Raw genomic sequence first — 576,716 nt, 5'->3', positions numbered from 1 at the left:
GACTGAAGATAGAGAATGTTTTTATATAAGTTCTAAGAAATGCTTCTTATTATAAAGGTAAAGTTGAAATTCTAACAACTCAAGCAAAATTGTACAAAAGTTCTTTTCAGCAAAGTGATTCCACAGTATCATTGCCATCCTCCCTGGAGGATGGGCCCTCTTACAAGCCCCTGAATATTGTTGGGCTTACATAAGTAGTAGTTCTGTCTTTGTAAGATTGGCACAGTCAACAGAAGTACTCAAGACAGAACTGCATAGTTTTATTTACTTACATTACTTCCGTGTTCTGCATCTGGCACATGAGTATGTATGAACAGAGCTATTGAATAATAAAAATATGTACATATTTTTCCTGCTTTTTTATTTGCAAAGCATTTGGGAACAGGAATGCATGTACACAGCTGGAAAAATGATAAAATCCAATATGTATGAACCCAGTAATTGGACATTCCATTATTAGAAAGAGAACCAGTACTATTATATTTTCTGGAAATGAATCTGTCCATCATCAGAAGTCAACATTCCGCTCATGCAGCAACATATGTAAACAGAGCCACCTATGTTTGGAAGTATTCTCAAATATAAAGTGAAAACTTCAGTGACCATATCAGATACCACTTATGCCCTAAATCATGTCCTCTCAGCTCACCTTTTTACTCTAGGAATGGCTATGGAAACCAGCAAATATAACCTAATTGCAATTTGCTTAGATGAATAATGTATCTCTAGCTTCTTTCTCTGGGATTTTACATCATGGTGTAACCTTTGACTAATAGGTGTTGAAATCTAAAGGATATCCCTTTTGTCCTTGGGACAGATAATTCTGAGATTATTTGTATAGAGATCCACAGAGTTTCCCCAGTGGGAATGAGGCTAGTTTTCCTACCATAGTGGTCAACTTGAAAAGTTACCCTTGGATAGGCTTTTTCTTCTTTCCTGTTTCAGTCTTCCCACTAACCCACTACTGTTCCACAAGATCATTTCCCAAAATATTGGGTTGGCCAAAAAGTTGGTTGGCCCAAAAATAAAAGACATTTTTCATTTTCATTGAACAATTTATTCACTAACCAAACGAATTCTTTGGCCAGCCCAATAGCATAGCCCTTGCCTCAGGCTGAGTTTTGAGGGAAATGAGGACACATATTACTAATAAAATGGCCCTACTGAGAAACTACAAATGGATTTAAAATTTCATTTTAGAGAAATAAGAACAATCTATGACTCTTCCTAGGTGTTACTTTGTATGATGGATTATGGGAAAAACTTTTAAAAAAATGATCAAAAATAATCTCCTAAGTAGCTATCACTGGAGAAGTAATCAATGTATAAAATAAATTATTGATTTTCAAAAGTATTTTGACCACTTTGAAATATGAAAACACCAGTGGCATTCTTACCACCCTGAAATGATGTATTTTAATGATACAAATAATAACTGAGCTATCATTCTTGTTCCAATATGGCAGCTCATTTAGGACATAAACTGCAAGTTACTAAATTTGATCTCCTGGGCTCCAGATCAGGAAACAGCATGTAGGAAACACTTGTTGAATCAATCAGTTACTATAAATGAACTCTAGGTTATAAATCAATTCTAGTTAGACTAGCCATAACAATAGAAGCTGTGCCAACTGCTTGGATCATCCATCTATTGAGCCTGTTACTTGGGTATTCACAAGGAAAACACTAGAATTGCCTTTATTTTTTTCCAAGAAGGAACTTTGCCATGCATTTAACAAATATCCTTAAGGGTCTTGGTGGGATCTCCAGGAATTCGTTTACCTGTTTTAAAAATATAATTGGTATTTGGACTTTCAACTACCAACTTTAAAAGATTCAAGTTTAAATTCAGTAGGAATACAATAATTTATTTCCAGAATGCAAAAGAACCTTCAAAGTGTGCTATTTCTCTCATCTAAGCAGCATAAGCTTAGCTAGAAAAGTTATTTTTGCCATATTTTAAGAATTCACATTGCAGATCACACACGTTTGTGAAAGAGATACACCCATATGCTTTTGAACATAGTGTCCTCCATGTATTCAACAATATTTATTTAGTGCCTAATTGTATAATGTCACTGTACCAGAGAATTGTGACACAGAAATGAATAAAATATAGTACTTGTCCTCTAGAGGCTTGTTATCTAGAGGGATACTGTAAGCATAATTACAATAAAAATAATGAGTGTTTTATTAGTTGTATAAAGTGTGCTGTGGGAGCATAGAGGCGAGACATCTTGCAAATACTTCTTATCTATTTTCTTCATTAATGTTTATATTTAAATTGAAATTTATTTCACTGTTATTCTTTGGAATAGACCTAGAATGTATTCTGTAAAACATGAAATATCAAAACAAAACCAAGATACATTATTAGTTTATTTCTAAATGTATATGCCCTGCTCTTTACATTAATGCTTATTCTACTTTCATAATTATTATTATATTATATTTAGAATCTAACATTTTTTCTCCATATAGTGGGTTTTGTGAACCCCCAAATGTAAGCATATCATAGTAGAAAGGATGAATTAGAACTCAGGAAGCCCAATTTTTAGGAATAGTTCTGCAGCTAACACTCAAGTCAGAATCTCTTCAGGTCTAAATTTCCTCCCTCTGAAAAGAAAAGAAAAAAAAATTGTCAATGGGTTTGTCAAGATTAAAGTACAGAGGTTATAGAGAATTTTGACATAGCTTAGCAGGCAGAAATTTGGCCAATTTTGTCACAATGTTGATAGAAATGTAAAGAAATTTGGGCTTTGTAAAAACATCCATCTGGGTCATAGAATAGCTTAGGATTTACACAATTTTTATCTATTGTATGATAGAGAATGTAAATACTCATTGGTTTAGTTGGAACTGGAATTCAAGCTTTACAGAGCTTCTATTTTCACCTTTAATTTTCTTTCTGATTCTCTTATTTTCCTTTTGTCTTTTTCTTTCAGAGTATCTAAATATCCAAATAGAATATGTTGGTAAGGGATAAGCTATGATATTCTTTTCAACTAAAATGTTTAACCGGTTTTATTTAATATAATGACAAGACATCCTTGAAATAAGAATAAAAAGAGCAGGAAAATATTAATTGGTTATACTTAAGTTCTGTTCATTTCTGTCCAGAATATTAACTAGAATTATTCTTCTTTTATTTTTTTATACATGTCACAAATAAGATAAGGTAAGAATTAAATTTTGTACTGAGAATTTTAGTGACTGCTTTCAAGATTAATAAAAGTTTGTATCAATTTTCACAACTTAATATATATTATACAATATCATATCCTCCTAAATATGCAGTAAAGAAAGCTAGCAATTTTAGCCATAATTTGAATTCAGAATATCTGGACAAGTTTGACAAATATGCCCTTTAAGATATATACATGTTGTATAGGCCTACTTAGCACACAAAAGTCCATTTAGATAAAAATATACCTTTTACATCTATAATTATTTGTAATAGTACTCACATTTGGAATCAGTTCTTACATTTTCCTTAGGGAAACATAATTTATAAGCTGGTTATAATTATTTAAATACTTTGAAGATATGAATATGTTTAATCAAATATGAAATTTTGACACAACACCAAATTCAGAGAACAGGAATAATAACCAATTAAATAAAAAAAAACACATAAACATACAAATGATGATAGATTCAATGAAGTTTGTATAACATTGGTTTGTCTATGGAACATACACACATGTAAGTAGAGAGATGATATTTACATTTAGGAAAGTAAGATAATACCATGCTCTGAGGCTTAGGGTAAGCAGAATAAACTAGAAAATAGTGGAAGAGGTGAGCATGTGTATGTCCTGCATGCCTTACAAATACAAAATGTTTTTTTCTGTTTCATTCACAAAGGATTCCAAGTGCCTGGAGCAGTGTCTGGCACATGTTAGAAGAGGAATAAATATTTGAGGAATGAATGAATGAAGGCAGAATGTTGGAGGGCTGTTGGGTAGATTCAGGGTGATTTCATATAGGGCTGACTGACTGTTTTGACCAATTCATTTGTATTGATACACAATTGACATGCAAAACTCAGCTCTAATTATGACAGAGTTCACAATGTACATTTAGCATCATTTTCTTATGGGCTGTAACAAAGACTTGGTATCTTGCACTTTGATATGCTTCCTGAAGTAAGCTCAAGTGAGTCAGTGCTGATATTGCCTTCAGTGGTAGATCTGGGGCTAACATTTTCTCTGACCATGTTACTGAGATTTAACATGTGTGAGATATTGGTTCTGAATAAAGGTGTCACCTTTACATGATTAGATTCTTCCAATGCCTAGATCTGGGAGAAGTATTAGAAATCTTGATCGTGGCTCACCATCAAGCCCAGAGAGTACTAAAGCGGCTGCTTCATTTTTCTAAATCTGGCATCTCTCTTTTGACTAGTTTCAAAATCAAAGGTTTAGATAATTGTCATCATCTAAAGACAAGCAGAATGTAAATTAATTTAATGAAATAAAAAAAGAGATAGATTTTCAATTAAAGAATTAACACTTTTTTTAAAAATATTTGGACTAATAGTTGGACTTAGATGGTGTATTGACTCACAAAGTATGTTCACTTATATCTTATTTGAATCTTAGAAAAAATAAATCCTATATGGTAGATACAAATACATTAGTTATATTAGAATTATATAGACAGAAATCCCTATAGAATAAAACAAGGAAACTAATTTACAAATAAATATTTTTCAAAGGAAAGAGTGCAATGTAATTTTAGCAGGCAATGAATGAAGACATCCATTCATTTACTGGAAAGGCTGTAAAATGTAAAATACTAGAAGTCCATTAACAGATGTTTAAATGGTTTAGAGATAATTCTGGAATATTTCATTCACTATTGTGAGTATAGCTAGTCATGTTGTTTTTCAGGATGAGGCACTATTATGCAAATATGTAGAAACCATCTATTTTCCCAGCCGATGGAATCGCCTCCTTACTGGTTTCTTCTCTAAGAGCTGTTGAAAATGACTTTCCATTCCTGCACCTACTGTAACCTTTGATTTTTTAAGCTAGAATTAGCTTCCTTTAGAAATGTGAAACCACTCTTTCTAAACATATAAAATGTTTTCCAAAATTAAAAATAAAAATGTGGTATAAAAAATTAATAGTAGACCTCATAGGATTTTGATTAGTATTAAATAAGATATGATATGAAAAGTGTATAGCACATAGTAAGTACAGACAAATAATAACTAAAGCAATACTAAAATAATTTAAAGTATTAGAGGTCTTAGAACTGAGGAAAAAAGCCCTAAGATATTGCAAGATCTGTATGTGTAATATATTTATTGATTTTGTGGGTATACTTTTTTCCCCATCACATTGCTTATTAGACTGTAAAAAATAGTGGAAATCTAATGTACACATCCTCCACACCTTAATTACCTGAATATTTTATCCATCATAACACCAGAAGTGATGCTTAACACAAGCTAAATCTATCTGATCCCTTCATGTGCATAAATTTGTTCTTTGTAATCCTTTGAGATAAATGAGTGTATTCTAAGGTCCCTTTTGCACATCTTCTTAAAACAAAAATCTAACAAAGGACTCAGAGGTTTATTTGTCTAATTCCTCATTTTTAAGTCTTTATATACTTTAGGAGAGAGAATAACATTTTGAATATAAAAAGTATCTTCTGTAGTTTTAATTATTCAAAATGTATTTAATTATTTATATTGTGTCTGGAAAGCTCAGAAAGACAATATGCTTGATGATAAGTTAATGAACTTGAGCATCTCTCTGAACCCCAAAATGTATGTTTATGGTTTTCTTGGTATGGTTTCATATTTACTGAATAGATTTTTTACTTCTTTTTATAGCAGTAATAGAAACTTGGCTCAGCCAGTCTTTTTGAAAAAAAACTAAAAATAATACATGAAGTTACTTTAAATGATGATTTTTATGTTAATTCCAGTATATAGATAACTTAATGTGACATCAACTCTGATATTTTTTAATGAGAACAAATATTTCATTGGCTGAAACACAAAGGTTACTTCTTACTATGATTATTACTTCCCTTGATTTATCTTTCTTAACCCAAAGGATTATAGATAAAAATACAATAAAATTTTAATGTAAAATTATAATACTAAAGATAAGTTAAGAGCTCGGTCTAATAGTCCTGGAATAGAATCCTGTACATGCCACTTAATAGCTCTTTGACATTGTCAGATGTTTAAAATTTTTCTAATGATGAATTTCTTCAGCTTTAAAATGAGGATGATAATGATATTCACACCAAAATTTGTAAGCATTAAAAGAAAAAAATGCACTTAATATTCTGCACACAATTATTTACTTAAAATAAGCACACATTAATTATATTCACATATATAATGACTTAAAAATTATGTTTTGGGTGTGTAGCATTATAATTCAACATCTGTATATGCTACAAACTGATCACTACCACAAGTCTAGTTACCATCCATCACCATACAGTTGACCTCCTTCACCCATTTTTCATACTCACCAACTCCCTTCTCCTCTGGTAATCACTAATCTGATCAGTGTATCTATGAGTTTGTTTTATTTTATTTTGTTTGTTTCTTTGTTTTGCTTTTTTATATTCTACATATGAGTGAAATCATATGGTATTTGTCTTTCTCCATCTGGCTTATTTAACTTGGTGTAATATCTTCAGTGTCATCCTTGTTGTCACAAATGGTAGGATTTCATTTTTTTTATGACTAATATTCCATTGTATATATATACCACATCTTCTTTGTCCATTCATCTACTGATGGACACTTAGGTTGTTTCCATATCTTGGCTATTGTAACAGTGCTGCAATGAACGTAAGGGTGCATGTATCTTTGCCAATTAGTGTTTTTATATTCTTTGGATAAATACCCAGAAGTGGAATAGCTAAATCAGTTGGTAGTTCAATTATTAATTTTTAAAGAAATCTCCATACTGTTTTCCATAGTGGCTGCACCAATTTACATTCTGACCAATAGTGTACGAGGGTTCCCTTTTCTCCACATCCTCTCTAATATTTGTTATTTCTTGTCTTATTGATGATAGCCATTCTAACAGGTGTGGTATCTCATTGTGGTTTTGATTTGCATTTCTGAGATAATTAGTGATGTTGAACATCTTTTCATGTACCTGTTGGCCATCAGTTTGTCTTCTTTGGAAAAATGTCTATTCAGATCCTCTGCCCATTTTTCAATTGTATCATTTTTTGTTGTTGGGTTATACAAATTCTTCATGTAATCTGGATATTAACCCCTTACTGAATATATAATTTGCACATATTTTCTCCCATTCAGAAGGTTGCCTTTTATCTTTGATGATGGTTTCCTGTGACTTGCCGAAGCTTTTTAGTTTGTTGTAGCCCCATTTGTTTACTTTTGCTTTTGTTTCCATTTCTTTAGAGTCAGATCCACAAAAACATGCTAAACCTGCTGTCAATGAGGTTATTGCCTGTTTTTTCCTAAAAAATTTATGGTTTCAGGTCTTACATTCAAGTCTTTAAGCAGTTTTGAGTTAATTTTACTGTATGGTATAAGATAGTGACCTATTTTCATTTTTTTCCCCATGTGGTTGTCCAGTTTTGCCAACACTCTTTCCAAAGAAAAAGACTATCCTTTCTTCACTGTATGTTCTTTGCTCCTGTGTCATACATTCATTGTCTGTATATGTATAGGTTTATTTCTGGGCTATCAATTCTGTTCCATTGATCTGTGTGTCTGTTTTTGTGCCAGTACCATACTATAGCTTTGTAGTATAGTTTGAAATCAGAAAGCATGATACCTCCAGCTTTATACTTCTTCCTCAAGATTGTTTTAGCTATCTATCTGAGATCTCTTGTGATTGCATACAGATTTTAGAATTATTTGCTCTAGTTCTGTGAAATATGCCATTGGAATTTTGGTAGGGATTGTATTAAATATGTAGATTGCTTTGGTAGTATGGACATTTTAACAATATTAATTCTTCCCATCCCTGAACACCGAATAGCTTTCCATTTATTTGTGTTGTTTTCAGTTACTTTCATCAGTTTCTTAGTTTTCAGGGCAGAGGTCTTTGATCTCCTTGGTTAAATTTATTCCTAAGTATTTAATCCTTTTTGATACAATTGTAAATGGGATTGCTGTCTTCATTTCCTTTCCTGATAGTTCATTATTAGTGTATAGAAACACCACTGAATTTATATATATTGATTTGGTATCCTGAGACTTTACTGAATCTGTTTTATTAGTTCTAACAGTATTTGGTGGCATCTTTAGGATTTTCTGTATATAGTATCAGGTCATTTGCAAATAGAGACAGTTTTACTTCTTCCTTTCCATATTTTGTATAACTTTTATTAATTTATTTTTCTTGCCTAATTGCTGTGGTTAGGACTTAAAATACTAGGCTGAACAAAAGTGTTTAGAATGTGCATCCTTGTCTTGTTCTTGCTCTTAGAGGAAAAGTTTTCAGCTTTTCGCTGTTAAGTAGGTTATCTGTGAGTTTTTTTAAATATGGGTCTTTCTTATTACGTTGAAGTACATTCCCTCTATACCCACTTTGTTGACAGTTTTTTTCATAAATGGATGATGAATTATATCAAATGCTTTTCCTAATAGTTTTGGAACTCAAAACCTGGAGTTCAATTTTGTAGTACTATAATTATTAGAATTTTCAGATCTAAGATATGTTATAACTTGGCCTCCAGGGAGGAGGTATAAAAGTGAGACTCCAACATGTTACACTTTTGTGTGAATAAAGTTTGACATATTGCCACACATTCTATCCAGTTATGCGTGATTCCTTTGATCTATCCAGCATACTCCTACACCATGTAGCTGACAAATCTAAAAATGGACCTCTAATATTTTTCTTGTGCTTACTCATGAAATCACTTGCCTGAACCTCTTTTATACTGTTCATCCTGATTTGTTCCCCACATTCTGAGCTTTTATCTTCTTGATTTATTTTTTAATGTCAGTTTTGCCAACTTCACAGTCCTGACTTTTAAGTTTATTTTACCACACATAATTTACATCCCAAATGATTTGCAATTTAGAATTTTCTTTCAGTTCCTCTGATTTCTGCCAACCTGGAGGTAATTTCCCTAGTCCTTGGGATGATAACCTGTATTTTACCCCATTATAGGAGATACTTCTACCGAGCTCTCCTTAGAATTATGAGCAGAACTTAGATATTCCAGTTACTTACATTTTACAAAACTGGTATTTGAAAACCTAAAAATTAGTTTGGCTTCTAAGCAGAAATCAGTAAACTACTCTGAACATTAGCAAATAATACACTGGCAAACCCAACTTTCACTCTGCAGTACTCTACCTGGAAGGCATGCCCATTTGCCCATAATTATTCTCACCTATACTCTAACCATGGTTCTGGAATCCTTGAAGAGAATATAATGTTCTCTTGCTTCAAGAAACACTGAGCCATTTTGAAAAATAGTTCTTGCTACTGTTCCCTATGCCTGATATCTTGATCTGTGGGATGAGTTTCTCATTACCCATTCCCTCCTCTCGTTTTGTTTCTTAATTCATATTGCTCATTCTTTCTACATAGATTTTTTTAAGAGGAAACATGCGTTCAATAATTATAATAAACATTATACTTCATGCACTTACTGTATTTCTATATAATCCTAGAGTAAAAAGAACAACACTGAATTACCAAACCTTGTAAGCAAATCTCTCTGTTCTTAGATACTTGCTTCTTTCTGTTGCTAGATACAAGCTATAAGCTATACTTTTATGTAATCTCTTCACCCCTGACTTTCTGATCTTCTACCTAGCATGCTTACATGGAAAGCCACTATCTGCCTGACCTTTCAAGTTTTTGCTGCTGTCCTAGATATTTACTTGATCTGAGTACTTAGAATGGGTCTTTGTGATTCTATCTAACTCTACTAATTCCTTGACTTTGAACAGGCTTTTTATTTGGATTTGTATCATTCCAGCACACTTATCTGATAAGATATCAAACATTGTCTGTATCATCAATAATCAATAGGTTTGCTCATTTCATCAGATTATTGGGCTTGCTTCTTCCAATATCACCTGATTTGGTCAACATTCATTACCCATACATGATTTAGAATTTCAAATAGTAATTTATAATACATAAAACTGGGTTGAAATATTTACCACCAGAACATACCATTTTTCCTCTTGACTAAAAAGAGTACATTTCTATATAGATACAAATATAGATATGTTAAGGAAAATCCTATTTAAAATTTTATTCAATTAGTGATGTTGATAATTTTGTACTTTACGGTTAATTTACTTTAATTTCTTTGACACTGAGGCTAAGTGGAATTTTTTTTTTGCTACATAATTATTACTAAATAAGCTTAGGCCTGGGATGACAGAATTGATATTGTTTTACAAAGTGGAAAGACTATTGAAGGGCTTTTTACTGCCTTTTTTCCCTCCCATCAACAACAAAAAATGCCATCTTTATTCATTAATAAATATACATTAAAATTGGGGATGAACAAATTTTAATTTAATCTAACTTATTTGAATGTCTTCTTAAGTCTACTTAGCTGAAAGGTAACAGATATATTCCCTGTTTCAAGTTATTGACCTTCCAAATTGTATTTGCACATTTTTCTGTAGTAGTAAAAGACATTTCTGCTGCAGCCTATAATCAAATCTTAACATACTTAGAGAAAGAGCTATACCCACATTATTTCTGTTAAAGCAATCTTGACTATTGTAAAGAAAAATCTGGTCTAGAGAATTTACATGGAGAGACTATGAATTTGATTGCACATTGGTAAAAATAATGAAATCATCCTCCTACAACCACTGACTTCAAAAAAAAAGATAAATTACCAGGTAGATTTTATATAACATGACAACTCTGAAAAAATTAAGACTTGGTAATTCAAAATATATAATATTAAATTATGTAGTTCTTCATTGCTGGCTTTTACAGCTTTTTCATATTGCCAAATATGAAGTGGAGGATAGCCAGAATCCTGCAGATACATTCTCCTTGAATTCTGTAGATAATATTTGATACAAATGAAACAAACTAAGCTCTTGGTGGACAAATAATTTTTTCTGGAAGTAGTTAATTCAGTGATTTTTAAAATTTCATAATTGTATAATATTAGTTTAATGGAAAAAAACAAATCATTCAGTGAATTAATTTATATATTTATTTTATATGATACCAAATAATCATTTGACACAAGTGCTTCATTGACACTGTACTAGCAAACCATCATTTTTTCACATTGTTTAGCTTGTGTTTAATGTGCATTTTCATGTAACACACTGAAGATAATTCAGAGAAATTTAATATCATTTGGCAATATTGCAAGAAATTAAAAATATGGATGCTAATTATTTGGTGAAGTAAATAAAGAAAACCCAAAAGATTAAAAAAATGGGAACTAATAGAGTTGTTTTGAAGCTTAGTAGAAGTAAAGATATCTGAAAGTAACCATTAATACTGTTAACCCCAGAACTCCTACACATACACACAGACACACACACTCTATAATAACCGGATGAATCATACAGATCCAAGTTTACTACCTCCTGCATGAAGGAAGAGGACCAACTCGCTAGAGTCTTAATAGTGTCTCAACAAGAGAAGGTTGAGAATTTTATGGAGACTTGGGGTCTAGATTTGAGTAGTTTATGGTGGGTATTTCACTGTGGAAAATCTGAACTCAGTTGGACAAACTGTATAAGTTTCAGGTTGGAGGATCTTGAAGCAAATTTGGATAAGTAAAATGTTGTTTAATAAGAAAATACTTTGCTCATTTGAGGGAACTAGTACGCTGAGAAGCAGGCTAATATAAGCAGTCAATTTTGGAAAATTGTTGACACACACAATGAAATTATTTACTGGATTACATAGGTTATCTGAGTAAAAATTTTCTGGAGCAAATAGTTGTCATGCTAATGTAGGTGGTCTTGTTTCTTAGTCCTGGTTGTTAAACTGGAAGTTTAATGCATCTTAATGCAGGAAGTTTTATTTCACTTTCACCCCTTGTGGCCATTATTCAGGCTGAACTGGAAAATACTCCATTATATCAGGAAACTGTCAAGAACTGTGAAAGACCTGGGATCTTACCACATGCTAATCTAACAAGTTACCTACTACTGTTTCATAGATAGTGGTAGAAGATACAAGATTCCTGGGTCAACCTAGAGGGGTAGGATAGGGAGGGTGTGAGACACAAGAGGGAAGAGATATGGGGACATATGTATATGTATAACTGATTCACTTTGTTATAAAGCAGAAACTAACACACCATTGTAAAGCAATTATACTCCAATAATGATGTTTAAAAAAAAAGATTCCTGGGTCAGAGGTAAAGGACTTTATTATTTATGGAAAAACGTAGTAACTGGAGCAGTTTCCTGTGCCTTCCAAGACCTACAGAGAGTGAGCAGGACAATGACACAAGTGAGCTGAGATGAAAACTTGCCCATGCAGTAAACTGCATTGCAAGAGAGGAACACTAAGCTTGAGGAATTTTACTGCTTTTACAATAAGTGGAAAAACACTTGCTCCTTGTCTAATAACCCATTATTCAGCTGACACGCTTTTGGCCAAACTCAGATTTTCATATGGGTATGTAACTTTGTTGACCATTCTGATTAATATCACCAGCAAAGGATAGGACCAAAACAATTTACTTTTTCTCATAAAGTATTTCATTATAGACAACATCATTGAATTATAAGCAGCATCTTGAGGCCACCCTGCAGCATTGACCTTAGCATACCCCAGTGTACCAGACTCAGTCAACTGTGAATAAGTTTCAGAGGGAAAGTAGTAGGTTTCATTTCAGAAAACCAACATGAAGTGTAAGGGGAGGCTATCATCTGTTACAAACTTTTTCAATCTACTTTAATCCAATAGACTAAGAAAAGATCACTCAGATTTTTCCTCCCAATATAAATACAACTTCATTTTTCAGTTCAAATAAGTGTCTTATTATGTGTCTTCTGGACTACTGTAGAAAACACTGAGAAAAAATATAGAGTATATTTTATAAGATATATTAGTAATATAAGTCAAGTTTAGGAATATATATTGTGTAATTAATTTATTCATTTTATAGCTTATGGAAACATAAAATAATACTACTTCTTATAATTTATAATAATAAATATGAGTAGCTAAAGCTATTATTTTCATAATTAAGGGTATGATAGGGGACAGAGTATTCTTTGATAAAGCTATGTATATGTACCTGGCTCTGGCATTTGATTTTTATTAATAATTGACTAATTTTAAAATGTAAAAAGCATAAGTAATTAATCATTAGACATCATAACTAATTCTTATTAAATTAATGAAAAGAGTATATAATAATGCAAATTAATTGGTCCAGAATTAATATATAATTAAACATCTAAAAAGATGTACTTATAATTGGCCATTTAGGAATAACTTTTTATAGTATAATTTGATTAACCAGATTTATCTGCAGGTTTTATTCAGTATATTTTTAAAAAATATGATATTCAAAAATTATCCAAGTGACCTTTTAAAATAATCTGTTAGCCAATACTGTTACAGGAAGTAAAAAAAAAAAAGGTCAATTTTAGTATTAATTCTGTCTTCCTCTAAATTAAGTATCTCTCATGAACATACATTATTTAACCAGGAGGAGTATGAAGGTGCCAAGAGACTACTCTTCTACCTCTCACCATACGATCTGAAATTAGAGTATTCCAACATACATCACACTAGGTTGTGCTGAGTTTCATACTTCCTCTTTAACGGAAATAATTATAAGACAGAACAAGATAAGTCCCATGCTGTTTTATGGAATTTTGAATAATCCTATTAATAATCCAATAAACCTAATACATAATTTTACTAATGATAAATATATAACGTTGGTAGGTTCTTTTCACTCACTTCTTTCTTCTGATAATCTGAGGACACTTGAGAGTCTCAGATGTACAATAAGATGGTTAAATATCAGTATGCTAAATGTGCTGGGTGGGAAATCAAATAGATTGCTGAAAACTGGTTCTTGCTATGAAGATTTCTCAAAAGAACTTTTCGTGTGGTGAGTTATTAACAAATCACACAATAACTCAAGAGTCTAGTCCAACACTAACAATTGTGGGTGCTCCAAAACACTTGTCAAATGGTTAATTCGAAATTATCTTATATGAAATTATCATTTTCTTTCTTGGTCATAGCTCATATACTGTAGAGTAAATAAGATATTATGTATATATATATAATTGAGGAATATTTTCAATTGAATATGCTAACAGTAATACATTGTCACATGGTAAAAATTGTAAATTGTCCAATTTCATACTATTACTCTTGCATTTGGTTTTAAATTACAGATTACACTTTGTGGATTTTAAAGATAAGATCAGGGCTTCCCTGGTGGTGCAGTGGTTGAGAGTCCGCCTGCCGATGCAGGGGACACGGGTTCGTGCCCCGGTCTGGGAAGATCCCACATGCTGTGGAGCGGCTAGGCCCGTGAGCCATGGCTGCTGAGCCTGCGCATCTGGAGCTTGTGCTCCGCAACGGGAGAGGCCACAACAGTGAGAGGCCCGCGTATTGCAAAAAATAAAAATAAAAAATAAAAAAAATAAGATCAAAATAATGATCCAAACAAGATAAGATTAATGTCATTTCTGTATACCCACCAGCATTTCTTTATTACAGTTCCTGTGTTTCTCTTCACTAGCAAAACTTCTAATTTCTTTTAAATATTTTCTCTGAAATTGCTGCTTCTGAGCTTAACGTATTATACTGACAATCTAATCATGAAAAACATGTAATCACTTACTTCAAGAAGAAATATTCTCCTATAGACCCATAGTATAGAAAAATGAAAGTATAGAAAAAGTTAGTTTTCTAACAATTCTAGTAACCCAAGAGATAAATTTATATCTTGGCAGGAAGCTGAAAATGGGCAATATACCTTTTGTTCCAATATGAGATCCCTAACTGTTTTACCAAGTTTGAGTCATATGGCTATTCTTTTATGATTTACATAGCACTGTATGCATTTTCTATAGATCTTTTTTTTTGTTTGTTTCATGTACTAAAAGAACTGATACTGCTTCTGGCTCTGATTACTTCTTTTTCACACTCGAGTTATAAAATGCTTAATAGTACGTAGGAAATATTTTGTCTCTTATGTAAAAGAGAGAACACTGTGATAACCTTCATTTGTTCTATGCCAAACTATTTGTTCACTCAGCTGCAGATCAGCACTACTAGCGCAGGAGAGCTCGCCCAAACACACTCACTTAAATTGCTCTCAATACCTTGGTAGACATCATCACCTCTCAGTTCTACATCTGCATCACTGGTTGTTTCATCAGTATAATTTTCTAAATCTTACTGAACTCTTTGTCTGCAGTTTCTTAGTGTATATCAATGTTATAAACAAAGGCATCATTGCTGTTTTTGCAAACACTCCAATTTTATTGTTTGTTTTGTTTTGTTTTTTAGTGACATAGCTTCTGATTTCTTTGTAAAACTATCAAGAAACTGATTTGGCAGCATATCAGTACTGAGCTGCTCTGTACTACTTTGTAAGAAGAATCATAGCCATAAATAATTTTAGGCTAAGATGTTCATATATATGTTTATTTTCATTACTCTTTTATAAAGCATTTTAAGGTGATTAATTTAAGTGGTTTAATTACTGTTATTTTACATCAGGAATTAAAAATTCATTCTTCTATCTATCCTTAGGTCCCTAAATGACTCTTTTTATTTATTTACTTTTTCATTCATTTATCCAGCAGTTATTTTTTTTTAATTTTATCATCTTTGTGTCATTCAGTGGTAACAGAAATTAGTAGATAAAAAAGAAATCTAAGAATATATCAAACATAACAAGAGTGGAAAAAAATGATAAAATGACATTTCTAGTTTCAAATTAGTTTAGTTTCATTTTTATGATGAAAATAAGAGACAAAAACAAGTAAGCCGTGGGATATATGTGGGTTTCAGAAAGTTGGATAGGTGAGAAAAGGAATTAGTTTGATTTTAGAAAACATAAATGAATGCATAATTCTTTAGAATTTCATCAGAAACATAATGAATATTTCCTAACGTAATTTATACTTTTAAAAAAATCACCAAGTGATGTCATGGAAGATGGTATAATAGGAAATTCCAGGAATCAATTGCTCCATTGAACTGGCAAGAACTCCTAGATTTGGTTATTTTAGGACTATGGAGTCTAGTTCAGCACTTGCTCTGTCCATCAGAGTGCTTGATTAAAAAAAGAAGCAGATAAATTTCAATGAATTTTGACATTTCACATAGCAACTACAACGCCCTGCTCCTGGCTCCATGGCAGGTAGCTATAGAAAATGTGGCCCACATTCCTAGTACAACTTGCTGATGCCAGGGTGGGCAATAAGAACCCAGTCTTACAAAAGCTGGGTTGTGTGTTTTGATCTGACTGGCAGTTCACTGAGAGATCAGCAGAGGCTAGCTATTTCAACCCAATGAGGTTGAAACAGCCTCCTGGGAAGATCATGTTGAAAGAATTTAAAGCAACAAAACACTTTTCTTTTCTTACTGGGTCCAGGCCTTCAAAGAAATCTTTGTCAGGTCACTAACTGAGTGCAAACACAATGGAGCATATGGCAAGGAATATAGTCCTTGCTAAATAGTTCAAAAAGTCACAAAACAAGTAGATGACTACAGCCCTAAATAAGCAATAACAGCATACTCTGGGGAAAAGGGAGAATCTTATTTCAAGTGTTATATTACAATACCAAAAATATAAAGTTTTTTAAAAAATTACAAAGCATTCAGAGAAACAGGAAAGCATGGCCCATTCATGAGAAAAAAAGAAAATGTAGTCATGACATAATCTCAAAATTTCTTAACACAATGTCAGAAAAAGATATTCTTGTAGTAGGTACAATAGATAATACATAATGACCAAGTGGTCTTATCCAATGGAGGTAAGGTTGGTAAATATTAGGAGATTAATCACTGTAAAACACTGTGTTTATATTTTGAAAGAGTAACATACAATTATCTCAATAGATGCAGATAAAATATTTTACAAAATTCAACAAGCATCTATGGTAAAAACAGGCAGCACTCTAATAATGGTAGAGAGTTTCCTTGATCTGATAAAAGGCATTTGCAAAACCCTACAGTTAAGTTATATTTACATAGTGAAAGACTGAATTATTTCCACCTAAAATTGTAAAAAAAAAAAAAAAAAAGGCAAGTATGCTCTTATTACTCCTACTTGACAGACCAGTTCAGTTATTTGGTATCTTGGTGTTTGTTTTATCTAGAAATTTGGAACAAGAAAACAAGTTTCTCGTTGACATTAGTAGAGGTATGCCATCAGTTGAGCAGTTTAAATAATTTTGTGGTTGCCACGTGTCTTGATTTTATCAGGTTGAGCCATAGCATTAGACTGGACTTGCCTAATTACTGTCATTATCCTGTGGAAGTTATTTGTGTTTATTTGAGAACTTCATAGTCTACCTCTGAGCTTCTTCTTAGTACCTCTCAGCTACTAAGGCATTCTTCACTTTCCCTTTAGACAATGATAAGAATATGTAAATTTCTTCATTGTGTCTTTTTTTTTCTTCATAATCGTTTGATTTCAGCACTTTTTTATTTTTATTTTTGCTTTATAACAAATTTAATCAGTTATACATATACATATGTTCCCATATCCCCTCCCTTTTGCGTCTCCCTCCCACCCTCCCTATCCCACACCTCCAGGCGGTCACAAAGCACCGAGCTGATCTCCCTGTGCTATGCAGCTGCTTCCCACTAGCTATCTACCTTACGTTTGGTAGTGTATATATGTCCATGCCGCTCTTTCACATTGTCACAGCTTACCCTTCCCCCTCCCCATATCCTCAAGTCCATTCTCTAGTAGGTCTGTGTCTTTATTCCTGTCTTACCCCTATGTTCTTCATGACATTTTTTTTCTTAAATTCCATATATATGTGTCAGCATACAGTATTTGTCTTTCTCTTTCTGACTTACTTCACTCTGTATGACAGGCTCTAGGTCCACCCACCTCATTACAAATAGCTCAATTTCATTTCTTTTTATGGCTGAGTAATATTCCATTGTATATATGTGCCATATCTTCTTTACCCATTCATCCGATGATGGACACTTAGGTTGTTTCCATCTCTGTAAATAGGGCTGCTATGAACATTTTGGTACATGTCTCTTTTTGAATTATGGTTTTCTCAGGGTATATGCCCAGTAGTGGGATTGCTGGGTCATATGGTAGTTCTATTTGTAGTTTTTTAAGGAACCTCCATACCGTTCTCCATAGTGGCTGTACCAACTCACATTCCCACCAGCAGTGCAAGAGTGTTCTCTTTTTTCCAAACCCTCTCCAGCACTTATTGTTTCTAGATTTTTTGATGATGGCCATTCTGACTGGTGTGAGATGATATCTCATTGTAGTTTTGATTTGCATTTCTCTAATGAGTAAAGATGTTGAGCATCCTTTCATGTGTTTGTTGGCAGTCTGTATATCTTCTGTGGAGAAATGTCTATTTAGGTCTTCTGCCCATTTTAGGATTGGGTTGTTTGTTTTTTTTTGTTATTGAGCTGCATGAGCTGCTTATAAATTTTGGAGATTAATCCTTTGTCAGTTGCTTCATTTGCAAATATTTTCTCCCATTCTGAGGGTTGTCTTTTGGTCTTGTTTATGGTTTCCTTTGCTGTGCAAAAGCTTTTAAGTTTCATTAGGTCCCATGTGTTTATTTTTGTCTTTATTTCCATTTCTCTAGGAGGTGGGTCAAAAAGGATCTTGCTGTGATTTATGTCATAGAGTGTTCTGCCTATGTTTTCCTCTAAGAGTTTGATAGTGTCTGGCCTTACATTTAGGTCTTTAATCCATTTTGAACTTATTTTTTGTATGGTGTTAGAGAGTGATCTAACCTCAGACTTTTACATGTCCCTATCCAGTTTTCCCAGCACCACCTATTGAAGAGATGGTCCTTTCTCCACTGTACATTCCTGCCTCCTTTATCAAAGTTAAGGTGACCATATGTCCGTGGGTTTATCTCTGGGGTTTCTATCCTGTTCCATTGATCTATCTTTCTGTTTTTGTGCCAGTACCATACTGTCTTGATTACTGTAGCTTTGTAGTATAGTCTGAAGTCAGGGAGCCTGATTCCTCCAGCTCCATTTTTCGTTCTCAAGATTGCTTTGGCTATTCGGGGTCTTTTGTGTTTCTGTACAAATTGTGAAATTTTTTGTTCTAGTTCTGTGAAAAATGCCATTGGTAGTTTGATAAGGATTGCATTGAATCTGTAGATTGCTTTGGGTAGTAGAGTCATTTTCACAATGTTGATTCTTCCAATCCAAGAACATGGTACATCTCTCCATCTATTTGTATCATCTTTAATTTCGTTCATCAGTGTCTTATAATTTTCTGCATACAGGTCTTTTGTCTCCTTAGGTAGGTTTATTCCTAGATATTTTATTCTTTTTGTTGCAATGGTAAATGGGAGTGTTTTCTTGATTTCACTTTCAGATTTTTCATCATTAGTATATAGGAATGCCAGAGATTTCTGTGCATTAATTTTGTATCCTGCAACTTTACCAAATTCATTGATTAACTCTAGTAGTTTTCTGGTAGCATCTTTAGGATTCTCTATGTATAGTATCATGTCATCTGCAAACAGTGACAGCTTTACTTCTTCTTTTCTGATTTGGATTCCTTTTATTTCCTTTTCTTCTCTGATTGCTGTGGCTAAAACTTCCAAAACTATGTTGAATAAGAGTGGTGAGAGTGGGCAACCTTGTCTTGTTCCTGATCTTAGTGGAAATGGTTTCAATTTTTCACCATTGAGGACGATGCTGGCTGTGGGTTTGTCATATATGGCCTTTATTATGTTGAGGAAAGTTCCCTCTATGCCTACTTTCTGCAGGGTTTTTATCATAAATGAGTGTTGAATTTTGTCGAAAGCTTTCTCTGCATCTATTGAGATGATCATATGGTTTTTCTCCTTCAATTTGTTAATATGGTGTATCACGTTGATTGATTTGCATATATTGAAGAATCCTTGCATTCCTGGAATAAACCCCACTTGATCATGGTGTATGATCCTTTTAATGTGCTGTTGGATTCTGTTTGCTAGTATTTTGTTGAGGATTTTTGCATCTATGTTCATCAGTGATATTGGCCTGTAGTTTTCTTTCTTTGTGACATCCTTGTCTGGTTTTGGTATCAAGGTGATGGTGGCCTTGTAGAATGAGTTTGGGAGTGTTCCTCCCTCTGCTATATTTTGGAAGAGTTTCAGAAGGATAGGTGTTAGCTCTTCTCTAAATGCTTGATAGAATTCGCCTGTGAAGCCATCTGGTCCTGGGCTTTTGTTTGTTGGAATATATTTTATCACAGTTTCAATTTCAGTGCTTGTGATTGGTCTGTTCATATTTTCTATTTCTTCCTGATTCAGTCTTGGCAGGTTGTGCATTTCTAAAAATTTGTCCATTTCTTCCAGGTTGTCCATTTTATTGGCATAGAGTTGCTTGTAGTAATCTCTCATGATCTTTTGTATTTCTGCAGTGTCAGTTGTTACTTCTCCTTTTTCATTTCTAATTCTACTGATTTGAGTGTTCTCCCTTTTTTTCTTGATGAGTCTGGCTAATGGTTTATCAATTTTGTTTATCTTCTCAAAGAACCAGCTTTAAGTTTTTTGATCTTTGCTATCGTTTCCTTCATTTCTTTTTCATTTATTTCTGATCTGATTTTTATGATTTCTTTCCTTCTGCTAACTTTGGGATGTTTTTGTTCTTCTTTCTCTAATTGCTTTAGGTGCAAGGTTAGGTTGTTTGTTCGAGATGTTTCCTGTTTCTTAAGGTGGGATTGTATTGCTATAAACTTCCCTCTTAGAACTGCTTTTGCTGCATCCCATAGGTTTTGGGTCATTGTGTCTCCATTGTCATTTGTTTCTAGGTATTTTTTAATTTCCTCTTTGATTTCTTCAGTGATCAGTTCGTTATTAAGTAGTGTATTGTTTAGCTTCCATGTGTTTGTATTTTTTACAACTTTTTTCCTGTAATTGATATCTAGTCTCATAGCATTGTGGTCAGAAAAGATACTTGATACAATTTCAATTTTCTTAAATTTACCAAGGCTTGACTTGTGACCCAAGATATGATCTATCCTGGAGAATGTTCCATAAGCACTTGAGAAAAATGTGTATTCTGTTGTTTTTGGATGGAATGTCCTATAAATATCAATTAAGTCCATCTTGTTTAAGGTATCATTTAAAGCTTGTGTTTCCTTATTTATTTTCATTTTGGATGATCTGTCCTTTGGTGAAAGTGTGGTGTTAAAGTCCCCTACTATGAGTGTGTTACTGTCGATTTCTCCTTTTATGGCTGTTAGTATTTGTCTTATGTATTGAGGTGCTCCTATGTTGGGTGCATAAATATTTACAATTGTTGTATCTTCTTCTTGGATCAATCCCTTGATCATTATGTAGTGTCCTTCTTTATCTCTTCTAGTAGTCTTTATTTTAAAGTCTATTTTGTCTGATATGAGAATTGCTACTCCAGCTTTCTTTTGGTTTCCATTTGCATGGAATATCTTTTTCCATCCCCTTACTTTCAGTCTGTATGTGTCTCTAGGTCTGAAGTGGGTCTCTTGTAGACAACATATATATGGGTCTTGTTTTTGTATCCATTCAGCCAATCTGTGTCTTTTGGTGGGAGCATTTAGTCCATTTACATTTAAGGTAATTATTGATATGTATGTTCCTATTCCCATTTTCTTTAATGTTTTGGGTTTGTTATTGTAGGTGTTTCCCTTCTGTTGTGTTCCTTGCCTAGAGAAGTTCCTTTAGCATTTGTTGTAAAGCTGGTTTGGTGGTGCTGAACTCTCTCAGCTTTTGCTTGTCTGTAAAGGTTTTTATTTCTCCATCAAATCTGAATGAGATCCTTGCTGGGTAGAGTAATCTTGGTTGCAGGTGTTTCTCCTTCATCACTTTAATTATGTCCTGCCACTCCCTTCTGGCTTATAGAGTTTCTGCTGAGAGATCAGCTGTTATCCTGATGGGGATTCCCTTGTGTGTTATTTGTTGTTTTTGCCTTGCTGCTTTTAATATGATTTCTTTGTGTTTAATTTTTGACAGTTTGACTAATATGTGTCTTGGCGTATTTCTCCTTGGATTTATTCTGTATGGGACTCTCTGTGCCTCCTGGACTTGATTAACTATTTCCTTTCCCATATTAGGGAAGTTTTCAACTATAATCTCTTCAAATATTTTCTCAGTCCTTTTCTTTTTCTCTTCTTCTTCTGGAACCCCTATAATTCGAATGTTGGTGCGTTTAATGTTGTCCCAGAGGTCTCTGAGACTGTCCTCTGTTCTTTTCATTCTTTTTTCTTTATTTTGCTCTGCAGCAGTTATTTCCACTATTTTATCTTCCACCTCACTTATCCATTCTTCTGCCTCAGTTATTCTGCTATTGATCCCATCTAGAGTATTTTTTATTTCATGTATTGTGTTTTTAATCGATGCTTGATTCATCTTTAGTTCTTCTAGGTCCTTGTTAACTGTTTCTTGCATTTTGTCTCTTCTATTTCCAAGATTTTGGATCTGGTAAATAGAATCTTGGATCATCTTTACCATCATTATTCTGAATTCTTTTTCAGGTAGACTGCCTATTACCTCTTCATTTATTAGGTCTGGTGGGTTTTTATCTTGCTCCTTCTCCTGCTGTGTGTTTTTCTGTCTTCTCATTTTGCTTATGTTACTGTGTTTGGGGTCTCCTTTTTGCAGGCTGAAGGTTCGTAGTTCCCGTTGTTTTTGGTGTCTGTCCCCAGTGGCTAAGGTTGGTTTAGTGGGTTGTGTAGGCTTCCTGGTGGAGGGGACTAGTGCCTGTGTTCTGGTGAATGAGGCTGGATCTTGTCTTTCTGGTGGGCAGGTCCACGTCTGGTGGTGTGTTTTGGGGTGTCTGCGGACTTTTTATGTTTTTTGGCCACCTCTCTGCTAATGGGTGGCATTGTGTTCCTGTCTTGCTAGTTGTTTGGCATAGGGTGTCCAGCACTGTAGCTTGCTGGTCGTTGAGTGAAGCTGGGTGCTGGTGTTGAGATGGAGATCTCTGGAAGATTTTCGCCATTTGATATTATGTGGAGCTGGGAGGTCTCTTGTGGACCAGTGTACTGAATTGGCTCTCCCACCTCAGAGGCACAGCACTGACTCCTGGCTCCTCAATTTGGGATGATTTGTTGTCTATTCATGTATTCCACAGATGCAGGGTACATCAAGTTGATTGTTGAGCTTTAATCCGCTGCTTCTGAGGCTGCTGGGAGAGGTTTCCCTTTCTCTTCTTTGTTCTCACAGCTCCTGGGTCTCAGCTTTGGATTTGGCCCCCTTCTGCATGTAGTTCGCCAGAGGGCATCTATTCTTCGCTCAGACAGGACAGGGTTAAAGGAGCAGCCTCTTCGGGGACTTTGGCTTACTCAGGCCGGGTGGGAGGGAGGGGCACGGAGTGCGGGGCGAGCCTGCAGTGGCAGAGGCCGGCGTGATGTTGCACCAGCCCGAGGCGCAACGTGCATTCTCCAAGGGAAGCCGCCCCTGGATTCCACGACCCCGGCAGTGGTGGGCTCCACAGGCTCCCGGAAGGGCGGTGCGGACAGTGACCTGCGCTCGCACACAGGCTTCTTGGCGGCGGCAGCAGCAGCCCCAGCGTCCCACGCCCATCACTGGGCTCCGTGCTTTCAGCCGCCCATTGTGTCTTTTTTAATGGAAGCAATGGATGTATATATAGTTGAAATTAAATTACTAACTTGACAGAAAACTGTCAATTTTTATTTATAACATTTAGAATACATAATATTTTTTATAGTAATTCACTGAAAGCATAGCCATAAAAGAGCACAGATTTTTAACATCTTTCTTGTCTGTATCTTGGGTAAAATAATGAAAATTTAATTCAAAATAAACTTTAGAAAGTATATCATGTGTCCTGGACCATACTTGAGGTGCAGCATTTAGTGTTTCATTCTTGGGTTCCTTCCACAATAGACATAAATGGTATTTTCCTAAGTATCAGGTGGCATATTCCAAAATCACTATGCTTCTTCACAAATGGTCAATAATATTCATACATTTGTTAGTCTATGCTTGTTTTAAACTCATAAAATAAATGATGCTTTAATGAAAATGATGACAAGTTTGAATTATTCCTCTTTAATATGATGCAAGTTTCTGAACACTGAGGTTTTTCAAGAATGCAATGAAGCATGAAGTCCATGTTCCTTGTGATCAAAAATTATTTCTATATATCAAGAAATGAAACTCAGGAGAACACAATTTTTAATTTTTGAAAATGTGTCAAAATTTGAATCCCATATACCTAAACTTTAAGAGAATTTTAGACAATTAGGATAGAGTATAATATTTAAACAAAGAGTAATTTGGTTAGATTTGTAATCTGAAATACAATAATTATTACAGTAATAATGATAACCTATTATGACAGCAGTGGATAATGGATTAGGCATGACCAGGATATTATGGGAAGATTATCTGGAGGCTATTTCATTGAGTCAGAAAAAAAGATGCAGAGAATTTAACAAAGGCATAAGTTGAGGGCATAAAGAAGAGAAAAGAAATTTGAGAAATATGTAGGCAATAGAAGAGAAAGAACTTTGCCAAAGAAATAAATAGATTGAATTCTGAGGACATAATACTAAGTGAGGCAATCCTGTCACAAAAAGACAAATACTGATTCCACTTATATCTCTCCTAAAGTAGTCAAATTCATAGACACAGGAAGTAGAATGATAGTTGCCAGGTGTAAAGGAGAGGGAAGAATGGGAAGTTCGTTTTTAAAAGTATAGAGTTTCAGTTTTGTAATCTGAAAAGACTTCTAGATATGGAGAGGGGTGATGGCTGCATAACAATATGAGTGCATTTAATATCAATGAACTGTACATTTTAAAATGGTTAAGATGGGAAATTTTTTATGTATATTTTACCAGAAAAAATGTTTTATTAAAAAAGATAGATGAATGGATAGAATAGAATGGAATAGAAATATTTCATATGAGATAGTATGTTATAAAAAATCAGAAAAATCCATTTATCCAACCAGTAAATATTTATTGAATACCAAGTTGTTTAGTTTCGCAGGACAGAAGTATATTTTTCCTTAAGAACATACATAAAAATGGGAAGATAGATATAAAGACAAGGAGATGGAGATAGAAAAGGTACCTCATATGAATGGCTTGATGTCTTTGAAGTACCAAGAGAAATTATTCTTGCACTTAGAACAGGAAAAGAGTAGGTTTCAAAATAGTTAATAATTATGTGCAACCATGAAAAATGAACGTTAAGTATAGAAGTGTTTATAGATTAAACGTGACCACTTACTATAGGAAGTGATAATACATTTTATAAATAAAATAATGGAGTAAACAAACTAAAAAGTTAAGGTGATCAGTAAGCAAATTGCATTATATCTCTTTTTTGAGAAAAACACATTTAAAATGAGAGATTCTGGGGTTCGGCTTAGAAGAGACTTATAAGAAGATGTAGATTAAAACATTTCATGATCCTTCTCATTTCTGAGAACCAGAAAGAAAGTAGTTACAGAAAAGGACGATAAGTGAGAGATAAACAGATTCCTGAAATGTTAGAGGAACACGAAATTAGTTATGTGGCCCTACAGCTACCTGAGAGTCTATAACTGAAGAAGGCTATAAACCAGGAAAGCAGTAGCAGTTTCTCTCTCCCACTGTCACTTGCTGATAGCAACATAATAAGGAAACCCACAGCAGCTGCACACAGCTTTTTTTTTTCTTTTTTTTTTTTTCTTTTTTTTTTTTTTTTGCGGTATGCGGGCCTCTCACTGTTGTGGCCTCCCCCGTTGCGGAGCACAGGCTCCGGACGCGCAGGCTCAGCGGCCATGGCTCACGGGCCCAGCCGCTCCGCGGCATATGGGATCCTCCCAGACCGGGGCACGAACCCGTATCCCCTGCATCGGCAGGCGGACTCTCAACCACTTGCGCCACCAGGGAGGCCCTGCACACAGCTTTTTGACACAGAGTTTAACAAGCTCTGCCAAGATATTTGTGATGTCTGCCACTCAAGTATCAGGAAAGAGATGGAAGATGAAGCTTGAAGACTGTGATTTTAAAAGGGGTAAAATGTGGTAAAAGCTAGTCAGAGGTTAGATGTTTGGGGGAGTATGACGGTTATTTTAATGTGTCAACTTGGCTGGGCCATGGCACCCAGTTTCCTGGTACAACACCAGTCTAGGTGTTGCTATGTAGATTTTACTTACTTATTTATTTTTAGGCCATGCTGTGCATCATGTGAGATCTTAGTTTCCTGACCAGGGGTCGAACCCGTGCCCCCAACAGTGAAAGTGAAGAGTCTTAACCACTATACCACCAGGGAAGTTCCTGTAGATTTTTTTAGACATAATTAACATTTTAATCAGTTGACTTTAAATATAGCAGATTACCTTTTATAATGTGGGTGAGCCGTTATAGTTGAAGGCCTTAACCTTAACCTCCAATCAGTTGAAGGCCTTAACCTCCAGACAGCCTTTGAACTGCAGAATGCAACATTAACTTTTTCCTGGATCTCAAGCCCAGGGCCTGCCCTGCAAATTCTGAACTTGTCAGCTCTCACAGTCTTGTGAGCCAATTCCTTAAAATAAATCTCTCTCTGTCTCTGTCTTTCCCCACCTCTGAGTATGTGCATTTGTGTACACACATCCTATTAGTTCTGTTTCTCTGGAGAACCCTGTCTAATACAAGGACCCAGAATAATAACCCAAATAGTGATGTGAAATTCTAATACAAAAATGAAGAGATTAAATATTATTTGAGTCAATAAAAAGGATAAACACTAGTCAAAACAATGAAATGTCTTTAATTAATTTAAATTACATAGGGTAATATTTGTCAATAGTATTCCCACAATATAGTCCTCAAATGAATAAACAAAAGACAATAAAAAAAGCAAGGGCTTCCCTCGTGGTGCAGTGGTTGGGAGTCCGCCTGCTGATGCTGGGGACATGGGTTTGTTTCCCAGTCCGGGAAGATCCCACATGTCGTGGAGCGGCTAGGCCCGTGAGCCATGGCCACTGAGCCTGCGCATCCAGAGCCTGTGCTCCGCAACGGGAGAGGCCACAGCAGTGAGAGGCCCGCATACTGCAAAAAAAAAAAAAAAGGCAAAAAAGAAAAAAAATAGTTTCAGGGTCTAGTAAATTGGAAAATGTTGCATTGACTAGCCCTCACTTCAGATTCATAATACATATTAGAATACTATAGGTATGGGACATCTTGCAGTAAAGAGAATCGTTTGACTCTATTTAACTCAGGGTTTCACAAATTCATTTGACTATCAAATCCTTTGCAGTGTGTGTGTGTGTGTGTGTGTGTGTGTGTGTGTTTGACAAATCTGATATGACGTATTCAATAGGACTAAGAAGAATGTGTTAGCTGTGTAGAGCTTCTAACAATACAACAGACTAGGTGGCTTAAACAACAGAAATTTATTTTCTCACAGTCTGGAGGCTGTAAAGTTCAAGATCAAGGTGCCAAAACGGTTGGTTTTTCCTGAAGTCTCTTTCCTTGGCTTACAGATGACTCCTTTTCTTTGTGCCCCTGCACGGCCTTTTTCTCTGTGTGTGCGCACTTCTGGGGTCTCTCCTTCTTCTTGTAAGGACATCAGTCCAGTTGGATTAGAGCCCTATCCTTATGTCCTCTTTTAACCTTAATTACGTCCTTAAACACCCTATCTCCAAATACCATCACATTGGGGATCAGTGTTTCAAACTATAAATTTTGAGGGGACACAATTCAGTCCATAACAAAGTGACTTTTTGTGGGTCTAATTTGGTTATTTATTTCTATTAGAGTGGTGAATTTTACCTGACCAGTTTATAAGTACCAGATATCTTTTTTCACGTAATTAAATTGACATGGTGAAATATTATATCAATCCTTGAGAAATGTGAAATGCCAGTTTAATTGTCAATAAATGCAATATGTCCCAAGGAAATAAAATGCTTGCTTATATGTCATAGTCTGATCCTTTAAAGAGCTCAACATATGAGGTATCATGGTGGGCAGTTTTCTGAAATGTATCACTTTTTCTAGTGCCTATTTATCATTTCCTGTACTTATGGAGAATGGATTTTTTCAATCTTTTCTTCATTTCATGGAGTAATGTGACATTTTGTTTAAGTGTATTAATTTATTTTTTCTTTTCTTTAAGTGCATTTATTTTTTCTCTTCTTTCAATCCTTCCAGGACTTTACTGATTCCTGAAGCACCCAATAATTTTTACCAGGGAACTAGGTTGAGTTAAGGCCCATTCCAGGGATGGCTTGCATCATTATGAAAAATTGTATAAGGTATCCCTAAAATAGGTTAATTTTAGACCTAAAGCAAGCATAGCAAACTGAGAGTGCATGAGTCCACCCTGCTTTCAGACTGTTTTACATTGCCAGGTAATTCAGTTTTCTAAAAACGGAATTTAAAGACTTACACAATTAACTCTCTGTTATACCATAATCTCCAACAGGCTGATCTGTGTTATACAACACATTGAAATATTTAAACAATTAGGTTCACTTTCTGATTCCTGAAATTATTAGAGCAGTGGTTTTCTACAGTGATTCCTGGCCCAGCATTATCAACATCACCTAGGAACTCATTAGAGATGCAAATATATTTTTAAAAAATATTATAGCTGAAAATTTGTACCTTTTTATCCATTTTTCCTTACATTCCCCTCCACCCTCAGCCCCTGACAACCACTTTTCTACTCTCTGTTTCTATGAGGTTGATTATTATTTTTTTAATATTCTACATGGTAAGTGATACCATGCAGTATTTGTCTTTCTCTGTCTGGTTTATTAGAGTTGTACTGTCTGGTTTATTTCTCTTAGAGTTGTAAATTCTTGTGTCACCCCACCAGTTTTCCTGAATCAGAAACTCTGTGAATGGTGTCCAGAAATCTGTGCCTTAACCAGCTGTCCAGGTGATTCTAATGCACACTCAAATATTCTGTAAATGACTGTGACTCACTGCTTCCTCTTATCCAAGTTTCAGTTAAAATCATTTCACATAGTAAAAGTAGAAGGGCTCTATGAAAGGGACCCTTTTCTTTCCTCTTATTTTCCTTTTTTTCCTAATGGAGTCTTTCTCAAAATGTGCTCCAATGGACAATCAGAGCAGCCATTTATATGAATGCATTAATAAATATACATAAATGTTCTGAGATGCTATTAAAAAAAACATGTTTGCCTAAACCACTATGTCTTAAAATCGTTGACCATAGAGCCATTTTCCCCCTACCAGTAATATCTACTAATTTTCTAAAGGTCAGGTGTTTCCTTTGGGGAATTATCTTTCTTTGTATACAACCTTCTTGGGCAGTCAGTGAAGAGTGAGACATGAAACAACCTAAAATAATCAGACTGTCTCCTTAACAATTTGCCTCTTGGGACAAGAATCTAGATTAGTTACAGCTGATTCATTCCTTTATTCATTTTGTGTTTCAAGATGACCACAACATATTACCTTAAAAAGAAAATATTTTATCAATTTCCAATTATCAACTAATAAAGTACTCTATTGAATAAACTCTACATTATGGAGTATTTTCTAAGGTAATATAGATACTCAGAAGTTGTCTCCTGTTTTTCCTGGGGCCTGACTGCTAAGCTTCTCTTTTGACTTATGAACAGCACCATGTTCTTTCAGGTGATTCCAATAAAAAGCTCTTGCTAAGTGGAGTTTACTTTGTTTACTCGGACTCAAGGATTCTTAATTGATACAACAGTACAGCATAATGGCTTTAGACCACAGACCCTTAGGAAACTATATAACTCTCAGGGCGTTATATAGAATTGTTCATTTTCCTAAGATGAAGACAAAGTTAAGGTACTCTTTTTTTCTTTTTCTTCTATGGTGAAATATTATCAGTACAGGGTATACAGAAGCAAGCCGGATAGTTAAGTTTTTGCCTATGGTAACCTGAAACCATGACATTGTTAATGGAACTGGGATGGTAGTATGAATCATGACCCAAAACACTTAAATTGAATGTTTACTTCTGAAGGGGAAAATATGAAAATTTAAAATCTCAAAATTCTTATCTGATGTCACAAACTAAATCCAAGTTTTTTGGTTTGTTTCTTTTTAACCATACTTTAAAAATCTCTTATTATTTGCAAACCATATATCTGTAAAGGTGTTAGTATCCAACATATATAAGGAACTCCTACAACTCAATAGCAAAAACCCCCAAATAACCCAATTAAAAAATGGTCAGGGCTTCCCTGGTGGCGCAGTGGTTGAGAGTCCGCCTGCCGATGCAGGGGACACGGGTTTGTGCCCCGATCCCGGAAGATCCCACATGCCGCAGAGCGGCTGGGCCCGCGAGCCATGGCCGCGGAGCCTGTGTGTCCGGAGCCTGTGCTCCGCAACGGGAGAGGCCACAGCAGTGAGAGGCCCGCGTACAGCAAAAAAAAAAAAAAAAAAAAAAAAATGGTCAAAGGACTTATATAGACATTTCTCCAAAGAAGACATACAAATGGATGACGAGTATATGAAAATATACTCAACAGCACTAATCATCAGGGAAATGCATATCAAAACCATGATGAGGTGTCACCTCACACCTGTTAGGATGGCCATTAACAACAACAACAACAACAACAAAACAGAAAACAAGTATCATAAGATGTGGAAAAATTGGAACCCTTGTATACTGTTGGTGGGAGTGCAAAATTTTAAAGTCATTATGGAGAACAGTATGAATTTTCTGCTGTTAAAATTAAAAATAGAATTACCATGTGATCCAAAAACCCCACTTATGGGTATTTATCCAAAAGAATTGAAATCAGGATAGCCAAGAGATATCTGCACTTCCATGTTTGTTGTTATTCACAATAGCCAAGAGGTAGCAACATTTAAATGTCCCTCCGGATTACACACACACACACACACACACACACACTGGAATATTATTCAGCCATAAAAAGAAGGAAAAGCTGTCATATACTATAACATGGATGAACCTTGAGGACATTATGTTAAGTGAAATACTCCAGTTACAGAAGGATAAATACTGAATGATTCTACTTATAAGTTGTATCCAAAATAACTCATAGAAACAGAGTAGAATGGTGGTTGCTGGGGGGAGAGGGAAATTTGAAGTTAATGTTCAGTAAGTATAGAGTTTCAGTCATGAATGTTGAAAAAATTCTAGAAATCTGCTGTACATCACTGTGCTTAACAATACTGAACACTTAAAAATTTGTTAAGGGTAGATCTCATGATATTTTTAATAATTTTTTTACAATTAAAAAAACTCTTGGGCCTCCCTGGTGGCGCAAGTGGTTGAGAGTCCGCCTGCCGATGCAGGGGATACGGGTTCGTGCCCCGGTCTGGGAGGATCCCATATGCCGCGGAGCGGCTGGACCCGTGAGCCATGGCCGCTGAGCCTGCGCGTCCGGAGCCTGCGCGTCCGGAGCCTGTGCTCCGCAACGGGGGAGGCCACAGCAGTGAGAGGCCCGCATACCGCAAAAAAAAAAAAAAAAAAAAAAAAAAAACTCTTACCGCATGCAGTTAAAATGATGATTGCTTATAGATTAATATTTCATTCTTTTTTACTAATTTTCCACTTTGTGCTGAATTTATGGGCAAACCTGCACTATAAGAAATATTAAAGGGTGTTCTTTAGTCAGAAAAAAAATTACAACACGTGGAAAATTGTAGCTATTGAAAAAAAGAAAAAGACACTAGAAACAGTAAATCTGTGAATAAATCTAAAAGACACTTTTCACTATTTTTTTTTATTTTTTAGAGATAATTTAAGCCAACATTGTACCCATGTATTTGAATGCTTATAATGTTTGTACAAATAAAATTTATTACAACATTGCACATTGTACAAGTATCCAAATTAGTTCTATACACATTGTCTTGAAATTGTTTCCGCAGAGGCCTCCATTAGTTCACAACTGTAGGGAGTGAGCTACTTGGGGAAAAAGAGTATGTTTTTAATCATGTAACTCCAGCACCTAATAGTAGGGTGTTTTTTTTTTTCATACATTTTAAAATATTTGTCGAGTGAATAATTAAAATTAGAGGGTGCAATGAAATTTAATTTTTTTATTTCCTCAAAGCATCTTTACTTATTTTCACATTACAAAGCCAGTGCTCTGTATTAAAATATTGAAGAATTGAAACGTGAATTTACTAAAGGCCATGAAATGGGCAATAAAAAAGAGTGATTTAAGTAATAAATTGTCTACAAAGATAAAATTCTTCCTTAGCAATTGTCTTTTTGAGTTTTCACTTAATTGATTCATGTTCTAAATAAATTTAACTAATGTATGTTGATATATACTGTACAAAAATTTTAAAATATGCTTAGCATGTTTGTTTTCTATATTTTAAAATTGTCTTTTAGACTGATATTTTCTATTTCTTACAATGTTTAATACTGCAAAATAATTTTCAATATCTAAAATGTGTGTTTGAGAAAAATAACAGAGCATGTGCAAAGTATATTTTTCCAGGAGTACAGTACTCTGAGGTGTTGTGGTAACTTGAAACTAAGAAATTAATTCCATTTTAAATCATTATTTCAAAAACTAAATGTATCACTCAATTTCTGGTATTGGTCATTGTTTATACTTGGTGTTTTAAGTAAAATTACCTACAAAATATTCAGTAAATGTAATAATGTAAAATAAACTATGTAAATGCATTCTTTGTTTTCAGGAAGATGGGAAGTTATTCAACACACTGAAATCAAGTGATAAAGCATCTATTTTCACAAAGAAATTTAAATAATAATGACAGAATTTGATTTCCTTTTGTGCATCTTCTTTGTTGGTAAAATAAAATACATGTGAAGTTTGTAGGTTGTTTGGAGATATCTGGGGCAGTGGTGTTGCAATTCAGTTTATGCTGGATTGCTGTGAAAACACTACTAGGAATTTGTAATTTCTAATTAGAGATTTCTTTACTACTAGGAATTTTGGAATAGTCACCCACCTGCCAGGTTTACCAGCTGATGAACACCATAGCCACTTAAGCAATTTGTAGTTCTCTTTATTGAAAAATGACTCTCTGGATAGTAATTCATATGATTATGGTATCTTCAGCAGCAAAACTAAACAATTATCAGTTATATTTTTAATCACTTGTTTGTTATTTGTACTAGCTTGCATAATAAATGTGTGTGAAAATTAGGGCCAAAGAATGTGTACATTAGTCAACCTACTTGTAGCACAGAAATAGTATTTTTGTTTTATTTTATTTTCATTTTATTGGAGTATAGGTGATTTACAATGTTGTGTTAGTTTCAGGTGTACAGCAAAGTGATTCAGTTATATATATATATATATATATATATATATATATATATATATATATATATTCTTTTCCAGATTCTTTTCTCATATAGGTTATCATAGAATATTGAGTAAAGTTCCCTGTACTATACAGTAGGTCCTTCTTGGTTATCTATCTTATATATAGCTGTGTGTGAATGTTAATCCCAAATTCTTGATTTATCCCTCCTTCCCACATTTCCCCTTTGGTAATCATAAGTTTGTTTTCGATATCTGTAAGTCTGTTTCTGTTTTGTAAATAAGTTCATTTATATCATTTTTCAAATTAGATTCCACATATGAGTGATATCATGATATTTATCTTTCTCTGTCTGACTTACTTCACTTAGTATGATAATCTCTAAGTCCATCCAAGCTGCTGCATTGACGGCATTATTATGCCATCAATGTCATTATGGCATTACTGAATGGCATTATTTCATTCCTTTTTATGGGTCAATAATATTCCATTGTATATATGTACCACATCTTCTTTATCCATTCCTCTGTTGATGGACATTTAGGTTGCTTCCATGTCTTGGCTATTGTAAAGATTGCTGCCATGAACATTGGGGTGCATGTATCTTTTTGAATTATAGTTTTCTCCAGATATATGCCCAGGAGTGGGATTGTTGGGTCATATGTTAGTTCCATTTCTAGTTTTTTAAGGAACCTCCATACTGCTCTCCATAGCAGTTGTACCCATTTATATACCCACCAACCGTGTAAGAGGGTTCCCTTTTCTCCACACCCTCTCCAGCATTTATTGTTTGTAGACATTTTGATGATGGCCATTCAGACAGGTGTGAGGTGATATCTCATTGTAGTTTTGATTGGCATTTCTCTGATAATTAGTGATGTTGAGCATCTGTTCATGTGCTTTTGGGCCATCTGTATGTCTTCTTTGGAGAAACATCTATGTTGATCTTCTGCCCATTTTCTGATTGGTTGTTTGTCTTTTTGATATAGAGTTGCATGAGTTGCTTGTATATTTTGGAGATTAATCCATTATCAGTCATATTGCATGCAAATATTTTCTCCCATTCTCTGGGTTGTCTTTTCACTTTGTGGAAAGCTTTAAAGTTTAATTAGGTCCCATTTGTTTATTTTTGTTTGTATTTTTATTACTCTAAGAGGTGGATCAAAGAAGATATTGCTGCAATTTATGTCAAAGAGTGTTCTGCCTATATCTTCCTCTAGGAGTTTTGTAGTGTCCAGCCTTACATTTAGCTCTTTAATCCATTTTGAGCTTATTTTTGGGTATGGTGTTAAAGAATGTTCTAATTTCACTCTTTTATATGCAGCTGTCCAGTTTTCCCAGCACTACTTGATGGAGAGACTATCTTTTCTCCATTGTATATTCTTGCCTCCTTTGTCATAGACTCTTTGAACATAGGTGCATAGATTTATTTCTGGGCTTTCTATCCTGTTCCAGTGATCTATATTTCTGTCCTTGCACCAGTACCATACTGTTTTCTTGACAGTAGCCTTGTAGTATAGTCTGAAGTCAAGGAGCCTGATTCCTCCAGATCCGTTTTTCTTTCTCAGGATTTCTTTGGCTATTCAGGGACTTTTGTGTTTCTATACAAATTTTTAAATTTTTTGTTCTAGTTCTTTGAAAAATGCCATTGTAATTTGATAGGGATTGCATTGAATCTGCAGATTTCCTTGGGTAGTATAGTCATTTTGAAAATCTTGATTCTTCCAATCCAAGAACATGGTATATCTTTCCATCTCTTTGTGTCATCTTCAATTTCTTTCATCAGCATCTTACAGTTTTCAAAGTACAGGTCTTTTGTCTCCTTAGTTAGGTTTATTTCTATGTATTTTATTATTTTTGATGCAATGGTAAATGGTATTGTTTCCTTAATTTCTTTCTGGTCTTTCATTATTAGTGTATAGGAATGCAGTAGGTTTCTGTATATTAATTTTGTATCCTGCAGATTTACCGAATTCATTAATGAACTCTAGTAGTTTTCTGGCAGCATCTTTAGTATTTTCTATGTAGAGTATCATGTTATCTGCAAACAGTGACAGTTTTACTTATTCTTTTCAAATTTGGATTCCTTTTATTTCTTTTTCTTCTCTGATTGCCATGGCTAGGACTTTTATTCAACATTGTCATGTTGAATAAAAGTGATGACAGTGGATAGCCTTGTCTTATTTCTGATCTTACAGGGAATGTTTTCAGCTCATCACTGGGAATGATGTTTGCTGTGGGTTTGTCATATTTGGCCTCTGTTTTGTTGAGGTAAGTTCCCTCTAAATGGGTGTTGAGTTTTATCAAAAGCCTTTTCTGTGTCTATTGAGATGAAGAAATAGTATTTTTAAAATTGTAGGTTCAGTATATTACTATTTAAACCAATATGATTATCATAGGCATCTTTGGAAAATTTTATTATCCCAGTAGGCATCCATTCAATATATATTACTTAAAAAGACACTCTTCTGGCTTCAAAGAGTTTGCAGTCAGTCTAGGAGGTAGAATACATGTTTTAATGGTCACCAGAATGCAATGTAGTAAAACTTTGTTTACTCTGAGAACACAAACAAAATTAACACCTGGGGGCCTCCAGGACAGTTTCCAAAATAATAGTAATTAAATTGCATCTTAAAGATTGTATAGATATCAGTTGGGTAAAGTATTGGGAGAAGAGTAGCAAGAAGGATATTTCTGGTGATGGAATAGTTCTGTGTCTTGATTATGGTGGTTGTTACACAAATATATGTATGTGATAAGTTTCATGGAATACTCATAATAACACAGACATATACAAATGAGTACATGTATAAAGCTGAAAAAGATCTGTGACTTATACTAATTTTAATTTCCTGGCTTTGATAATGTACTATAGTTATGTAAGATATTATCATTGAGGGAAACTGGGTAATAGATACATGGGGCTTCTCTACTACTTTTGCAACTTTGTGAGGATCTCTACTTACTTCAAAATAAAAATGTTTTTAAGCATCAAAAAGCAAACAGGTAGCAAAGTTCTTTAGTATTATCAAAGAGACAGTGTGTGAGCCTGATGAAGCAAAGTTTAGATTGATTCAAATTCAGTGAACACTTATTCAGTACTTGTTGTCTGACAGACTCTGCAATGTGTCTTACATATATTACTTCTCTTAATTTCTACAACAAATATATCAGTTAACATGTACTGAAGTTATAGAGACTTACTGTTAAAAGAGAATGGATTAAATCCTGCAGGCAGGCAGGCAAATTTTAGAATTCTCTACTTCCCAAGCACTTCATATCCTCCCCACCAAGACATGTACACACACATTTGCCACTCAGATTTTGACAGTTATATTAAAGCCAGAATATTTTGAATGTTTGGACACTTGCTGTTATGGGCTAAATTTTGTCCACCCAAAACTCATATATTGAGGTCCTAAACCCCAGTACTTCAGAATGTGACTATATTTAAAGATAGGGTCCTTAAAGAGGTAAAAACTGAGGCAGTTAGGGTGGGCCCTAATCCAATCTGACTAGTGCCCTTATAAGAAGAACAACTTGCACACAGAGACATTAAGGATGCACAAGCACAGAGGAAATAGCATATGGAGACACAGGAAGTAGGAAATTACCTGCAAGCCATGGAGAAAGCCAAAGAAACCAATCCTTCTAATATCTTGATCTTGAATTTCTAGTCTCCAGAATTAGAAAAAATAAACTCTTGTTTAAGCAACCCATATTTGGTTATGGGGGCCCTAGCAAACTAATACACTTGAATATTGATTTTTCTTCTGTTACTTCTTAACTTTGCTAAGTAACCCTCAAATCTTAATGTGCACAAGAAGTATTTTATAAGGCTTTATACTGAAGACTATAACATGTGACTTCATATTTAAGAGAATTATAATATTAATTTTGAATATATAAAATGCTTGCTTTACAATCCTATTTCACCAAACTAACCTTGTATTAAATGCATTCTACTATACCTCAAGATAAATAATTGTTTTATGGTGCAAGTAATATGACTAATAATAAAACAGTCCTATTTTTCAAGATATGTCATTCATTTTCATATTGAATAACATATGGAAAGTATTAGGACTCACTGAAATAAAACTGTTAACCTTGTCTCTAGAAGTTTGTTGGCTTATACATTTCTCATTATCTTGATTTCAAAGATATTTTATGGACAGGTAACAAAGCTATTCTTTGTCATCAGAGACCTATTAAGCAAACCACATGAACAAAAGACATGGTTGCAGATCATGGAAATATGGCTGACCACCATTTATAGAAAATGATTGTGTTTTGGTTATGATCTGATAGTGCCTTGTCACTTGTTCTCTTGTGTGTTCTCTCAGTAGCCAACTTCTGGCAGAATTTGGTGATGTAAGACTGCTTAAGATGAATCTGGAAACAAGAACTTGACTTTGTATCACAAACAAAACATCCATAATGATTTATCACTATGTTTTTTATATCTTTATTGCCTTCTTCAAGTGCCTACAATTTAATTGCTTTAGCATACTCGCTACTGTTACACCCAGTGTGTCACTAAGTGCTTAGAGTGTGGCCTCAGGTAACTCACACACCCTATCTGACCTTAAGTTATTTTGTCTGTATAATGTCTCAGTCTAGATCATCCTAAACCTCAGTGTGATTGTATTTGGAGACAGGGCCTTTAGGGAGGTTATTAAGGTTAAAGGAGGACATAGGGGATGAGGTGCTAACCCAATAGATTAGTGTCCTTATAAGAAGAGGAGGAGACACCAGCAGTTTGTGTACATAGAAAAAAGACCATCTTGCAAGCTAAGAAGAGAAGCCTCAGGAGAAACTAAATTTTCTAGCACTTTGATCTTGGACTTCTAACTTCCAGAGCTATGGAAACATAAATTTCTGTTGTTTAAGCAACCTAGTATACTGTATTTTGTCATGGCAGCCCTAGCAGACTAGTAACGTGTCTCTACTTGCAAAAGTATTCCTCTGTTATGGATGTCCTAAATCTGAGATTACCTAGAGATAGAGATTAACACATAAGAAATTTAATACAAGCAGTAAGAGAAAGAAATGTTTTAAAATACTACAGAACATCTATTATTCATACTAAAAATGTCTTCATCAGACAATATAGATGTAATTTCATTTTAGCTGTGAGTTTCTTTTATATTTCAAACTGTAACTATGTTATATCAAAAGTATTTTGGTTTATTTTTCCCTAGACAACTAGAACATTTTAATTGCATCTAGACTAGTCATTAGATGATAAAATTACAAACTGGTTTAGTGGAGTTTTTCTTTGGAGCAAGATGGTTTCAAGTTAGTACAAGAGTAAGATAATTACTGATTCTAAGTTAAAAAGCATATGTAGCACATTAAATGGAGACAAAGAAGCAAGAATCAACACTGTTGACTCCACATGGAGCAAAATAGAGATATGAATTTTAAAAAGGAATAAACACTAAAGACATATTTATCTCTGATTGCAGAACAAAACCTTGTGGGAACCTTACCAGCACTATCTCTACCTCCTTTTCTTAAGATTTTCATTTAGTGTAACAAAAACGTGCAGGGAGTAAAATCTCAAAGAAGCTACTGTGTCAGCTTCTCTGTCCTTAGGTAATGATGACCCAAGCAGAAAAAATAGAATGATTTAGACCAGCAGCTGGTAATATGTTCAGACTCTCACTTAGCCTTGATACCTCTTGAATCCAACAAAGCCACAAGTTCAGGAAAGTGGTGGATTTTTTAAATAATCTCAAGTGTCAGGAGAAGTTTGAGTGAGCAGACTTTAAAATGGAAGTAGCATAGGAAGATAAGTAGAATCTTATAAGAATTTTAACATGATCAAATTTTAAGCATATGAAATAAATCAAAACCCAAGATATTTGTAATCATGTAGAAAGTAGAAGGTATATGTTTATTAATTGCCAGAAGTATAACTCAATAAATGTATTCATATTATTATGTAAAGTTATTCTAAGTACTTTAACTCATGTGAGAGGAAACATCTGTATTTTCTATCCTGTCAAATAAAATCATTTGTAGATGAGAGTTCAGAGATAATTATCAAAACATCTAGGAGGCTTGCCTTCAATACAGTCTCATAAAGGGGGATACTGAAAGCATATGTAAAATAATGGAATATAAAATATTCTTGAAGAATCTTAATTTCTTATTTTATTTAAAATTAACTCTCAAGGTGAAAAAATGTATACATTAAACTCAGAGTCAGCACCTCTGCACCAGTCATGATTAACGACAAATTCACTCACTTGATAGTCTTCCCACTGAGATAGTGAAGCATGGAAGCAAGATGCTGATTACACACCTGGCAAGGGCTTTTTATTCAACCTATGGGGTCCTGCTAGAATGCTTCATGATCACAGCCACTGTAATCATTACCTCCTATGAGGGGAAAAGTAGAGCAGCTAATGTTGGTAACAGACTAGTTACTTCATCCCATCACCAGATCTTGTTTATCAAATTCTTTTTGATTAAGTGTGACACAATTTCCATTTTCATTAATGTCAGCAAAATTTAGATGCACAAAGTTCTTTTCAGTGTGACAATATATAAAAGCAAAGGGAGGGCATCAAGATTGCTTCATGTTTCTATTAACCTTAAAAAGTCTCAAGAAACCAATTGTATGTTGGAATGCCAGAATACATAGGTTTTAATTATAAGATGACTCTGTTAGGTGTTTTAAACTTGCAGAGTACATGCTTTATACTTAGGCCATATACTGGCATCTAAGGAAGAGACAAGATTGCAATGAGAAGAGGAAGGGAACTGGTTACAGGAAAATGAGGTAATGGAAGTCTGAAAAAACAAACAGCAAGAGTGGAAATGAGTAGGAGGAGATATACAAAAAAGGAAAAAAAAAAGTATTATTCACGCTACAGCAGCAATCCCATATACAATGCTTCTCATTTTTTAATGTTTTTAAAACTAATGTCCTTAAAGAATAATTTGGAAAATTGGAGTTTAAAAGAGTTTGGTGAAATTAATAGCAGACATATTTTACAAGGAGGGGTTAATGTCTATGACAGTAGTTACCACATGTTAGGTGATGCCACGTAATGTTCTAAGTTTGTTACATGGACCAATTCATTTACTCATCTCAACAACTCTAGGAAATATTAGAATTATTATTATTCCTCTTAGATGAATAGCTTCATTCCTACTGCACTGAAGTAATCAGAAAAAGACAGTAAATATCAACCTACCCACCAGTTTTCTTATCTACATGCTCATCTTTCCTACCAGTTTCCACAGAATAACTATCCACACTCCTATAAAAACCAAATCATTTTACATGTGACTAGGACTCTGCAATAGCAGTCCTATATTCTCTCTTCTACAGCCCCAATTTCTCCTGCTCTACTGGGTCATCTTCATAGGTTGTATACCATGCTACTTTTTTTCTGATCGTTACTCCTATTACTTGGCAAGTTACTGTCCCATTTATTTCTTCCCCGTTTGAAGCAAAACTCATTCAGATTCACAGTTCTTTATATCCATTCTCTGTTAAGCCCACACTACCAGCCTCTAACTCCTACTCCAGCAAAATATTCTTGTTAAGTGCTAGCAATAATCTCCATGCTGCTAAATTTAATAGCCATTTTATTTGGCCCTTAGGGAATCATTTGTCATGGTTGATCCTCCCTCCTCCTTGATAGAGTCTCTCCCTTGGCTTGATTACACCCAGAAACTATTCCCAGAAAAGCAATATTTAAAAGATGGTCTTCCTATGTTTTAAAGAAAAATCCAGAACAGAACATGTAATTTTCATAAAATAAGAGTTATGTTAAAATGTAGGTATTCAGGGTCACCCATAAAATGTATAGTGTCTAGGATAAGAGTATCAATGAAGCCCATTTACCATATATCTCAATATTTAAAAGTTATAAATCAAGCTAAAAGAGCTATTAAATATATTCTGTATTTTTTATTGGCTTATATTCTTCCCCCCAGGTGTAATGAGGTGTAATTGACAAATAAAAATTGTATATATTTAACACAAACAAAATGATGTTTTGATATATGTACACATTGTAAAATGATTACCACAATCAAACTAATTAACATATACCTCATCTTATATAGTTATCATTCATGTGGGGGGAGGTGGGTAAGAACACTTAAGATCTACTCTCAGCAAATTTCAAGTACACAATGCAGTATTATTAGGTATTGTCATCACGTACATTCGATCTGGAACTTATTCATCTTATAATTGAATGTTTGAACCTTTTGATGTTGGCTTATATGGTTTTGTAACCAAAAAAAAAGTATTTTGTTGCTTTATTTTTCTTTCCTAAACTGTGTGCTTTTCTGTTCTCTGTTTCTATTACATTATTGACTTTTACTCATTCTCAGTTATTCAAAGATTTGTAGCAAAAGAAAATTTCATTGTATTTAAAATATGTATGATATATTTTTATCAAAAGCAAAATTGAAGATAATGGAAAGCACTGAAAAAATAATTTATATATCTTTCAAAAGCTATTTTATTGTATTCTAAAATATCCATTACTTATAAATATTACATACTAAAATTAAAAAGCAAAACAAAAATTTTACATAAAAAATGTTAAAATTTAAATCAAGCATATAAATAAAGCTAGAATTTTAATTTGGGGAAAATTAAATAAATGTTAGTAAATGTATAAAATATTATCTAGCATCCAATATTGTCCATTGACTTGTCAATATAGTAAACTATTACTACTTTTCTTACATGTTATGTCTACACCTTCATTTATTCAAATATAAGAGTGATTCAAATTGATTGATATTTCAAAATCTTCCTCAGTCACCATGTGCCATGCTAATTTGTGACTACTTTTAGAGCTACAAATTGAGTCTTGAACAGAAAGAAACAAAAGGATTATATCTACCATTGAGAAATAATACTTTGTTGTGCAAGAAACTACTGCATTTTAGCTGAGAAGGATTTGACGAGTTAATTTGTCCCCTTATTTATTCAATACTGCTGCTCAAATTATCTCTCCCTACACTTCTAAGTATTTTCTGCTTTAACATCAGCAAAGACATAATCCATAACTGATCCCAGCAATAGAACCCAGTCACTGTGATTTCCAAGGGTATAGGAGATATGGAAAGGAGCACCTCAGAGATTGAAAGGTATCAGTCACATAAAAAATGTTTAGAATTACAGGTAGTGTGCTAGTTCTGCGCACCAGATTGGAAGCAACAAAGATGTTTGTATGTTCTTTAATAAATTTATTTTCTGTATGTTTGCAATATTTAAGGCTTTCTAAGGATGCCAAGGTAGGGGTCTTTTGTGTATGGATCTATGGTAGAATTCTGTGAACTATTGTTAGTTATTATTGCATTAGGGTTATTATTATGTCAACAGGCCTTCAAGTGTGACTATGATATACATCACTGGTTTACCAACTGCATGTTCTGAAGGCTTCCATGGATGGGACCGTCACAGAAGAAAACAGAACAAATTGGGATGTGGACAATCCACGCCCAGTTACTAGCACAGCTCTGGCTTTATCTGATTTAGAGGGAGATTTTATTCAGGTTTTAAAATATTGTTGAGAGATTTTATCATGAATAGATGTTGAATTTTGTCAAATAATTTTTCTACATCTGAGATCATCATGTAAATTTTATCCTTTGTTTTATGCTAATTAATTTTTTTGAAAAATGGTTGAAATATATCATAGAATGCAACTTGAAATAATTGAGATTTGTAGACTAAAATGCATCACAGAAAATGTGAAATCTATATTCATATGGTTTATGAGTTTTAAAAATATTGTATTTACTATAAGTTTTTGATGATAGACAGTTTTGAATGTTACAGAATTTGGACTTATAAATTTTATTCATAGTTTTAATAGATAGCATAAGGTATCATTTAATTCCTTATCTCTCAAAGCAGATGCATCTTTCAGAGTCCTTCGGGTTGAATTGACATTTGAATCTGAATACAAACCTTTAATTTTTCAGCCATTTCCATTATTCTTTGCTTTGCTAGGAATGAAGGTTTAAAATGTAGGAAAAGGAACAAGGTATGAGTCAACTGAAATTTGTTTAAAGCAAGAAAAAATAAAACAACCTGTTTTCTATTCATATGAGAATCTGTCACAAACCAAAGGAAGTACTTAGTTTTTATTGTTTAACTTTAAAGTATAGATCCTCAAAAGACTTATTCAAATTTGAAATAAATTTTTCATATCTAAATAGATGCTTATAAAAATTGAGGAAACATTGTGAAAGTCATTCCTGGGAACCACAGTAGCAGGACTTAATTAGAAAGATCAGGGACTTCCCTGGCGGTCCAATGGGTAAGACTCTGTGCTTCCACTGCACAGGGTGCAGGTTTGATGCTTCATCAGGAAACTAAGATCCTGCATGCTGTGCATGGTACGGCCAAAAAAAAAAAAAAAAAAAAAAGTAAAATCAGAGACCACTGAAATGACATTTTGCTAATAGTCTAGTTAATTTAGAAACATATAAGTCTATTGATTAAACAATAAATAGAAACTTGATCCATTTTATAATTGGATTGTAAGGTAGGGGTCCAATTTCATTTTTCTGCATGTGGTTATCCAGTTTTCCCATTTGCCATTTGTTGAAGACACTATGCTTTCTCCATTGGGTGTTCCTTGCTTCCTTGTCCAATATTAGTTCTGAGCTATTATGTTCCATTGGTCTATGTGTCTATTTTCATGCCAGTATAATACTGCTCTTATTACTTTAGCTTTGTAATGTAGTTTGAAATCAAGAAATGTGATGCCTCTAGCTTTGTTCTTCTTTCTCAAGATTGCTTTGGTTATTCAGGGTCTTGTGGTTCCATACAAATTTTAGGATTGTTTTCCTATTTCTGTGAAAAATGCCATTGGAATTTTGATATGATTGTGTTAAATCTATAGATGACTTTGGGTAGTGTGGACAATTTAACAATGTTACTTCTTCCTATAAATGAACACTAAATAGATACTTTTCCAGAGAAGGCATCCAGATGGCCAACAAGTACATGAAAATTACTCACCATCACCAATCATCAGGGAAATGTAAATCAAAACCACAATAAGCTCTCACCTCACATCTTTTAGACTGGATATCATTAAGAAATCAAGATATAACAAGTGTTTCTGTGGACGTGGAGAAGAGGGAACCCTTATACACTGTTAGTAAGAAAGCAAATTGTTTCAGCCACTGTGGAAAACAGTATGGAGATTCCTCAAAAAATTAAAAATAGAACTACCATATGATCTAGCAATTCTGGGTATATATTCAAAGGAAATGAAAACAGGGTATCAGAGATATATATGCACATCAATGAGATAAGTCAGACAGAGAAAGATAAATGTTTTATGTTATCACTTATATGTAGAATATTAAAAAAAGCCACACTCATAAAAACAGAAAGTAGAATTGTGGTTACCAGAGGCTGAGGATGGGGGAATAAGGGAGATGTTGTTAAAGGGTACAAACTAGCAACCAGTAGAAAATTAAGTCTTGGAGATCTAATGCACAGCATAGTGATTACAGACAACAATACTGTACTACTATAAAATTAAAAGTTCCTTAGAGATGAGATCATAATTATTCCCACCACAAAAAAAAGAAACGATAGTTATGTGATGTGATAGAGGGATTAGCTAATGTTATGGTAGTAATAATATTGCAACATATATGTATCAAATCAACAGGTTGTATACCTTAAACTTACATAATGTTATGCCAATTTTATCTCAATTAAAAAAAAAAAGGGACAACCGGGTTCTCTCCACACAAAAACAATCATGGTTGCTTTACACTCTAACATTAAGGGCACCTAGCTGTGGATAACTATCCTCATGTTAAATATTTGAATATTTGATCATTTTTTGTTGTTGCTATTTTAATTATGTTTATATATATATATATATTTTCCTTTTCTCACCTGTGCTTTTACCCAACAAAACAATCAGTAGTCAGATAACTGAGACCAAGAAGCCTTTAAAGTTTCTCTCAGCTTGACACAAAGAGTATATCTGTGTGCTTTACTGAAATTCTCTCACATTCAAAGATTGCATGGGTGCTCAAGGATTTGGTGATATCTGTGAACTATTCCCTATTTCTTATAGATGTGGTATTACTATTAGATACAAAGGAATTGATTTGAAAATTATTAATATAGATTTATTTCTGTTATATGTCAACTAACAGTATCCAATTGCTTTTCAGCAAAACCACATATAAATAGTCATAAAGTGATCAAACTATATATTTTTTAAAGAAAAACAGGAAATCTCAAGTGTATCTATGGAAGTCAATCTAGATTTTTGGGGGGGATTCTTCTGACTCTTATCTCATATTGGAAGAAAAATTGATTGAAAGAAAGTACATTAATAAAATGCTGGATGTTCAAAGATAGGCAGTGAAATATGGAAGAATGCTACTTTTTATTCACATAATTTTCTGATTTTTAACATGAGTATGTAATTAAAACTAACAACTATTAACTACATGCCTTGATCACCAGTAATGTTTTCCTGGGAAGAACTCAGTTAGTTTAAATTATAAAAAAATAAAATAACTTTAGTTGTGTTTCAAGTCAGGCTGTGATACTAACCATAATTTTATTTTATTTTTTATTTTTATTTATTTATTTTAAACACCTTTATTGGAATATTACTGCTTTACGATGGTGTGTAGTTTCTGCTTTATAACAGAGTGAATCAGTTATACATGTACATATGTCCCCATATCTCTTCCCTCTTGCATCTCCCTCCCTCTCACCCTCCCTATCCCACCCCTATAGGTGGTCACAAAGCACCGAGCTGATCTCCCTGTGCTATGCGGCTGCTTCCCACTACCTATCTATTTCACTTTTGATAGTGTATATATATATCCATGCCACTCTCTCACTTTGTCCCAGCTTAAGCTTTCCCCTCCCTATATCCTCAAGTCCATTCTCTAGTAGATATGCATTTTTATTCCCGTCTTGCCCCTACATTCTTCTGACCATTTTCTTTCTTTTTTTTTTTTTTAGTTTCCATATATGTGTGTTAGCATATGGTATTTGTTTTTCTCCTTCTGATTTAGTTCACTCTGTATGACAGTCTCTAGGTCCATCCACCTTACTACAAATAACTCAGTTTCATTCCATTTTATGGCTCAGTAATATTCCATTGTATATATGTGCCAAATCTTCTTTATCCATTCATTGGTTGATGGACATTTAGGTTGATTCCAAGTCCTGATTATTGTAAATAGAGCAGCAATGAACATTTTGGTACATTCTTCTTTTTGAATTATGGTTTTCACAGGGTATATGCCCAGTAGTGGGATTGCTGGGTCATATGGTAGTTCTATTTGTATTTTTTTAAGGAACATCCTTACTGTTCTCCATAGTGGCTGTATCAATTTACATTCACACCAACAGTGCAAGAGGGTACCCTTTTCTCCACACCCTCTAAAACATTTATTGTTTGTAAATTTTTTGATGATGGCCATTCTGACTGGTGTGAGATGATATCTCATTGTAGTTTTGATTTGAATTTCTCTGATGATTAGTGATGTTGAGCATTCTTTCATGTGTTTGTGGCAATCTGTATATCTTCTTTGGAGAAATGTCTATTTAGGTCTTCTGCACATTTTTGGATTGGGCTGTTTGATTTTTTTTTTTTTGATATTGAGCTGCATTAGTTGCCTATATGTTTTGGAGATTAATCCTTTGTCAGTTGCTTCATTTGCAAATATTTTCTCTCATTCTGAGGTTTGTCTTTTCGTCTTGTTTATGGTTTCCTTTGCTGTGCAAAAGCTTTTAAGTTACATTAGGTCCCATTTGTTTATATTTGTTTTTATTTCCATTTGTCAAGGAGGTGGGTCAAAAAGGATCTTGCTGTGCTTTATGTCATAGAGTGTTCTGCCTAGGTTTTCCTCTAAGAGTTTGATTGTGTCTAGCCTTACATTTAGGTCTTTAATCCGTTTTGAGTTTATTTTTGTGTTTGGTGTTAGGGAGTGTCCTAATTTCTTTCTTTTACATGTAGCTGTCCAGTTTTCCAGGCACCACTTACTGAAGGGGCTGTCTTTTCTCCATTGTATATTCTTGCCTCCTTTATCAAAGATAAGTTGACCATATGTGCGTGGGTTTATCTCTGGGCTTTCTATCCTGTTCCATTGAACTATATTTCTGTTTTTGTGCTAGTGCCATACTGTCTTGTTTACTGTAGCTTTGCAGTATAGTCTGAAGACAGGGAGCCTGATTTTTCCAGCTCCATTTTTCTTTCTCAAGATTGCTTTGGCTATTCGGGGTCTTTTGTGTTTCTGTACAAATTGTGAAATTTTTTGTTCTAGTTCTGTGAAAAATGCCAGTGGTAGTTTGATAGGGTTTGCATTGAATCTGTAGATTGCTTTGGGTAGTAGAGTCATTTTCACAATGTTGATTCTTCCAATCCAAGAACATGGTACATCTCTCCATCTATTTGTATCATCTTTAATTTCTTTCATCAGTGTCTTATAATTTTCTGCATACAGGTCTTTTGTCTCCTTAGGTAGGTTTATTCCTAGATATTTTATTCTTTTTGTTGCAATGGTAAATGGGAGTGTTTTCTTAATTTCACTTTCAGATTTTTCATCATTAGTGTATAGGAATGCAAGAGATTTCTGTGCATTTTGTGTCCTGCTACTTTACCAAATTCATTGATTAGCTCTAATAGTTTTCTGGTAGCATCTTTAGGATGCTCTATGTATAGTATCTTGTCATCTGCAAACAGTGACAGCTTCACTTATTCTTTTCCAATTTAGGTTCCTTTTATTTCTTTTTCTTCTCTGATTGCTGTGGCTAAAACTTTCAAAACTATGTTGACTAATAGTGGTGAGAATAGGCAACCTTGTCTTGTTCCTGATCTTAGTGGAAATGGTTTCATTTTTTCACCATTGGGAACGACATTTGCTGTGGGTTTGTCATATATGGCCTTTATTATGTCAAGAAAAGTTCCCTCTATGCCTACTTTCTGGAGGGTTTTAACCATAAATCCGTGTTGAATTTTGTTAAAAGCTTTTTCTGCATCTATTGAAATGATCATATGGTTTTTCTCCTTCAATTTGTTAATATGGTGTATCATGTTGATTGATTTGCATATATTGAAGAATCCTTGCATTCCTGGGATAAACCCCACTTGATCATAGTGTTTGATACTTTTAATTTGCTGTTGGATTCTGTTTGCTAGTATTTTGTTGAGGATTTTTGCATCTATGTTCCTCAGTGATATTGGCCTGTAGTTTTCTTTCTTTGTGACACTTTGTCTGGTTTTGGTATCAGAGTGATTGTGCCCTTGTAGAATGAATTTGGGAGTGTTCCTCCCTCTGCTATATTTTGGAAGAGTTTGAGAAGGATAGGTGTTAGCTCTTCTCTAATAGTTTGATAGAATTCGCCTGTGAAGCCATCTGGTCCTTGGCTTTTGTTTGTTGGAAGATTTTTAATCACAGTTTCAATTTCAGTGCTTGTGATTGGTCTGTTCATATTTTCTATTTCTTCCTGGTTCAGTCTCAGAAGGTTGTGCATTTATAAGAATTTGTCAATTTCCTCCAGGTTGTCCATTTTATTGACATATAGTTGCTTGTAGTAATCTCTCATGATCCGTTGTATTTCTGCACTGTCAGTTGTTACTACTTTTTCGTTTCTAATTCTATTGATTTAAGCCTTCTCCCTTTTTTTCTTGATAAGTCTGGCTAATAGTTTATCAATTTTGTTTACCTTCTCAAAGAACCAGCCTTTAGTTTTATTGATCTTTGCTATCATTTCCTTCATTTCTTTTTCATTTCTTTCTGATCTCATTTTTATGATTTCTTTCCTTCTGCTAACTTAGGTTTTTTTTTTTTCTTCTTTCTCTAATTGGTTTAGGTGTAAGGTTAGGTTGTTTATTTGAGATGTTTCTTGTTTCTTAAGTTAGGGTTGTACTGCCATAAACTTCCCTCTTAGAACTGCTTTTGCTGCATCCCATAAGTTTTTGGTCATTGTGTTTTCATTGTCACTTTTTTCTAGGTATTTTTTGATTTCTTCAGTGATCTCTTGGTTATTAAGCAGTGTGCTGTTTAGCCTCCATGTGTTTGTATTTCTTACAGATACTTTTCCTGCAATTGATATGTAGTCTCATAGCGTTGTGGTCAGAAAAGATACTTGATGCAATTTCAATTTTCTTAAATTTACCAAGGCTTGGTTTGTGACCCAAGATATGATCTATCCTGGAGAATATTCCATGAGTACTTGATAAGAATGTGTATTATGTTGTTTTAGGATGGAATGTCCTGTAAATATCAATTAAGTACATCTTCTTTAATGTATCATTTAAAGCTTGTGTTTCCTTATTTATTTTTATTTTGGATGATCTGTCCATTGGTGAAAGTGGGGTGTTAAAGTCCCCTACTATGATTGTGTTACTGTTGATTTCCCCTTTTATGGCTGTTACTATTTGCCTTATATATTGATGTGCTCCTATGTTGGGTGCATAAATATTTACAATTTTAATATCTTCTTCTTGGTTCGATCCCTTGATCATTATGTAGTGTCCTTCTTTTTCTCTTGTAATAGTCTTTGTTTTGAAGTTTTTTTTTTTTTTTTTTTTTGATATGAGAATTGCTACTCCAGCTTTCTTTTGTTTTCCATTTGCATGGAATATCTTTTTCCATTCCCTCACTTTCAGTTTCTATGTGTCCCTAGGTCTGAAGTGGGTCTCTTGTAGACAGCATATATACGGGTCTTGTTTTTGTATCCATCCAGCCATTCTATGTCTTTTGGTTGGAGCATTTAATCCATTTACATTTAAGGTAATTATTGATATGTATGTTCCTATTACCATATTCTTAATTGTTTTGGGTTTTTATTGTGGTCTTTTCCTTCTCTTGTGTTTCCAGCCTAGAGAAGTTCCTTTAGCATTTCTTGTAAAGCTGGTTTTGTGGTGGTGAATTCTCTAAGCTTTTACTTGTCTGTAAAGATTTTAATTTCTCCATGAAATCTGAATGAGAACCTTGCTGGTTAGAGGGATTTTGGTTGTAGGTTTTTCTCCTTCATCACTGTAAATATGTCCTACCACTCCCTTCTGGCTTGCAGAGTTTCTGCTGAACGATCAGCTGTTAACCTTATGGGGATTCCCTTATGTGTTATTTGTTGTTTTTCCCACTATTTTATCTTTTAATATTTGTTGTTTGTATTTAATTTTTGTTACTTTGATTAATGTGTCTTGGCATGTTTCTCCTTGGATTTATCCTGTATGGGACTTTTTGTGCTTTCTGGACTTGATTACCTATTTCCTTTCCTGTATTAGGGAAGTTTTCAACTATAATCTCTTCAAATATTTTCTCAGTCCCTTTCTTTTTCTCTTCCTCTTCTGGGACCCCTATAATTCGAATTTTGGTGCATTTAATATTGTCCCAGACGTCTCTGAGACTGTCCTCAATTCCTTTCATTCTTTTTTCTTTATTCTGCTCTGCAGTAGTTATTTCCACTATTTTATCTTCCATGTCACTTTTCCGTTTTTCTGCCTCAGTTATTCTGCTACTGATCCCTTCTAGAGAATTTTTAATTTCATTTATTGTGTTATTCATGATTGTTTGTTTTCTCTTTCATTCTTCTATGTCCTTGTTAAACGTTTCTTGTATTTTCTCCATTCTATTTCCAAGATTTTGGATCATCTTTACTATCATTATGCTGAGTTCTTTTTCAGGTAGACTGCCTATTTCCTCTTCATTTGTTAGGTCTGGTGGATTTTTGCCTTGCTCCTTAATTTGCTGTGTGTTTCTCTGTCTTCTCATTTTGCTTAACTTACTGTGTTTGGGATCTCCTTTTTGCAGGCTGCAGGTTTGTTGTTTCCATTGTTTTTGGTGTCTGTCCACAGTGGCTAAGGTTGGTTCAGTGGGTTTTTTAGGCTTCCTGGTGGAGGGGACTAGTGCCTGTGTTTTGGTGGATGAAGCTGGACCTTGTCTTTCTGGTGGGCAGGTCCACGTCTGGTGATGTGTTTTGGGGTGTCTATGGCCTTATTTTGATTTTCGGTACTCTCTGTGCTAATGGGTGGGGTTGTGTTCCTGTCTTGCTGGTTGCTTGGCATAGGGTATACTGCACTGTATCTTGCTGGTCGTTGAGTGGAGCTGGGTTTTGGTGTTGAGATGGAGATCTCTGGGAGATTTTCACCATTTGATATTATGTGGAGCTGGGAGGTGTCTTGTGGACCAGTGTCCTGAACTTGGCTCTCCCATATCAGTGGCACAACCCTGACGCCTGGCTGGAGCACCAAGAGCCTGTCCTCCTCATGGCTCAGAATAAAAGGGAGAAAAAGAATGAAAGAAGAAGGTAAAATAAAATAAATTTATTAACATAAAAAATATTTATTAAGAAAAAAAATTTTTTAAGTAATAAAAAAAAAAATCGGACAGATAGAACCCTAGGACAAACGGTAAAAGCAAAGCTATACAGACAAAATCACACACAGAATCATACACATACACACTCACAAAAAGAGAAAAAGGGAAAAAATATATATATATATCTTTGCTCCTGAAATCCACCTCCTCAATTTGGTATGATTCATTGTCTATTCAGGTATTCCACAGATGTAGGGTACATCAAGTTGATTGTGGAGGTTTAATCTGCTGCTCCTGATGCTGCTGGGAGAAATTTACCTTTCTCTTCTTTGTTTGCACAGCTCCTTGGGTTCAGCTTTGGATTTGGCCCCGCCTCTGTGTGTAGGTCCCCTGAGGGCATCTGTTCTTCACTCAGTACAGGGTTAAAGGAGCAGCTGATTCGGTGGTTCTGGCTCACTCAGGCTGAGGTCAGGGATGGGTACAGATGCGGGGCGAGCCTGCGGCAGCAGAGGCTACCATGACATTTCACCCGACAGAGGTGCATCATGCGTTCTCCTGGGGATTCTGTCCCTGGATCACAGGACCCTGGCAGTGGTGGGCTGCACAGGTTCCTGGGAGGGCCAGTGTGGATAGTGACCTGTGCTTGCTTACAGGCTTCTTGGTGGCTGCAGCAGCATCCTTAGCGTCTCATGCCCTTCTCTGGGGTCTTCACTGATAGCCGCAGCTCACGCCTGTCTCTGTAGCTCCTTTAAGTGGCGCTGTTAATCTCCTCTTCCCCTGCACCAGGAAACAAAGAGGCAAGAAAAAATCTCTTGTCTCTTTGGCAGCTCCAGACTTTTTCCTGGACTCCCTCCCGGCTAGCTGTGATGCACTAGCCCCTTTCAGGCTGTGTTCATGCAGTCAACCCCAGTCCTCTCCCTGGGATCTGACCTCCAAAGCCCGAGCCTCAGCTCCCAGCTCCCAACCATCCTGGGGCGTGAGCAGACAAGCCTTTCAGGCTGGTGAGTGTTGGTCAGCACCAATCTTCTGTGCGGGAATCTGTTGGCTTTGCCCGCCACACCCCTGTTGTTGCGCTCTCCTCCATAGCTCTGAAGCTTCACCCCTCTGCCATCCACAGTCTATGCCCTCGAAGGGGCTTCCTAGTGTGTAGAAATCTTTCCTCCTTCACAGCTCCCTCCCACTGGTGCAGGTCCCGTCCCTATTCTTTTGTCTTTTGTTTTGTTTTGTTTTTTTGCCCTACCCAGGTATATGGGGAGTTTCTTGCCTTTTGGAAGGTCCACGATCTTCTGCCAGCATTCAGTAGTTGTTCTGTAGGAGTTGTTCCACATGTTGATGTATCTGTGGGGAGGAAGGTGATCTCTGCGTCTTACTCTTCTTCCATCTTGAAGCCCATCCCTGACAATAATTTTATATCACTAATTAGAATATTATCTTGAATTTCATTTAATTGTGTTATCATTTTTAAACAGGCTTTTACTGTAGCTATAAAATTTGCCTTTATATTGTTACTCTTTAAAAAACCTATTTTTGAAATAATAAAGATAAAATTCTCAAGGAAAATATTTTTTACCAATACTTTGTTTTATAAAAGTTTTATAATTTGAGCAATTTTCAAGTCATTGATATCCTCAATGAATTATTTCATGAGAAAATTATAAATCTTTTTTTTCTGATCAATTTACATTGTCTTTTAAAATTTAATCTTAATAACTTTTAAGCCCAAAATAGAACAAAATATTTATTTTTATAATAAATTGCTGAGAATAGTTAGCATGCTAATCAATATTATCTCATATTAGCTATGTATATATCTTTGAACACTTACTTGAAGTGACCATATATTTTGTGGATTACACATACATTACTGGGAAATATTTTAAAAAGCAAAAATTATATGTCGTTTCCTACATGTTAAAATGTTTTGAATGATATAGATATTGTACAAATAAAGCCATTTTATTTAATTTACTTTTTATTGAAGTATTGTTGATTTACAATGCTGTGCTTGTTTCAGGTATACAGCATAGTGATTATATATATATATATATATATATATATATATATATATATATATATACTCTATCATTTTTCAGATTCTTTTCCATTATAGTTTATTACAAGATATTGAATATAGTTCCCTGTGCTATACAATAGGTCCTTTTTGTTTATCTATTTTGTATATAGTAGTGTGTATATGTTAATTCCAAATTCCTAATTTACCTCCCTTCTCCCAACCTTCACTCTCCCCTTTGGTAACCATAAGTTTGTTTTCTATGTCTGTGAGTCTATTTCTGTTTTGTAAATAAGTTCATTTGTATCCTTTTATTTGATTCCACATATAAGTGATATCATGATATTTGTCTCTCTCTGTCTGACTTATTTCACTTAGTATGATAATCTCTAAGTCCATCCATGTTGATACAAATGGCATTATTTCATTCTATTTAATGGTTGAGTAGTATTCCAGTGTCTATGTATATACCACATTTTCTTTATCCAATCATCTGTTGATGGACATTTAGGTTGCTTCCAAGTCTTGGCTATTGTGAATAGTGCTACTATGAACATAGGGGTGCATGTATCTTTTTGAATTATGGTCTTCTCCAGATATATGCCCAGGAGTGGGATTGCAGGATCATATGGTAGCTCTATTTTTAGTTTTTTAAGGAACCTCCATACTGTTCTCCACAGTGGCTGCACCAATTTATACACCACCAACAGTGTGGGAGGGTTCCTTTTTCTCCACACTCTCTCCAGCATTAATATTTGTAGACTTTTTGATCATTGCCATTATGACCAGTGTAAGATGATGCCTCACTGTAGTTTTGATTTGCATTTCTCTAATAATTAACAATGTTGAGCATCTCTTCATGTGTCTGTTGGCCATTGGTATGTTTTCTTTGGAGAAATATCTATTTAGGTCTTCTGCCTATTTTTTGACTGGCTTGTTTGGTTTTGGGGTTTTCTTTCTGATATTGAATTATATGAGCTATAAGTTTATTTCAGAGATTAATTCCTTGTCCATTGCATCATTTGCGAATACTTTCTCCCATTCTGTAGCTTGTCTTTTCATTTTGTTTATGGCTTCCTTTGCTGTGCAAAGGTTTTCAGTTTAATTAGGTCACACTTGTTTATTTTTGCTTTTGTTTCCATAACTCTAGGAGGCAGATCTAAAAAAATATTGCTGCAACTTATGTCCAAGTGTTCTGCCTATGTTTTCCTCTAGGAGTTTTATAGTATCTGGTCTTACATTTAGATATTTAATCCATTATGAATTTTTTTGAATATGGTTTTAGAGAATGTCCTAATTTCATTCTTGTACATGTAACTGTCCAGTTTTCTCCGCACCATTTATTGAAAAGACTGTCTTTTCTCCATTGTATATCCTTGTCTTCTTTGTCATAGATTAATTGACCATAAGTGTGTGGGTCTATTTCTGGGCTCTCTATTATGTTCCATCTATCTATGTGTCTATTTTTGACCAGTATCATACTCTTTTGATTACTGTAGCTTTGTAGTTTAGTCTGAAGTCAGGGAGCATAATTCCTCCAGTTCCATTCCTCTTTCTCAAGGTTGTTTTGGCTGTTTGAGGTCTCTTGTGTTTCCATACACATTTAAAAATTTTTTGTTCTAGTTCTGTGAAAAATGCCATTGGTAATTTGATAGGGATTGCATTGAATCTGTAGATTGCCTTGGGTAGTATTGTCATTTTAACAATATTGATTCTTCCAATCCAAGAACATGCTATATCTTTCCATCTGTTTGTGTTGATTTCAAGTTCTCTCATCAGCATTTTATAGTATTCAGAGTACAGTACTTTGGCCTCCTTAGGTAGGTTTTTTTCCAAGGTATTTTATTCTTTTTGATGCGATGGTAAATGAAATTGTTTCCTTAATTTCTCTTTCTGATATTTTATTATTACTGTATAGAAATGCAATAGATTTCTGTATATTAATTTTGTATCCTGAAACTTTACCAAATTCATTCATGGACTCTAGTAGTTTACTAGTGGTGTCTTTAGCATTTTCTATGTATAGTATCATGTCATCAGCAAACAGTGACAGTTTTACTTCTTCCTTTCCAACTTGGATTCCATTTAGCTCTTTTCCTTCTCTGATTGCTATGGATAGGACTTCCAAAACTGTGTTGAATAAAAGTGGTGAGAGTGGGCATCCTTGTCTTTTCCTGATCTTAGAGGGAATGCTTTCAAGTTTTCACTGTTGAACATGATGTTAACTGAGGGTTTTCCATATATGGCCTTTATTATGCTGAAGTAGGTTCCCTCTATGCCCACTTTCTGGAGAGTTATTTTTCTTTTTTTTATCATAATAGATGTTGAATTTTATCAAAGGATTTTTCTGCATCTATTGATATGATCATATTATTTTTATTCTTCAATTTGTTAGTGTAGTGCATCATATTGGTTCATTTCTGGATATTGAAAAATCCTTGCATCCCTGGGATAAATCCCACTTGATCATGGTGTGTGATCCTTTTTATTGTATTGTTAGATTTGGTTTGCTAGATTTGTTGAGGGTTTTTGCATCCATGTTCATCAGTGATATTGGCCTGTAATTTTCTTTTTCTGTGGTATCTTTGATTTTGATATCAGGGTAATGGTGGCCTCATAGAATGAGTTCAGAAGTTTTCCTTCCTCTGAATTTTTTAGAATGGCTTCAGAAGGATAGTTGTTAACTCTTCTCTAAATATTTGGTATATTTCACCTGTGAAGCCATCTGATCCTAAACTTTTGTTTGCTGGGAGTTTTTAAATTACTGATTCAATTTCAGTACTGGTAGTTGGCCTGTTCATATTTTCTATTTCTTCCTGGTTCAGTCTTGGGAGAGGTTACCTTTCTAAGAATTTGTCCACTTCATCTAGATTGTCCATTTGGTGTATAGCTGCTCACAGCAGTCTCTTATAATTCTTTATATTTTTGTGGGGTCAGTTATAACTTTTTTTCATTTCTGATTTTACTCATTTTGGTCCTCACCCTTTTCTTCTTGATGATTCTGGTTAAAGATTTATCAATTTTGTTTGTTTTTTCAATGAACCAGCTTTTTGTTTGTACACAATTCTATACTTTAAATTTTAACTTAGTATATAGTAGAGATGAGTCAAGTTAAAATATGAGAATATTCTCCTTCTGTTCCTCCTTTTTCTTCTTCCCCTTTCCCACTTCCTATCTTCAAACTCCTCTTTCTTTTTCTTCATCTGCTCCTCCTCCTTCTAAAGCTCTAATATTTTACTAAGTGCATCAGCTTCAATTTATTTAACCAGTTTTCATGTACAGGATATCATAAAATGTGATAACACAATAAAGCCAGTTTCAGAAGCAGAGAGAATTAACCACCAGGCCATCATCAGTTGGACAAGCTTGGTTTAAAGATCAGTCTTTGTGGGCACTAGTACTGGGGGACACAGTGATGGGCAATTAGAATTAAGAATGTGAAACCTTACATAAATAACTTAGAGAGAATCATGCAAGAAGGGACCCTTTTTCTCATAACTTCCACATGGCAAGTGCACCTGAGTGTAATGGAAGCAAGCTGGAATCAAAATAGAGTAGACTCTCTTGACCGAGGGAGAAAATGTGTAGAGAGAAGTCAAACAATGACTAAATATTTGCCTAAATATGCATGTTTTCATTTGGGGGTGACTCAGAATAAATGTTAGTGATAAATAAATAAATAATAAAACAAGCAATTCTTATACTATGAAAGAAATTAACTGAGTGATAAGATAGTTAATAATAGGCATACAGGAATAAGTCAAGTAGACCACCTGAGATCTAAGATTTGAGAAAGAAGTACAAACTTGATATAGGACAGAACTTGTCTGAGGATTTAAAAATTCACTGCACATGGAACATAATTTAAAAAGGGAAGAGTTAACTTATATAAAATTTGGAAGATAGGAAAAAGCCAGATGAAGTTTTCAGATTAATAGTATAAGGTAGTAGTGATAATGGATGGGGTTTCAGTTTCCTGACTATATTGGATATTTTATTATTGTGTCTTTAAACATAGTAATAGTTTTGGGTGTCAGGCTTCCTTATATAATTTTATATAATTATATATTATAACATAATTTATATAATTTATTATAATATGAAATAATAATGTTAATATTAATGAAAGAACCAGCCTTCTTATTTTATAAAGACATCTTCTCAGATGGATATTGTTTTCCCTTAGCTCTTCAGAATCTATATTGCAGATTTTATTCATTTCTCCTTCTGAGCTATTAATATATAAACATATATAATTGCAAATACACATTTATACACATATGTCTATATACATGTATACTAAAGATATAGATAGATTATAGACATTCCTACAGCTCACCAAAATTTAACATTCTTTACCGGGAATATATTTATTTAAATTTACTCTTCTAGGTATCTCTGTTTTGACCTTTTTTGGAGTGATGTCTTTATTTCCTTCCTCTGCTACATTTATGATTTTTAAATGTCAAAATATCAATTGCTTTTAAGAGCTCACTCTCTCTTATTTCAATATTCCTTGATATTTCAAAAGCTTTCTATGGTATAAAAATTCTTGTACTTAAAAAAAAAAAATCCATGCTCTGGAATGGATTAAGCTAAAATCCTTAGGTTAAGACATTTCTTTGTTGATCTTGGTGCCATATATGTTTATGGCTCTATATAAATGATATAGATTGAATGTTTGTGCCCCCCCCAAAAAATTCATATGTTCAAATATTAATCCCCAATAGGATGGTATTTGGAGGTAGGGTCTTTGAGAGTTAGTCACAAGGGTGGAGTCTTCATGAATGGAATTATTGATTTCTTCCTGTATACTGATTACTTCCTATATAGTGGTCCCTTATGAAAGAGACCCCAGAGGGCTAACCAGCCCCTTTCCACCTTCTGAGGATGCAGCAAGAAGATGGCTGTCTGTCAGCCAGAAACCTGGCTCTCACTAGATACCAAATCTGCTGGCACCTTGATCTCTGACTTCACAGCCTCCAGAACTGTGAGAAAGACATTTCTGTTATTGTTAAGCCATTCAATCTATGGTATTTTTGTCATAGCAACAGAAATAGATTCAGACAATAGCCAGACAGATATCTAAGGGAAGAACACTCCTAAATAAAAGAGGAAATAGGTTCAGATTGTGTTTGGTTTGTTTGAGATACAAGGAGGCTCTCATGTCTGGAACAGGGAGAGCAGAGTCTAATGTAGATACAATAGCAAATTAATGGGCAACCATATTGTGAAGAGTATGACAGGGCATTTAAAGGACATTAGCTTTTTACTGTGAAAGAAATAGGGAGTGACTTCAGGGTAATGAGCACAACGGTGGCATGATCAACTTAAATTTAAAAGGGTTACTCTTGATTACTCTATTGAAACTAAACTACACGTGGATGGGCTTGGAGGTAGGTAAAGAATAAGTAAGAGAAACTTGTTTGAATATGCTTGAAATAATTCAGGTGTGAGATATTAGAGGCTAAGACCAGTGGAAGGAATAAGATGTAATCAGAAATTGAATATAATATGAAAGCATTCCAACAGGACTTGTTGATAGACTGGATGTACAGAGTAACAGAAAAAGATCAGTCAGTAGATTCTGAGGTTTTTGAGAGAACAGTGACAAAAGTATGTGAATGGGGAGCAAATAAACTGTGTCAAATACTGGAGGTTAAGATTAGATAGCTAACTGATCATAGTCATGTTGCTTAATATCAATACTCATTCTTACAAGCTTTTCTATTAAAAAGTACTTTAAGCATACTGATTTTAGAGACTATTTCATCATGCCAAAAAAACACATGTAAGAAGAAAATATTTTTAATAATATATTTCTGCACAAACAGAAAATTTTTTAAGAACCATCCCCCGCCAAAATCCAAAACCTTTAATAAAGACCACTTATTTTGGAACACGAATAATGGCATCAAGAGTCAGTAATTTCTACATGAGATAGAAAATATAAATGATATGATCATTGCTGACAAGACCCCTGCTTGGTTGTGGTAAATTACAATATTTATTTTTATATTAATAAAATAGATGTATTACATTTTATTTTTATTATACACATAGAAGTTTCAATTAAGTTTTATGATTATGATACAATATCTTTCTTTGTCTTAAGAATAATACAATAACAAAAATCTTCAGCAAAATAAAAAAAGCAAAATTGGAATCAAATTAAGGAAAATATCCTGTCTATTAAAGTATTCTTTGTATTAAACTTTTAATAAAGGTCAACTAGAGTATGAGGAAATAGAGTAGAGCCACTAAATCAATAATATTACAACACCAAAAGTAATAATTAGAGGAAATTTTAATTAAACACCTATCAGTAGAAAGACATCTTATTTTGGGAACTATAATACATTTAAAACAAGATTTAAAAACATCAAATGACCGATAGAATAATTATGAAAAGTTATATTTGAATGCATACATTATCCTGCAGGTGTGAAATTCAGATTACACTGAAATCATTAAAATAACATTTCTTTTTTGAGGGTAATAAGGAAAGGGTATTGAATTTGACAAAAATATCTGTTAATATACAAAGAATAGTACAAAACTTTAAAGTACCATTACACACACTCCTCTTTTCAAACAAGTGTGGTTTCAATATGTTTAGAACACTCAACAATAGTACTATACTTTGTTCTTCTCATCCACAGTATAAGTCATTCCAAGGGACTGTACTCAGATGCTAAGAGGGAAACTATACTCAGATATTAATAGGGAATTGTTCATTAAATTTCAGTAACCTCTCTCCCTTAGCCATACAAAGCATTGTGATTTTAGAGGAAAGAAGAACAGAGAATGTTTTAATCAATGAGCGGTGCATATTCTCCTTGTGGATTAAAATTTTCAGTATAAAGTATTTTATGCTTATTGTGTTTAACAGAACCTGTCCTCATTTTTTTCCTAATCAAAATTTTGTTATATTTTTTAAATGGACTTTGTACCCTCTATTGGTCCACACATTTTTTACCCATGAAAAATAATCTTTTAATTCAGCAGTCCCTAACCTTTTTGACATCAGGGACCCTTTCATGGAAGACAATTTTTCCATGGACAAGGGGGTGGGGGATGGGGAGATGGTTCAGGCGGTAATGTGAGATGGCGGGCAATGGGGAGTGTCAGATGAAGCTTCACTCCCTTGTCCACCGCTCACTTCCTGCTGTGTGACCCAGTTTCTGTGAGGCCCCAACCCCTGTGGCCTGGGAGTTGGGGACCCCTGTTCTAATTGATACTGATATCTCAGAGTAAGCTTAATTCATGAGTCAATGTAATACATTTATAATCTATCCATGTGAATTATATGTCATATATATAAATCTGCATGTATTTACATCTAAATTGGATTTTTAAATTGTGGGGTTAAAATTTCTCTTAAATTGAAGAGACAGGTACTAGGAAATTCTTATTCTACTTCCATATCTGCATTTCTCAATAACAAGGGGTATTAAAAACTTTAGTTTTTTCCCTGTAAATAACTCATAAATAACCTGAATAAATTGATAGAATCCATTATCACATGTCTCATCTGGGACACTGTACAGTCGATTCTCCCTTTAAATTTCAGTCTCTCACTTTTACAGTCCTCTTTATCTGCCACTTATGAAAATGTTCTGTCTAAATTTCTCCAAACCCTCCTCTATTTCAAAACGTGACTCTGCTTCATTGTGGTTTTGAGTTTCATTTTCCTGATGATTAGTGATGTTGAGTTATTTCTGTGCCTTTTTGAAAAAATGTCTATTCCCATCTTTTGCCAATTTTTAAATTGGGTTTCTCTTTCTATTCTAACTTCTTAAATTTTTTAATTTTTATTTTATATTGGAGTATAGTTGATTTACAATGTTGTGTTGTTTCCAGGTATATAGCAAAATGGTTCAGTTATACATATACATGCATCCATTCTTTTTCAGATTCTTTTCCTATATAGGTTATTACAAAATATCAAGTAGGTTTCCCTGTGGTATACTGTAGGTCCCTATTGATTATCTGTTTTATATATGGTAGTGTGTATATGTTAATCCCAAACTCCTAAATTATACCTCCCTAACACCTTGCCCCTTTGGTAACCATAAGTTTGTTTTCCAAGTCTGTGAGTCTGTTTCTGTTTTGTAAATAAGTTCATTTGTATCATTTTTTAGATTCCACACATAAGTGCTATCATATGATATTTGTCTTTGTCTGACTTACTTCACTTAGTATGATAATCTCTAGGTCCACCCATGTTGCTGCAAATAGCATTATTTCATTCTTTATATGGCTAATATTCCATTGTATATATACACCACATATTCTTTATCCATTCCTCTGTCAATGGACATTTATGTTGTTTCCATGTCTTGCCTATTGTAAGTAGTGCCACAATGAACATTGGGGTGCATGTATATTTTTGAATTATGGTTTTCTCCAGATATATGTCCAGTAGAGGGATTGCTGGATCATACAGTAGTTCTGTTTTTAGGTTTTTAAGGAACATCCACACTGTCCTCCATACTGGTTGTACCAACTTACATTCTCACCAACAGGGTAGAAGGGTTCCCTTTTCTCCACACCCTTTCCAGCATTTATTGTTCGTAGACTTTCTGATGATGGCCATTCTGACAAGTGTGAGGTGATACCTCGTATTAGTTTTCATTTTCATTTCTTTAATAATTAGCAATGTTGAGCACCTTTTCATGTGCTGCTTGGCCATCTGTACGTCCTTGTTGGAGAAATGTCCACTTAGGACTTCTGCCCATTTTCTGATTGGGTTGTTTGGGTTTTTTTTTTGTAACCTGCATGAGCTGTCTGTATATTTTGGAGATTTATCCCTTGTCAGTTACATCATTTGCAAATATTTTCTCCCATTCTGTGGGTTTTTTTCATTTTGTTTATGGTTTTCTTTGCTGTGCAAAATCTTTTAAGTTTAATTAGGTCCCATTTGTTTATTTTTGTTTTAATATTCATTACTCTAGGAGGTGGATCAAAAAAGATCTTTCTGTGATTTAAGTCAAAGTGTTCTTCCTATGTTTACCTCTAGGAATTTTATACTGTTCAGTCTTACATTTAGGTCTTTAATCCATTTTGAGTTTATTTTTGTATATGGTGTTAAAGAATGTTCTAATTTCATTATTTTACATGTAGCTGTCCAGTTTTCCCAGCACCACTTATTGAAGAGACTGTCTTTTTTTCCATTATATAGTCTTCCCTCCTTTGTCATAGATTAAATGACCATAGGTGTGGTGTGTGGGTTTATTTCTGGGCTTTCTATCCTATTCCATTGATCTGTATTTCTGTTTTTGTGCTGGTACCATACTGTTTTGGTGATGGTAGCATTGTACTATAGTTTGAAGTCAAGGAGCCTCATTCCTCCAGCTCTGTTTTACTTTCTCAGCATTGCTTTGGCTATTTGGAGTCTTTTGTGTTTCCATACAAACTTTAAATTTTTTGTTCTAGTTCTGTGAAAAAATGCCACTGGCAATTTGATAGAGATTGTATTGAATCTGTAGATTGCCTTGAATAGTATAATCCTTTTCAGAATATTAATTCTTCCAAACCAAGAACACAGTATATCTTTCTGCTTGTGTCATCTTCGATTTCTTTCATCATCTCTTGTTCCTGATCTTAGAGGAAATGCTTTCAGCTTTTCACCATTGAGTATGAATGTTACCTGTGGGTTTGTCTTATGTGGCCTTTACTATGTTGATGTAGGTTCCTCTATGCCCACTTTCTGGAGAGATTATTTTTTATCATAAATGTGTGTTGGATTTTGTCAAAATCTTTTTCTGCATCTATTGAGACGATTATATGGTTTTTATTCTTCAATTTGTTAATATGGTGTGTTACAGTGACTGATTTACACATATTGAAAAATCCTTACATCACTGGGATAAACCCCACTTAATCATGGTGTATGATCCTTTTAATGTATTGTTGGATTCAGTTTGCTAACACTTGGTTGAGGATATTTATGTCTATGTTCATCAGTGATATTGGTCTGTACTTTTCTTTTTTTGTGGTATCATTGTCAGATTTTGGTATCAGAGTGATGGTGGTCTCATAGAATGAGTTTGGAAATGTTCTTTGCTCTGCAATTTTTTGGAACAGTTTCAGGAGAACAGGTGTTAACTCTTCTCTAAGTGTTTGATAGAATTTGCCTGTGAAGTCATCTAGTCCTGGACTTTTGTCTGTTAGGAATTTTTAAATCACAGTTTCAATTTCAGTACTTGTGATTGTTCTGGTCGTATTCTCTATTTCTTCCTGGTTCAGTCTGTGTAGGTTGTACCTTTCTAAGAATTTGTCCATCTATTCTAGGTTGTCCATATAGTTACTTGTAGTAGTCTCTTATGATCCTTTGTATTTTTGTGGTGCCAGTTGTAACTTCTCCTATTTCATTTCTAATTTTATTGATTTAAGTCCTCTCCCTTTTTGTCTTGATGAGTCTGGCTAAAGGTTTATCAATTGTGTTTATCTTTTCAAAGCATCAGATTTCATTACATTGATCTTTTATATTGCTTTATTTGTCTTTAGTTCATTTTTTTCAACTCTGATCTTTATGATTTGTTTCTTTCTACTAACTTTGGGTTTTATTTTTTCTTCTTTCTCTAGTTGCTTTAGGTGCAAAGATAGGTTGTTTGAGACTTTTCTCATTTCCTGAGGTAAGATTGTATTGCTATCAACTTCCCTCTTAGAACTGCTTTTGCTGCATCCCATAGGTTTTGGATCTTCATGTTTTTGTTGTCATTTGTCTCCAGGTATTTTTTTATTTCCTCTTTGATTTATTCAGTTATTCATTGGTTGTTTATTGACATATTGTTTAGCCTACATGTGTTTGTGTTTTTTAGTTTTTTTTCTTGTAATTTCTAATCTCAGAGTTTTGGTCTGAAAAGAAGCTTGACATAATTTCAAGTTTCTTAAATTTACCTAGGCTTGCCTTGTGACCCAGCATGCGATCTATCCTGGAGAATGTTCCATGTGCACTTGAGAAGAATGTGTATCCTGATACTTTTGGATGGAATGCTCAATAAATATCAGTTAAGTCCATCTAGTCTAATGTGTCACTTAAGCCTGTGTTTCCTTGTTGACTTTCTGGATAATCTGTCCATTGAAGTAATTGGAGTGTTAACATCCACCAATATTATTGTGTTACTGTTGATTTTGGATTTTATGGCTGTTAGCATTTGCCTTATGTATTGAGGTGCTCCTATGTTGAGTGAATAAATACTTACAATTATTATATCTTCTTCTTGGATTGATCCCTTCATCATTATGTAGTGTACTTCCTTGTCTCTTGTAACATTCTTTATTTTAAAGTCTATTTTGTCTGATATGAGACTTGCTCCTCCAGCTTTTTTTGATTTCCATTTGCATGGAATATCTTTTTCCATCCCCTCACTTTCAGTCCCTATGTGTCCCTAGGTCTGAAGTGGGTCTCTTGTAGACAGCATATATATGAGTCTTGTTTTTCTTTCCATTCAGTCAGTCTATATCTTTTGGTTGAAGCATTTAATCCATTTACATTTAACGTAATTATCAATATGTATGTTCTTACTGCCATTTCTTAATTGTTTTGGATGTGGTTTTGTAGGTCTTTTTTCTTCCCTTCCTCTTTTGTTCTCTCTTGTGATTTGATGACTATCTTTAGTGTTGTGCTTGAATTGCTTTTTCTTTTTTGTGTGTGTATCTATTATAAATTTTTGGTTTGCAGTTACCATGAGGTTTTGATCTAACAATATATATATATATATATATATATATATATATATATATATATATATATATATATATATATATATATATATATACCCACACACACACACAAGATTGTTTTATGTTGCTGGTCTTTTAATTTCCAATGCATTTCCAATATCATGCATGTGTACTCTCCTCAAAACAATTTCTGGTTTTGATGTCATATTTGTGTATAGATGATTTCCTACCTTTACCTTATGATTGCCTTTACTGATGATCTTTCTCATTTGTAATTTTCTTGTTTCTGGTTGTGGCTTTTTCTTTTGCCCCTAGAGAAGTTCCTTTAGCATTTGTTTTAAAGTTGGTTTGGTGGTGCTAAATTCTCTCAGCTTTTGCTTGTCTGTAAAGCTTTTGATTTCTCTGCCAAGTCGGAACGAGAGCCTTGCTGGGTAGAGTATTCTTCATTGTAGGTTTTCCCCTTTCATCAATTTAAATATTTCATATTTCTCCCTTCTGACCTGCAGACTTTTTTGCTGAAAAATCAGCTGATAACCTTATGGGGATTCCTTGTATGTTACCTGTTGCTTTTCTCTAGTTGCTTTTAATATTTTCTCTGTGTCTTTAACTTTTTTCCATTTGATTAATATGTTTCTTGGCATGTTCCTGCTTGAGATTAGCCTGTATGGGTCTCTTTGTGCTTCCTTGAGTGTTTCCTTTCCCTTGATAATAGAAATTTTTGTTTATTACCTTTCCAAATATTTTCTCAGGCCCTTTCTATCTCTCTTCTCCACCTGGGACTCCTATAATGGTAATGTAACTACACCTAATGTTGTCCCAGAAGTCTCTTAGACTGTCCTCATTTATTTTCATTCTTTTTTCTTTATTCTGTTCCATGGCAGTGATTTCCACCAATCTGTATTCCAGCTCAGTTATCCATTCTGCTGCCTCATTTATTCTGCTATGGATTCCTTCTAGTGTATTTTTCATTTCAGTTTTTTATTGTTCATCTCTGTTTACTTCTTCTTTAAATATTCTAGCTCTTTGTTAAACATATCTTGTATCTTCTCAGTCTGCACCTCCATTCTTTTTCCAAGATCTTTGATCATCTTTACTATGATTATTCTGAATTCTTTTTGAGGCAGATTGCTTATCTCCACTTCACTTAGTATTTCTTCTGAGGTTTTATCTTGTTCCTTCTTCTGGAACATATTTCTCTGCCATCTCATTTTGTCTTACTTGCGGTGTTTGTGGTCTCCATTCTGGCAGGCTGCCAGATTGTAGTTTTTCTTAGTTCTGGTGTCTGCCCTCTGGTAGGTGAGGTTGGTCCAGGGGCTTGTGAAGGCCTCCTTGTGGGAAGGACTGGTGCCTGCCCACTGGTCATTGGAATGTGGTCTTTTCCCTATGGTGGGCAGGGCCGTTTCTAGATAGGCACGTCTAGAAGTGGCTGTGGGCTCAGGAAAACTTTAGGCAGCCTGTCTATTGATGGTTGGGACTGTGTTCCCACCCTGTTTGTTTAGCCTGGGGTATCTCAGCACTGGAACCTGCAGGCTGTTGTGTGAGGCCAGGTCTCAGTGCCAAAATGGCCACCTCCAGGAGAGCTCATGTTGAGGAATACTCCCTGGGGTCTTGCCACAAGCGTCCTTGCCCCCACAGTGGGCTACAGCCAACCCCACCTCTGCAGGAGACCCTCCAAGACCCTCAGGTAGTTCTGGCCCAGGATCCTGTGGAGTCACTGATTTGCCCTGTGTCCCAGTTCATGGGAAACCTTGTGTGTACCCTCCAAGAGTGGATTCCCTGTTTCCCCCAGTCCTGTGGAACTCCTGCACTCAATCCTCACTGGCCTTCAAAGCCAAATGCTCTGGGGGCTCCTTCTCATGATGCCAGATCCCCAGGCTGGGGAGCCTGATATGGGGCTCAGCACTCTCACTTCTGTGGGAGAAACTCTACAATATAATGTTTCCAGCTTGTGGGTTACCCACCTGGTGAGTATGCAATTTGATTATGTCACAAAAGCGTTCCTCCTATCATCTCATTGTGGCTTCTTTTTGACTTTGGATATAGAATAAATTTTTTGATACTTTATAGTCTTTTTTTGTCAATGCTTTTTCAGCAGTTAGTTGTGATTTTAGTGTTTTCATGAGAGGGGGTGAGCTCAAGTCCTTCTACTCCACCATCTTTTCTCCCTTCAGGAATTCTTTTAAAAGACCACTTCATCAAATTGAAATTACTTGTCCAAGGTCACTCAAAAAATAGTGGAGCTACGACACAAGCCTGGGGTTTCTAACTCTTCTTTCAGGGCTCTTTTCAAAACAGCCAAACACAGTGTTTAACAGCATAGGCCCTTCAGTGCACCCGAGAGAGCAGGAACTCAGGAAAAAATCAGGTAGATGAGCAAAGACAGAACCAAATTTGAATCGTGGCTCTAGTACCCCCCACTTGTGTGACCTTTAATAACACTAGAGCCTCAATTTTTTGTCTGTTGTGGAGGGTGGAGTTGGGGATGTAAGAGGTGAGTGGACCCCAGATCCTGTTCAATTATTGGAGTTGCTGTATTTTGCTGAATGCTCTTCACTATTTTCAACAGCAAAACATTTTGACTTCTTTTGAGCTAAAATCTTCCTCTTTTTTCTTTCCTCTTCAGATCCATTGTAAGACTAAGCTCTTGTCAGTCTTCGATGCTGGTTTATCTGTTTCTGTTCTTCAATTAGTCTCCTTTCTAAACATTCTTTGGCAATTCTCAATGTCTCATATATTTCTTGGAGTCTTAAATGGTGGCTTTTTGGAAGTAGTTAGCAAAACATCACTGAATAATCTGTAAAGAAAATATCTTTCTTAAACGAGGTGCAGTCTCAGAACTGTTTCTGTTTTCATTTTATTTCTTCTATTGAGTCATATGGGTTCCTTATCTTTTTAATATTATTAACCCATTATCAGATATATGGTTTGCAAACATTTTTTTCCCATTCTATTGATTGCCCTTTCATTTTCTTGATGATTTCCTTTGCTAAACAAAAGCTTCTTAGTTGGATATAATACCACTTGTTTATATTTTCTTTTGTTCCCTGTACTTTGGTGTTATATCCCCAAACCATTGCCAATGTCAAGGGACTTTTACCCTATGTTTTATTCTAGGAGTTTGTTGGTTTCAAGTCTTACATTTGTCTTTAATCCATTTAAAGTTAATTACTATGTATGGCACAAGATAAAGTTCTATTTTCATTCTTTTTCATGGCACAAGATAAGGTTCTATTTTCATTCTTTTGCATGTGGATGTCCAATTCTCAGCATCATTATTAAATCATCATTATTCTTGCTAAGACTTATTTCAGGAAGAGAGTCAGGATGGAGATCAATTGGAGTCAGTTATGGAGATAATGAGAAGAGAGAAGGGGGTGATAACCAAGTGTAGACATAAAGTTGTGTATATGATAGATAATGTTTTTATTCTAAGGTAAATTTTATTATCTTGATGGAAGAAAGTGAATAAGCAAGTAATTTTAAATTGTAGCAAATAACTTTTAAGAAAAGGAAACATATTGAAAAGTAAGTAAGGAATATTAGCATTTTGAGATGGAAGAACACATTGATGAAAATGTGACATTTGAGCTGACAACAGTTTGGGCATGAAAGATGTGACCCGGACCATATGTTTCCTTGATTACTCTCTTTTCCATTTTCCTTGTGTTCCCTGCCCCTGGGAATAATTTTAAGCATGGCCAGAGGAGGTATAATTGTAAAGAGTCAACTTGCTTAAATCAGCCTTTCCTAAATTTAAGAAGGAAAACTTTATTTTTTTCTCACATAATTTTTAGTATCCTATGGAAGTGATAACCTCAGAACATATGCTTTTTTAGAATTCATGTAATAATAGTATGTGCAATGTATTTGATATGCAGAGATTATTTGGTATAGAATGTTTAATTTCACATTATGATAATAGTTTTTAACAGCAAATTGCAATTTGTATACTATTGTCATTCTAGCCTATAAATCAAAAGGCAACATAGTATATTTTTTCCTATGCCATAATATTTCTCCCACCAGGGAAAGGGGGTAACCAATATCACTATAGCTGTGGTACTATGAATTTGTCAAATTAAGACTTGTTAAGTGGAGCACAGGGTGCCAGATGGTGAGCTGTGGTTCAATAACAGACCACAAGAGAAATTGAAATAGAGAGGGTTATTATTCACAGGTCCTGAAGGAAGTACCTGGCATGCCTCAAGGGGCCACATAGGGTTGTGATGGGGGGGTCAAGGTTGAGTGCAGAGAGAGAGCATTAGGACCTAGAGCACATGCCTTACTAGGGTCTGTGGGTGAAGTGCTTTGGGGTTCTAGGGATAAGGCCAGATTGGTCAACTATAAAAGAGCAGGATTTTACTAAGCCCCTTAGAGTTCTTATCTAAGGGACACATAAGGGGAGGGTGTTTGTTAGAAGCAGGGAGATTGTTGATCACAAGACTGTTGGGGAAGTCCATATCAGGAATTTACATTTACTGTGACACTATGGGCTGCTATCTATCTAGGTTATGCACTTGCATGAGGGTCTAGTGTCAGTTTAAGGTCACTGCTAGCCACTTGACCAAACAAAATGGATGCCAAGGAAGCAATACTATGGAGTGGATTAGCTAAACTCTTGACATGTGGCCAATCTGAAAGTCCCCTACCTCAACTTTCCAAGAGACATCATTAGAATTTTCCTTGTGAATTTACATAAAGTTGTGACAAGGCCTTTCAGATGATACTATTTCAATTTAGTTCTCCTATGCTAGTAATAACTTTAATGCCTCCTTTGACATGGGTGTTGTATTATGGGACATATAGAATCAACCATTTAAAAAATTCAAACCATTCATCTTACTTTTATTTATGTATTAGATTACCGACTAGTTTGTGAAAGACATATCCAAAAATCTATCTGTAAGCTATACCCAATCATCAATTCTAACCCTTGGGGTAAGGAACTGAAACAGACTTGGGGTATATTAGATTAATCCTCATTGTTATAAGGAACAAACCCAAACATACATAATGGTTCAGCGATGATATAAATCTATTTCTCATTCAGAGAAATTTCAGACTGGCAATTGATTTCTTCTAAGGGCTGATTTAGGAACTCAGTTTCATTATATACAGTGACTCCACCATATTTAGAGTGTCTTCTAATATAATGTGCATCTGCATCAAGATGATTAGGAAAGAAAAGAGAGTGGAGAAGCACATTTCCTTCTTAACAATATCTGTCTAATCATGTCCCACATCTCCTGTATACATGATTCATGGGCTAAACATGTAGGAGACCTCCTACTATATATATACATATATTAAAATAATTCATGTTAAGCCATAGACATAAATATAAAGTAAAATGCTAAAACACAGGGAAATATAGATTTTTTAAAGATTTTATTGAAGTATAGTTGATTTACAATGTGTTTAATTTCTGCTGTACAGCAAAGTCACTCAGTTTATATATATACACACACATATATATATATTCTTTTTCATATTCTTTTCCATTCTGGTTTATCATAGGATATTGAATATAGTTTCCTATGCTATACAGTAGGACCTTGTTGTTTATCTATCCTATATACTATACTAGTTTGCATCTGCTAATCTCAAATTTCCAATCCTTCCCTCTCCCACCCCCATTCCCCTTAGCAACCATAAGTCTGTTCTCTATGTCAATGAGTCTGTTTCTGTTTTGTAGATATGTTCATTTGTGTCATATTTTAGATTCCACATATAAGTGATATTGTATGGTATATGTCTTTCTCTTTCTGACTTACTTCACTTAGTATGATAATCTTTAGGTCCATCCATGTTGTTGCAAATGGCATCATTTCACTCTTTTTAATGGCTGAGTAATATTTCATTTTGTGTGTGTGTGTGTGTGTATACACACACATACACCACATCTTCTTTATCCAATCATCTGTTGATGGACATTTAGATTGTTTCCATGTCTTAGCTATTGTAAACAGCATTGCTATGAACATAGGGGTACATATATCTTTTTGAATTATCATTTTCTCCAGATATATGGCAACTCTATTTTTAGTTTTTTGAGGAACCTCTATACTTTTTTTCACAGTGGCTGCACCAATTTACATTCCCACCAACAGTGTAAGAGGGTTCCCTTTTCTCCACACACTGTCCAGAATTTATTTTACACTTTTTAATGATGGTCATTCTGACTAGTGTGAGGTGGTACCTCATTGTAATTTGATTTGCATTTCTTTAGGAGACTATTTTTGTGACTTGGCATAAACAAACAATTTGAAAACAGGTCACAGAAAGAAATAAGCATAAAAAACTGATAAACTAGAATTCATTAAAAGTAATAATTCTGCTCATTAAAATACATCATGAAGAAAATGAATATGCAAGGCACAGTCTGGGAGAAAATATTTGTAAAATATATCTGATCAAATACCAGTATCCAGGACATATAACAAACTTCCATAACTTAATCTAAAAATTGAAAAAGAGGAAAATATGTGAATAGACACTTCAGAAATGCATGGCTACTAAGAATTTGAAAAAAAATTCTCAACATACCAAGTCCTCAGGAATTGCAACTTAAAACCACAATGAAATACAACAGCATACCCACAAAAATGACTAAAATTTAAAAAGACCTATAACACCTGCTGTTGCCAAGGATGTGGAGAAATCTGAACTCTCAGACATACTTTGTGGGGATGTAATGTGGTGCACAGTTTTTGGGAAAAAAATGTTGACAGTTCCTTATAAAACTAGTCATTCATCTACTCTATGACCCAGTGTGATATTGTGAATTTCCTGATTGATAAGAGTGACAAAGGTATCTTTATATTTATAACAAATTCTTGTCAACCATACCTGACTTTATGTTAATGAGGTGATCTTTGGAAACTGCCTAAGGATGAGGACTGTTTGCCAGAGGAACCAACCCTGTGATTAGAGGGTTGGAACTTTCAGACCCATCCCCAGACTGCTGAGGGTAGGAGAGAGGTTGGAGATTGATTTAATCCCTAACAACCCAGAATTTGATCAACTTTGCCTACATAATGAAGCCTCCATAAAAATCCTAACTGAAGGGGTTCAGAAAAATTCCTTGTTGGGGAACACATGGAGGTGCCAGGAGAATGATGTTCCCAGAGAGAACATGGAAGCTCCTTGACCCTTCCCACATACTTGCCCTATGCATCTCTTCCACCTTGCCATTCCTGAGTTGTCTCTTTTATAATAAAATGGTAATCTAGTAAGTAAACTGTTTTCCTTGGCTCTGATAATTATTCTAGAAAATTATTGAATCTGAGGAGGAAGTCATGGGACCCTCCAGTTTATTACCAGTCAGAAGAACAGCTGATAACCTAGACTTGCTATTGGTGTCTAAAGTCAGGAGAGGGGCAGTCTTAGGAGACTGAGTCCTTAACTCTTGACCTGATACTAACTCCATGTAGATAATGTCAGAACCCAACTGATTGATAGATAAATAGGGAGATAGATCAATATATGACAAAACGAATATTAAACAAAGTAAAATATTAATGTTGATAAACTTGGCTGTATGTTTGAAAATTTTTTATAATTAAATATTAAAAACAATTTGGATTGTTTGCACTGACAAATAGTCACATTTTGCTTGTTAAATACTTAGTTGAAACCACAGTATTGCACAAACTTGAAATCTTGAACCTAGTTACATCTTGAGACTCTAATTAAATTTTATAATTTGAATGATTTATTTAAAAAATTAAGGTTTTGGTAGGTGTTTTATTAAAATATCTTAAATAGCCTATTTTTCTAATGTTTTATTTTTTCAAAAAAGTTATTCTTATGTTATTTTCTACCTAGAACTCAAAAGCACTTAATACATATTTACTATCTTAGAATTTGAGGTCTTTAATTTGTCTCTCTATTGTGATATACAATTATTTCAGAAATTTAGCTAAAGCTATTGCAGAAAACCCAGATGTTCTGTTAGAATCATATAGATTAGGAAAATCATTATGATTATTTTCCTCTTAAATATTGAAATATTTGAAGGAAAAACAACTTCCCCACTTAATAATCTAGAAATTATTTCCATTTTATAGGAAGAAATCTGAGATTCAAAAATATCAAGAAATTTCTCCAGTTTAAACGACAGAGTTTAATGGGTGCAATGGCACATCATGGTACTATCAGGAGAGCACTTACAAAAAGTACTAAAAGATAAAAAGATTTTTTAAAATGTTTCATTTAAAATCACATACAAAAACAGATCACTGTAATCAATTACCATATCAGAGTTAATTTGACTGTTACTTTTACAGAGTTGACAAATTTTAGGCTATTTTAACTGGGAAGAAACAAGATAATTACAGTGATGCCTCCATGCACTTGCAATTTTAGTATGCTCATTGGTTTCTGATTATAGAAATCCTGAAAATGAGTTTCTATGAAGTATTTGTAATTACAGTAAAATTTCAATAACAGACACTTAAGTAAATCTATGTGTCTTTTTAAATGAGTATCTATCTATCTAGTGAGAGAGATGGAATGATGGATCAAATTTCAATGTGAAATAAACTTAAAAGTTCAGAAACATGAGCTGGCTTGTGAAAAACTTTTGTAGTAAAGGTAATTCTTTAGGGAGGTCCCATTGTTTTGGCATTATCATCAAGAATGAGGTTTACAACCGGAAAAAATACCATACCAGGTAAGCCTTAAAAAGGGACCAAAGGAACTGTGCAACTGACAACAAAAATCCTGGGGATTGTTGACTTACATAGAACTTGAGTAGTGTTCCAAACCTTGGCTAGAGGAGAGCAGTACAGCACATTGTTTCACCTAGAGTATATACAGTGGGGGAAATAATACCTTAACAGGAAATGGTTATGTGGTTCAGAGCTAGAGACAGATCCTAGGCAACCAAATGGGAATAAAAATGTATACATTTCATTTGGGAGCTAAAATCATTCTACAGTGAAACAAATTCTTAAAAGATAACCTCACAGCACTGTTAATATATGTGATTAGTTTTAACACTGAGAAGTGTCATTTTTTTTCCTCTTTGGTTAAGGCCAAACTAGCTTAACTAAAACATATTTGGAATACACAGAAAGATGCAATTCTAGACAATTAATAAATGCAATTGATTATTGTGTGGGAAGATTGTGAATTGATTTCTCTAGTGGTAATTTAAGGTAGATTAAATTCTCATCTGTCAAGAGTAGTTTTATTTAGTTCAGGAATATAAAATAGAGAACTTCTTAAATGTCTTGAAGTTCTATATTCAAAGATCCACCTCCAAAATATATGATCATTTTTATAATATATAAGTTTTGTAATAACTCTAAAATTATTGTTAATGAAAGGATTTGATGCTTAAGTTCCTTTGATATAAGCAAAGGTAAGACTCCTCCAGATTGTTATTTATAGTCCATGCCCTTAAAAATATTACTTTACCTCAACTGTTTTCTCACTGGACCAAAGCATTAAGATAAAAGTCATAATTGAAATTTCCATCATAAAATCTTGCTTTAGAGTTACATTATCACTTAGATGTCAGTGTGAAGCAGCGCACACACACACCTATTTAATGAAGCATTGCTGGTCATCTGATCATTTTTTATTTGGTTTATAAATATGAGCGATTTAGGGAAATCTGCATGTTAATCCCAGGACAGTTTATTTTCAAAGAGACTTTAGCTTTTACTAATAATTTTTAATGTCAAAAACTGATTACTGACATTTTATATACAAGTAAAATTAATCATGCTATAATAAAAAGAGCAAATCTGACTCATTTCCTGTGAATCAAAATGTAGAAAGTTTACGATGTGTGTATAAATATTTACCTACAAAACAGGGCTGGATTTTACATTGACAACTATTGGTTTGGCAAAAGAGTTTTACATTCACTGGTTTCTTGTCAGTCCCACCCAAGCAGGTGCTGGAGGTTTTCCCTTCTTTAACTCCTTACTCCAGTGTGCTTAGTCGTGCTAAGTACTTAGTAGTTCTTCGTAGTACCATTGCATAGTAGAAATCACCAGTGAGCTTTTAAAAAAATACTGGTATATTGTTATCACCTCAGACCTGTTACAACAAAATCTTTTTGGAAAGAGGTTTTTGAGGCTTGGGCAATGCTGTTTTAAACTTATTACCATGTGAGGCTGATATGCATTCACGGTTGAGACTTGAATGACCTCCCAACACAAAGTATGGCCTTCAGGCTAATGCACTGCCATCATCTAGCAGCTTGTTAGAAAGACAGAATCTCAGACTGCACTCTAGATCTACTGAGTCAGAATTTGTGTTTTAATTAGATCCCCAGGTGATGCATTTGCACAGTAAAGTTTGAGGAATACTCAGTGAAATATGAGAGTTCCAGGCCATTGCAAAGGAGGGTTTGTCTGCTGGTAGTTAGGTATAGCTGAGCAAAGTGTATCAACTCTTTAAATAAACATGGAGGAAGATAAGGTCCTGGTTGAGGAGAAATCTTCCACATATGACAGACAGTGAGAAGGTGTGCTAGTATATCTCCATCTCACAGGCTATGTGGACTATAGGGATTGGGAGAATGTCATGCAGTCTCGGAACATTAAAAACTTGGAGTATATTTGCCATAAGATGACCAACCACTGGATGCCAACTCTGCACACTTTTATCTACATACCTTTATCCTGTGAGGTGAGCCCCACTTAGTCCTTCTGAAGGAAACCCTCTTTCTCCCCTACAGCTGTTGCAACCACAGTGGAGACTGATGGGTGACATGATCCGTATCCTCCTCTAGACTTTTCCCCATCTACTGTTTCTTGCATATATTCTATCTTGTTTCCTTCTAGATTTTAGCCTTTTAATCTTAAGAGCATTTTATTTTCCTAAAATGTCCAACTCACTCTTATAAGCAAAAGATTTGGCTTTCAAATAATTGTCCCTGTTGTAATTTTGAAATATTACTTAAAGTTTCAAAAGCACGATATCTTAGTTTCTTTCTCTATATAATCTTTCAGTAAGGTTTTGAATTATGAGAAAATGGCTGTCTGAATACAGGAAGGGAGGTGCTGAGGACAACTTTGAGGGAGGCTGGCGAATACATGTATTTAGCTGTGAATGGTGTGGATGGCTCTGGGTAGTTATGATTAAAATATTAGAAGAGTTCTTAGGTCTATTAATTTGTTCATTCCGTGCTTTGATATAGTTAAAGAATCTTTGTTTCTTTTTAACTCTTAGAGACTATACTTTTAATGATATTTGTTTGTTTAGTATCTCCTGTGAGGGAAAGTAAAATGCAATGTAATTTGTTCTGTTTGTTTTTTAACATCTTTATTGGAGTATAATTGCTCTGTAATGTTGTTAGTTTCTGCTGTATAACAAAGTGAATCAGTTATACATATACATATATCCCCATATCCCCTCCCTCTTGTGTCTCCCTCCCACCCTGCCTATCCCACCCCTCTAGGTGGTCACAAAGCACCAAGATGATCTCCCTGTGCTATGCAGCTGCTTCCCACTAGCTATTTTATATATGGTTGGTAGTGGATATATGTCAATGCTAATCTCTCACTTCATCCCAGCGTACTCTTCCCCCTCCCTGTGTCCTAAAGTCCATTCTCTACATCTGTGTCTTTATTCCTGTCCTGCTCCTAGGTTCATCAGAACCATTTTTTTAGATTCCATATATATGTGTTAGCATACAGTATTTGATTTTCTCTTTCTGACTTACTTCACTCTGTATGACAGACACTAGGTCCATCCACCTCACTACAAATAACTCAATTTTGTTCCTTTTTATGGCTGAGTAATATTCCACTGTATATATATGCCACATCTTCTTTATCCATTCATCTCTCAGTGGACACTTAGGTTGCTTCCATGTTCTGGCTGTTGTAAATTGTGCTGCAATGAACATTGTGGTACATGACTATTTTTAAATTATGGTTTTCTCAGGGTATATGCCCAGTAGTGAGATTGCTGGGTCATAGGGTAGCTCTATTTTTAGTTTTTTAAGGAACCTCCATACTGTTCTCCATAGTGGCTGTATCAATTTACATTCCCACCAGAAGTGCACAAGGGTTCCTTTTTCTCCACACCCTCTCCAGCATTTATTTTTCTTAGATTTTTTGGTGATGGCCATTCTGACTGGTGTGAGGTGATACCTCATTGTAGTTTTGATTTGTATTTCTCTAATGATTAATGATGTTGACCATCTTTTCATGTGTCTTCTGGCAATCTGTATATCTTCTTTGGAGAAATGCCTATTTAGGTCTTCTGCCTATTTTTGGATTGGGTTTTTTTTCATATTGATCTGCATTAGCTGCTTATATATTTTGGAGATTAATCCTTTGTCAGTTGCTTCATTTGCAAATATTTTCTCCCATTCTGAGGATTGTCTTTTCATCTTATTTATGGTTTCCTTTACTGTGCAAAAAGCTTTTAAATTGCATTAGGTCCCATTTGTTTATTTTTGCTTTTATTTCCATTTCTGTAGGAGGTGGGTCAAAAAGGATCTTGCTGTGATTTATGTCATAGAGGAAAACATAGGCAGAACACTCTAAGAGTTTTATAGTGTCTTGCCTTACATTTAGGTCTTTAATCCATTTTGAGTTTATTTTTGTGTATAGTGTTAGGGAATGTTCTAATTTCATTCTTTTACATGTAGCTGTCCAGTTTTCCCAGCACCACTTATTGAAGAGGCTGTCTTTTCTCCATTGTATATTCTTGCCTCCTTTATCAAAAATAAGGTGACCATATGTGTGTGTGGGTTTATCTCTGGGCTTTCTATCCTGTTCCATTGAACTATATTTCTGTTTTTGTGCCAGTACCATACTGTCTTGATTACTGTAGCTTTGTAGTATAGTCTGAAGTCAGGGAGCCTGATTCCTCCAGCTCCGTTTTTCTTCCTCAAGATTGCTTTGGCTATTTGGTGTCTTTTTTGTTTCCATACACATTGTGAAATCTTTTGTTCTAGTTCTGTGAAAAATGCCATTGGTAGTTTGATAGGTATTGCATTGAATTTGTAGATTGCTTTGGGTAGTATAGTCATTTTCACAATGTAGATTCTTCCAATCCAAGAACATGGTATATCTTTCCATCTGTTTCTATCATCTTTCTTTAATTTCTTTCATCAGTGTCTTCTAGTTTTCTGCATTCAAGTCTTTTGTCTCCTTAGATAGGTTTATTCCAAGGTATTGTATTCTTTTTGTTGCATTGGTAAATGGGAGTGTTTCCTTACTCTTTCAGATTTTCATCATTAGTGTGTAGGAATGCAAGAGATTTCTGTGCATTAATTTTGTATCCTGCTAATTTACCAAATTCATTGAGTAGCTCTAGTAGTTTTCTGATAGCATCTTTAGGATTCTCTATGTACAGTATCATGTCATCTGCAAACAGTGACAGCCTTACTTCTTCTTTTCCAGTTTGGATAATGTAATTGGATTCATTTGTTAGTGGTAAACACAAACATTTTTTACAGGCCTTTGAGTACTCACTACTTAAAAACAAAAATTGCATCTCTAACATGGTAATCTCCTTAATCTCCAAGAGATACTTCCTAATAGGCTAACTTCATGACCACAATTTATTACATCCAGAGCATCAGGATGATGTCTTTTCTCTCAGTAGGATGACAACTAGTTGGTATAGGTAAACACTTACTACATTTCAAGACTGTCTCATTACATCTTTTCTTCTCAGGGTACATATGGCCTAAATCAAATGAGATGCTGATCTTAATCTTGTTCAAAATACATGGATATTCAGTGTCAATATAATTTGATTATATCATTTTAAAAGAAAGTTAATGTTAAGCTGTGTCTACATAAAGAACTATTATTAAAAACATGTTTTATGTCCAAACACAAGTATATACTCATACTCAGTTTGATTGCAATAATAAATACAAAGTCATGGATCACTTACAGAATGATATCATTGAGTATATTACTTAAGCACTAAGTTGTCTGATAGAACCCACACACTTGGCCACCAAATATACTGGTGTGGGTTGTTTATGACTCTTTCTTTTACATCCAGTCATGAAGGGATCCAAGTTTCCTTGTTCTTTAGATGCTACTGCACCATCTCAATGCCTAATGTCCAACTTTGCCAAGATAGGAGAATCAGTTTTATTAATGCTATTTAATTGGAAGAGAAATGAATACCCATGTTCTTGTGTAAAGAGTAAGCAGGAAGTGTTTCTATCAAAGATATCATTGTATAAATATCATGATTATATATATATATATAGATATATGCTAGAGATATGTGTGTATACACATACATGTATATATGTGCATGCAGGTATATATATATGATGTACTCATATATATGTACTAAGTACATAAGTAGTGCTACATATAATGTATACATTATACATGAGTATATGTACATTATATGAATATATATATGAATGTGTGTGTATATGTATACTACTTAGGTACTGCTTGGACTCCATTTTTTACCTACCTTCATTCCTTTAATTAACAGTATACAGAGGGAGGAATCAAGATGATGGAGGAATAAGATGTGGAGCTTACCTCCTCCACAAATACATCAGAAACACATCTACAAGTGGAAGGAGTCACACATAACATCTACTGAATGCTGGCAGAAGACCTAAGACATCCAAAAGGGCAAGAAATCCTCCACATAACCAGGTAGGAAAAAAGAAAAAAGGAAAAAAATAAAAGAGAAAGGAATCTGGATGGGACCTGTGCCCCACGGAGGGAGCTGTGAAGGATGAAAGCTTCCCTAACCCTTAGTGGTGGGAAGATCAGCCTGGATGGAGGGGGAGCTTCAGAGCCTCAGAGAAAAACACAGCAAACGGTTTTCAGAGGGCAAACTGGAGAGTGATCTACACAGACAGTTGCTACTGCTGCCCTGAACTCCCCAACCTGAGACACTCATCCACTGGTGAGGGCAGTGGCTGGGTGCTGAAGCTCAGGCTTCAGAGGTCAGACCCAGGTAGAAACCTGGGGTTGACTGTGGGGAGACAGCCTGAAAAGGCTGGAGTGTGACAACTGAGGGTGTACTTGGAAGAGGCCTGAGCCCACCAGAAAGGCAAGGTGCAATTTGGGGTGGGGGGCACCTGAGGAGAGGGACGGGACAGCCATAGGAGTTTCTTTCCCTGTGCATGGGCTCTCAAACAACAGGACACAACCTACATGAGCTCTGGGGGTGGGTGCAAGCCACTGCTGACATCATGGGCCCCAGAGGAGGTCACAGGCTGCCACCACAGCTAGGGGGTCTGCTAGCAGGTGGCAATCACTGACCCTGCTGTCCCAGGTGTGTGTGGGCCACCGCCACATCTAAGGGACCCACAAGAAGATGCCAAGTGCAGCCCCTGCTGTTCCAGGGATGATAGACTACTGCCACCACTGAGAGACATGTGGGTGGGCGCCAATTGCTACCTCAACATACTGAGAGTATGCACAGGCCACCAAACCTACACACCCCATATTAAATGGATAACAGCCAGCACACACTGAGGAAAGAGGCAACAAGCATCCAAATTAAAACAGCCCCTTGATTCCATACAAGAACCTGCAGTAGAAAGACAAGCTCACCTCCTCTCCTGAAAACACTAAAATCACAACTACTGAACACCCATTGACAAAAAAGATTGGAATCTACTGAAAAGATATGCTACGTTTAAAAACAAAGAAGAAGCCCCAAAGAGATGGTAGGAGGGGAAATTTCATGACATAATCAAATTCCATAACTGCTGGATGGGTGACACACAATCTGGAAAATAACTATCTCAAAGGTTCTCACATAGGAGAGTTCTGAGCACCAGATCAGGCTCCCCAGCCTGAGGGTCTGGCAAAAGGAAGGGGAGCCCCCACAGCATTTGGCTTTGAAGACCAGTGAGACTTGAGTGGAGGAGCTTCACAGGACTGGGGATAAGAGAAATTCCATTCTTGGAAGGCACACACAAGATTTCACATGCACTGGGACCCAGCAGAAAGCAGTAATTCCATGGGATCCTGGGCTAGAAGTACCTGTAGGTCATGGAGGGTCTCTGAGGGAGGCGGGGCATAGCTGTGGCTCACTATGGGGTCAAGGACACTGGTGGTGGAGGCTCCAGGGAATATTGATTGCCATGAGCTCTCCCAGAGGTAACCATTTTGGCACTGAGACCTGGCCACACTCAACAGCCTGCAGGTTCCAGTGCTGGGACACCTCACACCAAAAACCAGCAGGGTGAACACAGTGCCACCCATCAGCAGACAGGCTGCCTAAAGTTGTACTGAGCTTAAAGCCACCTCTAAGCACACCCTTGACATGACCCTACCCACCAGAGGATAAAAACCTAACCCCACCCATCAGTAGGCAGGCACCAGTCCCTCCAACCAGAAAGCCTAAACAAGCCCCTGGACCAACCTAACACCATAGGACGCAGACTCCAGAAGCAAGAGGAACTATGATCCCGCAGCCTGCAGAAAGGACAAAACAAACACAAAAAGTTAGACAAAATCAGACTGCAAAGAAATATGTTTCAGATGAAGGAACAAGATAAAACCCTAGAAAAGCAACTAAATGAAGTGGAGATATGCAATCTACCTGGAAAAGAATTCAGAGTAATGATACTGAAAATGATCCAAGATCTTGGAGAAAGAATGGAGGCACAGCTCAAAAAGATACAAAAAATGATTAACAAAGTGCTAGAAGATGTAAAGAACAAACAGAGAACAATATACTAATCAAAGTGAAAATATGCTAGAAGGAATCAACAGCAGAATAAATGAGGCAGAAGAACAAGTATGTGAGCTGGAAGACAAATTGGTGGAAATCACTGCAATGGAATAGAATAAAGAAAAAAGAATGAAAAGAAATGAGGACAGTCTAAGAGATTTCTGGGACAACATTAAACGGACCAAAATTCACATTATAGGGTCACAGAAGGAGAAGAGAGAGATAAAGGGCCTATGAAAATATCTGAAGAGATTATAGCCAAAAACATCCCTAACATGAGAAGGGAACACTCAAGTCACAGAAGTGCAGACAGTCTAATACAAGATAAACCTAAGGAGGAATACACCAAGACACATATTAATCAAACAGATAAAATTAAAAACAGAGAAAAAATATTAAAAGCAATAAGGGAAAAGGAACAAATAACATACAAGATTATCCCCATAAGGTTTCAGCAGAAACTCTGCAGGTCAGAGGGGAGTGGCATGATATATTTAAAGTGATGAAAGGGAAAAACCTACAAACAAGAAGGCTCTACCAGGCAAGGCTCTCATTCAGATTCAACAGAGAAATCAAAAGCTTTACAGACAAGCAAAAGCTAAGAGAATTTAGCACCACCAAACCAGCTTTGAAACAAATCCTAAAGGAATTTCTCTAGGGGGAAAAGAAAAGGCCACAACTAGAAACAAGAAAATTACAAATGGGAAAGCTCACCAGTAAAAGCAAACATAACGTAAAAGTAGGAAATCATCCACACACACATGATATCAAAACCAGCAATCGTGAGGAGAGTACAAATGCATGATATTAGAAATTGAGACCAGCAACTTAAAACAATCTCATGTGTGTGTATATATGTATACTGCTATATCAAAACCTTATGGTAACTGCAAACCAAAAATTTACAATAGATACACACAAAAAAAAGAAAAAGCAATCCAATCACAACACTAAAGATAATCACCAAATCATAACAGAGAAAAAAAGAGGAAGGGAAGAAAAAAGACTTACAAAAACACATCCAAAACAATTAAGAAATGGCAATAAGAACATACATATTGATAATTACCTTAAATGTAAATGGATTAAATGCTCCAACCAAAAGACATTGACTGAATAGATACAAAAATAAGACTCATATATATGCTGTCTACAAGAGACCCACTTCAGTTCTAGGGTCACATACAGACTGAAAGTGAGGGCATGGAAAAAGGTATTCCAGGCAAATGAAAGTCAAAAGAAAGCTGGAGTAGCAATACTCATGGCAGACAAAATAGACTTTATTTTAAAGACCATATATGACAAACCCATAGCTAACATATTCAATGGTGAAAAGCTGAAAGCATTTCCTCTAAGATCAGGAAAAATACAAGTGTATCCACCCTCTCTACTTTTATTCAACATAGTTTTGGAAGCCACAGCAATCAGAGAAGAAAAAGAAATAAAAGGGATCCAAATTGGAAAAGAAAAGGTAAAACTCTCATTGTTTGCAGATGACATGATACTATAAATAGAAAATCTTTTTTTTTTTTTTTTTTTTGTGGTACGCAGGGCTCTCACTGCCGTGGTCTCTCCTGTTGCAGAGCACAGGCTCCGGACATGCAGGCTCAGCAGCCATGGCTCATGGGCCCAGCTGCTCTGCGGCATGTGGGATCCTCCTGGACTGAGGCATGAACCTGTGTCCCCTGAATTGGCAGGCAGACTCTCGACCACTGTGCCACCAAGGAAGCCCTAAATAGAAAATCTTAAACATGCTATCAGAAAACTACTAGAGCTCATCAATGAATTCAGTAAGGTTGCAGGATACGAAATTAAATACACAGAAATCTGTTGCATTTCTATACACTAACAACAAAATATCAGGAGGAGAAATTAAGGAAACAATCCCATTTACCATTGCATCAAAAAGAATAAAGTACATAGGAATAAACTTACCTAAGGAGGCAAAAGACGTGTACTCCAAAAACTATAAGAAATTGATGAAAGAAATAGAAGATGACACAAACAGATGGAAATAAATACCATGTTCTTGGATTGGAAGAAGGAATATTGTCAAAATGATTATATGACCCAAAGTAATCTACAAATTCAATGCAATCCCTGTCAAATTACCAGTGGCAGTTTTCACAGAGCTAGAACAAAAAAATTTTTAATTTGTATGAATACACAAAAGACTCCAAATAGCTAAAGAAACCCTCAGTAAGGAAAACTGAGCTGGAGGAATCAGACTCCATGACTTCAGAGTATACTACAAAGCTACAGTAATCAAAACAGTATGGTACTGGCACAAAAACATAAATATAGATCAATGAAACAGAATACAAAGCCCAGAAATAAACCCATGCACCTATGGTCAATTAGTCCACAACAAAGGAGGCAAGAATATACAATGGAAAAAAGATAGTCTCCTTAGTAAGTGGTGCTGGGAAAACTGGACAGCTGCATAAAAAAGAATGAAATTAGAACATGCTTTAACACCATACACAAAAATAAGCTCAAAATCAATTAAAAACCTAAATATGAGACTGGAAACAATAAAATTCCTAGAGGAAAACATAGGCAGAACACTCTTTGACATAAGTTGCAGCATTATCATTTTCAATCCACCTCCTAGAGTAGTGACAATAGAAACAAAAATAAACAGATGGGACCTAATTAAACTTAAAAGTTTGCACAGCAAAGGGAACCATAAACAAAATGAAAAAACCCCACAGAATGGGAGAAAATACTTGCAAACAAAGTGACCAACAAGGGATAAATCTCCAAATTATACAAACAGCTCATGCAGCTAAATACCAAAAAAAACAAAAAACCCAATCAAAATATGGGTAGAAGACCTAAATAGACATTTCTCCAAGGAAGACATGCAGATGGCCAAAAAGCACATGAAAAAATGCTCAACATCACTACTTATCCGAGAAATGCAAATCAAAATTACAATGAGAGGGCCTCCCTGGTGGCGCAGTGGTTGAGAGTCCGCCTGCCGATGCAGGGGACACGGGTTCGTGCCCCGATCCCGGAGGATCCCACATGCCGCGGAGAGGCTGGGCCCGCGAGCCATGGCCGCGGGGCCTGTGTGTCCGGAGCCTGTGCTCCGCAACGGGGGAGGCCACAGCAGTGAGAGGCCCGCGTACAGCAAAAAAAAAAAAAAAAAAAAAAAAAAAAATTACAATGAGATATCACCTCAAACTGGTCTGAATGGCCATCATCAGAATGACTACAAAGAATAAATGATGGAGAGGGTGTGGAGAAAAAGGAACCCTCCTACACTGTTGGTGGGAATATAAATTATGGAGAACAGTATGGAGGTTCCTTAAAACTAAAAATAGAACTACAGTGTGATCCAGATATTCCACTTTTAGGCATATACCCAGAGAAAACCATAATTCGAAAAGAGTCATGTACCACAATGTTCACTAAAGCACTGTGTACAATAGCCAAGACATGGAAACAACCTTAATGTCCATCAACAGATGAACAGATAAAGAAGATGTGGTACATATATAAAATGGAATACTAAAAAGAATGAAGTAATGCCATCTGCAGCAACATGGATGGACCTGGAGATTATCATACTAAGTGAAGTAATTCAGACAGAGAAAGACAAATATCCTATGATATCACTTACATGCGAAATCCAAAAAAAAAATTATACAAATGATCTTATTTGCAAAACAGAAACAGACTCACAGACTTAGAGAATGAACTTATGTTTACCAGGTGGGAAGGGAGGGTGGGAGGGATCAACTGGGAGTTTGGCATTGACAGGTACACATTGCTATATTTAAAATAGATAATCAACAAGGATCTACTGTATAGCACAGAGAACCCTACTCAATATTCTGTAATAACCTATATGGGAAATGAATCTGAAAATGAATGGATATGTGTATAACTGAATCACTTAGCTTATACCCATAACTAACACAACATTGTAAATCAATTATATTCAAGTAAAAAATAAAATTTTAGGGCTTCCCTGGTGGCGCAGTGGTTGAGAATCCACCTGCTGATGTGGGGGAAGTGGGTTCGTGCCCCAGTCCGGGAGGATCCCACGTGCCACAGAGCAGCTGGCCCTGTGAGCCATGGCCGCTGAGCCTGTGTGTCTGGAGCTTGTGCTCCACAATGGGAGAGGCCACGGCAGTGAGAGGCCCGTGCACCACAATAAATAAATAAATAAATAAATAAATAGATAAATAAATAAATAAATGGATGGATGAATGAATGAATGAATGAATGAATGAATGAAATTTTAATTAAAAAGTGAAGGGCAGGAGTATTACTGTAACCCATTCCTAGATCGCGAAGAGTAGCAATGACTAACTATACACAGATGTTCCTGAAAACCACAGAAATATAGGCCCGCCACTCCAAACTGGAAGTCCCAAACACATTCCCCTTAACCCAGGCCCCAGTGGGTCTGCAAGCACTCCTGTGCTATCTAACAGGAGAAGTACCAGACATCATTCCAAAGGGCCCAGTTGATACCAGTGAAGTGGTAGCACATGTCTATACATATATCCTTAAGCTAGATCAGTTGAATAATCTTGTGTAAACAGAGGCAGGCATATTTGGTAATGCTATAAAATGTAGCTATATCTTTATGGCTCATGTTGGAAAAGATTAATTTTGTGGTATTTTTGAAGAAGAGTAAATTCTTATTGCTAAGCCTATTAAACTAATATTTATGAGGATACACACACACACACACACACACACACACACACATATATATATATATATATATATAACATGGTTATTCTCATAATCTTACTGATTATCAGATTAAGATTATAAATAAAATGAGCTGACTGGAAAGTAACTTAAGTAAGCAACTTAAAAAGTTAAGAAACAATTTTGATTTTTTAAGGAACATTGTAAAGTTTATGGAGTTTGGCAACTGTTAATAGTATTTTACATTGAAACACAATTATTTTCATAGTTTGGAGCATCTTTCCTTCCCATTATCAGAAAACTTAGTGTGAAAAAATCTATAGTAATAATAAAATGTTGTACAAAACTTAAAAAAAACCCCACTGATTAATATCTACCATGGACTGGGACTTTGTTTTTAAATGGATATATATTATGAAAGTGATTTGCTAATTAATGTATTATTTAACCATTTTCTATAAGTGCAGCTGCAGGTCTATAGTATTTAGATATATTTCTTTTCCTATTTGCCTTACATTAGTTTATCTGTGGGAACATGTTGCATAAATGTACCACTAGAGCCTTGCTTCTAACATTCTATTTCTTTTCCTCATAAATGTTTCAGAGGGAAATATTAGAAACATGTATAAATAGACACTGAAAAATTTACTGGAGTAATTCAACACACTCCTGCTTCAGCAGCTTTATTTGAATCTTTTTTATATTTGTTGTTTGCAACTCTGAATAAAATGTAAATTTTCCCACAGTTTCTTAAAATAGATGTGTTTAAAAAAATTCTCAGGAGGAACATATGAGTTGAATAACAAGAAGTTTTCCTTTTATAAAGTCTCTAGCATATTTTTTCTTGAGGCAATTCAGGCAGACTAAACAATTTTGACACAAATAAGAGCTGCTTAAATTGTAATTTTAGAAGAAGTCTTGAAATAGGTATGTCTCCTCTTGAGAAGAATTGATGTGCAGGTAGTATGAAAACTCATTCCCAAAAGATAATTGGAGCAGTTTTATTTTATCTGTGAGGTGATTCTTAATAATCAGAAAGTTTTCTAATTTTAAAGATGAGGGGAAATAAAAAGAAAAAAAGCATCCAAGTTAACTCAAAAAGTTAATGGTAGAATAAACTAACTGCAATAGAACTTTCATGAAAAGCTTTGTTCTTTTAAAATATTATGGCTTCTAAAATTAGTATTTATATTCTCTAAAAGACAGAGTACTCCCTAAAAGATATCAGCAATTTCTCAGATGTGTTATGAAACTTTAAACAATGCAACATTCTTGCTTTAATGGTAAAGAGACTATAAACAAAATGTCTTAATTCAGCTACCATAGCAAAAGATCATAGACTTGGTGACTTAATAATAGAAATTAATTTTCTCACAATTCTGGAGGTTAGAAGTCCAAGGACAAGGTTCTTGCATGGTTGATTTCTGGTGAGGACACTCTTACTGGCTTGTAGGTGGTGACCTTCTCCTGGTAGGGGAGAGAGAGAGAGATCAAGCTCTATGGTGTCTCTTCTTATAAGGGCACTAATTCCATCATGAGTGTCTTACCCTCATGAATTTATCTAAACCTAATTATCTCCCAAAGGCCCAATCTCCAAATACCATCACATTGAGGGTTAAGGCTACATCACATAAATATGGGGGGACACAATCTGAGTGTATAGCATTCCATTCATAAAAGGGAAAATAACATTTACAAAAATAAATTTAAATCTATTTAAATGTAACTAAAGCTCATAGTGAAATTTTTAGAAAATAATAAAAAAGTGAAAATATGCCATCCATAATTTTATCACCTAAAGAGAACTTCTCTTAATATCTATCTATCTATCCATATATAATTCAAGAAAGAACTTTATAAATACAGTAAAATGCCAATAGTGATTGAGTGGATACTTTCTGGGTGACTGGCCTCTGAGTTAACTAGACAAATGTATATGTATGTGTATTTGTGAGATTGTGTGTGTGATGTGTGTGTGTGTGCATGTGCACTTGATATTCCCTTTTCCATTGTCAGAGGGGAATACCAATTTGTACATGTCTATTTCTCCTAAGATTACATAACTGAAGATTTCAATGATTTTGTTATTTCAAGAATATTATATAAATGGAATTACACATTATATAACCTTTGGGTGTTAGCTTTTTTCACTGAGCATAATTCTCTGACAATTTATCCAAAATCATTGTGTGCATCAAGTTTATCCATTTTTATTATTGAATAGTATACCATGGGATGTATGTACACAGTTTAACAGTTTAACCACTGAAGAACATTTGAGTCATTTCCAAGTTTCATCTGTAATTAACAAAGCTCCTAAAACATTCATGTATAGGTATTTGTATAACATATGTTTTTATATCTCTGGGAAAATTACCAGAAAAAATTACTAATGGCGTGTTTAGTTACATAAAAAAACTAACTGCCAAACTCTTTTCCAGAGAAGTTGTACTATTTTATATTCCCATCAGCAATTTATATGAGTCATCTACTTTCTCTGAATCCTCACAATTATTTGCTATTGTCAATTTTTTTTTTTTTTTTTTTTGCGGTATGCGGGCCTCTCACTGCTGTGGCCTCTCCCGTTGTGGAGCACAGGCTCCGGACGCGCAGGCTCAGCGGCCATGGCTCACGGGCCTAGCTGCTCCACGGCATGTGGGATCTTCCCGGACCAGGGCACGAACCCGTGTCCCCCGCATTGGCAGACAGACTCCCAACCACTGTGCCACCAGGGAAGCCTGTCAATATTTTTTAAAATTTAATTTTAACCATTTTACATGTATTTAGTAATATCTCATCAGGTTTTTTTTAACATCTTTATTGGAGTATAATTGCTTTACAATGGTGTGTTAGTTTCTGCTTTATAACAAAGTGAATCAGCTATACATATACATATATCCCCATATCTCTTCCCTCTTGCATGTCCCTCCCTATCCCACCCCTCCAGGGCCTCACAAAGCACCGAGCTGATCTCTGTTCCCACTAGCTATCTATTTTACATTTGGTAGTGTATACACGTCCATGCCACTCTCTCACTTTGTCCCAGCTTACCCTTCCCCCTCCCCATGTCCTCAAGAGTCATTCTCTAGTAGGTCTGCATCTTTATTCCTATCTTGCCCTTAGGTTCTTCATGACCTTTTTTTTTTTTTTTTTTTTTTAAGATTCCATACATATGTGTTAGCATACGGTATTTGTTTTTCTTTCTGACTTACTTCACGCTGTATGACAGACTCTAGGTCCATCCACCTCACTACAAATAACTCAATTTTGTTTCTTTTTATGGCTGAATCTCATCAGTTTTAATTGTGTTTCTCTAATAGCTATGCTGTTGAATATCTTTTCATGTGCTTATTTGCCATTGACATATCCTCTTGAGTGAAATTTATATTCATGTCTTTTGTTAAAACTGTCTGATCATACAATTTCGAAGTGGCAGGCATGCGGGGGAATTCCCACAGAATGAAGCAATTCTCAGATACCAGCATGGAAAGCAATTCTAACACTATGTACCAGGAGCTAGCATCAAATCCCACAGGTTAAGGGCTTAGGCCCACATGACTGACCCTCCCCACTTCAGATGCATCAATTGCAAGCCCAGGTCAGTAGTCATCTGTGACTCTACCGAGCTGGCCATAGATCATATGTTCCAATGATTCCCTCTCTGTGTTTGATTAATTTGCTAGAGCAGCTCACAGAACTTAGGGAAACATTTTACTTACTAGATTACCATTTTACTATCAAAAGATATAACTCAGCAACAGCCAGGTAGAAGAGATGCACAGAGCAAGGTATAGGGAAAGGGTGCAGAGATTTCATGCTCTGAGTACACCCCTTTCCCAGCACCTCCATGTGTTCACCAACCAGGAAGCTCTCCGAACCCTGTCCTTTTAGTGTTTTATGGAGATATTTTTCCATAGTCACAATTGATTAAAACATTGCCCATTGGTGATTGATGCAAACTCCAGCTCCTTTACCCACCCCAGATATCACAGAGTGGAACTGAAAGTTCCACCCCTCTACTCATGGTTGGTTCCCCTGGCAACCAGCCTCCATCTTTAGGTGCTTTCCAAAAGTCACCTCTTTAACATAAACCTAGTTGTGGAAAGGGGCTTGTTATGAATGACAAAATACTTATTTCACTTTTATGGCTCCAAAGCAATTTCAGGAACTGAGGACAGGAAATCCAAATATTATTACCACTGATGCTCCCATTATACTCTCACCACTCAGGAAATTCTAAACATTTGGGGAGTTGAAAGCCAGCAACCATAGACAAAGACCAAATATATATGACAAATATATTTTGGTCATCTGAATGACCAAATATATATTTCTTATAAATCACAATATTATATTTGCCCAGTTGTTTGAGTATATAGGCTACACGCTAGTCCTTTCTTGGATATATGATTTGCAAATATATTCTCCCAGTATATAGCTTGTTTATTCATCCTTTTAAGAGGGTCATTCATAGAGTAAATGTTTCTAACATTGATGAAGTCCAACTTAACAATTAGTCTTTTATGGGCCATATTTTTTGTGTTAAGCCTAAGAATCCCTTGCCTAGCTGTAAATTCTAAAGGTTCTATCCCTTGTTGTCTCTAAAAGTTTTGTAGTTTTACACTTTTCAGTTAAGTCTGTGATCCATTTGAGTTAGTTTTTGTGTAAGATGTGAGGTTTAGATTGAGGATCACTTTTTAGCCAATTAATGTCCAATTGCTCCAGCACAATTTGTTGAAAAGGTTATTCTTCCTCCACTGAATTATTTTTGCACCTTCATCAAGAAGCAGTTGGAGAAATGAAATACTTAGATATAAATTTACTAAAACATGTATTGGATCTATATGTAAAAAACTGCAAAACAGTGATGAAAGAGATCACAGAAAAACAAAATAAATGGGGAATATACTCTGTTACAAATTGAAAGACTCAATATTATTAAAATGTCAATTCTTCCCAACCTGCACAATAGATTCAACATAATACTAGTCAAAATCCCAACTAGCTATTTTGTAGATGTTGACAAGCTGTTTCTAAAATTTATGAGAAAACAAAAGAACTAAAATAGCAAAACAATACTGGAGAAGAAAAAAGTTCAGAGACTTGTAATACCTACTTTCTAGAATTACTATAAAGCTACAGTAATAAAGAGAGTTCAATATTAGCAAAATAATAGGCACATAAATCAAGGGAATAGAATAGAGGGGCTTGAAATAGACTCACACCAATATAGTCAAGTGATTTTTAACAAAGGCACAAAGGCAATTTAATGGAGGAGGGATAGTATTTTCAACAAATAGGGCTAAGGCAATTAGACTTCCTTGTGCAAAACATGAATCTAGATTTACCTCTTAAATTACACAAAAGTTAACTCAAAATGTATCATAGGCCTGATGTGTTTCTGTGTGTGTATGTGTGTATGTATCTGTATATGCATATGTAAAACTATTGCTATACTAAGAGAGAAGATGATTTTATGTATAATACTCCATTAAACCAGACAAGGCAGAAAACAAGTGAAAAACAAAACAAAAACAAACAAAAATGAAATAAAGAATAAAGGCAATGTACAGAATACAATTACAAATATGGTAGATATTATATCAATGATCACTTTAAACATCAATGATTGAAATACAACAATTAAAAGAGAGAGATTCTGAGAGTAAATTAAAAAAAATAAGACCTAATACAATACTGTCTACAAGAAACTCTCTTGGCATATAATGACGCAGCTAAATTAAAAGTAAAGGGGTGGAGAAAGATATACCATGCTATATTAATTTCATACAAAGCTAATTTCAGAACAAGGGAAGTAATGAAGGATAAGAAAAAACATTACATAATAAAAAGAGGTCAGTTTTCCAAAAAGACTCCCTTGTCTATGTCTGTCTCTAAATTTCCCCTTCTTTCATACTGTATCAGAAGTCACCCAAATAACCTCCTCTAAGCTTAATTAATTATATCTACAACAACCTTATTTCCAAATGAGGTAACATTACTAAGTACTGTGGTGAGGACTTTAACATGAAATTTAGGAATACACAATTCAACCCATAATGACAAGATACACAACATTCTGGGCTACAAAACACACCTTAACTGGAATAACAATATAATTCATACACAGTGTCCTCTTAGACCACAATGAAATTAACTCAAATCAATAGCAGAAAGAGAGCTGTATTATCTCAAAATACTTTGAGATTAAACAACAAACTCCTAACTAACACATGGGTCAAAGAATAAGTCTCAAGAAAAAATTTAAACATATTTTAAACTAGATGATAATAAAAATACAACTTGTGAAAATGTGTGGGATGCAGGTAAAGCAAGTGATTGGAGGAAAATTTATAGCATCTATTGTGTATGTTAAGAAAGGGAGACCTGTAATCAATAATTTAAGCTTTCTCCTTAAAAAACTAGAGAAGTAAGTTGAATCCAAAGTAGAAAAAAGAAAATATAATAATAATTAAAGCAGAAATCAGTAAAATTTAAAACAGGAAATCCATAGAAAAAATAAATCAATGAAACCAAAATCTGGTTCTTTTAAATGATCAAAAAAATTGAGAAACCTCTCATGAGGCTATCAAAAATAAAAAGGGATAAGGCAGGCAAAAATAACTAATATTAGAAATGAAAGAGGGGCCATCATAACTGATCATATAGATATTAAAAAGGATATTATAAACAATCCTATGCCCATAAATTTGGTAACACAGATTAAATGGACCCATTCCTTGAACAAATACAATCTAGCAAATTCGTCAAATTTTACAAATGAAATAATAGACATTATGAATAAGCCTATATCTATTAAAAACATTGACTCATTAATTAATAACCTCCCAAAACAGAAAGCTCCAGGCCCAGATGAATTCACTAGTAAATTGTATCAAATATTTAAAGAGGAAATTGTATGATTTTTCTACAATCTCTTTCAGATAACAGAAGCAGAAGGAACACTTCCTAACTCATTGTATTAGGCCAGCATTACCCTAATATAAAAAGGACAGAAAGACATTATGTTACAAGAAATGAAAAGTACAGACCGATATCTCTCACAACCATAAATGCAAATCCTCAACCAAATTTTACCAAGTCAAATCCAACAATATATAAGGAGAATTATATACCATGACTTAGTGGTGTGGAATCATATACCATGATCCAGGTGTGGAAGGCTGTTTCAACTTTCAAAAACAAATTAATGTAATCCATTAGATCAAGAGGCTAAAGAAGAAAAAAACTTATATGAACAAATCAATAGATGCATAAAATGCATTTGACAAAATCCAACATCCATTCCTGATACTCTCAGCAAATTAGAGTTAACTTCATCAATTTAATAAAGAACATCCACAAAAAAACCTATAGCTAACATCATACTTAATGATGACAAACTAGATGTTTTCCTGCTAAGAATATGAAGAAGGCAAGGATGTCCCATCTCACCATCCCTACTCAACATTATACTGGAAGTCTTAGTTCATCCTGCTACAACTTACTCTTTTGTTTACATAATATTTATGATATTAGGATCACAGATAATCTAGTTTTAAATTTTAACCTTATAAAATGCAATAAAATGAGAAGAGATGGATGTATACAGGGACCAGGGTTATTTGAATTATGAAAGGAGGAGTATCTATAACTGTTAGAGAGATGATTGTGCTTCAGAAGTAAAACATAGTAATTCCAAAGCAATAGACATGGATTGCTAATGTGTGAGTCTAAGAATTTATTCAAGATAGCAGCAGAATTAATTCATAAATTATCCTTATGGTTCAGAGTAGTATTATAGGCAAATTTATTATGAGTGGAATTACTTTGCTGCTTAAGTGTGTATAAGGGGAAAGAGTTAGTAGTACTATGATATTCACAGCAGAAGAGTGACTCAGTATATCAACAATGCACAGGCTCTGAGGTTATGGAGACTTCACGGCTTCTGAGAAGTTGAAGTGTCTGTGTGGTTTACACAGTCTACTCCTTTGGCAAGAAGGGCCAAGCAAGAATAAGACCAGTTATAACTACAACATGTTTCATGCTCTATATTATTAGGGGAAATCCATTGATGTCATAACTAACTAGAAATGAGGTCTTAGATTTAACATTGAGCACAAGAATTAATGGATGATTCCTTTATAGCATCATTTGTAACATTTAAAAACTTGGGAGTAACTAATATTCAACACAAAAGAAATGGTTGAAAAAATGGTAGATAAATAAGAAATACCATGTAGGTAGTGTAAATAATGTTTGAAAAATATTTCATGACATATGGTAAAATATTTAAAAGATCATGCAGACCTGCACAACAATAAGTGTGTTTAACAGTGGCCATGTAGACGTTTAAAGACTCTTTCTATTTTCTATATATCCTGTAAACCTCCTAGAGTCATGAAAAAACAAAGAAGAATTATTCCAAAAAAGGATTAAAATGGGTTGTTCCACCAATCTAGAGAACAGAAATATTTTAGAAAAGTAAAGAATTTCTTCATTCCTCTACATCTACTTTCACTGTAAGATTATATACATGATACGTATATGATTATATATTTACACATAGAAAGATATATATATATATATATATATATATATATATATATATATATATATACACACAGAGAAAAAAGGTTATAAACTATACAGATCTATTACATACACATACAGAGCATATATTTCTTTGTTATAAATACATTTTTTAATTTCAATTAAAAAAATCATTATGACTGGGCTTCCCTGGTGGCTCAGTGGTTGAGAGTCCGCCTGCTGATGCAGAGGACACAGGTTCATGCCCCGGTCTGGGAAGATCCCACATGCCATGCCATGGAGCGGCTACGCCCGTGGGCCATGGCCACTGAAACTGCGCGTCCGGAGCCTGTGCTCCGCAATGGGAGAGGTCACACAGTGAGAGGCCCGCTTATCACAAAAAAATAAAAATAAAAAACAAAAAAACATTATGACTTTGTCTATTCTTCTTTTCACCCCTTCCTTGACTGCTCCATAGAACAGGCATTATTTTGTGTGTAATCTCTTCATTGACGTTTCTTCAGAGCTTGTAATAGTGCTTGACAAATGACAGGCACTGAATAAATATTGAATGCCTGACATTATGAGATAGATAGGATCATATTCTAAAGGGACAGAATTATTTCATTCATGTTTAATGAACATATGGTCATATGCTATCATTAAAAATGGTAAATAGTAATGCTTAATGGTTTTTTGATGCTTTATAGTATTTAGTCTTTTAGAAAAAAATATACAATCTTTAAAGTTCCTCTTTTAGTGGTTAAAATTAAAGAAAATATCAGTCTGTTATTTATAGGGTGATCTCTATTATCTAGAAATTATGTGAAACAGGGACTGCCTGCCATATGAAGGGCCCCGGGTCTCACTGTCAAGAAGCATTTAGCATTGAGATTTTAGATATTAATCTCCAACTAGGATTATCCATAAAGTGAAGGTATTTTTAATGTGTTAAAGTATCAATTGGCTAACTGCAATAATTTAAAGTCTTACTCAATTTTGGCAAACTCATTTTGCTATTTCATCATTTAAAATATATTGGGAATCTCAAAAACAAAATGTCCTGGGACTCTTTCAACCTCTCTGAAACTCTGATGAGAAACATGAAAATACCAGATGCCCTGATAATTTTTCTTCTTTTAAACCCTTGTTTTAAGAAGCTATTTATAAATTCTGACAAAAATGGGACACTTAGACTCTTAAGTGTTAATTACTGATGTGTATTATCATTTTCTCTATTTATCATATTTTATGCAAGGAGCATTACATGTAGCTTTTCAACTCTAAGTCTGCCTCTCTCTTTTCTTGTTTTAGATTTTGCTGAGGATACTTACTGGGGGAAAAATATTTGAGAAGTCAAATCAAATTTAACTGGTTAGTTCATTAATTAAGCCAGGCACTCTGTGAGGTGTTCTCATGTATATGATTCCATTAATGTTTCGCTAAGTATTCTACTATACATGGACTTCAAACGCCTTTCTTTAAATGTGGAGCAATGTTAACAGAAAAATGTTGAATTGTTTGCTGATTTTCATGTTTGTGTTTATGCTGGGTCTACCAAAAGAAAGGCTGCCACTTCTCTCTGGAGTAAATTATACATTTTTTTTTAAACCACTGGAAAAAGAATCTCTGGCAAAGACAAATCAAATTGTCTAATGTGTCTTTATTTCTTTATTAAAGCAATGTTAAACAATATTTATGTATTATCAGCACTTTTGTCAGCCTTGGATGGAAGTTGGGAATTTTTACAAATAAGAACACTTCTGAATTATAAATGCTGAAATCTATTTGCAACTTACTTTTATCTTATTAGGAACACAGAGAGACACATTCTCCCTTAGCCCATCTGGTGGTAGGGGAGTATCACAAAATAGGAAGGATTCCTAATAAAGGTGGTTGTAGGATCACAGCTTTTAGATGTCAATTATGCCACTCCAGATAGATACGGTATAGCTAATCTTCATATGTTAGCTTCCTTCCTTAAAAACAACTGCCTTAATTTGGTACTTCCATTAAATCCTTTGAAAAGGGAAAACATTATTTATGTTAGAGCACTTGGGTTCCTTTTGGGAACAAGGACCTCTAGTAATAATATGAATGAATAACTTTATTTTATTAAGCAATAGTAAAATCAGTTTTTTCAATATGACTGTCACTGTGATCTTATTCATCAAAATAATTAGACTAGTTTTGATTATATTTGTTAAAATGACCGAACTGGTTCAATCAATAGATTTTATTCAAAACAGTTTTCCAAAACATTAAAAAAATTTTTGACAAATTCTGACTATGATCCAAAAATATTTGTCAAAGAATAAAATTTTAAAAATGATTGAATGCTCGTACCATGTAGACATATTTGGAAGTGGAATCACAGGCTTTGAGACACAAAGAGAAGTTAGTATTCTCTCATCTCTGTTACTTCCTTAAGTAGAAGGTTAAGGAGGTAACCTCAATCAAACAAATTGTTAAATTTATTTTCAAAAATTTTGAAACAGTTACTTTTTAGTTCATATAGGTAATACCCTAGTGTTTGCCATTACCTGAGATACCACATTGGTTTGTTGGGCCCGCTGTTTCTATATTTGTTACTAGGCACCTTCTTTCATTAGTATTGATTGATAAAATTTTAATATACAAGATGGCAGAGTAGAAGGACTTGAGCTCACATGCTCTCATGAAAACACCAAAATCACAACTAACTGCTGAACAACCATCAATAAAAAAGATGTGAACCTACCAAAAAAGATACTCTACACACAAAGACAAAGAAAAAGCCACAACGAGATGGCAGGCAGGATGCTGTCACGTTATAATTAAATCCCATATGCTGGGTGAGCAACCCACAAAATGGAAAATAATTATATCAGAGGTTCTCCAACAGGAGTGAGAGTTCTGAACCCCACGTTAATCGCCCCAGCCTGTGGGTCTTGCATTGCAGGGAGGAGCCCAGAACATTTGACTTTGGAGGCCAGTGGGGCTTGAGTGCAAGAGCTCCACAGGACTGAGGGGAATAGGGACTCCACTCTTAGAGGGCAAACACAAGGTTTCATGTGCACTGGGACCCAGGGCAAAGCAGTGACTCCATAAGAGCCTGGGCCAGATCTACCTGTGGGTCTTAGAGGGTCTCTTGGGGAGGCAGGGCTTGGCTGTGGCTCACTGTTGGGGCAAGGTCACTGGTGACAGATGCCCTAGGGAATACTCATAGGCATGAGCTCTCCCAGAGGTCACCATTTTGGAACCTGAGACCTGGCCCCACCCAACAGCCTGCAGGCTCCAGTGCTGGGACACCTCAGGCCAAACAACGAAAAGGGTGGGAACACAGACCCAACCATCAGCAGGGAGACTGTCTAAAGTCATCTTGAGCCAGCACCTGCCTATAAACACACCCCTTGACATGGCCCTGCCCACCAGAGGGATAAGACCCAGCCCCACCCACCAGTGAGGAGGCACTGGTCTCTCCCACCAGGAAGCCTGCACAAGCTCCTCAACCAACCTCACCCACCGGGGGAAGACACCAGAACTGAGAATAATTACAATCCTGCAGCCTGAGGAATGGAGAGTACAAACACAGAAAGTTAGAAAAATGAGATGACAGAGAAATATGTTCCAAATGAGGAACAAGATAAAACCCCAGAAGAACAACAAAGTGAAGTGGAGATAGGCAATCTACCTGAAAAAATAATTCAAAGTAATGATAGTAAAGATGATCCAAGATCTCCAAAAAAGAATGGAGGCATGGACTGAGAGGATAAAAGAAATAATTAATAAAGAGCTAGAAGAAGTTTTAAGGAACAAACAAACAGATGAACAATATAACAACTGAAATGAAAAATACATTAGAAGGAATCAATAGCAGAATAAATGAAGCAGAAGAATGAATAAGTGAGATGGAAGACAGATTAGTGGAAATCTCTGCTGCACAACAGAATAAAGAATAAAGAAAGAAGAATGTAAAGAAATGAGGACAGTCTAAGGGACCTCTGTGACATTAAACATGCCAACATTTGCACTATAGGGGTCCCAGAAGAAGAAGAGAGAAAGGGCCTGAGAAAATATTTGAAGAGATTATAGGCGAAAACTTCTCTAACATGGGAAAGGAAACAGTCACACAAGTCCTAGAAGTGCAGAGTCCCATACAGTATTAAGCCAAGGAGGAATATGCCAAGACACATATTAATCAAATTGACAAAAATTAAAGACAAAGAGAAAATATTAAAAGCAGCAAGGGACAAGCAACAAATAACATACAAGGGGATCCCCATAAGGTTATTAGCAGATTTTTCAGCAGAAACTCTGCAGACCAGAAGGGAGTGGCACAATATATTTAAAATGATGAAAGGGAAAAAACTACAACTAAGAATACTCTATCCAGCAAGGCTCTTGTTCAGATTCGACAGTGAAATCAAAAGTTTTACAGAAACTTGCTTTCTTCTCAAGCAAAAGTTAAGAGAATTCAGCACCACCAACACAGCTTTACAACAAATGCTGAAGGAACTGCTCTAGATGGAAAAGAAAAGGCCACAACTAGAAACAAGAAAATCGCAAATGGGAAAGCTCACTACTAAAGGCAAACATACAGAAAAGGTAATAAATCATCCACACAAAAATATGGCATTGAACCCAGCAACTGTGAGAAGAGGAGAGTACAAAATCAGGATGTTGGAAATTAAGAGACCAGCAACTTAAAACATATGTGGGCTACTATATCAAAACCTCATGGAGACCACAAAGCAAAAATCTACAAAAGATACACACACACACAAAAGAAAATGCAATCCAAACACAACAATAAAGATAGTCATCAAATCACAAGAGAAGAGAACAAAAGAGGAAGGGAAGGAAAAAAAGACCTATAAAAACAAACCCAAAACAATTAACAAGATGGCAATAAGAATATACATATCAATAATTACCTTAAATGTAAATGGATTAAATGCTCCAACCAAAAGACATAGACTGGCTGAATGGATACAAAAACAAGATCCATATATATGCTGTCTACAAGAGACCCAATTCGGATCTAGGGACTCATACAGAATGAAAGTGAGGGGATGAAAAAAGGTATTCCATGCAAATGGAAATCAAAAGAAAGCTGGGGTAGCAATACTTGTGACAGACAAAAAAGACTTTATATTAAAGACTGTTACAAAAGACAAAGAGGGACACTACATAATGGTCAAGGGATCAATCCAAGAAGAAAATATAACAACTGTAAATATATATGTACCCAGCATAGGAACACCTCAATATATAAGGCAAATGCTAACAACCATGAAAGGGGAAATCGACAGTAACACAAGAATAGTAGGGAACTTTAACACCCCACTTACACCAATTGGCAGATCATCCAGACAGAAAATCAGTAAGAAAACACAGACCTTAAATGACACATTAGACCAGATGGACTTAATTGATACTTATAGAACATTCCATCCAGAAGCAGCAGAATACACATTCTTCTCAAGTGCACATGGAACATTGTCCAGGATGTATTACATGCTGGGCCACAAAGCAAGCCTCAGTAAATTTAAGAAAATTGAAATCATATCAAGCATCTATTTTGACCACAAAGGTATGAGATTAGAAATAAACTACAGGGAAAAAACATAAAAAAACACAAACACGTGGAGGCTAAACAATATTTTACTAAATAACCAAGAGATCACTGAAGAAATCAAAGAGGAAATCAAAAAGTACCTAGAAAGAAATGAAAATAAACACACGATGATCCATAATCTATGGGATGCAACAAAAAAAGTTCTACAGTTCTAAGGGGGAAGTTTATAGCAATAATCTTACTCAGGATATAAGAAAAATCTCAAATAAACAACCTAATCTTACATCTAAAGCAACTAGAGAAAGAAGAACAAACAAAACCCAAAGTTAGTAGAAGGAAAGAAATCATAAAGATCAGAGCAGAGGGCCTCCCTGGTGGCGCAAGTGGTTGAGAGTCCGCCTGCCGATGCAGGGGATGCGGGTTCGTGCCCCGGTCTGGGAGGATCCCATGTGCCGCGGAGCGGCTGGGCCCGTGAGCCATGGCCGCTGAGCCTGCGCGTCCGGAGCCTGTGCTCCGCAACGGGGGAGGCCACGGCAGTGAGAGGCCCGCATACCGCAAAAAAAAAAAAAAAAAAATAAAAAAAAAATAAAAAAATAAAAAAAGATCAGAGCAGAAATAAATGAAATAGAGACAAAGAAAACAATAGAAAAGATCAATGAAACTAAAAAGTGGTTCTTTGAAGATAAACAAAATCCATAAACTTTTAGCCAGATTCATCCAGAAAAAAAGGGAGAGGGCAAAATTCAACAAATTTAGAAATGACTAAGGAAAAGTAACAACTGACACCACAGAAATACAGAGGATCATAAGAGACTACTACAAGCAACTATATGTCAATAAGTGGACAACCTAGAAGAAATAGACAAATTCTTAGAAAGGTACAACCTTCCAAGACTGAACAAGGAAGAAATAGAAAATATGAGCAGACCAATCACAAGTACTGAAATTGAAACTGTGATTAAAAAACTTCCAACAAACAAAAGTCCAGGTCCAAATGGTTTCACAGGCAAATTCTATCAAACATTTAGAGAACAGTTAACACCTATCCTTCTCAAACTCTTACAAAAATTTGCAGAGTAAGGAACACTCCACAACTCATTCTATGAGGCCACTATCATGCTGATATCAAAACCAAACTAAGGCTCCACACAAACGAAAATTACAGACCAATATCATTGATGAACATTTACGTAAATATTCTCAACAGAGTACTAGCAAACTGACCCCAACAATATATAAAAAGGATCATACACCATGATCAACTGGGATTTGTCCCAGAGATGCAAGGATATTTCAATATCACAAATCAAGCAGTGTGATACACCACATCAACATATTGAAGAATAAAACCATATGATCATCTCAATAGAAGCAGAAAAAGCTTTTGACAAAATTCACACTGATTTATGATAAAAACTCTCCAGAAAGTGGGCACTGAGGGAACCTACCTCAACATAATAAAGGCTATATTTGACAATTGAAGCTAACATCATATTCAATGATGAAAACCTGAAAGCATTTCCTCTAAGGTCAGGAACAAGACAAGGATGCCCACTCTTGCCACTTTTATGCACTTTAGTTTTGGAAGTCCTAGCCATGGGAAGCAGAGAAGAAAAAGAAACAAAAGGAATCCAAATTGGAAAAGAAAAAGTAAAGCTGTCACTGTTTGCAGATGACATGATATTATGTATAGAAAATTCTAAAGATGTTACCAGTAAACTACTAGAACTCATCAATGAGTTCAGTTAAGTTGCTGGATACAAAATTAATACACAGAAATCTGTTGCATTACTACACACTGACAATGAAACATCAGAAAGACAAATTAAGTAAACAATCCCATTTACCACTGCATCAAAAAGAATATAATACATAGGAATGAACTTACCTAAGGAGGCAAAGGACCTGTACTCCAAAAACTATAAGAAACTGATGAAAGAAATAGATGATAACACAGATAGAAAGAAATACCATGTTCTTGGATTGGAAGAATCAATACTTTCAAAATGACTATACTACCCAAGGCAATCTACTGATTTGATGCAGTCTCCATCAAACTACCAATGGCATTTTTCAAAGAACTAGAACAAAAAAATTTAAAATTTGTATGGAAACCCACAAGCCCCTGAAGAGCCAAAGCAATCCTGAGAAAGAAAAACCAAGCTGGAAGAATCAGGCTCCCTGACCTCAGACTATACTACAAAGCTACAGTCACCAAAATAGTATGGTACTGGGGCAAGTACAGAAATATAGATCAATGGAACAGGATAGAAAGCCCAGAAATAAACCCACACACCTATGGTCAATCAGTCTATGAACTACTATATTCAACTATGCAAGAATATACAATGGAGAAAAGACAGTCTCTTCAATATGTGATGCTGGGAAAACTGGACAATTACATATAAAAGAATGAAACTAGAACATTCTCTAACACCATACACAAAAATAAACTCAAAATGGATTAAAGACCTAGATGTAAGACTGTATACAACTCTTAGAGGAAAACATAGGCAGAACACTCTTTGACATAAATTGCAGTAATATCTTTTTGGATCCACCTCTTAGAGTAATGAAAATAAAAACAAAAATAAACAAGTGGGACCTAATTAAACTTGAAAATTTTTTGCACAGTAGAGGGATCCATAAATAAAACACAAATATAACCCACAGAATGGGAGAAACTATTTGCAAACAAAGTGATTGACAAGGGATTAATCTTTAAAGTATACAACAGCTCATACAACTCAATATCTATCAAAAAAAAAAAAAAAAACAAACAACCCAATCACAAAATGGGCAGAAGACCCAAATAGAAATTTCTCCAAATAACACATACAGATGGCCAAAAAACACATGAAAAGATGCTCAACCTTAGTAATTATCAGATAAATGAAAATCAAACTATAAAGTGGTATCACCTCACACCAGTCAGAATGTCCATCATCAAAAAGTCTACAAACAATAAATGCTGGAGATGGTCTGGAGAAAAGGGAACCCTCCTACACTGTTGGTGGGAATGTAATTTGGTACAACCACTATGAAGAACAGTATGGAGGTTCCCTCAAAAACTAAAAATAGAACTACCATATGATCCAGCAATCCCACTCCTAGGCATAAAGAGGAATGAAGTAATGCCACTTGCAGCAACACGGATGAACCTAGAGATTATCATACTAAGTGAAGTAAGTCAGACAGAGAAAGACAAATATCATATGATACCACTTATGTGGAATCTAAAAAAATTATACAAATGAACTTATTTATAAAACAGAAACAGACTCACAGACTTCAAAAACAAACTTATGGCTACCAAAGGGGAAAGGTGGGGTGAAGGATAAATTAGGTGTTTTGGATTAACATATACACACCACTATCTATAAAATAAGTAATCAACAAGGACCTACTATATAGCATAGGGAACTCTACTCAATAATCTGTAATAAACTACATGGGAAAAGAATCTGAAAAAGAATGGATATATGTACATGTAAAAACAAATAAAATACTGCTTGGTAAAAAGGAGATATTGTGGTACATTGAGTACATATCTGGTTTGTACCTCCCCCCCTTCAATATGCTAGGAAAAGAAGTGGAGAAGGGAAAGATTAGCATAAGCCCACTGAAAATATAAGAATAACAGTGAGATAACTTCAAAAATAGAGAATGAGGGTTCTTCAAATTTCTGAATGAAGGGGATAAAATTGGCTAGATCATTAAATATACGACAGATTCACTTGGACGTGCTCTTCCCCTATGGGATTAAATATATCAATAAAATGCATAGGTGAGCTGAACAAAAAGAAATCAATTCACCACAGGCAAAAAGTGAAACATTCAAAATCAAGCCATGTAAAACCCAAACAAGTTAAAACCATGTAAGGGCCACAGGTATTGGGAGGTGGAAGAAGCACACATATTGTCTCTGTGGACTGGGAGTTAGAATTTAAATCCCTACATGGAGAATTTAAATCCCTACATGGACATGTTAAACATGGTCTTTGGACTATATGAGATACATAGAGGAAACAGGCCTCTGTATAAATCCAGTTCCTTGGAATGTTTGGGTTCTCCATTAAAAAAAATATCTCATCCACCAGCTCAGGGAAACAGGCTGTTGTAGTAGTTTCCAACTAGAATGGAATAGAATCTTTAAAATACATTACTTAAGAAAAAAAAGAACAAATTAAAACTAAAGTTTTTTATGTTATATAATGCTTTTATTGATAACTATTTGTCTACATATATATTTACACATTTTCTGGCTATAACACATTTTTGATAGAAAAGTAAAAGTGAAAACACTATGTAAAAAAATACATTACCTCCTAGTGTCTAAGGGAACATGCATAATGAAACACTGTCACTTATTTACTGGTTCACGTGGCATCAGCCTCAGTTTCGAGATTGAAATGACAACTTGTAACATTGAAATGTGTGAAAGTGATCATAAAATGAGAATATGAGAGGTGGAAAGAAGCTTAAAGGTCAGTTAATTGTATCTTTCTTCGAAGAAGGGAACACATTCCATGCTATCCACGACTAGTGTTCATCCAAGGTTAGCTAGAATACTTCCAGTGACAGACATTCAGCCCTTTGAGAGACAGTCCATTCCCTTGTTGGAACTCTCATTGTTATACAAGCACACTACCTTGTTTTGAATGAAATATGCCTCTGAACAATTACCATCCATGGAAATTGCTTATGTTATCTGAAGCAATACAATTGACTCTAGTCCCTATTTCTTATCACAGAATTTCAAATATTTGAATGTACCTCTGTATTCCTTAAGTCTTGCTGTACATAGTTGAAGCATATCATTTCTCAATTTTTCCCCATATCATACAGCTTCAAGGCCTTTCATTCTCAAGGCCAATCTTATGTTTTTACAGACTATAGTTTATAAATATGGACCATTCTTTAAAATGATGGCAAGGAAATGTAAATGAGACATTTCACATTTAGTTGGGCCATGGATAGAGTACAGTGCAACTAATGAGTATTTAGATCTGAACATTATTTTTCTGTTAATCCTACTTTTTATTAAACTAGATGTTTTCCTACAAGCATACTACATTTTTAAAAATTATATAGAACATAATCATTTGCTTTTTTTAGTTTCACTTCCTATTAACAGTTGTTAAGCCTTCCATATTCATTTAACTTTGCAGCTGTTTCTTTAAGTATACTTAAAGATCTTCACATTTATCATTATTAATATCAAGCAGCATGGATTGCTACATGGATCTAGATCATCAGTTATATTAACAGGGATTCATTCTTTAGAATCCTGATTTTGCTAACTCATACAATAGCTTTCTAACTCTCTTACAATTGTATACGACTCATTATTTAAGTAAGGATGCCTTCTAAAAATATGTTTCTCAGCTCATATTTAATGGTAAATCTAGCACAATCATCCCTGGTCTTTAAATCCCATCTGCTCCAATCGATCAGTGTTTGTGTCATGCTTATTATCAAAAGAAATTTTTTTAGTATCACTTCTGTTTCATTTACATAATCGAATCAAAATTTTAATTTTAATTGGAGGAAACTAAGGAAAGAGTTCAGTATCACACTTCTAACAAAAATGTATAGAAACATTTTTGGACAGTCATCATATTTTTTAAATTATATCAGCATCCGTGTAAAGTTTCTCATGAACGCCAGTCAATAATGAAACGTTCTCACAGACCTTGGTGAAAGAAAGAGTATGTTTAAACCCATCCTTTAGATCTAAATTAATCTAAAATTGATATTCAATATATTTTAATAAGACAGAAATTCCTGGTATAAGTCATACTTGATTCACTCATGCAAATTCCATATAATCATATCATTTTTTTCTGTTTCCAGAAACCATCTGTTTAATGTAATCTGGAATTTTGCCAAAATATATATTTTCATATGTAAACATTTATATGCACAGATGATCAAAAAATTACAAATAATAAATAGAAATTACTCAAGTGTGGTTTTAATATTAACAACCAATCTTTAATTACTAAGCTGTTGATGAAGTTCTAGCCAGAGGAAGCTATACTAGGGCATTTAACTGTGTCCTTGCTTTCTTTGTATTATCTTGGTCCTTAAACAACAAAGTACATTTCTACCTTTGTTTTATTTATGTGGATAAACAAGTGTCATGCCATGTATCTCAAAGAAGTCATTCACAGAACATGTTATGACTATTTAACACCCCTGATGCTTACCGGCACAGTAGTTAAACACAGCTAACACATGCTATTAGATGTATAGCCTTGCTAGACAGAAAAATACTTGATACTTGATACCCAAGTATCAAAATTTTTATTTACTTTTTTTTAATGCTTAAATTCTACTTTTAGGTTACTTTCCCAAGGGGAAAAAAGTGAGAAAAATATATATATGTAGCTAATTAGTGTTAGTTACATAAATACATACAATGAAAACTCTATACAGCTAAATGCTTATCTATGCAAATTGATATTTATTGACTTGGAAATATATTCAACACATATTAAAAGAAAAAATACAGTTGCATGGATTATAATGTTCCCATTTTGTGAAATTACGTACATACAAAACTGTGCATTATTTATTCACCTGTAGTTTCATACAGGCAATTCTAGAAATGTATGCTTCTGAATTTTAACAGTATTCTTATTTGTTGATATAATTTCTGATACTTAAATGTTTTAAAAATTTAGTTTCCTCTGGTATACTTATTTTTCTACAGTGAATATATAGAGCAATGCTTAAAATGAAGTATTAAAAACCTGTATTTGCCATTCTCTTTAATAATTAAAAACATAAAAACCTGTTCTTAATATACTGATTTGAAGTCTCTACTTAATTAAACTTTTATGAGTACTCACTATATCTCTACAAGAAATTACTTATCAACTACATAAAATGCATAACACATTACTTCAAAATCAGTTAATTAAATATTCAAATCGATGTCTGACGTTGAAATATGACTGATTAGAAACAATTTTTAAACCCATTTGAAAAGCCCAACTGATTGATTCTTTGTAAAAATTGACCTGGATCACTAAGTTATTCACTTTTAATTGTAGCAACAAACATATTTCTGCTGTATATTATTTTGTACAATCATTTATTAATTTCCCCCACTATTTTTCAAATGTCATTTGAACTGCTACATAAGCTGCAGTCTAAATCATTTTAATTGCTAAATTTCCTTCTCAGAACTACTTAAAAGTAAAAAGGCAATTTAGGCAATTAATCTGTCAGTGAGCAAACAACACAGAAAAAAGGCTTGATTAGCTAGAAGCCACCTTATCACACACTTCCGTTAACTTTAATTTCGGGAACGCATCAACTATAGAAAGAAAAAAAGGGAGAATTTTAGATTTGGAAATAAAGCAAACAAAATCCCTTAAAGCAAAGCTTTGGGAAATAATCTGCTTCTTTGCTCTTACAAACAAAGCTTATCATTTAAATCCTTTTTACTTCCTTTTCCCAAGACTCAAAGAAAGACTTGACCTTAAACTCTTTTTCCACTTCTACTATTCTAGGTTAATGCCTCCACTTCTTGGCTTTGATCCTCTGACATACCATGATTGAGCTTCCAAACTATACCAGGTCCAGCAGGGCATTATTTTTTTCATTATTTTCTCCTTTTCACTTGTCAACCTAAATAAACAGGTAAACTGAAGCAAATTCGAATTACCAGAAATTGAGTTCATTCAGAAACAGCAGAGGAATTGCAATTCGGTGAAACACATGCATAGCAAGTTACAGGAGACTGTTGAGAGTTTGGGGCGAGCTGTATTTTTGGGCAAGGAGTGGAAATAGGGGAAAGTCCAGCCAGAGTTTAAGTAGTAAATTACTGGCTTGAGGTTGGGGAGAGATTATTGGCAGATGTTCATTGGTCAGAAGATAAGTCTCAGTCTTTTGTCAATCAGGCATTTTGGGGAAACCAGTCTCTCAATCCTTAGGTTTCTTTCTTCTGAGGGTGCATGCCTGAGATTGTTTCATATCCTCCCGTTCCATTTTAGATTGACAGCCTTCCACATGTTTATGTCCTTTAATCATATAACATGACCTCAACATTTTCATCTTAAAAATATGTTCACTTCACAACCAAAGTTCTCAAATCGTTCAACCACCTGTGTCTTCCTCACTTTATTACCCTGTATTACTTAATATTAACATCCTGTTCTCTGTCATCTGTCTTTTCTCCAACCATTATTCTAAAATCTTTCTCAGGTCCTAAACGATGTCTCAGCAGCCACATCGAATCAAAAAAAAAAAAAAAATGGGTTCTTAATTAGAAAAACTTGGTTTCTCCAGTGATATTTATAAAAGCTCAAGCAAGCCACTTAACTTCTCTTGCTTAGTTTCATCATCTTTAAAGTGAGAATTATTGTAGATCTCACATTTTTTTGTAGACAAATTTGAAAAATTAAGTGAGAAAAATAAATGTGAAGGATCTCAACAATTTGAAGTTTTAGAGCAGGCATGGAATAAATAGGAAATATTTTTAATGTGTTAGGCCGATTACCATCTGTAGATGACTTTATTGGCTACTAAATACCTACACCATTTTTTACCCATTCTTCTCACTTATGCAGTTTTTAGCAAATTACGTTAAGCCAATCTTGCAAGTAATCATTGATTTCATTTGGCCTCACCTCATTTTTTTGAGGGTTCTCCCTCAAAAACAAGCAAAATCACTACACAACCTTTGAAAAACTGCCTATCAACCTTGCATCCCACTCCCAAATCTTTAGCATCACTCACACACAGACATCTCTTACATGTTTCCAAACTAATAATATGACATCTTCACTCAAAAATTGCTCCACGGAAATGGGGGTCCTCTCAGTTTCTCTATCACGGCAGCCATTCATTTCCATTCTCTGTCCATGCTGCCTGGAATCTGTTCTCTCTCTCCTCTCTCTCCCTCTCCCTCTCTTCTCCTTTGTTTCAGGATTGATTTTCCATACCATCTCAGCTGTAAAACCTTCCCTTTATAGTAACCACTGTAAGTGGAATATATCTGATCTTGTTACAATAGTACATTATATTTAAATATTTACCTCTCCCTGACCTTTTAAACTATAAATGCACTGATGTGTTGCCACAGCTCATTCATGGATAAGTGAGCCAACATAGGAGTCATCCAACAAATGTTCTTTGAGAGTATTAATGAATCATCTGATATTCCACTCATTTTGAATGTGTTATGTGAATTTATGTTCAGAAACGGTGATACTGAAATATATGATTCTAAAAAATGTTTAAGTTTTTTTTGTTGTTGTTTATATGATGAGGAATTGTCTTACCCCAATTGTTTGTGGTATTCAGAAATTTGCACATTTTCAGACTTAGTGAAAAATGCTAACAGACATTGCTGAAATTGGCACAGTAATAATAAGGTGCTATGTAAAGAGAACTATAAATATTATCACTCTCACTTTAGGTGTCTCAAGAAATGGCCCAAACTGATCATTTAAATCCATGTTAAAACTTTAGGAAATTAAGTGGACAAATTTCTTTATATCAGTTTTTTTGTTTGTTTTTCCATGATTATTTAAGTTTAAAAAAGCTTAACAAGCTGCCTAGTGACACAAAGTTTATGTGATGAGATTCTATACTTGAAGGAATATACGAATAAGAACCATCTTTCTTATAACTGGCTTCTGTCTTACCCTGAAAAATTCTGGCGCTGTGTTCTTTCTGAAGATCAGTTTACATAAATCTTATTACCCACCAGGGAAATTACAGAAAATTATTAACATCTCTTACATGATCTTAACCTATAGTTCTGATTAATGGATGGGCCTTTAGAAATACAAATGAGAGGGTTGAATCACAAATGGGCCAGAGGAGAAATACAATCCCACTGTCTGGGCCATCAAAATTAATCTATTACCTGTGGGTAAGAGTGATTTTTTAAATAGAGAAATAATATAATCAGATCAAGGAGATAATTGTGATTGTGATGATACAGATTTCTTTGGAAGAGATAGATAGAAGACTAGGTGTACAGTTATCAGTTTAAGGCATACGCCCTGGGATCTCTGCAATCACTTTCTGTAACACCAATCCAATCACCTAGCTCCCTGAACACTCTCAGGGCCTCCTCTTTAATATGACACACATGGCCTCTCCTTTAAATTCCTTCTCACTCATTGGAGCTCCTCCAGCATTCTGTTTTCCTACCCAAGATATCTTTATGTACAAAACCTTCCTGTCTCTTGTTCTTTAAAACGCTCTTTATTGACCACCTCCCTCCCCAGTCCCTAGCCTAGTTAATTTCTCCTGTTCCTTCAGATGGCAAAAAGGCCACTCCAACCTCTCAATCAGGTCAAAACCCCCTATCATGGAGTTGCAAAACATCATCTCTTTCTCCTTCACGGTACTTGTTACAGGAACAATTTACATTGGTTTGTGTGGTTATTTAATCAATGTTTTTCTTTCCCAATCTCATTGCTTCTTCCACTAGAACAGAGATTATGTATGTTATTGCTCAGTTGTTTTTCCCCCATGTCTAGATATTAGGGTTGCCAGATTTAAAAAATAAAATTACAGGATGACCAGTTAAATTTTGATTTCGAATGAACAATGAATAATAGTTTTTTTTATTGTTCTTTGTTTTTTTATTGTAAATATGTCCTCATGGCCTCAATGTTGCACAGGGCATACCTATACCAAAAATATTTTTAAAATTATTTATCTGAAATTAAATTTAACTGGGTGTCTTGTGTTATATCTGACAAGCCTACTGGAAACTGAGCACATATTAAATCTCATTGAATACATTTTGAGTGTATTAATGTGTCCTGGATAAATTCATAAGACAACTGACATACCAGTGTTTGCCTGGCTGTAGTTCCTATTTTCCTCTTCACATAGTTTGGGCCATCACTGATAGATAGTCTTAGTTGCCTCACAGTCTTTGGCTTTATACAAATTTCAGAAACTTGAATGTAGGGAAATTTGTTTTTCAGTGACTGTCCTTGTAGAGGTCATATGCTCTCCATATGCTTCTACCATTGTCAATTACTTTACATCTGGCTGCCTTTACCCATTTACATTATGTCCCTAGAAAGGTCTGTCTTATGCAACAGATACCTTATGCACAAACATATGGCCAATACCCACTTCAAAGGGCTACTAAATGTTTATGATTTGAAACAACATAAAAGTAGGAGAGGAAATTTGTAAAGTCAAAATCAACAAATTATAATGAAGTGACTAAAAGGGTAAGTTTGCATTTCATTAATTATTAAATTTATCAATAAGAATGTCATTACATTTGAAAACAACGTGTATGAAAGATGGTTGCAGATAAATCATAGTCCATCATAAATTATAAAAAAAAACATGGAAAAAATGGAAAGATCATTTTAATTTTTTAAGTAAAATCTAAATTTAATGTGGTATATATATGTAGTTGATTTATGGAATGCTGTCTTTAAAAGCCAGAATGCCTATGAAGACACTTAGAAATAAAGTTCAAAATATATTTAGGAGTAAAGGTTATGAGTTCTGGCTTCGAGTACAACCTTTAATTGATGCCTTAAAGCAAACTGGACTTTTATATTGTTCCTGATATAAAATCCTCCACTGAATTCTAGTTTCTCTAACTGGATTTCTATTGTTTCTCACTCCTGACTGAATTTATCAATGGCCTGGCCTAATATTTATAAAGTGGGCATTTGTTTGTTTTTTACTTATTTTTCCTTACTTGGGTCCCAGCGTATTGTTCCTAAAACCCTGTTTCACACTAAAAGATTTACATTATACTGAATATCTGCATATGAATTGTTTTTTAAAACATTTTTTTATTCATGAACATATAGTAGACACTCAATAAGTACTTAGACAATGAATAAAAATATATTTTAGTATTAAATTCACTCAACATTGATTTATATGTTCTATTATTTTATATTAGTTCTTTGAAACCAATGGCATGACTTTAATTACTACCAATCATCTACTGTGTACTCTCTGGATATAATGTTCTGTGTGCCAGTGTAGATTTTCCCCAGGAAAACATCTCTAGATAGGTCAGCCACCTTGGTGTTTTCTCCACACCACTATGTAGATTAGGTTCCAGATCCCTTCCAGCTATGCTAAAATGGGTCATGCCTGACTGTATCTCAAGATATGTCATATTCCAGGGAACTACTCTCCTGAAGACATTTTAAAATTACGTTTTCAGAGTCAACATGAGATAGCAGATGGATAATCTCCTTGAAGGCAGCTGAGGTCATATATCATTAGGCATCAGGGAAATTCTATATGTAACCAAACATCTGCATTTGCAAAACAGAGCTGAAAACTTTCCAAAAAAAAAATCTCAAAGCCTAATTTCTTGCCAATTTGACATCTGAAAAATGTGGAAAAGGTAATCATGAAAACAGAGTCAGTGGATTTTTGAGCTGAAGGGGCCCTTAGAGATCAGGTTTTCCAACTCAATAATTTCACACATGAAAAAACAGAGCCAAGAGAAGTTAAACATTTCACCTAAGTTCACATAACTAGCTACGGACAAAAGTGAAACTGAAATGCAAGCCTTTTGCCAGTGCTTTATTATCATGCTGCCACCCTCAGCCTGTTCAACTGATTAAATACTGTGGACATTATATATTGTAGACATTAAGGCTGTACTCTAAATATAATACCAAAGTTCCCAATCATTTTAAACAATGTTTATGTAATCATATTGGAAAAATAGAACTCAAAATTTTCTTTCATAGATGCCCAGAGAATGCTTTCTCCTGAAGGAAATAATATTAAATTAGGATAACGAGATCTTTACAGAATGAATGCTTCCATTTGCAGAATTAAATATTTAGAGCTTCCCAGAAATGTGTTGGCCTGAGTTCACGTGTTTGAATATTTCCTTTCCAGTTTAAAAGAAATATCCTAAGAAATGAGGAAATGTGATAAGGGAGTTCCCTGTATCATCCCTGGAAACTAGGGTAGATTTTCTAAATGCCACAAAGTATGAAAAAAGAATTTTTGCGAGACAGAGGTTAGACAGATTGATAAATCATCTTCTTGTATTAGTATGGCTTAATGGGAAAGCAATGGAAATGATGGACCACTGGGCATTAGGTAAAATGGGGCAAGCACTGACAAGTGGATTAGTAAATTTAATTAAAGTTCCTTTGTTACAGTGGTTTTCAACATGAGTGTTCCAGTGTGGGGGTAATATTTATTGAACGATCCATTTGACAGTTTGGTTTTGCTCCAGAGATGCTAGAAACCTGGCAGTGCTGACAGTAGTCCTCCATAACAAAGATCTGCCCCATATCCTGCATCCCTCATACTTTGAATGTGTCATTGATTATTCATGTGGGTAAAACTGGATTATTAATTGCTGAGACTGGAACTTTAACTTCATTTTTACATATAAATGTAAAGTATTATCAAATAGTGTTGATACTCAGTGAATTTCTCAGTAGTACCATTACTGTGTAGATCAAGAAAAGATCATAACTTTCAGGGGAGGAAATGAGTCGTTCCTCATTCTGGAAAATTGTTTCTTGTGATATTTGAATGGCCTATGCCATATAATTGTTTCAGTCTACATTTGTAGCCACTGCATTCACTATGATTCTGCATTTAGATACAAGCATCTGATTCCTTCAGTATTTTTACTGATACAGTCATCTCCAAGTTTTTATGTATTAATATGTTATTTCATTATAAATTATGTTCCTTTTATTCACTTTTATATTACATTTAAGGGCAGAGTATTGGCTTTTTGAAAGGTATGTAGTCATAATTCTGAATTTAATTCAGGATAGTCAAGGGGAATCATAAAATATTTGCTTAAAAATTGGGGCATTGTGTGTGTCTGTGTGTGAGCCACTGCTTTTGTCACTGTTCTGCAGAACTAAAAGACATTAATGTTGGCAAAGGCAGGAGGCCAGCAAAGTCTAAGGAACAAAATGTATCCTCTGTAGTGCCAACAGCAAAAGCAGGAGATACTGCTCTAGATTAGATGTCACTGGCTCAAATGCACACAGTGGCGAAGCAGGTAATAGGAAGATGTGACCTGGACAATTAGAAGACCTTGGGAATGCTGCCCTATGACATGGAGACAACCAGACATCTCTAGTTGATTGTTGTTCTCAAGTGTGATAATTCATTTTGGTGAACATGTTGATGCACCACCAAAATAGCACTTCAAGGAAGATCTTGGTGGCCCACCTCTGTAGCTAGCTTTTAGTAGTCAACCTCTTCAAAGATTGCCTCAATTACAGACAGCTGCCTCCTCAAAGTAATCTCAATTCAGTCGGTACATATGCAATGCCTGTTTGAGACAGAGTATATATATGGAACTGTGTTGGGCCATTTTATCTCTAGCGTATCTCTTGGGATCAGCCAAGACTGTCATTGAGCTTGCCTCTCTCTGATAACTTGCCTTGGTTCCTTCCCTTCCATAGATGTTGATCATAAGTGCACTCCCTAAATAATATTCTACCAACTAAACTTAATCTTAGAGTCTGCTTTTCAGAGAACCAAACTTGTGACATTCTGTGATAGGTACCTCATGGTAATTAAAAACAAAAAAAAAAAACTGGCAATGTGAATTCTTATGTGAACTCTCCTGATTTTTAACTGTTACTAATTTAAATATTCTTCCCATCAACATATCTAAAGCTACATTTAGATCATGGTTATGAAGACCATAATTCATGATTTGCCCAAGGCAGTTGTCCCAGAATAAGCATTAATAGAACCCCTTTCACTGTTGACTGTGTCCCAGCTTAGACTACAAATTAATTTTATGATCACCCTTACCTTAGACCATCAGTTTGCCACTTCTGCTTGAGAGAAAAGGCTTCCTGAAGTAATAGATTAATTCTAGGCTCAATTAGGTAAATTTTGATAAACCAAAGAATGGACCACCAATTGGCATGAGACATTTAGAGTATATTTGTCCTCACAGTGTAGTTGGCAGTCTGGTGAAGTTAGATGGAAAAGGAAGAGCTGTTTCAGTGTCAGAAAAGAAGGCCAACTGAACCTAGTCTGGCACAATATTTCAACAATACCGTTTTCCCAACAAGAGAAACATCCATATTTCCCTCCTTGGTTTATTCATGTTTTGGCCTCTTCACAAGTCTATTCAGTCAACCATAAATCCTTTAACCAAGCTAGTAATGAATCCTCCACCTTGGCATCTTAGATGAAGTGTCAAATAGTCTTTAAGTGTTTAGGAAACATATTAAAAATAATTACATAGTAGATCTCAAAACAGATAGAAATGAACATAAAGGGACTCCCCTGGTGGTGCAGTGCTTAAGAATCTACCTGCAAATGCGGGGGACATGGTTTCGAGCCCTGGTCCGGGAAGATCCCACATGCTGAGGAGCAACTAAGCCCGTGCACAATGACTGAGTCTGTGCTCTAGAGCCTGCGTGCCACAACTACTGAAGCCCACGTGCCTAGAGCCCATGCTCCACAAAAAGAGAAGCCACTGCAATGAGAAGCCTGCACACCACAACGAAGAGTAGTTCCTGCTCACCTCAACTAGAGAAAGCCACGTACAACAACGAAGACCCAACACAGCCAAAAATAAATAAATAAATTTATATTAAAAAAAAGAGTTGAATGACAGACAAAGGCTCAAAAAAAAGAACACAAAATGAAAAAAATAAGGAAAAAACCTCACTAATATATAAATATTACAGACACTTTCAGAAAACTATACATAAATAAAAACAAGTTACTTGATAATTAGTTAATTAATCAATTAACACAACTTGAAAGAAACACTCTACTAATTATTCTTGAAGAGAACAAGTAAAACTGAAGTGACATAATGTTTAGAAAATAATGGTGTTGATAGCATTCCATATCACAAAGTATGAGATGCAGTCAAAGTAGAAATTAAAGCCAAATCCATAACATTAAGGGCATTCATTTTATTTTTTAAAATAATAATGAAAGCTCTAGGAAAAAAAAGAACAAGAGAAAGAAAATAATAAGGCATTAATTTAAAATATACTTTGTATATGTATTGGTATGTATATATATATTTGTGTATATATATAAACAAACATATATATATTGAGAAACTAAACTTAATCTAAGGCATGTTAAAGGATATGAGATGTGACTAATCATATTTGCTTAATTACACTGACAGGGACAACTGAGGCACTGATAAAGATTTATGAAAAACAGAACATGAGAGTAAGCTTGATATAGAATTATTGAAGAAAAGGATATCAGAGTAAGCTCAGTTTAACTACTGGACACAAATTAAATATCTGCTGACCATTTTACTAAAACTGGGATGATGTATGACAGCTAGAGCTGTTATATAAATAGAGCTATAAATTCCCTATAGCTTTGTATCTCCTTGCTGGCTACCTACTTCATTTAGAGCATGTTTTGTAAATTAGCCAAATTCTATGTTAGCTAATAATATATTGCAGTGTATATGTTTTGGACTGTCATGACTGCGTAAACATGTTGGTTCAATGTATTTCTTAGAAATTACCCTTTTGAAAATTGTGTGTCAGTTTAGGCTTCCCTCTACTTTTACTGTCAATTTTAGTAATTTGCTCTAAATAAAATTAGTCATTTCAAAACAATTTTATTAGAGCATTATACATATTTGCCTCAATTTTCAATAATAATACTATCAATGATATTTATTTTTCTCTCAATGAAGAAAAATAAAATGAAGACAAAAGAAATAAATTCATAAATACAGAGTTAACTAATTTGCAAATTACTATTAGCTATATAGATAAGTTAATAAATACCCAATGAGTATTTACTAGAATGAGAATTAACATGATTCACATCAATATGTTAAAGAAGAAAAGCTAATTTATCATCTTTACAAATGCTAAAATGCAGGTTTTATAACAATTGACATTTAGTCCTGATGAAGGCATTTAGTAATGCCTAACATGTACTGAGCACCAATGTCTGCCAGACACCATACAGAGTTATAAACATATTGTCTCATTTAATTCTCAAAACAACTCTATTTTGTTGGTACCACAGAATTTTTTACAGACAGGAAGACTAAGGCTTAGAGAGGTAAACCCATTTGTCCACAGTCATGTAATAAATAATCTGTCTGGCGGAAATAATGGGATAAGTAGAAATGGAACAAGAAACACAGACTGATTTTTTTTTTGCATTTTTATAAAATTTTATCATCGGATATTTTAAATCAAATTTATGAATTGCATATATATATAAAATAGGATCTGCATATACTGATATAAAATCATTTTATGACCTAGTATAAATGAAAGAGCAATAGTATGTAAATTGTGATACTATTTATGTAAAGAAAAATGTTCTTAAAATTGTTTACTATAAGGTGAAGCTTATAATGTGTTAGGAAGAATATATAGCAATATATCATTTAATATTATTTTTATGAAATTATATACCTAAACCATATAATGATAATCATGTTCATTAGGTTGTAAACTTTCATATAGTTTATTTTTTCTATTTTTTTAAAATAAATTTATTTATTTATTTTTGGCTGTATTGGGTCTTCATTGCTACACGTGGACCTTCTCTAATTGAGGCAAGCAGGGATTACCCTTCGTTGCAGTGCCGTGGGCTTCTCATTGCAGTGGGTGGACTTCTCAATGTGGTGGCTTCTCTTGTTGTGGAGCACGGGCTCTAGGCACCCGGGCTTCAGTAGTTGTGGCATGTGGGGTCAGTAGTTGTGGCTCATGGGCTTCAGTAGTTGTGGCATATGGGATCAGTAGTTGTGGCTCATGGGCTCTAGAGTGCAGGCTCAGTCAGTAGTTGTGGCGTGTGGGCTTAGTTCCTCTGCGGCATGTGGGATCTTCCCAGACCAGGGCTCGAACCCATGTGCCCTGCATTGGCAGGTGGATCCACTGTGCCACCAGGGAAGTCTCTTCTATATTTTAATTGTATTTCATATTTGTCTGCCATAAACATAGCACTATTAATGCAGCAAATGTATTTAAATAAAAATATTTAGTGTCCAAAACTAATGGTTTTATATAAACCATAACATTTATCTCTGTTCTTTAATATGTAGTTACTGCAACCTCATATACTGATTTGAAACCTGCAGTTACAGTACAGAGTTCATTGAAATTATAATAAAGGATAACTAGAGCTGACATCTAGTTATATATATTTTACTATTGAAGATAATTCGCTCCAACTCTATCCTATGTATGGATAAAAGCCTTGAATCCTTTCAAATACCTGCCAAGGATTTTAGGGGCCTTCTATTTCAGTTGGTTACTTCTGAGGCACCTTTGTGGTTTCTCCTATCTTCTAGAACTTTCTTATTCCCTTCTTCCTATAATCATTTCTTTATTTGCAACCCAAATGTGAAAGAAAAATGGTCTTATTTTCTTTAGTGTCCCAAGGTATCACACAATGACCTTGGTTTTAAAAAAGAGATACTGAAAACTATAAGTCATTACAGCCCAGCATATAATGCAAAATTAAATTTAGACATATTTAGACCTTCTTTTTCTTATGAGTAAATCAAGTATCTTTCTTTTCCATTAGGGAATTTCCAGTCGTCATCACTTCTGATCTGACCCAAGCCTCCTGTTATATGACTGAGCTGCCTCTACCTTTTTCAAATCCCTGTCTTCTCGGTCATATGTATCTAACCCCTAAATTATTCTTTTTTTTCCTCAGAGAGGTTTGTTCTTTGATTTATTCGAGTGCTACCCTGAGAAGAATCTTTCCAATTAAAATGACTCACAGAGTTTTTTGTCAACCAAAGACATCCTCCCTCCCAAGGGGAATTATGAAGCCACCTCTTGGATTTTTCTTCCCACAGCATTTACAAGAGCCTAAAAAAATAAATAGCTGTTTCTAACAATCACATTCCTGTCTCATACCATTTATATTATGTAGGCATTTCAAGTTCTCAGTACTATTGGTTTAAGATGATCTGTGTATCTTTTTTTTCCAGTTACTCAGACTCCACACTCAGGAAGGCATGTTCCCATCAGAATTGTTAAACATTTGCCAGTGATGCTCTCTAACCACATTTCAGTTTGCAGATGTATTAAATGAGACAGGTGGACTATAGGCTTTCTAAAGATATTTTCAATTTAAATAACAGAGGTGTGTTTTTACAAATAACAGATATGAAAAAAGAAAAATAACTTACCAAAATAGTACATTTATTTCATTTTCTAATAAAACTTTCTTCATTATTTAAAGTTTGAATTCCCAAGCCCATAAAAATGCAGTGCTAATTACATTTGCTTATCCATTTACTTATTTCCTCCCTGGGTTTTAATGAAACAAGCTTTAAATTTTCAGTAACATCCTTATAAGACATTTTTCTTTGTAGTGTTTCAAAAATAATATATTTTTTTGCACCAAGTCTTGTGAATATAAAATCAAATCTACAGCTCTAAGTTGGGATTTCTCTAGGGAGAGTTTGGATAATGGTGTCATTTCACTAAATTGTGTGCCTCAGAGAATTCTTAGAGGTATAGTTCTTTATCAAAACTAAAGTAGAAGAGTAAAGAGAAAGTAAAGATAATTATTTAATAATTTTAAAAGAAAAAAACTGTTTATGAAAGCTTTTATGGAACTGAATTAACTTTAAATATCACAAACAGTAAAGTATGTGCTTACAATCCGTTGTGGGTTTTTTGTTTTGTTTTGTTTTTTTTAACATATCAACATACATCCAAAAGAAAATGAAAAAAGAAAAGGATTGAAAGGAGGATTAAAACAAGCCAATGTATTGAGAAAATTTCATTGAAATGGTAAAGCTGAAGAAGAGAAAAGGAAAAATAACTGAAAAGAAAATATAATATTTTCCCTATTGCTTAAGCTTTTCATATACCAATTTAATTAAAGAATTCAATTCTTTTCCTCACAATATCATATTTTAGGTACTCAAATTTTTATCACTCTATCTTTTTGAAACAGAATTTTCATTTTGTCTTTCAAAACTATTTGCTTAAATAGTTGATACACTGCACCTCAAATCTTTCAGACACCTGGTTTTCTTGCTATGGCGTATGCTCACCCTTTTTTTCTTTCAAAGGAAATTTTTCACCTATACAATTAACTTCCACCTTATAATAAAGATTCTAACTTTTTGTTTGACTGCTGAGAGCTTTCAAGTTCTACCACTCCCTCTTCCTCTTCTGTCCTACATTTGGGCAAGCTGATAAGAAAACCCAGGTTCTCCTTCCTCTGGGAACCAGAAGTTCAAACCAAGGGAGCCCCAGCCCACATGTGGGAACCCACATCCCAGCCTACCCCTACTCACAAAAAAAAATGCAAGCCAGTCAACTTCCTATACCCTCCCAAGCCATTTTTGAGTCCTACTTGGGGCCTGCCCTGCACTTCCAAGAAAGGCCCATTATGTGAATGATAAACAATTGCATCACTTATTGGTACGTGGGGGTAGTAGCATCATCAGTCTTGAAATCCAAACTAAATTTTGTGTGAGGGGTCCATCTTGTTTCTGTGTGGTGATCATAGCACATCTCCACTGTTTAAATAAAGCCTCATGCCTCCAGTGGGGTAGAGCAAAGAGGTTTCTTACCTGGTAATTTTTCTAGGTGTGTAGCCATGTTAGAAGGAAGTCTTCTTTTATTACCAGAAACATAGGGAATAAAAAAAAATTGTTTGTTCTATAAATTCCCCTATTTTTTTTCTTAACTACTTAGTATAACAAAAAAGAAAAAAATCCATGATCCCCAGCATGGTGGCCATACTCTTTAGGGAAGGTGAATATCAGTTTAGCATATTAGTTTTATTACCATTTTCTGATTCAATTCTAGGAGCAGTGTTTACTTGTTTAATTTTTGCCCACAAATATACTTGAAATAGGTTAGACAGATATATCAGTTACACAAACCCAAAGCCATATTCTTTCCTAGATCCAAACTGTCCATTTCTCTGTTCATATCTTAATTATTTTTCTCAGGAACCAGGTTAGTTATGACTCAGTAGGAGTTATATAATAATTCAAATGACCCTATAAAATTAATCTTAATAATACAAGTTAAAAATATTATGCCTCATATTTAATCTAAAAAAAATATCTCCGGGCTTCTCTGGTGACACAGTGGTTGGGAGTCCGCCTGCCGATGCAGGGGACACGGGTTCGTGCCCTGGTCTGGGAGGATCCCACATGCCGCGGAGCAGCTGGGCCCCTGAGCCATGGCCACTGAGCCTGCACGTCCGGAGCCTGTGCTCCGCAACGGGAGAGGCCACAACAGTGAGAGGCCTGCGTACCGGGAAAAAAAAAAAAAAAAAAAAAAAAAATATATATATATATATATATCCTATTATTAAATCCCTAAAAAGAAATAACAGTAAAAAATAAGTAAAACTCTTAGAAATTAAAAACGAATGAAATAATCCTTGTTTCATATTATAGACTTCATCTGAACAAGATCACATGACAATCCAAAATAAAACTGCCTTTTCTTATGACCATTTCAGACCTAAGTGCAAGCACAAAAAAAAAAAAAAAAAAAATCAAGAGGAAACTAGAGGTTAAAAGTATGACAAGTCAACATGTGGATAAATTAATTCTACAAAACTAAGAACCCAGTGGTCATCCCCCAGGGCAACATTATGTCAGCAGCCATGCTGTTACTCTGACAGGGTAACCCAAGGGAGGGTGAGCAATGTCTGTGTCTTAGGTAATGTCTTGGTTCAGAGAGCTCAGAGGACCTATGCCCTATCAGGTTCATCTGAACACTAAATATTTAGAATAGATTTGCTTCAATTATAAACCCAGTTCTTCCTAAACATTAGTTAGACTAAAATAAACCCCAGTTCCCTAAATTTGCCTTTCAGTGGGACCCCTGCAAATGCAAATGTAGGTAGCATCTGACATCAAAGGCTCCCAAACTTCCTGTAAAAATGTCCCCACTCAAGGTGCTTCCAGCTTTTCTAGAATCATACTGAGGCAGCTTTACAGATACTGATGCCATTTTAACCCTACTCTAGTGATGAGATTAAAGTACTAAGGCCTTAAAAACAGTTAACACAGTACGGGTCAGTTTAATTGTTATCTCTTTAGTAAATTCTCCACAAAACTATGTGCTTTCTCCATAATAAAGTTCTGTTTTCCAGTATGCAATCAATGGACAGTTTGATCAATTCTACTTTTTTTTTTTTTGCAGAATCCTCTGATAGCCTTACTCATAAACTTTGTTCTTCCTGTAATTTCCAGAAGTCAGCAATCTACACAGAGTTAACATAATTTAATAGACCATTACAGTCATTCTCACTGCTTAGATCACCAATACTACAAGTTTAAAGACTTAGTGCCTTCTTATAATCTTCCTTTTCTGATCCTAATGCTTCTTTATATCCTTTGGTTTCATGTGTGAACTACAGTATGCTTGGGTTATGCAAATACCAGTGTTAACTTCGGCTATCTTTCTTAATAGCATCCTTACTTATTTCTAGTCAGGCTTTACACATTACAGTCTTTTCCTTCATTGTGTTTTCCTGTCATGGAGTGAGTCAGTGCCTAGATAACCAGTGTTTCAGTGTTTCCAATATCACTGGGAAGCTCTCTTCTTCCATTATTGAAGACAGCTGTGGTCATGGATAGACTAGATGTATGTTCTCATACTGCAAATAAGCATGCATTTTGTTGTGTAATTCTAACATAAAGGATCCATATTTTTGCTGAGAAAAATAACTTTTTCTAATATCCCTTTATAGCAAAATTAGATAGGTTTCTTATCAAGAAAGTATCAGCGGTAAAGAGTGTCAGACTACAGAGTTCTTCCTTCTATTTTGATAGAGTTAATTTGATGCACCATTCTGACTAGTCAGGTTGATATCTTGCTACAAGTTTTTTCAAAATTGGGCTTGAACAAAACTGGTGTGGAAAAAAAAAACTGTGCCTATTTCAACTTGTTGAATGTTTAAGACAGCCAGGTTTAAGCCCACCCTTGCCAAAATTGAGACCTTGGAAAAACCAAATGATTCCAAAGGTATTCTGATCTCCACAGGACTTTGGGACACCTTGATGTTACTTATACTTCATTCTAAGAATGGCCATGAAACTTCCTCAGAGGTAACATGGGTCATTAGTATCCAGTTATAGGCAGGTTACTTTTTTTAATTGTTTCCCAGCCTCCTGGACTTTAGCCATCTGCTCAAAATTTTCAAACCATTAAAAAATTCTAGCATATGACATATTTAGAAGTTAAATATTAAAAATAGAGTTAATTAATATTTTTTAATTTTAATAATTTATTTTAAATGATACCCAAATTAATCATAAGATAAAGTAGAATCATTCCACCAGTGCTTTTTTAAAAACATTGTTTTTCTAACTAATTATAGATAAAGGATTTGACAGTACCATATTACTTTATTGAGTGAAATATAAATTTCACAACTTATAATTTTAATGATCTAGCAAGCAGTTACTCTTTCAATCATGTCATTTCCAGAATAATTCTAAAAGGTAGATATTACTATTACTTGTTTTGTTCAACTTCAGCTAATTTATATTTTAATAAAAATATCTGAGTTTTGGCTAGTTTTTATATATTAGGAGGTTCCAGATTCTGACTCTTGTTTGTTGGTAAAAAAGTAAATCATTTAATTTGAGGGGAAAATAGTTCCTAAAGAAATACAACTCTGATAAAAGTAAGAATGCCATCATAAAACATCAAATATCTAAAATATGTTACATTGTCACCACTGGCTAAAGTGAGGCTTACTATATTTGGACCTATTTTACTTTTTTCAAGGGCAATCAGATGTATGGTTGCCTTATTGAGGAGTGGCCCTAGAATCTCTGACCCTACCACACATCATATGGTACACAAAATACTCCAGGAAGAAAGCTAAAAGATCTGTTAACCCAATATAATGACTCCTCCAGCCACCCTAAGAGAAGCCTATACCTATTTCAGTATGAAAATGGCCTAACTTTTCTAGAAATGAGATGATTATCTACTGCTTCCATAGACTGCATCAATCCTGAAGGGTTAATCAGGAACTCCTCTGTTTATCATCATCATCATCATCACTACTAGTTTGATTTCTTAACTTCTGCCACGAAGTGGAGCTAGAAATTGGACTGACTTCAGGACTAAAATAACTAGTATAAAGTATGTGATAATTATAGAATGTCTTTCTTATTTAATCTATATGTCTCTGGGATTTCTCTTTGCATGTAAGATAAAGGAATTATGTAGAAACAGACATTATTTGAATGAGAAAAAGAAGGAAAGAAATATATATATATATAAAATATGGTATGAGAAAGAATCCAATATGTAAAATTCTGTCACATGAAACGTATGCAAATTTATTCATTATGACATGAATATTACTAAAAGCTAATATTAAATGTTGAATCTATTCCCTATGGAAAGTTTAAAACAGGTTAAAAAATACTTTTTGTGGAATAAAAAAAGAAAAAATCATATAAATGCAAATAGTTTAATACATTTCACTGAAGGTTTTCTTCTCTGTGGAATTCCATGTATGACCTTTAGCAAAAATAAGACTATACATTGTTTATACTTTGACTTTACCTCATAACCCTTAAAAATATCTACAATATTACAATTATGTGTTAGATATACAGAATCAATATATATATCCTTATGTGTAAAGTGATACTGCATACCTTAAAATTTAGACTTTAAAAGTGACAGGCACAGTAGTTTCAAAGAATTAAAGAAGTTATGATCCACTTATTATAAATATAAAAATTAGTTGTGTGTAGGATGACTTTAGTTTTCAAATGTTCACGTATGCTTTTAAGTAAAGACATTTTCATAAAGTTCTGAATTTAAATCTTTTAATAAAACAAATAATGTCAGACACCAAATTACGAAGTGTTGCTCTTCCTGTTGTAGTTGAGTCACTTGAAATGAGCTATGACTTTCAATCTCATATTGGTACAGAAAGTATCACTGTGATCTTCTTGATTGATAATAGAAATAAATAATATATAGGTCAGTGAGCTCATTTAAAATGAAGCCATGTGGCTGTGTGAAATCCTACAGTAACCACTGCCCTCTGCCAAAAGGTTAGAAGGTAGAACTAATATGAAGTTACAGTATCATAACATTATGATTATGTCTGCTCCATGAAATACCATGAACAGTTATTTAAAATACAGATACTAAACTTACTGATTAATGCTGATTATATCATGTGTAATTTACCTAAGGACCTTTTTTACTCTTCATCCTGCCATCTGGTTATTCAAAACTTTCACAAATGAAAATATTCAGAGAGACACGGGATACAAACTAGTTGGGGGCATAAAACTCAGTGGTATGGGATTCATTAACACAGCTGTTTAATTTATTTTAATGATTTTTTTTCCTGATTTTAGGAAAGCTAAAGGAAAATATACTGTTCAAGAAACCTGATGTGGTGGTTTTAAAAAATGGTATCGAAATCTTTGACACTCTTTTTTTTTTTTTTTTTTTTTTTTTTTTTTTTGAGGTATGCGGGCCTCTCACTGTTGTGGCCTCCCCCGTTGCAGAGCACAGGCTCCAGACGCGCAGGCTCAGCGGTCATGGCTCACGGGCCCAGCCGCTCCGCGGCATATGGGATCCTCCCAGACCGGGGCACGAACCCGTATCCCCTGCATCGGCAGGCGGACTCTCAACCACTTGCGCCACCAGGGAGGCCCTGACACTCTTCTTATTGAGAAGTGAAGTCTATGTCCCCCTTTCTTAAGTCCGGCAGGCATGTGACTGTCTTGAGTGATAAATGCTAAGAAAATAACTTCCTAGCCATGATCACAGTAGATCATGTAGTTTCATTCTGGGTTTCTTGGAATGCCCTTTCCCAGGAGCTCAGCTTGGGATATTTAGTGGGTAGGAGGTACAACCACCTTAAAACTGCCATGCTGAAGGCACCAGTGTAGGCCTTCCAGGTGACAGCCTTGGCTGAGTTCCCAGCTGACAACCAACATCAATTGACAACCATGTGATTGAGTATCTTGGATGGAATTAACAGAAGAGACCCCAAACAAGAATTGCTCAGCCAAGTCATTCCAGAATTCTCTTCCCACAAAATTGTGAGCAAAAGAAAATTATTCTTTCAAGCCACAAAGCTTCGGGGTTATTTATTACACAGCAATGATAATCAGATCACCTGGCTACCAATTCTGCTTCCTTTATTTAGATGAGGTTATATCCATGCTAAAGTTGAACTTGATTCAGCAACCAGTGTAAACATTTAAGTAATAGAAAGACACACATTGAATGTGTAAATCCTCCCTGAATTGAGAAAAATACCCAGATTACCAAAAAGATATATTACAGCAAGAATTCAACTTTTCAGTTTCTCTCTCCCCTAACTTACACCTGTTGTCATATGAGGGGTCTTGTATGACCAGCTGAAAGAGCAGGAGAAAGTCTGCCTATGGTTTACAGATGGGCTTACTAAGTATGTGGGTGCAAACTGTAAAGCAATAATGGCTGCATTACAGCCACATCTGTGGTGGCCCTGAGACACAGAGTGCATAGGGGAAAGAAAGCTGAGTATCAGTTGCAGCTCTGAGAACAGCTGCAGTAAGGAGCTTATAGTCATCCAGGTACTTCCTTTCCTCTTCTAAGTGTCTTTCCAGGTAGAGGGGACCTGTGGGAATCATGAAGAAGTTGTCTCCCAACCCTGTGTGGAGAAATAGATCTGTGTGACTCAAAGGATGGACCTGGGCGGCCATGAGAATGTGTCTCTCAGACCTGTGACTCCAGGGAATGCAACTGGCTCTTGAATGATCAAGAGTGCCAGCTGACTACTCTGAAATCCATTGCTTTGCTTCCCAGATTTCCCACAGGCTGCTCCCAGCCAATGACTGAGTATAGCAGGGCACTGAGGCAAGTGTGTTGTTGGGAGGTAAGGGACTCCTCTGACAGTCATTTTAGATCAAGAACTCACTTACCAAGCCTTCCTTAGAGCTACACTGCAGTCTAGCATTCTTCACAAATTATCCTGTGAGGCTCATAAAAACTTCATGTACTAGATAATATTATTACCATTTACTTTTAAGGACATCAGAAGTTTAACGATTAGGATCACCTTCTGAGGTCATGTAGTTGGAAGTGGTATAGCTGGATTTCCAACCAGGAAGTCTGATAATAGAGTCTGTTTAATACAAATTAGCTGGACTAGCATTTCTGCAATATGATTATATTGAGTCATATATCATTTTCTTTCAAGTACCGAGAAAGTTAAAGTATGGGCTCCTGGTGGAAGTTTAAACTTTTTATGACAGCGCTTAATGCAAACAGGATGCATATTAGAAGAAACTTACTTATGCATTTTGTCAGTAACCCAGCAGATGAATTGCAGTATATGCCATAACAAAATAGGCCACACTCTCATGAAGCAAACAATAGATGTCTTAGGAATAAGATGTTTATAAGACGTCAAGCATTTTTAATTTGCGTGTTGCATATTTTAATTTGCATAGAAAAGTTTGGCCTCAATCAATCAACTTTCAGTGATTCAGCACTTACCAGTTTTAGAGTACTGTCCTTGTTATGAAATTATACTAGCATGGCTGCAAACAACTAATTAACCACATATAATGGTCACTGTCAGTAGCATGACCACATTTATTTCTATGTATGTAGCTGTAACGCATATGCAGGTAACATTATACACTATTTTTTCTGGAGTAATGTGTCTTAAAATTAGCACTATCTGTAATAAATAATAGTTTTAGCAAATCACTTTTGAGAGGCTCTTGTAGATTTTAGTAAAGTAATAAATATTTTTTTATTCTTTATGAGTTTTATATAACTTTTCAAATTTCCAGACCCTGACTTAGAAATATGCTATCAGGGCTTCCCTGGTGGCACAGCGGTTGAGAGTCCGCCTGCCGATGCAGGGGACACGGGTTTGTGCCCCGGTCCGAGAAGATCACACATGCCATGGAGCAGCTGGGCCCGTGAGCCTTGGCCGCAGAGCTTGTGCGTCCAGAACCTGTGCTCCGCAACGGGAGAGGCCACAGCAGTGAGAGTCCAGCGTACCGCAAATAAATAAATAAATAAATAAATAAATAAATAAATAAGAAATATGCTATCAACATCTTTCCGGGATATAGAAAATGTGTACACATTTGGGGAGAAGAAAAAGATGTATTTATACAAGTTTGGCATGTCAGCCAGTAGATAAGAGACTCAAAGCTTCAAGAGGAATTTTAAAAAATTAAACTAATTGGAGGTTTTATTTTAATTAGTCCTTTGAGAAGATTGTTGCAGAAAATTAAAATTCAGTCTTCTTTTTTTAAATGAGAAATGGCTTAAGGCAAATAGCTTTCATTTTAAACCATTAAACCTTAAGAGATTCATGGGAAGTGGAACAATTTTTTCTCTGAGGGAATTATATTTCTACCACTACAAAAGTTTCTTCAGTATGCTTACAAAACTGATATTTTCCCTTTTATTTTGTAGTTGTATGAACTTCTTAACCTTCTTAAATACTTAGTATGTCTGCCAGTTATAGGTAATCCAAGATTATTTTTTTTAAGCCTAAGCTCATTTTTTAAAAATGTGAAACATTCTTTTGAAAGTCCCATAGATTATACAGATATCGATGTACTGTGGCAATTCTACAAAAATACTAGAGATATGTTTCTCCAACAAAAACGTTAAAAAACTTATAATAGTTCATTAAATACTCATGAATTATAAAATAAAAATAAAATGAAAATATGAAAATAAAAATGTAATCATTAATCCTATATTATTTGAAAGCCATGGGATATATTAATAATTAAAATATTTAAATATTAAAAATAGTATTATAATTTCAAACTTGTATTAAATTCCATAATAACATATTTTAAAATAATATACATTTAATTAGATGATTAGAATTATTAAACCTAAGCATATATGAATAGTATTACTATCAGGATTCCAACAATTTATGACGGTAAATTTGGCTCTGACCTTCTTTCAGAAAGAGGGAAAAAAATAATAAGACACTTGATTCTTGTTGCCTGATAGGAGGAATTATCAGATCACAAAGGAAAGAAGACTTTATCTTAATGTTTAAAAAAAAAAACATTGTCAGGAATTGATTCTGGGATTCTAAAACATAGAAAAATCTCTTCGAATATCTTTTCAATGGCAGGATTTTGTAACAATCCTTTATATAAGTTGGGACATGACACCAAAATAAATTTTAATATGTACACTTTTGTCAGGGGAGTCATGAATAACATTTAGAATAGAATTGAATTGCATGCCCTTCAAACTGCCCTGCAAAAGTATTTATCTCTTAACCAAAATATAAATATGAGAAAGTAAAATTTTTAAGGTTACATTATATTTTACATTACATTACATTATATTTTAAAGGCCTAATGTAAGTCATTAAAAAATATTCTTATGTGTTATAGTGTAAGTTTGCATATGAAATTCAGAAACCTAATTGAAAAGTTTGGAAAATCCCCCAGAAAGTTATAAGTAACTTTACCATTAAGACTCAAGTAAATCAGTTTCATGTGCTTTTAGGCCATCTGTATGTCTGTTTTGGAGAAATGTCTATTTAGATCTTCTTCCCATTTTTTGATTGGGTTTGTTTTCTTTTTGGTATTGAGCTGCATGAGCTGTTTGTATATTTTGGAAAGTAATCCCTTGTCAGTTGCATCGTTGGCAAATATCTTCTCCCATTCTGTGGGTTGTCTTTTCATTTTGTTTGTGGTTTCCTTTGCTGTGCAAAAGATTTTAAGTTTAAATAGGTCCCATTTGTTTATTTTTGTTTTTATTTTCACTTCTCTAGGAGATGGATCAAAAAAGATATTGCTGAGATTTACGTCAAAGAGTATTCTGATATGAAAAGATGCTCAATATCACTAATTATTAGAGAAATGCAAATCAAAACTATACTGAGCTATCACCCTATACCAGTCAGAATGGCCATCATCAAAAAGCCTACAAATAATAAATGCTGGAAAGGGGGTGGAGAAAAAGGAACCCTCATAAACTGTTGGTGGGAACATAAATGGTGAAGCCACCATGGAGAACAGTGGAGAATGGTTCACAGTGGAACCACTATGGTAGTGGGGAGCTACCATATGATCCAGCAATCTCACTCCTGGGCATATATCTGGAGAAAACCATAAATCTAAAAGATACATGCATACCAATGTTCATTGCAGCACTGTTTACAATAGCCAATACATGGAAGCAACCTACATGTTCATGTACGGAGGAATGGATAAAGAAGATGTGGTTCATATATACAATGGAATATTACTCAGACATAAAAAAGAAGGAAATAATGCCATTTGTAGCAACATGGATGGACCTAGAGATTATCATACTAAGTGAAGTAAGTCAGACAAAGACAAATATCATATCACTCATATATGGAATCTAATCTAAAGAATGGTACAAATGAACATATTTATAAAACAGGAAGACTCACAGACTTTGAAAACAAACTTATGGTCACGAAAGGGGAAAGGTGGGGGGTGGGAGGGATAAATCAAGAGTTTGGGATTAACATATAAACATTACTATATATAAAATAATCAACAAGGACCTACTGTATAGCACAGGGAACTCCACTCAATATTCTGTAATAACCTATATGGGTAAAAAATCTGAAGAAGAATGGATATATGTATATGTATAACTGAATCACTTTGCTGTACACCTGAAACTAATACAACATTGTAAATCAACTATACTCCAGTATAAAACAAAAACTAAATTTAAAAAAAAAACCCTCAAGTAAAGCCATAAGTACCACAAAGAACATTACTATTGGGCTACTGAAATATCATTTGCCTTTGACATTTTAGTCTACAAAAAACTGAAGACATTAATTTGTCACAACACTGATTTGAATTGGATTTCTTAAGGACTAGACCAGACTAACCTTTTATAAAGAAACAATTTTACCCATGAAAAATCAATATGATAAGGCAGCAAACAACTTTGATTCTAGCTCAACTTGTTATATATACCTTACATTATCCTGCATGAAAAGCATGAGGCTCATTTTTAGGAAACACGCTAGCATTTGAAGATTTGATGGAGCATAAAGGAGGGAGATGAAAAGTCTAAGTGAGCATCAAAGTTTGGGTGCTGAAATATACACACACATACACACCTATAGGTATATGTATTTGTGTATATATATATATTCATATATATGTATATGAATATGTATTCTTTTATTTTGCTGCTATTTGCCTTTATAGTCTCTTGTTGCACATCAAGAATTCATTCCCCCTTTTTTTTAATCACAAAAGGTCTCACATGCAGTATTTCTTAATATTATCTCTATTACTTACCTTCTCCTTTACATATAATAAATGTTTGACAAAATTTTGCTCAAAAAGTGTCATTAACTTTTGAGGAAACTTTTATTCTGTGAGACCTGAAGCAGTATCTGTTACTTCTCAGCATGCTATCTTATCCTAGACATGTTAATTTGGGGTTGTAGATATTTTCTTTTTTAATTAAAATTCTTCTTTATTTTTGTTTTCATTTTGGAAAGGTGTTCATATTCTATGGGTTGAGAGAAAGAAACTGAATAAAAATGTATTTATTCTGACACATTTTACTTGTATCCTATAATTATTTTGTAATGGGCAATTTAATCCATATTAAAAATCAAAGACTTGTAATATGGTAAAGGACACCATAAAATAAACTAAAAGGCAAATGATAAACCAAGGTAAAATATTTGTCAAGGAAATAATGTTAAAATCCCTTTTATACAAAGAAATTATAAAATATAATTTTAAAAACACACACAAGTAATTCACAGAAGAGAAAATACAAATGAACATTCATTCAGTTATTCAATTACCAAAATTCTCAAGTGCTTACTCTGTAGCAGATACTATTTATTCTAGGAGCTATGAAAGCAGTGATTTAAAAAAATGGGGGCAGGGGAAGCAGAAAGAGAGAAAGCATTTGAATTCACCAAGTCTGAGAGGGGTTAAAGAGCAGATGATAAATAAATAAACAATTGAATGTATCATGTTTTAGACATTAGTGTCTTGAAATAAAATTAAGTAGGGTGATAGGAACAGAGAGGGCAGAGCTGGGGAACACTATTTTATACAGATAAGGCCAGATTAACAAGGATATATTAATCAGGGATCTGAAATAAGTGAGGGGATGAACCATGTAGATAGCTGGCAGAAAGCATAAGAAACAAGATGTGTAAAGATCCTGAGACATGACTGTGATTGTTTGTCCAATGTGGCAGGAGAAGAATGGGCATTTGGAGTAGAAATTGTAGGTGATGTCAGGGAGGTAGCTGGGCCCAGATCTTGTAGTGCTTTGTGCACCTCTGTAAGGCTTTGCTTTTGACTGTGAGATGAAAAGCCATTGGAGGGTTTTGAGCAGAGTCATATACAGGTGACATTAAAATACATGAAAATTATTTGAATAACCTGGAAGTGTAACTATAGTAAAGAGTTCTGAGGTCAGGGATACTCTGACTATTAGAAGTCAGTGAGTGAAGATATTAATAAAGGAGATTAAGAAAGAGTAATGGGAGAGAAATAGCAAAAGACATTTATCCTAAAATGCCAACCAGGAAGAGTGTTTCAGGGAGGAAACAGTTAAGATGTTATTTTGATGGTTTAAGTAAGATGAAGTCTGTACATGGAGTATGTGATTTGGTAATGTGGAAGTCATTGGTGGCTTTCCCAAGAGCCCTTTGGGGTTAGGAGGGGTTAAGGGGCACATATAAGAGGATCAGAGTGAATGAACAGAGACTACTGTTTTGAGGGGGTTGCTGTATAGGAAAGCAAAGGAATGAGAAGATGACTAAAGGAGATATGGCATCAAGGGAAGGATTTTCTTTAAAACAGAGCAATTATTGCTGTTTACATATAGATGTTCCCATAGCTCCAATAAATATCAAATAGGGATGCAAAAAATGATGATGCAACAGATAGAAGGGACAATTGTTGGCTCAATAGCCTTAGGAAGGCAAGAAGGTATGGGAGCTAATGTACAAGTAGAAGGTTGGCCTTCTATAGGAGCAAAGGAAATTCATCCGTAGTATATACTTCAGGGTTCATATAGAAAACAGATGAGACACTCAAAATACAATAATTCAAAAAAAGATTATTAATATAGGTGTAAATATAAAGAAACAATTAAAAAAATAGATAAGCTGTTACAAAATCTGAACCCAAAGTGCCAGCATAATGAAGGGAAAGACCAGAGAATGCTACCAAGTCAGCTACCTAATGGAAAGGTAGTATATTCATCAATAGATGAATCATAGTGAATGACCTTTTTACTGCTTTTAAAACTAATGCATTTGCTCTATACCAAGTTTTATCAACCTTGTCTACACATTGGAATCATCTGGGAAAAAACTTAAAAGCATTGAAACCTTGGATGCCACCACCAGAGATTCTGATTTAATTGATTTGGGTCAAAGAGATTTTTAAAAGTCCTCATGTTTTTAACATGCAGCCAAGTTTGTGAACATTTGAATAAAGTTTTGACCTGGAGAACATCTATAATGCTTTAGTCAAAAAGCAAGTTACGTATTAACTAATGAATATGATTTGATTTAATATTTGTAAATTATAAATAATAAATGCTGTCTATCTTTGTATTTATCTGTATCACATTCATATGTGATGACTATATTATAGGGGTGGAATGGTGATGAAATGGTAAAAGCAGAAGAGTTTTGGATTTTGCTCTATATTGTTACTGAAATTAATATGTACAATTTATATAGTGTGGAAGAAAATCCCTAATACTATGTAATTAATTATATGAGATCAAATTAAAAAGTAAATAAAGCAACTAACCATCATTGTCCCCTGTCTTTTACTAGCTGTTTCTTTGAAAACATAAAATAGCTGTTGCTCGCTTCAGGAGGGTAACTGATCATTTTATAATCTTTGACTCTTCTTATCTCATCCTAAATACAGCTATTTTGTTTTTCTTCCCATTTCTGTTTAAACTTTCAGCAGCATTCACTTTCCTTTTAATTATTTCAAAACTAAATTATTTTGGCTTTGTAGGTTATATTCCATTCAGCTTCCCGTTTTATTTCTGCTTGAAATTTCAATCTCATTTTTTAATCTCTTTTTCAAAGTAGAGACCTTCAGGTTTTATTGAATCTTAATAAAATGGAAAATAGATTTATTCCATAACATTTTCTGTTTTTAATATTTCACATTTTCCTTTGCTTTGAGTATTATGTTCCCTGTTTCTTTTAATACTGCAACTGTGTAAGGCTACATGTTGTGTGTACAGACGTGCTCATGTGTGTGCATGTTTGGGCTTGTGAATGTTTTTGTTTATTCATATTTGACTGAGTCCTAGCTAGTAGTTTTCTCAAAGTTGTGTAAATTCTCCTTACTTATCCTCCCTATCCAACTTCTTGTTTTTGTTTCTCTTCTGAGAACTTAAGCCAAAAGCTCAACTTGTGAAACTTATACCTCTAGGTCAGTCATTACTAACCTAGGAATTCTGTAACTGTGACAATCCCAGCATACAGACTTCCTTACTGTGCCATTTCTTTATCGATGACTGGTGAAGACCCTCTGTCAACTTTCAAATATGACTTTCCATTTGGTCCACTCTCCATGTCAGTGTTACAGCAGGGACTGGTGTCCCTCTTGACGTCACTGATCTCTTTGAACTTTTCTTATTTTAGCCAGGGTCTGTATCCTGGGGCATCATCAATGCTAGTACATTCATATGCTCCTAACTAGCTATGGTACAATGAAATCAAAGCAATGTGGGTGCAAGGTATCATCCAGGGCTCCTTGCCCCTATTTTCTGTCTTTTTTAAGACTTTTCTCTATTTTGTTGCTGTAACCTTAATTTGGCTATTTGTGTCTTCCACTGACATCGACTGTGATTGCCAGCATCCCAGATTTGTTTTTTCACAAAGTCAAGTTCCACAAGATCTTTTACACTTATTTTCCATCAAGGGCAAGCCTTTCACACCTAATGACTATCTGCTTGTTTAGTTACAGTAAAACCCCTCTCATATACATGAGTGCCGCTGCTCTATAATTCTACTTATCAATGATGTAAAACAAATTCCAAGTGGTGTGCTTAGTGCTTACTTCCACCTCCTGTCTTCACTCCTGAAATCCTCTAGGATTCCATAAACATCTTTACAGGTCCCATAGTTTTATAGAGGAAAGGAAGTTATAAGTTGGCTTTCATTATCTCCTTCGGTCAGGTTCAGTGGCAACATATATCTCATACTTTTCTTGAGGGCTCTTTCTAATATAATTCCCTAATTTCCAACGCTTTACCAGAATTCTCTTCTGTATCCCCTTGAGTATTTCAATAAAATTCTGAAGAGACTGAGGCAAGCACTATACATATTTTATCATATAACTTGGAAATCTGGAATTATCTTCACAAAATTAGGTTATTTCAAAATTCTAAATATAGGTTATATTTTGAGACATATTGAAGCTTAAATCCTTGCTATATTCTTAGCTGAACATCTGCATTAAGTTGTTTATAACCCGTTTGCTCTTTTCATAATTTGATTGCATATGAATTAACAACTCTATTCAGGTTACAACCAGAAGTAAATAGTTTTATTTTTATTTAATCACACTTCCTTAAATTGTGAAAGTGATTTGAACTTACTTTTCACATTCAGTAAAAGTTTCTTCTAATGCTGACATCAGCCGAGAAATCTTGTCTATTTTAATACAGTATATCTATACATTGACTGATTGATTGTATAGGTAGTATAATGCTGCCACCATCATTTCAGTGGCTTCTTATAGTAGAAACACATTTTCATTCAAATAATGGACCAACACTGTTTTTTATGGTTGGTGTGTGACTTTCACTTATACAAAAGTCATAAGGACAAGGGTCGCTTCTAGCATGGTTTTACCATCCACTGGGACCTCATTATCATCTGTTTCTAACTGCAGAGTAGACACACTCCCTAAAAGTCTTGACCTGCAAATAGAATACCAGAACTGTTCTGTTCAGATTCCACTGGTGAGAACAACTTCATGGGACTGTGAATTGTCTTCTCACTACAAAGTGGTAGTGTCTTTACTACAAACTGGTAGTATCTTTACTATGAAGCAAAGTGAAAATGAGAGCAAAATAATAATACATCTGTATGTAAGTTATTAGATCATTGATGGCAATAATAGACTGAATTGTTGTCTTTTAGGAGGGTGAAATTTAACCACATCAAAGAAACCTACATACTCATTCTAGTACTTTCAGGAAAAAGGAAACTCTCACAAAGGGAGAGTAGTAAGAGATGTTCCAATAAGGGAAGATTTTGATAGGACACTGTATATATTATTAGATCTTTTCATCTTTCACTTCTTAGGTACTAAAATGATTCACGAAGAGAGATTATCCAGATCACTAAATAAGTATCTGCAATGACAAAAATACAAGGGCTTCAAAGGGCCCCCTATATTTATTAAGAAGGAAATAACTTGAATCCATCCACGTCTCTCCTCTACATCACATTGTAAATGACTGAGAAATTCTCCCTCTTATTCAATGTGACCAATTGGAAATAAGACTCAAATAAATAATAAATGAGTAACTAACCAGGAAAAGTGGTCCTCAGCTTTTTTCTATATCAGCTATCAAAATATTTCCCTGATATTTCAAACAATTGTGCAGAATGTGAAAAGCAATAGCCTCCAAAATTGGTACCAGAATGTACTATGTGTTCAAAATAGACTTGACAAAATGGATCAAATGTGAATTTCACTATTGTTATATCTACATTTTCAGATTCAAACAGAAGTGTGTCCACACAGCATTTAAATATTCCCTTGTTTTCAAAATACCAGTGTTTGTTGAGTAACTTAAGATTTTTCCAAATGTAACTTTTTAATTTTTAAAATTATTTATATTTTTGGCATATCTAGAAGAATAAAATGGTTAACAAGAGCTATTAAGAAGAAAATAAGTTAAGCTATAGAAATTATTGTGAAATACACATTTTACTTAGATACAATAAATAAAATCCTACTTTTCACTTGCTACTATTTTCCAGATTGCACTCAATTTAACATTTTACTTCTAAGTGTTCCTTATACTCTTAGATACAGATACCCTAAGTTTTAAAAGTGATTTTTAAGCTATTTCATTTAATTAAACATATAAACGAACCAAAGACAAATTAAAGAGACAATTTCCTCTGAAGCATTTTCCTTAACTAGAAACAACTTTTTAAAAATTATTCCAGAGATAATTTACACATATATAAACACATGTATATTTTAATTGTGGCTTTTAAAAGAACTGGCTATAAAATACCAAGGGATAAGCCTAACTAAGGAGGCAAAAGACCTGTACTCCAAAAACTATAAGAGCTGATGAAAGAAATCAAAGATGACACAAACAGGTGAAAAGATATATCATGTTCTTGGATAAGAAGAATCAATATCATCAAAATAACTATACTGGGACTTCCCTGCTGGTCCAGTGGTTAAGACTCTGCGCTCCCAATGCAGGGGACCCTAATTCAATCCCTGGTTGGGGAACTAGACCTCGCATGCTGCAACTAAAGCTCCCACGTGTCACAACTAAAGCTCCCATGTCACAACTAAAGATCCCACATGTCACAACTAAAGATCCCACATGCCACAACTAAGACCCAGCGCAGCAAAATAAATAATTTTTTTAAAAAATGACTATATCTTCCCACACAATCTACAGATTCAATGCGATCCCCATCAAATTAACAATGGCCTTTTTCACAGAATTAGAACAAAAAGTTTTAAATTTGTCTGGAAACACAATAGACTCTGAATAGCTAAAGCAATCCTCAGTAAGAAAAACAGAGGTGGTGGAATCAGACTCCCTGGCTTCAGACTATACTACAAAGCTACAGTAATCAAAACAGTATGGTACTGACACATAAACAGAAACATAGATAAATGGAACAGAATAGAAAGCCCAGAAATAAACCTATGCAACTCTCGTCAATTGGTCTATGGCAAATGAGGCAAGAATATACAGTGGAGAAAATATAGTCTCCTCAGTAAGTGGTGCTGGGAAAACTGGACAGCTACATGCAAAATACTGAAATTAGAACATTCTTAAACACCATACACAAATGGATACACATACACAAAATGGGTTAAAGACCTAAATGTAAGGCCAAGTACTATAAAATTCCTAGAGGAAAACACAGAACACTCTTTGACAAAAATTGTAGCAATATGTTTTTTGATCTGTCTCCTAAAGTAATGGAAATAAAACCAAAATAAACAAATGGTACCTAATTAAACTTAAAAGTTTTTGCACAACAAAGTAAACCATAACAAAATGAAAAGACAACCCACAGAATGGGAGAAAATATTTGCAACAATGTGACTGATAAGAGATTAATCTCCAAAATTTACAAACAGCTTGTGGAGCTCAATATTAAAAAAACAAACAACCCAATCAAAAAATGGGCAGAAGAGCTAAATAAACTTTTCTCCAAAGAAGACTTAAAGATGGCCAAGAGGCACATGAAAAGATGTTCAACATCACTAATTATTAGAGAAAAGCAAATCAAAATTACAATGAGGAGTCATCATACACCAGTCAGAATGGCCATCAACAAAAAGTCTACAAATAATAAATCCTGGAGAGGGTGTGGAGAAAAGGGAATCCTCCTACACTCTTGGTGGGAATGTAAATTGATACAGTCACTATGGAGAACAGTATGAAGGTTCCTTAAAAAACTAAAAATAGAGCTACCATATGATCCAGCAATCCAACTCCTGGGCATATATCTGGAGAAAATCATGGTTCAAAAGAATACATGAACCCAGTGTATCCTTTCAAAAAATGTATCCTTCACTGCAGTGCTGTTTACAATAGCTAAGACATGGAAGCAAACTAAATGTCCATTGATGGATGAATGGATAAAGAAGATGTGGTACATACATACAATGGAATATTACTAATCCATTAAAAAGAATGAAATAATGCCATTTGCAGCAACATGGATAGACATAGAGATTATTACACTAAGTGAAGTAAGTCATACAGAGAAAGACAAATATCATATGATATTGCTTATATGCAGAATCTAAAAAAATAATAATACAAATGAACTTATTTTCAGAACATAAACAGACTCACAGACTTCAAAAACAAAGTTACAGGGCTTCCCTGGTGGCGCAGTGGTTGAGAGTCCACCTGCCGATGCAGGGGACGTGGGTTCATGCCCCGGTCCGGGAGGATCCCACATGCCACGGAGTGGTTGGCCCCGTGAGCCATGGCAGCTGAGCCTGCATGTCCGGAGCCTGTGCTCCACAATGGGAGAGGCCACAAAAGTCAGAGGCCTGCATATCGCAAATAATAATAATAATAATAATAATAAAATAAAAAAGAAAATAAATAAAATATAAAAAACAAACATACAGATACCAAAGGGGAAAGGTGGGGGGAGGGATAAATTGGGAGGTTGAGATTAACATATACACACTTCTATATTTAAAATAGATAACCAGCAAGGACCTACTGTATAGCGCAGGGAATTCTACTCAATATTCTGTTATAACCTAAATGGGAAAAGAATTTGGAAAAGAATAGATATATGTGTATGTATAACTGAATCACTTTGCTGTACACCTAAAACTAACACAACATTGTAAATCAACTATATTTCAATATAAAATATTTTCTTAAATCCCCCCCCAAAAAAAATGAATGGGCTCACTCTTTCAAATGGCTCCATAATATTAGACTTTATGTACCTGACATTAAATATTGCATCAGTTCTCTACTGATAGATTTTTTTGTTGCTATTTTCATTTTGTCATTACAATGAAAACTAATACTCTTCAAAAATATCATTTTACATACATGCATGGGAATCTGTAGGATAAATTTGTCACAATATAATTACTGAGACTAAGGGTTTATGCATTTGAAAATTTTATAAATACTGCCATTTTTTTCTATCAATGTTGTAAGCCTCAGAAATATAATAATATGTGAAATAAGCTAGACACAGAAGGATATATAGTATTCCTTTATGTAATTCATGTACATAATATTCAAAAGCAGAAAAAACTTGTTACAGTTTTATAAGACAGCACGATCATTACTTTTGGGAAGGTCTGAAGGGGTTAGTTTGGTAGAGGGCAAAATGGGCACTTTCAGGAGACTGGTAACGTTCTGCTCCTGTTTTTTTTTTTTTTTTGCTTTATAACAAATTTAATCAGTTATACATATACATATGTTCTCATATCCCCTCCCTTTTGCGTCTCCCTCCCACTCTTCCTATCCCACCCCTCCAGACGGTCACAAAGCACCGAGCTGATCTCCCTGTGCTATGCGGCTGCTTCCCACTAGCTATCTACCTTACGTTTGGTAGTGTATATATGTCCATGCTGCTCTTTCATTTTGTCACAGCTTACCCTTCCCCCTCCCCATATCCTCAAGTCCATTCTCTAGTAGGTCTGTGTCTTTATTCCTGTCTTACCCCTAGGTTCTTCATGACATTTTTTTTTCTTAAATTCCATATATATGTGTCAGCATACAGTATTTTTCTCTTTCTGACTTATTTCACTCTGTATGACAGACTCTAGGCCCATCCACCTCATTACAAATAGCTCAATTTCATTTCTTTTTATGGCTGAGTAATATTCCATTGTATATATGTGCCACATCTTCTTTACCCATTCATCTGATGATGGACACTTAGGTTGTTTCCATCTCCGGGCTATTGTAAATAGGGCTGCTATGAACATTTTGGTACATGTCTCTTTTTGAATTATGGTTTTCTCAGGGTATATGCCCAGTAGTGGGATTGCTGGGTCATATGGTAGTTCTATTTGTAGTTTTTTAAGGAACCTCCATACCGTTCTCCATAGTGGCTGTACCAATTCACATTCCCACCAGCAGTGCAAGAGTGTTCCTTTTTCTCCACACCCTCTCCAGCATTTATTGTTTCTAGATTTTTTGATGATGGCCATTCAGACTGGTGTGAGATGATATCTCATTGTAGTTTTGATTTGCATTTCTCTAATGAGCAAAGATGTTGAGCATCCTTTCATGTGTTTGTTGGCAGTCTGTATACCTTCTGTGGAGAAATGCCTATTTAAGTCTTCTGCCCATTTTTGGATTGGGTTGTTTGTTTTTTTGCTATTGAGCTGCATGAGCTGCTTATAAATTTTGGAGATTAATCCTTTGTCAGTTGCTTCATTTGCAAATATTTTCTCCCATTCTGAGGGTTGTCCTTTGGTCTTGTTTATGGTTTCCTTTGCTGTGCAAAAGCTTTTAAGTTTCATTAGGTCCCATGTGTTTATTTTTGTCTTTATTTCCATTTCTCCAGGAGGTGGGTCAAAAAGGATCTTGCTGTGATTTATGTCATAGAGTGTTCTGCCTATGTTTTCCTCTAAGAGTTTGATAGTGTCTGGCCTTACATTTAGGTCTTTAATCCATTTTGAGCTTATTTTTGTGTATGGTGTTAGGGAGTGATCTAACCTCAGACTTTTACATGTCCCTATCCAGTTTTCCCAGCACCACTTATTGAAGAGATGGTCCTTTCTCCACTGTACATTCCTGCCTCCATAAGGTGACCATATGTGCTTGGGTTTATCTCTGGGCTTTCTATCCTGTTCCATTGATCTATCTTTCTGTTTTTGTGCCAGTACCATACTGTCTTGATTACTGTAGCTTTGTAGTATAGTCTGAAGTCAGGGAGCCTGATTCCTCCAGCTCCACTTTTCGTTCTCAAGATTGCTTTGGCTATTCAGGGTCTTTTGTGTTTCTGTACAAATTGTGAAATTTTTTGCTCTAGTTCTGTGAAAAATGCCAGTGGTAGTTTGATAGGGATTGCATTGAATCTGTAGATTGCTTTGGGTAGTAGAGTCATTTTCACAATGTTGATTCTTCCAATCCAAGAACATGGTACATCTCTCCATCTATTTGTATCATCTTTAATTTCTTTCATCAGTGTCTTATAATTTTCTGCATACAGGTCTTTTGTCTCCTTAGGTAGGTTTATTCCTAGATATTTTATTCTTTTTGTTGCAATGGTAAATGGGAGTGTTTTCTTGATTTCACTTTCAGATTTTTCATCATTAGTATATAGGAATGCCAGAGATTTCTGTGCATTAATTTTGTATGCTACAACTTTACCAAATTCGTTGATTAGCTCTATTAGTTTTCTGGTAGCATCTTTAGGATTCTCTATGTATAGTATCATGTCATCTGCAAACAGTGACAGCTTTACTTCTTCTTTTCCGATTTGGATTCCTTTTATTTCCTTTTCTTCTCTGATTGCTGTGGCTAAGACTTCCAAAACTATGTTGAATAAGAGTGGTGAGAGTGGGCAACCTTGTCTTGTTCTTGATCTTAGTGGAAATGGTTTCAGTTTTTCACCATTGAGGACGATGCTGGCTGTGGGTTTGTCATATATGGCCTTTATTATGTTGAGGAAAGTTCCCTCAATGCCTATTTTCTGGAGGGTTTTTATCATAAATGGGTGTTGAATTTTGTCAAAAGCTTTCTCTGCATCTATTGAGATGATCATATGGTTTTTCTCCTTCAATTTGTTAATATGGTGTATCACGTTGATTGATTTGCGTATATTGAAGAATCCTTGCAGTCCTGGAATAAACCCCACTTGATCATGGTGTATGATCCTTTTAATGTGCTGTTGGATTCTGTTTGCTAGTATTTTGTTGAGGATTTTTGCATCTATGTTCATCAGTGATATTGGCCTGTAGTTTTCTTTCTGTGTGACATCCTTGTCTGGTTTTGGTATCAAGATGATGGTGGCCTCGTAGAATGAGTTTGGGAGTGTTCCTCCCTCTGCTATATTTTGGAAGAGTTTGAGAAGGATAGGTGTTAGCTCTTCTCTAAATGCTTGATAGAATTCGCCTGTGAAGCCATCTGGTCCTGGGCTTTTGTTTGTTGGAAGATTTTTTATCACAGTTTCAATTTCAGTGCTTGTGATTGGTCTGTTCATATTTTCTATTTCTTCCTGATTCAGTCTTGGCAGGTTGTGCATTTCTAAGAATTTGTCCATTTCTTCCAGGTTGTCCATTTTATTGGCATAGAGTTGCTTGTAGTAATCTCTCATGATCTTTTGTATTTCTGCAGTGTCCATTGTTACTTCTCCTTTTTCATTTCTAATTCTATTGATTTGAGTCTTCTCCCTTCTTTTCTTGATGAGTCTGGCTAATGGTTTATCAATTTTGTTTATCTTCTCAAAGAACCAGCTTTTAGTTTTATTGATCTTTGCTATTGTTTCCTTCATTCCTTTTTCACTTATTTCTGATCTGATTTTTATGATTTCTTTCCTTCTGCTAACTTTGGGATGTTTTTGTTCTTCTTTCTCTAATTGCTTTAGGTGCAAGGTTAGGTTGTTTATTCGAGAAGTTTCCTGTTTCTTAAGGTGGGATTGTATTGCTATAAACTTCCCCCTTAGAACTGCTTTTGCTGCGTCCCATAGGTTTTGGGTCGTCGTGTCTCCATTGTCATTTGTTTCTAGGTATTTTTTAATTTCCCCTTTGATTTCTTCAGTGATCACTTTGTTATTAAGTAGTGTATTGTTTAGCCTCCATGTGTTTGTATTTTTTACAGCTCTTTTCCTGTAATTGAAATCTAGTCTCATAGCATTGTGGTCGGAAAAGGTACTTGATACAATTTCAATTTTCTTAAATTAACCAAGGCTTGATTTGTGACCCAAGATATGATCTATCCTGGAGAATGTTCCATGAGCACTTGAGAAAAATGTGTATTCTGTTGTTTTTGGATGGAATGTCCTATAAATATCAATTAAGTCCATCTTGTTTAAGGTATCATTTAAAGCTTGTGTTTCCTTATTTATTTTCATTTTGGATGATCTGTCCATTGGTGAAAGTGGGGTGTTAAAGTCCCCTACTATGAGTGTGTTACTGTCTATTTCCCCTTTTATGGCTGTTAGTATTTGCCTTATGTATTGAGGTGCTCCTATGTTGGGTGCATAAATATTTACAATTGTTATATCTTCTTCTTGGATCGATCCCTTGATCATTATGTAGTGTCCTTCTTTGTCTCTTCTAGTAGTCTTTATTTTAAAGTCTATTTTGTCTGATATGAGAATTGCTACTCCAGCTTTCTTTTGGTTTCCATTTGCATGGAATATCTTTTTCCATCCCCTTACTTTCAGTCTGTATGTGTCTCTAGGTCTGAAGTGGGTCTCTTGTAGACAGCATATATATGGGTCTTGTTTTTGTATCCATTCAGCCAATCTGTGTCTTTTGGTGGGAGCATTTAGTCCATTTACATTTAAGGTAATTATTGATATGTATGTTCCTATTCCCATTTTCTTAATTGTTTTGGGTTCATTATTGTAGGTCTTTTCCTTCTGTTGTGTTTCTTGCCTAGAGAAGTTCCTTTAGCATTTGTTGTAAAGCTGGTTTGGTGGTGCTGAACTCTCTCAGTTTTTGCTTGTCTGTGAAGGTTTTAATTTCTCCATCAAATCTGAATGAGATCCTTGCTGGGTAGAGTAATCTTGGTTGAAGGTTTTTCTCCTTCATCACTTTAATTATGTCCTGCCACTCCCTTCTGGCTTGTAGAATTTCTGCTGAGAGATCAGCTGTTATCCTGATGGGGATTCCCTTGTGTGTTATTTGTTGTTTTTGCCTTTCTGCTTTTAATATGATTTCTTTGTGTTTAATTTTTGACAGTTTGATTAGTATGTGTCTTGGCGTATTTCTCCTTGGATTTATTTTGTATGGGACTCTCTGTGCCTCCTGGACTTGATTAACTATTTCCTTTCCCATATTAGGGAAGTTTTCAACTATAATCTCTTCAAATATTTTCTCAGTCCCTTTCTTTTTCTCTTCTTCTTCTGGAACCCCTATAATTCGAATGTTGGTGCGTTTAATGTTGTCCCAGAGGTCTCTGAGACTGTCCTCTGTTCTTTTCATTCTTTTTTCTTTATTTTGCTCTGCAGCAGTTATTTCCGCTATGTTATCTTCCACCTCACTTATCCGTTCTTCTGCCTCACTTATTCTGCTATTGATCCCATCTAGAGTATTTTTTATTTCACTTATTGTGTTTTTAATCGATGCTTGATTCATCTTTAGTTCTTCTAGGTCCTTGTTAACTGTTTCTTGAATTTTGTCTATTCTATTTCCAAGATTTTGGATCTGGGAAATAGAATCTTGGATCATGTTTACCATCATTATTCTGAATTCTTTTTCAGGTAGACTGCCTATTACCTCTTCATTTGTTAGGTCTGGTGGGTTTTTATCTTGCTCCTTCTCCTGCTGTGTGTTTTTCTGTCTTCTCATTTTGATTATGTTACTGTGTTTGGGGTCTCCTTTTTGCAGGCTGCAGGTTTGTAGTTCCCGTTGTTTTTGGTGTCTGTCCCTAGTGGCTAAGGTTGGTTTAGTGGGTTGTGTAGGCTTCCTGGTGGAGGGGACTAGTGCCTGTGTTCTGGTGGGTGAGGCTGGATCTTGTCTTTCTGGTGGGCAGGTCCATGTCTGGTGGTGTGTTTTGGGGTGTCTGCCGACTTTTTATGACTTTAGGCAGCCTCTCTGCTAATGGGTGGCGTTGTGTTCCTGTCTTGCTAGTTGTTTGGCATAGGGTGTCCAGCACTGTAGCTTGCTGGTCGTTGAGTGAAGCTGGGTGCTGGTGTTGAGATGGAGATCTCTGGAAGATTTTCGCCATTTGATATTATGTGGAGCTGGGAGGTCTCTTGTGGACCAGTGTCCTGAAGTTGGCTCTCCCACCTCAGAGGCACATTACTGACTCCTGGCTCCTCAATTTGGGATGATTTGTTGTCCATTCATGTATTCCACAGATGCAGGGTACATCAAGTTGATTGTGGAGCTTTAATCCGCTGCTTCTGAGGCTGCTGGGAGAGGTTTCCCTTTCTCTTCTTTGTTCTCACAGCTCCTGGGTCTCAGCTTTGGATTTGGCCCCGCCTCTGTGTGTAGGTCGCCGGAGGGCATCTGTTCTTCGCTCAGACAGGACAGGATTAAAGGAGCAGCCTCTTCGGGGACTCTGGCTCACTCAGCCCAGGCGGGAGGGAGGGGCACGGAGTGTGGGGCGAGCCTGCAGCGGCAGAGGTCGGCGTGACGTTGCACCAGCCCGAGGCGCGCCGTGCGTTCTCCCAGGGAAGCCGCCCCTGGATCCCGGGACCCTGGCAGTGGCGGGCTGCACAGGCTCCCGGAAGGGCGGTGTGGACAGTGACCTGCACTCGCACACAGGCTTCTTGGCGGTGGCAGCAGCAGCCCCAGCGTCCCACGCCCGTCACTGGGCTCCGCGCTTTCAGTCGTGACTCGCGCCCCTCTGTGGAGCCCCTTTAAGCAGCGCTCTTAATCCCCTCTCCTCGCGCACCAGGAAACCAAGAGGGAAGAAAAAGTCTCTTGCCTCTTCGGCAGCTCCAGAGTTTTCCCGGACTCCCTGCTCGCTAGCTGTGGCTCATTAGTCCCCTTCCGGCTGAGTTCTCGCCGCCAGCCCCAGTCTTCTCCCTGCCCTCTGACCGAAGCCCGAGCCTCAGCTTCCAGCGCCGGCGGGGCGAGCAGACAAGCCTCTCGGGCTGGTGAGCGCCGCTTGGCACCGATCCTCTGTGCGGGAATCTCTCCGCTTTGCCCTACCCAGGTATGTGGGGAGTTTCTTGCCTTTTGGGAGGTCTTGGGTCTTCTGTCAGCGTTCAGTAGGTGTTCTGTAGGAGTTGTTCCATGTGTAGCTGTATTTATGGTGTATCCGTGGGGAGGATGGTGATCTCCGCATCTTACTCTTCCGCCATCTTCCTGCTCTTGGTTTGACTGGTAGTTAAATGGCGTTGTTTTACTTGATGATGCATCAAAGTCCCACTTAAAATTCTTTTTTTTCCTTATTATGCTATATTTCAAAACTGTATATTAACATGAAAATCATATAGTAAAATGAATTCCATTAATTTAGTAAGACAAAATTATTTTTATATACTTCAGAGCCATTTTGTTTTATTGAGAACTGTATGTCAATCTCCTTGGCTGATTTTTCTGTTATTTCTAACTGTAGTTTGATAGTTTATGGTATTTATATTTTTAGTTTATTGAGCTGCAATTTATGTATAATGGTGTACATATTTATAAAATGTAAATGTGATAAGAAATATATACACCCATGAAAATTATTTCTGTATCTTTTATGTAGAGTCCTTTGAGTTTTCTAAGTAGAAAGTCATCATCTACATAAATAGTTGCATTTTTTATGCTCAAATCTTAAGCCTTTTACTTCTTTTTCTTATATTATTGCATTGGCTAGGTCTTCCAGTACCGTGTTGCATAGGGGTGGTGGGAGTGGACACTATTTCATTATATTATTCCCAATCTTAAAGGGAGAAATATTTGTTCAGTCAACAAATTAAATATGATGTTAGCTGTAGTTGTATTATTTACTTTAGATATCCTTTGTCAGGTTAGGACACTTCCATCCTTAGTGTGCAGAGATTATTTTCCACTTCTTTTTTTAAATCATGAATGGGTGTTGAATTTTGTCAAAATAACTTTATGAATTTATTAAAATAATCATTGAGGTTTTTATTCTAGTTAATATGGTGAATTGCATTGATTGATTCTTGAATGTTGACCAATCCTTCCATTTCTAAAGTGAACCCCACTTGTCATGATGTATTATTCTTTTTATATGTTTTGAATATTATTCAATAATAGTTGCTGAGGATTTTTCACAACACTGGTAAAAATTTTCCAGTGAAAACAAATGGGACTGGAAGTTTATTTCTTGGGATACTTTTGATTTAAAAATCATTTTTTAAGAAAATGGTTTTTATTAATTTTTATTGGAGTATAGTTGCTTTACAATGTTGTGTTACTTTCTACTGTACAGCAAAATGAATCAGCCATACATAAACATATATACCCCTTTTTTTGGATTTCCTTCCCATTTAGGTCACCACAGTGCATTAAGTAGAGTTCCCTGTGCTATACAGTATGTTCTCATCAGTTGTTCATTTTATACATAGCATCAATAGTGTATATGTGTCAATCCCAATCTCTCAATTCCTCCCACCACCCCCCTTTCCCCCTTGGTATCCATACATTGTTTTCTATGTCTCTGTCTCTATTTCTGCTTTGCAAATAATATCATCTATACCATTTTTCTAGATTCTACATATGTGCATTAATATATGATATTTGTTTTTCTCTTTCTGATTTACTTCACTCTGTATGACAGTTCCTTAAAAATCTAAAACTAGAACAACCATATGACCCAGCTATCCCACTACTAGGCATACACCCTGAGAAAACCATAATTCAAAAAGAGTCATGCACAATGTTCATTGCAGCACTATTTACAATAGCCACATCATGGAAGCAACCTAAATGTCCATCGACAGAGGAATGGATAAAGAAGATCTGGTACATATATACAATGGAATATTACTCAGCCCTAAAAATAATGAAATTGTGTCATTTGTAGAGAGGTAGATGGATCTATAAATCACTTTTTAAATAGATATAGGACAAATCTGATTATCTACTTTTTCTTGAGTGAACTTTGATTATATTTTTCAAGGAATTGTTGGTCCATTTGTTCTAAGTTGTGGATTTTATGGGAAATAATTCTTTGTAGTATTCCCTTATTACTCTTTTAATGTCCGTTAGATCCATAGTGATATCTCCTCTTTCATTCCTAGCATTGGTAAATTTGTCTTAACTTTTTTATAATTTTTAAACAAATCAACTTTTGGTTTGACTTTTCTTAATTTTTTGTTTTCAAATTCATTGATTTCCACACTATTTTTTCTTTACTTCTGTGTGCTTTGTGTCTATTTTGTTTTTCTTTCTCAATTTATTGCTTTATTTTTATAATATAGAAGTTTAGGTTATAATATTGAGACCTTTATTATTGTCTAATATAAATATTTAATGCCACCTATTTCCCTGTAAGCTGTATTTTAGTGATATCTCATAAATTTTTCTATAATTTCAATCTAATTAATTTCAAAATATTGTTTTTATTTTTTCTTAAAACTTCAACTTTTACCTACAGGTTATTTTAATGTATGTTCTGTCATATCCAAATATTTGGGATTTTCTAATGTCTTTAGTTATTGATTTCCAATTTAATTCTATTATTGTCCAAGGACATAGTTTATATTGTTTCTACTCTTCTAAATTACTTAAGGTTTGCTGTACAGACAGGATTATTGTCTATCTTCATGCTAACTTGTAAGGAATGTTTATTTTACTGTTCTTTTGTAGAGAGTTCTATAAATATCAATTAGGTACATATTATTTGATTCCATTTATATGCAGATTGGTCGACACAAATGGAATATGTTATGAAAGATATCACTATAGGATTTACCTATGGCAGATGGGGATTTTTTGGAAGGTCCCATGAGGGAACTGTCTGGAGTGATGAAGTGTTCTGTACTATGGATAGAGTGTTGTTTATATAAGTCCATACATATCCAAACTTATCAAATTTTACACTTAAGATCTGTGAATTTTAATGTTTTGCAAATTTTGCCTGAATTAAAAAAAAAAAAGTTAAGAGGCAAGCACAGGAATTTTCTCAGACCTTCAAAGGGGAATATATAGTCACATAATTTTAAAAGGAATGGTGAGGATTTTTAAGCTCTGTGTATTTATTAATAGCTTGAATTTGTGGTAGCATAAATCTGCTACTAAATAAATATCAATGTCACACCTCCCAGTTTTGAAGCCAAAGGTACAGCTACTCTTCAGTTTCAAGTTGAAAATCCTCTTCTCTAAAAATTTGATAACACGAATTCAAAGATAACACATATTGTAATGTTGTCAAAACTTTCTATTATGTTACTGTTATCAGCATCCCCTTTGCCACTCTCAGAATATCAGGATCTAATAACAACCATGTTAGATTAAAAGAATATTCTGATAAATTTTTATCCTCAACAGTCATCTATTTGTTTTCTTTCTGATTTTACCTTGTAACTAATTTTGGTATGATGATGTAGCAAGACAAAGGAGATTTACACAGCACTATCTATCCACCTCTCTATCTGTTAGTCTATCATAAATTTTCATTCAGTCTACTCTTAATAATGCCCACATTAAAAGTAATGCTGTTAACTAGTTTAGGAACTAATATTTATTAAGCATCTGCTATTTTGCCAACAGTGAGGTAAGCACTTTTAAATTTCATCTCATTTTATACTCACAACTTTATGAGAAAATACTATTATTCCACATTGTAGACCACAAAATTGTAAGTCAGGAATGTGTAATGTCTCTAGGCTTATAGTTGGCAATTTGAGGAACTTAAATTCAAAACCAAGTCAGACTATCTTGCCCATGTTTCCATTACACCAGAGTGCTACAAAATATTCTCATTTTCATCTTTTTACCAGTATACATTAATGGTATTTTTAATATCTATATTTACCTAATAAACAAAAATGGTTTCTTAATAGCAATTAAAGTCTCTTTTCTCAGCAATCTTTTCACTTTTATGCATCCCTTAATACATATTTACATATATTCAGTTTTAAATAGTTCATTAGTACATAAAATACTCACATGATTACTTGGCTAAATTTTATACTGAAGAAAGTCATGGTTTTATTATGTGCATAGTGAATTTCCACTTATAACTAAGGAACATTATAGACTCAATGTTGTATTTCAAAGTTGCTTTCCTTCAGAGTAAATAGTCCCAGATCTTCAGATAATTCTATTTTGAGATTATCACAAGGCTACTTTTAAGAAGACTTCAAGCACCTTATTAATATTTCAGATATAATTTTTGTGAATCCACAAAAATATATGATTATTCAAAGCTAGATCATAAAACATTTCTGGGTAAATTCATCTGCTCCATCTTCACTTTTATCATAAATTAATTTAATTAATTCTAGCATTTTTTTGAGATGACATTCAGTTTATCAGTATCTAGGTATCTAACATACATTACATGTATGGAATGAAAGTTCTTACATAGACTAAATAATTACTAGAATCAAGAAATTTTTTTCACTTTTTAATTTAATATTCTTGAAACAAGTGAATACAGATTTAATCTAGCAAGACACAATCTCCAAACTAAATAAAGTAATTATTCCAGTGTCTGACATTAAGTTTGCTGTGTTATTGTTAAGTTGTTTTAACCACTCTATTCCTTAAAGTGACCTTAAATCACATAAAACCATGAATTTTAAGAAGAGCTGCCAGTTTTATCCTTTATTGTATCTATGGAGCTAAGCACATAGTAGGTACTTATCATTTCTTGAATTTATAAATCTGTTGTACTTGAAACACTGCTTTCAAAGATAAAGCCATGCTTATCTGTTCAGTAAATTTTTTAGAGTATTATTCCATTTATGATTATTTTAAAAGTATTTCATCCATCATAATTATATTTCACATCAATTTTGTTTTTCTTTTTTTTTTTTTTGGCGGTATGCGGGCCTCTCACTGTTCTGGCCTCTCCCCTTGCGGAGCACAGGCTCCGGACGCACAGGCTCAGTGGCCATGTCTCATGGGCCTAGCTGCTCCACGGCATGTGGGATCCTCCCGGACCGGGGCACAAACCCGTGTCCCCTGCATCGGCAGGTGAACTCTCAACCACTGCGCCAGCAGGGAAGCCCCTCACATCAATTTTTTAAAGAAGTTCATTGTATGTGCCTTGACAATGTTTCTTCAGTCTTTCAGCCTAAAAATAATTTACAACTTGAAGGTACCTGTGTTCATCAGGATAAGTGGCTGGCAAAATATTTTTATAGCATTTTCAATGAGCTGGCTTTATTTCCAAGGCACAATTTATATAGAAAGTATGTCATATGTTTGTTGGAATCATGGAATTTAATGACTTCATAAGATTTTGCATCTAACAGACAAAAGCATCCCATGCATAGATAAGACACCTGACAAACAGATGGGAAAAGTAAATTCCCCAGTTACAAGCAAAAAATATTCTCTGCACAAACAATATATGTTTTGATAGTCCAACAATAAATTGTGGCTCAAGACTAATTCTCCTGTGCCTCACTTTGCTTTTAAGTACTTAAAATATTAGGCATAAGAATATTACTTGACAAAACCAAATTATGAAATGTATAATAGGAAGAAATAAAATTTAACTGATGTCTTTTTCTACCTGGTTTCTATAGTAAAATTGCCACTAACATATTTTCCACTTTTTAATTATTTAATTAAACATGTTCATAGTAAATAGAAAATTCATTCTATGTTTTCTTAACTAGGAATCACATAATATTAGGTAAGCATAATTTTGGTAGCTAGGTACATTACCCCAATAAAGTAAGAATTAAATCAATTTATTTAATGTTATTCCAGGTCTATGCTTTTGATGTTTAAGATGAGATTCTTTACACTACTTACAGAAATTATTTTTCTTTAAAAATCCTTTTAAGCAGTTTTTATTTTATGTGTAAATTGTTAATATTGATCTAATTTAAGTTTTTCAATCCACAGCTTAAGATTGAAATGTTTTTAATGCTTTATAGATTTTATATGAAGAAGATATAAGACTCATACTTGAGTAAAATAAATGTAATTAAAACTTTACAATTGTTTGCTTTATGTCACTAGATAATAACAACATACAGTAATAAAATACGGTTAAGTACAGGTCAGCCATACAACAAATAGCCTCTATAAATACATGAATATTGAGAAATCATACCCATCTCTCAGAATACATTAGCCTGAAATTGTGAAGTTAAATAAGATCTGGGAAAATTAAGAGAGGAGTTAAGGCCTAAAAGTGGTGGTGGTGGTAATGGGGAGCAGGGTAAATGTGAAGGGAGCGGGAAATAATTGTCTTTATTGTATATAAGATATGACATTAAGATAATGTTTTCCCTAATAGATTTGCAGAGCTAGTTCTTTCTTGAATCCAATCCAATTTTTATTGCAAATTTCATTTATATTTAATTGGAAAGTTTCCTTCCAACACAGGGACATATTTTTTTTCTCTACATGCCTGCACCCTTCCCACACAACTTCACAATACAGATTACACTTAGGCTATTTATGAATAGTTAGATTTAATCAACAAGGTAAACATTCATATAGAAATTATTGCAAATTAGCCACTTTGATGTTAATCATTTCTATTTGTGTTTTTCAGCCTTCACTTCTTATGTCTTTAACAGTAGTCACTTTACTATCCTCATAAGATGCCAACTTTTTGAGTCATGAACATCAGTGAAAATAAAGGGGGATCACCTTGAACTCCAGAAATGCAAATCAACTGGAAAAACACCAGCTGGCCTTAATCATTCAACACTGCAGTTTAGTCTGCATCATGTCAGCAGGCTAGCAGGTATTCTTTTTATAGAAACAGAACTTAGCAAATGTAGCTGCTGTTTCTTTCTTGTCAAAAGTGGATTTCTCAGGCCTCCCTGGTGGCGCAAGTGGTTGAGAGTCCGCCTGCCAATGCAGGGGATACGGGTTCGTGCCCCGGTCTGGGAGGATCCCATATGCCGCGGAGCGGCTGGGCCCGTGAGCCATGGCCGCTGAGCCAGCGCGTCCGGAGCCTGCGCGTCCGGAGCCTGTGCTCCGCGACGGGGGAGGCCACAACAGTGAGAGGCCCGCATACCGCAAAAAAAAAAAAAAAAAAAAAAAAAAAAGTGGATTTCTCCCTTCCCCAGCTGTATCCAAACACTCACTCACACACACACACAATTGCACACAAATATACATTTGGAGGACAGTAGCATGTTAGTGAAAGTTACTAACTAGAATAGGGGCATTAGATTGAAGAACTACTCTTCAATTTTGTACTAAAATAGCTTAAAAGGCCAAATGTGTTGTGCTGTCTTTTCAATAAATTATCAGTAGCAATAAAATATAAAAAGACAAGTAGAAATCATTAATTATATGCTCTTTCCTTAAGAGAAATGAATGCCAGATGATGGTCATGAATTTAACTTGAGGTTATGCTCAGTTTAAAAATGTTCAACTCCAATTCACTCTGGTAAAATCTCAGTATGTTCTGACTGTCTCCCTATCCATTTTTTCGTGTACTTATTTTTAAAGCATATAAGTCACTGTCTCCTTTTCTATGTTCCTATGTCCCAAAAAAGATAAAAAGTTAATATATGCAACCCAAAATAACCATATCTTATAATAAGTAAAGGTTAAAACCATTTATACAGTGACTCATATAGACATCAAGTGCTGCAAATATATCAGGCATATGATGGTATCATTTGGGAAGTTGACACATTGTAATTTTCTCCCATGAAATGGGACACCATATGAAACTAAACATGGCAGAAACATAAAACATATCCTGTCATCCCTGAGTAACTACTTCTATTTTGTATTTATCCAGTTATCTCTCTTTCTTTTGTTTATACCCTATATTAAATCACATGTCATAAGCTGGATAATAAATCAAATTGCTGCACAGTTTCTCCCTTTTCACCACTAATCTGTAGTTTCCCTCTTTTACTCTGTAATAACTTGCATGAATATTTTGGCTGTTGATCTCTCAAATTTTTCTTTATTAAAGAACAGAAATAGATGCTTTTTGGCAGTGAAGATCTCTAAATATGTGATTTGTACCAGCTCTGAAATGACATCGAGATATTAATTTATATATGTATGTATTTAGACCCTTGCTGTATGCCAGGCACTGTTCTAAGTACAGTGGAAACTGTTGGGAATCCAGGCCAAATAGCATGCACTTTATTAGTTTTCCAGCACTAAGTCCAATTAATGTAGCTACTCAATATCAAAGAGCAAAACATGATCACATGTCCTTACATGCAAGGAAAAGAAGCACCTTTAATATCTGAGTCACTGCCCGTATATCCTATGCTTGTTAATATTTCTGGTGTAGCTTTATATCAAAGAGGGAAATATCAAAGATAATCTGAGTAAATTTAATTTAAATTTCACACATCACACAGAAGTAAGCCACATAGAAACATGCCAAAGTATGAAAATTAAATGTCCCTAGTTTTGTCCTTTTTACTATATTTAAATACATACAATGTTACATTACTTTGTTTATACAGTTTGTGAAATATACCAAAAAAGACAATTAATTTTAAAAAGAGACATTCTTAATACCTCAATGATCAGTATAGCTTAGCATTTTTCCATATATGTTTCAAATATATAATGACAAATGGGCAAGGTCATGAACTATACAGGTGGCCATGGTAATAGAGATGGGAGCCTAAAATGAGAATTATTTAGGAGGCAGGATCAACAGAATATAGGGATTGACATGATATGAGCTTTAAAGGAGAAAAAGTGATCTGAGATGATACCCTGATCTCTGGCTTGGGCAGCTATGTTAAGAAAGTGTCATTTATAGGATAAGTTCAGGCGAAGCATCATGGGGGTAAGGTGTAGGATCATTGTAGAAGATGATGGATTCTTTACTAGAACTTTTTTCCTAGAGTTTAGTTACCACTTAAAGTAACTATTAATTATTCATTAAAATGTTTAAACATCACTGTATGTATTTATAGATATATGTAAATATCATTGCATAATTTCTCTACAATTTCATAAATAACACAATAGTAAACATGTCTTTTTTCAACTCAATTTTCACCCAAATATTTTGATATTTATTTTTATTGTTACATGTAGCTCTATTGTAATAATATTAAGTGCACATACAAGTCTAGGAAATGTGCTTAGCGGTAAACTCTTAGAGTATAAACATTTTCAAATTTAGTAGTTATTGCCAAATTTTCTCCAGATGTCTATACCAAATTACATTCTATTTTTGTGTTTGTTTATAATTTTTTTATTGAGGTATAGTTGACATAAAACATTATATTAGTTTCTGGTGTAGAACATAATGATTTGACATTTGTACATATTGCAAAATGATCACCATGATAAGTCTGGTTAACATTCATCATCATACATGGTTAAAAATTTTTTTTCTTGTAATAATGACTTTTATTACCTACTCTCATAACATATTTCAAATTTGCAATACAGTATTATTAAGTATAGCCACCATGCTCTACTACAGTTTCTAATTTTTGAAATGGATGACCTTGTGATGTTATATGTTTACTATTTCCTATGAATTGCTAAGGATGATCTAAGCAGTCTAATTCTTCTGGTAATAAAGTTTAAAGATCTAGAAGATTAGTATCAGATTATCGGCAATTAAGTGAAAATGTATATATAAGTTGCAGAAAATTTATTTATACAGTAAGCAATTGTAAAACCAGAAATCCAGGTGGCCAGAAATTTATTCATTTCATTTTTCATCTTTCATTAATGTAGGGAATGATGTTATTGGTAAAGAAAATTTTAAATAAGGTTGAACATTTAATTTGCATAAGTATTTACTAAGTCTGTAACAAAGACTAAATTTCAAGTCATTTCTAATAAAATTGCTGCAAACTTCAGAGTATTTAAATAACCAAATATATCTTCAATGGAGTATGATTTTCTTATAACTAAAAATCAAATATTTTAAATATAGTATATAATCATAATTAAATTAAATCTATTGTAATAGTGGTTATGATGTTTTTAGTTTATCTAAGAACTTTGAAAGGAGAATTTTATTTCATAAAACATTGTTTTAGGGCTTCCCTGGTGGCACAGTGGTTGAGAGTCCACCTGCCGATGCAGGGGACATGGGTTCATGCCCCGGTCCAGGAAGATCACACATGCCGCAGAGTGGCTGGGCCCATGAGCCATGGCCACTGAGCTTGCGTGTCCGGAGCCTGTGCTCCACAACAGGAGAGGCCACAACAGTGAGAGGCCCGTGTGCCACAAAAAAAAAAAAAAAAAGAAAAAAAAAAAGTTTTATAATTCATGTTATAACTTTTCCCAAGATGAGCAAAAAAATTTATCACACTTCCTTTGATCCAGTTAATTAGTATTTATTGGAAATGCAATCAAAACCTCAATGAGATCTCACTTCACACCTGTCAGAATGGGTATCATCAAAAAGAACACAAATAACAAATGTTGGTGAGGATGTGGAGAAAAGGGAACCCTCATATACTGTTGGTGGGAATGTAAATTAGTGCAGCCATTGTGGAAAAGAGCATAGAGGTTTCTCAGAAACCTAAAACTAAGACTGCCATATGATCCAGCAATTCCACTCCTAGGTGTATATCCAAAAAACACAAAAATTCTAATTCAAAAAGATACATGCATCCCAATGTTCACTGCAGCACTATTTACAATAGCAAAGACATGAAAACAACCCAAGTGCCCATTAACGGACAATTGGTTTAAGAAGATGTGGTATATATATAACATGGAATATTACTCAGCCATAAAAAAGAATGAAATCAACAGGCAAATGGATAAAGAAGATGGAATTATATATTACATATATATATTTATATATATAAAATATATAGAATGGGATATTACTCAGCCATAACAAAAGTGAAATGCTGCAATTTGCAGCAATGTGGATGGACCTAGAGAATATTATGCTTAGTTAAATAAGTAAGACAAATACTCTATGATATCACTTATTTGTGGAATCTAAGAAAATAAAACAAATAAATGTATATAGCAAAACAAAAAGAGACTCACAGATATGGAAAACAAACGAATGGTTAGTAGTGGGGAAAGGGAAGTGGGGACGGGCAAGAGAGGGCTATGTGATTAAGAGATACAAACTACTATGTACAAAATAAATAGACAGCAAGGACATACTGTAGAGCATAAGGAACTGTAGCTATTATTTTGTAATAACTTTTAAAGGAATATAATCTATAAAATTAACAAACCACTATGCTGTACACTTGAAACTAATATAATATTTAAATCAACTATACTTCAGTAAAAAAAAAATAGACATTGTATAAAGGTAAAAAAGGAAAAGATTAAGACTTAGGTTAATTGATATCTATTACTTAAGTATTTACACCCATATGCTGGATTCTGGCAGTTTTACCCTTCTTCTAATTTATTTCCATTTCTTTAGTTGGCCTCCAGCCACCCACTGTTTACTCTATTTCCTAACTTCCTGAGACAACAGCAGTAAGCTATTAAATAGTTAATGATGGCTACCTAAGTACCTGGTTGTTAGCATGACAATATAATTGAAGAAATTGCTATCCTGCCATAATTAAACATCAGGAGGATAAGAATAATCTTGGTTACACATACATCCTAGACTCTTATTATCTGAGCCATTCCCCAGCCATGCATTAGTGAACAGATCTTTGCAAATTAAACAAGAGGCCCAACATTAAAGGCCTTATCAAATCGAATAAAAACAATCTGTACCACGGAGGCTTTCATTATGAATATATAACTTAAATTACATTATCAGGAAAGGATGCATCCTGATTATATATAATATCTACAATTAGGTGATGATGACCATTTCAATAAGCACTCCTCCTTTTATTGGGTAGCAGAATTACCTTTTTCTAATAAAGCCAGAATAACCATTAGTTGAGTAAGAGATGGAAGATACAATATCAATTTTATTTAATTATGAATATACTAAATACTGCAGATAATAAAAAGTGGCCTAAAAACTAGACTAAAAGGTCTATGTGTCATAAGCTAAAAATGTATATCATTAAGAGAACTAAAAATGTACACTTTTTGAATTTAGGTAATCTCTCTTCAAACCACCATCTAATTTATTACTTTCCCTAACATATAAGACCTTACAGAGTTTTATCCTTTATTTATTAAATGTGTATTTTTATCTTCCATTATTTCTGCACTCAGCTTAAACTATTACAAAACTGGATATAGGAGAGTTTGTTGATACGAGGACTCTCTCATTTGACATGAGGTAAGAGCCCTCAGTCAGTCCTGATATGCTTCTGGGCAGGCCCTAGTAAGCTTGGAAAAGCAATAGCCCACGACAGAGTAAGTAGAGAAGCCCAAACTGCTAAATAGACTGAGAGTTCAGTGTGATAAAATTGATTTACCACATAAAGCAAGGAAACAGAGCAACTGCATCTTCTGAGCAGTCTAGAGGACACTTTGTTTAGCTGGATAATAAGGTATAGTGATAGGGTTAGGGGACTGAGGGACAGTAGTGCACAATCCTCACTAAGAATCTCACTAAGGGCTGCCATTTATAGGCTGGGGTTGACTGTAGGTTATCCAGGTATGGAACTGACTTCCCAGTAACAATGCAGATGATAAAATCCCAGAAGAGCAAAGGGCATTATGCAGAACATCTTACAGTTCCACTATATTGATGACTTGTTAATAGGGCCTTATAAGCACAAAATGACACGTGGTAGGTGTTCTTGACAACTTGGTAAGACAAATGTGCTCCAGTTAGTGGGAGATTACCCCAAAGAGATTCAGAGACTCCCCCACTGGTGACATTTTGAGGTTCTAGTCGTCTGAGACATGTAGAAAACTCCCCACAAAGTACACGACAATTTATTACACTATCACATCCTAGAGAAAAAAAGAAAGAAGCATAACACCTTTTGGGTTTTGATGGCTGCATATTCCGCTCTTAGAGGTTATACTGTGATCCATTAATTTGGAGACAGCTTCAAGGAGGTGTATTCCAGCAGGTCCAAGTTAAGGTACAAAAAACTCTACAGCACATGACTCAACAGATCCCAAGTTAATAGAGGCATTTGTGGGAGAGAAAGATGTGGAATCTCTGGCAAGCTCCAATAGGAAAGCTGAAGTGCAGACTCCTAACATTCAGTAGCAAAGCCATGATCCCTGCAGCAAAGAACTTTATACCATTCACAAGGCAGCTTTTAGCATATAAAGGGTCCCAGTAAATACTGAGCTTCTGACCAAGAACATCATGAACTGGATACTGCCAGACCCAGATAAAAGGGACCCGACAACAATCCATCCTAAAATGTAGGTGTCACATTCAGCACTGGACACAAGGATATCTAGAAGGCATACAGAAGCTTTACTAACCATTGACACAAACCACATGTCACTATCACTGTTACATTTAAGTCTTTAAATCTAGTAACACAAAAGGCCTTATGGGTGGTTTCCCAGAGCTAGTTAATAGGAAATGAAACACATCATGAATGTGTCAATTTGCTATATAAGTAAAAGCTGAAAATGAACTACTCCTGCAGTAGAGACACACTCAGTGTTGACCCTAAAATACAATGGTGAGAAGAAATATTTCTCCAATGATTGCAGCTGTAGGTAGTGTACCTGGTTATCAACTCTCTGTGGAGAGAGAATGACTCAAAAAAGGATATATGTGAACTCAAAGGCAGTGCCAGAAGTCTTTGCTGGTTGCTCAGGAGATTGGAAGGACCAAACTTGAAAAATGTAAGAAAGGAGGCTTGGGAGAATAGTGTGTGAATAGCCATTAGCAATGAATCTGCCTCATATATTAAGTCTACCATAGGGGAAATAATAAAATGCAATTAGAAAAAATTTAAGATTCATTACTGTGATATGAATTAAATACTACAATAGAATAAAACTCTTGTAATATTGTAAGGAAAGTGGAATAATTTTAAAATATGCCTGTAATTATTTGATATTCCCCCTTCAAAAGGTGATGAATATTTCCCCTTTCCTTGAATGTGGGTTAGGCCTAATGATCCACTATTTATGAATAGAACATGGCAGAACTAATGCTATTGGGTTGGCCAAAAAGTACCTTCAATTTTTAAGTAAAAATAAAAGAGATTTTTCATTTTCATCAAGATCTTTATTGAACAACATATTCACTCTTTTGTTCCACTACCTTCTGCTATTTTTCAGGCAACTTCATAATTCCATCTTCCCAAAACTTTTTATCTTTTTGAGCAAAGAACTGTTCCAGGTGCCTTTTACATTCTTCCAGGGAATTGAATTTTTTTCCATTAAGAGAATTTTGTAAAGACCTAAATAAATGGAAATCCGAAGGTGCAATGTCTGGTGAATATGGTAGATGAATCAGAACTTCCCAGCCAAGCTGTGACAGTTTTTGCCTGGTCATCAAAGAAACATGCAGTCTTGCATTATCCTGATGGAAGATTATGCGCTCTCTGTTGACTAAGTCTGGGTGCTTTTCGTCGAGTGCTGCTTTCACTTGGTCTAACTGGGAGCAGTATTTGTTGGAATTATTTTTCCAGAAGGAGCTCATAATACAGGACTCCCTTCCAATCCCACCATATACATAACATCACCTTTGGATGAAAACCAGCCTTTGGTGGTTCATTTTGCTTGCCCCACAATCTCTTCCATTCCACATTATTGTACAGTATCCACTTTTCATTGCCCGTCACAATTTGTTTTAAAAACGAACGTTTTCATTATGTCTCAGTAGAGGATGGCATGTGGAAATATGGTCAGGAAGGTTTTTTTTTTTTGCTTAACTTATGTGGAACCCAAACGTCAAAGCAATTCACATAACCAAGCTGTTACAAATGATTTTCAACGTTTGATTTGGATATTTTGAGTATGTTGACTATCTCCCTCATGGTATAACACTGATTGTTCTCAGTTAATGTCTTGATTTGATCACTATCAACTTCAACTGGTCTACCTGACCGTGGAGCTTTGTCCAGCAAGAAATCTCCAGCACAAAACTTCTCAAACCACTTTTGACACGTTTGAACAGTCACGGCACCTTCTCCATACACTGCACAAATCTTTTTTTTTTTTTTTTTTTTTTTTTTGCGTTTCAGTTGCATTTTTACCTTTCTTGAAATAGTAAAGCATAATATGCCAAAAATGTTGTTTTTAATCTTCAATATTAAAATGACTACACAAAAATTCACTAATTTTGATATCTTTTTTTTAAAATGCACGCAGATATGACAGCTGTCACGTACAATCTAACAAAATGGTTTCAAATGAAGTTAAAGAGAGTTAAGTGCTACTAGAGCCATCTTACAGAAAAAAACGAATGACCATTTTGGCAAACCCAATATATAACCTCTGTAGCTAAGTCACAAATATAACTTCTGCCTTGGCTCTCTAAGTGAGTATTTAATATACTCATATGGAAAGTACATTACAGGTTTCTTTATGTTTAAAGAAAAAATGAATAGTTTATGTAAATTTTACAATGCAACAATAATATGATATTTACTAGACATGGGGAGATGTTAAAAAGGAAATAGTACAGAGAAGGAAAATGTACAAATATCCTCATCTTATAAAGCAGGTAATCACAAAGCCAATACATAAAATCCTAAGCATATTGTTTTAATTACAAGTAAAGATAAAGAGGATCTAAAATTATCTTTGGAGACAGGCCAATTTGTATTGGAGTTGCTCTAAGTTTGAAAACAGAGAGACAATATCTAAAGCTGACAATACATGAAAGAGCTATACAAAATACTGTTTGGAATATGCAAGTTACTACAAGAAGTACTACGAGAAGTTCTACGAGCAGAAAAGAGTAAAAGTGGCTTTCTCTAGGGCATTGGATCAGGAAGAAAGGAAGGAAAGGATGGAAGACTCTTGCTCTTCATTATAAGCCTCTATGTATGATTTGATTCTTATGCTATGCTTGTGGATTTCTTTTATTAAATAAAATCATCTATCTTTTAAAAATTAGCCAGAGTGTTATAGAATTATAAAATAGAAGCACAGAAATGGGGACTTGTGATGGATAATTTTATGTGTCAACATTGATGGGCTAGGGTGCCCAGATATTTGGTCAAACATTATTTTGGATGTTTCTTTGAAGGTGTTTTTGGATGAGATTAACATTTAAATCAATGGCCTTTGACTAAAGCTGACTGCCCTTCATAATGTGGTTGGGTTTCATCCAATAAATTGAAGGCCTTAATAAAACAAAGATTGACGTCCCCTGAGAAAGAAAGAATTTTGCCAGCCAACTTCTTTGGACTCTTCCCTGGGCCTCAAGCCTGTTGGTCTAACCTGAAAATTTTGGACATGCACCTTCACAATCACATGAGTCAATTCCTTTAGCTAAATCCACCTCTCTATTTTTTCCCTCCTTCCTCACATACACATACATACACGCACACACACACACACACACAAATACAGAAGCTAAAGCAAGTTGGAAATTGGGTACAGGTTTCAGAGTAATGTTTACAGGATAGCAGGATAGTAATGCATTAACTGTGTCTTGAAGAATAGGAATTAATGGGATGGATGGGATCAGGTTGGACATTTTAAACACAATAAACCATGTGAAAAAATCCAGAAAAAGATTTTGAATGGTCCAGGAGTTGGACATTTTGCAGGATGTATCTGGAATAAAGATATATTTCGAGAAAAAGATAAAAGGGTCAGAGAAAAGTAAGTTATATATGACCTATGTGCTTGAATATATTAAAGAATTTCAGGCAGACAAAATATAGCCTGATTAAGTTGGAATTTTTTAGACTTGCCCATGTAGAATTAGGATGGGTAGGAAAGAGAATTAAAAATGTAGACAAAAAGACAGTTTAAGATACTGTGACAATTAGCCAAGAGAAAAACTAACACCTAAATCTTAGCTATTGGTGCTGGTCAGAGCAGAACAAGAGATATGTAGGAAATAGAAATGATAAAAAATATACCTAACTGAATATAGTCATATAGGGGAAAATGATCATTGAGACTGACTTCCAAGTCTCTGACTTGATAGACAAGGTGAATTGTTAAGTCATTTACCATGCTGGGAATGTAGAAGAATAAGCAGGTAGAGCAGATGGTGACTAGGAGTGGGGCTGGGGATATGGAAATGATGACAGGATAAGAAGCAGCTTAAAAGACACTGGTGCAGTTTTAAAATTTTAATCATGTTCCATTTTTAGCCACTATTGTGATTTTCAAGTAGCTATGTCCAATAATCCATTGTACACAGGAGACCTGAAGTTACAGATTTGAGAGTCATTAGCATATAGATTGTAGTTTGAGTCAGAAAAATCTTTGAATGTGAAGAAAAGAGAAATGAGAACAAAATCCTGGAAAACCCACTGGCTGATATTGAAAGAAGAATGCACCATGATGACTAAGCTGTAGTCTCAGAGAAGTAAGAGAATCAGGACAAAATATTCTCCCCGATGCTGAGAAATGAGAGAGCTTCAAAACACAGCCTCAAAATATTCTGTGGTCCAGTGAGATGAACTCTGTCCATTAAATTTTATGAGTAAAAAAATGACTTTTCTTTTTTAATACTATTTTTTTTAAACTTACTGTGAAGATAGGGAAAAAATTAGAGTGAATGTTTATATTTCTGGACAGGAAGGACATTCACTGTGTTTCTATTTCCATTCATTTTATATGTGTCAGAAAGGGAGCATGGGAAAAGCAGGAGAACAGAATATTCATCGTTTTCCTTTTAGGTCTCTCAACCTTGAGAAGCCTGATCCAACATTGCCCAGGCAAATTTACACAGGCAACCTTGGCTTTGAGCAGGATTTACTTAGTGGATGAGACTTTTAATTGTCCCCCTTGAGGGGAGGGTGTGTGGGTATACACACTATATCTTACCTGTTATGCATCAAATTTGAAATATTTTAATATGCTAATTTTTATGCATATATATTTTATCTAAAATTGACATATGTTGCATGTAGCATTATAAATAGAAAGAAACTTCAGGAAGTAATTTGAGAATATATCAAAATATATGTTCCATTTGCTTTAATATTCTCACTTGGAGACTCTGTACCACATAAATAATTTTACATATATATATATATATATATATATATATATATATATATATATATATATATATAAAAAGACCAGATGGGAGAGTGATTATGCGTGGTGCATTTTTGGAACTAATAAGGTTTATTTCAAACAATGCTGTTGCAAATGCCAAAGACTTTTAACCCTTATTGAGTAGAAGCAATCCAATGCCAGATCTGTTCAAAGTCTCATTGCTCCTGTCCTCAAAAGAAAAGACACATCAATCTAAGGAGACCTCATTGTCAGGAACTGTGTGGCCATTGCAAAGCCATGAGATTCTCCTGTGGCAGCATTTCAGCTTTAAATACATCATGTGACAGGCAGTATGATTTGTACAGAACACCCAAACTCTTCTTGTAATTTCCTGTTCAGTTCTTTTCTGCAACTTGGCTCTGACCTGGTACTGAAAAATGGATTAGGCTTTTGTACATTTTGTGGGTTGTATGACAATTGTCAATGTGAATAGAATAAATGCATGTAAAAATTTATATTATATACACATATATAATTAATAATTAACTTCCTTGATTTTGTATATATGATATACATACAAAAATTATATTATGTATACATTATGTATATATGTATATATAAATTAATATTATATACACAAAAATTCAACTATTTATGACAAAAATAATTCATACATTCCCAATAATAAAAATAGTTAAATAAACTTTGCATACCAATTGAATAGTATATAAAAAAACTAAAGGCATTTGTATCTCTTAATCACATAGCCCTGTCTTACCTCTCCCCACATCCCTTTCCCCATTGGTAACAGCTATTTTGTTTTCTATATCTGTGAGTCTGTTTGTTTTGCTATATACACTCTTTTATTTTCTTAGATTATACAAATAAGTGATATCATAGAGGATTTGTCCTTCTCTGTCTGACATTTCACTAAACATAATATTCTTTAGGTCCTTCCATATTGCTGCAAATGGCAGCATTTCACTCTTTGTTATGGCTGAGAAATATTCCATTATACTATATATATATATATATATATATACATATTACATATATAGTATATATATAATATATATTACATGTTATGCATATTACATATTAATATACATATTGCATATTAATATATTATACATATTATATATATTACAAATTATATATATAATTTATATATATTATATATATTACAACTTCTTTATCAATTCGTCTGTTGATTTCATTCTTTTTTTTATGGCTGAGTAATATTCCATGTTGTATATATATATTACTTCTTCTATAAACCAATTGTCTGTTGATGGACACTTGGGCTGTTTCCATGTCTTTGCTATTGTTACTAATGCTGCTATGAACATTGAGGTGCATGTATCTTTTTGAATTAGAGTTTTCATCTTTCCCAGGTATAGGCCCAGGAGTGGGATTACTGGATCATATGGTAGCTCTACTTTTATTTTTTTAAGGAATCTCCTTACTATGTTCCAGAGTGGTTGCACCAATTTAATTCCCACCAATAGTATGTGAAGTTTCCCCTTTCTCCACACCTGCTCCAGCATTTATTATTTGTAGACTTTTTGAGGGTAGCTATTCTGACTGGTATGTAATGATACCTTATTATAGTTTTGATTTGCATTTCTCTAATAATCAGAGAGATGTAGAGCACATTTTCATGTGCCTGTTAGCCATCTGTATATCTTCTTTGGAAAAATGTCTATCCAGGTCTTCTGCCCATTTTTTGATTGGTTTATTTTTTTGATATTGTGTTGTATGAGCTATTTATATATTTTGATTATTAACCCCTTGTCAACCATGTCATTGGCAAATATTTTCTCCCATTCAGAAGGTTGTCATTTAATTTTGTCAATTGTTTCCTTTGCAGTGCCAAAGATTTTAAGTTTAATTAGGCCCACTTTATTTTTGCTTTTATTTCTTTTGTCAAAGGAGACAGATCCAAAAAAAAAAAACAGTGCTACAGTTTATGTCAAAGAGTGTTCTGCCTATGTTCTCTTCTAGGAGTTTTTTAGTTTCAGGTCTTATATTTAGGCTCTTAATCCATTTTGAGTTTATTTTTGTATATGGTGTAAAGAAAGGTTCTAATCCCTTTCTTTTATGTGTAGCTGTCTGGTTTTCCCAGAAAGATTTATTGAAGTCTTTTCTCCATTGTATATTCTCACTCCTTTCTCTAAACTAATTTATCACAGGTGTGTGGGTTTCTTTCTGGGCTCTTCATTCGTTTCCATTTATCTATGCATCTGTTTTTGTGCCAGTACTGTGCTGTTTTGATTACTGTATCTTTGTAGTATTGTCTGAAACCAGGGAGTGTGATATCTCCAGCTTCATTCTTTCCTCTCAAGACTGCTTTAGCTATTCGGGGTCTTCTGTGGTTCCATATGAATTTTAGGATTATTTGTCCTAGGTCTGTGAAAAATGTCATGGGTTTTTTTTTTGATAGGGATTTCATTAAGACTGTAGTATGGTCATTTTAACAATATTAATTCTTCCAGTGCAAGAGTACAGTACATTGTTCTATTTCTTTGTATATTCTTTAATTTCCTTCAATGTTTTATAAATTTCAGAATATAGATCTTTCACCTCCTTAAGTTTATTCCTAGGTATTTTATTCTTTTTGATGTGACTTTAAATGAGTTTTTTTTTTGTTTTCTCTTTCTGATAGTTCATTATTAGTCTATAGAAATGCAACAGATTTCTGCATATTAATCTTGTATACTACAACTTTACTGAATTCATTTATTAGTTTTTATAGGTTTTTTGGTGGGGACTTTAGGGTTTTCTATATATAGTATCATGTTACCTGGAAACAGTGACAGTTTTACTTCTTCCCTTACAATTTTGATGCCTTTTATTTATTTTTCTTGTCTGATTGCTGTAGCTAGGATTTCCAATACTGTGTTAATAGAAGTGGCATGATTGGGCATCACTGTCTTGTTCCTGAATTTAGAGGAAAGTTTTTCAGCTTTTCACTGTTGAGTGTGATGTTAGCTGTGTATTTGTCAGAAATGAGTATCTAAAATGCCCTACATTACCTACCTACATTAGTTGCATTACATGAAAAATGTTTTATTTTGCTAATAAACTCTATTCAGTAATCTGTAAGAAAGTAATATTTTAATTCTTATTGGAAACATGTGATATATACTTTCAATTTTATTGTTTTCAATTTAATAAATTTTTAGAGCAGTTTCAGATTTACAGAAAAATTTATCATATAGGCATTTTTGCCCAAGAGTAAAGACTACTTTAATTTATCAAATTATCAAAAGAGTCAAAAGCCTCCAAAAAGAGATCCACATTTTCAGCTTTCAGGTGTAAAGAGCTTGGGAGTCATTACTTCTATACCAACAATAAGAAAAAACTATGAAAATCCATAACTTTTCTCGGACCCATTAGAGAAATGAGGTTGCAGGGCAAATTGTATACAACCTGAACACAGAGAGACTAGAAATGCAGAGTTATAGCTAAGATCTGCTTACCTGGAGCAGAAGCCACTGAGGCCATGAAAGGGTATGAACATTTAAATGGTAACCCCTATGAATTGCTGGAGTCTGAGTGCAGACTAGTGTGTGAGAGAAAAACTACGAGGGGCTTCAATCTTAGTGGGAACCCCAACACTTTCATGGGCTTTTCTCCCATCAGCTTTACCATGTTCTCAAAATGGGGCTCTGAAAAAAATTCTCTGTGGCTCTGGCTAGGCAGAAGAATATTATAGTGATATAGGCCAGAACCTTCTCCATAAAAAAGGTCTATATTTCAGGGAAAAGGACTTTGCCAGAGCTAAATTCTGAAACTTTAGCCAGCTAGGGAAAAGGAATTCCTCCCCAGTCCATTCCCATCTTTTCTTTCTGTCTTACATAAAGTGGTTGTGAAGCCGTCAACAGGAGCAGACCTTCAAGGAAGCATATTAGGAATTTGGAACCAGGAGTAGAGGTCAAGGGAAAATAAGCTGTGCCAGTGGAGAAACATTTAAGAAGGTCACAGCCCTGAGATGCAGACCTATTAAAAGACTGTCATTTAACCAGAAGATTATAAAATGCTCACCGTTTCCTATACTTTACCACCATACCAACAGGGAACTAATACAATAGCAGTGCATTTTAGATGACAGAGCTGCAAGGCACAGAATCTCTCTAAGGGGTGTCAGTAGGGGAGTTTAAAGGCAAGCACAGACAAGCAAGGACACCAAAGGAAGTAGAAGATTCTGAAACCTATAGCTACAACAAACATTACACACAGCCCAATTCCTAGCCAGATTAATATAAATCTTCACACTAAGGTCTATTTAATTCAGTATATATTACCCAATACATGTCTGGCTTTCAACAAAAAAAATTATAAAGCATGTCAGAAGACAAGGAAAAACACACTCTGAAGAGACAAAACAATCATTGGAACAAGAATTAGATATGACACAAATGCTAGAATTATCAGACAGGTCATTTAAAATAACTATGAGTAATATGTTAAGGGCTCTAATGGAAACAGTAGACAACACAGGAGAACAGATGGGTAATATAAGCAGTGAGACAGAAGCACTAAGAGAATATAAAAAGTAAAAGCTAGAAGTGAAAAACAAAGTAACGGAAAGAAAGATTGGTGAGCTCATGTAGATTCAACACAGCCAAGGAACGTTAAGAGTAAACTTGAAGGTAGGTCAATAAAAGCTTCCTAAAATGAAATGCAAAGTCTAAAAAAATTAAAACTAATGAAACAGCATTTTTGAGAAATGTGGGAAAATATAAAAAGGTCTCATGTGTAAATGGAATATTAGCAGGAAAAGAAAGATTGAATGGAGCAGAAGAAATAATTGAAGTAATAATGGTTGAGGACTTTCTATAGTTAATGACAGATACCAACTCTCAGATTTAGGAAGCTCAGAGCATACCTAGCAGAATAAAGATCAAAACATACACACATTCTCACTCACACACACACACACACACACACACACACACACACACACACACACACACACACACAATCACCCTTAGGCATATAATATGCCCAAAACCAAAGATAAAGAGAAGAATCTTCAAAAGAGAGCCACAGTCCTAAATTTAATATTGAGGAACATTTTTCACATTATCAAAATATATGTTTTGATAAAGACGCAGATGTAGAGAATGGACTTGAGGACATGGGGAGGGGGAAGGGTAAGTTGGGACAAAGTGAGAGAGTGGCAGGGACTTGTATATACTACCAAATGTAAAATAGATAGCCAGTAGGAAGCAGCCACATAGCACAGGGAGATCAGCTCGGTGCTTTGTGACCACCTAGAAGGGTGGGATAGGTAGGGTGGGAGGGAGATGCCAGAGGGAGGAGTTATGGGGATATATGTATATGTATAGCTGATTCACTTTGTTATAAACAGAAACTAACACACCATCATAAAGCAATTATACTCCAATAAAGATGTTAAAAAATATATATAGGTTTTGTTAATTGATATAAAAGCATCATAGATACAAATACAGATATATTTTGGTGAAAGTAAAAGGCAAATATGCTGGTACAGATGTATACATAAAAAGTTAAATCTAGGGCTTCCCTGGTGGCACAGTGGTTGAGAGTCCGCCTGCCAATGCAGGGGACACGGGTTCGTGCCCCGGTCCAGGAAGATCCCACATGCCGCGGACTGGCTGGGCCCGTGAGCCATGGCCGCTGAGCCTGCACGTCCGGAGCCTGTGCTCCGCAACGAGAGAGGCCACAACAGTGAGAGGCCCACGTACCGCAAAAAAAAAAAAAAAAAAAAAAAAAAAAGAAAATAAAGTTAAATCTAGAACAAGTAAATTTTGAGATTATAGTTTGTATTTTTAGTGTATAGATTTTCCTGAAGAAGAAACAGTTCTGGAAAATAAGTGCTTGAGATATGTACATATGTGGGAATAATGAATATGCTAGTCATGTTAATCAAGTACAGTTTTTCTCTATCAACAATATATCATAATTATTTAAAATTATATATATACATATACGTTTCGGTGCAATTAGAATATAGATAGAAGTATCTGTATCTTTAAAAAGTTTTAAAACTTTAAAAAGTATTCATTCTGACAGCTTTTTTTTTTTTTTTTTTTTTTGCGGTATGCGGGCCTCTCACTGTTGTGGCCTCCCCCATTGCGGAGCACAGGCTCCGGACGCGCAGGCTCCGGACGCGCAGGCTCCGCGGCCATGGCTCACGGGCCCAGCCGCTCCGCGGCATATGGGATCCTCCCAGACCGGGGCACGAACCCGTATCCCCTGCATCGGCAGGCGGACTCTCAACCACTTGCGCCACCAGGGAGGCCCCTGACAGCTTTTTATCATTCATCAATTTGACTACTTAGAAATTGAAAAACTTTTGTGATTATAAACGTTTTCCCTCATGAGGAGGGCAGCCATTCTAATTAAATAAATCAGTGATTCCTGGCAAAATATACATTCTCAAATCGGCAAATGCCTGATGACAGGGTGCTAAGCATATGAAATTATGACTTTATTATTTTGCATCCATATCATCATTATTTTATAATTTCTTAATTTGTGATAATTAAATTCAGTACTACTATCTTTGGTCTGTAAGCTATTCAATTACTTTATAAATTCTGAAAACTATCTCCAAAATTCTTCCTCCAAAATTACATTTAAAACCAGACTTCTTTTCTTGTCTTCCTCTTTTGGTTTATCCAGATACTTTTTCCCTTGGGTAGATGATATTCTTGTTTCTGACCTTTCACCAAAATTATTAGACTAGTGTGAAGAAAATTTATTGTCTTTCTACTTTTGTTTTCTTTTTTTGGACTGCTATATTAAAAATGTTCTTTCATGAATACACAGCAAAGTAAAATACTATTTAAACTCTTGATATTGCACAATTATCTTTCTGTAACAATAAGTAAGCTCTTTCCAACATCAACATATAAGGTAATCAAAACTGGGCTTCCCTGGTGGTGCAATGGTTGAGAGTCCGCCTGTCGATGCAGGGGACGCGGGTTCGTGGCCCGGTCTGGGAAGATCTCACATGCCACAGAGCGGCTGGGTCCATGAGCCATGGCCGCTAAGCCTGCACGTCCAGAGCCTGTGCTCCGCAACGGGAGAGACCACAACAGTGAGAGGCCCACATACCACAAAAAAACAAAAACAAAACAAAACAAAAACTGTATACACCCACATATATGGAAAATGGAAATAATTCTCTTTTCTCTATAAGAATGGGGGTTAAACCAATACGAGTTGAATAAACTATCTTCCAGTATTCAAAATCTCAAAATAGATAATAAAACATAAATCTATCAGTAAAATGTTAAATTTTTAATAAATGTTAAATTTTTAATAAAATGTTAAATTTCAGTAGTTCTGCCAGAATAGGCAAACAATTTAATGAATACAAGTATGTAGTTAAAATATAGTCCTAAATATATGGAATGTGATTGTATTTCCATTTTCAATCATGATTGAGAATAATACTTCTTCAATAAATACTGGTTAAATTGACTAGATTTTTGGTGTGTCAATAAAGTATATTGGGATACTTAAATATTGTCCTTACCAAAAAGAAAAATCCAAATATATCAGTGCTACTGAAACAAGTAAAACCATTAAATATTATAAAATACATGATATTTTTATAATTTTGAGTTATATATATGTGTATTTATATATGTATATGAAAAGATAATCATAGAAAAGTAAGAAAAACTGATAAAAGTTACCACAGACAAGTTTAAAATATTTACATGCTTTTCTCCAAGTTATAATAAAGAATTATCTGGTCCAAAATATCAATAGTGTCCAGATTGAGGAAACCCAGTCTTAAGAATTAACCATAGTGAATATTGTTGAGGGTTGAGTGAAATGAGCATTCCATGTACCATTTTCTGAATATTAAACTTGTAAAACTCTTCCTTAAAATAGTTTAATGACATGCTATCAATAGTTGTATATATACCTGATTTTCTTTTTTTTTTTTAAACATCTTTATTGGAGTATAATTGCTTTACATTGCTGTGTTAGTTGCTGCTGTATAACAAACTGAATCAGCTATATGTATACTTATAATCCCCATATCCCCTCCCTCTTGCATGTCTCCCTCCCACCCTCCCTATCCCACCCCTCTAGGTGGTCACAAAACACCGAGCTGATCTCCCTGTACTATGCGGCTGCTTCCCACTAGCTATTTTACATATGATAGTGGATATATGTCAATGCCACTCTCTCAGTTCACCTCAGTTTACCCTTCCCCCTCCCCGTGTACTGGTGTTCATTCTCCATGTCTGAGTGTTTATTCCTGTCCTGTCCCTAGGTTCTTCAGAACCTTTTTTTTTTATTCCATATATATGTGTTAACATACAGTATTTGTTTCTCTTTCTGACTTCACTCTGTATGACAGACTCTAAGTCTATCCACCTCACTACAAATAACTCAATTTCATTTCTTTTTATGGCTGAGTAATATTCCATTGTATATATGTGCCACATCTTCTTTATCTATTCATCTGTCGATGGACACTTAGGTTGCTTCCATGTTCTGGCTGTTGTAAATAGTGCTGCAATGAACATTGTGGTGCATCAGTCTTTATGAATTATGGTTTTCTCAGGGTATATGCCCAGTAGTGGGATTATTGGGTCATATGGTAGTTCTATTTTTAGTTTTTTAAGGAACCTCCATACTGTTCTCCATAGTGACTGTATCAGCTTACATTCCCACCAAGAGTGCAAGAGGGTTCCCTTTTCTCCACATCTTCTCCAGCATTTATTGTTTGTAGATTTTTTGATGATGGCCTGATTTTCTAGCTTTACTTCTAGAAATTATTGTAAGTATATAATTGCACAAGAACTTAAAAATTGTGTGTAGATTTGTTCATCACAGCATTGCATATAATATTGCTAAACACTACAAAGTGATTATCTGCATATGGGAATACTTATTAAAATCATGATAAAATATACCCAATAGAGCACTGTACAGACATTAGAAACTAGTCTATATCCCTTAAGAGGTACAGAAAGAAAGCCACGGCATATAAACAGAATGAAATAAATATTTGATACATGTATATCAGGAGTTCATATATCATTGATAAAAAATATAAATATTGCAATACACATACAAGTTTGCATACGGAAATGTATAGACATGTTTGCCGAATTGAAAGCAATGTTTAGTTAAGGGTTGTGAAATAGGGAATTTTAAAAATCTTTATCTTAGCACATTATAATGGTTAATTTTTTGTAAAAGTAGGTGTTACCTTTATATTCACAAAATAGATAACTTCAATGAATATGTATTGTTTGCTTAATACAATGATTAAAGTGGTTTGCTTAATACAAATGATTAAAGTGGTTCTTTTTAATCAGCAGTTTCTGATCAAATCTTAGACTAATATTTTAAGCTGAATTATACTAAAATAGGTTTTAAAAGAGGTCAAGTTTAAATATTCAGATTGTTAAGAAGTCTTTTTAGGCTGCGATGCCCTTTTAGTCTTTAAATTTCCCTAGAATTTTAGCTACCTGAAAAATGCACTTAATTTATTCTAGCATGTATTGTTTTTAATCTTTTCATCTATTCATTCATCCATTCCCCCTGAGGAGCACCAGATATTGGTTTATACTAATAATTCATACATAAAATAATTTAAAATATAATATTAGAACTATTGCTGAACTATACAAACTATAAAAATGACATGTAAGTGATCTGCAAACAGCAAAAACAAATAGCAGTTGTCAGTTATCTTGAGATTTTTCATAAACTCCAGTACAAACTATTCTTACAAATTAAAAGAGCATCCAGATATGCATGTTAGAAAAGGACTTATCACCATTCTTTACATCTGTCCAAGAGTAAGACACCAAAAATCCTTTTTACTTCCTTGGTTATCTGAGATGAAGAGTGGGAAAGATAAGTACATACAATTAATTAATTTCTTGTCTCTTAGTACCAAGACTACTTTTCTACACTGGCTTAAAGTATTGAAACTGGCAAATTGCTAACTATAGACTCCCTTGCCAGCTTGCTTTCAGGTGTGTTTAGCCATTGTAAGGCACTGGTCAGATATTAGAAGTTTGAAGAAGAGGAGAGTTACTCTATTCCTATTTGCAATTCCTTTTCACATTAGTAACAGACATCTAAGGATTCAGTACCATTTAGCTCCCCATGTTCTGCTGTAAGAAAAACCCCTACTCAACCATCCCAGTCATAGCAGCTCCATCTCCAAAGTCCCCACTCTGAACTATCCCACTGTCTTGTGGGTCTTTCAGCCTTCTATTACCAGTCAATAAATTTGGTGTATTAAATCCCTTATTTTGAAATAGCCAGTATGAATTCTATTTTACTGATTGGATGCTGACTGATATATAGACTTTGAAACATTTTTAGTGGAGAAGTACAAATGCTTAGATGGGGGGCCACATCTTACCATCTAGAGCACTGTTGACCTATATAGTCAGAGACGCTGTGTTTCCCAAACTGCTCAGACATAAGGTACTTTTAGCAGCAAAATCTGGTCCCAGGGAGGCAGAATTAAGGAAAACAAAATTCATCTTTGGGATTCAACAACCACAGACAGAAAGATCAAACTGACCACACCGAAGAGCTGGTTAATAAGAAATAAACTGCTATCATTAGACAATGATACCTTGACCAGATATAATATGAGAATTTAGGAGACTGCAATAGTGTACACACACAAGCAAAGACTTTCTGGAACTCGAACTATTTATGATCTATAAAAATTTTGTATTTAGCATTTTGGCTGACATGGAGGAAGGTTATAGTTAACTTGAATTAGCAAACTAGAAGACAAAATAAAATTACTTAAAATATAGTGCATGGGCAAACATATGTGCATTTAAAAACAGACCTAGGACAACAGTAACAGTAGTTTCAAAAAAGGAAATAACACATTGAGATAAGTAAGTCATGCTAATCAAGTTGCTAATTAAATAAAGAATAAAATATATTATACTAGAAGAAATTTTCCTGCACTCAAAAAAAGATTTAAATTAATTGAAAGTAAATGTTCACCAACTTAAAGATATATATGCTCATACCTGGATATGATATATGTATATAATTGTGTAATTCATAAATTCAAAGAACAAAAAGAGTGGGTTTCTTTTTTTCACAACCATTTAGGATTTCATAACATGTTACTTAAATAAAAGAATCAGACCAGCATTAGATATTTTATTTCTAAATTGAAAGTTAAGTGATGAGATGGGGAAAAATCTATAGATTAGAGAGACTATTATAGCAATGCAGGGATCTCATACCCAGCTAAGCTATTATTCTTCCATTCAGATGAAAGGAAGTTCTGTGGGTAAATATGAGGATTCTAAAAATATATTTCTCTCATTTCCTTTCTGAGAAAGAGACTTGAGAATGAATCTGACTAAACTGACACAAAGGAAAGGAAACAAAATTTATAATTATTTATAGTTTACTTTAAGTGGATTATGTTAGCATGGAAGAGAAAGTGTAATTGAAGAGATAAAATTGACTCATAAGGGAAATTTAAATGCTTCACTGGTATTTGTTAGTGTGCAGTGAGAATGGGAAAGTAAAAATACTTCAAAGTTTTCATCTTTTAAGATGCTGTCAGTGGAGGAATGGGAAAGTACAGTAGAACTTCCAATTTAAAAAAAAAGAGGAAAAGAAAGAAAAGAAAGCAAAAGGGGATGACTAACACATTGACCAAACAAGCTAATAGAAGGGAAAATAAAAATATATAAAATAAGTAAACATAAAAGAGGATAATATGAATAAAATCAATTTTATTAATGGTTGCATCAAATGTGAAAGAGCTGAATTCCCCTACTAAAAAAATAATAATAAAAGAGATTACTGGAGAAGATAAAAAAAAAGAAAATAAAACAAAACCCAGCTCTGAGGTCGAATCTTTAAGTCACTTCTACTTTTGATGAATCTAAGGGATTGTTATGAGAATTACTGTGAATGAATACTAGTAAATATTTTAAACCTCCTGAGCAGGTGAAGCAGGATTTGGCAAAAATGAAAAGAAGAGGGAAAAAAGAAAATCACAGCCCTGCTGGAGTAACTACGATAGTTTTTTTCCATTCCTGGCAGAATATCTGGAAAGACACTGATGTAGAAGGTGAATTTTAAGGTCGGCTTCTCAATGATTTCCAAAAGAACTAAATGCTTTCCTGGAGTGGCAAGGACACTGATCTGAGGAGCTTTTGAATCATGATGCCTGGATCTGAAATGTTCAGAACAGGCTTTGGCAAGCTCTGCTTTGAACTTAACCTAAACAAGCACAACCCACACAGATTTTTCTCAGTGACTGAGTAAAGAAAGGAATTAAGTTGGGTTGATTTCTTAACTCCATTAACAAGAGAAGCTAGGAACAGATGGAGGTATTGCAGCAGCAATGGCTGAGACAGACAGAGATTTGTTTCAGGAATTAGAAATCCTGACCAAAACTTTGCAGACTTCAGAGGAGCCAAATGGCTTCGAGAATCAGATATGAAATTGAAGGAACTCCAAAATGCCAAACCAGTCACCACTCACTCCCCTCGTATGTCTCCCATATGCCATTCTTAGGTCCAAAAAGAGAAACTGACTCTTAGAAAAAGAAACCCAACTTTATAGCAACTCTGGAAAGTGGACTGCCTTCATCAGAATGAAACAGTTCTTCCCCATTAGGAATTTTGAATATCACATGTTCTTTTTGCCATGCTTCTGTGAAAAATGAAAATGTCATGATAGACTGAAACCACTGGGAAAAAATCTACAGATTGTAAATGCACAGGTTAGGCCACATTTAAAGAGTCTTGTCGAATCAGAGAGCAATGAGGAGTGAAGTGCTTGTGGACCCACAATAGTTCATAGGCTTCCAGTTCTTCTCACATGCCAGCTGCAAACACAAGATTGAGTGTGAAGGCTGTTCAACAATACAGTCTAGTGACCATTCTACTGATCTATCATTTAGCATGGCCACATTTGTTCAAGGGCCACCATCTGAACTGTGAGGACTAAAGACTGTCTAAACAGGGGTTAGAACAATGAGGAAGTAATCAGAGTACGTTTACTACAGTAATTGACTTCATCTAGCTGTCTTTAAACTAGGTAACATTTCCTTCCCCCAAAACTTTTTTTAGATTTCATTTGTCTCAGTGAAATTTCTATGAGGCCAATTTTGTGTCTTATCTTTGATGGAGTGTATAAGAAGGCTGATACATTGCATAAGATAGTTTGGTGTTTAGCTGCATCTGGAAAACATGTAAAATTTGTTTTTTTACAGGAATATGAACTTAGTAGGGATTATGTGACATAATATTATGAGATGTTAATCTTTACATTTTATTCCTTATATGTTCTTATTATCCTCCATCCCCTGCTCTAGCAGATGGTAAATTTCTTCATCCAGACAATTCGGAGTATTACACAGGATAAAGGGATGCAGGACTGGAGGAGAAGTAGGACACATCTTTGTGTCCTGAAGTAGAGGAGACTGAACCAACATGTCGTCAGAGAAATGGCTACACTGAAGCATCGTCACCCTCACATTCTTACTTCCTGTGTGACATGAAAGGGGGTGGGGAGCGCAGTCCTGAAATGGAATGATAGGCATCCCCTCTGTTTATATTAACAACCAATGAACAAAGGACAATCGTCCCCACTCTATACTGCCAATATCTTGGTAGTAGCTAAGTTCCCAAGACCTAGAGGTGGGGGAGAAAAACACCAAAATAGAGATTGATATTTCTACTCTAGCCTGACAGAACAGGAGCTTAAATCCAAAATCCAGCTGTCACAGTTAATAAATAAAATGACATTTCTTGCACACTTGACTTTTACAGCCTGAGATTTATATCCACCTCACATATTTTAAACTGTATGTCCAAAGAACATTGGAAACAATATTGTCTCCAAAAATGCATGGAATTTTCACATAAATTGCCAGTGTAATATGCCATAATAATATATTACTTTTTACAAAGCAGCAATCATAGTATCCATATTATCTGACAATAATGCAGTAAAATGAAAGTTACAAACAAAATTTTTAACTCTCCTACCTCCATTAAAAAAAAACTTAATTTGGAAATTGTAATACATATGTTCAAATAGTTATTTTACTATAAAGGAAATAAAAGAATATTAAATTATGTGAAAAAGACAAAAACTGAGAGTAGTTGCATCCAAATATTAGTAAACACAGGAAACAGTAAATAGAGAAAAAAATACAGCCTTCAATGAATTTATTAAATGGTAAACAACAACATGTGAACTTGGTTTTCTAGCATATATAGATTGATATGGTCCTGACCCAGAAAATCTAGCAAATCATCAATTTTTACTGTATAGTGACTCTGATGCATTTTCCTGAAAAATTAGTTAAAGTTATATTGTTAATTGTGATGGTTAATTTTATATGTCAACTTGGCTGGGCTAAGGGATGGCCAGATAACTGATAAAACATTATTTCTGAGTGTGTCTGTGAGGGTGTTTACAGAAGAGATTATAATTTGAATTTAAAGACTGAATAAAGAAGATCACCCTCATCAATACGAGTGGGCATCACCCAATTCTTTGAGGGCCTAAATAGAACAAATAGTAGAAAAGGGGCAAATTTGCTGTCTGCTTGAGCTGGGACATTCATCTTCTTCTGCCCTTGGAAATCAGCACCCATGGTTCTTGGGTCTTTCTACTCGAACCAGAATTTAAACCAATACCCACTCCCCCTCACCCCCACTCCTGGGTCTTTGGACTTGGACTAAATTACACCACTGGCTTTCCTGATCCTCCAGCTTGCAGGCAGCAGATTGTGGGCCTCCATAATCCCATGAGCCAATGACTATAATAAACTTCCATAACAACAAACTGTTGGTTCTGTTTCTCTGGGGAACCCTAATACACTAATGAATCTTTCCAATATCTAAACACAGTGGATTTATCAGTATATGTAAATATCGTATGATGATTTTTTTTCCCTACTTTTTATTCCTGAACCTTTGATAAACCCTAGTATGTTGTTGAGTTAGAAATGCAGTAATTAAAGCTGGAGTCAGATCCTGACCAAAAAACGTATAAATCTCAAACATATCCTCCTTGGGTTAGCATTGTTCTCTGAGATCAAGAGATGCCCGTGTGTACTAGTAAATATAGGGCCGCTGTTAGCAGGAAAGCAAGGAGATGGCTTTGGATAGACAGTGAACAGGCTCTTCCTTATCAACCTTCTGTTATTTCATGTGCATTGCTCTGTTCCCCAATGAGATTATATAATAAACATCATAAGAGACCATATTATAATTTTCCATGGGTCAGATCCCTTAACATAATGTTATTCACATATTAAGAATATTTAACTTTGTTTATAAAGTTCTTTCTCCTAGATTATCTCATTTGATCCTCTCAGCAACCCTGTGAGGTAAGTATTGAAGATTTTAGCCTGAATCTCCATGTGAGGAAGTTGAATAGAGAGGTTAAAGCATTTGCTAAGACATAGTAGAATAGAAGCTCATCTGGCTTCAAAGTCAATGCTGGTTCCACGACATCACACTGCCTCCCATTGTAGGGGCTGAGGAAAGACTCTCACAATAGGCTCAAAGGTTAAATTGCTGTCCCTATACAGAAAGCAGCAATGAACTGGGGAGTAACTTGGTGGCTCCAGCAGCTAGTGGCAGTTCCATGTCAGTGTGAGCTGGGAAAAGGGACAGTATAGGAGCTGAGTCATCCAGATGGCAGTGGGGTTTTGTGGTCAGAAAGTGGAGGCTACACTGTGCAGGCTAGACATCCACCAGCACACAGCAGACACAGAGTTCTAACTGGGACCTCGAGACTTGACAGGATACGGAGAAAGGACAAAGAGCCAGGAAAGCAGTGTAGAGCTGTTTGGGGGTGGCAGTTGAGCAACCTGTCTTAGCTTATTTTTTATTCAAAAAAGGAGCCTTTCAGAGACCTAGAGTAATGTGATGTGACAACTTTTCCCCTTCAATTCTAAGATATTAACTCAAATACATAGGAAACTAACAACAAAATAAATTTGAAGAAATCTATTGATGTTTAAAAAGCAAAATACACTAATAGAAAACCAATACATTGTGGTCATGAAAATGTGCCTTAATGATTTCTGAATCCCTGCCAGGGGTGTAATTCCCAATGGCTGAATTGCTGCTCTTTGAAATCCCTAACTGTGTTCAGTCTGAAACTACACTTTATAGGAGCTGCTCTTAACCAATGCCCCAGTGTGACCAGGGATCCTAAGACCTCTTCCGGAGGATGGTAGTACTCCTCTGAGGGGTGACTTTGGCTCAAGAACTGTATGATAATCTTGCAATACTTTCCTTAGAATTGCATTGCAGTCTAAGATACTTCCACCCAAGCTTCCTCTCATTTTCTCCTCCACTTGGGATTAAAACTGCATCATGATCTGATGGTTCTCCCAGACTCCCGGCTTCCTCCCATTTCCCTTCACAGGCTTTATAATCTCTTGCACTGCTAACCTGGTTTTGGTGTCTGCTTCTCTGCAAACTAACAAATATCAACAAGCTTCTGGTCATACAAAGTGATACACAAACAAAATATTTCAAAAGACCTATAAAATAAAATATATCTGGAAATTCTAGTCTAGAAAAAAAAATAGAAAAAGATATGTAACATGAAAGTAGCTACAGGTACTAAGAGAATTAAAAATAAGACTGGAACAATTTTCTAACACTAAGTTTGAAAATTCATTTAGTCATTCAATCATAATGTAGTCTCCATCTGTTCACTCATTAAATCATATACAGTTGACCCATGACAACTCAAGGATTAGGGGCACCAACCCTTTGCATAGTCAAAAATCTGAGCATAAATTATAGTTGACCCTGTGTATACCCGGTTCCATATCCTTGCATTCAACCAACCACATGCAGATCATGCAGTACTGTAGTATTTACTAATGAAAAAATCTATGTGTAAGTGGACCTGCACAATTCAAAGCTCGTATTGTCCAAGGGTCAACTATGTGCCAAAGATTATTATCTTAAACACAGATTTCCAAGCAGTAAACAAGAGATACAAAATTCCTGACCTCGTGGATTTTATATTCTAGTGAAGAATAGAGTCAATAAACATAATTAATATGTATAACATTTTGCATGTTAAATAATGCAAAGAAGTAAAATAAAGCAGAGAAGAGGTACGATGTGCTGGTGAGTGGGTAGGAGACTGTTGAAATTTCAGATAAAGTGGCCTGATAGGATTCATTGAAAAGATGATATTTAAGGATTGACCTCAAGGAAATGAGAGAACGGGCCCTGTAAATATACCAATTTATCAGGGAAAGTTCATTCAAGGTAGAGAGAACAGCAAAATGCCACAAGCCTGAAGCAGAGACATGTTCAGGGTGTTTGAGAAACAGTGAGGAAGTGTTTTTGCTTGAGAGAACTAGGGGAAAATGAGTGTTTGGGGGCTTAGGTCGGAAGGTTAATTGGATGTCAAATCTTTTAGGTCTTACAGGTCCAAGGAAAAAATTATCTTTTAAATGAATGAAATGCAGTGATCTATACTTAACAGGATCACTCTGACTTCTGTGCTGAAACTAGGCTGCACAGACTCAGAGGCTAAAGCAAAGAAACTTAATGGGAAGCTATTCCAATATTCCAGAAGAGATTAGGGTAAATTACAGAAAACTGAGAGCAGTGCAGATTTTGGTAAATGGATATAACCTTAATATATTTTGGAATTAAAAATGACAGAATCTGCCAACACCTTAGAAGTGAGGTGTGAGAAAAAGAGAAGAATCAAAATTAATTCCTTTTTTTTTTCCTCCTGAGTAAGTAGATGCCTAGAGTTCTTATCTACTGATTTGAAGAGAGAGAAAGACAGAGGATGGTTGGTGTGCGGTGGGGAGATCTTCAGGAATTTAACTTTGGCTAGGTGAAGTTTGAAATATTTTTTAGATATCCAAGTGAAGTTAAGCATTTAAATGCATTAAGCATTTAAATTCCATGTTTGAAGTTTAGAAGAGATGCGTGGCTAAATATTTATGTTTGAGAGTCAATTTTATTTTGATGTGAGGATAATAAAAGGGATAATTAACACAGGAGTGTGGATTAAAAGAAGAGAGAGAGATGTCCAAGGACTGAGATTTTGTGTGCAGGAAAAGTGGTCTGGGGAATTTGGAGGAAGAGACAAAGGGAAGTAAGAAGAGGGTTGTAAGGAAGGAAAACCAAGGAAGTATCCAGGAAAACAAAGAGATTGTTTTATGAATGAGAGAATTTATGTGTGTTCTACACTGCTGATGAGTCAAGTGAGTTGAGAATAGAAAAACTGACATTGGAGATGACTGATGATTTACAGCATTTTTAGTGAAATAAGAGCAAAAGCCTGGCCAGAAACTGGGAGGAAAGAAACTGAAGGCAGCAAATAAGGAAAAGTGCCTGAAGCAATTTTACATTAAGAGCTCGTAGAGGAATGGGCCAGTAGCTGCAGGGGGTGGGGTAGGGACAAGAAAAAAAAAAAAGAAAGAAAAGAAAACATTAAGGGGAAATTAATAGCTTATTTTAAAGTGTCTTTCTGGTAATCAGTGTAGGAAATGGCTTTTTAAAGAAGTCATCTTAACAACTAGATGCCACAAATTTCTCTTTCATAGAAGTATAGAGCAACTTTTGTGCTAAAACAAAACCACACAGTTTAGAAAAGGCCATCACACATGTACTGTTAGTATATGGCAACTATAATTGTAAGTCAAAAAAAAATTGGAAATTGGGGTTTTTTTTTTTTGCTTTCTAAACTTAGAAACAAACATAAGCAGTCCTCAACCAGAGATGCATTGGCCCCACCATGGGACATCTGACAACGTCGAGAGGCAGTTTTGATGTCACAAGTGGGGAGAGGGTGCTACAGGCATCTAGTAGGGTCCAGGGAGGCTGCTAAACATCCCACAAAGCACAGAATCTCTCACAACAAAGAATAATCTAGCCCCATATGTCAGTAGTACTGAGTCTGAAAAACCTTGGTTTAATATACAGAAAGTCAATAAGAGGTTAAAATAACTTCAACATTCTTAAGATTAAACTCTAACCATATTCAATGTCTATCAAAAGAGAGACTGTGTCCCTCAAGAGGAGGGGTGGTGAGTCTCAGGCTTGTAGAAATGAGAGATCTTCAAAACAGTGACTACCACAAAGGTCCAGAAGGGAGGGGGCCTTTCCCAGTAGACTTACCTCCTACTAGTAAGGCCACCTCTCTAGAGAGAGGGAGTCAATCAACTGTGTTATCCTGGGCACATGTAGTTTAGCTAACACTCCCATTGTTCTGATTTCTTAGTCCTCAATCTACATTTAGATTGTGAATTGGCTTCCCATGGGAGATTACAAACCATAGGAAGAATATACATTCATCATATCTACACAGATATCCTGGTTCTGGTAACTGTTAAATTTATTAATTTAACCATATAAATTGTGATTTTGTATTATAAACTGTTATCCATACAACTTCACTATGTTAGGTAGAACATTTTTGACCATATTCTTATAAAGATTACTGTCCATATTTTGTGCTATTTTAAAAATGTTGTTCTAGTCATCCACGTCAGTATCTTGCATTGGTTAAGTCACATCCATCTTTGAAAACTGCATCAACTCTCAAAGAGCTGAGGCAGTCACACTTCTGAAACTTTAATGGTCATGTCCAAACTCTGGGCCATACAAACTTCACCCAGGAAACAGATGTAACCTTTTTTGGAGACAGTCAATTGCTCTTTGATTTCACTGTCTTAACCAATCATGTTCTTTAAATTTCCACAGATAGTTCTTTTAAAATCTCTGCTTTATTCATGTTCTCTGTACATATGTATATACATATATATATACACACACACGTGTGTGTGTGTGTATCCTATCATGGCTTCAGGAGAAACATTAATATGTTAGTAATTTTATTTTATTTTTTTGCCATTCTATTTTTTAATTATGGTAAAATATACATCACAAAGTTTACCATTTTAACTTTTTTTTTTTTTTTTTCGGCACACGGGCCTCCCACTGTTGTGGCCTCTCCTGTTGCGGAGCACAGGCTCCGGACACGCAGGCTCGGCAGCTATGGCTCACGGGTCCAGCTGCTCCACGGCATATGGGATCTTCCCGGACCGGGGCACAAACCCGTGTCCCCTGCATCGGCAGGCGGACTCTCAACCACTGCGCCACCAGGGAAGCCCTTAACTATTTTTAAGTGTACAATTCAGTACAATTAAGTTCACATTGCTGTGCAATCATCACCACTATCCATCTCCATTACGTTTTTGTCATCCCAGACTGAAACTCTGTACTTATTAAACAATAACTACCCAGTTTTCACTCTCCCAACCTCTGATAACCACCATTGAGTTTCTGTCTCTATGAAGTGGCCTACTCTAGGTACCTTATATAAGAGGAATCATATAGTATTTGTCTTTTTGGAACTGACTTATTTCACTTAGCACAGTGTCTTGAAGATTCGTCCATGTTGTAGCATGTGAAAGAATTTCCTTCCTTTTTAAGTCTGAATAACACTCCACTGTATAGATAGACCACATTTGTTTATCCCTTCATCCAGTGATCAATACTTGGGTTAAATCCGTCTTCTGCCTATTGTGAAAAATACTGCTATGAGCATGGATGTACAAATATCTATTAGAGTCCCTGCTTTCAGGGTTTTTTTGTTTTGTTTTGTTTTGTTTTGTTTTGTTTTGTTTTGCATAAACCCAGAAGTGGAATTGCTATACCATATGGTAACTGTATTTTTAATTATTTGAGAAACCACCATACTGTTTTCCATAGGGGCTGCACCATTTGACATTCCCACCAGGAGTTGCACAAGGGTTCCAATTTCTCCACATCCTCACCATCACTTGTTATTTTCTATTATCTCAATAATAGCTAACCTAATGGGTATGAAATGGTATCTCCCTATGGTTTTGATTTGTATTTCCCTAATAATAGTAACAATAAGCATCTATTGTATGTTTGTTGTCCATATTTATATCAAATGCAAAGATATTAATGTGCACAGATTTTCTTTCCTGGATTTTTCTCTGCTCATAAAAGGCATATAAGATCCCTTGACATTGAGTTATTAAATTTCTCAGAGGCATTTCTGTCAAAGCTGGTAATAATTTCACAGGTACATAATTATATTAATCTCTCTCTCAATCTAGTGTCTACCAGGGACTTGTTCTATTTAGGAAAATAAAAATAAAAAGGTGATGACTCAAGTAAGTTCTATTTCCTGTTATTGAACAATTGCTCCTTAATCTTATCCTCAGCTAGTGGAAAAATCTATCTACTTAATTTTATTAGTAAATGATTTTGTGGTATCTGACTACATCTAATACATCTAATAATAAGAAGATAACATTTAAATTTCCAGGAAATGTCAAGTGTGGATACCAAGCATTAATTCAAGCTAATGTGAGAAGGAATTTATAATAATGCTCTGGAAGCAGCTAGACCAACAAGCACTGTTTTTACCTATTGTGTCTGCACCATGAAAACTCAATATTGATAAATATGCAGTAGTTAACAAGTGATTTCCCTAGCACTCATTTTCAAAACAAAATCCAAAGCTGTTAAAAGCTGAACCAACCATAAAACAGCAATGGTTTCCCTTACGGCATTTAGATGAATGGTGGAATACACCTATAAAAGTCATTGTAAGTGTTTGAAGGCCAAGCCTTTCTCAGTTATTCTCACAAATTTAAACTGTGTGAGATCTCTACTGTATAAAATTATATTTTAAAGAGCAAACTGTAACATGGTCATTTATTTCTGTTGTTTCCAACATCAGCTGGACAAAGAAAACAGAAAAGTATCTACACATAGCAACTTCTTGTGGGTCAGATCCTAGAGATTCAAACAAAGGGAGTGAGCAGAGTACAACAGCGGGAATCCACTATAAGCCCTATGCTTAATTCCAGGCAGGGAAGTACACCCTGGTACCTAATTCAGCCCAACTGGTAGACATAGGTCAGAGCAAAAAAGAACTTCTGCAGCAAAACTGAGGCAGCAGCTTCCTCCCTACACCTTGGAACAGCAGACTTGGGAAGCAGCCCCTCGCATCTTAATCACACCATCTGGGGAGTTGGAAGAAACTCTTATTATGCTGAAATATCTTGTGCAGCCCAAGGGGTAGAGGCCCAGAAGTCAACATACTACCAAATAAAACATTCCATAGTTTTATGGTCTATTTTTCTAAAGAGTCTATAATAATTGATTCCATTGCTTCTCCCTATGTATCTCAGTCACCATAAAAGTCATCATTTATCATTTTGCTCATTATATGTCATCTGATCTAAACCCCACAATTTTCCATAAATTCATTTATGGTGTCTCCTTGTCCTCCATTCCTTTCTCTCTCTCCACTACCTTTGTGCTATGGGCTCATCAACTTCTGCTCCTAGCACAATCACTTTTTCTTCAACACCATCACAGTGTATCCCTAGATAGCTTTGTCTGAACTAAATCACATTATCCTTTGCAAAAACTCCTTCACTGCCTTCTCAACATTGGTTTGCTTTTTTTCCTCTCAAGTGTTACATATCAAGAGAGAGAAGATTCCCTCCTCACTTTCATTGCCACTTCCTGGCAGTCATACCTTCTTTTTCCTACAAAATTTTTGGTCCTTATGCAACTGCTACCTTCTTCACTCCTGGTCTCACACTCATTCACCTAAGGTGACCAACTGTTCCAATTTGCCTGGGACTGTGGGGGGTGCCACGGACAAGGGACTTCCACTTATAAAACCTCAACAAACTGATCATCATTTTCCTGACTCACAGTTATTCTTTCAGTGTTGTTTTCTCTTAAGACTCAAGAACATCAGATTCTCATGACCTGTAGAACATCTTAAACTTGCTGTGTATGACTACCGCATTTTTCAAAATCTTGTTTACCACTGTCAGTTAGTTACCTTCTCCCATGGCCGAACTCTGAAAATTACTGCTACTAGAACTTGCTGTACCACTTCTGAAGTCCCAATTTTCCAACTTCATTTTCCAGTCTCTTTCCCTGTAACTTACTGTCTTTAATATCTTTACTTTAACAATATTTAGACCTTTTGGAAACAGCCAATATCGACTCCACTGATTTATATTTTTTACTCTGCCCATTATGGCTTATGTCCTTCTCTGTCCAGCTAAAGTTCCATGATCCATCTTTTGCTGTTATTTACAGAGCAGTTCTATCAGTAATCCCTAATCTGAGTAGGAGGCAACAGTATGTTCTGTGTCATAAGCTAACATTGGCTTGATTGACACTATAAAACAGTTCTTATAGGTTGGCTGGATAACTATAAGATCCCCAGACAACTAAAACCTAAAAAAAAAAAAAGTATGATTATGAAGATGGAAGGGAGATGAAATTGTGCCAAACAGTATGGTGAAGACAAAGAATACTGGGAAAACAGAGCATTTCCTCACAAGGTGTACTATGAAACAGTTTGGCCCAACTTGGCCAAATTAGAAGGAAACTAGGAAATAACTTATGAAAAGCACCTGACCAAAGTTTCATTCCATTGAATTTGTAGGGTAGAATACAAAATGCATAGGAACATATTTGAATTTGAAGACTAAATTCCATAAGGATGTAGTGTGTTTTTAATTATATCCCAAACTGACATCTGTTTAAAAATTAAAACAAAATTTTAAAAAATATATAAAGCTAAATAAATGGAGCCAAGGTGCTGGGAAGTGGTTTCAATTTACATAGATCTTAGGAAAAGTCTTGGTAGTATAACTTCAGAACATACTTATCAGTTGTATTCTAAAGAGATTAGAATTAGTTAATATTTAAATTTGTACAGGAGAAAAATAGCCAGGGAACAGTAACTAGTTAAATAAACAGAGAATATATTAATATTAATTGCTCACATAGCCACCAGAGGAAATAAGCCTATTTTGGGCCATTATAGGTAGTATATAATATTTTTAAATTTAATTTTAGTAATAGACATTCTATTATATAATTACTTTGGAACCATATTGGCTGATTCTTTTTGATTCCATAAATTTTCTAAGAATTAAAAAAAAACTCTCATATTTTGCTATACCAAATGGTATGTGGAAAAATCCTCTAATTATATATCAAAGTACAAAATACTAGGGTGTGTTTATTTCATGACTGGCAATGCTTATAGAAATATCCAAAAACAAAGGAAAAAACATAAATGAGTTAGATATTTTTCTATGTTAAAAAAATGTAGTAGGGCTTCCCTGGTGGCGCAGTGGTTGAGAGTCCGCCTGCCGATGCAGGGGATGCGGGTTCATGCCCCATTCTGGGAAGATCCCACATGCCGCGGAGCAGCTGGGCCCGTGAGCCATGGCCGCTGAGCCTGCGCGTCCGGAGCCTGTGCTCCACAACGGGAGAGGCCACAGCAGTGAGAGGCCCGCGTACCCAAAAAAAAAAAAAAAAAAAAAAAAAAAAAAAAAAAAATTGTAGTAAATCATTTGTTAAAGTTCAGCAATTTTTTTTTTTTTTTTTTTTGCCAGATTACTCTGGAGAAAATCATCAGGGACCCTTAGGTCCCAATAAATGTAGAGATAGAAGTAGAAAAAAAAGTACACCCCAGCATTAGTGGAGGAAGAAAGCCTAATGAGAAATATGACCTGATTTAAGTTGATCTTAAGTTCCTTTTTTAAAGCTTTGCAGTCTTGGGCTGTGAATAATTAATAGAAAAAGTCCTTCTGAGTTCTTCTTTCTGCTAATGTCAGTAAGATGCTAGAATCAGTTAGGAGGCAGTGATTTCCTCTGTTTCCTTCATTTTTAATTTGTCACCGAGTCCAATTATTTTTTCTGAGTTCGTGAAACTTCTCTTTTTTAAAATCTCTGATATTCCAATATTGTTCCAATTAAAACATAAAATTTAAATGAGTACTATGATCAATAGAATTTTTTAATATTAAATAAATTAATGATTAGCTACCTTTGGGGATTTTTACTTATTTAAAGGAAGGAAAAAAACAAAGATCACTTCTGGGATGCCCAGCACCACAGTACATGTCATTCCAAGTAGCAATCACACTCTTTAAATATGGTAGTATGCTGTGGGAGGAATTTTGAGACTATGTAAATTTCAAGATGTTGACATTAGTTTCCTTTGTATTTTTCTTTGATTATAGTAGCACAATATTCAATTTCAGACTTACAAAATGTTACAAGAGTAGTACAAAGAATTTCTGTATCTCTTTACCCAGATTTCCCAAATGTTCGTAGTTTTATCATATTTACTCTTAAGATAGTTTTTTTTCTGAATCACTTGAAAGGAAGTTGCAGTCAAGGTGCCTATTTATTCCTAAATGCTTTGTTGTATATTTTCTAAAACCAAGATACACTTTAAGATAAATTCAGACCAGTTATCATAATCAAAATTAACATTGAAGATAATATATAATCTTCAGTATTTAATGAGATTTGACAGTTTGATAATTGTCTCAATAATATTTTTATAGAAAAGAAAATCCCAGACTATGAATTAAATTCAGTTGTCATGTCTTTTTAGTCTCTTTAATCTACAACAGTTTCTGAGACTGACTTCTCAAAGAGTAGGTCAGTTATTTTGCAGAGTATCCCTTAGACAGGGTTTGATGTTTAGATTATGCTTATATATATTTTTGAAAAGTACCACATTCCCAGTGCCGGTTCCTTTTATGTGCATCATATCAGGAGGAACATAATTTTGTTTTATCACTTACTGGTGATTGTCCAGCTTTGATCACTTGATTAAGATGGTGTTTGCTAGTTTTCTTCATTGTAAAATGACTATTTTTCTCATTGTAATTAAAAGCACCTTGTGGTAGGATGCTGTGGGAGGAACTTTGAGACTATGTAAATATCTGATTACTCTTCAAACATTCAGCACTAGGTTTAACATTCATTAGTGACTATTGCCTAAATCAATTATTATGAGAACCAAGTGATTTTAGACCAAGGGCAAGAAAAGTAAAAGATATGCCTGGAATATCTTTGTAGTGACAGAAAGCAAGGTAGCACTTAGAGATTAATGAAGGCATGTCAACGAACACAGAAGCAATTTAAAGGGACTCCACTGGCCAAATTTGGTGCAATCTGAGCATCAAAATAATACTAGTGAAAAATTATAACTCATTGACTAAAATAAGAATCAGTGAGACCATTCTGAAACAAATTAATCAAGAGAAAGCTTTTCCTTACAGAAGATATTCAATCATTAAATCTAGAAAAAATGATGGAATTGAAAAGTCACCTCATGAAAAGAGTTTTAATAAGGAGCAGAATCCATGCTAGGGCTTCAGAGAAAGAAAGAGATTACCATCAAAAATTTAAATTCTGCAGATGTTGGATTATAGGGTCACCAAAGAAGAACTTCTTGTGCTTTACCATTTTGTCTAAAATAAATTCTGTTCCAGGTACAGATCTAATTTGGAATGCCATTCCTGGCCTGGTTTGAAGTTAAATAAAGTGTAACTTAAAAGTATGCCGAGTCATAACCAGGAAAACAGAGAATGGACTTCAATGGAAAACCGTCAAGGATGATACAGTTGGTTGTTTTCCAAGTAGCAAGACCTCACAAACCTAGTAGAACTCTTAGAATCACTGTCATACTCTTCCAGCAGGTGAAGTTAATATGCAAGTATACAAGTGTAAAACTATCCTCTCTTATTCTATTCCTATAGTGAGAAAGAGAACATTACTTCCATGGATAATGGATACCTACTGGCTTTCACTGAGAACTAGTGGGTTCCTAGGATCTAATCAAATTTACTAAAAATAGAAGTCTGTAGGACATAAGAGCTTTTCTGATAGGTGTGTAGACCATGTCTATATAAAGACAAAGGGTGTTCTTTGATCACCTGATGTGAGTGTAAGAAAAAGTGTGCATTCTTTTCTTGGAGAGACAAGTTTGCCATCTTTGTCATCTGTTCTTTAAAGAGACAGGCAGATAAAATTTATTGCATTTTAAGAAATGAGTTTGTCTGGTAAAAACGTACTGGTACTATCATGATGTAAGGCTAAGGAAATCCTACATGGAGTATGTGCACTGGCACGTGTTGGGGTAGTGGAGGAGAGAAGAAACTTGTTTCCCTTCTTGATCCAAAATTTAGAGGAGTCACTCAATATAGAAGGTCTAATACTAGGCTGTGACTGGAATACGGCATAAATCAAACATGATTGAAACATTGTGCCAGGAAACGAAGCCAAGCAACAATGAAAAGTGAATAACTGGCAGAACTTCGTGGCCTAGAAATGAGAGGTATTGAGTTAGAATAGTATAAAGGACTGTAATAGAATAAAACATTCTCCCTTTGTAGTATTCTTCCCTTTGCTTGTCACACCCCTGCCACAGTGATCTTTCAGTTCATCAAACATACAGCTTTCCCAGGTTGAGGAAGCCTCCATGTGCTGTTCTTTCTATTTGTAATACTCTTTACCATCCATTCCTTTTCACCTATGTGATTGCTGTACATCATTTAAATCTCAGCTCTAATAGTCTATCCTCTGGAATTCTCTAATCTTTCTAACCAAGTAAGATTCATTAGAAATAAGATTTTATTTAATAGTTATAGCCATATATTGATTATAGTTGCAGTTCAACATTTGTTTGTTTCTGTAATTAATGGTTGTCTCCCTCACGGTTCTCTAATTTTTAGGAGGTTAGGCATTATGTTTTCTTTTTTTGTCTTTCACTTTCTCAATATTCTCCAGGACCTAGAATATTTCTTGGCACACAGTATATCCTAATTAATGATTAATTGAACAAAACATAGTGGGGAGATGCTGAATGTGAATATAGAAATAAAAGCTGATAATGCATAACCAGGAAAAGCAGTCAAGAAAATAACTTCTAAAGCAATTCCATTCATTTTTCCAGATGATTCCTGGAAAAATTCAGGATAACTTTAAAGCATCAAATATGGCATCACTGTCTTAAAAGCATCAACCAGAAATAAGCACAGAAGTTTTAAAAATTCTTAATAACAAAAGGATTTTTCTAAATTACTAAAACACACTCTAAGTTAATTTTGTCTTGGTGTGTGTGTGTGTGTGTGCATGTGCGCACGCACGCATGCATTACCTGTTTTAATATAACTCTTTAATGTGTGTATTTTACCTCCCTTTTAGGTGAGAAATTTCTGGTTCAGAAACATCAAAGTTTTACCCAAAATCACAATATTGGTTCAGCAGAAACTCAAACCCTGGTATTCTGAATATGTGTATTAGGTGCCAGGTAGATATCATAGTGCATCATCAATTTAGTTGGTATAATTTGTTAATGGTACATTGGTACATGGAATTTTTAATGATAATTTGATGTTTAAATTGCACTTTATTTCACCTCCCCAACCCTGCCAAAAGTAAGCATAACTAATCTTTTCACTTTGGTTGCAAAAGGGAAAGGCAAAAATGCTAAAATAATTTGTAGATAATAAGTTATACTTACTGTTGTCAGCTAGACAGCAATGTTAAAATGTGTTCCTATGACAAATATTACCATTGGTATTTGATTCATGTCTCATTAAAATTGAATTTTATTTTTAAATAATCAATTTATGTTTTCTGACTTCAAAATAATAACATTTGTAAAATATCAGATTCTAGAGACTAAACAGTAAATAAAAGATTTTGATGACTGCTAGCTAAATTTTAGTGTCATACTTACTTACAATATGTGGATATTCCATTACGTTCCTGATTCTTTTATATCTTAATTCACTTATATGTGGTCCTAAATTATTTCAAATTGGTTGCAGTGAAGGTGTTTATTAAAAGTTTGTGTACAATGTATAATAATTAAGTTTTAAAAAATAAATATTTATGGAGGCCTGGTTGTTCCTTGGTAAGACTATTATCTATTGAGGCAACTTGCTATTCTGAAGAACCCAAGTGACTTTTAACAAATAAGCATTATAGTTATGTAAGAAATCTATGTTTTCCACTAGGTGATGGGTGCTAGCTACTGGGAGGGGATTTTCTGGTTTTAAAAATAGTTAATACACCTAGAAATGTTTTTCTAATATATATGCAAAGCAAAAACTTCACAAAATGACTTATAAAACATTCATTTTAACTCCAAATTTAATGCTTAGGAAAATTCCATTTTACTGCTATGTAGTTAAAAATGCATCCGTTCTTCCCTATCTTCATGCATTCCATTTATATTTTCCGAATAGTTTCTTAAGAAATCTGAGACACCAGGCCATTTCTTTGTTTGATATATCCATACTATATTAAATTTCCATTTCATAATTTATTAATACTCTGCATTTGTATAATTCTCTTTATTTGCCCAGTGACTGCACCATATTTCTCTTTTATCACAATAATCCTATCATAAGTAGGTCAGAAATCTATTCCTTTTTACCCTTTAGGAAATGAACACTTAGATTACAACATTGTCCAGGATCAGACAGGGAGTAATGTGTGAATTTTAACCTTGAATCTAGTTTTTCTTTTGAATCCATGGACTTTGTCTGTTATTATAGGCTACTTTTTATTAAATTCTGTAAGGTCAAATCTGCCTCAACTCTTAAACTTGCAGAAATCTCCTTTATCCAAACAGGTATTTAATTTTATTTCTTGATTTAAAATCCAGCAGAGTTTATTTTATTAGAAATTTAGGTTTTTATACAATTGACTAAGTTATTCACATTGTTTTTAAATGCCCATTAATTGTTGGAGGATATAAAAAGTATACATACTCAATCCATTTTTGCAATCATCATACAGGAATAGAAACAAATGCAATAAGGGAAGGATATGCAAAGTGCAGTGGGAACATGCAGAGCATATAAGACCATCTAGGAAGTAAATGGAGTCTTCTCCAGAGGACTGATTGGATGGGGAGCTGTTTACCAGGTGATTGTGTAAGAGGATGAGGTCCTCATAAACAGATGGAACCACCTCTGCAAAAGCCTCAATGAATGGAAGCCCAAGGAAAAGAATTTAGTTTAGTTTCACCATGATTTAAAGTGTGGAGATGTCGATACAGTTCACTGTACGTATTTTATATACTTTCACATATATTTACTTATTCTCATTTTTTCTCTCTCTCTAAAGAGTAAACACATTAAGGCCAAGGACTTTATATTATCTATCTCTGTAATTTTCTTGACACCTAATGCAGTAAGTTCTTAACAAGTAAATGTTAAAGGAAACAGGTATTTAGGTTCATGCCAAAACAGTAATGGGTTTCCGTTTTCTGAACCTCTCTCCTCCAACTCTTCACTTATTTGAATTAAGTAAATTATGATTTTAATTTTATGTTTGTATTGATGTTCTAGTCAGAGTGAAGTGAAATTTATGTAAAATAACCGTATCATGGGAAAGTGTGTAAATGATTTTATTTTTTCAATTTAAAATAATCTAATAAATCTTTATTAAGTACCTACCAGAAGGAAGGGAACGATGTTTGTTCCCAGAGTTATATGGAGATGAATGAATATATGATAGCATTCTTAAGGAAATATTCCACCTAAAAATCCTCAAAATTGTCCATTTTCTTCAATTTAAGTATTGAAGTTTGGCTACCAGGTCAATACAAACTTATATCTTATTTGTCAACATAGTAACTTATTTTGTGTCAATATAGCTAAATTTGAAAATTGTGGTAGAGATTAAGAAATCACTGTATATTTAAGTATAACATCAAAGTGGAAAAAAGAGAAAAACATCTCACTGTGCCCTTGCATTTTTTTAGCAGTAGCTATGTATGACGGACATGGGAGGCCCACAATACTCTTGTGCCCACAGGAATCTTGCTTTATTAGAATGTTTATATATACTTGTTGTTTATAAGCTCTTTATATCCTCTACATCACTTACTAGAGTAAAACTGTACATTAAAAAAAATTGTGGGTGTAATTGGTTTCATAAACTATTTTACCTTCAATTTTAAATGCCAAACTGTCCATCCAAAACTACAATTAGCCACTTGTAAAAGAGAAGTTCTATTTGGAGAACCCCTTTCAAATGTCACTATAAAATTTTATTTTGCAAGATCATTGCTTGTTTCAATTGCCAAAAGCAATTTATTTTTCTAAGGAGGTTTTATAAAACTCCATATTTTTAACATGTTTATTTCTGTCACAGATATTCAAAAGTTATAACTATTTTCAACTTTGCTATTTGTTTTTGTTAATGTTGGTTTTAATCTGTCAGATTTCACTGAGACTTTTCAAGACTGGATACATGATAGTCAGCATGGAGACAGTGGTCTGGCTGTAGGAAAAAGAGACATCACCACCAACATTCTACAAGAGCAAAATGAATTTCAATACTGTGTTAAGAATAGACATTTGTATGCGAGAGACATACTATCAAAGCCAGGATATACCAATTAGGAAAGGATTTTAAGTCATAATTTTCTTCCCAGAGCCCAGACTGGAGAAGTAGTGTTAACTTTCTTGAGGACAGAGTTTGAAACACATCCTTCCATCAACACTCTAACTGGTCAGACTCTCTTTTAGTTATTCAGCATCTATATATTTATTAACTCTTTATAGAATATTTATTATGGAATATATTGAACATATAAAAGATCCTATACATATATGAATGATTTAAGAATCAGAAAACTAATGTATTTCTATTCAACATTTCACATGGGAAAGTGAACATTGTAAATATTGTTATATCAATTTACCATAGTTACCAAGTGCTAGTCTCCATTTTCACCCCCATCCTCCCTCCTCTCCAAAAGTAACCAATATAAACTTTTGTTTATTATTCCTTTCCTTTACTCAAAATTGTATTATACTTTCACATATATAGTATTTAATTTTTTTAACATACCTATAGGGAATAACTTTGTATTTCTGACAGTTTGTTTTTAGATTAATAATTAAATTCCTGCTCCTCCAAAGGGATACCTGTACCTCACCTTTATTTTCACTGCTGCAGGATATCCCATATAGTACAAGCAAAAAAAAAAAACAGTTACAATGTATTTATTTACTCTGTCAAATGGACATTTGGGTATTTGGGGGCTTAAGAGCTGTTGCTATTATGAACAACACAGGATATGGTATTTACATGTCTAGTATTGCACAAGTACAAGGAGTTCTCTAGAATAAATAGAATTGATGAGACATGGGTATGTTCACTTTCTACTTTACTTAATAATTCCCAGTTATTTTCTGAAGTGGTATAAATTTCTTTTCCTGCTACAACTCGGCTGCTCTGCATCTTCACAAATAAGTGGTGTTATCAGACTTTATTACTTTGCTACCTTAATGTTGGGCGATGAGTGTGTGCGAGGGGTGGTGTTGAGTACAAATTTCACTGTGGTTTTAGTTTGTATTTCTCTAATTACTAAGATCTTGTTATATGTTGATTGATTTGTCACATTTAGTTTTTCCTAAAGTCTATTTCTTCTGATAATGATGTAGCCACTAGGTTTTATTGATTAATATTTGCTTTGTATAAACTTTCCCATAATTTTATATTCAATATTTTCTGGTTTTAATGTTTTATATGTATCTCTTATAAGCAATAGGTAGGTGAAAAAAAATTCCCACTCATAAGATTTGTGTCTGTTATGTATTTATCATCTATCATCTATCTATCTAAAGAGATTCCTAAGAATCCTAGTCACAGCCTACATACTGCTCTTAGAATCAGTTATCAGCAGTCTCAACACAGCTTCACAGCTTTTCTACAAGGATACTAAAGAACCCATAGACTATATTGTTATATATTTGATTTTTAGTACATTACCCAATTAAAATTGGATCCCTTAAAAGAATGTAGAGTTGAATTTGAAACAATAATACTCATAACCATTTTCCAGAGGAAGGTAAATCAGAGGTCCATACTGACGCTACGATTATATCGGTTTACAACCAAACACTTTATTGCAATTCATATAGTCATAGTCTCATATGCCTTTAGATTTTGCTCTTTCATCTCTGAATTCTTAGTATCTGTCACATGGTGAGCACCTGTCAGTGCTTTCTGAATGAAAGAGAAAAACTACCCCAAGTGAGTCTTATTTTATGAAATACATTGTAATAGTAGTTGATGTGAGTCACTGCCTTGGGAAAATGCACTTATGTGAAGAGGGGAATGAAGAGAGTACAATCCCCAACTGTTCACATTTCTTAATGGGGTATGCATTTTAGAAGGTATTTGTAAATACAGACATGAAACTTAAAAAATTAAAATTTATCCTCAGTTTTTTAAAAAGTATGTCCAAAATTGTGTCCAACAAGAGTAGCTCAAATTAAGGAACTGGAATTATTCACACAAAGCACTATTTTACAAATAGTGATCTCAGAAGTGCAGCTCTATAGATTAATATGAATATAGCTTGAATATTTCTGCAACTATTGATGCTTCTTCTTCCCCCTCTGCCCTTTCAACAATCCTCATGCTCTCATCTCACAGTCATTTTTACTTAATTTTTTTTGTTTTGACTATTAATTATTTTCAATTAAGCTACATTTAAGCAAGGGAGTTCATATACCCCTTCTCTTCATTAGCCCTTATATTCACCACAGACATCACTATGAGTCAAAGTACTTTATAAAATATAAAACAAAAAATACAAAAGGGTTGTTATCACCTGAAGAAGGAAGATGGGAAGTCAGTTATTTATCAAAATGCTAGCACATTATGTAAACCTGTTAGAGTTTTATAGGTTTATTTCTAATTTTATTTTAATGTTTATTTTTAATTGGTTTTCTTTAAAGAATCATCACTTTGTATTAGTTCCTGTTTTCCTTCCTGAGTTTTAAATAAAACTAAGACTCAGCTAGAGGAAGTATTCTTAAAATGGCATTCAGTGTTTTAGCTTACCTCAGATTCGCTCACCCTTTGAATAATTAACCATGACCTTGGATTTTATAACCACATTTCAAATGCCTTTTTAAAAAAATCACTTTTATATTACAGAATATTTAATTACAGTGAATTCATACACCATTCTCTTGTAATATTGAGATGGAATCTCAATCTAGAGATAGAATAATAGAAACACGTGCTATCTTCATTCCTTCCAGGGTTTCTGTTTTACCAACTTTCTTTTAAAACTTGAGTCCCTAGTATTTCATTCTCAATTCCCTAACAACTAGAGTGGTTTCCTTTATCCTTTCAACAAAATGAGATTTCTTGACTTGGTGTAGATCTCTCTGTATCTCACTAAGATGGCAGTTCTTTCTTTTAGGTATTTTTTATATTTATGCCAAACAAGCTATATGTAGTGTTCCCAGGACTGGGAAAAACAAATAATTGAACAGGAAGAGCATGAACATTGGAATGAGCACTCCAGAAAGGGGAGTCAGGTGGGAATGAGTGCAGTGTAAGTCAAAGGACTCAGGGAACAAAAACCAATAGAGCAGAAGAGAGGAGTTTTTGCATCAGAGACTAAGTCCAAATGTCTCCAGGCATGGTCTAAGTCTAGAGCCTACCTATTATTGTCCCTGTTCCTGCTGCTGCTACTCCTGACCTTGGGACTAGTGTCTTCTGGTCAAACCCAGACTTCCCTGAAGTAGGTCCCTGCAAGAATGAATAAGTTCAAAGCCACACACTGGAGACTAAGTCTCTTTCTCACATTTAAAAAAGTACCTGACAAAGTGTTTGCAATAAATAAAGAGAAGCAAACTCAATCACTTCGCATGATGTTGAAAAAAGAGTAATCATTGTTACCCATTTTAATAAGACATAGGTACAGAAATTTAAAACACATGTTGTCTTTCCCAAATGTCTAAGCTTTCTGCTTCTTTTGTTTTTAAATAATTTTGTTATTTTTCAGATGACTTCAATGCATTTTTAATGAAGTCATCATAGAACCTGTTGATTTAGAGATCATGCTTTATGAGTGATTATATTATGCTCTTTTGAACTTACTTCTTTCCTAAATTTTTTTTTAAACATGTTCACTTCTTTGGAATAATCTGTGAAATACTTTTATCCTGCTTCTCAGGGATAGCGATGAGAATATACCTATGTATATTTATATATTTTGTATATTCTATAGTGGAGGCTTAAATTTGCTTTGACAAGAGAGGCCACATCTATACACCTATGAACTATTTTAGTTTTGTAAATATAAGGCTAGGATCTACTCATTAACCTTTGTCAAATCCTGAACTTGGGGAATAATCCTACCATACATACTTAAATGTTTGTTAATTAATATGTTTAATCATGTAATAAGCTCTGTCACCACTGAGGGCAGCATGCAATTCTAAAATGATTATTATATTTTGAAAGTACTTTTTTTTTCCACTAGTAGTGGAATAAAGACCATGGTTGAGACCCTGAACTTGATGAAAGAAGGAGACAAAAAGCAGACTCACGACTGTAAAGAGAAAATAATGTTTTCCCAGACCAAAATGGAAGACTGATTTCCTTGGGGAGAGATGTACAGTTGGGAAATACCTGTGAATGGTACCTGTGATTATCACTGAGAGCCATAAAAAACATATTTTTATATTAAGTTAAACTTGAGAGGTAAGCTTTAGAAAATAATTAAAGCTAATACCCTTGTTCTGAGGAACAAAGAAGTTAACATATATAGATTCTGAGATAATTGTTGTTTGGACACTGAAAAAATGGTGACAAGAATTTGGAGACACTCATTGAAAAATTATACAATTTCATTATTTTGTGATCATTTTTTCTCCTCTCCCTGCTCCAGCACTTATTTTTATCTCAGGTCACCCTCTTCTATCCCAACCTTTCCACTGCCTGCTTGGACCTATGAAAAAAGATGTTAACTTTTGTGGAATGTCCCCATTAAAGTACAAATCAGGTTTCTAACTAAATGTTCAAACCAACACCATAACTCTATAGGTATTTTTTCAGAAAATTGCAGCTAAATTTCAATTACATTTGATTATAAAATTTCAACTGTTTCCTAACGGGGCTATGCTGCTTTAATAAGTACTAACTTGTTAATGACCATATTTAATACTAATAAATCTTCCTACTCCCTTTGGTTCCCTAAGAATAGTCCAAATTCAAAGGCATTGTCTCCACCTAAGTCTGGCATTAATTCTATCTGTATGGATCTTTAGTGATATGTACAACTTTCTCAGGAACAAAAGCATCTATTTCTACACTGTCTTTTCTTATTCTGTGAATGAGAAAAGGAATGAAGAAGGCATGAAGAGAAAATTCTTGTTGAGGGAAAATAGCTTAATCATATATAACATTCTATTGAGAAATATAATGTAAAATGTCTTTGAAATTTAAGGCAAGAAGAAAAGGAAGTACCATCTTCTACAGTTATCCATTCACTTATCCAAACATTCCTACTTCCTGGAGTCTACAGTGCTTCCCATTTATGACTTGACAAACTAATTGAGTAGAAGAGGATATCAAGTGAGTAGTCTAAAAGAGAGATTGCACGATATGAATAATACTTGTTTGTAATCTTAAAATTAAATCTATATATCTAAAAAATCTTAGAAATAAATCGTAAAATCCTAGGGGTTTATATTACTTAATCTCCCATTTAGCCTTTGGTCAAGGACTTGTTATTGTTAACTACAGCAGCTGTTGTAAATCCAAACCCAATCAAGTTCTATAGGCCTCTTGCTTTTGTAATGTGTAGTGATACCTTCTTTCATAAGAGGGAGATTTTTTCCTCCATCTTTTCCATGCAGTACAAATTTCAAACTCCTGGTGTTGAATTATGTCTGCTGCAGTTAGGGAAGAGTGAGGGAAATGAGCTTCACTAGGTAAACACCTGACATGATGAAGCTCATTTTCTTATGAATTATGCCAAAGGGATAGAAATAATTAACTAAGAACAAACTTATGTCCAAAAAAGCAATGACTTCTGCAAAATTGCTAACCGCTCTTGGGCTTCCCTGGTGGCACAGTGGTTGAGAGTCCACCTGCCAATGCAGGGGACATGGGTTCGTGCCCCGGTCCGGGAAAATCCCACATGCCGCGGAGTGGCTGGGCCCGGGAACCATGGTTGCTGAGCCTGCGCGTCTGGAGCCTGTGCTCTGCAACGGGAGAGGTCACAACAGTGAGAGGCCCACGTACTGCCAAAAACAGACAAACAAACAAACAAAAACAACAACAACAAAAAATGCTCTTCACATTACACAGAAAGTGTAGAAAAATAAGTAGAGATATTTTACAAATATTTTTACTTAAGAAGCAAAGAATTAAATAAAATATATTTAATATGCTAGAAGAATAACTATTTAAAATAGAAAGCTACATACATACTGCTTATTTAGTGTAAATATTAAAATTACCTAAAAGAAGGAACTGCCATTTTAGTGAGATACAAAGAGCTTTATACCAATATTTGGATGTACAAATATCTCTTCTAGACCGTGCTTTCAATTCTTTTGAATGTATACCCAGAAGTGAGATTGCTAGGTATATGGCAATTCTAATTTTTGAACTACCAGAATTTTTCCATAGTGGTTGCAACATTATGTGTACATTATACATTTAAAAATTGTATTTAATTTATTGCATTTGTGTGTATTTGTGGTTTTATTTCTTAACTCTTAAAAATCTTAGGAGAAATTCCATTAGCATTCTGAGTGATCATACCCAGAAATGGCTAGTTTCTGGTAATATATCAAACCTTATTTTGAGACATCTGTCTAAGAAAGTTAACTGGGAAAGTTATAAGAATTAATAAAGTTGCTTATCTTAGGTCTGCAGCTACTGATATAATCAGTGGAAATTATCTAAATCTTTTATGTTTCTATATTTATTTATGTCTGGCTAAATAACTATTGATGTAACATAGTAAATAGAATTAATTTGTCTTTATTTGAATGAGAAAGAGGGAAGTAGATGGGGCTGAGTGTGATCTTTTGCCTTCCAAACTATCTGCTTAGAAATCTTAAAGAACACTGTGACTTTAGAGGATGAAGAGAAAGCAGCACATGTACATTCTAGGATAAACAATTCAGAGTTGCCCTGTTCCTTAATTAGTTGGAAGTTGTGGTACTGTGGATATAAAGATCTGAGAAAGTATCTTCTTTTTACTTAGAGTTGCAATTGTGGTTCCAAAATTCTCTCCAGGGACAGAGTTGCACACCAGAGTCCTCTGGGAGGCTTCAGCTAAATTAATCTGCTGACTAAAATCTGGATAATAATGTGTGTCTCTAAAGCCCATGTTCCAGGAAGAATATGGTTTAAAAGGGATACTGCCTTTCATTTATTTTTCTGCTGTAAGTTTTGTTTTTTTTTTTCGGTACGAGGGCCTCTCACTGTTGTGGCCTCTCCCATTGTGGAGCACAGGCTCCGGATGCACAGGCTCAGCGGCCATGGCTCACGGGCCCAGCCGCTCCGCGGCATGTAGGATCTTCCCAGACCGGGGCACGAACCCATGTCCCCTGCATCGGCAGGTGGACTCTCAACCACTGCGCCACCAGGGAAGCCCTCTGCTGTAAGTCTTAAGTAAAAAATAAGTAATGTGTATATTTATCATTCAAAATTTTGTGGAGGGATATAGGCTATGAAAAATTATGTACAATGGAAAGTTTATAAAGTATTTAACTTTTTCATTGTTTAATCAATAAATTTTATAATTTTATTTAAATAGTGTATGGACAGGTAGACAAAAGTAACATTCCTACTAGTTTTTATGTACTTATATATTCAATCCATCAAAAACTATTAAGATGTACAAACTTCCAGTTACAAAATAAATGAGTTATAGGGATGAAATATACAGTGTGGGGAATTTTTTAAATGCATGGTTATATATGCCAAGCACTGTTTTAAACCCTAAGGAGCTAGAACAGAACAACATCTAACTATCTAACTAAAGTAGATAGAAAAGTCAAAAGAGTGCAACAAGTGCTATGATAGCTGCTCAGATTTTCTTGATTTCATAGATGAAGACAAGGTAATTAAAGGCTTTTTTGTATTACGGTAATTAGTTTGAAGTCTATGGTTTTAATTAAGGGTATTTTACATTCAGCCTTATTATGGAAAGAACATTCTGGCAGTTCTTGAAGATTAGATGACAATGAGGTAAAACTGAAGCAGACATACTGCTTTGGAGGCCACTGTAGTAGTACAGGTAAGAAGTGATGACAGATTCAGTGTGGAAATGAGAGAACAAATACCAAATATATTTAGGTGACCAAAATGGACATAAATGGTGATTATGGATGAGGGGCATATAGGACAAATCAAGTACACTTATAAATCTTTCTAATCTGTGAGAAATAGTCTCCTGATATTCTGTGTCCAAGGTTCCACAGTTCCTAGTCCATAGTAGTATGGACTCATCAAAGTCATTCCAGTCTCCCAGTAAGACTGAATCTCTGGAGGACAAGACGGCAGTATATAAAACAACATTTAGTGTAAGTGTTGGTGGATGATATTATTCTCCTTATGAATAAACACCACCTCTTAAATTCCCTTAAGGCCCTTTCATTTCCGCTATTAGATGTATCTGTGGCCTTTGACATTACTGGTAATCCCCCTCTTGATTTTCTCTTCCTTATCTCAGTGTCTGTAACATAATAGTTATTCAATTATATGAATCTTTTCACCCTACCCATTACTTATGGTCTCTTTCCAAATACCAGTCTTCCCTCCCTCTTTGATAGGACTCACAATTCCATTCAGTCTCCATCACCATATTTATTTCCTATATCTTCTGTTTAAACTTGGTCGATTCCAAGTTTCTGTTCTTGATCCTCTTACTTTTAGTTATTTTTCCTTATGTAATTTCATATGTCTACTCCTATCATTTCATTTTCTACTATTAGCCATAAACCAATGGTTCTTGTTTTAGTAGTCTAATAACTTTTCAAATTAGTGTGTCTTTATAAATGAATTCTGAAAGTCAATATCCCAAACACTACTTATGCTCATTGCATGTGACCATCAGCAAATGGCTCTTTCTCTGCTGGGCCATGTGGAACGTAACACAGGAATTGATTTTATTGTTTCCTCAGATGGGATTATCTCTAAAAACTCAATTTGCCTGCTCAGTGCATACACTGAAATTGACTCTCATACGCATCAAAAACTGTACCACTCCTATGCTTCATGATGTGAACAGAAACAATTATTCATTTTGGGAGAGATCCTAACTTTGTTCCATTGCATTTTCAAGGCCATATTTTTTGCAAAAAGAAACTTGCTACAGAACATATGGAACTGGGATCACAGCTCTGAACAAGTTGGGTGTCTTGTCCGGTGATGAGGAAATGAGACCCTTAAAATTATATTAAATAAGATGTCTTTTTATTATGTTTTCCCACTGATATTAATTTTCCTTGAGTTGCATAGAAAAAAATTAAATTTATTTCACCCAATCATCACTAAAGTTTTAAAAGGCAAATAGTGTACTACCTGATAGTGCTCTAATTAGTTCTGCATTTGCTTTGTTTCAAAAAACCATAATAAGAGAATCCACCAAATGTTTATTGAGCTGCCAATATATAATATATCTATAGCAACTCCTTGTCTCATTCTTTCAATATTAAAAAGTTATATCAGCCTCCTTAATTTTATCTTTCTTAGCTATCTTTTTTGTTTTCAATTGAACTTGCCAAATGTTCATTATCTTATCAAATTTCAGCATTTGGTTTTATTTATTCAGTCAACTCAGTATGTTTTTCGATTTCACTTAGTTAACTTCTATTTTCTTCTCTATTAAATCATTTTAAAATTTTTTATTAATCAAACTTACATAGCATTACATTGTCCTTTTATAGAATTGGCTCTATGCGCCAATGTTTTAAGTGCTCTCACAAGATAAACACATTTAATTCTGAAATTAGTTCTATGAAGAAGATACTATTATAATTCCATTTAAAAGATGGGGAAACTGAGGAAAAGTGAGTTAAGTAACTTTCCCAATGTTTTACAGCTGGTGGGTGGAAGAACCTGAACTCAAAATCGAGGTAGCCTGGTTCAGGAAGCTGTCTCCTTTGTGTTGTTTGGATTTCCATTATTATGCGTAATTCTAACTTTTAGAGCTAAATGCTTATTTCACTTACAAATATAATTTCTCATTTTATAAAGAGTGCTTTTAAGGCAATACATTTTCTTCTGAACGTCTCTTTGGCTATATCCAACATGATTTGTCATAGTGCTCACAGTGTCCTCATTTATTACTTTCATCTTTGCTTTTTTTCAAGAGAAATTTTGAAAATTTTGTTTTTAATGTTGCAGTGTTTTTAATATGATGGGGGGATGTTTTTAAAAATGTTTTATTTTTTTAGAGCACTTTAGGTTCAGAGCAAAAAAAAAAAAAAGAGGGGGGCTATGCATATGTCACCCTCTACTGCCACACATGCATAGCCTTCCCCATTATCAACATTCCCCACCAGAGTTGTACATTTGCTACAACTGATGAAGTAACACTGACACATCATAATCACCATAGAAATAGTTTACCTTAAGGTTCACTCTCGATGGTGTACATTCTATGGGTTTGGACAAATATATAGTGAAATGTATCCATCATTATAATACCACACAGAGTATTTTCACTGCCCTAAAAATCTTCTGTGTTCCGCTTATTCTTCCTTCTGACCCCACACCAACCCCTGATAACCACTGATCTTTCTACTGCCTTTACATTTCTGCTTTTTCCAGAACGTCATACAATTAGAATCATACAGTATGTAGATTTTCTAGACTGGGGTCTTTCATTTGGTAATAAGCATTTAACTTTCCTCCATAGCTTTCCGTGCCATGATAGCACATTTCTTTTTAACACCAAACAAATTTCCATTGTCTGGATATACCACAATTTATTATGCACTCACCTACTGAAGGATATCTTGGTTGCTTCCAAGTTCTGGCAATTATGCATAAAGCTGCTATAAATGTCCTTGTGAAGGTTTCTGTGTGGACATCTTTTAAATTTCTAATGTAATTTTACTAGGAAATATATCAAATATAGAGAACAGAAAATAATTTTAAACACCCATGTAGCCACCATGCTTATTTGATAAATGTTAGTATTTGCCACATTTTTTTCAGAAAAAAAATTTTAAAGAAATAAATGTCATAGAAATATTTGAAGTACTATTTTAATCCTATCCTAATACCATTACCCTTATTTTCCTAGATATCACCATCATTCCTGCTCAAGGGTTTATACTTTTTCATATACGTGAGCATTGATAATATTGCATATTTTTATGTGCTTTTAAAAGTTATTCTACAGAACCAAGTGTAACTTGCTTTTTCAACTCATTACTATGTTTTCAGTAGCTGTATGTTGATCATTACTACATATAATTAATAATTAAAAGTTGTTCTCAATAGGTTTGCTATGAAAAAACAATCCTACAAAGGACATCCTGAAGCTTGTATTCATGTTCACAGGTATAAGAGTTCCTCTAGAGCATGTCCTTAATAGAATTGCTATATTGCACTGTATGTACATCTACTGGTTTACTAGATGTTGCATAGCTCTCAAGAGTGATTGTACAAAGCATGGTGTTTCTCATAAATGCTGCCAGTATGTTCTGGTGTTTCATTCCTTAACACTTGAGCTGATATGGTACTACCACTAAATTATATCAAGTTCCCGAGGAATCAAATTTCTAGTTTGATTTATACAGGTAAAACAGGGTCTCACTCAGTAGATTTAATCTGACTTCATAATCAGAATGAAAACAAGAAAATGAAAATCTAATTTATAGAATTTTGTGTGGGTGGGCAGCCTGTATTAAAGAAATTCAGCATTTATTTATTTACTGGTCTAATAAAAATTAAATTCTCTTCTAAAAAAAGAGTGATTGTTAACAGTTTATTTTCTCACCATTTGTATATGAAATTCCTCTTTTCTGCAAATCCATTCTTATGCTTAAGACTGTCAAACTTTCAAATTTTCTTCAACTTACAGATGATAGATATTACTTTATACTTCTGATTACTAATAAAGTGAAACATCTTATATCTATGGTCATTCTGGCTTTCTCTTTTTTGAAACATCTTTTCCAGACTTTTGCCTATGTTAATTCTTTCTTCTTCCTTTTTTTGCTTTTCTAAAAGATTCATAAATGTTACTTTAATATTCCAGATGGTAAATCTTTACACTGGTGTGTTGGTTGTTCAGAATCGTATTTGGTTGGTATGTATCTGGAATGTGATTCATATTATAGCATGTGTCTCCCACAGAAGAGAAACAGGATGTGTTGCCAGGCATGTAGTCTCAGCAATTTGTCTCCTAAGGTTCAGAGGAGGCAGAATTCTATCACTCCTCGTGTTCTCTAAGCCAGACAGGATTTTGTATGATTTGGCTGCTCAATAAGGTAAAGGGAGAGGTTGACCTGTTGATCTCCTGTTGATCATTACTTTAGGCTTTCAGCACTCTCATAATTGGCTTCCTATGCTCTAACTCAATGGAAATTCTCTTCTGGGCTAGGTTTGGTCTCAGGCTTCCTCTAACTCTTCGATTGAATCATTTTTTAATATTTCAGAAATTTTCCAAATGTCTGGCCTTCTAATATCATTGTTCTGGCTATCTAATACTGTTATGGATTTAATCTTTAATTCTATATCCTTTTTGTTATTTTTAGAAGTTTAAGCAGGAAGAAAACTAGGGACATATTATTAATCTGCCCTTTTGGTTCACTGTCCATACATTTAAAAGAATATTTTTAGAGTAGTTTTAGGTTCACAGTAAAATTAAGAGGAAGTTACAGAGATTACCCTTATGCTCCATGCTCCCCCACATGCACAGTCTCCCCCACTATCAACATTCCCCATCAGAGTGGTACATTTGTTACAATTGATGAAGTTACATTGATACATCAAAATCACCCAGAATCCATAGTTTACCAAGGGATTGCTCTTGGTGTTGTACATTTTATGGGTTTGGACAAAGGTATCCATCATTATAATATCATACAGAGTATTTTCACTGCTCTAAAAATCCTCTGTGCTCTGCCGACTCATTCCTCCCCTCCCATCCCATCCCCTGGTAACCGCTGATCTTTTTACTGTCTCTAGAGTTTTGCCTTGTCCACACATTTTTCAAATAGATCTTAGCATTATGAAAACATGCTTTTCCTTAAATCTGCCAATCTGAAGTGTGACTTGTTAACAATTGCAGAATATCATATTGGTTGCTTCTTGTTCTAAGCTTTTTCTCAAATGACTTAAAATAAGTAAATAAAAAACAAAACAAACCAGATACCCTTAACCTCAATTACTGGAAATATCTTTGGAATCTTGATATTAAAACTTAAACTTAAATGTTACCTAACAGGTAGTGGCACCATGCAGTAACCAAGATCAAGATACATGAAATAGGGCATGAAAGTCTATATTTTATAAAAAAAGATGATTCATAATTCTCAATGTACAATGCGGATTCTACAAAAATAGCAGATAACTTCTGATTACACAGAATTGAATGTACACATTTCTCTCTACTCCTTGTAACATCCTACATTAATTGTAAAGGATCAAGAATGGTGTCAGTTCATCAGACCAAAACGCACAAAAAAGACCTCTATTAAAATGTTACAAGTTAGAAAGCATGTGAACAAGTACTAACTGATTTATTCCATCATAGGATAGGGAGCAAGCAAGAAGTGAGCTGACTGGCTCAAGAACTATACACTAAGAATTACACACTGGGGAAACCTGAATAACCTAGGTGGATTATACCCAGATCAATGTACAGTTTATGGTAAGATACTATAGATTTGCAAAATGTTACCATTGGGGAAAACTGGGCAAAATTTATATAAGATGTCTTTGTATTATTTCTGATAGCTGCATGTAACATACAGCTGTATCAACGAAAGTTTCAATTTATTATTTTTTTTTAATGAAGGCAGTTTACCTTCTGGTGCAGCTTCACAAAATATTTATATTGTCATAATTGGGAAGAAAGTTATGGAATGTAAACTGTGAGAGAGAGAGAGAATGTGTATACAGGGGAGGTATATAAGTTACATAGGTTTATGTACAATATGGGAAGTTGAACAATACCATATAAAAATGAAATGTAATTAAGGGATATATGATGATGCTACTAGATAAATGGAATTAACTACTAACAATAATAGTTGAGGAGACAAAAGTGCTTGTGCCTGGGAAGAGGGATTTTGGGTCAGTGTTAGGAAAGGCAGAAAATAGCTATCTTCAATCTTAAGCTTTGTTGTTATTTTTAAATTATAAATCATTGCACCTTGTTAATATTAAAAGTTAACATATTAAGGAAAGTAAAAGATGATGTAAACATTAAGCAAAAGAGCAGATTGTAAAAGCTCATGTTTTAAAGTAAATATCTGATGGGAGACAAGGTGGCAGAGTAGAAAGACCCTGAGCTCACCTCCTCTCACAAGAACACCAAAATCACAACTAACTGCTGAACAACCATTGATAAAAAAAAGACTGGAACCTGTCAAGAAATATTCTACAACCAAAGACATAAAGAAGAAACCCAGCCAGACGGTAGCAGGTGTACACTCACGATATAACCAAGACTAATTACTCTCCAGTTTGTGGAGTGACCCACCAACTGGAGAATAATTATATCACACAAGTTCTCCCAAAGGAGGGAGAGTTCTGAGCCCCATGTCAGGCCCCCGGCCTTGGGGGGTTCTGGCATCAGGAAGAGGATCCCTCAGAGCATTTGGCTTTGAAGGCCAGTGGGGCTTGATTGCATGAGCCCTACGGAACTGGGGGAAACAGAGATTCCACTCTTGGAGGGTGCACAAAAGTTCTCATGCACACCAGGACCCAGGGTAAAAGCAGCGACTTCATATGAACCTGGGCCGGAATTACTTGCTGGTCTTGGAGGGTCTCCTGTGGAGGCAGGGACCAGCTATGTTGTCCCTCTCTGGGGTTATAAAAATTGGTGGTGGAAATATCGGGGAGTGTCCATCTACTTGAAATCTGGCTGAAGCAGACATCTTGCTTGGGTCATTGGCACCAAGACCTGGCCCCACCCAACAGCCTATAGTCTCCAGTGCTGGACAAAAGTCCAGGACCAGATGCCTTCACATGTGAATTCTACCAGACATTTAGAGAAGAGTTAACACCTGTCCTTCTGAAACTATTCTAAAAAATTGTAGAGGTAGGAACACTTTGAAACTTACTCTGTGAGGCCATCATCACCACTCTGATACTAAAACCTGAAAATGATACCACAAAAAAAGAAAATAGAGGCCAATACTACTGATGAACATAGATGCAAAAATATCTCAACAAATTACTAGCAAATCAAATCTAACAATACTTTAAAGGGATCATACACCATGATCAATTGGAATTTATCCCAGGGATGCAAGGATTTTTACAATATCCACAAATCAATCATTCCGATATGCCACATCAACAAACTGAAGAATAAAAATATATGATCATCTCAATAGATGCAGAAAAAGCTTTTGACAAAATTCAACATCCATTTATGAAAAAAACTCTCCAGAAAGTGGGCATAGAGGGAACTTACCGCAACATAATAAAGGCCATATATGACAAACCCACAGCTAACATCATACTCAATGGTGATAGGCTGAAAGTATATCCTCTAAGATCAAGAACAAGACAAGGATGTCCACTCTCACCACTTTTATTCAAAACAGTTTTGGAAATACTAGGCACAGCAATCAGAGAAGAAAAAGAACTAAAAGGAATCCAAATTGGAAAAGAAGAAGCAAAGCTGTCACTGTTTGCAGGTGACAGATACTATACATAGAAAATCCTAAAGACCCTAACAGAAAACTACTAGAACTCAATGAATTCAGTACAGTTGCAGGATACAAAATTAATACACAGGACTTCCCTGGTGGTGCAGTGGTTAAGAATCTGCCTGCCAATTCAGGGGACATGCTTTCAAGCCCTGGTCCAGGAAGATCCCACATGCCATGGAACAACTTAGCCTGTGCACCACAACTACTGAGCCTGCACTCTAGATCCCATGAGCCACAACTACTGAGCCTGTGTGCCACAACAACTGAAGGCCACGTGCCTAGAGCCCATGCTCTGAAACAGAGAGAAGCCACCACTATGAGAAGCCCAGGCACCGCAACGAAGAGTAGCCCCTGCTTGCCATAGAGAAAGCCCATGCACAGCAATGAAGACCCAAAGCAGCCAAAAATAAATTAAAAAAAGAAATTGATACACAGAAATCTGTTGCATTTCTATAAACTAACAATGAAAGATCAGAAAAAGAAATAAAGGAAACAATCCCATCTATGATTGCATAAAAAATAATAAAATACCTAAGAATAAAACTAAGGAGGCAAAAAACTGTACACCAAAACCTATAAGATGCTGATGAAAGATATCAAAGAGAACACAAACAGACAGAAAGATATACTGTGCTCTTGGATTGGAGGAATCAACATCGTCAAAGTGACTGTACTACCCCAGGCAATCTACAGATTCAATGTAATCCCTATCAAATTACCAATGGCATTTTACACAGAACTTGAACAAAAAATTTTAAAGTTTGTATGGAAACATACAAGACCCCAAATAGCCAAAGCAATCTTGAGAAAGAAAAACGGAGCTGGAGGAATCAGGTTCCCTGACTTCAGACTATACTACAAAGCTACAGTATGGTACTGGAACAAAAACAGATATATAGATCAATGGAACATAATAGGCAGCCCAGAAATAAACCCACACACCTATGTACAATTAGCCTATGACAAAGGAGGCAAGAATATACAACGGAGAAAAGGCAGTCTCTTCAATAAGTGGAGCTGGGAAAACTGGACAGCTATATGTAAAAGAATGAAATTACATCATACACAAAAATAAACCCCCAAGGATTAAAGACCTAAATATAAAACAGAATACTATAAAACCCCTAGAGGAAAACACAGGCAGACAGAACACTCTTTGACATAAATCACAGCAATATCTTTGAAACCATCTCCTAGAATAATGGAAATTAAAAACAAAAATAAACAAATGGGAACTAATTAAACTTAAAAGCTTTTGCAGAGCAAAGGAAACCAGAGACAGAATGAAAGGACAACCCACAGAATGGGAGAAAATATTTGCAAATTAAACAACCAACGAAGGATGAATCTCCAAAATATACAAACAGCTCATGCAGCTCAATAACAAAAAAACAAACAAATCAAAAAATGTTCAGAAGATCTAAAAAGACATTTCTCAGAGAAGATGTATAGATGGCCAAAAGGCACATGCAAAGATGCTCAACATTGCTAATTCTTAGAGAAATACAAATCAAAGCTACAATGAGGTATCACCACACACCAGTCAAAATGGCCATGATCAAAACGTCTACAAATAATAATGCTGGAGAGGGTGTGGAGAAAAAGGAACCCTCCTACACTATATAAATCGGTGTTTAATTTTGTCAAAAGCTTTTTCTGCATCTATTGAGATGATCATATGATTTTTATCCTTCAGTTTGTTAATATGGTGTATCACATTTATTGACTTGTGTATATTGAAGAATCTTTGCATTCCTGGGATAAACCCCACTTGATCATGGTGTATGACCCTTTTAATGTGCTGTCGTATTCTGTTTGCTAGTATCTTGCTGAGGATTTTTGCATCTATGTACATCAGTGATATTGGCCTGTAGTTTTCTTTGTGACATCATTGTCTGGTTTTGGTATCAAGGTGATGGTGGCCTCATAGAATGAGTTTGGGAGTGTTCCTCCTTCTGCTATATTTTGGAAGAGTTTGAGTATAGGTGTTAGCTCTTCTCTAAATGTTTGATAGAATTCGCTTGTGAAGCCATCTGGTCCTGGGCTTTTATTTGTTGGAAGATTTTTAATCACAGTCTCAATTTCAGAACTTGTGATTGGTCTGTTTATATTTTCTATTTCTTCCTGGTTCAGTCTCAGAAGGTTGTGCTTTTCTTAAAATGTGTCCACTTCTTCCAGGTTGTCCATTTTATTGGGCTATAGTTTCTTGTACTAATCTCTCATGATCCTTTGTATTTCTGCAGTGTCAGTTGTTACTTCTCCTTTTTCATTTCTAACTCTTTTGAATTGAGTCTTTTCCCTTTTTTTCTTGATGAGTCTGGCTAATGGTTTATCAATTTTGTTTATCTTCTCAAAGAACCAGCTTTTAGTTTTACTGACCTTTGCTACTGTTTCCTTCATTTCTTTTTCATTTATTTCTGATCTGATCTTTATGATTTATTTCCTTCTGCTAACTTTGAGGGTTTTTTGCTCTTCTTTCTCTAATTGGTTTAGGTGTAAGGTTAGGTTGTTTATTTGAAATGTTTCTTGTTTCTTGAGGTAGGATTGTACTCCTATAAACTTCCTTCTTAGAACTGCTTTTGCTTCATCCCATAGGATTTCGGTTGCCATGCTTTCACTGTCATTTGTTTCCAGGTATTATTTGATTTCCTCTTTGATTTCTTCAGTGATCTCTTGGTTATTTAGTAATGTATTGTTTAGCCTCCATTTGTTTGTATTTGTTACAGATTTTTTCCTGTAATTGATATCTAGTCTCATAACATTGTGGTCGGAAGATATATTTGATATGATCTCAATTTTCTTAAATTTACCAAGGCTTGATTTGTGACCCAAGATATGAATTATCCTGGAGAATGTTCCATGAGCAATTGAGAAGAAAGTGTATTCTGCTGTTTTTAGATGGAATGTCCTATAAATATTGATTAAATCCATCTTGTTTAATGTATCATTTAAAGCTTGTGTTTCCTAATTTATTTTCATTTTGGATGACTCTCCGTTGGTGAAAGTGGGGGGTTAAAGTCCCCAATTATTGTGTTACTGTCAATTTCCCCTTTTATAGCTGTTAGCATTTGCCTTATGTATTGAGGTGCTCCTATGCTGGCTTCATAAATACTTACAACTGTTACATCTTCTTCTTAGATTGATCCCTTGATCATTATGTAGTGTCCTTCTTTGTCTCTTGTAATAGACTTTTAAAGTCTATTTTGTCTGATATGAGAATTGCTACTCCAGCTTTCTTTTGATTTCCATTTGCATGGAATATCTTTTTCCATTCCCCCACTTTCAGTCTGTATGTGTCCCTAGGTCTGGAGTGGGTCTCTTGTACACAGCATATATTCAGGTCTTGTTTTTGTATCCATTCAGCCAGTCTATGTCTTTTGGTTGGAGCATTTAATCCATTTACGTTTAAGATAGTTATTGATATGTATGTTCCTATTACCATTTTCTTAATTGTTTGGGGTTTGTTATTGTAGGTCTTTTCTTTCTCTTGTGTTTCCTGCCCAGAGAAGTTCCTTTAGCATTTGTTGAAAGCTGGTTTGGTGGTGCCAAATTCTCTTAGCTTTTGCTTGTCTGTAAAGGTTTTAATTTCTCCATCAATCTGAGTGAGATCTTTGCTGGGTAGAGTAATCTAGGTTGTATGTTTTTCCTTTTCATCACTTTAAATATGTCCTGCCACTCCCTTCTGGCTTGCAGTTTCTGCTGAAAGATCAGCTATTAACCTTATGGGGATTCCCTTGTATGTTATTTGTTGCTTTTCCCTTGCTGCTTTTAATATTTTTTCTTTGTATTTAATTTTTGATAGTTTGAATAATATGTATCTTGGCATGTTTCTCCTTGGATTTATCCTGTATGGGACCCTCTGCTTCCTGGACTTGATTGACTATTTTCTTTCCCATATTAGGGAAGTTTTCAACTATAATCTCTTCAAATATTTTCTCAGTTCCTTCCCTTTTCTCTTCTTCTTCTGAGACCCCTATAATTTGAATGTTGGTGCATTTAATGTTGTCCCAGAGGTCTCTGAGACTGTCTTCTGGAAGCTCTGGGTGGTTGCCACCTGTGCAGGCAGATGTGAGGGGTAGCCTCTCCTCTTCCTTGTAATCCCCCATCCCACCCCTTGGCTATAGTCTTGATTTTTTCCTTGCCCATCTCCTGACCTCTTAGATGCCCATAACACAGAGAAGGGACATGAGACCAAAGGTACCCTCTGGAGAGCAAAACACCCCAGGTATACATAAAAGCCAAAAGCGGGAGCACCTCTGAGGTTTCCTGGACAATTAATCATGGGAACGCCGCAAAACTTATTTTCTATAGATATAATTGCTACTTCTACTTTTACTGTCATTTTCGAAAAATTCCCCTTATTCTAACTTAATAAAAATACTCATGTGTATTTTATTTTGGAACTAATATTTATTCATTCAATGTACATTAACATCTTAACAAATCTAGAATGTGATTTTGGTGTGGTATTTGAGAAGTAGCTAAGTACTTTTTTCTAAATACATAACCAGTATTTCAAACACTATTTTTTGAATAATCACAATATCTCCACTGATTTCAAATGACATTCTTATAATATATTAATATGGCACATTTCATTATTTGCAATTTTGTAATTGTTTGCCTTTTCTCTTGACAGAATAATACAGAATTAATCACTGTATTTTATTAAACATTTTACTGTGATACTTTCTGCCATTTTTTTTCCATTTATTTTAAATAACTAAACATGAGTAAATGGTAAGTGGCACAATTCAACTAGAGGCATATAGAATGAAAAATTAAAGACATGTATTTGAATTGTGCTTTTTATACCACGTTTTTCCCATGGAATACATTCTGACTTGTACTCTGTTTTACCCAGTAATCATGTTGGTACACCAATGTGTATTATTTGTGTTAGATTTTTTTTCATGGTATATTTATTACCATCTCTTTCCCCACACTTCTACATTATTTTATTTTGAGTGGATTACTCCTAAAGAGTATGTAGTTAATCTTCATTTTCTGTTACTAATTTAAGTTTGTCTTTAAATGAAATGTGGTTTTCTAAATGATTAAAAAATCAAATTAAATAATTAATACTTTAGTATGTTACACTAACCTACATCACATTCTATAATTTAGGAAAAGTCACCTTATTTCTGTTTGAAAGTTGTGACATCATTTTATCCTGTCTCCCAGCCCTTCTCTTTATCTTCTCAATATTTCCAAGAAAGTGACAGCTATTCAGAGATTTCATCTTCAATTTCTTTCTCACCATTTTTGAATGGATGTCATCCAGGCCAGGAGATTTGCATTTTTATAGAGCAAATAAGTGTTCTCTAAAAATATCCTTTTCAAAATCTTCTCTTCTATCTTAGGCTTCATATCACTTTTACCAATGTAGAGTCTGCTTTTTATTGTCTGGGTGGCCATCCATCTGGCCAGAAAAAGCTAAAAACTGAAGTTTTTACTCATACATTAGCAATAAACCATTATCTTAAAGTAACCTGGGCTTTCTTTTCAGTATTTTTTGTTTCATAGTAAATATAAAAGATCATTTTAGACCACTTAATATTTTCTCACAAGGATCATTTCATACTAATTTTGCTTTAAAAATCTATCTTTACAAGTTCATGTCAATTTGTTATAATTATGTTGTCTTGTTCTCTATTCTTTTATAGATTTAATTTCAATAACTGAACTCTTCAGACACCCTTACTAATTTCTCCTCTCTTAGATCATTTATAACTATATCTTCAGAATTTATTTCTGAAAGCAATCCATTATTATGTTTCCTGTTAATGAATCCTATATTATATTACCCTGTAAATGCTAAAACTTCAATGTTTTTGTTATCATTTTCTTATAATTTAAAAAAAAAAACCTTTCCCTTTTGAAGGGTGTATATTTGACTAGACTCAAGTAACCAGCCTTGACAATAATAAATTCTAAGAGTTCAAACTGAATCTCTTCCAGATTTTCTGTCACTTCAACTTCTGTGCCAGTCAGTTACTTCTTATTGGTTGGAATTAAGTACAGAATAGCAATTCCTCTCATCATTCTCTCTGGCTTCTAAGAGATTAAGGTGACAGTAAGACCAGCCAAGTATTTACCAGACCTAGGTTTTAACAGAATGAGTTTTGTTGAAGGTCTGGAAGATTAAATCTTACCGCTATAATATTGTCAGTTCTTTAAACTCTGCTTCTTTTCCTTATCTATAATATGAGATAGTGACACTTTCTCTTGCTAGTCCATTTTACATTTTTCAAGAACTAAATCAACAGAAGAATGTTCAACAGAACGATCAACAGAAGAATGTTAAAATAACTTGAAAATCTTGAAAAGTCCTCTAAAAATGTGCTATGGATTTTATTTTATGTGTGCTTATTGAAAATGACTTTATTTGGGCCACAAATCCTACAAAATCAGAACTCTCTTAATTTCTTTTACCATGTGGAACACACTTAAACATCAATAGGTAGGTTATCAAACTCTTAATTTGCTTTATTATCTATCATATAACTAGACACATAATTAGACCAATAAAAAATTAATTGATCAGTACACTGAATTAATATGAATAATTCATTCAGGATTTAACAGCTACTCTATTTGGTAGGAATAATAAATAACCTCAAAGACGTCCACCTCTTAATCCCATGGATCTGTGAATATGTTAGGCTACATGGCAAAGGGGAATTAAGGCAGAGCAAATCAAGGCTGCTTATCAGCAGACCTTAAAATCGGGAAATTACCCTGAATTACCCAGGTGAACCCAGTGTAATCACAATGGTCCTTAAAAGTGGAAGAAGGAGGTAGGTGGAAGAGTTAGAGTCACAATGATTCAATGCGAGTGCAACCAGTTAGAGGAAGCTGATTGGATTGAGGAATGCTGCCATTAGAGCATGTGAGTGGACTGCAAGCTGAAAGGGGACAGAAATTGGAGTCTGTTAGAACCTGCAGAAGGAATGCAGCCCTGACACCAACCTGATTTTAGCCCAACCTGATTGAGACCTATTTCAGATTGCTGACCTCCTGAAATGTAGTAAATTTGTGTTGTTTTAAGTCACTACATTTGTTGTCTTTAATTTAAGCTGTCACAAAAAACTGATACAACCTATATTAGTTTGTATTATTAGCCCCATAACAAAATAAACGTTTTTTGTGTAAAACTATTGTTGACAATGATATGAATTGAGCACCATAGTTGTCAGATTGTGCAAACAGATGTCTTTTACTATGGCAAGTGCATTCACTTTGATAAAATGACCAAATGAGAAGAGAGGCAAAACAATTGCTTTATGCCTTTTCTAAGACATTTACTTAAGATGACTTCTTCCTTGGCAATTCTCTTGCTAATCAATATGAATCACTTTATTGCTTATGCAAGTTGCTAACCATTCAAAAATTGAACATTCAAAGAATGTAAGAAACTTTAAGATTCCTCTATAATTTCATTAGGTGATTCTCTAAAACACATTTTTTATGAATATTACTACTAACAAACTAGGGACTTTTAAAACAAGTTGGATAAAATCATAAAATTAAAGTAACCAACACAAAATATTGTCTTCAAAATTATATGCATCTAAGAATGCACATGTGTGCACATACACACAAAAGCACATGTCCATGGCAAAAATAAGGTGGTTTCATGAAAGAAAATATTTGGCTATATATTACATAGATACAGAATTGCATGGTGTGTGAACTTCGTAAAATCAGATCAGCTTTCTTTAAAAGAAGAAAATACATATTTGTAGAAGAAATATCTTCATTATTTAATCAATCTGTAGTTTGCTATTTATTATATGCTTTTAATCTCTCCAATTATACTAAAGTTTAGAAGTTATTAAATCATTTCAGAGCACTTAAGTTTTGATGCATTTTTTGTTAATTGATTGATGTCTATTTTTCTCAGTATATCATAAACTCAATGGAAGCAGAGTTCATGAATGTTTATTTTCATTATTTTATCTCTAGAGCCCAGGCTTTTTGGTAGAGTAGGCATCAATGAATATTTGCTTAATGAAAGGTTTCTGTTGTAGAATGATGTTTCAGTATTATTGAGGTCTTTCATTTTCTGAATGTTCTGGATAGTAAAACTTCTATCTTATAAAAACAAACAAACAAAAAGAAAAAAAAACAAAAAAACCCCACTGGGCTAAGTTGGTTCTGTGCCAAATGACAAAGAAGCTAGAGACTAATATTCTGTAGCCTCTCCTGGATGATGTCCAGGAAATACATAGCCATCATCAGGAGGAAAAAAAATCCAAATTTAAATTCGAAATTAAAGACATCAAAATGATTCACTGGATGTCACAGGTTGTCATCTACGGAACAGATATCTAAGACTCCTAAGACTCTTATGGCATTAGGAACAAGTTCAGCTTCTGGTGGAAACAGCTATTTTAGATAACTATGGTTTGCACTGCTATAATACCTCTAGACTAAAATATTTTAAATTGATAAAAATATTTGGGGATGTTAGGGTTTTAATGTATTTTCAAGGATGCTATAATTTATAAGTCAGACATAGAAAGTTATGGATCAATGCAATTATATTTCCAACTGGACTTTTAAAGTATGCTTTTTTTTTTTTTAAACCATAGGAGACATTGAATAAATCCTTCAAAATGCCTATATTCAAATGTGGTTACCCTACAGACAGGAAATGAAAATGGCAAAAAGGCATGCCCACATGGTGTGATTGCACTGTTAACAAGGAAGTTTTTCATTTTGAAGCATCATTACAAAAGCAAAGCCTTTTCTAAATTCCAAGCAATCTATTAAGAAACCAGAGGAACAAAATAACATAGATTTTTAAATGGAAGAAATTATTAATATGAACTAAGTTCCCAAAATATGTTCTCATCTGTTACAATATTTAAATACCTCACATCTTTCCAGGATCTAAGTAGTGTTTAATAATGTCAAAGTAGCCTGGGGGAATAGTTCAAGTGAAAGAAAAATCCTAGTTCTGCTTAGCAATACAACCAGCTTATTATATTTTACACAACTCATTTTTTTGACTAATGTCCTATAAATGTGAATTTTTTTTTTACTGAATTTATACTCAATTATAAATGATAAATGCACACAAACATGCATGGGTATATGTAGTAAAATAACAAAGAATACCTATGAAAATTAAAAGGAGGTAGAGCACTTACCCTTGTATTTGCCATAAGAATAAGGAAATTCAAGACAGGGAAAAAAAAATCAAAATGTGCATGTAGAATAGGAGTAGTTTGAGACGTTTGTTCTTATTTTTAAAATATGTAAAATAAGTTATTTAATTTTGAAGAAATTGTAGGTTTACCTACTGGTCATGATGATAAATCTTCAACTGAAATGTGAGGTAACATATAAATGTTTACCATCTTGTGATAATCACTATGATATGGTACACACATAGGTCTAATCTCAGTTCAACAGCTGAACAGGTTTCCAGCCTGAGTATATTACCCCAGTGGCCTTATATGTGCAATGAGGTTAACTCCTACCCTGTGCATTTTTGGTAGAGATATGAGATATGCGTAAACTGGTTCAGATGGTGTACGGTAGGGAGCAGAATCGTAACATACGTAAAATAGAAAGACACTTTATTGGTTAAACATGACTCACTCAAAATTGAAGAATATCATTTCTATAACCAATAAGGATTTTATGGTTACATAATGAAGAGGTTTCTTTATTGAATAGAAAGGATCTTAAAACACCCAGTTGGGGGTCCGCCTGCCAATGCAGGGGACACGGGTTCGTGCCCCGGTCTGGGAGGATCCCACATGCCGCAGAGCAGCTGGGCCCGTGAGCCGTGGCCACTGAGCCTGCGCGTCTGGAGCCTGTGCTCCACGGCAAGAGGGGCCACAGTGGTGAGAGGCCCGCGTACCGCAAAAAAAAAAAAAAAAGGGCCACTGATTTTGATTTTTTTTTCTTTTAGGGAAAAACATACAAATAACTAAGATTTTCCAGCTCTAACAGCCATGGCAAATATTTCAATAGAAAATGGCCTTTCTATAAAAGTGGAATAAAATAATATTCCTTTTGTATCCCTAGAGCAATAAACTTTACTCACATGCTCTTGGCCTAAACTCATTCTGAGAATTACTTCATTGCTCGAGAGCAACATTTTGCTTTTTAACTGTCATGATTACTGAGGGTTTTGTTATTTAAATGTGAAATACATTTTTAAAAAATACAATAGGTTTGGTGATTGTTTCATATAAATTCCATTTTATTATATGAAAATCGTTACCTTTATCTGTCTCTTGGGATTTTAGCATAAACTTTCTATATCATATTGCAGTCCATTTTTAGAAAATATTACTCCCTTTTAGTTTATGGTCCATTGTAGTTCAGAAAGAAAATAAAACTAGAAGTTACAAGCAACACAAAATAAAAAGATTAACTATTGTTTTTGTTTTTCTTTATAGACTGGGTCATTGTCTATTACACTGGATTCAAGTAACCAAAGTTCTTATTAAATAGTAATGCTTAGGAATTTTTTGAGAATGGTTTAATGAGTATACAAAGTATCTGGAGAAGTGTTATTGTCATTCATATTGTTTTTATAGCAATTTTGTTTATAAATTCTATGTAAATGTGAACATACCTAATACATATCTATATATATGAATATATTTTTTTATTTAAAAAATTATTATGTCCTTAGCCTTATACACTAAGAATAATATTATTCCTAAGGGTTAAAAAGATATGTATTATATGTTGATGATGGCTGTATTATTCTTCTTCATAAAAAATACCACAGACTGTGGGCTTGAACAACAGATATTTATTTATCTATTTTCTCACTGTTCTGGAGGCTAGAAATCCAAGATCAAAGTCAGAGTTGTCTTCTGGTGAGCCCTCTCTTCCTGGTTTGTATATTGCTACCTCACTGTGTTGTCACATGACTTTTTCTTTGTGCATTCACAGAGAGGAAGGAGAGGCATAGGGAGAGAGACCTGGTATCTCTTCCTCTTCCTATAAGGATACATGCCCTATTGGATTATGTCCCACCCTTATGACCTGTTTTAATCTTAATTACCTACATAAAGGTCCTATGTCCAAATACAGTCACATTAAGGGTTAGGACTGCAAAATATGAATTTGAGGGGGCACACAGTTCATATTGTAACAATGGTATATATTTTCATTTTTACACTTACTCAATGCATTTATGAAGGATCTGCTATGAGCCAGGCCCTCTGTTTAGTGCTAGGATACTATGTTAAATAGCACTGACCTCCCAAATAGAACTTACAGTACAGCCAGGAAGACACATATTAAATTGATAAGTGTTAAAAGGGGGCAAATAGTATAAAATAAAGATGTAAATAAGGAGGTCTAACTTAAAGTAAGTTAATGCTAGTTATAATCCCTGCTTTCATAAATTATCACTCTAGAGGAAATAAAAATGTTTCTTGTACACAAATGTGATATTTCATATTTTTGAATTTGCATATTTTATGTATATATGTTTGTCTCTTTGGCTATAATGACAACAATAATTGAATGGTGAGACATGCAAATATGTATCAGCTCTTTAGTATAAAGGAGAATTTCCATTTGCCTAAATGCTCAAGGCACTTTAAATCACATTACACTATTTGATTTTTACAAATATTATGAAGTAGCTGATATAGGTCATGTTCAAAAGAGATAGGTTCACTTGAATAAAACCTCAGCATAGAGTAATTAAGTGACTTCTGAAGATAAGTGGTAGTGTGATAATGTAAATCTCAAATGATTGACTTAAAATTTTGTTATATATTTGTTGCATCATGATGATTTTCTTAGTCTTAGTTTTTGGGAAACTGAAGAAAAATTGTTAATTTTGATGTTTTAAAAATATATTGTCTCATACTTTCTGTAATATTTTTGCACAATTTCTCATTTTGATTAACTTTTTAGGGAAACCACATATGTAAATAAATAAATGCATAGACAAGTAAATCTGAACTTAACATTAATATTAACGTTTTGGTTTTTTTTTTTTTGGTCACACCGTGCAGCTTGTGGGATCTTAGTTCCCCAACCAGGGCTCAAACCCAGGTCCTCTGCAATGGAAACATGGAGCCCTAACCACTGGACTGCTAGGGAAGTTCCTAATGCTAACTTCTTAATAGGTAAGTAATTTTATCACAAACTCATTTGTTATTTCAAGAACTGATCAAATTCCATTCTCATTAGATGTCTAAAATATTCAAAATGACTTACAGGCACTGCTTTTGTTTCAGAGGGTAACTTATCACTAGTGCAGAATTCATACAATTTTAAAAGATATTTAAATAAGCTGTGATAAATATTATGATAAACCAAGTATATGGACCTAAGTTGACATGTACAGAATTATATGTTCTTTGAGCAGGTTTGGGAGTTTCATATCTTAGAACATTTACCAAGGAATACTAAAATTTACCTAGGTAAAAAGGAAGTTAAAGATGGAATATTGTTTGCAAAGACCCAAGAATGAGGGAAAGCATAAATACTAAAGCAACTGCAGTAAGTGTTATATGGCTTACATACAGAAGATAAAGTGAGAATGACCAGATGGAACAAAGGAGATAATAACTAACATTTCTTGAGTTCTATGTGCCAAAACTTTCTTCTAGTCTTGTATGTGGGTTATCTCAGGCATTCCCCCGAACAACCCTACAGACTGTTCAGTAAATATTATATGCTCAACAACATATTATAGTTGGTAAGACATGGTTTGGCAGCTATATCGCCTACCAGTTATTAGCTGTGCAACTCTAGGGAAGTTATTTAACCTCTCTATGCCTTAGTTTCCTCATCTGTAAAATGAGATAATGGCAAGCCATCTACTTGATAGTTATATTGTGAGGACTATGTGAACTAACAAATAAAAACCACTTAGATGGTACCTGGCACATAGTAAGCACATGTTTTAGTTATTAATGGTATTATTTTCCACACTTTATATTTGCTGAAACTATCAGGGTGGTGCTTTCAAAATATAAGTCAGAATATGTTAAGACTCTGATCAAAAACCTGGGCTGGATTCCCAGCTCACATAGAGTAAGAACCAAATTCAGGGTCCTCAAAACTTACCTCAACTTTTACCACCCTCTCCTTCCTTCCTCCACAAAAGCATCATGGGCCACCTAGCTCTTAGTCAAACATCCTGTTTCAGAACACTTACCCTCATTATTCCCTCTAACAAGAAAATTCTTCCCAGGTCCTAGGCAGAAATGAAAATTGACTTCGATGTCACTTTATTTTAAAATGAACAAATAATGTTTAAGCACCCAATATCTAAACTTAGATGGGACTTTGCCAAGTTACCTGAAAGACTCCTGTCCTGTAAGAATGAAATAAATGAACAGTGAACGAGTCCTGGGTAACATATTTTTAGAAAAGAAAATGGGTAGGGACTCTACTGCTTAAAATAATCAGAAGAAAAATTTGTTTATTTAACCAAAAGTTAGTGAACTTGAAGTCCAATTGGCTTGGACAAAACAAATGTATTGTTCGTATAACTAAGAAGACCCAATGTGAAACAAACTGACCCAAAGACTTAGATATTATCATCAGGTTGGTCTACCTAATCACTTGATTCATTTGGTGTCCACCTTATTATCTCATACAGCAGATAAACTACAAACATTTCCAAAATTTTACAATACCAGGAAGTTATCATTAACCTATATATACCAAAGGACTTCTCTATCATTGATTTTATATATATATATACACACATATATATATACACACACATATTCACATACATATATAAACACATTCCAATGTTTTATAAATATATAATATATTGGAGTGTGTGTATATGTGTATATTTATATTTATAAAATATATTGGAATGTATATATATATATAATGATCTATTATAATATCTTAGAATATATATATATATTCCAATTAGCCAAGTGATAGGCACAGTATTGGTTAATCAGATCTGATTCATAAGTCTCCCCCTGAAGAAGGGAAAGGAGAAGTGGTGGCCATATGCTTCAGTTAGCATCCAGAAAATGTAAGAATAGTTTCATAAAAGGATTGTGCGAGATTAGACTGTTCTTTGTAGAGGGAAGAAGGTATGAAATATTTTACTGCTCTTTAGACTTTCTTGAATCTCAAAATTCCTTGGAAATTTCCTTATAACAGATGCAATGTCATAATTTAGGTCCACAGCTCTTTGGTAGGAAAAGCAGATATCAATAATTCCTATTTATATTGTTAGTTTAATATGAAGAAGTCTAATAAATGTCTCAACTTTTTGCCTCTTTGGAGGGAAAATTGGAAACTTTAACTAAACATGTAACAACTTGTAGTTCAGTTAAATTTTACTTTTATTCTTAAGCTAGAACGCTTAAACTCTGTTCACCTTTTTTTTCTTTTTGTATGTGGTATTTCTATGAAAGGTATTAAAATCTTACTCTATACCCTAATGTAGAGTAAGTGAGTATAGCGGAAGATAACACTATTAGGGGTAAAAAGTGAGCCCAGAGATTTCAGCATCTTATTTTTAACTATTAGCAGGTCCCTAAGCCTCAACTATATTTTTCTTGTTTATGTTGATTTTGTCCCATTTTTTCAAATACTAGAACTGGTATCCTAGATGCACAGAATTGATAATTTTATAAATATCATTTATTCTAATACAAATCCATGTTTTTTCCAAACTTGATTCATGACAATAAATATTTTTACAAAAGAAAAGCTGTCAAGTGTTCCTTAACACTTGCCAATAACCACATAAGCAATAAAACAAATTTTATTTAAAAGATTAAAAACATAAGTAAACAAGAGTAGCTAATGAATCCTATTATATTTAACCTTAAATTCATCTCTAAGCTCTTGATATCCCCTGGGGGTGGGAGAAGTGATGCAATTTATAGAGTTTAATTTAAAAGAAAAGGTAAAATTCACAGATAAAGAAAACAAATCTTTGAAACTAAACTATACAAATAATTACTTGGCCAATATATGAGACATGTCAGAAAAGTAAAAAGAAGCCTTAAATCTATGTCTTACAGAAGATACTAATGTTCTCTAAGACAATATATTTAAAGCTTCTCCACTCCAAAAATAAAGCAGAGGTAATAATACTGTTAAAATTCAAAAAAGTCATTTCTTTAGGGAACTAGAAATACAGAATTATAAACTGACATAAATTGATTTTTCAGAGAAATTTAGATATCACTAGTAGAATGGATATTTAGCTTGTCTTTGGGAAAGTTTCCCACTACTGTTTATTGTTTAAATAGTTCTGTGATGCCAGCTATCTTATACCCATTGACTTGAGGCTTCACTCCTGAAATATTAATTTTTGGTGTTTCATAAAAAGAGAACCTCATACAATTATATTTTATATTATTGAGGGATACTTTTATACTCTTGACTAGAACCTCACCTGGCACACACTACATGGTTAATAATATTTTGAATGAATAAATAATGAGAAGTCAACTCACATCTGCAATAGAATACAAGTTAACCCCCCAAATTGCCAACTGCATAACTTAAATTTATTTAAAGCATATTTCAGGAACATGTTAAACGCTCAAACATATTTAACTAACTTCTTCAAGTTGAAATATATATAGAACGTTTTTAAAAAAACTAAGTACTTTTTAAAAATTTCTGAGGCCAACAGAATTGAAAGCAGAGAGAAACAGAAATCTGGATAATTCAGACCATGGAGTTTGCTCATCAGTCAAAGCAGTGTTGAGCTTAGTGCAGAGTGGATATGAAAGGGTGGACAGGGCATATAATTAAACTGTATGAATAACTATGATTTGAAATAAAATCCAATATAACACTGGAAGTTCTATCCAGAACAATTAGGCAAGAAAAAGAAATAAAAGACATCCAAATAAAAAAGAAATAAAATTGTCTGTTTGCAGATGACAATATGTTATACATAGAAAATCCTAAAGACTCCACTAAAAAACTTCAAATAAATATATTAAAGTTTTAGGATCAAAATCAACATAGAAAAATCAGTTGCATTTTTATATACTACTGATGGATGTTCCCCCCCACAAAAAATTTAAGAGAACAATCTCACTTGCAATAACATTAAAAAGAATAAAACACTTAGGAATAAATTTAACCAAGGAGGTTAAAAATCTATACACTGAAAACTATACAACATTGATGAAAAAAATTGAAGATGTAAATTAATGGAAGTATATTCTGTGTTCATAGAATGGAATACTGTTAAAATGTTCATACTACCCAAAGTCATCTATCAAAATTCCAATGTCATATTTCACAGAAATAGAAAAAAATCCTAAAATTTATATGGAATTAAAAAACACCCCGAGTTGTCAAAGTAATCTTGTGAAAGAATAAAATAGCTTGAGGCATCACACATCAGTACTCACAAATAACTAGTATGTCTTGTTATATATCCATTGTCAGCCTTTTTCATACTAACTGTTGAGATATTAGGGGTCTCTGGACTCCCTAATTAGGGAAATTAATATAAATTGGAATATTAACCCATTTCTAAGGCTATGTTCTAAATGTTAGAATATGCATTGTTAGAAAGCTGCATATTTAGAGGTTTTATTTCGTAAAAACATATTTTAGAAAGGCATGGAAAATGAGAAGCCCCAGTATTTTTTTTTTTTTTGAGGATGCCTACAACTGGAATTTAAGTAAAGATGAGAGTGAAGTAACTATGATATTAAGTCATAAAATTCTTTGGAGAAAAAAAAATGATGTTGAAATAATGAATAATATAATTAGCCTAGCTTGCTTACATTAATTTAATGTATTTAAAATGCTAATAATACTGAAAGAAAATATCAGTCTTTATTCTAAAAATAGTCAATGTGGCTAACATAGACTTTATTATTTGTTAAAATTAAACAAAAAGGAGCATTACATAATGACAAAGGGGTCAATTATCTAAGAAAATGTAATCTATCTATCTATATATCTATCTATATATATATATGCAGCTAACAACAACAGAGAGTCAAAATACATGAAGCAAAAGTAATAAAACTTAATAGAGAAATAAACAAATCCACTATTATAAGTGGAGACTTCAACACCCGTCTGTCAGTAATTATCTAGAAAGCAGAAAATCAGTAAGGATATATCTGACATGAATAGCATTCAACTTGATCTAATTGACATTTGTGGAATATTTCACCCAACAAGAGAATGCACATTCTTCTCAAACTTATATGGAATAGTTAGCAAAAGATATCACATTTTTGGGTCAAAACACAGTTTAATAAATTTAAAATAATAGAAATACTATATATGTTCTCAGACTATAAGGTAATTAAACTGAAATCAAAACCAGGAAAAAAGATAGAAAATTTCTAAATATTTGTAGAAAGAACACTTCTAAATAGCATATGAACCAAAGAAAAAGTCTCAAGAGAACTTTAAAATACTTTGAGGTAAATAAATATAGAAATATAGTTTATCAAAATCAGATGCAGTGAAAGCAATGTTTAGAGGGAAGTTTATAAAGCATACATTAGAATAGAAGGAAAATATTAACTAAGTGTCCTAAGTGTCTCTAGTGTCCTTAGGAAACTAGAGAAAGAAAATTTAAGCAAAAAGAAAGCTGAAGAAAAGAAGTAATTTCAGCAGAAATCAATAAAGATTGATAAAACAATGTTGAATATTAATGAAACCAAAAACTGGTCTTTCAAAAATATTATTAAAACTAAATAACCAAGGCTAACCAAGAAACGGAGAGAAGACACATATTACCAATATTTCCTCTTTCTCAAGTGAAAGAGGGACATCACTACTGATCCCATGAATATTAGAAGGGAAGGATAATAAAGAAATGCTGTGAAAACTATATGCCCACAAATTTGAGCACTTTGATGAAATAAACCAGTAACTTGAAAGACACAAACTACGAAGACTCACACAGGAGTAGTAGATAATCTGAATGGCTCTATCTACTGGAACATTGTATTAATAATTAACAAAATTCTAAAAACATAATGCAGTCCAGTGGTTTTACTGGTCATTTTCCCAAATATTTAAGAAATGATGCTAATGATCTGCAATCTCTTCCAAAAAACAGAAGCAGAGAGAATATTTCCTAAATAATTCAATAACACCAGAATTATCTTAATACTAAAACAGAAAAAATACAAGAGAGGAAAGCTACAGACTTATATATCTTATTACCATCAATGAAATACTCCCCAAAATGATAGCAAATTGAATCCAACATTACAGGAAAGCTGCAGACCTATATATATCTTATTACCATCAATGAAATATTCCTCCAAAATAATAGCAAATTGAATCCAACAATGTATAAAAGGGTTATACATCACAACCAAGGACACTTAATATCAGATCCTCAGGTATGCAAGGTTGGTTTAACATTTGAAATATCAATGTATGCCACATCAACAGGATAAATAAAAATATATCATCTCAAATGATGCAGAAAATCATTTGAAAAATATCCAACATCTATTCATGGTAAAAACTCTCAAACTAGGAATACAGGGAAAGTTCTTCAACTTTATAAAGGACATTTACAAAATCCTACAACTATCTTCATACTGAATGGCTAGTGTATGATCTGAAATTTATCAGACACCTGTATTTGTCTAAAGGTCCTTCCTATGAATCTTCTTGAAGGTGAAGCACTTTTGCAAAAGCATCAGAGCACAACTTAAACAGTCATGGTTAAACACCTGATCACAATGTAATTGGTAAAGAAACTTGGTTACAATAACCAGAATTATGACCGATTATAATCTTAAGGCTTAAAAACCTTAACCTCTGGCAAAAACCAAGAAGCAAATAATTGTGAACTGTTTGTCATATCAGCATTTCCTGATTGGAACTTATGCTTTAGTTTTCCTCTGCTAAGAAGACAAAGGTGGGTAAACTTAGACCCGCCCAGCAATTAACGTTCCAATATTTTATCCTATTTGAAATGACCCAGATAGTCAATGAATTCTCTTCATTTAACTTAGTTTAGTTTCAAGTTACCAAAATCTGGAGAGACTGTTTTAGACAGACATTCCCAAAACATAATTATTCCTATAGAGTTTACTTAAAAGGTCTTATCTCATTTACATTTACTTAGTTTCATTATGTCATTTTCCCTGCGACAAATTTGCAACAGATATAATAATGTCTAATTTGATTTCTAGTAAACCTAGATACAACAAAAGTATTATACTTAATATTGATGACTCTAAACACATGTCTATATTAATCAAACCAAGGAGCTTAAGTAGCTACAATACCAGATATTGATTCAGTACTAAATATTTCCCAAATCACATTAACCTGAAATTCATTCTTTTATATTTCTGAGAATTCACATAAGCACATAATTTCTTTTAAGCCAGTTAAACAGAGCTCATCCACAAACCAATCTTGACAATGTCATTTGGAGGCAGAGACACCTCATGTTTATAAATTACACATAGAAATGCATATATCTATATAGATGCAGAGACCTCACTGTTTTCCTACTAAAGTTTAAGGCCTTTTTTTTCCTTTTCACTCTTAGGGATTAAAGTTCCCGAGAGCCCAGGTAGATCACTTACATCTTAAAGGCACAAGAAGAGAAATAACAATTCCTTCTAGAAAGCTAACTTCCTCTAAGGGTGTATGCAAAACCAGTTTTATAATGTCAAAAGATTCCAATTTAGGCCATTTTCAGGAAATATTTTTCTCAGTTTCTAAATAGCAAATTCAGTTTAAACAAATAACAGTAATAGACAATAATACATATCATCCACTCACAGTCACATGCCTCACTTTCAGATGAACAGGAATCAGCATTCAAGTTAACCTCGCCTCAGCTGTTAGCTCAGCCTCTGTGGCCTTTCTTAATACAAAAAGCAACAACCAGACCACAGCTGCGGCTACTGCCTTATTGTGTAGCTTCTTTTCCCCCATTGTAACAGTGGCCAATATTTCTGCAACAGCCTTAGGGGTGTCTATGAGTTCCCCATTCTCTCTTGGAGGCCCCCATTCATCAAGAACAGCCACCACAGGGCCCCAGATATGAGTGGAAAGCCACCCGAGGATTTCTCCCGCAACTTTCAGGATTACTCCCACAACTTTTGGACCCCACTTTAGTGGACCGCCACCCCAGGATTTCACCCATAACTTTCACATGTTAGTGGACGGCTCCCACAACTTTCTATTCCCATCCTTATTTCCCGACATCTTGGAGCTCACGGGAGTTTCCTCTGTTTCCTGGCTGTTCTGACAGTTGTTTGGGTGCACCCCACAGGCCTGCAAGCCCCGTACATGCCCAGCTTCAAGACTGAAGAAAGAACCCTGAGTCATCAACAGAGACATCAATGGTTTAATGGACAGGGGGCGCTTACCTGTCTGAAGTGAGGTTCTGGAGCAACACCCTACTCTGTGCAGCAGACGGTGAACAAGACATGGCAGGAGACTTCACATCCGGGGAGGAGTAGGAGGTTAGTAGTTATAGGGGGAATTGAAATCAGGTTGGCTCATCAGTTACCAGGGAAACTGGCAGAGGCTGAAGGCCTCTCACTGCCCCTTTGATATGCTATCCAGGTGAAGATGTTCTGATCTAAAGGTTAGAACAATCATTAGTTGGGGCTGGGGCACAATATGTAGGAAAGTCAGTCATGCGAGTGTGAATCCTTTCACAAAATATATGTGTGTTAACTCACCACAATGTATACTTTAAATATCTAATTTTATATGTCAATTATACCTCAATAAAAGCTGTTTTTTTTTTTTTAAGTTTATGAACTCTCAGAGGAGAAATCCTTTCCCCACTTTACTAGGCAAATTCAATCAAGGCTGCAAGACACTGAAAGAAAATTGGCCACATCAGATATACAGGCAACTGAGGTGCTTGCAAAATCTTCTCTGTGCTGCCGCATGCTGTGGGCACCAAAAAGGTCACAGTTTTCCAAGAATGAAAAAATCACTTATCACAGACAGAACCATAGGAATTGAAAGAAACTTTGTCAACAGGAATGAGAATAACTAACCAACAGTTTTTGGAGCCCATCAATAAAATGATGGAAGTCACTGAAGCTGTAATCGTGGTTGTGAAATTGAGAACAAGTAGCAATTCACCACCACCACCATATATATCTTGTCACTAGACAAACCCCACTGATCTCAAAATAATTAAGTTTATAGCATTCAGGCCAAATAGGCTTCAAAGTAAATTCAGTTATAAAAAAAAAATTATGTATCTTCTACCCTAATTTTTTAGACTGAGATACATGCCCACTCTACACTTAAAAGCTTATTTTTCAGGCTCTGCCCTGCCAATTAATTATAGTAAATGAGTCTTTGGGAGAAAATTTTTAGTCCAAAACTCAGGATTAGTAACCTCTACTCTGATATCCAGGAAGCTGGGTCCTCTACAAGTAAACTGAGGTAATGTATAAGCAACCACCTTGTAAATAGGAAAGTACAATGACAATGCAACTTTAATATTTTTTAAGTCTATAAATTGTACCTTTTCTTTCAATCATTTGCAATGTATTGGAGACTCTGTATAGTATGATGTAGAAATAAATTATATGATTTCTGCCCTTAAGCTTTCAATCTACATGGCGATTGACATATTCTCAATAATATTTAATTCACAAAACAAGTTATTATAAGACTAATTTCCAAGAAACTTTTCTTCTGAGGGATGGTAAGTGAATTTAACGGATAAAGTAGGATAGGAGTTGGCTAGGCGACATAAGAATTTGAATATATGGGGTTGGGGAGGAAGAGAGCTTTAGTAATTGGAACTGTGCTAGCAAAGACATCAAAGTTGGAGACAAGCATGGTTTATTTCTAGGGCAGCAGGGAACCTGGTGGATCTAGGTGAAATAGGGAACATAAAATCACTTTAAGGAAAACTAATACATTATCCCACTGTAAAAAAAAAAAAAGAGTTTAAAGAATAAGAAACAGGCAGCCATAAAAAGGAATGGAGTACTAATACATGTTACAATGAGGATGAACCTCAAAAATATGCAAAGTGAAAGAAGACACAAAAAGTCACATATTATATTATTCCATTCATATGAAATATCTAGAACAGATAAGTCCATAGAGACAGAAGCAGACTTGTGGTCAGGAGAAGGGGAAAATGAGGAGCAACTGCTCAATGAGTATGGGGTTTTATTTGGGGGTGATGAAAACGTTTTGGAACTAGATAGAAGTGGTGGTTGCATAACACTGTGAATGTACTAAACACCACTGAATTTTTCGTGTTAAATGCTTAATTTTATTTTATATGAATTTCCCCTAAAGGAAAATAAAGAGAAAAAAATGAAGGAACAGTTTCCAGAGTGGGCTGGTGAGCACTGTTTATAGGAATATATAAATACCCTGTTTATATAAATACCCATTTATATAATACCTGTTTATATAAATACCCTGGTGAGCAGAGTATTTACAGGAACTAAATTCCCTCCAAGTACACTGCCAAAAATATTTGGGAAATATTTTCATAAACTGATGTGTCATATTCAGTGAGTTCTAGTATTCCAGCTGTACACATTAAATACATTAACCTCTCATCCTATTAGCTTAATTTCAACATATCTTTTAAAAATCTCATATTTACCTAAAAGTACACATCCTCAGAAGTTCCTATTGTTGCAATCATTCTCCTAGACAACAATGTAATGTCTCCCTTTTGCCAAATTCAATCACAGTTTATTACTGATCACTTCTCTTTTTATTGAAGTATAGTTGATTTACAGTATTATACTAGTTTCAGGTGTACAACATAGTGACTCAATAATTTTAGAGATTATAATCCATTTACAGTTATTATAAAACAATGACTGTATTTCCCTGTGCTGTACAATATATCCTTGTAGCTTATCTGTTTTATACATAGTAGTTTGTATCTCTTAATCCCCTACTCCTATCTTGCCCCTTCCCCCATTGCTCTCCCCTCTGGTAACAACTAGTTTGCTCTCTATATCTGTGAGTCTGTTTTTGTTTTGTATATATATTCATTTGTCTTATTTTTTCAGATTCTACGTATAAGTGATAACATATAGTATTTGTCTTTATCTGACTTATTTCACTTAGCATAATACTCTCTAGGTCCATTCATGTTGTTGCAAATGGCAGAATTTCATATTTTATGGCTGAATAATATTCCTTTGTATATAGATAGATAGATAGATAGATAGATAGATTACATCTTCTTTATCCATTCATCTGTTGATGGACACTTAGTTTGCTTCCATATCTTGACCTTTTAAAATAATGCTGCTATGAACACTGGGGTACGTGTATCTTTTCAAATTAGTGTTTTTTGTTTTCTTTGGATATATACCCAAGAGTGAAATTGTTGGATCATATGATAGTTCTATTTTTGTTTTGAGGAAACTCCATACTGTTTTCCATGGTGACTGTACAAATTTACATTCCCATATTATTTATCATTTCTTCACAATAGCTTTTGCAGTTAGCGCATCATTATTTTACTAGTTGACAATTCAAATAATCCCTGACTAGTTACTTCTCCACTTTTCCCGTTACAGAATGTTTATTCATTGCAACTACAATAAGTTTACCAAGTAATATATTTATTATCATATATAGTATAATTTTGTTTCTCAGGTAAAGAAAAAATTACAAAGTAGAATGATTAGTGGACCCAACTTCCTTGTATCTTTCTGATACCTAATTGTAACCCATGGCTTCCATCCTTAAGGTCACTTCACAGTCCAGCTTATCTCAAAGCATCTTGTTCAAGTTTTAAGCAGCTCTAAAAAAAAAAAAGCACATGGAGTCAGAAAAATACAGACACTACTCAGTTGAGTCAGCTCTCTTTAGGAAATTTTCCACAAAATCTCAGAGAATACATCTACTTCTATCTCACTGGTCACAACTAACTGTGAGAGATTCAAGGGAATAAAATCTTTTAATCAGACAATCACTGCCCTGAATAAAATTGGAGTTTTTGTCATTAAGTTGAAAGAAAAATGTCTATCAGGCAGGTAGTCAGCAATCTCTTTCTTTTGCATATTAAATGGTATATACATATTAAATATATTAGTTTACATTATGTATTTTATGTTATATATTATGCCTTATGTGTCCATGTGAACTATACCAGGTATTAATACTATATCACAAATTATAATTTTATTCATTAAATAAGTATTTTTTGCCTACCTACTGAGTTTTGGCCCTAAACTAAACACTGAAAAGCAAAAATCAGGCTCAGTTCCTATTCTTAGGGAACAGTCAAGTGAGGGAAACATTCTTTAATCCAATAAACTTACAAATAAGTATTCAAGTATAAACTGATGAATAACTAAGTAAGGAATCTGACTTAAAATGGGGAGAGAATCATCTGAATATTCACTGTGAAACTGGCACTTGAGCTGAGATCTGAAAGACGATAGATGTTAAGTGTTGGGAATGTTTCTAGATAGAACACAGTGGGCACAAACCCTGTGGACAGAGGGAGAAACAATATAACTGGTGAGATTGGAGTAAAAGGGCTAAGGGCAGCAAGATAAAGGAGGCTGAATGGTAGATCATAACAGACCCTAAAAGACCTTTTCAGCAATGTTAAGGGATTATACAATTACCTTATAGGCACTGAGTGTCACCACTCCCCTGCTTCATACATTATCATTATTTTTATAATTCCATACACAGAGTGATATTCTTGTCTCTACATCCACTGCACTTCTTGCCCTACTCTACATCCTCTGCAGACCTCACCTGCCTTAATCACAAGCATCCTTTGATGCAGCATATGGAGAAACTTTATGGTGCCTTTCCTAAAGTCAACTGCATACCCTCAGTCATGGTTACAAAAATATTGTATCACAGACTGTACATACTTCTACTTTGTTTTTTTCCTCCTTATTTTGTATTTTCTGTTTTTATATTTGCCTCCTCCAGTAGACTTGGAGCTCCCTGAAGCCAGGAAGGTGACTTACTCAAGTTTATTTTCCTAACACCCAGAAAATGGCTTGGCACAGATAATGACTCTATAAACAGGTGGTGAATGAATGAATGTTGGTCATATTGAGTTTTAGTAAATCTAGTTTTAACATATTACATTAATGTACCAATCTGTCAGTGACTTCGAAATTTCGTAGGAGAAAAATGGTATAAAATTGTACTTTTAAACTTTTAAGTACAGTATCCTGGCTTACGAACACCATTGGTATAGTTTGATGAAAGTGTTTTGACACAACTACTGAATCTCTTTAGCACTAGTGAAGGCGAATTATCTTAGAAGCTGAACTGTCAGGAATTTCTGCTGAAGATGCTTTCTAATAATAAACAATTTCTTTATCAATCCTCTTATTTATTAAAAGCTACGTGCACCTCAGACTATCTGAAGTGGAGGAATTGTTCTTATCTGCAGTGTATGTGTGCTGTAAAACGTATTCATTGAAAATTAAGATGATGGCAAATAAAACACCATTATTTGGGTTATGGTCAATATGTTCACGGAAGGAATTCAAATATATACATTGTGCTATAATTTCTATCTGCTCTCAATAGTATTTAAAAGGGTTCTGGACCCAATTCCACTATTGGGGGGGGGCCCTCACACAACCAAGCAGTTCTTCATGACACCACCTTTGTGTCTACAATATAACTCAATTCTCACACTATCTACCCAGAGATAGCATCAGATTCCACAGGTTAAGTGTCCAGTTCTATAAGACCATCTTCCCACCTATTTCAGACGCCAGTCACAAACCAAGGTTGTTACCTATGCTTCTGACCCACTGACTACAGGCTGAAGGTTCACATGTTTCCTGGACTTCCAACTTCAGTCATTAGGCTGGCCGAATTGCTACCCATACTTCTGATTGACTGACTTCCTCCTCAGGTTCAATTAATTTTCTAGAGCTCGCAAAACTCAGAGAAACATTTTACTTACTAGATCACTGGTGTATTATAAAAGGTTAGAACTCAGGAAGAGCCAGATGGAAGAGATGCACAGGGCGAGGGGCTGCTGTACTCTCTCCAGGTGCACTGCTTTCTCCACAAGTTCACCAACCCAGAAACTCTCCAGATGCAAAACAAAGGTTCTGGATTTTTTAAAAATATTTATTTATTTATTTGGCTGTGCCGGGTCTTAGTTGAAGCACGCGGAATCTTCGTTGCAGCCTGCAGGATCTAGTTCCCTGATCAGTGGTTGAACGCAGTCCTCCTGCATTGGGAGCGCGATGTCTTAGTCACTGGACTTCCAGGGAAGTCCCTGTTTTGGATTTTTACTCAGGCTTCATCACAAGGGCACACTTGATTAAATCATTGAATTCTACCACCAGGGCCTTTCCCTTCTCTGAGGTCAGGGTGAGACTGAAAGTTCCAACTCTCTAATCACACCATTGGTAACCAACCCACAGGCTTACGTGTTTTCCAAAGCTGCCTCATTAACATAACAAAAGACATTTAAATCACTCTCAACACTTCGGAATTTCCAGTGGATTTCAGGGCTGTGAGTGAGACTCCATGGATGAAGACCAAATATACATGAGAAATATAATTTGGTCACCTGAATAATCTTATATATGTGAATATAATATATAGTATATATAATAAATAAAAATATCACATATTAAAGTCTCACCCTAAACAGTCTTTTTACCATCACTATGAAGGATGGGGTGTCTCAGAGAAGAGTAGCACTGGTATATATCTCTGCTCCTTTCACCCCCACAACCTGAAGAACTCTATATTTACCTTCTTCTGAAGTGTTCAAGCTATTCCTTCCTCCATTTTTTTTTCACTTTCTCTTAAGTTCCAGGATTGTTTTGCAAAATTGTGCTGCTAAGATACCTTGAACCTGTGACTCTCTGAAGACTGAAGTAGTTTCACAGGTTAAGCAGGTAAATGTATATATCAGTAATTTCATGAAGAGGACAGGTGGTCTAGAACAGAGAAGGGGGCAGGAGGAGAAGAGTAACTTTTATCAGGAGACATTCTCATTTACATTAACCAAATTTATCTTCTCTGCAGCCCTAAAGAATAAGAGAGACAAGTATTATTATCTCCAGTTTACTTATTTGGAAAATGGGGATTTATTAATACCAATCTTATATGGTTGTTGTGCATTTAAATGATACAAGCATGTAAATTGTTTAGAGGATTTACCAAAAGTTAGTAAGTGCCTAATATATGTTAGCTATTATTATTATATTTCCCATTCTAAGGAAATATCTTAAGGCTAAGAGATGTTTAGTAATTTGTCTAAAGTAATAGAGGTTAAAGCCAGGATTCAAATTAATGTCTTCTGGCTCCAAACTGGTTAGCTGCAGTTGTGTGTCTTAAAAGAGATTGCCTCGGGGCTTCCCTGGTGGCGCAGTGGTTGAGAGTCCCTGCCAATGCAGGGGACACGGGTTCGAACCCCGGTCCGGGGAGATCCCACATGCCGCGGAGCAGCTGGGCCCGTGAGCCATAGCCGCTGAGCCTGCGTGTCCGGAACCTGTGCTCCGCAACAGGAGAGGCCACAACAGTGAGAGGCCCGCGTACCGAAAAAAAAAAAAAAAAAAAAAAAGAGATTGCCTTTTCTTAAAAAGGCTTTTGAAGTCACCTGCCTTTAAAATCAAATTTACTAATGATTTTAATGGGCAGAACTGCCCATGAGTTGGGGGAGGGTGGCTGACAACATGTGTGTCTGATCAGGGCAATGCAGAGAAGATTGACTCTAAGAGGAACAGATTTCAGCAATCAAGGTTACTTGGAATGAAAATAATTTAGTTTGGATTGTATTTCAATACATAAATTACCAGAATTTTACTTTAATTAAAGCATCAGTTTAATTATAAACTATGATATTATATTTCTCCAAAAACAGGACAGCCTCTTTGACAAAATATAAATAACATGATTCATTAAATTCCAGTGATAGTTAGGATAAAATATATAGTTATCTCTGTTAGAGAGGCAGGAATGAGCATGATGTTAACAGGATGTAATAAAGAATAGATAAAGTCTTATAAAGCTGTCTGAATTAGAACTTATTTTTAGCTCATAAGCTGTGACTGCATTGTTATATGAAAAAAAAAGGTGTGCTTATACTCTCTTTATTTAAAAAAAAAATGATCCCAATATACTCATACATTTTAATGTGCCTAATGGTAAAGCATTCATTTAAAAGCAAACTGGTAATCCTTTCATTTCTATAGCAAATATAAAAATGAAAGAGGGGTGAGTTTTGGCAACAGTTAAATGGGAACTTGTTCAGTTAACTCTTTTTTTTATATGAATCTTTATTTTTTTATTATTTTTTATATTATTTTTAACATCTTTATTGGAGTATAATTGCTTTACAATGGTGTGTTAGTTTCTGCTTTATAACAAAGTGAATCAGTTATACATATACATATGTTCCCATATCTCTTCCCTCTTGTGTCTCCCTCCCTCCCACCCTCCCTATCCCACCCCTCCAGGCAGTCACAAAGCACCGAGCTGATCTCCCTGTACTATGCGGCTGCTTCCCACTAGCTATCTATTTTACGTTTGGTAGTGTATATATGTCCATGACACTCTCTCACTTTGTCCCAGCTTACATTCCCCCTCCCCATATCCTCAAGTCCATTCTCTAGTAGGTCCGTGTCTTTATTCCCATCTTACCCCTAGGTTCTTCATGACATTTTTTTTCCCTTAGTTTCCATATATATGTGTTAGCATATGGTATTTGTCTTTCGCTTTCTGACTTACTTCACTCTGTATGACAGACTCTAGGTCCATCCACCTCATTACAAATAACTCAATTTCATTTCTTTTTATGGCTGAGTAATATTCCATTGTACATATGTGCCACATCTTCTTTATCCATTCATCCGATGATGGATACTTAGGTTGCTTCCATATCCTGGCTATTGTAAATAGAGCTGCAATGAACATTGTGGTACATGACTGTTTTTGAATTATGGTTTTCTCAGGGTATATGCCCAGTAGTGGGATTGCTGGGTCATATCCTAGTTCTATTTGTAGTTTTTTAAGGAACCTCCGTACTGTTCTCCATAGTGGCTGTATCAATTTACTTTCCCACCAGCAGTGCAAGAGTGTTCCCTTTTCTCCACACCCTCTCCAGCATTTATTGTTTCTAGATTTTTTGATGATGGCCATTCTGACCGGTGTGAGATGATATCTCAGTTAGCTCTTATTATCATGTCTTAGACACTGAATATCAGAAAAGGTGCAGTTCTTGGACAAGAGATGTCAGAGTATGTGGTGGGACTAATGAATGAGTACCTCCAATTCAGATGAGGACTACATTACTCAGCATTACTACAGGGTATGAAGTTTCTCTCTGTGCAACATTTAGAAGTGGGCTTTGAAAAAAAATCCTACTATGTTATTAGTATTATAATAATTGCCATGCAAACTGCTGCTAATAATGTGAACATACAGAGAATTTATAAAAATGATTCAAGAGTTTCCTGTTCTTCTCTTTAATAAATAAGAAGTTATGTACTTGGAGAAAATCCCTTACAATCCTATGTTTAATGCATTCCAATGTAGAATTTATTAAATGTAAATATATCAATATAATAAAATTCAAAAATTAATTTTTAGAAATATGAACTTTAAACATTTAGCTCATCTTAAGTCATTTACAATTCAATTTGATATTATATATGACTGTTTTGAATGGGTTTATAAAGATTCTTAAGTTTATAAAGACATTTATTTTGATACTTTTGGTTTGTGGTGATCCTATAAAATCAACAAGAAAAAGATAACTGCCTCAGAGCAGTCAGCTTTATAGGACATGGATTATCAAGTCAATGAATTTTGGTCAGCGTCTGGGACTCATTGCTTCTCTCAGGAGATTAAGTTTTTTGTTTTTTTTAATAGCATTTGTAATTAGGCTCAGACTTTGCTTAATTTTTCAAAGTTATACTTGTTAAGTCAGAGACTTTTTAATCCCCCATGAATTTCACATACGTTTTATGATATGGAAACACTTTATCGACTCCTTAAACCATGAATTCTTTTAGACCAGATAGGTCAGTATTATATCACCCACAGTGCTGTCATAATGATCCTTTCATTTTGTTTTGTTAGTATTACTAAAAATTGTGTATGCCTAATTTGAATTTTATTACAGTTTGAGGAGCCATATAAATAATCATCTTCCAGATGATAAGGGTTTTATTCCTTATAGTCAAGTCTTGTTTTAGGGTATTTGGATAAATCATTGTTTAAAATGTAGCCTTGAATGCTCCTTCTATCTGTGGTTTCACAACAATGCCAATTAGCTATTTGACTCCCAACTAGGTTATAAAGTGTGATTATTGTTCTTTCTATTCTTCGTAGTGATTTCTAATTTTTTATTTGTTTGTTTCATGAGGCTATTTGGCTAACTCAGTATTCCCTTTGTTTACTACCTTCTCTTCTTCAAAACATGATTTATTTAGGGGAAGAATAATAGTATAGTTTGTAAGATATGTTAGTGTATTTTAAGATTGGTAATGGGCAATATGCAGCTATGTTTCCAAGAAATAGACTGAGGTAGAGATTTGAGTTCAGGAATTCATTGGGAAGGGATCTCAATATCAATACATATGAGGAGGAGTTACAAATAGGACTGAGCAAAGAGAGAATTTGGGGTGCAAAGTAATCACAACAAAGTCCTCAGCCAATCCCACAGGGAGTCTTGAGGCTTTGATGGTTCAGTGTTATACTGAAATGGGGCCCCACATCCACTGGCCATTGAAGGTAAACAGACCCTAGGATTAGACATAAGCATAGACAAAATGGATTTCTGCAACAAAGGTTAATTAAAAGAAAGGGACTTAGCTGAGAGGTGCAGGCAACTGACACTCCCAGGGGGAATATATTCTTCAGTCCTGAAAGCTGATTTATGTTTAATAATGTAATATAAGATACAGTCATGAAGTAAGAGTGGAAAGAAAGGGTTTAATCTTTTTTCTTGTTTTGTACAGCAAGAATTTAAATTTATTTTTAAAATAATAAAGATGATGGGGGTTTCGTTAAAGGTGATGATCTGAGTACATCTTACTGAGATCTATCAACTTGCAGGGGGAGCAATTTAGCCACTAGATCAAAGATGGCTGGTTATCTTGTAAGGAACTTTGGAAATTTGAAATTTGGACCATACCTTCCTCCTTCTTGAAGATGCAACTACAGATTGTTTTTTTTTGGTGGAGAGGAGTTGAGGAGATAATAGATAATCTGAGGGCTTAGAGGACTCTCATATCTCCCAGGGTACTTGGAGCTAGGATCTCTGGTGGCATTGCTGCCCAGAAATCATCTTAAAGTAGATGTATTACGGTGTGATTTAGCTGACTAGTAAGAGTTCTCCATGCACAGGGAGATGAACTGCTCTGCTTTGCTTGCTGTTTATCACCGTAACAGACTGAAAAATAATTATTCCAAAGCTGGATAATGTTGATAGACAAGGAGTTAAAATCAGTAATATAGAAAGAATACAATGTAGTGATAAAACAAGTTAATGGAAAATCACATTAGAGATATAAGAGAAATATTCATAGAGGAGAGAACAAAAGTAAGCTTTGCAAACAAATTCCAAAATACTGGATGTCAAGGAACCCATTCCCTTCACATTAGAACTCAGGGAAAATGAAAAATAAAGCACTAGTGATATGCTATATTTTCCTATATTAGATTAGGAAAAAAAATCAAAAACCTCTAACATGGAGGAGCACAGCGAACATTCAGCTACCATTTCTGCCTACGATGCCATGCAAACTCTTTCATAAAAGTGATTATAATGTTAGTTTATAAACCTCATTATTTCAGAAATCCACTAATATTCGAAAAATTATGTATATATCCATGATAACCTGACAAAATAACTGATATAATATATTTCATTTGCCTTATAATATGGATTACTGAGGTTACTGACTTGATCCTACATTATATTACATCATTGGTAAGCATATTGTGATGTCCTTATTTGACAAGAGGCTTAATTTCCTATCAGTTGAAGTAACCAGTGACTGAAAAATAGGGATAGAATGTTCTGTAAAGTGTTATATTTATTCCATTATTAAAATGTATATCATAACATGTTTCATAAAGTCAATCTAAAAATATTCATATTAATGTCAATGATTACATTTTGGAAAATATTTTAGTAAGTATCAGTAAATGATTTGATAAAGTATGGCTCATTTATCAATTTTTCTCATCTTTATACATCCAGCCATTTCACATAAGAATTTGTTCAGATATTTTGACAATGTTCTATTTTTATTTTTTGTTAAGACTACTGATGTTGTCAAGTTTGTTCATTTTCCAAAAATGGATAAATTTTAGCAGTAGTTAGCAGTTGGTGATTTAAGTCAAGAACACTGAGGTTTTTTTATCACATTCAGAATATTTAATTTCCCTTCCATCTGATAATAATTTTGCATATAAAAAATAACACAAAACTATGTCAATTTGAAATAGCCACCCACACACCTTATGGAGTTAAAGTATTGTGTGGGATTGAAATCATGAGTATGTTCTGTAACCATGATCTCAAAAGCATATTTTTCTTAAAAAAAATTATAATAATGACAGTTGTTTGAACCAAATGATCTGATATTTTAACTTCAGGAACTTGCTCAGTAGTCTCTGGATCTTGTTTTATAGTGTTAACTAGAGAATTTGGATTTCAAGGACATACAGTCTCATGGTAGTAAAATATAGTAAGATAAAATTTTAGAATGAAGAAGGAACAGAAAGCTAACATTAAAAGTTATCACTTTTTTTAACATTGTACTGAGGATTTTTTTAGTTGCATATTTTTGTTGTAGATGGCAAGGTTATGTTCACTACCAATTTAAACAGTACTTTACTAGCATATGGACACAATCTGAGCTATAGGGTAAACATTTTCAGGATGCCTCGGAGAGTTAACTTTAATATCTGAACAGATTCGGCACCATAAAAATGGGATATGAAACATGATTCACAATTTCACAGAACTCATTGACACTAAAACATGCTAAAAATAAATTTGGGAATTCCTTTCCCTCTTGCCATCCATTAAATGGGTAAAATTGTTTACTGCACATACATGAGCCACTTGGTGCACTTTTCAGGATAATTCTTCTATTCAAAAGCCCTTGAGTACTATCGTTCCTTTTATATGTAGTTTAAAAGTAAAGGCGAGGGAGTAGTATTTTTATAAACATGTTCTATATTTTTCTCTTTAGGATAATTTTCATACATAAAATAATACTATAAGAGATAGAAAAAAGCAAGGATTTCATTAACTGAAGATGAATGTGTAAAAGTAACAGTAACAACAAAATATTATATAGTCATTTAATTCACCAGATTTACACTCTAGCAACTAAAAAGGATTTGTAATTGTTAAAATATATTGATTACAATCTTCAGACATTTGGAAATTTATGATTTAAATCACTGTTTGGGGAACTTAACATCCCTTTTGTCTTATAAAAAATTAAATGGATTAAAACAGAAATCTGTTTTTTTTAATTTTAATATTATTAAACTCCACGAAGTAGAAGATCTTAGTTTATTCCTCAGTCAATGACTATTGTTTCAACTATTTAAAACTAATAGGCAATACTATTAGGCAATAAGTTTTCTTTTAAAGGCAATCATTGAACTATTATAGGACACATTTTTCATTGATATTTTCTAGGTCCCTTATATTGCATATGTTATATGATGTCACCCACATGCAGATCTTCAGATATATCATTGTGGATACATGGCATATACATGATGAATGCTCAAATAATCAAGGGAGAGAAAATGATAAAAGATAATTACACAGTAATTAAAGTAAATGTTTAAAGAGTACTAAAAAAGTAAAGATTCAGGTTCTACTTATAAAGAGTTGTTTTAATATAATAATATACCCACCATCAATATTCATGGTTAAGGAGTCTTGAGAGGTCATGTTAGAGCCAACACTATCAATTATTGGTAACTTTAAAAATATATTTTTGTTTGTATGTGTGTTTGTTTCACTATAAATTTGACATTTTACTCCTTACTTGATCTATTTTAATACGTCATTAAATTGACTTTGGTTTCCTGGTTTATTAAGGCTTAGCTCTTGAGTTGAAGGAAATTACTTAATTGTGCCAGCTGTAAAATATCATCAACATATCAGTCCATTAATAGAAAGAAACATATCTGTATATTTATCCAATTTCTTGTTACTATTGTAGAATCATTTTGTCATAGGAAAACACATAGTAGATGTTTGATGAATGCTCTGCCTTGGAAGAACAGGTATAGATAGCTTCAGATGCTGGATTGTCTGCTGTTGAACCACAGATAATATTCAATTCAGCTAACATTTGTTAATCAGTTACCATGTGGCAAGACATTATGTAGAGGTTATATGAGAAACATGAGGAAGATGTGAATGTTGGTTTTGTATACTTCACAAACATTGCAGGCCACATGAACATGTAAACAATTATTTAAAATACTTTGCTAGAAGTGGAATCTATATGGGAGGCTCTCCACTTGCAGTTAAGCCTAGTATCCCAAAGTTCAAATCCAAGTTCTACCACTTACCGGCTATATGACATTAGCACAGTCATTTATAATATCACAACCTCAGTCTTATTCTATGTAGAATAGGGATAATAAAATTTTTCTCATAGAGATGTTGTGAGAACTAAATTAGACACTCACATGTTAAGTTTTAAGTTCAATGACTGACATACTCGGGGATACTGGGATGCTTAATTTCCAAACAGTTGAAGATTATCTAATCATCTTTATGTTATTGATTTCTTGTTTTCCTTTATTATAATTCATTTAAATCCACTGAGCAAATTAAGTTTATATTATGGAAGTTCTTTGAAATTGAAAACCATGTGTGTTCTGCAGTTGTTTTCCCAACGACTAAATACACACACTCACAAAAACACATGTATATATATTTAATTAACTCAAGATAGTTAACTGTGTTCTTCAAATCTATATTATTTATTTTTCTGCTCTTTCAAGCACTGAATAATTTGTATTAAACACTTTAACTATGATTTTGTGTCGACTTTCCCTTTGGTTCTGTCAATTTTTATTTTGTTTTTCATATTTTGAACATATGTTAGTAGGTACATCAAATTTTACTGGTGCAAAGGTAAACATTGTCCAGTTTAACATCCACATACCAGGGGACCAAGTATTATATTGAATTACTCGTAAGAAGACTATATCACATCATAGTTTACATTAACCTACTTTGATATCCAAGATGCATTCACTTTACCATTAACAAGCAGGGGAATAAAAGAGAAATTTAGCATGTATTGTCACTTCTGTGCCTTTCAAAATTTTAAATGTAGTGCTATTCTCTGTTATCCCCTGAGGGATATTGCACTGTTTATTGGTATCTTATTTAGCAAAGAGGAGAAACTCTATTTTCTTCCACTTTGCTGTTCTTGCCGTAATAGCTTTCTCTCCATGTGTCAGAGTCAAAGTAAAGATTCAATTTCTTATGATAGCTATTGTAACTAGACATTCAGAAATTGGGAAATATCTTGCTCCCATTGTCTCCCTAGGTCATGCTGAAACCCAATCCTAGTTAGAGACCAGGAACAGTGAGGTGTAGGAATGTGAAATACAAGAAAAAACTGGCTTTCCCATTTGAGTAACTGTCTTAGGAGAGTGAGATGAACCATCACCTTGTCGTTTAATGGAAGAGGAGTTGTGCTTTCACAGAAATGAGGAGAGGCTATATGTTTGGCAAGTACACATCCTCTGAAACCTATACTTTACTGATAAATATACCAAATTGTACCTAAGAGACATAGAACTGCGAATTTAACTGATATAGTGCTGAATATCTTTGAATGGAGAAAAATTGAAGAGATTCTCAGATTAGGATACTTTCTCTCATTCAAGTATGAGTTTCTTCAAGGAAGACATGATATTGTTCACTCTTTTATTTTCAGTGCTTAATATAGAATACTACATGGAATACTAAATATTTATGAAAAGGATAAATGAATGTTATGGCTCAAACGTTTTTGTCAGACACCATTTTATTTTCTTTTTAACAAGTATAACATGGTTTCCAAGTGAAAACGGGTTTCAGGTTCTAAACAAATATTTTAAAATAGACATTTAAACACAGGCCATGAAAAATGTTGGGAAGAAATGAATAATAAAGACCTTGAGGATTTTAATTAAAAACCCAATTATTACCTGATGAAAGCCATAAATTCCAGTCTGGAAAAATGCATTCTAATTGTCTATACATATTTGAGTTATTTTTAAAATATAGATTAAACATACATTTTTAATTCATAATAACTTTCTATTAAATTTATTATATCCAGAAATTAGAATATACATAATTAATTTTAAATTTTACACCAGCAATCTTTTAATGAAATTGAGATATATTAGTAAAGTCTATTAGGCGATTTGCATATACCCTCCTAGACATATTAAAATATAAGTGGTGGAGTTTCCTTTTCTTCTATCTAAAATTTTCCTCTTGAGGCCTAGCTTGAAAAGAACATGTCTGAAGCTATTGGCAAACTACTTTTGTCATAGAGATATCAGGAAAAAGTTATTGTAGCAGGATGAATATCACTAGGCAAGAAATAATTGTTCCTGAAAAGCATTTTCTTTTCTTTGGCTCATACACAGTAATTTGAAGGCCATACCAGAATTGTTTTGAATGGAATGCCTCCATACATTAGCTTATGGCAAAGACAATCTTTGACAACGTGATTCTCCACACAGATAAAATAGATATTATCTCTATTTCCTATAGCCAGAACCTCTGCACTAATTTTTTTTACTTCAAAAATTTGGTTCAGGGCTTCCCTGGTGGCGCAGTGGTTGAGAGTTCACCTGTCGATGCAGGGGACACGGGTTCGTGCTCTGGTCTGGGAGGATCCCACATGCCGCGGAGCAGCTGGGCCCCTGAGCCATGGCCACTGAGCCTGCGCGTCCAGAGCCTGTGCTCTGCAACGGGAGAGGCCACAACAGTGAGAAGCCCGCATACCGAAAAAAAAAAAAAATTGGTTCAGAGTGCATTTTAAGGTTCTATTAATTTTTCTTTCCCTGGAAAGGCATTTTTAAAATCTAGAAAACCAATTACCCCAAAATAGTTGCATGTGTTCATCTATAGATCAAGTAATCAATGAACCAACTCAGGAGGCAGAGATTTAAAAGTTGAACTGGGTTCAAAGATCTGTAACAGCACACTAAAACATTAATTTTCTTGGAAAACATTAATTTTCTAATGTTTTTGGAACTTTAATACCATAATTTTTATGTTCTACAAAATTTATAGTACTTTTATTTTTCTTGTTGACAAATGGTTTTGAATTCACATTCATTTAATTTATTGCTTGCATAATAGATTTATAAATGTTTTTACAAAAATTAGTGCTGTTAAAGGCACTATAGAATTAATCTTATTCAGTGTTCTTTTACAGATGAGAAATCTAAGATCCAGTCAGTTTTCAGGACTTGACAAAATAAGATCTGGTAGGGCCAAGGATTAAACTATGATTTCTTGATTTTAAGAATCACGTCTGGATTCTTTAGGCACCAAGTTAAAGATCACAGAATTTAGAAATTATTCCCTGATTCCACGAACTACACTGTGTGCTATAGCTGTGTGATCTTCATGCACAGATGTATCTACTGCTTTCAAAGTCATTGCTTAATTATTCATTTTTATCACAATTTTATAAACTTGTAGAGCTCAAACTATGACTACTTTATATATTATCTTATTTGGGGTACCATAAACCCATTCACAAAATAGGAGTTTGGTAAATATCTTTTAAATGAATACATTCAAGAGGCAATGAAAAATATCCTGTAAGTCCTCATTTATAATTACACAAAAAATGTGAAGCAAGTAAAATATCTTTCAACTGGAGAATGTCTAAACAAACTGTGGTACACCCATGTAATTGAATACTACTCTACAATAAAATGGAAAGAGCTAATATACACAAAAATATGAATGAAGCACAAATGCTTTAATGTAAGTAAAATAGTCCAGATATAAAAGGTGACATATTGCATGATGTCTTTTTTTTTTTTTTTTAACATTTCTTGAAAAGACAAAATTATAAGAACAGAAAACAAATCAGTGGTTTTTACAGACTGGTAGTGGGGGTGGTGGTTGATTAAGGAAGAGCAAGGGGAAATTTGGGGATGTGACAATTTTATATCTTGATTGTCGTGGTGATTACACTACTTTATTCATTTCTCAAATGTTGTAAAACTGTACAGACACAAAAAAGAGTGAACATACCCTATAAGCATTATAACTCAGTTAAAGAATTTTAAAATAAAGAAAACATCTTTGTTATTTTACAATATTTATCTTAGAGGTCATAGTAAAAAGTTTATTCAAGAATTACACTGAGGGGGCTTCCCTGGTGGTGCAGTGGTTGAGAGGCCGCCTGCCGATGCAGGGGACACGGGTTTGTGCCCCGGTCTGGGAAGATCCCACATGCCACGGAGCGGCTGGGCCTGTGAGCCATGTCTGCCGAGCTTGCGCATCCGGAGCCTGTGCTCCACAATGGGAGAGGCCACAACAGTGAGACGCCCATGTACAGCAAAAAAAAAAAAAAAAAAAAAAAGAATTACACTGATTATTAACTACAAAATTTAAGTTAAATTGATATTTACTTAAGTTAAATTGATATTTACTATGTGTTTGTAATTTATATTTTTTGTTTTGGTAGTATATCATTAAGGGCTCAGAAGAGACCCAGAAGAGGATACATGTTAAGAGATTTACTTCATGGAATTGGTGTAAGCAATTGTGGAGCTGGTTTTGTAAATTCAAAATCCAGGCTGTCAAGAAGGGCTGGCTAGAACTCTCAGTCATAGGCTGAAGTTGCTGTCCATGGGCAGAATTTATCCTATATCAGGGAAACCTCACCTCTTAAGGCTTTTCAACTGGAAGATCAGGCCCACCAGGTAACCTAAAATAATCTCCCTTACTTAGCATCAACTGAGTATGTACTCTAATCACATTGACAAAATACCTTCACATCAACACCTAGATTAGTGTTTGGATAACTGAGAACTATAGACTAGCCTAGTTGAAACATCCAAATACTATCACAGGTTTAGCACTCCTTTGAAATCAATGTAATGATTAAAATAACAACTCTATATTCAGAAAAAAAATCTCATTTCTTTGATGCAATTCTTTTCTACTTTTAGGAAAGAATTCCAGAATTGTATTATTTTTCACAGTTCTAATGCATCATTTAGATGGTGGAGATTCAGTTTAGATGCAGTCACACTTTTCATATGTTATTGCTAGATATCTCTCAAAACCATTTAACTGCAAATAATGATGCTTAATCTTAATTTACTCTCCACTAAACATTGGCCTAATTTGCTAAAAGAGCCTTTTAGCATCATATCTATTATAGCCTTAGAGAAAGTCCCTAGTTTCAATAAAATGCAGAAGCAGCAGAATTTAACAATTGTTTATTTGTATCCTTGATACTCACATGTAAAACTCAAGGGTTAAATTTTGTTATTATGAAACACCAGTACTTATGACTTCTAAACAACCACAAAAGAGCTTCAATCTCTTTTTACCAAGGGTTTATGGTAGAAACTTTCTTCTTCTAGAACTCCATTTCAGAGATGCTTATCCACTCCTAGGACTGCCAGGCCAAGTAATTTGTGAAAGACTACAACTTCTGTTAAATATGTCTAAAATAATAATAAAAATGTTTATTCTGCAAGAGGAATATATCTTGTATACAAACAGTTCTGTAAATTTTTAAAATCAAGCCTATAAGTATTCCAGAATGTTTAAAGAGACCATTATTTAGACCTAAAAATTGCCTTATTACACTTTTTAAAGATTAACATATAGGTTAAGTGAAAACATAAAAAGAAAATTAAATAAACTATAAAATACATACAGGTTTGGGGCTTCCCTGGTGGTGCAGTGGTTGAGAGTCCGCCTGACGATGCAGGGAACACAGGTTCATGCCCCGGTCAAGGGAGATCCCACATGCCATGGAGTGGCTGGGCCTGTGAGCCATGGCCACTGAGCCTGCATGTCTGGAGCCTGTGCTCCACAATGGGAGAGGCCACAACAGTGAGAGACCCACGTACTGCAAAAAAAAAAAACAAAAAAAAAGAAAACAAAAAAAAACCATACAGGTTTATAAAAGCCAATATAATTCTTAATTTTTTTTGAAGCCTTGGAAATGAAGATACTGATAGAGTGCTCCTTCCCTATATTTTGTGAGTAATAAGGAACAAGAAATAACTAAAAGACAAATAAGTCACATATCTCTTTTTATTAAGTAGGAAAAGTTCAAAAATTGAGCCGTTTTTGAAATGCACCAAATTACTGGGAAAAGAGTGTCTTGTTCTTGTCATTAAAATATTTACTTTCATTCCTTAGTAGATAAAATTCAAGAAAGTGTTTACCACATCTTTGTAGAAAGCAAGACTTCTGCTAGTGATCTCAAACAGATGGGAACACATTTTCATAACAGGGCAAATGAGCAAACATCTCAACTGAAGTGTCACTGGATATAGTATCTTATGTCTCTGATGTTTTGTATTGAGACCAAAAGAAAATTGAAAAGTAAAAAAAAAAAATTCTATTTTACCTGTTTAAGATTCTGTTATGAATTGAACGGCTAAACAAAATATTTGGTCAAAAGGCTTTCAAGAGGAATAACTGGCAAAGAAGCAAAGGGTGTTGTGAATGCATATTTTTACTTTTAAAAAGCATAATTCTAAAATAATTCTATATATCCCACTCTCTTCTAGAGTAAAAACAATAATGCAGGTTTTCAGAAAGGGAGGGAGAAGGTAATTAGAAACACTTAAGAAACTTCATCTGAAAAATAATCTCCTCTCAAAAACTTTTCTATTTTAATTTTGTAAACTAATAGTCTGCAAAATGTTTGTCAAAGTGTCCTTAATAACAAAGAGAGTAAAGTACATACTGAGGATCTGGGGAGCAGAACTCAAAGTGAACAGTTTACCCAAGCTCATGTCTTATTTTCAATGTTTACATTAATTTTTGCATTCTTTTAGTAGGCAATTTTATCAGGTTTTATGAAGGAGATTTTTACCAAACCTTCCAGTATAACTAATACTCAAGGAAGATGTGCCACTTTCATCCAGTGGCTTTTCATATCCCTGGAGATATTCATGGCCTTATTAGAAAAATAAAAAACAAAAAACAAAACAAACAAACAAAAAACATTTGTGGGTTTTTAATTTTTTCTGTGTGTAAAATTTTTATGTATAATTATTTGCTTTTTTTTATTTTTATTTTTTTTTTGGTACGCGGGCCTCTCCCTGTTGTGGACTCCCCCGTTGCAGAGCACAGGCTCCGGACGCACAGGCTCAGCGGCCATGGCTCACGGGCCCAGCTGCTCCGAGGTATGTGGGATCTTCCCAGACCGGGGCACGAACTCGTGTCTCCTGCATCGGCAGGCGGACTCTCAACCACTGCGCCACCAGGGAAGCCCTAATTATTTGCTTTTGATGACTAGACTTAAGAATTCCTCATTGTTCCAGAATGGCTATTATCTAAAAATGAAGTCAAAAAAATTTAAAAGTCAACAAAAATAAGTACTGTAACATTGCTTCCTGTTCCTGCCATGCCCTAACTCATCCCCATACACACAATACACATACCTTAGCCACTCAAGTAAAATGACATTGAATCGTAAAAAAAATAACAAATTTCTTGCTTCATTTCCAATGAGTAAAGAGTGTGGAAGTTGATGCATCCATTTTTACAACAAGGTTAAGCTAAAAAAAAAAAGGAAGAAAAGAAAAAAACTCTGACTTTTCTTGGACCCATCAGAGAAATGAGACTGCAGGACAAATCATCACCATGAAAACTAGAGAGAGAGATGCATTCAGAGAGTCACAGCTGAGATCTTCTTATTTGAAGAAAAAACCACTTGAGCCATAAGCTGACAGGAACATATAAATAGTAATTGTCATAAACCACTGAAGTGTGACAGAGTAGAATAGCTCAAGAATGAGAAACTCCTGAGGGCCTGCAGTCTTCAGTGGGCCCTCATATGTTTATGGGCCTTACCTCCAATAACCCCACTAGTTTCTCATGATGAAGATCTGAGAAAGAGTTCCTTATGGAATGTGCATGGGAAGAAAAGGGGTAATAATTGTGAAATACACCCAGAGACTTCTCTGTAACAAAAGCCCACTCTCTAAGGGAAAATAATTTACTAGAGACTTATGCCAGGCAGAGAAGAGCACTTTTCTCACTCCACCTCCCTCCACCCTTCTAATATCACATAAGGGGCAGGGAAGAGTCCACAAGGGTTAGGGTTTTAGGAAAATAGATTGGGAACACTGTTGCCTAGTAAGGGAGTGGGGAAAAGAGAAAATAAACCTATATCACTGGAGAAACCCTTGTGAAGATCAGAATGCTGAGACATGGGTCTACTAAAAGATGGAGATGTAATTAAAACATTATAGTCTTTTCCTCTGACTCATCTTACCACTATACCAACAGTGAGTGCTCTAGCACAAGAACAAGAGATTATAGCTAAAAAGCCTGCAAGATACAGACTTTCTTTGAGGAGGAATACTTAGAGAAGCCTAAAATGAGGAGGCAGATAAAACCAAGAGCACTAGAGGAATAGTGTCTCCTTAGGCATCCACAGCTACAGCAAACATTACACACAGTCCAACTCAGCATAATTAACATAACTGCTCATGCTAGAGGCCCATTTACCTCAAGTCCAATTACCTGACGTTGCCTATTACAGGACATTACAACATGCCTAGATTTTAACAACAGCAACAAAATCAGAAGGTATGCCAAAAAGGCAAGGGGCAAAAGCATATTCTGAAAAAACAAAGCAATCATCAGAAACATACTTAAATTTGACACAGATGTTGAAATTAACCAGCAGGGTACTTAAAATAACTATAATATCACCACACCAAACTAAAATGCATATAGAAAAAAAGAATGAAAAAATATATAAAACATCCAAGAACTGTAGATCAAAAGATGTAAAGTACATGTAATTGCAACAATGAAAGAGAGCAACAAGAGAAGAGAACATAAGAAATATTTGAAGTAATAATGACTGAAAACCTTCCAAAATTAATGACAGACACCAAACCAAACCTCAGGTGTCTGAATCTCAGAGAGCATAACCAAGTAGAATAAATACCAATAAACAAACTTAGGCATATTATATGCAAACTCCAATAAGCCATCAACAAAAAAATATTTTGAAAGAAGTCAAGGGGGGATTATTTATAGATGTACAAGAATAAGAATTATAGCAAATTCTCAAGAAAAACTAGGCAAAAAAAAAAAAAAAAAGAAAATGAAGTGAAAGAAGACCACTAATATAGAATACTATACACAATAAAAGTATTCTTCAAAGTATAAAAGAGTAGTAAAAACTTTCTGAGACATACAAAACTTATGGGACTTCACTGCCAGCAGACCTTCCCTGCAAGAAATGGTAAAAGAGGGCTTCCCTGGTGGTGCAGTGGTTGAGAGTCCGCCTGCCAATGCAGGGGATACGAGTTCGTGCCCCAGTCCGGGAAGATCCCACATGCCGCAGAGTGGCTAGGCCCGTGAGCCATGGCTGCTGAGCCTGAGTATCCAGAGCCTGTGCTCCGCAATGGGAGAGGCCACAACAGTGAGAGGCCCGTGTACTGAAAAAAAAAAAAAAAAAAAAGAAAGAAAATAAAAGAAATGGTAAAAGATGTTTTCAGGCAGAAGAAATACGGCATAGTCAGAAATGGATCTATATAAAGAAGAGTTTTACCACTGGAGTCATAATTACTGGAAAAAAATTTAGAAAGAAATATACTTCATATAATGATAGAAGATAAAACATAATCATTTAAAATGTTAGTTACTATCATAGAAGGAAGAAAATGAGTAAGAAAAATAAACAAGAAATAAATGAGATATAGGAAAAACATTAACTGTGGTGTTGGATATTAACCCGAGTATGTGAAAAATAATTTTAAATATAATGATCCAAGTATGTGAATTGAAAAACAAATTGTGTGGACTTGGAGGGCATCACACTAAGAGAAATAAGTCAGACAAAGAAAGACAAATACTGTATGATATCACTTATATGTGGAATCTAAAATAGACAACAAACTAGTAAATATAACAAAAAAGAAGCAAACTCACAGATATAGAGAACAAACTAGAGGTTACCAGTGGGGAGAGGGAAGGGGTGAGGGATAGTATAGGGAGGGGTAGGGAGTAAGAGGTACAAACCATTGGGTATAAAGTAAGCTACAAGAATATATTGTACAACACTGGCAATATAGCCAATATTTTATAATAACATAAATGGAGTATAATCTTTAAAAGTTGAGAATGACTATATTGTACACCTGTAACTTACATAATATTGTATAGCAACTATACTTTAATTTAAAAAAATAAATTAGAAAGAAAAGCAAATTTTCAGTGCATTAAAAAAACAAGAATATACTGTATGTTGTTTAGAATAAACATACTTTTAAGTATATAGTCTGATAGGTTGAATGTAAAGAGAGAGATAACATGATAACACAAATCAAAAGAAATTTGGTGTACCTCTACTAATTTCAGACAAAATGGTCTTCAGATCAAGAGAAATTATCAAGAATTTTAAAAAGGCACATGATGAAGGAATATATCATCCAAGAATACAAAAAACCCTAAACATATATGCAACTAATATCAGTGTCAAAATATGTGAAGCAAACTGATACAACTGAAGGTGAAATAAACAAATCCATGCTTATAGTTGGAGACTTCAAAACCCATCCTTTAATAATTGATAGATCAAGCTGACGGAAAATCAGTAAGTATACAGAAGTCTGGAACAGCAATATCAATCAATGTGAATGAATTGTCATTTATGGAATAATCCTAGGTATTTGTCCAGTTGATTTGAAAATGTATATCCACATAAAAACCTGCCTAAGAATGTTTATAACAGCTTTATTTATAATTACCAAAGACTGGAAACAACCAAAATGTCTTTCAGTTGGTGCATGGATAAACAAATTGTGATACACCCATACAATAGAATATTATTAGATGAAAACAGAGAATGAACTATCAAGACATGCAGGGACATGGATGAATCTTAAATACATATTGCTAAGTGAAAGAAGCTAGCCTGAAAAGGCTATATGCTGTACCATTCAATTCACCTGAAATTCTGGGAAAGGTAAAATTATAAAGAAAATAAACAGTTCAATGGTTTCCAGGGGTTTGGTGGGAGAAGAGTTGACTACATAAAGCACAGGGAATTTTTTAGGAAATCATTCTTTAAATTTTATTTAATAATAATGTATCAATATTTGTTCATTAATTGTGACACAAAGACCATATAATGTAAGGTTTTAATAGTAAAAGAAGCTAGATATGTGGTATATAGAAACTCTATAGTATTTTCAAATTTTTTCTGTAAATGATGATCGACTTTAAAATTAGAAAGTTTATTTAAAAATTATAACAGTTTTCTCTTTGCCTATTAAAGCCATTAGTTTTTTTCTCTTAAAACTAGAGATCAACAGATTTGAGGAAAACAGAGGAAGCAATATAAAGATACACTTTTGAATTAGAAGTGGACTAAAGAGAGAAACATAAAGAGAAAGGATACGGACATCCAGCATCAAATATCTATTTCTCATTCTTCTGCTAAACTGTGTTTATTTTACAGAGCAGCTCTCAATTAGGTCTTGAACAAACAGCCCAAAGCTGTCATTGTAATAGAGCATAGTAATTGATATTCATAATGACAACCATAAATTTATTAAGATACCAAATTGTATTAGAATACGCTGTTTACTAAGTCGGTGAAGTATGTAACATATTTAAAATTAATGAGTTTTAAAATTTTTAAGGGTATTGGGAATTAACTAGAACACTTAAATCCCTAATGGATGCAGGTAAATTATTTCTTAACTATATGGTAAATTATATGTCCTGAATTCTATAACAGCAATTAGATTATATATAAATGATGTTTCCATTAACAAATCTCCTAGGGATGAAGCTGCATTGTATAAAACGTATATTCTCATTTGACCTTTTGATACAATACATCGTTTGATTCCTAATATTAAACTGTCTTGTATTTCTGGATTAATAAATGGATTATTATGCTCTTGCATAAATTAAAATGACTTTCTATTGCCATTTCGCATGACTATTTTATCTTCATATGGAAATATTATGTCAAAAATTTTCTCATTTAAGAAAACAATAACTTCCGAAGGGTTTATGTAACATTGCAATGAAAAATTTGAGGAAAACCTTTTTCCTCCTTCTCTGTAGAGTGATATTCACTGGAAGATATTTGTGATGCTTTCTTTCTTCATACAGAAAATTTTGAAATGTCATTCGCCATTGTTTAATTGTAGGTTACTTTATGAATTTAGCCTGTATCACAGGCAATCTGTATGTTTTTTAACAGTATTCGAGGGTGTAAAATGAGTGCTTTCATACTTTCCTGGTCAGCTTTATGACTTAATATTTGGTGCATTTGCTAGTTTGAATCAATTTGTTCTTTATTGTTCTTATTTTGTGTGTTTTAATGAGAAGTTGGAGAGGCATATTCAAGCACTGCTAATATGACAATGAGTGTTAATTTTGTACTACCTTGAATATCCACATTGATCTACACGTTGTTACTCTAAAATAGAATTTTGTAGGCTGACTCTTCAAAGCCCTATCTTTGGATCTTGGCTCCTTCATTATCAGTTCCTTTCATGACCTAGAAGCCATCAAACCTGCCATAGATCTTCTGGCTAATGCATGACTTTTCACCACAGCATTTGCATCTATTACATTTACATGGAAAATGCAGGTTGGTTTTCAGCTACCTCTCCTGTCCTAGCTTGAAGATTCCTCCTGCTTTTTATTCTGTCTACCGCTTTTTATTCTGTATGTGTGTGAGATTTGACCCACATTATTTTAATTAGTCCTAGTTTTTATTTAATTTTTTATTAGAATACTTCCATATTTTCTATCTTTTCAATAAACAGTATGACAACTCAGATATGTGCTATTCTAACATTCTTCCTCACCAATATCAGCAACTTTATACTGTATAATGGCATCAAATAAGCCACAATCACAGGTGTGTCATTACTGGTGATTTTTGTTTTAACTTATGTTGAAGAATTAAATTTTTTTGATTAAAGTATCTTAATATTCAGTACTACCTTTGATCCTTTGGACACTTTTCTCAGTCCTTTAGCAATATTTTTCTTATAATTTTGAAAAATTTCAGTTTCAACATTTTTTAAAAACCTGGATACCATTTCAGTATATTGCTGCCTCAGTTTAGAAAGAGGCTACCAATTTTAAAAAGACAATAAAAATAAACAAACCAAATAATATAAACAAACAAAAATAATGACATTGTGATAAATATTTTTTTGACTGAATGTTTTACTTTTAACTCTTGGTGAATATTCAGACCTCTTAAGACTTTCGATTCCATGAGCTTTTTCAATTCAGCAACAATTTCTTGATGATCCTCTGTATTGCTTAGACCAGTGGACTTTAAAATGGGCTTTGTAGAATGCTGAGCCTTTACTTGGAGGAGCTCTGGGTGTTAATTCCAAGCTTCAACTGGATTAGTTTACATAGCATAAGGCTTCATTTCAACCAAGTGTTTTGCAGCTGAAAATAAAGCCTCTTCTATCATGCTCAAATTATCAAATAGACAGCGTTAAACCAGACACTTGAAAAATTCCTCAAGTATTTATGGGAAATATGACAGATCAGTCATTTAACCTATCAATTGTAACAGAGTTTACTTGTAAATAACATCTCTGTTTCAGCATAACACAATCACAAATGGGAAGATAAATAACACCCATCACACTCTACTCCACGTGTATTTCATTAGAGTGAAAACACGAGTTATTTCTACACCACATGAGGAAGTCATAGGTTGTGTATTTCATCCTATTTTACTTGAGAACTTTGAAAATTTATACAAGCTGACAAGGATCTAGAACCTTTATATAACCCTTGGTTATAAACCTGTGAGGTCTTTATTGCCTTTGCATTTTTAATAATATTGTTATAACTATCAGGAGAGAACCTCAGTTCTACTCAGCAGAAAGAAATTCTTTGTCTAGACTCCCTGATATTCAGGTATTTTTCCTCCCCTCTCCCTTCTTACCCTCCTACCCCATAATCATTCTAATGTTCATCTATCTGCACTCACCTAACTATACATTCCTGACCTATCTATTCTATATTGATGGATTTTTAGCCCTTGGATTTAAACCCCAAACTACCATGCCTTCCTAATTCATATTATGGCTGATCCTATTTTCTGCATTTCCTGGATCTAGAACTTTGACTTCAAACCTGCTGACTACTTATATTTGTGATATCCCTTTGAATTCCTCTTGTCTAAATAGTCTCCCAGCCTTTGTATCCTCTGACTTGTCTAATCCTATTATTACTTAATGACATGCTGTGAACGTGCAATTCTCTATTCGTACTCTGATAGCACAATTAAACCCCCTATATAGTCACTAAGATGTTTTCTTTTATAAGCAGCTGGGTAGAATCTGTAACCTAGAAAATTTGAAACTGAGACAATGTAGTAAACTTGTCTTTTCATTTCTAGCTATGTAAAAATCTTATCACACTGGAACTATCCAAATTAAAACTTAGAGTGTAAAGTATTTTGGTTTCAATTAAAACAATCTGTGTAGTCAATATCAGTTGTTCTTTTTGTGTGTCATTCTGTATTTTAGTGGCATTTCAGATTTTCATTGTATAAAATATGTTAATATAAGTATAATTAATTTTGCTATAGGATCTAAAATAAGGATATTAAATTTATTTTATTTCAACTGTGATAATTTTAGTTGATTAAGACTTAATGTGGCTGTTTCATTTTAATTCAGTCCTGTTCAATTTTTAACATAGAAATTGTTCACATTATTGTGAATTATAGAGTAGCTGCAAAATCATATGGGCTTCTCACTTTTTATATGATCAGAAAAAGCAACTGTAAGAATCAATTAAAATGAACTAACCACTTGACTAAGTTATAATATAATACTGTGTATTCATGTACATTTTCTCAAGTATGATTTTATATTAATGGACTAAGTTAGTCCAGTATGTATGTATATATTTGTGCTAGTTTGGAGTAACATATTTACTTATGTGATCTTCTATAATGATAATCTACTATGATCGAGCACAATTACATGTATTGGGAAAAGTATGCTATTGACATGAAGAGTAATAAAATTAATCAATTGCCAAACTAAAATTATCAAGCATATTAATATTTTGTGATATTAAACATCATTTCTGAGATATGATTGTAGCAGTACTTGAGAGTTTGAACTCCAGGCTATCAATCTTAATTATACCAATTATTTGAATATCAGTGTTTTCTACTTATAAAATACAAAAAGTAATGTTAATTCTTAGTGTTATTGTGAAAATTAAATGAGATGATGTATATGTAGGTTTAGGCACAGTGTACATTACATAGTAAGCATCCAAACGTAACATAATCAGTACCATCATTTTTACTATTAATACTATCTGTTCTTTCATAGAATTACCAAGAGGCCAGTCACTTCAGAATGATATATATATAAACCACAGAGAGAGGAGGTGCAATTTGATAGAAGGCTTAGGTCTCTATGATATATATTTCATTTATATCTCTCTATGCTTCCCTGGTTCATTAGCAGAAGGTCACATTTACAGTTCTGTCCAAATGGTAATACAAGCAATCTCCCACTTGCTAAAAAGCATTCCAGTATTTTGCAAGTGTCACAGTCTACCTATTTCTATGAATCCCCAGGTTTGTTAATATACTTTTATGAAAAATAATTCCTTTTTAGTTCAACTGCTACTGCTTAGAGTAGTACAAGTAACTCCAATTCACTCTTTCAGACTAAACTATAAGTGCTGATCAATGGACAGCTATCTCAATTGCCTCTCTATTGTGTATTTATCTCAATTGCTGCCCATACTCCTGCAGCTGCCTGGTAGAGCTGAAAAAGCCAGATGCTTGAACAAAGTGCCATACTAAAAGCTGAGGGAAGAAGTGGTCTCAGAGAACCTCCTGCTTTCCCCAGTCTCATTCCCTTGTTAATCATCACTCCTATCTCTGTCAGCTGCTTCTTGTATGAAAGTATCTTCTGCCAGTTGGCAATCATTCTCAACGTCACATTTTATGAAGGATGAGCCATGGAAGTGTTTCCTAGGTCCATAGTTGTAAAGGTCTTTGCTTTCATACTCATGTACTTATTTACTTAGAATATACCTATGGGGCCTCCCTGGTGGCGCAAGTGGTTGGGAGTCCGCCTGCCGATGCAGGGGATACGGGTTCGTGCCCCGGTCTGGGAGGATCCCATATGCCGCGGAGCGGCTGTGCCCGTGAGCCATGGCCGCTGGGCCTGCGCATCCGGAGCCTGTGCTCCGCAACGGGAGAGGCCACAACAGTGAGAGGCCCACATACCGCAAAAAGAAAAAAAAAAAAAAAAAAAGAATATACCTATGGCCTTAGAATACCAAATTGGGTTCTAGCACTGGCTTCACCGTGTTTGGTGTTGGTATTAAGTCTGACTTTCTGATCTAGACTTACTGAAAGTGAAAGCCAAGCTTTATTTTATTATAATTTTTTCAACATGACTATTTGAAAGGGTATATGTTTTCTTATATTTTAAATTCGACATGGGATAGGAGGTAGTGACAATGTTCCAGCCTTTTCTTTACAAGAGAGCTGAACAGCAACAATGTAAATATGTAGCTATGAATACATATGAAGGATGAATAGCATCAGTCATTGAGGGAGGTATATTATTTCATAACACCTAACAAATGTGTCCCTGTCCAGTTAATTACCCAACAAAATTTCCTAATAGAAAGGATCAGTAGTTCATGTGATTTTTATAACTTCACTTTAAGCTAATAATTTTTATTGATGAAGCAGATATTAAAATGATAACTTTCTTCATTGTCTTCAAGTATTATATATGGATAAATTATTAGCAGAGACTTAGAAAGTGCAATATGACTAGTTGGTTACCTGGTTGTAAAACACAGAGTGTTCTATATGAACAAACTTCTCAGTTGTCCACAAAAATACATTGTTAAAATTGCCTCCCAGTCATTTTCTGGAATGAATAAAGTTTAATTTTATTAGCAAAACAAATGCCAATAGCAGCACATAGGTACATCAATTAAAATAATATAATTTCATTAAATATATATTTTTATTAGGAGATGACTGAATTTCCCATAAGATGAGAGAGATTAATAATTTAATTTTTTCTATACAATTATAGAAATAAATCTAGGGATGTTTATACGAATATATTACATTTATCTCCACATGGACTATATATACTATATATATATTATATATGTATTACAAATGAAAAATTGATTAGAACATGAGGATGATTTTGTTACTGGAACTTAATCTCTTAACAAACTTTATTTCACTTTTTGCAGGAGCATTTCAGAAATTCTCTATAAAGTAATTGATTGTTAGCAAAACATACTCCTTTTTAAAATTTATTTATTTATTTATTTATTTTTGCAGTACACGGGCCTCTCACTGTTGTGGCCTCTCCCCTTGTGGAGCACAGGCTCCGGACGCGCAGGCCCAATGGCCATGGCTCACGGGCCCAGCCGCTCCGCGGCATGTGGGATCTTCCTGGACCGGGGCACGAACCCGTGTCCCCTGCATTGGCAGGTGAACTCTCAACCACTGCGCCACCAGGGAAGCCCAACTTTATTTTAAGTAGATAATTTTGAAAGTATTTTTGTTTGATATTTTGAATGAATAATCTTAGGAAGTAGATGCAATAACATGCTGAATTTGAGAGTTTCCACTGAGATCACATGAGAGGAAAATAGTAATTTAAAGACAATAAACTTTGTTCATTGAGGTTATGGTTCAGATAATAATATGCTCTGGACACCTCCCCAAAGAAGTTTTGCAGTTAATAAATAAGCATATGAAAAGACACTCCATATCATATGTAATTAGGGAACCAATAATTTTAAAAAGAGATACCCCTATACACCTACCAAAATGGCTGAAATCCAAAATATTAACAAAAATAAACACTGGCAAGGATGTGGAACAACAGGAAATCTCATTCATTGTTACTGGGAATAAGACAGTTAGGCAGTTTCTTATGAAAACTAAATGTAGTCTTAGCATGTGATCCAACAATCATGCCCCTAGGCATTTACCCAAAAGAGTTGAAAACTAATGTCCACACAAAAAAAACTTGCACACAAATGTTTATAGCTGCTTTATTCAAAATTGCCAAAACCTGAAAGCAACCAAGATGTCCTTCAGTAGTTGAATGAATAAACAAACTGTGATATATCACTACAATGGAATATTATTCAGTAATAAAAAATAAGAAATGAGCCACCAAGCCATAAAAAGACATGGAAGAAACTTAAGTGCATATTGCTAAGTGAAAGATACCTGTCTGAAAGGCTATATATTATATGATTTCAACTATGTGATATTCTGGAAAAGTCAAAAGAACTATAAAGGCAATAAAAAAATAGGGGTCTCTAGGGGCTTGAAGATAAGGAGGAAGGGGTAAATAGGTGGAGCACAGGGAGTGTTTTGGGGAGTGGAACTATTCTATATGATACTGTAATCATGGGTACATGACATCATGTGTTTGACAAAACACATAAAACTATACAGCACAGAGTGAACCTTAATATAAATGGAGACTTAGTTAATAATAATGCATTAATATTGGTTCATCAGTCCCAACAAATAAACTACACTAATGCAAAATAGTCTAATAGGGAAACTCTGTGCAGGGACAGTGGGTAGTGGGGAAGGTTTGATGAGAACTCTGTACTTTTTGCTCGCTTTTTCTGTAAACTTAAAATTACTCTAAAAAATGAAGTATATTAATTAAAATAAAAAAACACTGATTAGTTTCAAATTCTTACCTAATGTGTTTGCCACACTATTGTCCTATAATTATCATGTAGGCAACCCCCAACGTAACTTATACACTGTTTTAGATTTGCATGTACAAGTTAATATAAAAGAGAAAACTGCCTTAAAATAAAAGCAAAATGTATAAAACAATTTCTTAATCATCTGGAAAACTTAATAGCTTTCTTTTTTTCTCACAACTGGTCAGAGAAAATGAATGCTGCAAAGAATGGCTTAATGAAATTTGTAGATATATACTTCTTTCCATTAATAACGAACACAGTGAAAACACTCCGCAAAATGAGTATCTAAAATACCTTATTTTCCTTCATGCTTTTCAATCTATTTTCTTCATTTATTATTGGTAGTTATTACAAGCATTTATCTTTTTAAAACTTGTTTATTTGACTATTTAAGTGCTTTCTCCATAAATTCTGCACTTGGCCTTAATGCTTACTTTTATACCTACCTAAGTCTTTTGTATTATTACTGTGATCATTTTCTTAAATTTAAATGAAGTTTTTGTGTAATTGTACATATGTGTCAGATATTTTGATATTGAATTTTAAAACAGCATTTATATTATAGTATTTTGATTTGACACCGTACTGTTTATCAGTATCCTTATAATGAGTCCTCTCATTATTATTATCTACTTAAGATACTGTACTCTTGTAGGCTAATTTTGTATAACAAGATAAAATTTGAAACAGTTTACTTAAGTTGTCTTAACGATCATCATTATTTGACCAAAAAGTGAGAAAGTGAGCTTAAATGATCAGGGGATACTATGCCATGTGTGTATTATGGAGTGGTGACAACAATCAAAATCTCTTTGCTCACCTTGAAAAGACTATGGTTATGACTTCAGTTGCAGAGTTCTTAGACACGGTAGCTTTGTTCAGAGAAAGAATTTGCCACAGTCAGAACTCTGGCTGTGCAGATGTAAGGTTCTCAGAATGTGCTCCCCAGACTAGGAATCAGCAGCCTCAGCATCATCTGGGAACCTGCTAGAAATGCAAATTATTGAGCCTTACCTAGGACCTACCTACTGAATCAGAAACTCTGTGGTTGGATCCAGAAATCTGTGTTTTCACAAGTCCTCCATGTGATTCTGATGCAGGTTAAAGTTTGAGAACCACTAATCTACAGTTTGGAGTATAGCTTTTAGTCTCATCTCTGAGGCTATGAGTCAAAGTAAAACAAATTATTGCAAAGAGTAGTGGCCCTTAGTTAAAGCTAAAACACTGATTATTAAAATTAAGACAAATGTTTCATATAGCTTAGTATAATTCAGGTACTCTTTTTTTTTTTTATGACTTATGATTAAGGTTGGGCAATAGTAGTGAGAAATCTTCCCAGTAGGGCTTGCAATCAAAGATAGCTGGATCCAGCAAACATCTCTGCCACAAAACAAATTCCCATCAGAATAGTATCCCTAAAAGTTAAAATATTAAAATCAAATCAGTGATATTAGGATATAAGTTTTCAAGGCTTAAATTCATTTCCTATATAACACTTACTCTTATGAAAGGGGGAAGATGAATGGGTAAATTGTTTCTATTAGTCAATCATGAAACCCACACATTAGCATAAGTCATAGAATTAAAAAAAATCAGTTCCTCGCAATTACATATCTCTAAAATAAATTGCTCCATCAATTTTAGGAATTTGATGTTGTGATACCAATTCTAAGTCTCTTTTCTTTCTTTAATAATACAGCTCTTGAATTTTAGTTAGGTATATAGCCAAGCACTACATTCTCAAACCTCCTATTGCAGCTTTGTGTGACTATATGACAAAATTATAGCCAATTAAATATGAGAAGAGAAGCATCATATGTTAAGAGCCATTCTCTTAAAGGGAAGGGCAATGCCCTCCATTTGCCCTTCTCACCTTTGAATTTGCTGAAACATGTATGCAGTGATGGAAGCAAGAGCAGTCATCGTAGATTACAAGATGGAAGCTGCATGTGTAGCTTGGCAGAACACCAAGGCAGAAGAGCCTGAGTCCCTGACACTGTTTGTCCTGTAAAACACAGGAAGGTAATGATTGCTCAACTTTTTCTTGACTTACAATAATATATCTTAATGTTATTCCTTCTGGTAAATTAGATGTAGAGCATCCAATTATATTAATTTCTTTGGCAACATATTAGAAATGTGGCTTTGACTCTAAAATAAGCATTTTTCTGGCATCCCGATTTCACTAATTAGAATTGAAAAGTAAAGGAATAAAAAGGTAAAATCCATTATCAGAATCAGATAAATAGACTGGTCAATAGGTGACCTACCATTATTTTAAGACATGTGAAAGAATTGTATAATATAAATTGTTTAATTTACTTCCTAGGGTTAAACCCAAGCAAAATTATAAAAGTTCTCTCTGATTGTTTACATTGGTATCAATTTCCACATTTCCACAATTTCTGCTTGTCCCCCAGCTATTTAAGACATACATCCTGAAGTAGGAAATTAAAATGGTGCTCTGTTCTGCCAGGGCTGATCAATATCAGCTCTAGAGAAGTTGCCAAAGAATCAGAGAAATTAAAGCTTGAAAATACATAAGATCATATTTGGCTTATTCCCTTTCTTTTAGAGGTGAAATAATTGAAGTTAAGGAAGTTGAATCACTCCTTGACCATATTCCATGGTTGCTTTAGTTGGACATATCTTAAAATGGTTTCTAGTTAGGTATTAACTGTGATAGTGTCTACCCAAATTTAGGTTCAATATATCATTGATTATTAGGTGCCTTTTTGTTTTTAACAACTCTGTAATTCATATGTCTTATAATCAGTGGCTTCTTACAGTTAATTGGCAGTGTGTTTTATTTATAGTGGAGATAAAAAGAATATATCTTACAATTGACAGGATATCAGATTTCTCAAAATACTGTATTTGTTTTTAACAGGCCCCACATTTAAATCCAGCAGATCTGAGATACAGAAACAGGAATAAGGAGATTGGACTACTTTTAGGTAATAATTAACTAATAATTACCTTAAAGAGTCACCATCTCTTTTCAAATCATACCATAATAGTATCAGCTTCAGATAAGGTCAGTAATGGTCATTCAATACTTATCCCATGACTAGCATATACCAGTTTTCTCATATTTGAATATCATATAGATCCTTTTTAAAGATTCTCTAGCATAAATTAATTTCACTAGTGACACACTGAAATATGTTAACATCAAACTAATTATAAAACCCCATATGCTTATAACTCTTATGTAAATACAAAACAAAAAATAGAAATCAAATAAAAATACAACAGACAAAATATCCAAATATGCAATCTTAATTTAATACAACAGACGATATTGCTTTGCTGAAACCAAATCCTATCTCAAAACATGAATGTGTTTATGAGTATTTGTGTCAATACTGATCTAAGTATGCCTGATGATTATAGTGATATGGGTACTGTATGGTGACATAGTTCTCCCACCACTTTTCTCCATTTTATGCCACACCTTTGTTCATACAGCATGTCATGACATCATTTGAACACATTTTAAAACAAACAAAATATTTATATGTTAAGTTCCTAGATTTTTCCTCATTAGTCCAAAACGATAAAAGCAATAATACTTGACACCAATGTGATCACAAATATGAATGCAAACACAAGAGATATATAGTGACAGAAGTGTTACAGATTATTGTTAGATTATTATAGTAATAAAAAGGAAAGTTCTGAATCCCAATAATATACTCTATAACCACTAAGATTACATCACAGACACATTTGAATAACACTGGAATATGCTTTTTATCTAGTTATTTTTTTTCAGATGATATAAGAACGGGCACTTGGTTCACAGAAGCTCAGAAGCTCAGGTAAGGCTGAGTTTCTGGGAGCCAGAAGTTAATTTGTGGATAGTTCACTTTAGCAGTGGTAAGTTATCCAGATAGAGTAAAAGCATTCAGAGATTGTAATGACAGGAAATAGGAAGTCCAGTCATGTGAAAGTAGCAACGTGTGGTCTCAAACATCAGTAGGCAAACTCAGGGAAGTTTTACTTCCCTCTGGAAGAACTGGACAGAGGGAATCACAACAGGGATTCAGGATGGAGGGGTCCAGCTGCTGGTCTGGGAAAGAAGGCAGGACCTTGGTTTTACATTTCACGGCAATAACTTTATCCTGAAATTCTGTGTGAGCCAGCAACAGGTCAGGAACAATGCTCAGTTGCTGTGCAGAAACCTGGTACCCAGCTTTGTGCTAAGCAAAGTAAAATGAGGAACAAGGAGTGAGGTAAATTAGTGTAAGCACAGAGCATATGGGATCTTGATTGAATCACAATGGTAGAAAGGGGAAAATTGAAGGGGAAATTGCACCAGTAGAAAGGGAAAATTGAAGTGTAGTGGTGGCAAAAAATGAACTGCAATTTTTTTTAGAGTAATGTCAGTTACTTAAAACATTTATGTTTAATTTATTAATTGTAATTTTTTCAGCTGGTAAGTTGGTAATTAAACCCAAGTGATCTATAATGATCCCATAAAATATTTTTTTAATTTTATGATTAAGAAAGATTGATTCTGCATGTTTACAATAGCAGTTAGATGTTTAACCTAATATAAATTTTCTAAGTCTTTGAAAGGGAAATCTTTTATATTTTAAATTAAGGGTGGCATTGTTCCATAGAAATAATCAATGCCAAAATGGTTACTAATAACATAAATCAGAATTGCTTGAAATAATGGGAACAGTCCATGGATATCAGAGAGATTGTAACACAACAGGAAATTTGAAGATGCTTACTTATGTACTTACTTCCTTTGCATCATGACAAAAGGAAAGACATGGGAACAGCAAGATGGAAGGTCACAATAATTTGTCACTGTTTACTGATTTTAATTTATTGCCACAGAAAGGTATGATTTATCTCTGAGATAATGGGGAAGTCATGATTTCCTACTTGACTTCTCTCTTAATTTTTAACAAAATTCAAATGAAAAAAATATTTCATATTTTAATAGAAGAATTCCATTATGCCTAGGAGTTGTTTGTTGTAATTAGAAGCCAGAACGCACATGGTGGTGGCTTATTTTTCTCTTGAATTTTAAGGTTGATGTAATGAAGAGTCCACTACCAGCAGAGCTCATTGGTAATGGCATAATGAATATCATATAGTGTGAGTAGCAGTTTTATTTGAATGATCGTTACAGTATAGATATGGCTACTCAATTGAAATGAGGGTAAACAAAAGGAATCTGCATTCTCTTCTGATATATGTCTGTGCAAGTTCAAGGTGTAGGTATAGAATCTTGCTGATTACATTCAGCGTTAGGTAATGTTGAGATAGATTACTTCATGTGTAGTGAAACAATGAGAATAAATTTTATGTAAAAAAATTTACATTCCTTTTTTAACTGTCAGCACCCTTCATGTATTAGCAACAGACCTATGGTGTGTTTACTACCACTTATACACAGGTTTAGATATTGCAGTCAAAAGCTACCCCGTCATATCATCAAGCTTGTAAGTGGCAAAGGTAGACTATTCTGATAGTAAAGTGAATTTTTTCAGAGGTTATTTCACTAAAGTTGTTTTCTAGGATATATACATCATCATATACATGTATGTATATCATATATATAGTATATATTATATATCAACTTTGCCAGTAGAAACACAATATAGCATCCCATATAGTCGATATTCAATTCAGGTAACTGTGGTTCCTGTTTCCTGAACTGGAAATTGAGCTTCATGATGTAGATACAGATCTGAACATTTTGTCAGAAGTATTTTGAAAGAAAAATATTGCAAAAAACCTAGCTTAGATTATTACGACTTATACACACAAGAAATCTATATTATCTAATTCTTTCACATATGGGCCATCTTCCATTTCCTTAGGAGATTCCGTGGTTTGGTTCAGTAAAAATGAAGGTTTTATCTCCTGTCTAATAATTGCAAGTTTCCAAAACTTCAAACGACATAATGAAAATCATACAGGTCATGAGTTGTTCCCAAGGTGATATGTACAGAGAATCACTACAGTCTCAAAATATAAATTAAAAATAACTCTAATGAAAGGAGCCAAAATGGATTTGATTTGCACACAGTATCTGGTGGAGATCACTTAAAATTTTTTTCTAATAAGATTGTGTTCATACTGAATTGTAACAAATTATTAGGTGATCTGTTCCACAGAGTCTAGAAGTTTTGTAAATTCTTGCTTTCTCTTTATCCCAAGACGTCCAGACTCCCCCAAGTGGATATCTGAGAAATTTAGCCAAGTGCCTCTAAATAACTGACACTTCATAATGAGCTTTGATAAATCCATACCAACTTTTTTTCTTTGTTTGAATTGAAGCAAGACACATGGAGAATTTTCCTTCGATGAATCTAGCACTTCCCTCTTTCACCCCTGTAAGTTACAAATTACTCACATGACTATTGTCTCTTATAAATACTTTTTTTCCCTCTTTGTTCTTCCTCTTTCAAAGAGTGAAATCGAACTGGCAGATTCATTTAAGGACCATATTGTGGTTTGCAGAGTCACTGCTATGTAAAATTATATATATGGGACACTCAGAATGGACTGTCTTGAAATCTTGACCTTCAAATAAACACGATCAACACAATTTACATCAAAGTGCAGTATGCTCTGACGCAGGAGCATCAGAATGCCTGGAATCTGCTTTAACCAATTAAGCCATTCTAGGCAAGAGGAAAATAAAGCCTTCAGTAAATCCATTGAAGCCACCATCTCCCAGCCTCCCACTGCCTGTTATCGATCTTTTTAACTGCGGACTAATGAGTCGCATATACACCTGATGGGATGCTCTCACCCTACCACCTCCGAGGAGTTAAACTTACACAAAGAATCAACTGGGTGAGAGGGAGGCTGGCAGGGCACATCTAGGCCGATGGCTACCTTGGTCCCTTAAAGCCCAGCGCGATGGTTTCTCTTCAGTGAACGCAGCAGACCCCATCCCCTACTTTCCTAACGAGCCCATTAGTTCCTTTGCGGGAGATTTTCCTTTCAGGTCGCTTCTAGGGCAAACGCTTTTGTTCGCTACCACTCTCTGTGGTGGGAAAAGAACTGTAGAGAAACGCAGAGCAAGCTCGTGGCAGCAGCTTCTTTGCGGCAAAGCATCCCTTTCCATTCAGCTTTGGCAATTTAGCAGGAACCTAGGTTCTCAGGGTACGTGGGTGAGGGGAACTCCGGGTCGAGGAACCACATAAGCCAAGAATCTCTGTTTTTACCTTCTATCCATTTCACTCGTATCCCCACAACTACCCCTCCCCGCCCCCCAAACTATCAACACAAACCTTTATGATCTCTACAAATGGGTGGTGGGTGGAGGGGCATTTTCTTCCTCTAAGATTCGGAACAGAATCCAGCCTCCATGCTAAAACCACATTAAAGACAAATAAGATCAAATACGCTAAACGCAATGGGTAGTAACTATCTCAAGAGAGAAGCAGCTGCTGGCACCTGCCTGGATACCAGGCAGTTGCAAGCGGTTGGCTTTTCGTGCTGAATTATTAATTTATTTACCCCACCCCCCCACCCCGCACCGCATCGTCCCCTCCCCCTTCCCCGACTGCTAGGCAAGAAATCTCCGTGTCTCTACATTTTCCCCTCCGCCCCCACCTTACAGGAGTCTCCCACTTCTCGGTCTCGGGCCGCTCTGCCGCCCGCCCGCGGTGGCCTTCGAGTCCCTGGCCCTCTGCCGCCGCGGCGCTGCGCTGGGGGGCGTCCCGCTCTCCGCGCGCTCCCACTCGCGCCCAGACCGGCGCTGCCGTGGGTCCCGGAGGCGGCGGGGGAGGGCGGAGGGAGGCCGCGGGTGACAGATGTACTCCTCTGACAGCTCTCAGTACCAGCCCAGTGGCTCCCTGCCATTGGCTCAGTGCAATGGACCGGCAACGCCGCTCCATATAATAACACTCATGACTGCCAGCAGCAGCAACTCCGAGTGCTGGCACCGAGAGCGGGGGATGCTGCTGCCACCGCCGCTGCCGCTCGGGCGGCTCCCGCTGCCCGGCTCCGCTCGGCCGCGCCGCGGGCATTGACTCGCGCTCCGCTCCCGGCTGCCTGGCCGGCCCCTCCCAGCCCGGGATCCTCCCGCGGGGCGAATCGCCCTAAGGCGAATTAGGAGAGAAGCAGAGCCTGAGACGGACAGCGCGGCGAGCATGCGGAGGCGGAGGAACCTCGGCGCGCACAGCAGAGGCGCGTAGTGAGCCTGTCTCCGGCGGGCGTGCGAGAGAGGCGGCGGTTCGCCCTCGCGGCGGGTCCGTAGCCCAACCTCCCCGGGCCCCGGCGCGCTGCGGCTGCAGGCGCGGAGTGCCTGGAAGCGGCGGCTGCGGTAGAGGAGGCGGCGGCTGCTCCATGGAGTGTTACTACATTGTCATCAGCTCCACGCATCTCAGCAACGGACACTTTCGCAACATAAAGGGAGTTTTTCGGGGCCCTCTCAGCAAGAACGGGAACAAAACTCTGGTAATCGCTTCTGTTTTCCTCTCTGTGTCTGTCTCTCTCTCTGTCTCCTGTCTAAGAGGACATTTGGAGGATTGAGGTTATTGTGAGGGTTTGGGGGTGTCACAATTCAATTTGGTTTATAATATATTCATTTATTTGTCTTGTGGGCGTGGGGTGAGAATTTGGTGTAGAAAAAGGCAGGAATCTCAGGGAAGCTGAGATCCATGGCTTTGGTTGACACTTTCCCAACGCTCGGGACCCTCCAACTCACTCCGTCCTGGTGAAAATTACCACGGTTTCTCTTTATTTGAAACAAATTGTGTCACCCCAAGTGACCCTATAGCCTCTGTCGCTTTAGGAAGCTGAAGGTAATGAGGATGTGGTGCCTCTCGTGGAGGCGGGAGCCACGTGACTGGTGGTGCGGGGCAAGCGGCGGGACTGAGGGAGGGTCTCAGAAGGAGTTTGTGTTCCGGCTGTCTCCGGAAGGACTGGCAGCAAACTTCTCTAGTGAGAAGTTGTCAGTACAGAGCTTAACTGAGTGACTCCAGAACCCCATGCCGCCAGCTTTAAGCTATTCACTCAGAAGAGGTTGGAGATAAGTGTGACGGGTGAGCACTCTGACACAGTCAGAGCCACAAGGAAAAACGTGCTAGACAAACAGAGCCCGTGCAGTCCTGGGAGGTTCTCACTGGACCACCGAGCTTCTCTTTCAGCATTCTAGTAGGAAAAGGACTCCTGACTGGTGAGAGATGTGCTGAGCATTGAGATAGTACAGGGTGATGGCCCTTACTTTTTCTTTCGTATCCCCTCTTAGCTACAAAACCTCCCTGCAGAACTGACTCCCAAGTCTTGGTATCTCCTGAGAACTATACACCCAATAACGAAAAAGGGAAGTAGAGAGAAGGCTCATTAGGCTAAGTACTGCAGAGTAGAGCCGAGTAAGGTGGTAATATGCAAATGTATGCATCACTAAAGTCTGGGTCTATTAGCAAGCAGCACCCGGTGCCCCCTATTTAACAAAGTGATTACTGAGCTCTGAATAGGGAGAGTAGAAGTTTAAGGACAGAGTCAATTAGTCCAAAAGTAAAGACAGTATTCTTAATCTATTTTCTTTATATATCTTAAAATATGATTCTACATAAATTTTTTTCTAAATGTGCTGTGCATCTGTCTTCCAAGAATGAAAAGTTCTCTTCTGAAGTTTTAAGTGAATTCTGACATTGATGTGATTCATTTGATTATTTTCTTTTTTCCCTTGAATCTCTTGGACATCTTCCTCTCAGCTCATTTCAGATTCAAAGAAATAGGGTTAATTTATCGCTTTTATTATTGTCCTGAATAAGATTGTTTACTGTTGTTGTTGATCAAAGAAAATACTCTTCTGTGGTCTTCCTTAGTGGAGTACTATACAGAGCAATAGGCACAGGCTAAGGTAATTATGGAAAATGTTCTGGCTAGACTTAGAGAAGTCGACTATATGTGAAGGTAATTTGGGGGAGGGGAAGTGCTTCATTTTGAAAAAAAGTGTGCACTGGTTTGTTTTTTAAATCAAGTTTCACTTATGAGAAAAGGCAAACTTATTGACTGAACAAGATCTCATCTCCATAGTTATAATAATGGTGTAGGTAATAAAGCCACAGAATAAAGTTCATAGAAGAAAACATATTTATTTGCCAAACCTCAACTTGTTACAATTCTGGTAATCTTGATTCTTAAGTCAACCTTGGGCTTCCATAAACGATTGAACTTGCTTAAGCTGATGTTTGTTGTCGGTTTGAAGTTGATTAGTTCTTTATCACTCATATTGACAAAAGGTAGGTTAAACTGTAGATCTGCCAGTTTAATCTTCAAATTAAAATAGGTGTTAAAGAGCAGCTACCTAAATGAGATGAATGAATCTAAATATATGCAAATGTCAGAAGCAACAAACTGGGATAAAAAGGCTTAGAAATAGTTCCTATCATGTTTTATTTATGGTAAAATGACTTATAGGGACTTCATAGCTAATCCTTCAAGATTGTGTTTACAAACTGCCCAAGTTAGTGTTTCCTATGCAAGAGATTTACACCGACTGAAATGATGTAGATTTTTCATGTATGGTTCCACTATATTTGAAACTATTACTTTAAAAAGTAATATATGTCATGTGTGGCTTTTCTATGTCTGTTGATGATTTTGTTATGGAAGAGAATGAGATTTATGCCTGTCTATAACAGAAGAGATTCTAAATATATTCATAAATGAATTTTTTAATTAAATAATTTTCTATACTTATCTAAAAATGTATTTTTTACAGCAAGTAGGATGCTGTGAAGATTTATTATAAGCTAAAACTTACTATAAACTAAAAACAGAAAACTGAACCTGAAACTTCTCAGAAATAGCAACCTTAATAAAAAACACAAATATTATCTTAAAATATATATATATATTCCACTATTTGAATATTTTCAAGTAAGGATTTATGGTTGTCATGTTTTTAATCCCAGTTTTATAGAGTAGTAGTTATGAGATCTTTTTTACTTTCTTATCTATTTGCTTTTGACATATTGTGAACTTTGCCTTTGAAGACATCATCACATTTTTGCATTTTGAAATGTGTATTAAGTTAAAAAAATTTTAGTGAGTTTTTTTTTTTTTTTCCTTATTTCAGGAAAGCACAACTTAAAACATAAAATCCATTGAGGGATTTTTCCAAAGAAATTCCAGTTAGTTTTCAACCACTGGATAACTAATGGATATTCTGAACATTTTAAAATTCATATTTTTAAAACATTATTTTCTAGTCTTTAAAATTTTTGAACTGATTTAATATAGGCTATAACTGTTAACACAGTGTTCTTTCAAGAATTAGAAGTTACCTATAGAATAAATTTACTTACAGAATAAAACTCATTGTTTACTGACCTTGGTTAATTGCTTTAGTCCTAAATCCAGAATGTAATCCTGCTACTCATACTGAGGATATTATCAAAATGTACAGACCTTTCCATAGATCATATTATGTCACTCACACAATAAAATTTTAAGGATACTTAAAGATTAAGCCTATTGTTAATCTTGATCCTATTCTTGGGCTTTTAAATATACTCCTTTTCACAATTTTAACTGAAAATATGCAAATCTCCATTTTGCAAGGTCTTACCATAAAAGAGAAAGTTCACTCTACTTGTGATGATTTCTGTTATAAATAGCATCATATGTGTGATATAGCTTTAATTCCATGGAATAAGAAATAAGCTAATATTTTATTAGTGCCCCAGAATATGTCTCAATAAGTTATGTGGTTTAATGACAATGAATAAAGTTTACAATCCATGTATTCTTATTGTTTTTCTTTTGATTATCCCAAACCACCATTGTGTATGCATCTGTTTATTAGATAAAGACATTTTGTTATATTTATGTTTTGCAGTTGATCCACAAAAGTTTTTTTGCCCTAATTATATATTTTTAAAGTTTTAATACAAAATATTAAAATTTATATACTTTAATGCAGAATTTAAACATATATTTAATCACTTTTAATATGGAATTTGGAGTTTGTGGAACTTTGGAAATCATTAATAATTTGTTTATTACTTCTGTTAGTTGGTCAGCATTTTTATATTTCACAAGAGTATTATGTCTGTTTAAAGACTATGACATTCAAAAAGAAGGAGTGCTGATTTGAGGTCAGGCAGTGAGTCAATATTATAATTCAGATTTCCTGACTCTAGACATATTTCCTTTATAATTTATATACTAAATTAGGGAATCCATAGAAATTCATATGATAATATAGATACTGATAAAGAGATGGTATTGGTGTCATCTGTTGTTTGAAGGCACTCTACTTTTCCACTTGCCTTTAGGTGTGGAGAAATAGTGCCAGACTCACAGAATAATTTGAATTCAAATTTATTTTAATTCTTATCCTCCAATATGCGAACATCAATAATTTTTGTCTTGCCTAAGCCCTGTTCCTGAAGGCTGTCCTCCATTTCCAAAATATTAAGTACCAGGTTTGACAAGAAAAGATGTATTGATTTATTAATCAGTTATCAACATATTTGTTATTTAGTTCGTTCAGATTTATTGAGATGCTTTAATTGCAAAGCACTATTCTAGGCACCACAGGCTTTGTGCTAAGTATTATGCACTAAATATTATGTTAAGATGTATTCATGGATGCGCCATTCATTTTGAATATGTTGAAAAAATATTCACATATTTTGACAAGTTTGCAGGTTTCTTGTCACTCAAGATATTTTCATATGTATTCATTTTGAAAGTATGAAAAAATTCTGGGTTTTTTTCCTTTTGTATATAGGAACTCACTAAAATTAGGTAGGTCTTTGAAATATACTATATGGACTTTTGTTCTAATTATCATTATCTAATATAACAGTATTTTTCATGTCATTCCCTTACACATTTCTTTATCTCCTACAGTATATAATTTAAAAGGTTTCTCCACTCACTAAAACCCATTTATGTGGCACATTTAGGGTTGTGCATAAGACTAAAGAAACAAGCTGTTGAATTAGTGCTGCTGAAATGTTATCATTGTTAGATTAATATCCTCAAGAAAGGTCAGGGGTGAGGGTGGGTTAAGGTGAATAATATATGGCTAAATTTCCCCACTTTAAAAATTTGGTCATGTAATCAGTTATATATTTTTACAAGTTTCTTTTACATTATTATACATTCAGTATTAAAGACCATCTTGTGTCTCACTTTCCTGAACTTAAGGTGACATATATTCTTTGCTGTACTTGTTTTTTATTCTAGCAAAACTTTACAACATATGTGTTTTCAGAACACATTATTGGAGTAAGGAAAATAAGATTGAAATACTGATATTATGACCTACTCAAAAATGTAAGCAGTATTTTAAGGCAAATGTTGTCAAGTAACATCCGTGATTTTAACATATCTTTTTTAGTTTATCAAATATTATTTAAGTTATTTTTGATAGTTGAAAGTCAAGTAGTGATATACTATCTTGTCTTTTCTTTTCAATTATGCACCAATATTTTCTAGTTTATTGATGACTGCGATTACGTTTTTGCTGAAAATACAGATCAACAAGAGCGTTGGAGACCACTAATCCAAAGGTTTCATATAGTTGTATTTGTATTCAGACCAAATTCAGGTTGCAGAAGTAGTTTGTTTAGTGTGCACTGTGTTTTAAAGTATTTGGGCTTCAATGCCATTCAAAGGGGAATACACTTCACAGTTTGTTACTGTCTATACTATTTTTTACTGTTACATAAGTTTTTACTTATTTATAATACCTTCCTGACCAATGAAGGCACTTGAATTTTCCACTTCTTGTTTAGTCCGAGAACCAAATTTTACATACGGGGAGACAGAAACATTTTCGTCATTCTACCCTTCATGATGCCAACTTTTAGATAGACAGCAGTCTTCCAAAAAGTTTTCTGCATATTTGTATGTTTCTATACAGTTTATTATGTATTGGTTGAACTGCTTAACAGTATTTTCCAGATCATATATCTAGGATATTATGATCTATCATAATAATTATAATATAGAAACATGGATTTGAGGATGATACATTTTTGCATTTTAAAATTGCAGACTTTCGCTCAGGCCACAGGTTTGTAGTAATTTCTTGTTGTTTTTGGTCTTTTTAAAAATTAATTTTGAATGTAATTTTAGTCTTTATACTTTTGGTAAACATGTTTAGTTCACATAACATACTTAGAAAATAGTTTTTTGAAAGTATTATACATAGGGGAAATCATACTTTTTAATAAATGTAATCATAATACAGTGTTGAAATAATTTTCTCAGTGATCCTGTTTAACTGAGATATTACTATTGTAGGCAATTGTTGTAATTAGGAGTTTGAGTAATCCTTCCAGAGAGAAAAAAAATAGTAGTTTTAATTTGTGGTATACTGCAGCCAAAATTCATAAAGAAATTTTATATTTATTTTTCACTTTTTTATATTGCAAACTACAATATTAATAATTTTATTAATTCTGTTCTCTAAAAATCTTAGTCTGAAACCATTTGATCTGTTTTATCTCATCAGATTATCCTTTGTCTCTGAGAAAATTATTAACATATATACAATATTATGATGTTTTCAACTAGCAAGGTTTCATTAATTTTATAAATGTATTACAGTACACTTCCTAGCACAGTATAATATAAAGTGGGGTAGTAAATAATTAAAACTCAATCCTAGCTGTCAAAATAACAAAGTCCATTACCTGATGTAGTACTCTGGACTCTTTCATAATGGTTTGGCACCATTAGAAGAAAGTTATGTACTTTTCTAAATGTAAGTACATTTAATGTATTAAATGTTTATGATGACCGTGCCATATTCAAATTATAAGAAAACACTTTAAACTTACATAGCTTTAGAAAAATGAGCTATGCTGAGTGTGATGACTGGTTTTATGTGTCAACCAGAATAGTATCCAGTTACTTAAACAAACACTAATCTAGGTGCTCTGAAGGTATTTTGTAGATATAGTTAATGTCTGTAATCAGTTGACCTCAAGTAAAGGAGATTACCATCTATTAATGTGGATGGATCTCATGCCATCAGTTGAAAGACTGTAAGAGAAAAAACTGAGATTTCTTGGTGAAGAAGAAATTCTGCCTCATGACTGCAGCATCAAACCCTGCCCTGAGTTTCTAGCCTACTAACCTGTCCTACAGAAGCCCCACAAACCCACAAACAGAGTCAATCCCCAATTCCTTAAAACTCTCTTTTCCTCCCTCTCTCCCCTTCCTCTCCATGTATTCCACCTGCCTCCCCATGACTGCCCCAATTCTCTCTCCATCTCTCCTGTTGGTTCTGTTGATCTAGACCCCAAACAGTACACTAAGGATCAGTTATTACATCTCTCTTACAATAAGACAACTCAATATTCGAAATATAAATCATATCTAATTCCAGTTGGATTTAATTGGAAATAGGTGAAATTGACATTGTTAAACTTATTTAAGGTTAAAATTGATAGACCTTAATGTGGAATGTTTTTGTTGTTTTATAAAGGAATGTATAATAACTTTATTTTAGATATTTACCTGGATTACTGTGTATCTCTCAATCAATCTCCCTGGCTCCTCCTCAAAAAACTTTTATAAAACTGTAAAATATAGTTATTCTTATCTGTTCATCTCCAATAGCTAATCATACATGCATTTATTGTACTTGAAGAAAATCAGGCTATCTTTAAATGAGAGAAAATATTTTTAAACTTAATATCAAAAGTGTACAATTTGGTAACCCAAATTTAAGAAAGTTGGCTTTAATGGGTGGCTATGTAAAATGAAGGACTTAAATTTTACAAAACAAAAATGTTTTCATGAAAAATGCACAGAATGGTGTCAGTAACCACCAGCCAGAAACCACCAGGAACAGAGCTCTAGTTGAACCAAGTTGGACCTATTAGAACTTGTTGGAACAAGATAAACTGCACATCATGGGGAACCTTGATGCATCTCATGAAGAGAAAATAAGGGAGAGTTTTATAGGTTTTGGGATTGTGTAAGGTGATTTTGTGGAGTTTATTGAAACATTGTTTTATTCTGGATTATCCTGTGAGAAAGGAGGGCCATTCTACAATTGGTTATTTTTAGTGCTTTTTCTCTAGGAGGCAAGAGGAACGGAGTAGGGGCAAAGCTGTAGTTGGGAGAGAAGCAGCTTTTGCTCATGTTGGCTGTCAGATGGGGATGTTTCATAACAAAAACAGTAGGTTTGTTTTTGTCTGTCCCCAAACATGACTGTGAAGTAGTCTTGTTTTTTCCTGCTTCCTTCATGCTCATCAATGACCCTGTCTGATGTTAGGGGACTGTGAAACTGTTTATCTTTGATAACAGAACCATACCTTACGTTTTTTTTCCTATTTATTTATTTATTTTATTTTTGGCTACATGGGGTCTTCATTGCTGTACGTGGGCTTTCTCTAGTTGCGGTGAGCGGGGAGTACTCTCCATTGCGGTGTGTGGGCTTCTCATTGCGGTGGCTTCTCTTGTTGCAGAGCACGGGCTCTAGGTGCACAGGCTTCAGTAGTTGTGGCTCACGGGCTCTAGAGTGCAGGCTCAGTAGTTGTGTCTCATGGGCTCTAGAGTGTAAGCTCAGTAGTTGTGGCTCCTGGGCTCTAGGTGTGCGGGCTTGAGTACTTGTGGGGCAGAGGCTTCATTGCTCTGTGACATGTGGGATCTTTCTGGACCAGGGCTCGAACCCGTGTCCCCTGTAGCAGGCGGATTCTTACCCACTGTGCCACCAGGGAAGCCCCATACCTTACTTTTTGATCTAGACAAGTTCGTAGCTGACAGTTCCCAGGGGCTGCTTTTTTCTTTCTCAGATATGACATGGATGGTTGCAAAGAAAAGGGAGGCAAGACCATCAGAGAATTTCAAGGAAATGAGACCCAAAGCCGGGGAGTTTTAGGGATGAGGGAGGGAAGGAGAATGGTTGAAGATTACCAAGGTGGAGCGTAGAGGACATGTGCTCTGCACTGGCACATTCTTAGGAGGACTCTGGGGAGATAAAACAGTCTCCCATCTCTTGAGAGAGATACAGGGGAAAGGCTTTTCAAGAGAGACAAACTTTAGTTGGCGCAAAATGCTGAAGTAAAACTTCAACGAAAAGTCTAAAGCTATAGAGATTTCATTGATAAGGGACACTTCTGAATTCAAGACACAGTTCAAGTGTTTTAGGACATGTAGGAATATAGAGAATTCTGTCATAAAAGAGGTTGTAACATAAAATCTCATGGATATTGAAGTCCAGAAAATGAAGAAAAATTTGGGAGTTCTGGACTTCCTGTGGCAACTGACATTACTGGGGATACAGGGTAGGATAAAACTGGTTCCGATAATCCCAGTGCAGGCAGTGGTAGCAGTGGAGTGGTGAACCACGACAGAGGAGGAGTCTTGCGGGGAGTGCTCAGAGTTCTTGGGATCACCTTAGACGCCTCCTATGAGACTGAATTATGCACAGCCCTATTGTGAGCCTGAGAGCTTTCTCCTGACCCTTGCTGAATTATCATGCCAGAGGGGCATGGTTAGTTCTAGTGCACAGATTTCCTCCCATATTCAGCCCTTGGGGGCGGGGGGCAGGTGGGGAAGGTCAGTGTATTAACAGTGATTCAAAGGTTAACCCATTCAAATTGCCATGTTTATGTCCTTCAGATAGGAAACACCTAAAGAATTTGATGTGGAGCAAGCAAATTTTGTTTGGAGAGAATTTAGGTAATTGCCAAACACTTTGGATTATGGAAAGCATGGAAGTTTTGGACAATAAGTAACTGAGGAGGAAGTGAGGCCAGTTACAAAGAAGGAAGGGATTTAATGATGAGGGGTTTGAACTAAATGATTTTACTTACAAGTGGTCAAGGACAGAAAGATGGGATAAAATATGGATTCTCTCCTTGTTTAATGAAAGGTCTCAAGTGACATGGTCTAGTGGCTTCCAAGGAAGTGTCAGCGGAAATACCGTAATCTTTGTGGTACTTCCTTCAAAACCTGATATTTAGCAATTCACCTCTCTTTGCTGAAATGAGACAAAGCTCCTTCATAGTAGGGAAGAGAATGACTACTTTCACTCCAGGATTGTGTTCTTGCATCGTTTAGCATGCCTTTGTCAAAATATTTACTGTCATACTTACACAGTGGTTGAAAGCACACTTTATAACCAGATGGACCTGAGCCCAAATCCTAAATAGACCTCTGTATCAATAGTGAGGAAAACTTTTTGTAACCAGGATCCCAAATATCAACTCTGTACCTATATAATATTTTATATCAAATTTTTAGTGTAACAGAAATATGCAACTAGATATTTTTTGACATTAAGTGGCTCGGTAATGTCAAAACTAAAGACTCTGATTTTATTTGTATTTTTCCTGCAGTTGTAAGGTGGTTAGTGCTCCAGACATCACATCCACATTCTAAGCTAGAAAAAATGAGTAAAGAGGAAGGACAAAAAGTTGAATGTTCTTTTTTTTTTTTAAGAAGTCCCACTCAACAGTGTTGCTTATATCTCTTCTGCTGGAGTTGTGTCATAGGACCACTCCTAAGTGCAGGAAAGAGTGGGAACATGATTAATTAAGCCAGGCACATTGCTAAGCTCAATAAAATCAGTGTTATGTTAGTAAGAGAAAGAGATAACTGATCAGACAAGAGAAGTCTACCACAACTGGTCACTAGCTTTATGACCTTGGTCAAGTTCACCTTTCTATCAGTTATATTATCCTTAAATGGAGGTGATGCATAATACCTACCTAGAAAACAGTTTTGCACATCAAGTGAGATGTGCAAGTAAAGTAATTTGCACAAGGTTTGACCCTAATAAACTCCCAATAAATGAGGGTAGCTATTGACAGTATTTCATACTGGAACATTCATATCTAGAATCTCATCTATTCAATATGTATAAATTTACATAATTTGGACACTTTTAGTGTTGAACAATATCAACGTTTCCTTTTTGTTTTCCTGTTTACCCATGGCACTCCTTACATATTTATCTCCACCCAATATTCATAAAATCTCTTCCCTTAGAGGAGGGATTGGGCTCTAGATATTACAGTAGATAAAGAAATGAAAATCTTATGGAAACCTTAAGATATAAGACATTCTTTTGTCTCATAAATTTTGTGGAACTATACTCTGTACTCCTAGGAAGCTGGCTCTTTAGGAAAGCTTAGAATTTCTTTTAATTCTCTTCAAGAATGATTTCAGTAGCTGTGATTCCCTTGCAATGTCTTGGATCACTGCAGTTCTGGTATTACAAAATTAATATTTACACTAGGGGGCGGCATAACATTTCCTCTTGCTCTCGTATACGCAGGTATAGTAAATAATCATGCATTAATAAATTTGTCAACTATAGGGTTTCCACAGTTTTACTAACTGAAAGTCACTTTAAAATTTTACCGACCAAGAAATCAATATGGAAATGCAAACTAGATGTGATGTGTTTGCTATATACTTTGTGTACTTCCCCAAGTAATTATTCCTGACCATTTTCTACCTCAGTCACATATGTGTAACCATGCCTTACTAGATTATCACTCTTGGCTGTAAAAGTATCAGTTTTCACTCTTGAAGTGGATATTTTTTATTTCTTCTGAGTACCTTCAACATACTAGATTTATGATTTTTTTTTTTTTTTTTTTTTTTTTTTTTTTTTGCCATACGCGGGCCTCTCACTGTTGTGGCCTCTCCCGTTGCGGAGCACAGGCTCTGGACGCACAGGCTCAGCGGCCATGGCTCACGGGCCCAGCCGCTCCGCGGAATGTGGGATCTTCCCGGAACGGGACACGAACCCGTGTCCCCTGAATCGGCAGGCGGACTCTCAACCACTGTGCCACCAGGGAAGCCCCAGATTTATGATTCTTAATGCCCAATTTATGTCATAGTTATTTTATAATTGTCATTAGTTAATTTATAATTAAATTTGATTGACATTTTCATGGACTACGTTATTAAGCAAAATAAAAGTGGATGGTGATGACCATTTGTTAAAACAAGAATAGCTATAACGCAAAATAAAAAATATGTGAAATTGTGAAATCTAACCCTTATTTTCATGATTGCCACATGTGATATTACAGAATAGTTAAAAAATATCTGAGACTCAAATTTCCCAATTCTATTAAAATTTAATGGAATTTCCTCCACAGAAATTGGGATTAGATTTCTTAAGGAAAACGCATACATTGCATAAAATAACACAAACTGTTCTGCTTGTGTTACTAATCACTGTGAAATTATTGATACAACATGAAAGATGCAATTTTTTATGGATCAGGACTTAGAGGAGTTGATATTATGATACATGCTACTACTCAAAAACTCACAAGGCTTTTTCTAGGTAGAATAATATTAATAAAATTTCAGATGTTTCATGGTACATATTGCTGTCCTAGAGAGCCACATTTAAGACAATCTGTTACCATATTATTCCACAGTAAAGTGTTAGTGAAGTAAATAGTAGTAATAATAATAATAACAATAATAATGAATCAAAACAAATTGATCCTCTTTGTACAGTGTCTAGCATAGCTGTAAGCATAATTTGGTGATGTAAGAAAAAAACTAGAGACAGAAGATATTGTTTACTTATAATATTAAATTACTGTAATTAAAATACTACATCAATAATTCAGTTCAGATATGCTATAGTCTGAGTAATTATTCACCTTCTAGGCATTAAACATGCCAACTATTTTGACTTATTAATAAAGTGCCAATACAACTATGTCAACTACAGAAACTATAGGTCATGTGAGAAATTCTTCTCTCTTTTCTCTCAGTACCCTACATAAAATAAGTGCAATATCTATTCTTGGACACAGGCAAAATAGACATGTACACACACAGCAAAATGATCTACAGGTACACTCTCTCTGTCTCTGTCTCTCTCTCTCTCTGCCCCCTCCCCGCCTCCCCCCTTCCTTCTCTTCCTCTTGCTCTCTCTCTAACTACTCTCTTGCTACACTCCCACTGTAGTCTAGAAAATCAGAGAGCACATTGTTTTTCCAGTTTCAGCCTGTCTGCATGTTTGTTTCTCAGGAAGTACATAGAATTCTACTAGTAGTTCTGGACATGTCCAGAGAGCAAAACAATTATTTATTTGAAAAGCAATTAAGAACTCCTCTTCCCCCTACCTCAGCCACCGAATATAATATCAGAGATCTGAAAATAATACTGGTAAGATTTTGAGAAATCTGAAGCAACTCAGTGGTCAAAGTTCCACTGTATGGCCACAATCCTAGGAATTAAAAATAAATAGAGGAGAGAGAGAGAGAGAGAGAGAGAGAGAGACGGACGGAGAAAGAAAGGAAAAAGGAAGGAAGGAAGAGAGGGAAGGAAAGATCATTAGTTCTTCTTAAGCAGTAAAGAAGAATATAAGCTAATATATAAATGTATATCAATTTAAATAATTAGATGATGGTACATTCGGGTTTGCCTGGGATAATCCCAGTTTAGATTGTTGTCCTGGCATGGTACCACCTTTAACTCTTAGAGTTATTCTGATTTGGATGGTAATCTATATGGGCATTCTGATAAATACAGAAACCTCCAGAGTGACAGGAATCTGCCTGAATTGATTCCCCATTGTCTATCCTGTCTTAAAACCTGCATTCTTTTAGAATTTGTTGATTCTTATCAGAATGGTATCTACGGATGATGTGTTTAATGTGCTACTTTGCTATTTTTTTCAACAACCCTAAGTCCTATTATATGCAGTGATAAAAGAAATGTAGTTATTATTTCTCCCCACCTTTTGGCAGTTTGAGTTTAGCCACATCATGGAAGAAGGGATTTTCAGAGGCAGGAGGATGCAAAGGCACAAGGTCAATTAGAGATCCCTTGAGGCAGCTGCAGTACAGTGAAGAGGTGAAGGGAGCCACAGTGAGTTTCCACTGGCCACATACCAGCCAAGCCTTGTCAGTGAAAAGTGCCTGGGACTGAAGAGCCAGCTGCATTGTTCCAAGTTGACTATTTTAGTGGCAGAATTTTGCCCAAGCATTGCCAGTTTTGGTTCCTCGACAAGCCTTATTCAACAGGGTCACCTTTGAATCTGTCAGCTACCTAATACTCTTCCAATAAATGTATTTTATGCTTCATTTAATGAGTTAATTTTGGTTATTTTTAGCTGAGAAACCTGACTAGAATTAGGACAACTGTAGAACTGCAGTTTTTTTTTTTTCCCAAGGATGTGAAACATTTTGCTGGGTTTTACATCTAGAGAATTTTGACAGTGTTTCACTCTCTCCTTTGCTTCCCATCATTCTCCTTCCTTTTTATGGAAGGGGTTCAGCCTCTGGAACTAGAGAGACCTAGGTTTAAATTCTGGCTTTGTAACCTGGGCCAGTTATTTAACCTCCCAGGTTCTGTTTCTATATCTATATCTACAGATAACAAAAATTGTAATTAATTTAGCTCCTGCTATACACCAAGTGTTATTTTAAACATATTACATAAATTATACATAATTTCTGCTGAAATGCTTTGAAATGGGTACATGTGAACAGGATTGCTCTAAGGATAAAATAATATAAGGGAATTCTCTACTACAGTGACTGGCACATAATTAGTTATTATTTTTACCATTACTGATACTTAAAGAAGACTTGTCCTTCCTCCTTTTCAAAGCCAATACATGGACTTGTGCTTTTCAGACAGAACATAAGAGATGCCAAATGAATAATAGAGAGTATAGGTGCTTTAGGGATTCCAAAGAAAAATAGTCCAGAGAATTGATCATACAATTTAACATCTATATATGGCCTATGAATGGATTGTCTAGTTTATCCTATGCAGGAAAACTGAAGTTCTCTGGCATGCAGATACCAAACTAGACTATCATAATTATCACCTGAAGATTTAGAAAATAACAAAATCCTGGACTTCACTTCATAGCTACTAAATCTTAATATCAATGGTTAGGTCATGGAATCTAGCTTTCCTAAGAGCCACCAGGTGACTCTCACTGTTCTAAGGTAAACTGCATCTGGCTTGGTGTCAATGGTCTTGTTCCAGAAGGATGTTCGGATGTCATTCATTCATACTTAGTATGAGAGATGAGGCCCTGTTCTCATCCTTTCTTAGGTTCTCTGCCAACACTCCTCCTCATCCCACCCCTGCCCTCAAATAGATCCTCTGGAAAGCTAGCAAAAATGAATTTGTTTAATTGTAAAGGAAAATGAAATTAGAATAAAAGTTTAGTTAGAAAATGGTTAACGGATGTAATCTTTAAATTTAATAGAGTACAACATCTATAGAAGGGATGAAAATGTAAGACTTTATGTCATAAGCAGAAAAAATTCTAGTTCTAGGTTCAGCCTCATGAGACAATTTAGTTAACTTGGCCGATTCCCTTTTCAACTATGCTTTGAATATATTAATTCATGTAGAAAGTAGTGGTAATAATGCATTTCATAGTATTTAATAGTTTTCCATGTATGCTTTTTTTTTAAATCATTGTGTTGAGTAGCAAAGCAAATGGTTGAGCTAGTAAACAGATGAACATCAGGCACAAAATAAAAGATGTAAAGGTAAATAGTTTTATGAAATGCAGGGTGATACTATATACTTTTATGAAAAGTATATCAAAGATTTAACATTGATAGCTTGGATTTATAAATAAAATCATATATCATAATCACATTCTTATTAAATCAGATGATATACCTCAATTACCTTTGAGATTAGAATTCGATAACGTATTTTATTTCTAAATTTTGCATAGGTATTCTTAAGTTATTTCTTACATGTATGGGATTTCATACATGTAATCCATGTTTATCATTGTTTAGAATTTTTATTTGTAATATGATTATGATACCATCAGAATCAATTTTTACAACTGCAGTTGTGTGATTGAGTCAGTTATTTAATATAGTTTTGATAAATCATCTCAATATCTATGATTAATCTTATCTAAAACATGTTTTCAAATTGTATTTTCAAATCCTAAGAAGAAATCAACTCATTTAATGAAAGTTTTCAATTTTTGAGCACTTATTCTCTTAGGTCTAGTGCTAAAACTTATATAAAATATTTCATTTAATTATTTCAGAAACTCTTTAATTTGGTACTATCACAATTGCCATTTACAAATAAGAAGACTTAGTTTTTAGAACTTATCAAGTCCATCTGTGTTGTTTTTAATTTATAGCTGTCTTGTGAACACTGTAGATCTTAATGGATATGAACACTGAGATTTAACATATGTATGTCCATGTCTATTCCATTTCATTTAGTTTAGCACAGAAATAATGAACACCTCATTCTCATATCCTAAAATAAATATGCCCAGTTATAGAGATTCAGAATTAGGAAATCTATATATAAATCCTTAACTATTTCCCCAAATATTATGGTTTTATTCTCAATAATGCTTTTTTCTTTCATCTCTCTAATTGTTTTAATTTGCATTATTGTCCATTTGTTTGCTTATCAATTGTGTTCAATGAAGATAATTTCATGTTCCTTTTTCTTCTTATAAGTAACTGAACAGAAGCTAGTTAATTAGATTAAATAATTTAAGTGTCAGATGGTATGTTTTTGTTTTTGTATATATTATATAGCGCACAAAGGCAGAAGAAAAGAGATTATTTAGTAAAAGATATGGTTTTAGTAAAATTCAGGGCTTAAGTTTTTTTTTATACTTTCAATTCACTTTGCAATTTCCACCCCCAACTTTGTTCATTCCTAGAGTTTGCAATCTTCTATTTACTAACTATTAAGAGTAATAAAAGTTCTCAAACTAAAGCAGATAATAAATTATTTGCACGTCGTTTATAGCTGAAAGAGCACCATCGTTTTCCAGCCTGTATTATTGGGTTTTTCATTTATAGGAATTAGATAAGAGAAGCTGTATATTTTCTAATCACTGGGCTTTGCAGCAAACGTTTGTAGAGGGTTGGCTTTCAGCTTTAGACAGTTCATAATGTGTAGGTTATCCTCCCATCTTTCTCAGAAGATTATTTTCAGGGAGAGTACAAGAAAATGAAAGGATCTGAAGCCTTTTAATATATTTTTTGGTGAAATGCTGGTGCTTCTAAATTTATTTTCCCTTAATTGCTGGCATGCTGCAGAGGAGAGGAACAGGGGATGGCAGGGGCAATGAGAAAAGTACCCTGTGATGTGTGAACAGAAAGGAGCCTCTGAGCGGCCCTTTGGTATGATTTGTAAAGACCTTTCTACTCAATCCTCGCCTATTTGGTCCAAGACTAACTAAACTGTGTGTGTGTGTGTGTGTGTGTGTGTGTGTGTGTGTGTGTGTGTGTTTTCAAATTAAATGTTGTTATAAGCTCTTCTGGGGTATCTGGGATCTGAAGAGAATAGGAACATTTTTAAGGATTAATGATGTCTTTATGCTGAGAAAACATTATAATAACTTTTTGATATAGAGAATAAAGGAAGTCAACCTAGTTCATTACAAAACAGAAGCTAGAAACAAAAACTGTATGGCTAGAAGTAAAACTGATAATAAGTAGTATCCTTAGAGTAGAGACTCACAAGATAATAACATATCCCTATACATTTCTTTTAAGTTCATTTTTATATAAATATGTATTTGTAATATAAAAAGCATATGATTTTTAATCAGGCAGGTACCATTATTATCTCCATTTTACTTATGAAAAATTGAAGAGAATCTATGGATCCTGCCAGAGATTATAGAAGCTTATGAGTGGTTCAGCCTAATTTTGTCTTAAGTTGTGTTACAGTCACAACCACAATAAGTGGTAGCTATTTATATAAATTTTTATAACTGTAATACTGTAAGCACTTCCGTTCTACAGAGAATACTATAACCGAAAGGTCAGTTAAGTATACAATGCCAATTTTATATATTATTTGCAAAGTACATATTCTACATTCTACCTTTAAAACTGTTTATGATTAAATCTATACATAATAACAAAGATATCTCAAATTAGAAATCAAATATACATTTCCAAAAGTAAGTATACAAGTATTCCCAGGGGAGCATATATTGTAGCTTTTATAAATTTTAATTTTTTTTTTTTTGTTGTTGTTGTTTGTTTTTTTTGCGGTATGCGGGCCTCTCACTGTTGTGGCCTCTCCCGTTGCGGAGCACAGGCTCCGGACGCACAGGCTCAGCGGCCATGGCTCACGGGCCCAGCCGCTCTGCGGCATGTGGGATCTTCCCTGACCGGGGCACGAACCCGTGTCCCCTGCATCGGCAGGTGGACTCTCAACCACTGCGCCACTGGGGAAGCCCCTAAATTTTAATTTTATATCACATAATTATATAGGTTTGTTAGAGAATCAATAGTGAATACTTACTCTGCTAAATTAAAAATACAAACTATTAAAGACAGTTTGTATAGAAACATTTGAAGAACAGAATAATCACATTTAATCATAATTTGTTGAGCTATTGTCTATAAACCCTGATATCTATCTTGGGTTTAATCATAATTTGTTGGGCTATTGTCTATAAACTCTGATATCTATCTTGCATGCCAAATATTGTACACAGTTAATTTAGAATTCATTAACTTTAATACAAATTCAGAGGGACAAACTGTGTGACAGAGATCTCTACAAATATAAAGGAAAATACATTGTTTTATTTTCTGTTAAAAAATTTTTGCCAGTTTTGCAAATTGATTCACAAAAACGGAGAAAGGGACAAGCTATGATTTTCACTGGAAGGAAGACTATCTGTGAAAATAAGGTTGCATTTTGCCAGTAGATAGGAAGCTCAGTGATTTGATTTTTATTTTGGCAATATCTCTCTCGTTAAAAATTTGCAAATGGACTCATGTATTTATTCATCAAATATGAATTAAGCAGAGTAGTAACACGATCTGGTGATTTTTCCCTTTCTTCCCTAGTAGTTGCTTAGTCATCAGGGTGTGGAATCACACCTATTTTCCTTGCTTGAGCCAGTTGAAAGTTATCCTCAAGGAGAGGATGAAAACATCTTAAGTGGAGAGATAGGAAAACAGAATTTCAAATGGAAGACAACAAATAGTAAATAAAATAAGAGATATAATACACATTCTGCAGGGAAGAGTTGAAATTATTGGTAAGATAAAAAGTATCATAATTACTCTATCAACTTCGTTAGCTATGAACATGAACACCCTACAGATCTTTTTATAATTTCAGAATCCAAGGAAAAGGGTAGACTATTATTTTTAGTTATAGTAAATATTTTAAAAGAGAGTAGTTGTCATTGATTTCACAATTGAGTATTTGGATTTTAATGCATTTTATTTTTCTATAAATTTAATTTTTGTTATCAAAAACAATGAATAGATGATTGGCACATAAGTAGGTAGATAATAGATAATGACATAGACAGAAGGAACAGAATACACTGCTATTAATTTCTGTCAATTTTGAAATTTTAGAAAAATTAGAAAGTAAATATCATATATACCCATATAAAATACTCTTGAAATTTTGTTCTATTTCCCGAGACATTATTTTCCATGTTTAATTTTATTTAGAATCATTTAGAAAACTACTTTCCAAATTAAATATTTTTCTTTCTATTTTTAACAACACTATCAGATAATTTTTAAAAAATATTTAGGTGCTTAGGATCAAAATTTAGAACGCTGAATATTTTCTGGTAAAATACCTTATACATTTGTGTATTAATCTCAGTAACACATTATTTTCCATTATCAGCATTTACATTAATAATTACATTGTCCATATATTTGCATAAATTGTATATCTTTCATCTATATTTCTAGATGGACAAGTTGACATAAGTCAAAGAGAATTGGATTTAGGTTTTGAAGACCAAGTTCCTGTCTAATTAATCTGTCTAATTAACTAAGACTTAGTTTCTGGATAATTATATGTGATAACTGAAAAAGTATTTATCTGCTCTGAGGTACATGTATTCATTTATTTCTATATTCCTGTAATACATATTGATTACCTCTATGTATCAGATTCTGTACTAGGCACTATTAATACAATGGAAGGCAATTTAAAGACTTGGTTCTTTGCTTCTAGAACTGTCTAATACAGTGGTCTCTAAAGTGGGGTGCATGCACCCTAGAAAGTGTGCAATATACTTTATAGGGAACAAGTAGAAATATGAAAAATAATCTTTATATTTGTGGTTATCTCATTTTTAAATGTTTTACACTATGTAGAAATACATGTTTGTATTGGTATATTAGCTTGAAAGTCTTTTGTTAATAAGATTGTGCTATCAAACAAATTCAGAGACTGGATTAGTATCAAGAAAAGAGTTGAATGAAATGAAAAATTTTATTATAGCCAAGGACAATATAATTTTTAAAGAAGGACTGAAAACTTTTTTGGCTTGGATGTTTTGAAACATCACACACTTGATGTCCCCTGTAGTTTTACAATTAAGCATCAGTTTATACATAGTATGTTCTAGACACATTTCCAAGAAATTTGTTTGAATTAACACATTTAATCTTCACAGCAACCCTGTTTGGAAGGTATTCTGATTTTCATCTGACTTATAAGTGTCATTCAAATTCAGGTAATCTGTCTCCAGAGCAAGAACTCATATTCGCTATGGGAGCCTGTCTCTCACATGTCAAGTTTATTGATAGAGTGCAGTGATAATAGCAGATCTGGAAATAAGTATACTATTTGTAGTTTTAATCTATTTTTCATTATTGCATATTTATATTATGTCATGAGATAGGCAGTCTTTCTATTCTTGTGAAGTACATCTTTCCCCACAGCGTTAATTTATGGTTTTCTGATTGTGTTCTTTTGAAATGCTATTTGAACGGTCATCAGAGATTGAGTCAGATTTAAACCTTACAATGTGCTGAGCACTGCATCAGGACCTGGGAAAATGGAGCCTATTGAGATAAATTCTCTACACCAATAGGAACCTCAACGTTGCACTGAATATTAATATAACATTTAAAATTATATGTAAAATGCTGAATGAAAAACCTGACCCCTCCTTCAGTAAAATTTCACTCTGTTTATCAAAACTGATTTATATTTTATACACTTTGGGGTATATCAAACTTATTTTGGTTTTTATGTCAATTTCAATAGTACATAAAGTATTATTAAATCAGTGTTTAAGTTGCTTTCAGAAAGCACTGAGAATTTTATATATTTTGTATTGAAACCAAATATTGACAAGTGTTTTATTTGGGTTAAGTTATAAGTACCTATTGTGGGTTAGGTGCTAGAAATGTAATAGTGACTAAAAGCACACAAGTTTTCTGCCCTCATGAAACTTATGGTCTAGCAGGAAAGGTAGTTGTTGATCACTAAGTGTGTTGTATTAGGTCCCTTGAACTGCAATAACACAGAACCACAACCTGGGTAACTTATAACAACAGAGTTTATTCTCTCACAGTTCAAGGCTAGAAGTACGAAATCAAGATATCGGCAAAGGCATGCTCCCTCTGAATCTCTAGGGGACGGCTGTTCCTTTCCTCTTCTAGCTCATGGTAGCTTCAGGCATTCCTTGGCTTATGGCAGCAGATCTTCAATATCTGCCTTCATCTTCATGTGATGTATTTGTTTCTCTGTGTGTATGAAAATACATGTCATTATTGGATTAAAAGCCCAACCTATTCCATCTTAATCATCTTAAATAATTACATCTACAAAGACCCTATTTCCAAATAAGGTCATTCTGAGATACTGAGGGTTAGGACTTAAACATATCTTTTTGGAGAACACAATTCAACCCATAATACTTATCGTTGCAAACTATCTTAAGTGCCATGAAGGAAAGGTACAAGCAGAATGAGAGCATGTGCAATGGGGAATGGATCTAGTGTGGAATGTAAGGAATGTGGGATTCAGTCAGAGAAAACAGAATGGGCATGTGACTTTTGGAGAGAGGAAGCTCAGCATCTTTAAGAAACTGGAGGAAAACCACTATGACTAGAGATTGAGGTCTTGGTGAGGAGGTGGTGGAGATGAGACAATAGCAGTGCATAAGTCGAGAAAAAGCAAGATATGGGTTTCCTTATGAAGGTGAACTGAGCAAATGATCTAATTGCATTTTGAAAATATTGATTCAGCTCAGTGTTGGGAAAGATAGCATGAGAAGGGTACAGTAATGTATGCAGACACAGCAGCTAAGGAGCAATTGCAGCAGTCTAAGCTAAAATAGCTTGGATTAAAAGAACATGTTCTGAGAGATGTGTACAGCTTTAAGATACATATACTAAACAAAATCAGTAGGATGTATAATTAATGGTGTGTGAGGAATGAAATCACAAGATGTGCTGAGAATGCTCCTAAATTACACTTTTATAGCATATACAAGTATGAATACCACTCACTGGCATAAGAGCTAGTGATACAAATATTATGAATATTATAAGTGTGTTTTTAAACATGTTAAACAAGAAGTACTTTTCACAAATATTTCAGGCATGTAGTTAGATACACAGATTTAGAGGTCACAAATAAGGCCTGGGTGATGAGATATATGTTGGTAGTCACTGATCATTTTTTTCTCATTCCAGTTTTTTATGCTTTCCCATCTCTACCTGAGGACAAGGCCTGGGATTTAGAAAGGACTTATGATGTGCACTATTGGATAATCTTTGGACACAAAGTTAGACCTTTACTCCTTTAGTGAAATTAATTCCACCATCATTATAAGTTTTTAGTAGAAAAGATAATTCTTCTATTTTTTTCCACTTTGAGTTGTAAGTTGACTCTTCTTTTTCAGTTAATTCTTAAATTCATTATTATCTTATTCACTTTTGTCTTAAATTCTAAAAGAGGAAATATGATGTCTTCCCATGGACATTCATTTATGCTGTATCTGTAGAGATTACCAGTGACTTTCAAAAACAAATCCTCTTTGGAGGATGCTTTTCAGTTCTGTGATACTAAGTGTATATGGACAATACAAACACACTATAAATGAAAGATCTAATTGATTTGTAGAGGATGTGTGTGTGTTTGTGTGTGTATTTTAAGATCAACTAAGAGTGATTCACTTTAAATTATTCTTAGAGACTAATTTAAATAAATAAGCATAAAAGAAAACCAAGGAAGGAAAAGGATCTAGAACTAGGAAACATATTGTAAAGAAAATCTTTAGTAAATTGAACGCCATTCAATTATTGCCTATAGAGCAAACTAGAAAGCAGCATTTGAAGAAGGGGGTACCCACATGACAAATATGTGATACTGCATTGAGAAACCAGGAATTGGAACAATCTGTTCCCCCTATCAATAGCAGTACTACACAAACTAAAAGTCATATGCTATTAGACAGATAGAAAAAGTCATTCTCTTTATTTGCTGGAAAAGTGAGTAGTGGGTATGTGAGCAGAGAGTACTTTGTAGTGTTCTGTTCTTTATTCTAGCCATGGAAAAGGTAACCAAAAATGTCAAAACATTATCAGCTGTTCCTTAATCTAAACCCATATAATATTGTGTATGTAAGACTTCATACTCAAAATTCAGAAGTAAATGAAAGGTTAATATTTATAAAATATTAAGAGAATGAAATACTGCGGGCGTTAGAAGATGTTAGAAATAAATTTTTTAAAGTAAAAGCCTGACAGGAAATAAGAAACAAATGTGTACTTTAATGCCTGAATAAAAGAAAAAACAAGCTCTCAAATATAAAATAAACAGAGAAATATTCCCTAACTGTACACCTTTTGCTTTGGATAAAACTATTGTATTCAGAAGAATAGTTAACAGGATGTGGAAAAAATCCAGAAATTATTCAAGACTTCTCAAGTATTTTGTGTTGTTCTACTAAATATATGTAAACTCTAAACAAGGACATGCCACATTTTTTATTTTTGTTATGTTAGTTGTTCCAAGAAACATTTGTTTTATTGACTTTTGTGTATTTCTTAGGATCAGATTAATGGTTGTCAAAAAAATTGCCAAGTTTTCATAATTTAGCCTGCTGAGCATTACAATGATACACATTTTTTAAAGTAATTTAATATTTTATTTATTTATTTATTTATTTGTGTCTGGGTTGTGTCTTTGTTGCTGTGCTCAGACTTTCTCTAGTTGTGGCGAACGGGGGCTACTCTTTGTTGTGGTGCACGGGCTTCTTATTGTGGTGGCTTCTCTTGTTGCAGAGCACGGGCTCTAGGCACACGGGCTTCAGTAGTTGCAGCACGCGGCTCAGTAGTTGTTTTTCGTGGGCTGTAGAGCGCAGGCTCAGTAGTTGTGGCACACGGGCTTAGTTGCTCTGCAGCATGTGGGATCTTCCCAGACCAGGGCTCGAACCCATGTCCCCTGCATTGGCAGGCAGATTCTTAACCACTACGCCACCAGGGAAGTCCAATAATACACATTTTTAAAAGATGATGTCCAAACCCATCATTTAACACAAGTGGAAGGCCATTACATTTGAAAGCATGATTGTCATTATGGTGTCCATGATCTTAAACACACACACACACACACACACACACACACACACACACACCCCATATGGAATATGTGACAAATGTCAATAGCAAAATTATGAATGTTGGATTATGAACGGTGAATAGGTTAAATGCAAATCATTACTCAGATTATGACATTCCATTAGGCCCCAAAAGTTAAGTAAAGAATCTGATTTTAAGGGGAAAACATAATCAGGAGACACTTATAGAACAGTATCAAGAAATCAATATGTTTATTTAGACAATCAGCCAAACAGGCTGAGGATTCTTAGATATGTCTGGTTGTTCCAGAGTCTTGACAGTCATGCCAGGATTCCCTGTAATTGATTGATAAGAGTAGTTAAAATAATGCTGGTCCATTGACCATTTGTAATTATCAGATTAGGTAATTGTAGATTAAAGCAGTTTGGGCTCCCGTTTTATTCAATACTATAAGAATGGTTGTACAACAATGTTAATGCACTTAATGCCTGTGAGTTTTGTATATTTTACCACAATAAAAAAATAGGCCTAAAAGTGCTATAAATATGTAGTTTAGCTGTAAATACAATGCTTCTAGCCTTCTGTAGAAGTTTCTCTTCTCACTTTGGTACAAATATAATCTTAAGTATCTAAATTCCAGTATTCCCATGAAAATATACATACATGTCTCCATGTGAGGGATGTAGTAAGTCTGTGTCATATTTTTGCAGAGACCAGCAGTGAATATAAAAGACTGAGTTAATGTGCCAGCTGGGATTACTTACAATCTGGAGAAAACACATACTTTCATATGTTTTTGAATTATTCATAATGTAAGTTCCAGGTTGTGATTAAAAAATGGGACTCCATCTGTAGTGTTCTAACTTGTAGAATTCTATAGTAGATTTCTTTCCTTCTACGAGGAACTGCTATAATTTTTCTTCCTAAACATCTATTTCCCGTTTGTTTTAATTATGCAACATTCATCACGAAATGTTGGTACCATTCAGAAATAACTTCTGACATTTATAACAAGGAAGAATAGCAGCTGATTTAATTAATGATAAGTAATGCTGCATTGTAAAGTTTGAAAAATCTACCACTTTGGTGAATAGGGGTGGGTGAATGGCATGCAAACTGCTTCTATATATTGGATTTCAGTATTTTATTACTTATAGCACTAAGTGATTGTTCCATCTGTGTTGGGAATGTTCTCCTATTGCTTCTAGTCATTAAAATAAGCAGGATACTTTTATTATAGCAAATGATACTTATGGTATTAGCAGAACAATTCAATCTTTCAGATGTCTGAGTTTTTAATTCAAGACCATCCAGATGAAACTGTTAAGGATCAAGCTGAGAGGGGTGGGAGGACAAACATGATAATAAACATGTGTTAATTCTAATAATACAGTGTGAGGAATATAATTTTTAAATTTATATTTTATAAAAATGTCAGTTGTCAGATTATAAAAAAATCGTTAAGTGCTTATTATTGCTTTTCTACCTTTCTTTTTTTCCACAAGAGATTCTATGTGTTAAAATTCATTGGAAAAGTATAGTAAACTTGAAGCTTTAAAATTACTATATAATGTAATATTTTACATTCAGGTTGATAAAGAACAGTTATCATCTGGATCTTATCAAGATAACCTAGAAAGTGACATTATTCTTGTTACATAAAGATGAATACAACATAAATAAATTGTTATTTATACTGAAAAATAGAACACACAGATGGATGTAGAAGTAGATAAATAGCTAGATAAAAAGGCACAATTTTAAGGTGAACAGATTTTCATAAAACTTGTTTCAAACTACTTAGCTTTTATAGTATAGGGTTGAGTGGAAGAAGTTAATGTAAATGATATTATTTTATTACCATTTTATCAGTTATTAATATGTATAATCTTGCATCAATTTATTTTGAGCAATATTGCTAGTATTTACCATTAATATTATTCCTTGAGATGAATTTAAATAAAAATTAAACACAACTTATTTTATTTGAATTTTCATACAGCTAAACAACAGCAGGTCTAACAATGAGGATTTCTTAGTATACAATACTTGGAGGGCAGAATAGTTTTACAGTCTTTTTGCTTATAGTGGCCTAGTTTCTGTTGTAGTGATTAAGTTGTATTTTGAGTTCATCTTCAGTAGTGTATTGCCAGCATTGTAGATGAAGTAAAAATGTTCATTTAACAGATCTCTACATGGCATTCTTCTGTTTTAAACTCTATTAAAGACTATAAAATTCACTATTGAGTGAATTTGTGCCTTTAGAATTTTTAAAGCTATTTCGGATACTTAATACCTGATATAACTTAAAATCCACAGTTTCATCCTAAACTTAATAAGCTTGGAAAATAGTTTTTCTTTAGCCATGTGAAAAGATATATACATTTTACCATAAAAATTATTTCTGCATCTGAATTACATAGAAATAGAATACCTCCAATGTTCAGAATATGTACTCAACAGTTAAGAAATTATTATGTTTATCTATTAATGCTGTTCTCTTTACAGTTTTTTGTAGTGTCACAAATCCGGAAATGACGTCTTTATGACTGAAAATGAGAGCATAGACCCTAGCCACGGTATCTGATTACCAAAAGGTCATTTTTAAAACAGATCCACAATGTAGAATTAAACAACTAGTGTACCTTAAAATTATTTTGGTAGAAAGAAATTATACTAATAGGAGTTATTTTTCTTTCCTTCAATTGGTCAGTTATACAAATAAACAGTTTTATGTTGTAAAAATTAAGATGAATATCAGCAGAAAAACAAGACATTCAAATACAATCATATATCTGTATTATGTAACAACAGAAGATGAGAATTAAAACCCATTAACAATAAATGCATACTTCTTTATCAATAGATAAAGTTATAGTATCTCAGATGGGGCTCTACATGAAATCTCTCCCAGTGTCTAATTTAGCCCCAATTACAATGAATAAACATTCAGTTAAACAAAACACGTGCTTTAAGATGGTGCTTAATGCTAGCAATCTAGTCTGGTATAATGCCAGAAGCAGAGACGCCTAAAAAGGAAGTTCATTAATTATGCTCTATTTACCATTTTATTGTCAACTCTTATCATTAAGATTGATCTATCTTGACTACTCTAGTTACTGCATGGAAGTGAATCATAATACAATTGAATTTAATCAGTATATCAAAATTTTTTATTTGTGCCTTTTCTAGAAAGCGTAAATATGTTGACTTATTGCTATCTAGAATGAAGATGAATTTATATTTCATTTTAATTATATATCTCTCTAATTAATTTGCTTTTGAGAGCTGTTTTGTTACTTAAACACTTTACATTTTTACTGAAAACTTTCACATCTGTGTTCCATTTTTCCCTAAACAAATTGTATTATTTTTCAGAGATCTTGCCTTGAAATGAATTGCATCTACAACATTCCCACACTGAGCCAGTCTAATAATTAGTGTGAGCTTGACATTTGTTAGATATTATTGAACATATGAATAAATATATGATATAAATCTTACATGTATAAGGAAGGGGAAAATAAGGTATTTAAATAATTTGTGTTAAGTATTATGATTTCAAAATTTGCTCTGATTATTAAGCATTGTTTAAATTTCCTAGATAACTAAAAGAGATTAAGGATGGATTCATTCTAGGAAGCTATTCAAGTTATTGTCTCAACTGGGTCAAAAGCCCAGTTCTTGAGAACTGCCATACTTGGAATTCTGAATTCATTAAACCAATATGGTAGTGAAGTGACCTTCAACTTCCCAGCAGAGTTTAGAGGAAATGTAAACAGAGAAAGGAGAACTGGTTTATTCAATATTTATTTAACATGGAGTTTCCCACATGTACTTGTCACAGGCTCTGGAAAAAATGGTGAACAAATAGCCCCTCTTTTTACTTCATGGAACTTGCACCTGCTGAATTAGGCACTAATCCAAACAGTTACCAAAGCAAATCTAGCCTTGCTGTTGTTATAAGAGCTTTATAAGAGAAGAGATTTGTTCTATGAGAACCTCTAATAGGATTTGCTGTAGCAGGGACATAATGAAATTCTCTTCCAGATACACTTTAGATAATATCATAAGGATAAGTAGTAGTTAACTTAAAGTGGAGTGAAGGATTGGGGGTGGGGCAAAGTATCACTGAATGTCCCGTATCAGAAAGAGAGCATGGTTTATTTGAGAAGCCTGAAAAAGACATATATAGAATCAAATGAAGAGTCTTGTTTAATATGAAATCCCCAAACTAGGTTAAGAACCAGATATGCAAAACTATTCACAAAGGACTATACAAAGTTTTACTTTTCCCTAAAAGCAATGTGTTCATATAAGCCAGTTCTGAATGGTTATGGGCATGATTGTGAAACCACTATATTTGTGTTTTTAAAACTTCTTTGTCACTACGGAATAAAGAATAGAAGATATTCAGTGTATGTGATTTGGCTATATATAAAACTATTGCAGTAGTTCAGACCCATAATGAGGGAAGTTTGAACTTGAGTAAGGATGTTCAAGATGGACAGAAGACCATGAATTCGGGAATAGGGGTAGTCATCATGACTGGGGGATAAGTAGAACTGGAGAGTAAAGGTGGAAAAGGTATCAAGGATGATTTTCATTATTTCCTGTGTATAGCAGTGCCGGTGACCTGAGACAATCAACACTGAAAGAGGACTAATCTGAGTTTACTATGTTATAAATACTTTGATTTGTCTCAAAATAGTAGCTTTATTTGTTTTGTTTTTGCATAGTGTTTGAAGGTGGCAAAAGTAGTGGATTATGTAGAAGGATCCAGAAAAATTTGGCAAATTCTTGATTTTACCCCATGTTTCCATGTACATCATTCCTTAGGTTTCAAGGAAGAAAGCTATTTTTACTTCTAAAAGGATGTGGGAAAAAGGTATCTAGATCAAAGGAGTGGAATGCAAAAAGAAAATAAATTAATAAACTTAAGGAATTAATACATTGGTAAATTTAATTAAGTTTTATGTTCAGATACTGTAGTTTTGCTTAAAATTGTATAACACAATGCAATAGAACAATGAGCAAGTTCCAAGTCTAGTTAAAATACTGTAACATGTTTAGTTTATTTTCTAGTAGTATACAGAATTATTCTAAAAGGTGCAGAAAAATAAAATAGCCGAGTATGCATATTACATAGAGAAAAATAGGCATTTTATTTCAAATAAATTTCAAATAAGCAAAGGAGAATACTTACATAGGTAAGGAGGTATTTATATAGGTAGGTAGGTAGGTAGGTAGATAGATATAACAAAACCAATGGAAGACAAGAAAGAAAATGTAAATCAAGCATAGTTACTACATGAGCACTACAAATAAGGTGGTAGAAATACTAGAAGTATATTAGTAATTCCACTAATTGTAAAAGTAACTCATAAATAAAGCCACAGTTTTAATTTTTTTAATGTATAATAGTTTAGCTACACCTGAAATAATGTCAGTAGAAATATTGAAAACAAAGGACAGAAAAAAGCTACTTCAAGCAAACATAACCAGAAGTAACTCATATATCAATATTGTTTTCATACAAAATAGTATTTAAGGCAATATTACTAATGATGAAAGTAACAAAACACCAACAATAATCATTAATACAATTTCATCTAACAAGATAGTCACATAAAGCTGAAAATTAAAGAAGAAACTGATGAGCTGGACAATCACAGTGGGCATTTTTAACATGTTTCATTCAGACACTGATAAATCAAGCAACAACAACAAAAAAGTTAGTAGGTATATAAAAGATTTAAAGAACACAATTTTAAGGTTGACCTAGTAGATGCTCACATAATTACATAAAATATTTATTTTTGAAAAGCGCTTATGGAAAATTATAAATATTATAACAAAATATTTGTCTAAACCTCAAAATTTTCAAAAAACTATTATCATATGCCAAACTCAAAGTTTTCAAATCTGGAAAATAGACTTTTGAATCCTGATCAAAGGAGTGAAACTCTTCTTCTAATAGATTAATTTTAGCCTCTTACTCAAAATTAATTTTCAATGGAAACATTATTGTTAATATTTGTATTTTAATGGTAAATACGTATCTTTGGTAATCCTATTTTCAAAGTCCTCTTAGTCCAGTTCATCTCATTAGAATTAATGGTACAGAATCGTGACATTTCTATTGCAAGTTGGTGGTACATACACATGAGTTTCTTTTTGGTGTATACCTAGAAATATAATGGCTCAGTGCAGGGTATGTACACATTCAAGTTTATGAGGCAGTGTTTTCCAAAGAGGCTGTACTAGCTACTCTCTAAACTACAGTAGGTTGGAGTCTTTGTGGTATTATATATCTACTAACACTTGTTATATATTTGAATTTTTCCTTATTTGGTATATGTGGATCGGAATCCCATCTTGTTTTTTTTTTTTTTTTTTTTTTTTTGCGGTATGCGGACCTCTCACTGTCATGGCCTCCCCCGCCGCGGAGCACAGGCTCCGGATGCGCAGGCCCAGCAGCCATGGCTCACGGGCCCAGCCGCCCTACGGCATGTGGGATCTTCCCAGACCGGGTCACGAACCCGTGTCCCCTGCATCGGCAGGCAGACTCACAACCCCTGCGCCACCAGGGAAGCCCCCATCTTGGTTTTAATTTTCCTTTCCCATATTTACATTATCTTGATTGTTTGACATTTATATTTATTGTATATTTGAGTGTCCCTAATTTGTGAAAATAAATGTATTTTGCCTATTGATATTATTCACTTGTTCATTGCCATATTGAGTTATGTCTTGTTGCTGTTGACCTAGAGGCATCCTTTAAATGCTCATGTTATAATTCTTTGTTGATTTTATGTGTTGAAAATATATTCACTAATTTCTGCATTATTATTTGCTTTATTGTGCTTATATTTACAAATATTTTTCTTGTATTTCTTGCTTTCTGCAAGTTGATTGAAATATTATTCCCTAACCAGAAGTAATAGGGTCTTCCATATCTGCATTGTCTAATATAGTAACCACTAGCATATGTAACTACTTAAATTTAAATTTAAGTAAACTAAAGTAAAATGGAATATCCTTAGTAGCACTAGCCACATTTCAAGTGCCTAGTAGCCTGTGGTTAGTGTTTACCATATTGAGCAGAGTAAATTAGAATATTTCCATTACCACAGAAAAATTCTATTGAGCAGAGCCATTTTATTCTATCTTGTCAGAATTTCATTTTCTTTTGTTTTATTTATTTTTTGCCTTCACAGTTATGTGGAACTTCATTGAATCTCTATATAGCTCACTCCTTAGGACCATCAGTCATGTTCAAAAAAGGTTGTGAGAGAACGAATATAAAAGACTTTGACTTCAACATAAAATATATTTTTGGTAGTTGCTGTGTGTGTGTGTGTGTGTGCACGCACACATTTAAAGACCATTATTGTGTTAAACTTTTTCCTTTCTGGTCTGTTTCTTGGACCTGAAACAACATTTTTTCAACATTCCAATAGAAATTATGTTTGTCCACTTACATTTAGGGTGACTAATGTTATATTTGAACTTATTTCTATAATCTTATAATGTGCTATTTCTTTTTTAAAATTTTTCTAGTCCTCCTCCTACTTCCTCTTGCTTTGTTTTGCATTGGGTAAGTTTTTTAAATGTATTTTTATATTATTTATCTAATTATCTAGAAGTTATGTATTTCTTTTATTATTTTGTTGGTTTTTCTAGGTACATTATACCCTGATTTACTTAACACATCCAAATGTAACTAATGGTTTTTCTTCATCTCAGATAATAAAAGCATCTTAGAATCATTTAACTTTGCCCTTTAGCCCTCATCCTGGCCCCCATCTCGATTGTCTGTTATTGCTGTCTAGGATTTACGTTCTAACCTGTTTCTCCAAATTAGACATGAGTATTGCTTCATAAAATAAATGATTGTTTAAATTATTTACAGACACATTTTCCTATCTGTTAACTCAAGATTTCTTCTTGCATTTAATAGCTTAACTTGTGGCCAGTTTTTCTCTTCCTGAAAAATGCTTCTTAAAATTTAGTTTAGTGAGTATATTGTTTAATTAAACTATTTTTTTCCATTTTTGTCTAAAAATATCTTTATATTTAAGTCATCCATAAAGGTAATTTTGCTATGTAAAGATTTTTGATTGGCAGTTATTTACCTCATCTCATTAAGGATATTTCTTCAATGTCTTCTACCTTCTGTTGTTCCTAGTGACAAATCACCAGCCAGTTTAATTACTTTCTCTTTGAAGATGCTTTATATTTTCTTATTGGCTTTTCTTAATGTCTCTTTGCCTCTGCTTTTCTGCCATTTCACTATGGTATGTTTAGATGTGGATTTCTCATTAATTAGCCTGATTGGGAATGAATGACTCCCAGATCTGATTGACATCTTTCAAATTTCCTGGAAAGCATCCAGTTATTATCTCTTTGAATATTGCCTTGTTATTGCCTTCCAGAGCTCTGTTTAGATGTATGTTAAGACTTCTCACTATTTCTTCAATGTAATGTAGTCTGTCTTTATATGTCTAGGCAGAAATATAAATAATTTCTTTGGGTCATTTTTCCAGTTCACTGATTCGTTCATCAGTTCTATGTAAACTACTTCTTCATATATCCATTAAAAATATCTAGTTATAATTTAAAGATATAGAAGATGCATTTGTTTTGAAATTTTGCTTTATTTCTTTAGAAAAGAATCTGTTTATTTTTATTAAATTTGTTTCTAATAATTGCAGTAGTTGAAATCTTCATATGTCTATTTCTGCTGTTGTTTATATTAATTTTTATGCATGGTGCCTTCTCTATTTGTGTGCATGTGTATATATGTATGAAGGTGTTCTTTTTTTCTCTGTTGATTTGTTTCCTATTATAATGAGGTACTAATTTTCTTTTGAACTTCATTTATTGGCATTTTTTATGTCCTGAGTTGAAGTTGAACTTGTATGGTGTTTGCTTCTGTCTGCCAACTTGGGACAATTTTAAATTAAATTCTTTCAAATAGCTTAGTTTTGGAACATGCCCTGTAAAGTGAATATTGACACTTTTGGAGGATTAAAGTTTCAAATAATACATATAATTTTTCTTTTCCCCTTCTTGCAGTGTCAAGACAGATATTGGCAGTATTCCAGTCTGTCAATATTTAGAAGTGTCAGTTTGAGAAGGGTTGGGAAAAGAATATTGTATTTCTTGTGCTCCCTTGTTTGTTTGTTTTAGTCCAGCTGGACTAAACTAAATATAAAATAAACTAAATACATTCCAGCTCAACTGAAAATTTCTTGTTATGTTCCACACCTTGGGTGCTACAGTTTCTGTCTTCTGTAATCTATATGGTGTTAAAGCTGTGGCTCATATCTTAGGTTTTGTAAAAAACACTCAGTGAGAATGCTGGCATTGGTACTTGCTTACCTCCTGGGTACCTGGTTTCCAGTTTTTTGATCTCTTTACTGTCTTTATGTTCATGGTAATTCATCAATGAATTTAAAATTATTTCCAATTTAAAAAATTTTATCCAGTGTTTTAGTTACCTCAGCCAGTAATTAACATTAATCTCTAAATATGTATTTTCCTATAACAGAAATTATAACATAAATTCCACTATCTAAAATTTTTATACTAGACTTTTCCTGTTTCAATTGTATGCTTACACTTATTGCATGTATCAAACCTACAAATAAACATTTAAAATATATGTGATGTAGACATTGTTATTGAAAACAAAATTTAAAAATTTAATCCATTTTTTGAGAAAATTGATTTTCTCTTTGCAAGTTATGGGGTGATTCTTGAAGTTTTTTCCCCAAGTCCAGAGAAACATGTGAATTTAGAGACACAATTTAAACATTGACTTTTAAAAATTTGGCCCTATATTTTGTTATTTTTACTATACTAACTTACATTACATGATCCCTATGGCAAAGAGATACTTAGAAAATTTAAAAATATAAGTTACTGAAGCCATCACAATAGGTTGTACTCAAGAGACTAACCATTAAAATCGTCCACAAAATAAATTGCCAGATAAATTGTGAGGAATAAAATAAATAGCAAAATCAAAATAATTAGTCTCATGCTAAATTTTATAATTTGCACTAAATACTTTTCATATTGAACCATGTGTCATGTTATGGGAAAAAATTGAATGAGAATTATTTTCAAAACCTTAATTTCCAATGCATATCAGTTCAGTTAAATTAATAATTTTGTAATTTGTTAACCCAAGGATCTCACTTGCAAGAACTTTTCAGAAGTAAAGAATTGAAAACATTAAATTTTATGCATAAACAGAGGTGTAGTATTAACTATATTAGCATACCTGAAAAAGAATCTGTATGCCAGCGGTATCATTAAGTATCCCTTAACACATCAAATTTAAATTTAGCCATGAAAATTTTATGTGTAACGAATATGTAGCAACCTGAACAGTTATATAATGTTAGTAATATAATATTTAGGAAAGAGGAAACATTTAAAATGTAAGATATGCTTGCATATGAACTGACAAGAAGAAAACAAAAAGGAGTGAAAATATTTATGTTGGCGCGGTGAAATTGTGTATGCTTTTAAAGCATGCTTCATGTATTTTTATTCTGTTCTTATAATCAGGACAACCTTAGCATGTTATGTCTAAATCAAGAGAAACTTAATCAAGATTTACTGTTTTATTAAATATCCACATAGAATTATAAACATCTATTCTAAATTGGTTAGCTTACAAATTTATATGATGATGTAGCATAATTTTACATGTGAACCAGCTATCATTTCTAGAATATATGGTCTTCAGGCCAACTCATAAAATCAAGTTTCCAAAATTAAAGGTCTAGGGAAATTTTCCTTCATTTTCAAAACTATATGTTGAAATTTAAAAATAAATAGAGGACCAAAAGAAATGAATTCAGGATACTGGGAGTTGTTAGATGAGCAAAAAATAGAAAAGAGTTGTATAAAAATATAAAACTCTTACTTCAAAGTACAATTTCAATTTTATGTACCATTAAAATGGAAAACCTATTGATGTCCATTAATCATAATTGCTTTAAACTATTATAATATTATTCAAAGCATCAATATTAAAAAAAATAACTTCAGAACATTAATCTTGAATATGTCTGTTGATAACAATTGCATTGAATATTCTGAAGTTGCTTCTTGGACTAAATATCAAATGACTTTACTGAATATGTGTGTTCTTTTGAGTACAGAAGGAAAGAATATGTGTAGGGTGTGTAGTGTGATTATTAGTTTTGGTTTACTGAACATTTATGATGTCGGCATTATGATGGGTGCTGTGAATATGAGGGTAAATTATCTCTTAAGGAATTTACAAGTAGGAAGCAGTCACAAAATAGGAATAATATTTGGTCTGAAATTAATATATTAAAAAATGTTTTCAAGAAATTTCTGGCTAAAATAATGACTGAAAAGCAGTGTTGGTCTTTCAGGACACATTTAGTCTTTTTTGAATCACTTCTTTATTGCTTAGTGGTTCTTCCAGTCTCTCACTTTTAATTATCAGGTTCTCTGCACTGCAGCAGGTGCCAGTGAACTCAAGATAAAATCTAAGTGACTGATAAGGACTGGTATGTTACATCCCTAAGGGATTTTTCTACTTCTCCTAGATTTATAGATTTTTTTTTTTTACAACTAAACAAGATCCTAGGATAATTTTTTCAGCTTCTATTCAGAAATTTGAATACTGAGGTCCAGAGAGGGTGTGACCTGTCCAAGGTCATTAGCTATTAAGTCATAGAATGAGGAACTCTCCATTCTGCATATTAATATGGGTTAGAAAACTAAGCTAAACACCTCCTCCTGATTATTTACAAGAACCTCTTGATGCCAGACACTTTCTTTAACTTCTTACTTCTTCAAAGGAATAATGTATAGAAATATAGGAAGATGTAATATAACACTTAATGTGTTTTCTGTCCCAGGTTCAAAAAAAAAAGTGATCCAAAATTCTTTCCATTACAAAACAATTGGTTTTAAATGCAACCCTACACAAAAGTAACATTAAAAGAAAATTCAAAAGATATAAAAATCCAAGGTTTAGTCTACTTATCTATCACTTATAATGGAAGCAGTGCAACTAATGATCCATTCATCATTTTGAAAATCTACTTCCAGTATATTAGGCTGCTAAATGCCTCAAGATCCAAGGGACTGGAATGAGGTTATTGTATTAAAATAAAGTACTTTAAAGTTGGAAAGTGCGAAAAATAAAGTCTTTAAAATTTTCAAGAGCTATTGAGGAATTTATAAGTACATTTTAAAACACATAATACATAAATGAAATAACCCATTTAAAAATAATTTTTAAAATGTTTGACTAAAATTAATTAAAACATGAAAGAGAAGTATTTTATGGTATTCTTTACAAATTAGATTTAAGAAATATGTGATACAATGTTATGAAGATATATTTTTAGCCTGTGGAAACATTCTAATAACTGTATCATTGTTGAATTAAAACATACTGAAATTTGATATGACCTTAGATAATTTTTAAAAGTAGTGCTGGATTCTATGTTAATATATTGAATATATATTTTAAAAATATTAGCAGCCATCCAAGTATCTCAGACCAACCTGTAAGCCTTGTACATAGCTGGATTTCTGTGAAATATTGTGTCTCTAGGCAGTGAAAACAAACTATTTATCTAAGCAGAGCGTGGAAGGAGTCTGCACCTCCTTCCACTGCCCTGTCTCCCAGGGAAAACAAAACAATACTGGAAAACAAACATCAGGAATATATTCCAAACTAAATATAGGAGCTTTGGAGTTACCCATTATTGCACTAGCTTTCAATACTGTAAATATGTTAAAGTGCAAAATATGGTGCCTGCTTCATTAGTATGTTATTCTAGGTAATAATACTAACAGCCACTTTAACTATAACTGATTCTGCATTATTTAATAAGACTTATTTAATGCTAAATTTGGGGGCTTTTTCAATATATTGAACAATTAGGATAACACTGTCACTGGTCAAATAAAATAGATATAATCAACATTATAACCTATGCTTGGTACATAGTTAATATCAAGGTTGAAGGTAGAGATTTATCCACATTTTTCCAGATAAATTAACTGAAATTTGGGAAACAGTAATCACATTGTTAAATTGATAAGTTGAATTTTAATCTACAGCTTTCTATTTTTCCCATCCAAAAAATGGATAATTTTGGCTTATGAAACAAAAAGCCAAAACCAAACCAAAACAAAACAGTTTTCTGTATTGAAATAAAGGCAAATAGTATATTAAACTAGCAAGAATTTAACTTGTTAAACATCTGAGACAGGACACTTGGATTTGGAGAATATAGATACAAAGTTATTTAGATCAAGAAAATAGATTCCTATGAAAAGGATTGAAGTAGATGAAGCACTAGCACATAAAGGCAGGCATATAAAGTCAAGTAAAATATAAAGATACAAAAGCTCACTGCTTGCCTTAGAAACATTACTAAGTAATAGAATATCAGACTTGACAAGACAGTTAAATATACACACTGGCGTTAGAAACTGGATACTTTTACAGATGGTTAGTAGGAATATATAATGATACATAATTTTTGCAATCAAATTAGGAAGTATCTATCAAAAATGTTAAATGTTCATACACTTTACTACAGTAATTCTATTTGTAACAAATTTTGACTAGTATTCTCTAGCAAGGTATACATACTACATAGTTTAATATTTTTAACCAGTGAGTTCAACTATATTCTGCTGTATTAGTCTTCACTCCCCTTTAATGACTACGCTGGCAGATTCTACTACGTTTGGTAACTTGTAGTTATACTAAATACCATTTGGTTTTTATTGTCAATCTTATGTTCACATAAAATCTCCAGACTACCTTATTTCATCTTACTAAACCTTAGCAGATCCAATTCAATTGAGTAGGAGAAGGGAAGGGGAAAAGAAAAAGTATCCCTTTCCTTGTCGGGCCAAAATTGTAGCCTTTTAGTCACATATGACTCTCTTTTTAGTCTAACTGACTACCTATAACATGCCTCTGTGTAGCAGATACACTGGATATTGGGACTGAACTCTTAGAAAGATAATGTTTAGTTGTTTTATTGCATGATCTTCTGATATGGGACATCCAAATGAAGCTTAACCTTTTTTACCTGACCTCAGCTTTGCTTACCTGGAACCCTTCCTGAAACATCTTCCTATAGACAACCTTCTTGGGTAAAGTTTCAGAAAGGTGGCTCAAGTCCCATTTCCTTCCATGGTGTCTACTGGACTAACAGGAAACTTATCCTGCATTGCTATTCCCAAAAGTAAGCTTGTAAAACTACGTCTGTTCTGCCCCCCTTTCTATTCTGCTAACTTTCTTAACTCTACTTTCTGTAATCAGGGACAAATAAATGGTTCTACTGCTTAAGCAGAATTCTCATCTGGGAAGAGAGTGTCAGTTCTTCCATCTCGCAAATATCCTCAATCTGTGTAAGTGATTCTTTTGGGATTTTTCCTTAAAGTGAGATGCTACAGAAGAGCTAGTTGGGAATCCCCTCATTAGGATTACAGTATATCCCACCAGGCATAGGAGACCACAACATTTCCTCCCTTCCTCAGTTCTTCATTTAGGTAAACTGGATGAATGGAAAGGGGTAAATGTGGGTTTGAATAATAAAATAAACTTATTCAAGTAGCGACCTTGAATGGCTATATGTAACCTTACATGTTGGTTATCCTTCAGATTATAAGGTTGTTATGTTTCTTGTTTTGAGGACTAAAAATCCTACTCATCCTGATACTACTCTTGCAACCTAACCTAGGAATATAACCACACATGTACACAAAGATATTGATACAAATCTATACATTTTAACATATTTTTGTAAAAACAAAACAAGTAAAATAAAATAATGTAAAGTAAAAATAACCTGAATGTTTAATATGAGAGGATGAGTTGGAGTTAGCTTTACTCCTAACTTTGGAATTACCCCCTCATCCCCATTTGAATGTGTCCCATCCAAGCTCTAGGATGGACCCTAGCAATGTGTTCATATAGCCATATGTCTGTAAAATTTTCAATAGTAAACTATTTAACTGCAGTTGGTTAAGACTATTTTTTGTTTTCAACTTCCCAAAAATATAGGTAGTACCTTGGTATATCTGACATTTCTTGTGCTGTGTAAAGTCTGATGGTTCTGGAAAAAACAACATGAACAACCATCAATAATAGTGAAATGGACTGAGGATAAAGTATTGAAATTATAAAACTGATATTCCCCAAATTTCAAATTCTTCAATAAGTCAGTTGATAAGAATAAATTGCTTACAGAATTGTGTAGTTCAACACAATGTAGCAATAATTTACAAATTAACTTTAATTACTCTTTTGTATTCATTTTAATTACTCTTTAATTCATTTAAATTATCCCTTATTTCTGATAAATTTTGTATATTTTAAACAATTATCGATCATACCCAAATTCAGTTACAATAGAACAGCCTTAATCTGGTGGAAGAGAAAGAGAACACTTAATCTGTGTGTTAGGAATAATAATAGCCTCACAGATGTCCACATATTAATCCCTGAAACCTGTGAATATATTACCTTGTATGAGAAAAGTGACTTTACATATGTGATTAGATTAATGATCTTCAGATGGGAGATTGTCCTGGAATATCTGGGTGGGCCCAATGTGATCACAATGGTCCTTATAGGAAAAGGAGACAGGAGAATCAGAGGCAGAGAAGGAGATAAGTGACACAAGCAGATGTGAGTGAAGGAGAGAGAGAGACAGAGATAGAGCGACAGAGAGAATATTGAAGATGCTGAACTGCTGGTTTTAAAGATGGAGACAAGGGGTTCAGGTGGCATGTTTCCTCTAAAAACAGGAAAACACAAGGAAATGGGTTCTCCCCAAGCTTTTGGAAAGAACACAGCTGTGCCAACATTTTGATATAAGCTAAATAAACCTACTTTGGACTTCTGACTTCCAGAATTGTGAGGTAATACATTTGTGTTGTTTCAAGCAACTAAGATTGTGGTAATTTGTTGCAGCAGCAACAGGAAACTAATAAAAATTGAAAGAAAATATTTGTGGTATTTGTCAGCATTAAATTTCATTTATTGTTTATATTCTTCTGAAGACTAATATCCATTTTGTTTAAAGTTTATTAGTCATTTTCTATTCTTTTACTTTAAGAAAATAAAAGAAATGCTGTGTAAACATGAGACCAACAGAAAGTGGATTTTCCCTTGCATAGAAGAGTGGTTAAATTTTACAGCATCATTTTCTTCTTTTGAAATAATTAAATATAGTGTTCTGTTTATCAAATAGATTTTTATACTTTAGGAAGTACTTTGGCAGAGACCTATAAAGCTTTTGGAATTCATTTGCTTCTTTAATTTTGTATACCTGTTGGGAAGATGCTATATACACATTCAACAAGATAGTTTCTCTTCTTTGACAATACAACCACTTTCTTATCTAAAGCAACCACGTATCGTTTATCTAACACCGGAAAGGACTTCCTTTAGAAGTTTAGCAATTAAGTCACACCAGATGCTCCACTTCAAGAATAAGGAGTAGCTTGTCAGTAACATTATACACCTGTCTACTTGTTTTTGTTTAGAAGTCATTATGCACTACAGCAAAGTAACTAACTACCACTGTTTGAGGTACTATAATCACCTTGCATAGAGAGTCAAGAATGGGAGATAATAATAATGAATTGTATATGGTGAAAGTATTATTAAAGAAAGCAAATAAAATATGTTCTCCACAGTCTTACCTTTTATACTTTTGTAAATTAACTAAATCTGAATTAGTTTATAATAAGTTGAGCTCAATGGGTATTGATTAATTTAACAAGTCAGTATATCATTCCTAATTGCCGAAATATTCAAGCACAATTAAAATTTTTGTATATATCCTATTAGCTTTAACAAAATGCCCAGAGTAAAAGTGTGCAAGAGTTTTCTTAGTGTGAATTATAATGCCATTTCATCCTCCTGCCCTGACTTTGTTTTCTTGCATGCTAGTTCTTAAACAAACCACCATCTAAAATGGGTTATTTAATTGCAGTGAATGGAGTTTAAAATTAAAACTACTTTTAGAACTTGGGGCATTTTTCACTTTTAGGAGAACAGTTTTAATCTGCTGTAGGTGGTTATTTTGGAACTCATGATAATTATATAGTAAATGAGGAGAAGATAAGATGTGAATTATTTCATGAAGTATTTTCCCCAACCTTGGAAGATATTTTAGGCAGAAGGAAATTTAGAACTACACTGAAAAATGCATTATGTTTACAATGATAACTTGAGACTTGCTGGAGAAAGAGACAGAGGAGAGCATTTCCAGTAAAGTCCTAATGCTTATATTTAAAATGTTTCCATATTTTCTGAAAAATATTGTTTCAGTTTAATAACTAGTTAACATTTTATTACTATATTTCATATACAAAACATGGAATATAGTATTATCAACTGAAATGAGTTATAGTGAGGCCAAACGTGCTAATAATTTTGTTTAAAGCAGGAATGGGAACAATGCAGTAACTTAAAATGGATGTATGTTATATACATTTCTACCCAGAATTAATATGTTACAAAATATTCTGTAGGCATAACACATTCTTCCCTGTATTTTTAGAAAATAACAGTTTTAATGAATTTCAGAATTATTGTGCTTAACAATAATTAAGCTATTTAGTTTGAACTAACCATTTTAATATAACTTTTACAAAGTTGTAGCCAATGTTTTTCTGGGACACAGTAACCTAAGGATGAAAAAAAAAATCTTAAAAGCAGGAATCAAACAAATTTTCTAATCTAGTTCTCACACAAAAAGTTGATAAATCCCTACTCTTCCATCCTACTCCATACCACATAATTCTGGACCCATGGGAAACCAGAGAATGGTGTCCTTCTCTACCACTTCCAATGATGGTCATGTGCACTCCTAGACGGTTAGGCTTGTGAGTATTGGAAAGAGCCTATTAAGGATCTTCCTTGTCTAGAATTGGCTGTATAGATGCCCTGCATCCTGTAGAACTTGCCATTGCTCCCCGTTGCTGTGTGCTAATTATTGTCCCCTGGCAGTCAAATGTTGTCTGCTTCCTCCTGCCCAACTGTATAGGGCTGCTAGATTTGTTCAGGTCTCACAGGGATTTTGACAACACAACTCTTCATCTTATTATTTATTTCATCCCCTCCACTCATGGATGTGAATCCCTTGAGGTATGATTAAGGAACAATCTGAATGATAGACTTGGTGCTTCAAAAATCACTCCTATCTGATGACAAGCAGACTTTGTTGGTGGATGAAGTTAACATCAGGGTCCATTGGTCTACCCATGACCCAACAGTTATGTACAAAAATTTTGAGGGCTGCAAAGTTGAGGTTCCTATTCTGGGTCCTTGGTTCACAGAGACATCATAATGAGTAGTGTACAAAATATGTGAGATCTTTGGATATGTTTTTGATCATTTTGTGGATATTCCTTAAAATCAGTACAAACTTCAAAATTTGAAGTTCAAAATAATTTCTATCATATTTTAGTTACATTTACATAATTGCTGAGTATATAAGTTTGGTCACACTATAGAACTTAATAGATTTGATGTTTATAAACTAAGGGGGATTTATTTTATCTATTACCAGTGAATGTGATAGATAAAATTCACTATTTCCAATTTTCTGCCTCCATTTTTCTTATTGTTTTGTGAGAAAAAAGAAGAATGGATGCTACAAAGGTATAATAATGATTGATATTTCTACCTTTTTATCATCATTATTGCTTACCATCCACCATACATATACTCAAAGGCTACATGCTCACAATTATCTTCCTGTACTCTTCTTCATGAGTCCTTAATTCCAGCAAAGTCAACTCAGAACAAGAAGATTTAATCATAGACATCAAATTCCACTTTTAAGTTATAGCTTATACCTTTTGAATATAGACTTTCTAAGAAAGGGAATCTTAGTAGTCGATTGAGTGATCTGATGCTAGAATCATTATTTCATTTTTATATTTCAAAACGTGTTTCCCCCTAATAAGTTCCATTTCTTGACAGGATATTTCTTCATCATAATCAAATATTTAAATTTTACAAGTACTAATGGACCAAAGGAACTCTTTCATGGTGATGTTTGAAAATCTTATGTCATATAAAAAAGTACTTTAAGAAAAACTGGGAATGATGAATAATAATGTCACCTGCATTAGTTAACTTGGAAGATTGCACTTTTAATATGCACTTTTTTAAGGTTAAGATCTTTAGAAGATGAAGTGCTTTAAGTGAAATAAATTTCACACAATTGCAACTCATGTTCTATGTTCTCCAAACAGTAAAACATGATACGTTCATAGTTGAGTTGTGTATGAGAAAATTGTACTGCTTGTCATTTCCTAGAAAGAAGATGGTCTAAATAGCACCCCTGCTTCTAGCCTTTCCTAGCTGAAAGAGTGTTTGATCTGAAACTCATGTATGTCTTCCATTTTCACTGTCACTAGGAGGACTAAGCCCAGGTTTTGTAATGTGGTCTCCAATGATTTGGAAAATGTTATCTCTTTAGACCCACTTCTTTCCTTTCCCATCTTTATATTTCATCTTTACAGGATTCTAGTCACTTTTTGTATAAATTTACATGAAGTAATATTTAACTGCATCCTTGGATAACAGATGCTTACTGCACTAGGTGACTGATTATGGGGCTTCAGCCATGACAACCTCCTGAGGAGCCCTCAAGGCTGAGGAGATTGAGTCATCTATTCTTGAAGTGCAACCTAACCCTAAGGAAGTATGATGCTTCTATAGGGCAGAGCTTCTCTAACACTGTTTTGAAAGATCTTTAGGAAACTCTGAACCATAAGTATGTTAACACTTTTTGTAGTTCTTTGTGCACCTACCTCATGTTATTCCTTTTCTTCATGGTCTTGTTTATATTGTTCTTTCTCATTGAAACACACACAAACTTTACTTTTACCTATTTGTTTGGTATCTTTCAGAACTCAGCACAGGCATCATCTTCTCTAGAAAGTCTTTTTTTAAATTTTGAAGATTCATGAGATGAACCTCCTCAGTAACACCAAAATGTACTTTTTAAAACTCTATCACTACTCTTAATATATAGTTTTATGGTTCTTTAATTTTCTTGCTCCATTGGATATTGGTATTCTTGCATACTGAGTAGTTGAATTTATTTTTAGATTTCTGGCAACTATCACAGTTATCAAGAAATGCTTTAAAGTGAGTGGATGAAAAAGGACAAGGCAGGAGATATTTTACAAATAATAAAAAGTTGTCAGATTTGACACATTTAAAATTCATCTGTATTTTAAGTTTTGAAGTTCTTAGATTTTTATTTTGGGAGAGGAGAGAAAAAGGAGAGTTCAAAGTAACTGAGTAAGCATATACATTTTGCCTTGGTAATTTCATAGATCTGAACTCAAGTATGTGTCAAAATACAAATAAATGAACACATTTCTAAGAAATGAACATCATTAACATTTTCTACAAAAAAGAAAAGAGATGATAACCTTTATTTCATATGTCGTTATTAAAACATTACATTTTTACATAAAGTGCTTTGGTTCAGGGTGTCCAATTTTTTAAAAAAATGATTTATAGGTAGCTTCATTGGTGAATTCTACAAATATTTAAGAAAGAAATAGTACCAACACCACACAATTTCTTTCTAAGTAAAGGAGTAAATGCTTCTCAACTTATTTTTAGTAGCCAGTGTTGTCTTGATATCAAAACTAGGCAAAAGCAATACAAGATAAGTACAGCCCAATCTTTCTCATGAACATGGATACAAATATTTTTAACAAAATACTAGCAGTTGAGTAAATCAATAAATAAAAAGGATAAGACATCATGACTGTGACTAAGTGGGATTTATCCTGGGAATGTAAGATTGATTTAACAAATAAAAATCATTTAATTCACTTTATTAGAAAAAACATGATTACATATGATTATTATTATAGACATAGAAAAAAGATTTGGATGAAGTTCAATATTCATGTGTGATAATGGCTCTAAACAAACTAAAAGGAAATTCCCTATCCTGAAAAGGACATTTATGAACAATCCACAATTAACGTCATCCACACAGATGAAAGTCTGACTTGTTTCCTTCTAAGTTTGAGAATAAGAAAAGAATGTCCAGTTGTAACAAATTATAAACTTAGTAACAAATTATAAACAACAGATACGTGGAACAGCAGGCATAGATCTCAAAATATTATGCTGACAAAAGCATCTAGACAAAGAAGTATAATGTATAGTGACAGAAAGCAGATCAGTTTTTGCCTGAGGCCAGGGGTAGAGTTGACTAGGAATAGAAACAAAGGAGCTTTTTAGAGTTATGAAGATGTTTTATATTTTGATTGTGGTCACCATCAAGTGGATGTATACATTTGTCAAACTCATAAACACATATACTTGAACCGAGTACGTTTTATTCTATGTAAGTTATACCTCAAAATGTTTATTTTTAAAAAGAAAGTACATTGTTTTATTATGGTATAGAAAATGTATATCATTGTATTTAATAACAAATTATTCCTTAAAGAACATAGCCAATTGTTTCCTAAATATTAGGGATTTGTAATTCTGTCATGAAAACTTCCAGCATGTGTCTTATCTTTATAGTATTTCACATTACTTTTCTAGACTTTAATTGCAACATATGCAGTAAGTGAGAATATTTTCCTTCATTATAGATAAGCTCTTTGTGTTATGTTTTCTGCCTTTGTTGACTGCCTAGGATTAGAAATCAAATATTCTGTATTAATGTAAATTAGATCTTTTACCCCAACAAATTTGTTGGGGTAAAACAGAACACTGAAAGAATAAATCAGAGTCACAGTTCTCTCTGATTGATCTTATAATCTGAGATGTCACCTCCTTTAACCTTTTAACTCTTCAAAGTCTGTCTTTTCAATATGTACACACACACACACACACACACACACACACACACACACACACACACTTGATATGCTTCTCATTCATGTGGTTAGGGTTTCTCTTCCAGTGCAGAATGGCCTCAAATAACCTACACATTGCAATGTTTGAAGGCACTGTTGCTTTTTCTCGATACTAAGTTTAATTAGGTAATCCCGTACTATTATTTTTCTTACTGATTTTTTTACAGTATTCAACTGTTTTTTTGTGTGTGTGTGTGGTACGCGGGCCTCTCACTGCTGTGGCCTCTCCCGTTGCGGAGCACAGGCTCCGGACGCACAGGCTCAGCGGCCATGACTCATGGGCCTAGCCGCTGCGTGGTATGTGGGATCTTCCCGGACTGGGGCACGAACCCGTGTCCCCTGCATCGGCAGGTGGACTCTCAACCACTGCTCCACCAGGGAAGCCCCGTATTAAACTGTTTTAATGGGTTCTCTAACTTCATTACTTAGGAGAAACAGTGTTTCTTTTATTTTTATTTTAGTTTGTTCTTAATCTGTCCTCAAGTGCCCATCATTTAACATTCTTGCAATACACCCAAAGCCTCTCCCCTCCATTATTTTTACTTCCCTTTCAAAGAATATTTTCACGCTTATTGAATCTAAAACATGCTAGCTAAGGGTATATTACTATTCTCTATAACAGGATGATGCTTCATATCTGCTTTTAAATATCCTTTTTAAAGATAAGGTTTGCTTGGTTCTTTAGGCCAATGTTTACTTAAACTAATAGTTTTCAAAACACATTACTTAAGATATAACAGGAAAAAGAACTGTAGAAGTCAGATAATATATTTACTTCTTTGCCCCCCTTTTCTGTTTTCTTTTTTTCCCCTCTTTCTACATTATCTTGTGTAGGCATATGGCAGTCAGTTGCTTAGAGAGCCAAGTTTCATTAGTGAATCTGGCAACATCCCCAACTCATTCTTCTTACTACCCAAGCCCTATACATGCAACTTAGGCATAATAATTATAGAAGCTCTTGTGTGCCAAAGATGGAAGAAGTCTGAAGAGCTCATACCTGAGAGCACACTTTCAATTCTTGTTCCTATATCTTATAAAGTTGGATTCTTAGCATGTTAAAATCAAGATCTTTTAGAATGATGGCCTTCACATTTTCTTGATACAATAGTTGATGATGGTGTGATGTATTTAAGAGAATTTACCTTGTCTGATATTAAAATAAATATAAAAACACGTATAGTTCTGTTTTATTGGTTTACTATTTCTATAATGAGCATCACATTTATCTAGAATGGTAATACCAGATGAAAAATTATAGACACAGAATTTCACATTAGAAAAACACATCTATCCATTTTTTTCTGACATAGGATAGAGGATGATATCCCAGTTGAAAATATCACTTAAGGCCTTGTTTATTTTCCTTTAAGCATTGAATACTTTTCTTTTTCACTTCTTTTCTTTCTGTGATGAAGTGCAACATGTTAGTATACAGGGAATAGTGAAGTAGAAAGAATAAAACCTAGGTGATAGTTCTGTTTTGTCATGATTTTGATCAAGTCCTCTAAATATTATGAACTTTGAACTTTCTCTTTTATAAATGAAAATTCAAATACTTGCTAACAGCCTTTTTCTCACAGTGAATTTATATAGAACATAAAATATACTCCATAAGTTTGCTTTGAATAACTAGGAGATATACACATTTTAGGTACCATTACTTTTCTGATTTTATCTTATTTTTATAATATACTTGTGATAAATTACTCAGGTTTAATAAGCATATTTTACTAAAACTTCAAATAAAATTCTATTTATAAATTTTCTGGCTCTTCCCATAGTGAAGAACATAGCACCAAGAAGAATCATTTTATTTCCAATTCTTCTAATTTTAATATTGCTTATTGAGAAAGTGACTAATCTTGTAGAAAGTAAGCATATATGTTGAAGTAAAATATAAACAACACATGCAAAAGAAAGCATTGGGAAACTGAGTACAACCTAACTAACAATGTTCAGGGTTATACTGCTCTCCGCATGACAGGCCAATAAAGAGATGAGGTGTTGGGGCAAGGAATAGCAACTTTATTCAGAAAGCCAGCAGACTGAGAAGATGGTGGACTACTGTCCCAAAGAACCATCATACCCGAGTTAGAATTCAGGCTTCTTTTATACTAAAAGAGGAGGGGTTGTGGCTACTGGTTTCAAACTTCTTGGTGTTGGCCAGACCCTGCCTGGAGAGGATGTGATAATCCTTTGTTCTTGCTGCTGTCCACAAAGGTCTGGTGAGGACATTTCTGTAAACCTCCAACAAGAAAATTGTTATTTTCTGTTCTGCAACTTTTTATCTCTATGTGAATGAAAAGTGTTATGGCTTTAAAGGTCAGGCCTGGGAGGCAGAGCCTTGAGAAAGGACTGTTATGTATATTTCAGGTTATAAGCAACATTCTTTTACTTATTGAGGAAAACAAAGGTGCAGAGCCAGATATAGGAATAGATCCAACAGGGATTCAGGTTTGTTCTCTGTTACAGCAGTATAGGTTCCCTGGAGTCAAGAATAGCCCATGCAAAATAGCTTCCATTATTAGCATGATTCTAAAAATATTTTACCATAAAATTCTGAAGACATCTTAAAGTGCCCTTAAAGTGAATCATGTTAATCTACTTATTTGTTTTTAGTGGAGGGAGTGGAGTAAGGCATTAGGAACCCCTTGTCCTACTTTCAGAAAAAGAAATAGTGAAGTAAATATACAGAAATTTAACTGTCAGGGTTAGAAGTATTATGATAATCATTGGCAGAAAGGCAAGAACCAAGGAGGGATGTGAAAATTGCAGTAAAACTAAAAAGTTTATAAAAAACACATCATATGATCAATTGCATTTTGAAAGGAATAATTAAGTAGATTATTTAAATATCACTTATAGTCTGTACTAATGCATAAATAAAAATATTTGTGTGTATATAAATTTACCTTCTTGAGTTTTAGCAAGTATTTTGTTAACCAGTCTTTTGATTCCTAAGTATAAGTGAACTGATTGCAAAGTAAAATATTAAAAGGCATACAAATTCATCTTGCTTTATAAAATAATAAAATCTACAAGTATATACCTGGAAAATAATATAAAATTTTATATTTTTCAGAAAAAAAATCTCTAAATACATTTTATGTCCTATAATAATGTATTCATTAAATCCTATACTAATATTTAACTTTTACATCTGATATAGGAAATGTTCCTTTTTAATCTGTTATGTAAACACTCTCATTATATGAAAGTGTTTCAATACTCTGAAAAGGTAGACAAGATGCAGACTTCTCAAAAATGTATAAAACTTAACTTCTCAACTTGCTCTTCATTTCTTAAACTATTGAAAGGACTGTGTTAGGGAAATGTGCTGGGCAGATATTTTTCTTCTTATTCTATTCCAGTCCCTGATGTGTAATATTGCACCACACTGGGGCAGCAGATGGCAAGATTAGTTTACTTAAATAAAAGTCTATCACAAGTACCTGGTGTTTGGCTTTTATTTAAAAGTGTAATGGGAGATTTACATTTTTTTCTTCATATATTTGGCTTCAAAAAGATTACCTGTTTGTAGTTTAATTGTGAGAATCTAATACAGAGACATCCTTTATTCTTCAAAGAATTGTGCACCAGATCATCCTCTAAAATGCTGTACATGATATAAGCACATTAATATATCTCTTGAATATTTATTTTAAAATTAATGATGAAAGGCATTACCATGGTTGCAATATTTTCATGTTTACTACTTTCTGCATGATTTCTGCATTTTCATTTCTGTTAAAACAATTCATATCTTTCTCGAATATACATATTACATATTCTTTTGCTTTCAAATAAGATGCTAATTATATTTGTGTGTGTGTGTGCTCTGTCAGTAACTGGAGTGTTTAAAGAAAAGAGATCTAAGGCCACAATCATTATATTAATGAGATTATATTAACCTGAGTCTTTTGTTACTGTCTCCTCTGTCAACATTTCATGTATTAAAGCAATACTATCCATGTGGAATATGGATAGTATTATTTGGAGTAGTTAGCTCCAAATATACTTTTCTTAACACCAGTGATACTTATTGGCATGATATGTAATTTTACATTGAAATCTTATATTGAAGATATTTGGTTGTCTCTGATTTATTGCTAAGGATGTGATGACCCAGAAAAGCTGGTTTATTAACAAGATAATTAAAGTGACCTTTTATTTTTCATAGAGGAAGACTATAATTATTTTAAAGTATTCATTTCTTAGATATAGCTGTATATATTTTTTTTAAAATAAGTTCTTTTGGTAAAATCATTGTAAAAAAGGGCTTTACACTGAATTTAAAAAGAAATGCTTATGACATTAAAGGGGCATAACAGATAGGGAGTGTTACAAACTGTGACAGCAAGACACTAACATCATTTAATAAACTATATTTAAACCTTTTAATTATTTCATTCATTGGAGTTTGAGATTGTGGAATTTTGATGAAATCCTTGATTGGTTAATTTCTAGGCAGTTAAAATAAATTATTTATGAAAAAGGGCCTCTTGCATTACTTTGTTAAATAGTATATCTTTGTAAGAACTTTTTCCTATTGCTTTGTTTAGTGTAGATTTTTCTTTTGGTCTTCTTTCTCTTTTGTTCTTGCATGTTTCCTCATTATGGTGTGAATCGATACAATGACAATTAAAGTCATTTCCTTTGGTTGCTGAGTCAAACAGCAGTTAGATGTTCTCATTTAATGGTCCATAAAATAAAGTAAAAATTAAATATTTATATAAACAAATTTCCTCAACACTCAAATATGTACAGTTTACTCCCTTAATACAAAGCCATTTTGGATATAAACTAAGACTACTAAAATAACAACAAATGGTAAAGTATTACTTTACACTTTTCTATGCAGTATACATATTTTTTTGTAAAGTTGAAATCATGTTGTATACAAAATTTCATCTTCAAGTAATATAGCATCATCAATATGTCCAATGATAGGCAATGATTTTTAGAAATAGGTTGTTAGTGGTTGCATAATATCTCTTAGCATAAATGTATCATATCACTCATTCTTACACAGTTGTAGTTTGTCACTTTTCCTTTCTTTAAGTAATATTGTGATAATTATTTTAATAATTTTCAGTTAGTGGGAGGTGGCAGTAGTTATTGCTACATTGGGGTTATTGAAGTCTAGTTCATTAGTATCACTCCTTTTACAATTTCTGATTTGGCAAATTTTAGTGTATTTGGGGGGTTGGAAAAGTATTTGATTAATTTTATTCCATAGCTACTTGAAAAGAAGGTGTATTTCTTTGGAGAATTAAAACTAGTCACACACACACACAAACACAACTAGTTCCATTATTCAAGTTATCTCTACTCAGTTTTCAAATAAATTATTAAATGCTTTATGTAAATGTTTTCTATAAGCACTTGTTACAGTGATTTTGTTACATAGCTGATGCCAGTAAGCAGTACATTACCGTTTAGTACCATTATAATTCTATAAGGTGTTATACATTTTATTTATTATATAATTAAGTTTTTTCCAGATTACTTTATGAACTGAATTCAACTTGTCAAACATTTTTGTTAAAACTCTGATTTGACTAATAAAGTAAAGTTATTTTACTTGTGCTTAATTTAACTCTGTTTTTATAATTTTATTTTTTTTATTTAAGTGTGTTGATTTACAGTGTTGTGCCAACCTCTGCTGTGCAGCAAAGTGACTCAGTTATACACATATAGACTTTTTTTTAATGTTCTTTTCCATTATGGTTTATCACAGGATATTGAATATAGTTCCCTGTGCTATACAGTAGGAACTTGTTGTTTATCCATCCACTATATAATAGCTTGCATCTGCTAACGCCAAACTCCCAATCCTTCCCTCCCCCACCCACCTCCCCCTTGCCAACCACAAGTCTCTTCTCTATGTCTGTGAGTCTGTTTCTGTTTTGTAGATAGGTTCATTTGTGCCATATTTTAGACTCCACGTATAAGTGATCTCATATGGTATTTGTCTTTCTCTTTCTGACTTACTACACTTAGTATCATAATCTTTAGTTGCATCCATGTTGCTTCAAATGGCATTATTTCATTCTTTTATGGCTGAGTAGTATTCCAATGTATATATGTACTACATCTTCTTTATCCATTCCTCTGTCGGACATTTAGGTTGTTACTATGTTTGGGCTATCGTGAATAATGCTGGTATGAACATAGGGGTGCATGTAGCTTTTAAATTTTTTTTTTCTTTTTCTTATCTCTTTTTAAAAAATTTTTTTGAATTTTATTTTTTTATACAGCACGTTCTTATTAGTCATCAATTTTATACACATCAGTGTATACATGTCAATTTTAATCACCCAATTCATCAAACCACCACTCCCCCACTCCCCGGCCACTTTCCCCCCTTGGTGTCCATACATTTGTTTTCTACATCTGTGTCTCAATTTTTGCCCTGCAAACGGGTTCATCTGTACCATTTTTCTAGGTTCCACATATATGCGTTAATATACGATATTTGTTTTTCTCTTTCTGACATATTTCACTCTGTATGACCATCTCTAGATCCATCCACATTTCCACAAATGACTGAATTTTGTTGCTTTTTATGGTTGAGTAATATTCTATTGTATATATATACCACATCTTCTTTATCCATTCGTCTCTTGATGGGCATTTAGGTTGCTTCCATGACCTGGCTATTGTAAATAGAGCTGCAATGAACATTGTGGTACATGACTCTTTTTGAATTATGGTTTTCTCAGGGTATATGCTCAGTAGTGGGATTGCTGGGTCGTATGGTAGTTCTATTTTTAGTTTTTTAAGGAAGGTCCATACTGTTCTCCACAATGGCTGTATCGACTTACATTCCCACCAACAGTGCAAGAGGGTTCCCGTTTCTCCACACCCTCTCCAGCATTTGTTGTTTGTAGATTTTCTGATGATGCCCATTCTATCTGGTGCGAGGTGATACCTCATTGTAGTTTTGATTTGCATTTCTCTAATAATTAGTGATATTGAGCAGCTTTTCATGTGCTTCTTGGCCATCTGTATGTCTTCTTTGGAGAAATGTCTGTTTAGGTCTTCTGCCCATTTTTGGATTGGGTTGTTTGTTTTTTTAATATTGAGCTGCATGAGCTGTTTATATATTTTGGAGATTAATCCTTTGTCCATTGATTCATTTGCAAATATTTTCTCCCATTCTGAGGGTTGTTTTTTTGTCTTGTTTATGGTTTCCTTTGCTGTGCAAAAGCTTTTAAGTTTCATTATGTCCCATTTGTTTATTTTTGTTTTTACTTCCATTACTCTAGGAGGTGGATCAAAAAAGATCTTGCTGTGATTTATGCCAAAGAGTGTTCTTCCTATGTTTTCCTCTAAGAGTTTTATAGTGTCCAGTCTTACACTTAGATCTCCAATCCATTGTGAGTTTATTTTTGTGTATGGTGTTAGGGTGTGTTCTAATTTCCTTCTTTTACATGTAGCTGTCCAGTCTTCCCAGCACCACTTATTGAAGAGAGTGTCTTTTCTTCATTGTATATCCTTGCCCCCTTTGTCATAGATTAGTTGACCATAGGTGCATGGGTTTATCTCTGTGCTTTCTATCCTGTTCCATTGATCTATGTTTCTGTTTATGTGCCAGTACCATATTGTCTTGATTACTGTAGCTTTGTAGTATAATCTGAAGTCAGGGAGTCTGATTCCTCCAGCTCTGTTTTTTCCCCTCAAGACTTCTTTGGCTATTTGAAGTCTTTTGTGTCTCCATAAAGATTTTAAGATTTTTTGTTCCATTTCCATAAAAAATGCCATTGGTAATTTGATGGGGATTGCATTGAATCTGTAGATTGCTTTGGGTACTATAGTCATTTCCACAATATTGATTCTTCCAATCCAAGAACATGATATATCTCTCCATCTGTTGGTATCATCTTTAATTTCTTTCATCAGTGTCTTACAGTTTTCTGCATACCGATCTTTTGTCTCCCTAGGAAAGTTTATTCCTAGGTATTTTATTCTTTTTGTTGCAATGGGGTATTGGTACAAAAACAGACATATGGATCAATGGAAAAGAAGAGAGAGCCCAGAAATAAACCCACAAACCTATGGTCAATTAATCTTTGACAAAAGAGGCAAGAATATAAAATGGCAAAAAGACAGTCTCTTCAGCAAGTGGTGCTGGGAAGGTTGGACAGCCACATGTAAATCATGTGAGAACACACCCTCACACCATGCACAAAAATAAACTCAAAATGGCTTAAAGACTTAAACATAAGACATGACACTATAAAACTCCTAGAAGAGAGCATAGGCAAAATATTCTGTGACATAGTTGTACCAATGTTTTCTTAGGTCAGTCTCCCAAGGCAATAGAAATAAAAAAATAAATAAACAAGTGGACCTAATCAAACTTACAAGTTTTTGCACAGCAAAGGAAACCATAAAAAGAAATGAAAAGACAGCCTACAGAAAGGGAGAAAATATTTGCAAATGATTCAACAGACAAGAGCTATTTAACTCTCTTTTAAAAACTCAATGTAAACATCTTTTCATTTGGGAGTTTTACATATTTTTATAAATTTACAGAACTGTTAATTTTTCTTCTTATTCTGCTGATCATAGTATTATCTTAGTATTTTATTATATTTGTAAATGCTTTTTTAGTCTTTCATTTGCCATATAATGTTTTATTTTACTGTTTTAATTTATTCAATATTTTTGAAAGTAAAAATCTTTAAAACATTCCTGATTCTAATTGCCTTGCAACTTTACAAAAGATATGATTCAGTTTCTATGTCCCAATTATTTAAGTTACAAAAAAAGATATCTTTAATTGTCTCCCTGTGTAAGGTGGTGGATTTATTGTGCTTTTATCCCATCTGCAAGGTTTTCCTCTCTTCCACCCAGTAATCAATATAATCTGTGGTTGAAGAATAAAATTACTGTTTCTAAATTATCTAATGTTTTTGATGTCAGAATTATTTAACTTTCCAAATGCTTGCTGCTTGCTGGAAGTTTTTTTTAAAACTCTTTTGCTGGGAACACAGTATACCTTTATCATTTTCAATTTCAAGTCTCTTTTTTGATCAGAAAATTATCTTCAGGGAATACCCTGATGGTCCAGTGATTAGGACTCCTTGATCTTGCTGCCAGCACCCAGGTTCGATCCCTGGCTAGGGAACTAAAATCCCACAAGCCACGTGGAGTGGCCAAAATAAATACATAAATTAATTAATTTTAAAAAATTATCTTTACTTATGATTTTGGACTTTATTTCTATTCTAATTGCTGTGTTTTTACTTATATATTATAATATATATAATGATTATTTTTATTATTTTTATTTTATTTTTATTGTTATTTTTTAAACATCTTTATTAGAGTATAATTGCTTTACAATGGTGTGTTAGTTTCTGCTTTATAACAAAGTGAATCAATTATACATAAATATACGTATGTTCCCATATCTCTTCCCTCTTGTGTCTCCCTCCCTCCGACCTTTCCTATCCCACCCCTCTAGGTGGTCACAAAGCACCGAGCTGATCTCCCTGTGCTATGCGGCTGTTTCCCACTAGCTATCTATTTTATGTTTGGCAGTGTATATATGTCCATGCCACTCTCTCACTTTGTCACACCTTACCCTTCCCCCTCCCCATATCCTCAACTCCATTCTCTAGTAGGTCTGTGTCTTTATTACCGTCTTGCCCCTAGGTTCTTCGTGACCTTTTTTTTTCACTTAGATTCCATATATATGTGTTAGCATACGGTATTTGTTTTTCTCTTTCTGACTTATTTCACTCTGTATGACAGAATCTAAGTCCATCCACCTCACTATAAATAACTCAACTTCGTTTCTTATAGGGCTGAGTAATATTCCATTGTACATATGTGCTACATCTTCTTTATCCATTCGTCTGTTGATGGACACTTCAGTTGCTTCCATATCCTGGCTATTGCAAATAGAGCTGCAGTGAACATTTTGGTACATGACTCTTTGAATTATAGTTTTCTCAGGGTATATGCCCAGTAGTGGGATTCCTGGGTCATATGGTAGTTCTAATTTTAGCTTTTTAAGGACCCTCCATACTGTTCTCCATGGTGGCTGTATCAATTTACATTCCCACCAACAGTGCAAGAGGGTTCCCTTTTCTCCACACCCTCTCCAGCATTTATTGTTTGCAGATTGTTTGATGATGGCCATTCTAACTGGTGTGAGATGATATCTCATTGTAGTTTTGATTTGCATTTCTCTAATGATTAATGATGTTGAGCATTCTTTCCTGTGTTTGTTGGCAATCTGTATATATTCTTTGGAGAAATGTCTATTTAGGTCTTCTGACCATTTGTGGATTAGGTTATCTGTTTTTTTGATATTGAGCTGCATAAGCTGCTTGCAAATTTTGGATATTAATCCTTTGTCAGTTGCTTCATTTGCAAATATTTTCTCCCATTCTGAGGGTTGTCTTTTCATCTTGCTTATGTTTTCCTTTGCTGTGCAAAAGGTTTTAAGTTTCATTAGGTCCCATTTGTTTATTTTTGTTTTTATTTCCATTTCTCTAGGAGGAGGATCAAAAAGGATCTTGCTGTGATTTATGTTATAGTGTGTTCTGCCTATGTTTTCCTCTAAGGGTTTGATAGTGTTTGGCCTTACATTTAGGTCCTTAATCCACTTTGAGTTTATTTCTGTGTATAGTGTTAGGGAGTGTTCTAATTTAATACCTTTACCTGTACCTGTCGAGTTTTCTCCATACCACTTATTGAAGAGGCTTATTTTTCTCCATTGTACATTCTTTCCTCTTTTATCAAAGATAAAGTGACCATATGTGCGTGGGTTTATCTCTGGGATTTCTATCCTCTTCCCTTGATCTATATTTCTGTTTTTGTGCCAGTACAATACTTTCTTGATTACTGTAGCTTTGTAGTATAGTCTGAAGTCAGGGAGCCTGATTCCTCCAGCTCCGTTTTTCATTCTCAAGTTTGCTTTGGCTATTTGGGGTGTTTTGTGTTTCCATACAAATTGTGAAATTTTTTGTTCTAGTTCTGTGAAAAATGCCATTGGTAGTTTGATAGGGATTGCACTGAATCTGTAGATTGCTTTGGGTAATAGAGTCATTTTCACAATGTTGATTCTTCCAATTCAAGAACATGGTATATCTATCCATCTATTTGTATCATCTTTAATTTCTTTCATCAGTGTCTACATACAGGTCTTTTGTCTCCTTAGGTAAGTTTATTCCTAGGTATTTTATTCTTTTTGTTGCAATGCTAAACGGGGGTGTTTCCTTAATTTCATTTTCAGATATTTCATCATTAGTGTATAGGAATGCCAGAGATTTCTGTGCATTAATTTTGTATCCTGCTACTTTACCAATTCATTGATTATCTCTAGTTCTTTTCTGGTAGCATCTTTAGGATTCTCTATGTATAGTATCATGTCATCTGCAAACAGTGACACCTTTATTTCTTCTTTTCCGATTTGGATTCCTTTTATTTCTTTTTCTTCTCTGATTGCTGTGGCTAAAACTTCCAAAACTATGTTGACTAATAGTAGTGAAAGTGGGCCCCCTTGTCTTGTTCCTGATCTTAGTGGAAATGGTTTCAGTTGTTCAGCATTGAGAACGATGTTGGCTTCGGTTTTTCATATATGGCCTTCATTATGTTGAGGAAAGTTCCCTCTATGTGTACTTTCTGGAGGGTTTTTATCATAAATGGGGGTTGAATTTTGTCAAAAGCTTTATCTGCATTGACTGAGATGATCATATGTTTTTTATTCTTCACTTTGTTAATAGAGTGTATCACATTGATTGGTTTGCGTATATGGAAGATTCCTTGCATTCCAGGAATAAACCCCACTTGATCATGGTGTGTGATCCCTTTAATGTGCTGTTGGATTCTGTTTGCTAGTATTTTGTTGAGCATTTTTGCATATATGTTCGTCAGTGATATTGGCCTGTAGTTTTCTTTCTTTGTGACAACTTTGTCTGGTTTTGGTATCATGGTGATGGTGGCCTCATAGAATAAGTTTGGGAGTGTTCCTCCCTCTGCTATATTTTGGAAGAGTTTGAGAAGGATAGGTGTTAGCTCTTCTCTAAAAGTTTGAGAGAATTCACCTGTAAAGCCATCTGGCCCTTGGCTTCTGTTTGTTGGAAGATTTTTAATCACCATTGCAATTTCAGTGCCTGTGATTGGTCCTTTCATCTTTTCTATTTCTTCCTGGTTCAGTCTCATAAGTTTGTGCTTTTCTAAGAATTTGTCCATTCCTTCCAGGTTGTCCATTTTATTGACATATAGTTGCTTGTAGTAATCTCTCATGATCCTTTGTATTTCTGCAGTGTCATTTCTTACTTCTCCTTTTTCATTTCCAATTCTATTGATTTGAGTCTTCTCCCTTTTTTTCTTGATGAGTCTGGCTAATGGTTTATCAATTTTTTTTTCTTCTCAAAGAACTAGCTTTTAGTTTTATTGATCTTTGCTATTGTTTCCTTCATTTCCTTTTCATTTATTTCTTATCTGATCTTTATGATTTCTTTCCTTCTGCATATAGACTGCATATATATGTGTCTTGTTTTTTTATCCATTCAGCCAGTCTATGTCTTTTGGTTGGAGTATTCAATCCATTTACATTTAAGGTAATTATCAATATGTATCTTCCTGTTACCATTTTCTTAATCATTTTAGGTTTGTTATTGTAAGTCTTTTCCTTCTCTTGTGTTTCCTGCCTAGAGAAGTTCTTTTAGCATTTGTTGCAAAGCTGGTTTGCTGGTGCTGAATTCTCTTAGCTTTTGCTTTTCTGTAAAAGTTTTAATTTCTCCATCAAATCTGAATGAGATCCTTGCTAGGTAGAGTAATCTTGGTTGTAGTTTTTTCTCCTTCATCACTTTAAATATGTCCTGCTACTCCCTTCTGGCTTGCAGAGTTTCTGCTAAGAATTCAGCTGTTAACCTTATGTGGATTCCCTTGTGTGTTCTTTGTTGTTTTTCCCTTGCTGCTTTTAATATGATTTCTTTGTGTTTAATTTTTGACAGTTTGATTAATATGTGTCTTGGCATATTTCTCCTTGGATTTATTCTGTATAGGACTCTCTGTGCCTCCTGGACTTGATTAAATATTACCTTTCCCATATTAGGGAAGTTTTCAACTATAATCTCTTCAAATATTTTCTCAGTCCCTTTCTTTTTCTCTTCTTCTTCTGGAACCCCTATAATTCAAATGTTGGTGCGTTTAATGTTGTCCCAGAGGTCTCTGAGACTGTCCTCTGTTCTTTTCATTCTTTTTTCTTTATTTTGCTGTGCAGCAGTTATTTCCACTATTTTATCTTCCACCTCACTTATCCGTTCTTCTGCCTCAGTTATTCTGCTGTTGTTCCCTTCCAGAGAATTTTTAATTTCATTTATTGTGTTGTTCATTATTGTTTGTTTCATCTTTAGTTCTTCTATGTCCTTGTAAATATTTCTTGTATTTTCTCTGTTCTATTTCCAAGATTTTGGATCATCTTTACTATCATTATTCTGAATTGTTTTTCAGGTAGACTGTCTATTTCCTCTTCATTTGTTAGGTCTGGTGGGTTTTTACCTCACTCCTTCATTTGCTGTGTGTTTTTCTGTCTTCTCATTTTGCTTAACTTACTTTGTTTGGGGTCTCCTTTTCTCAGGCTGCTGGTTCGTAGTTCCCGTTGTTTTTGGTGTCTGTCCCCAGTGGCTAAGGATGGTTCAGAGGGTTGTGTAGGCTTCCTGGTGGAGGGGACTACTGCCTGTGTTCTTGTGGATGAGCCTGGATCTTGCCTTTCTTGTGGGCAGGTCCACATGTTGTGGTGTGTTTTGGGGTGTCTGTGGCCTTATTATGATCTTAGGCATCCTCTCTTCTAATTGATGGGGTTGTGTTCCTGTCTTGCTAGTCGTTTGGCATAGGGTGTCCAGTACTGTAGCTTGTTGATCGTTGAGTGAAGCTGGGTCTTGGCATTGAGATGGAGATCTCTGGGAGATCTTTGCCATTTGATATTATGTGGAGCTGGGAGGTGTGTTGTGCACCAGTGTTCTGAAGTTGGCTCTCCCACCTCAGAGGCACAGCACTGACTCATTGCTGGAGCACCAAGAGCCTTTCATCCACACGGCTCAGAATAAAAGGGAGAAAACCTAGGAAGGAAGAACATTAAATAAAATAAAATAAAAAGTTATTTAAAGAAAAAATAATTATGAAGAAAAAAAATTTTTTAAGTAAAAAAAAAAAAAAAAGGGACAGACAGAGCCCTAAGACAAATGGTAAAAGCAAAAGTATACAGACAAAATCTCACACAGAAGCATACACATACACACTCACAAAAAGAGAAAAAGGGGGAAAATATATATATCTTTGCTCCCAAAGTCCACCTCCTCAATTTGGGATGATGTGTTTTCTATTCAGGTATTCAGCAGATGCAGGGTACATCAAGTTGATTGTAGAGATTTAATCCACTGCTCCTGAGGCTCCTGGGAGAAATTTCCCTTTCTCTTCTTTGTTCACACAGCTCCCAGGGTTCAGCTTTGGATTTGGACCCGCCTCTGCGTGTAGGTCTCCTGAAGCCGTCTTTTCTTTGCTCAGACATGACGGGGTTAAATGAGCAGCTTATTCAGGGGCTCTGGCTCACTCAGGCCGGGGGGACAGAGGGGCACAGAGGCGGGGTGAGAGTGCGGCGTGACGTTGCACCAGCCTGAGGTGAGCCGTGTGTTCTCCCGGGGAAGTTGTCCCTGGATCATGGGACTCTGGCAGTGGTGGGCTGCACAGGCTCCCCGGAGGGGAAGTGTGGACAGTGACCTGTGCTTGCACAGAGACTTCTTGGTGGCGGCAGCAGCAATCTTAGCATCCCATGCCCATCCCTGGGGCTCGAGCTGATAGCTGCATCTCGCGCCCATCTCTGGAGCTCCTTTAAGCCGTGCACTTAATCCCCTCTCCTCAGGCACCAGGAAACAAAGAGGCAAGAAAAAGTCTCTTGCCTCTTGGGCAGATCCATACTTTTTCCCGGACTCCCTCCCGGCCAGCCATGGCGCACTAACCCCCTTCAGGATGTGTTCACACCGCCAACCCCAGTCCTCTCCCTGGGATCCGATAGAAGCATGAGCCTCAGCTCCCAACCCCCACCCGCCCTGGTGGGTGAGCAGACAATCCTCTCGGGCTGGTGAGTGCTAGTCGGCATCGATCCTCTGTGCGGGAATCTCTCTGCTTTGCCCTCCACACCCTTGTTGCTGCGCTCTCCTCCATGACTCCAAAGCTTCCCCCCTCTGCCACCCTCAGTCTCCGCCCATGAAGGGGCTTCCTAGTGTGTGGATACCTTTCCTCCTTCACAGCTCCCTCCCACTGGTGCAGGTCCTGTCCCTATTCTTTTGCCTTTGTTTCTTCTTTTGCCCTACCCAGGTATGTGGGGAGTTTCTTGCCTTTTGGGAGGTCTGAGGTCTTCTGCCATCATTCAGTAAGTGTTCTATAGGAGCTGTTCCACGTGTAGATGTATTTCTGATGTATCTGTGGGGAGGAAGGTGATCTCCATGTCTTACTCTTCAACCATCTTGAAGCTCCTCTCCATAATCATTATTTTTAATTATTCATTTTCTTCTACATTTCCACAGTTCTTGTGCATCTAGCTGCATTTTAATCCTCAATTATATTTTAAATATTATCTGAGTCCCATTTCTTTAGTCTTTTTTTTTTTTCTTTCATCTTAGGCTTTTGTCTTCTGTTTCAATGAGGTCATGTCTTTTTCCTTTTTATCAAGGGATTACAAACTTTTAATAAAATGAATCCATTCTATATTGAACACTTTCACAGGACATTTATTTTGTCTAAGCTAAACCTGCCTTCATCTTTTATACATGTATTTTAGCATATATATATATGTCTTATATTTACCTGTCTTTCCATGACAAAAGACTTAGTTGGTATTTTTCAATAAAATAAGACTTAGTTTTTATCATTTCTTCTCTTTAAAATTTGTTCAAATCTTTATGCTTTATTTCCTTTACCAATACATACAAATAATTGAAGAACACAGAGAAAAAATATTTTAAATGATCAAACATTCGAGAAAGCTTTTTTATTAATGATTTATATTCTCAAGTCTAGATAAGGGAAGTTTGATGGAAAGGGCTTTTTTATGTTTGTTTTTGTCTTTATTTTTAAAGGGACATCAGGAATTTTAAGAAGTAGTAAAATATTTCTCCATTTTAACACTTAAAGAGCACTGGAATGTGGAACATGACCAAATATCCACTAATCAGTCCTATCTTAAGTAGCTTCCAGTATCAAAAATGCACTACCAGTAAAAGTTATCTCAATATTTGTAAGCCAGGAGAACACATTTTCTAGATGTAGTGCAAACTTAAACTTACTAAGAAGATACATGTTTTCTGGTGATAAAAACTAATTGTAGGTGATGATGCTAAAAGAAGCAATAGTCCTTTTCAATATAATATGATATTTCCATCCCAGTTAATAAAATACACTTCCAAATAAGTGTTAGATTTCACAACTTAAAATTAAACTTATAAATTGATAAATATTTTCTGGTGAGAAAACTGATCTTGGGTGATGATGCTAAAAGGAACAATACTTTCCAAGGTAGTAAGATATTCCTGGTTATTAAAGTTATAAAAAATAAATATTAAATTTCACATTTAATTTCACAGCACATGAAATAGAGTCATATTTACAGCAGTACAAGTGATATAGATTTTCTTTATACGATGCCTTTATTTTCACACACACACATACACAAAACTTACTTTGCCACAAATAAAGCACAAGTCTTGCCTAATGCAGGACTGCTCATTTTACTGAATTGAAAGCCACCTTAATCAGATGACATTGATTTTTATTTTTATTAGATTTTTTTCTGGTGGTTTAACCTCTTGGGGATGCAATTGGAGATAAAAGTATTATGTTTTTCTGATTTTTAAATTTTTTTAACTTAATATTCACCTCTTTATAATAGGGGGATATGTGTTCAAATTACTGTACACTTACCTAAAAGAGAAGTTCAGAAGATTCCCTTCATCATTTATGCCAATAATAAATTAAAATTTTATAACATAAAATTTATAAATTATAATTTATATTATACAATTATAGCAAATTGAAACTTCAAACCATTTCCATTGTTGAATGTGAAGTTTCCTTAAGCCTGCTGTTTGGCTTTAATAATGCCATTGTTAGATTTTTCTTTCAATGCCATTTAAATATAGAGTTTAAATGGCATTTTCGTGCAGTTTTTAACTGATGCTTTTCTTCAAATTAATTTTCACACAAAAATCCACAGATGGGTAAACAAAACAAAAAGGAAACCAAAGAAGGAGTCCTATGAAAATTTCTTAGTATGGTTCTTATCCAATCAAGCAGAAGTGCCTCATTAAGATAGAATGTGTCTACTGCTTAATAGACACATTTTTAGTGGTATTGCCACTATTGAATCAAATCTAAAATAAGCTGTATCTTAGACTATTTACGTGTGTTGCAACTTCCAATTGTTTTCCTTTGTTGTACTTTAATATATTGTATTATGCTTTCCCATGTAGCCCTTTCTTCATTTGTTGTTGCTGTTGTTCGAATATAAAATTCCAGGGAGTCTCTGGCGATCATAAACCAAAACTTCATAGAAGAAATACTCTTAGTAATTTATTATCTGAACTTCCAACTTGTCTGTTATTGCCTTTCTGCCAAACACTACCAGGAACACATATGAGCTTGAGCAAGCATCCTTTATTGCTCATGCAACTCACTGAAACACCTGACCATGGGAAAATGTGAGGTGTATAAGTAACAGAGTGTTAGAGAGACTTATTATAGGATTTGGGCTTGTGTTAGATGATTTATGGAAAGACTTAGGAAGAGGTCTTTATTCAAATTAAGAAGCAGGGTGTTGTTATGATTGGTTATTATAAATCTTATCAAGAAGAAGGGAAAATTAGAGGATAAATCTGTAATTAGTAAAGCAGCAGCCATGATGCCTATTAGCTGGAGGATGCTGATCATTTTGTGTTTTAGACAATGTACATGATTCTGTCTGTGTTCAGATATGATTATAGATAGTTCTCATGTTTGTTTGACCCATAATGGTGATAAAGTGGCCTTACTTGGTATTGATGATTTGTGAAATTGCTTATGTTCAGCAGGAGAACTAGAAGGCTCAGCTGTGAATGCCACACTAGTTCCAAGATGCCAGGGGCTATTTTTCTCTTTCTCAGCTCAAACTCAATAAACAAGAAAATATGTTGTTTATATGCTTTTGTGTGTATGTTTCCCCAAACTAAATTTCTTGCTGCAAATTTGGGGTGAGAAACTTTGTCAGAAAAGTTGTTCGGAGACTTGAAGTTACAAAGACACAGAAAAATAAAATAGGAAATAAGACCAATTTGCAGCTTAAACTTAAGGCAAAAAGAAGAGGAAAGGAAATGAAAATATGAATATTTCTGAAAATATTTATATTTACACATGTAGATTTACGTACTAAAATAACCTAATTATTCAACTGAGGATATGCTATATAATTATTAAATAATTTTGTTATTTGCCTACATAATGTTATTGAAGTAAAGCTTATTCCTTATAGTATTTTGGTTATTTGAGAAATGCATCATCTGTTGAATAGTGTTGTTAAATATTTGCATGATATATGGATGAGAATTCACTACAATTAGGATACTTAATAATGTTTCATTTATTGCACTTTTAATTAAAGAAAATATTCATTAGAAGTTTCTATCATTATCTATGCTGAAGCTTAATTCATCTTACCTGAAGCTCAGACCAAAATAATTTTAGCGGTTATGTGAAAATACAGAGTAGTAAATAATAAATGTGACTATGGAAAATCATTTTAAACTTACATCATAATTCAGGATCACGACACATACAATTTCTGAAAAAATCAAATAAGGGCTTTATAAAGATAGAAAGTGATGTTAGATATGTCATGCCATTTAACCATGGGACAACCCTTAATTTGATCCACTAAGTCTTTTTGAATAATGCATTACTTTTTCCTTTCAATTTATTTATTTAACCAACAATTTATTTTTTAATAAATTAATTTTATTTATTTATTTATTTTGGCTGCATTGGGTCTTCATTGCTGGGCACGAGCTTTCTCTAGTTGTGGCGAGCAGGGGTTACTCTTAGTTGTGGTGCATTGGCTTTTCATTGCAGTGGCTTCTGGTTGCAGAGCACAGGCTCTAGGTGCGTGGGGTTCAGTGGTTGCAGCACGTGGGCTCAGTAGTTGTGGCTTGTGGGCTCTAGAGCGCAGGCTTAGTAGTTGTGGCGCATAGCCTTAGTTGCTCTGCGGCATGTGGGATCTTCCCAGACCAGGGCTCAAACCTGTGTCCCTTGCATTGGCAGGCAGATTCTTAACCACTGTGCCACCAGGGAAGTCCCTCAATTTATTTGTAATCTTATAATATTTGAAAAATTCAAGAGAGGTATTTAGAATGTTATTTGTAGAAAATCTATATAATACTCATTTTATTAATTTACCCAAACATATTTTGAAAACATTTGAATGCATTAGTATTACAGTGAACACTTTCATAACTCAGATTCTCTAATCCATAACATTTTAGTACATTTGCTCAAGGATCTTTTGAGAAAAAAAAATCCCATTCTCTTCACCTAAGCAGCTCACATGTGGAAAGAACTCATAAAGATGGGAATTTTGATTTGGAGATATTGACTTGAGTTATTATATACATTTTCTCTCTCTGTGTAACAAATTACTACACATTTGAAAGCTTAAGACAACACACATTTATTATCTCACAGCTCTGTTTGTCAGAAGTCTGGCATGGCGTGGCTGGATTCTCTGTGCAGGTTCTCACAAGAGTCTAATCAAGGTGTCAGAAGGGCTGGGCTCTTGTCTGAATGATCTAGGGAAATAATCTACTTTCAAACTCACTCACGTTGTTGGTTAAATTCAGTTCCTTGAGGTTGTTGGACTCAGGTCCCCGTTTCTTTGCTGATTGTCAGTCAGGGGCCACTCTGTTTCTGGAGTTGCCTGCATTTTTTTTCTCATGTGGCTAGATTACTTGCCTTCCTAGACCTGCAATGTTATAATTCAACTCAGAAAAGGTGCATCATGAGTCCTCATGCTTTGAATTTAATGACTTCCCTCTCTGTCACATATCTTTCTGGTTTCCTTTTCTGCTTCCCCTTTCTACCATTAAGGGCTCATGTAATTACTCACCTAAATAATACAGAATGATTTCCTTATTTTAAGATCAGCTGGTTAGTATACTTAGTTACATCTACAAAGTCCATTTTGTAATGTAACATAAAATATAATAACAGGAGTTACACCAAGAAGTGGAGATGATGGAGGCCAAAATTCTGCCTATCACAGTTACTTTTCAAAGAAGATGTGTACGTTTAACAAAATGTTCATTTATTTTGAAAAGTTTCTTATTCCCAATAACAAATATGTACAGAGCAATTTCAGTGTGTAAGGAAATACAATTGAATGAGAATATACATTTCATTTATTGCAGACTTTAATATTGTATGTCATAAATTTTATTTATTTCAAAATATCAAAATAGGGCTTCCCTGGTGGTGCAGTGGTTGAGAATCTGCCGGCCAATGCAGGCGACACGGGTTCAAGCCCTGGTCTGGGGAGATCCCACATGCTGCGGAGCAACTAGGTCCTTGAGCCACAACTACTGAGCCTGCGCATCTGGAGCCTGTGCTCTGCAACAAGAGAGGCCGCGATAGTGAGAGGCCCGTGCACTGTGATGAAGAGTGGCCTCCGCTTGCCACAACTAGAGAAAGCTCTCACACAGAAACGAAGACCCAACACGGCCAAAAATAAATAAATAAATAAATAAAAATTCTTAAAAAATCAAAATAGGTGGTCTTTTAAATTAACTTCACAATGTATTCGTTCTTCAGAATCTAGGAAGACGTAGTCATTCCAAAATAAACACAGAAATACTAAGAAGTATGTTATATCTGCAAGTACAGCATTATAACCTATTACACCAGATTCAAAATACACGTACACTAAATTTTTAACTAACCAAATTCAATGGAAAAAATGTAGAAATAGAAAAATGAATAATTGATCAATATCTAAGATGAAAAATGGTATCCATACACTCCCAATTTTAACTATATGTTATAATACAATTAAACACTATGGTAAAATGGTTTTGTGGTTATTTTGTATTGAAGCAGTTGTATGAATATGTTTTCTCATGTCAGCAAAAATTCTAAATTTCCAAATTGTATGCTATCATCTCAGGAAGATTAACATAAAATTTAATTAGTGCCAATTAGCCAGAGGTGAGGGAGGGAAATTAACTTGACACATTAATTTTGCATTTACAGTAGTCTATCATAATGTTCATGTGCATGTGAAATTTATTAGTTATTCCCTTTGCATCAATGTCAAAATTTACTTCCTTGGTTATCTTAACTGGAAGAAAATATTTGTCCACAAAATACATTGAAACACAAATTGAATTACAGAAAACTGGTCATCTAGGAAGTAGTTCCACAAGATAATTGCATAGAACATAGGTTTTGTTAACCACATATAAATTTTGGTTGTGATTGTAATAATGATACATTTAACTTTTAAATGCTTATAACATTGAGGGTCTAGGAAGGCAAATAATCCAAAGTAGTAGATAACTCGAATTCTTTTGTAAAACATGCTAACCTTAAAATGCATAGTATGAGGTAGAAAATCTAAGAGTTTGACTATAATTTATATTATAGTGTTATATATTGAATTTTCAATAAATGTAGCTTTTTAAGGCTATACTATTGTTTTATATTATTCATTAATTAATATCATCTTTAGTTATTAAACAAATATTCTAATTTTTCATGACATTTCAAGATTCAGGTCTACAGTACTGACTTCCATTAACTTTCAGTAACATTATTTCTTTGATTCAATGGTTGTTCAGCATTTGTGAAACACCAGTGAGTAATTAATGTTTTTTTAGGTCTCTATTCTTCCTTTGACCAGTTAGCCAGCATTAGATTTTTATCTTTGACAAAACATCACACACATACTGACATATAATGATTTATTTCATCTGAAATTATGGTTGAAGGTCTGTGTCCAAGGCACTATCCTGAGAGCAATAAGGATATAATAGTGCATTGCATAGAAGCATTGCCTTCTGGGAGGATTACATATAAAAAAGGGCCCTCAAACATTCATGTACATATTAGAAGAAGAAAAAATTTTGCAGAGTTAAGATCGACAATTTATTTGAGTTAGATCTCTTCTTAGGTTTTTAACTGTAATTTAATACAGTTAGCAAATCTCTATAAATCTCAGTGTTTTCATATGGGGATACATATGTTAATTCACATATCAGGGAATTCTTGAGCATTAACTAAAATATTTTTTCATATGAAAATCCCTTAAAGTTTCTAAAAAGTTATCATATAATTTATCCAACCAAAATAAAAAAAAATATTCTTTTCAAAATATCTTCAAATTATCAAAAACAATCTTTAAAAATGTCAAAAGATTAAGCAGTCTTAAAATCAGTACTCATTGCTTTAAGGCAATGTGATCTCTTGGAATGTGAACTAATTTTTAGTGTTATCTTTTCAAAAATGATTAACAAAAGGTAAAAGAATCAATTTTAGAAAAAATGAGCTCCAATTATCTCAGATGTAAATTAAGGAAGATTAATTAGAACATTTATGAGCTCCCATAGCAATTCAAAGACATTAATTTCTATGAGTTTATAATAAATTATAAATCAAATACAATGACTTTTTAAACTTTTTCCTTACAATTGCATTTAAACAGAACATCAACCTTTATTTGATTACATAATTGAGATACCATTATTACTTCCTTCACCCACCAATTTTCAAAACAAAACCTGTGGTTTTCTGGGTTTTTTCTTTCACAATAAAAGCTTGACAGGAAATTTAGTTGCTAGAAGCAACAGGAGCCACTCAGAAGGTTTGAAGAATCATGAAATATGCTATTTCGGTCCTTGAATAAAGGAAAAATATTTGTTTCAAGAGCTATTTGGAAAGTTATACTACTTGACTGAAGTGATCAAGATTGTACAAGATCAACCAAAGGTCGAATTCCCTTCCTGATTGAAGTTGCTTATTATTTAAAATGGCTAGAGAGAACAACGTATCTACAGACAAAAAGAGGATATATTATGTCAATAGAAATAATAAGTCTAATTTTTGAATTTAAGTCATTAACATTGGAATTACTATTGCCCTAAGATTGATGTGCCTAGGGTTAGACTGTGGATTTTGTTAAGTAAGCTTCTTTCCTGATCAGTGGACTATCTAAGGGACACCATTCCTTATTTACTATTGGTTTGCTGAAGAGATACTGAGCCCTATACCTGGTCTCCAGCGTGTACCTACTTTCCCGAGCCTTGTGAGGGTTCTCTACTGGTGGCTGCTGAAAACAAAAGTAACAACTAGCCTCTCCCTTTTATTGTATGAAAAGAGGATTATGAGACAAAAAATAAACTACAGTTGACCCTTGAACAACTGTGTTTGAACTGTGCAGGTCCACTTATATGGGGATATTTTTCAGTAGTAAATACTATAGTACTACACCATCTGCAGTTGGTTGAATCCACAGATGTGGAGGAAGCATGGATACCAGAGGACCAACTATAAATTATACACAGATTAATGACCCAGTTGTTCAAGGGTCAACTGTATATAAAACAATTCATGTATTAGCAATCACGGCAGAGTCTCCAAAGGATAAATAACCATTTCTATGTTCATGCAGATACACTGGGAACAGTTGTTTTTTTTTTTTTTCCTGGAAATGCAATTACATGAGATTTGGGGGTCTTTATTGATTAAGTGACATATAAATCAGTTCATACAAATGAAGGTCTTACACATAGTATAATTGTTTATTGATTATAGGTCTATCTTTCTTGAGTGTGGGTTCTAAAATAGGAGACATTTTCAAATTACACTCTACCTCTTATTAGCTCTAGTTCCTTAGACAAATTATTGATTTAAAAAAAATCTGAGTTTTCAGTTTTCTCTCTTATTGAATAGAATTAATAATATATATTTCTTAAATTTAAATGTGTAGGGTATGACTGACAAAAGTAATTCTAATGATTACTAATTTCCTTCTTTGTCAACATTCTCCTATTCACTATCCATACTGAAACATTGAAAATGACACAAGTAGTCACAAAATAACTGAATAGATCAATAAATACATAAATAAAGGAGTTAGTTTCAAATCATTTTATAACTAAATATTTAAAAATAATATTATCTTGAAATCATGCATCAGTGATCCTGCTAGATGATTTGGTTACCAAGTCTTGTTTCATATATCAGGGAATTTGTGAATAAAACTGGACATGATTCTTGATAAGAAAGAAGTAAATACAATAAAACAACTTTGAGTTAAGTGAATAATACATTCCATCCCACATTCCAACAAAAATGGACCCTTCCTGAATAACTAGAAAATAGAGAATATTTGAAAGTTATCATCCACTTCTTGTTTGATCTTAGGAACTATTCTAAATGCACAGTTGTCTCATTTAACATTCACAAAATTTTGTGAAGAACATTCTGTTATTAATTGCAATCCTACTAGTGATAAAGTACTCAACCTAGGTATGCACATATGCACACACACAATCAGAATTTTAAAAATGTTTCTCTAAATTGATTTCAACTTTTTAAGGAAAAAAATATGATTTTTTAAAATATTTGAGTTAATTACATCTCTGTGACAAGTATGAATAACTTCTAGGCTCAATAATTTTTTCTCACCTTCTCCTATCTTCTAAGTTGTATCTTTGTTAATTATTTCAGTTATGGTCTATGGCTTTTAAACTATCCTATTGTTTGTTCATATGAAAGTGTTTATTTTCCCTAATTTTTGGGTGATAACTCAGCAGCGTTAGAATTCTAGTTTAACATTTAGTTTTATGCAGCATTATGAAGGTTTTACTCCATAATTTTCTGCAATGCTGCATTGTTTGTATTGCAAGAGAAGTCTGTTGTTAGCCTATTTACTATTACTTTTTAGATAAATGTACCTTTTCTATCAAATAGCTTTATATTTTCTCTTTATTCTGAATGTTATGTATTATCAGCCCAATGCATTCAGTTGTTGATTTGTTTTAATTTACCTTCACATCACATAGTGTGTACCTTTAATCAGAGTACTTTGTCATTATTTTCCTGGAAAATCTTAATTTTTTTTCTCTAAAAAAGAGCTTCCCTGAGCTTCCCTGGTGGCGCAGTGGTTGAGAGTCCGCCTGTCAATGCAGGGGACACGGGTTCGTGCCCCATTCCGGGAAGATCCCACATGCCGTGGAGCAGCTGGGCCCATGAACCACGGCTGCTGACTCTGTGCATCCGGAGCCTGTGCTCCACAATGGGAGAGGCCACAACAGTGAGAGGCCCACGAAAAAAAAAAAAAAAAAAAGAGCTTCCCTATCACTTCTGTTATTTTCTTTGTCTGGAACTTCATCATGTTAGAGTTTGCCAAATTAACTATTATGTCATTTGATGGCTCTTTTCTGGTTTTATTCCGTCTTTTCTTTTTTTATATTGCATTCTGGGTTATAGTCTCTAGTTTAGTTCTCTAATTCCATATATGACTGTGACTGTTTTAGATATTGTAGTGTCTATTGAGTTATTTAAATGGCTACATATATTTTTACTGCAATTTAACATTTCAACTTATTAATCAATATCAGTTGAATAGAATTCAGTATTTTCTTATTTGTATGGATACTATACTTTATCTCTTTGATGACTCTAAATTTACTTACTTTATAGCATTTGATATTGCACTCAAATATTTTCTAGAATAAACACATATGCTATTGCTTATTTGTTAGTTTTTCTTTAATTTTTGGATTTGGGAATGCTAGTTGTAGCTTCACCTTGAATTCTTCTCTGTATGTGTGTGTATATGTATGTGTCTCCCACCTTCACTTTCAGCTCCCTTCTTCCTTGTCTGGTAGATTTTTAGTTGACTTCTTCTGACCCCCTGTGGTTCTCAATTAAACCAGGTTATACTGTCTACCTGGGAATCCTTTCCTGTTGTAATATTAGCTGTATTATAGATTTATATCTGATCAATAATCAAGTTTTCAGCTCTTAATTATGGACTTAGAACGGGTTCACCAGCCTATATAAAGTGATCAGGTTCATATAATAAGTCAGGGCCCAAACAGTGATCAGTCCAGGCTTTTCAACTGTTTTCTTGGATGGGGGTATGTCACCTCAGGTTTTGTTTTGAGTCAGTGAGTCCAGACACTTTCATTCCCCATCTTTGTAGATATTATGTTGCCCCCCCATTCACTATTGTGGTTCTCATTATGATCTTATTCAAGGATACTAATACTGTTTAGAGCCTATCAGTGGTCTTCCATGTCCTCTAACTACTAACTGGGTTCAGACATAGGAAGACCCAGCCAGAGTTGAATGGAAAGAAAGAGAGAATGGCTGAGGTATTATTGCTTTGGATACTTTCCTGAGTTGTCAGAAGAGACTGGAGATGTTTTGCAGAGAGATTGGCTCTTTATCTCAACTCAACTGACCTACATTTTATTGTATGACCCTATATTCTATGTTTGGGTAACCACTGTTCCTTTTCATAACTTGGAGTCTAGACAGATAGCAGCTTTCCCCTGGGGTACAGCAGGAGCCCTCCTATTTTTTTTTTGCTATGTCTTGACATTGCTTGGCAATCAGTCCCTTTATTAGACCTTCCTGAATTATCTTTATATCACTGTGCCACCATTTTCCTGCTGATTGATTGATGAGCCATCTCTCTGCAGGAATTCTCCAGTATCCCTTGCTTGATTCTAAAACAGTAGTCTCACTCATTGCAGATTCAAGTCCACTTACCTCTTTGTTTTTCTCTTCTATATTTGTCCATTGCAATATTTAACTCAGTTTGTGAGATTTATTATAGTATGCTGTTATTCATTTCCTAAAATAATTCCTCTATCATTGCTATGTGCTTTGAACAGGGCCTAGAGCAAGTTAGTTGTTCATAAAATGAAATTAAAATATTATAGTGACTGATGTCTTGAGTCCCTCTATGTATGCAATGTTAACATTTTTGAGGCAGGAAAAGCTTAAGATATTGCACCTGTGATAGGTGGGGGGAAATACCTTCAAATTATCCAAGGAGCCATTTATGGGAATGAAGGTTAAATGAGTGTTTCTAAAGGCCCAGTCAGTGATAACACTAGAACTCCTAAAACGGTATGGGGAGAGTACAGTTATAAAGATAAATGTAGGCTACTTTTGTAATATCCTTGCTTCTTGCATGTATTTTATTCCCTAGGGTCCTAACAGATTCAGAACAGAAAATCAGATAAGTAGTATGAGGAACTGGTAGACGAATTGGACCATGGCTCCAGAATGAGGCAAAGAGAGAGTAGTCAGCTCCCTCAGAGAGATGGCTCATCAATCAGCAACTCTTGGGCTATTTCTGTAACATCCTTGCTTTCTGTGATTACTCCATGCCTTAAAGTCCTAACAGTTGGACATTTAAATTAGGATAATGTGTATAAACCTGCACTGAGGTACATAGATGCCCTGGAAACATCAATGGAAATGTATTTAAATAATTTATTTTGTGATAATGACATAAAAGGTATTATTATTAAAGAAAATCTGGATTCTAGATGATGACTAAGCATTAAAGTTTATTAAATTCACTTCTTTAATTTCAGGTGCACAGTAGTTTTGTAAGAATAAAGTTTTTTTTTTTTTTCATGACACAAAAAGCAAGTATGGAGATTTGCCAGATGGGCAAAAGGGTAAACTTAACTTCTACCGATGTTTTTAAATCTCACCATAGTACAAAGAAGAAAAATATAGAAAAAAAATAGAGAAGGAAGAAAGAAAAGAAGGAGGAAATAAAAATAAAGAAAGAAAAAGACAAAGATGGGCTGGGGGGAAAGAAGGAAGGAAGGCAGGAGAAGAAACAAGAAAATTCAGAGTCAACTTAATACTCCTGTTTGTACATTCTTCCTAAATAAAAAAGACATTGTTTGTGTTTAGTGTTCAAATGCACTTGATAGCTCATTTTTATGCTTTGTAATTAACCTATGTCTTCCCCTTCCCAATGTTTAGAATCTCCGTAGCTCCATATGGCTTTTGTCTTTAATTCAGGTACCTTGGTCACAAATCATATTTGTGTATTTGTGTATTATCATATCCTGGTTCTTTAGTTGCCAGGAAAGCTTTGCTTTGCTTAAATAAATTCAGGTGTGGTGAAACTTATGCAGAATAAATATTACTTGTGAGAGCAACTAGTTTTCTAAGGTCTATGATATGTGACAGCATCTAGTTTACTGATAAATTGCAGTGTAGCAGGAATGATGCTAGGATAAGTATTGATTTCTTTCATACATAGAATTCATTTTACTTCACCTTGTCAATTGCCTTCATGAGCTGACAATTCCATTAAGTATTACCTTGTGTGTCTCTTCCTTCATTATTGATTTTATTTATTTGTTTATTATACTCCTTTATGTTTTACTACATTTAAAAGACATTATCAAAGAAAAATGGGTAAAGGGAAAATTTAGTGGTAGCACCACAATTGGGAGGGAAATAAAATGACTTTATTAGGTAAAACTGAATTTTTGCCACTACCTCCAAGAAAAGACTGTAAATAAAATAATTTAAAAGGATTGTATTAAAATATCTTATAGAAAAGTAGGTAATAGTATGACTTGAATTCTATTCTAAAATCAATAGTTTTACTTTGACATTTTATAATCAACACAATTTATTTTACCTACTTTTGACAGTATTGTAGTTTTATTCATTTCTTCATTGTTGATCTGAAATTTTATGTGTGAATGCAAAGAAGACACCTTTAGAGTTTAACTCCCACCATCCTAAGCTTCAACTCATATTTTTTTTGTTAAAATGAGAAGAGTTAACAAATATTTTGATATTGTCGTGTGTATGTTCCCTTAATGTATATATTGCTGCATCTCAGAGCAACAGTTTAAATACATAGTAAAATATTACATTGTCAAAATTTTAGATTTTTATGCAATTATCTATTCTGCTCTTTCTATATTGGCTGGCTTCATCTTTGTCAAAAGGTGGTAGAAACACAATAATTCTGAAGCATATGAGAAAAACCATATATTTCAAATTAGCTTACAAGAATTAGAAGAAAATGCATCACTACGATGCATGAAGGCATGAAAATGAAGAAACAGAAGCAGAAAACCATAAGTACACAAAGAAAAGGAAATATAATTTTTTTACAAAGCAACATAACAAAGGAGAAAAGAGTCTAAATTTGAAAGAGAAAATTAAAATTGAATTGGAAATCATAATGAAAATTGAGATTGTGGGAAATTAATTTCAGGATGTGGAGGAGTAACAGGATAATTTAACAATATACAAGTATAAGATGAAGACTCTGAGGGGGAGACAAGGAAGATAAGATGGGCTGTAGGATGGATATAACTAGAGAATTAAAAGATAAGTGTGGAGGAAAGAGAATGCTGATTCAACCTAAAAATCATGTGTTTCCTGAGTTAGAGACCAGAAAGACAGGAATACCAACATGAATTTACATAAACTTATAGAAAACATTCTGAATCTAAAAAAATCCTCACTAAGATCTAAGTAAGAAGATAGAAAGAGCACACTGTTAAAAAATTAAAATAAAATCCCACATGTCAGTAACTGTTTATATATTATGTGAATAAAAAAAAAATCTTATACATTTTTGGGTTTCCCTGGTGGCTCAGTGGTTGAGAATCCGTCTGCCAGTGCAGGGGATATGGATTCGATCCCTGGTCTGGGAAGATCCCACAAGCCACGGAGCAATTAAGCCCATGCAGCAGAACTACTGAGCCTGAACTCTAGAGCCCATGAGCCACAACTACTGAAGCCTGTGCGCCCTAGAACCCATGCTCTACAAGAGTGGCCACCGCAGTGAGAAGACCGTGCACCGCAGCAAAGAGTATTCCCCACTCACCACAACTAGAGAAAGCCCATGCACAACAGAAGACCCAATGCAGACATAAATAAATAAATAAATAAATAAATAAATAAATAAATAAATAAATTTAAATTTAAAAAAATTCTTATACATTTTAATCTAATGTTTGCTGAGTCAGTCATGAACATAATAAAATAACATCAGTGGTCCTTACCCACCCACCCACTAAAAGCCACACAGGAATCTTAACCATGTAAGTGTGTATATGGGTACATGTGGGTATATGTGCATATATGTATGTAAGGATAGATGATAGATAGCTAGATAGTTAGATAGAAAAAGGTAGATAAATAGAAGATAGATACATGTATTTTTGCATATGTGTATATTTATATATATGCATGTGTTTATGTATGGAGAGAGATTATAGGTATGTTTGTATGCACACACATATATGATGCACATACATGCATACATAATGAAAACTATAAATAGTATATTTATTTAAAATCTATTTATAATTATATTGTGACAAGTTATTATTATTTTAATTAACTTTAATAAACTATATGTTTAATTACAATAAAAAATGCTATTTACATTTTTAGCTGCATGAGATTGCAACTAAGTATAATGTATTAATTTCTGGATGTTTCATTAAATAGAGGTTTAGACTAAATGACTGACTCCACAATCATAATACTTGAGTTGAAATTAATACATTAGTAAACCTGTTGCTAGTTGTGTGAACTTGGCAAGTTATTCAGTTTCCATTGCTTCAATATACTCATCTCTAATAAGGAATAACAATCATACTCACCTATATAATTATTGTGGCAACTAAATATATAAAATATGTAAGATATTTAGCATATAGAAAACATTGAATATGTATTTGCTGATGTCACTGTCATTACTAATGACATTATTAATGCTACTACTCTTTCTATTCTTATCTCATGTCGTATCTCCACAATCTAGAACTCTCACTCAAGCAAAATTTTTGTTGAAGGAATAAGAGTATGTCTGAAGTTAGTAAACCTAAATTTTAAAGAACCCCAACACACATACAAAATATTGTTTTCCTCAAAAATAATGATGAGCTATTAGAAAATCACTTAAGTAAAAATGTAAAAATAAGACAAATTACCAAGATTACATTTATTGAAATATAAACATAATATTTACTAATTCTGTGTTCTCGTATCCTTGTTTCATTCACTTTGAAATATGTTTATATCTCAAATTACCAAGAGTGGCCCTCACTCGCCGCAGTTAGAGAGAGCCCGTGTACAGCAGTGAAGACCCAATGCAGCCAAAAAAAAAAAAAAAAAAAAAATGCAGGTGGAGGACATGACGGGGGCATGGGGGTGTACCCCAGGAAGGCCTCTGCTTGTTTACAAGATGGCTCTGGGACAAGAAAGTACTTGATATTGTCCCTAAAGGACAGTCAATGAGGGATATGAGGTTGGAGTTAGGAGTGGCCAGATCATTAAAAAAAAAAAAAAAAGAAAAGAAAAAAGGATAAGTATTCACTTATCCTTATCCCTACATTGTTTTTGATATTGTTTATAAAATTAAAAAAATTTTGAACCTTAGTTTTATGTCAGATGCTATTGGAGTTAATTTTTACTTGCATTGTCACAATCCATTTGATAGTTACTATTTTAATCTTTATTTTATAGAATAAGAAAGTAAGTTAAGAGAAATTTAATAATATTCTGATGGTTTTATAGCTAGTAAGTAAAAAATACTGGAAAGAGTGACAATATGTATATTTATGGCTTATACTCAAAACACTTATACAATTAATTTCATAATAACATGAAAGCAAACAAAGCCTGTTAGCTATATCCATTATAATGATTCTTCATAAATCACTTAGTTTGTTAAACTAAAGCTAATATAGTTCCATCCCCTGAGACTGTTTAAAAGTTTGTTTTTAATGAAAATATGCTGAAAAAAATATATCGAGTCAAGTTACCATTTTATTAAATATTCTGCAATGTATATTATATGAATTCTTTAGTAAGAATAAATTTATTTTGCTTCACTTTTTTTCAAACTTTAAAGATCAAACATTGGAAATATCTTTAAAAGCATTTTAAAAACATTAATAACAAGTATATGTATAACTGATTTTATTAACAAATAAGTTATGTACTTAAACTTAATTGTTTTGACAGTAGTATTAAGGATGGGATAAATCTATAACACTCGGTATTAAACATCTGTTAGCTTTTTATAACTGAAGTGAAAACTTGTATGTTTACAGATACACTTACTATATGCATAAATATAAGGTGATAAAAATGAATGGCCTCTGCCTAAACACTGGTTCTATTAATGTAGTAAACAGAAAATAAAAATAATTTTCTTTATTATTACTAGGTATATCCAATCCAATAATTTGGGCTACAACCAATAGAAATGCAAAATCAATCTGGTTCAAAGTATACATGATTTATCATCTCACATAACAGGAATATTAGAGCTAAGAGGGATTTCAGGTATGCTTGATTGAGATATCACCAATAACATAATTTTCTTCTAGTTTTCTAGTCTGCCATTCTTGAAGTTGATTGTGGTAATTGTAAACACAACATTTAAATAATAATATCTATAGGATGACAAGGAATCATCTTTTCCTATTAGCAGCAGACTCACCCTCACATCTCATTTGTCAGTGTTGGGTGAATAAACCAATTCCTGAAAAAGAGAAATGGGATTATAATGAGCAATGTACACAATCATCTACATGGAAGGGGTTTGGGGAATTGGCTACAATGCCAAACATTATGTATATAAAAGAAATTACAAATAGAAAAATCCAAAATGGTTTTATTGAAGGAGTAAATCTCTCTAATGTGTCTTTCAAAATGTACACATTTTATTCACGTTTTTTTGGTTTCACTTTATGACTACTCTTGAAAATAATTTAGTTTTCCAAGGAATATGAAAAATTGTTTTCTCTAGGTTTCAATATGCTAGATAAACTGTTGTCCTATGCAACTTTAACCTAAAGTTATTAACTAAAATTTTGCATGTGATTTCAGTACGTTTTTTCCTACCTGTATCATGTGTTCTGGATGTTGGCAGTCAAATAAATGCTAAGCCCAAACACAGCCATTTTGGACTTACTTCCATGGCAATACCTTTCCATAATTTATTGTACTTATTTATTTTCCTGAATCACTGCCCCAAAGACTTTGATTTTTCAGAAATTGACCTTCATCACTTTTTCTCCTTCAGCTTCAATGGCTAGAACAGTTCCTATACCAGAATTGATAAATGGAAAAATGTATACAAATAGAGGCAAGGTAGGGAGGGGGTGAAAAAATAAAACAAAATTATAGAATGCTGAATTTAGAAGCATGGTAATATATCCAAGTATATATGAATATAGATAATTATCTTAAAAATAATTATATTAGATAAAATATCATTTTCTTGTTAATATAGCAAGGAGTTTATTTCATTTGTAAAATTGTCAGTACTCTTATCATATTTGCCATTTAATGTCTTCAGTACTATCTAATTAGGGCCTTATCATTGTCCTTTGCTCTAGATAACATCCTGTACTCATCAGTTGCTTTTGTGGCATGTGTGGTTATTTTTTCTCAGTAACATTTTATTGACTGCCAGAAATGTCTATTAGCTTGATGTTCTCTTCCTTATTTAGTTAGCTATTCCTTTAAAACATAAGTCTGGCCAGATGTAATGATAAGCAGGCAGATGGCTCTAGAGTGATTCTTTTCTGATAAGGAAGTAGCTTCCTTTGAAGATGTGGCTCTACAACCATCCTGGTCCAAGGCACAATTTATGATTTGTAAGCTTGTACAAGATGTTTTTTAATCTTATGATGATAGAAAAAAATTGAACATAAACACTGATATTTAAGAAAAAAGAACCTGCATTTCTATGTGAATATTGCATTCCTGGCAGTGGGGATACATAAATAACATATAGGAGTAGAAAATTGAGTTAATTTGAAGAAATGGAATATCACTGTTAATAACTGTCCAGTTAGTACAGATATGAGAAAATTGAAATCCTGAGGCTAAATTTATCTTGTACAGGGTTAATGGAACTCCACGTGATTTTATTGGGGACTTTACAAATTCCATATAAACTCTGAAGTCCATCATACTTATAAAATCTGTATTTTCTTTTTTTTTTAGTAAATATTGTGTATTTACACATGAAGAATGATAGTACATATATTGCTAGATGTTGTCAAAGATCAATACCTACTTATATTTGATTTATTCAGCACTCATTATCACTGTAAAAGATTTATTGAAGATCAAGTCAGGATAACATGTGAGGCAATGATGCATGTTGATAGATGTCTGTATGTTGAAGTCTTTGAGGAATTGTGATTCATACTCATTTAAAGAAATTATTACAAGTATTAAAATTCACTGTCTTGTTTTGAAAGTGAAAATTTAAAATGCAGCTTATTATACCAGGGACTGGGAGGAGTGGAAAATAGGAAACATTATTTAATGGTTATAAGTTTCTGCTTGTGGTAATGAAAAAGTTTTAGAAATATATACTGGTGATGACTGTATAACATTGTGAATGTAATTAATATCACTGAATTTTATACTTAAAGAGAGTTTAAAAGGTAGATGTTTATGTTTATGCATACTTTAGCACAGTAAAAATATTCAGACAAGCATAACAAATGTGAAGACAAATTTATGAATATATAGTCAATAAACACTTCTAAGTCATAGAATAAATCCAATATAAAATAAATAATTTTTAATATAATGATAGGATGAATCAGGTACATTTTCCCCCTATTCTTCTCTGTTGAGGATTTTAGGCAGGGTTTGTAGGCAAAATATATGTACAAATGGAGTACTCTCTCTCTCTCTCACTCTGTGTTGGGGGACGTGTGTGTGTCCTCTCTGTCCAAAGTATATGTAACAATATGTTTTAATACCTGGTATACATAATCCATCTTACTTTTAATAATAAGCTCAAAAATTATTTACAAAAATGATTTTCAGGTTACTAAACCTCTTTCTTTTCTTCAGGCATATTTTCTCCTAACCTATCAGTAAAACTCAAGCTGAAGATTAGGATTACTTTGTCATTCTTGCTTATTTCAGTATTTTAACTGTTATCAATAATTTTGTGCTTTAAATTATCCTCAATACATAATGCTTCAAAACTGTTTTTAATGTTTAATTCCCTAGGGGTGTAAAATTATTTTTGGTATCTGGAAAAATCATTTTAATGGATAAAGCATCATGAACAATTAAATGAAATAATCATTCATCTTTGTGCTAAAAGGAACAATCTTAAAAGTTAACAAGTAAAATGTACTTAATGATACTCTTAAATCTACTTTTAAAAATCTCCCTTTGAAGTATGCTACATATCTGCCTATTCTAAGAAAACACAAAAGAAGACAAATAAATTATAAACTGCAGTGTAAATCTGATACCACTAAACCACTTCTAATTTTTAAGGAGGGAAGATCTAGATCTTTTGTCTCTAATAACCAACAAATTTATAAAAATTTAGAGTCATATACATGGATATGAATCTATTAGTATAAACTAATAGGTTAGTATAAACAAATACTAAACTCAAATAGACACTTGTATACACTGATTGATATAAGGAATATGGCATGCATCAGGTAGTAAGCCATCCTCTCAAGCATTGAACTGATTGTTGCTTTATAATGTTAATTCTCAAAGTCAAAACATCTCTCACTTCAGAATGTTCATATATTGAGCAATACTCCAAATATGAAATTTCTTATACAATTTTATCATACATGATTCATTTTCAAAATTTACCTATATTGGGCTTCCCTGGTGGCACAGTGGTTGGGGGTCCACCTGCCGATGCAGGGGACACGGGTTCGTGCCCCGGTCCGGGAGGATCCCACATGCCACGGAGAGGCTGGGCCCATGAGCCATGGCCGCTGAGCCTGCACGTCTGGAGCCTGTGCTCCGCAATGGGAGAGGCCATGGCAGTGAGAGGCCCGCGTACTGCAAAAAAAAAAAAAAAAAAAAAAAAAAAAAAAAAAAAATTACCTATATTTTCTTGTAATAAAATAAAAATAAGCTTGGAATTAACAGGTTGGTGTTCAAGTTTTAGTCTTACACTTTAATAATTATGTGACCATTGGAAATGCATTTGGTCTCTACAGTTACTGCATCTATTAACTATATATACTAATAAAATAGCTAGAGTTGCTGAAAGTTGCTGAAAGAATTTAAAAGAAAATGCATTTGGAAGCTACTGTTGAGCAACAATATAGAGTAATATTAAAAGTTTTGTCATAACATTAGGGCCACAGTTTAGGACAAGATATCACTTAGTTCTAGATAGGTGATTTAATCTTTACTATATTTGAATATGTGATACAATTAGATTTATTTAATGAGATTTTTTAAACATAAAATCTTCAGCTCTTTATGCATCCTGTTTAGAAATAAAGACCTGCCCTTCCACATGACTTCCATAACAAAACCTGGTATGTGCAGGTGACTCCTTAGAATTTTTCCAGATTCTTTTTCTTCTCTCATATTATCTGTGTAGCCTTGGAATACACTCTGTGGTATAAAACCCATGGCTGAATGAAAAACAACATGTAACATAAGAATAAAAGAATTGAGCAGTTAGCCATTAGATGGCATGATTTTTCTTTTTCTTGGAAATATATATATAGATGTGGAATATCTCAGATATTAACAGAACAATTTTCCTAAAAGAACAACTCATCTACTAATAAAACATAATTCAAAAATCACAAGAGAGGTGCCTTCAAGATAATGGAGGAATAAGACATGGAGATCACCTTCCTCCACACAAATACATCAAAACTACATCTACATGTGAAACAACTCCTACAGAACACCTACTGAATGCTGACAGAAGAACTCAAACTTCCCAAAAGGCAAGAAACTCCCCACATACCTGGGTAAGGCAAAAGAAAAAAGAAAAATAGAGACAAAAGATTAGGAATGGGACCTGCACCTCTAGGAGGGAGCTGTGAAGGAGGAAAAGTTTCACACACCAGGAAGTCCCTTCACTGATGGAGATGGGGGTGGGGGGCGAAGCTTCAGAGCCCCAGAGGAGAGCGCAGCAAAATGGGTGCAGAGGGCAAGGTGGAGAGATTCCTGCACAGAGGATTGGTGCTGACCAGCACCCACCATCCTGAGAAGCTAGTCTGCTCACCCACTGAGGTGGGTGGGGGCAGGGAGCTGAGGCTTGGGCTTAGGAGGTCAGAACAAGAGAGAGAACTGGGGTTGGCTGTGAAAACACAGCCTGAAGGGGGCTAGTGTATGACAGCTATGAGGGAGGGAGTCCAGGAAAAAGTCTGGAACTACCTAAGAGGTAAGAGACCAATGTTTCAGGGTGCAGGAGGAGAGGGGATTCAGAGCACTGCCTAAAAGAGCTCCAGAGATGTGCATGAGCTGCAGCTATCAGCACAGACACTAGAGACGGGCATGAGATGCTAAGGCTGCTGCTCAGCCACCAAGAAGCTTGTGTGAAAACACAGGTCACTATCCACACTTCCCCTCACAGGAGCCTGTACAACCTGCCACTGCCAGTGTCCCGTGGTCCAGGGACAACTTCCCCAGGAGAACACACAGTATGCCTCAGGCTGGTGCAACATCACGCTGGCCTCTGCTGCTGCAGGCTCACCCAACATTCTGTACCCCTCCCTCCCCTCAGCCTGACGGAGCCAGAGCCCCCTAATCAGCCACTCCTTTACCCTGTCCTCTCTGGGTGAAGAACAGATGCCCTCAGGCGACCTGCATGCAGAGATGGGGCCAAATCCAAACCTGAACCCCAGGAGCTGTGCGAACAAAGATTAATTGGTAGTTTTGTTTATTGATTTGGTTGCTCTCTTCCTTTATATATATATATATATATATATTTATATATTTTCCCTTTTTCTCTTTTTGTGAGTGTGTATGTGTATATTTCTTAGTGTGATTTTGTCTGTATAGCTTTGCTTTTGCCATTTGTCCTAGGATTCTGACTGTCTGTTTTTGTTTTTTGTTTTTATTTTTTTTAGTGTAGTTTCTAGTGCTCATTATCATTGGTGGATTTTTTTCTTGGTTTGGATGCTCTCTTCTTTCTTTCTCTCATTTTTTATTACTTTTAAATTTGTTTATTTTTAATAAAGTTTTTCTACTTTAATAACTTTATTTTATTTATTAATTTTTTTCTCTCTTTACTTTTTTTCTCCTTTTCTTCTGAGCTGTGTGACTGACAGGGTCTTGGTGCTCCGGCCGGATGTCAGGCCTGAGTCTCTGAGGTCAGAGAGCACAGTACAGGACATTAGTCCACCAGGGACCTCCAAGCCCCACGTAATATCAAACAGTGAATGCTCTCCCAGAGATCTCCATCTCAATGCTAAAAGCCAGCTCCACTCAACAACCAGCAAGCTACAGTTCTGGACACCTTATGCAAAACAACTAGCAAGACAGGAACACAATGCCACCCATTAGCAGAGAGGCTGCCTAAAATCATAATAAGTTCACAGACACGCCAAAACACACGACTGGATGTGGTCCACCCACCAGAAAGATAAGATCCAGCCTCATCCACCAGAACAGAGGCACCAGTCCCCCCTACCAGGAAGGCTACACAATGCACTGAACTAACCTTACCCACTGGGGGCAGACACCAAAAACAATGGGAACTACGAATCTGCAGCCTGTGAAAAGGAGACCCCAAACACAGTAAGTTAAGCAAAATGAGAAGACAGAAATACACAGCAGATAAAGGGACAAGGTAAAAATGCACCAGACCAAACAAATGAAGAGGAAATAGGCAGTCTACCAGAAAAACAATTCAGAGTAATGATAGTAAAGATGATCCAAAATCTTGGAAATAGAATGGAGAAAATATAAGAAATGTTTAACAAGGACTTAGAAGAACTAAAGGGCAAACAAACAATGATGAACAACACAATAAATGAAATTAAAACTTCTTTAGAAGGAATCCATAGCAGAATAACTGAGGCAGAAGAAGGAATAAGTAACCTGAAAGATAAAATAGTGGAAATAACTATTGCAGAGCAGAATAAAGAAAAAAGAATGAAAAGAATTAAGGACAATCTCAGATACCTCTGGGACAACATTAAGTGCATGAACATTCAAATTATAGGGATCCCAGAAGAAGAAGAGAAAAGAAAAAGGGACTGAGAAAATATCTGAAGAGATTATAGTTGAAAACTCCCTAATATGGGAAAGAAATAGTCAATCAAGTCCCAGAAGTGCAGAGTCCCATGCACGATAAATCCAAGGAGAAACATGCCAAGACACATATTAATCAAACTATCAAACATTAAATACAAAGAAAAAATATTAAAAGCAGCAAGAGAAAAACAACACATAACATACAAGGGAATCCCCATAAGGTTAACAGCTGATCTTTCAGCAGAAATCCTGCATGCCAGAAGGGAGTGGCAATATATATTTAAAGTGAAGGAAGGGAAAAACCTACAACCAAGATTACTCTACCCAGCAAGGATCTCATTCAGATTCGATGGAAAATTAAAACCTTTACAGACAAGCAAAAACTAAGGAATTCAGCACCATCAAACCAGCTCTACAACAAATGCTAAAGGAACTTCTCTAGGCAGAAAATACAAGAGAAGGAAAAGACTTACAAAAACAAACCCAAAACAATTAAGAAAATGGTAATAGGAACATACATATCGATAACTACCTTAAATGTAAATGGATTAAATGCTCCAACCAAAAGACATAGACTGGCTGAATGGATACAATAACAAGACCCATATATATGCTGTCTACAAGAGACCCACTTCAGACCTAGGGACACATACAGACTGAAAGTGAGGGAATGGAAAAAGATATTCCATGAAAATGGAAATCAAAAGAAAGCTGGAGTAGCAATTCTCATATCAGACAAAATAGGCTTTAAAATAAAGACTACTAGAAGAGACAAAGAAGGACACTACATAATGATCAAGGGATTGATCCAAGAAGAAGATATAAGAATTGTAAATATTTATGCACCCAACATAGGAGCACCTCAATACATAAGGCAAATGCTAACAGCCATGAAAGGGAAATTGACAGTAACACAGTAGTACTAAGGGACTTTAACACTCCAGTTTCACCAATGGACAGATCATCCAAAATGAAAATAAATAAGGAAACACAAGTTTTAAATGATACATTAAACAAGTTGAACTTAATTGATATTTATAGGACATTCCATCCAAAAACAGCAGATTACACTTTCTTCTCAAGTGCACGTGGAACATTCTCCAGGATAGATCATATCTTGGGTCACAAATCAAGCCTTGGTAAATTTAAGAAACTGAAACCATATCGAGTATCTTTTCTGACCACAACACTATGAGACTAGATATCAATTATACCAAAAAGCTCTAAAAATTACAAACAACTGGAGGCTAAACAATGCACTACTTAATAACTAAAGAGATCACTGAAGACATCAAAGAGGAAATCAAAAAATATCTAGAAACAGATGACAATGAAAACACAGCAACACAAAGCCTATGGGGTGCAGCAAAAGCAGTTCTATGATGAAAGTTTATAGCAATAAAATCCTACCACAGAAAACAAGTAACATCTCAAATAAACAACCTAACCTTACATCTAAAGCAATTAGAGAAAGAAGAACAGAAAGCCCCCAAAGTTAGCTGAAGGAAAGAAATCATAAAGATCAGATCAGAAATAAATGAAAAACAAATGAAGGAAATGATAACAAATATCAATAAACCTAAAAGCTGGTTCTTTGAGAAGATAAACAAAATTGATAAACCATTAACCAGACTCATCAAGTAAAAAGGGAGAGGACTCAAATCAGTAGAATTAGAAACGAAAAAGGAGAAGTAACAAATGACACTACAGAAATACAAAGGATCATGAGAGACTACTACAAGCAACTATATGCCTATAAAGTGGACAACCTGGAAGAAATGGACAAATTCTTAGAAATGCACAACATTCCGAGACTGAGCCAGGAAAAATAGAATATACAAACAGACCAATCACAAGCACTGAAATTAAGACTGTGATTAAAAATCTTCCAACAAACAAAAGCCCAGGACCAGATGGCTTCGCAGGCGAATTCAATCTAACATTTAGAGAAGAGCTAACACCTATCCTTCTCAAACTCTTCCAAAATACAGCAGAGGGTGGAACACTCCCAAACTCATTCTATGAGGCTACCATCATCTTGATACCAAAACTAGACAAAGATGCCACAAAAAAGAAAACTACAGGCCAAAATCACTGATAAATATAGATGCAAAAATCCTGAAGAAAATGCTAGCAAACAGAATCCAACAGCACATTAAAAGGATCATACACCATGATCAAGTGGGATTTATCCCAGGAATGCAAGGATTCTTCAGCATATGCAAATCAATCAATGTGATGAACCATATTAACAAGTTGAAGGATAAATACCATATGATCATCTCAATAGAGGGAGAAAAAGCCTTTGACAAAATTCAACAACCATTTATGATAAAAACCATCCAGAAAGTAGGCATAGAGGGAAGTTACCTCAAAATGATAAATGTGATATATGACAAACCCACAGCCAACATTGTTCTCAATGGTGAAAAACTGAAACCTTTTCCACTAAGATCATGTACAAGACAAGGGGGCCCACTCTCACCACTATTATTCAACATAGTTTTGGAAGTTTTAGCCACAGAAATCAGAGAAGTAAAAGAAATGAAAGGAATCCAAATCAGAAAAGAAGAAGTAAAACTGTCACTGTTGCCAAAGACATGATGCTATACGCAGAGAATCCTAAAGATGCTTCCAGAAAACTAGTAGAGTTAATCAATGAATTTGTTAAAGTAGCAGGATACAAAATTAATGCACAGAAATCTCTTGCATTCCTATACATTAATGATGAAAAATCTGAAAGAGAAATTAAGGAAACACTCCCTTTTACCACTGCAACAAAAAGAATAAAATACCTAGGAATAAACCTACCTAAGGAGACAAAAGGTCTATATGCAGAAAACTATGAGACACTGATTAAAGAAATCAATGATGATGCAAGCAGATGGAGAGATATACCATGTTCTTGGATTGGAAGAATCAACATTGTGAAAATGGCTACACTACTGAAAGCAATCTACAGAATCAATGCAATCCCTATCAAACTACCAATGACATTTTTCACAGAACCAGGACAATAAATTACACAATTTGTATGGAAACACACAAGACCCCGAATAGCCAAAGCAATCTTGAGAAAGAAAAACAGAGCAGGAGGAATCAGTTTCCCTGACTTAAGACTATACTATAAAGCTACAGTAATCAAGACAGTATGGTAGTGGCACACAAACAGAAATATAGATCAATGGAACAGGATAGAAAGCCTAGAGATAAACCCACACACATATGGTCACCTTATTTTTGATAAAGGAGGCAAAATGTACAATGGAGAAAAGACAGCCTCTTCAATAAATGGTGCTGGGAAGCTGGATAGCTACAAGTAAAAGAATGAAATTAGAACTCTCCCTAACACCATACACACAAAAAAACTCAAAATGGATTAAGACCTAAATGCAAGGCCAGACACTATAAAACTGTTGAGGAAAACATAGGCAGAACATTCCATCACATAAATCGCAGCAAGATCCTTTTTGACCCACTTCCTAGAGAAATGGAAATAAAAACAAAAATAAACAACTGGGACCTAATGAAACTTAAAAGGTTTTACACAGCAAAGGAAACCATAAACAAGATGAAAAGACAACCCTCAGAATGGGAGAGAATATTTGCAAATGAAGCAACTGACAAAGGATTAATATCCAAAATTTACAACCAGCTTATGCAGCTCAATATCAAAGAAACAAACAACCCAATCCAAAAATGGGCAGAAGACCTAAATAGACATTTCTTGAAAGAAGATATGCAGACTGCCAACAAACACATGAAAGGATGCTCAACATCACTAATCATCAGAGAAATGCAAGTCAAAACTACAATGAGATATCATCTCACACCAGTCAGAATGGCCATCATCAAAAAATCTACAAACTATAAATGCTGGAGAGATTGTGGAGAAAAGGGAACACTCTTGCACTGTTGGTGGAATGTAATTTGATACAACCACTATGGAGAATGTTATGGAGGTTCCTTAAAGAACTAAAAATAGAACTACCATATGACCCAGCAATCCCACTACTGGGCATATACCCTGAGAAATCCATAATTCAAAAAGAGTCATGTACCACAGTGTTCATTGCAGGTCTATTTACAATAGCAAGGACATGGAAGCAACCTAAGTGTTCATCGACAGATGAATAGATAAAGAAGATGTAGCACATATATACAATGGAATATTACTCAGGCATAAAAAGAAAGAAAATTGAGTAATTTGTAGTGAGGTGAATGGACCTAGAGTGTGTCATACAGAGTGAAGTAAGTCAGAAAGAGAAAAACAAATACTGTATGCTAACACACCTATATAGAATAATAATAAAAAAAAAGATGGTCTGAAGAACCTAGGGTCAGGACAGGAATAAAGACGAATACATAGAGAATGGACTTGAAGACACGGGGAAGATGAAGGGTAACCTGGGATGAAATGAGATAGTATCATGGACATATATACAGTACCAAATGTCAAATAGATAGCTAGTGGGAAGCAGCCACATAGCACAGGTAGATCTACTCAGTGCTTTGTGACCACCTAGATGGGTAGGGTAGGGAGGGTGAGAGGGATATGCAAGAGGGACGGGATATGGGGATATATGTATATGTATAGTTGATTCACTTTGTTATACAGCAGAAACTAACACACCATTGTAAAGCAATTATACTTCATTAGAGATGTTTAAAAAATCAGTGGAAATAAGGAGATGTATAGATTTTCTAATTAATTACATGAAAAGTCATCAAGGAAAGCTTGATTATACAATGTGATTGCAATTACCTTTCTAGTCATCCATCAAACTATACATGCCTTATAGTTTACTGATTCAGTTATAATCCTTGTATTGTGATTTATGAATAATTTGATAAACTAGTCTTTAATGAGTTTGGATGAGTTGGCAATAATCTGTTAAGATACAAGGTTTACAATTGCTTTTTAGTAAAACATTTTTATTCAGAAGAGAAATTCTCATGATGGAAAAGTCTTATGATATTGCAGGTTAGTGTGTGAAGTGTTACTCATATTATGCCAGAGAAAAGTTGTTAGCACGCCTCTAGTAAGCCATATGAAATCAACAGATTTTTGCAGAGTGTCACCTTTGTGAAATAACTGTATAGTCTTCCCTTACATAATCGTCTGTTAAGGTTCAGTGGTTAGTAATGTTATTACCAAAATTGACCATCTACTGAAACCAAATATCTCTCTGGAAACATGTCAAATTTACTGTGGGTGGTTGAGAAAAGTATCACTCCGCATTTTCTTCTGTATTTACTTCTGTAAACATACATGTTAAACTACATTGTGTAATCAGACATATAAAAACAGATTCTACCAAATCTTTGAAAGTAATTCATTGGAAATATATAATACCTATTTTGTATACCAAAAAAACCCTTAGTAATTTGTTAATGTAAGATACATTTAGTGAGTACAATCTTTTAAGTAAGATATATTTAGTGACAATTATTTGTTAAAGTAAGATATATTTAGTGAGGTTCACTCTTTCTGTGTGATACTTAGGGCCTATGTTAGTATCTACATGTTTATGTAAAATGACAGGAGAAGAGACATTCATTCTGATCTTTCAACTTGCTCAGCACAGAATCCTCAGAAGCATTGCCTATCTCTTTTTACCAGAAGTACCACTGTTCATAATAAACTGGGAAAAAAATTACCCATACTAGAATATGCTAATGTACTACAAGATTCATTCTCCCTTTGTTCTGAGTTAATTGCCCTGAGATATAAAACTATATACAAAAAGATATATTCTAAATGTTAAGAGTTAAGGTACATAGTTCGATTGTATTTACTTTTACATTTTATTTATGAAATGTCTTCTCTATTTCTACAAATTAATTTACAAATGTGAGTCTATATATAAACATATGTAACTATAATCACAAACTTATACTTCTATGTGAAATATGTAGTGTTTCTAAAAAAAAATTGCAGTAATCTGATTTGGATATAACATTTACATGAACTTTCACTTTTAATCTGACTATGCTATCTTGAAACAGCACTTATTTTTGTCTCTTAATATAGGCTAAGGAGGTATAGCATAATTAAAGGATGCATATTTCTATTTTATTAGTTATTTTATTTTCAACTTATTTTATTTTTCAATATACATGTTTTAATATTCTACTATAGATTTTGTGTAAGGGACTTGAGCATCGGGGAGATTTTGTTATCTGCAGGGGGTGTCCCAGAACCAATTCCCTGCAAATACCAAAGGATAACTGTATCTCTCCAGGAACTGTAAGTGCAAGCATAGTTACCCCTATATGCTTGGAAATAACAGTTGGAGGAAATAGAACAGAACTCAGAGAAATGATCCATGCTTTCTGATGAGAGAAACAGTGAGAAATTTTTTTACAATTTCCTCATTAGATAACCTGCAGGTAAATTGATTTATAAGTGAAAAATAGTTTCTAAATGTATATTTTTGATGTTATTTCTTTTAAAAAGGCAATTGAACTACATAGCCTACTAAAAGTTGATATTCAATTATGTAGGTTTTGTCTGGAAAAAAATAACTGTGCAGAGACATATATTTTTGGAGACAAAATCAGACAAGTAACAGTTGTTTAACAGTGTGTGTCTTCATACACTTTAACTGGTGTGTGTGTGTGTGTGTTTGTGTGTGTGTTTCAATCCAGGGCACAGCAGTTAATAGCAGCAGTGTTCACACAGACTGATTTGGTGCTTAATTTTTATTAGAAAACCCTAACAGTCTTCTCTCACCGTGTGATTGTGTCTGCCTCTAGGACTAGCACCATGTGTTGAATTCATTACAGTCTTTCATAGGGTCCCAGGAGAGTTTATTCACAGATGTAGATTTACTGCCAACCACCCATAACTCTCTGTTTGGCCTTCACTGTGAGCACAAAGGCAAGAAATTATCCATTGGAAATAATTCATAGCAGTGTATTAAAAATAATAAGCATTGGGCTTTTCTGGTGGCACAGTGGTTGAGAGTCCACCTGCCAATGCAGGGGACACGGGTTCATGCCCCGGTCCGGGAGGATCCCACATGCCGTGGAGCGGCTGGGCACGTGAGCCATGGCAGCTGAGCCTGTGCTTCCGGAGCCTGTGCTCCACAACGGGAGAGGCCACAACAGTGAGAGGTCCACATACCAATAATAATAATAATAATAATAATAATAATAATAATAATAATAAGCATTATTACTAGTCAGAGATGCTGGAGGTTTATAGTTTCTGACACTTAACTCTGGTTTTGTGGCAACCCCTAGGATTTATGTGTAATCTCACATGTCTTTTCAATGTCACAGTAGAGCCTGAGTTTTTACAGTTTCAAAGAAAGCTGAAGGATGCTGGCACCATAGATATGTCTAGTTTATTGATTTTCCCATAAGTGTATTTAATTATTCAGTGAAGGATCCATTTAACAATCTCATCTATTTTTAACCAATTAAGTTCACATTAAAGATTTACCAATACCATTCTAATAATAGAATGTCTCATAGCATTTGGCCAGCAAGTACCTAGTACTGTGATTCTCTATCCTATAGTGCATATAAAGATCTAAAATAAGTATGCTTCCAGCCAAACAGTGAAATATATACATAGCTATCACTGTACAAAGAATTAATAGTTTAAAGATTAAAGTATTATAAAACTGTATGCCTTTTAGACATTCATATAAATATTAATAAAGGAAAATACACTTATAGGAGTGGAAATCTTCAGATTGATATTACAAGTCTTAGAAAAAGTATGATCACACAAGATTACAGGAGGCAGTACAATAATAATTCACTACAAAGTCAGAACACATATTTCTGCTTATTGTGCAAACATGTTGACTAAAATGTAGGGTTCTTATTTCTTTGTATTATATTCCTTTTATTGCTAGAGTAAAATATGAGATTAAAATAATTTATTAGAATAAGGCAGTCTCAACTATCTTTTTAAAGGGTCATAGAATTTATGAATTAGAGAGCTTTTAAAAATCATATATTACATGCACTTCAATTATAAAAAAAACAAATGCCCATAATGGCTTGTCCAAGGTAACCTATGTTAATAATATGAGAGTTAGATCTCATACCCTTGTGCCTCTTAGTCCAAGGTTATTTCTACTTGTATTTTGTAACCCCACACTCATAATTTATCTTTTTTTGTTGTTACATTCACATGCTGTTTTCTCTGAAGCCTAATTTCACTATAAATATTCATACGTGCAGGATACATTACAGTTGGCTGCTGTTACTTACCTATATTCCTAGGAGGAAAATTCAACTTTGCCTTATATTGACTTCCAGTGAGCTTATGCCTTAGCTCTGATGTATATTTAATTTTAAGCCTACTTAAAAAACAGTAGTTCCCATCTATGTCTATGATTGCTTCTTCTGTTTTCATTTTTCTTTCTTTTTGAAATGTGCATGTAGCTAGCTTTGTTTTCCTATTGATAAATTATTTTCCTACACCTTTTTAATCTTCCTCAACCCCTTCTCACTTTGCTACATATGATGTCAGCTTGGAGTCTGTGGATATCAACAGGAAAACAAAATAAGAAAAAGAAATCTCATGAGTGTTCAACTGTTATGGGGAGAAAATCAATGATACAACAAACTATCTTTATTATTGTATACTGGAATTATAGCATTCTGTTGTAAACTGCAAATAATATGAAAATTTCAGTGTAAAGTGGAGATTACCACAAAAAGTTCTTTCACAAATCCTGTTCTCTTGTTCATGGGTAACTTCTTTTAGAGGCTAATGTTCACCATTCCAGGAATAATTTATTGTATAATGCATATATTCTTTATATTCATTACTATTGTTACATAACACACACATATTTTACATTGATCAGTATATATATATATATATACACATATATATGTGACATAGAGTTATATAGTTTTGAAATATATGTTTAATAACCTATCACTATATAATTGGCATTATCTAAGGTTGGATTTCCTGGAAGCAGATTCTGAAGCAAGATTTCAAGTGCACATAATTTATTGAAGAAATGCTCCCACGAATAGGATTATGAGATTTAGCAAATAAAAACATGGCATGCCTAATGAAATTTGAATTTCAGATAAACAGTGAATATTTGTTTGAAATATTCAGGGCATACTTATACTAAAATAATATTCATTCTTTTTTTGAAATTCAAATTTATATGAGTCCGTTTTTTTAATCTGATGACACTACTTAAGAGACAGGGAGTAAAGAAAGATGGGGTAAGGGAAGGAGCTAAGCAAAGGTATGATGTCAGTTGGATCCAAGCTTCAGCCTGAGTTTTTGGACAGTGCTGATTCTATAGGAGGTATGCATTACACTATGAAGTTGGTCCCACACTGGAGCTGACCTTTTCTACCAGCATTGCTCAGTGAGTGGCTGCAGGCTGTGTAGGCAGAGGTGGGATTAGGGGGAAACTAACCTCCTGGATGGGTAACTCTCATTTCAACAGGGCAATTCTCCAGAGAAAGTGGTAGATTTGATTGGTTAGTGGTCAGCAATCACATTAAATACAGACATGTTTATGGGTTCAGGCATATATACCTACAAAAGTACCTCATCTTCCTTGTCATTAAAATACCTAGGTTTATCCTATCAAATGGAATTTGATTATCAAGAAAGCATAAGGAATGCCTTCTTATAGCAGACATCTAAGGCATCTCATAATTAAAAGGTGGATTTAGGTTTTTCCTGTTTTACATAGTATCATCTCTTTGTCTTTTAGGATTTTAATATCTTTTACTCATAATTAAGACTGTTGCATCCTCTGCTTATTATTCTTACAAAACTCAGATTGCATGATTTGTTGAACAGAGTGAGATGACTTGTTTATTATCTGTTCCCAAGAGTTATACTCTCTAAATCAGTTGAAATTTGTATAAAACTCTATGTAAGAGTTCTAACTGGAGTAACCAGTTACATTATAATATCTGTTGGGTTGTTATATTACTACTGATGGAGAAAGTTCATATCTGTACTACTTATATATTGTTAATTTCAAAGATATTTCAGCTTTTACCAGAATATGCTACATATATGATTCTTCTGTGCCAAGTGACACCTGCCTGGTCAAAGGACAAAATAGTATCTAAGCTGCTAAAAACAGGTCAAAGAATACTTTACAACAAAGGCAAGATTGGGTTAAGAAAAACAAAAGAAGACCAAATGAATTATGTTAGAAAATGATTGATTTCAAATGATAGAAACAGGAAACAACATCAAGTTCAAGCTAAGATTGAAGCCTCAGGTACATAGAATCAAGTATGGAATCTAGAAGAAAAAATGTACACAGGTGAGGGCAGGTTAGAAATAAATTATGAAAGTGTAGGGCCATCATTGGGAGGTTTACATATGTCTGGGACTTACCTGTATTGAATTTCTGCAGCTTGCTTCAAAGGAACAGAACTTAAAGAGATGCAGCAGAGTCATGGAGGAGAGTGCAGCAACAGGGGTGCAGAGAGCAAAGCAGATAGATTCCCGCACAGAGGATTGGTGCCAACCAACACTCACCAGGGTGAGATGCTTGTCTGCTCACCTGCTGGGGTGGAGGGAGGGTGGGAGCTGAGGCTTGGGCTTTGGAAGTCAGACCCCAGGGAGAGGACTGGAGTTGGCTGCATGAACACAGGCTGAAGGGGGCTAGTGAGCACAACTAGCCATGAGGGAGCCTGTGAAAAAGTCTGGACCTGCCAGAGAGGCAAGAGCTCATTGTTTCAGGGTGCGCAAGGAGAGGGGCTTCCTGTTCCATGTGTCCACGGACAGCAGAGCACCGCCTAAGTAAGCTCCAGAGATGGGCGTGAGCTGTGGCTATCATCTTGGACCCCAGAGTGGGGCAGCCGCCGCTGCCACAAAGAATCCTGTGTGCAAGTGCAGGTCACTACCCACACCCCTTCCAGAAGCCTGTGTAGCACACCATTGCCAGGGTCCCATGTTCCAGGAAAAACTTCTGCAGGAGAAAACAGGTGCACCTCAGGCTGTTGCAACTTCAGGTTGGCCTCTGCCACTGCAGACATGATCCACATTCCACTTATGACTACTCTACCCCTCCCTCTCCCCAGCCTGAGTGAGTAAGAGAGCCCTAATCAGCCGCTGCTTTAACCTCCTCCTGTCTGGGCAGAGAACAGCAAACTGAGTGTGGCCTACACACAGAGGTGGGACCAAAACAAAAACAGAATACCAGGAGCTGTGTGAATAAACAGGAGAAAGGGAAACCTCTCTGTGCAGCCTCAGGAGCAATGGATTAAATCCCTCAATCAACTTGATAAACTCTGCATCTGTGGAATGCCTGAATAGACAATGAATGTTCCCAAAACTGAGGCAGTGAACTTTGGGAGCAACTGTAGACGTACAGTTTTCTTTTTGCATTTGATTAGTTTTTGGTTTTATATTTATCTTAGTTTAGGTTTTAGTGTGTGTTTTCATTGGTGGGTTTGTTCTTCAGTTTGGTTGTTCTCTTTTTTTTTTTTATCTTTTTGTGAGTATGTGTGTGTATGTTTCTTTGTGTGATTTTGTCTGTTTAGGTTTCCTTTTACCATTCGTCTTAGGGTTCTGTCCGTTTTTCATTTTGTTTTTTATGTTTATGAGAGTGTGTTTCCTTCTGTGATTTTGTCTGTTTAGTTTTGCTTTTACCATTTGTTTGGGGTTCTGTCTTTTGTTGTTGTTGTTGTTGTTGTTATTTTCTTCCTTTTCTTCTGTGCTGTGAGGCTGACAGGGTCTTGTTGCTCTGGGTGGGTGTTGGCCTGAACATCCGAGGTGTGAGAGCTAAGACCAGGACATTAGACCACCAGAGACCTCCTGGCCCCATGTGATATTAATCGGTGAGAGCTCTACCAGAGATCTCCATCTCAACACTAAGACTCAGCTCTACCCATTGACCATCAAGCTCCAGTGCTGGACACCCCATGCCAAACAACTAGCAAGATGGGAACACAACCCCAACCATTAGGAGAGAGGCTGCCTAAAGTCATACTAAGTTCACAGCCACCCCAAAACACACCACCAGACATGACCCTGCCCACCAGAGGGACAAGATCTAGTCCCACCCAATAGAACATAGACACCGGTCTCTCCCACCAGGAAGCTTACACAAGCCACTGACAAAACTCACCTACTGGGGGCAGACACCAAAAATAAGAGGAACTACGAACATGTAGCCTATGAAACGGAGACCTCAAACATAGTAAGCTAAACAAAATGAGAAGACAGAAATATGCAGCATATGAAGGAGGAGGGTAAAAACCCACCAGAACAAACAAATGAAGAGGAAATAGGAAGTCCACCTGAAAAAAAAGCTCAGAGTAATGATAGTAAAGATGACCCAAAACTTCAGAAATAGAATGGAGAAATACAAGAACGTTTAACAAGGACCTAGAAGAACTAGAAGCAAACAAACAATGATGAACAACACAATAAATGAAATTAAAAATTCTCTAGAAAGAACCAATAGCAGAATAGCTGAGGCAGAAGAATCGATAAGTGACCTGGAAGATAAAATAGTGGAAATAACTGATGCAGAGCAGAATAAAGAAAAAAGAGGAAAATAATTGAGGACAGTCTGAGAGGCATCTGGGACAACATTAAATGCACCAACATTTGAATTATAGGGGTCCCAGAAGAAGAAGAGAAAAAGAAAAGGTCTAAGAAAATATTTGAGGAGATTATAGTTGAAAACTTCTCTAACACGGGAAAGGAAATAGTCAAGTCCAGGAAGTACAGAGAGTCCCATACAGGATAAATCCAAGGAGAAACACTCCAAGACACATATTAATCAAACTATCAAAAACTAAATACAAGGAAAAAATATAAAAAGCAAGGGAAAAGCAACAAATAACATACAAGGGAATCCCCATAATGTTAACAGCTGATGCTTCAGCAGAAACTTCAAGCCAGGAGGGAGTAGCCAGACATATTTAAAGTGCTGAAAGGAAAAAAACCTACAACCAAGTTTACTCTACCCAGCAAGGATCTCATTCAGATTCGACAGAGAAATCAGAAGCTTTACAGACAAGCAAAAGTTAAGAGAATTCAGCACAACCAAAGAAGCTTTACAAATAATGCTAAAGGAAATTCTCTCGGCGGGAAACAGTAGAGAAAGAAAACAACTACAATAACAAACACAAAACAATTAAGAATGTGGCAATAAGAGCATACATATCGATAATTACCTTAAATATAAATGGATTAAATGCTCCAACCAAAAGACACAGACTGGCTGAATGGATACAAAAACAAGACCCATATATATTATGTCTACAAGAGACCCACTTCAGACCTAGGGACACATACAGACTGAAAGTGAGGGAATGGAAAAAGATATTCCATGAAAATGGAAATCAAAAGAAAACTGGAGTAGCAATTCTCATATCAGACAAAATACACTTTAAAATAAAGAGTATTACAAAAGACAAAGAAGGACAGTACATAATGATCAAGGGATCAATCCAAGAAGAAGATATAACAATTGTAAATATTTATGCACCCAACATAGGAGCACCGCAATACATAAGGCAAATGGTAAGAGCCATAAAAGGGGAAATTGACAGTAACAATAATAGTAGGGAATTTTAACACCCCACTTTCATCAATAGACAGATCATCCAAAATGAAAATAAATAAGGAAACAGAAGCTTTAAATGACACATTAGACCAGATGGATGTAATTGATATTTATAGGACATTCTATCTAAAAACAACACAATACACTTCTTCTCAAGTGCACATGGAACATTCTCCAGAATAGATCATATCTCTGTCACAAATCAAGCCTTAGTAAATTTAAGAAAATTGAAATCATCTTAAGTATCTTTTCCGACCACAACACTATGAGACTAGATATCAATTACAGTAAAAACAAACAAAAAACAAACAAAAAAACTGTAAAAAATACAAACACATGGAGGCTAAACAATATATTACTAAATAACCAAGAGATCACTAAAGAAATCAAAGAGGAAATCAAAAAATACCTAGAAATAAATGACAATGAAAACCTGACGACCCAAAACCTATGGGATGCAGCACAGGTGGTTCTAAGAGGGAAGTTCAGAGCAATACAGTCCTACATCAGGAACAAGAAAAATCTCAAACAACCTAACTTTAAACATAAAGCAATCAGAGAAAGAAGAACAAAAAACCCCCAAAGTTAACAGAAGGAAAGAAATAATAAAGATCAGATCAGAAATAAATGAAAAAGAAGTGAAGGAAAGATTAGCAAAGATCAATAAGATTAAAAGCTGGTTCTTTGAGAAAATAAAGAAAATTGATAAACAATTAACCAGGCTCATCAAGAAAAAAAATGGAGAAGACTCAAATCAACAACATTAGAAATGAAAAAGGAGAAGTAACAACTGACACTGTAGAAATACAAAGGATCATGAGAGACTACTATAAGCAACTATATGCCAATAAAATGGACAAGCTGGAAGGAATGGACAAATTCTTAGAAAAGCACAACCTTCCAAGACTGAACCAGGAAGAAATAGAAAATATGAACAGAACAATCAAAAGCACTGAAATTGAAACTGTGCTTAAAAATCTTCTAACATACAAAAGCCCAGGATCAAATGGCCTCAAAGTCGAATTCTATCAAACATTTAGAGAAGAGCTAACACCTATCCTTCTCAAACTCTTCCAAAATATAGCAGAGGGAGGAACACTTCCAAACTTATTCTATGAGGCCACCATCACCCTGATACCAAAAGCCAACAAAGATGTCACAAAAAAGAAAGCTACAGGCTAATATCACTGATTAACATAGATGCAAAAATCCTCAACAAAACACTAGCAAACAGAAACCAACATCACATTAAAAGGATCATACACCATGATCAAGTAGGACCTATCCCAGGAATGCAAAGATTCTTCAGTAGATGCAAATCAAACCATGTGATACAGCATATTAACAAACTGAAGGATAAAAACCATATGATCATCTCAATAGATGCAGAAAAAGCTTTTGACAAAATTCAACAACGATTTATGATAAAGTGGGCATAGAGGGAACTTACCTCAGCATAATAAAAGCCATAGATGAGAAACCTATAGCCAGCATCATTCTCAATGGTGAAAAACTGAAGCCATTTCCTCTAAGATCAGGAACAAGACAAGGTTGTCGACTCTCACCACTATTATTCAACATAGTTTTGGAAGTTTTAGCCCTGGCAATGAGAGAAGAAAAAGAAATAAAAGGAATCCAAATTGGAAAGGAAGAACTAAAAATGTCACTGTTTGCAGATGACATGATACTATGCATAGAGAATCCTAAAGATTCTACCAGAAAACTAATAGAGTTAATCAATGAATTTGGTAAAGTAGCAGGATACAAAATTAATGCACAGAAATCTCTTGCAGTCCTATACACTAATGATGAAAAATCTGAAAGTGAAATTAAGAAACACTCCCATTTACCATTGCAACAAAAAGAATAAAATACTTAGGAATAAACCTACCTAAGGAGACAAAAGACCTGTACGCAGAAAACTATAAGACACTGATGACGGAAATCAAAGATGATACAAACAGATGGAGAGATATGCCATGTTCTTGGATTGGAAGAATCAACATTGTGAAAATGACTATATTCCCCAAAGCAATCTACAGATTCAATGCAATCCCTATCAAACTACCAATGGCATTTTTCACAGAACTAGAACAAAAAATTTTACAATTTATATGGAAACACATAAGACCCCAAATAGGTGAAGCAATCTTGAGAAAGAAAAATGGAGCTGGAGGAATCAGGCTCCCTGACTACAGATTATACTATAAAGCTACAGTAATCAAGACAGTATGGTACTAGCAGAAAAAGAGAAATATAGATCAATGGAACAGGATAGAAATCCAGAGATAAACCCATGCATGTATGGTCACCTTATCTTTGACAAAGGATGGAAGGATACACAATGGAGAAAAGACAGTCTCTTCAATAAGTGGTGCTGGTAAAACCGGACAGCTACATGTAAGAGAATGAAAGTAGAACACTCCCTAACACCATACATGAAAATAAACTCAAAATGGATTAAAGACCTAAATATAAGGCCAGACACTATAAAACCCTTAGAGGAAAAATGTAGGCAGAACACTCTATGACATAAATGACCGCAAGATCCTTTTTGACCCACCTCCTAGAGAAATGGGAATAAAAACAAAAATAAAAAAATGGGACCAAATGAAACTTAAAAGGTTTTGAACAGCAAAGGAATTGAAAAACAATATGAAAAGCCAACCCTCAGAGTGGGAGTAAATATTTGCAAATGAAGCAAGGACAAGGAATTAATCTCAAAAATATACAAGCAGCTCTTGCAGCTCAATATCAAAAAACAAAAAACCCCATCCAAAAATGAGTGGAAGACCTAAATAGACATTTCTCCAAAGAAGATATAGAGATTGCCAACAAACACATGAAAGGATGCTCAACATCACTAATCATCAGAGAGATACAAATCAAAACTACAATGAGGTATCGCCTCACACCAGTCAGAATGGCCATCATCAAAAAATCTACAAACAATAAATGCTGGAGAGGTGTGGAGAAAAGGGAACCCTCTTGCCATGTTGGTGAGAATGTAAATTGCTACAGCCACTATGGAGAACTGTATGGAGGTTCATTAAAAACTAAAAATAGAAATACCATATGACCCAGCAATCTCACTTGGGCATATACCCTGAGAAAACCATATTTCAAAAAGAGACATGCACCCCAGTGTTCATTCCAGCACTATTTACAATAGCCAGGACATGGAAGCAATCTAAGTGTCCATCGACAGATGAATGGATAAAGAAGTTATGGCACATATATACAATAGAATATTACTGAGCCATAAAAAGAAACGAAATTGAGTTATTTGGAGTGAGGTGGATGGACCTAGAATCTGTCATACGGAATGAAGTAAGTCAGAAAAAGAAAAACAAATACCCTCTGCTAACATGTATATATTGAATCTAAAAAAAAAATGGCCCTGATGAACCTAGGGACATGACAGGAATAAAGATGCAGATATAGAGAATGGACTTTAGGATATGGGGCAGGTGTAGAATGGGAAGCTGGGAGGAAGTGAGAGAGTAGCACTGACATATATACACTAGCAAATGTAAAGTAGAAAGTTACTGGGAAGAAGCTGCATAGCACAGGGAGATCAGCTCGTGCTTTGTGAACACCTAGAGGGGTGGGATAGGGAGGATGGGAGGGAAGCACAAGAGGGAGGGGATATGGGGATATATATATATATACATATAGCTGATTCAATTTGTTATACAGCAGAAACTAACACAACATTGTAAAGCAGTGATAGTCCAATAAAGATGTAAAAACAAAGGTAATATTCTTAAAATTTTTACATTAAATTTTAATCCTCAGAATTCATTTATTTGGATTGGGACATTATAACCTTGATAACTTCTCCTTTAAAGCTAAAAAAAAAATGTTTCAATCTAATTACTGAAAGTGAAATATATCACTACTACCATTTAAAATATATAATCACTCAGCAGCCTAAAAATAATATGTTTTTGGCTGAGTTAAACTGCCCTGCCAGAATCTTTGTACCTTCAAATGTTTTGTGAGGCAAGGATTAATTAATATAAAATAATCTTTTCTATCTTGTATCATTTAGGATGCTTTGCCCTGCAAATGGCAGTTAATGCTCATTTGAATTGGTTTAATCTATGAGGAAATTTATTACCACACATATAGTAATTACAGAAATATGGTAGAATCTGAGGTTTATTGATTCAGCAGTTCAAGTATGTCTTGTATGACCCAAGATCTTTCCATTTCAGTCTAGTACTCTCAGGGTTGATGACATTTTTAAAGACATTCAAGATGTCTGAAGAAGTTCTAGCATTATATCCAGACCCAGGGATGTCTTTAGATAGAGAGTGGGAAAAAATTTTAACTTCCTATGACTTTCTCATAGAGTATATGAATGTTTTTGTAGAGGCAATCCAGCTGACTTGCTCTCATGTCTGATGGATTAGAGTTGGCTCACATGAATAGTCTTGTACCAATCAATGGCAAGGAAGATGAACTGAGCCAACTATGCCCTCTCTTGGGACAGCATATAGGTTCACTTTACCATGAAATGTATAATTGTGTGCATGGTGCATGGGGGTGGCCACCTGGATAAAATTGGGAATCTATGGCTAAAGAGGGAGCAGGAATGGATGATTATTAGGCAAATATCCATGTCCACTACCCAATGCCCACAACATATGGCTATGTGTATAATCAGCAATTATGAATGGTAATGAGATCAGACAAAGTAAAACTAATCTGAATTTGAATAGTTCTCAAATACTACTCTAGGCATTCCTACCCAAGCCTTCCCTAACCATTTAAACCTTTGTTAGAAATCAGCTTAAAAATAACAGAACAGATTTGCATTGGTAATACTAGTCTGAATACTTTCAATGAGTTAAATATTTAGGCATCATGCTGCTTAATGATGCATCGATTAGAGAGAAAATTAAGTGCTGAATCCAAGTAACCAAATGACCTCAGGAAATTGGCATAGATAATGACCAAAGCCTTCGCCAAACTGCAGACTTTCCCTGTCTTTGAGGACTTGAAGGCTTGAGCCAGCTCTCGTGTTACCATTACTTAAGTAGTGCTAGCAGGGAACCCTGTATGACACTGAGTGGCATGTCCAGAAACCAAAAATGTAGTCCTGAAAATGAAGCTAATGTTGCCATGATCATACAAAATAATTTAACTGAGCAGATTGGATGAGAGCAAGTAAGGTATAAAATAGACAATTTTAAGCAATGGTAGACAATATTTATTGAATCCTTATTGTGTGGTGCCAGGTGATATTTTAAGTGAACTAAAGTTCTGCAACAGATATAGAAGGCAGGTGCTGTTATTATTGTTGTTACCCTCAGTTCATAGATGAGAAAACCAGTGAGTCATAGAAAGGATGAAAAAGTCATGTGTTTAGTAAGTAGCAGAGCTGGTAATACCACCCAAGCAACATGGCACGAGAGCCGATGTACTATTAAATTTTATGCTATCCTGCTAGTACTATAGCATCTTTTCTAATAGAGTTATAAGAGGGAAGAAATATATATCTTTAATATGAAAAACTGGCTTTATTGCTGAGAAGAAAAAGACATTTATTGAGTTACTTAAGAAAGTATTTGGCAAATTTTAAATATTTTATCATTCTAGAAGATATAAAATGAATGTATATAAATTATTTTAGTATATAAATAGTGACTTATTTTTCTGTTTGCAGTATAGTATGTGCTTATTTATATCACTGTGAAATATTTTAAGACCATGTGGCTTCCATTCATTTCCAGATTACATAGTACTTAGAGAATCTGGAAATGCATTTTGGTGTAATTTCATAAGAATAACACCAGAATTCCAAAATCAAATTTACAAACTTATTTTAAATCTGGGTCAATGTTTTCTCCTAAAAATAATGTCCAACGTCTTTATTAGTTGTACAGTTGGCCTAAGGAATAAAAAAGTGTTCTTAAATGCATGAATGACTGAATGAATAAATAAATTTAGCTTAATAGATTGGTAGAAATACTTCTGTCAGTCCTACATTTTCCTTGTATTATTGAAAAATATTTTCTGTACAAAAACTGATTTTCAGGATACTTGGAACTTATATAAGGCCATAAGCATTCCAAAGTTCTAGGCAGCCTATACAGTAACCTCTTGGTATTTGTAGGGGATTGGTTCCAGGACCCCCTGCAGATACCAAAATCTGAAGACGCTCAAGTCACATATAAAATGGCATATTAAAAAATGGCATACTATTTGCATATAACATATGCACATCCTTCTGTATACTTTAAATCATCTCTAGATTATTTTTAATACTTAATGCAAGGTAAATGTTATATAAATAGTTGTAAATATAATGAAAATGCTATGTAAACAGTTGTAAATACAATGAAAATGCTATGTAAATATATAGCTACTGGTGTGTGGCAATTTCAAGTGTTACTTTTTGGAACTTCTGGATTTTTTTTCTAGTATTTTTTCATCTGCAATTTGTTGAATCTGCAGATGCAGAATCCCGTGGATACAGAGAGCCACCTGTAACCAAAATAAAATATTAAGAATCATATGAAGTCCATTTTAAGGTGATAAAAGTTAAAGTGGTTGACAGCAAAATAATAAACAACACACATTTGATATAGGCTTAAATCATGAAGGAAAGATTAAAGAAATGACATCAGAGTAGCCACAAGTTTCAGGCTTACCTCGTTATATTGTGCTTCCCTTTACTGCATTTTGTAGATACTACGTTTTTTACAAATTGAAGGTCTGTGGCAAGTCTGCATTGAGCAAGTCTATTGTGACATTTTTCCAAAAGCATTTGCTCACTTTCGGTCTCTGTGTCACATTTTAGTAATTCTTGCAATATTTCAAACTTTATTTACTGTGGTGATCTCTGATCAGTGATCTTTGGTGTTACTACAAGGACTATCTGATGGCTCAGTTGATGGTTAGAATTATTTTAATTAAGGTATGTACATTTTTTAAGACAATGCTATTGCACACTTAACAGAGTACAGTATAGTGTAAACATAACTTTTTTAGGCACTAGAAAACCAAAAAAAAAATTGTGATTCGCTTTATTGTGATATTTGCTTTATTGTGGTGATCTGGAATTGAACCTGCAATATCTCTGAGGTCTGCCTGTAAATCCTTTCCAAGGCAGCCTTAGATGACATACAGGCAACCTGAAGGCAGCAATTTCTGGAAAACAAAATCAACAAAAAGACTGAACTGCCGTTGGAAATGTATTGGGAGTGAGAAGGAGTAAATTCTCACTTGACATGGGGCATTGTCTGTACCAAGTCAGAATTTCATGAGCAAAGAACCTGTAATTATCCTAAACAGTAGGTGAATATGTGTGTGTATTGGAAAAGGACCCTTGGTCACTGTTTAAAAGGGAGATAATGAAGGGAATGTTTTCTCAGTGTTTGTACTTTTATATTGGCATATATAAGGTAAAACAATGATTAAATCCTCCTAAAATTAACAGTTTTATAGTGAATAAAATACCATCAGTCACAAAAATGATAGTACAACAGAATATAGTCAAAGACATGCAGCATTTCTAGGGTAAAATTTTAGGGAATAACTAGAAACGTATCTTATAAGACAATATAGAAAAGCAGCAGAGCCCTTTACATTCTGCTAAAATAAATGTTCTATTTCTCTCCATTACAAAATTTTTCCAAAATAATTTGAATGTATGCTTTCTTCCTTCAAATTATATTTTAGTTATTTTATATTGTTTCATGAAATCATTGGTAAGAGGGTAAATAAACATCTAACATGATTCAAATGAGGTTAGTTACTTTGCCTGCCAGCCCTTTCAGTCATTTTATTACACCTTAGAAACATTTTATCTAAAGGGGAAAAAAAGACTTAGTGCCACTGGATTTCTAGAATAATCAAGTGGCATTAGCAGCTTGATTTTCTAAGAAATCAGTTTCATTTTTTTTCTCCAATTTAATTCATAAAAATCTAAAGGCAAATGAAATGTTATAAATTCATAGTATTTTCCCTGGGAAAATACTATTAGTGCAGAATTGCTAACCACGAACAAATTACTGCAATTAGAGTTACCTGAGTGGCATTGTAAGGCCACTCTACCTCACAAAAGTTATTTGAACCCAGAATTTGTGTTCCTTAATTTAATCTTAAAACTCTCTGAGTGAATAAAGAAAGATATTTAATGATTATTCATTTGATAACGTGGTTTGGTGTAAGAAGGAGTTCTTCAGACTTTAGACTCTTGTAAATCTAGAGCAATTATAGGTCCTCTGGGAAATTAAACTACATTTCTATATTTAAATAAGACCTATAAGGAAAAATCACTCTTTATAAGCTAGTTGTAGAATAAAAACTGTGCTTTTAAAAAAGAATCTTGAATTCTTCACTCTGATATGTCTACAGAAATCCATATGTGTCAATATATTTTAATTATAATTAAGAATTGTATGGACCCCTAATCCAACATAATCTCCTTCAAGAGTTTTAGTCAAGTTTGATTTAATGAGATAATTGAAGTAAAACTGCTTAAAAACTGTTACATAACATAGAAATATGAATTTATAGGCAAGAAACTGAAGTATTCAGGAACAAATCAGAAGTACCACAGAAATCAAGACATTTCTAGGCTCCAATGAGGATAAAAGGAGAGTGAGAGCTCTCTGACGTTCATACAATGCTCTCTCTTTATTTCTCTCTCTTTCTTTCCCTATCTATCCATCTGTATATCTCTAAAGAGATAGACATAGATATAAATATTTAGTATTTAACTCATTTTAGCTAAACCTTCAACAATGAAATTTATACTGAAATAAAGTTAGTGCAGAATTACAAAAATCTTAGAGGAAACAATAATTATTTACCATACTTTAAAATTTCTTTCAAGAAATTCTTTAAAATTCTTTAAAATTTAGATTATTATTTTAAAAATAATTTCTCTTATGGTACTTGGTAGCTTCTCAAATCTAAGTCTTTGAAACTATCCTTAAAATTTGAAATTCTTAAGTAATAACTTAGATAAAGACCTAAAATCAATTTTCACCAAACTTTTCAGGAAGAATTGTACAAGAGATGACAGAGTTAGAATCAAAGAGTATCTCGAAAGACAACAACAGCAACAACAACAAAAAAACAACTCAATATGGTAAATTTTAACAAGAATAAATACAATGTCAGTATTTTGCTTCAATAAATTAGTTTTATGACTTAGGCTATCATAAATTCAATTTAAATAAAGAGTATAATGTGCTGGATAAAAATGGCTTTTTCCAATTAAAATACATTACCAACATTTATGGAAGGTAAATAATTAAGTTAATAAATTTTGTACCTACTATATGTGAGACAGGTATACGTATATATGGCACCCCCTGCCCTTAATTAGCTTATAATCTATTGGAGGATATGAAGATATAATGATGATAACAGTGTAGTATGTCCATGACTGTGATATAATCAGATTCATAAGTAGAGAAGGCACACCTCACCCTGATTGGCAACAAAAAGAAATGCCTTATGAGAGTGAAGACACATAAACTGTATTTTAATAGTGTTTCTTGGCTGCATGATAAGATATATGGAAGAGACAAATGGGAGCTAAAGCTGGGAAAGTAGAGAGGTCATTGATCATCAGAGTCCCAGTATGGAATGCTGAAGATGTTGGCCTTTATTCTGTGTGTGCTGAAAAAGCTGTTGTGATATTTAAGCTGTGAAATGACAAGTGTGTATTTTAGAAAGGTTGCTTTAGAAACAGAGTACAGTATAAAACAGAGTGTGGAGAGACACTAGGGTTTTTAAGGAGTCCAAAATTATAAGAGACTGGAAAAAAATACTTACATCTTTAATGTATTCAAATATTTCATACTGTCATGTATCTGTGTGTTGTAATTTCACTTTTATTCATAGAAGAAAGTGCACCATGTTATTTTTGCTTCAAAGATCTAATCTAGACTGGTACTTTGAAACTGTTTTTTGTTTTTGTTTTGTTTTGTTTTTGTTTTTTGTGGTTCCTGCTAAGTGCTGCTGGAGCTCACTTTTCAAGAAAAAAGGAAAAGGCTGAGTGGCTGAACCACCAGATCTTTGGGAGTCTACAGGTGAAAAATTACTTGTAACTGGATTAGATATATTATGGAGTCCATGTAGTACCACACTGAATTAAAGAGTTTGAACAGCACTGCATTGTTTATACATACTCAAGAAATCTGTGTTGACTCTACAAGGCGCAGGCTACCATTCTGGTGTAAATGTGCAATCTGATGGTAATTAGAAAACTCAACAAAAAGTTCTAATAGCTATGTATTTACTATCATTAGCATCATTGTGATAAATATGTTTGTGTGTATATACAGATATACACACACAGATATATTATATATATATAACATATCTACAGGTGTCTGTCCGTGTACATACTTTATATATATATATATATATATATATATATATATATATATATTTTTTTTTTTTTTTTTTTTGAAATAGTCATTCTTTAAAAAAGTTTTCAGAAATTTTTTCTTCAGTTGTAAGTCACTTGCCAATAGTAGGAGTTATACACTTCTCCACTGTTCCCCTACTCTAACGAAATAGATACTGCCATGGAGAAACAAAAAAGTTCAGAAATCTGGATTAGCTATGCAGTTGACATATGAGAAGTGCTTTTTATTGGCAATGGTTCTCAACTAGAGACTGTACCATCTCTAAGATAGCATCTGGAAATGGGCATGCTTGAGGTCTTCAGTGATTGGGGGCTACTGCAGACATTTAGTGGGAAGGACTGGGTAAGTGAAAGACCCACAGGTGCATGACATTCTCACTCAACAAAGAACACTTCCGCTGAAAATGTCAATAACACTAAGAAACACTGGTGTTTGGATTAAGGCTGAAGGAGATATAATGACAATTGAAGCTAGGATTAGGATGGAAGTTAGGGGCATTTCATATTTTAGGTCTTTCAGTAGCCATCCCTTGGCATGTAATTTCTCAAACGTACTCTTCAGGTTCTGACTTTGAAGCCTAGTATCCCTTTGGTTCCTCTGGTTCTGCCGATTTAAGTCTCCAATCCTGTCATCTGCTTTATTCTCTATTCCTTACATTCTCTATTCATCTATATATTTTTTACTTACCCTTCTTTACTTATGTGTTTATGAAATCAGTATGATGAATTGTATGCTGAACAAAACAGTATTATATACTTGAAACTGATTTCAGAATTGTTCTGCTTATTAAGAAAGACATTATCTTGCTTAGCAATAAATTTAATATTATTTTGCTTCACAGTCTTATGGATATGTAAAAAAAGCCATCTCATCTATTACACTGACTAGAAAAGCTTAGAGAAGTAACAATTTACATAGTTAGTATTAGAAGTGGTTAATATTTGAGGCACAATTATATGACTTCTTTGAGGATTCATATTTAGATCCATTAATTACTTGCTTTACCTATATGTATATTTATATAGATACAGATATATTTTTAAAAGAAACTTATTAAGTAATGGCAATTTTATCCCTTACTCTTTTGCCAATTTTATAAACATATTGATATGTAATATCTTGGTGAACATTATTTGAATCTCTGGGGGTTTTAATTGCTATGCTTATGTAATAATATGAGTATCAGAATATTCTGTCTGGCTCTTTTTCTTTTCACAGTTGTTCCCGTTTGATTATGAGCAATTAGACTGTTGCATAAACATTACAACTTACTATGATAACTTCTTTTTATTACATGTTCATGAAGAGCTTACAAAGTAAATACATTTAAGGGGAAAATTCTACTATTTACTATTAAAATTCTGAGTGTCATATATATTTTTTCAGAACAATAATCATTGTAGGTAAAAAGTAGCTTCTGTATTGTCTTATTTACTCTTGAGAACCTACCTGATATGAATGAGATCCATTAGTCTCATTTAAAATAAACACAACCAAAAACAACATATCACTATGTACTGTTACATAAAATATTCATAATGAACATATACAATGTAACTATAGTTAACATCATTAGAATTAAAATCTCTTTGCATGAAATATATTAGTAGAAGAATTGCTTCCAAACAGGAGCTGTAAATTTTGAATGAATGGTACAACATAGAGCGATCAGGTGTGCATTTACCTTACAGAAGCAAATGCCAAATTTAAAATAATGTTTATATAAAATCTGGAATAGTGCTTTTTGAAGATAAGTTTGTTGATTCCAAAAAAATCCAGGGAATCATCATGATAAAACTCAGAAGCTCATGCTTGTTTCAAAATCACACAATTTTCAGTATAAACTACTTGTTTTATTTCAAAAATGTGAAAAAATATGAACTACGATTCATCACATTAAGGACTTTAAAGAGAGATATAGAGGTGACATCTCCCCCAGTGTTAATACATTCAAGATAAGATCCCAGTTGATAAGTGAATTTACAGTATTTATTGGAATATAGAGAAGAGAGAGAACACTTGCAGACTGAGTTTCAGGAAGTCTTCATAAAAGAGGTGCAAATGAATCCTGAAGGATAGGTAAGATTTCCAAAGAAGAAAGGGACAGGAAAGACATTGAGAGGGTAGAATAACATAGAGGGTATTGGAAAGATGCTCAAACTAATAGTTCAGGTTAAGTTTATGTGGAAAAGTATATCAGAAATGTCAGAAGTCTTCAGTTGGTGAAATCCTTTGAATTAAAGACTTAAGGGGTTTGGATTTTTGTCAATAAAGTTTTTTTTTTTTGTTTTTTTTTTTACGAGAGAATGAAAAGCCCAAATCTAGTGTCTTAGCCTGGGTTCCTAAGAAAGCAGATCTTGAAGCATAAGCTTATATGTTCCTCTTTTCTTAGAAAGTACATCTCAAAGGACAGAAGTGAGGGACAAGGGATTGAAGCTGGGGAGGAGAAAGAGCAGGAACTAAGTTGGTCACTTCTAAATGTGACTGATGCTCAGTCCTTGATAGGGCACCCCGAGAAACCATATAAACTGTGCCAGGACTGTTCCTCATGGAGAGAAAGGAGAAAGTTAGAATAATTTAACCATTTCTTCTCAAGTTACATTAGTTAAACATTCACCCCATGAACAGTTAATACCCCTGCTCTTTTGAATTGTAAATTGGGCAAAAAATTGAGGCAATGTCAGATTGCATCTATATGTGGTTGATCAGAGTCCAGGCAGAGTTGGAACTAGAAGCAAGTGATGCATAGAAATGTTTAGGAGATTTCTGATACAGTGCTGTTTTAGAAAAACTTGCATGGCAGCATAATTAAGAAAAATATATTAAAGACAGGATGCCCAATTAGAAAACAAATTTAAATAGTTTAGGTAAACATAGCAAAGACTTTCCTTAGCATAGTAGTATTTGGAGTGGGAATAAAAGAATGACTCTAAGAAAATATAGGAAAAAAATATGTCAGGGCTTAGCAGGTGACTGGATATGGGATGATAAAGGGCAAAAAACATGATATCACATTTCTTAGCCTGATTTGAATGGTAATACCATTTGCATAGGAAATGATTTTTGTTGTTCACTTTTTTTTTCTGAGCAGGTTTTAATGGTAAATATGCTTAGACATAGAATTCAAAATGCATTGATTTAATTGGTAAGGATTGTCTAACCATGCATATAGAAAGTGTAGCTAAACAGATAATGTAGAATATATTCTGATTTTCACATTTAGTAAATATATTTTCTGCTTCCTATCTCAGAGTACAACTACAGTTACAACCTTAATCATTTTTGCAGTAATCTAAGGGGTCAGGGAATGACTTTTTCTCCCAAAGAACAATGATATCTATTATTTCAGTTTCCCAGAAAGAAATGTAAGATTATGCTAGATGATCAAAAGATCATTTCAGAGAGTTTCCATGGAATTTTTTATACAAAAATATATCTCCACCCCACCCCCACACACAATAACCATGCATTTTGACATGTGGATATTTCATGTGTTCGGGTGGAAGAAAATATGGTTCAGGGCATAAAAACAGAAAATAATGGCTATTATTGCATAGATATTAGCTGAACAACAAACTGATAACTGCCATAACCTCCATTCCTGCCAACATGGCCACTTTTTTCATGAGCCTGTTGGGCAATGACAGGGATGGCTGGGGAAAGAGACAGACTGGTATTCACAGAACGGGTCATCCTATGCACTTCATTATTAAAATCCTCATCTGCTGAGGTGATTCTTTGGTGAGCATGTATTTGGGACACAAATATCTTCACATTTTTCATCCAATTAGAGATGTCTATCTACATATGTTTTCCCCAGACTTCCTTGTCACCAATTTTCCAATCATGTTTCTTCCAAATCCCTGACCATCCAGTCAAACCATTGACCACAATCCATGAATTGGTATATAATCAGAGGTCGGGCCCTTTCTCCATCCATGCAAAATGAACAGCCAGGTTCTTTGCTCAAAGTTTTATCCATTGGGAGGATTTCACTTCAGCACTGCCCTTCAGGGATGCTCCAGAAAAAGACTGTTGTACAGCCATCTACTTTCATAAGATGCTTGCATATCGTGAAGAACCATCTGTAAACCAGACCCAAGTCTTCTCTTCCTTTGTCAACTGATCAAACAGAACTTTCCAGGAGACCATATGTTCAGGCTGGGAGAGAGAAGATAGTAGAGCAGGAATACAGACCACGGGCATTTGGGCCACTTTGTCATGCGATTCATGTAGTTTACTTGTGCCTTCAGGGACTCTTTGGGCCTCTCTCATATGTACCACTTTCATTTCATGTTGTAGGGCTGCTGTGCATGCCCAGCTTTGTGGCTTGCTGAGTCAGATAACTGAGCATCTGGCTTTAATGACTTGTAGATGACTGAGAGTTGCCTGGCCTGATAATATCAGTGAGAACCCAGGGAGACTTCAATGATTATCTCCTATCTTTGGTAACACCTGACCAGCAGGACTGCTATATTTTAGAGCTAAGTATCGGACCATGTATCTTGTCACAGAGATGTACTGAAATAATTTTGTTTGTATTCTGCCCCCAGTGTCTGTGGGATATCTGGTATACACAATGTCCAACTTTGTGTATGTCACCGAGTCCTGTATGTGTTTAAGTATTTGGAACTTTTGTGGAAAATGTGCCCCATTACTACTATACATTTACTAAAATTCCTTTACAAAATGGAACTAGAACTACATGTATATCTTGGCAGCAAGCCAGGCATAGTTTATGTATGTATTTCAATAGTTTCAAATAAAACTATTTACTAGACTGAGTAAATAATCTCAGTCTACCAAAAATCAGGGTATGCCACTAGAAGTTCAAATAGCATTTATTAGAGGGAATATGACATCTGTAGCTAATTTATATCTGTCATTCCATCTTTTTCATAACACAGTGAAAGAATCTTTATGTTATTACCTTCAGAGTGGTCTTCTTAGGCTCTGAGGTGGTATGGTTGTGCCAGTAGCTAGGGTACCACTTCTTGATTTCCCAGCTTTTTGATTGTGATAAAGATTGCTGTTTCTTTATGTGCCAACTGTGTATGCTGTTCTAGGAACCACTCCTGGGCAAGCCCGTTTTCCATACTCTCCACTGACTATATGTGTCTCTACTTCCCTCTGTTAGAAGCCCCATTTTCTTAATAAGCTAGGTTGGATTTTATTTTCTGAAACTTAAGCTTATAAAAGGATTCAACCCATCCTTCAAGTCCCATAATTATGTAGGAATCTCTCTTGATGAAACTTCTCAAAAACCCTCTTTTTTCTATGAATGGTAGTAGATTGTGTATGGCACCTTTATGAAACTTTTCTACATAGCCATCCTGGTATTTCATATTTTCCCCTCTATATCATAAACTCCTCAAAAGAGTAACTATGTGTCACACACCTCTGTATACTTTACAATATCTATTTCTTATATTTGGATAATATTTTGAGAGGAAATGAAAGTATAAATAGATTACTTTGCAGGAGTATTACTAAAATCCTAGACAATGTAAGTGTTAATGATGCATTTTTCTTATTTTATTGTAAAAGGTATTACTTATAATAATCAACTAGTAAATATTGCCTTTATACTGTTATCGTTCCTCATATATCTATATATATATGTATAGATATAGATATAGATATAGATAGATAGATAGATAGATAGATATTGATATTCAGGACAAGGTAATGAAAAGTTGTCCTTAATGCAAAAGAGGAACTCATGTGCCTTTTGATATGGAAATTAATTTTTTACTTGGGTTATTGCATATTTAAGTTAATACACATGAGGAATTAAATAAGGTCATTTTGAGACATTTTAGTGATGTACAGACATTTACTATAGAATAAGCAAAACAAAAAGATTTTTAGAAAACACCAGAGTAGCAATTTAATGGATATCTTTAAAAGGCATAATAAATTATTCCATGGTATTTTAATATTTTAACTCTAAATACTTCTGATTAACTAGAATTCCTTGTACACTATATCATGGTTTATTATTAAATCCTGTCAGAAAATGGGTTATCTGTTCTGAATGGTTGTCTTTTCGGACTTAAAATATAAAAGCCATCCAGAAGGATTCAGATGTCTTCTTTTTTCCTCACTTACTGTTTATCTCATTTTCTCTGACAGTCTCAAATTAGCAAAAGAAAAGTCACAGGCACACGTATACACTATTCCCTTACTGGCAACATTTAAATTTCTCTATTATATTTTAATGTTTGTGAATTATTAAATATGCATTAGCATTTGTATGTCTAGAAGCTACATATGTAAGTTTTATAATTGTTGCCATGTTTTGTTTTATTTTGTATGTTAAAATGCATTTAAGTTTGAACAAAAAAAAAGCTAACACTGCACATTTTCAAAGGACTTCCACAACTTGTGAACTGTTCCAAAGAGCTGAGAGGGTACATTCAGTAAAGACCGCCCCCGCACACACCAAAATTGATAACAAATCTGTTCATAGAAAATTGAATGTCATCATTCTTTTAAACACAAACGGAAATCACAAGTTCTACCTGTTATCTATTAGAATCATCAAAGCACGCCAACAGGACCATAAACTCTTTCTATTTTTTTCCTTTTTGTTAAGGCAATGAGTGGTTCATATTCTGGTCTATCTGAATTTGAATCTTTTTTTTTTTTTTTAATTTGAGTTTTTCCATGGTGTTCTTGGGAAAGAACAACTTACTCTGAGATAAACTAATAGATACATTACTGTTTTGTATAGCCTCAAAAGTTTTCCTCTTTAAATAGCTCTTAATGATCCTTGCTTTCTAGAGTTTTATTTTATAGATGATGACACTGCAGGATAAATATCTGTAACCCTGAAAAAAAAAAAGTGAATGTAAAGAGTGGGTTTGTGGCTGTGGTGTTAAGGATGAGCACTGAAAGAAATAATAAGGCCCATTCAACTTTTATAGTAAGGTGATGCAGGTAAATATGTCTTCATCTGGAAGATAAACCAAGTTTGGATAAATTTTATAAAGAACATAGATAAAGCAGCATTATTTGCTCTCTCTGTGCCTTCTTTATACAAAAATGAAGGAAATATTGAAGGATGAGTGTTGGAAGGGGTCAGAGTTACTAAATGCATCTCTCTGGCTTTGGCATGCTTCCACATAAGACTAGTAGCCAGACTAAGGGCCTGTTATATGACCAATGGCCAGACGGAGTGGGCTAAGGAAAACTTTGGACATTTTTTAAGCAAAATTACAGATGTCTCCAGAGGAAAAGTTTTTCTAGCCCTTAAGAGTCAAAAATGTTTGAGGCCTCAAATGCTAATGCTTCTGCTAGACTGAATGCTCTGTACTATGAGTGGAAACTGGAGAACATATTATTATTGGGCAATGGAACTAGGTGATACGGGCAATGTGGTTGAGCACCCAAGCTGTTGAACGTGTAAAGTGTCCACCTATACGAAAATATGCCCCAATTTGGAACTGAGCTTTGTAGTTCTTTATACCTACTATAAAGAGGAATAAATGACATAAGCACAATACTTTTAAAAAGGTAATTGATATGTAATTCTCTGAAATATTTCTGTAAGTTCATCAATATTTTATAGTCATTTTAATAAATATTAAATTGTATTTATAAAAGAAAAACTGTGTATAGAATGAATTTGGACCATCAGAAGATTTTTACATTGGTGGTTCTTCACTGAATCTGCTTTGCCTTGCATAAATACTGGCCTATAATAGGCATTCATTTAAAGAATACAGGTTTCAAGCAGGAGCTCAAACATTGTTTTTTGCCAATAGGACTAATGAATCTGAGGGTTACATTGTTGTGAACAAACCCATTAAAATTCCATGATGCCTTTAAGCTTTGTAACTTATAAGTGAATTGTGTGTTTAATTTAAATCACTTCACTTTGACATAATTATCAGAAAGTATTATTTAACTATTAATTTTAGTAAATGGGGAAATAATTATTTCAAAAGCCAAAGAAATACTATGCCTCTGGAGTCACTAGACATTTAACTGAGGAATAAAAACATATTTTCATATACCTTACTCTTGTTCACGATTATTAATATTTGAGAGTATTTCCTCATGCATTTTCCCCAGGCAGTGCTTTTACATTGTTGTGATGGTTTTGCAAATAGTATTTCATATTCTGTCTTTTCTAGCTAACATTTAATACAAACATTTTAATCATGTTACATTTTCTTTTAATAATGCTATGATACCTGAATTATCAATGTAATAGTTACATAATACCTCATGATTGATGGAGCAGTAAAATCACCAAAAATTAAGATCAATAAAAATAAAGGTTCATAATATAAAAAGGCAGAATTGCATAAAGATCTTAGTTGTGAGGTAAAGATATCATGTAGCTTTAAAGCAAATGAGTTATTGGATATTTAGATGTGTGGAGATTGGAGCCACTCACTTCAGTTGCCCATATTCTATTACTAGACCCGATAAAATCTCACCCAGAAGAAGTGGATTTAAAAAAAAGTTGTGGTTGCTGCGTGCATGTGTGTGTATGTGTGTGTGTGTGCATATGCATGCAAAAATATTGAGTGGTGTAACTAGTATAAATGGAGAGAGGGGAATAATTGTTAAGTGATTAGAAATGTGAGGTGTGATCCTTTGTGTTTTATGTATGTTAGTAAAATTTCTACTGCCACAACTGTCCTCTTCTGACTATAGTAGGGGACATTCTGGAAGAACCTATGTGGAAAGGCTATCATAACTCCTCTAAAATCATAACACGTAAACCCCAAACACTGCAGGCATCTCAGCGTGTCAGGGTGTCAGACTTAAAGACAAAACAATTAGACATCATGGAATAATGTGAATAACAGTTTACTGTAACTTGCTGAAAAATTACCCCAAAAATCTATTCATATAATACTATAAAGGTTCTTTTTGTTTATTTAAAGATTTTTTTTGAGGTGAACCTTTTTTTTAAAGTCCTTATTGAATTTGTCATAGTACTGCCTCTGTTTTTTTTTTTTTTCTAACATCTTTATTGGAGTATAATTGGTGTGTTAGTTCCTGCTTTATAACAAAGAGAATCAGCTATATGTATACATATATCCCCATATCTCCTCCCTCTTGTGTCTTCCTCCCACCCTCCCTATCCCACCCCTCTAGTTGGTCACAAAGTACTGAACTGATCTCCCTGTGCTATGCACCTCCTTCCCACTCCCTATCTATTTTACATTTGGTAGTGTATATATGTCCTTGCCACTCTCTCACTTTGTCCAAGCTAACATTTCCCACTCCCCATGTCCTCAAGTCCATTCTCTTCATCTGAGTCTTTATTCCTGTACTGCCCCGAACTTCTCCACAACCAATTTTTTTTTTTTTTAGATTCCATATTTATGTGTTAGCATATGGTATTCGTTTTTCTCACTCTGAGTCACTTCACTCTGCATGACAGACTCTAGGTCAATCCACCTCACTACAAATAACTCAATTTCATTTCTTTTTATGGCTGAGTAATATTCCATTGTATATAGGTACCACTTCTTCTTTACCCATTCTTCTGTCAATGGATACTTAGGTTGCTTCCATGTCCTGGCTATTGTAAATAGATCTGCAATGAACATTGTGGTACATGACTCTTTGTGAATTATGGTTTTCTCAGGGTATATGCCCAGTAGTGAGATTGCTGTGTCATATGGTAGTTCTATTTTTAGTTTTTTAAGGAACTTCCATACTGTTCTCCATAATGGCTGTATCAATTTACATTCCCACCAAGAGTGCAAGAGGGTTCCCTTTTCTCCACACCCTCTCCAGCATTTATTGTTTGTAGATTTTTTGCTGATGGCCATTTTGACCAGTGTGAGGGGATACCTCATTGTAGTTTTGATTTGCATTTCTCTAATTATTAATGATGTTGAGCATTCTTTCATGTGTTTCTTGGTAATCTGTATATCTTCCTTGGAGAAATGTCTATTTAAGTCTTCTGCCCATTTTTGGATTGGGTTGTTTGTTTTTTGATATTGAACTGCATGAGCTGCTTTTATATTTTACAGATTAATCCTTTGTCAGTTACTTCATTTGCAAATATTTTCTCTGAATCTGAGGGTTCTCTTTTCATCTTATGTTTTCCTTTGCTGTGCAAAAGCTTTTAAGTTTCATTCGGTCCCATTTGCTTATTTTTCTTTTTATTTCTGTTTCTCTAGGAGGTGGGTCAAAAGGATCTTTTTGTGATTTATGTCATAAAGTGTTCTGCCTATGTTTTCCTCTAAGGGTTTTATAGTGTCTGGCCTTACATTTAGGTCTTTAATCCATTTTGTGTTTATTTCTGTGTATGGTGTTAGGGAGTGTTCTAATTTCATTCTCTTACATGTAGCTGTCCGGTTTTCCCAGCACCACTTATTGAAGAGGCTGTCTTTTCTTCATTGTACATTCTTGCCTCCTTTATCAAAAATAAGGTGACCATATGTGTGTGGGTTTATCTCTGGGCTTTCTATCCTGTTCCATTGATCCATATTTCTGTTTTTCTGCCACTACCATACTGTCTTGATTGCTGTAGGTTTGTAATATAGTCTGAAGTCCTGGAGCCTGATTCCTCCATCTCCATTTTTCTTTCTCAAGAATGCTTTGGTTATTCGGGGTCTTTTGTGTTTCCATACAAATTGTGAAATTTTTTGTTCTAGTTCTGTGAAAAATGCCACTGGTATTTTGATAGGGATTTCAATGAATCTGTAGATTGCTTTGGGTAGTAGAGTCATTTTCACAATGTTGATTCTTCCAATCCAAGAACATGGCATATTTCTCCATCGGTTTCTATTGTCTTTGACTTTTTCAACAGTGTCTTATAGTTTTCTGCATACAGGTCTTTTGTCTCCTTCAGTAGGTTTATTCCTAGGTATTCTATTCTTTTTGTTGCAATGGTAAATGGGAGTGTTTCTTTAGTTTTTCTTTCAGATTTTTCATCATTAGTGTATAGGACTGCAAGAGATTTCTGTGCATTAATTTTGCACCCTGCTACTTTACCAAATTCATTGATTAGATCTAGTGGTTTTCTGGTAGCATCTTTAGGATTCTCTATGTATAGTATCATGTCATCTGCAAACAGTAACAGTTTTAGTTCTTCTTTTCCAATTTGGATTACTTTTATTTCTTTTTCTTTTCTAACTGCTGTGGCTAAAACTTCCAAAACTATGTTGAGTAATAGTGGTGAGAGTAGGCAACCTTGTCTTGTTCCTGATCTTAGTGGAAATGGTTTCAGGTTTTCACCATTGAGAATGATATTGGCTGTGGGCTTGTCATATGTGGCCTTTATTGTGTTGTGGTAAGTTCCCTCTATGCCTACTTTCTGGAGACTTTTAATCATAAGTGTGTGTTGAATTTTCTTGAAAGCTTTTTCTGTATCTATTGAGATGATCATATGGTTTTTCTCCTTCAATTTGTTAATATGGTTTATCACATTGATTGATTTGCATATATTGAAGAATCCTTGCATTCCTAGGATAAACCTCACTTGATCATGCTGTATCATCCTTTTCATGTGCTGTTGGATTCTGTTTGCTAGTATTTTGTTGAGAAGTTTTGCATCTATGTTCATCAGCGATATTGGCCTGTAGTTTTCTTTTTTTGTGATGTCTTTGTCTGGTTTTGGTATCAGGGTCATCATGGCCTCATAAAATGAGTTGGCAAATGCTCCTCCACCTGCTATATTTTGGAAGAGTTTGAGAAGGATAGTTTTTAACTCTTCTCTGAATGTTTGATAGAATTCACCTGTGAAGCCATCTGGTCCTGAGCTTTTGTTTGTTGGAAGATTTTTAATCACAGTTTCAGTTTCAGTCCTTGTGATTGGTCCATTCATATTTTCTATTTCTTCCTGGTTCAGTCTTGGAAGATTGTGCTTTTCTAAGAATTTCTTCCAGGTTGTCCATTTTATTAGTTTATAGCTGCTTGTAGTAATCTCTCATGATCCTTTTTATTTCTCCAGTGTCAGTTGTTACTTCTCCTTTTTCATTTCTAATTTTATTCATTTAAGTCTTCTCCCTTTTTTTCTTGATAACTCTGGTTAATGGTTTATCAATTTTGTTTATCTTCTCAAAGAACCACCTTTTAGTGTTGTTGATCTTTGCTCTTGTTTCCTTCATTTCTTTTTCATTCATTTCTGATCTGATCTTTATGATTTCTTTCCTTCTGGTAACTTTGGGGTTTTTGTGTCCTTTCTCTAATTGCTTTAGGTGTAACGTTAGTTTGTTTATTTGAGATGTTTCTTGTTTCTTGAGGTAGGATTTTATTGCTATAAACTTCCCTCTTAGAGCTGCTTTTGGTGCATCCCACAGGTTTTGGGTCATTGTGTTTTCATTGTCATTTGTTTCTAGATATTTTTTGATTTCCCCTTTGATTTCTTCAGTGATCTCTTGGTTATTTAGTAGTGTATGGTTTAGCTTCCATGTGTTTGTATTTTTTACAGATTTATTCCTGTAATTGATATCTATCTCATAGCATTGTGGTTGGAAAAGATACTTGATATGATTTCAGTTTTCTTAAATTTACCTAGGCTTGATTTGTGACCCGAGATATGATCTATCCTGGAGAATGTTCCATGAGCACTTGAGAAGAAAGTGTATTCTGTTGTTTTTGGTTGGAATGTCCTGTAAATATCAATTAAGTCCATCTTGTTTAATATATCATTTAAAGCAGTGTTTTCTTATTTATTTTCCTTTTGGATGATCTGTCCATTGGTGAAAGTGTGGTGTTAAAGTCCCCTTTTATGACTCTGTTACTGTCAATTTCCCCTTTTATGGCTGTTAGCATTTGCCTTATGTAATGAAGTGCTCCTATTTTGGGTGCATAAATATTTACAATTGTTATATCTTCTTCTTGGATTGATCCCTTGATCATTATGTAGAGTCCTTCTTTGTATCTTGTAATAGTCTTTATTTTAAAGTCTATTTTGTTTGGTATGAGAATTGCCACTCCAGTTTTCTTTTGATTTGCATTTGCATGAAATACCTTTTTCCATTGCCTCACTTTCAGTCTGTATGTGTCCCTAAGTCTGAAGTGTGTCTCCTGTAGACATCATATATATGGGTCTTGTTTTTGTATTCATTCAGCCAGTCTCTGTCTTTTGCGTGGAGCATTTAATCCATTTACATTTAAGGTAGTTATTGATATGTATGTTCCTGTTACCATTTTCTTAATTGTTTTGGGTTTGTTATTGAAGGTCTTTTCCTTCTCTTGCATTTCCTACCTAGAGAAGTTCCTTTAGCATTTGTTGTAAAGCTGGTTTGGTGGTGCTGAATTCTCGTATCTTTTTCTCGTCTGTAAAGTTTTTAATTTACCTGTCAAATTTGAATGAGATCCTTGCTGGGTAGAGTAATCTTGATTGTAGGTTTTTCCCTTTCATCACTTTATATATGTCCTGCCACTCCCTTCTGGCTTGCAGAGTTTCTGCTGAACGATCAGCTGTTAACCTTATGGGGATTCCCTTGTATGCTATTTGTTGTTTTTCCCTTGCTGCTTTTAATATTTTTTCTTGGTATTTAATTTTTGATAGTTTTCTTAATATGTGTCTTGCAATGTTTCTCCTTGGATTTATACTGTATGGGATTCTCTGTGCTTCCAGGACTTGACTGACTATTTCCTTTCCCATATTAGGGAAGGTTTCAACTATAATCTCATCAAATATTTTCTCAATCCCTTTCTTTCTCTTCTTCTTCTGGGACACCCTATCATTCGAATGTTGGTATGTTTAATGTTGTCCCAGGGGTCTAAGACTGTCCTCAAATCTTTTCAATCTTTTTTGTTTATTCTGCTCTGTGGTAGTTATTTCTAGTATTTTATCTTCCAGGTCACTTATCTGTTCTTCTGCCTCAGTTATTGTGCTATTGACTCCTACTAGAGAATTTTTTTTTTTTTTTTTTTTTTTTTTTGCTGTATGCGGGCCTCTCACTGTTGTGGCTGCTCCCGTTGTGGAGCACAGGCTCCAGACATGCAGGCTCAGTGGCCATGGCTCATGGGCCCAGCTATTCTATGGCATGTGGGATCTTCCTGGACTGAGGCGTGAACCGGTGTCCCCTGCATCGGCAGGCGGACTCTCAACCACTGCGCCACCAGAGAAACCCCCATAGAATTTTAAATTTCATTTATTGTGTTGTTTATCATTGATTTTTTGCTCTTTAGTTCTTCTAGGTCCTTGTTAAACGTTTCTTGTACTTTCTCCATTTGATTTCCAAGATTTTGGATCATCTTTACTATCATTACTCTGAATTCTTTTTCATATAGACTGCTTATTTCCTTTTCATTTGTTTGGTTTGTTGGTTTTTTGCCTTGCTTCTTCATCTGCTGTGTGTTTCTCTGTCTTCTCATTTTGCTTAACTACTATGTTTGGCATCTCCTTTTCGCAGGCTGCAAGTTCGTAGTTCCTGTTGTTTTCGGTGTCTGCCCCCAGTGGCTAAGGTTGGTTCTGTGGGTTGTGTAGGCTTCCTGGTGGAGGGGAATTGTGCCTGTGTTCTGGTGGATATGGCTTGGTCTTGTCTTTCTGGTGGGCAGGACCGCGTCCGGTGGTGTGTTTAGGGGTGCCTATGATCTTATTATGATTTTAGGCAGCCTCTTTGCTAATGGGTTGGGTGTGTTCCTCTCTTGCTAGTTGTTTGGCCTAGGTGTCCAGCACTGTAGCTTGTTGGTCGTTGAGTGGAGCTGGGTCTTAGCATTGAGATGAAGATCTCTGAGAGAGCTTTTGCTGCTTGATAGTACATGGAGCTGTGAGGTCTCTGGTGGATCAATGTCTTGAACTTTGTTCTCCCATCTTAGAGGTTCAAGTCTGATACCCAGCCAGAGCACCAAGACCCTGTCAGCCACATGGCTGCTACTTGAGACATGACCATTCACACCCCATTCACCTGTGTTTGTCAGGTGGGGTCTTCTTTTTCACTACCTGTGTTTTATGCCTTGTGTTTTTGACTGCAAAGCATGTGGGATCCTAACTCCCAAACCAGGGATCAAACCCACACCTCCTGCATTGGAAGGCAAAGTCTTAACCACTGGACTGCCAGGGAAGTCCCTATAAAGATTCTTAAAATGAATTTTTATATTCATCTCTCTCAAGATCTTTCTTGTCCTTCAGCTGCCATGGAATCTTTTTATTTATCTGCAAATTCCTAAATTTTGTCCAATAATTATATTTTCCTCCTGCCTTCTTCATTTTATTTTTTTGTGATAATATCTCTTAACATAAAATATACCCCCTTAGCAATTGTTTAAGTATACAACACAGTATTGATAGCTATAGGAACTATGGTGTATAGTAGATCTCTGTTATTTTGAATGCTCTGATCTTTCTCCATATCCCCTTCCTGCTAGATCTGTTTGTTGTTGTTTTCACCAGTAACCCTGTACTGGCTTTCCAAAATAATGAAGTCAGGGTCCTTTTATGGTATCTCAGAGTTTCACCTCATCCAGTTGTCAAATTCTTCACAGTAAATGTCCAGGCCCCAAGAGAATGATATGGGAGAGAAGAGAGAGACTGTGAATTCACACAAGTAAGATTCTCTTTTGCTGCCCTACGTCCCAGGAACTAGTGAAAAGGGGCTATCACCTTACATATAAGGTGTCAAAGAAACCTATGGTCCTTTTTCTTAGTATATTTAATTATATGTATTTATTAATAAGTTGAAAAATCAGGGAGCTATTGACAGCAAAGGTAAAGATTATCTTTTCTAGATAGTAAAATGTGGCTGCTTTGGTGTACAACAGTTAATTTTAAGTTTCAGAGAAAAGAGCTGTTCAAAAGTCAATTTGCGGGCTTCCCTGGTGGTGCAGTGGTTGAGAGTCTGCCTGCCGATGCAGGGGATGCGGGTTCATGCCCCGGTCTGGGAAGATCCCACATGCCGCGGAGTGGCTAGGCCCGTGAGCCATGGCCGCTGAGCCTGCGCATCCGGAGCCTGTGCTCTGCAATGGGAGAGGCCACAACAGTGAGAGGCCCGCATACCGCAAAAAAAAAAAAAAAAAGTCAATTTACCATCAAAATGCTGTGTGAAAATAAACTGAGGCTCACCACAGCTGTCCCAGTCATCCTATGCTTAAGTACAATCATTCATTGGTATCCGAGGGGGATTTGTTCCAGGACCAACCCCCCTACACAGGTACCAAAACCCATGGATGATCAATTCTCTTATGGGAAATAACATGGTATTTGCATTCAACCCACCCCAATCCTCCTGTTTACTTTAAATCACCTCTAGATTACTTATAATACATGATACAGTGTAAATGCTATGTAAATAGTTTCCAGTGTTGTTGGTGTTGCAAATTCAAGTTTTGCTTTTTGGACTTTTCTGGAATTTTTCGAATATTTTCAATCTGCATTGGTGGAATTGGAGGATGCAGAACTCATGTATAAGGAGGGTCAACTGTAATCTATTTGTGGGTCTATCTCTGCAGCAACAATCTTAAACGTTGCATTGTAATTAATACTTAGGACAGTATAAATGAACCCTCAGAGAAGTTTAAATTTTCTCTGTACGTGTGCTTTGTTTTAAATGACTGGAAAATAAATGGTGCATACAGAAACGTTCCATTTGAAAAGTTTAGGTTTTAGGAATTTTGTGTTAAAGTTGATAGTTTAGAAAATGTGAGTGTATAATAGAAGCTACTGTGAATGTTACCAAAAACTGAAGCTAGGTACTGAATTTTCACATTTATAACTAAAGTGGAGTATATTTAATTTACCAATTATAATTATTTCAAAATTGTCCAGAATTACCTTCCAGAGAATTTAAAATGAGAATGCTTTAGTCACTACTGAACATGAAATGATTAAACATAAATTCTGAAAGTCAAATAATGTCATTGAAATACTTTAGCAATAGAAATTATCACTTTTGGTTTGTATAGCTCTATACACGTAATTAAGGTAAAATGCTGTTTTGTCTTTCCTACATGTGATCATCAATTCTATAAAAATAACTCTCCCCCAAAAAAGTTTCATCAGAGTGCGAAACTTTGGCATTGAGAGACATCATAAAATAGTGGTAAAACTGCTTCATATTAACAGTATTTACCCTACAGGAAAGTTTAGGCTTCATTTACAGTGTGCAACCATTCAAAGCATAACTTTGCTATGCTATTAAAGTAATCATCCAATTTAAGAACATATTACTTTGAAGACACCATCTGTCATAATGCAGAATCTAGAGGGAAGAATTGGTTTTACTATGGATTTTTAGAGAAAGTATAAAATAACATGGATAATCTGTTAAGTAGCCTTGTTCAATATTAAAAATTATCACAAGCTCAGGAGGTAGGCACAAAAGCACATTAAAGAATATTTCTTCTTTTTAAATAAAAAACTCATTCTAAAACTGTGTTTACATACATTTAAGTGGAAAATGGTCTACATGTTAGGAATTTTTTAAAACTGTATTTTCTGACATATGTTACATGCTTAGCAACATACCTGCATATTACACTGTAATTGGCAGATGAGGATATTCTCCAAAAGGAACTGAAGGGTAGCACAATATACCACCCCAAAATATGCCTCTTAAGGATTATCTTGAGCTGGTTATTTTTGAAGAAACATCAGATACAGGAGAAGCTCTGAAAAATCAGTAGAAATTACCCTTTTGTAAGATAAATTTACCTTTATAAGGAAAATCTCCACTTGCAAAGGTGTCTCCCTCTCAGTACCAAGAAGAGGAGGATGACTAGATCTCTAGAAACTCTCATCAATGGAGAGGGCAGCAGACCTAAATCTGCTTAAAAACCTTATCCTTGTTTACTGTGCTATGCTTTTCCTATAACTTCCCATAACTAGTTCCCTACCCTCCACAACATCTTCTTCCGTCTTTAGGAGGAGATGGTACTTAAGGTGATGGCTTGGACCATTTGTTATTACCATGACTCACTGAAGACTCAGATGAAGGTTAGCATTTTTTAGCAGTAAAGTATTTTTAATGAAGTTATGTGTGTTGCTTTATTTTTAGACATAATGCTATTGCACACTAATAGACTACACTATAGTGTAAACATAAATTTTATATGCACTGGGGAAAAAAATTTGTATGACTCTCCTTATTTCATTATGCGCTTTATTGCAGTGGTCTGGAACCCAGCCCACATTATCTCTAAGGTATGACTGTACTCAGTTTTGTGTATCTCCCATGTATACAGGAGGTATACATATTGTAAAACTTCTGTTTGTTTTTCCCCTGTTAGTCTGTCTTTTATTCTCAGCCAAGAATCTAGAAGTGTAGAGGGAAATTTATTTTTTCTTCCCTACAGAAGAAACAGTCATTTTATACTTTGATATTTCCATAAAATGATTTTTGAAAATGTTTAAAGATAAAACCTATCTGCAAAGAAGAAATTAAAACAGGTATACATGGATTAAAAGCTCATTTTATTTTACATAGATTATAAAAGTTACTTTAGGCATAGTATAACTACAAGTATTGGGACTATAATCTTGCATGAATATCAGTCTCATTATTTTATAGACATCTTACCTCTCAACAGTACACTTTAGTATTTTGATTTGAAATTGTAAAAACCCTGGTATACTTTTATGAGGATATTTGTTTAAGTAAGCTGTTTATTTCAAACACATCTTCCTTATTGCTTTCAGCTCACATATTACTCTGTTAAATGCACATTTTAATCACTATGAAAACAACAGCTGCTTTCCATAGTTAAGTGGCAGTTTATATAATGCAGAGAAAAACTGCAATGATTAGCATTAATACTTTCAGTGTTTTCCAATAATACTTTGTGCACTAGGATGGCTTGTAATGGACTAGAAGTTTGAGGATTTCTATATTCAAGAAATTGTTTTGCTTTTGTTCAAATATTTATAAATGATAGACTAGATGAATGGATGGATAGATAGATTTTTTTAGTTCTTTTATTCTGCAAAATCATTAATTGGCACATTGTCTTGAAAATGAACATAAATCACTGTGTAGTATTACAAATTGACAAAATCTTTATATAATGTTGAACTTGTGAGGTGCAACATACTTTTGGCAGTTGTTTTATATCCCTCATACATATATGTTTATTCTTATTGTTCTAGTTTTACTTTTCCTTCTCAAAATCTCTCAACGCTTTTATAGAAATTAAATTTTTGCTAAGTTATGTACCAGGAAAAGGCCATTATAATCATGCCTCAAGCAGCTTGCAGTAAAAGAAACATACTAATAAATGATGTTCATAAATTCTTAAAGTTGGAACAAGAAATGACTTAGAATTACATTTATTACTTTATATAAGTAATTGAAGTATATAGAATATATGCATGTAATGCTCTATGCACATTTATTTGTTTTAAGTGGAGGGGAAACTACAGTTGCCACAATTTAAAATGATATTTATGAGTTTGAAATCATGGCAAGTGTCCTAGAAAGCGGAAGAGGGCATTATGGGTCTGATGGGATTACAAAATAATGGAAATCAGGCAAATAATCAGAGAATCTCCTAATACAGTACTACATAGAAGCAAGAGAAAATTTAGGAGGATGCATGTTAAATAAAATTGCCTGGGAAACAACTCAAATTAAAAAGAGGTAGGGGCTTCCCTGGTGGCGCAGTGGTTGAGTCCGCCTGCCGATGCAGGGGACACGGGTTCGTGCCCCGGTCCGGGAAGATCCCACATGCCGCTGAGCGGCTGGGCCCGTGAGCCATGGCCGCTGAGCCTGCGCGTCCGGAGCCTGTGCTCCGCAGTGGGAGAGGCCACAATAATGAGAGGCCCGCGTACTACAAAAAAAAAAAAAAAAAAAAAAAAAGATTAAAAAAAAGAGGTACTGGGCCTCCCTGGTGGCGCAGTGGTTGAGAGTCCGCCTGCCGATGCAGGGGATACGGGTTCATGCCCCGGTCTGGGAGGATCCCATATGCCGCGGAGCGGCTGGGCCCGTGAGCCATGGCCGCTGGGCCTGCGCGTCCGGAGCCTGTGCTCCGCAACGGGAGAGGCCACGACAGTGAGAGGCCCGCATACCGCAGAAAGAAAAAAAAAAAAAAAGAGGTACTAACACTGACACTGGTATTGGAGAGAAAGAATTTTCCTCTACCCTTTAAAGGTTCTTTTGGCTGGTCTGATGAAATCAACATGAAGCAGAGTAACAGAAGAAATTCACATTAATTTTGTATGTATAGGAACCCCACATACATGAGATATTCAAAGACAGAAAGGTAAAATGAGGTATCTATATGCCACACTGAATGGAAAGGGACGTGGGGCTTCAAAGGGGTGGAGGGCAATTCACAGAGAAATAAGAATAAGAGCAGATATTTAGTAAATGGATGTTTTCCCTGCCATACAGATGGGCCACTCAGGTCATATTTATCTCTGGAGATAATTTTCATTCTGGGAAAGACTTTCAATTTAAATTCTTCTAGGTAATTAAGGGAGGGGCAGAAGTTTCCCTGGAGCCTGCTGTTCTCAACTGCCTTTAGTTCAAAGTAATCCATATGCCAAAGTGGCACATGTTGAGAAGGTTCGTTGTGAACCCCTTCAGTGGTCAACTGAGTAACAGTCACTGTGTTATTCACAAAACTCTTGCTAAATACATACCTGGTGCAGATTGTACAAATGTGAATAGGAAGTAATTCCACCCCTAAGGGAGCTCACTATCTATTCATAGAGGGCATGTGAATAAATGAATTACAATACAGTTAGAGCACTACAGGAAATGTGTACTTTGTACAGGGACAGCACAGATAAAGAAGGGGTGGAAAGATGGATGAGAGTTTGTCAGAAAGATAGGAAGGTAATTTTACAAGCAGGAATAACAATAATTTGAAAAGGTTTAGTTAGAGAAATATACAATGTGGTGGTTTTAGGACACTAGGCTAAAGCCTAAATTATAAGATAAGAATAAAGTGAAACAGTCACATTTCTCTATACAGATAACTTTTAAAATTTATTGAATACATGGAATTTTTCCTAGGAACATTTAGAATTTTTTAAGGATTAAAATGTTCATCACCAACATAGAAATAACACACAGTGGTTAGCTGGTAGGACTTTGGAATCAGACAGTCTTGCATTTCAATTCTGGATTTGCCTGTTAAAAATAGAATGACTTTTGGAAATTTCTTAGCTTTTCTAAATTCACTTTCATCTTCTGTAAAATGGAAATAACAGTACTTACCCATAAATTTGCTATAAGTATACATAAAAAGTGCCATTGGATTATGTAAGAATTGATAAATGTTAAGATATAACTATTAGCTTGTTATTATTATTGTGAGGAAGATGTTGAAAACATAATTCTGTCTGCAAGCATCAGTATTATCTTCTCTATTCTTTAATAAAAGTTAAATATACTGTGCTCATCATAATGCATGATAAGATTTTTATTACCCAGGGGAGCAAAATAGGTATAAATCTAATGACACTGACATCAATTTGAGTAAACTTCTCCTACCTACAGGCATAATCTTCCACTGCCCAACATTTTTTATTAGAATTTCTAGAATTTTTTTTTATTTTTAAATATTTATAGATTCACAGGAAGTTACAAAACCATTACAGAGATTTCCTGTATACTCTTCACCCATTTGCCCTCATTAGTTGCATCTTCCATAACCATAGTATGATATTAAAACCAGAATATGACAAAGATGTAATATACAGTTCTGTGTCATTTTACCACATGTGGGTAAATGTGTGTAACCACCACCGCAATCAATATGTAGTATTATTCAGTCACCAAAAGATCTCCCTCATGCTGCTCCTTTATAGTCACACTCACCCCCTCCCTCACCCACTATCCCTAATTCTTGGAAACCAATAATGCGTTTTCCATCTCTATCATTTACTTCAAGAATGTTATATAAATGAAATCATATATTATGTGACCTTTTGATATTGGCTTTTGCATTCAGCATAATGCCTCTGAGATTTACTAAAGTTGTTGGTGTTTATCAATAGTACATAGCTTTCTTTACTGAGTAGTATTCCATGGTATGGCTGTACTACAGTTTGCTTAACCACTCACCTACTATAGGACGTTTTGATTGTTTCTAGTTTGGGGGCTATCAGAAATGAAACTGTAGTGAACAGTCATTTACATGTTTCATGGGGACATAATTTTCATAAATGCCTCGAAGTGCAATCGAAGATTGTGTGAAATGTATATTTTTAGAGTTTTAAGAATTTGTCAAATTATTTTTTAGAGTGCTTATACCATTTTACATTCACACCAGCAATATATGAGTTTTTTCACATCCTCACCAACATTTAATATTGTCACGATTGTTTTATTTTAACTGTTCTAATAAATGTTTACTGATACCTCATTATGGTCTTAATATATTTTCTATCAGAAGATAATATTCATTTTCATAGAAACATATTTCTAGATAGGTAATAAATTCTTTGTCTTTCTAAAGTAAAGTATGGAATTGACATTTGGGAAAAAAGAGTTAATTTTGCTATAAGTTATTAGGCAACTGAAGAAATACAAGGAAAACAAAATCTATTTCAAGTTGGTTGAGACTCAAACCAGACATTGGGACTAGAGTGAAAAAAAATTCCACATTTCCATGAGAAAATACATAATTTTATCAATGATTTTCAAGAAACGCATTCACCAAAGGAAAAAAAAAAGATGAATTTATCTCACTTATATGTGGAATCTATATTTAAAAAGTCTAACATAGAAGCAAATGTAGTAGATGGTGATTGCCAAGGACTAGAAGGTGAGGAAATGGGGAGATGCTGGTCAAAGAGTACAAATTTGCAATTACTTAGGATGAATAAGTCTAAAGATATAATGTTCAGCATGATGATTATAGTTAATAATACTATAGTGGATACTGGAAATTTGCTAAGAGGATAGATTTCAAGTGCTCCCACTACACACAAAAAATAGTGACTGTGTGAAGAGATGAGTATGTTAATTAGCTTGACTTTAGTAATCATATAACTGTGTATATGTATATCAACTCAGCATGTTGTACACCTTAAACAATTATTATTGAAAATAATAATACAAATCATGTCCGTTATCCATCTTCCTGCTGTACCATCCCGAGAACTTATAGTCATTACCTAAATATAGTTCTGAAAAAAGAATACTTTTGAAAAAATACAGTAGTGTTCCTTGTGTATGACTAAGTCTTATATGCCTAGTAACAGTTAAGAATTTTAAGGATCTCAGCTTCATATTCCCTAAGTTAAAAAAAAAGGGTCTATGTGCAAAATATATTAAAATAACAATTGTTTTTAGTAAAAAATGTGTGAATATAACATAATATCAGATAAAGAGTAAAACTCAGAATTTAGGTTCTCTAGCATTAGTAACGCTAAGAAATTATGTGGCACTGGAAACTAGTTTCCTTGGTAATTTAACCAAAGTAAATCCTATCTGTAACTGAAATAACACACACACACACAAACCCATAACATTTCCTTTGCATTTTCTTAAAAGGAATTATTTTTAATTTTTTTTTCAGAACATATGTTAGCATTTCATTTAGGGTCTTATTAAAAATGCCCTGGCATTTCTGCTTGTCTGAATAGAATTTCACTACCTCACACGTCTTAAGCATTATAAAATATCGCATTAACCTTTCTAACAGAGCTTGATATGACACAGAAGATATATTCTTCCAGGAGAATGTATTATTCATTAAGTAAATAGTAGAAGCAATATGAAAGAATTGTCTGAGCACTAAAATTTAATCAAAGCAATTAAAGTCAAAGGTGTTAATATATAGCTAGACATATTACAGTCATCAAATATTGTTGAACTTTTCCTTCAGGAATGAAATAGACTCCTACTTCAACTACTCATCTGAACTTTTATTACGTCTCATCATTTTTGTACTAAATCATGATGCTGAATTTATTCCAAGTACCTGTGCATAAGACACTGAGAACTTTATATTATCTTCTATTGTGTCTATAGTTGATAACTCATTTCTAAGTCACTATTTATTTTAGAATTGCTTTACAGATCTACTATGATAATATGCCAGAGGAAATATTTTAAGCATAAATAGAAATGAGTTTATATACCATATTAAAAATTTTCAGAAAAAAATTATTACATGCAATGCTTTATGATTTTATAGTGTCTATTTGAATGCCAAATGCTGTTTTGTAATTACACTAAAGAGTTTTGCTTATAGTCAAATATGATGACAGGAGTAATCAGTTTGTGAGCATCTACAATGTGCCATACCTCATGCTAGATAGTTTATATTCAGAATATCTTTTGGTATTGTTACTATGGACATTTGCAAATGAAACAGAATAACTTACTAAAGAACATGCAACTAGTCAATAACAAACACAATCTGTGAATTGAGAATCTATTAAAAATAACCTTGGATGATCATCAAATACCATGACAGGAAATAACCAATATATAGCAGTCAGGATTCCCATACCTAAAAGTATGCTCCTTGAGTAAAGCTTTTGAATAGAGTCCTCAAATAAAATAAGTAGTCATTTTAAAAAAGAGATGAATTTAGCTATGTATTTAAATATACTGCTCTTATGGAAAGGAAGCACATGATACATGAAACCACCAGAAATATAAATAACTCAACAAATTTTTCTCAATACCAATATGAATAAGCATCTGTGATGCCAATATTAATAAAGTGTTATGTGGGGATATACAAAATTTAAAGCTGATTCCCCACCTGAAGCTATGCCATAGTTGGATGCTTTTAATTACAATAAAAGGGAAAACTCAAATCACTAGATGATAGAGATCAGTCAATATATATTATTGCTTGTATGGCTTATCAAACTAGTTCCCGGTAATAGGAAATATGCATTCTGCTTCCAGCTTTAAGGCTGTTATTTCAGAGTGGGGAATAAAAAAGTGCAAAGACTGCTAGTTCCCTGTCCAAGCACAGCTGTAGGATGGGCTCTGTGGCTGCCCAGATTTCTGGTTAGGCTTCCTAGTCAGGCAGTCTGGATGCTATCCAGTCATTATGTTGTACACCTTAAACTTATAAAATGCTGTATATCAATTATATCTCAATAAAACTGAAAAAAACCCCTGCAAGGACTTTGTACCTGGAGATTTCTTCTGTATGACAAAATACTTTCCAAAGATGGGTGTTGTTCTGATCCTTCAGTGCAGAAGCCTGAGCCAAGTAGATAACTGCCATAACTCTTACTTCCTTTGTGATACGGAAAGAAAAGTTTCTTTCTATTTTGCAATAGAAACATGAAAAATAAGCAGCATAATTTCCAAAAAGGAATTGAGTAAATTAAGTGGCTAATGCTTTCTTTGTACCTCTGAGTTCTTGGAAAGAGGCATAGAGATCTTGATTAACTTGCTTAAGAAAAATAGAAAATAATCACAATGTGTTAATCTCCTTTGCTTCCCTTTGGTAGGATGTTACTGTATGGAATGAGAGGACCTCAGCCTAGGAAGCAGTACTTGATGATCTCCCATAAAAGACATATTAGTAAATGTCAATAATGAAACCATCTTTAAAAATAGTATATTTGAAATGGAATCCATGATTTCAAATCACTCAGTTGGTTCAGTTCATCTCTCAGCTTGTTGTTTTCAAAATTATTTTTAAAGTATTTTAATTTTCTCAATTTTATTCTTTGTAAGCCAATTTATAAAGCTCAAGTAATTGAAAAATCATGTTGCTGTGCAAATTATTGAATGCAAAACTGAAAAAAATCAGATTTACTTGTCTGATGGAAATGAGATGCTTAATTGAATGTTGCATGTAGAATGTAGAAATCACTTTATTACTGGCACATTTTTTCCCTCTCAACTCTATGTATTTATATAGCACTTATTACTATAGTGTCTAGACGTCTTAACAAATGTTCCATGCCAATATAAAACACTATATTTTCTGGCCAAACCTATAGGAAAACCATATGGCATTGAAGTTATTGAAAAGCAAACACAAAAATAAATCACCCTGCATAATCAGACATTGGATGTTATTATTAGATTTTGATGATGTGACTTTCCCTTCACGTTTGTCTTAAATACTAATGCAATTAAGATATTTAATGGAAATTACTACCATTGGACCTGGCTTATAAATAGTAACTAGTACTATTAGTGTAACTAGCAACATGGTTACCTTTACTTGCCCAAATCTTGAAAATCTTGATATCAAGATTCAGTTAAACTTCAGGAATTATTTCAGTTACTCATTTAAAGAAGTTTATAGTTCCAGAAGCTTAGACTGCTTTCTAGGTAACTGACTAGAAAAGATAGTTTTCCTTGACTTGGTTACTTTAAAATGCATTTTAAAAAATGATTCTTTTTCTTTCTCCTATAGGTCCAAAATTAGGCTTTAAATACAACTAACAGCCTGGTCAGTAAAAGGAATATTTATGGTATCCACAAAAATAAAATTTATGACTTATACACATATTATTAAGTAAATTTTGTAGTTCTCAGAGTTGAAGGTAAAAAATAATGGTATTTGTAGATTGACTGGAGAAAGTGCTCTTAAGGCAGTCTTCAGATTAGTGCTGATTCATGTTTCCTTTTCTAAGCAAATAAATTAAAATGAGGAAAGTAACAAGAAAATATATACATGTTATTACTGGCAGAACCTAGAATATGGCAGAAGTTTGTGAGAAATAATGAAGTAAAAGACTTAAAAATATTTCTTTGTATGCTTTTAGCCTCCACCACTACCCAGGCACAGGGACAGAGAGTGGTATGAATAAACATTCCTACTCTTTTCTATATCATTGTAGTTCATTGCAATCTTATGAGATATAAATAGCCTGCAAGTTGGGAAAGGTACCAGATTCTGAGTGACAGCTTGGCTGACTGATTATGTAGAACTTTTCATGTCTTGCAGTTCTGATGCTCATTCTCCCCTCCAATTGATTCCAACACATGCATTTGCCCCTTGATGTCTAGGCTATGCTTCAGCTTTTTATTGATTACTTACAGGATGAAAAACACAGCCCAAGGCAACAGAGGTGATTTAGATGTAATCCCAACCTTACGAATTTCCTAGTATAGTGAGGGGGAGACAATCTTGCTAGCTTCCCTTTCTTGATAATATTTTTTATGATATTTTATCCTTGCTAGTTTTGAAATTAAAAGGACCATTTTTTAATGAAAATATAGAGGTAATAGATAATAATGCTTATTATCTATTATCTCTATATTTTAATAAAATAATACCTAATATTCTAGTACTAGAATATACTTTGTATTCTACTTAGTATAATTAATATTCTAATACAGTATAAATAATATACTGATACTATTATTGCTTATAGTATAAGTAATAATACTTAGTATTCTAGTGTGTCTTTGTATTTTTAAATCAATATTGATTAATTCATTTTCTAGTAAGGTGCTTTTATCAGTTACAAATCATAAGAGCTATATCTTCCCTTCTAATATTTAGACCCCTTATTTCTTTTTGTTTTTCCGTAGTGATGGCCAACACCCCCATTATTATATTAAACATCTGTGGTGTTAATGAACATCTTTGTCTTTTGCTCAATTTTAAAGAGAATGTATTAAACATTTATTCATTAAGCCTAAGGTTTTTATATGTTTTGGTATTACATATATTAAATTGTGAAAAGTCCCATTTACCACTAAGTTAGCTATTTTTTAAAAAATTATTAAATGGTATTAAACTTTGCCATGTGAGTTTTCTGTAACAACTGATAAATTGTATTTGTTTTCTTCTTTATCAATGCAGTAAATTACAATGATAGTTCTTTTTCTGACGTAGAAACTTACTTTGTGATTTTAACCACATTTTTATATGATCATTATTAATAACTCTAAAAACTAAATTGAATAAATATATGCTTTGATTACCCAAATGTAGACTTGAGTTTAATTAATAAATATGTCCATTTTTCTCTCTAATATTTACTTCAAATTTTATTGGTCCATGGCGTATCTAAATACTAAGGTGTAGCAAGTATTTACTCACAAAACTTGGGCCTCCAGAGTGATAAAGTCCATTTGCTTAGCCTAGACAAATGGATTTCTTGACCTGAATTAGTATTTACTGGGTAAGGGACTGGAATTGTTTTTGAGAAGAGCAAATATATTTTTTCAAAAACAAGAAAATTAGATCCAAAAAGGAATGAAAGATAGCAAAGTGAAAGTTATATTGGGAAAATAAGCAATAGAGATCCATAGCAAGGAAAGTTGAAAGAAGGGTAAAATAGACTTTGAGAAATTGATGGATGAGCATCACTCAAGTTGAAGACTCTAAAGGTAAAAGCTTGGGTTTATCTATCTAGGTTGCCCAGATTCAGGAGTGGTTGTAGGAGTTTTTAGGAAGTTTGGAGAACTGAAAATTCATGGACTATGTTGACATCAAATTATCTCTGATGTCCTTCTATAGGTAAATTAGATTACCTAAGGATAATTAAATGGTTACTGTACAAATGCATTGTGGCATTGTAGTAAATCAGAACATACTTCATTATGCACCCCTTGACCAACTTAGCTTTAATGTAATCTTTTTAGTCCTTTTATGCTCCATTTGCTGCATTTACTTTCCTCTGTGCATCTGAAGGACTGGTGATTCCAAGGATCCTACCTTTGCAAGTACCCCAAAGATTTATCAAAATAGCAAGTGGAGCTCAGGAAGAAATACAATCTAGGACTCCAAAGTACCTTTAAAATGATTTGTCCATATAAAATTTGGAAAACACAATGTGGAGAACTGTGTGATAAAAAGAAAAAATTGAAGCAACACTTTTTAAAAACCACTATGGGCAGGAAAAAGAGAAACCTGAGTTCGTTATAATTTTATGTATGTTTTGCAGATACAATATATGAGACAAATTTCTACAGAGAAAGAACAATGAAAATAATTGTTAATTGAAATTCAATTAACATATTATCAAAACACTCCATTTATTTATTATCTCTAGTTTGGAGGATCATTAGTAAAAATTCATAAATAAATATGTGTCTAAAATTTCACACATGATTCTCCAATTTGGTTATAGTATAAACAATAAGAATTTGATACAGTAAACTTTTTATTGTGCTTACTATATTCAAAGCTTGAGATCTTATTTTAGCTAACATGATTAACACAGAAAATAGTTGTATTAAAAGAAAATTATTTTTTTTTAATTTAATTAGGTTGATTTTGTCCTTGATTGTATACACTACTTATATAATTAATTACACACTCAGTGAAAAAAACAGCCATTTATTCATTCACCAAATAAGAATAACAATTTACTCTGTACTGTAGTTATATGCTGATTTGAAAGGTTTAGACATTATTTGCTATTAATTGACTTATGTTGTGTGATTACCAGTAAAATATACTATTTCCTAAATATTCTTTGCACCAAAGTATTGTCAAGTATAGAAATACAATAGCCAATCTCCCCCACTCAATGTCCCTACTTCATCTCTCCTACTTTGCACACTTTGTATGTTTTAGCCTTTTTGTCTCTCTCTGAATGCCTCAGTCCTTTCTAAGTCAAGCATAATCAAATAATGAAAATCAGAATATTATTAGAGTCAGTGAAGACATTCTCCAACATCCACTGCCATATTCAAATACAGTTTTCCTTTAGACCATTAACTCAGTTGTTGAATTAGTTGAACTAGGAGGTGAAAGACAATTTTCTTCTAAGATATATCACTGTTCTTTTTCCCTTATTTAACCAACACTCTGTAATAATTGTGTTCATATCTTGGGAAATGAATTCTGACATTCATTCAATACTTTTTTCATGTCAGTTTTTCAAGGGGCTTGTAGGCTCAAACTGTTGCCGCAGTAGTGCCATGATTAGTAATTCTCAGTCAAATCTTAAGTGAAATTTCATATGTAGTATATATTCTTAGGACTCCCTTGGTTACCTTCTTTTAGACTAGGGCTCATGTGCATTCTGCTAGAGATATGCACTGTGATTAATACCAGGTGAATGTTTTCTAGATATACCCAGTTGATTCACAAGATCACTATAAACAAGGGAGATGCAGGAGTTGCGAGGATGTTAAGAAGCACATGCATCTTGATGGTGCTTATATTATATGTTTATTGAGTACTACCCAAAGACTGCACTCTGACTTCCTGATGACTCTGGAGAACAGGTCTCAATACATGGAATATTTCAGAAGCCAAATCTTTTGTTTCCCAAGCGTAACACCAAAGTTTTATTTTTTTCTCGAAATTCTATTCCCTTAAGATTAAGTAAAACCTCAGAAAACTTACTTTAAAAATGATATCTTTTAAAAGCAGAGTTGAGTCACATGTTCATTTCTTTATTAGGGCAAAAGAGAGGATTTTCTATATTAAAATGTTTTATTTTTGTTTGTAAATTTTAAAATTCAGTGATATTCTTTTTTTAAAAATATTCAGTAATATTCTATGTCTTATATTCTACTTGTTCCTAACTCAAGAATTTTTATTATCTGAATTGAATAGCATCATTAAGTTGGTATGGGGGATTTCAGCCACAAAAAAAATTACTTGGCCACTTCAGTTGCTTCATCTGTAAAATGGGCTTAATAATAATACTTAATTCAGCAGCATATTGCAAGGATTAAATGACCAATGGATGTAGCTAATAAATATTAGTTATAAGGTTATAAATATGAGGATTAAAGTACTTTTAATATTTGCAAAATTAGGAAACAATTTACAATACCATCCTCACTTCTGATACCCACTGAAAATTCAGGGGTCCTCAGGACCACCACTTCTGACACAAAATGCAACTTTAGGGGTTCCCAAAACCACCCTAGATTTTAATAATTTGCCAGAAGGACTCATTGAACTGACTGAAAGCCGTGGTACTCACAGTTACAGTTTATTTCAGTGGAAAGATACAGGTTAAGAATCATCCAAGAGAGGAGGTGTCTGAGACAGAGTCCAGGAAAGTAACATATATGCAAGTAGAGCTTCCAGTTGTCCTCTCCCCAGAGTCATGGACAACACTAACTTTCCTGGCAATAATGTTTGACAACACTAACAATATTGCCAACCAGGATAGCTCACTGGAGCCTTGATTTCCAGACCCTTCACTGTCATGTAAACATGGTTGACCCACATGTAGCTAACTTCAGTCTCCAGCCCATCTGGAGGTAGAACTAATACTGCAAGACCTGAACTCTCCATCATAAATCACTTCAGTAGATTATCTAGCATGACCCCAGGCCCTTAGCTAAACAAAGTTACTTTAATCCAGCAAGACATTCCAAGAATTTAGAGACTGCCACTCAGGAGCTGAAGATAAAGGCCAGATATCTCTTTGGGCAAGGATAATTCTTCACTATACACTGTTGACTTTCTGATTGCTAATATCAGTATTTCAAAGAGAAATTCAAATGTATAGACGAAATAGAGGTAGGAATTGCAGCTGCCCATTCTGTAAAAGAGTTAATAGTGTAAAGTTTATCATAGGTTTGGCATTGAAGTAAACTGGTAATATTTTTAGAAGCAAAATGTTAATTGCATTAAAATAGTTTTTGTTTTGGCTTACAACTAACTAGAATTTTATTTGCCCTCTGGATAGCAAGTGACACTTTTCAAATTACAGATGAGGAATATAGTCACCATTTTGTGTTTATGTATAAAAAACATATTAGCATTTTAATTTACATGTTGTCTAGTCTTTACTTTTTTAGTCTGTCTATGTTGAGTTTTAGGTAATGATTTTTATCAATAAGATGCAGACTGTGCTTTTAAAAAAGTAGTAGCACTGTTGGCATAAATGCAAAGTACAAATTTACATATCATTTTGAAAGAAGTAACCTTTCGTTTTAACAGTTAGTCTCAGATGTGGTGTGTAACTCTACAAGGATTTTTGTGCATTCATTTCAATCATTATGATAATAAGCTTAAAGACATAAAAGCTGCTCTATTTCTTATGCTGCATTGTTAAACTTGTGCAAGTGTTTCAATTACCATAATTCTGAAAATTTTTATGCCTTAAAATTTTAAGGTAATATATTCTCTTTCTTGTATTCAATTTTATTTTTTGTATTCAGTCTAAAATACCTGACAGCTGCTTTTGAATATGTTTTGTAGGCATTTGAAAAGAGACAAGCGTAGGGTGGGACTGAAAAAAGGCTAGAACAAAGCTGATTCTGACAACCTATCATGTGTTAAGAAAAAACAAGATATTTTTGCATATTACATGGTACTTTTATAAAAATAGCATGGATTTGCAGTAAAACTACTTTGTTTTTTAAGGTTTTTTTTTTTTTTTTTTTTCCACATTGAATTTAACTGCCTCTGAACCTGCTTGGCAGCTACTTGGTCAATAAACATTTCTGAACATTTATTGATCAGAATCTACTAGGTCCTTGAAATCTAGTGGTAAAGACTATAGATATAGTTTCCAACTTCCAGGACATGAGTCTCATTGGAGCAGATTTAAAACAATCTGGTGAAAGTGAGCCAAGTTGTATACAAATAAAAAATATTCTATAGCTCCCAGTTTCAGATTCATAGATGTTACTATCTGCCAATTGGTCTAATACTGAGTCTTTTTCTGTTTGAAAGCTTTTCTCTTTCAGGCACTGACAATTTCTAGTACCTATCTTTGCCATGTAGTTTGGATCTATGAGCTATGGTTGACAGATATGGGTTTTTTTGGTCACATTCACTAATATTACCTGATCTTAACATGACCTAGGGTAGAACTTTATATCTGCCTCTCTTTCTCCTCTTCATATCATCAAATTTGAATGTTTTCCAACTTTCCCTAGCTCAGTAAGGAGCACCAGTATTGACCCAATGGTTCAAGTCTACAATGTCTAAATTATCTTTAATTCTTATCTTTCCATCACTCGACATATCCAATGAATCAGCAGCGTTTCCTGAATGCATCTATTTGTTTTTATTTATCTCTAACAGAAATGGTGTTCCTGACTTACTTCTTTATATTTTTCATAGCCAATGTCTCATTGAGCTTTGGTTGCTTAGGCATTCATTTTGATAACTGGAAACAATTACAACCTAGATTCTTTCTTGGGAGCTTTCTAAGTGACACTACTATTATATTAATGTTTTACTTGAAGTGCAGTAGTATTTGAAATAGATGAAAGATGGAGAAAGTTAAAAGCAAATACTTTAAAATTAAAAATAAAATTGTATCACTGGAATCCAATGTATGGCACCATATTTAATAGGATCAATATCAAATAAAAAATATTAAATATATTTTACAATTTTGAATTTGAAATTCAAAATTATTAAAATTATATAAATTATTATTAAATTATTAAATTAAATTTAATTATTAAATCTATATATAAGTAAATATTATATATCTATGTATAATATGTATTAAATACAATATTAAAATGAGAGAAATAAGAGGCTTCTAACCCACAGAATATTAATATTTAAGGATAGCATATTATGTATATATCTCTCCTTAGTTTATTCTTAATGAGATTTCTGCTAATTTATAGTAGAATAAAATAAGAAATGCTACAAATTTGATAAGAATATTTTGAGAAACAAGAGTAGTAACATTCAAAATAGGCATGGATTATAACAGTCTAAGGTGAAGGGAATTTAGAAGCATGGTTAGCTGCCTGGGGAATCCTATAAGTAATGTGTGGTCATCATTATTCTGGCATCTGTATACTAGTTCTGGAATGTGCCAAGAGCATAAGTGGCCAGAGTGGAATAGACCCTACAGAACTCAGCTGCCAGAACTAATGTCAAAATTATATAGTAATATATAATTATGAATAAATATCTTAGTGAATTTATTTAATGCTGCTTGAAACATTCACTTGTTAATGGGCAAAAATAACAGGAAGTAGACAACTTTTTCTGTTTCTGCTTTACCACTTCCTAGTCATGTGAGCCTAGACGAATGTCTTTTCCTTTCCAGTCATCATTTTCTTTATCAACTAATTAGGGCTAGTCATATCTGCCCTTTGTAGATTACAGATTATTGCAAAGACCAAAACCAACACATTACCATTACTTTTATTAAGTGCAGTGCAATTGCAAATGTTAGATATTATAGAATATTTTCAAATATGGTAAAATGGCTTCCTCAAAGAAGTACTAACAACCAAAGTCAGCATTAATTTACAAGAATGTATAAAATTGAATTAAGTAATTACAAACATGAAACTAACATTTTATTACCCATCCATCAAACAAATGTTTGCATAAATACACATAGTTATTTTTAAAAAATCAACTCCCATTATTTTTTTCAGGTAGATTTTCCCTACCTAATCCCAAGCTTAAATAATCATCTGGAGGAAGAAAAATAAAATTGTTAATAGCTCAGTCAATACACTAAGAAAGCACTGGATTATAATCTTGTGTCTGCTATTTAAGTGGTTTTTGACTGTAGGAAAGTTATTTACAAATATATTCAATGGAGATGATAAACATATTTTTTGCTTTGTTATGTTAAAGGTTAAATGAATTTTTATGTAACATTTTATATTACTTCATTGTGTCTGCTGCATAAATGTGTGCTTAGTATATTATAGCTGTTTTATATGCCGGAGTAGTACAACAAAGATAACATATAAGATGCATAGTATTTGCTCAAAACTATTCAATATAAAAAATAAAACTATTCAATCTGAGATTATGCCTTATATTAAAAGAAAAAGTAAATTTGATCCAAATGATGAGATTGGGGCAATCATATGGATGGATATTCCATAAATATGAGTTTGGTTGTACTATTTACCATGTACACTAGCTAAAGTTCTCAGTATAGAGAGCAATTTGAAGATTCAATAATTTTTTCAAAAACAAGTATTTACTTGTTTTAATATTCTTATTTAAGTCAAAGTTCTACTGGCATGTTTTTTCAAGAATGCCAAATTATCACTATCCCTCAGGAATCATATTTAAAGTAACTTATTTGTGTTGAGATATCAAGAACAAAAGCCTAAAGTGTTATTTATATGAAAAAAATGTCCTCCAACCAAATGTACTTACAAACAAAACATAAACTCATGAATATTTAGTTTTTTTTTCTTTTCTCTAGGCATTAGCAAATATCCCATTGTTAGAATGTTTCATTTACTTAGCACAATGTGGAGCCAATATCAGAAGCAAATAGTTTACTTGGATTATAACTTCTCATGGGCAAGATCATGACTTAACCATGTTTTTTTCTTTGTCACTGGGCATAATACCTGGGACAGAGTAGATAATGTAACATGTTTATTGAAAAATTAATTATAACAAGGAATAAAATCAATTTATATTATATAAAATATCAAATGGTGTATGAATTATTCAAAGAATATATGTATTTTTTTCTGTCACAAATATAAGAAACTCTGACATTATTAAATAAAAGATTTGTTCTTATGCTTTTGTGAATCAGTTTTTTTTCCAATAAAGATCATGAATCCAAAAAACTGTATTTTTGATGAATCAACCTGAAAAGGTTTTTTATTACATTTCAGACAAGCACGCAAAGGATTACAAGGTTACTGAAAGCTTGTCTGAATAAACCCAAATCCCCCTACCAGAATCACACAGAAATCTATTTTTTATAGCCTTCAAGATATTTTCAGTAACTTTCCTTTGTTAGCATTTTTTTTTAAACTAGTCCAGCAGTAACATTAGTAAAATTCAGTTAGACATTTTAAAGAGTGGAAAAGTTTCACTGTCCAGCCCTTTCTGCTTGCATCTGTGAAGAATTAAATACATAGGAAACTAATTAGAAATACACATATATAATGTTTGAGTAGAGAAACACTTTTAAACATGTAAATGCTTTCAAAATAGAATAATTTTCTTTCACCTTTTGAAACATATAAAAAGAAGCAAATTTATAATATGTATTTAAATTTTACATTTAGAATAACTTTTTACATATGAAATAAATTAATCATATCTTTACATATTTAGTGAACAGCTTAATGATCTTTTATCTAACATAAGTAGAAATGGAAAAAGAGAATGTTTAAAAATAGGTTTAAATTTAATATATAAATTCTTATTTATTTTAAGCACAAAATATTTCCATATCAAATAGTGAATACCACTAATTTACTTAGGAACTTATCTACAACTGCATACAAACTGCAGTATGTAGGTTATTAATACCTACATTTAAATAAATTATATCTGTTATATTTTAAGAAGCTTATATATAAGGAACAATTCTAATTATTTATTACTAACTTTTGGAATAGACCAGCCACTTTTTGAGTTTAAGGCATTTCTTGTATTTCATTTGTTTCATAGGTTCCGCTGAAGTTAAGTAACATTGTATTCAAATAAAACTTATTGATTTTTCATGTATTTAGCCTTCACTTGAGATTATCACTCATTGATTATTTTAATACTAAGTAACTCTTGCAAAACATTTAAGGTCCCATAAAAGTATAAAGATATTAATTCTCATGGTTTTCAAAGAGTTTTACTAGGATTTTTACAAAGGTAATGAATATTTATACAATTTCTTAGTCCTTAAATTATTTCTAATACATGATGGTTAAGTTCAAGTTCGAGTTTGGCGATTACAAAAGTTTAAGACTGTACAGAATGAGCTGTTCTTTCTTTTTATTAAATTTTAATGTTTTATACTTGTTTGTAATTTTTTTAACATCTTTATTGGAGTATAATGGCTTTACAATAGTGTGTTAGTTTCTGCTGTATAACAAAGTGAATCAGCTATATGCATACTTATATCCCCATATCCCCTCCCTCTTGCATCTCCCTCCCACCCTCCTTATCCCACCCCTCGAGGTGGTCGCAAAGCACTGAGCTGATATCCCTGTGCTATGCAGCTGCTTCCCACTAGCTATCTATTTTACATTTGGTAGTGTATATATGTCATTACTGATAACTTATCCTTATTAATTTCTTTAAATGATTCTGTAAACTAATGCGGATAAATGATAATGACAAAGAAAATGATCTTATTCACAACTCTGCATAGTTGTGTGGCTGGGCTTACCTTAGCAATGAACATTATTTGTCTTATAGTGAAAAAAATTATTTGTCCAGTAGTATGTCCTGCACTATGCAAATCACTACATTATGCTTCATTTTGAAAAACTAATTGGGTTTTATTTGTGATGAATTGCTATTGGAGACATGATCAGGAGAGTTAATTCCCAGAGCCAATAATATAAATCATGGTATAAGGTAATGATGGCCTAAACTGGGGTAAAAAAGATGGATGGGGCTGCCCTGGTGGCGCAGTGGTTGAGAGTCCACCTGCCGATGCAGGGGACACGGGTTTGTGCCCCAATACGGGAAGATCCCTCATGTCGCAGAGCGGCTGGGCCCGTGAGCCATGGCTGCTGAGCCTGCACGTCCAGCACCTGTGCTTTGCAATGGGAGAGGCCACAGCAGTGAGAGGCCCATGTACCACCAAAAAAAAAAAAAAAAAAAAAAAAAGGATGGAGAGGACCACAAAGAAATATTCCATGTCATGTTGATTAGGTAGAAGTAATGATTCCATGATTCGGAAATCTGGGATAGAAGATTAACTGATGAAATGATTTGATTGGGGTTCTGATATTTGCCCTTATAGTTTCATATTTGTTTAATATCATATTTTCTTATTTCAAGAAAAAATATTTTAAAATTTGATGCTTATTATAAATTTAAGGAATGAATCTGGTGAAGTTTGATTCTGAAGGCAGTAGGTTGGAGGGTTCCTCCTTCCATGGCCTCCTAAAATGACAGCAGAATTTAAACATAACCATACATATAATCTAGAAAATAATGCTGAATGGCATGAGTCTGCATCTTGCACAAGTCTCTTAGTCTATGCAATATCAATCTTCTTATTAACTTAGAAAATGTAGCTCTGTCCATCATTTTTAAAAATGTGATGAAAGCAGCTATACATTATCTTCTAGGGCTAAGATTGCCTTTCTCAAGTGGCATGTGATACCCCACCACTGCCACTTTGTATTCTCTGGTTGAAGTCTAATACATGGCAGAGAGGTGTCTTGACAATCTAGTTTTACCTGTGGCAGTGGAAACCTGTCGTGGATTATTCGTGTGATAACTCAGGAATGTTAGCAACTTCTCTTTGAATATTGTCCTAAATCCAGTTTAGTAATCTCCAGCCTTATTTTGACATAAATTTTTTAAAAGGAGAAGATGCTTAGAGGGATATTGTACAAAGTCTTCATGAAGGAAGTAAGTCTTAAGCTAACATATGGAGGAAGGATAAAATTTTAATTTTCTTCCTTGCTAAATATTCTGGGACTAGAGTTGCCAGATTATCAAATTAAAATACAAGATACCCAGTTAAACTTGAAATGTAGATAAACATATTTTTTAGTATAAGTATATCCAAAATATTGCACGGGGCACACCAGGCACACACTACATTGATATCTATATCTATATCAATACTGGTAGATGTCAATATAGATATCAGATATATATATATATATATATATATATATATATATATATATATATATGTATACGTGTAGATACATGTCTGAATGAAATTTAATTTAGCAGTCTATATTCTAACTGGCAGCCTTACTTGAGACATAAGCTTGCATGGTTTAAGGGTATCCTCAGTACTATTTATCTTATGTCCTGTACCCAGTTTGTGTCCGTGGTTTATCTAAGCAAAGTTAAGTGCTCCTTCTCTGCTAAACATTGGAAAAATAGCCTTGGTGGATCTCTTACAGCTTAGTTGTAATGTTTCAGTTAGCATATTTATGCTTAGCAATAATTTCATTCACTTATAGGCCAGTACCAACGTGTGAAACATGAAGGATTAGAAAATACCAACTGTAAAAAAATTTATGATTAGAAAAATTTGTACTTATATCTGAACTCATATAACCTTTATGTAACCCTTTTGTCAGTTTTTTCCCTTTCAAGTGTCTAGTGCCTTCCTTTTGCACATTGTCCCTTCCAGTATCTGTCATTCATGGTCACTTATTCATGGATCTTTAAAAGAAATAAATTTCAAAGCATTCTCTATTTCTACTATTTGTTTACATTTTAAGTCTAATTTTTCCCTTAGTATAATATCTTAGAAATAATAACATAGTTGTGGAAATGCCAAGATAAACAGTTAATAGCAGAATTATCTCAATGTTAAAGAGGACCCTCAATTTATAATAGGAAAAATTTGAAAGATCAGCCAAACCTGGTCTTTGAGGTTGGCTTCCTCATGCACAAAATGGCCCTTCTTTCTCTGGGGAATACGAACTATGATCTGTAGATCCATAATGTATGAGCATGATCCATAGAGGTTTAATACAGGCAAATATTGTTGACCTACTGGAAAATATCAAGGCTTCTCCTTAGAATATAGAGTCAATTTTGGCCAACTTTCTATAATGGGAATCCTTCCTATGAACTGGGTGCTTGTCTCTGTCTATTTACCTTCCATAGTTCACAGGAGCCTCACGTAACTCCAGCAATGCAACCAACTCTGTCCCTAAGGCAATCATATTCATATTTTATATTTCTTTGCCTGTTTGTTATTATTGTACTGTGTTCTCCATATACTTATGAGGCTGTGGGATGAACCCTATGCTTCCTGTATTGTTTTTTTTTTCTTTCTTGAATATAACTGGTAGATTCTAGAAGGCAATAAAAATTGGTTCATTACTCTTATAGTGTTCTTAAAATAATATTGAGAGATGTAGTGCTGTGATTTAAAGATTTATTGATAGATAGCTACAGATTTGTAGATAAAGTGAATCTTAACACACTTAATTCTTAGCAATAAATATTTTAAAAGCATGTATTAATGTAAAATAACCAATTCTGGATGCATTTGAAAAAGATTTATGTACCTCCTCTGACTTTATTCACTTCAAACACATTCCTGATTAGTTACTTTGTTTTAGAATGGCCTATAATGCTTTAACCTAATTTTATTTTGAAGTTGCCCTTAGAAAAGGAGAGATTATATTTGAAACATCATGCCATTTATTTAAATTTTGCCATTATAAAAATTAAAATGTTTACAGTTTCTTCATAGCACATAAATCATTTATTTGATGTTTAATGAAAGACTAGTTTGTTTGACTGTATTTATTTTACCTTTACAAAAAACAAACTGAGTAAATGTAAGCACATTTTTACTGTAAGGCCCAAGGAAATATAGTTTCCAGTGTTCATGAGTATTCATTTCCTAGTCCTGCCTTCTAATTCAACAGGTTTTTGTACTATAATTTTTACTTCTTGGTTGAAGCTGTGTATTCATTATTTAATAAAATATTTTGGTAAATTTGATATAGTGACTATGTGTATGTGATTATGATATTTTGAGCTTTCACTTATATCAGATTTATATACTTACAGAATACTTTAATATAGGCCCTTGTACCTTAAGATTCTCTTTTTTCATTTTAAGTATAAATTTTCCAGGTTTGTAGAACAATTCTACTTTTATTCAATTATTTTTGGAAAGACAATATGATTCTAAATATCTAATATCCATAAAAAACTGCTTAACTTGGAAAACAAGGTTAAAATGTCTATGGATTATTTCATGTGTACATTTTAAATAATACTCCAGAAAATTACTGAGTGATTTGAATGTGTATATATATATATATATATATATATATATATATACATAAGTATTTAAATATATATTTGTATATATGTGTTGTGTGTGTATAAAACACCTCTTTTATATATTTCTATCTTTGTATTTTTGCTGAACACAATTCTTAATTTTTTTCTCTGCTTTTATATTTGGTATGTTGAACACACTAGAGAAAATAGAAAATTGAATAGCTTAGTGCCATAAAATTTAGGAATTTAAAACTTATTTCTGTCTTCAGTCTTTCTTAACAGTCCTTTTATATAGGTTTAATAAACAACGTCTCCAGTTTCCTTCAAAGTCTAGTCTAGATATTCAACAGCTCTCATGTCCCCTTCTAAATTCTTGCACCCTGGTCCTGAGCCCACATCTTGCTTCCTCTTTCACTACAAACTCTTTGAAATCCGAAAGTATACAATCTCATCATCTGAATACACATCCATATCCTTAAATATTGTAAACACAACTTCCTACTCTCATAATGTAGTGGAGAATCAAGAAAGTGACTTTCATAGGATCACTGCAATTGATGTCACTATCAACTCCAGGTTTTGTTCCCTGCATCAAAGGTAAAATCACACATGAATCCTTTCATGCAGTCTGTATTTTTCTTTTTCCTACACTGTACCAATTCTAGTCATCAAGTCACACCTCTTAAAAACACTGAAATTCCTTCATCGCCTTCTGCCTGAATTACTTCAGTGACCTCCACATTGGTCTTTCTGGTTCCTTGAGAGATCTGTTTCTCTCAAATCAGTGTTCTATATTACTAGTGATTTTTTAACTGTGGCCTTTTATTTAAAGATCAGATAATCTTCAAATGACATTATTTCATTCTTTATTATGGCTGAGTAATATTCCATTGTATATATATACACATCTTCTTTATCCATTCTTCCATTGATGGACATTTAGGTTTCTTCCATGTCCTGGCTATTGTAAATAGTGCTGCAGTGAACATTGGGGTACATGTATCTTTTCAAATTATGGTTTTCTCTGGATGTATGCCCAGGAGTGGGATTGCTGGATCATATGGTAGCTGTATTTTTAGTTTTTTAAAGAACCTCCATACTTTTCTCCATAGTGGCTGTATCAATTTACACTCCCACCAAAAGTGTTAGGAGGGTCCCCTTTTCTCCACACCCTCTCCAGAATTTATTGTTTGTAGCTTTTTTAATGATGCCCATTCTAACTGGTGTGAGGTGATACCTCACTGTAGTTTTGATTTGCATTTCTCCAATAATTAATGATGTTGAGCATATTTTCATTTGTCTCTTGGCCATCTGTATGTCTTGTTTGGAGAAATGTCTATTTAGATCTTCTGCCCATTTTTTGATTAGGTTGTTTGTTTTTTTGATATTGAGCTGCATGTGCTATTTGTATATTTTGGAGATTAATCCCTTGTCAGTTGCTTCATTTGCAGATATTTTCTCCCATTTATTTTATTTATGTTTTTTCATTTTGTTTATGGTTTCCTTTGTTGTGCAAAAGCTTTTAAGTTTAATTAGTTCCCATTTGTTTATTTTTGTTTTTATTTTCATTACTCTAGGAGGTGGATTGAAAAAGATCTTGCTGTGATTTATGTCACAGAGTGTTCTGCCTATGTTTTCCTCCAGGAGTTTTGTAGTGTCTGGTCTTATGTTTAGGTCTTTAATCCATTTTGAGTTTATTTTTGTGTATGGAGTTAGAGAATGTTCTAATTTCATTCATTTACATGTAGCTGTCCAGTTTTCCCACCACCATTTATTGAAGAGCCTGTCTTTTCTCCATTGTATATTCTTGCCTCCTTTGTCATATATTAAGTGACCACAGGTGCATGGGTTTATCTCTGGACTTTCTATCCTGTTCTATTGATCGGTATTACTGTTTTTGTGCCAGTACCATACTGTCTTGATTACTGTAGCTTTGTAGTATAGTCTGAAGTCAGGGAGCCTGATTCCTCCAGTTCTGTTTTTCTTTCCAAGATTGCATTGGCTCTTTGGGGTCTTTTGTGTTTCCATGAAAATTGTAAAATTTTTTGTTCTAATTCTGTGAAAAATGCTACTGGTAATTTGATAGGGATTGTACTGAATCTGTAGATTACTTTGGGTCATACAGTCATTTTGATAGTATTGATTCTTCCAAACCAAGAACATGGTATATATCTCCATCTGTTTGTGTCATCTTTGATTTCTTTCATCAGTATTTTATAGTTTTCTGAGTACAGGTCTTTTGCTTCTTTAGGTAGCTTTATCCCTAGGTATTTTATTCTTTTTGATGTGATGGTAAATGGGATTATTTCTTTAATTTCATTTTCTGAACTGTTGTTGTTAGTGCATAGGAATGCAAGAGATTTCAGCATATTCATTTTGTATCCTGCAACTTCACCAAATTCATTGATGAGCTCTATTAGTTTTCTGGTAGCATCTTTAGGATTTTCTATGTATAGTGTCATGTCATCTGCAAACAGTGACAATTTTAATTCTTCCTTTCCAATTTGGATTCCTTTTATTTCTTTTTCTTCTCTGATTGCCATGGCTAAGACTTCCAAAGCTATGCTGAATAAGAGTGGAGAGAGTGGACATCTTTTTCTTCTTCCTGATCTTAGAGGAAATGCTTTCAGTTTCTCACTATTGCGAATGATGTTTGCTGTGTGTTTGTTGTATACGGCCTTATTATGTTGAGGTATGTTCCCTCTATGCCTATTTTCTGGAGTGTTTCTATTATAAATGGGAGTTGAATTTTTTCAAAATCTTTTTCTGCATTTATTGAAATGATAATATGGTTTTTATTCTTCAGTTTATTAATGTGGTGTATCACATTGATTTATGTATGTTGAAGAATGGGACCAAATAATGCCATTTGCAGCAACATGGATGAATCTAGAGATTGTCATACAGAGTGAAGTAAGTCAGACAGAGAAAGACAAGTGTATGATATAGCTTACATGTGGAATCTAAAAAATATGGTACAAATGAACCTATTTACAAAACAAATAGAGTCACAGATGCAGAAAACAAACTTATGGTCACCAAGGGGGAATGGAGGGGAGGGATAAATTGGGCAATTGGGGTCAACATATACACACTACTATATATAAAATAGATAACTAAGAAGAACCTACTGTATAACACAGGGAATACACTGTAATGGCCTATATGGGAAAAGAATCTAAAAGAGTGGATATAGGTATATGTATAACTGATCACTTTGCTGTACAGCAAAAACTAACAGAACATTGTAAATCAACTATACTCCAATAAAAATTAATTAAAAAATAAAGACCTTTTATTTTTACATTTTACATTTAAATGCCTTATGTTTTCATGGAAAATGGTGACACTCTGCAATCAAATGATTGGAAGAGTTGTTATTCAATAAGTTGTTTTTCATAGTTTGAAGAGTGGAATGTTAATTTAAAAAAAAAAACTAGGCCTGTTCTGAAATTATCTTGAATTTGTGTAAGAAAATGTTCTCAGAGGATGTCCTACTTATTCTTCCATTCTTACCATGAGTCTCAAAATGACTATTTGTAAAGGTGGGAAAGGAGCAAAATGAACAAACTAAAAAAAACTAATGTAAGCAGGGTGAATTTTTTATCTCTCTAGAATACAAATAAAAACACATGTGTGTCTCTTTCTGTTTAAGGTTTCCATGACTTTCTTGAAGAGAATTATACAAATTTAGAAACTTCTTGAAGACTCCCCCTACTGTGTAGCCTTCTTTTATTTTGTTGACTCTATTTCAAACATTGCAAAGTCTGAAATGCATCACTGCTTAGCATTGTACAGGAAGAGCTATTTATTATAATTGAGAATTTTTTAAGAAAGAATTGTAATAAGTCCTTTTAATCACTACTATTTGGAAATTTGTAATCTGTTTTTGTATATTGCTACTTATTTTTGGGTATTATTAAAGAATCACATGAAAATAAATATTAAGCTTCAGTTAAATATGTCAATTTAACTTACCTTTAGTTTTATGACATAGGAATGAAAAACAACATATCATTTGAGATAGCAAATATAATATGGGAGTGTTCTGATGATCATAAAAACTGATCATTAATAGTATTTATATATAAAATTGATATATAAAAATGATAACTAAGAGTATCTATTATTTACAAGTCATGATTTTAGTGTCATATAAATTCACTGTTCTAATCCTTCCAATAATCCTGTAAAGTAGATAATACTATAATGAACTCAATTATACAGGTAAGGCGACCAAGGCTTAAAGAGATTAATTTTCCCAAGGTCCCCCCCTTTTTTTTTTAGCCTTCTATTTTATATTGGAGTATAGCCGATTAACAATGTTGTTATAATTTCAGTTGCACAGCAAAGGGACTCAGCCATACATATACATGTATCTTTTGTCCCTTAAAATCCCCTCTCATCCAGGCTACCACATAACATTGAGCAGAGTTCCCTGTGCTGTACAGTAGGTCCTTGTTGTTTGTACATTTTAAATATAGCACTGTGTACATGTCAAACTCCCTGACTATCCCTTTTCCCACCCTTCCCCCCTGGTAACCATAAGTTCATTCTCTAAGTCTGTGAGTCTGTTTCTGTTTTGTAAATAAGCTCATTTGTATCACTTCTTTTTAGATTCCACATATAAGGGATATCATACGATATCTCTCTTTCTCTATCTGACTTACTTCACTCAGTATGACAATCCCAAGGTTACTTTTAAATGATAATGCTGGTGTTCCAAACAGATTGTCAGCCCTTGTATCATGAAATTGATCACAAAGTTACAAGTAATTATCTTTTAATTTAATCTAATATTTTATGGGAACATCTTCAAATAATGCTATCATTCACTTAAAATGATTTAAAAATTTTAAAATGGATTTAAACTTATTCACATGCCTCTGTATTATGACATAAAAAAATGATATGATACAATATATTATTAAAATAGAATGTTGTCTCTTCATTGTAACTTAGGACCACAAACTAAATAAGTATTTATATTTACAACTTAAAAATTGAATTTAGGTAAAAGGAACTATGAATTTTAAGAAATTAAAAATGTTTAACTATTTGACTGCTTAGCCTGTATATTGATGTTTATTTAAATTGTGTCTCTGCAAGAGAGTACTATAGTATACAATTTTTTCCATCTTAGTTGGCAGCTAATGCTAACTCAGACACAAGCATGTATTATTATACATATGTATAAAATATATATGTACACAATATTTTATATGTATATGTTAGTGCTATAGTTCTTACACATGTAACATATATATAAAATATTTAAGCTATATATTAGTTATATACAATAGATTATATATAACATACAATATGTAAGCTATACTCATGAAAAATGTATAATAATATTCAATAATACATATGAAGGTATTATTATTCTTATAATGTCCTTTGGGAACTAATTATTAAGAATAGTATTTGTAATTGAAAATAAAATATGAACAACTAACAAAATATTATATTATAAATCTATAGAACAAATAAAAAGCATAGCATGTTAAATGCAATGTACCCCAGATTGAACTGTAGACAAAGTCAGGACATTAGTGGAAAAACTGATGAAATCCAGATAAAGTCTGTAGTTTAGTTAATAGTAATGTATTAATATTAATTACTTAGCTTTCTCAAATGTACTATGATTATGGAAGTTATTAATATTAAAGAAAAAGTGTGAAGAGTACATGGATACTCTGCATACTACCTTTGTCTCTTTTTTGTAAATATACAATTATTCTGAACCAAAAAAACAAGTTTAAAGGAAACATTACATAAATACTAAATACTAAATAGTGAATCTACCTATGGTTGGGAAAGATAAAATATATAAATAACTTGACCCAATAGAGATATTAAGTAATATTTGTATTCATTCTCTATGAATAATATTATATATCATGTAAAGTTGAAATAAAAAATCAGTAAGTTATGACTTTACAAAATGCCCTAAAGAGTCATATGTATATATGTCCAAAATTATATATATATGTTTTTATTAAAAAATATAGAAATTTCTATTGAGATAATATAGTAGAACTAAATTAAATCTCAGATATTTTCATCTTGAAAAAAATTAATTTCTGTACTGTGTCTCTATTGGGAAGAGTTTTAGAAAGTCATAATGTATGTTTATGGCAGAGTTTATGTGGGCATGTATGAATTTTAAGGTGCTATATCTTATACTGGCCAAACATTATAACATTTCTTTAACGTTGGGTCATACAAAGATATCTCAAAGTCCCTGTCTCCCTCTCCTGCCTCAACAGACTGAAAGATATTTTACCACAGGTTGGCTGCATTTGGCTACATGCTTGAAAAAGAGAGATGACTGAGGCTAAATGGATGCTATAATAAGGCCCCAGCAGGGTTTTTCCCTGCCGTTTAGTTTTCTGTTTTCGTGGATTTTTTTTTTTTTTTGGAGTTTCTCTCAGTATACCATATTGATTATCTTGACTTCAAACCCCATGGTCTCATCAAATGTGTGAGACCTTTTACTCTGCCAGCTTCAGTGTTCTCATCTGTGAAGGGCTTGACTCACTGCCTAGCACATGGCAAATTTGACAAATGTTAGCAATTGTTATAAACTTCCATTCCATTTACTTTTCTCTTTGTCATATTAATTAAACTGTTTTTTATTTTTGTTAGTGTCAGAGCTGTTAGTAAGCTTTATTGAGCCAAACAATGTTTTCCTTTTTGAATTCTTACTGGAAATACTTTTCACAGAAGTTAAATTAAGTTTACTACTTCAGCACATTTTGCTTGAGATATGTTTGAAAATCAAGAGATAAAGCTGGTTTGTGATTTCTATAGAAATTTTGCCAAACATAAAAGGGGCATAAAACCATTATGCATACAGGCAAGCACAGTTGGGGTATTTTCAGTCTGTCAAGTTTGCATTTTAAAAAAATGTAGTAAGGCTTTATGAAAAAAATATTTTGCTTTTCCCTAGTTTTGTTATCTCTTTCTCTGAATGTCAGGATACATTTGTAAATCAAATTGTGCTCAGCCAGATAATGCTCAAACCAGAATCTTAAAGGTTTAAGGATTTTTTTTTGGCACTTTCATAGGTTAGTTTGTTGTACAGAAAGTGATTAAATGAGCATTGTGAGTTTTCAAGGCAATACTGGGAATACAGTTTACTACTAATAATGGTCTATTCAGGTACATATTTTTCAATGTAATGGGAAAATCAATCCAGCAATTATTTATTGAGTTCTTTACATGCTAGTCACTGTGTAAGAGGAAGGCAAATAGGAAAGGCAAATAAGAAATAACACCATAATTAAATAAAATGAAAACAAGTTCTCAACTCTCCATATATCACCAAAGATGGGCAAATAAATTTGGGTTAATATTTTTAAATGCCACAATGAAAATGTGTTTATGCACAAAACATATACAAGAGAATTATCTGAGGCTGTTCAAGGGTGTCAAGGTCGTATCTGTTAACCAGAACATGAGATGGACTTCGGGGATCTTGTGTGGATCTGACAGTGTTTCTGGCTGCTAGTTATCTTGGACCCCAGTGTGATTCTAAGATTGGAATTATTAGACTAAGCTTCTGACATGCCTTTCTCACGAAGACTGTATCCTCAATCCTTGCGACCCAATGGAAGCATATTCTGCAGGTGTTACTCCTCAAACTGTCAATATACAGCTTAGATGCTTAGAAGAAATATTTCTATTACATTCCATGTCTCTTCCTTTTTTCACAGTATCTCCTTCAGCATTCTCAGTCTCTTGAGAGTCCTGCCCCCCTCCCTTGGAAAACAGTGTTGTTGTAATGCTAACTTTGCCTGCAGTCTTCTTCATTCCTTCAACAAATTTTTATTGAGCACCTACTATTTGCGGAGCATTGTTCTCAGTGCTAGGAATACATTGGCATACAAAACATACAAAAACTCTTTACACTTCTGGGTTTAAAAGAATACATCTTATAAGGTAATACAAGTTACAAAAAAAATGTCAAGGAACAGGGTCTGATTTTATTTTCCCACTGATACTATATTTCACAGGGTATCATCTACTGCTAACAAGTCTAAAACGTCTTATTTCCAAGAACAATTAATTTATTAAATGATTTATTTGTCTACCTATTTATTAGCTTTTGTATTAGACATGACTGCTTAAGGGCATGACCATTTAAAGACAGGACTAGGCTTTTGTTTTGGATGCCTCAGTTTCCTTTTATGAATTGTTTTGTGAGCCCTATAGAAACTGCCTAAAAAAATATTAATACTTCACATGAATGGTAATAGTTTAATGAAAGAGCCATACTTTTAAAACTATAAATATATTAGCCAAGATGTAGGTAATCCCCAGGGAAATGGCATAATTAGAGGGGAGAAAGACTTAGAATTAACTGGAAGATAGGTCCTTTAGCTGAATATCCCTGGCTGATCCCCAGAAAGCAAGGAATGCAAAAAGATGTGTATAGTTGTAGTAAAGACACATGTGGAAGACCCTAATCATAGATAAAATGATGTTCATTTATTTGATTGATAAATTGCTTAATTTTCAGACTACATCTGAAACATCTTGTTTATCAAAGATCTTTTAGAGATAATCCCTTCATAAAACACTAGGGCTGGGCGACAGAGGAAAAGTGAGGTATGATTCTTACCAAATAATTTTGTCATCTACTGGGAGAGAGAAACTTATGAATAAAGTATTTATACAATATAAGTAAATTAATATGAATTAAAATGAGCATACATGTGGGCTTCCCTGGTGGCACAGTGGTTGAGAGTCAACCTGTCGATGCAGGGGACACGGGTCCGTGCCCCGGTCCGGGAAGACCCCACATGCCGCGGAGCGGCTGGGCCCGTGAAGCATGGCTGCTGAGCCTGCGCATCCGGAACCTGTGCTCCGCAACGGGAGAAGCCACAACAGTGAGAGGCCCGTGTACCACAAAAAAAAAAAAGAAAAAAGAAAAAGAGTATACATGCAAAGAAGGAAGTTATTTTGATCTGAGGTGTTTTTAAAGAAAACCTTTGAAGAAGAAATAAATTGGTACATAAATCTAGACTTAAATAATGATTTTTTTCTGTTGTCAGGGAAAAAGACAATTTGAGACTTTTGTAGTATCACATTTTAAGAATACCAACAAATCACTGACTTTTCAAACTGTGAGGAGATAGTAAAGGGAGTGACTGAGCATGTCTGAGGATGTTAAACAAGAGAAAACTAAAAGGAGACCAAATAATTATATCAATTATATCAAGTATTCGAGAGCTTCCTGGGCAGGAGAGAAAGAGGTTGGTTTTTAGAGAGCAGAAAATAAATGAACATTTAACAGGAATAGATGAAGTCTCAAATATTGAAATTTTATCTGCACCAATCAGAGTTCTTATTTATAAGCAATAAAAACTGATTCTCACCTAAGCAGGAAAAGGAAATTAATGGGAATACAAGAGGTAGCTAATAGACTTGGAATAAAGAAGAGGGTAGAAAACTGGCAGGAATGAAGGAAAAATGAGCCTAAACATCTAGTTATAAGGCTGCACATTACCATGTTGCCAAGAAGCTTTTGGAGAGTACAGCTGCAGGACACTTGACACTGCTGCTGCTGGAGTTTCCTACGCCACACTGCCACTTTTTTCTTTTCTTTTTTCTTTTTTTTTTTTTTTTGCGGTACGCGGGCCTCTCACTGTTGTGGCCTCTCCTGTTGTGGAGCACAGGCTCTGGACGCTCAGGCTCAGTGGCCATGGCTCACAGGCTCAGCTGCTCCACGGCATGTGGGATCTTCGTGGACCGGGGCACGAACCCGTGTCCCCTGCATTGGCAGGCGGACTCTCAACCACTGCGCCACCAGGGAAGCCCACACTGCCACTTTTGAGAAAAATTTCTGAAATGTCCCTGTTTCTTTGAGGTCTCATTTAAGAAAGAGTGACTTATAGGTGGTGGTATTTAACTGTCTTAGATCAAGTCAAATGTAATTAGTCTTTTTAAAAGAATCATAGAATGTCTGAGTCTCTCGAAATTACACTCTAAAGGATTTTTTTTTTTACTAAAAAAAATGCCTTTTGGAATGGTCTCAGTCACTTACAACTAAATAATCTCCATACATTGATGCAAGCCAGTGAACTCATAAATGTGTTATACGTATGAGATTAGTGAGTGGTCTATAAGATGTCCTTCCTAAATTATACATAAAATTTTGGAAATATGTGTATGTGTTCTAAATTCTATCAAATGCTAAGGGAAGGCAGTGATCCACTAAGTATGACAAGTATTTGTTTATGTTAATTTGTTATTAATCATGATCTTTCAATTCCAAATTCCAGTTTTTTTCTAACCAAGAAGGGAATGAAATCGCAAATTAATATTCACAACGTAATAATATAACGAATGAGTCAAATGCTCACAGTTGCAAGGGAGCAAGTTGCAAGCGTATCTATTTAGCTGTTAAATTGCTGTGAAGGGAGTCCAGACATTTTTTGCTCTTTTTCAATCAGAAATGTTATTTTTAGACATTGAATCATTAGAGTATGTTAAAATTTTATTACATCATATAAGTTAAAATGTTGTCTTTTTAAAATGTGTATGAAATTATGCCTTCTGGCTAAGTATTTCTCAAATCTTTTCATTTATCTCAATTCTTATGCCTGCTATCTAGATCTAAGTTGTTAGGGGTTAAATTGTGCTCTCCAAAATGATAGGTTGAAGTCCTAGCCCCCGGTTCTTCAGATTGTAACCTTATTTGAAAATAAGGCTTTTAGAGAGGTTCTCAAGTTAAAAGGAGGACATGAGGGTGGGTCTTATTTCAATGTGACTAGAGTCCATATAAAAACTGGAGACATATGGTAGTTCTATTTTTAGATTTTTAAGGAACCTACATACTGTTTTCCATAGTGGTTGTATCAATTTACATTCCCATGCTGGAGGGTTGCCTTTCACCACACCCTTTCCAGCATTATTGTTTCTAGAGTTTTTGATAATGGCCATTCTGACCAGCATGAGGTGGTACCTCATTGTAGTTTTGATGTTCATTTCTCTAATAATTAGTGATGTTGAGCATCTTTTCATGTGCCTCTTGGCCATCTGTATGTCTTTCTTGGTGAAATGTCTATTTAAGTCTTCTGCCCAGCCATCCCACTACTGGGCATATACCCTGAGAAAACCATAACTCAAAACGAGATATGTACCACAATGTTCATTGCAGCACTATTTACAATAGCCAGGACATGGAATTAACCTAAATGTCCATCAACAGATGAATGGATAAAGAAGATGTGGCACATATATACAATGGAATATTACTCAGCCATAAAAAGAAATGAAATTGAGTTATTTATAGTGAGGTGAATGGACCTAGAGTTTGTCATACAGAGTGAAATAAGTCAGAAAGAGAAAAACAATACCATAAGCTAACATATATATATGGAATAAAGATGTAGACATAGAGAATGGACTTGAGGACACAGGGTGGGAGGGGGAAGCTGGGGTGAAGTGAGAGTAGCATCAACATATATACACTACCAAATGTAAAGCTAGTGGGAAGCAGCAGCATAGCACAGGGACATCAGCTCAGTTCTTTGTGATGACCTAGAGGGTGGGATAGAGAGGGTGGGAGGGAGGCTTAAGAGAGAGGGGATGGGGACAGATGTATGCATATGGCTGAGTCACTTTGTTGTACAACAGAAATTAATACAGTATTATGAAGCAATTATACTCCAGTAAAGATCTATTTAAAAACAAAAAAGAGGAGACAGACACACACAGTGAGAAGAAAATGTAAAGACCACCATAGGATGACAGAGGCCGACATTGGATTGATGCAGCTACAAGCAAAAAGCACCAAGGATTGCTGCCCATCACGAGAAGCTGGGAAAAACAAGGAAGGATTCCATCCAGAGTCTCAGAGGAAGCACTGCTCTATAACATCTTGATTTCAGAATTCTAGACTCTAGAAATGAGAGACAAGACTTTTCTGTTGTTTTAACAGGTTATTGTATTCTGTTACAGCAGCTCTAGAAAACTAACAGATAAACCATCAGGCCATCACTGTTGGGGAAATGTGATGACAATATAATAGTTACTAAATGGTATATATTGTGTATGGCCTTTAATATCTTCTTAGGAAACAGTTTATATATACAGTAAGTATATACAGTATATTCTGAATTGCCCAAAGTAGACAGAGAAAAGGGAAATAAAAAAGGATTGCTCATAAAGCTATAATTTTATAAGATCTGTTTTCAACTAAGATGTCAGGAAAGACTTATCAATAGCAAGATTGAATTGAGTTTAAAAAGAGAAACAAACACTCCTATAAAATTTTTGAAAATTCTTGAAATTTTCTGAAAATCTAGAGTAATTAACAATATATATAGTTAAGATGAGAAGCAGGATATATGATTTACCAAGAAGTCAGGATATAGTCAGGATATAGTCCAGATATTTATCAAGAAGTATAGGATATAGAGTCTCCATCCAGATGGAAAAATAGTAAAGCTACTAAAACATTTTGGTAATTAGAGCATAGCTGCTTGAGGATATGTAGTTGACAAATTATTTCTCATAACTTATTATCATTATAAAGTAGACAAAGTAGTAAAATTAATAACTCACCATTTCAAAAGTATTTATAATAATGTTTCTTTTTATAGTTATGGTAATTTTAAAAAAATACATACTGTAGTTGTACATGTTAACTATCCAAAAATAATATAATATTGAATAACAATTTAACTAAACCATAAATGTAAGCATACTGTGTCTAACCAAAGTAGAAGTTAAAAACATACAGAATAGGTAAATTATAAAATTGTATATAACTAAGATAAACAATTTCAAGTAGGATGTACAAAAAAAAAGAAATAGCGACTTTTTGATTAAATTTGGCAATTAAATGACTATTAAATGGCAATTAATGTTTAAACTTATACTTATTTTCTTAGTGGTTATAATTTATTTTAAAACCATGCATTCTGGGGCTTCCCTGGTGGCGCAGTGGTTGAGAATCTGCCTGCTAATGCAGGGGACACGGGTTCGAGCCCTGGTCTGGGAGGATCCCACATGCCGCGGAGCAACTGGGCCTGTGAGCCACAACTACTGAACCTGCGCGCCTGGACCTGTGCTCCGCAACAAGAGAGGCCGTGACAGTGAGAGGCCCGCGCACGGCGATGAAGAGTGGCCCCCGCTTGCCACAACTAGAGAAAGCCCTCGCACAGAAATGAAGACCCGGCACAGCCAAAAATAAATAAATTAATTAATAAACTCCTACCCCCAACACCTAAAAAAAAAAAAAAAATTAAAAAAAAACACCATGCATTCTAGTCAATGCCATATTGATGAGGGAAAAAATGAAGAACACAAGGCTTACCACCCTGACTCAATATATCTCCTTAATTATTGTACTTCACTGCTTTCCTGTGAAGCACATTTTCTCTTAACATCACTGTTATGCCTTTCTCCCCTCTCATTCTCTCCAGGCCCTATAAAATCAGGCTTTTCCCAGCCAAACCCACCACTTATTAAGCTCATTAATTACCTTTCCTGAATACTTAATGTAAGGTACCTCTCCGCCTCTATCACTTTACTTTTTTTCTTCAAAGAACTTTTGCCTTTAATTTTGTATATCTCAAATTCATATTTGTCCCCTCCCACAAAAACTGGGACTTGTTTTTTGCTACTCTGAATCTATCCCTGAAACCCATAATCAGTGCTCAATTATTTTTTGAATAGTTCAGTGAATCTGTGGTATAAAACCCAATTAAATATGGAAGCTTTTGTTAAAATCAAAACACCTTTTGAATAAATAAAAACGTAAAAGCCATGTTATTCTTTTCATTTTTCTGGTCACACTGAAGGTATCCTTGCTAAAATAATCATTAAACTATCTTTAGTTGGGGTTATGTGAGAGAGTGTTTTGATTAGTTGGCTCATTAGGTGTAGCCAAAAGTTTGTCTAAATTGATGATTTGAATTAAGACTCATAAAATCAACCCAAGGAATTTTAATGTTTCATACTGCGTTTCTCATTTTCTCATTATGAACATGCCACCTTTATTTTCTTGAGCCATTAACCATCAAACACATTCTTAGGAAAAATTGTGACTTGATTTTCAGGGTTTAAACTGGACATAAGAAACTGGCCAGCAACTGGGCTTTGAACCTTCCATGAATCCGAGAACATTCGTTAGCTATTTGTTGTATGATCCACATGCATGATTTTTCACTTCCTTTTAGAAAAGAGCCACAACCACAATTTATATAGGTACATCTACACTGCCAGTCAGAAATGTCACATCTATAAATAGACTATGTACAATATAAAAGCATAAGACAATAAAGCTGTTTTCATAGCATCAAATCATTCCCTTGACACTTGTCAATTATAAATGAGTTGAAATTAAATCAATGTAATAATTTATTTTACAAAGATGTGTTTAATTTATTCTGTTTCAAATTTCTGAATTCTATAATTCATATAATTTATGATACTCATTTAAAATATAACATTTCCAAGGAAATTTTAAAGCTACTAAAGTAAATTGGTAACGTTTTTATTTAAGGAAAACAAAACTGTCAAAAAAATGTTCTGGCTTTAAAAAAAGTCTATAAGTTGAATTTGATTTTGAAAATTCTTACAAGTGTTTAAGTAAGTGATCTTAAACCAGGTTTAGAATTGTCCGTTAACAGCATTTATAACAATATAGTTTTGTTGATGTCATTGCTTTCTGAAAATTTTTTTGTAGAGAATCATGAAACGGTTGTGAATAAGCCAATTTTATCTCTTACCTCAGTAGCATGTGAATAACTGACTTGGTGGAACAAGCAAACAGGACTAAATTGGAACACTCTGCTGAGCCACACTGCCACATTAGAGATCAAATCTGAAAAAGGAGTCAATTCTTACACCTCCATCACTTTCTCGTACCATCGAGGAGACCCTAAAATATTTCCCCCCAATAATTGTGCCTATAGGTCTCTGTGTATTTACCACTTTCAAGTAGAGTAATATATCCATTGTATTTTCTACTGAAACATTACTTAGAAAAATCAATATAACACTTGCCTCTGTTATTTGTCTAGAGCAGCAAAACAAAATTCTTCTTGTAGAAATGAAATACGAACATGTTTCTAATTTAAAGGAAAGTGGGCCATTATTTTTCCTCCAAAATACATATCAATATACAATATATCACTTAAAAAGGATTTATACATATAAACTTGTTTATTAACTTACTGTTAAGTTCACTTTACTGGAATTCGTATATTGGTAAGTCAAAATCATTCACTGGTAAATCATTTTTCTAGTTTAATACCGAATCACCTTTTGGTTATAAGATGTCTATTTAAAGGTTTTGAAACTTAATAGGTAATACAGTTAACATCCTGAAGCCTTTATATATCAATAGAATCATTATATCACTTAGATGATAATCCCTTGATTCTAGGACTAAACACAGATCAAAAACTGTAAATATACCCAAGAAGGTTTTTAAGGTTATTTTTTTCTGATATGATTTTTGATTAGGAAATATATAAATATTGAATAGGCTAATCAAAGCTTCAATTTCAAAGTGAGTGCTTAATCTTGCCTTGGAGTACTTGGGAACTAGTAAGTTTATCCAACTAAATGCATCATATAGTGGCTATAAAATAATACCTGAGCAACTTTGACTTAATTGCCATGGAAATTTAATTTTATTCAGAGAAAGCATACTCTATCTTAATGCCAGCCTTGTAGATATTTCTATGATTTGTAGTTAGAGCACTTCTGAATAACTGGTGAAAAATGAAAAAAAAAAAACCAAAAAACTAATATAAGACAGGCCATGATGGCTATTTGGAAACTGAAGAATTTTATAAAGTGAAGCAAAATCTCTAGAAGAACAGTATGTATGCTCAAAAGCATGAGTAACAAAATGTAATTAGAAAAAGGGTCCCAAACAAAGACTGAAGTAGGTTTTGACTATAGCTGCCATACATATCCTATAAAGGTAAGTGTTAATTGTTCTTTAATTAAGTGAATTAATAAAGTCAATTTTACCTGTAGTGTCAGTCTTCACATACCATACACACACACACACACACACACACACACACACGAAATCGAAATATGCATAATTAGATGCAGTATTATGGTAACTGGAAGTGAGAAAAACATAAAATTCGTCATTTATTGCTGCCACTCCTTTCACTTCCTTTACTATATGAATTATCTTTATCGACTAACCAAATGAAAATAAATTATATCTCTGACTTTCTTCTGTAGGCAATCCACTATTTCTTTTCTCAAATAAATGTTATTATAATTACAAATCACCTTTGGGGGAAAGACAATTCAAATATATATCAAAAACTTTATAACATGCTTAAATAGCATAAAATGCAGTAATTAGATCTATATATTTTAAATTATATTATATTTAAAATTTCTATGTAAACAGTTAATTCACTAAAAGATGATATTTTAACAGATTATACAGTAGTCTATGGATTCTTAATTATAAAATTAGAAATTGATCTTTAATAATTCAGTCTTTAGTCAATCACTCGGGACTAGTAAAACTTCTTGATAATCTAATTATAAGAAACAAGATAGCTCAATTTTGTTTCTTTCTATGGCTGAGTAATATTCCATTGTATATATGTGCCACATCTTCTTTATCCATTCATCCGATGATGGACACTTAGGTTGTTTCCATCTCCGGGCTATTGTAAATAGTGCTGCAATGAACATTTTGGTACATGACACTTTTTGAATTATGGTTTTCTCAGGGTATATCCCCAGTAGTGGGATTGCTGGGTCATATGGTAGTTCTATTTGTAGTTTTTTAAGGAACCTGCATACTGTTCTCCATAGTGGCTGTACCAATTCACATTCCCACCAGCAGTGCAAGAGTGTTCCCTTTTCTCCACACCCTCTCCAGCATTTATTGTTTCTAGATTTTTTGATGATGGCCATTCTGACTGGTGTGAGATGATATCTCATTGTAGTTTTGATTTGCATTTCTCTAATGATTAATAATGTTGAGCATTCTTTCATGTGTTTGTTGGCAATCTGTATATCTTCTTTGGAGAAATGTCTATTTAGGTCTTCTGCTCAATTTTGGATTGGGTTGTTTGTTTTTTTGTTATTGAGCTGCATGAGCTGCTTATAAATTTTGGAGATAAATCCTTTGTCAGTTGCTTCATTTGTAAATATTTTCTCCCATTCTGAGGGTTGTCTTTTGGTCTTGTTTATGGTTTCCAAAGTTGAGCTATTTGTAATGAGGTGGATAGACCTAGAGTCTGTCATACAGAGTGAAGTAAGTCAGAAAGAGAAAGACAAGTACCGTATGCTAACACATATATATGGAATTCAAGGGGGAAAAAATGTCATGAAGAACCTAGGGGTAAAACAGGAATAAAGACATAGACCTACTTGAGAATGGACTTGAGGATATGGGGAGGGGGAAGGGTAAACTGTGAAAAAGTGAGAGAGAGGTATGGACATATATACACTACCAAACGTAAGGTAGATAGCTAGTGGGAAGCAGCTGCATAGCACAGGGAGATCAGATTGGTGCTTTGTGACTGCCTGGAGGGGTGAGATAGGGAGGGAGGGAGATGCAAGAGGGAAGGGATATGGGAACAGATGTATATGTATAACTGATTCACTTTGTTATAAAGCAGAAACTAACACACCATTGTGAAGCAATTATACTCCAATAAAGTTGTAAAAAAAAAAAGAAACAAGATATTAATGGTATGGATTCAGTGGAGGTTGGAAATTGAAGTTTGCTGAAGGCATTCTAGATGTGTCATGCTCACAACAAAGTTTATATTGAATTCACCACTTGCACTGACTGATGAAATCAGTCCATAGTGAGTTGCATAAAATACTGAATTTTAATTCAGAACAATTATCTTTGTTTGACAGTGACATCAATCACTCTTTTTCACTTAAAGTTCAATGAAAACTATTTTTCAAATACTTTATTAGGGAAATGCAAATCAAAACCATAATAAGATATCACCTCACATCTATTAGGATGGCTAATATCAAGAAACAAAAACAAAAGCAGAAAGCAACAAGTGTTGGTGAGGATGTAGAATATTGGAGCCCTTGTGCACTGTTGGTGGGAATGTAAAAAAATGAAAACAGTATAGAAGTTCCTCAAAAAATTGAAAATAGAGTTACCATATGATCCAGTAGTTCCACTTCTGACCATGTGTCCAAAAGAATTAAATAATAACTTTAAAAGAATTGAAGAGATATTTGCAAACTCATATTCATTGCAGTATTATTCACAATAATCAAGTGATAGAAGTGTCTGGTAATGGACTGAATTGTGTTCCACCAAAATTCTATGTGTATTTGCTGCAATTTTAAAAATCAAAGAAAAAACGTTCACTTTATAACAATGCCATGCGATAAGATAAAGATCTCATTAAAATAGTTTTCATTTTTCCTTTTGAAATTTAAGAGAGAAATGATAATTTAAGTCATAAGGAGTCAAAAGCACTTTATTTGAAATGTAAGGAACTGTAAGGAGTCCACCTTGTCCAAAAGCTCAAACCTTAAAAGAAAATCCAAGGGGAAAAATGCAAATGGTAATTCTAAGTAATCCAATTGTTGCAAATAAATAAGGCACTTAAAAGTGGTTTCAAACGTGTTCACTGCTAAAGTGTCTTTTCAACTCCTTTTGGCGTGCATTATAAGCTGTTGTATATCAAGAGCAATTTTTTAAAAGTTATTTTCTAGTAATCATAGCCACATAAATATTAAACAAATATAGAACTGGCACAAAGTAATCGGTGCTACTATGCAATACATTTTAATCACACCTAATATAAAACCAATGGATTCTATAAAATATTGAAAATACATCCTTTGAAGGTCTGTAGTTGAGATTTTGGCACATATTAAGAAAGGTGAAATTTAATTTCAAAGAATAGTGGTTTGTAAACATTAGGGTATTATATTGCAAGTCATCTGGAGAGCTTGTTAAAGCACAGATTACTGGGCCAACACAATTTATGTTTCAGTAGGTCTGTATTTCTAAGAAATTTCCAAGTGATGCTGACGCTGCTGGTCTAGGGACCACATTTTGAGAGCCACTGTCAGAGAATATATGGAGGAATCTTAAGAGGTAGTTTTTTAGTCATGAAAATTGGAATATATCTTATAGAATTAAAATACTACAATTCTCATACTACCGTTATCTTTACATTTACACATGAATTTAGTAATTATAACAGCATTTTATATAGATCAAATGTTCCATAAATATTGATAAAAAGTATATAGTGCACTAATTAATGTATCCTGTAGTCTACATTGTTTTAATTAATGACCTTCTTTTAACTGCATGCATATAAACACAAGAATCAAATCATCACCATGATTTACAGAATGAGGAATATGCTGTATCTAGGATTGATGTATCAGATTTCAGCTATTGTATTCTTATTCTGAACATGCTTTTATGAAAATATTTATTGTACTTCCATGCCGTAAATAGAGGGTAGGGATATTTCTCCCATCACATTGCCTCTGTTTCACAGTCACTAAATGTTCCTTCCAATTGGTAAGTGCCTAGCAGGGAATGACCTAAACTATTTGTGCACATTCTCATTGCAAGGCTCTTCTTCCTTTAAGGAATAAACACACTGCTACCATTTGGTTTAAGGACTATTAATTTTATGACTAAGAAATGTGTGACCCACTTGCTTGAGGATTTAGGAAAGCTACAATAATAAAATATGTGATAGTTTTTATACTTACTTTTTCTTTCATATTTAGAATGCAACTACTTCTCAAACACAAACTGCCAAGAGTACTATGAAACACATATTTTGGTGTAATTTGATAAATTATTGATCTAAATTTAAAATTTTATGAGATAGGATGGGTTATAAGATTTTCACAAATTGGTGAGAAATAATTTCAGTAAACTTAGTTGCAATGACATTAGTATGCTGTTGTTGTTCTCCCTTTAGAAGTACTTTTTAAAAAGTACATGGTGAGGGAAAATGACTAACTGTGTGAGTAGTTTATTTATTTAATAAATATTTATGCTGTTTTTGAAGCCATTGTATGAGAGATGCTAAGTAGGTGTAGAAAAAGCAAACAAAATTACTATCTCAAGAAATATATATTTTTAGTAAAGGAAGATAAATAATAAACAAGTTAATATGAAAAATGTCAGAGAATTAAAGTAGTATAATGTGATAACAAGTTATTTAGTAGGAACTATAGATTTCCATTGCCAAATATCTAAAATTGAGCTTATCTGGGGGAAAAAAAAAGGTAAAGCAACTGAAAGTTTTTGACTCTCATGGTGAGAGTATAACTACTGTGGACAACTGTTTGGCCGTGTCTAAAATTCTGAGTATATGAATCCTCTATATTCTATGACCCAAAAATCCCATCTGTAGGTATACGCAATAGAAATATATGTGTGTTTGTGTGTATTACATCCAAAGACATGTATCTGAATAAGAATGCTCAGAGCAGGATAACTCGAACACTGGAAACAGCTCTCATTTAAATAAAAAAAAATTAGATAAATTATGGTATATTCACACAGTGGAACACTATACAGTAATGAAGATGAACAATGTAATGCTCCACACAAGAAAATGCCACACAACCAAGATGTTGGAGATGGGAAAACAGGCACAAGGGTATACTCTGATTCCAATTATATATATTTAACATAGGCAGTACTATTTCAACATGTTAGAAATGAAGGTGCTGGTTACCTTTGGGAATGGGGCTGTAGTGCCTGGGAAGGGAAAAAGGAATCTTCTCATATAATAGTGTTATTAGTGATCTGTTGCTATATAACAAACCACCACAAACTTAAGTGGCTTTAAGAAAAAAAAAACACGTATTAAATATCTCAGTTTCTGTGAGTCAGGAATCTGGCAGGGTTTAGTTGTGTTCTCTGCTTTAGGATGTCACCAGGCTGCAATCAAGGTGTCAGCTGAACTGAATTCTCATTTGAAGGATCAACTGGGGAAGAGTCTACTCTCAAGCCCACTCAAATTGGCAGTGTTCAGTAGTTTACAATTGTAGGACTGAGCCCCTCAGCTCCTACAGAGCCTATAGAAAATGAGAAAACTTTAACAAGATAGAGTCTGATATAACATGATATAATCAGTGGAGTGATACCTCATCATATAAGCCATAACATGTAACCAAATTGTGAATCATGTCCCATGTCCTTTGTCCTTTTCTATTGGTTATCAGCAAACCAAATGTCTCACTCACTTTCCAGAGGAGGGGGGATACACAAAAGTGTGAACACAAGTAGATAAAATCACTGGGAGACAGCTTAGGGTCTGTCTGCTCAATGAAATGTTCTATTTCTTGATTTTTTTTTTTGTTATTTTCCTTTATTGTATAAAAATACAAGGTATTATAATTACTTCAAAACGTAACTTTGGTTTTTTTAAATAACACTTTATTGAGATGTAACTCACATAGTATTCACAGATTTGTGCAGTCATAACCACAGTCAATTTTAGGACATTTTCATCACCCCCTCCAAAAAATGCATACCCAGCAGCAGTCATTCTTTTTCCTCTCTCACCTCAGCTCTTAGGTACCACTATTCTATTTTCTCTCTATAGATTTGTCTATTCTGGACTTTTCATGTTAATTGAATTATACAATACATTGCCTTTGGTGATTTGCTTCTTTCACTTCGCTTAGTGTTTTCAAGGTTCATCCAGACTGGAGTATTTATCAGGCCACCATTCCTTTAATACAATAAATATTATATTTAGATATAATAATATTACATTGAATGGATATATCAGATTTGTTTATATATCATCAGCTGGTAGATATTTGTGTTGTTTCCTCTTTGGGGCTATTATGAATAATGATGCTATAATATTTATGTACAAGTTTTGTCTGTGTGTGTGCATGTGTGTGTGTGTGTGTGTGTACATATTTTTGTTGGGTATTTTGCTAGAAGTGGAATTTCTGAGTCAAATGGTAAAGCTACGTTTGAAATTCTGAGGAACTGTCATACCATTTCCAAAGTGGCTGCATCATTTTGCATTCCCACCAGCAATATGCAAGGGTTGCAATTTCTCCATATCCTTGACAACATTTGTTATTATCTGTCTTTTTGGTTATGACCATTCTAGTGGGTTTGAAGTGACTCTCATTGTGGTTTTAATTTGCATTACCCTTATGAGTGATAATTTTTTATATGGATGTGTTTACTAAGTGAAAATTCATTGAGCTATACCCTGTGATTTACCTACTTTTCTGTGTGCTGTTATTCAGCAGGTTATTTTAAAAAGCGTTGATGGTGCTGCACTATGATGTGCAGAGGAACAGAAAATTACAATTCCTCTGACTCAGTCCGTATGGACGTAAAGCAGTTATTTCAGTTCATCTTGGCTGTGCCATCAATTCTCCTTACAAGAGCCAACAACATTATCTCGCCTGTGCAAAGTGAATACACTAATTCAAATAGAAATCTTGGTGAATCATTGTCCCTGGTCTCTATTCCAATTGATGCTCCAGCAAAACAGAAAAGTAGAGATAGATATAGAGATAGACATAGAGATAGAGATAGAGATAGAGATGTGTGTGGGTATGTGTGTGTGAGAGAGAGAGAGGAGATAGAGAGGACAGAAAGAGAGGAGAAAGAGAAAGAGACAGAGAGGGAACTGGTACCTACATCATTACCTAACACCTAGTAATAATCAGGAGAGGAAACCAAGTAACTGATCAAGACTTATAACTGTAACAATGTAGTCTGCAAGCAAGCAGAAAACACCTTATCTGAGTTTAGTATTAAATGTTAACACAAAGTCCAGAGGAAAATGGCAGAATTTTGGGAAATATTGATCATTCAGTTCATATGTACATATTGAATCTGTATAGAAAGCTGTATCAATAAAAGTGAGGAAAATACTTACATGGTCTACCATAGTTCATAGATATTTATTCAGAGCTCTCTGTGCAATCAACTTTTCTGAAATCTTGCTTCTTTGATGTAATTTGGGTATTAGGTAAATGTTAGGAAAGTACTAACTACTTTTTCTTAAAGTAAATGCTATGAAGAATACACAAAATTTAATTCTGTGTCTTTGCTGGTGATAGCTAAACTGTTTTTTTGCTGATGAATCTTAAACATAATAAAAATATACATAATTAACATCTACCACAAGGTAATTGGTAAAATATATAATACAGCGGCAACTCGTGTCAAGATTAGCAAATGAAAATCATGTATACACATATGTCTTGCTCTTGTGGACATAAAGGAAGAACATATAATGTTACCATAAGCTTTTTTTACTGGGAGTATATAGGATTGTGTTTTGAAAATATTTCTTTCTTTGTGGATAGTTCTCAGGGATAAGAGAAAAAAAAATTCTTGACAGAAAAGAAGTGGAGAAAGTAGAACTTTTAAAGTTTTTGCTTTATTGGTTTGGTCAGAGATTGTGAAAGGGGAATCTTTCCTCCTTAACACATGCTTGGACTTCAGTGCCTCTATTCTTCTTTAATCCATCTGTGGCAAAATGTACTCTTTTATATTGATACCTCTCTCCAGGTTCATTCCTGCAGTTCATGAAGGTAGTTTGCATGTTAAGATGAATAAACAGTGCATATCATTTCATCATTTATGAAGGGTTTTTGAAGAAGGATAAGTTCTATTTTAATTCCTTTATTCAAAATACTTGCTCTAGGGCAGATCTTACATCTGATCTCAGCAATACATTTTTGCCTCATTTGAGGTGATGGTAATGAAAGAGAAAAGGGTCAGTGAGTATAAAGATGTGTGGAGAAAATCAGAGTGAGAAAGTTAACGCATGCAGCATGTGCCTGCTGGATGTCAATGATATCATTAGTGATCCTTAAACATGACCTATAATCAAAAAGAAAGTGACTACACGTTATGAGGTAAGGGATAGATTACTCTCTCTCTTTTTCTCCTTAACACCAGATTTTATGTTTTTACATTCTACATGAAAACAAAATAAAAATCTATTTATTTGTTTTACAACAGAATTGCCTTACTACCTGGGAAATAATGATTTTGAGATAGTTATTTTAATCTGCATTTCCAAGTATTTCCTTCTGATCTATTGTAAAAAAATTATGTAACTATGTAATTATGAGCATGTTTAGTGTGTACAATTTCCTCAGAAGTCTCTAAAATCATTTTTGAGCCTTTATGAACTCTAAATATGTATTTAGGCAAAATTTCTAAAATATCGTTCAACTTTATAAACAGCTCACTGAGAACTCATAGATTCTTTTGAAAATCAAGTTGGTTATGATTATCTTAAGAAAGACAGGTTATCTACCCAATTTGGAAAGCCATAATATGAAACCATGATAACAACTAAGAAAGCAGAGACTCTAATTTTCATAAAATAGGGCCAAGTGTAGAGACAGTCATTTGGAAGCAATGTCACAGCTTAGATAGTGAAACCATGTTATTCTCCACATTAATCTTAACTGCCAGCTATGAGGCTGTACAGTGGAGGCTGACATTCTTGGGTCCTAAACTCCTACTTTAGAGAAAACAGTGTTATCCTATATGAATGTCGTACAATCACCGACTCCTGAGTTGGTTTTGTAAATGTTTGTACAAGGAACTTCTCTTCTTTGGGAGTTAGGAATATTGGTAAAAAACAAATTGTTCTCCTTTCCATATTCTCAGATAACTTCGTTGATGCTATTCTCTATAATTTAATTGTCCACAGAAGCTTGAATGCTTGGTTATTTATAATGACATGGTGAAGGATTTGTACTGCTAAAGCAATTCTTAGCCATGAAGCAAGATAAAATTGCACTGTCTCATTACCAAAAATGAAGATGGGTAAATGGTATGGATAGATGTTTGGATATGAGATCAAATCTTTACTTAGCTAGATATTAGTATTTCATGGATGGGTCATCAAATGAAAAAAATTGTAAAACTTTAACAACCCTCCAGAATAATTGTTTTGGAAATATTATTACATCTCATCATAAATATTGATGGTGTTTACAAAATTGGTAGAATTAGGATTGCTCTTTTTTCTACAAATATTTATTAATCATCTTCTCTGTGCCAGGTACTATTTTAGACAACCCTGAAAATACAGTAGGAAAATAAAAAGAAAATATGTTTATGCTCCAAAGTGGTTTACTTTTGGGGGAGTGAGGAGAATAGTTAAACAACAAGTAAATAAATATACACACAAATGGGGAAATATACAGTAATATGTGCAATAAATAAAATGAAACAGCATTCTGTAGTAGAAAGTGCCTAGTGGACACATAATAGTTCACGAAAAGTTGATCTGAGAGAGGAATAAGGAATCAGGCCTTGAACAAGTATTGGAATGGGAAGAAGAACCAATATAGAATGAGTTAATAGTAGCTTGGAGTAGCAGAGATGGAGACAGTCTAAAAATTTTGTTCGTAATTTTGTTCTATTGACAAGCTCTTGTCATTCTGAGTAAATAGATGACACTTTTGAGGTCCAAATTTTGTTGGTTGTTTTATATAAACCTCATTATTTTTTATAAACCTCTATATAAAAGCTAGTTCTTCAGAATGAGTAATTATTTTCTCCATTTGTCAAAAAAAGTATTCATACCTCTTGAAATAAGGTATATCTGAGATACACACCTTCCAATATCATAAAAAGGAGCAAAAGTCACCTGAGGATTATCTAGGAAAATGTAATTATTTCACTCATTATTACTATTGATCAAAGGCTCCAGAGGCTCCAGACTTAGTGAAGCTGTATACTAATTTGCATATTACTCCAGATCGAACTGATAACCTCAGAGATTAGAGTTTATGGCTCTATTGGAAATTACCCAGTTATTCTAAAATTGCCTAGCTTTGTAAATGCTGTTTGGACTGTTTTTAACATCTGTTTCCCTGATTAATTAATGAGTAGAAAAATTCTTTGACATGTTTATTTTATATTGGAGTTGGATTGATGGTTTTAACTTTTTAAAAATTACATTTTGATATGTGAGACACAACTAAATCTTGGTTGCTATGTCAACAGTATCCATAGCTCTCTCCTTCCTTTCTTATCCTGATGTAAGAGAAAGCGGAGAACTTCTCTGATCTAAGAATTATTCCAGCATGTTTGTAAAAAATGTTTTCATTTTCATTACATTTGCTGTCTGATTTCATGGGACATCCTCATTACCCAAAAGGCACTTCCTAGTTCTTTCATCCCCTAAACTGTAATAAAATCTGCTTCTGCATTCTCAGTCACCCATTCACATAATAGCCAACTGGACCCACAGATGTACTAACTCAGAAATCTTAAAGTCATTCATTCTAATATCTGATAACAAGTTCTCATAGTCTCAGTTTATAGTGCCACTGTACCTGTTTCTGAACCTCAGAAAGACTTCTACACTTTAATATTTTCCTTCTAGATTATTGACTCCCTTTTACCGTTTCTGCTGTGTTTTCTTTGTCTACATGGTTGAAATGACTTGATGAAGTGTCTGAACTGCTTTCTCACGATCACCTTAATTCCCTTCCTTGAACTTGTATCTTTGCCCCATACCAGCCAACAAGATCCTAATCCAAAATAATTATGTATTCACTTTCTTTACTGCGATGTAAGCCCTAGTTTAAAAACAAAACAAAAATTTTAAAAAAACAACCTCATACAACTATAATTAACTTATTTGATTAGACGAGAATCCAAATAAGAACAATGTATTTGTTTATATGTTTCTAGTTTGTTTTAATCTATAGTTTCACTCTCCATCTTTCCCTTTTCATTACAGTTTATTTGCTGAATAATTTCATAAAACATATTTTATCTTTGAGTTATTTCATAAAATATATTTTATCATACAGAGTTTCCCATCATCTTTTTTCTTTCTTTTTGAATGCCTTCTTATATTTCTGTGGTGTTGTTTAACGTGGTCCCCTGTTCACTGTATTGCAAATTGGATGTGAAATCTTGCAGTTCAAGACTACTTCATTGATGTGTCTTCCATTAGGAGGCACCTGGTGTCTGTCTTTCTCTGTTGTTTTATCCATTCATGATGACTGTCTAAATATACCAATTAACTAGAGGTTTCAAAATGGTAATACTCTAGTTTTACCATCACTTCCTCATTTATTATTTGGAATACTTTTAAGAAGTAAATTTTCTTCACTAGCTGTTTTATTACCTAGAGGCATTTCATATAGGAAAGGTGGAATAAATGCAACATTTTCCCCCTTTATTTACCAGTTTCCAGAGTTATCATTTGGTCCCCTTGCATCCTTCAAAGGGGATGATGGGGCTGTGTGTGTTTGTGTGTGTGTGTGTGTGTGTCATTATGAACTCATGAATTTGTACATATGAGATATGTTTAAATCCACTGAAGTTTTTATGCTCATTTAAAAAATCTCTGGCCAGTGGGAGACTCTTTAAACTGGATGCTGAGGTTTTTTTGACATGACCCTGAGAGTATTTGACAGCTTTTCTGCTTTCTGCTATTCTAGTATACTACAGATTCATTTTGAGGTTATTATTAATGGAAATAACGTTTAGAGACCACAGTCTGGGACTTCAGTGCTTCTGATTGCTACTGGATATTTTTTTAAATGTTTCTAGGCTTTTAAATGGGCGGAGTTAGCATATATGTTTTATTTGGTTTCATTTTGAAAATTAAATACCGTGTAAATTATGCTGATAACTCTAATTCAGCTTCAGAACTGCAGACCTTAACCTCACAGAACTTAAATATTCAACATTAGCTGCAAAACTCTGTTAAAGCTTCACAAAATAAAATATGTAAACTTATAATAAAATTAGTTTTCTCTAATTTGGGGGAGGAGAGTATCTAATTTTAGGAAAAACTGATACTCACTTCTTTTGAAAATTTCCCTTTGAAAAAAATATTTTCAAAATCTCATCCAGTCATTTCCCTAAAAATGTTGCTGATGAGTTGATTAAAATAGTAGCTAAAATCTTTGAGTATATTCAGTGAGCATTAAAATACAATAGACTCAACAACATATTGTGGTGTACGTGATTAATAATTCATTTGCAAAATTATAATCGAAGTCCTGTGTTTTAAAGGATTATGTTAGCTTCTCTAACGTGACTTTCCCCCTGCAGTTTAGAGGAATCTACATTCAAATAAAAAATATGCACCCCTTGCTTCTGACTAATTCTAGCATTATGCTGCCAAGCAACTATGTTAAAGCTCCCATGACTCCTGAGTATGTTCTTGCTTTGCCTTCAGATAAAAAGCTTTTGACATGAACAAATGAGGGGTGGATTCTTTTTGTTATAATGATTTGTTACTTTCATATTATATAATTTCCTCATTTGATAAATATTATTGAGCACATAGCTTCCAGGAGGCACTGTTCTAGAGGCTAAGAAAGTTGTAGTAAAGAAGACTAATAATATCCCACCTTCTGTTGTGCTTACATTGTAGTGATGAGAGAAAGTCCATCAACTAACTCATATGTGTCAGATGTTTATAAGATAAAATAGAGCAGAAAAAGGGAATGAGAGGGACTAGGTTATGGGTGTTACCGTAGATGGAGTGCCAGGGAACACCTGCTGTTTGTACCACCTTCATAATTCTGACACCATTTAAAAAAAAAAACTCAAAATTGACAAGTCTTTGCTAATAGCTAGGATCCCTGCTAGTTAATGAGAAACACTGTGGCCAGAAATTACCTTTCAAAGTGAAACCTGCTTCTAAGGCCACACGAGACTTTCTATAATAATGTGCTTCTACATATAGTCATTGCACAAACATTCCTTGGTATGTGTAATATGCTGGGCACTGTGATTGATGCTGGAAGTACAGAGGAAAACAATATAAACCTTAAACTTAGGAAGCTCAGGGACTGAACAGTTTGGACAGAGCTTTACAAAGTTGGCATGTACATCTCAGCATCCCAGGACTACTGAATCAACATCTTTGGGAAAGGAGTTAAATCTTCTACATTTCAAAGTCCCTGTAGGTTATTTGGCTGTGGAGTCAGAGTTAAGAATGAATAACCAGGAGAGGAATAAAATAGTAAATTTCAATTTCAGCATCTACCAACACAATTTCATCAGTGTTTCTCACTTGTACTTCCTAGGGCTACCATAACACATCATTCTCCTTTCTGCTGCTCTTCTAAAAATAACCTGGTGATTTTCAGGTCACTAGAATGTCATATTCTGTAGCTGCAAATGGGGGTTGTATAGGCAGGCTTTCCTGGTGTTGACATGACAACCTGTGTCACTCTGAAGTCAGATTGGCCTTTCATCTGTGGTTACTGGGCCACAGACAACTTCTACTGCCACTCTTTGTTTTCATTTTTGGTTTTTTTTTCAAGCAAAATGTTTAGTATCATAGCTACTGATTTATTTATTTATTTGTTGTGTTTGTTCTCTTTTTACCGAGATTCTTCCACACGTGTAAGGAAGAATGACTCCCCATGATGCCTATATCTTAATTCCAAGAACCTGTGAATATGTTAGGTTACCTGGCAAAGGGAAATTAAGGTTGCAGATGGAATTAGGTTGCTAATTAGCTGACATTTAGATAGGGAGATTAGCTTGTATTATCCAGGTGAGTTCATTATAATCACAAGGGTCCTTAAATATGGAAGAGGGAGAAGAGTCAGTGTCAGAGGATGCGAAGTGTGAAAAACTTGAACAGCCATTGCTACCTTTGAAGGAACGCAGCCACAGCCAAGGAATGCAGGAAGCCTCTAGAAACTGGAAGAGATGGGAAATTAGACTCTCTGTTAGAGCTTCAACAAAAGGACACAGCCCTTCAGACACCTTGATTTTAGCCTGGTGAGACCCATTTTGGACTTCTGACCTCTAGAGCTGTGAGATAATATACTTGTGTTGCCTTAAGCTACTAAATCTATGGTAATTAGTTACAGCAGTAGATAGGAAACCAATGCAGTACCAAAGGTTTCAAGGGTCTTAATTCTGAGAAGCAGTCTTCAGTATAAATAAATTTTGCAGTAATTTTTCCCATTAGATACAGTGGTTCCCCAGGCAAATAAGCCTCCATAGGTTTATGCTTTACCATTCTAGACATCCCCAAATGTGGATGTGTTCACAGTGTGCGTAGAGCTTAGGCTGTGACATCTCCATTAAATTCGACAAAATCGAGTTTAATCCTGATTAAGAACAAGCCCAGTAAAGGGTTCCCACAGAGTGTGTCAAGTTTTAGAAGAACTTGTTGTATTATGTGGTATCCGAGCAAAAATTTCACGCCAAAAGTCATGTTGACACCATCAAAGGTGTGGGCTAAAAGTTGCTGACAAAGCCAAGGCTAAATCATCACTGAAAGGATTTAATTCTTAGTGGAATTAGCAGACAATCGTTTATATACTGCATTTTAAAACATTTTTATTTAACTAAAATAGACTTGGATGATGATGAGGTTGGAAATTATTACCTCTGTTTTAAATGTGAAAAACTTGAAGAAGAATTCAGGAGAGTGGTTCCTGGTTTTATTTTATTTTCTATTGGTGTTTATTGCTTTCCAGAGCAAAATTAAAGCTTAATAATAGATGAGGTAATGGAATCGAAGGAAAGCAAAAAATGACTCAAAATTCAGAGGTTAAACATTGATAAGGAGCCAAGGCAAACTCTGGGCAAGGTTTTAACACCAGAGTTTCTTGTACTGACTGAAGTGGAACTAAGAAAAGCCTGTTGTGGAGAAACTGTGTCCTTCCCCAGTAATCATGAATCCAGGAGTCCAAGTCTTAAAACTCTTATATGCTTTAAAAATTCTCTTAAACGGTGGCTTAAGTGCAAAGGTAATATAATGAAAAGAGAGCTAAAAGGTAGACATTTCAGTCACAGCTCTGGCCTTCTCTCAAACACGAACTATTAATATTTTTCATTCCTTGCATCTCAAATTCCGCCCTAGGAGAGGGCTGGTGTTCTGAAGTTTTGAAATTTCAGTAGCCTATGTTCTTTTCAGATAAAGGTAGGAGGTGAAAAACATAAATTCCGTAAACTGTGATTGGGTAGGTGTTTTCTATGTCCTTGGCTTTCTCTTCGTGAGAGTCTTGGAAATGTACAACCACTCATCCTTGGAGGTTAGTGGAAGCCCTGCTCACAGATAGTTAGATCTTGACCATCAGAATATACATTTTGTTCCCTCCAGAATTCTAAGGATTTTGAGAAAATAGAAACGTAATTACAGGAAGTGAACACATGCATATTAATGTGCACTATTTTATCTTAATAACTTGGGCAATTTCTATTATATTTTGATTCTGTAATGGTCCAGGTAAATCCTGCTTTATTTTCTCTGGGACACTATGCCTATGTCATACGATACCTCACTTGGGCAGTAAGGGACACCTGACTATGATTTTCCTTAGGAGGGAATAACTGTTAAATAATATTTAACACATATTTAATTTGTTTATATTTTCCTACAAAATTGCACCTTAAAAAAAAGATGAAGTACCACTTCAGTAAATTTCAACTATTAATGATCTTTGATAATACCACACTGGTTTAGGTACTCATTCTGCTTTAAGGAAAAAATTTAAAATATTCTCTGGACCTTTGCATTATCTACGTTTCTGTGGGTACCACACTACACCCTGGCTGCGTGGAGTTGAGAGGTTTTCTATTACTGACTCTACTTTCTCTGTTAAACTAAGCTCATCAGTGACTACATAGTGGTAAGTTTAAAAAGGGCTTCAGCTCACTCTAAATTCTGCTTCCTCGTATCATCTTTGTGCAAGAGAGATCTTTCTGAAACATTCCCTTTTCATAATCAGAGCAGAGGGATAAGAAACATGAAAGAACTTGTATTAGTTTTCTAGGGCTGCCAAAACAAAGTACAGACTGGATGGCTTAAACAATAGAAATGTATTTCCTCACAGTTCTGGAAGTTTGAAGTCCAAGATCAAGATGTCAGCAGGGTTGTTTTTTCTGAGGCCTCTCTCTCAGTGTATAGATGGGCATCTTCTCCCTGTATCTTCACAGCAGCTTCACTTTGTGTCTGTCCGTATTCTGTTCTCTTCCTATAAGGATACCAGTCATACTGGATTAGGACCCACACCAATGAACTCATTTAACTTTATTTTATTTTATTTATTTACATCTTTATTGGAGTATAATTGCTTTACAATGTTGTGTTAGTTTCTGCTGTGTAACAAAGTGAATCAACTATATGTATACATATATCCCCATATCCCCTCCCTCTTGACTCTCCCTCCCACCCTCCCTATTGCACTCCTCTAGGTGGTAACAGAGCATCAGAGACCGAGCTGATCTCCTAGTGCTATGCAGCTGCTTCCCACTAGCTATCTATTTTACATTTGGTAGTGTATATGTGTCAACGCTACTCTCTCACTTCGTCCCAGCTTCCCCTTCCCCCCCACCCAGTGTCCTCAAGTCCATTCTCTGTGTCTTTATTCCTGTCCTTCCCCTAGGTTAATGAGAACCATTTTTTAAATTCCATATATATGTGTTATCATACGATATTTGTTTTTCTCTTTCTGACTTACTTCACTCTGTATGGCAGACTCTAGGTCCACCCACCTCACTACAAATAACTCAATTTCGTTTCTTTTTATGGCTGAGTAATATTCCATTGTATATATGTGCCACATCTTCTTTATCCATTCATCTGTTGATGGACACTTAGGTTGCTTCCCATGTCCTGACTATTGTAAATAGTGCTGCAATGAACATTGTGGTACATGTCTCTTTTTTGAGTCATTTAAGGCTCTGTCTTAAATAGTCACATTTTGAGGCATAGGGGTTAGAACTTCAACATATGAATTGGGGAGGCCACACAAGTTAGCTTATAACAGAATTCTTCTACAATAAGCCTTTGACATTTGGTTTTACAATAAAGAGATTTTTTTTTTTTCCTGGACCCTTCTCCTTCTTTCTAGTCTTGGTCTCAAGTTTAGAGTAAGCATAAAAATTTAAATTGCATTTATTACCTTGTAGACAACCTAGCATGCTCTCCACCTACCCACCCCATTGTATTTTTTTGTTCAAATTTGTTTTTATAGTAGTACTGGATTTTTGTCCCCGAGTGTGATATTTGTGTCCAAAATCTTAAAAAAAAATTTTTAATATATAATGACTTATTCCATGTTTAAAAAAATATGTTCTGTAAGAAGAGTGATTTTTTTAAGGTAATACATTTTTAAAGGTGGATAATCCTACACTGTAAGTAGGTAAACTTCCACAGTGAGTGGTAGAGTGTGGGGCTTAGGAACAAGATGGGTCAGAAAAATACCATGGCCCTAAAGTTCAAGAAATCCATATAAAAATAAATGCAGTCAGCGATTACCACAACCTTCCAAGTTTTTAATGTTAAATATCATGTTTTTATCTTATATGTTAAATCTTAAATATCCTTTAAAATGTGATCACCATGACAATTAAAGATAATACATTTCTAGGGAATATTTTTAGAAAAGCAATAGAAGACTTATGATACACTGAACAATCATTATAAAATAAATCATTAGTTTTGTTATTTCTATTTCCCTCCCTTTCAGACCATGAGGTAGGTCTACAGAGTTACAGGTTCTTGTTACATAATAAATGCAATTAAATTTAGTAGCCATTCTCTCTCCCTTTCCATTTCTTTTCTCTTTTCCATCTTCTGCTGTTTCTCCCCTAGGTGTTTCTGATATCTCTGAATAGGAGACCTTCTCATAAGTCAGCTTCTCTGTTTTTCCTTGTAAGTCAATAAAATCCCGCCTTAAAATTTGAGCATCTCTTTTACTCTAGGATAGCCCACCTCTCCCACAGTGTCCTCACCAGTGCATGTCTCAGCTCTGGGAGTGAGTCTCTCATTTATTTTCCACATGTGGGTCCTCAAGAGTCCACTTCACGATTGCTCTTCCTCTCTTTAGGCACGAAGCTGTCTCTCCCTGTTGAAATTACAAGAAGTGTTTTGTCAATTTCTAAAATAGCAGGTTTCCTCTTCAACAGTATCATACTGCCTTAATAAATAATGTTAAGGCAACTGCTTCATTTAGATGGAATAAAGCATTCAGTGTTTTTTCACATTATTGCCAGAACTAGGACATCATTTTTCTAGTTTTCTTTCAAAATCATGTTTACGAGTGAAATTCTCATAATGAAAATGGCCAGTTTGGTTATCAGAAAGTTACTATTATACAGATTCACAAAGAAATACAAATGAAAAGGTGCTTGTTATAAATACTTCCAAGTGGCTCAGTACAGTTTTGGAAAGGTTAGCTATTATACATTGTCTTTTAAGCATTGAAGACAGTTTTAGCCTGAGTGGCCTAAGATGGTAATTCCAAAGATATATTGGGTTTCAAACTTCTTTTTAACAGCAAAAGATTTTTGCTGCATGAAATCTTAGATAAACAGACATTAACATCTATTTATATCCCACTATAGGAATATATATTATATTGTGTATTACATTTATAATAAAAATGTGGAACATTCTCCTTGAAGTTCTACTGTGCACACACTTCATTGCCCTTTATTTCATTCGCCATTGTGATCTCGGAAAAGTCTTTTTTTCAAATATCCATGGCTGTGGGGGATAGGTTTCACTCTCAGCAGCTGAAACTCTGTGTTGTAACAGCTTGTAAGAAAATCTATTGTCCCAACATGGTAGCATGTCCTTGTGATTCTAAGTTGGAAGCAGGCAAAAAATGTAGAGTAAGAGAAAGTTTCTCAGCACCCCAGTTTTCCACTTTTGTGAACCTGTTGTATTTTGCTCTAAATTTTGCCCTCCTGAGGCACATGTTGTCAGGTTTTTATCTCTGAAATGATTGGAATTTATTTTCAGTTTCTTAGCTTACCACTTCTTTCCTTATAAACAAAACTCCCTGTCTTAGTTAGCTCAGGCTGCCACAGCAAAACACCATAGACTATATGGCTTAAACATTAGAAATTTATTTTTCACATTTCTGGAAACTGATAATCCAAGATCAGAGTGCCAGCATGGTTGGATTCTGGTGAGAACCCTCTTCCTGGTTTGTAGATGATTGCCATGCTGCTTTGTTTGCACAGAGGGAGGTCTAGGGTCTCCTCCTCTTTTTGTAAAAGAACTAATCCTCCCATAAGGCTCCCACTTTCATGACCTAATCTAACCACTATTACCTCCCAAAGGCCCCACCTCCAAATATGATCACTTTGGGGGGTTAGGGCTTTGGAATATGAATCTTGGCAGGGACACAACCATTCAGTACATATATTCTCAAATATCTACAATTGACCCTACAACCTCCTTATCCCCTATTTACTAATTTACTTGTCTAAGTTTATCAGGAATATAGTTCCTGGACCAGTAATATGCCATAAACTATTTGATACACCAATCTTCATAAATTAATAGTAATTTATTTTAAGACTCAAAAGAGCTTTCCAAGTCTGAATACTCTGCTATTATTTTAAGTGCTCTTAAGTACACTTAATGTAACTAAGTACTAATGAAATCTAACCACCACATTTGGATGGTGTAATGTGCCCAGAATAACTATAACTTTTCATTTGTTAAAACCACATTTATCATTCACATCATTGGGTCTCATTATTGTGGAGAAATAAAATTTATTAACATTTTATTAAAATTTCAAATGAAGACAGTCTACTCTTTTATGTTAAGTTCTACATTAACTTTTGTGGGTTTATTTCATTGAAGTAAAGTTGATTTACAATGTTGTGTTAGTTTCAGATATACTTCAAAGTGATTCAGTTATACATACATATGTGTATTTTTTCAGGTTCTTTTCCCTTATAAGTTATTACAAAATATTGATTATAGTTCCCTGTGCTATACAGAAGGTCCTTGTTGATTATCTATATTATATATAGTAGTGTGTATATGTTAATCCTAATCTCCTAATTTATCCTCCCCCGCCTTCCCCTTTGGTAACGTAAGTTTGTTTTCTATGTCTGTGGGTCTATTTCTGTTGTGTATATAAGTTCATTTGTATCATTTTTTTTAGATTCCACATAAAAGTGATATCATATGATATTTGTCTTTATTTGTCTTACTTCATTTAGTATGATAATCTCTGGTTCCATTCTTCATTTTGTTGATGTGGTAAAGCACATTTATTGATTTGTGTATGTTGAACTATCTGCATCCTAGGTACTTACAAATCTGGTCATATTTTAATGTATTTATTTAATTAACTATTTTTTGAATAGTTTTAGATTGAGAGAAAATTTTCAGTGAGAGTACAGAGAGTCCTTAAATACCTCACAACCAATTTCAGCTATTATCCAACATTAACATGGTCCGTATGAGCACAGCAGATGAACCAATATCGATGCATCATTATTGACTAAAGTCCACTCTTTATTCAAGTTTCCTCAGCCTTTACTTAATTTACTTCTTTTATCCCAAGATATCATCCAGAATAATGTATTACATTTATTTATCCATTTGTAGAATGCACCTCAGTTGGAATTAGTGTGATGCTGTCCTCATGATTAGACTGGGGTTATGGTTTTACGGGAGGAATAACACTAAGGTAAAGTGCCATTTTCATCACATCAGCACAAGGCTACATGCTGTTATCATGACATCTCTGTTGATATATTCCTTGGTCAACTGCCTGAAGTAATGATTGTCAAGTTTCTCTGCTGTACATTTCCTCATCTTCTACTATTCAATATTGCAGAAAAAATTACTATGCACAGTACATGCTTAAAGACTGTTTAGTTATACTCTACCTCCTGGAGGGTCAAGTATCTACATAAAATATTTGGAATTGTTCAGCATAGGAGATTTGTCTCTTCTCCCCCAGTTATTTATTTAATCACTTATTTATAGCAGCATAGGCTCATCAATACTTATTTTATGCTTTGGGTTATAGTCAATACTTCTTTATTTTGTTGCTCAAATTATTGTACCTTTACCATGGGAATTCTTTCAATTGGCTTCTGAATGTCTCTGATATACCTATATCATTGTGGGGTTCTTTTGTTTGTTTTTAAGCACTTCCTTACTTTCTGTCACTACAATATGGTCAAATCTCATTTTATATATTTCCTCTACCATCCTAGAATCAGCTATTTTTTTAAAGGAGCCCTGGTTCCTTTTATTGGAAAATGGCATTAGAAGCCAAGATCTGGGATCTAGGTGTATGTGTTGCTCTTGGGTTGTCATTGCTTCTTGGTCTTCTAAGCTGACAGAGCAAGAAAATATATGTATGTATACTATCCTCCAAAAGTCTATCCTCCATTTTTTCAGCTTTACTGAAGTATAATTGACAAATACAATTTTAAGATTTTATCATTCATCATGATTCATTAAATCATGATTATTTGATATACATATACATTGTGAAAAGATTCCTCTCATCTAGTTTAGACATACATCACTATCCTACTCCATTGAATTGTCATTGTTCCTTTAACAAAGTTGAAATGACTATATTTTTGTTTGCCTTTATTTCTGTTCTATTATGTTTTCTCTATATATATAATTTTACATATATAAATACATATAAATATATAGATATTTACTAATACCATGTTATCTTGATTACTTTACTTTTATGGTGAGTATAAAAATCAGGCAATATGTGTTCTCCAACTTTGCTCTTCATCTTCAGTAATAAGATGGCTATTCTCATTCTTCTGCTTTTCCACATAGACACCTGATGAGCTTGTTGAAAGCTAAACAATTGTTTGCTCTAATTTTAAAAAAGATTTAAAAGAGATTTTGCTGAATCTAATCAGTAATTGACAAATTTGCAGTAATTGACATCTTAACAATTGTGAGCCTTTCAACTCGTGAGCATGAAATATTTCTCTATTTGTTTATATCTTTTTGGGTGTTTAATCAGTGCTTATAATTTCCTGCATATAGATTCAGAGTATACTTTGTTAGATTTATACTTAAATATCTCATTTTGTGTGTGTGTTATTGTAAATGGTACTGCTTTCTTAATTTGATATTCTAATTTTCATGCTAGTAAATAATAAAACAATTGATCTTGTATCATGTGACCTTGCTATACTCACTTATTAGTTCCGGGATACTTTCAGTTGATTATTTGTGTTTTTCTATGTAGACAATCGTCATCTGAGAAAAAAGACAGTTTTATTTCCTCCTTCTCCAATTTGCATACATTTTCATTCCTTTTCTTGTATTTTTTGCACTATGATTTTCAATACAATATTGAATATGAGTGGTGAGAGTGAATATTCTTGCTATGTTACCAACCTTAGAGGGAAAGCATCCAGTTTTTCTCCATTGTGTATGATAGCCACAGGAATTTTTGTAGATGATATTTATCAGTGAGGAAATTCTCCTGTATTCTTAGTTTGGTGAGAGTTTTTAACATGAATCCTGTTGGGTTTTTTCAAATATGTTTTTGGCATCGATTGCTACAATAAGTTTATTTTTCTTTCTTAGCCTATTGATATAGTGGGGTTCACTGATTGATTTTTGAATGTCAAGCCAGCCTTTCATACCTGGAATAAATCCTACTTAGTCATGATGTATCATTTTATTATATTTAAAATTGCAACCAACATCCACCACCCTCTATTACACTCTTGACCTTGTTCTATTTTCCCATAACATTATTTTCTTCTAACATTATATATTATTTATTTTTAATTTTTTTCTAACTCTTCCCTCTTTATTTAAATTCAGTGAGTATGGGGTTGTCTGTATTGTCTAAAATTCTCTAAATATTTTCCAAAACAATATCTTATCTATAGTATGTGCTCAGTAACTTCTTAAAAGTTTGAATACTGCTGTCTAATAATTGCATAAGAAAGGAACATTCTTTTTTTTTTTTTTTTTTTTTTTGTAGTACGCGGGCCTCTCACTGTTGTGGCCTCTCCCGTCGCGGAGCACAGGCTCCGGACGCACAGGCTCTGTGGCCATGGCTCATGGGCCCAGCCGCTCTGCAGCATGTGGGATCTTCCCGGACCGGGGCATGAACCCGTGTCCCCTTCATCGGCAGGCGGACTCTCAACCACTGCGCCACCAGGGAAGCCCAGAAAGGAGCATTCTTTTACAGAATCTGGGCATGTGATAATGTTTTAGTTTCCTAGGGCTTCTATAACAAATAACTACAAACTTGGTGGCTTAAAATAGCAATTTGTTTTCGGTTATGGAGGCCAGATGTCCAAAATCAATGTGTCGGCAGGATCATACTCTTCCAAAGAGGAAAATTCTTTCTTGCGTCTTTCACCTTCTAGTGGCTTCAGGCATTCCTTGTTTGGGCCATCATAACTCCAGACTCTGCCTCTGTCTTCATGTAGCTTTCTTCTTTGTGTTTATGTCTTCCTTTCTGTCTCTTATATCAGATTTAGGTCCTACCTGGGTAATTCTAGATGATCTCAACTTGTGATAAGTAACTTAATTATATCTGCAAAAACCCTTTTTCCAAATAAGGTCAATTCACAGGTTGGTGATGGATGTATCTTATGGGGGACTACCACTCAATCCACTATAGATAGTATTACTATCACCAGTGTCACTGTTTAAACACTTGCTGAATTGTGTCTAGATGTATTAGAAATAATTGCTCTGCTATTCTAAGTCTGGTCTCTGTGTCAGCAGCATGAACATCCTCCAGGACCACTTTAGAAATGCAGAATCTCAGGTCCTGCACTCATGTAATTGAATTAAATCTGTATGTTAACAAGATCTTTACATGTTTCATATGTACAATCAAGTTCAAAAAGTCATGATGTAGAAAAGAGTGGAACAGAAACTAGATAAACAGAGAGACTTGGGAGCTATATAAATTAGAAACCAAAAGAAGATAAGTGTTACAAGTTTTATGAAAGTAAGTGACAGGCAATTTACACAGATTGAAAAGCAAAGGAAGGTGAGTAGTTTAATGAATTCACAACAGAGAACTCAGGCAATCTATAGAGGAAGGAAAACTTGATCAACTGAGTTATACAAGAACAAGAAAACCATCCTATAAATAAAGCAGTACACTTTGCTGGGTTCAGCTACATCTTCTTTAACTCCATTCAGATCTGGAGTGCATCAGAACCACCTGGAGATCTTGGTAAAACAGATATTTTGATGTGTACTCTCAGAGTTTCTGATTTAGTAGACATGGAGCAAACCCCAGAAGTTTCTGTTCTAAAATGGTCCCAGGTCAAGTTGATGCTGCTGGTGCAGGGAGCACACTTAAAAAACTTCTCCTTAGAGCTGCTTAGAGCATTTAGATAGATATGCTTGGAAAGAAAAAACGTCTAAGGTTCTTGAGTTCCAAATTTCCTCAATTGTCTCCTTCTTCTCAGATTCCTTTTATACAAAATATAACATATCAACATTTTTCCCTACTTATAAGAGAAATTGGTGGTTGTAGAAAAGAAAGCAAAGTTTAGATGTGGATTATCTGGGCTTATAAAGTTATAACTTTCTTGAGCAATCTTAAAATTGTTAATAGTTCAACAGTGCTTTCTGTCTTTCATTTTAAAAATTGTCATAATGTCATGGTAAATGCTTAAATGATATTGTCAGATACTTATAGCTGGAGACCTAGCCTTGGACAGTGAAATGTTACTGAATATAATCTTAAATCACCTACCATAGTTTACTTAGCCATAGCAGATAATTCAAGCCTTCAGAGATATATTTCCAGATTTTTTCTAAATATTTCAGAACCTCCTTCAAAGATGTCACTAATCGAAAGTTGAAGAGATCTCAGGGGAAAAAATGGAGGCACTTTATTATTTTGGTCAAAATATTTGAATTGTTTTGAAATCAAAAAGACATTCTGTTTGTCAAAAAGGTTTTAGCCTTTATTTCAGTAAAGATAGTTCAGACTTCAAAATAAGAAGCCATTAGCAATTGAACTAAGGAGAGATGTGCAAATATTTGTTGAATTTGAAATTTTGACATTTATTCACATTTGGAACAGGGATTTAAAAAACACTGACTCAGTGAATTTTTAAGCCAAGGAATTTGTTCTCCCTGAAACATCTAGGAAATAAATGTCTCTTATAAGAAATTATGTTTCTAACCAATATATAGAAGTATATCAATAATTAGGTTTTTAGTATTTGCATATATCATCTACAGTTCTATAGAGAATCAAGAAGCTGAACAAAGACTTTGAAAATGTTTAATCATTTCTGAACCAAACAAACACAGAAGATACATTTATATCAAAGGGAATTAGAAAATGTCCACCTTGGTTCCCTGGAATGTTTACAGTAATTATTTTGTGTATCCATCACTACCAAGTTTAGAAGTCATTTAATAAACGTCATTGAATGAGTAAGTGGGCAATTTCTGAGCAATTTAGAATAGAATGAGCTCTCCAACACAATACAAAAAAGAAACACTTGTAAGGCCACTGCTGCATGTTTCCATTCATAAGCCCCTTTGTTTTTAATGAGTTCATTTCTCTCTAATGGAGAACTATTAATAGAAATATTAAATTTCAATATTATTATCCCTTGTAATGCACACAATTTTAGTGAAATAAATAAACGTGTGTATATATTTAATGGGGATGGAATTTATCAACATTTTTAAAAGATTTTTTAAAATTATATTTCACATAGGAATACTTTTACTAATTTTTTGGTAAGTGCTACTAATATATGATCATGATCAGAATGATGAGAAAGGATTTTCAAACAAGATTAAAAAATAGGGGCTTCCCTGGTGGTGCAGTGGTTGAGAGTACGCCTGCCGATGCAGGGGACACGGGTTTGTGCCCCGGTCCGGGAAGATCCCACATGCCGTGGAGTGGCTAGGCCCATGAGCCATGGCCACTGAGCCTGCGCGTCCGGAGCCTGTGCTCCGCAATGGGAGAGGCCACAACAGTGAGAGGCCCGCATACGGCAAAGAAAAAAAAAAAAAACAAGATTAAAAAATAGGACAAATTGCTATGTCATATATGTAATAATTGCAGACATATTTTTAAATTTATGTTGTATATGTAATTTAACATATATGTAGATTTTATATACCATCTTTATAGTTGATGTACATTTAGGCAAAATTGCTATTTTTATTTTTTTAAGGTATTAAAAGAACAAGCTTATTGTACTAAACCTGAGTTCTAAGATGGTTAAAAATACTTTTTTCTCAATGAAAAATCAAATTTGCCTCTAAGATTATTAATGACTAAAAAAGGAAAGTAAAGGTCAAATATATTAAAGCCTTTATTTAAATAGAACAAAATTGCATTTTGCGTTTGAATGAAATTCTAATGAATTATCAAAACCATGAAGGACATCATATGTTTATATGTTTTGCTTTCAATGGTGAGGAAACAGTAGTTTGAGTGGTCTTATAACAAAATATTACCTGTGTTCTTTCCAGATAGTCCCCTTACAATTTAGTGCGTGCTTTACCTTGACTGTCCTAAAAAAATATATGTAACATATGTATATCAGATCTAAATCAGAGGTAAAGAAAACATTGTAATATTCATTCTAATCATATTACTATTCCTGTAGTGTAACAATAGAATACTGGAAAATAAAATTGCAGGACACAAACGTCAGGTGTCAACTTGTCACCATGTTACACTTAAAGTAGTTATTAAAATCATTATGCTATCAACTCTTGAAGTTTGGTTGCACCAAATATAGCAGCCTGGTTTAATTGCTCACCATTTTATTTTGAGTGAAAGAAAAGGAGGGGGAGATGAGGGTGGGTAAAGCTGCATGTTTGAAAGATAGTTGTAAAGGCCTCCTTCTATCAAAATGAGATGAAAAAATAATTCTCAGCATGAATATAGCACAAGTGAAATCGAGTTTGTTGAACTTAGATTTCTTATTGTCTTCACAATTGGGAAAAAAGTACCTAATTACCTTCACAGCTTGAAGGGAAGCTCAGAAAATGCTAAATAAAAAGTGCAAGACAGCTACCTTGATATTGTATATTTCTACTTTTAAAATTAAAGAGGAAAAAGATCCCACAGATTTTTTTTTTCAGTCTGTTTCGATGATTGATGAATAGGATTGTCCCTGTAGAGTATAACTTGTGTTGTTTGTAATTAAGTATCCAATATAACAGTGCAGCCTAGGAAAAACACTTATTAAATTATTCAATTTTCCAGCTGCTTCTTCTGGCCTTGAATATTTGTGCAGAGATCAATATTACTTAGTGAGAAAGGGAAAGAAATAGACTTGAATTCACTATTAGATTTAGAATTCAAGTATGAATTTGGGATTATTGTTGCTTTTTCATTCTTTTATATTTTCATTTAAAATTGAAAATTTATATTTTATAATTATATATATATCTAAATATGTGAAAAATGCATTTAAATTGCAGAATTACCAATTAAAACCTTAACTCTATGGGAAGAGTTTAAATCAATACTAATGTTTCCAGATAATATGAGGCTATCAGGTAGTTCAGTTCTTTTAATTTATTTAAATATTACAGAATTGTTAATGTATGTGAATATATATTATCAGTTTATTATATATGATCTCATATTTTTATACAATATTTTATTTTATAATGTAGGTTATATTTTTATTTTATAGTATGCTTTGGAATCATTTAAATATATATATTTCCTCTGCTCACTGATAGCTAAAACTTTTATTTTAAAAAAATCTTATTTTTTGTCTAATTTTTATTCATTGAGAGATTGAATTGATATGTGCACAAATCCATATTTTTTTTTTCTGGCAGAAGTGATGCTAAATAATTAAAAGTTGAAGAGGGAAAAATATGAAACCCATATATTTAAAGCAAGATAAAAACTTGAATTTAATATTCAGGTATAGAATAATGCAGGTATGAAACTGTATTGTAGCTTAGTGCTAAAGCATATATGGTTTGTTTTCAAATTATTTAAGCAGATTATATCTTATAACTCACATTTTGTGCATTAATACATTTTTATGGCTGAATGGGCATTAAATACTAAATATTTGAATATAATACTTTATTCAAATGCAATATTTGAAGAGTTAAGTAGAAATGTGAAGCCTGCATATTTAGTAGAAACTTGTTCTAAAATCCAGAAGTAAACATTAAAATTTAATAAAATGCTTTACAAAATGCAACACAATGACTTTTAATGTATAAAACATTATTTATAATAGTCAATTTTTATTTTCTACCTCTGGTGTTTGCATTTATAAGCATGTCCCTTAACACAATCCACTCTAGACATGTGTTTTTCTCTGGAAAGATAATAGTACGCTGAATTCCTGAAGTTTGACTCTTCTAGGGGATTATAAAATATTGTCTTAGATACCTTTTAGTAACTTAAGAGACACACTTAAAGTATTCTACAAATATCAAGATATAGCCATTTAGTTCTCTTTTATAAGTCAATATCTTCTTTGTAAGTGTTATGGTGGGGCCTTTTAAAAATATATATGCATTTAATACCTATACTATATGCATAGTAATACAGTTAATTGAGTGTTTAGTTTTTAAGGTGGAGGTTAAAAGTATGCTAATAAAATCATCCACATGTGTATATACATGTGTGTGAATTTGTATTTATATATACTTATTTATATATACAGTATATAAACTATTCAAATAACATCAATACTTTGATTCTACAGGTACTCTTTTATATTTTTTACTTTACATGTCAGGAGTAGTATATAAACCCAAAATTCCTTTGCAAAATATAAACGTTTTGATTTCTGATAAATCTCCCATTAACTTCCCCAGTGAATTAAAATAGTGAAATGGATTAAGGCGATTGGTTCTCATAAGCATTCAGCTTGAGTCAGTTGTTAAGTCAAACACATATTACTTTTTTTGTTCATAGATCAAAAATGGGCAAACTTTGGCTCATTAGCCAAATCCAACCAGACAACTGTTTGGGTAAATAAAATCTTACTAAAGCACAGCCATACCCATTTGTCTCTGTATTACCTATGAGTGCTCTTCCCCTGACAATAACAGAGTTGAGGAGTTGCAACAAATACCATATGGTCCATAAAGTCTAAATGCTTACTATTTTTACAGAGCTTGCCAGCCTCTGCTACAGATGATTATCATACAGGGTTGTAAGATTCATCCGGTTTTTAGGTTATTAACAAGTCAATCATATATGTTCACAGCTGTTTCTTGTACTCAGTGTACACATTCATATACATAGTCACACAGTCATATCAACACAAACAAGCTCTATTTTTTTTTAATTTAACACTCAATCTGGGCAGACATATAACTATTTCATTATGATAATAGTCATTATCACTAGTTTTCCCTAAAATTGGAAATATTCTTTTCCCATAAAGTTGATCAAATATACTGCAAACCATTCCACTGTATAAATTTCTACCAGAATAAGAAATGTAGAAATACTGTTTATTTGCAAAAAAAAATCTCTGAAATGTGTCTTCATATGTAAAGGAAATTTTCATTAAGTGTCAAATGTTACTAATACTTTCTTTACAATATAATTCTTCCTCACACAATGTTATTTTTTCCTAGACTCTTTCAAATTAGAGAATAATAAGATACTGGATTTGCAGATGAATTTCCCAATGATCGGCATTGAGGTGTTACAAATTTGCAGTAAAAAATCTGCTTTTTCATTTGTTGGATGTTGCATTTTAAGGATAGCATACTATAGAGATGGCAAATTATGATTACAATTAAATGCCAGGATTCAGCCAGCACATCAGTTATGTAGAATCAAAATCATTGACAAGGAAAGGACACATTAGCATCAGCTGTACTGCATACCAATGTCATGCTCTTTATTCCTTTATATTGTCAGTAACCTCACATAGTAATTTGCTTTCTATGTTGTTCACCAATAAAATCACTTATTTGATTCGATTTATTAGTAAATTGGATCAAGAGCAAATGATAACCATCTCTTTTCAGCTTTTTAATAAACTGGTCAAATATATACATTGCTGGGTATATGAGTATCATTTTCTAGATACCTAATCTACAACTAACTTCCTTCTTTTCCCTTTTATTTTATTGTGATTTATAGAGCATAATAATATATACATTGTAGTACCATGATTATATTAGAAATTAACTAACCATTTAGTATAACTGAATCTGATTTAGTATAAGTAAATCTGTATATTTAACAATAAAAGATATGCAAAATATAGCAAGGATGTAGAGAAAGTGGAACCTTAGTTGGTGGGAATGTAAATTGGCTCAGCCACTATGGAAAACATTATGGAGGGTCCTCAGAAAACTAAAAATAGGACTACCATATGATCCAGCAATTCCACTCCTGTATATATCCAAAGAAAATAAAAACACTAATTTGAAAAGATACATGCACTCCAATGTTCATAACAGCACTGTTTATAATAGCCAAGATATTGAAGAAACCCAGTGTCCAACAAAAGATGAATGAATAAAGAAGATGTGGTATGTATATACAATGGAATACTACTCAGCTATAAAAAGAATGAAATCCTGCCATTTGCAAGAATGTGGATGGACCTACACAACATTACGCTTAGTGAAATAAGTCAGACAGAAAAAGACAAATACTGTATGATATCACATATGTGGAATCTTAAAAAATAAGACAAATGAACGTATATAAAAAAAATAGAAATAGATTCACACATATAGAGAACAAACTAGTAGTTACCTGTTGGGAGAAGGAAGGGAGGAGTAGCAAGATAGGGGTAGGAAATTAAGAGGTACAAACTACTATGTATAAAATAAATAAGCTATGAGGATATATATTTTACAGCACAGGGAATATAGTCAATATTTTCTAAGAACTTTAAATGGAGCATAATCCATAAAAGTATTGAATCACTATGTTGTACAACTGAAACTAATATTGTATATCAACTGTACTTCAATTAAAAAAATTACAACGTAGCAGTGAAAATAATCATCTTAAGAATTTGTTTTCTTGGGTCTTCCCTGTTGGCTCAGTGGTTGAGAGTCCGCCTGCCAATGCAGGGGACGTGGGTTCATGCCCCAGTCCGGGAAGATCCCACATGCCGCGGAGCAGCTGGGCCTGTGAGCCATGGCCGCTGAGCCTGCACATCTGGAGCCTGTGCTCTGCAATGGGAGAGGCCGCAATGGTGAGAGGCCCATGTACCGCCAAAAAAAAAAAAAAAAAGAATTTGTTTTCTAGCTTTGCAGAATAATTTAGCAGAGAGTTACAGAAAAGCATTACAAATAGGTTGTTATTCTTTTAGAAAAGTTAAGAATATAATCACCCATCACCACGGAATCACTCAAATTTGGACCAAATTATCAATTGTTTTATGTAGTTTGAGTCATCCATAGCTTATTTCAATATCTAAATAAAATGCAAATCAAGACCTCTGAATTCTAATCGTAGTAGCCACAACCCTTTAAGATATTCAATTTTTTTTAATCTGTGTATAGGAAACCTGTTCTAAATTCACTTGCATGTAGATTTATCAGCTGCCTGGCCCCACAAGCTGCATATTTCTGAGAACAGCTAATATCTAACTATAAGGGAAAATGGCAGTGTGATTGAACCACAAGAAAATTCTAGTTCTGCTGACCCTAATACTACAGCCACATACTGTCAGAGTTGACAGTTTCTGTGGAATCTGGTTGGATACTGAGAGAGGAGAAAGTAGAGGGCCTCTGGGTCGTGAGAAAGAAGTCAAATAAAACAGAAAACAAGTATTTACCTTTTTCCCCCCTCCCCTCTTTTTAAAATTTATTTATTTTTTCATATTTATTGGAGTATAGTTGATTTACAATGTGTTAGTTTCAGGTGTACAGCAAAGTGAATCATTTATACATATACATATATCCACTCTTTTTTAGATTCTCTTCCTATATAGGCCATTACACAGTACTGAATAGAGTTCCCTGTGCTATACACTAGGTCCTTATTAGTTATCTCTTTTATATATAGTAGTGTGTATATGTCAATTCCAAACTTCCAATTTATCCCTTCCTCTCCTTACCCCCCCAGTAACCATAAGTTTTTTTCTACACCTGTAACTCTATTTCTGTTTTGTAGATAAGTTCATTTGTACACTTTTTTTTAGATTCCACATATAAGCAATATCATATGATGTTTGTCTTTCTATGTCTAACTTATCAATAGTTCAGTATGATAATCTCTGGCTCCATCCATGTCTCAGCAAGATCTTTTTTGATCCACATCCTAGAGTAATGAAAATAAAACACAAAAATAAACAAATGGGACCTAATTAAACTTTAAAGTTTTGCACAGCAAAGGAAACCATAAACAAAATGACAACCCTCAGGATGGGAGAAAATATTTGCAAATGAAACAACCAACAAGGGGTTAATCTCCAAAATATACAAACAGCTCATGCAGCTCAACATCAAAAAACCAAACAACCCAATCAAAAAAATGGCAGAAGATCTAAATAGACATTTCTCCAAAGAAGACATACAGATGGCTAAAAAGCACATGAAAAGGTGCTCAACATCACTAATTATCAGAGAAGTGCAAATCAAAACTACAATGAGGTATCACCTCACACCAGTCACCTCACACACAAAAAAATCTACAAACAATAAATGCTGGAGAGGGTGGGGAGGAAAGGGAACCTGCCTACACTGTTGGTGGGAATGTAAATTGTTACAACCACTATGGAGAACAGTATGGAGCTTCCTTAAAAATCTAAAGATAGAGCCACCATATGATTCAGCAATCCCACTTCTGGGCAAAATCCAAAGAAAACCATAATTCGAAAAGATACATGCACCCCAATGTTCATTGCAGCACTATTTACAATAGCCAGGTCATGGAAGCAACCTAAATGTCCTTCAACAGAGGAATAGATAAAGAAGATGTGGTTCATATATACAATGGAATATTACTCAGCCAAAAAAAAGAGAACAAAATAATCCCCTTCCCTCTTAATACTTCTAGCTCAGATGAAGAAAAAAAACACAATGGAGGCACTTCCCTGGCAGTCCAGTGGTTAAGACACTTCCACTGCAGGAGGTGCCAGTTTGATCCCTGACTGGGTAAATAAGATCCAGCCAGGAAAAAAAAAAAAAAAAAAAAAAACAGAAAAAACCCACAATCGAATAAATATTTTCCCCTTCTCTTCTCTGACAGCTCTCTGTGTCAGATTTGACCTTGGAATATCACGAGGGAAAGTGTGGAGGAAGGATACTCTTTAGGAAAGTATGTAGGCAGCAGCCAGCAAAGCCTTCACTGACAAGGAACAAAGGGAATACAATTTCTAGCAGTATCATCCAAAATCAGGGCAAGTCAGTATCGTTGATTATGAGGTTTTGCCCTGACTATACTGGTTGCTGTTTTGTTTCTCCCATTCTCCAGAAAATGCAAGCAACATTGATTTATTATGTTTACTATCACTGGTGGAATAATAAATAGAAATAAATAAATAATAAAAAGAGTAACATAAAATGAGGCACTAGTGTTTATAGCGAGCAACTCACCTTGCCAGCAATATATAAGTGAGCCCTAATATAAATATTCAATCATGTAAACTTCATGTTTGTGTTATTGTGAGGTGAAAAACATCAGTGAAGCTGGATGAAAGACCCAGAAGTCTGAGAGTCAATTGACAGGGAATAACATCCGAAATCCCATTATTGTTGGGTTTTACTATATTTTCATGTTCATTTTAGCCAGCAAATTATTTATAGAGAATTACTTGTTTTTTATTTTTACTTTTTAACCATTCTAAGACACTCTCGTAGCTTCTATGAGAATGCAAAAAGAAAAAAAAAGTATAATATTAGCCTCTAATTTCCAGGTGCTTATTATTTATTTTGGGAAGTAAAAATAACCAATATTAAAAGACCTGTAACAAAACTGTCAAATGCTCATTTCTGAATGGTGAGATCAGGAATTCTTGGGAAAATTAGGATTTGAGTTGGGTGTTGAAAGTTTGGTAGAACTTAATTAATAGAAAATAGCATGTTTATGGAAGGAGAAACATTGTAACAAATTTTAGTTGGCCACCTTCTAGTAGATTTTGCCTAAATTGAAAGTTTGTTTTATTTTTAATAATGTAGTAAAAACTACTAGAGGTAAAATTCTTTGCCAACGGGCTATGACTCAAAGTGTTTCATATCCTTTCTGAGACAAAGCATTGTAGAGCCAGGACATGACAAAGCAGCTCTTTTCTTCCCTACTAAAGTGACTGCATATGCCAAATACTCCAGATGGTATAGCTTCAAGATGGTAGACTTTGTGCCAGCCTGGGTCCCGAGTAACCATGTGAAGCATAACTCCCACTGACCCATGGTAGGTATGAACTATGAGTGGGAAATAAACGTTTGTTGTGTTAAGCTACGTAGCATTATTCTGGCTAATTAACTGAAAGAATGAATAACTGTATTCATCTAAATATAATGCAACACAAAACTATAATGAATTAAATAATCACATTGGTAAATTCACATGTATATGCAAGAGATAGGGTCACATTTTAGGTCTTAGGAGATAGAAAGTCATAGGAAAATTTTAGGCAAAGCCTCAATTATCTTGTATTTGTCTATGTTCTCTATTAATCGCATGGATGTCTACCTCAGATACTGAGAGCCCTATGGTTTTGTATTTCCTTGAGTCTTCCTGAATAAAAAAAAAATATATATATATATATATATATATATACTAGGGGTAAAATTAAAGGACTGAGCAAAGATCTTTTTTATTCACATTGAAATATGAGTTTATGAAGTGAATGAAAATATTTAGTTTTACTTTGTCACTGATCATGTTTTATTTAACCATCTGTAAAGATTTTTTAAAGCAAAATTTAATGTTAAATGACACCTGCTTAACTCTACAGGTCTGTCTCCCAGAATCCTCCACTTTCTCCTATGCTAACCATCCAAAACATGTAATAAGTCCCAAATCATACTTTATCTTCTTCCTGGCTTTGCTTTTGTTTAGGTTGTCTTCTTCATTTAGCCTCTACTATTGGTCCCACCAAGATGAAGCTTTACTCTGACCCTTTGCCTTCTCAGATGCTGAAGTATATGCATATATGTGCTTGAAACATGTAGTGTACACTTTAAATATAGCACGTTTTACACCCTTGTAATTATTGGTTATGCTCAATAAGAAAGGGAGACTTTTTGTCTTGTGCACTGCTGTATGCCCAGCACATAAAACAGTACTTAAACATAGAAATTTCTCAAAATCTATGTATTGACTAATGACTGTGACCTCCTTCTGGGTAGGGAGTGTGTTTTATTAATCTCTGGAAAGCTAGAAACTTCCATGCAGTTCCATAGGTTTCTTTGTTTGGGGTGTGTCTCACAAACATCAATAAATTGCTGTTAAGTGGATGAATAATTAGAAAGACAGATAGCTAACTTGAATCATTTAAAAGTACAAAACTAACATTTCAATGGAAAGATCACTAGCTTGTGCATCTAACTGTGAGTTCAGTACGATTCTGACTCAAAATTGCTGAGTCACACTCATCAAGTCAGTGAAGTTATTTGCATGTCAGTTTTCTCATTTGTTAAATTAAGGAACTGGACATTGTACAACTACATTACTTGTTAGGAGCTATTTTTACACATTCACACAACACATTCTTCAGCAAAACCTCTGCTTCAAAGGTTGCTTCTTTGCTCCACAAACACGTAATTTAATACCTAATTGTCTCCACATTATAGGAAATGAGAAAGTTGTCATGGAAAGGTCATTGATGAGAATTTATTCAGCACAGCATGGCAGTTTCTGGCTTTCAAGTGCTGCCTGGGATATAATCACTACTCTAGTAGCTGAGAGGCCCTTCTAAACTTGAGTAGATTTTTCTGACCTATTTAAAACTCACTTAAATTTCTGGCATCTTTTTTGGAACATGGGGACTTAATTTGACATATGTAAATGAGATCCCCTTCACCTGGGTAGTTACTCTTGCACATCTGTTGGTTTAATAGGCATGGCTTTGAGCATTTCTTTAGCTTAGGTAGAATTTTGAGTATAAGGGTTAATCTCTTCTATTGAGGACCTGACATTTTAACATCCTGTAGTGCCTGTCTACACCAAATCATTACTGTCAAGGACAGATATTTATTAGACTCAGCCCTGAGCTCTACTTTGAGAGGTATAGGAGGTTCTCTTTACAAAATTAAAATTATGCTTAAAGAAGAAATTTTCCAATCCAAACAATGTAACATTTTAAAGTATTTTGGTACAAATGTTAGTGTTCTGATTAGTGGTTACCAACTAATAGAATTTAAAAGTCAGTGGCACACTGCAGTTATTGTAAGAAGTCTGGAAATCCATATAATCCACAGACAAAATAATTATCTAAATTCATCTTTTTTTAGATATCTATAGATGCTGTTAAAAATAGCAAATTACATTATAATTATTAAATCCATATTTGATCTTGTCATCTAATATTTTCTCAAATTGTACATGTTAAGAGTAAAACCCTTATTTGGAGCACACAAAATATTTGCTACTCCTAGGTAGTCCTTATTTTATTTTAAAGTATTGAGTTCCTGTGTTCCTCAAAGTATTGAGTTTAAAGTATTGAGTGTAAAGTAAATAAATTATGATGGTATCTTGCTATGTTCATAATTATATGCATTTTATTATTTATTAGAATAAAACCTAATTACAGATTATGATATTATGGCAGAAACGTGTTATCAAAATAAGAACAATATAACATACATGTATACCTCAGAGATTTCATGGGATTGGTCACAGAACACTGTAATAAAGCGACTACTGCAATAAAGCAATTTATACAAATTTCTTTGCTTTCCCAATGCATATAAAAGTTCTGTTTACACAAAATACTGGCAAACAGAATCCAACAGCACATTAAAAGGATCACAGATCATGATCAAGTGGGGTTTATCCCAGGATTACAAGGATTCTTCAACATACACAAATCAATCAATGTGATACACCATATTAACAAATTGAAGGAGAAAAACCATATGATCATCTCAATAGATGCAGAAAAAGTTTTGACAAAATTCAACACCCATTTATGATTCAAACCCTCCAGAAAGTAGGCATAGAGGGAACTTACCTCAACATAATAAAGGCCACATATGACAAACCCACAGCTAACATTGTCCTCAATGGTCAAAAATAGAAACTATTTCCACTAAGATCAGGAACAAGACAAGGTTGCCCACCCTCACCACTATTATTCAACATAGTTTTGGAAGTTTTAGCTACAACAATCAGAGAAGAAAAAGAAATAAAAGGAATCCAAATTGGAAAAGAAGAAGTAAAACTGTCACTGTTTGCAGATGACATGATACTATACATAGAGAATCCTAAAGATGCTACCAGAAAACTACTAGAGCTAATCAAGGAATTTGGTAAAATAGCAGGATACAAAATCAATGCACATAAATCTCTTGCATTCCTATACACTAATGATGAAAAAATCTGAAAGTGAAATTAAGAAAACACTCCCAATTACCATTGCAACAAAAAGAATAAAATATCTAGGAATAAACCTACCTAAGGAGACAAAAGACCTGTATGCAGAAAATTATAAGACACTGATGAAAGAAATTAAAGATGATACAAATAGATGGAGAGATATACCATGTTCTTGGATTGGAAGAATCAACATTGTGAAAATGACTCTACTACCCAAAGCAATCTACAGATTCAATGCAATCCCTATCAAGCTACCACTGGCATTTTTCACAGAACTAGAACAAAAAATCTACAAATTTGTATGGAAACAAAAAAGACCCTGAATAGCCAAAGCAATCTTGGGAAAGAAAAACGGAGCTGGAGGAATAGGGCTCCCTGACTTCAGACTATACTACAAAGCTACAGTAATCAAGACAGTATGGTACTGGCACAAAAACAGAAATATAGATCAATGGAACAGGATAGAGAGTCCAGAGATTAACCCATGCACATATGGTCACCTTATCTTTGATAAAGGAGGCAAGAATAAACAGTGGAGAAAGACTGCCTCTTCAATAAGTGGTGCTGGGAAAACTGGACAGCTACATGTAAGAGAAATAAATTAGAACACTCCCTAACACCATACACAGAAATAAACTCAAAATGGATTAAAGACCTAAATGTAAAGCCAGACACCATCAAACTCTTAGAGGAAAACATAGGCAGAACTCTCCATGACATAAATCACAGCAAGATCCTTTTTGATCCACCTCTTAGAGCAATGGAAATAAACACATAAATAAACAAATGGGACCTAATGAAACTTAAAAGCTTTTGCACAGCAAGGGAAACCATAAACAAGACGAAAATACAACCCTCAGAAAGGAAGAAAATATTTGCAAATGAAGCAACTGTCAAAGGATTAATCTCCAAAATATACAAGCAGCTCATGCAGCTCAATATCAGAAAAACAAACAACCAAATCCAAAATGGGCAGAAGACCTAAATAGACATTTCTCCAAAGAAGATATACAGATTGCCAGCAAACACATGAAAGAATGCTCAACATCATTAACCATTATAGAAATGCAAATCAAAACTACAATGAGATATCATCTCACACCAGTCAGAATGGCCATCATTAAAAAATCTACAAACAATAAATGCTGGAGAGGGTATGGAGAAAAGGGAGCCCTCTTGCCCTGTTGTTGGAAATGTAAATTGATACAGCCACTGGGGAGAACAGTATGGAGGTTCCTTAAAAATCTAAAAATAGAACTACCATATGACCTAGCAATCCCACTACTGGGCATATTCCCTGGGAAAACCATAATTCAAAAAGAGTCATGTACCACAATGTTCATTGCAGCTCTATTTACAATAGCAAGGACATGGAAGCAACCTAAATGTCCATCAACAGATGAATGGATAAAGAAGGTGTGGTTCATATATACAATGGAATATTACTCAGCCATAAAGAAACTGAAATTGAATTATTTGTAGTGAGGTGGATGAACCTAGAGCCTGTCATACAGAGTGAAGTAAGTCAGAAAGAGAAAAAGAAATACCATATGCTAACTCATATATATGGAATCTAAAAAAAAAAGATCATGAAGAACCTAGGGGCAAGACGGGAATAAAGACGCAGACCTACTAGAGAATGGACTTGAGGATATGGGGAGGGGGAAGGGTAAGCTGCGACAAAGAGAGAGTGGCATGGACATATATACACTACCAAATGTAAAATAGATAACTAGTGGGAAGCAGCCGCATAGCACAGGGAGATCAGCTCGGTGCTTTGTGACCACTTAGAGGGGTGGCATAGGGATGGTCAGAGGGAGGGAGATGCAAGAGGGAAGAGATATGAGGATATATGTATATGAATAACTGATTCACTTTGTTACAAAGCAGAAAGTAACACACCATTGTAAAGAAATTATACTCCAATAAAAATGTTAAAAAATTCACACAAGAAAAAAAAAAGAAGTTCTGTTAACAATATACTGTAGTCTATTAAGTGTGAAATAATATTCTGTCCAAAAAACAATGTACATACCTTCATTAAAAGTACTTTATTGCTTAAAAATGCTAACTGTCATCTGATCCTTCAGTGAGTCATAATCTTTTTGCTGGTGGAGGGTTTGAAATATTGCAAGAATTACTAAATGTGACACAGAGACAGGAAGTGAGCAAATGATGTTGGAAAATTGCACCAATAAACTTGCTTGATGCAGGGTTACCACAATCCTACAATCTGTAAGAAACACAGTATCTGCAAAGTGCAAAATAGCAAAGTACAATAAAACAAAGTATTCCTGTATTGCTACTTGATCTTATTTTCACAATTCATATTTTCAAAAATATTTATAAAATAAGGATGTTATAAAATCAGTATGTATGGTAGTTTATTATCTAATATCCAATGTAAAAGCAATTATTAATTTGCTCATTTTAAAGCAGTCATTAATTTACTCATTTTCAATTGGCTAGTGTTCAGAACGTCGGATGCAATGATAATTCTCAGGGACAGAAACCATGACAGTGTCTGCTATATAAAATTAATCTAATCTTAAAGTAATTCTACCATATAATACAGGTAGCCAACAACTTACAATGAATGAAATGCTGTCACACTGACTTTACCAAGATGAGGACATGAGATCTGGGTGCATGTAAAAGAAAGTCAGACTTTTGATTTTTGTTGTTGTGTCACTATAGCATGTTAGTTTATGGCCCCTTGTCAACTTTTCTTGTTTTGATACATATGAACACCAAGTGCCTTAAATCTGTAAAATGTCATTTTAAAATATACAAGTACAGTACACAAGCTGTCATTTGACAAATGCATTGTGAACACAGATCCAGGAACATAACATCTTTCACCATCCCATTTTCCTCACTGCTGATTCTAGATCCCCTCAGGCAATAAAAGACTCTAGAGATTCCTTAATGGAATACAACATTAGGTCATAACCTTATTAGCTTAAACAAAGAACATGGAAATTGTTCCCAGATGGATTCAGCAAGCCACCAGGCAGAAATGATACCTAATTCCCCCAAGTGACTGTTTGATGTCTCTTTTAAGATCCAATTGCCTTTTACACAGGGAATTGGGCTATCAGTCCTGTGTTATAGTTCTGCTCTTGGAGAGGCAGCAGCTGTAGTTTGGCACCTTCTCCAGAGAATTTCAAGGCTTAAGAGAAGTGAGTTCTCAGACTTCCCTGGTGGCACAGTGGTTCAGAATCCACCTGCCAATGCAGGGGACAAGGGTTCAATCCATGGTCCAGGAAAATCCCACATGCCACGGAGCAACTAAGCCCATGGGCCACAACTACTGAGCCTACGAGCCACAACTACTGAGCCCACGTACCACAACTACTGAAGCCCATGTGCCTAGAACCCATGCTCTGCAACAAGAGAAACCACCACAATGAGAACCCCACACACCACAGCGAAGAGTAGCTGTCCCCCCCCACCTCGCTGCAACTAGAGAAAGCCCGCGCACAGCAATGAAGACCCAACGCAGCCAAAAAAATTAAACAAATAAAAAATTAATTAATTAAAAAAAAAGAAGACAGGTATTCAAACAAAAAGCTGTACAGAAAAATGTAAAAAAATAAAGAGAGAGAAGTGAGTTCTGTTTCTTTCTATGTACTTGTAAGATTGTGAAAACATAATAATATAATGTTCTCTCATAAGTTCAGAAATTTCTCCTTTTCTGACTATATTTTTTCAATTATTCAGTCTTCGATGCACAAAACCATCACTTAACATGGTTACATACTGGCAAATGTGATCCTTCTTAAATTCTTCATGACTTCTCTAGAGTTCGATCTTTAAATTGATTAACTTATGCCAGATCTAAATGTGCTCAGATTTGTCTCATTTATCAGTCAAGCCCTCCTTAGATTCCCAGTATTACTATTTTACCAATCTTTTACTAAACTTTTGAAAATATTGTCTCCCCATGCTGTGTCCTGTGTTTTCTTGTTTTTTGTTTTGTTTCGTTTTTAAAATCTCTCCCTCAGTCTTCTACTCGGATGAGGACATGATGGATGCATGAATCAGCTTGAGTAGCTACAAGTACATTCTTGTCATTGGAACATAAGTAGTTAGTGTTTAGAGGGGGAGTTCAGACCAGGAGGAGTGAGATTATAGACTATGTTCATGATAAACTAATGATCTTGAAATTTATTTTTAATATTTTGAATAACTAAAAAATTATAAAGAGCAGTGAATAATTAAGATTTGCAGTTAAGAAAGGGCACTGTCAACATTGTCAATACTGTGTTTGGAAGAAAAAGGAGAGTTTATAAAACCAATTAATCCAAGAGAGAAGTGGAAAAGTGGCCATGGCAAGTAGGGAGGGAAAGGAGGAATTTGAATGGAGAGAGATTAAGTAGGTTGAATATATGAAATCAGACTCAAAGAGGTAAGTGAAAGAGTAGTAGCTAGGATTTCCTCTTGATTCTTGCTTAAACTCTTGGGCAGATTTTGTGGATTTTCACTAAAAACCTATTTTAGAGGATGGGATAGATATTTGGGTGAAGGAAGGTGATAAATTCTAGTTAGTAGCATTTATATTTAATAGTCTTGTGGAACATAGAATAGTAAATATTTATCAAGCAACTAGATATATTTGTGCATTTAATGATAAATGAATTCATTACTGCTTCAACCAACCTATATCTCAGATTACCCTAAAGTCACAGTAATATCTCTATTCATAAAGATTGTTTAAGATAATTCAGCTTGATCCAAAGTAAGTGTAAGTGTGTGAGTGTTCTAGTAGTTTATATGAGAAGAATACCTGTGTTTTAGAAGAGCAAAATAATGGAAATAGTAATTGAAGTCTTCTGATCAGAGAGCCATGATTCTCAAAATTAGGAGGTTCTGATCACTTGATGCTGATTATTCTAGCACCTCACCCAAAACCATTGATATGTCCCAGAATCACTGACATGTAGGGTATAGCCAAAGAGAAAACATTAGTCTGTAACATGTGATATATTACCCATGTTTATTAAATCCTTTTGTCCAAATATATATATATATATATATATATATATATATATATATATATATATCACACCTTAATGAGATATTTGTTGCAGACAAAGTATTTTTGTTCTTTTGTTATTGGATAAACAGCCTTTGAATGAATGAGAGGAAGGAAACACACTGTATTTTCCCTCTCGTGCTCTATTTCCTTGGTCTTCTGGATATATCTATTTCTGAATTCACCATTGGTAGCATACTTGAAGGGAAGCGGTCTCTTCTTGTAATCATGCCTCTTATGAGATAAAACATGTTTAAGGTAGACTTGGAAGCATTTCTAATGGCTTGTTATTTTTATTAATTTCTAAGATTTATAATTGGAATGTTAAGCTGGATGTCAATAAAAATTAGATCATTAACATATACATTGCTTGAAACATGTAAATCATAAATCAACAGTTTTAATTCTTGATATTAAAGTCATGCTAAAGAGTATGGCAATAAGAAATAAACATTTGTTTTCCCATTAAGCAATTAAATATGTGTGTATTAAAGCATATCTAGAAAAACTTTAGTTGTCTTTTTCTTTTAATGCAGATTTCCACTCTTTTATCAAATAGTATTCAATAAGCTTAACCCAATGGGGAAGACATATGCATAAATTTATTAATTATATATTAATTAAAAATAGAAGATTGGCAAAATCTAAATGCTGTCATAAAGAAATGGAGATATTAATTATGGCATACCCACTAGAATACTATATACACAATAAATATATTTGTAACATCATTATGATTTTTATAATAATAATAACAAAAGCAACAATTGTTATTACAACTACTGTTACTATTTTTTAAATTTATAAATTTATTATTATATTTTTTTACTTTTGACTCCCTCCCTTCACCCATTTCTCCCACCCCTGAATTCCTGCCTCTGACAACCATTAATCTGGTCTCTGTAACTATGAGCTTTTTTCCTTTCTTTTTCTTTTTCTTTTTTTCTTTCTTTCTTTCTTTCTTTTTTTTTTTTTTTTTTTGATTCCACATCTAAAAGAGATCATATGGTATTTGTTTTTCTCTGTCTGACTTACTTAGCATAATGTCCTCAAGGTCCATCTGTGTTGTCACAAATGGCAAGATTTCATTATATAAATAGTATTATATATCACAATTATTTTCATCCATTTTCTCCTCATTGGACACTTAGGTAATTTCCATATCTTCACTATTGTAAATAAGGTTTCAGTAAACATGGGGTTGTATATATCTTTAGAGTTAGTGTTTTTGTTTTTCTTCAAATAAATGCCCAGAAGTGGAATTGCTAGATCATATGGTAGTTCTATTTTTTATTTTTTGGAGGAAATTCCATACTGTCTTCTACAGTGGCTTTACCAAATTACATCCCCAAGAACAATGCAGAAGGATTCCCTTTTCTCCACACCCTTGCAAACACTTGTTATTTCTTGTCTGTTTGATAATAGCCCTTCTAATAAGTGAGAGGTGATATCTCATTGTGGTTTTGATTTACATTTCCCTGATAATTAATGATGTTGATCATCTTTTCATGTACCTGTTGGCCATCTGTATGTCTTCTTTGAAAAAATGTCTATTTAGATCTTCTGCCCATTTTTTAATCATATTGTTTGTTGTTTTGGTATTGACTTGTTTGAGTTTCTTATGTATTGTGGATAGTAGTGCCTTATCAGATATATGATTTGCAAATGTTTTCTCCTATTCAGTAGATTCCCTTTTAATTTGTTGATGGTTTCCTTTGCTGTGCAAAAGATTTTAAGTTTGATATAGTCCCACCTCTTTATTTTTGCTTTTGTTTCTTTAGCTTTTGATATCAGATTCAAAATATTATTGCCAAGACCTATGTCAAGGAGCTTACTGCCTATGTTTTCTTCTAGGAGTTTTATGGTTTAAGGTCTTACATTCAACTCTTTAATCCATTTTGAGTTAATTTTTTGTGTGTAGCTTAAGATATGGCCCAGTTTTATTCTTTTGCATGTGGTGTCCAATTTTCCTAACATCATTTATTGAAGAGACTGTCCTTTCCCCATTGAGTATTTTTGGCTCCTTTGTCATAAATTAATTGACCATATATCTGTGGGTTTATATCTGGGCTCTCTATTCTGTTCCATTTACCTATGTGTCTGTTTTTATGCCAATACCATACTGTTTCAATTACTATAGCTTTGTAAAATAGTTTGAAATCAGGACATGTGATGCCTCCAGCTTTATTCTTCCCTCTCAGTATTGCTCTGGCTATTCAGGGTCTTTTGTGGTTCCACACAAATTTTAGGATTATTTGTTGTATTTCTGTGAAAAATGCCATTGGGATTTTTGTAGGGATTGCATTGAACCTATAGATGGCTTTGGGTGGTATGGACATTTTAACAATATTTGTTCTTTCTATCCATAAGCATGGAATATTTTTCCATTTATTTGTGCCTTCTTCAGGTTTGTCATTAAAATTTCTAAGGAAAATTTTAAATCCCAGTCCTGTTAAGGAAACTTTTTTGTTGGTGGTGTCAATACTGAGATCACCTCTGGCTTACTCTGACCCTGATAATAAAAGTTTTTTCAATCCAGTCTTTGTGAGTGGAGGGTAACCTGTGAGACTTTCAACTGGGCAGGCCCAGAGCTGTGATTTCTACCTGCACATCTTACTAAGGGGTCAGAGACTAAATCTAAGTTTGTGAAATATCCAAAAAGCACTCATGGCAAAAGTTGCTTTTTGCATTTATTTCCTCTCTGGGTTCTTTTGCTACTTTATTTATTTTTCTGTAGATTTCTTACCATCTTATCACCTTTGCAATGCTTTTGAGAGGAGGTTTTGATATTTTATCCAACTTTTAAGTTCATTTCCAGTGGAAGCATTAGCCTTAATAATTTGATAATCTCATTCAAAGAAATAGAGGTTTTGATCTCAATTCTCCAATATAATTTTTTCTTGTAAGAGGTTCTATTTACATGAACTTATAAATTACCTCTGAATGAAACTAGATTCCTACACAATCCACGATATTTGGCTATACTTTGATTTTCATCTTATACAATAAGGTTTCTAACAGTAGAACCAAAGTGATACTTTAAAGTTATATTGTCATTTTAATAGTTTCATTGAGTTATACTTTGTATACCATACAATCCACACATTTATAGTTTATATTGAGTAGTTTTTAGTATATTCACAATGTTGTACAACCATCACCATAATCTAATTTTAGAACTTTTGATTTACCTCCAAAAAAGAAATCATATTAGCAGGTATCCCCTCCCACCAGTTACCCAGCCCTAGGCAATCACAACCCACTTTCTTTCTCTGTAGATTTGTCTATTCTAGACTTGTCATATAAATCGAATTGTACAATATGTTGTTTTTTTGTGACTGACTTATTTTGCTTAGCAAACATTTTCTCCCATTCCATAGGGTCTCTTCTCACATTTTTACTTAGGTTATCATTTTCATAATAAAAGTGAATTTTTAAAAATTCCATTGATGTTCAGTTTACCTATCATTTTCTTGTTACTTGAGTTTTTAGTGTTCTACCTAAGAAGGCTTTAATCAAGATCACAGAGATTTATTCTTCTGTTTTCTTCTAAGACTTTATAAATTTAGCTCTTACATTATGGTCTATGATTTATTTTTAGTTAATTGTTGTGTATGATGTAAGATAGAGGTACTACTTCACTGATTTGCATGTGAATATCTGGTAGTTTGGTTTCTTGAAAAGACTTTTTTTCTCCATTGAATTGTTTTTGCACCCATGTAGAAAATCAAGGTAAGGAAGTCTCCCTCTATTCTTAGTCTGGGTAGTGTACTTATGATGAAGAAGTATGGAATTTTGTCAAATACTTGTTCTGCATTTGTTGAGATGATCTTGTGCTTTTTGTCATTTATTCTGTTAAAATGATGTATTACACTGATTGGTTTTATGATGATAAACCACTCTTACATTCCCGAGATATATCCTAGTACTTGGTCATATTGTCCAATACATTTTATATGTTACTTGATTCTGTTTACTTATAGTTTGTTGGGGAATTTTACATCTATATTCCTAAGAAATATTGGTCTGTACTTTTATTTTATGTCTTTTTCTGGTATAGGATCTGAGTGATACTGGCCTCATGCAGTAAGTTGGGAAGTTTTCACTTCTCTTCAATTTTCTGGAACAGTTTGTGAAGAAGTGGTCTTAATTCTTTCAATGTTTGGTAGCCTTCACCAGGAGACCATCGGAGTCTGGGCTATTCTTTGTTCATTGTTTGAAAATTACTAATTAATCTCTTTATATGTTTTACATATATCCGAATTTTCTATTTCTTCTTGAGTGAGTTGTAGCAGTTTGTGTCTTCACGAGATTTGTCCATTTCAGCAAAGTTACCTAATATGTTGACATATTGTATGACTTCGTAAACTTTAATATTTCTGTAAATTGATAGTGATGTCTTCTCTTTCATTCCTGATTTAGTAATTTGATCCTCTTCTCCATTTTCTTGGTAAATCTAACTAAAAGTTTGCCAATTTCATTGATATTTTTTCAAAGAACTCATTTTTTTTTGGATTTTGTCTATGATTTATCTATTTTATATTTATTTAATTCTGCATTAATCTTTGCTGTTTCCTCATATCTGTCTGGTTTAACATTTTTCTCCCTTACAGCCTCTTGTTTTTTCTTTAGAAAACATAGCATGGTTTGTAATTATTTTATGTGCTTGTAATTTTGTGCTTATTTTCTTCTTTATTGTTCATCCAACCCCACCAGATTGTAAGCTCCATGAAGACAAGGAAAACATATAACTTTTTCTCCATTTTTTTATATTTCAGTGAGAGGAAAATTCAAAATACTAAGGAATAGACTGGAGCAAAAGATTTCATTGATCTTTTATTCACAACAAATGTAACACTAAGCAATATTTCTTAATTCATCTTCTTCCAGACCTCTGATAGTTTGAGGCCTCAAGATCTCATTGCTGCTTGGTAAGCAAAAGCTGGCAAAGAAAAAAGGTTACCTATACCTCGCAATTCAGTCCCTGTAGTCAAAATGGGGAGAAGTTCTGACTCTTCCATTACACAGGTCAGAAACTGTGAGTGTTTGGTAACACAATCACAACTCTCTTAACTCACTGGGGACATTATGGGGCAAGTGTCCTGTTTTTCTAAGATGGAAACCTAGCAAATAAACTAGCAGAATTTCTTTAAAAAAAAGTAAAAAGAAAAACAAGTACCTTTATCAGGAAATTTTCAGGCATTTCATACCTTCTTTCTGCTTTATAACTATTTTCTCTTCTTTAAAACTTCTTCATAACTATTATGTTTTATAGTCTATTGCCTTGACAAGGCATTGTGTTCTTGTTTACTTTTCTTGTAAGTTGACAAGAGGCAAAGTTTATTGGTTCTCTCTGCCTCACTTTAAGAGGAAAATTTGTAACTTGTGGTTGTTGGAAAATATTCAGGGATGCTGTTGAGGAGGAGAGTACCTCATAGTATAAGCCTTTAGTAAATATTTGTTTAGTGAATGAATAACTGAGAGCCCTTTGGAGCTATGTAACTAGAGAGACATAATGACCTTTGAAAAATCCTTTTACATCTCTAGATTTATGTCTTCTTCTTTAAAATAAAGAGATTGGGTCATATAATAGTAACATTACTTAATGATTTGCTCATCAAAGAATTGCTTTCAGTGTTTTTCCCTTCTAATTTAAAAACATAAAACTGTAAAATCATGCTCTGCTGAGGCAGACACATGAAATTTTTTGAAGATGATGTATTGATATAAAAGGAAAATAAAACTTAATCATATGAGTTATCCATTCATTCTGCTTGCAAAAAAAAATGTTGGATGCAACTGAACCCAAAGATGAGGAAGCACTTAGCTCCTCTCTGCTACTTCCCCTCCCTTGAACTGTAATTATTATGACACACTTTCTGTCCATTGACAATAGAATGAATTAAGTTTGAAACCATAGTCAAAAAAATGATTTTCAGGGCCTCCCTGGTGGCGCAAGTGGTTGAGAGTCCGCCTGCCGATGCAGGGGATACGGGTTCGTGCCCCGGTCTGGGAGGATCCCATATGCCGTGGAGCGGCTGGGCCCGTGAGCCATGGCCGCTGAGCCTGCGCGTCCGGAGCCTGCGCATCCGGAGCCTGTGCTCCGCAACGGGGGAGGCCACAACAGTGAGAGGCCCGCATACCGCAAAAAAAAAAAAAAAAAAAAAAAAAAAAAAAATGATTTTCACATATATATATTGAATTATCTTAAGGATACATTTTCATTTTAAAAATTACCTTGAAGAAAGAAGTGTTGAGGGAGTTATTATATATTACCTGCCCAGATGGCTCTAATCAATTTCTTTTTCCAGTTTAAAACTTCTGATGGCTTCCTATTGTCTATAGAACAAAGATCTTCTATATTATCATGACATACAAGCCTTCCCAGCCTCAGACCAGGGGGTCTCCCCAGTTTTGTTTTCTGAGTATTTCTTCACAAACTCTCTGCAGCTCTCAACAACTTGCCATTCCCAGCACACTCCAGGAATTTTCAGGTTCATGTCTTAATTCCTACTGTTCCTTCTGACAAATGTTCTCCTCCTTAGTTGGAGTCTGTTAATTCTTTAAAGTTCCACTTGCTGCCATCTCTTTTCATTCTTCCCTGATTTTTTTTTTTTTGCCTTGTTGAGCTACATGAATGATTTCTCTCTCATTTGTGGTCTGATAGTAGTTATGGCATGGCATTATAACCATCTCCCCGGATTTTCTCCTACCCTACTAGTTTGCTGAGAAAGGAACTATTTGGTTTTCATGTTTGCATTCCACACCTTCTTTTGTTCTTAACACATAGCAGGTACTCAACTTTTTGAGTTAAATTGAACCACATACCTTCAGGCTTATAAATTAATGGTCAGGGCTTCAAAGCTGGGATAACCAGATGTGGTTTTAAATCTTAATGTTGCTACCCAGTACCTCTGAAATTTGGAAGAGCTTCTTAATCTCTTTGTGTCTCCTTCCCCTAATCTATAAATTAGGAATAAGAATACCTATCCTGGAGGATTTTCACAAGGAATATAATTCAGAAATGCCTAGCATGGTTCTTAGCACACTATAGTTGTTTAATAACAATGAAATATCTCCTGGGGAAAGAAAACAAGGACAGACAATGAGTGACAGTGTGGCAGAGACTGTTCTTCATGGGATACCTGTTACTGAAAATAAGGAGCTTCCTAAGCAGGGGCAGCCACCCAGGCCAGAAATCCATCCATGTTCACAAAGCTGGGGGAGCTGCTTGTGCACACGTCCAGTTACAGACACTGGGTAATAACTCATGGAGGGCAAGAGGTAGAGTCAGTGCTTCAGAGAGAAAATTAATAAGTAGAGTTGATTTATAGTGGGGATTTATGGTTAAAATCAGTGACTATATACATTAATTCTATAGAACTTTTAGATGGAGTCCTCAAAGTAAGATTTGATAAACTCATTCTTTATAAATTATTTAAGTATAGATATATGATAGAATTGTTTTATTAAAATCAATGTGACTTTTGATCTTAGAATGGAAAAAAATTTTTTAACCTATAGGTTTTGTGACACAGGCTGTCACCATCTCTGCTTGAGCAATTGTAAAACTGTTTTAACAAGCTTCCCTATTCCCAATCTCTTCTTAATTATCATAAGTAACCCAAACAACTGCCAACTCCTTTGTGTGCCACACACTTTGTGATCATGCTTTTACCTCCCTCTCTGTGCTTTTTTTTTTTATACAGTATGCCTAGTACTTTAAACCCTAATAATGTTATCCTGCTTTTGTTCCCTGACCTCAGCAAGTTTGTTCAAGCCTCTGTGACTATGTACATTGTATCTCTTTTTGCGGGGAACCTCTTCAGACATTTCTTTTCTTAGATAATTGCTACTGCTTCTTTGCAGCTCAGTTCAGTTGTCATCTTCTCCAGAAGCGTCCCTTGACCCTGAAGTACTCCAAAAGATCCTGTGAAATCTTTACCATAGCACTTCATGTTACTAGGTTGACACCATCTCTTTAATTGGCCTTCTAGCTCACTAGCTCTCATATTCCTCTATTCCAGGAACCCTGTTTATCCTTCTTCGTAAGCAAAGAATCTAGCATACTCCTTGGTAAACAGTAGGTCAAGCACGGAACTGGGTGATCACCTCTGTGTCCTGAATAATATAGCTTAAGAGGTAAAATATTACCTAATTCAGTCTCCAAATTATACCATATGTTCCAGCCTTAGTTTGACTTATTTTAATGTTTCTTATGGTTACATCAGATATAATCATTTATGTTCTTTTAGAAATAGTATTCACTTCACATTTCATATTGACTACCATTCTCATATTTTTTTTTCAGACTTCTATGATTTTTCAGTCGGTTAGTCTTGGTATTTAAAAAGAGAAGGTTAAAATCATTTGTGGCACATACTGATATAATAAAAGATATAATCCTAGTAGTGACTATTCCTAAAGACAGAGAGAGACAGAGACAGAGAGAGCTAGGTTGATAGCAATTTTCTACAGAAAGATTTAATATTCTAAAATGTTGTAAATTAGAAAAAACAAAAATGGTCTGAAGAAAAATATTATGTTATATACTTTTCATGTAGAATTTCCTTGTAAATACTTACTTGTATTTGAATGTCATCTATGCATTAAAAAAAAAGTTTGTAGATAAAAGCTCAGAGCATATTTTACAAGATATAAAAACATTTGTACATTTATGGGGTGCCTGGGACATCTGACTCTGCTCTAATCACAGCAGCGGAGGCCTCCACAGTGGCTTTGGTCATGATGGGAGTTATTGCCCTTAGTATGCTCACCAGGGCCTTTGGGAGCCTGCCTGGGGAAGAAGAGCAGGAAAAAGCTAGACACACTGCTCCGTGAGCAGCGGAGCCCTAGCAGCAGACACTTCTGGAGGCAGGACTGGGTAGTGGAGAAAGAGTGTGCCTGAGCACACAGGAGGTCCTCTATGGGGGGCATTTCCAGGGAGTCAAGGCTACTGAAATAGCAGGTAGGAGTTTAAAACAAAAATACTTTTTTTATTACTGTTCTTATGATCTCATGTTTAGTCCTAGAGTACAGTCATTTGGGCAATCATGAATTGTGCTGCTTTTTGTTATTATAATTCATTGTCATCAGCTTCCATCATTATAGCACAACACTGCAGCCAGCTTGCCTATGTTCAAATTGATTGCACATAGATTCAATCAATCTGCCTATGTTCAAATTCAGATTTTGCCACCCACTAACTGTATGACCTTGGGCAAGTTCTTAAATTCTATGCGTCCCAGTGCCTTCACATGTGAGTCAGCAATAATAATAGGACCAAGCACATTAAGTTGTGAGAATTACATGATGTGATATGTACGAAGTACCCTGAAGTGATCCTGGCATGCAGTAAGTAATATAGAAATATTCATGGTTATTAGTATTGTGATTATTTATTCTGAAGATATCTCTGGAAAGTTTCTCTATTTTGTTAATTGAATTTTTCTTCCACAAAGTCATATCAAAGGATAGGCTATCCTGGAATATATAAGTTCATATTCTCATTAAATATAATTTATAACATTTTGATATACTTTCTCTTTGCCTTATTCAAATGGTTTGTCCTAGCATGAGTATGAACCCTACAGACACCTTTATCAAATTACAACCATAAACAGAAGCATGGGATTTTTAAAATAAAAAACAGAGGCATTATCTCAATGGTAGAAAAATTTCAATATTGACTAGGTAATTCACTATTTGTTCTTAAAATGCACTCAAATTATATTTTCTAGAAATTGAATATATCAAAAACATTGTTTTCATAGTTTTTTCCCCCTATATGAGAAAACTAGAGTATAAACTTTACCCAGTGAGTGATGAATCCACCTGGCTTAAGGTTTTATGTAGGTTACATGGTCACTTCCTTCCCCATTTCTTACATTGTTCAGAGCATTGATCATTGAAGAATCATATCCTTCTCATTTTGTTTTTCAAACTAGCGTTCTCATATTTTATGTTATATGCTCACTAAATAATTCAAGTAGTATTAAGTGTTTTACATTATCATATGTTTAAATTTTAATTAAATTTGTATTTTAACAAAATATACTTTCTTCTTACACTTTTACTTTCTTTTAAAATCTGTGTTTCACAAATATCTTTTTGCTGTTTTGATTCTTTTAGGCCACTATTGATTCCTCCTAACAGAAAACAATGTCAGGCATGGAAAGAAAGTTCGAGGGTAGCTCAGCAAGAGCCAACAAAGTCAGACTCACCACTGCATGGTATAAGATTGCAGGCCATTTATCCTTACCCTTCTAGTCTCATTTTCATCATATGTAACATGGGGCTAATAATATTCATCTGAGGATTAATATTGTCAGGCCTGAGATAATCTGAGTGTAGTGCTCATTTGAGGCAATCAATACATGTTAATGTCCTTCCCTTCTCCACCCAAATTTTAGTTGTATGTTTTTCAAGTTAAAATGCTGCTCTTTGCAAAATGTCCCTTTTCTTTTGGATACCTGAAACATATGATTATTTTCAAATGGGCTTTCCCTGCTGTGCTTACAATGTATCAAATCCACAGAATATGACTCCCATTTGGAGTTCAAGACAAAGCAGAATTAACCACAGGGGCAGAGGCCGCTGGCACTAATGGGAGAGACAGCAGGTCTCCATATATTGTTCCTCTTATTATGGAGGCTATGGTTGCATTATGATCTTTGCAAGGCATCTGGGGAACTCCTCTGATGGGACACCTACAGTGTCATGCTTGCTTTTTGAGAAAATGTTTTCTAAAAATGTATAAGGCTAAAAGTTTCAAAGACTATTATTTTACCTTATTTTGTTCTCAGCAAGGCAGTATCATTTTGTAGGCAGGAAATGAAAAAAAAAAGGAAAGAAAGAACTGTATGACTTTAGGAAGAAGTAGAACTAGTCTAAAATGAATTCAGTATCCATCTTTTTCATTTTTTGAAATCTGTGGTTTATACATATCTGTATGCAATATACACATATACAAACACTCTTAGGAGCTCTTTTTATGTCCTCTTTTCCATGTGACCATCTTTTAAAGTAATGTATCTTTTAACAAATATGCAAAACTTCTTAGATCTTCCATTCTCAAAATGCAGTACAATTAGAATATGTACAAATTAGAAAATGTACAAATTTCTCATCTAATCCAAAAGAACTCATAATACCATCTTGGCTTCTAAGTAGCCTTGCTGAATTTAGTCATGGACCCTTCCAGTTCAGGTTACTAGAGGGAGACTGGCTATCTTTACTGAATGGGTATTACAAGCTTCAGGGTACTTTGAATTTCAAAATGTTTATCATTTCCTTTCAATGTTATTATTACATAATAATAAAACCATAGTTCTGAATTTTTTGATCTATTGTATAATGCTATGTTTAAAGTAACTAACAATGAAAACAGAAAAAAACCTGACATATAGGAAAACATTATAATTGAAAGAAATTAAATCTGCGTAACAGAAAATATTAAATAACTCATATCTAGGCTCTAGGGAATTTGTCTTGGTGAAAAACTCGAGAACAATTCCAATGATTCAACAAAATGGTCATCTCAGAAATGAGGAGCTAATTTCTTTCCCTTTTAAAGAAAGATACTCAGAATATCTATTTCTTACCTTCCAGTCACTCATTGCTATGGAAGAACTTGGCTTCCATCTCCATCACCCAACTGGAACCATTCACTTCTGTATCCTTCATATCATCAGTCAAAATCTCTTGTGGTGCTATCTCACATCTTTCAGTGCCTTCGCATCATCTCTGCCCTGGTTGCTGCTCTTTCCGTTAAGGATTTTACCTTTTCCCATCTGGAAAATACTATCCTAACGTCCAGTCTTAACTTCATACTTCTTTCATTCTCTAGTCATATCTGTTTCCTAAATGCAAATCTGATCAGCTTATTTCCTTGCTTAAAAATCTTTAATAACTTCCCATCAGCTTTTATAAACATTCAGACTTCTTAGCATACATAGAAGTAAGATGTCTTCATGATCTGACCTCTGCCTCACCTTTCTATTGTTGTCACCAATTATAGTTCCTGCTGCGCACCATGTACCAAATTCTCCAGCCACACCAAGTGGCTTGCAATTTTTCAAAATTCTAACATTTCATGGCTCTATATATAATTATTTTTCTGGAATATATAATACACTGCACCCTTCTTTCATCCACTGACACCTATTCAGTTTTCAGTGAATTAGGCATTATTTGAAAGACCCTACTTATGCCCTCAATGGAAGAATTTGCCTACCACTGTGCACCCACAATAACCTTCTTTAGAAGTCTAAATTATTATAAAACTTATATATATATATATATATATATATATCATAATAAACAAAAGCTGTCCTTTTGCATCTTCATCATAGTGGTGTTAATAGAAAACAGATTTCTTTTACACATATTGTGTCTCTAGGATGTACATAATACCTATAGGAACTCCATAAATAATTGTTGAATGAAGATACTTATGTTTTACACTACCTGAAACTAGTTTTTGCTAATCATGAAGGGCAGATATTTTTACCTCTGGGTGCATCATTTCTTCTCTCTATTGCAGAAGACCAAAGAATGAGCCATAACTTCATGTAGAATTGATGGTGTTGATTTATATTACAGTGTTACAAATCATCCTTCAGAAAATTACTGTATAGAATGCACTGAATTTTGCACATGTGCTTAGATAGCAAGGATTATGAGTATTAATCACAGTAGAAAACTAATATGTGTGTTTTGGGTATTTCAAACATGTTTTTTTTTTTCTATCCAGTCAAATAGTGCACACCACTAACATGGTTCAAGACTATAAACAATAAATGATATGTACAACCTCCAAAAATATAGTTTATTCATTCATTTATTAAAGAAATGTTTTTTAAACACCTGTTTGTCCTAGGCATTCTTTTAGGCATTGGGGATATTACAATGAACAAAGAATGTAAAGATCCTGTCTTCATAGAATGTATAATGGTGAGAAGTTACAACAGATACATAATGTAATTACAAGTAGTGAATATATATATATATATGTATATGTATATGTATATGTATATGCATACATATGTTTGTAATATATGTATAGTGTTATAAATATATAGTGCCGGGTGTAAATGTCCTCTGGAAACTGCTATAGGCCAGTACTCAAAAGGATTTGTTAGATAAATAACATGGCCCCCTGACTCCATGAATACAAAACTCTGAGGTTTGTGTTCTCCACTAGGGTCCAGAGTTTCCACCATGAACAAGCTTCATTTCCCTCTGTAGCAACCTCCTTCGTAACATAATCTTTATTGACTTCCACTCCTTAACTTTTATCCTGAGTCTTTATATTTAAAGCAGCTTTCTTGTAGATGATACATAACATGTTTTTTTTTATCCACTGTGACAGTTTTTGTCTTATAATCGATGTAATTAAAGTGATTATTGATATAATTGATGTAATAACTACCATGTTTGTCATCGTTTTCTATTTGTTAAATTTATTCTTTTTTTCTCTCTCTCCTGGTCTTTTTCTGCCTTTTCAGGTTTTAATTGAACAATGTATATGATTCAATTTTATCTCCTCTCATTGTATCAATTATACTTCATTTTAATACTTTTTTAGTGGTCTATCTGGAGTTTATAACATACATATTTACTAATCTAAGTCCACCTTTACATACCACTATACCATTTCATATGTAGTGTAGGTGCCTTTTAAGAGAGTATTCTTATTCCCCTGTCCTTTCTGACATTGCTGTGATTCATTTTACTTATTTATATGCTATAACTACCCAATTCAGTTTTGGTATTATTGTTTTAAAAACAAAGTTAACTTTTAAGTAAATTTAGATATATCCATTTTACCTTAATTTATTCCTACTATAACACTTTTCCTATATACTTTTCTTCCTGAAGTACTCCCTTCAATGTTTCTTACAGGGAAGATTTGTTGATGATTAATTTGATGAGTTTTTGTTTATCTGATAAAGGCAAAATCTGAAGATTTTCTCTTTGTCTTTCTGCTGTATAAATATGATATGTCTAGATGTTTGTTGTTGTATTGTTACTTATATCCTTTTGGTGTTCTCTGAGCTTCCTAGATCTGTAATTTGGCATCTGCTGTTAATTAGGAAAAAATTCACCCATTTTTGCTTCAAATATTTCTTCTGCTCCAATCTCTCTCTCTTCTCCTTCTGGTATTTCAAATACACTTATGTTATACCTTGTGGTATTAGCCCATAGTTCTTGGATGTCCTTCTGTTCTGGTTTCTTCTTTCCTTCCTTCCTCTTTGCATTTCAATTTGGTAAGATTATATTGGCACATCTTCAAGTTCACTTTCCTCAGCTGTACCTTGTCTACTGATGAGTCCACTGAAAGTATTCTTCATTTCAGTTAGAGTGTTTTTTTTTTTTTAATATAGCAGGTTTAGAGTGTTTTTTTTTATTTCTAGCATTTTCCTTTGATTCTTTCGCAGAATTCCCATTTCTTTGTTTACATAACCCATCTGCTCTTGCATGTTGTCTACTTTTCCATTAGAGACCTTAATGCATTAATCAGAATTCTTTTGAATTCCCAAAATAATTCCAACATCTAGGTAGTATCTGAGATCCAAGGCTTGTTCTAGTGGTTGTTTTTCCCTTCAGACTGTTTTTTCTTATCTTTTAAGATGATTTGTAATTTTTTATTGAAAGTTAGACATGTATCAAATAATAGGTCCTGAGATAAATAGACGTTTATTGTGAATATTTCTATTAATCTCTCTAAGCGTTGGACTGTGTCTGTTTTCTGTAGTTATAAGCCCAAGAGGCCTGGAGTTCCTCCACTGCCCTTGGTTGTATGTGCCTGTTTAATTTTCTACCCTTCTGTATACACCTCCTCAGAGAGAGTATCCTGCCATCTTTTCAGAGCTAATTCACTATTACACTGGAGCCCTATAGCTGGGTTGGTGAAGTGTGAGAGAGAGGGAGTATTCCTAAACCTTTTGATTAGACATTAATCCTTTAAGGTGTCTGTGTCTCAGAGCTGTGACCATCATATGTGGTTCTCCTGTGGTAAAGCTTCTTTCTTTTCTCTCACTCCAGGCCCCCCACTCCATCTTTCAGCTATAGAATTCTCACTCTGTTTACTCAAAGCCATGACCTGTGTTGACAATTGTGCCCCTACAACTTATGTGATACAGAAAGATTGTAGGGAGAGCACATTCCTTCCTTGGATGGAATAAGGTTTTTCAATTGAGATGTGGAAATACTCTGTCCTTTGGGAGTAGTCTTCAGTTATAGAGAAGGTTCTTGGCTTATTTCGCAACAGTTATTCTTCTCATTCACCTTCCAGGGACACAAGGGACGCTTTCTCAAATTACCATCATGAAAACCTGGTGAAGTTCATGAAAGGAAAGCCTGTTTGGTGGTCCCTATAAGATTGCAGCCACCAAGAGTTTCTTTCTCACACCAGGTTTCTGTCTCACACACTGTATAATCAGCCCATGGAAATTCATCAAAGTTAACATTTAAGAGTTCCTAGCAGCTCGTGGCTCAGCAGCTTCTAAGCCAAGTAAGCAGATGCTAGTTGATCTATCTCTGAATGTGCCTGTCTCTTCAGATTTCGAAGTGGTATTTTGCCCTGTGGCTTCTGTTCTTTGACAGTTCCAAGAAAAAATAATTGATTTTCACTTTCCATAGATTATTCTTGTTGTGAGGACAAGAGCGATGACTTTCAAGCTCTGTACATGTCAGAGCTGAAACCAGAAATCTTTATCAACTTCTACTATTGTTTCCTGAGATCTCAAATAAACCCCTTGATCTCACCTCTTTGTCTCAGTGTCTATTTCTGGGAGGACCTAAGTTAGGAAAATCACTGGGACAATTTACTAGAGAAACTGCTCTGTCTTCCTTTAGATTATTCTCACAACTGAGACATAACGTATGCACCAGGCCACCATTCCATGTCTTTCTCCTACCTCTCAGAGAAAATGGCTGTTGCCTGTCAATTCAAGAGATTTCTAAAATGAACAAAGTACTCTAAATTACTACCACTCATATTCTACACTGGGACCCTTTGTGGAATCTACTAATATAGAAGCCCCTTGTTGGAATTTTATATATATGAATGACATTATATCTATCTATCTATCTATCTATCTATCTATCTATCTATCTATCTATATTTGAACTAGAGTACTATGCACCTCAGCTAGCATTCAGCTTCAGTACACCTGATATACATTTTCTGCCTCGAAATGAGATTTCCCCACAGCCTTGCTTTCTGCACAGGGAGACGGCAGTGTGATGTTAACTTTCAGCCAACTATTAAAACATGCTGTCCCTCAGACTTCTCCAAATATGAATAGAAAATTCTAACTCAGTCTTCTGGTATTGCCTCAAGTTGTACTAAATACTAGCTTAAATTAGCCAGAGGGCCTAAAAAGGATTAGCCATAGGCCAGGGCTTCCAGTAGGATCCATGGATGGAAAAGAAACAGATGTCTCCAAAGAGACATTGTCTTGATGAGGAGGAAGATAGCCAAGTGAGATAGACAAGATTATACTTTGACTGAGGCTTAGGGATCCATACTTCTTTTACCTGAACAGGTCCTAAGGTTAGACATCATACTGTTTATCCAGTGGTTGTTATCAGCTAAATAATCACAGCATGGAAGTAGATAAAACCTTATGAATGAACCCTCTTGCCTTGAAACTATTGTAATTCTGAAAGAAGTTGTCAATTTTGAAAAACAGTTTTATTTGCTCCCATTCTTATAAACGTGGACATTAAAATATACATTTTCTTTATTGTTAGGTTGTACTTGAGTTATCTCACCAGAGCTGTCTCTAGGTATATGCTGTTCAATACACAGTCTTTTTAGTAGTCAGTCTCTGCCTTCACCTTTGATGGTGGTATAGATGAGTTTGCATTTCTGTGGAATCCTTGGAAAAACCTTACATTTAAATGCACATTTTAAACTATAATTCTGTTCATTGAACCTGTGACTTTTGATAAAATTGTGACTTTCTGACTCAACCCTTAGTTGTCTCTCTATTCCTTAGAATTGTCTTGTTATCCATTCCTTAGCCTTTGAGGTAATAGAGCCTAGCCCTTCAGAACAGAATGACATATATTTTGAGACAATAGCATAGAGTTTTATCACCCAGAAAGTGGTTACCCTCTTGCCTAATAGGGAAAGGATTTAAACCAGATAATAATAACATCAGTTTTTCTACATGTTTCATTTGTACCCTATCTCTCCCTTATTGTTAATATAGCTTTCAGACTCCAGGGCCCAAAGGTGTTCTATAACTGTTTTCTTCCTGAATAAACTTTCTCTTCTTAACATTAAAAAAAAGATAAAAGAGGGAAAAAATACAGAATAATGTGTTTGTCTTCTAGAAGGATGATAAGGGAAGTCATCTTTGAGGAAAGAACATTTTATTAGAGATCTGCCAGAAGTGAATGAGTGTTTCATGCAAACGTCTGCTATAAAAACATTCCAGGGAAAGTAAGTAACAAGTCCAAGGATCAAAGTGAATGTATAATTAAGAAAGTTTCAAAAACTTTAAGGAAATAAAGGTGGCTAAAGTAAAGTGAGAGAGAAAGACTGATAGAAGATGACAACAGAGATGTAGTGTGAGTAACACGTAGAGTAGGACTTGTAGGTCATTATAAAAATATTTATTCTGATAATGACAATGTACTATTAGAGAATTTTGAACTGAAAAATGATATCATCGAAAATTATTCTAGAAAATGTATCTTGTCAGAAAGACATTCATAGAAAGTACCAGAAAAACTGGTAATCTTCTCCGAGTTCATCTGAAAAATCAAGTCCAGGACAAAGACGACTATACAAGTAGTTTATTTATTTGGGGAATGATCCCAGGGAGCAAAACTGAAGTTCCAGAAAAGTAGAACAGATAAGAAAAGCTAATATAAGGATATACTTACTGTTTGCCACTAGTGCAAGTAACTGGTGCTCCTTCTCACTGGGAATCTCTGTGGAATCTTAGAAATGTGTCTCAGAGGTGTCTGCCTGGTAGATAAAAGGGGAAATAATTTATCCTTGAGTTCTTACCCTCCACAGTGGTCAAGGGTGGACCTAAATGGTATTAACTCCTCAGCACTCCTGGGTGGTACATTTATTAGTGCTGAGTGGGAATCCACAAGCTCCCATATCATGAGTCAGAGAAGCCCCTGGATGGTAAGGGAAAGATGCCTCCACACAGCCTGGGGCAAACTGCAGTCAAGTGGAACCACATGAGGCTGCTGGAGAATGTCTCAGAACCTGTCACTTCGGTAATAACTGGAACAAGAGATACAGCCCAGAAGATGTGTGGTATTTTATAGAATGTGTAGACTATGGATTTCCAGATGAAATGTCTTCTATCTAGATATCCTCTTAGAAGAGAACAGTTTTGTGATCTCTTCCTTGATTAATCTTTTCATTACAATCAAATTTTAACAAAGACTTTTTTTTCGCTTTCTCTCTTTATAGAAACTATAATGAAATTTATCCTGCATATAAATCACAAGGATTCTTTTATTCTTGATGGAGCAATAGGAGAGACAGAGACAGAGGCAGAAGGAGAAGAGAGATTTTCCAAAGTATTTTAAGTGTTAATTACATACAAATATTTTTTAGCATTGAAAATAATTATATACTAACAGTGCCCAATCTATTTATATCTTTTCAATTTTAGCTACTTTAAATAGAGTATTTCTAGCAGAAATATTGGGTGTAATATATGATTACAACTACTATTTAGCAATGATAATTTATATGTAATTTGGTATTAGCTCTAAAGCTGTCCCCCAAATGACTGGGTACCACAAGCCCAAACATGAGCACAGCTACTTTAATCATAGTGTATCTCTAGTGCTGCTGGTTTCTGTTATATTTGTTTTTCATACACATGCAAAGCAAAAATGGCAGTGCTAATATTCTTTATTTATTATTATTTGTCAAGTGTCTGGCAGTGCTGAGCTATGTTAAAAGCTCTGGAGATATCACAGTCAGCAAAGCAGGTGTGAATTGCTGCCCTCCTGGAGCTCACAGTCTTCAGGGAAGGTTACTCTATGGCACCGAGTTATGGTTGACTTTTAAGAGAGGCTGACCCTCATTTGGCGCAATATGTTACGCCGATGCCAACATGAAATGCATCATTTTGGAAAAGAAAGTTTTCTCCCTTCAAAGTTCTACTTCGATACTATTCATTTTAAATATAGGGTAGATGGAATGGCCCTGTGACTGTGGATAAACCATTAACTTCCGTTTCAATTCGCTGTTCTGCAAAAATTATTGCACTGCACAGTTGATAAGGTTGCATATTAAAAGATTCTTGACTTTATAACTTTGGAATTACATACTGCTTTCCTGAAAATAAGGATTCAAACTTCACTGTTTTTATATATATGTAAAATGTGATGGGTTTGGATGACTTGACCAGCTACAAGAAGTTCACCCCTTCTTCACTCTTTGCCATCATACTCAGTGGAGCATTCAGAAGTGTGTACATAATTGAACAGAATGCGTTTGCCTGATAGAGGGGAAAAATTTGAGGTTGAGGAGGATATATGTTCCTCTTTCATCTTATTCAAATGTATTTCTTACCTTCTGCAGAGGGATGGCTGTGTTGAATATGTGTATATTGTGCTTTACAATACCAGTCCATGCTTCTTTCAACACCATCCACAGTGGAGAAGGAGAGGGACCCAGGGACACTGGGCATGTCAGCCTAGCGAGGGCTAATTTTGTCTACATACAAACTTAAAAAAATGTTTTTCTTGGCGTTGAAAGCCTTGGTTCCTAAGCCCCTTCTCCCCCTTCACACACACAACAGCTACCCTTTCCTCACATTCCAGGATCCTCCAGTTTACAAACATTTTTTAAAATGTATAATCAATGACAATACATATGGCTCTTTTCCTTATGACACATTCAATAACCAGTCCTTCTATTCTACTAATGTTTTCTAGAACACAGCCCTTACTTCTTCTTGCAGTTTATATAAAGTTGAAAGTTCTAGCCTAAAAATGATCCTTACTGTGAAATTATTTGCAACCTTAACGTCAACTATGCCATGTTTCTTTTAATATCTTAGAGGAAGATACAGAGATAAAGCAAGAGGGCAAACACACGTGAAAATATTAACAATGATTTCATTAAAGTGAAGGCTTTATAAGAGCTTATTTTCATCTTCTTGTAATGTTTCTATAGTTCTGAACATTTTTCAGAATGTGAGGTATAATCAAAAAAATTCAGAAAACTAAAATTCAATGAGGATTAAAACAAAGAGAGGGAAGACCTATAGCACAAAAGAGACTAAGAATCATATGAGATGATGGTAACATATGGGCCTTATTTGAACAAACTCTTTTAAAATATTAGAAAATTAGAGTTATTTGAACACACTAACTGGATATTTGATGATAGTAAGGAATGACTGTGGGACTTTGTTTGTTTAGGTCTGATACTGATTGCATGATGATGTTTTTTAAAAGTTCTTCTATTTTAGAGATACATACTGAATGATGTACAGAAAACATTGTATGAACTTAGGAATGTCTTTAAAAATTATCTGAGGCAGGGGAAAGGATATGAGGTAGGAGAGGATAAAATAAAAGAAAGTTGACCCTAAGGTGATAATTATTGAAGCTGAGTGATGTGTATGTGGGGGTTATTATATTGTACTCTCTACTTTGTTTTCTGCTTAAAAATTTAAACATAATGGAGTGCTATGGATCAGATTATTTGGGTTCAAATATGAGCTGCACATTTATTCATTATATATCCTTGAGCTATATATTGAACTTTCCTGTGATTTAGTACTCTCACCTGTAAAATGAGGAAATGTCTAGAATACACATCTCTATTATTTTAATCATGATTGAATGAGTTAATACATACAAACTCTTAATTGGTGACTGACCCTAAACAAGCACTGAATAAATGTCAGCTATTATTTTTAGATTTGTTTTTCCTTTCAAATCTAGGCTAAGGCTAATGATTTTGAAGAATGCAATTTACCTAAGAATCTCAGTTTGCTTTCCTCAAAATTTTCCCACTTTTGTGGAATGAAAATTTAAGAAACAATTATTGCTTCTCTGGAGGAATATCAATCTTAGGAGGACAAAATAAACCCAAAACAAACAAACAAAAAACCCTTACACCAAAATAAGAAATAACCAAACATTTAGAGAGACGAAGTAGCTTAACTGTAATTATAATTAATGGGGAGAATCAACTAGTTTGCAAAGAAGTTACTATTCTAAAATATTGTTTTGAAAGCTAATTCTGTTTGAACCAAAGACTGTTGCCATTATAATAAACTCACATTGATTAGAATTTTATCTCTGCTTTGTACGCTTTAGCCATAAAATCATAGTACTTAATTATTGTTTCATTTAAATTGGATAATCCACAAAGTATTATTTTGAACATTTTATAAAAATTCGGTAAGCAGTTTAGATCTATGAGACTCATTTTCATCTTTTTAAAGTAACTTTTTTTTTAAACATATTGGATGCAATCAAAAAGAATAATGGGGCCTTCCCTGGTGGTGCAGTGGTTGAGAGTCCGCCTGCCGATGCAGGGGACACGGGCTCGTGACGTGGCCTGGGAAGATCCCACATGCCGCGGAGCAGCTAGGCCCATGAGCCATGGCCACTGAGCCTGCCCGTCCGGAGCCTGTGCTCCGCAACGGGAGAGGCCACAACAGTGAGAGGCCCACGTACCGCAAAAAAAAAAAAAAAAAAAAAAAAAAAAGAATAATGGGGAATATTCACAAATCTGCTGAGAAATGGTAAATTTTTCAAATTGACAACTCATATATGAACAATTTGAATGATTTTGCAATTTATCACCTCTTGCTGTGCAGTTGATAAAACTAATCAAAGATAATGACGAATCACTGTCTTTCAAGTGAGAAAGAGGGCTATGTATATACAGACTATTGCAAATGCATTATGCATTACTACAAGATATACTACAGGTTATACATATGAATGATGGTGTACATTATGATATGATGTGAACACAAATATATAGCACAATAAAGTAAGGAAAGTATTAACCATTTATTAAATTACAATTAGTAAACCACTTGCAAATTTTGTAGAAGCAATTTAAACATTCAAACTATGAGTTCTTTCTAGCCTGTATATTTAGTGAGAGGACGATTGTCATTGACATAGAGAAGACTGTGCCATTTCATCCCGAAATCCTTGTGCCTGAACAAGTGAGTGTCTTATGGTAGCACATAAGAGGCCTGAATATGTAGTTATTTTGAATTTTAAAGAAGTTGAGCCTGAGACAATATGTAAATTAGAAACGTAATATATTCTAAGGTAGGGATCGAAGTTTAGGTCTTCTTTATATCAGCACTTCAGTGAAAGACTTGGGCAGTGTTTCAACATGTAATGTTTATTCATGTCTGGCAACATCAACATTTAAGGAAGCATGAAATAGCAAGTATATTTAGATTTAAGAAAACCTAAGACCTACAAATATTTTGCTATTTTATGTTTTGTAAATGAAAGCTAATGATAATCACTGCATTTTTCATATTTTCAGGAGTTTGATTGCATAGTCATCTTTATTTACTATCAGCATGATGAAAGCCATCTGTTATACAGTTTAAGTCTTTTCAGTTTAGGTAAATAACTTGCAGAAAAGAATCTCATTTTCCAAAGATGAGAGAATTTTTTAAAGTTCAACCTAAATTGATATGGGTCAAGATGAAAACATTAGTCAAATGAAAGCTACTTGGGATGAATAAGTTGCAAACGAGCAAACAAAAAAACCAATCTTGAATATTTGCATACCAATATGGACCTCTTCATAAAGGACATATTTTAGATGTTGTTCAGAATTTAAAATTTTTATGTTAGCTAAGTCATTGCCAGAAATCGACAGTTGAATCAACAGCTATACGAGTTTCAATTTTTTTTCTATGCTAACATAGCATAGGAACTTCTTTAAGCAAGGGCTTCTATTTCTTTCTGTGATTTGTTTTTCCTCTCCATATTTCTACTATTCTTTCATCATTTATTTTGACTTCTTCTGTTAATCTTTAATTTTCTTTAACTGATAATTTCTCCTAATTTGGTTTGCTGCTATTTGCTTTATTTTCTCTTTCTCAGTTATATTATTTTAAATTTTAATTACTATACTAAAGTTGTCAACTGTCAGAAGAAAGGAAACTCAGAGGAAAACTAATTGCTTCCTTCCTTGAAAATTTATTTTGCAGGATTATGCTGAGAAGGAGAACAGCATAGCAAAAGCTCTGGAAGATCTGAAGGCCAATTTTTACTGTGAACTCTGTGACAAGCAGTACTATAAGCATCAGGAGTTTGACAATCACATTAATTCATATGACCATGCCCACAAGCAGGTAAGAAAGAGGTATCAAGAAACCTCTAATATTTCTGAACTTTTGTAATAATTTGAAATGTGTAGACTGTATGAATATAATATTTTTTCTTTGCTGTGCAGTTTTTAAAGATGTCAATCTGGGGTGATAATTTGATGACTTACAATGAAAGACATTCTTTAAAAAGCACCAAAAGTAAAGGCAGAAGTAAATAACCAATATAAAGAAATATCATTCAGTTGCCTTTTAGTAACTGACAGTAATTTGAAAATTACATTCTTCAAGTGGTGATCCTCTATATTTCAAATTTATTAATTTCAAAATATGTTAATCAACAAAAGATATTTACCAGATATAAATGAATTTATTCATGGTTCTTTATGGAAGGCATTTCCCATTTAAACTACCATAAACATATGAGAAACAAGTTCTGTTATGGTAAAACCAATCTAGGGTTGCTGGTTAAATAAATAATATGTATATGATTTAGTTTATTTTAATACTATTTCATTTCCCTATTGATTGAAAATCCAAGATTGATTTTTTCAACACTGTATGTAAAGATTAGTTTAAAATAGTGACATCAGAAGTGACATTAATAATATAGATCCTGTTTTACTCATATGCTTTACTTATATCAATGCAACTGCATACATTGTTTAGCTTACTTGACATGATTCAGTTGCTTAGTTATTGTCAACTTATAAATACTTTCCTTTTTAGCCATCACTCATAAATATCATCCAAATGTCATTTTGGTATTAATAAAAGGTACATTTTTTACCCATGAACTTACATTAACTTTCCATTAACATTTACCATAAGTATGAAAGAGTAGGGGGAAATGATTACATTAATTACATACGGACCAATGACAAGTATTTTCTTTTGTTGTCAGTTTTTCCATTCTCTCATACCAACAAAACTGTGCTTGGGGAGGCTGTTGCAGGGAGAACATTACCCTCTGCTTACATATGTCACTGATTAATGCTGAGTAAATTTAATGATCTGCCCTTGCCTTTCTTTTCCTGGTAGTAGATCCACAGGCACACCAGTTAATGAAAAGGTTTTGATGGAAATATCATTCCTTTTCTTACATAAAAACACATTCATATAAGTATATCATTGCTTGATTTGAACATTAAATCCATCAGGAAATAGTATTGATTCCATTCTATGGTAACTTGCATGTGTTTTATAAAAAGATTCTGGAATGCTGCTCCCGATGTGGTAATTCTAAGAAAGTTGTTCCTCTGATTTTTCCTAATATCTTCCTGTATTCCTTACAAGAGTGCAAAGAAGGAGTGTTATTTTATCATCAAGGTATTAAAATGCATTTATAATTTCTTTTTGGCTTCACTCATGAATAAACATTTCCTATTAGCAACTAAAAACAAACATGTATGTTTCATGGTGTAAACTATGTATTTGGAAATGTGTGTGTGTATGTATACGTGTATTTTAAGATTATCTTACCAGCTACATCTTAATGTCCTTTGCCAAAGAATGTTTGTTCAACCATAGGTTGTCTGGAGGATCAAATTAACTTAGATTATCAGAGGACCTTTCCATTTCCATATTCTGAATGAAGTTAAGATACTATATACTGTACACAGGTAAGCTAAGGGAATTCAGGATAAATTTGGTTTGCTCTTTTGAAGGTCTGGTCACTTGATACTATCAGGGGCATCAGGCTCTGGAGACAGACTATCTAAATGGCCATGAATTCTGGTAAATAGCAGAGCCTTAACTGATTAATTTAACATGAGACTATGTTACAGTAGCTGAAAGTACTTTAAATCTATATGATCGTTGTATTCCCTCTCCATAGGATTGTGGCACATGTTTGAGACTGTCTTCCTAAAGAATGCACTCCCTTTTCTGAACAGACATTTTATCCCAATTACAGTTAGCTCTGTTTTTACCACAGGATTCCCAAACCTTGGCCACTTCGAATTAAGTAGAGGGGAACAAAATTTGGAGGTGGGCAATTCAGATATTTTTCTCCTGAGAACTGGAACCAAGGTAAACAAAAAAATACAAACCAAAAAAAAGTATCACACAAGACATTCAAGATGGCAGAGGAGTAAGATGTGGAGATCCCCTCCCCCCCAACAAATACATCAGAAATACATCTACATGTGGAACAACTCCTACAGAACACCTACTGAACACTGGCAGAAGACCTCAGACCTCCCAAAAGGCAAGAAACTCCCCACGTACCTGGGTAGGGCAAAAGAAAGAAGAAAAATCAGAAACAAAAGAATAGAGACGGGACCTGCACCAGTGAGAGGGAGCTGAGAAGGGGTAAAGTTTCCATACACTAGGAAGCCCCTTCACTGGTGGAGATGGGGGTTGGTGCTGGGGAAGCTTTGGAGCCATGGAGGAGATCTCAGCAACAGGGGTGCAGATGGCAAAGCGGAGAGATTCCCCCACAGAGGATTGGTGCTGACCACCACTCATCAACCTGAGAGGCTTGTCTGCTCACCCGCCTGGGTGGGTGGGGGCTGGTAGCTGAGGCTCAGATTTCGGAGGTCAGATCCCAGAGAGAGGACTGGGGTTGGCTGCGTGATCACAGCCTGAAGAGGGCTGGTGCACCACAACTAGCTGGGAGGGAGTCCAGGAAAAGTCTGGAACTGACTAAGAGGCAAGAAGCCATTGTTTCAGGGTGCACGAGGAGAGGGGATTCAGAGCAATGCCTAAACGAGCTCCAGAGATGGGGTGTGAGCCATGGCTATCAGCGTGGATACCAGAGACGGACATGAAATGCTAAGGCTGCTGCTGCAGCCACCAAGAAACCTGTGTGCAAGCACAGGTCACTATCCACACCTACCCACCCAGGAGCCTGTGCAGCCCACCACTGCCAGGGTCCCGTGATCCAGAGAGGGCTTCCCCGGGAGAACACACAGCACTGCTCAGGCTAGTGCAACGTCACATCAGCCTCTGCCACCACAGGCTCGCCCTGCATTCTGTACCCCTCCCTCCGCCCAGCCTGAGTGAGCAGAGCCCCCTAGTCAGCTGCTATTTTAACCCCATCCTGTCTGAGCAAAGAACAGATGCCCTCAAGCGACCTACCTGCAGAGGCAGGGCCAAATCCAAAGCTCAACACCAGGAGCTGTGCTAACAGAGAAGAGAAAGGGAAATTTCTCCAAGCAGCCTCAGGAACAGCGGATTAAATCTCCACAATCATCTTGATGTACCCTGCATTTGTGGAATACCCGAATACACAACGAATCATCCCAAAATTGAGGTGGTGGACTTTGGGAGCAACTGTAGATTTGTGGTTTGCTTTCTGTACATAATTTGTTTCTGGATTTATGTTTATCTCAGTTTAGAATTTAGAGTTTATTTTCATTGGTAGATTTGTTTATTGATTTGGTTGCCCTCTTCCTTTTTTTAAATATATATATATATTTTTTTTCCTTTTTCTCTTTTTGTGAGTGTGTATGTGTATGCTTCTTTGTGTGATTTTGTCTGTATAGCTTTGCTTTTACCATTTGTCCTAGGGTTCTGACTGTCCTTTTTTTTTTCTTTTTTTTAGTATTGTTTTTAATGCTTCTTATCATTGGTGGATTTGTTTTTTGGTTTGGTAACTTTCTTCTCTCTCTCTTTCTTTTTTTTTTTTCTTTTTTCAATGACTTTTTTAAATTTTTAATAATTATTTTTATTTTTATTTTAATAACTTTATTTTATCTTTTTCTTTCTTTCTTTCCTTCTCTCTTTCTGTCTTCCTTCCTTCCTTCCTTTTGCTCTTCCTTTCTTTTCTTTCTTTTTTTCTCCCTTTTCTTCTGAGCTGTGTGGTTGACAGGTTCTTGGTGCTCCAGCCGAGTGTCAGGCCTGTGCCTCTGAGGTGGGAGAGCTGGGTTCAGGACATTGGTCCACCAGAGACCTCCCAGCACCAAGTAATATCAAATAGTGAAAGCTCTCCCAGATATCTCCATCTCAACGCTAAGACCCAGCTCCACTCAACAAACAGCAAGCTACAGTGCTAGGCACCCTATGCCAAACAACTGCAAAGACAGGAGCACAACTCACCCATTAGCAGAGAGGCTGCTTAAAATCATAAGGTCACAGACACCCCAAAACACCACTGGATGCAGTCCTTCCTGCCAGAAGGACAAGATCCAGCCTCATCCACCAGAACACAGGCACCAGTCCCCTACACCAGGAGGGCTACACAACCCACTGAACCAACCTTACCCACTGGGGGCAGACACCAAAAACAACAGGAACTACAAACCAGCAGCCTGCAAAAGGGAGACCCCAAACACAGTAAGTTAAACAAAATGAGAACACAGAGAAACACACAGCAGATGAAGGAGCAAGGTAAAAACCCACCAGACAAAACAAATGAAGAGGAAATAGGCAGTCTACCTGAAAAAGAGTTCAAAGTAATCATAGTTAAGATGATCCAAAATCTTGGAAATAGAATGGAGAAAATACATGAAATGTTTAACAAGGACCTAGAAGAACTAACCAGCAAGCAAACAATCATGAACAACACAATAAATGAAATTTAAAATTCTCCAGAAGGAATTAATAGCAGAATAACTGAGACAGAAGAAGGGATAAGTGACCTGAAAGATAAAATAATGGAAATAACTATCACAGAGCAGAATAAAGAAAAAAGAATGAAAAGAATTGAGGACAGTCTCAGAGACCCCTGGAACATTATTAAGCATACCAACATTCAAATTATAGGGGTCCCAGAAGAAGAAGAGGAAAAGTAAGGGACTGAGAAAATATTTGAAGAGATTATAGTTGAAAACTTCCCTAATATGAGAAAAGAAATAGTCAAGTCCCAGAAGAACAGAGAGCCCCATACAGGATAAATCCAAGGAGAAACACACCAAGACACATATTAATCAAACTATCAAAAATTAAATACAAAGAAAAAATATTAAAAGCAGTAAGGGAAAAACAACAAATGACATACAAGGGAATCTCCATAAGGCTAACAGCTGATCTTTCAGCAGAAACTCTGCAAGCCAGAAGGGAATGGCAGGAAATATTTAAAGTGATGAAAGGGAAGAACCTACAACCAAGATTACTGTACCCAGCAAGGATCTCATTCAGATTTGACGGAGAAATTAAAACCATTACAGAGAAGCAACAGCTAAGAGAATTCAGTACCACAAAACCAGCTTTACAAAAAGTGCTAAAGGAACTTCTCCAGGCAAGAAACACAAGAGAAGGAAAAGACCTACAATAACAAACCCAAAACAATCAAGAAAATGAAAATAGGAACATACCTATCAATAACTGCATTAAATGTAAATGGATTAAATGCTCCAAGCAAAAGACATAGACTGGCTGAATGGATACAAAAACAAGACCCATATATATGCTGTCTGCAAGAGACCCACTTCAGATCTAGGGACACATACAAACTGAAAGTGAGAGGCTGGAAAAAGATATTCCATGAAAATGGAAATCAAAATACAGCTGAAGGAGCAATTCACATATCAGACAAAATAGAATTTAAAATAAAGACTATTAAAAAAGACAAAGAAGGGCACTACATAATGATCAAGGGATCAATCCAAGAAGAAACTATAACAATTGCAAATATTTATGCACCCAACATAGGAGCACCTCATTACATAAGACAAATTCTAACAGCCATAAAAGGGGAAATTGACAGTAACACAACAATAGTAGGAGACTTTAACACCCCACTTTCACCAATGGACAGATCATCCAAAATGAAAAAAAAAAAATAAGGAAACACATCTTTGAAATGACACATTAAACAAGATGGACTTAATTGATATTTATAGGACATTTCATCCAAAAACAACAGAATACACCTTCTTCTCAAGTGCTCATGGAACATTCTCCAGGATAGATCATATCTTGGGTCACACATCAAGCCTTGGTAAATTTCAGAAAAATTAAAATCGTATCAAGTATCTTTCACAATGCTATGAGAGTAGATATCAATTACAGGAAAAAATCTGTAAAAAGTACAAACACATGAAGACTAAACAATATACTACTTAATAACAAAGAGATCACTGAAGGAATCAAAGAGGAAATCAAAACATACATAGAAACAAATACAATGAAAACATGATGACCCAAATCCTATGGGATGCAGAAAAAGCAGTTCTAGGATGGAAGTTTATAGCAATACAATCCTACCTCAAGAAACAAGAAGCATCTCAAATAAACAACCTAACCTTACACCTAAATCAATTAGAGAAAGAAGAACAAGAAAACCCCAAATTTAGCAGAAGGAAAGAAGTCATAAAGATCAGATCAGAAATAAATGAAAAAGAAATGAAGGAAACAAGAGCAAAGATCAATAAAACTAAAAGCTGGTTCTTTGGGAAGATAAACAAAATTGATTAACCATTAGCCAGACTTATCAAGAAAAAAAGGAAGAAGACTCAAATCAATAGAATTGGAAATGAAAATGGAGAAGTAACAACTGACACTGCAGAAATACAAAGGATCATGAGAGATTACTACAAGGAACTATATGCCAATAAAATGGACAACCTTAAAGAAATGGACAAATTCTTAGAAATTCACAACCTTCCGAGACTGAACCAGGAAGAAATAGAAAATATAAAGAGACAAATCACAAGCACTGAAATTGAGACACTGATTAAAAATCTTCCAACAAACAAAAGCCCAGGACCAGAAGGATTCACAGGCGAATTCTATCAAACATTTAGAGAAGAGCTAACACCTAACCTTCTCAAACTCTTCCAAAATATAACAGAGGGAGGAACACTCCCAAACTCATTCTGCAACGCCACCATCACTTTGATACCAAAACCAGATAATGATGTCACAAAGAAAGAAAACTACAGGCCAATAGCACTGATGAACATAGATGCAAAAATTCTCAACAAGATAGTACCAAACAGAATCCGACAGTACATTAAAAGAATCATACACCATGAGCGAGTGGGGTTTATCTCAGGAATGAAAGGATTCTTCAATATACACAAATCAATCAATATGATAAACCATATTAAAAAATTGAAGGAGAAAAACCATATGATCATCTCAATAGATGCAGAAAAAGCTTTTGACAAAATTCAACACCCATATATGATAAAAACCTTCCGGAAAGTAAGCATAGAGGGAACTTACCTCAACATAATAAAGGCCACATATGACAAGCCCACACCCAATATCATTCTCAGTGGTAAAAAACTGAAACCATTTCCTCTAAGATCAGGAACAAGACAAGATTGTCCATTCTCACCACTATTATTCAACATAGTTTTGGAAGTTTTAGCCCCAGCAACCAGAAATGAAAAAAAAATAAAAGGAATCCAAATCGGAAAAGAAGAAGTAAAGCTGTCACTGTTTGCACATGACATGATACTATACATAGAGAATCCTAAAGATGCTACCAGAAAACTACTAGAGCTAATCAATGAATTTGGTAAAGTAGCAGGATACAAAATTAATGCACAGAAATCTCTTGCATTCCTATGCACTAATGATGAAAAATCTGAAAGTGAAATTAAGAAACTCTCCCATTTACCATTGCAAAAATAACAATAAAATACCTAGGAATAAACCTACCTAAGGAGAGAAAAGACCTGCATGCAGAAAACTATAACACACTGATGAAAGAAATTAAAGTTGATACAAAGAGATTGAGAGATATACCATGTTCTTGGATTGGAAGAATCAACATTGTGAAAATGACTATATTACCCAAAGTAATCTACAGATTCAATGCAATCCATATCAAACCACTGCTGGCATTTTTCACAGAACTAGAGCAAAAAATTTCACAATTTGTATGGAAACACAAAAGACCACATTTAGACAAAGGAATCTTGATAAAGAAATATGGAGGTGGAGGAATCAGGTTCCCTGACTTTGCACTATACTACAAAGCTACAGAAGTCAAGACAGTACGGTACTGGCATAAAAACAGAAATATAGATCAATGGAACAGGATAGAAAGCCCAGAGATAAACCCATGCAGATATGGTCACCTGATTTTTGTTAAAGGAGGCAAGAATATACAGTGGAGAAAAGACAGCCCCTTCAATAACTCGTGCTGGGAAAAGTGGACAGCTACAGGTAAAAGAATGAAATTAGAACACTCCCTAGCACCATACACAAAAATAAACTTAAAATATATTAAAGATCTAAATTTAATGCCAGACACTATAATACTCTTAGAGGAAAACATAGGCAGACCACTCTATGACATAAATCACAGCAAGATCCTTTTTGACCCACCTCCTAGAGAAATGGAAATAAGAAGAAAATTAAATAAATGGGACCAAATGAAAATTAAAAGCTTTTACACAGCAAAGGAAAACTTAAACACGATGAAAAGACAACCCTCAGAATGGGAGAAAATATTTATAAATGAAGCAACTGGCAAAGGATTAATCTCCAAAATATGCAATCAGCTCATGCAGTGCAATATCAAAAAAAAAAAAAAAACAAAAAACAACCCAACCTAAAAATGGGCAGAAGACCTAAATAGACAAAGATATACAGATTACCAACAAACACATGAAAGGATGCTCAACATCACTAATCATCAGAGAAATGCAAATCAAAGCTACAATGAAGTATCACCTCAAACTGGTCAGGATGTCCATCATCAAAAAATCTACAAACAGTAAATGCTAGATAGTGTGTGGGGAAAAGGGAACCCTGTTGCACTGTTGGTGGGAATGTAAATTGATACAGCCACTATGGAGAATAGTATGTAGGTTCCTTAAAAAACTAAAAATAGAACTACCATATGACCCAGCACTCCCACTATTGGTCATATACCCTGAGAAAACCATAATTCAAAAAGAGACATGAACCACAATGTTTATTGCAGCACTGTTTACAATCGTCAGGACATGGAAGCAACCTAGGTGTCTATCAACAGATAAATGGATAAAGAAGATGTGGTACATATATACAATGGGATATTACTGAGCCATAAGAAGAAATGAAATTGAGTTATTTATAGTGAGCTGGATGGACCTAGAGTCTGTCATACAGAGTGAAGTAAGTCAGAAAGTGAGAAACAAATACCTTATGCTAACACATATATATGGAATCTAAAAAAAAAAAAAAAGAAAGAAAAATGCTTCTGAAGAACCTAGGGGCACAAAAGGAATAAAGACGCAGATGTAGAAAATGGACTTGAGTACACCAGGAGGGGGAAGGGTAAGCTGGGACAAAGTGAGAGAGTGGCATGAACATACATACACTATCAAATGTAAAATTAATAGGTGGTGGGAAGCAGCTACATAGCACAGGGAGATCAACTCAGTGCTTTGTGACCACCTAGAGCGGTGGGATAGGGAGGGTGAGAGGGAGACACAAGAGGGAGGAGATATGGGGATATATGTATATGTATGGCTGATTCATTTTGTTTTAAAGCAGAAACTAACACAACATTGTAAAGCAATTTTACTCCATAAAGATGTTAAAAAAACAAAACAAAAAAAGCCTGTCTACTCTCTGATTATGTCTGAACCTAACACTTTACATATGTAATCCTCTGCTGTGGCTAAATGCATTGAAAAGTTGAGAAAACTGGTTTGCTTAAATAGAGGACAAAATAAACACACAGAAAATGAGGTCTATGTGGCCATGTGACAATTGAAGGAAACAGTATGGTAATAGGAATTTTCATTTTGAATGGCTTTCAGAAAAATAAGCAGTATTTGCTTTAACTGATATACAGATCCTTTCCTTGGATTCTGAGAGATATTTCAGCTTGGTATTAATAAATGAACTTAAAAGGAAAAATAAAACCAAACCCTAGCTTAATACTTCTTTTTACTTGTGACCTAAAAAGCAAAACAAAAATAAACTCTTAGTAAAATACTAACCTATCTCAGTAGCAAAGCAACGTTTCTGATCTCCTATAGAAAACGCCTACATAAGAAATATTTATACTCAAAGTCCATATAACTTAACTTTCAGTAAGAAAACCTACTTGTGATTAGGACACTTCTTGCATGGAATTAGAAAAAGACAAAGAGACCACTCGTCTCATACATTCTTTACCTCCAGAGATATGATTCTAAGGGCCTCCTGATACAGGGCAAAAGGGAGGGTGGGTTACTGGTGGAATGAACCCTAGTCCTGCCACTATTTGCCTTTGTTAAAATGAGCAAAGGCTCATTTAATTCTATTACTCATTCTTAAGAGGAATAAATGAGAGAATTCACATGAACACACTTTGCAAAGTGTAAAAAAATAGTAGAAGTTCAGTATTTAATTAGTTTTTATTATACTATGTACTAAAATTTTTCTCCTAAAATGTTTGGGACACTGACAGCTTGCCTCTGAGACTTCCTTTATGTAGGCTTCCCCAAAGTATCTATTTTTACTTCAAAAAGCCTAATAGAGTCTGAAATGTAGACAGATAATCTTGACCTATGAGCTGTTTTGCCTGCCTCATGTATCTTTGCAAATTCGTGTATGGCAGAGTATGTGTTGCATTTGAATTCTAAGCTTCAAAGAAACATCTGTTTCTCTCATCCACATGCTCCTTGGTAACTTCAGAATCTTTCTCGTGCTTTTATCACTAAGACTTGATAACAGAGAGTTAAAAAGGAGGAGACTCAGGTGTATGGAGGTGATCACGGTAGTTCACAATTTAGACTTAATTTTTGCAATATTTTCTTTTTACCTTAAAACTTGAAAGCCTTTGGATTGTAATATTTGAATGACAAGGATTGTTTCCTTCATGTCTTCATCCCTCACAACATCTAATGCAGCATTTTTCACAGTTTACACACCAAATCAATGCTTCCCATATAAATAAATGTAAAAAGGCCAGAGTCAAATTCCTTTTGAGGTTTTGTAATAAACCGCAGCTTCGAGGTAGGTAAGAGTTCCAAAAGAATAAAATTATTTATTTATAGATTTATACTTAGATGAAACTAATTGTGAGGAGAATATTATTTATGAGGATGAAGTGACTAAGTTGGATGAGTATTTTGAACGCTTCCACATTCATGAGTATTTTTCTTTTATAAAGAAGTTTTACTGATTATAATATAGCAACAATTTAAATAGCATATATTTTGTGTATTCTTCAAAGTGTTTCATATCTTTTTAACATCAATGTATTTTGGATTTATATTGTGAGTGTTTTTTTATGTGAGAAAATTATTAAAAGCAAATAGCACTTTTAGAACTACCTCAGAGGTTTCACTTTTAGTAGGGTAACACACAAGATGCTTCAAAGGAACCTTGTACTCTAAAACAAATAGATCCTCTACAATACAGATTTTTAATTGAATTGCTGAGTTTCTAGGAAGGATGACATCTCTAAAGACCATGGGGTGAGGAAGGTTGAGGAGCAGGAAGCTACTGGCTAAAACCTGGGCATGCAGTAATAATAAAGTACAAAATGTGGAACTGAATGAAGAGTAAATCACACTATGAGCTTTGTAGTTTGGAAATGAACCATGGTCAGTGGTTGGTAAACTTTGACTAAGACTTCTGGATTAAAATGAATATTGCCCCTAGTTCTTAACTGAAACATATACAAATTACTCTTGAAAAAAATAGCAACCTTGATTTAGATTTTCCATTGAATGTGATTAACAAAATCAGGGATCATAATCAAAGAGCAAAAACTCTAATCAAAATCTCAATATTTTTTAATATTGAACTTTACAAACTGATTGCACAATTTATATGTAAGAATGAATACAATTCTAAAAAGGTAACTAAAAGTCGGAAGATTTGTCCTGCTGGATGCCAAGACTATTATATACAGCTTTATTGTCACAGACTTGGACAGATTGATTAATGGAGCAGAATCTAGAGCTGTGACATAAAAATCCACTTATGTTTGGAAATTTGTTCAATAACAGAGACAGAAAGCATCTCAGTGGTAAAAAGGTATGTGATGATTAGTTATCTATATTTTTTTTAAAAAAAGAGATTGACTCCTTCTTCACACAATAAATGAACAATCAAGCAATATCAATGTCAGATGAATTAAAGAGTTTAAAATAAAAATAAAAACTTGTAAAAATTTAGAACAGTAAAATAAAAATAAAAACTTGTAAAAATTTAGAACAGTATTGTGGAAACTATTTTTATGACCAGAGTAATACACAAGTATATGTTAAATAAGGCATTGAAAGCACAAAGCATTGTAGAAAAGATTGGTAAGTTTAACTACATCAAAAATAACATTTTATCACAAGAAATTTTCAGTAAAGAAAGTAAAACCACAAGCCAGAAATTGGGAAAATATATTTGTAATATATATACCAAGAAAGACTTTGTGTTCGGATCTTATTAAAAATATGAATTCATGAGAAAAATAAAAACAAGCCAGTAGAAAACTGGAAAAATATATGGTGGAAATTTACAGAAGAAGAAACACTAAAGACCCATAAATATATTACAAATTGGTCAAAAATGAGCAATAATTTTGTACCCACCAAATTGGAAAAAATAAAATTTGATGATCTCAGATGATAATAATGTGTATCAATGGAAAATCTTACACATCATTTGTGAAAGTATGAATTGATCTGGCAACTCAGGAAAACAATCTTACAAATTTATATATCAACATACTGAAACAAAACAAAAGCCTCTTAATAATAATAGCTATGAACAACAAAATTTGAAAATAAATTGTGATGTATTCACGCAATGCAAAATTATTCTGTAGTTCAAATAAACTAACTCTAGGTAAATATAACATGAAAGAATCTTAGAAATGTAATATTGATTGAACAAAAAGTTGTGAAAGACTGCACACTTTTTATTTTGTCCAGAAAAAAAACTTAATGCTATTGTTTTTAAGATTATAAACATGTGATCTATCCCTCTTTGGGAAATGGAAAATGGTGAATATGAAACTCAAGATGGTCGTTACTTCAAGGAGTGAAGTAGGGTGATGTGATACCAAAGGATCACTTGAGTATATGAAATATGTTCTAATTCTTAAACTGGAGAATGAGGTCAGGGTTATTCAATTTAATATAATGCTTCATACAATTGCACATATAAAATACTATAGACTGAATCATTAAACAAAGAAATATCATAGTCAAACAAATATGTTCTCAAAGTCTCAAACTATTCCATCATAATTATAGAAGCTGTCTTAATTGCAGTGAAGTAGTAATTCAGTATTAAATGGAGAATTATAATTGAAGTTATTATTAGCTTTTCCATGTGCCATTCAAATATTTCACCATTTTATTAAGAAAGCACATCTTCCCTGTTTATCAGGATCATCTTGTTTGTTAAACTTCAACCAATATGGGAAAATAAAGTTTTCCTGGAAAAGATAAAAAAGGTAGAGATACATTTCCATTGCTCTTTCTCTCTTATTATCATTTGACCAGATGAGCCCTTAATATTAACATAATAAGTGCATAATGTTTTATCATATTTATGTTTTTATAGAATTCTTTATTCAAAAGCCCAGAGAAGCACAGGATTTTATTAACATGCATAAAATCTAATTATATGCAGATAAGTGACAGTTTAAATGCAAATCATTATTTTAACCTACATAAACATACAAAATAATAGTTAATTTATTATTTTAAAAACAGAATTAGTTTTTCATAACAGAACATACAGTATTTTAAGGATAACTATACATCCCAATATCCTACGACAGTCTCACTTTATATCCATCATCCTGGTTTAATTATTAATAGAGTCCTTATTTAAGTAATAAATAACATGGTTGCAATAGATATGTTTCTTGAAAAACAGCAATATTTTTCGCTACATTTTAGAAAGATGAAAATTTAAAGAAATGGCATAGTAAGCCTGATCCTTCATGTAAGTTATATATTTACCTAAACTTAGAAATGGCAAAGGGAACTTTTTTAAAAGTCTAAAAAAAATCACATACTTATATACATTTTTTGCTTGAGGAAACTATGTAAACATACATTTCATTATGTAGCAAATGGACTTAAGAGTCAAGAGACCAGGCAGGCTCTATCACAAACTTCTTTTAAGGCAAAGCTTTTTATCTTCGCCTTCCCAGAGCTCTATTTCCGCATCTATATACAGAGAGTTTAGACCAGATGACTTCATTGGCCTATCTGGGTCTAGATTTTAAGGATTCTATATCATCAAGTATAACACAGGTTAAAGCTTATGTGTTCGTCATAAATAGTCATATGTACTTCATTCTCAATTCCACATTTTCTAAGTGATTCTCTCATGTAAAAAGAGTATTAGAATATTTTCCAGTGAAGTTGTCATTCTGAATTCTAGTCACTGAATTTTTTTTTTTTAAGTGGCAAACTCACTATCAGGAAAAAGAAAAGATTTTCCTGTAAACTCTTTTACCTGTACATCTGCCCTGAACCAAAGCCACACCGTGTCTGTCTTCTCACCTGGTAGCCTATGGACAATTCAGAGTTATTTTCACTGTAAGAGATTTGTCATGCTGATACTATGAAAAGATAGAAAAGGGAATGATTGCCTTATTGTTGCTGCCCCTCAAACATTTTGTTTTTTACTTTAACAGTTTCAGTGTGGCTGAAATATCTCCCAAAAGGCACCGAAGTGACCTTAACCCAGCAGGTCAAGATTCTGTGCTTTATCGCATGCTGTTTTGTTCTGCTCCAGAGGAAGTCACTGTCAGGCCAGATTGTTGGAATTTGCTGTCCTGCAGGGACTTGTAGTGCTATAGAAATGGAGCAGCTTTATTCTCAAATTTGAACATTTCCTAATCATTTAAGCTTCTGTTCAGTAAAGTGATACTTGAGCAAGAAATCACTTCTTGATATTTGGGTGTAAATTTTCATCTGCAAAATAATATTTAAAGGTTAATAAGAAAATATGAGATACAGGTAAAGCAATTAATGATTCAGTCCATTTCAAACATCTTTCCTGGAATTTTTCCTGAGGTGTGTATTCATCTAACTGTACTGTTTTGTTGTGTTTATTTTTTAACCATTTGGAGGATCAGAACAAGGGGAAAACTTAAAAATTTCCTCCTATAGAGCATCCCCACTGCCCCAAATGACGGCTCCAAGAGAAGCACACACATATGTCTTCATCTTCAATGAACTGTACTGCTTTGACATTTCATATTCAAACCATGATTTGAATAGAATTAAACTGAAGGTTTTGTCCATTCTTGAGTCTGAGCCAGCCTGGATAAAATATTCATTTCTAGTATCTGAACTCATGCCATTGTCTTAAGATTTCCCCAGTGGAGTCGAAGTCTCCTTCCCTCCCATCTTCCAACATCTATTAGGTTGATGGCTGTCTATTGAGTCAATTAATGTTCAGGGGAAGTGAAAAATACTACAACTTTAAGCAAAGTGTTTTATTCCATGTTATCTACATATAATTATGCCAAAAAAATTAAAAAAGTAAGAAACAGTAGAGAAATGCACCGAATATGAGAGAAAGCTTTTGTATTTACGTATATTTTAGAATAAGAGGACCTTAAAGATGACAGAGGAGTAAGACGTGGAGATTACCTTCTTACCCACAAATACATCAAAAACACATCTACATGTGGAACAACTCCTACAGAACACCTATTGAACGCTGACTGAAGACTTCCCAAAAGGCAAGAAACTCCCCACGTACCTGACCATGTGGCTGACAAGGTCCTGGTGCTCCAGCCAGGTGTAAGGCCTGAGCCTCTGAGGTGGGAGAGCCAAGTTCAGGACATTGGACCAGCAGAGATCTCCTGGCCACATGTAATATCAATTGGTGAGAGCTCTCCCAGAGATCTCCATCTAAATGTTAAGACCCAGCTCCACTTAATGACCAGCAAGCTCCAGTGCTGGACACCCCATGCCAAACGACTAGAAACACAGGAACACAACCTCACCGATTAGCAGAGACTCTGCCTAAAATCATAATTAGTTCATAGACACCCCAAAATACACCAGCGGATGAGGTCGGGTCCACCAGAAAGACAGCATCCAGGCTCAAACACCAGAATACAGGCACCAGTCCCCTGCACCAGGAGGCCTACACAGCCCATTGAACCAACCTTACCCACTGGGGGCAGACACCAAAAACCACAGGAACTAGGAACCAGTAGCCTGTGAAAAGGAGACCCCAAACACAGTAAGTTAAGCAAAATGAGAAGACAAAGAAACACACAGCAGTCGAAGGAGCAAGGTAAACACCCACCAAACCAAACAAATGAAGGGGAAATAGGCAATCTACCTGAAAAAGAAATCAGAATAATGATAGTAAAGATGATCCAAAATCTTGGAAATAGAATGGAGAAAATACAAGAAACGTTTCACAAGGACCTAGAAGAACTAAGGAGCAAACAAACAATCAGGACAACACAATAAATGAAATTAAAAACTCTCTAGAAGGGATCAATAGCAGAATAACTGAGGCAGAAGAATGGATAAATGACCTGAAGGATAAAATAGTGGAAATAACTACTGCAGAGCAGAATTAAGAAAAAAGAAAAGAAAAGAATTGAGGGGGCTTCCCTGGTGGTGCAGTGGTTGAGAGTCCGCCTGCTGATGCAGAGGACACAGGTTCGTGCCCCGGTCCAGGAAGATCCCATATGCCGCGGAGCGGCTGGGCCTGTGAGCCACGGCCGCTGAGCCTGCGCGTCCGGAGCCTCTGCTCCGCAAGGGGAGAGGTCACAACAATGAGAGGCCTGCGTACCGCAAAAAAAAAAAAAAGAATTGAGGACAGTCTCAGAGACCTCAGCAACTGACAAAGGATTATCTCCAAAATATGCAAGCAGCTCATGCAGTGCAATATCAAAAAATCAAGCAACCCAATCCAAAAGTTGGCAGAAGACCTAAATAGACAAAGAAGATATACAGATTGCCAACAAACACATGAAAGGATGCTCAACATCACTAATCATTAGAGAAATGCAAATCAAAACCACAATGAGGTATCACCTCACCCCAGTCAGAATGGTCATCATCAAAAAATCTACAAAAAATAAATGCTAGAGGGGGTGTGGAGTAAAGGGAACCCTCTTGCACTGTTGGTGGGAATGTAAATTGATATAGCCACTGGGGAGAACAGTATGTAGGTTCCTTATAAAACTAAAAATAGAACTACCATAGGACCCAGCAATCCCACTACTGGGCATATTCCCTGAGAAAACCATAATTCAAAAAGAGTCATGTACCACAATGTTCATTGCAGCACTATTTACAATAGCCAGGACTTGGAAGCAATGTAAGTGTCCACTGACAGATGAATGGATAAAGAAGATGTGGCATATATATACAATGGAACATTACTGAGCCATAAAAAGAAACGAAATTGAGTTATTTGTCATGAGGTGAGTAGACCTAGAGTCTGTCATACAGAGTGAAGTAAGTCAGAAAGAGAAAAACAAATACCATATACTAATACATATATATGGAATCTAAAAAAAAAAAAATGAAAGGTTCAGAAGAACCTAGGGGCAGGACAGGAGTAAAGACGCAGACGTAGAGAATGGACTTGAGGACACTGAAAGGGGAAAGGGTAACCTGGGACGAAGTGAGAGCATGGCATTGACATATATACACTACCAAATGTAAAATAGATAGCTAGTGGGAAGCAGCTGCACAGCACAGGGAGATCAGGTCCATGCTTTGTGACCATCTAGAGGGGTGGGATAGGGAGGGTGGGAGGGAGATGCAAGAGGGAGGGGATATGGGGAGATTATATATATATATATATATATATATATATTTGATTCACTTTTTTATACATCAGAAACTAACACAACATTGTAAAGCACTTATACTCCAATAAAGATGTTAAAAAAAGAAAAAGAATAAAATGGACTAGTATATTTAGAAGTCACCAGCTAGTACTTTAAACATAAGTCAATTTCAATAATCTGGATAATTTGTATAAGGACAAATTATTTCTATAGTTGCACAAATAGACAATAATATCTTGTGGATAACTCAAAATAGCAAATAAGATGAGAGAGGCAAAAAAGGTATATATATATACATATATATTTGTATATATATGATTATTATATATATATTTCAATTCCTCTTCATTCTGCTCTTATCCAGGAATATAAATATTTGCTGTCTTGTTTATTTGAGGTTGGTATCCCTATAAGTAATTAAATCTCTATGAGCAGCTTTGACAAAGAATAATTCTGGCAATCTTTACTTCACTGAATTTTTGTAAGATTGGTTTCTTTATTATGCTCACACCTTCTGATAGCAGAACGTGGTGATGTTTGCAACCTCACCTCTAAGAAATATTTCATTTTTTGAAATAAATGGCTCTTCCTTTTAATGCATATTTGGATCATCTCTGCTTTTTCAAGTTGCCAAATTATGACACCTTTTTTTTTTTTAATATGGACTTTGGAGAAGTCATAACATTGCCTAACACAAGTTATTGTGTAACCTGGTATCATCAGTTTTTCATATGTTTAAATTCTATTGTGTCACTATGATCATTATGCTGTGGACAGACAACTTCTGAGATGTCATGCACGATTATCACAATATTGTTATGTAAACCTTACAGTGACACTGATAGAAATGTTTATTCTAAGAAAGGCAAGAAACAGGCTTAAAATAATATAGATTTTCCATGATTGTATCTCAGAATGCTAGCAACTTTCAAATGACTATGACTTACAAATAGTAGTCACTGTTTTCATATTCCATAAAACAGGGTTCTAGGCATTTTCTCGCCATTTTATCCTAAGCACTTAAGTAGATCTTTTCCTTCTAAAACACACGAAGCCAATCATTGGGTGTTTTAACACTTTCTATTTTCCAATATTCCTCCTTCTAATTTCAATATTATCTAATCTACTTGAAAATAGCACTTTTCCCTAATGATGATATTCTGTTCCTAGTGGGAGATAATGATTTTTTTTAACACCTCCTTGTTCTGTGCTACGTGTGTCACTATGGCTTTGCCTTGGTTTCTCTGAGTGTAATCAGTAGTATGCAAAATCTTTTTCCTAGGATGTAAAAGATTGTCTAAGGACAATTTAAAAATAGTTGATGCTATGTAAAGATATTTCTGCATAGAATGTACCTTGGTATATATCCAGATGCCATTATTTAGCATTACATTATGATAATTAGTACATAAAAGTAATGCTGAAATTTGCTCTAAGCAAAATTTCAAATAAAACTATTCATGGATTTCTCCCCAACCTCCCCCCTATATCCTACCTCTCATCTCCATCTCCTGCCCAATTGTTGAATATCAAATGCATAATTTCTTATGCAGAACGCATTTTTTTTTTTTTTTTTTTTTTTTGTGGTACGCGGGCCTCTCACTGTTGTGGCCTCTCCCGTTGCGGAGCACAGGCTCCGGACACGCAGGCCCAGCGGCCATGGCTCACGGGCCCAGCCGCTCCGCGGCATGTGGGATCTTCCTGGACCGGGGCACGAACCCGTGTCCCCTGCATCGGCAGGCGGACTCTCAACCACTGCGCCACCAGGGAAGCCCAGAACGCATTTTTAAGACACGGTCTTCTATGTTCCTAGCCCCACTGCAACAACCTGCTCTTTCAAGTCTTTTGTTCAACTTTTCTGTTTGTTGATTCTCTGCTTTTCTGTTGGTTGATGTGTATTCTGAGCATAAGTTCAGAATTACCTATATCCAAAATGAAGTACACAAATTTTCAAGAGGTTAACTTTAACCTGTGGTGTGTTGCTTTATAGTTTAACAGCATGTCAGAATCATGGGGTCCAGAGCTTCTACAGGTTCTAATAGCTGCCTTACAAAAAGAGATCAATACCATATATACATATATAAACATTTTAGGATATGGAAAAAATTCCCACATTTGTTTACCCTAGTAACAAAATGATTTTTTCCTAACTTTCTTCATGTGTATGCATATTTGTAGATAGATACAATTTTGTATTCTACAGCATTTGCATCTTTATATTAATGGTACTGTGTATTAAAGATATGTATTCTGATATGCATATATATTTTTACATTTAAGTACAGATATATATCAATGTATACTAAAGGTGCACACACACAAATACATATATCTCTATGTATGTTTTTTTTTTGTTTTGATGGGCAAACCATTGTCACTATTATTTAATATTGCTTCATATTCAGTTTCATGCCTAACTAAATACATTGTACCCAATATGCAGTATAATGTATATAAAATACATTTAATTCAAAAATCTGTCAAAATATATATATTAATCCAAAAATTATTTTTTTCATACAGATTTTACTCTTTAGGAAACTTTGATGTGATATGATAAAATACCCCCTCAACTTTACTCCTGTTCAAAATTTACCTCAATGTATTTATAGCAATTTGGAAGATTCTGCCTATGTACTCAGTCAGAGACAACTTGCTTATCTTCATAGGATAAACAGGGATATTAATGGGGAAACATTTGACACCTCTTATTGATATTCTCCAAGGCAACCAAAGGTAAGCTACAAATCATTAGCACAATGTTTTCCAACCAGGGAAGCATGATTCACGTCACAAAATCTGTTAACAAAATCTTCTACACAATATGAAAAACTGCTTTTCTCAACAGATCAGTGTTTTTTTTTTTTGTTTGTTTTATCTTTGTTTTGTTTTGCGGTACGCGAGCCTCTCACTGTTGTGGCCTCTCCCGTGGTGGAGCACAGGCTCCGGAGGCACAGGCTCAGTGGCCATGGCTCACGGGCCCAGCCGCTCCACGGCATGTGGGATCTTCCCGGACCATGGCACGAACCCGTGTCCCCTGCATCGGCAGGCGGACTCTCAACCACTGTGCCACCAGGGAAGCCCCAGTGTGTTTTTTTAATATAAAAATATGTCACTGTTGTCTTACATCAACAAAGATGTGTGCTAAAAGCTTAAGAGACATGTCTGATAAAAGAAGATATGCTAGATATTAAACCCAATTTTATTTTCACCCCAAATATTTCTGTGGGCTACAGAAGCTCTTTTGCCCTTGAATCTGTAAGAAAGGTTATTATTAGTGTTGCAATGCAAGTGTGATTCACATAAGGGGAAAGATAAAGAAAAAGAATATGGCAGTTTGTCAAAAAGTGTCAGGACAAAATGTTTTAAAGAAAATACCACACTGTATTTATTTAGCTTATCATTGGTCACAATATTTCTAGAGAGTTAAGAAAGAAATATAACAAAATTACAAAAAAAATTATTTTGGAAGTGTCATATATAAATTAACATATGCATGTATATGTGTATATAGATATGGATATCTGTTACCTTCTTTCCCTCAAAAAGTAAAATCATGACCATCATAAAATATAACATGATATGTTTAAACATTTTATTCAGCTAATTAATTAAGAAAGCAATAAGAAACTAAGATTGGTTCAAAGGATAATTTAAAGAACAACTATACTGTTTTTCTATATAGTTGAATGCTATATAGTTAGTCAGGAATGCTGATATTAATATTTTAATACATCTAAACTGGTTTATACCCTGTAGGACAATAAAATGTAATATTTTGGGTTATATTTTTTAAAGGACAAAATTCAATTGTATCTCTACTGGATAAAATATATTTTCATTTCAGTGGACAATAATAATTGACATTACTCTCCATTTTCTACAGCTTAATTTCCTGAGCTCTAAAATAACCTTATTAATGGAAACAAAAACATAGATGACCACGCTTGTAGATACATCAGATCATTCCTGGAAGGTTTCCTAGATAATGAGCAGCACTTAACTGAAAATACTGTACAGTCTTTTGACTATTTCCCAGTTTTGAAAATTATAACTTTGAGTACAAGAGTGACATTAACACCCACATTATAGGCTTTTCAAGTAATTGAAGAAAAAATTTACTGTGAGTTTTTATAATGCTCCTCACTCATGGTATGTGCAATGTGTCTCAGATCAGTAACATATCACAAAGCTCCAGTGTAGTGAAAGCTGTGCTGTAATTCAGGAAACTTCTTTTTGAAATTGAGCTTTTATAATAATTTTACACTGTGACAACTGTTAAGGGAATTTTCTTTTTCTTTCATGTAAGAACAGTAATATTAAGACTGTCATTGGGGAAGAAGAGAGAAGGAAATATAATTTATATAGGATTTCATTTAGTTTATTGCTCTAAATACAATACATGCATCTAATAAATTTATTGTAATTATATTGATTATATGCATTTCCTGAAATTATAAAAGTAACTGGCAGGGGGGAAAAAGGAACTATGCAATGATTTAATCATAAATGGTTCAGATTGTAAGTATGCATACACATGAGGAACTAATCTAGGTGAATATCAATAGTGAAAAAAAAAGATTTTTCTTTCACAGAACTTAGTTTTGGTGAATCGGTAAGCAGACTTAAAACTCAATAATTAAGTTTAGATATTTACATCTTGGAAGAAAGATAAAAAGAAGTTAAATGAGAAACATCTGTTATTTTAGATAAGAAAATGAGTAAAGGCCTCTCTGAGGAGGTGGCGGTTAAGCAGAAATTTAAATTGAGTGAAGAGGTAATAGAGATATCTGTGGGAATACTAACCAAAATATACTGGGGCAGGATTGTGTTTGGATTCTTTCAAGAAAAAAGGAAGCTATGTGACTGGCAAAAGTGTAAGTTACGGAAATCTATAGGAGATGAATTTGGAAAAGATGCTTAGGGCCAGATTAGGTAAATTTTGGTAGGCCATTTGCAGCTACATGGATGGACCTAGAGATTGCCATACTGAGTGAAGTAAGTCAGACAGAGAAAGACAAATATCATATGATATCACTTCTATGTGGAATCTAAAAAAAAAATGATACAAATGAACTTACTTACAAAACAGAAATGGAGTCACAGATGTAGTAAACAAATATATGGTTACCAAGCGGGGAAGGGGGAGGATAAATTGGGAGATTGGGATTGACATATACACACTACTATATATGTAAAATAAATAACTAATAAGAACCTACTGTATAGCACGGGGAACTCTACTCAAATACTCCACAAATGACCTACATGGGAAAAGAGTTTATAAAGAGTGGATATATATATATGTATAAATGATCACTTTGCTGTATAGCAGAAACTAACACAACATTATGAATCAACTATACTCCAATAAAAAATCAATTTAAAAAAGAGAAAACGAATTTGGTAGGCCATAGTACAGATTATGGGATTTATTCTAAATGCTGTAGAATGATGAAAAATTTTCCATCTGGAAAGTCAGATCATGTGATTTGCTTTTTTGAAAAAAAAAATAATGGTAGAAAGGAAACCAGTGGGAGGCTAATGCTGCAATTCAGGGTACAGATAACAGTTACTTGAGTTAGGGTATAATGGTACTCATGGTGAGAAGTGGTCAGAATATGAATATTTGAATGACATGGAAGTGCCAGGAGATATGTTGATGGATTAGATTTTGGGTGTAAAAGAAAGAAAGAGTTCAAGAAAGGTTTAAGATTCTTGTGAGAGCATTGAAGTGAATGGTGTTAAGGAAACCTGACCAAAAAAATGTGTGTGGGGTTAGAGTCAGGCATCCCATTGTGGACAGGTTAGGTTTGAGATGCCTACTAAGCATCTAAATCGGGATGATAATTATGTAGTTAGACATAATAACCTGGAGTTTAAAACCATAAAACTGATGGTGATGTAGGGAGATGTGGTGAGAGGAATGAGCCCTTAGTACAGATTTAGAAGTTGAGATAATGAAGAGGACGTCGCTCTGGGGCTTGAACAAATGTGACAGTGAGGCCAAAGGAAAATAAGACAGTCAAGGGGTAGGGCTGAACAACTGAATCAAAGAGAGATGCTTACTTGATTTTGGATTTGGAAATGTGGAAAACTTGACAAGAGAGGTTTTGTGGAATGGTTGAAGACAAATACCTGACTCCAGTAGGTTTAAGTAGGAATATATAAAAGAAAGTAAGTTCAGTTAATGCTGTTCAGAAGCAAATGCTTCTGAGAACTGAATGGCATGGAGAATATATTAGCAGTAAAGAGATAGAATGAAAACACAAAGGGATTTTCAAAGTTTCAATGCAGTTTTAGACTTCACTAGCCTTGGATAGAGTAAAATAAGCCATATTTTGAGTCCTTGTATGTCTATCTGACACAAAATTCCTGATGTCTATAAGTCATTCTCCTCTGTAGGAGACCTATTGTTTTTGTTTGTTTGTTTGTTTGTTTGTTTGTTTTCTTGGACTCTATTTTCAGGCAAGGGGTCCATTTTTTTTTTCTAATTTCAAGGCATTTTCCCATGTTCTTTGTATCTAGAATCTAGGGTACTGAAATTATATGGTTGGAAATTTTCTTCTTATTTATTAGTTCTATTCAGACTGTACATATACTTAACAACCTGCAAAGGTATAACTAAGATTAACAATATACATTGATATGAAGAGTAGTATCCTTTTTGTCGTCTAGAAGCTCACTAATTCAAAATTATAAATTGTATGATCTTGACAAAACACATGGCACATTGCAGTGTTTTTCTTAAAACAAAATATGACTTGAAATCGATACATCTAGGAAAACTCAAACTGCTAACAGATGAAAAATTTGCTGAAATTCTGGATATGACAGAAAGAAAGAGAAAAAACAAACACAATATTTGACAGATTACTCGTGAACTCTCGGAAGGTCATCTTTCTCTGAAGGAACTTCTTTACTTCTTTTTATCAGTTTATTTCATAATCATTAGTTTTGGACATCAAAGCAATATTTTTACACAAATTTTGTTCTTTAATGGGATACTATTGCAAAGAATATTGACATTTGACATGTAAGGGCATTTTCTCTCAAATTTCCATCACATTACAACTAGTGGAGCCAAGCCACATGGTGTGCCAGTAGCCAGAGTCAGAGAAAGACAAGGTTAATGTACAGTTCTTTGTTGATTGAAAAGCTGTATGAACTGAATGAAAGAGGATATGAAATGATGGAAGAGGAAAGATGCCGTAAGAATTTTTTTCTCCACCTTCTGCTTCTTATATTGTTTCTTTGAACCCAAACAAACAAACTTGGAATTCTTGTCTCATATACTTGTCTGCAATTCTAAGGGGATTTAGATTCTACCTGGTTATATTTCTGATTATATTTAATTCACTATTGCCTGTGTTGTAATCAATAATGATGGTTTCATTGTTTCTTTTTAGAGTAAAAATGACCCACAGGAAGGCTACAGACAAACCTATTGAGTTAAAGCAACTAACATATTATTTTTCATTTTGATTGAATAAATATAATTTTTAAGACTATTTTCATTAGAGAAGTTTTAAGTTTACAATAAAACTGAGAGGAAGGTACAGAGATTTCTCAGGTATTGCTGCCCATACACATGCATAGCCTTCCCTATATCAACATTACTCACAATGGTACATTTTCTACCAAGGATTGATACATCATAATCACCCAAAGTCCATAATTTATACATTAGGGTTTACTATTGGTGTTATGCATTCTGTGGGTTTGGAAAAAAGTGTAATGACACATATTCATCCTTATAATATCATATAGAATATTTTCACTGCCCTAGAATTTCTCTTTGCTCTGTCTATTCTTCTCTCACCCCATTCCTAACAACCACTTATCTTTTTACTGTCTCAATAATTTTTCTTTTTCCTGAATGCCATATAGTTTGAATCATACATTATGAAGCCTTCTCAGATTGGCTTCTTTCACTTGGTAATGTGCATTTATGATTCCTCCATGTCTTTTCATGGCTTGATAGCTCATTTATTTTCAGCATTGAATAATATTCCATTGTCTGGATGTATTACAGTTTATTTATCCATTCACTCACTGAAAGACATCTTGGTTACTTCCAAGTTTCAGCAATTATGATAAAGAAGTTATAAACATGTGTAGGCACATTTTTGTGTGGATATAAGTTTTCAACTCCTTTGAGTAAAAAATTCAGAGTGTGATTTCTGGATCGTATAGTAAGAATATGTTTAGTTTTGTAGGAAACTAACAAACTGTCTTCCAAAGTGGCTGTACCATTTTGCATTCCCACCAGCAATGAATGAGAGTTCCTGTTGCTCCACATCCTCACCACCTTTTGGAGGTGTCAGTGTTTTGGGTTTTGGCCATTCTAATAGTTATGTAGTGGTATCTCATTTTAGTTTGTATTGCCATGATGACATATGATGTAGAGCATCTTTTCATATGCTTATCTGCCATCTATATACCTTTGGTAGACTGTCTGTTAAACTCTTTGGTTGATTGGTTGTATTCATATTGTTGAGCTTTAAGATTTCTTTGTATATGTTGGATAACAGTCCCTTATCAGATGTCTTTTGCAAATATTTTCTCCCAGTATGTGATTTACTTTCTAATACTCTTGATATTGTCTTTTTGCAGAGCAAAAGATTTTCATTTTAATAAAGTTCAGCTTATCAATTATTTCTTTCATAGATCGTGTCTTTGACATTGTATCTAAAAAGGCATTACCAGGGCTTCCCTGGTGGCGCAGTGGTTGAGAGTCCACCTGCTGATGCAGGGGACATGGGTTCGTGCCCAAGTCCCGGAGGATCCCACATGCTGCGGAGCGGCTAGGCCCGTGAGCCATGGCCGCTGGGCCTGTGCGTCCGGAGCCTGTGCTCCACAACGGGAGAGGCCACAATAGTGAGAGGCCCGCATACCACACACACACACAAAAAAAGCATTACCATACCCAGGGTCATCTAGGTTTTCTCTTGTTATCTTCTAGGAGTTTTATATTTTGCATTTTACATTTAGGTCTATGTTTCATTTTGGGTAAATTTTTGTAAAAGGTGTGTCTAGAGTTTTGTTTTGTTTTGTTTTTTAAACATGTGAATGTCCAGTTTTTCCAGCATCATTTGTTGAAAAGATTATCTTTGTTCCAACATACTGCCTTTATTCTTTTTCAAGGATCAGTTGACTATGTTTAGAAGGCTCTGTTTCTGGGCTCTCTATTATGTTCTATTGATCTATTTGTCTATTCTTTGACCAATGCCACACTGTTTTGATAACTGTAGCTTTACTAAATATAACTTTTCATACCTAGTTTAAAGTTCAGAAACACTTTTTTTAAATGCCCCAATAGGCAGTTGAGGATACATTTTCATTTTTTTTTTTTGCAGTACGGGGGCCTCTCACTGTTGTGGCCTCTCCCATTGTGGAGCACAGGCTCTGGATGCGCAGGCTCAGTGGCCATGGCTCATGGGCCCAGCCGCTCTGCGGCATATGGGATCCTCCCAGACCGGGGCACGAACCCGTATCCCCTGCATTGGCAGGCGGACTCTCAACCACTGCACCACCAGGAAGGCCCCATTTTCATTTTTTATTTGTTTTCAATTTAATATGTAAGGGACACTATCAATAATTATTATCTTAAAATAATCTACTATAATACTACATGTTGTACAATAATAAATAAATATATTTGTCTGAGTATATTATGTGTTTGTATCAGAATATGTGAAAAATTTGGCAATAATGTAACATGATTTAACATTAGAAATAATGTACTCAAAGTTACTTGCTACTTATTTACATACTCAGTTGTTAGTGTTATAGTTTAAATGTTTAGATTATTTAAAAGTATTTCTTAATTTACATCCTAACTTTTCAAACACTGAGATTATGGTTATACCATATAATTGTTTTTATTGTCTATAAATTGCTGAGATGAGTTAAATTCTAGAACTCTTCTAAAAGCATAACATGTATCATGTTAAATTTTCAAATGCACATTAATTATTTATAAGCGCATACTCTTCTAAACCTTTGTTCAACATGGCTTATAAGAACCCCAAGGGAACAAGTTTTACCAATAAAAGATATTCTTGACCATCTAATAACTTCATTACAGTTTAATTTTAAAACAACTAAATGATAACAGATAAAATGTTTGAAGATTCCTTTGACTTATAAGCCATTAAAAGAAGTGTTGAATTGGTAATAGTATATTGTATGAGTCTTTATAAACATTAATTTGAAATGTTATTTAATGAGAATGTACCAATTATTTAATATTATGATGATAATTTTTTGTCATTTATAAGGTGTCTTCAATGTAGTTTATTTTGTTCCCTGGAGTAGTGTCTAACTGATGGTGACTAATTCTATAATCCTTCATGTTTCCAAAAGGTTGAGTAATCTTTGATTATGAAACAGCAGTAGTTTCAGGGTGGTTAACTACAGTCCATAATACTGTGTCCATAGAATTCGTCCATTAGACAAAAGTTTATTCTTTAACCTTCCTTCCTTTCTTCCTTCCTCTCTCTTCCTCTTTTCCTCCGTCCTTCCTCTTATCCCCACCCTTTTTTCTTTCATTATGTTTTGCTTCATGTTATTGTTTAGTATTATCAGACAGTAGCTTTGATTATTTTGCCATTAACAGGTTTGTAATGAACTTTTTGGGGTGAGTTTAATTATCATGAAAAAAGGAATAAATGTATTAATTTAATTTGGGAAATAATTTATTTCAAAATATTTTAGATATTAGATTTTTTATTATATCCATTTAGGGGGAAAAGTATTCAGTATTAACCATACATACCAAAAAAAAAAAAGTGCTTTAGAGCAGAGAGATAAATGAAATACAGATTTAGAGTAGACATTTGGAAAGCTTTTCATTATATCATGTTTGTTTAGATTATGAGGTAATTAATTAATTTAGTGTTGGCTTTATAAAGCTGATTTACAAAAGATAATATTGGTCATTTTAATCTCTTGAAATCATTAGATCATTTCATTCACAGCTTGAACAATTAGCTAAAATGGAGACTAAGGAATAAGAATTAGAGACAATTTGTGTTAATCAAACTTTTGGGAGAATATCTTAAAAATATTTTACAATACAAATAAAGCTATCATTTAGGCTTTATCATTTGCAACTACTTCTTAGACTAAAATTTTTATTCTTTACTTATTATCAAGTGAGTTAATGTGTTAAACTTCTCATTCTCTTTATATTTGTCTGTTTAGTAGACTCAATATTGAAAAAGTACCCTGTGTAGAATTTTATTGAAACCAATATAAATATTCCAAATAGTTGAAGTTTGGACTGACTGTTTTTTACTCACAAAGATTCATAGTTGAGATCACAGAGAAACTTTGATTATAGGACACAGTAATTTTATAGCCCCTAATTAAAATTAAGCCATTTCATCACATGATATGTGTAGTAAAAAAAAAAAATTGATTATACATCATTTATTGTTAAGTACTATGACCTGGGATGGGATTTTTCTCTCGTTTCATCCATCATTTTGAGCATGAATAAATAGGATGAAGGTTTTACAAAACAGGAGCTCTCTATTATTTATAATGCATTTCAAGAAAATTATAAATTATCTGGTAAATTACTTATCTCTGTTTCATTAGGTTTTTTATGGAGTTTTACCTTGTTCTTTCATAATTCTCTGTTTTCTGATTTTTTTGACTGACTTTGTTTGAATGAAATTAGCCAAAACTGTTACCTTATGTAGGAGGGTCCCTACGCAGTCTGTCTGTGCATAGTGGTTTTCTCAGGTGGGTTGGAGCTGAAGTGAGCACAGGCCGGGGCTTTTTGCAGAATGTGCCTAGGTTGTCCTCTTGGAGTGCTTGGAGCTGGTGGGGATGGAACTGGAGGGGTTGGAGCCAGAGCTTGGCCTGGTGGGGACTTCTCCTGGGACATGTTGGCAGCTGCTTCCTGGAGCATGGTGGGTCTGGAGCCAGAGGGACTACAACTGGAACCCAGCACTGGCCAGGGCTTCTCCCAAGGTAAACTGGTAGCAGCTGCCTTGAAGGTGGGTGGGGTGGAGCCAGAGACAGGTGTGGGGTAAAGCTTTTCCTGGGGCCTGGAGGGCTGCCTCCTTGCTAGGGGTGGGGGTGGGGGGGTTGGAGCTGGAGCCTGGTAAAGGCTGAGGGCTGCTGGAGGCAGTCTTGGCTAGAGCACCAGGGGCTTTTCAATCTGCTGTCTCTGTGCTGGGACTTGCAGGAAGTAGATTTGTGCATGTGCCCTTTAAGAGTTGAGACTCAATTTCCTACAAGACCTTCCGTTCTCCAGATCCTAAGCCTTGCTGGTTTTCAAAACCAGTTAAGGGAATTCACCTTCACAGTGCTGGATGCCAGGTGCCCAATGTGGGTCTCGAACTTCTCACTTCTTAGGGAGGACCTCTGAGTTTGTGATTTCCCGTCCTCTTTTGGGTTGCCTGCTGGGGTTGTGGGTCCTGACTAGATTGCTTCTCTTCCCCTCCTACCCGTCTGGGTGTGTTATTTTCTTTATACCCTCAGTTGTAGAAGAGCCATTCTGCTAATCTTTAGATCGTTCTGAGAGTTATTCTTTATGTTGTAGTTTTTACGTGTTCATGGGAGCATGTGAACTCTGGGTCTTCCTACTACACAGTCTTGATCCTGTCTCTCTATCATGACACTGAGAAGTATTCTGATGAGTCAACTAAGCTAAAAGAGAGCCTTACATTTAACACATAACAATTGATTCAATTATGTTTTAACTTGCTGTTTTGTAAAGTCTTCCATTGTTTATCCTTCTTTAACCTATGAACTGATCAAAATATGTCTGCAAACTTCTGAAATCGACTCTTTCAAATTATTTCCATAATTTTTTACAATGTGGTTTTTAATTACCTCTTTTTCTTCATTAATTCACTAGATCATTAAATATCTCAAATGTTTCTTCCAGTTATAAAACAAAGGAGTCCTGAAGATGTAATGTACAGTATGGTGACTGTAGTAAAAAAATTAATAATCTGGTAGTAAAAATGCAGATCATTTTTTTCCCTTCTGTCTCTTACCAGAGTACCTCTTACCTAACTTTTAAAAAAAAAGGATTCATGTAAATACATATTGGATTTAGCTAATTTCCTATTCACACAGAATCTCTTCTACCCTGGTAATGACCCCCATTTCCTTTTGTAGAGTCTTAATGTGGATAAAATATGATTTCATTTGAATTTTTAAAATGACATCAAACTAAACAGAAACATGATTAAAATGAGAATTAAGCAATCTTTCCAGATGCTATGTTTGACACATAGCAATAATGATGAGCTAAGAATACTACTAAATCATTTGCAGAGGTTTGTTAAGTTTGAACATCCCAGTGAGATGTTCATATTGAATACTGAATCATTAGCAAAAGCAGAGAGATTACTAAAAAAATTTATGCAGCTAGGTGTTCATTAAAACAGAAACAGATATAAGCAACAAGATAGATTCATTCAAAGAGAATTTTGCTGACTGTTTTCTCACCCAATACTAGTCTAAAAGCAGTTTTAATTCTGCAGCTAAACTTTCCCAGAAAGCTCTCAGGCCATTTAATTAAAATGATTCTGAACTAGGAGAAGGAAATGTTCTTAAAGTTTTCAGCTCTCACAAAGAAACACCATGGAACTTAACTTACACTTTCATTTTCTTCTGTCCAATTTTAAAGTGTTCGGTAATCTCATTATGAAAAAGCAAGTAAATCTTAAATTTCATCTTCAGTTCAACTCCTTAATAAACGTCCTCTTCACAAAGTATATATGTTTTTACTATACACTTTAGTCTATATGGACATTAAATCCCTCTTCTTTTAAATCTGTAATTCTCTATTCTTTAGGAATGTAAGAAAGGTCGATTAGAAATACACATTGTGGTAATATAAAAATGCGTTGAGTTATTACTACTATGAGCACATATGATTAGAATACCGAAGAACTATAGTCTATTAAAAATGAGATATTGTGCAATGTCATTTGCAATATCTTATTAATTTTCCTAAGTTTTATGAAGAATTTTGAGTGGTTGAGATAATAAAAGTGACTGGATTGTCAAATTAGATTCACACAAAACAGAAGTCTTACGTAGTATACATCAGGAATTTCAGGAATACAAATACTCATGTACAATAGATGAAACAGAGGTCTGGGGCCCAAAACACGGCTTCCCAGGTCCTCTATTTACATGTCAAGATGCATCCATGTCCCAAATTTACACATGAGGTCTAAGTAATATGTGCGATTCATATCACTTACACAAAAAGGACCATTCAGGTCATGAAACATCTTCATGTTGTACTCAGATAGTGACAGACCTTACCTGACATTTTCCAGAGAGTCATTCCTCTTAAATCAATAGATTCCTGCTTTGTTTGCCATAACTGATACTCAACAACCAGGTATATCCTCCTAAAAGCATTCTGTAAATAAGAACTCTACTACTAATAAATACTATAAGCTTGTTTGCCAAGAGGTCTATTATTAACATGTTTATAAGAAGATTTGTCTGGGTGACAAGTTCCTTTATTCTGAAAACCTACCACTTAACCATTTATTTACCACATAGACAAAATATGATCCATCAATGACAGTTTTCATTTTTCTTGAAAAAAATGCTTTTTTTTTTTTTTTTTGCTTATCAGTCTAGCTAGTTAATAGAGTGCAGTGTGGAATAAAAGTAACCCTCACTCATAAAATATGGGAGAAACATCTAAATTTACCATTACATCTGATGTATGCTATTAGTTTGCATTTGATACCCTTTATCAGACTAAGGTAGTATTCTTTAATTCCTTTCTGGCTAAGAGTTTTATTAAAAATGGCTGGTAAATTTTATCTGCACTTTATATTTCTTGAGTTGATTATTATTTATCTCAACTAATTTCTAAATGTACTGTTTTATTAATTGATTGCTTTATGTTAATTCTAACTTGAAATCCTAGAATAACTAAAATTATTCATGTTGCATTGTTTTTAATATATGCTAGTAAACATTTGTTAGGATATTTTCAGCTATGTTTATGCATATGATTAGCTTGTAATTTCCTTTCCCAAACTGATCTAGACAGGTTTTAGGATGGTGATGGGAAATGGTCCCTATTTGTCTGTACTCCAGAATAATTGTGCAAGATTGGAATTGTTTGTTCCTTTGACATTTGGACTTTAAAAATATACTGTTTGTTTGTTAACTTATTTGTTTTATTTGTTTATGGTTTTTCACGTTTGTGAATGGCAGGGAGGGAATTTTAATTACCTACTCAATATGTTGAATGGTTATAAATCTGTTCAAACATTCATTTGCTCCAGGTTAGTTTAAGTGGCATTGCCTGAAATGTGTCCATTTTGTATACATTTCACCTGTGTAGAGCTGTTTGTAACATTTTTCTTATGAATTATCACTCTCATTTTGACAAGCTTGCCATGTTTGTCAGTTCATTAGGCCTTTCAAAGAACCAGTTTTGGCTTCTCTGACAACACCTCCCCACCACCCGCCACCACTGTATGATTGTATGCTGCATCTTTAATTTCTTCCAACATACTTATTATTTTCTTTCTTCTGTTTTCTTGAATTTACTTTCTTTACCTTTTACCACTTTCCTAGAAAATTCTTAGAAGGTTTTAGCCTTTCTCAGTTTCTAATATAGACATTTAGGTAAAAAAAACTATCTTCCTGTTTTTGCTTCATACTGTAGATTTTGCTACTTGTTATGTAGCATTTTCATTTCATTCCTGAATATTTTCTAATAAAATTATTTTTATAATTTTTTGTTATTTATATGTTTTGCAATTTCTGCACATGATATATTTTCTTCTGATTATCTTTTCCCTCACCTGTTATTAATATATTTTATTCATAACACAGTTTTAGATTTACAAAGAAAATTGAGCAGATAGTACAGTGTATTCCCATATACATGCATTATCCTCACAATTTCTCCTATTATTAACATCTTACATTGGTATGGTACATTTGCTACAATTAATGAATCAATGTTGGTATATTGTTATTAACTAAAAATCTTGGCACTGGATATGCTAGTTTATTCATATTTCTTTAGTTTTCACCTAATGTTACTTTTCTGTTCCAGGGTCTTGGAAATCCAAGATACCACGTTACATTTAATTGTCATGTCTCCTAAGCATCACTTGGCCGTGACAGTTTGTTAGACTTTCCTTGTTTATGATGATCTTTATAGTTTTGAAGAGTACTGATTAGGTATTTTGTATAATGCCCCTCCACTGGGATTTGCCTTATTCTTCTTTTTCATGATTACACTGGGTTATGTTTGGGAGGGGTATATAACACAGGAAAATTGTCATTTTTGTTACATCATTTCAAGGGTACATACTATCATCATAAATTATCATGAGTTGATTTTGACTTGATCACCTGAGTGAAGTTTGTCAGGTTTCTCCAATGTAAATTTACTCTGCTTTTTCCCCTTCCTATACCTTAATTTTTTTTGGATGGAATCACTCTGTGCAGCTCACATCTAATGAATGAGGTATTATGATCCACCTCCTTGGAGAAAGTATCTACATAAATTATTTTGGAATTTTACTAGTTGGGACACTTGAGCCTTCTTCCACATTCATTTATTCAGTCATGTATTTACATCAGTATGGATATTAGTTTTATACTTTGGGTTGTAATCTAATACTGTCTTATGTTCTCGCTCAAGTTATTCCAGTTTTGGCGATTAGGAACTCTTTCAGTTGGCTCTTGTGTTCCACTCACATACTCCCATGTTCCCTTCGTTGTTGTTTATTTTTTCGTGTATTTCTTCCTTTGTTTTTAGCACTACCTAACCTTCTAATGGTCCATGCTTTTCTTTTATATTTACTGCCCCAGACCTAGAATCAGCCATTTGCCCCAAGGGGCCCTGATTAGTTTTATTGGGGAATAGCATCATAAAGCAAGGTCTGGGCTCTTGTTCTGCTCCTTGCCAGATGAGTGTCAATGCTCCTAGCCTTTTCAGCTGACAGAACAAGGAGATATGTATGTATATAGTAACCCATGTTTATTTACATAAGTATAAATTCCTATACTTTTTCATACCCTTAAAAATTTTTTTATTAGAGTATAATTGCTTTACAATGTTGTGTTAGTTTCTGCTGTGCAATGAAGTGAATCAGCTATATGTATCCCTATATCCACTTCTTGGACCTCCCCCCACCCCAATCCCACCCATCTAGGTCGTCACAGAGCACTAACCTGAGCTCCCTGTGCTCTACAGCAGGTTCCCACTAGCTATCTATTTTACACATGGTAGTGTATTTATGTCAAACCTAAACTCCCAGTTCATCCCACCCTCCCCTTCCCACCCTGTGTCCACACGTCTGTTCTCTATGTCTGCGTTTCTACTCCTGCCCTGAAAATAAGTTCGTCTGTACCATACTCTCTTTATAAAACCATCTATATTTATGTTAAGCTGAATATATGTTTATGCTGCTCTCCAATTATGATCTATTAAGAGGTAGATTATTCTAGACTATTCCTCTTGTTTAGCTGTATATTCCCACTCCACATTGAGAAATTTGCTCCCCATTATCTGTAATCTATTTATGTAATTGCTCAATTCCAAAATACAAGTATGGCAGTGTCAGAATTGCTAATTTATACTCCGTGGGGAACTCTATTAACTGGAATACAGTACTTATGCATTTTCTTTTACCTTTAGGCTTACAGACTTCATCAATTATCAAAGTTATTTAGGTCAGCACGTTTTCTCACACCCCTTCAGTGAGATTGTTTCATATATTTATAATACAATTAGATTTTCTTATCACAGTCTGTATTCTTCTATAATATCTCTAACTTCCCAAATGATTTTTTAAAATTTGTGTATGTTAAATTTTATTCTTTATGTTGTAAAGTTCTATGGGTTTTAGAAAATACACAATGTCATGTATCCACCATTATAGTATCACACAGAATAGTTCATTGCACTAAAAATCCCCTATGTGCCATCTATTCATCCCTCTCCTCCTCCCCTTGAATGCCGGGTGACCACTGATTTTTTTTTTACTATTTCTGTAGTTTTATCTTTTACATGTCATATAATTGGAATCAAACAGTATATAGCTTTTTCCAACTGACTTCTTTCACTTACTAATATACATTTAAGTTTCCTCCATATTTTTTAGTGACCTGATGGCTCATTTCTTTTTATTGCAAAATAATATTCTGTTGTATGGACATAACAGAGTTTTTCATCCATCCAGCTAGAGAAGGGCATTTTGGTTGCTTCTAGTTTTTGGCACTTATGAGTAAAGTTCCTTACAAATATCTGTGTGCAGATTTTTATGTGGACATATATTGCAATTGAATTGTTAAATACCTAAGAGTGTGATTGCTGAACTGTAAAGTAAGACTATGTTTAAATCTCTAAGAAACTGCAAACTATATTCCAAAGTGGTTGTACAATAGTGCATTCCCATCAGTAGTGAATAAGAGTTCCAAGTCTTTTGGCTAAATACCAAGGAACACAATTGCTGGATTGTATGGTAAGAGTGTCTTTAGTGTTATAAGAAGCCACTGAACTGCCTTCCAAAGTGGCTACACCATTGTAAATTCCCACCAGCAGTAAAAAAAAAGAGGTTCTGTTGTTCTATATCCTTGCCAATATTTGGTATTGTCAGTTACCTATTTCCTAGGTACTGTATTAACTTTCTATTGCTGCTGTAACAAATTACTATAAATTTAGTGGCTTAAAACAACACAAATTTACCTTATAGCTCTGAATGTCAGGAGTCCTGAAAGCAAGATGTCAGCAGGGCTGTGTTTCTTCTGGAGGCTATGGGAGAGAATCAATTTTCTTGCCTTTTCCAGCTTTAAGAAGCTGCCTTCATTCTTTGGCTCATAACCCCTTCCCTCATCTTCAAAGTCAACAACAGTACAGCATCTTTAAATTTCTCCCTTTCTCTCTCTCTCTCTCCCCCTCCCTCTCTGTTACCTCTGCTTCTGTCATCACATCTCTTCTGACTCTGACTCTCCTGCTCCCACTTTAATTTATAAGGATGCTTGTGATCACATCTGGCCCTACCTGGCTGATCCAGGAACATATCTCCCCCGCCAGGGTCCTTAGGTTAAGGACATTTGCAAAGTCCCTTTGCCATGCAAAGTAATATATTTGCAGCTTCTGGGGATTAAGACATAAACACTTTAGGGGAACCAGTTTTCTCTCTATCAAATATACCTTTGCTTAGAACTCTAAGAGAACTACATCAGTAGGTTTTATCTAGTATTAAGATTAGCAGACTTTAGAAAGACAGTTCTTTACTAAAACCACTAAATTTAAACAGTTTCACGTGTTATAATTAAAGAGAAACTTAGTAGAAAAGTATAGAAATTTTACTTTATTGAATGAACTTTGTTTACCTAGTATAATTCATGTTTCTAATAAACAGCTCTTTACAGTTTTTCCATCATGGCACAAAATTGGATTACAAACAGAATGCAAATTGCCACTCTTTTGTTTGAATTTAAAGTGAATATTTTTTTAAAGATTTTTTTGATATGGACCATTTTTAAAGTCTTTATTGAATTTACTACAATACTGCTTCTGTTTCATGTTTTGGTATTTTGGCCACGAGGCATGTGGGATCTTATGTCCCCTATCAGGGATTGAACCCTCACCCCCTGCATTGGAAGGCGAGGTCTTAACCACTAGACTGCCAGGGAAGTCCCTAAAGTGAATATTTTTAAATAGATACCCAATAAAAGAGGTCAGATTAGCATCAGAGTCATAAAAAATAAAAGTAAAAACATCACTTGCCTTTGTTCTATAACTGAGCAAGTTTACAGCTAATTTTAGTTTTTGGAGGTGAAATGTCATCACCGTCTTTTTTCATACTTACAATTCTATAATTAGAAAATTTTACATGATAATTCCTTTGGAAAATGCTCAAACTGAATAAAATATAAACTGCTATCTTTTAATTAGAGATTTTTAGAACTCATCTGTGAACAATTAAATACTGTTCTATCACCACAAGTCTGTTTTCAACAGAAAACATCAGTGAAGTAATACTGGCTCAATCCCAGTTGGTTTCATTAAGAAAATGTAGCAAAACTACCAGCTAAATTAAGAAGAAAAATTAAATGCTTTATAGGTAGTTACTGAGAGCATTTACTTATTTATAATGATTTATATGGATAGGCAACAGAAAATATTAGATGCATTTTAAAAATAATTTTATTTTTAATTTCTTAGAATCTACCTGTATGGATCATTGCTGCAAAAATATATATAAGAATCAAATTGACAAATTAACACAAATGAAATATGATGTTGATTTTCTAAAATGTAAGGTGTAAAGTGCATTCTAAAATGTCTTCCAGCCCTCAGAAATGATTTAGTATCTGTATGTTACACAAATGAAATGTCATCATATTTATTAATAAAACATATTTATTTACACATTAAACTGGCTTAAATCAAAATGTTTCTGATTTTTATTTCTTTACAAAATTATGCCTCTTGATTAATTAGCATTTTTGAAAAAGAGGGTTTTTTTGTCTAGGCTTACAAGATAAAGTAGCCTCTGAGTCAGTGAATTCACTCTCAAGTGGGATCTGTATACAATACATAAGCTTCTACCTTTTAACTTTTGAGTTAGAATAAGGAAGAGAAAGAAACCGATATTTACTGAGTAGAAGGAAGTGTATGTGCTTTAAATCATTGTTTTCTTCCACATTTTACAAATGGGGGAAGGATCACTAAGGGTCACACAGACAGCAAATGGTGGAGTCAAATTTCCTCTCTTGAAGTGTTCCCAAATTAATAATTTGTCCATTATAAACACTGTCTTCCTATAGGTTTAATTTTAATGACATAAGTTTTTAGTGGAAACTAATGTCAACATATTACCATGGAGTGTAGAATTTGGGAAGTTTTCTGGATATACCTTCAATTCCAGTTTTATTTGGGATAGTAATATACAAAAATACTGAAAATCTAGCCTCCTGGAGATATCCCACATATTCCTGAGGACAAAGTGGCAGGAAAGAAAGTCCCTAAAATATGTCTGTAGCTCTTAGGAGTCTTCTGAAAACCACTAAGAAATACCTATAGTTATTAGGTTAGATATTATCATAGGCATTTTAAATTACACTGGCCATAGGCCAGTAAAATCAATTCTTTGGAATGCACAATACTTATTTATTAAAAAGAGAGAAAGAAAACAATGTAGTAGTTTTAATGTCAATGATTTTAAATAGATCAGATTCAACTAAATGTGTAAGCCAAAAAATTTTTATTTTATGTCTATTATAATTTTCTTACACCTTTTGCCCCTCATACTTCTACATTCTCCCAACTGGTAATTTTGCTTGAAGGTCTCAAAACTAACTCATTTTGTTTTAACCAATTAAAGAAAATCTTGGATAAAATGCTGATTATATTAGAAAATATGAGAAAAATCCATGCATTTTAAGGTGAAATTCACATAACATAAAATTCACCATAGTAAAGTGAGTCATTCAGTGGCATTTAGCACATTCACAATGTTGTGAAACTACCATCTCTATCTAGCTCCACAACATTTTCATCACCCAGAAAGAGACCCCATACCCTTTATAGAGTCACTCCCCATTTCTCCCTACCCCAACCCGAAGCCACTCTGCTTTCTATATCTACCGATTTTGCTATTCTAAATATTTCATATAAATGGAATCATACAATATATGACCTTTTATGTCTGGCTTATTTTACTTAGCATAATATTTTCGAAGTACATCTATGTTTCACATTCCTTTTCGTGGCTGAATAATATTCAACTGTATGGATATATGATAATTTGTCCATTTATTATTGATGGACATTTGGATTGTTTTCATCTTTGGGCTATTGCAAATAGGGCTTCTATGTTCATTTGTGTACAAGTATTTGTTTGAATATTTGTTTTCAAACACTTTGGGTATATACCTAGGAATGGAATTGCTAGGTTATATGGTAATTATATGTTTAATTTTTGAACATCTGCCAAACTATGTTCAATAACAGCTGTCCATTTTACATTGCCAACAGCAATTACCGTGACTTCCAAGTTCTCCATATCCTTGCCAACATATGTTATTTTCCTTTAAAAAAAATTAGCCATGCTAGTAAGTATGAAATGGCATCTCATTGTACTAAGCATACTTTCTTGTCCTTGTTTGCCATTTGTATATCTTCTTTGGAGAAAGGTCTGTTCAAACATTTTGTCCATTTAAAAAATTTAGTTGTTGAAATTTTACAGTTATTACAAAATATTGGCTATATGTGTTGTACAATACATCTTTGAGCCTATCTTACACCCAATAGTTTGTGCCTTCCATTCCCTGCACCCTATATTGCCCCTCCACTGCTCCCCACTGGTAACCACTAATTTGTTCTCTATATCTGTGAGTCTTCTTTTTTGTTATATTCACTAGTTTGTTGTATTTTTAGATGCCACATATAATTGGATACTTGACCCTTATAAGATATTTTATTTGCAGATATTTTATTCTATACTGTAGGTTATCTTTTCACTTATTCTGATGCACACAATTATTTAATTTTAATGAATTTCCATTTTTCTATTTTTTTCTTTTTTTGCTCATGCTTTTGGTGTCATATGCAAAAACCATTGCGAAATCTGTGGTTGTGAAGATTTAGCCCTATGATTCCCTGCAGAGTTTTGTAGATTTAGCTTTTCTACTTAGTTTTTGATCCATATTGAACTAATTTTTATTAGGGTTGGGTGTCTGACATCATTCTTTTGCAAACTTAGCTGTTGTTGCATTGCAAACTCTGCCCTGCTATACTTTTGTGCCTTACCCTTCATGTAGTTATTGTTATAAATTACATTTTTGTACATTGTATGCACAATGCATAGATTTATAATTATTGAATGATACATTTATGTTTTAAATCACATAGGAGTAAAAGAGGAGCTACAAAGTAAAATACAGTAATACTGACTTTTATATTTACCTGTGGAGTTACCTTTACCAGTGTACTTTATTTCTTTGCATGGCTTCAGGTTACTCTCAAGTGTCCTTTAATTTTAGCCTGAAGTGCTCCCTTTAGCATTTCTTATAAGACAAGTCTACTGGCAACAACTCCCTTAGCTTTTGTTTATTTGGTAATATCTTAATTTTACTTTTGTTTCTGAAATATAGTTTTGCCAGTTATAGTATTCTTGATTTACAGTTTGTTTTTTCCCCAGTTAGGTAGGAAAGACAAGGGTGAATTAAAGTGCCACAAAGCTCTCCTACTGTGTTTAACTCATCTTTCCTTGATTCAGCAATTGCTTGGTTGCTATAAATGCTTGATTATTTTCTAGAGTTTTGACAAGTTGATTCTGATAATTTTTACTTATTTTTTTTGTTTCTATGGAGGGTCAGGTTCTTGGAACTCTCTATTCTGTCATTTTAACTGACATCAAACAATAATAGTTTCTAAACATTTGATATCTTCATGTAGCCATGTAATTTTAGATTCCCAATATCACATTCCTGTAATGTTTCTTCTGATGATCTAATTATGGCCAGTACTCATTTCTGGTTTCATAGATCCCTCCCCTTCAGACTCCCTAGGCTGATTTCATCCCAAATGCTCAAATATCACATTCATGTTTGTTCTTCTGGCTCTTGGTTGCCTGTGTCAAGATCTCCATGTTCTCAAGGTGTGAAGCAGAATTCCAGCAGCCTCCAGGATGAAGGTCTGCATCATCACCATGCCCAGCTCTGGTCTCAGTGCCTAGAGGACACAGCTCACCTTGACCTGGCCCTTCCTGCCACATGTGCATCTCTGAATGATTATTCAACATTAGAATTCACTTAGAAAGTTATAGGCCAGCATCACACACAAGATTTTTTTCTCTCCAGCAGGAGTCCTTACGTTCCCACAGCAGTTCGGGGGGTCTTTCCCTTGGCATTTCAACTTACAATTTAGTTGCCAAGAGACGAGATCACAAGGATGGATGTGGGAGCCACTGTGGCTTAGAAGTTTGTCTTATCTCACAAATAGGAGCAATTATATCTTGCAAAATGTTCTGTGGGTATAACGTCTATGGTCCTGGCAAGGGACAAACCTAGTTTGCACTCAGGGAAGTCACGAGTTAGGGCTTCCCACCAAGTATTAATAAATCCTTCACACTCTTCCCAGCCCAAATGCAGTTTGCAAAAGAGGAGTTATTTTCAGTCATAAGCAAAATTGCCTAATAACACAACTAATATTCCATCTTTATTACGTGCCTAAGAAACAGTTATAAGTTACACCAAGGTTAAATTACTCTATAGAGAAGATGTTTGCTAATCCATTACTCATTATTTCATTACATATACATGATAACTCATTCATAATTACATATATAAAGATAATTTTGAGAGAGAAAAAGAATATATCTATTTCTATATAATGTGATATTATATTTCTCATAGTCTTTGACTACTATTGTCCCTGTATATTATTTTCCCACTATACTTATGCCAAAAAGATGATTAAAATATTAACCAACCCACAATCATTCCATGTTGTTAAAGATCATGTGTGAAAAAATTCACCAGATTTATTTTATCCTTTTGTATTGTCTATAAGGATTTATTTATACATGTTTAGAGAGCTTGGAAGTATTTGGAACAGTCTAGTTATTTATTAGGCCATAAATATGAGTGTGTGATAGGAAGAGCCATACAATGGTAATTTTTGTTCCAGTTTTAAAATATATCTAATTTTTATATTTCAAATTGAAATTTAAAAATCTCTTCTCAAAGTAAAACATGCTAGTAAGAAAAAAATGGAAAAATACCATATAATGGAAAACAAAAGTATAATTCTTCTGGTTTTACCTTATGAAGAGAAATATTCATTGATATTTGTGTATTTTCTAGCATTTTTAGTCTATTTCTATAGATGCAGATACATTTAATTATATTATACAACAATATCCCTAATATTTTAAACTCTTAACATTATTGGTAGTAGCTGCATAGTATTTCCTTATAAAATTGAACCATAATTCTTAACTATTCTTCACTTTAGGCCACTCAAGTTGTTTGTATGTTTTTTTAAATAGAAGTATCAATATTTCTTAGACTCAAGTTTCCATTGCTTTCCCTGTATACTAAAGATCTTAGTAAGATTTTTGTTAGCAAATTTTCAAAGCTTCTTATTGTATGAGGAAGTTAATCACTGCCATCTTGTGCCAATTCAATTTGAGAGGCATTCATAAGCACTTAAAATGCATGAGACACTTCTGATCCAGCACTTAAGAAAATGAACTGAATGGTTGGAAAATCAGTTTTAGACATAACACATACAGATTGCAAAGACTTTTATATTAGAACTAGAATGAGTTTTTTTGTCCACAAAAAGAAACTTGAGTTAATGGAATCTAAAGAATGAGAGGCCTTGGGGAAAGATATTGTTCAGATCTGACATGCCATTAAGAGATTAGATGCTTTTAAAGCTGCCAAGAGAAAAGTCCAAATGATACACATTCATGATAGTAATGGGAAAAGAAATTTAAAAAAGAATCTTCCACAGATTCACTCAGCATAAAGCCATTGATTAAATAATGACTAGAAGGAAATTACACATTGAAGTGTGATACCATTCACTTGAATAACAACCTTCCCTGAAGAAGTATATTTGCTAACATTCTAATAGAACCCAGTGCATATTGTCTTCCAAGAGAGTTAAATTGATTCAAGAAATAGAGATGGTGATTTAGTTGTAATTCTTTGAAGGTATTGCTCTATCTAAGATAGAAAGCATACTTAGATTTTTCAAAAATCACTGAAAGCAGTTCTTGATAGAAACAACCATTGGGAATTTAAAGGAAATTTTTAGCCTGTGGAAACAGTAATAGTGGGTAACATATTAACTTACTAAGATATATGAAAATAGGAACAGAAGTATTGGACCAATTCAAAGGAGTAATGGATTTACTTGTAGTAGAGAAAACATTTAAGAAGGTAATTATTATTAATGTTCTAAATACATATTTTATTTAGTAAAAACTAACTCCATCTTAAAAGATGACATTGAAAGCATCAATCTTAGGGTGCAAAAACTAGAAGAAACTTTATATATCATCAGCATCTTCATCTGAGGAAACAAGGTTCTAAGAATTTGTTGTTAATTATCCAGTCACACATCTAGTAAGTAGGTATATAAGCCAAGATTACACTCAGCAGCAAATAAAAGTAAACTCAGATAAAGTTGGCTTTTATTTATTTATTTCCAAACTACATAGGTAATCAGTCCTAGAATAATGCAGTAATTCAATGATGCTATTGGGAATGGGGATCTTTTCATTTTTTGCTTTGCTATCTTTAGTATCTAGGCCTTCTCTGCCAAGCTGACAACCTTACGATTGAAAGATGGTTGCTTCCCACTTAAGACTCCCAATTACACATGGGTAGGAAATGGAAAACATGGCTTAAAAAAATAAAGAATTTTTCTTTAATGAGGTTTATTTTTTTGTAGGCATATCCTCCTCAGAGGCACCTGCTTACAATTCAATTAGTGAGGTCTGTGTCACATATCCACTCTTATTACAGGGAGGCTGAAATTTTTATTATTTTAATTGAATATCTTTCTGCCCACCCCACCCCCCCAAACTGGAATTCTACTAATGAATTAGAAGGATGTAATTGATAATGTGAAGGCAATTCGCATTGTTCACCACAAACATCATAACTAGATACCCATCTTCTGGTGAAAACCTGTATTAATCAGAGTTCTCCAGAGAAACAGAGATAATAGAATATTTATTTATCTATTTATCTGTTATCAATCTGTCTGTCTATCTCTTTATCTGTTGACTTGTTTTCAAGAATTGGCTCACACATTGTGGGAGCTGACAAGTACAAAATCTGCAGGGCAGACTGCCAGATTGGAAACCCAAGAAAGAGTTGATGTTGCAGTCTCAAGTCCAAAGGCTGTCTAGAGGTATAATTCTTTTTTCCTGGGGGACTTGTCTCATCTGTTAAGGCCTTCAACAGATTGAATGAGGCCCACCCACATTATGGAGAGTAATCTGCTTTACTAGGATTTAAGGAGTAAACCTGCTTACTCATCTGATTTAATGTTAGTCTCATCTAAAAATGATCTTAGATGAGATTAGCATCTAAAATCTACTGATTTATTTTTTATTTTTATTTTTTTTTGCGGTACGCAGGCCTCTCACCGCTGAGGCCCCTCCCGTTGCGGAGCACAGGCTCCGGACGCGCAGGCTCAGCGGCCATGGCTCACGGGCCCAGCCGCTCCGCGGCATGTGGGATCTTCCCAGACTGGGGCACGAACCCGTGTCCCCTGCATCGGCAGGCGGACTCTCAACCACTGCGCCACCAGGGAAGTCCCTAAAATCTACTGATTTAAATATTACTCTCATCTAAAAAATTCCTTTACAGTGACATGTTGTCTGGTGTTTGCCCAAATATCTGGGTATTGTGGTCTAGGCAAGTTGACACATACAGTTAACCATCATAAGTGTGTCTCTCATCAATTTGGCATGCATAGATGTCTCCTTAAACTATACTCAATCTCCAAAAAAAAGACAACAAAAGGTGATATGCTTCCTAACATGATACAACTATCCTGTATACAATTGAAAATACACTGACTTGCTCCCCAGAAAAGGATACAAAGTTGTTGCGTGATGTTCACTCTTCTCTTTGATATCCTGTCACTTAAACACTATGATGTAAATTCAACACATCATATATGATAAGAGAATAAGAGACAAAAGAAAATATATAATTTTTTTCATAATTAAATGAGGAAGAACTACCCATGACAATTACAGTTTTCATTTCTATAACTAGTCGTGGTCATAGTTGGTATTTATAACTGCTTTATTCCACTACTCATTCTCTTTGTCCTCAGCAAGCACCTTAGCTGGTCATGGTTCTTTCCATGATGAAGTGACTCAAACTTTCATTCCTGAGGGGTCTGGGCCATTAGTAATACTGCCTGAATTGGATTGTAGTTTTTCCATTGACTTTAATTACAGGGCATGATAACTCTAAGAGACACCAAAGGGATCTCCTGTATTCCAGACATAATCTTCCTTACCTCCACTGTGGCTACCAGTTCATTGTTTCCTTGGTAATCAGGATCAATCATCTCATCTAGCACAGCACCTCCCTTCATTGCCTATTGATTCAGTGGCATAAGAAGCCCAAAGTAGCAAGGTAGCAGATATAACTTCCAACTCAGTGGAATACTTGATGTGTCTCCTGGTGGAATTTTTCTGCAATTTGGAACTAAGACTTCTAGGTCAGAAAAGCATAAGGTTGTGGGTACAGAAAGCAAAAATTTTGCTAGTGGACCACTAGGGGTAATAGTGAATGGTTCCACCTCAGTTGCCACCCCTGGATGTTTGAACGCTTCTATCCTGTTTATGAGAAAAAATAGCATCATATATTGGACACTAATTCAGAGCATATACCGCCTCCTAGAGAACATTGCTCCAGCCCTGCTAGGTATTGCCACCTAGTTGGAGGTATAACTGAGTCGTCCAAAGGTCATTCTACCATTCTATCAAACCAGCTACTTCAGAATGATAGAGAACATGGTAAGACCAGTGAATTCCGTGAGAATGGGCCCATTTCCACATTTTTCTTTTTTTGCTGTGAAGTGAGTTCCTTGATCAGAATAATGGTCGTAAATGTGGAGTATCATGATGGTAGAAATGGCAGTGTGTAAGTCCATAGATTGTAGTTTTGATAGAAGTGTTGCATGGAGGGAAGTTAAGTTCACATCCAGAGTAAAGGTCTATTTCAGGAAGAACAAAACACTGCCTTTTTTTTTTCTTTTTTCAAGGAAGCTCTCCATCGTAATCAACCTGCCACCAGGCAATGGCTGATCACACCTGGGAATGGTGCCATATTGGGGGCACAGTGTTGATTTCTGTTGCTGGCAGATTGGGCACTCAGAGAGTAGTCCTGGCTGACAATCAGTAGGAAGCTTCAGCTCTCAATCCTACAACCAGAAGGAAATAAACTCTACCAACAACCTTAGGGAGATTGTGAGTTGATTTTTTCCAAGACAAGCCTCCAGATGAGAAAAAATCCTGGCCAGCACCTTGACTGAGCAAAAAACAGGCATACTGACTTACAGAAACTGTGAGATAATAATGTGTGCTGTTGAAAGCTGCTAAGTTTATGGTAATTTGTTAAACAGAAATAGAAAATAAGCCTAATAAAAAACCTTACCTAATCACTCTATTTGAAATTGCTATCCCTCCCCTTACTTCCTGCACCCTCAGCTTAAATTCACTTCATCCACAGCACTTTTCACTATCTACTATACTATACAACTTATTTACATGTTTTAATGTCCATTTCTCTCAACTATGGTGAAAATTTCATGAAACAAACAGAGATTTTTCCTCCTTTGTCACAGATATATCAACTGTGCTTAGAATAGCAGCTGACAAGTAATGGACACTCAAGGAGTATTGGCTGAAAGACAAATGAAAATCTGTATCATGTCCCAATAAGCCTGTCCTAAAGAGTTAGAAAGCTTGAATAACGTATAGAAGAGTAAATATAAGAGATAAGTCACAGGAAGAGTTCCTGGAAATCCTGATTCCAGTCTGGTTCTACCACTTGTACGCAACTCTGAACAAGTCTAAAACTTACTTAACTTCAGTTTTGTCATCTCTGAGTATGGACAATAATGCTAGACCTATTTGCTCACATGCTTATTTTCAGAGTCAAAGTAATGTATGCAATATTGCTTAATAAATTTTAAGGAACAATATTAATTCTAAATGAAGAAATACAGGTGACCAATACATATGTAAAAATTTTTCTGCTTCCTAGTAAACAAATGAATAATAGGCAAAACATTAATGATATATCACGTATTGACTGTCAATTAAACAAATTTAGCAGGGATGCTACCCAATATTGTATATATTCCCAATATACCTTTGGGAAAAGTGAAATGATGGTATAAAACTATGAATAGCAGTTTGAAAAACATCAAAAAAGTGCATGTTTATCTTTTATTCTAGCAGTTTTTCTTGTAGGAGCCTGTCTTTTGAGTGTAATTAGACTAGACAGGTGTACAATATACAGATATAAGAATGTTCATAAAAGTTTTGTTTGCAATTGTAAAATGATGTAATTTACCTAAATGTTTAAACACAAACTGATGTGTTATTTAAATGGTATCTTTCTCTCTCTCTCTCTTTTTCTCCATCTCTCTTTTTTACATTGAATAAACCTTTGCCACTGTCTGAACACCACCATTAACCTGAGGCTAGGATCATTATAACTTTCCCAACCATCCAACTCAATGGGTTTTCCTGAGACCATATCTGAGGATTAATGACCTGTGTTGCCCTTGTGATATTCTGTTTCACTATAGACTAAGAGAAGTAAATCAGTGGGAAAGTAGAGTGGACCCTCTGAAATGGTATCATAACCAAAGAATATTGATTCTTTGTTTTTTCATTCCTTATTGCATATTTTCAAAGTATACATTGAATTATATGTGAGCGTACATTATAATTTGTTTTGCAATGCAGTAGCTAGGCCACACAATTTCCTTTTAACATACTTTTAATTTTCTAATTCTTGCTGACTGTCATTCTTGTCTTGACATTTATCACTAAGAATTTCTTTTGAGTGATTCTCAGTAAATTGTTGAGGAAGCTTTTGAAATAGTGTTGATATTTCCATGAGCCTCACAGGTATTATCTTGTATATTCATTTGTGTGGAACTTAAGTTTTCTTTCCATTTGGCATTCTCAAAAAAATTTACTTGGTTTCTATTTTTTGCCTTTCAAAATAACTCTACTTGATATAAAATATGATGTAGGACTTTATTTTTCTGCAGAAAAATGCAAGAAAGGATATAAAGACTGATAAATTTTATCCTAAAACTGACCAGAGTATTTGACCAGGCTTATAATCTCTGCAACTAAATAGTCCCTAAATGTTAGTCAAGTTTAGTTACCTTGGTATCCGGAAGTCTGTCACTGAGATAAGAAAATTATGTGTGCATAGAGGGAGATTGAGATCAATAGGAACACTTGAATGTAGTTTGGTGCTCCTTGACAACCTCTACAAGACTAAAACAACATTTGCATTCTTCACTTTGCTGTACACCTGAAACTAACACAACATTGTAAGTTGACTATACTCCAATAAAATTAAAAATTAATAAATAAATGTACACATTTCCCTAAATCATCATTTAGGGGCCGATTCCCGCCATATCAATCACTCGGTTATATCACAGATAATACAACACTACTGGCATTTGATAATGGACAGACTCCTTGCTTTTTAACTATTATGTCAGTGGAAATGGATTAGGTCAAATCATAATGGTTAATTTGAAACAGTAAATAGTGAAATTCTTGGCGTTTCATATACTTGCTTTAGAAAAGCTTAGCTTTTTGTTAGAAGCACTGTACTTTTAACTTGCATATATATGCATATTTATATAATAGAAATTAACATTTATTCTAAAAATTTTATTAAAAATAGTCAAGTCTATCTTTCTTGATTGTTGTCTCCAATTACCCAAAGAATCTAGTAGGAAAAAAATTATGTCTGCTTCTTAAAATATCACTATTTAAGTCTTCCCTGGTGGCGCAGTGATTGAGAGTCTGCCTGCCGATGCAGGGGACACAGATTCATGCCCTGGTCCGGGAAGATCCCACATGCCACGGAGCGGCTGGGCCTGTAAGCCATGGCTGCTGAGCCTGCACGTCCGGAGCCTGTGCTCTGCCATGGGAGAGGCCTCAACAGTGAGAGGCCCATTTAAAAATAGAATTTTAAAAAAATCTTTGAATGTTAGTTCTTTTATTAGTATTGCAACTTTCTTGCTTTATTTTACTTGACATTTTGATTCTTTTAAATGTTTATTTTAGAGAACTTATCTTCTATTTCCTTTCAAATTCTCTGTCAGCATCCTCCTCCTAACCCAAACCCTCTCTTGATTGAATATGTTTCTTACAGTGGCAGGTGGTATTTCTCAGTAAAGGTAATGCATATCCTTTAGGTCACTCAATTATTCACATCCAATAAATCACTAATTTTACTTTTCCTCTCCACTGCAACTCCCTTAGAAAAAGCTTTTATTGTTTCTTACCTGGTTCATTGTAATATTCTATTTATTGGTTGCTTTGTCTTTAATCTTGTTCCATGGCAAAGTTTCATGCATACTGACGCCAAAAGAATCTTAATAAAATAAAAGTCCTACTGTGGCACTGCATTGTTTAGCTCCTTCAATGTTTCCTACAGTCACATTTAGTCATATGATAGACAGGGTTCCCCATGATTTGGTTGGATCCCATAATTCATCAATTCTCATTACTTCCACAAATACACTCTGCTCTAGCCATCCTTCTTTACATCGTGCATTTTTCTTTTAGAGTATGCATGCTTTTATTTCTATGTTTATACAAAACTGTCTTTTTTTCCCCCAAATATCCTCTCACTTCCAACATCCAACCCTTCTTCTTCATGCTCTTTTATATCCTTTAAGACCCAGATCAGATGTGACTTTCCCCAGGTAGCCTACCTGGAGATTTTTGGGCCACCCCTGTTCTGTCCTCGTATGGCACAATAAGAATACCGCAACCACTGATTGCCATTATCTCTTCCTGTGTGTCTTTTCTCCCTATTTCTGTAAAATGCATATAAACATACACTCACACACACTTGCCCACACATATAGTCACAGACACAAAGACACACACCAGATAAAAGTAAAAACATTTTCTTTACTCTGAAAAATATCCCAGCCATTTAACAGAATGACTGTTGCTGGTGATCAATAAGTTGTTAAATGAGTCTTGATATGATTTCAAGATTTTAGGAAATAGAGATGACCAAGGCTATGAATATTTAAAATCTAGAATTAAAATTTTCTTGCCATAGTATCTCTAATTCTACATATTTTTAATAACAAATAATTTAATATGTATTATAAAATTGTAGCTGCATTTAATTGTTATGATGCAATGATATATGCAATGATATATGTCAAAGTTTTACTTTCTATGAAATACTAGTACAATTTAGCTATTTATGACATGGGTTATCTTTTATTTAAATTCAACTCTAAATAAACTCCTTCACAAATATGTCAATGTAAATGATCTCAAAATATCTTTGTGTTATGTTAAAATAAATATTCTAGAGTAATCTCATACATATATATGCACATATATGTATATATACCTTATATAAATCCCATTAATTAAAGTATTAGAGATCATTTGAAGTTTAAGTTATGGTTCTATATAGGAGAAATTGAGCAGACACAATCTAGGTTGACCAAGAATCTAATATTATTTCATTAGCATGACTTTTTTTTTTTGGTGGTGCTGCACAGCTTGTGGGATCTTAGTTCCCTGACCAGATATTGAACCCGAGCCCTTGCCAGTGAAAGCATAGAGTCCTAACCACTGGACCACCAGGGAATTCCCTAGCATAACTATTTTTGTAGTAGGAAAATACTTAATTTGGAGGATCTAAGTGATCCTACATAAATCAACAAATATTTACTGAGTAGGTCTTTTATAGATCAGACATTGTTCTAAGACCCTGGTATAAATCAGTGTATACACATAAGGCATTTATTAAGATTTTGTTCAACCACTTCATAAAAATATGATTAGTATATGTTTTATTCTCATAAAGTCCCATTCTAAGACTCTGATGTATCACGATTGCATAACAACATGAGCTCCATGAGAAAAAAACAGTACTTTAATCATTTTTAATGACTATATACTCTCTCTGTGAAAGACCATAGTGAAAATATTTGGGGCATGGGACCACTTTGGTGTATCTTAAATCATGCTACATATGTGGCTATTTATCAATTCTATTCAAGTTGACATGTTCTTTTTCTGGCCTTCAGACCCCAAACTGAGCTCCTTTAATATAGATGAAACATATGCTCAATATAAAAAGAATTTACACAAAGACACTTAATTTTCTTCCCAGATCTTGAATTACTTGGGAAATATGCCTGGTATTTGAGAGGAGGGATTATTTTAAATCACATTAGTAGAGGGCATTTGCCTTATGGATTAACATAAGACATTTACTCTTAAAAAATATGAAAAGGATCAGACACCTTTCTAATATAGAGCACATCAAAATATGATGGAATTTATCATATATAACTGAAATACAGAAGCTTAATTGAATTTATTTAAAAATTAGGGGTTTATAAGACTCCAACACTTCATCTAAATTAGGCAGAGAACCTTGGCAGGAAACAATCAATAAGTAAAGAAGAAATTTTTCCTTTCCAATTTACCAGGGTATAGGTATATCTTTTGATATAGTGTAATAATATGTTTTGGCATTTTTTACAAGCCAAAAGTGCAAGAAAATATTTTGTTAGAAGTGGATGGTCACAAATGCTGTGTTTTCCTTAGATGAGATCAAAGATGATGTACTGGAAAATTCCAACAACAACAATAGTAACTTTGACATTGCCATAGACCTAAATACTGTTAATTATTTTTGTATTTTTTAATAGAGACTCAAAGAACTAAAACAAAGGGAATTTGCTCGAAATGTAGCATCTAAATCCAGGAAAGATGAAAGAAAACAGGAAAAGGCACTCCAACGCCTGCACAAGCTGGCCGAGCTAAGAAAGGAAACTGTATGGTGAGTCTACAGTAAAATGTTAAGTTTTCTTAAAACATGACAACAAAAAAAAGGAACTGAATAAAGGGCACAAATCTATCTATTTCTGTACCCAGAATAAGACGCTCACATTTTCATGGCTTTCTGTGAGCAGTAAACAGTAAATTGAATTTGAGTTTTATGCAAACACCTGTTTAATGCACATTTCAATAAAAAGCCAAATTACTATAATTTTAGTTTGTAAAAAAAATAATTTTACATTATTCTTCTCTTTAAGCTATCTTAGTTGAAAGCTATTATATTTCTTGGTGAAATTCAAAACATTTGATTGGGCTTCCCTGGTGCCACAGTGGCTGAGAGTCTGCCTGCCGATTCAGGGGACGCGGGTTCGTGCCCCAGTCCGGGAGGATCCCACATGCCGTGGAGCGGCTAGGCCCGTGAGTCATGGCCGCTTGAGCCTGCGCGTCTGGAGCCTGTGCTCCGCAATGGGAGAGGCCACAACAGTGAGAGGCTCGCGTACCGCAAAAAACAAAACAAACGAAAAAAAACCATTTGATTGAAGAAGAGACCAAAGCACCATCTCATAGCCTTTGTTAGAAATGAAGTTTTAGGAGGAACTTATTTTTTCATTGAAAATTTGGAGAACTTTTATTTGCAATGGTCTTTAGAACACATATGGAGTGAAAAAGAGAGGTTCCTTGCTCCATATGTAGTCTTAATATATAAAGGTCAGGAAGACCCTATGCATGTCAGAGGTAGGTTGAAATTAGTTTCACTGTGAATGAACTCTAACTGGACTATTAAAACTTGACAACTCTTACACTTTGACCTGCTTCTAACAGAGAGCACCTATATTGTTATAAATCAGAACTTAAAAATTCAGGCCAGGGCAATGTTATGAAAAGACAGCCACCCTTAAGGTACCCCCCCCCAATTAAATAGGCCTGTCTGATTATTGTTTAAAAGAAAGCTATTTTATGCCAAATTTATTTTATACAGAATAATGTTAGGGGATATTGACATATCAAAACATTGTTTGAGATGTCAGGTTTAGAAAAGTCAAAATAAAATTCAAATATATCTTGAACCCTATAGTGTACTGTTAATATCAAACATAACCTCTGTTGAATTATACCAACCAGATATTTTTATTCTGTGTAGTAAAAAATGAAAAGTTATACAAGTGCAAGTTTACATTTCATATTATCTCGGACCTGTGTAATTTAATTCATTTTCAAATGTAAAGTCTAATATATTAAGAGAAGTAGAGCTGAGTATAAGATATATACAAAAGAAGCAAAACTTCTTATCTAAATTACTTTTCTTAGCATACATAAATATTTCACATTACACTGCTCCCCCAGATACATGATTTTCCCAGTAATTTGGTGCCTCTAATGAGGTGTAAATTAAGTAGTGTTGCTTCTTAATATCAAACAAGGTAATAAAACAGTCCACTGTGTTAGATATTGAAGAAATTATTCGATTAAAAAAATTTGGACCGTTTATAACTTCTGAGAAACTAACTTTTTAGAAAAGCATGGAAAATTCTGCACAGCATAATTCTTTTGGGGTAAAGATGATACTTAGGTAGTTCTTTGTTTATGTGCTGGACAGTATCATTCTTTTAATAAGAGCTCACTATTTATGGCATACTGTAATTCCAAATAAATGGAAACCACATAGTAAGTATAGTCTTTTCCTATATTCACTCTATATAATGATAATTATATAGATAATTTTTAAATATTACGAACAACCATTCCAAAAGACTCAGAGCTCTCATTGAGCATATCACCTGGCCTGTGGTAGATGCTCAGTGAACACTGGCTGAATTGAATCGTTGAAATGAATTCCCAGCCCTGCTTACATCATGACTGAGAGTTTTTCTTTAACTTCCTTCATATTCTCCATATGAGATCAATGATGTTGAGTATTTGTGAATTAAAAGTAATTTTATTTTAGAGAATTTTGTATTCTAAAATCTCACTGAAGAGGCCATGGGGGTAAAAAAATTCTTGGTCTGGAAACACTGGCTGAGAGCATAGAAATGTCTTTGACCATTGCTGTTAATAGCTATAAAAGTAACTTCAAGACATCATCTCCAAGTTATCCCAAACAATATCCAATAACTAAATTAAACTGTAGTTCTATGGAAGGCAATTGCACTACATGAAAGTAATTATCTTACAAAGATTTTAAAACTTGAAAAAAATCTTATGCTGACATTTCTAAGTTGTAAGTGTTTGAGTATTTTTCCTCAAGTGTCTTTTATGAAAACACACTTTTGTTTCTTTTTGTAGTGCTCCTGGAAGTGGCCCTATGTTCAAGTCAACAACTGTTACTGTGAGAGAAAATTGTAATGAAATTTCCCAAAGAGTTGTTGTGGATTCAGTTAATAACCAAGAAGATTTCAAATGTACTTTGATTCATAGCCAAGAGAATGCTAAAGGTGTTACCACTGTTGCTACAGATCCAGAAAGTGTGAAAACTTATACCGCCAAAAAGAGCCAACTTGGAGATCAAGCCCAGGGGATTCACAGACACAAAATTGGCTTTTCTTTTGCATTTCCAAAGAAAACATCGGTGAAGCTGGAGTCCTCAGCTGCAGCCTTCTCTGAATACAATGATGATGCCTCTGTGGAAAAAGGATTTAGCAGAAAAAGTAGATTTGTGCCCGGCGCTTGTCATCTTCAACTCTCTTCATCAACAGATGTGCTTTTGAGTTCTGAAGAGAAAGCTAATTCTTTTCATCCACCAGAAGGAAGGTGCACTGACAAAAAAACTGCTCAAACTCAAGAGATGAAAGAAGTTTCTAGTGAAAAAGATACATTATTATTACCTCCGTTTTGCCAGTTTCAACTCCCTTCATCATCTGATGCAGATAATTGTCAAAATTCAGTCCCTTTAGCAGATCAAATTCCACTGGAGGATGTTATTATTAATGAAGACATACCTGTAAGTGGTAACACTTCTGACTTGCTAGGAAATAAATCCATAGTTCTTGATATGGCTAATGACTGCTTGTCTTTGCAAGCTACCATAGAAGAAAGTGTTAAGGACAATGATGCATCCACAATTGAAGCTGAATATAAAAATCACAGCCCTGACATTTTGGCCCCTTTAAATTCTGAAGAGGATAATATAACCCTACATAATAAAAAGGATTTATATAAAAGACCATGTGAACCATTTGTACCCGTACTTAACAAAGATGGATCCACAGTTCTTCAGTGGCCATCAGAAATGCTGATTTACACAACTACTCAACCATCAATTTCCTATAGCTGTAATCCTCTCTGTTTTGACTTCAAGTCCACTAAATTAAACAACAATCTAGATAAAAATAAGCTGCCCTTAAATGATCCTTCTTCTCATCAGAAGGGAGAAGACATTTGCAAGAGACCAGTTTTAGATTGCAAGGACACATCTGTGACAGGACTTACTGATCATGAAATTGGAGGTAGCGGAAATGGATATACCCAAGTCACTCCTCTTTTGGCTGATGATATGCTCTCCAATAGCTGTGATTCTGGAAAAAATGAGAGTATGAGTCAGAGGTATAAAAATATTTCCTGTAGGATCAGAAAAACAAAAAAATATACTTTTACTAACAATCAGATAAAACAGGATGTTCTTGGTGGCAAATACAACAAAATAAGATTGAAAGATACTCATGAACTCTGGTTCCATAAAAGTGGAAGAAAGAAAAAAAGAAGAAAGTTATGTCATGATAATTATGGAAAGAAAACCAAAGAATCAGAAACTTATTTCAAAAGGGAAAGAGAAAATAGTTACACTGATAAAACTAGGAAAAATCTACTGGAAACAATTTCAGAAAAACAGTATTTAGCTACAGAGCAATTATTGGACTCACAGCAATTACCTGATAAAAGGCCCAAATCAGCATCCATATACTTAAGTGAAAGTGAAGAAATGTGTAAAACCCAGATCACTGAATACAATAATAATAAGAATATTATTATCAGTTCTAAAAACCACCACAAAAAGAGCTCAGTTGTTTTAAATGGACAATCCAATTCAACAATTATACATTCTGTGAAACATAATTTAACATACTCCAGAACTTACTGTAGTTGGAAAGCCAAAACGTCCAGCTGTAGTCAAGATCACAGATGCCTAGTTCTTCAAAATGAAATTAAATGCATGAGTCAGAACCAGGCAGTTAAAAGAGGTTATAATTCTCTCATTAATGAATCAGAAAGATGCCATCAAAAACGTAGACAACATTCATATTCTTATTCTTCAGATGAAAGTTTAGATCAACAGAATTATCTACCAGAAGAATTTTTGAGGCCAACCCATGCTTCTGCTCCTTGTAAACCTAAAAGGAAACGGAGGAGAAAAAGTAGATTCCACACCAGTTTTGAAGCTTTGGAACTCAAAGAGAAGACAGATTATCCCAGGAAAGGTAATTCTTCCTTACATCACCAGGATGAAATAATAAGTGAAGACAGAAAAGAGGAAATAAAACCACAAGAAACTGCAAATGTCAAAAGGAACTCAGAACAAATGGACCAAGTAGAAAATAAACTGGCTTTGTCCGCTAGCAGTCCCCTTCCTTCTGAAACCAATGGTGAAACTGAGCAGGTGGTAATGGAGACCACTTCTGGTGAACTGTCAGAGATTTCCAATGAACCCACCACATCAGTCTACATAGCTAGTGACCCAACAAAAGAAGAAGTGGACAGTACCTTGTTTGAACACAAAGAAAGAAGTGAGAATACAAATATTAATGAGAAGCAAATTCCTTTCAAGGTGCCTAGTACTGAAAGGAACTTTAGACAGTCACAACCTAAATCATACCTTTGTCATTATGAACTGGCTGAGGCCCTTCCACAAGTAAAGATGAATGAGGCATCAACTGAGTGGCTGTGTTTTAATTCAGGCATCCTTAATGCACAACCACCATTACCATTCAAAGAAGCACATGTCAGTGGCCATACCTTTGTAACAACAGAGCAGATCCTGGCTCCATTAGCTTTACCAGAACAAGCATTATTGATTCCAATAGAAAACCATGACAAGTTCAAAAATCTACCATGTGAAGTCTACCAGCACATCATTCCACCGAGCATGCTGGCCAACAAGGTCAAATTCACTTTTCCTCCAGCTGCCCTCCCACCCCCTAGCACACCTCTGCAGCCTCTGCCTTTTCAGCAGCCCTTGTGTTCTACCTCTGTAACCGCTATCCACCATACTGTTTTGCAGCAGCATGCAGCAGCTGCTGCAGCCACGGCAGCAGCTGCAGCTTCAGGAACCTTTAAAGTGCTTCAACCACACCAACAGTTTCTGTCCCAAGTCCCAGCTCTCACCAGAACATCGTTACCTCAGATCTCAGTAGGACCAGTAGGACCAAGGCTTTGTCCTGGGAATCAGCCAACTTTTGTTGCTCCTCCTCAGATGCCAGTCATTCCAGCCTCAGTTCTCCATCCTAGCCATCTGGCTCTCTCACCTTTACCCCATGCACTCTTTCCTTCACTGCTGTCCCCCCACCCATCGGTCATCCCGCTGCAGCCCCTCTTCTAGTCATCACTATGAAAGGGAAAGAAAATATTCATGAGAAAAATATGGCTAGACATGTTAATGCTCATCTAAGTGGATAATTGCCTATTTAAATGGTGGAAATAAACTAGGCAAAATATGGCCTCATTGATATGAAATCATTTACTGTAAGTGTAATGATGCAAATAAATCCTTAAGTTTCTGATATATAATATTAGTAAGGCACTGAATAGTTTGAAAATCAATATAATATATGCTGTATATCAAAATGATGTCTTAAGAGTATGTATAATGTATATAAAATATATTTATAGTACTGTACTTTATGTTGTAAAGTATGCTCTTTGTTTTTTTTTTAACCTTTGTGTATTTGCACCTATTTAATGTTTAGACAAAGCTGATGGCACTATGTTTTGTACCATGTTCCTTGAAACTGTAAATTCAGTGAAAAATCTCTCTTGCAATAAATTTTTGTTAAATATTTAAGTAAATCAAACCCTTGTTTTTAGTTGGTTTTCACTATTTTGAGACTGTATCGTAACAATAGGTTTTGAATTTATATTGTTTCTTCTGTTTAATGGCATCTCTGAACCTCAGAGGATCAGCAAAATATCTTTGGCACTCTGTCAATACTTAAACTGTAATACTATCTTTCAGAATAAGTTTAAGTCCGTTTGCTTTTCTGTTTGTCATAATGTTGCTTATATTCAAAATTTACTATATTTCATGAACACTTGGCCCTCTAGATAATAAACCATGGAAATTCTTGTTAAAATAATGTTAGCATTTGGTGTGGTGGTGGGGCGAATAACTACAAAACGTGCAAAGTATTTAGTGTCGTTCCAGGAACTATTAAGCAGTACTAGTAGATAAGAAATAGTAAGTAACCAATATAAGTTCTTATAACATTTTTGTATGTCAAAATTATCAAATGTATTGTGTTTATTTCCAATTGTTGCGGAGAATATACATATATAAGAATGTTGGCATGGATTAAGGAATAGGTTTAATTAATTAATCACTAACCATTATATAACATCTTGGGAAGAATGTCATAAATACAATCTGGATATACTCTTAATTGAGAATCTGGAAGTGGGAAAGAGAGTGAATAAATAACTGTTCCTTCTACAAATCTTTCTAGTAGTCATGTTTCTATCATATTTCCAAATCACGCAGGAACAATTAAAAAGTCCCCATCCATATCACCCTTCCAGATTCTGCTATATTTTTAATGACCACTACATTCTTGTTCACTCAAGTGCTGCTTCTATGTGTACTAAAGAATATAATTATTTAATAGAAAACTAGGGAACATCACACTTCCCACAAGAGTTTCTAATGTGTACCTGCCTCAGTCCATGCCACTGGTTAAGACAAAGTCTGCATGCCTGGTGGAGAGGATTCAACTCACCATGTGCAAATGATAAAGGATTATGGTAGCCTAGCAATGAATCCAGGCAAAAGAGAGGCCAACTGAGTCCTTCTAAAGGAAGAGCAACTTTTAAGTGATGCTGTATTGAAGAAATGTTTTTTCATAAGCTTACTGTAAGAACTGGGTTACCCCAAAAATATTGAGCATAAGCATATATTCCCATAGCAGAATAATATATTGAATTCTATTTTAAGTAGAGTAATAAGGGGAAAAATCTATGTTGTATACTTTCTTGATTATGTGCCATAATAATCATTGATTTAAAGGTTTTCCTGAAAAACGGTTGTGAAAGACTGCATGATTGACAAATAAGAAGAAAAAATAATAAAAGAAGAAATTTTATTTCAAACACTAAGATAACATGTTCCAAAAATGGTAATTAAAATTGGAATGGGTGATTTTTCCCCAAGCAAAATATTTGAAACTATCTTTGAAGATAATATAGATGGGAATATCTACTGAGGAATGCTTACCCAGTTTGTTTTTAATGCCAGAGCAGGATTGTTTCTGCTGTTTAAAATCAAACCAAGTGTTTCACTTTAAAATATGCAGATTTTCCCTCTCTTTTTGTCATCTTCTGACTATCATCCCACATGTTCACCTCTTACCTCTTGTTCTTATTCTTTAATTCCTTTTTCTCCTGATCTTTTCCTTCTTAATTTCACTGTATACATCATTTGTGTGGAACCTCTGTTTCTTTCTCCATGCTATCATTCCTTTTATTTTGTCTTCAATTCTGTTGCTCTCCTACATTTATTTTTTGTTAAAATAATGCATTTAGGTATGCTTACGTTTTTAGTTGTAGCAGAATATACTTGCTTAGTAACTATATAATAGAAATTTCTAGAAAGTTTGAGGAGGAAAGTTTTCACTTAAGAGTAATTGAAACTCAACTTGCTAGATAAATTGATTGGTTTTTGTGGATACCAGTGGCTGGACAAGAAAAGAATGTTAGCTGAGTATGTTGAAGCCATTTTTATTACAAACAATTCATTTAGATATTTGATATCTTTGATAAGATATTGCTCACATAGTCTGGGCATCTGTTATAAGTTCGGGACTCAAAATGAATGTATGATGACACACTTGTTCATCTATTCTGATAACACCACCTCCAGAATCAAGGGAATCAGGCCAATGGGCTGAAGATCAATAATAAGCAGAGCAATTAGATAGGTAAGTCAGGGTGGACTCATCAAGCAGTGAGGCTGTCAGAGGACCACCAGTCAAGCTCATATTAGTGGCAGCAGGAGTCAGGCCAGTGTAGCACTCATACACTGGAAGTAGGTTTAGGGACAGCCAATGGCTTGTCCATAAGTGCTGGAGCTAAAATCCAAGTCCCATCCAGATGTAAATTATTGTACATTCTATATAATTGGGGAATTTAAATGATTCTAACACTATCTCTTACCCACCATCTCTGGTCTGCTAGTTATAGGCATTGCTATAGATTTGTTATTGTAAATCTGAGTGGTTTGGAATATAGAATAAAACCTGAATGTAGAAAGTAACAAGTAACTACTGTAGCCAAGTAACAAAGGAACTCACATTGGATGACAAGAAGGAAACAAGGAAACTCATCTAACTACTACTTCAACTTCTCTCTCTCTCTCTCTCTCTCCCTTCTCTCTCTCATATATATGTATATCCGAGTCCTTTCATGTGTTGAAGCCCTGTATAAACTGTCCACAGGACATCTCAACCTAGATATCCTTTATGTATTTTGAACCCCAAACTCAAATCTGTGATCTTTCTTTATAGGTACCACTGAAACCTATTATTTGTCCTTTGTTTCAAAGCTCTGTGAATGTCATTATAATAACAAAAAAAAATTAAAAACTGTTCCAAGTCAGAAGCCAGGGTATTATGCCCACATAAAAATTAATCAATGAACACTTTTGGCTCTATTTCCTTAAGTTTTTCTCAGATATTCCTCAACAGTATACTCTATATAGTTCTAGTCCTAGTAGTTCATAATCTGAATTGCTGAGTTGCTGTTATAAATTAATGTCTCTTTTCCCAATTTCCAATTCATACACTCTATCCTCCCCACTGCTGCCAAGGCTCCATTTTTTAAATGTAACCTTATTATGACGCTCCTCTACTTTAAAGCCTATTATGGCTACTCAATTACTCTCAAGATAAACATCAAAGTTCTTAGCAAGTCATTGAAAATCTATGGTGAAGTAGATGCCAGCCTCCCTAGTCAGGACGATCCATTCCAGAATTCCTCTAGGCCAATCACTCTAATCTACTTACAATCAACTTCAAGTTTGTGTGAGCATGTTCTGTTATCCTGCAATGCTTTCCTCCCTATGTTTCTTCACTTGACTACTAATGCGTCACAATTCAACTAATGTCAGGTTTTGTTTTCTAGGAATTCTTACTCCGATTCCCTCTGTCTCCAGATGTTAGCTTCCTGTCCTCTATTTTCACCTGGAATACTGTGCTCAAATATTGTTATGAAGTATTCTCTGTGTTGAATATATGGTCTGTTCTTCAAATTCACTAAATTAAGAGCTTCTTGAGTCAAAGTAGCATTTGATGCATAGTAAACACTCAATAAGTTTGTTAAATGAGAAGATAGAATGAGTTGGGAAAATGTAATTAAAAACTATGCAGATTGTATTACAAAGTTTCAGAATTGTTCACCATTTTTACTCCAAACTTTTTCTAAATCAGTCTGAAAAAATATATAATTTTCCAAAATAATTAGGGCTTCAAAACACCATTTAGCATGAATAACTTATTTTTTAATGGAATTATGAATTATTTAAAATAGAACTCAGTGGGGGACTTCTCTAGTGGCACAGTGGTTAAGAATCCACCTGTCAATGCAGGGGACATGGGTTTGAGCCCTGGTCAGGGAAGATCTCACATGCCACGGGGCAACTAAGCCCGTGCACCACAACTACTGAGCCTGCACTCTAGAGCCTGTGAACCACAACTACTGAACCCATAAGCCAAAACTACTGAAGCCCATGCACCTAGAGCCCATGCTCTGCAACAAGGGAAGCCACTGCAATGAGAAGCCCACACACCACAACGAAGAGTAGCCCCCGCTCGCCGTAACTAGAGAAAGCCCATGTGCAGCAACGAAGACCCAATGCAGCCAAAAATAAATAAATAAATAAATAAATTTATTAAAAAGTGAAACAAAATAGAGCTTAGTGAGCAATTAATCCTCAAAGCATGATTTGAACCCTTTCCGCTGTCCTTGAAGAAAAGCATAAGCTCCTATCTATCATCTGTCTACTTGTCTATATATCTATTTATCTATCATCTATTTTTCATCTTTCTATTAGTACTTGTCACCAAACATTAGCATATTATGTGTCTGACATTAAGCTAGATATTGGGATAAATGAATAAATAGAACACACCTACTACTCAGATATTCAAGTCCAGTAAAAGAGGCAGACATGCAAAATCTTATATTTAGCTATCCAAAGTTTGCTCTTTCATTATGTATTGATTTATATTCACCAATGTCTTTTTATACCACACTACTGTATTCTCCATTTCTCAGTCTTGTTTCTATTTTTTTTCCCTCCATTTATTTGCCTAGCTAAGGTACTGTCCTTGGGAGTGAAAGTTGCCACCAGGGATGCTTTCCAATAAGTTGTTTACTTTCTCTCACAAATAAGATGATAAAGGTGTAAAGCTTACTTATATTATCAGTTGAGGTTCAAGTGTTGATTTAAAGCCTGCAGTAAAATGCTATGCAATTTGTTCTGAGTTGCTGAGTATGACTGAAATCTAGCTCACCAACTGGCAGCCCTGTGGATTGTGTCCCCCTCCCCCAGACCCAGCATATGCTACATTGGTACAGAGAAAGCGACTATTTTTCCTTTGCTCAAAGGCACCATTGATCACTAAGCCAAATGCCTAGAGCAACATCCTTTTAGTTATTCGCAGAGGCATCTTACAGACTAGCACCTGCCCTGAGCTTTCAATGCTTGGGAATATAGGATATGGAATCTACTTGAACCGGAAGCTCCTGGTAGAAAACTCTGAGCATAACAAGCTTTTTCTTTTCTTTTAATCTCCTAAAATCTTATTTTTAAGTAACTGAATTATTTTTAATTTTTTTACCTTTTTGTGGTAATATTTTGAATATATTATTTACATATTTTATTAATATTTCCCTTTTTTAGGATTCTGGTTTTAACTGCTACATTTTAACTTTTTATAAATTACTTCCTAACATTTTTATGGGGTATATTTTTTATGTATTTACTATCTTCATACTATTTAGAATATTATATTATATATTTTAATTTTAAGAAGTAGGTCTCATAATATTCAGTGGAATTTATCATACTTTGTGGTTTAGTATTATTACCTTCCATATCTAGCTTGTATTGATTATCTCTAAGACTATTTTAATTCCCTCATTGAATATTAATTTCACTTAATTCCTCAGTATATTTATTGATGGTACAGGCAGAAAGCATAAGTTTTGGGGAGGTGCCCACGTATTAAGTAAAGGATCTTTGATGACATGCTTACATTAACCCTTCAGTCTTCTCCAAAAGGTTCTCCTATTCTTTTCACTACTTAATTCCTATAACCAGGAATTATACCCAGAACTAAATTTTCATTTTACCTACAAGAACTAGGATGTAATGCTCATCTAAATAGCCCATTTCATCTTGCTTCACAGGTTTAGTTCAACAGCTGGGCTTCCAACCGGAAAACCCTCTCAATGCATAAACTCATTGGTTACCCTACTTAGTCCACAATCCCCTTTAGGACAAAACTAGATCTCAGCTCCTTCCTAGCTCTCGTCAGAACTACATTGTGTTCTGGTGTTTCCCCTTTTCTGTTGCACCAATTAATTCAACATTTCATTTTGCCTAAACTTGCTACCTGGACACTGTGTCTTAATCCTCCTTGTTGTACTTGTTGAAGCTAACCTCTGTACTTGAGTTAATTATGTGGGTCCAAAATGCTTATTGACTTACATGACATGTTCCCTTCTTTGTGACAAATTCCTATTATATCCCTGGTCTGAGCCGGCCCAAGTTGTGACATTTTAAATTCAAGGAGAGTGAGTTTTTAAAAATCCAACATTTTAGCTGCCTTAATATTGTGGACTGTATTAAATTTCCCACACACTATTGAAAACAACTAAGTTTCAAATTAATGCTTTGAATTTCAGGTAATCTGCTTATCTTTTTCACTATTTTTAATCTAAATTATTTTACAAGTAGCTCTTATTTTAACATATATAAAGTTGGTAAGTCATTAATCTTCACATTAAACTAGTAAGCCTAAAACTAAGTATAGATTTTATTAAATGGCTTCTACTTCCAGAACAGTTGTACTGAAACAAAAGTGATAGAAATATTAATATATTCTACTGAGATGAGAAATCTATTTTCTGTCCTGAAGTGCAGCGGTCCTGACCATGACCTATGTGAAGCCATAACATTTGTTAGGTAGTGTGAAATGTAATGTAATATTTTAAATACATTTTAGCCATTAGCAATTATAACTGCATTTTGCATATCCAAAGATTGCCAGGGTGCTTGCTTATCTGCTATTCTAATATGTAATAATAGTTTGACACGATCTTTTTCAATTGCTAAACAAAGATTTATTAGTAAAATTGAGAAGCAGTGTTTCTCCAGTATTCATATAACATTGTTCTTTCATATAAATAATCTTTGCCTAAACATGCCAGCATAGAAAGGACTCTACAGAAATCCATTATACCTATAAATCTAGCTACAATTGGAGGTGACTATTAAAACTCATTATAGTTGTACTTTCAAGTTGTTAGAGTCCCCATCTATGTTAAGAACTGTGTTATGCGTTTTGACTGCAATGATACTTTACTGACAGTAAAGAATTTTTTTAATGGCTATGAATATAGAGTTTTAGATGGAATAGAAATACAATACTCTCTCTACATGAAAAATAGTACATTATAGTATTTCCATGCACAAAGTTAAATTGAATCCCCCTATAAACAGTGAGCTCAGAGCTTAGTGAGGGAAAGTGTTTTTGTTTTTGTTTTTTCATCTCCTGCATTGTTACTTGGAAGCTATTTACAGTACTATACTGAATGATTTGCCCTTCCCTCCCAAGGCCCAGTCTCATTGTACCGCATGCTAGTCACTGCCCGGAAGTCCTGGACATTTTCCCTTTGACAATGCTGCTCTCTCTCAATTTTTTTTTTTTTTTTTTTTTTTTTTTTTGCAGCACGCGGGCCTCTCACTGGTGTGGCCTCTCCCGTTGTGGAGCACAGGCTCCGGACGCGCAGGCTTACCGGCCATGGCTCACGGGCCCAGCCGCTCTGTGGCATGTGGGATCTTCCCGGACAGGGGCACGAACCCGTGTCCCCTGCATCGGCAGGCGGGCTCTCAACCACTGCACACCCAGGGAAGCCCAATGCTGCTCTCTCTTTACAGTCACAGTCAAGAGAATGAGTGGAACAGGCCACACTGCTTCTATGTCATAATGACCCATAATGCCTTCCAAGAAGAACACATGGAACTTTCTAAATGGAAGTATTGGGACATTTTGAGGGGAGTGAAGGGATTACAAAGTGAGAATGTAAATGTTAAAAATCAGGCACTGAATACAGACTTTCCTTGGTAATAAATTCAGCCATTCACAAGAAGTGAATGTTTTAGTACCTAATCGGGCTCTTTGCACTTAGATGTGCTGCGTCCCTCTCCAACTCCCTTCAAATCTTCATCTTATTTTGAGAGATACTGTCATTCTTGCTTCAGCAAATAATACATTTTCTGAAGCCCAAATCATTCAGTTAAGATTAGCACCCGGGGAGGGTACTGGCAGACCGTTTTCAGCTGGTCATCACTCCTAATTCCACCAGAACACAGAGACTGAGGCATTGGTATTCCAAATTCTAAGTCTGCAGAATGAGTTTTGTCTCTCCAGATATACTTTGTGGAACATATACACACACACACACACACAAACACACACACACACACACACACCCTTTCCAAGAACTGCCTAATTGTTGCTGCCTGGAATTCCTGGATGTTTTTCCCTAAACAAGATGCTACCCTCTGTCTCTCCACAGTCACAGTCAGGAGGTGGAATGGGCTATATTCTCAGGTACATAGAGTCGAAGATGTGAAAAAATTTTCTTAACTGCTTGGAAAACTGTAAGATGCCTTCCTTTTCCATGTCATCAATAAATCTTATGTTTCTTTAGGTCTTGCATGGAAAATGCCATGATAACTATTCTAGTAAATTATTGAATAACTGGCTGGTGAGGTGCCTGTCCTCAGTTTTGATCAGCAATGAGAGGACCGAATAAACAACTTATGGCTAATAATGTAATTTCAGGTGATGACTACACTATTCTCATGTTGAGACACCCCTTCAATTTGTTAAATTATTTAGGAAAACTTGTCTCTTATGATCATTTATGTCTACTATGTTCCAGGGTTCTACTAGGCTCTGGAGAGACAGAGCTAGAAATAAAACCTATCAATAATAAATTTAGAATTGAGAGGAAATAGATAATTAAATTGGCAATTTTAATATGATGGGCTGCATAACATAATAAATGTGATAAACAATATGCTATGAAAGAGAATATGCCACATTAAGGAAACAAAAGAGTAAAATGGGTTCTTTTTGATAGATGAGGCTGAGAGATAAACAAGACAGAATCAGATCATTAGGAATTTATAGTTAGGATGATAGTCATTAACAGTTTTTAAATAGTGAGATAACTGGCCTTTATCAGAGTTGCAGATTAGAAATATCACTAGGATTACATAAGGAAGAATTAACTAGTATGTGTGCATTTGTTTAAGAGTGTTGAGGGGGCCTCCCGGGTGGCACAGTGGTTGAGAGTCCGCCTGCCGATGCAGGGGATACGGGTTCGTGCCCCGGTCTGGGAGGATCCCATATGCCGCGGAGCGGCTGGGCCCGTGAGCCATGGCCGCTGGGCCTGCACATCCGGAGCCTGCGCATCCGGAGCCTGTGCTCCGCAACGGGGGAGGCCACAACAGTGAGAGGCCCGCATACCACAAAAAAAAAAAAAAAAAAAAAGAGTGTTGAGGATGTCAGAAAAGTAAAAAGAGTTTCAAGCAGAAGCAAGCAAATAACTATAATGTTGCTTTGATAATCTATAAGTTAGATAATCTAGGGCTATTTAAGAGTAGATTTTATAGTAAAAGTTTTTGAAGAGAGTAAGAGAGGATTTAAAAATGAAATTTGAGTTTCAGGTCTGGTCCATTTGGCCAATGTGATTATTTACTAATAATGAAAAGACTGAAGACAAGAGTGGAAGAAAGTTTATAAAAGTTGGAAAGTTTAAGGGAATGGAAGATAATATGTTCAATTTTTTTATACATTAAACTTGAGGCACCTAGAATATATCCAAATAGAGCTATCTTGCAAAGACATGAATATGTAGTAAAAACTCTCTTATCTGAAACAACCAGAACTGGTTTGTTGTTAGTTATTTGAATAAAGTGAGAAAGCACACATCATGGCATGTAAACACAATGGGACAGTCTAAACATTGTATATTAACTCATTATCTTATTGTGTATTAAATTCACCAATATTGTGCTATAAGCCCAAGGCCTTTTCTTTGAATATCTATTTACCCATTGAAGTTGTTAGTCACTTTTTCTTATATAATCTGCACTCAAATAATATATGACTTCCAGACTAATTTAAAGTGCACTACTGAACAAATCAAAAAAATTTTTATTTATTTATTTTTCTCCAGTCTTACTTTGTTGCCATACCCATGCCATAGTTGACATCATTTATTTAGCAACTTAGCCTAATTTAGAATTTCTAAAGCATTAAACTTCATTGTTGTAGGAATAAACTTGATCTCCTGGTACTCACATTTCATCACTTGACTTAACACTGAATTAAATTATGTGCTTGTAGTAATAAATGCAACATGTACAAAGTGATTTGAAAACAAACGAATTTGAATCTTGGCCAGCAAATTATTAGCTGCAGTGAAGATAACTACAATGGCATCACACATAATAGCTCAGTAGCTTCACATTATGTCTTGGTCTTCAGTTTCATAGAAAATAAGAATTCAATCACTCTGAGATGGAAATACAGATCTTTTGAAAGAGAAACTACTGCACAGGTCTAAAGTTCAAAAGAGGTATATACTAAAAAAAATTATCCTGAAATCATCACCCTGATCATTTAAATTAAAGTCTTAGAAGGCTTGAGAAAAGCCCCAAGGAGAATGTATAAAGAGAGAAATGGATCCTAAAAATACAAGCAATATTTAAGCTTGGAAAGAGGAGAGAGAAACTATGGAGGACACAGAGAAGTTTCCATAGAGCTAAAGTATAAACTAGAGAATTATAGTACTGTGGAAATAATGGCAAGAGATAGTTTTAAGTAAAAAGAGTATATTAAGAGTTGTCAATATCATAAGGTAGTTAAGTAAACAAGAACTATTCATTTTTCATTTAATGACCTAAATCATTTTTGTTTATCAATTTTGATATAGTAACTTTACTAGAAAGGTGAGCCTAGAAACCACATTTCACTGAGTTTAAGAGAGAATCATGGGTAAGAAAGTGTAAGCAAACTTTTTTAGAATATCTATGAGGTACAAAAAAAGATGCAACTATGGTTGTAAAGACTATAAAAATAGTTTTAAATTTTATAAAAGACTAAATCCAACACTATGGTAAATACATGAAAATTTGACAATTAGTCAATTAATTATTTGCAATTTATATCCCCTACATACTAATTTAGAGATATGAATGTATGCTCACAGCATCCCCTGTGCTCAAAGTCTGTGTTCTTGGACACTTTACAATGGCTTGTCTCCGTAGCCTCTATTCACAGAGGTACATCTATTGCAGCCTATGCAGGAAAGTTGGGAGCCTCATTAGAGGCTTTCAAATATCATAGCTTAGCTAATCTAACATTTTCTAAGGATGAGCTCTTGCACCCCCTACCGAAGTGTATCTACACTGGAAATAAGGGAAAAAGAAGAAAAAGACAATGTGAATATAGAGCAAAAGAAAAAAAAAGAACGCTTTTGGAATATTAAAACTGAATTTACAAATATTTGACAGTACATCACTACATTAGGATGAATTAATGTCTATTTTTAAGTATTAATTGCAGTTCTCTTTCACCTCCTTTGACTTTCCATAATTCCATTCCATAATGCAATTACAGTTGCCTGAACTATATAGCAGACTCATTATATCATGTGGCATATATATACAATGGAATATTACTCAGCCATAAAAAGGAATGAAATTGAGTTATTTGTAGTGAGGTGGATGGACCTAGAGTCTGTCATACAGAGTAAGTAAGTCAGAAAGAGAAAAACAAATACTGTATGCTAACACATATATATGGAATCTAAAAAAAAAAAAAAAGGTCATGAAGAACCTAGGGGCAGGATGGGAATAAAGACACAGACTTACTAGAGAATGGACTTGAGGACATGGGGAGGGGAAGGGTAAGCTGGGACAAAGTGAGAGAGTGGTAGTGTATATGGACATATATACACTACCAAATGTAAAATAGATAGCTAGTGGGAAGCAGTTGCATAGCACAGGGAGATCAGCTCGGTGCTTTGTGACCAGCTAGAAGGGTGGGATAGGGACGTTGGGAGGGAGGGAGACACAAGAGGGAAGAGATATGGGGATATATGTATATGTATCTGATTCACTTCGTTATAAAGCAGAAACTAACACACCATTGTAAAGAAATTATACTCCAATAAAAACAGTAAAAAAAAAAAACACAAAAAACAAAAAACTCTGGATTTGACACCAGTGGATCTGGATTTTCTATAAGCTTTACTCAAGAATTCCTAACTCTGTGGACCTGAGAATTCTTACATTTTCATTCACCCTAACATTTGAGGAACAGTGATTACAAACTTACTTTTAGTTGGAGTATGCAACTATAGAATAGTGTGACCTCAGTAGCATCTGGGAAGCATTATCCATGTACATGGTCACTGCTTAAATATCTCCATGGGCATATTCTTGACTGTTAACATTTTAATGAAAAGGCTCATGAAAATATTCTTCAGAGCTGCTTTTTTAGTTCAAGAGTTAAGTTCAGAAGAGTAAAAGTTAAACTAGATTTCCTAATCTCTGTAGTATTTAGACATGTAGTCTTTGGATGGCGATGGTGCCAGAACTGAGCTCTGCCACTTACTTTCAATAGGACTTGGGCAAATTAATTAACCTCTTTGAAGCTCTCTTTCTCCTAACTAAAATGGAATAACAATAGCTACTTCACAGAGTTGTTATGAGGATGAAATCAAGGGCTTACACAGTGTTGGAATATAATAAGCAGGCAATAGTGGTAGCTATCATTTTCTTTCATCTTTCCTGCCTGTTTTTGCATAGTTAATGAGAAGCGGAATCTGAAACAAGAATTTTTGTGAAAATGATTTACTAAAAAAGTGCTTTCAGGGCTTCCCTGGTGGCGCAGTTGTTGAGGGTCCGCCTGCCGATGCAGGGGACACGGGTTCATGCCCTGGTCCGGGAAGATCCCACATGCTGCGGAGCGGCTGGGCCCGTGAGCCATGGCCGCTGAGCCTGCGCGTCCGGAGCCTGTGCTTCACAACGGGAGAGGCCACAACAGTGAGAGGCCCGCGTACTGCAAAAAAAAAAAAAAAAAAAAAAAAAAGGTGCTTTCAGGAGAACCTAGGAAGGTAATAGGGAAAACAGAAGAGGAAATAGAAGTTAAACAGAATATTATTTCCAGAAAGTCTTACAGAGGGTAAATATAGCTGATCCCTCAGGGAAACTTGGAAGTGTAAGCTTCACTTCAGTGTTTTTCTTGAATAGAAACATAGTGAGCTATCAATTCAAGCACCAATCAATCACTAGCTAAGAACAGCCATCAAGAAACATAAACTCTCAGCTTCTTGCAACTCTGCAAGTGTAGGCAAAGTGGCATCAGTATCCCAAGGGAAGTTCTCTGAAGAGAGTTGCTAGTGCAGATCTTTAGAAATGAAATTACAGAGAAGCCAGGGGACTGGTACACACAAAGATTAAAAGAAGAAATCCCAGTGTCTGCAACACTGACTTTCTTTTCTTTTGTAGTTTACCTCATTAGAATCATATAACACTCTTGTTTTCAAACGGGATTTCTTTGACTTTTCCCCTCTCCACCTCCAAAAGTTACAAAAAATTCCTCTACCTTAGAAGGAGATATTAAGAAAACATTTTTATTAGGAGGTGTTGAAAGACAATTCTCCAAGTGTCTCTCACATTTCTATATGCCTTCTAAGTGAGGCACTGACTGCTTTTGGTTCTGAATTATTTTTAATAATGTTTGAATAGTGAACAGCCTTGGAAAAGAATGATAGTTTCTCTCTCTGGAAGAAAGGTTAAGCACGCTTGATGTCCATCATTAAGAGAAAATTGGGCTCTGTAAGCTCAGCATTCCTCTTCTTTAATGCAACCAACTATGTGCAGATGCCACCTGGTTCTTTTCACATGAACCAGCCAGAATTGGGGGTAAGAGAGCTTGCACCAAAATGCTGATACTCAGGCTAATGTTACTGTCCTGAATAAGAAGCACTGTCGTTCATCTCTAACCTAAGAGCCTCATGTCTTCTACCAGAATCCATGAACCCGTGGCAGGCTAACCTGCTATCTTTTAAGTAGGTTAAATCTCAGACCCATCACAGCCCTTGACTGAAAGGATTTCATATAAAATATTATATTGTTGGTTTACTTTAATCTGTTTATTTTAGTTAATTTCTCTAAACATCTTTGCTCCTTTTCCATGAATAATGTACAATTAAAATAAAGAAAATATTACCCTAAAATATCTGATCAAAAATTAGTTCTATGTCTTAGAATACATTGCTTATTCACAACAGGAAAAAAACTTACAAAAATAACTTTGTTTATTGAACATAACATTTTTCTTTAATTGTATTTATATGTTTATACATAACAGGAATAATAATTCCAAGGTGTTAAGGAATGTTGAGGTCACAGCAAAGGTATTGATCCATGTAGATAAATAAGACCTTGGTGTCCACTACTACATAGAGGTTAGCAGACATGTCAGAACAGGTTGTGTATAGATCCTCTTTTGTAACTATTGCTTCTGAAACCTATTGGGGAGCTCTCATTTTTAAAATTCCAATAAAGACAATTAGAACAGAGACAGACAGAAAGAGGAAATAGCACATAAAAATGATGAAAGAAAGGGCAAAGCAGTTGAGATGTTTGGAAAGTTCCTTTACAATAAAGTTCCTTTACTGACCACAAACTAACATGTACACAAACTAACATGTATAAGAAGATAGTAGACTACAAGAAGACAATCTTCTTGTAGGGAAACAAAATCCTAACTTGGGTGTTGGTCAGAGCATAATGTTTATTTTCTAGCTATTACAGTAATTTGGAACATGATCTTTAACAAGGACATCGTCCTGTGATTTAGAGATTTCCCCATTATAATTAAGAAGCTGAATTAAATAATCTTTAATTAAATGAATGACCGTATTTGGTAAGGAATTACATTATTTGTTCTAAATTATATCTCCATCCATCACTGTATGTCCTGGTTCTGGAACAGTTAATAAGAAATTTTAAATCGTACTCAATTTAAAATAATTGATTGAAGAGAACATATGTCTGGAATAGTAATTAGTACATAATATGTATTACATTCTGGTACCCTCCAGATTCAAAATATGGGG

General features: G+C 34.4%; 1 protein-coding gene across 1 annotated transcript; it reads left to right on the top strand.

Annotated features, from left to right (window-relative positions):
* Nucleotides 1-272,996: 272,996 nt before the first annotated feature.
* On the top strand, nt 272,997-561,618 carry ZNF804A (zinc finger protein 804A). Its single transcript, XM_060107293.1, has 4 exons — nt 272,997-273,107; nt 503,742-503,885; nt 555,959-556,089; nt 558,372-561,618. The coding sequence occupies exons 1-4, from the start codon at nt 272,997-272,999 to the stop codon at nt 561,616-561,618; spliced, it is 3,633 nt and encodes a 1,210-aa protein (XP_059963276.1).
* The last annotated feature ends 15,098 nt before the right edge of the window (nt 561,619-576,716 follow it).

The sequence above is a fragment of the Mesoplodon densirostris genome, chromosome 8 (genome assembly GCF_025265405.1).
Source record: "Mesoplodon densirostris isolate mMesDen1 chromosome 8, mMesDen1 primary haplotype, whole genome shotgun sequence".
NCBI lineage: Eukaryota > Metazoa > Chordata > Mammalia > Artiodactyla > Ziphiidae > Mesoplodon > Mesoplodon densirostris.
The sequence above is the reverse complement of the archived record's forward strand: the minus strand, read 5'-3'. Positions and strand labels throughout refer to the sequence as shown.

Bases quoted from the DNA above. Each gene is read 5' to 3' on its own strand.
- ZNF804A (XM_060107293.1), top strand. From the start codon at position 272,997: ATGGAGTGTTACTACATTGTCATCAGCTCCACGCATCTCAGCAACGGA. The intron at 503,886-555,958 runs GTAAGAAAGAGG...ATTTTTTAATAG, and splicing joins ATGACCATGCCCACAAGCAG to AGACTCAAAGAACTAAAACA. The intron at 556,090-558,371 runs GTGAGTCTACAG...TTCTTTTTGTAG, and splicing joins CTAAGAAAGGAAACTGTATG to TGCTCCTGGAAGTGGCCCTA.